Source organism: Eurosta solidaginis, chromosome 3 (assembly GCF_040869045.1).
Source record: "Eurosta solidaginis isolate ZX-2024a chromosome 3, ASM4086904v1, whole genome shotgun sequence".
Taxonomy (NCBI): domain Eukaryota; kingdom Metazoa; phylum Arthropoda; class Insecta; order Diptera; family Tephritidae; genus Eurosta; species Eurosta solidaginis.
Window position 1 is genome coordinate 244383840 of NC_090321.1, and position 404115 is coordinate 244787954.

A 404115-nucleotide genomic window follows, 5' to 3' on the forward strand; every position below is an offset into this window, starting at 1 on the left:
CTTCATAAGGTGATTCTAAATTAGATTTACGAAGAACTTTAACAAAAACATACTCACAATTTTCTAATTGTTTAGGAACGAAAAAATTTTCTTTGTTATGATGAAAAACTTTAGAACGAACAAGCGAAAAATATTCTCTTATTTTATGAAGAGCGTCATTAGAAAAATCATGTTCTTTATTACTATTTGAAATAATTAATTCACCAGGTATTCTAAGTGTTTGGCCATAAACAAGTTCAGCAGATGAACATTTTAAATTTTCTTTAATAGAAGTTCGTAAACCAAGTAGAATGAATGGTAAAATGTCAGACCAATGAACCGAGTCGTTTGATGCTATAATTGTTGCTTTTAAAGTTCGATGAAGTCTCTCTATCATGCCATTTGCTTGGAGATGGTAAGGAGATGTATGAATTTTATGAGAACCTAAAAGTTTAGTTAATTCCGTAAAAAATTTTGAAGTGAATTGTGAACCTTGATCTATTGTAATATTTAATGGTATACCAAATCGTGGTATATAATTTTGAACAAAAATTTTTACTATAGTATTTGTTGCAATATCTTTAAGCGGATAAGCTTCAGGCCAACGTGAAAATCTGTCAATAATTGTTAAAATATAACAATTTTCATTTGAAACTGGAAGAGGTCCAACAATATCCATATGAATATGTTCAAAACGGCCTGATGGTATTTGAATTTTTTGGATAGGAGATTTAGTATGTCTTGAAATTTTGGATTTTTGACAATTGATGCAAGATGAAGTCCAATCGTTAATTTCTTTACGCATGTTAGGCCAATAATATTTATTTTGAATTAATTTTCTAGTTGTTCTTATACTTGGATGAGATAATGAGTGAATTTTGTCAAATATAATTCTTCTTATAGAATGTGGAACATAAGGTCGAAAAGGTTGTAGAGAAACATCACACCATATGTTTAAATTAATAACTGGAATATTAATTTCTTTTAAATTATTTTTAGAATTTGGATCAGAAATGGTTTTTTGTAAAAATGTATCAGTTTGCTGTTCTTTATATAAAGTTTCTAAATTTATATCTTGAGTTGAAATTGAATTTATTTCTGGAATACGGGAAAGTGTGTCAGTAACTATGTTGTCTTTTCCACGTATATATTGAATATCATTTGTAAATTGAGCAATATATTCAAGATAACGTAGTTGACGAGGAGATCTATCTACTTTAGAATTTAGAACATGAATTAAAAAGTTCTACCTTCACGAAAATGTTTAAAATGTTTAATTGAATTATAAATTGCCAAAAGTTCACGATCAAATGTTGAATATTTAGTTTCTGTTGTAGTTAATTTTCTTGAAAAATAAGCTAAGGGTTCTAGTATATTATTGCTAGTTTGTTGAAGAACTGCTCCAATAGCAACATTTGATGCATCTACTGCTAATGATAAAGTACCATTTTTGTCGAAATGTGTAAGTAAAGTATTTTTAGCAAAAAGTTTCTTAACATTTTCGAAAGCTGTTGTGGTTTCATTTGTCCAATTTAATTGTTTGAGTTTGTTTTTAATTGCATGTGTTAACATTTCATGCAGAGGACTAAGTTCTGTTGCTAACATTTTAATATATCTGTGATAGTAATTTATCATACCTAAAAATTTTTGTAATTTATTTATAGAAATTGGTTTTTCAAAATTTGTTATGATTTCAATTCTATCTAAAGATGGTTTAATACCTTCGCCTGAAACTTCGTAACTTAAAAAATTTAATTTATTTACACCGAGAGTACATTTTGAAGGTTTGATATTTAAATTATATTCTTCAAGTCTTGAAAACTGATTTTAAATGATTTATATGTTGATCTTTATTATCACTGGCAATAAGAATGTCATCAATGTATGTAAATACAAAATCGAAATCAGAAAATACTTCATTAATAAAGCGTTGGAAAGTTTGAGCACTGTTTCGTAAACCGAAAGGCATTCTTACGAATTCAAACATTCCAAAAGGCGTAGTTATTGCAGTTTTATGAATGTCTTCTTCTGCCATTGGAATTTGGTGGTAAGCACGTACAAGATCAATTTTGGGAAAAAATTGTTTGTTTTTTAAATCAATTGTTAAATCGTGGATATGTGGTAAAGGATATCGATCTGGTGTAGTAATAAAATTAAGTCTTCGGTAGTCTCCGCAAGGTCTCCAATCATTTGTTTTTTTTTTAGGAACGAGATGAAGTGGAGATGTAATAGGAGAATTTGAGGGTCTGCATATACCCGTTTTAACTAAAAATTCAAATTCAGCTTTAGCAATTTTAAGTTTGATTTGATCAAGACGTCTGGGTTTCGAAAATGGTAAAATACCTTTTGTTTCTATCCTGTGAACCGTATGGTGTTTAACTTTTTTAGTATAATCTGGTTCACAGGTAATAGATGGAAATTCATTAAGTAATTTTGAAAACTTATTTTCGACAATAGGAATTTTGAGTGAGAAAATATCAGAAAATCCAGAAGATCCAGTAACTTTAATTTTTTTAGTAGAATCCATTATTTCTTTATTTTTAATATTGACAATAATTCGGAATTTTTCTAAGAAGTTTGCTCCTAAAATTGGTGTATCAATATTCGCAATAATGAATGGAAATTCAAAATCTCTTCTTAAACCTAAATCAATTTTAAGTAGTTTTGTACCGAAAGTTTCAATTGAAGAACCGTTTGCTGCAGTCAAAGTAAGATCCGAATTTCTTTTATAAATTTTAAATTTAGGAAAAGGAATAACTGATACAACTGCACCGGTATCGATAAGAAAATTAAGTTTATTGAATTTATCAAATATGAATAGGCGACGAGTAGGTTTAATAATAGTTCCATTATCCGTCACCGTCATAATGGATCGTTTCAGTTTAGATTTTGTTCGTAATTTGAATTATGATTTTGATTAAAATTGCATGGGGGTATACATTTAAGAGCGTTATTTTTAAATTTTTTGTGATACCAACAAATAGTTGTTTGTGAATTAAAATTACGATTGTTTGAAAAATTTCTTGATCTTGAAAAATTTCGAGATTTAGATCTATTTCTATCTTTAGATCTTGAACGGATTTGTAATTGATTAATATTATTAGAAATTTTATTTAAATTTTGATAAATAGCCGTAGTTAATTCAGTTAAATTTTTAACGCATTGTTCTAAAATATTATTATTTATACTCGAAACTATAGGAGATTTGGAAGAATGAGGTTTGTTGATTAAATCAAAAAGTTTGTAAGCTAAAATAATTATTTCATCTTTATTTTGATTATTATTGGAAGTCAAATGAATTTGTATTTCTTGTGGTAATTTACGAATCCACAATTTAAAGAGTAATTATTGGCTAACTATGGAGTCAGAACCTATAAGTGATTTCATAAATCTGAATAATTCAGATGGTGAACGATCACCAAGTTCAGTTTTTGAAAATAATTGTTCTAATCGTTTTTCTTCGCTAAGAGAAAATCTTCCACATAGAATTTTTTTGATTGTATCATATTTTTTAAAAAGAGGCGGAGGGTTAATAACATCTAAAATTTTAGAAATAGTATCTCGTTGAAGGGTAACTAGAACATTTTGAAATTTTAAATTATCATCAGTGATATTATTAATTTCAAATTGTCCTTCAACAAGTAAAAACCAGGCATCAGGACAATCTTGCCAAAATTGTGGTAATTTAATAAATTTAGTAGAAGAAATATTTGTAAAGTTATCTTGTGTTGAAGTATCTTGTGTTATATTAGAGATGTTGTTTTGTGTTGTATTAATGTTAGAATTTTGAGTTGTATTGTGAGTCATTGTGTTATTTGTATAGTTGTTGTTTTGATTTTCCGAATTTGTAAAATTACGGGTTCGTATTGGTGAACGCAGAACCATATGAAAAAAAAAAAAATGTAAATAAAAAATTTGAAAATTAGAAAATATTAAAGAATTTTTTTGGAAAGGGAGTTAACAATTTAAATAAAATATTTATTTTTATATAAAAAAAAAAAATTTAATAAATTTAAATAATTTATATAAAATTGTTAAAATATAAAAATAATCTTAAAATAAATTTGAAAATTTAAAAGGTTTAAAATTGTAAAATTTTAATTTATATTATAGTTGCAAAATTTTTAATTTAATATTAAAATAAAAATTGTACTTACATAAAACTAAATTTAATAAAAAAATATTAAAATTAATAAATAGTTGATTGATGATTGTAAAGATTTTAAGCGAATCAATTGGGTAAATACATCGTTGTTGTTGTTTATGCAATGGCTTTGTTATGCAATGGTTTTTTGTTTTCTCTATATATATCTTCATTTTCATGGTGGTGTCTTCATTTAAAATCTGTTTTTGTGTATTGCGCGCAAAATTGTTATAGTAGCTCTTGTTGTTGTGGCGTGGATAATCTAACCGTTGTTTTAAAGCGTATTATGTTGTAAACGTGGTTATAGCTATTATAAGATTTTTTGGCACATTAAATTGCACAGCTATAGTTTCGTTAAATGAAGCACAAGTTATTCACTATTTATTTTATTAATATTATTATTTAAGTCAGTCGGTCGTTGGTATATTTAGGTATCGCAAAGAGAATTCACTTAGGATTTGCAAGAAATTCCAACAGTTTCGAAAATATTTATTTGTTCTTTACAAACATTCTGTGTGTTTATAGTTTGCTTATTTCACTTCACTTTTTTACTTTAAAAAGCGTTTAACGTTGGTACTAACAACTAATGTTTATATTAAACTATTAAACTAAATGCATCTCATATGTTTATAGTTTCGGCTGTAGTTGACTTAGACACCTGTGTTAGCGTTTCAAACTATTCTGGTTGTCTAACAGAACCATTCACTTTCACTTAAAGTTTTTTCTTAGTGGCGAAGACTTTTGTGTTTTGCCATGGATTCAGAATTCACGTCGTTGCATCAAATTAAACTCTGACGTTTTGTATGTCCTTTCGTTAGCTAGGTTTTAAAGTTCGTAATGGTAAGATCGCCAATATATTTGGTAGTTAACCAAATATTTAAATATTTATTTTTTAAAAATATTGTGTTATTTATTTTTGAGTTTAAATATTTTCCAACTAATTAGAATTTTCTTTTTTTGAAGTTATTCAAAAATTTTAAGTTAACACGAAAACTCAATAAAAATTATTTTAAAAATTAAAGTAAAGAGTACAAAGTAGTTAACACTATACCCCCTTCTTGTGGACCGGGCAAAGAACACTTAGATTCCAACCGTCGGGCATGCACTCGTCCGCCCATATTTTGCTAAGAAGTTGCTGCATACGCCTTACCAACTCCTCGCCGCCGTACTTGAGTAGCTCCGCAGGAAATCCATCAGCGCCCACGGCCTTGTTGTTTTTCAATCTGGCTATTGCCATTCTAACTTCGTCACAGTCGGGCGGGGGGACATATATTCCATCATCATCGATTGCGGAATCGGGTTCTTCATCTCTGCGCGGTGAATTGCTGCCTCCATTTAGGAGAGCAGAGAAGTATTCCCTCCATAATCTAAGCACTCTCTGGACATCAGTTACAAGGTCGCCGTTTTCGTTCCTACAGGAGCTTTCCCCGGTCTTAATTCCGTCTATCACAACGTGATCGATCTGATTGCGAGTATTTCGATCAGGAGACAGCCATGTAGCTTGATGTATCTTTTTATGCATGAACCTCGTGCTGGATATGACCATGTTTCGAGCACCGGCAAAGTCAATCAGCCTCAGTCCGTTAGGAGAAGTTTCATTTTGTAGGCTGAACTTTCCGACCGTAGGGCCAAAAACACCTTCTTTGCCCACCCTGGCGTTAAAGTCGCAAAGCACGACTTTTATATCATGACGGGGGCAGCGCTCGTATGTGCGTTCTAATTGTTCATAAAAAGTTTCTTTCACCTCATCGTCTTTCTCCTCTGTCGGCGCATGGGCGCAGATGAATGATATATTAAAAAATTTTGCTTTTATTCGGATAGCGGCGAGACGCTCGTCCAAAGGCGTGAACGCCAGCACTTGGCGACAAAGTCTCTCTCCCACCACGAACCCGACGCCGAAACTGCGCCAATTCGCATGGCCACTCCAATTGATGTCACAATTTTTGATATTCTTTCTTCATTGCTTCGTCCAACGCATTTCTTGGATGGCGGTGATGACGAGGATATCAACCAGCCGGGCATCTGCACCAATCCCATTCAGAGAGCGGACGTTCCAGGTGCATGCCCTCAATTCATTGTCCTTCAAACGTTTGCCATGGTCGTCATCAATAGAGAGTGTATTTATCCGAGGCTTGTTGTTATATTTCATTGGAGTATGGTTTTACGTGGCGGGTCCCAAGCCCAGCGCACAAACCGCTCGGCGGAGGTGAAAATATGACTTGCACGTTTATATAGCGAGCCGCTTGCTCCAAGAGAGACGCCCGCTTGCAGCCGCACCTAGAGGTGTACAGACGCTGCCGATGAGATCTCCCCCGGCTAGCCCTTAAACCGATTATGTCAGAGTGGCCTAGCCAGGTTGTCGCCTTCTCACATTAGCTCACCGCTAAACGGATGTTTAGCGGCTACCCAGAGGATACTTGACCGCAAGCGACCGGCAGTAGTGAGCTGCTTGAACCGCATGCAAAAGAATCGCTCTGGCCATTCCCAGGTGAATGGCGGTCAGAAGCTTTCCCCACTTTCGTGAACTTCTACACACGGCTCCACCCTCCTCCAGAAGGTGTAGATGGCTTTAGTTTAATTTGGGGCAGACTCATGAAACAAAAAGTACATAGAGCAACTCAGAGTAAGAGAGTTTGTCATTAAACACAATTAGGATTGTTTTTGTTTCATCAGCCAATTCATAAAGGATTCAAGGTTCGATTCGAGCTGAGGGCCAGAACATTAATTTTTATGATAATTATTTAAATGATAATAAAATTAAAAGGACAAAAATTATCATAAAAATTATTGTTCTGGCCTTTAGCTCGAACCGAACTTGGAATTCTTAAACATAATTACGCGAAATATTTCAAGCTGATGTAATATATACCAGCTCACTAACCGAAAGTAAGTCGAATTTCACATTGTAGTAAAGATGTAAAATTTCCAAATTTTTTAGTTCAAAATGTTTACTAATCGAGTTGTGAAAATTTAGTTAGTAAACAGTGTAAATCTAGGTAAATAAAAAACCGAAACCGGAACGTTATTTTAAATGGTTTCACACCTTGGATTCATCCTTAGCTCCAATGATGGTGTAAAAAACCCGCTTTCAAATGGTTTACGGTACGTTATCCACTTACCTAATATCTTAAGTTCTCTACGAAATAATTTTTGTAGAGCAGTGAGTCGTAAACCCTGGCAGCTAGTGCTCCTTTTCATTGTAAAATAACAATTTATTTGTTATTATACATTTAATGTACATGAAATGGTATATTAACTTTGGTCCGATATTTGAAACGTTGAGAAATATAGAAGATAGACTCACCATTAAGTATACCGAATTGATCAGGGCGACGAACTGAGTTGATATAGCCAGTCCGTCTGTCCGTCCGTCTGTCTGTTTGAACGCAAACCAGTCCCTCAAGTTTTGAGATATCTCAATGAAATTTGGCACAAGGATGTATTTTTGTATTATATTACACATTTGTCGGATCCGGTAGGATTGGACCACTATAACATATATCTCCCATACAACCGATCGTTCAGATAAGACGATTTTGGTCATTCCTGCCGCAATTTAGAAAGTATAAACGTGAAACTCGGTGATATATATTTTAATATATCATAGCAGATTTTCTGAAAAAATCACTTTGATCGGAGCTATATATAGTATATATCCCATACAACCGATCGTTGAGATGGAAAGATTTTTGGCGGGGTTAGATCCAGGATAGCTTCCAGCGCTGTTGTACGGCATGTGCGCATAGCTCCCGTGTTGAACACACATGCCAGAAGTTTTGACAGAAGTTGCCTCGTCGTTGCCCCAGTTGTTCTCGGTGCCTAGGCTATCGAGCCATATGTTATCATAGGTTTTACTATCATGGTATACATCCATCTTAGTACATGTGGGCTGCAAGCCCAATGATTTGCCTGCTAGACGTTTGTATACCATGATGGACTTCGCGGCGCTAGTTTTCATGGATTCGAAGTGCTGTTTTCATAGGAACTTGGTGTCAAAATATTTCACATCGGTTCCATATTCTAGTGCAACGCCATCTATTGTTATTGCTCTTTGGGCTGGTAGGACCCTTCTTCTGATGAAGGGGATGATGGTCGTCTTAGATGAGTTGATGTTAAGTCCCACACTGGCGCACCATCCCCTTGCAATGTTCAATGCTCTCTGTATTATGTCACAGAGCGTACTCTCGAATTTACCTCTTGGAATTATGACGATGTCGTCAGCATATCCTTGGCATCTTATGCCACTGTTTGATAGCTTTTGCAGTTGTTCATCCACTACTAGGCTCCACAGAAGGGTGGTTAGTACACCTCCTGGGGCACCCTCTCGTGGTATTGACCTTAACTGCGCTGAAGGGGTTTCAGCGATTCTTGTTCGGAGTAGATTGTCAATTCTTCTCTGGATAGGCATCTGAATTCCTCTTTTCTGTAGTGCTATATTTACGCTTTCGTGAGATGTGTTGTAAAGGCGCCTTCGATATCAAAGAAAGCGCAAAGCACTGTTTCCTCTGCTTCGAATACCCTTTGTATTTCAGATGATAATTGGTACAGAGCCGTGTCCGTGGATCTACCCGCGCTGTAGGGGTGCTGGCTGTGATGTAGGGGCCAGCTCTTGAGGGCGTTCGACCTGATTTCTTGGTCTATTATCTTTTCCATTGCCTTCAAGCAAAGGACGTTAGACTTATTAGTCTGAAGGACATTGCTTATGAGTAGTGCTTTTTACCTACTTTTGGTATGAAAACCACCTTTGCTCTTCTCCATACCATGGGTATGTATTCCAGTGCCAGGCTATCTCTCATGATCCTGGCGAGATGTGGCATAATCTGTGTCCCTTGCTCCATTAGCGCCAGGTAGATGCCATCCACCACCGGAGATTTCTATTTCTCAAGGGATTCCACTGACTCTGGCTTCACATAAGAGGGAGTTGGCTAATTGCCAGTCTGATGGTGTTGGTCTCACTCTGGGGAGTACAGGTTCCGGTGCTTGCGGACAGACAAAAAAAAAAAAAAAACCAAATACTGTAAAAAATCCGAACAAATGTTACTAAGCTTTCAAAAGCGCGCCTAAAATCATATCCACACTATTAGGAATAAACTACATACACAGAGTGTATGTACCTACATGGTGATTAAAAGGAATAGAAACAAAAAGGCAACTTTTAGAGACCAATTGTGCAGCGAACAACGGGACATTCATATGGCTCAGCAGCTAAAAGCATCTGCCTTTGCACTGATACGAATGTTGGAGATTCGAGTTCAATTCCCAGCTCCCGAAAAGCTAGCTGATGAAGAAGTGAAATTCAGAAACATGTCCTAGTAACCATCGCCGTTTATAAACTTACAATTTTTCTCTAATATCAATAACAAAAATTTCTCCCTTAATTTCCAAAATAAAAACGTTAAACTTGGTGATATTTATTCTTCAATATCATAGAAGGTTTCATGAAAAAATCATTTCGTCCGGAGCTATATATAATATATATCCCATACAACCGATCGTTCAGATAGAAAGATTTTTAGCAATTTCTCCCTTACAACAGATCGTTCGAAAGATGTTTGGCCATTTCTCCCTTAGTTTCCAATTTTAAAACGTGAAAATTGGTGATATATATTCTAATATATCATAGAAGATTTCCTTTAAAAATCATTTCGATCGGAGCTATATATCCTATACAACCGATCGTTCAGATAAGGGAGTTTTTTGCCATTTTTTATTTTATACTAGCTGACCCGGCAAGCGTTGTTTTGCCAAAAACAGTATTTCTATCTAATATTTTTTTAGTTCAATAGAAATAACAAACTTACCATTAGAGTGCAAGGTTGTACTTATAAACGAAGGCGTTGTAGACAGTGAAATTATACTTTATTTATGGTAGTAAATTATTCGTTGTTAAAGTAACAAATATAATTTAAAATTCGACTCTTATAGTAACTTTTAAAACATTGTTATTAATATGTTTAAAGCCCTTATATATACATATTAGATTTTTACTCATATATGAGGAACTCTAATTCTTATGTTGCGAATACGCACTGTTAGCGTCACTGTATCAGACCTACCCGATATGACACCCCTTTCATTTGATACCCATATCGTGAACACCCATCCACTGGTAGCCCTAGTCAATATTAAGGTCTATACCCCGGCAACGGATTGAGATGTGATCCACCCAATAAAGTTGAATTAACTTACTGGGCAGATAAACTATTCCTCACTTTAAAGTCAACTTTAACGATTTTCGTTTTCTCATGTGCCCTGTAAAATGAAGCTTGCATTTGATATGCTTTAATTTAAACCTAAGTAAAGAATTTATTGTTGCGGCTGAACCTGATAAGTCGCCGCTGCTACGAAAAATGCAAAGTGCAGCGGTTCGAATCTCACTGGCTCCTGTTTTTTATTACATTTTTTTTTTATTTACGTTAAAAGCTAAAAACAAATTTTAAAGGGCAGGTGAACTGCCGGTAAAATTTTCTGCCAGGTGATTTAAAAAGAACTTGAGCAACAAACAAAAATTCATTTATAGGCAGGATAAAATGAGCGTTAAAATAAAGGCTAGATGAGAAAACGGCCCTTAAGTTAACATCGACAGCTTCAATTTGTAGCCCATATTTCACAAACACATCCAAGGGTTACCCGGTCCATGTTTTCGTCTATATTTCGAGACCCTAGTCACACAGCGGTAAAACTTTAATTTGATATCCATATTGTATAAACACGTTCTATAGGTACCCGGGTCCAGGTTTTGGCCTATATCTCGAGACCGGTGTTACCCAGGGGTACGAAAAATACCCCTCATAAAAGTACTCATAAACAGCTTCTATTTGATACCCATATTGTACAAACACATCCCAGGATTACCCAGGTCCACGTTTTGATCTCAAGACCCTAGCCACCTAGCGAAAAAAAGGTAGACGTTGGCCGATTCTCAGACCTACCCAATATGCTCACAAAATCTCATGAGAATCGGCTTAGCAATTTCGGAGGAGTTATGCCTCTAACACCGTGACACAAGAATTTTATATATTAGATTTATCTTAAAAATCGTTTAGCTATGTATGTACATCTGCTCACTATATATTTCTTATCTTATACATCCGATTATTTGGAGATTACGAACGGGATAAGATTATTGTTCAGCCCCATTCATGAAAGGTATGAAGTCTTCGGCACAGCCGAAGACAGTCCCGTCCTTACTTGTTTTTCATTTAATAAAATAAATAAAATAAAAAACAGTGCACATTTTCAGGATTTTTTATTTAAAATTTTCTTTTAATATTCGCACATACATAGAGAGATAAATTAGTTAATTTGGTGAAATACATTTTATTTATATTATGATTTATTTTGTTTTTATCTAATTAAAATTACAACTTTCAACAATTAATTAAATTTTATGCTAATAATTTGTTCGGTTAATCTATCAGTCAGTTAATAAAAATTTAATTGTAAATAAATATATGTTTGCTCGATACTATATAAGGGCAATATATAATACACATAAATCTATGATACATAATTATAATCTATACTCATACATACGTATTTATTAGAGCGGGTCGAATTGTATGGATGTATTTTTTTTTCCATCAGGAGTATAACAAAAACGTCATCTACATATGATTCTAAGAAAAATTGCTGAAGACACCATAGCTCTAAGTCCGATTTGCATTAATATCTATAGTGTTTTTGAATTTTAGTAGAGATATTAGGCTTAAATTATGAGAAATTAGCCCAAAATGAACTTTTAACTACTATATTATCATTTTTAACAAATTTCTTATGGATTTTTTTTTTTCTTTACAGCTAAAATAAGTTCAGAACATTTCCAACAACTTTCATTCAGACAATTTTTCTTTTTCGAATTCGTTTTAGTGGAAAAAAATTTTCGAAAAAAAAAAAACCTATATTTTCAAGTAATAAGCAAAAAAACACAATTTTTATAATTTTAATGTAATTTATTTAAAAAATTATTTTTTTACTTAGAATTGCCCATTTTAATGAATTTTGCAAAATAAAAGTAATGTTATGTTATTATTTTTTAAAATTTTTTTGCTATACTCCTGATGAAAAAAAAATCCATCCATACAATTTGACCCGCTCTAATATATATATAATAGCATCAATAAAAATAATTTAACTTTTAATATCAGTTTAATCATAATTACAATAAATAAGTTAATTTATTTAATTAGCGACACAATACACATTTTTTATTAAACTATTAACTGTTTATTACTAACATAATACATATATTTGATTTTATATTATTTATTTCATATGAATGTGTGTGTATAGCTAAAAGCCTCTTAAGATATGTTTTTAGATTTGTATTTTTCGTATTTAATTAGTACGATTATATGTTTATGTTTGTAAGATTTTTTAAGATTTTTAATTTTATAAACCTATATAGGTCACTTCACATCTTTAAATTTGCTAGCTCTCTTTATTCAATTTTATGTAAGTGTGTAGGTGTAGGTATTAGAGGGATTCGTTGTACACGTAAAATAATTTAGTGCCTTTCTCTCAGAGACGTAAAGGTAAAGAGAACGCCAACAGAACGAATAGTGGGAAAAAGTAAACCATATAATAGCTGGTAGGTAATTCACCGTTAAGGAAATGTAGCATGAAATTAGAAAATTCCAATGCTAGAAAACCTTTATTGTGATATAAAAATCATAATTTAACTATTTTTTTAACGGTTTCGTGAATTACTACCGCCAGTTTGAAAATTTCTATTGCTGTCTACTCGATAATAGGAATCATTTCAATTGTTAAAGGGCCAGTTAGTGGTGACTTAACCATAACCAGATAAAACAGCTGATCCAACCAACCTTATGGAAATCAATGTAATCGATTAATGGTGCCACACCATTACGTTAAAGCCATAACCATACCATAGCCAACGAATTCGTTTTTGGTTTTTCGCCATATCCATAACCTAAAAATATTTGAGTTGGAGAATTTATTAACTTTTTGTAGATTTTACTTATTGTTTTGGATACTTTTTACCTAAGAGACTTATTTTTTGTGGTATATTTTTGTAATTTTTTGCGTTTTCTTCATTTTTATGAAATTTTCACGATTTTTAGGTTAAGGCACCAATAACTGATGCCAATTTTATATGGATAAGTAAAAATATGGTTATGGCTATGGCGTTATGACTATGTCAACTTTAACTCGGGCTAAAAGGCGTGTAGCTGTCACTCACAGTCAAAATGAAACAGTCATTATAATATTATCGGGTAAACTTTTTTTTATCAAAGGGTATTAATACTGTCACGAATATTAGCAAAACTAAGGAGTGCTGCCGTCTCTAAGCCGATGCTAAGCAGTGACGTGAATGCACATCAATAATTCAATCATTATATATCTACATAAGCGAAACAATAACTGCGTCTACATATATGTACCATGTATGTATACGAGCAGCGGAGAGTCAATGCACTAACACATGCATATATCTGAGATACTCCTATAAGTATTCAATGAGAAAAACTATAAAATTGTGCAATTGTAGTTACAGCTGAGAAGTTTGAGAGCTACTGGACTAGTAGATTCTGGAAGCGCCTAGAAGATGTATAAAATTGTGCAATTTTAGTTATAGCTGAGAAGTTTGAGAGCTCATGGACAATGCTAGTAGATTCTAGAAAATGCGAACGAGGAAACCAAAGAGTATAAAAGGCGACAGATGTAGAGGCGCTGTAATTCAGTTTGATTTGAGTTGTCAAGCAGTTACGACTAAGACGATACCTAGCGAGCAATAGCAGTATTATTTTAAATAGTGGAGTTTCATTTGAGCTATCAGTTTGGTTATTAAGCTATTCGTTGCACAGTTTGAGTGTTATTGTGAAGTATTTTAATAAAGGCCATTTTCCATTATTCAATATTAGAGTTATTTATTCAACAGTTTAGCGATACGAACCTAGCAAAAGGGCAAATAAGAGGATTTACAGCAAATTCGTTACAATACTTTACCGGACTTTCTAATAAAAATGAATATTTTGAGATATCAAGACATCTCAAAATCCTAATTTTAGAAGCACAATAACTAAATATGACGCTGGTTGTTGTTGCTTAGCGAGAATTGCCTTTCATTGCTTAATGTATGAGAATAATATTAAAGCAGTTTTTAATTTAAATTAATGAAATATTTTGGGAAAACTTGAAATAACGCGACAACAAGACGCCAAAGGCGGCAACTGTCTCGATTATACTTTGTAAATCTCTTCAAAGCTTTTTCTCCCGGGAGTGGGATTTGAACCCGTACCATGCGATGATCGGTCGGTTATATCTTCCAATATGAATATGTTGTTTTTGTTATTGTAGCAGAAATTCGCCCCGTCTAATAGGCGCGACCGCTCAATATCCTCTAACGGGAGTCCAAGGAAACTTGCAGTTTCAACAGGGGTGTACCATAGTGAGAAGGGTGTTAGAGGTATTGGTTCCATATTGTAGATGAAGAGATGGTTGGTGTCATTAGGAGACACATTGCAGCAGAACATTTATTATGTCGGGTTGATTCTGTACAAGTAAGAGTTTAACCTGTTCCAGTACCCAGATAGAAGTTGAGCTAGAGTGAGGCACGTTTTCCTAGGGAGAGTGCGTTCCTCTTCTGAGAGTTCTGGGTATTTTTCTATAAGAACTGCATTCGCCGGGCAATTCCTGGCATAGAAGTCCGACGCCTGTTTGTGTATATCATTGAGGACCTGTTTGTGTTTTTTGCTTCATACGGCTGTATTCTCAGGTGCCGCATATTGCTTACGCAGATGAACTCTTAAGCCCGTGAGAGATGTGACCTTTTCAATCATATGTCTGTTGGGATGCCCAGGTTTCTGGGTATTCCACAGAAACTGTTTGTCTAGCATTTAATTTCTCCCTAATGGGGAGTAATCTCGCCCCATTGTATAGGTGGTGTTCTGGGGACATATGAAGACAGCGGTTTTGAGAGCAGTGTTATGGTAGGCCTGTATTTGTATTTCGGCCGGCCAATTGCTTTGTAAGTGGTAATGAACGTTTCTTTTTTTTCACCTCAAGTGCTGGCGGCAGGAGATTTGAAGATTTTGTTACGGCTCTCGATTTTAGGTACAATTGTGGTTGCATGCTCGCCAAAATGTAGATCCTGATCGAATATTTTTGGGTGTAAGACAATCGGTAGCGCAATGTCATCAATGTGGACGTCCAATATGGTCGACGTTTTCATGTTGTAAATAAGGTCGCCGATGATTTGGTCGGTGACAATCTCAGGTTTCGCTAGGCGAAAAAACTGGAGAGATCAGGGAGATAGCTGTTTATTTGATTACAATGCCCATTGATCTGTGGGCCTGGACCTGTGGCCATTATTGTGCAGTCAACGGCGTAGGATACAATAGTGACTCCTGGTGGCGAAGGTAGCTTCGATATGTAGAAGTTAAACAAAATCGAAGATTGGACACCACGCTGTGGCACCCCTTGTTTAATTCTTCTGGCTTAAGATGTTATGTTCCTGAACTGCATCGATGCAGTTAATTTGCGGTCCACCTTTGGAGACTTGAATGAAGGGAGGACCCTTTCAAGTCTTACAGTAACGTGCCGTGATTTCATGTATCAAAAGCTTTTGTTAAATCCAGCGCTACGAGTACTGTTCTGTAATGGGGTTCTTGATTCAATCCGCCATTTATGATTGGTAAGTCGCAGGTTTGCTGTGAAATAACTCAGCAGAATGGGTTAGAGTGTCTTGGCTACTGGAGAGATATCGGACGATAAGATTGTCCAACGTTAGCTGGTTTCCCAGGCCTTAATTATGGAACCATCATTTCATTTTTCGGGGAGGACGAAGGTGGACAGAGACAGGTTGAAGGAATGCGCTATATAATTAAATCCCACTTTGCCAAGTTTTTAAGCATCGTCATGGCTATGCCGTCGAGGCCTAATGCTTTAGATGGTTAAGCATGAACGATGGCATATTCAACCTTTTTGGCGGTGATGGTAATTGGGGACGCACTGTGTTTATGCAATCTGATGCGTTGGTTTATATCCCTTATTTGGGGGTCGCCGGGGTTCTTTCTCGGATGAAGTCGGCAGATCGGTCGAGCGAAAGGAGTATGGGTAGGTAGTCGGATGTCAATGTCAATGTTACCATCGGCTGCCAGCAGACGCAGTTTACGAGACCTTCGCTCACGCTTGATATATCTGGCGAACTGTGACAGCTTCTTATCATACCAGAGGGGGCGTCTCCGCTTATCGCGCAGAGCTTCGTTTATTCTATTTGGTTCGCCAACATCTCGCCCCTGATGTCCGCCTGTAGATCGGAATGCCACAGATCGTGGTGGGCATTGAAATCGCCTAGGGTAATGCGATTTTCGCCAGTGAGCAATGCGCTGCTATTAGGGTAGTATCCAATGGGGCAACAGGTGACAGGAGGGAAGTATATGTTGATGATTTCTAAATTTGCCTCGCCTGACCGGACATATATGCCTTGATGTTCCAGGACGCTGTCGGGATCAAATAGATTATATTGCACTGTGTGTTGCGGGATCTGTCGTGATGGACATTATACCCAGGGCAGGTCTGCAAATCAGATCTTGCCGTGAGTTTAGTCTCTTGGATCGCAGCAATGCGGTTGTTGTGCCGCTTCATAAAATCGACTGTCTCCGTGATCTTCCCAGTTAACCCATTACAGTTTAATTGCAGTATTCTGCAGTGCAACGGGGATGACGTCGTAAATCTGGGGGTAAGTGACGGGTGACTACGCCTGAGTTGAGGGAGTCCAGGACGCAAGTGCTGCTGTGGGCCTGGGACTGGGCATCCATTGGAAAGCATTGGAGTACCCGGTCAAATTGAATTTGCGGCCTGGCAGCATGGCCCGATGAAACTCGTCGGGGTTGCCTTCGCTGAGACCAGAACGTCTAGGAAAGTGGCTCCGTCCAAGACAGGAACTGTATTGGGCAGATGTCGCAATCATATATATTCTCCTTGACCTACTCGTGTGCTAGTGCCGGAAAGAAGGGGAGAAGAAGACGGGGGCAGGGGCTGATGCTTGGCATTGCTACCTACTCTGCTACGGAGGTGGTAGTAATGGATAGGAGCGGCCGTATAAGGTGGTGGCGCCGTGGTCGGATTGGCTTCGATACCTTTTTTTTGTAATAGAATGCGTTACTTAAAGCTTCAAAAGAAGTTTTAACACCTTAGACACCGTACAGAATTTGTACTAAAGTATGCATATCGGGACATGCTCAACATTTTTTTTCCTCTAAGGCCGGCATATGCTGGTGGGAAACTCCACTGACTATAAGTGATCTACCCATAAAATCAATAAATTGTAACACTTTTCCGTTTAATCCGTTAACTACAAACTGGCCATATCTGCCTTTTACGTTGTTGATAAATACAACAATTTTAATATTAACTTTTGATGAGTGTTGCCTGTTGGCCAAAACTATTGTATTGGAATCTTACATTTGAGTCCAATTGGAGAACCACACTTGAATACAATTTGGGAACTATCTTCTTTTCAACTTAAGCAACAGCATTTTTTGCTGGGAATTTAGTAATATGCTAGTTATAAACATGGGCTCTAATAGTGCTCAAGACCATATGCTTGTTGGGTATATTTGACGCCATTGCGAACGAATGCAAATCTGATAGGTTAACTAGAATTTAAACCTGCCAGATCAGCCGTTCAAGCTCGTCTTAAAGTTCAGTTAAACTAGACTGAAAAACTGCAGAATAAGTTCAAGCATAGTTTAAGTGACAAACTGATTTAAACTTGTACTGAAAAATCGGGCCTAAAAGTTATGAATCTGTATTAGAGCGGGTCAAATTGTATGGATGAATTTTTTTTTTTATCAGGAGTATAGCAAAAACGTAATCTACAGATGATTATAAGAAAAATAGCTGAAGCCACCATAGCTCTAAGTCCGATTTCGAGTTCCCCACTTTTGCAAAATAGATATTTTGCCATATGGGTTTGGCCAAAAAATCTTCATAGCTTCTGATAGAATTATAGGAAAAATAACATATTGGGCCTACTTTAAGGGTATTTTACGTACATTTCAGAATCTGTATTAATATTGTAACGAATTTCCTTACAAATCCTCTTATTTGCAATCCTCTGCTAAGTTCGAATCACTAAACTGTTGAATAAATAACTCCAATTTGTAATAATGCAAAATGGCCTTTATTAAAGTACTTCACAATACACTCAAACTGTGCAACGAATAGCTTGCTTAATAACCACACTGACTGATAGCTCAATGAAACTCTACTATTCAAAATAGTACTGCTATTGCTCGCTAGATATCGTCTTAATCGCAACTGCTTGACAACTCAAATCAAACTGAACTCATTTTACTCGCTTGTGCCGCTTTTATAGTTTACGCTGCATACATCTAGGCTCTTCTATTTCCAGAACTTACCAACTATTTCGAGTGTTTATAGTTCTCATATAGTTTCTACTTGTTTACAATTTTCTAATTTTCAGCGTCTCTCAGATGTATGTGAGTTTGTAGTTTACAGTCTCTCGCACACACATAGGCGTATAAGTAAATGCATCTGTGTGTGACATCTCTCGGCTGCCTTATATATGTGTATACATGATTTGATTATTGACGTGAACATCGCTTAGCATCGCCTTAGTGATGGTATAGCTTAGGGATGCTAATATCCGTGACACTGCCCTCCACCTAAGTCTGATCGTCCCGATCAGACAAATCTCTCGATCTAAACGCTGCTAGCATCGCCAAATGTACCACTCTTCTACTCCGCGGTTTCTCAATGCTTTGTATGCGGTAGATGGTATCACTGATCTTCTTCACAACCTTGTACGGGCCTTCCCAACTGCACCGAAATTTGGATGGAACACCTTTCCGCCGGTGAGGGTTGTATAACAGTACCAAATCTCCATTCCGGAAACCTTCCGAATTATTTTCCCTGTCGTACCTGTGTTCCATCTTACTACTCATTATTCTGGATCGTTCCCTCGCAATCTGTTTCTTGGCCAATGAAGAATTACTTCGCAGAGCTTGCGCTGGACGGATTTCCTTTGCATAATCAGTATCGTTCCGACGCTTCACAACAGTAGTGTGCCTTGGCTTGAAACCACCATTGCATTCTTTCTTGGTTTTAGTACGTCCGTTAGGGCTTTTCAATGCCAGTGTTTCTCTCGCAGGTACTTTTGATTTTGATTTATTTGGCCCATTCGATCTATCAACCTTTACCTTTGAATTTCGTGGCCTTCGTTGAGTATTCTCCACCAGTACCCGATTACTGCTGAACCCTTTTTCCAAACTAAAGTTAAGTGGCACATCTTGGTTCTCATAACGCATCACCCTTCTCTGCATATCGATCTTGATGTCATGGTCAACCAAGAAATCCACTCCCAATATAACTTCATCAACAATCTCCGCCACAACAAATTTGTGTAGGACCATGACCTTCCCAATCAATACTTCACATATCACTTCTCCCTGAACTTGGTTATACTCGCCAATGACCGTACGCAACTTTGCTCCAGGTAACGGTTTTACTCTCCTGTTGACCAAGTCAGATCGGATCAAGGAATGAGATGCGCCCGTATCTACAGTCAGTATTCGTTCTTTGCCATCCACATTCCCTCTGACGGTAAGACTGCTCGTTTTTCTACCAATTTGCGACACAGATATCACAGGGCATTCAATAGCTGGATCTAGCTCTCTACCTCTTACTCGCTCTTGCTCATCTCCTCCAGCTTTGCGTTTACGGCCACCCACATTGTTAGAACTATTAAGACCAAGATCGCAATGACGTGCTATGTGACCGGACTTCCCGCATTTGAAGCATTTGATAACTTTTTCACTTCGCTTTTGTGATCCTTTCAGTGCCTCCAATATTGCGTCTACCCACTCTGGCCTTTCTACTTCCACACGGCGTGCTTTGAAAACTGGCTTACACAGAAGCGACGCCGTTTCCTGAATCAGAGCTTGTGACACCGTTTCTGCGAATGTTGGCTTTGGGTTCGCGTATGTGGCTCGCTTCGTTTCCACGTCTCGTATGCCATTTATAAAACTCTGGATTTTTACCCTCTCGGTGTATTCCACGGGTGCGTCCGCATTTGCGAGATGAGCCAACCTTTCAACATCTGAAGCAAACTCTTGCAATGTCTCATTTGCTTTTTGGTAGCGGTTTTGCAACTCAATTTGGAATATCTGTTTTCTATGTTCGCTTCCATAACGTCGTTCTACAGCAGCCATCAATGCTTCATAATTGTTCCGCTCTCCTTCGGGAATCGTCTGTAGAATTTCCGCTGCTGACCCCTTCAATGCCACGAACAGTGCAGCAACTTTATCTTCCGCATTCCAGTTGTTCACTGCTGCGGTCTTCTCAAACTGTAGCTTAAAGACCTGGAAAGGAACAGAACCGTCAAAGGATGGTGTTTTTACCTTTGAATTACTCGCTGAAACTGCTGGACGATTTAGTTGTAACTGCTCCATACGACCCTTCAAATCATCGACTTCTGCCTGAAATTGAGCGATTTTTGCATCCTGCGCTTCCAGCTTTGATGTTACCCTTGCTTCCTGTGCTTCTAACTGTGAAGACATTTGTGCCACCTGCAATGATAAGCGCTCCTCTTGTTCTTCCATCTTTGATGTTATGCGTGTCTCCTGCGATTCCAGTTGGGATGCCATATATGTCTTCTGTTCTTCCAATTGCGTTTCCATCTTGGATGTAATCTGTGTCGACATTTCTGACATTCGCGTTTCTTGTGCTTCAATCTTCGATGTTATTCGTGTCTCTTGGGATTCCATCTGTGATGACATATACGTTTTCTGTTCTTCTAGTTGAGATGCCAGTTGAGATATTATATCTGTCTTTTGCGATTCCAGTTGAGAAGCCACTGTCGATGTTTGAGCAGATATTGCAGCCAAAATCATGTTCAAATCTGTGCTGGTAACCGTCTGCGATGTTTCGTTTTTCTCTTCAATTTTTGTTGTCTCCTCCCCATCAAGGTGAAAGACATACTCTTCCACATCAATTCCTTCTGCTTCCATTGCCTCTCGTAGCCGTGCCTGAAGTTCAAGTTTAACGCCGCTTGTATTCAATCCACGGCTCTCCAACTCCTTCTTTAGTTGCTGGATCTTCAATTCACTGAACTTTGCCATGTCGTTGTTGTCCTCTGGAATTTATTCAACAATTCCTCTTCTGACACCAATTGTAACGAATTTCCTTACAAATCCTCTTATTTGCAATCCTCTGCTAAGTTCGAATCACTAAACTGTTGAATGAATAACTCCAATTTGTAATAATGCAAAATGGCCTTTATTAAAGTACTTCACAATACACTCAAACTGTGCAACGAATAGCTTGCTTAATAACCACACTGACTGATAGCTCAATGAAACTCTACTATTCAAAATAGTACTGCTATTGCTCGCTAGATATCGTCTTAATCGCAACTGCTTGACAACTCAAATCAAACTGAACTCATTTTACTCGCTTGTGCCGCTTTTATAGTTTACGCTGCATACATCTAGGCTCTTCTATTTCCAGAACTTACCAACTATTTCGAGTGTTTATAGTTCTCATATAGTTTCTACTTGTTTACAATTTTCTACTTTTCAGCGTCTCTCAGATGTATGTGAGTTTGTAGTTTACAGTCTCTCGCACACACATAGGCGTATAAGTAAATGCATCTGTGTGTGACATCTCTCGGCTGCCTTATATATGTGTATACATGATTTGATTATTGACGTGAACATCGCTTAGCATCGCCTTAGTGATGGTATAGCTTAGGGATGCTAATATCCGTGACAATATCTATAGTGTTTCTGAATTTTAGAGATATCAGGCTTAAATTATAAGAAATTAGCCTCAAATGGACGTTTAACTACTATATTATTATTTTTAACAAATTTCTTATGGAACATTTTTTTCTTTACAGGTTTTTATACTCAGCGTGCTTTGCACACAAAGTATATTAACTTTGATTGGATAACGGTTGGTTGTACAGGTATAAAGGAATCGAGATAGACATATACTTCCATATATCAAAATCATCAGTATCGAAAAAAACTTGTTTGAGCCATGTCCGTCCGTCCGTCTGTCCGTTGTGATAAAGTCAATTTTACAAATATTATTAATCATTAATCAAAAATAGTTAAACCTATCGTAACAAAATTCGGCAGAGAGGTTGGCTTTACTATAAGGAATACTTTGAAGAAAAATTAACGAAATCGGTTGAGGACCACGCCCACTTTTATATAAAAGATTTTTAGAAGGGTTGTGGGCGAATAAAATAAGCTATATCTTTGCAAAAAAAGAGCTTTATATCAATGGTATTTCATTTCCCAAGTGGATTTATATAGGAAAAACTTCAAATTTAAAAAAATGGGTGTGGAACCACCCCTTTTTGTCTAAGCAATTTTCTATGTTTCGGGAGCCATAATTCGATGAAAAATTAACATATCGTAATGAAATTGTGTACACATATTTTCCTTATAGCAGAAAATATTTCTATTAAAAATGGACGGGATCGGTTAAAGACCACGGGAACTTAGCTATAAAACAAGTTTAAACGGTTTAAAAGGGTTGTAGACTAGAATAATAACCTATAGCTTAGCAAAAAATAGTTTTGAATCAATGATATTTCACTTATCAAGTTTTATTATAAGAGGAAATGGGGAGAAATTTTTTTTTAAACGGGCGGTGCCACGTGTTATGTAGAAAAGTAATTTATCTGAAATCAAATGTGTAAACTGAAGCTCACGCTGAGTATATAATGCTCGGTTGCACCCGAACTTAGACAGCTTTACTTGTTGTATTTAAATTTAAAATGGATGAACCAAATCCTTCTACAGCATCTGAATCCACTTTATCACATATACTTGAACACGATATTATTGCATTTGGTTTATTAAGTGAATTAAATAATGTGTCTAGATGTAGATTACGTTTTTGCTTGATGGAAAAAAATTTGACCAGCTCTAATCTGTATTTATTTTTGACTGTGTGTAATATTCATATATGTATGTATATTTCTGTGGCATTCTGTTAAAGTAACCTAACTCGGTCTCTGGCGAAATTCCAAAATTTATTATGTGGTGTTATTAAAAAAAAAAGGAGATAATTTTCATTTTTAATCAAACTTGGTTAGACACGGATCATCCCACCTTATTTAATTTCTTACATTAAATTACAGGTTGGGATATCATGCTAGGTATGCAACAGATATAGATTACCAAAGGGAATTTTAAGCTTTTTAGTAACTCGACTTAAATAACTTTGACATTTTATCAGAGACGAAGTTAGGATATTTATAGGCATCGAATGACTTAAATGTTAAAACAAACTGACAGCCTAATGAAAAAACGTTGGACATTTTTTTGTTTACTTTTGATGGGAAGCACGATAAAAAATTATATACAAATAGGGGCTATTTGCATTCGACTTTTGTGTGGTTTTGGCATACACGTTAAAGTTATCAGTCAATAAAAAGTTCAAAGAGTTAAAAGGCTGAATATGTCCACAGGGTGGTGCATGAAAACTCTAAAACTTACACTTTTGCTTGCGCTGTCTACCAGTTTGACAATAATCGTTTTTCGCTAAAGTCGAATGTAAATGGATCTTAAAAATAATAAAAATAAATATTATTTACTAAATCAATATTCCTCATTTCAATAATTTTTTTTTCTCCAAATTTTATTTGAAGAACTTTCAAAGTGGAAGACTACAAGGGTTGGCTCTGTGTATAGGAGTGGGTGTGTGCCTATTGCTCTTCCTTTGTCACCTTCATTTAATGACATTCACCGGCCATTTTAATATCAATGAGAAAACCAGTGTTGCAAGAATCTCGCCTTAGCTCGCACCATGAATTGTACGTGCGATTATTAACGCCACATATTTTTCCCTCCTCAAAGCGTAAGGACTAAAAAATGGAAAGCTTTTTATTTGAAACTCTGCTGCATGTTATTCATTGACTTAGATTTGACTTACCGTTGGACGGCGTTTCCTCGCGCATTTATAACTACAGGACACACAACGTGGCTCATGAGTTAGTAAATCCACGAGGCAGGTGTGTTTGTGGCCACAATTTATTTCGCTGCAAAAGGGACGATCGTCTAGAATAAATAAGAAAAATTTAAATAAAAAAAATATATACATACATGTGTATATGTATTAGAGCGGGTCAAATTTATTGTTGAAAAGGCACATCCAGTTTCTGAATATATGGGTCATAATTCTGAAATAAATTTCGAGTCTCCCTAATCAAGTGAGGGAGACTGAAATTCGTTTCAGACCTATGGTCCCATGGGCAATATTACTCAGTATAACCCAAAGATTCAGAAACTGGAAGAGCATAAATAAATGAGCAACCTTTAGAAAAACTAACAGAAACCTAAATATCAAGTATTCTTAGACACAAGCCTATACATTAGGGCGGGTCAAATTGTATGGGGAAAAAAACCTCAGGTGCACATCCAGTTTCTGAATCTATGGGTCATACTGAGTAATATTGCCCATGGGACCATAGGTCTGAAACGAATTTCGAGCCTCCCTAATCAAGTGAGAAAATTTTGATATACAATTTTCTAACAAAATTAGGGAGGCTCGAAATTCATTTCTTCATGGGCAATATTACTCAGAATGACCCATAGATTCAGAAACTGGATGTGCACCTGAAGAGTTTTTTCCCCATACAATTTAACCAGCCCTAATATGTAGTATATATATGATAGTTATGTTTTCATAAATTTAAAAATCATTTATCAATAGGCCGATAAAAACAAAAACAATTATAAATTTAAAAATTTAAGGGATAAATCGACTGCTCTATCTTCGAATTTGTTTAAAAATATCTCAAATCAAATAATGCTTGAAAATCGCGAGAGAAAAATAGAATACCTTTAAAGGTAACAATCGCAATTGTTGGGTAATTCAAAGCACGTAGTATAGCGCCATAGACGTAGGTACGAAACTCTAGCCTCATATCCCTTATTCAGGCCACCGATAGAGGCACGATCATATTTCAAGAAGTGAAGAGCAGGCACCAAGAAAAAATATTGTTGTAACTGTTATTATGCCAATGTGAGAAGGACTTTTAATAAATACATAGATGATAAAGAGATGCAGTGCAGTAATACCAACAATTTGAATCTCTTGATCGGTTCTCTCTAATTTACTGCAGCATTGAATTAAACTAAAACTTTTCGACCAATGCTACTGCGGCTCCGTGGTATGGGAGTAATGTTCCTATGGTTTGGAGTATCGTCCGAGTGTATTTCAGTCATGTAAAGCTATGCCAAAATTTATCTGCAGCTGCCGTTAGAATTCACGCCGAATCCCTCCGAATTTTAAGAGGAAATTAAAAATCCGGAAAATATCTGCGAGGGTTCATTATTCATTCAAGTTTTAGATGGATAGATGCCATGTAGCAAGCGAGCAGAGCCGCCTCCTGTGACTGTATTACTCGAGAAACGGGTTATATCAGTCGATATGACTCTACTTGAATTCCGGGTTCAGCTATTTAAGCACGTTACAGATGGTTTATAATCAGCAAAGAAGTATCGAATGAACCAATAGACTTGCAAGCTTTGATTTTGCATATAACACCACCAATTTGAATATATTAATCGGTTCTCTCTAATTTAGGTACTGCAGTATTGAAATCAACTTAAAACTCTCGACCATTGCTACTGAGGCTCCGTTGTTTGGAAGTAATGTTCCAGTAGTTTGTAATATCGCCCAAGTGTATTTCAGTCATATAAAGCTCTGCCAAAAATCAGCTGCAGATGCTGTTAGGATTCGGCGTAAAACTGTAGGTCCCTCCGAATCGTAAGAAGAGCTAGTTTCCTGATTCACCGCAGTAGAGAGGGATAGACTGCGTAATTCGTCCTTATGCCTGTGTAACTATCTGGTCCACCGTTGGATACATAATTACCGACTTATAAAGTTTCATTGAGTTGAACAAAGATTTTACTGTGTTTTTTCGATGGCACAAAAGAGGCTACAGGACCTTGAATTAGGTAAGGTTATGTTAGCTAGCTGTCTTATGCCTGCTGCTATATTGCACTACCACAGCTGTAGAGAAGAGCCCTCCATCCTTCAGTTGGGCAAGAAACTTAACAATTTCATCAGCCCATTCTCACGTAGCTAAGTGTCGAGTGATACTCGACATTGGAGTGGAAATGCCTATGCTCCTGTAATGGGAAATTTCTATATAAATGTCATTTTAAAAAACTTAATAAGCCTTTTGTATTTGCTACCAATAAGAGGATGAACATTTAAGCAGACACTTTCACTCAAAAATTTAAACAAGCTATAATGGACCGCCGTGGTTTGGTGGTAGCGTGCTCTGCCTACACCTAAGATTATGGGTTCAAACCCCGGGCAAAGCAACATCAAAAATCTAGAAACAAATTCTTCCAATAAGCAAACAGTTTTTCTTAGCGAGGTTGCTCGTCGGCAGTGATTTGGCAAACACTGCGAGTGTATTTCTGCTTCCAAGTAAAAACTCATCTGCCTTGCAGATGCCATTTAGAGTCGGCTTAGAACATATATGTCCCGTCCCGCCAATTTGTAGGAAAAACTGAAAGGAGCACGACGCAAATTGGAAGAAAATCTCGGCATTAAATCTCTTCGAAGGTCATCGGCGCCTTGTATGTTTTCATTTATAATATACGGAAAAAAACAAATCTTCTTTTGCTTATTTTGTTGTTGTTGTTGCTTATTTTTTATTCCTACTTAATTGGCGCTTAACCGTATAAACGGTTATGGCCGTCCAACAAGGCGCGTCAGTCGCTCCTTCGCTCCGCCAACCGGCGCCAATTGGTCACACCAAGGGAGTTTAAATCGTTTTCCACCTGGTCCTTCCAACGGAGTGGGGGGCGCCCTCTACCTCTGCTTCCATAGGCGGGTTCCGATAGAAACACTTTCTTGGCCGGAGCATCATCTTTCATTCGCATAATATGGCCTAGCCAGCGCAGCCGCTGCGTTTTAATTCGCTGGACTATGTTGATGTCTGCGTATAGCTCGTACAGCTCATCATTAAATCTTCTTCGGTACTCGCCATCGCCAACGCGTAGAGGTCCATAAATCTTTCGAAGAACTTTTCTCTCGAACACTCCCAAAGCCGCTTCATCTGCTGTTGTCATGATCCATGCTTCTGCCCCATATAGCAGGACGGGTACGATAAGTGACTTGTAGAGTATGATTTTCATTCGCCGAGAGAGGACTTTACTTTTCAATTGCCTACCTAGTCGGAAGTAGCATTTATTGGCAAGATTGATACTTCGCTGGATTTCAGTGCTGATGTTGTTGCTAGTGTTGATGCTGGTTCCCAAATAAACGAAGTCTTTTACTATTTCGAAATTATGGCTGCCAACAGTAGCGTGGTTGCCAAGGCGCATATGCGCTGACTCTTTGCTCGATGACAGCAGGTACTTCGTTTTGTCCTCATTCACCATCAAACCCATCTTTACCGCTTCTTTTTCCAGTTTGGAGTAAGCAGAACTAACAGCGCGGGTGTTTAGGCCGATGATATCAATGTCATCAGCATATGCCAGTAATTGCACGCTTTTATAGTATATTGTTCCAGTGCGGTTAAGTTCTGCAGCTAGTATAATTTTCTCCAGCATCAAATTAAAGAAATCGCACGATAGGGGGTCACCCTGTCTGAAACCTCGTTTAGTTTCGAACGGCACGGAGAGCGCCTTCCCTATTCTGACTGAGCTGATGGTGTTGCTCAACGTCATTTTGCACAGCCGTATAAGTTTTGCGGGGAAACCAAATTCAGACATAGCGGCATATTGGCAGCTTCTTTTCGTGCTGTCGAAGGCGGCTTTAAAGTCGACGAAGAGGTGATGTGTGTCGATTCTCTTTTCACGGGTCTTTTCCAAGATTTGGCGCATTGTGAAAATCTGGTCGATGGTAGATTTACCAGGTCTGAAGCCGCACTGATAAGGTCCAATCAGCCGGTTCACGGTGGGCTTCAATCTTTCGCACAATACACTTGAAAGGACCTTATATGCGATATTAAGAAGGCTGATTCCACGATAGTTGGTGCATTTTGCAGTATCTCCCTTCTTGTGGACTGGGCAAAGAACACTTAGATTCCAACCGTCGGGCATGCTTTCGTCCGCCCATATTTTACTAAGAAGCTGCTGCATGCGCCTTACCAACTCCTCGCCGCCGAACTTGAATAGCTCCGCAGGCAATCCATCAGCGCCCACGACCTTCTTGTTTTTCAATCTGGTTATTGCTATTCTAACATCGTCATAATCGGGCGGGGGGACATATACTCCATCATTATCGATTGCGGGATCGGGTTCTTCATCTCTGCGCGGTGAATTGCTGCCTCCATTTAGGAGAGCAGAGAAGTATTGCCTCCATAATCTAAGCACTCTCTGGACATCAGTTACAAGGTCGCCGTTTTCGTTCCTACAGGAGTTTGCCCCGGTCTTAAAACTTTCCGTCTGTCGCCGTATTTTTGGGTAGAATTTTCGGGCGTTATTCCTGGTGGCTAGCAGCTCAAGCTCCTCGCACTCACGCCTTTCTGCTTCTGCTTTTTTCTTCCTGAAAAGGCGTCTCGCTTCCCTTTTCAACTCACGATAGCGTTCACACACTCCTCTTGTCGCGCTCGCTTTTAACGTAGCCCTGTAGGCAGCGTCTTTTCTTTCAGTTGCAACGCGGCATTCTTCATCATACCAGTTGTTTTTTCGTGGCCGCCGGTAACCAATTTTTTCCTCGGCAGCAGTACGAAATGCTTTGGAGATATGCTCCCACTGCTCCTGTATTCCTTCAGGATGAGTTGTGCTCTCAGAGAGCAGGTGTGAGAGTCGGGTTGCGAAATCATTGGCAGTCTGTTGTGATTGAAGCTTTTCGACGTCTAGCTTTCCTTGTGTTTTTTGTTCCTTGGTTTTAGCCGCGTTGAGGCGGGTGCGTATTTTGGCTGTAACGAGATAATGGTCCGAGTCGATGTTAGGTCCTCGGATCGTGCGCACATCTAAAACACTGGAGGCATGCCGTCCGTCTATCACAACGTGATCGATCTGATTGCGAGTATTTCGATCAGGAGACAGCCATGTAGCTTGATGTATCTTTTTACGCATGAACCTCGTGCTGGATATGACCATGTTTCGAGAACCGGCAAAGTCAATCAGCCTCAGTCCGTTAGGAGAAGTTTCATTGTGTAGGCTGAACTTTCCAACTGTAGGGCCAAAAACACCTTCTTTGCCCACCCTGGCGTTAAAGTCGCCAAGCACGACTTTTATATCATGACGGGGGCAGCGCTCGTATGTGCGTTCTAATTGTTCATAAAAAGTGTCTTTCACCTCATCGTCTTTCTCCTCTGTCCGCGCATGGGCGCATATGAATGATATATTAAAAAATTTTGCTTTTATTCGGATAGCGGCGAGACGCTCGTCCACAGGCGTGAACACCAGCACTTGGCGACAAAGTCTCTCTCCCACCACGAATCCGACGCCGAAACTGCGCTTATTCGCATGGCCACTCCAATATATGTCAACATTTTTGATCTTCTTTCTTCCTTGCTTCGTCCAACGCATTTCTTGGATGGCGGTGATGACAGATTTTGCTTTGACGAGGACATCAACCAGCCGGGCATCTGCACCAATCCCATTCAGGGAGCGGACGTTCCAGGTGCATGCCCTCAATTCATTGTCCTTCAAACGTTTGCCATGGTCGTCATCAGTAGAGAGTGTATTTATCCGAGGCTTGTTGTTATATTTCATTGGAGTATGGTTTTGCGTGGCGGATCCCAAGCCCAGCGCACAACCCGCTCAGGGGGTTATTTTTTATTCACACAACCTAATATTGTACAAATAGCGCCCACAAAATTAATTCGGTCTAAGTTATACTTAAAAAGTGGTGGAAAAAGTCTTACACTAAAATGTGTTGGGAATCATATCGGAAGGACTGCTACCGAATATTTGTTTAACTAAAGCCAGATCTGTTCGTTGTTTTCGGAACTATTTCAATATCATTTCAAAAAATAAGTTTTCAGGTGAGTAGTTATCGGACAATGCCTTTTTAAGAAATCCAGTATATCCTTTCTTCTGTTTATCACTGTGTGCTTATTGCCCCGACTGCGAATATTTCGCGATTTGTTGGGACTATTTAAAAATTGTTTTCTGGACAGTCTCGGTACTGTTTTCAACATCATATTTTGGTATATCGAATTAATTTTATTCGGTATTTTTTTCCCGTGAACTGGGCCGCGGGTATAGGCTAGATTTACGAATATGTGAAAGATGAAGAAAAGTTTCAATTCATAACAAATTAACGTCTCATTTTTGATATGTTTGCCCATTTAAATTCGAGCAGTCTTGTGAGTCAAAGTTTAGTGCACTGCTCCGAACTATGGTTTTGTGGCAGTATATAATTGAACAGCAGTTTCGAAACTGATAAAACTAATTAAGTGTACCCATTGTTTGTATTTATTCATTAAAAATAAAGTTACTGTACACATTTCTAATTAATAACACTATTCAACTCTGCGAATATAAATATACATATATAAACAAACAATTACAAGGAAATTTTCTTTGGAAATAGCAAAATATTTTGTCAAGACTGAGAGCTCATTTCATTTCGCTGAAATACCTTGAATTTTGTTATATAAAAAAAGCTAAATCTGTTTGATCAACTATTTAAAAAAAAAAAATATTTTCTTTGTATAGCTTTAACTTAAATTGTTTTTGTTCACACGACTCAATTAGGTATAAATAGCACCCACAAAATTTATCACTTAGTAGTTTATACTTAAAAAGTAGTGCAAAAGGTTTGAACAAAAATGACTTCAAGCATTAATTTCGTGATCATGTTTATCATTCTAAGTTGTCATTGGACATCTACGAATGCTCAATTTCGCATTACAAATGGCAAAGAAATAGCAATAGAGAGGACCCCACACACGGTAGCAATTTTTTATAAAAAGAAGTATACTTGCGTGGGTTCCTTAGTCAGTATGATTTCGGTGGTAACAGCAGCGCATTGCGTAGCAGATCGAAAGCAGCATAAGTTCGCCATTCTAGCAGGTGTAACCGATAGACGTGCCTTTGGTAAACGAATAGGGCAACAACGCGATGTGGCACGAATACATTATGATAAACATAACTATGATTATAATAGCGCAAATATGGACATAGCTGTTGTTAAAGTGGTTGAACCGTTTTTTGAGACTGCTAAAATAAAATTAATAACTCTTTGTCAGCGAAGATTGTTATCGAGCTCAGTTCTGAAAATTAGTGGATGGGGTTCGATAGCTGCAAATAGTACCACACCTGATAATCTTCTCAAAACCAGTGAAATGCCTATGATGGACAAAAAGCGCTGCAAGGAACTTTATGCAACAAAACAGGAATATTTAGCAGACACAATCGCGTGTGCTGGATGTAGTGGAAATCATCCGAATCCTGGAGATTCTGGAGCAGGGGGCCTTGTAAACGGACAACTTTGTGCGGTGGTACATGGTGGCGGTCCTGACCCCAGCATTCCGAGTATATTTACAGATGTTACGCATTACCAAGTTTATCAATATATATCATCCAAGATGTGAAATAATTGAATAATGTTACAAATTGACTGTTGAGTGGAATATCACCCTAACTCGACTGAACGCCGAATCTCGAAATATTTAAGATTGGGCGTTTTCCAAACAGCTGTTAAGATATGGTAATATTCCACTCAGCGATATTTTGTCTTCTATCATGTACAAATAAATTTATATGATTGCGAGAAAATAAATATTTTTGATTGTTTGCAATAAAAGTGTGACGCATGTAAATGCCTTTAGGTGTGAGGCCAAACTTTGTAAGTTCAATTAACAAAGAGTATAGGACAAATTTAAGAGATTACCGAAAATTCTACGAAAGACGGAAGGTTTCAAACCCGAGTCAAATTTCTGCCATAAGGAAAAGGGCGCTCTGGTAACGAATGATCAGAGAGTGCCCAGATTTTAGAGGGAAGTCGTCTAGACCTTCTTAAACGGAGGCAGCGTTGAAGCACCCAGCCATGCTGGTAATGTTCCACACACTCTTCACAATAATTGCTACTGGAGCATTCCACGGTTGGTATGGGACAAACTGTAACATTTTCAGACAAAGTTTTTAGTGCATTAGGATTGTATTGTACATGTGTAAATGAAAATATAAACCTGCTCCTGAAATATTTGTATACGTGTGCGAAAATTGCAAAAAGCATCCCTTTGTACAGGACACCAGTCAGTCAGGTGAAACTTCAGCGAAACTATTAATATAAAAAAAAAAAGAAATACTACATTTAGTTGTAGATGTGTCAAGGTTTGTTAAAATAATAAACAAATCTTAAGTATGTTTATTCGGAAAAATATTTGTTTAAAAATAATGCCCTATGTGAGATTCAGTTTTCAAATTTCGATTTCCCCTATACTATATATCGTAGCGTGCTCCACCTCCTCAAAGAATCCTGGGTTAAAGCCCTGGGCACAGCAACTTCAAAAATTTAGAAAGAAGCAAATTTTCTCAATAAGAAAAGATTTTCTAAGTGGAGTCGCCGCTAGGCAGTGATTTCGAGTTTATTTCAGCCATTGAAAATTTGTGAGTGGAAAGAAGAAGAATAAAAGAAAAGCTAGGCCTAAGAAAAGAAAAAGTACTCCAGTTTAATCATATTCACATACACACAATGTACAGATATGAACATTTTGTATTTGTCAGCTAATTAATAAAGGAGGTCACCGTTTTGTTGGAAACGTTGCTATAGCAAATAAACAAATTTTTTTCATTTAAAATTTTTTGTTTGCATATTTTGTTTTGTTTTGTCAGTTGTTAATTTGCTGTTTAAAATTAAAAAAATAAACTACAGTTTTTGATGTTGAGCATTTGTCATGACGTAGCAAATGCATAGCCGTAGAATTTTTTGGCGTTTTGTGTAAAACTACTACACCGGTATGCGAATACAATGATGATAGACCATTTACACAAAATCTTGAACTCCCCTAATATGAAGCAATAAAAAAAATAGTTGCCTAGAAATTTTTGGGAATTATTCGACTTTTCAATAAAAGTTTTCTATACCATTCTTTTTTACTTGTTTTCTCTCAAGCTGAAACTAATTTTCTTCTTCTTGGGTACGTTGAGGTGTGATATATTTAAAATATATTAGCATTGAACATTAATAAGGAGAGCAGTTCGAAAATCGGCAAAAATTAACGATTTTCCATGGAATGTTCGTACTATAGACATTGTCATTGTACTTCTAAGCCAGTTTTTTTTTCGCCACACGTAAGCAAAATATGTGCCAAAAAAAAAATTTACTTTTAGTTTCTCCTACAAATTGGGTGGATGTTAAATGCACTCGAAATGTTTGCAAAACCGCTGTCGAGGGGTGATCACGCTTATAGGAACCTGTTTTTTTTTTTAAATAAAACAACTTTTTTCTAAGTTGTTGACGTTGCTTTGCGCGTGAATTCAGCCCAAGACCTTCAAGGTGTTTGGCATTGCCATTGTTTGTTTTGTATTTATTCATTAAAAATAGAGTTATTGTGTACATTTCAAATTAATAACACAATTCAACTCTGCGAATACATACATATATAGTGATAGAACGATACTCTATCATTTTTACGAAGTACTGAGTTAGGTAACGATGCTTTACATCGATACTTTACCAACAGCCAATGGTCTACATGTTTAAGATCAACAAAGTGTACTCCATTTGCACCCAGCGATGCTGATAATGTTCCCCCCGCTCTTCACAATAATTGTTACTGCAGCATTCCATGGTTGGTATGGGACAAACTGTAACATTTTCAGACAAAGTTTTTAGTGCATTAGGATTGTAAGGTACATGTGTAAATAAAAATAGAAACCTGCTCTTGAAATATTTGTATATGCGTGCGAAAATTGCAATAAAGCATTCGTTTGTACAGGACACCAGTCAGTCAGGTGGAATTTCAGCGAAACTATTAATATTGTAACGAATTTGCTTGCAAATCCTCTTATTTGCCCTTCTGCTAAGTTCGAATCACTAAACTGTTGAATAAATAACTCCAATATGTAATAATGCAAAATGGCCTTTATTAAAGTACTTCACAATAACACTCAAACTGTACAACGAATAGCTTGCTTAATGACCACACTGATTGATAGCTCAAATCAAACTCTACTATTGCCCGCCAGATTGCGTGCTTAATCAATAATGCTTGATAGCTCAACTCAAACTGAATTCCAGCGCCTCTACAATTGCTGCCTTTTATACTCTCTGATTTCAACGTTGCATCTTCTGCGCGCTTCCGTTTCCAGAATCTTCTAGTCCATCAGCTCTCAAACTTCTCAGCTGTAACTACAATTGCACGATTTTATAGCTTCTCTCATTGCATGCTTTCAGGAGTATCTCAGATATATGCATATGTTTGTGCATTGACTCTCCGCTGCTCGTATACGTACATGGTACATATGTGTAGACGCAATTATTGTTTCGTTCATGTAGATACATAATGATTGAATTATTGATGTGAATTCATGTCACTGCTTAGCATCGGCTTAGAGATAGCAGCACCCCTTAGTTTTGCTAATATTCGTAATACTGCCCTCCACCTAAGTCTGATCGTCCCGATCAGACAAATCTCTCGATCTAAACGCTGCTAGCCTCTCCAAATGAACTACTTTCATTTTGGTTTGGTAATGGTTTGTATGCGGTACACTACATCGTTGATCCGTTTTACAACTTTGTATGGGCCTTCCCAGTTACACTGCAATTTCGTGGACAAACCTTTTTTTCGTTGTGGGTTGTATAGCAGCACCAAATCTCCTTCCTAAAACCCTTCCGAATTAATTGCTTTATCGTACCTCGCTTTCATCTTGTGACTCATAATCTTTGCTCGTTGCCTTACCAGATCGTGTATCTCTCTCAGCTCTTCTTCCAAGACACCAGTTGATTTCTTGACATTCCTCTGCGCATCGGCATCTATCCCATACTTCAAATCAGCTGGCAGTCGAAGGTCATTGCCAAAAATTACCTTTGCGGGAGTTTGGCCCGTTGTGTCATGTACTGCCGATCGGTAGGCCATCAAGAATAATGATATGTGTGTATCCCAGTCCTTATGGTACTTGTCTACTACTTTCCTTAAATGCTCCTCCAATGTTCTATTGAAACGTTCCACGATACCATCCGACTGAGGATGCAATGCAGTTGTCCGTGTTTTTCGAATGCCCAACTTCTTGCACATTTCTTGGAACACAGCTGATTCAAAATTCCTGCATTGGTCAGAATGTAGCTCCATTGGTACACCATACCTTGCAACCCATTCGTTTTTAACCACTTCTGCTACTGTTTCTGCTTCTTGGTTTGGGATAGGGTAAACCTCTGGCCATTTACTGAAATAATCCATAACCACCAGTACGTATTTGTTTCCGCGGTTGCTAGTAGGAAACGGACCTGCGACATCCATGGCGATCCTTTCAAATGGTGCACCTGAAATATACTGCTTCATCTGGCCATGACTTCGGGTTTTGGGCCCTTTCGCTCTGTTGCATACCTCGCAGTTGGTAATCCACTCGGTGACCGACTGACGGCAACCAACCCAATAGAATCTCTGCTTAATTTTCTCGAGTGTCTTCCTGATTCCAAGATGACCTCCACTTGGACCATTGTGCAGCTCGCTGAGCACGTCAGGAATCCTCTTTCTGGGAACAACTATCAATTCTAAACTGTTCCACTGTGCCCAATATGACTTCGCAATGGGACTCTCTGCTGACATCTCCTCTCTGCTTGGTCTTTCGTTTCGTTCGAGCCCTTGCATAACATGTGACAGATCTGTATCTTCTTGCTGACACTTTCTTAGTTGTTCCTTGTCCCATTCATCCGTACATGTTATAGTCATTAGCCGGACATCTATAATGTCTTCTTTAGCCTCGGCCTTTGAACAGTGCTTGCATTCCAAACTACATGGTCTTCGTGACATTACATCGGCATTTCCATGGATACTACCTTTTCGATGCTCGATGGAAAAGTCATAGCTTTGTAGTCGCTCGATCCACGGTGCCAATTGTCCTTCCGGATTACGGAACTGCAGAAGCCATTTCAGCGCTGCGTGATCTGTCCTGACACGGAATCGCTGGCCGTAGAGGTATTTGTGAAAATGTTTAATGCACTCTACCAATGCCAACAGCTCTTTCCGCGTAACATAGTAGTTCCTCTCTGGTTTTCCAATCGAACGGCTGTAATATGCCACTACCTTCTCCTGTCCATCGACCAGTTGTGATAAAACGCCTCTTATATCATATCCAATCGCATCTGTATCTAGAATAAATGTTGCTCCTGGAATCGGATATGCTAACATTGGGGCAGTGCACAAACGCTCCTTCAATGTTTGGAAAGCCACTTCTTGCTCCTTCTTCCATTCAAAAGCTTTGTTTTTTCTTGTAAGCTCATGGAGGCTATGGGCTACGCTGGAAAAATTTGGTACAAATCGGCGGTAATTTGTGCACAGCCCAAGAAACCTTCTCAATTCATGTAGGTTCTGTGGTCTTGGCCAATCCTTTACAGCCTCTATTTTTTCGTTCGCAGTGCAGAAGCCCTCTGTCGTTACCTTGTAACCCAAATAATTGACTTCCTTTTTAAACAGCGCACATTTTTTGGGACTTAACTTCAGACCAGCGCCAGCTATTCTCTGGAAAACTTCCTCCAAGTTCTTAAGATGTTCATCAAAGTTCTTGCCCAATAGGATGATGTCGTCCAGGTACACCAAGCATGTTTTCCAATGTAGTCCTTTCAGTACCTGGTCCATGAGTCTCTCAAAAGTAGATGATGCATTACAAAGCCCAAAAGGCATCACTGTAAATTGCCACAGACCATCACAGACACTGAAGGCTGTTTTCTCTGTATCTTCCTCCTTCACCTCAACTTGCCAATAGCCGCTTTTCAAGTCCACTGTGGAAAACCATTTCGTACCAGATAGCGAGTCCAGAGTGTCGTCAATTCTTGGCAATGGGTAGCTATCCTTTTTCGTAACGTCATTCAACTTCCGGTAGTCCACGCAAAACCTCATTTTTCCATCCTTCTTCTTTACAAGTACTACCGGTGAGCTCCATGGACTAGGTGATGGTTCGATGACGCCGCTGTCGCTCATTTCTTGTATGATTTGACTCACAACTTCCCGCTTCGCCAGTGTAACACTACGTGGAGCTTGGCGGATCGGCCTCGCACCTCCCGTGTCAATTTAATGTTTCACAACATTGGTGCGACCTGGTTTGGAACCATCCTGGTCAAATATGTTCGCGTACTTTAGGAGCAGTTGTTTTGCCTTACTCTGATAGGCTTCCTCTAGCCCCTGCGTCCATGCCGTGATGTCATTTGAAAGATCAATATTACTAGATGATACGTGTTCCTGGAGCTGTTCATAGTTAATAACTACTTCAGCCTCTTGGCATCTTCCCAAAATAGCTCCTTTGGTCAAATTGAATGGTGACTTGAACTCATTGAGTACTCTTACCGGACCATCTTGTTTTGTCATAGCCACGGTTTTTCCTACAAGTATGTTCAGTGCTGATTTGTTTGCTGCTTCGACAACCCACAATTTGTTTGTCCCACAATCTCCATCAACCTTTGCCCGGATGACTGCTTCTAATTTTGGTGGTATTTGCCGACTCTCTTCCACCAGCACTCGTTTACTGCTGTAGCCTCTCTCGTAGCCAAAATTAAGTGGCACATCCATGTTCTTATATCGCATCGTCTTGCTTTGCATATCGATCTTGATGCCTTGGTTGATTAAGAAGTCCACTCCAATTATGATTTCATCAACAATACCTGCCACTATAAAATTGTGTAGTTCCGTGACGTTCCAAATTGCTACTTCTCATTCTACTTCTCCAATTACCTGGGTGTCCTCTCCCGTGGCTGTACGTAATCTTGCTCCAAGCAATGTTCTTATCTTCTTGTTGACTAAATCTGATAGAATGATGGAATGGGATGCACCCGTATCTACAGTCAGTAAACGCTCCTTTCCATCCACATGTCCTCCGACAGTAAGATTGCTTGACCTTCTTCCAATTTGCGAGATAGAGATTATGGGGCATTCAATTGAGGGAGCCAGCTGTCGCCCCTTGCGGCTGACTCGATTTAGTTTAACGATTGAGTGGATTTGGAGATTTGCTCGTCTCCTTCAGCTCTGCGTTTACGGCCACCCACATTGCTGGAATTGTTAGGATTGGTACTGCAATAACGTGCAATGTGCCCTGGCTTCCCACACTTAAAGCATTTGACGGCACCATCGTTTTTCTGCTGCGTTCCTTTTAATGCTTCCAAAATTGTGTCTACCCAGTCTGGCCTTTCCACTTCCACGCGATGAGCTTTGTATGCGGGCTTACTCAAAAGTGACGCTGTTTCCTGAGTCAGTGCGTGGGATACCGTTTCAGCAAATGTTAGTTTTGGATTTGCATATGTAGCCCGCGTCGTTTCCATATCTCGTATGCCATTTATGAAGCTCTGAATTTTTACCCTTTCAGTGTATTCCACGGGTACGTCCGCATTTGCCAAATGAGCCAACCGTTCAACATCCGAAGCAAACTCTTGCGAAGTCACATTAGCTTTTTGGTAACGGTTTTGCAATTCTATTTAAAATATCTGTTTCCTCTGTTCGCTTCCGTATCGCCGTTCTACAGCAGCCATCAATGCGTCATAACTGTTCCGCTCGTACTCTGGAATAGTCTGTAAGATTTCGACAGCTGTTCCAGTTGTTCACTGCTGCGGTCTTCTCAAACTGTAGCTTAAAGACCTGGAAAGGAACAGAACCGTCAAAGGATGGTGTCTTTACCTTCGGATTGCTTGCTGAAACAGTTGGGCGATTTCTTTGCAACTCCTGTATACGACCTCTCAAAGCTTCTATCTCGGCATCCATTTTGTCCTCGAGCTGTACAATTTTTGTATTCTGTGCTTCTAACTGCGAAGACATTTGTGCCACCTGCAATGACAAGCGCTCCTCTTGTGCTTCCATCTTATACTCTCTGATTTCAACGTTGCATCTTCTAGGCGCTTCCATTTCCAGAATCTTCTAGTCCATCAGCTCTCAAACTTCTCAGCTGTAACTACAATTGCACGATTTTATAGTTTCTCTCATTGCATACTTTCAGGAGTATCTCAGATATATGTATGTGTTTGTGCATTGACTCTCCGCTGCTCGTATACGTACATGGTACATATGTGTAGACGCAATTATTGTTTCGTTTATGTAGATACATAATGACTGAATTATTGATGTGAATTCACGTCGGCTTAGAGATAGAAGCACCCCTTAGTTTTGCTAATATTCGTAACAATATAAAAAAAAAACAAAGAAATGCTACATTTGATTGTAGATGTGTCAAGGTTTGTTAGAATAATAAACAAAACTTAAGTATGTTTATTCCAAAAAAAATTGTGTTTGAAAATAGTGTCACATGTGAGATTCAGTTTTCAAATTTCGATTTCACCTATACTGTATATCGTAGCGTGCTCCAACTTCTCAAAAAATCCTGGGTTAAAGCCCTGGGCACAGCAACTTCAAAAATTTAGAAAGAAACAAGTTTTCTCAATAAGAAAACATTGTCTAAGTGGAGTCGCCCCTCGGCAGTGATTTCGAGTTTATTTCAGCCATTGAAAATTTGTCAGTGAAAAGAAGAAGAACGAAAGAAAAGCTAGCATAAGTTCCCTTCTGGAAATTTACTCCCATTTACTTATATTCACATACACACTATGTACAGATATGTATTTTTCAGCTACTTTATAAAGGAGGTCACCGTTTTGTTGGAAACGTTGCTATAGCAAATGAACAAATTTTTTTTCGTTGCATATTTTGTTTTGTTTTGTCAGTTGTTAATTTGCTGTTTAAAATTGAAAAAAAAAATAAAGTACAGTTTTTGATGTTGCGCATTTGCCATGACGCACATTGGCGCCTCTGCCGTTAAAGCATGGCAAAAATCAAAAAAATCATGAAAGCGTTCGCTAAATCTAATACATGTTTCTAATAGAGAATTTTCCAGGGATTAAGAATGTACAACTTTTTTTTCACAGAAAATTACAGTTTACCAGGTAGAGCCGCTCAAAGTTGACCAATTTTCAACATTGGGAAAAATTTGAAAATTTTCGCTAAATCTATAAATACGCGCCTGAGCAGGTATATATAATTCAGTACGGCCGTAAGGTCGTTTTTGTTATTGGAACTTGTTAACAACATAAATTTTTTAGTTACATATTGTATACCTGAAATTCATTTTAATAATTTGAGTAGGTATATAAAGCTATCCATCATACAATGCACATTCTCATTCGTCTTTTGGAGATTAAGGAACTAAGTATTCTGTTTACTTAAATAAAGTGAATAGTATTTTTAAATATAGTTCACAGCTTAATATTTAGTCAGATACACTCGAAGCCAATTCTAATATATATCTAGAAAACTTGAAACTATTTGAGGTGTTTAAATCTACAAAGTCAAGACGAGACTTCGTTGAGGCTATTATGAGAGAATTAGCGAGTGAAACAAGCTTTAAAGAAAAGGAAGGCCTGGAAGAAAAAATTGGTTTATCGTAACAATACATAATTTCTAAGTAAGCATGAAAAGTGGCTAGCTGACAAAACTTTTTGGACGAAAAAACGCCTGGCACGTCAACCAATCCAACTAGAGGGAGACCAACAAAACCCATAGAAGAGGGTTCTACCTACACAAGGAAAAGGAAGCTGTCTGATACCACAAAAGCTATGGGCACGACTCATCTTTCAGAAGCACTGGCTATTAAGTATAAAAAAGACGAAGAAAACGTGAAGTCTCATATAACAGAAGCAGTTGCGGTAGCAAGTCCAGTGCGACTGATGACGATCCAAAACAGCATTCCCATACCACCAAATGCTCTACCTAGGAAATAAACTCCCGAAGAAGCTTTGGCGCTGTTTATAGATATCGGTTTAACGAAGAAAAAATATATTATATTGCGTAAGTCATTATTGCAATGTAATGCCGATATTTTACTTGGATACAAAAATGTACTCAAGCCAAGAAAGAAGCAGTTCCTCTAAGTCCCAAAATAATCGAAGTATCAGCTGAAATTGAGCTACAAAACCTAATGGATCATACGTCTACACGATTTGGCGCAAAGCGCATATAAACAAAGAATAAATGTAGACGATGAAACAATTACAGATAGTAATATGTTTATGGCTTCTATTGTTCCATTACGACTAAAAGATGAAGCTTCAGAATATTGGAAAAATCCACGTCCGTCATCAAACTAATAATTGAAATTGAAGAGGGGAATGTCATTACAATAAGGCATGATTTTCTTCTAACAATGGTCGATGGAAAATTCTGAACCTAATAACAAATACGGCATCTACAATGAAATGTCCAATTTGTAAGAAGAGCCAAAAGGACTTTGAAAATCTTGATGATTCAATAACTGACGAACTAAATTATGAGTATGGAATATCTCCTTTAAATGCTAGGATAAGATGTATGGAATTTGTTTTGAAGCTGGCTTATACACTACCGCAATACAACATGTAAGGAGAAACAAAACAGGAGAAAAAAAATAATTCAGGATGCATTCTATAAAGAGATTGGCCTTAGAGTTGACTGTCCAAAGTATGTATACGGAAATACAAATGATGGTAACTCCTCAAGAAGATTTTTTGAAAACGATGAAGTGACTGCTCGCATAACAGGAGTTGATAGAGATATTGTGAAAAGGTTGGGAGTAATTTTAAATATTTTAAACTGCCATGAACCAGTTAATGGACCCAAATTTGGAGAATATGCATTTAAAACTGCAGAGTTGCTGCATCAAAAGTATCCTGAGAAGAAACTTACACCAACGGTACATAAAATTTTAGCACATGGAAAAGATTTAATAGAGTACCAGTGCTTACCATTAGGAGAATTGTCTGAAGAAGCTCAAGAATCTAAGAACAAGGACTACAAAAGATATAGATGTATGAACACCTGCAAAGTATCACGAATTAGACAAAACGAATACCTTTCCAACATGTTAGCTATCTCTTCTGATCCAGTCATATCATCTATGAGGTATGTAAGAACACAAAAAGATCTTACAGATGCGTATAGCTCAGAAATGGTTGCTTTGATAGATATATGTTCCAGTGACGATGACTATGTTAAGATAAAATAAGTTTCTCACTTCTTATCACAACAATGAAAAAGAGATTTACTAATCAATTTTGTTACTTTATTGAAAAATAAGATATCTATGTACAAATTAATTTTTTATTTCAAATAAAGGAATTAATTAATTTAGTAATTTATAAATATATACTTTTCGTTATTGCATTTCTCTAAAGTTTATCAAATTTATTTTAAAGCTTAGACATTTCGCCTTCAAACGAGTATTAAATTTTTATAGAAATCAATACATCTATCGAGTTTGGTACAAATTGGTAAAGCGGTTACTAAGATCAAACTTTTTAGCATAAATGGGCAGTGCCACTCCCCTTTTCCAAAATTCGTTGGCTGTTTAATCTTTAGCTCAAATAAAATTTTATTGAACCACTTTCAATAACTTTTAGTTATTAATAAAATACATATTTGGCTTGTAAATTAAACAAAAAAAAACATGTAAAATTTTACGATGAATTTTGAAACACCTTGTTATTGTGGCACCAAAAACGGACATTTGAGTTTTATAAGAGTATTGCCATTTAAAAGAAACAATACGTCTATCGATTTCGGTAGTTATTGATTACGTGACTACTTAGATACAACTTTTTATCATAAGTGGGCAGTGCCACGCTATCTTATCAAAATCATAAGTTTATCTTATTTAATGCTTAAATACGTCATTATAAGACAAATCTCATTTTATTTTTTTATTTTTTACTAAAAACATTTGGTTTTTGCAATTTTCTAAAAAAATTGTCGAATATTTATGAAGCACTCTGTATCTGTGACATTCTGAGCTTTCACACAATAAAACCTTCAAATAATTAGCTTTCATTCGCATTTTAAATTTATAAAATATCCTCATTGGTTCAAAAGTTATGATTTTTGCAAAGAAAAAACTCAAAAGGCGCCACTGTGTGACGTAGCAAATGCATAGCCGTAGAATTTCTTGACATTTTGTGTAAAACTACTACACCGGTATGCGAATACAATGATGATAGACCATTTGCACAAAATCCTGAACTCCCATAATATGAAGCAATAAAAAAATAGTTGTTAAGAAATTTTTGAGAATTATTCGACTTTTCAATAAAATTTTTCTATACCATTCTTTTTTACTTGTTTTCTCTCAAGCTGAAACTAATTTTCTTCTTCCTAGGTACGTTGAGGTGTGATATATTTAAAATATATTAGCATTGAACATTAATAAGGAGAGCAGTGCGAAAATCGGCAAAAATTAACGATTTTCCATGGAATGCTCGTACTATAGACATTCTCATTGTACTTCTAAGCCAGTTTTTTTTCGCCACACGTAAGCAAAATATGTGCCAAGTAGAAAATAAACACTCAAAAAAAAAAATGTTGCTTTGCGCGGGAATTCAGCCCAAGACCTTCAAGGTGTTTGGCATTGCCATTGTTTGTTTTGTATTTATTCATTAAAAATAGAGTTATTGTGTACATTTCAAATTAATAACACAATTCAACTCTGCGAATACATACATATATAGTGATAGAACGATACTCTATCATTTTTACGAAGTACTGAGTTAGGTATCGATGCTTTACATCGATACTTTACCAATTGCCAATGGTCTACAAGTTTAAGCTCAACAAAGTGTACTCAATTTGCACCCAGCGATGCTGATAATGTTCCCCCCGCTCTTCACAATAATTGCTACTGCAGCATTCCATGGTTGGTATGGGACAAACTGTAACATTTTCAGACAAAGTTTTTAGTGCATTAGGATTGTAATGTACATGTGTAAATAAAAATAGAAACCTGCTCTTGAAATATTTGTATATGCGTGCGAAAATTGCAATAAAGCATCCGTTTGTACAGGACACCAGTCAGTCAGGTGGAACTTCAGCGAAACTATTAATATTAAAAAAAACAAGTAAGGAAGGCTAAGTTCGGGTGTAACCGAACATTACATACTCAGTTGAGAGCTATGGAGACAAAATAAGGGAAAATCACCTCGTAGTAAAATGAACCTAGGGTAACCCTGGAATGTGTTTGTATTACATATGTATCAAATGGAAGGTATTAAAGAGTATTTTAAGAGGGAGTGGGCCATAGTTCTATAGATGGACGCCATTTAGGGACCAGGGTGGACCAGGGATGACTCTAGAATTTGTTTGTACGATATGGGTATCAAATGAAAAGTGCTAATGAGTATTTTAAAAGGGAGTGGGCCTTATTTATACTGGTGGACGCCTTTTCGGAATATCGTTATAAAGGTGTACCAGGGTGGACTCTAGAATGCTTTTGTACAATACGGGTGTCAAACGAAAGGTGTTAATAAGTATTTTAAAATGCAATGGGCCTTAGTTCTATGGGTGGACGCCTTTTCGGGATATCGCCATAAACGTGGACCAGGGGTGACTCTAGAATGCGTTTGTACAATATGGGTATCAAATGAAAGGTGTTAATGAGTATTTTAAAAGGGCGTGGGCTTAGTTCTATAGGTGGACGCCTTTTCGAGATATTGCCATAAAGGTGGACCAGGGGTAACTCTAGAATTTTTTTGTACGATATGGGTATCAAAAGAAAGGTGTTAATGAGTATTTTAAAAGGGAGTGGGCCTTAAATCTTTTATTGGACGCCTTTTTGAGATATCGCCATAAACCTGGACCAGGGGTGACTCTAGAATTCGTTTGTGCATTATGGGAATCAAACGAAAGGTGTTGATGAGTATTTTAAAACGAAGTGGGCTTAGTTCTATGGGTGGACGCCTTTTCGAGATATGGCCATAAAGGTGGACCAGGGGTGACTCTAAAATTTGCTTGTACGATATGGGTATCAAACGAAAGGTGATTATGAGTATTTTAAAAGGGAGTGGGCCTTTTCGAGATATCGCCACAAAGGTTGACCAGGGGTGACTCTATAATGTGTTTGTAAGATATGGGTATCAAATTAAATGTATTAATGAGGGTTTTAAAAGGGAGTGGTGGTAGTTGTATATGTGAAGGCGTTTTCAAGATATCGACCAAAATGTGGACCAGGGTGACCCAGAACATCATCTGTCGGGTACCGCTAATTTATTTATATATGTAATTCCACGAACGGTATTCCTGCCAAGATTCAAAACCCTTGATTTCGCCCTGCAGAACTTTTTCATTTCCTTCTACTTAATATGGTAGGTGCCACACCCATTTTACAAAGTTATATTTTGCGTCAATGAACCAATCCAATTACCATGCTTTATCTCTTTTTTCGTATTTACCATTTACCATTTACTATTTACCATTTATTTGGTATAGAATTATGGCATTTTTTTAATTTTTCGTAACTTTCGATATCGAAAAAGTGGGCGTGGTCATAGTCGGATTTCGTCCATTTTTTACACCAATACAAAGTGAGTTCAGATAAGTACGCGAACTGAGGTTAGTAAAGATATATCGATTATTGCTCAAGTTATCGTATTAACGGCCGAGCGGAAGGACAGACGGACGACTGTGAAAAAAAACTGGGCGTGGCTTCAACCGATTTCGCCGTTTTTCACAGAAAACAGTTATCGTCCTAGAATCTAAGCCCCTACAAAATTTCACAGGATTGGTACATTTTTGTTCGACTTATGGCATTAAAAGTATCCTAGACAAATTAAATGAAAAAGTGCGGAGTCACGCCCATTTTAGAAATTTTCTTTTATTTTTGTATTTTATTGCACAATATGATTACTGGAGTCGAATGTTGACATAATTTACTTATATACTGTAAAGATATTGAATTTTTTGTTAAAATTTGACTTAAAAAAAAATTTTTTTTTTAAAGTTGGCGTGGTCGTTCTCCGATTTTGTTAATTTTTATTAGGCATACATGTAGTAATAGGAGTAACGTTCCTGCCATATATAATCATGATAGCTTCAACGACTGCCAAATTACAGCCTGCAAAACTTTTAAACTACCTTCTTTTAAAAGTGGGCGGTGCCACGCCCACTGTCCAAAATTTTACTAATTTTCTATTCTGCGTCATAATGTCAACACACCTACCAAGTTTCATCGCATTGTCTGTCTTTGGCAATGAATTATCGCATTTTTTCTGGTTTTCGAAATTTTCGATATCGAAAAAGTGGGCGTGGTTATAGTCCGATATCGTTCATTTTAAATAGCGATCTGAGATGAGTGCCCAGGAACCTACATACCAAATTTCATTAAGATACCTCAAAATTTACTCAAGTTATCGTGTTAACGGACAGACGGACGGACGGACGGACGGGCGGACGGACGGACATGGCTTAATCAAATTTTTTTTTCGATACTGATGATTTTGATATATGGAAGTCTATATCTATATCGATTCCTTTATACCTGTACAACCAACCGTTATCCAATCAAAGTTAATATACTCTGTGAGCTCTGCTCAACTGAGTATAACAAAGAAATACTACATTTGGTAGTGGATGTATCGTTTGTCAAAATTATAAACAAAACTTAAATGCGTTTATAGGGAAAAAAACTTGTGTTTAAAAAATAGTGTCTCATGTGCGATTCAGTTTTCAAATTTCGATTTCCCCTATACTATATATCATAGCGTGCTCCACCTCCGCTAAAAATCCTGGGTTAAAGCCTTGGGCACAGCAACTTCAAAAATTTAGAAAGAAGAAAGTTTTCTCAATAAGAAAATATTTTCTAAGTGGAGTCGCCGCTCGGCAGTGATTTCGAGTTTATTTCAGCCACTGAAAATTTGTCAGTGAAAAGAAGAAGAACGAAAGAAAAGCTAGGCCTAAGTTCTCTTCTGGAAATTTACTCCAGTTTAATTATATTCACATACACACAATGTACAGATATGAACATTCTGTATTTTTCAGCTAATTAATAAAGGAGTTCAGAGTTGCTATAGCAAATGAACAAATTTTGAATGTTTTGTTTGCATATTTTGTTTTGTTTTGTCAGTTGTTAATTTGGTGTTCAAAATTGAAAAAATAAACTACAGTTTTTGATGTTGAGCATTTGTCATGACGTAGCAAATGCATAGCCGTAGAATTTTTTGGCGTTTTGTGTAAAACTACTACACCGGTATGCGAATACAATGATGATAGACCATTTGCACAAAATGCTGAACTCCCCTAATATGAAGCAATAAAAAAATAGTTGTTAAGAAATTTTTGAGAATTATTCGACTTTTCAATAAAATTTTTCTTTACCATTCTTTTTTACTTGTTTTCTCTCAAGCTGAAACTAATTTTCTTCTTCCTAGGTACGTTGAGGTGTGATATATTTAAAATATATTAGCATTGAACATTAATAAGGAGAGCAGTTCGAAAATCGGCAAAAATTAACGATTTTCCATGGAATGCTCGTACTATAGACATTGTCATTGTACTTCTAAGCCAATAGAAAATAGCCACTCAAAAAAAAAAAAAAACTTCGTCAGAAGATAATAATTGGAGTTTGTTTGCAATATAATTTTGTTCTCAATTTATTATATGAATTTTTTATAATAATGAAGAAAATTTCCATGGATATTAGAAAGGTTTTTTTTGTTTTTAGAAAAATTTTATTGTATTGGAAATTTTTTTTTGGAGTGTGGAACTGACATCTGTGCCACAGATTTGCAGAGCTTCGATGGCTTTTTGGGGGGAATTTAAGCCTAAACTTTGCTTCCTATTCGATTTGTGCTACTTTTAAGTTTTTCCCACAAATTGGATGGACGGGACCTACATGTTTAATGCCGACAGAAATGCACTCGGAATGGTTGCAAAACCACTGCCGAGGAGTGATCACGTTTAGAGGAACCTGTTTTCTAAATGGAACAACTTTTTTTCTAAGTTATTGATGTTGCTTTACGCGGACTTCAGCCCAAGACTTTCAATGTGTTTGGCGGAGCTTTAGACCGGGTCGTAAAAAACGGTTGTTAAAGTCTGCGTAAGACTGAATTATGTACCGAACTCAGGTGGAACTGCTCACTTCAGCCCAAGACTTTCAATGTGTTTGGCGGAGCCTTAGACCGGGTCGTAAAAAACGGTTGTTAAAGTCTGCGTAAGACTGAATTATGTACCGAACTCAGGTGGAACTGCTCATAAACATAGCTTTCCTACCAAAGTAGGGGAAGATCGGTCATATGTACGGAAAAGACTACAGGCCCATTAGCTTAACATCAAAACTGCTCTCTACAACACAACATGCGCATACCAACTCGGTCGACATTGCACCGCATAGGATGGTAATAAACAAAGAGAGAGCCGTGGAATATAAAGAGTATGCCTTAGAAGTCTTCTTAGACATTGCCAGGGCTTTCAACATTTTTTTCTACAAATTTATGACATTGTTGCTTTTCAACCGTTTGAACCGCCAACAAACTAACAACTTTTAATGTTATTTATAGCAACTAGTAAACTTGAATGTTTTTACACGATGTTCAAAATGTGCGTATAAAATATAAGTAACATATTATGTACTGACTTTTTTTGAGATATGCTTTTATATAAAGCTAGCTTTACCAGGTGCACGTTGTAACGCCCGAGATCGAATGGATGTTGCGTTATTTTTTCTGTTTTGTTTGTTGATAATTAAATTTATTGTTCTGTAAATTGAATTGAATTTTGTACGCATATTTGGTGAAATTTTCTGATAAAACATTTCATTCCTCTATCTTATTGTATCTTATTTTATATTATTGTATTGCTTTTACCGCTGATGATTGTTGCTTTGATTACATTCCGAAAAAGCATGACTGGTGAACCAATTTCCAAAGTTGATATATGCGCAGGCATTCCAGGTGGTTCCAAAGAGTTTAGAAATCACAATTTTATCTTCATCTGTAAGTGTGTCGATCGATTTATATTTCGTCACTTCACCAGGAAATTGATTTTGAAAGCGATCATTGATTTTCTTAACATGATCATTTTTGGGAGCTAAGATAGTTCTTTCGCATAGCCAAAAAACAAAAACATTTAAATTTAAAATTCTTAATTCTGAAATATGAAAAACTTTCGTTTTGATCGAAGGAACCTCGAGCAAAAATTTGGTGATGATCGAAGTATAGCAAACACGTTTTCATAGGGAACACACACACAGAATTTGATTTTTATAGAAGATGAAGATAGACTGAAGCTAAACAATTTTTTTAACAGCGGCAGATTACTAAACGTCCAAAAGGCATAACAGCTAAACTCAACAATGCAGTCAAACTTTAGGTGTTAAAATAACTTAAGTTTGTACGGCAGCCATAGTTTTTCCCCGTTCCACATTTTACTGGAGGTTTTAGGACTTAACGTCACATAGCTCCTTACCAATTTTAATTATCCTACCATTACGACATCCAGATATATGCAGTATAATATATTCCATTTGTATGAGAGGTGCCACGCCCCCTTTTTCCCAATTCCATATTTTCTTGGTGGTGTTAAGGATTGACTTTAAATAACTCCTTACTGAATTTCAATGTTCTGGCATGTATACCTTCAAAGTTATGCAGTACCAAAAATTCCATTTGAATGGGAGGTTGGTTCCACGTCCCCCTTTTTCCCAATTCCGTCTTTTCTTGGTGGTGTTAGGGATTGACCTCATATAACTCCTTACTGAATTTCAATGTTCTGGCATGTATAACTTCAAAGGTATGCAGTACCAAAATTCCATTTGTATGGGAGGTGCCACGCTCCTTTTATACATATATCGAAATTATTTTTAGCCTAAAACCTTCCCGTTGATCGAAGAAACCCATAACCAAAATTGGGTGATGATTGATGTGTGGGAAATACGTTTCCATAGCGAACACACACACACACACACACACACAGAATTTTATTTTTATATATATATATGGCTAAACCGATTTGGGATTTCAAAATCAACTAACCATCATCTCTCCCTCCTGTATCTTTCCTAAAAATTTCATGGCAATCTGTCGAGAGGTTGTCGAGTTTTGGAGTGACAATCAAAATGTACACTTCTTTTTATATATATAGATGTTCTTCAGATCTTCCAACCATGCCCTGACATCTCATATTTCCACCTCCTCCGTACAGCTGTGAAAAAGTTTATTCGTTGGAATTATTTTACTTTAATCACAAACTTGTTATCAACAACAATCATTTAAAAAAACTCTGCTAAGGTTTGGGAAGTATAATCGATTTTGATGGTCCTTTGCTGGATATAGATCCAGTACGTTACGGTAATAAGCACCATTAAGGTACTAGTCCGACCAACTCGAAAACGATTAAATATGATCTCATTGAACTTTCAGTGAAAAGCTGAATTAGCCATCCGTGCTCCCATCGACTGTCATTTACCACCCCTTAAAACGGGACTGAGGGGCCGGTCCTCACTGGCTCATTGCTCCCATTTTGGCCTTGCAGCCTATTTACAAATTGCATAACTTTTCTCAATAAAACAAAAATCATCTTCACAAATTCTACTTATAGGTTTACTAACTTCCTATACTAGGCTCAGTATGAGGAAAATCCATCACTTATCAATTTTTAGTAATGGTAACAACCTATAATAGCCTTAAGCATACAAATCGTCCATTCTTGCGCTTTCTTAGTCAAAGTTGAAGGAAAATTTTCGAAGCTAGGCAAACGCAATTTTCTTAATTTTTACTCGCTGAGGGCAAATTTAAAGTCATTTAAAGAATGTTTGGTGTTCATTATTAACTGCAAGACTTCCGATAATAACAGCAACAACACAATTGCAATTGACTATCTGCAGCTGCAACAACATGGAAAATAATAAGACAAAAATAAAATTAATAAACCTCAAGCATTCAAAATATTTTTTTCTTTCTTTTCTTTTTCACCGTAGACGTATTCGATAGGCAGCGGTCGTCGACTGGTTTCTGCTGTTCCTCCGTCAGTCTGTCTGAGGCTGTCTGGCAAGGTTGCGTATGCCACGCCAAAAACATAGTTCTTTTTTGTTTTTACAACTGCATTTGTTGCTTGTTGTTGTTATGAATTTAAAAAATATGGGCCTATTGTGAAGGTAAACAAGCTGTTGTTGTTAATGTTGTTGGCGTTGGATTTGGCTCGTCGCGCCATGCGCTCATTTACGAAATGTTGCACCTTAATGCGAACAACACATTTTCCCGTCAAAATAATGTCTGGCCCATGGGTGAAACGACAACAAAAACTACACCAACAAAGTTTGCCTGGCCTGCAACATTGTAACGTGTTTATTGTATCTGTTTGCTTTAATTCGAAAATATTTGCATACTTCTGATCCCTTCAGTGAAACACCTAACCAAACAAAAAACATATCGCTTCACAACCGAACTAGTTCAAATCTTTTTAGAACACTTAAGTGGTCAACTTTCGCTCAAAATGTTTCAAGTTTGAAATGGGTCTTTGGATCCATACGTCTTTCATCATTTTTTCTAAAACTTTAAGAACTGAATCGGCTTTTGTACTGGAACATATACCTCCGATTTGCAGTAGCTAAGATAGTAGAGGTATTATCGGCCTACTAATTACGTGGAACCAGAACTGGACTAACATCCGTAGAAGGTTATTCTTTGAGATGGTAGCCAGGCTCGGTATTAAAGTGCTGAACATTGGCACGACCGCAACATACCGACGGCAGGGCTTTGGATACTCGATCGCCGATATAACATTAGTTTCAGAAAGCCTGCTTCCGACCTTTGGTCGATGGATAATCACAGAGGACTGCATCAATTCCCACCTTAATGATCCAGATCAGAGGCGAATTCCGAACGGGATACGCATCCGAGGTCCATTTCGCCGTATTCACCGCCACGCCTAGAATGTCTCTATGCCAACCAGATGAACGTGGGGGGAGGGGGGGGGGGGGGGTAAAAAGCAGGCATACTGGTGGAATGGCGAAATTGTGGAGCTGCGAAAAATATGCCATAGAATTGTAAGACTAGCAACCCGTGCGCGTGTCAAACCTGAGGCTCTAGATCGGAGGCATACAAAGGAGCAAGGAAAGCTCTCGGTGCTGGAAAGCGCTTTACCAGGAAGTTGATCCAGAACTCTAGGTACAAGGATATAAATAAGTTATGAAGAAGTTTCATCCAGGATAAAATAAGAAACATTGTGGATTTTCTGTTTCCCACACAGCCACCTAGGGACCAAAGAAGACCGTAACGTGAAACCGTTACAGAAAGATCTCAAAACTGTCCTGAGAATCATCGAGCCTAGAAAAGCTCCAGAGCTCGGAGCTCCAGATGAAACACAGCACGGCTTATTCTCATTCCAATAGGGAAAGGAGACTCCAATTCTCCCTCGTCTTACCGCACCCTGGGCATGTTGGACACTGCAGGCAAATTATTGGAGATCCTGAAGCAACACCTCACGAGAGCATTAGAGGTTTGGCGGTACTTTAACGCAAACAACATGGTGGGGGTAACCATAGCGGTATATCTTTTCGTTCAGAAAAGAAAAGCAAAATAGCGGATTCGGAGGGACTAGACTTGTTCTTGCCATACCGGCGGGAGAAGAATTGATGCAACAGTGGAGCAACAGCACCCTTGCTTGCAGTGATCACAAGTTTCCAATTTCGAAAGGCATGTCACGCTTCTGCAGAGCATATTAAAATCATATATCAGACCATGGCTGAAGGGCACAAGTGAAGTCAGGAATGACAACGTCTGATAAAAAAAAGTAGCTTCATCTGCCGATTTTGCGATACACTATTAATGGCATTCGCTGAAAGCCAGTTAATTAATTTCTCATTCCAGTCCAGAGAAGAAAACAAATTCGTTCTTGTCGCTGTAAAAACTCGACTCTTACTCCCTTTATTGCCATAATCTCGAAACAGGGTAAGTCTAGTGCCGCGGTAGTTCAAAACTAGTTCCTGATTTGATGGCATGGTTCTTATGTGCGCATCTGTTTATGTGTGTTTGTAATTGTTATTACCACATCGTCGGTGTTGTCGTTGCAGAAATGCGTAAACAACTGCAAAGACATTACCAAGATATGCAGGCCCATCAACTAAAAACCGGTTACTAGCCCAGTCTGCAGGCACATTCATTGTAGTGGCGTGAATTTTGCATTGCGCGCAGTTCTTTTGTTCGTTTGTACGTCCGCCTGATCGTTCGTCTGTCCGTTTGACATTTTGCTGTATTGTTCTTTCATACATACGACCGTTTGTCCATTCGTTACGTTCACATCCATAGGCAAAGCTGCAAACCCAACTACAGTCCGAGCCACAACAAGACACTACAACAACGCTCTACAGTAACAGTTGTAATCGCGTTAATCGCTGTTGCAGTCTCGTCTCGTCTACTACGCCCATTTTCATTGTTTTGCATTTATTTACTGCATGTCCACGTGGCTACTGTGTTGCGCATGCGCACGCGCATATAATATATGTGCATGTATGAAAGTCTGTTTTACCCCGACGGCCTTTCGAAGCGATAAGAAAAAGTTCACTACCAGTGTTCGGATCTACTGTTTTCCTTCTATCACTCAAGCTTGAAAATCGACCACCCTTTTTTAGAAGTTTTGCTAAGAATTCTTACCTGTTGTACAATAAAAAATTGTTTGTACGGCGGTTTTATAAATCTCGGAGTAACACTTTGCGAATCTCAGACCACCACCTTCCCTTTTGCCCTTTGGGATCACTGTTAAGGGATAATAATAATAGTAATAGGAACAGAGCCCCACTGGATCAGCTCATATTCTCAGTTATTTTTTCCATCGGTTTATAGAGAACTGTACCGCTAAGAGTTTAATGAGTCTTTCAGAAGAAGGTTTCTAAGAATCGTCGATACTCCGGCAAAAAGCTGCCGAGAGCGAAATACTTTCACCTAGTACTGGATTAAGCTCAATTGCTAAATACGAATGGACTCGATGATTCCACTTTGTAATCCTGCTGGTAGTTGCAAGAGGCAGGGTATTGCAAAATATACTAGGACGTACAGGATGGATTTTACATTGAGCCACCAACTCTAATCATTATAATTACTTAAGCCAAGATTTTTGCAGACTTCCGGTCATCCCTCAGCTCAACAAGGCACTTTTTCTAGCTAGCCATGAAAAATATTGCCCGTTATTACCAGAGCGAGATAATACCTCCCTGCGCCAACGCTCCACGAGGTTTAAACCAGCCCTCTCGGCTCCTAAACCAGCCAAAACAATTCGATGACCATCCAAGGCAGGACATTGTTAAACGGTCTACGATTACAGCGAGTCACTCAAGGCAAATTCTTTGTGCTCTAAGGACCACTATACTCTCTTTACAAGTGAAGATAAGGCCCGCTTACTGTGAAAACCCCTTACAATACGCATGATGATTGTTACGTTGATCAGTCAGGCGATCCAGCGTTATGCGCAAAAACGACGAAAGACTACTTGGTCGTGTATTAAAGAAAGCACCGATTGACTCTACATACACAACATTCAGCGCCTGCCGACGTGGGCCACTGGCTCCACCATCTTGAGGATCTACCAGTTATGTAATAGGAGGGTTACACTGTTCAAAAACTTGGGCATCTGCTCTTATTGACAAGGTGTGGTCTTAAGTACTCGAGCTTCCATCGAAAAACCCCCATGGTAATGACGTCTGCGCGTTTAACGGTAGGAGGTATTTCCATCCCTGGATCTTTGCCTCTTCCTAGCCCTATTTGCTTCCCAGCCTTACTTCTCTGAAGTCTGAGAAATCTCTTCACTGTAACTCCCCAGGATTGACTCGCAAAGAGCTATCTTTTGTAAGCGTACAAGCAGATAGATCATCGCTTTTCTCAAATCTACCACCATTTTTTGACATTTATACGACTTAACAGAATTTCAAAGTCCTAGCACTATCTGCTGCAGGCATAATACGAGAATTATTATGTTTGTGTGTCCAACCGTTGCAATTCGTCTCGTGATACAATCGCCTTCGACTTGCGGCGAATTCTTCACTTGGCAGGAACAGCTGCGCCCCCTGCCCATACACACACACATATACTAATCCAAACACGCCCCAGACACAGGATCCCAACTTAACGCATAGCGCCAGACAGTGAAAAACAATTTCGACAACGTCTTTACAGCCAGTCACCGAACTTTACTACTCGACAGGTAATTTTTTACATTTGTATATACTTGAAGGGGACGCATGCGCGGGAGTGCATTCGCGTCATGTGGTTATTGTCGTTATCATCAGCCGTTTACGTTGTAGACATCGTCTGCGTCTTTGCCTTCATCGTTTTTTCATTCGTCGTCTGGGTCTCAGCGTTGCAAACACCATGGTCACAAATAAACTACTACGGTTTTATGTTAATATGAAATATGCGAATGAAGGAGCTGACCGCTATGAAAAATAAAAAAAAAGCTACGGAAGTAACAAAGTTGCAAAATTATGACAACACTTCATAGGTTCTTGATGGCCTTACAGTCATCATTTGTTTTTTTAAGTATGCATATTGAAAATTCGTGTAATATTTTGACGCGTTTTTTTTTTTTAGCACAGAGCTGCTTTAAGATCAACAAAAATTTTGTGCATGTCGATTATCTTATTGTGTGTCTTCTCCCGGACTAAGCATCTTGATTTCGCAGGTCCACTTTGCTTTCTTATACACAGTATACACTCAAGTTCCTTTTTGGAGGCATGTGCTCATCTCAGCATGTTCTTCCTAAGAGCCGCTGCATGCTTTTATAAATTCCTCGCATCCGTGTTTGGACAGGTTGGCGGATAGTACGTACAAGAAATGCTGTTGGCAGATCTTAAAGTACGCGACAGCACTGAAGCACGAGAGCGACCGCAAGCTTCTCACGAAAGGAGGAGGTTGGATGATCCGGAAAAATTATGGTAGTCCTTCGATGGTCGAACTAGTTACCATAAAGGTGCTATTTTCTGGACCGTACCGGATCAATATCCGGCAAACTACCATCGAAACCGATGAAACTCCCCCAAAACCTTCAGATAGCCTAATTATTACTACCAGAAGTTTTCTTCAGGTAGTAACGAGTTAATGCAATGAACGGAACATGCACGAATCAGTGCTAAAACTAGTTTGTGTGGTGGTCAGCCAATAAAGAGTCGAAGAGCCACATTTACTTTGCAAATGCCTGCACTTTACTTAGTTGGCGATGTTGGAGTCAAACCTCATGGAGAAGAGTATGTACGATTGGTGGGCTCGATGCTATAATCAGTTGACGGGTCGCGGGCGAAACTAGTAAAAGTGAAGAACCGTGAAACTGTTGACGATACCCCAGAATTATTGGTGACTTAAAGAGTAGCTCTCTGGTGTCTAACCAAGCGGGTACGTTAATGACGGCGGAACAGATGATTGGTGAATGATAAGGTGTATGGTTGTCGTGTCGGTGGGTTAGCGAACACTTGGCTGATGTTAAATAAGCAGTGGAGTGTCAACAGATGTGTCAATGTCCAACAGAGCCAATGCCGCATAATCGGTGGATGGGTGAACGATGTGGAATAAAAGATGGATAGGTGAGACGATGTCTAAATAAACAAACCGGTGTCTGGTCCTGGTCAGGCTCATTCAGCCTATGTGAGGTCCTCACAGACCGGCCAGTGATGTGATGGTAGCGTCTCCACCTGCTGTACCAAAGGTCCAGGGGAAAGGAAAAATTTCAAAAAAAATTGTCAATTTCAAAAAAGTTTTTCTAAGCGGGGTCGCGCCTCAGCAGGCCAACACTCCGATTGTACTTCTGCCATGAAAAGCTTCTCAGTGAAAATTTATTTGCCTTGCAGCTGCCGTTCGAAGTCGGCATAAAACATGTGGGACCTACATTCCGCCAATTAGTGGGAAATATTAAAGAGGATCGCGGCGTAAATTGTAAGCGAAGATCGGCCTCAATCCTCTCTTGTGTAAATCGCACAAAGTATTTAAATTTTTTGGGTCTCGAGAGGAACGGTGGCGGTGGAGGCATTATTGCCAGAGTGGCTTCATTCATTCCGAGTACCTGAACCCACCGAAAATAGTTGGCAACCAAATACACGAACTAGAGCTTGTGAAGGATAAAGGAAGTGATGTCTTCACACTTAACGAAAAACGTGTATCTTAAGTACAAATATTTGTATTTAAGTAGGATAAACTATTTGAGAAGTTAACATATTCAGTTAACATGATTGCGTCGCGAATGAAATGCATTGTGTCTATTGGTAATTGTACGTATGTTTAACAGTTACCGCCACTTGTGATGTGTGCGCTGTTGCAAGCAGAGGTACAAGATGTTACATTTTTTTTTTATCGGGGAGAACTGAGGGAGATCAAGACTTTCCCCACCTGCCTTTCCCTGCCTCGTTCAATGGAGATCTCCCCTGAATTACTTTCTTGGCCGGATTGTCTTCGTGCATTCGCAGAACATTTGACTTTAATTTGTTGCAATTTATTTGTACCTACGTACGTAAAGCTCATACAGCTTATCATTTTACAGGACCATAAATCTTCCTAAAAACTTTTTTCTCGTAATCTTCAAGGGACATCCCATATTTTCTCGACACCTTCCGTGACTCTGGGTTATACATCTAGATAGGTATGAATATTTTGTTCGTCGAGAGAGAATAACAGAAAGTGCTTCGGTATGAACCTCTCCGAGCCGTTCGAAACTAAACGAGGTTTCAGACAGGGTGACCTCCTATTGTGCGATTTCTTTAATTTGATGCTGAGAAAATTATACTAGCTGCAGAAATTAACCGCACTGGAACAATATACTATAAAAGCGTGCAATTACTGGCATATGCTGATGACATTGATATCATCGGCCTAAACACCCGCGCTGTTAGTTCTGCTTACTCCAAACTGGAAAAAGAAGCGGTAAAGATGGGTTTGATGGTGAACGAGGACAAAACGAAGTACCTGCTGTCATCGAGCAAAGAGTCAGCGCATATGCGCCTAGGCAACTACGCTACTGTTGGCAGCCATAATTTCGAAATAGTAAAAGACTTCGTTTATTTGGGAACCAGCATCAACACTAGCAACAACATCAGCACTGAAATCCAGGGAAGAATCAATCTTGCCAATAAATGCTACTTTGGACTAGGTAGGCAATTGAAAAGTAAAGTCCTCTTTCGGCGAACGAAAATCATACTCCACAAGTCACTTATCGTACCCGTCCTGCTATATGGGGCAGAAGCATGGACCATGAAACAGCAGATGAAGCGGCTTTGGGAGAGTTCGAGAGAAAAGTTCTTCGAAATATTTATGGACCTCTACGCGTTGGCGATGGCGAGTACCGAAGAAGATTTAATGATGAGCTGTACGAGCTATACGCAGACATCAACATAGTCCAGCGAATTAAAATGCAGCGGCTACGCTGGCTAGGCCATGTTATGCGAATGAAAGATGTTGCTCCGGCCAAGAAAGTGTTTCCATCGGAACCCGCCTATGGAAGCAGATGTAGAGGGCGGCCCCCACTCCGTTGGAAGGACCAACTGGAAAACGATTTAAACTCCCTTGGTGTGACCAATTGGCGTCGGTTGGCGGAGCGAAGGAGCGACTGGCGCGCTTTGTTGGACGGCCATTACCGTTTAGACGGTTAAGCGCCAAATATGTAAGTTAGTAAGAAGCTGTACGTAATTTGGGCTTCAGTCATTCGCCCAGATGCATTCTGCCTCACTTCCTCCTTAATAGATGCCTCTCTTCCTACTTCGCGTCATTATAAGGCTCCAATATACCTAGCGTTGCCGCGGCCGTACGCAGAGTTGCCTTATGGGCAGTGTCTTTCTTTCCGAGGCAGCACGACATTCATCATCGCACCAGTTGCTTTTGCGGACTCTCCTATGAAAACCTATGGTATCAGGAGCGGAGGTTCGTAATCAGAGGGAAATGTGCTCCAACTATTCGACTATAGCGCCCGGTGGAAGATTGTTCTCTGTGTGCAGGTGTGAAAGCCGAGTGGAATTATAAGCAGGCATCTGCTTCGTGTAGCTATAACTATGAGTAGATATTGTAATTAGTTCTGCGAATTAATGTTTGTAGCTATATTAGTTCTCAATGAAATATTTTACGTGGGCCGAGCATATAGAACAATTGTAATCATTAATTAATTTAATTAAAGACTACCAGACACCTCAGTAGAAGTTATTTTGTTATTTAAGGCAAACAAGAATACTATCTATACATATACCATTGTGTTTCGCCATATCATCTTGAGACAATCTTGTCAAATGCAAATTTTTCCAATCGCCGCATATTGAATTTCTCAGCAATTAATAAAGTGTCAATAGAGACGTACGCTGTGTGCAACAGCCCACATCCGACGACAATACGGGATCAGACACTAGAAATTAATTACACAAATTAATGTCTCTCAAGTAAGCAAACACAATCGCCATGCAAAGAATATAAACACGGAATCTGCATCAGAAGCAGAATTATTAGGGGGAAACAGATTATTTATTTTTTTTGAATGCGGATGGTGAATTTTGCTAGCCACTTTGCCATATTTGCTTAATGTACTTGAGGTATATAGGGTCCTCGGAAGGATTGCTGTGGAGCTTCAGGTCTCCAGCAGCTATAACTTCTAAAGATTCTTCACCTAGAGATTTCAGCCAAAAATGTGGCAATATAGCCAGAGAGGATTTTCCGGAAGTGCTGTTTTATCATTCTTCGTGCTCATTGATTGAGAGAGGAAATTTATCATTTATTACCAAATTTTTAGTATCTAAAGAAGCCATCCTAAAGGCGATGTTCTTTACAAAAATATTTAAAAAAAAGCTTGGTGACAGCTTCAACAAAAAAGACCAATGCTGATAGCTTCTTCCTACATTCGTATAGCGTACGGATGGTTGGAAACCACCAAAAGGATTTAGAGTAGATATATTCGGACCTAAATATCGGTGCATCGAGAGATGTACTCGAACTTTTTCAGATGGAACTGAACTCACCCTTGTCTAAAGCCTCCAGCATTTGCTAACTTCCTCGGATGCCAGCATATGTTTAAAGCGCGTGCAGTTTGGCCAGAAATTGAGTAAACTGTAACAAGACCCATAGGACATGAGGCGCCCTTGGTAGTTAACTCCCAAGCAATTAGGGTTTATTTAAGGTAGAAAGAGAAAAGTTAAAGAGAAGAGCCGGCTTGAGGCTATGGGAACAGACAAAGTAGAACGACGGGAATAAAACAAAGAATACAAAACGATTGTGCTCAGGTATCTCCAAAGATATGTGACTATTCCACCAGCGAAGGTGTGAGTTCCTGGTCTCATCATGGTCAGAGCATATGCACTTACTAATACTAAATGATTATCATCATTAGCTGTTGTTAAGCCGTGTAGAAAACTTCCCTCATTGCGTATGTGAAGCTTTACTTGAGAAAATGGTCCCAGATTCGACATCTTTCAGAGAGCGTTTGAAGTACTACCTACCGTTGCAAGCAGAACGGGAGGATGCTCTCACTAACTAATCAATTGTCTCTCTTGGCGCTAAAATACAAGTTGGCCTTGTTGGCAACGTCTTTCTATTAGGTGGCCACACGGAATCCTATGGTGTTATTAGCGCTGGCAAGAATTGAGTGCAAAATATTCTTGCACTGCGCGGTTATATCAAATACTTAAGTGTCTGTTGTATTAGCAGCTTCTCTATTGCAAATTTCCCTTGTAATTCTGTAAGCATCTTATTTGCTGCACACAACTGTGTGTGTCCATTGTCTTAAAATAATGACCCGAGTCAATATTGCGACCTTGAACCCGGACGCTGTACGTGTTGCTACCGTCGACTGCGACATGATCAATTTGGGTTCCCGTTTATAGTTCGGAGACCGCAGCATAGATTTGTAGAACTAGGGGACTATTTTGGTTATATTAAGTGATACAATGAAAACAAATGTTAATACATTTTAAATTATTTAAGTATGGTATAGTTTGGGTTGAATTGGTCGGTTAATAAAGACTCAATACAGAATATGGCAACCATTTCATAGCATACCAGAGATGATGTCCCGGTCAAAAAAGCATTCTTATGGGAACCCGCCTATGGAAGGAGAGGAAGAACTCCGCTAGCAGGACCAGGTGGGAACTGATTTGAGTTCCCCGAATTGCCGCCAGTTAGCAAAACAAAGAAGCGACTGGCGCGATTATGTAATTAAATAAGGATGCCAGAAGGTTCTATCAGTACGTAAATTATAAGCTTCAATTCTTCTGCCTGGTATAAGAAATTGCCAAATTTCGGGCTGTCACGAAGTCACTTACCCTCTTAATATTGATGATTATTTTGCAACTTCTGTTAACGTTCGACTAGCTGAACTGTCGAATAATTAACTCAAATATTCAGTATGGCAAAATGCAGTAGTACTTCACAATTAAAATACTCGCGTACTTCACTAATAGCGTGATAGAATCAAACTGACGGATTGATCCTCAGTTTGCGCTGCTTTTATACTCTCTGTTGCCTCGCTCGCATATTTTTCAAAGGATCTAGACTTTTCACGAACAACCTTCTCTAACAGCTGCTTATTTATTTCCCCTTTATGTAACTGGTATTTACTTTTGTCTTCCGATTATATGCGTGTGTATGTGTAAGTAAAAACTTCTGCTTTTAGCGTCCCGATTCTGAGCGTTACCGGTAAAATAGTACCCAGAACATTATGTATCCGAATATCGTTACCAGTTCTTTTATCCGCGATTCTGGCCCAAGTAGTAACGCTGTCATCACCGAAGAACTCACCAGTGTCTGTGAAGAAATTTGAAAGGTAGTTGTCTTCGCTTTCACGGTTGCCACTTTGGTCCATTTGGTCCAAAAATGGTCCCCTAAAACCCCATTTGGCCGCTGGTCCCTTTTCTTCAATTTTGGTCATTTTTAGGTAGTAGCCACGATTGGTACTTTTCTTTCTTTTTCACTCAGGTAAAAATTCACAATATTGCCCAAAAATTCGCCACACTTTCGTTAGCCCCCATGTAATTTTGAATTTACTTCAATGGAACTCTTGCTCAGTCAATAAAATGTACCAGAACAATAACATTTCACCTACGATATAATTTATGCCAGGCATTGAAAAGAAAAGTTTTGGCAAACACATTGTCGTTAATTGTTGATGAAATAACCGACAAATCAAAAAAAAAAAAAAAAAAATCTTGTTTTATAATATTAATAACGCCTAGATATTTCGATCGGTTATACAACAGTATGTAAAATATATGAAAATAAAAATTGCTTCTCGCCTAGCATAGCTTATAGCGAGCTCACTGCCGTGAGCCGAACACTTTCAAAACTTATACAAAGAAATTCTATGCATTTCTTCTCGTTTGGCACGTTGATATTTAAATCTTTCTAACCCAGCTCAATGAGTTCAAGGAATTCCAGGACTATTGTGGTGTTAAGCCACGCAAGGTAATTGAAAATTAAGTATCTTAGCACAAGAAATATTTTAACTCGAAGACAGAAGGAAGCAAATGCAAACGAGATTTGATTTCGGAACAACTCTTTTGTATAAAATTATTCCCATAGGTGCTAGCAGAACCCCTGAGGCCTGGGATCAAAACTCACACTTACTGAATCTAGGCTCTGATATGAAGTTTAAATGTTAAGGGAAAAAGTAAGCATCTATAAAAATAGCACTAACAAAATTGCCTAGTTTCATTTACGATTTATTGAGTTTTCCACATACATAGTTCGGCAACACCAGAACGCAAATTTTGAACCGTTTCTTACTTAAACCTAACTGCACTATATATTTTATTTCATTGCAATCAACAACATAATTCTAGAACCAAAAGCTTTGTGACCAAAACTAGGTTCACAACGTTTGCTTGGTGAAAGACATAGACTTATCCTATGTCAAAATATAGTACCATTTTTGGTTGCATGCACACATATTTGTTTGCTCAGCTTGAATTAAAGGAAATTCTTCACTATATTTAGTAAAATTTTATATAGAAACATCCTAAAATTTTGTATTTTATACTAATAAAATAAAACAAAAATTTGGTCCTTTTTTCGATGAATTTTGGTCCCAAATGAAAACATTGTGTGGCAACCGTGTTCGCTTTACCGAAAATGCCTCACTTGTAGATACGAGGTTAACGAATAAACGGGACGATGTGTATGTATATGCATATTATGCATGATCAGTTTCTACATAGGTATATTGTAATTTATTCTGTGAAAGTACATAATGTAAACAAATACATATGTATAGCAAGAGGCAACACTTTTTTACTATTATCTTTACTTATTTGAGCTTACAATTCTTTATTTTTCAGTTTTGCCTTTTTCTAAACAACAGCTGTTGTGTGGTTATTTCGATGTAACCACCTACTTTTTAAAATTTATCTGGCTATTTTCGCGGGTAGAATACCAAAAGGGTGTAAAAGTTGCCGCATGATTTCGTTACCGTGGTGAAGAATGTTGTTACCACACTAGAATCGGGGCGTAGGTGATGACTACATGTATGTATGTCAAACAATCTCTTCACTATCCCATGCGCAAACATATGTGTCGTTCATATTTTTTGTACTACCGACTGGTTTCTTTATTTATTGTAAATTTGTTTTTTGGTTTCGGGTTTACAGTCCAATAAATCATAAAAATGCCTTTTTTATTTTCTCGCCAACGTTTCGACCTTTTATTTTGGTCTTCTTCAACATTTATACAAACGCCTAAATCAACATAGAAAAACTGTTGAGAAGAAAGAAACAGAAAAAAGTGCACCCGCCCTCCACGCTATTACTTTTGGACATAGATTTGACTTCGAAGGAACTAAAGTATTGGCTAGAGAGAAAAGTTGGGGAAAAAGAATCCTATTAGAAGAAATATTTATTAAAGCTCATAAAAACTGCGTTAATAAAAGAAGCGTAGAAGCTAAAAACATCAGCGACATCTATACATGTATTTTCTAACGATGTCAACAAGCATCAGCTGCTCCACATAATCCATCAAGCACGAACCGGCTGACAAAATATCAACAAACGTCAAATACGTATATATATAGTTTGTTGTTTGAATATTGTGTTCATTTTATTACTTATTTCTTTTCAATTTTATTCAAATTTATAAAATACTAATCCCAAAGCCCTATAATTTAAAATTTTATATATGACCATTTCTGCACAATGCAGAAAACAAAATATCTATACAAAACAACTGGACAAGGAAGAACGCAGTAATTTTGAGTAAGAATCTGTGATTTCAATAATTGTGTTATATATGTATGTACTTTTGTGTGTATATGTAATTAATAATTATTAACCATCTTTTGCAATGCAAGGCCTTATATACTAAGTTTTATATTTTTTTGTCATTAGGCTCTAAAGAAGACCAAAATAAAAGGTCGAAACGTTGGCGAGAAAATAAAAAAGGTGTTTTTCTGATTTATTGGACTGTAAACCCGAAACCAAAAAACAAATTTACAATATGTGTCGTTGTTTACTTGCTGTTGTTGTGCATTTATTTAATAGCAGAACAGTAGCGAAATTCACTAACTTATAACGATGCGAATTGTCGAGATTTTATGCCCCTATTACCGTTTACAACTCAACTTAGTTGGGTTGTAATTAAAACAACTCAACTTTAAGACAACTCAACTCCTGTTTGGTATTACGAATTACAACTTATTTCAGTTGAAATTGAATTGAGTTGCCAACTTCAGAAAGTGATGATTTGACAGATAAATAAACAGCTGATCAATTTGTGGCAGAAATTTAAGCATTTTCAAATGTGATTTTTTTATTAATATTATATGAAATCTATTTTATAATGACAAAAATGTTGGTGATTGACATTTCGCGAATACGGGAAACATTCGCGTGATCATTCCAATCCCTTGGAACTACCAAGCACCAAGTAAGAAAATGTTTAAGTGACAAACAAATAATGAGTTTCATATGAAGTTATTTTGCAGATTTGAAAGGAAGCATTTTACTCAGTACTAAACAAAATTAAGGACCATTTCCGCATACGCGTTCGTATTTTAAAATTATGCGCCATCATTGTAAATTTTACCAAGTAGCGCAACTAACAGCTGATCGGTGAAAATTCGCACATTCACACGCACAGTTCTCGACTCAGTTTCAAAAAAAAACTTTAGATTATTTAATTCAAATTTTAAAGTGAGATAATCCTTACAAATTTATGTATACAGAATATATATGGCGTTTTTGTTGTTATTAAAACAATAGTTTTATTTATATTAAAGCTTTTATCATTTTTTTTTTTTAACTTTGAAAAATCTCCGAACACCATTCCTTCATTATATGCCATTCGACTGCCTAGTCCACTGCCTTCCACTCTATTCGCAACATAACCTCTACTTAAGCTGCCAAACTATATAGTAAACAATGTGCGCCATACTCCGATTCCTTGCTGACGGCAGCTATCAAATATGATGTGGAAATGATTTTGGTGTTGGACTGGTTTTAGATATTATTGAGGAGAATATTTGTGCGAAGTAGATTAAAACCCAAACAGAAAAAACTGTATTTTACTCAAATAGCATTCCCAGGAGTAGTGATAAGTATCAATGGGACTCGCATAATTATTTCACCTATTTTGGCTGCATCCGAACTGCGGCCAGCCTCGTCCAACTAAGGTCAAAAAGTTATTCAATGTAATTCGTTTAAACTTTGTTTTTTCTAGAAATGTGTACAAAATTGTTGATTATTGTTTGAATAAAAAAGGTTTAACTACCGGCTTTAAATGTTTTGCTTTTTTTTTGGTAACGTTTTATAAGCCCGTGCACCATCTAACTCTTATCAAAGGTGGTATCAAAAGACGGGTTTCCATCTCCGTTTTTAGGATTCGAGAGCGGAAATTAAAAATTTTATTTCTTTTGAAAGATATTTACAAAGACCCACAAAATGGCCCGAGAGGGTACGAAATATGTGGCCCGTTCCACAGTTTTTTTTTGCACAGAACATCTTTTTGCGTTGGCGGCCTTTGGCCGCGATTCGTAAAAATAACTCTGGTTGAGTCCAACACCTTTCTGCATAGCTGTGTACAAAAAATCTGGCAAAATACAACAACCACATGAAATTAGATTTTATTAGAAATAAAATTTTTAATTTTTGTGGTAATTCTTTACGACAGCATGACACTGCTAATACGTGTCCAAAAATATCGAGAGAGGTATTAAACGATGCGTCTTGGCATCAGTATTAATAATCCGAAGGCGGAAAATAAAAATTTTAACTCCTTCAAAAGATATTAAACAAAAACCGAAAAAAGACAACAACATTACAACAACCACATGAAAATCGCCAACTTCAACTACAAATATCTCCGGACAAGAGATAAAATGTTTCTTTTCCGCCTTCGGATTATTGTTCTCGAGATTAATACGCGTCTCGATATTTTTGGACGCGTATTAGCAGTGCCATGCTGTCGCAAAGAATTACAATTTTTGTTTTCGGATTCTTAAATCGGAGGTCGAAACGTGTCATTTGATATCAACTTTGAACATCTTTGTTAAAAATAAGTGGTGAACCGTCTTCTAAAACGTAACATTTTTTCAAAACAACTGCAAAATTGCATGAGACAACTGCTAGTAAGCAGTTGTAAGATTTTGACGTCTTTGACAACTACACCAACACAAGGTTGTAAACGGCAATGCCACAAAAAGTTGTAAGACTAGACAACTCAACCGAAATTTTTTTTGACAGGTTGAGTTGTAATCTGTAATACCAAATTGCGAAATTTCAACTCAACCAGAGTTGAGTTGTAAACGGTAATAGGGGCATTAATTAACGATTTTGTTGCTTGCCTTATCGATTGTGCTACTCACTAAAGCGCCAAATACACGACACGAACATTTCCGCGAACATTCCCGTTATGTCATGTTTCTGCGACCTTTTCTGTCGTGTATGGTGGTGTTTGCCAGTTCGCGCAAATGTTCGCCAAAAATCAAAATATTTAAATTTTTGGCGAACATTTGCGCGAACTGTTCGTGCGTGTATGGCGAAATAGCTCATAATCGTAGTAATTTCTGAACGGAACAGACGTGCGCGGAAAAGTAAAATGGACAATAAAAAATTTCTGAAAGAGAACTAATGTTCGGCCAAAAGTTCGTATGGTGTAACGGCCAAAGCTGCGAACAATATTGCGGAATGTTCGCGGAAATGTTCGTGTCGTGTATTTGGCGCTTAACTCAGTTTTAACGAATCGAAATAAATTACATTTAAATTTCGTTTTAATAGTATAAAGGTGGCAGCACAGCTTAACGAAACCTAAAAAATGCGAAAAGCCCAAAAGGAGTGCCAAAAATAAATAAATTCCGCATACTAACTGCTTTTAACAGTTTTTACATATTTTAACTAAAGGTAAGTAAATGCGGTATTAATTTTTTTTCTCTGTTGATATCATAGTTATTCTCGTACCCCTTAATTGACCATCAAGTTGAGAAATAATATCATGAGCCAAGTCTAGGGTTAGTCGGTACATCTTTAGAAACTCCGTTGCATTCAAGTGGAATGGGTCATCTACTTCTCTATGAACCACTGGCGATGGACTTAGTAATTCTTCATTTTGTGATAAAATGTACGCCAAGTACTCAATGCCATTTGCTTTATAAATAAAGCAGCTTTTCGTGTTTGAAAGTATTTAATTAAAGTTCCGATTTTCTTTTTAACTAAAATTGCCAGAAATATTAATATCGTGATTTTTAACGCAGCCAAATTACTTGCCGTTTATTTAACGACACAGCTGATCGTCGATAAACGAATATCGATACAAAATAGTTACTGAATAACGAAATCGTTATAGTTATCGATTCGCAAATAAAGCGATGGCAAATGTCGTTAAAAAAGTTAGTGAATTCCACTACAGTTCAGCGATTCGAACGTCAACAGAAGCTGCAAAATAATTAGGAATTTCCCAAAATTCGTTGAGAGCGTAAACTGCAATGCAAGGAAATAAGTTATAAATCGTGCATGTAGATGATTTAGTGGAAAGTGAACGACGGTATGTGGTGCTGGTGTTAAGCAGGGAATGTGTTGATCGAAATATGGTGAAACAATGCATTATTATCATTTGATTGACATGGAAAGCCCGCAGACGAAGCTAGGCGGCAATGCAATGACTTCGGTGTGTACTGACATAGTGCTCAACTGCAATGACCTTGGACGATTCATTCTGTTTCGATTGTTGTAAGAAGCTGATTGAATGAATGTGAGCGTGATGTATGTATGTATGTGGTATTATGCGTATGTCCACGCATTTGCGTAGGTGTGTGTGCGATTAATCCCCAAAGAGATTGGTCTCTGATTGATCTCTTTTGTCTACATTGATCTCATTTTGTCCCTTTCGGATACAGTTGGGATTAGTCAGTTTGAAATCTATGTAGCCCATTTTAAGAAATATTAAAAAAAACGGCAACGAAATGAGTAAAATAAAACAGATGACCGGTGATAGAATCGAATTATTTGAGAAAAAATGCGGAGCCCTAGGACTTAATTACTACGCCGGAGTTAGGGTTAAATTTTTGGAAAATATTTTTTATTCCATTTTGAAAAGCGGGCTAACAACTTTTATCAAATAGATTTTATGGCTTGGCAAACCCTTCGATATGATTCTGCCATGAAAAATTTTACTGGACCCTATTTGAGTCCTTATAGAACCGAAAAGGGACTAGTCTTCATATGTTCCCATATGGGTACAAAGGGGATTGGTCCTATCGATCTGTTTGGGTTACATATAAATGGGTACAGTTAGTCGATTCATAGGACATGCTCAAACAAAAGGGAATAGTTCAACTCATAGAAAGTGTTCAAAACTGGCATTGGTCACATACTCCTTTGTTACTCATCCCGGATTCATCCTAGACTAATCGCATTTTTTGCAGGGTATAAACTAAAAAATACTCTTACAACAGGTAACTAGTTTAGTGTAGAATAATTTATTGAATTTTATTTTTATTTTACCATTATTTAAATTACAGACTTCAATTATATTCCACTGTCAGTGCTTTTAAATAACAGCTCGTATAATTATTATAGAAATAGAACAACAACGATTATAACAAGTATTTGACGGCAATTTGCAGCAATCACAATAAGCTTAAGAGAAAATGCATATTTAATTACACGCTCCATACGAAAAGCGGCCGTAATCGTTAGCGACAAGAAACGCTAGTATGATCGTTCGAAGGAGGTTTTGAGTGCGGCAACTACCCCATCCTAGACTCAGCAAATGATAAGAATTGACACCAAATCATTTACAAAGGTTCTTACCTTAAATGGGATAGTAACAAATTCATTATAACTCTTTCCCCATCCTTCATGTGCCCATGAACGCTAGCTTTGCTCCTTTTGATTTATAACTTCCAATCAAAAAAAAAAAAATAAATAAATCGGCATACGCCACAGTTGCACTACTACAGAGGTGTTACTGCATATCATTATCAAAACGAACATGGTGTTTTGAGCTTATCTACCATAAAAGTATCAAAATAGATATGAGCTTTGGAAAAAGTTCGGAAGTAAGCAGTTCGTTGGAGGCATTTTTCATAATTGATGGTAATAAAAAGTGCAATTAAAAATTTTACGGCACTTTTCGTTAAACATGCGCGAGCCGCTAACAAAACAATAAAAAAAAAATTACATACATTTTGTAAAACAAGTAAGAAAATTCAAGTTTGCGTTAGAATACCCAATAGTAAGTTCAGGTCTACAAGTTATTGCTGTCGTAGCAACTTGGATCCCGATCTCGGATGAAGGATTCGCATGAACTTCATAAGCAGACCCGTTTTGCCGTGGCTCATGTCAGTTTTTTCTTTGTGGCTGTGTGATTAGTCTAGGATGGGCCACGTCTGATGCGAATGTTGCTCAGGTTAAGATAAAGCTAATGTTTTCGATATAGTTGTAAAGCTAGCGTGATTCCTGTATTGCCCTAAGTTGATAAACGTGGCAATGCACAATATTTCTGGCCAGTTGTTGAGAGTCAATAGACTGAAAGAATCTACTTAGCCGTTATAACTTTAAGTATATTGACTTTGAAGACAGCTTATAAGAGGCATAACTGTTTTTGTTAAAGTTTGCAGATACTCTACACCGCTCCCTTCTCTGTAATAGTATGTTAACATTGCTATAACTATAACTGTGTGTGTTTTCTACCGGTAACATAGATGTCAAAGCAGTTTTAGATAGGTGGACAGTGGCGCGCTCCCTACACCTCAAATGCCCCTATAAATCGACATAACAATGAATATATATATAAGGATAATAAAGATGGAGACCAACGCAATTTAAGAAAAGCTAACAGTGGCGCGCCCTGGAGATCATCTTCGGATCATTTTGGGACTATTTTCCGATTGATTTTGGAATTGTGACTATTTTTTGACTGTCTCGGAACCAACTCGGAACTACTTCGGGATTGTTTGAGCATTTTTTTGGACTTACAAACCCGGGATTGTTTTAGTAGTCATCATTTCGCTTTATTTTTTGGATCGGTTCCGGACTATTTCAAGATGTGACTATTCGAGATTATTTTCGGATTATTATGGGATTGTTTTTGGGACAGTTTCGGAGATATTTCGGGAAAAAATTTTTCCTGAGTATAAGCTATCTGTGAGCCAAGTTTGATCGAAATAAGTTCAGGCGTTCTGGTGTAATTGAGTCACAAAGGCAACATCTGGACATCCCGACATCGAAACATCGTCATATCCATCCATCCTGAACTTTCCCGTTTATGTTATATCTATGCATAGTTCGAGATTCAAATAGATTTTGGTCTCAATAATATTGGAAATTTTTTTAGTTTTCGAGCTCTTTACAGGATAATTTTGGTAGTATTTCCTAAATATTCCTAGGCCGACGAGCTAGCACGCAGGGGCTCATCGGAGATGAACGAGGCCAGTGTCGAAGTAGGCATACCCTTAGCAGTAGCCAAGGGGAATATCCTAAGCTTCTACTTGAAGAAAGCACAAACAAAGTGGAATAACATCACCACCTGTGCAATATCAAAATCCATTTGGCCAAACTATGATGGAAAGAGGATGAGAAGTCTTCTGAACAAATCCAGGGCTAACACACGTAAACTGATGGTCATTGGGCAGTAGGTACGCATGCGGAAAAGATGGGCATTCAATATAACGACTACTGTAGAAGCTACAAAGATCCAAATTCCATGGAGACAGTAGAACACTTTATGTGTAAATGCCCGGCTCTAGCTAGAGCCCGGCTAAGGTTCCTTGGAACCCTGTTTTTAGAAGACCTCAGAGGGTTATCTGTGATAGCAATCCCGAATATTCTTAATTTTATCAACAACTCTGGCTGGTTGTAATACATTGACCTTAACATTCCGTAGGTTTTTAGACGAGTTTAGTGGCATCAAAACGGCTTTATATAGCTACTTGGGCGACCAGGGTCGCAGCCATTTCACCTACCTACCTACCTATTCCGATGCTATTTGCGGATCAATTCACGGCCCTCGACAGGTGGTTTAGCGATTTTTTAATGTTATTTTGGGCTCACTACGAGACTATTTGGGATCACTTCTGCACCATTCCGGGATAATTTTCAAGTTGTTTTTGGAATCATATCGTGGTTATTTTGGGATGATTTTTGGGATAGATTCGGGACTATTTGGGCCAGTTCAGGATTATGTTCAGAATCATTTAGAGACTATTTATATATTGTTTCAGGATTATTTCAAGATTTTTCAGGACCTTTTAAGGAATTATTTAAGGGACGATCTATTTCAGGACTGTTTTGGGATTGTGATCCAGATCTTCTCGGAATAGTTTTGGATCAGTTTCTTGGTTGTTTTCATAATATTATTGATACCAAATTATGACTATTTAGGGATTATCTGCGTATAGTTTCGAGATTATTCTCGAGATTAATTCGAGACTATTTCGGACTGTTTCGGTAATAATTTCGGACCATTTCGAGGCTGTTCGGGAATCATATCGCAATGAATGCTAGGAGATACTTTTAAACTTTCTCTGGATAATTGCGTGATTGCCTTCGGAACAGTTTCATGAGCAGGCGTATTAGGGCCCATAGCTATAAAAACCTATAATTTCTGGATCCTTTCACTGAAAGAAATGGTGCTAGTAAAATCAACAAATCGGTTCTGTTGCTTTTGACTTAACGGAGATTCGGTGAAATTGATCGAATTATGGTTAATTCAACCGAGTTCTTTGTCAAACGAACAAATTAATTTAGTCATTTCAACAGAAGAGAAATTGTCATTCTTAAGTTAAGAAAATTCTGTAAAATTTACCGATTCCTAATCAATCTAACTGATTTTTTGTTAGCACAACTGATCTCACTGTTCATTTCAACAGCGATCAACAGTCAATACATGAGCAAATTTCAAAGAGAATTTTACGCTCACTGCGCTCTCTACTTTGTATTTATGTATGCTGTGTACTATATGTATGCACATATTTACGTATATATATGGCGGCCGCCGTGCTGTGATGGAAGCGTGCTCCGCCTACCACACCGAAGACCCTGGGTTCACACCCCGGGCAAAGCAACATAAAAATTTTAGAAATAAGGTTTTTCAATTAGAAGAAAATTTTTCTAAGCGGGATCGCCCCTCGGCACTGTTCGGCAAGCACTCCGAGTGTATTTCTGCCATGAAAATATCTCAGTGAAAACTCATCTGCCTTGCAAATGCCGCAACATAGGTACTTTCGTACAAAGCTGTCACAACAACTTTTTTTTGTTCATTTGACTACTAAAACGGTCAATTACGAATCAACGATTTGAGCGCAGTTGATTCAACATCTTGTTGCGATGGATAAGAATTGACAGAAATTTCGGCTTGACCCGTATTTCGGTTGATTTTACCAGTCTTTTTCTTTCAGTGTTCGTGATTGTTTCAAGATTATTTTCTAGGTGCTTCGGAAGTGTTTTCAGGATCATATCGGTGTATATCGCAATAATTGTATGTGGTATTTTCTTCGTGCGGACTAGGCCGCGGGTATAGGCACTGAATAAGTAGTCTTATACTTCTTCATGTTCTGCACACTACTAACACCTCCTGGTATGACAGTCTTATTGCACCAAAGAATTCATTTTAGCTGTCAGCCATCAACTAAAACCAGTTAAGCTTAACCTTCAGGCTGCATTGCTGCAACGTCTCCTCCGACGCCACCACACAACATATTGGCAAATTGCTTTGTTGTGCGAGTCGCTGTTTAGACCAGCTACTGGAATCGCTTGTTCAGGCTTTACGGGAAGTGGGTGTTAACATGCCACAATTCATTCAGATTGTCGTAGTCAGATGTGCAAACGCAAATTACATATGGAATAATATTTGATTATTCGTCTTGTAATGCATTTGGCTCCAGTGGTGGGCGGAGCTACAAATATATGACAAAATATTTATCAATGTTATGTGCAGTGTGAAATGGAATGTGCTTAGATCAGTGATCTTTGCTACATTTCCGGCTTATGTGAATAATGAATGGGCTACTATTAATTACACTAATAAAAACTAAAGTAAAGTAGCTGTATACGTGTTACGATTGATTTAAATAATTCAGGAAATACGAAATATTGACCCCTCCTAACTTTACAGTTCGGGTGGAAAGATAAATCCTAGAGTCAGATACAGGTAAAAAGAAAGCCTTTTTCAGTAAAATACCTACTAGGCTTTTCAAGAGCCAGCGTGGTTATACATTGGAAACTAAGTCACAGAATTTGCTGTTGAAACTCGCCACTTGTGAGACCAATACTTTTCAATAAGGTATTAAATTGGGATAACGATGTGGCCGTCGTGTGACTATTTATCGTCCGATTTCTTTAATATGATGCTGTATAATTATAGCAGCAAAACTCTCGAGATTTCAGAGACAAGCTTTTATTGTAGCATATAATCAATGACCTCAACATATGGACTTCGCACACTTCCCTTGAGGGTGTAGGGCCTCCCGCGACCAAACTAAATCATTTCTAATAACTATTCAATGAAGAAATTGCTTTTACATATGAACTTAGTAAGAGCGAAAGATCTATTTCCCAGCCTCCAAAAATCATAAGCGGAAAAAACTGAGTTGCCTCAGTCTCAGACCGCTTCGAGCGGAGAAAGCTACAAGAAAAAGAAGAAGCCGAGAAAGAAACGAGTTCACTTCCTCCTCATCCTGAGACCCAGAATACAATTAAAACCTTCAATCATCAGCTTTTTATTGACCGGCCAATCCAGCGTTCACAGCCGATTTATTTAGTTTGCGAAGTATCGTCGTGCCATTCGAAAAATAACGCGGCTGTAAGGATCTATAGGCCTGACAGTCATACCAGGTGCTATACAATAACATATTTGCCCTACAGTGTATTCCTCAATTTTTCTCAAGCGAAAACGCAGTGGTGGTCGTACGAAGCTGTGGTTTAAATCCATTTTGAATCTTTTCTCGCCATGTCATTCAAATCACAGGAATAGGAGATACTGAAATGCACTATGAACGACAGCAAGGCTTGACAACTCCATATCCGATTTTATCAAGTTGGATTCGAATAACTTTAAAGTATCCTAGATTTCAACAAAGATGTTGTTTCCGACCCGGTAGTGTTGTAGAGCAGTCTAGCTGCTTTCTGTCAAAGAAACTACCGGATTCAGGACCTCCCGGAAAACATTGCCAAGAGTCAGGAAGTAGGTAAGACCATTTGTGCGACGTCTGCATAGACTGCATTGTCCCTACCACTATCTAAGCCCTTCTACTATTTTGCCCTCGTAAGATACACTAGAATCCATACCTCGAAATCAAGGTTATACTGGCCACACTCGCTTTGAAAATGGTCAAAACCGTTCCGAATCTAAAAGACGGGAAGGTCTCTGCTGCATTGGGAAACTAATAGATGATAACTTCATATCACTTGGTGTTGCCAATTGGCGTCAGCTATGAAGGAATAACTTTATTATGAAACTGCCAAGATAGCCTAGTAGTATGGTTGCTCGCCGTGGTGTAAAGACCTCCAACATGATGATATTAATGAACTCTCAAGATAACATCAAGTTGAACGTCTTTCTGAAACCTTGGTGTAGAACTTGAACGGCTCTCAGTAAGAGTTGTCTCTTTGAGGCAGAAAATCCAAGAGACATTCTTGCTCTAATAATGTTAAGCTCCCAATCGTTTCCAAATACTGCAGAGGCCCACTGATCCTCACAGTGAGATGCTTTTTTTCAATCAAATAATAATTCTAATTTACCTTTAAAAAGGATGGTCCCAGAATTTTAGTAGGCATACACACAGATCACTGCGAAGTCAAAAGCCACATGGTCTAATAACCTCTCTTCTACAGCGAGGATGAGGCTGCAAGGCATAACCTTATATGTTGCTATTGCGAGCAGAAGACAAAAGAGCATCGGATCACTGATGTTAGAATAAAGATACATACACATAAAGCCAGGCACCATTCTGGACCCGTCTTAGGTAACTATGGCATATATATAAATCGAGTAGCTCCAATCCGACTGCAGGGAGATCAATTTGTTCGGCTTCTCGAACTTCTTTAGTCGTCTCTTATGACAGGCATACCGTACTGCGGGTATCTTCTAAGGCTCAGTAATTCTTTAGCGTTTAGTTCTTGAAACTTTAAAAAATGTATTGGGAATCCACATTCGTAGAAAGCTGAATAGTTCGCAGTGGCCAAAAACTGATCTTGATTTTCAGTAGAGATATTCGTATTTCCACATACGAGAGGTCGTAGCAATCTTGTCTGACTTTGTGTTATAGAAAACAGGGTTCGCCAACTGAACAGCTAGTGGTAGGTACTGCCATCTAATCTGTGAAATATTCTTATGAGCTTTGACAAGGCTTTCGGAAGTATTATCGATGATGATGGTGCTTTCCCTGATATAGATCCGATACATATCGGAATTCAGCATGATTAAACTACTAGTCCGATCATCTCGGAAACGATTTGATACGACCATGTTAAGCCTTATAAGCCTACGTATTTAATTTGACTCTTACGAAAAGCAAGTATACCGCGGGAATATTTTAAACTCCCAAACCCGCTGGGGGAAGCCTCAAGTACCCCGCTGGCAGCTCTGGAGACAAAAGAACGTCCGTACCTACCTATAATGTAATTGGCCAGCCGCTCGTATGCAAGGCTTCGCCGATATGGTCGCTGAGTTTAAAAGAAACAGTTTGGAGGAAACTGCACGCCTGTTAAAACACCGCGCTCAGATTAAGGCGAGAGTACTCCCCATAAAGGTAAGAAACGAGATGCTCAGCAAACTGTACCTAGTTAAATATCCAGAAACCTGGGCATCCTAATAGATATCTGATTGAAGAGGCCTAGCTTCCTAAGCACAAAAGTAGTCATATCCGCAAGCACTACAAAGAAATTCGGCTGTGAAGAAGTCAGCCGTATGAAGCTAAAAAGCACCAAAGGCCCTCAGAGACATCCACAAAAAGTTGGCAAAGTCCCATGTACAACTATGGTACCACTGAACCGGATGAAGGTGGCTGTAGGGATTTCGGGATACCTCTGGCCACCTGTGGATTGCTCCTTCATGGCTGGGCCTCGAGTCAGCTCAGCAAACGTTGGGCGGACACCACCTCTTGCAGGGTAGCAAGATCTTCCTGGCCAAAAGTGGATGGCAGGAGGTCTGCCGAAATAATTGGGTTCACTAAGGCTCACCAACAAATGGTCATTGGGGTTTTGACAGGACATTATCTCATGGGTATCCATGTGGTACGTCTCAATATACTGGAAACTCCATCCTGCTGCAGTTGTATGGAGGATGATGAGGTGGAATAACCAAATCACTTTATGCTTGATTGCCCAGCTTTTGCCAGAACTAGGCGAAAATACTTCGGTCGCGACTCACTTGGATCTCCCGAGGATTTATCCAAAGTTGAGATCGGTATCATTCGGAGCTTTATCGTTGCTACCCAACGATTCTATAAGTAGCTATATCTACGTCACCGTTATTTTTGGTGTATGTGGTATCACAACGGACCTTCGTGTTGTCAAGTGAGCATCCCTTATTAGAGCAGCTACCACCTAACCTAACCTAAATGCCTGGCGAACCCCGTTCTCAATGTCAAAAGCCCAAAAATCGCAAAAAACGATCTCTATACTGTAATAGATTAAATCTTGTATATTGCAACGATTTTCCGTCATACTTGTCAAATTTGGTTTCGAGAAAACCGGTTTCGGCCTTGTGCCAACATCATTCTAAGAACGAAAATCGACACTGTGCCATCAGCACAACGTCGAAACCGGTCTGTCTCGAAACCAAATTTGAGAAGTATGACGGAAAGTCGTTTCAATATACATCATTTATCCACCCTGTCGGAAAAGCAACAAAACAAAACAAATCAGGTTAAATCTTATTGATCCTGTATGTCCTGCATGTGATGTGTCTCATAACACTAAATAACTTTTGAATTAAAATGTGATGCTAACGCCTTTAACACCCATGTTTCCTTGGACTTCCTTTAGAGGATATTGATGACAATTTGTGAGTGATTGCACGTATTGGATGGGGCGAAGCACTGCGACATCAGCTAATGCATAGGGATTCTCATCCGTCCAACCATCATTTCCACTTATGCTTACTGATGATCTCTCCTCATCTCAACGTGATTGAAGTATATGCGCCACCGATGTACGTACATAATTCAAAGTTCATATGTACATAGTTACATACACAATTTCACATCCGACCTTAAATAAGTCCAACTTATTTCGTCCAGTCCACCTTGAGATGGCTGTTCTCGCCTACAATCATCATCAAACTTTTACACATTATTTTTCATCCACTTCTTCTTTTTCTTTATATATATAAACATGCATATGTACCTCATAAAGACTCTAGCGGTTTGTCCATACCCTATAATATACGAGTATTCTAGTATTTAAAATTAACTTAATGATCGGAGAGAAAATTAAGGCATAAAAATAAAATTGCAACTGCCACATCCACTGCTACTGGTCTTCAGCACTTCGACACTTTGGGTAAAAACAAATAGCAGTGAGAGCCATCCCAACAGTTCACCCAGCCATACAGCCAATTCATCGATAGCGCAAGCAGCAATCTTCATCTATCGTAAGAAGGAGTGAGGACGACCCACGTAGCCAAGAAATGACAGCCATTCTATTACGACTACTGCGAATGTTTAACTGCCAAAGCGGTGTTCAGTTGTATTGTTGTTGTAGTTGTATCTACTGTTTTTACTGCTGCAGTTAAGCTATTTAAAAATTATAGTTTTTGTTGTTGCTGTTGCACTTCAGCGGCTGCAATGCAAAATGAGTAACTCATAAATTCTGCACAAGCAGCTACTACGCCGGGCATATCGCATATGAAGTATTGAGGAATGCATTTGTTTATACAGTTACTCAAAATCGGAATGGTATATGCAATTGTTGTAACTATAAGATCAGTTCACGGGGTCATATCCGAATCCGATACGATCGGTACTAGCACTTTCCGGGGAATTGATTTGTTTGACCTCATGAATCACCGGATCTCTTATTTTTCGTCACCCCGTTCGACAGGAAGTTTAAGCACCTTAAAACCGCAGGTTTGGCATTGGTAAGGGTGGAATCATGAAGAAATCGAAGTTTATAGATCGCTTTGCGCATATGACTCACGATCGGCACTCTCCCAAATGGTCATCATGTTAAGGACGCATTTGCCATACTCATATTCTAGATATGTATTACATGTGGGAACTCCTTGATGAGTTCCACCTTTTCACTGTGCAATATGCGGACAGAGAGCCTCTTCGGTTGAGAAACATTATTCCGATTGTCCGATATAATCATTTCACGGTATGGGGGGAGGGGGGAATCAATAATACATTGGATCTTGTCACCACCTCGTAGTAGATCTCAGCTGAAATGGATGGAGAGAAAGAGAGCCAGAAGCTTGCACAATTGGAGCATTTGAAATTTTTACTTAGACAGAATATGGAAAGTTTTCGGTCCAACTTTCCGGCTTTAGTCGGAACATGTCTAAGACTCTTCTGAAGCCCTTTCTTAGAAAATATGGGAGGATTATCTGAAACAGAGTCTCCAAATATTATTTATTTTATTAATAACTCTGCCTAATATTTGTTATATTCCAAAATTTAGTAGGTTTAGACGAGATATACATACTTGGGTTGAGTTGAACTGGCTGATCCATGAGGACCTCACATAGAGTGAATGAGTCCATAGTGTTATCAGAAGTTTGATAAACGACCAAATGAAATACCCTATCAGAAACCAGGTCTAATGTTAGAAAATAAATTTGTCATCTTGCCCAATAGTAGAAGCTTTCTTGGACCTTGCTGCATCTACATCTGATAGCCGTGCTAGTCCTAAAGCTACAGTGCTAGCCTTGCGAGTGCGGATTCGAGCATAAAATATGCTCAACTGTTTCCTCCTCCAACCCGTACTTCTTATATCTAATTTAAAAACATATGACGCCTGAAGACAGCGTTCTGTCAGAATAATTATCATGAGCCTACAGCCCTTTCCTTTCAATGACAAGAGCAATTTTGTTTGTCTAGGGTTAAAAGACCAGTACAAGATTTTCCTTTCCGGCTTGGTCGATCATGTGCAGCTATCGCTTTCTTTTAATCTCGCACAATCTGATTGGAAAGTCTACGGTACCAGTTTAGAGCGATGCGCCCTGTTAAGGTAGCTCATCCGTTTTTCACTTCCATCTATTCTCATTTTTTTTTTATTTTTTTTTCTATTCTCATATCCCCAGGGATAGATGTATATTTCTCCCTAATCCGATCCTTTCCTAGGATTGCTTACACTCGAACACACTCTTATATACTGTGCTATGAGAGATTACTTGCTGTATGGCTGTCAATGTACAAATTGACGCGGCTGCAGCTTAAGTTATTTTTCCTCAGTGTCCCTACTGCTTTAATCGCGGCTTCTTCTTCCGCATGGAAAACCCTACAGTGATCCGACAGTTTGTACGATTTGTTAATTTCCCATCTGCGTAGTATACCGCAGGTCCTACTACTTCCATTACTTTGGAACCATCGGTATACACGTGTATCGCTTCGTCTGCCATTTGGGCGCCCTTGCGACAACCTCCCACCTTTGTTGTAGCACTAGGAGACTCATCGAAGCGCAGATAGGGAACTAGCTAGTCCTCCAGAGGTTGTCGCGAGTAAAATAATTATTCGAGCTCACTTCAAAAAGTAGCAACATCGAAAGAGGCATACATACGTCTGGCCTCGTTGGTCGTTAATAAACGTCTTAACCACCACCCCTGCAATGATTTTATACTTACCACACAGGCACAGTTTTAATTGTGGTAACCACTGAACTAGACTACACCATTTGCCTCACTGTATTTACCTATATGTGTGTGAGATATTTTTTGTACTCAGCTGAGCAGAGCTCACAGAGTATATTAATTTTGCTCGCATTACGGTACCCCGTAACAGCATAAACAAATCGAGATAGATATAGACTTCTATATGTCAAAATGATCTGGGCTAAAATAGAAATTCATTTAGCCATGTCCGTCCGTCCGTCCGTCCGCTGTCCGTAAATACGATAACTTGAGTAAATTTTGAGGTATCTTAATGATATTTGGTATGTAAGTTCCTGCGCACTGATCTCAAATCGCTATTAAAAATGAACGAAATCGGACTATAACCACGCCCACTTTTTCGATATCGAAAATTTCGAAAAATCGAAAAAGTGCGATAATTCATTACCAAAGATGGATAAAGCGATGAAACTTAGTAGGTGGGTTGACCTTATGACGCAGAATAGAAAATTAGTAAAATTTTGGACAATGGGCGTGGCACCGCACACTTTTAAAAGAAGGTAACTTAAAAGTTTAACAAGCTGTAATTTGGTAGTCTTTGCAGATATCATGATGAAATTTGGCAGGAACGTTACTCTTATTACTATATGTGTTCTCATTAAAAATTAGCAAAATCGGATGACTAACACCTCCACTTAAAAAAAATTTATTTAAGTAAAATTTTAACACAAAATTGAATATTTTTACATTATATAAGTAAATTATGTCAACATTAATCTCCAGTAATGATATGGTGCAACAAAATACAAAAATAAAAGAAAATTTCAAAACGGGCCTGGCTCCGCCCTTTTTCATTTGATTTGTCTAGAATACTTTTAATGCCATAAGTTGAACAAAAATTTACCAATCCTTGTGAAAGATATCGCTTGTGAGGGTACCGCTTCTATGGCAATAACTGTTTTCTGTGAAAAGGGGCGAAATCGGTTGAAGCCACACCCAGTTTTTATACACAGTCGACCGTCTGTCCTTCCGCTCGGTCGTTAACACGATAACTTGAGCAAAAATCGATATATCTTTACTAAACTAAGTTCACGTACTTATCTGAATTCACTTTATCTTGGTATTAAAAATGGGCGAAATCCGACTATGACCACGCTCACTTTTTCGATATCGAAAATTTCAAAAAATAAAAAAAATATACCATAATTCTATACCAAATACGAAAAAGGGATGAAAAATATAACTTAAAAAAAAACTTTGTAAAATGGGTGTGACAGAAAATGAAAAATTTTTGCAGACCGAAATCAAAAGCCCTTGTAATCATGGCAGGAATACTCTTCGTGGTATTACGTATATAACCCTGGCCCACATTTTGGCCGATATCTCTAAAGCGCCTTCACATATACAACTAAGGGCCACTCCCTTTTAAAACCATCATTAATACCTTTAATTTGATACACATGTCATACAAACCCATTCCAGGGTTATCCTAAATTCATTTTACTACATGGTGGTTTTCCCTTATTTGACAAAGGATGAAGGAATATCGTTCCAAAAAAATTACACTCTTGGTCTACAATTTGGTCGATATTTCTCAAACGTATGTGATATGTAATTAAAAACCACCTATAAAGCTCTCAGCTGAGTATGTAATATTCGGTTACACTCGAACTTAGCCTTCCTTATTGGTTTTGTGTAATACAGGTAGCAGGAACGTTTCGTTATAGCTTAAGGTTGCTGACTAACTTGTGCTCGTTGCAATTTTTGTTATTACACATCCAATGCTACACACCTCAGCTAAGGATATGCACTACACCAACAATAGCAATAAACACGTTAAATCCATTGCTTTGTTATTGTAATTGCTACCGCGTTATGGTGGGACATTATAATTTTTATGATCATTGAGGATAAATGAAAATATTTAACGTTGATTCTTTCGCGACAGGAAGTCCAGTTTTCTTGAGTTGTATATTTTGCTTATATTTGTTTTTCGTTTAGATTTGTTTTTTTTTTTAATAGTTCTCTTACAACTTTGTAGTAGGACTTTGGGGCTTAACCAGCCATTTATGCGTACGTATCCTGGCGTGAAACGTTGAACTAAGAATTATTTATTACCTACATACGTACACCATGTTACATTCATACATACGAATATATTGCATGTGAAAATAGTAGTCACTAATTCATTTAATTTATTTTCTAAGCCTTTAAAGGAATTAAATGAGCTCCATATGTAGAGATGAAGGCACTTAAGTCTCGAGTTCAATTAGGTACCGGAAACATAACTTTGCAGAAATAATATGCTAGAAGACCTTTAACTAATCAGTCTTAAGTGGTCATTTAAATCTTTTACGTTAAAAAATGACTCCGAATAAAATGGAGTCAAGAGGATTACCTTTCTCTCCCCTCTTTGTTGTACGAATTTGAAATATTGCTACAAACTCTGCAGCTGTAGCCTTTCCACTTGCAGTGACGATGCAGGAATCTTTACCGCTAGGGTCCTGAATTAAGTACCTACCCTGCGACTTTTGATCTTAGGAGATGTCATATCAGTCGTTAGTTGGTTGAAGCTTCCAATGTATGGAGTATTCCAAAAAGAACTCAGCATTTCAAGGCAGATGTGTTATTAACAGCCATGGGCTATTGAGCGTCATTCCACAAGATATCCATCTCTCATGGTCTTTTTTGTAAATGTATTTTTAAGTAATAAGCCCTTGTCTGGCGCAATTCGATTGGAAGAGCCAAAATATATGTCCTCTAGGCAGACTTCCTAGTATATTTGACAAAAACAAAAAAAGATAAGCATCATTAGATGCAGAGGTTAATCAGCAACTTGGCAACTCAAAACAGGAACTAGCAATTGTAAGTTAGTATTAAGCTGCACTCAGGTAACCATCTTCATGTGAGATTTAGCTTTCACTAAATTTGTGTGGAAAAGCAGATCAGGCTTTCGACCTGCAGAACTGTCCTACTTTCCTACCTAACAGTCTGCAAAGGTGGAGAGGGTAGTGAGCAGACTAATAGTCTGGCAAGAAAAACAGAGGTTATAAAGGCAATCGGATTAGCATAATTTTTTGCAGTCAGGAAGGTCTCTGAAGGCTTAAGAGACACATTCATAGACTGAGAATCCTATAAAAAGGCACTGTCGAGGAAGCAGTCAGGCTAGAGCATAGACATACACACTGCCTTAGCCTTCAGAACATCCTTGATTTTCTAAAATAAGTATTTAGGTTTATATGAGGTCGGAGAAAAGAGAGCACATTGGACTCAATGTCGCCACGCAAAACTCAAAATTCAGTTCCATTATTTTATGTTTGGTTAGTTGGTTTCTGTGCTGTATGGGTTATACAAGTCTGAAGCTCAAGTAGTGATTCCAAACCATAAATCAAGACAGTTATATTGAAAGGATTGTAGAGCCATATTTTTGTTCGGCGACAGATGACTTTACTTTTCAATTGCCTACTGAGTCCAGAGTTATTAATCGTTTGATTATCAATAGCTATAACAAGATTAAAAACAGCAAGGCTGCGGCCCCTGATTTCCTGCTAAGCTCAAATATAGCAGCAAGGAGTTGGCAAGGACCTCTCCGAGCCATTTGAAACTAAACGAGGTTTCAGACAGGGTGACCCCCTTTCATACGATTTCTTTAACTTGATGCTTGAGAAAGTAATACAAGTTGCAAAATTCAACCGCTCTGGAAAAATATTCTAGAAAAGTGACTACGCTGGCTAGGCCATGTTATGCGAATGAAAGATGATGCTACGTCTAAGAAAGTATCCGCTGGAAGGACTAGGTGGGGAACGATTTTTATACCCTTGGTGCTACCAATTGGCATCAGCTAGCCCAACGAAGAAGCAACTGGGGCGCCTTGTTGGAGAGCCATAATTTTTTAAAGGGTTAAGCCTTAATTAAGTAAGTAAGATAAAATATTCGACTTACGAATGTCCTTGTCGTTAAATTAGATAACAACGATTACAGTGTATAATTCCGATCAGTCAGCTTTCTTAGAATGTCGCATAAATATTTTCAACTCTAGGACGACATTTAAGCGCCTCTGAAGTGCATATAAGTACATACGCCACTAACAATAAGTACCACAATATCAAAATAATTGAAAAACTTATTTAATTCAGTAGCGAATTGATGGCTGTCGACATGCAGTCACTGCCACATCCGTGACCCAAGCCGCATTTGCCACAATTATGCTTTAGTGTTGTCACATTAACATATGTACATTAGAGTGGTCTTAAAAAATTTGTTTTCCTCAAAAAGACTGTGCCGCCCACACATTATAACTTTGTATGTGAGTAATAAATATCACAACTCCTAGGCAGATTACACCAGCTTAAGGCGTGGCACATTTCCATTGAAAATGCTCAAAACCATTTTTTTTTAATTTTCCAGAATAATGCCCTACAAAACCTTATAAAAAGCTGTAAAAATGCTCTTTTAATTATAGTGTGCTTATAATAAGAAAATTAAAAAGCAAAACAATTTTTGGAAATGGGCGTGGCACTACCCATTTTTCAATCAAGCATTTTCCAACGTTTCGGGAGACCAATTGACGTATCAAGACAAAATTCGGTACGCATATTTCTCCCATATTGGTTAAAGACCACGCCTATTTTATAAACATTTTTTTTGTTTTAAATAAAGGATCATAGACCAATGTAAAATGCACTAACTTTGCGAAAAATATCTTTATGTCCTTTTTCAGCCATTCATTATTCTGCGTTTCGATAGCCATTACTAGTAGAACAATTGAACTATTTTGAAGAAACTCTTTATTTTTTATAACAATGAAAATTTCTAATCGGCCAAAATACATTTAATAAACACTCCCTTTTTGACAACACTTAGTGTCAAAAAACTGAAACTAAACGAACTGTACGACAGCTTAACTGTTAACTGGTTATGTCCGTCCAACAAGGCGCGAATCACTTCTTCGCTCCGCCAACTGGCGCCAATTGGTCACACCAAGGGAGTTTAAAACGTTTTCTACCTGGTCTTTCCAGCGAAGTGGGGAAAGCCCTCTTCCTCTGCTTTCATATGGGGGTTCCGATAAAAATATTTCTTGGCCGGCCGGAGCGTCAGCTGTCATTCGCATAACATGGCCTAGCCAGCGTAGCCGCTGCATTTTAATTCGCTGGACTATGTTGATGTCCGGGTAAAGCTCGTGCAGCTCATAATTAAATCTTCTTCGGTACTTGCCATCGCCAACGCGCAGAGCTCCGTAAATCTTTCGACGAACTTTTCTCTTTCGAAGAACAGTCCCAGAGCCGCTTCATCTGATGTTGTCATGGCTCAGGTTTATGCACCATATAGCAGGACGGGTATGATAAGTCACTTGTAGAGCATGATTTTCTTTTGCGAAGAGAGGACTTTACTTTTCAATGGCCTACCTAGTCCGAAGTAGCATTTATTGGCAAGAGTGATTCTTCGCTGAATTTCAGAGCTGATGCTGTTGCTTGTGTTAATGCTGGTTGCCAAATAAACAAAGCCTTTTATTATTTCGAAATGATGGCTGCCAACAGTAGCGTGGTTTCCAAGGCGCAAATACACTGACTCTTTGCTCGATGACAGCAGGTACTTCGTTTTGTCCTCATACACCATCAAACCTATCAATTTGTTTATTTCTTATCTTAAGTTTGGCAACGCTGCCATCAATGAACCCACCTTTTCAAAAATAGAAATCACTGGTTGGCATTTAGCCGTATGTTTTAAATGAAACACAACGGTGACATCTGCCAATCAAAACTCATTTGTACAAAAATATCACGACCTCTGTTCCTCCAGTCTCCCAAGGATCAAAAGAGTTCCTGTGAGAATTGAGCGGGATACCGAGCTAGAAAACTCACTTCATGATGACTAATATGTGTGAAGTGAGAAAGACGAATGAAAAAGAGAAATTAATGCGATCAAAAATTAACCTGTTGCATAGGAGTGTTTTGGAAAAAGAACAAGAAAGGTTGTCTAAGTTCGGATGTAAACGAACATCATCTCTACTCAGCTAGAGATCTATCGTACAGTTCTTTTAGTTCAGTTTTTTGGTCCTAAGTAATATCGAAAGATGGGTGTTTATTTAATGATTTTCAGTCTTTTTTAAGAAGTATTCCTCTTTGTACAGGAAATAAGTGTAAAGAGTTTCTTCACAGTAGGACAATTCTTCTTCATTGGTCAAAAGATTTAAAAATGTTTAAGTTACGTCAATCTGTCTTCGAGTTATGGCTCCAGAAATGGTAGCATATGCATGATCAAATAAGAGGCGGTGCCACGCCTGTTTCCAAAAATGTTTACCATTCATTTAGTTGTTATAAATACCATTTAGAAGAGAAATAGCATATTAACTTAGAGCTTACGATTTCTCGAACTTTTTCGAGAAGAGATTTCTTGCGATCCTCGCCTTCTCGCGAGACTCTCTAATCTCGGATTACTCGGAAGGCTCGTGAGCTTCTCGACATTCAATTTAATCGATTCATTGGCTATTTTATATAAAGCTTACGATTTCTTCTGGAGCACAAGCGAAAATTTCCACAAAACCACAACTAAAAAGCACCGATATGTATAGAGTACTGCCAATGCAGCGACTGTATTGAAAGTCGAGAAGCTCGCGAGATTTACGAGTACTTCGAGACACGAGAATCTCGCGAGAAGTCGAGTTATCGATTTCTCGGGTCTCGAAATTCTCGCTTGTGTTCGAGAAGAAATCGTAAGCTCTAATATTAACAACTTTTTATAAGGTTTTGCCGGGAATGGCTCTCGAAAATAACAAAAAACCCGATTCTGGGCATTTTCAATGGAAATGAGCCACGCCTTAACCTTAAGTTATCAGCCCAATAGTTTGGAAATTAATGACCTACATACAAAGGAATAATTTGAGGGGGCGGTACCCCTTTTTCATAAACTTTTATTCTTTTCATACAAAATATGTCCAGTTTAATGTACATACATACATGCATTTAATGCAGTAATCAGTGCCGATCTGTATTGCTATGATTCCTTATACTTAATTTTGTTATTGTTGTTGTTGTTCCATATTTCAATTACCTGACCAACATTTGTGGTTGCATGCTTAACACATGACTGATTGTGCATCGTCGACGTTGCATGCAAAATCGAAAGCAATAGAAATAACGATAACAATAACAACATAGCGTGTTGCAACTAACAATGTGCCAGTTTCTATCTCAACTAACAATATAAGCTACAACAACAGCAGCAATAATCATATTACCGATAGCTACATACGTGACACATAACCGCATTTGTGCATTTGATTGAATTTTGATGGCGTGCATACAATGATACAATGAACGGTTATACCCTGTTGGAAATTCAAAAAAGTAAACTGTAGAGGCTGAAGTCCGGAAATATGAGTCACTCCGTCCATGGCGTTTAATAACTCAGAGTATATCATTATATAAAAACGGCCACCCCGACGTGTCTTGGTAGAATATTTGTCCCTCTTCATCCGCTTTTTCTAGAATAGCCATCAGGATATAGCTTGAAGGACATTTTAGAGTAATGGTGGTCAGAAAACTAACTTCCCATGCCAAATACCTACGTTATGGGCGGAATGAGCTGCGATTGTATTTTTTTTTATTAACATTATAGGTTTAGATCGCGGGTTCGAATCGAGCTCAAGGCCTAACAATAATTTTTTATCATTATTATTGTTATGATAAATTTTTTCTTAATTGAAAAAGTTATTAAATTAGAATAGAAGAAAGAAAAAATTTAGACTACTGCCAAAGCTCGTTGTATAGATCCATTTCGGGAACTGCTAAATTCCTTCATCGGTCTTCATTAATCCTACTTCTATTCTGGTTCTTGCCAATTGATATTCACAACACTGCGACATCTGTTTCACAATGAATGTGAAAATTGGACTCGTTTGATGGCAATGCTGCCATAGTGTCATATTTTACTGACACTTTTTTCCCGTGCTCTGGGATGTATAAACAATTTTTGTTGTTATATCGGCCTACTGATTTGTAAGATCGAGGGTTCGAATCGAGCTCAAGGCCTAACAATAATTTTTTTATCATTATTATTGTTATGATAAATCGATTCGAACATGATAATAATGATAAAAAATTATTGTTAGGCCTTGAGCTCGATTCGAACCCGCGATCTTACAAATCAGTAGGCCGATGTAACAACAAAAATTATTATAGGTTTATACAATTTATAGACACAACTGGTCGCAGACGAGGGCATGAGATGACCGAAAGTGCCTTAAATAACGGCTTGGGAATGCGTCATTTGCTGCACCTGTTTCGCCACAATTAAAGCACAAGCAAAGGTCATCGGCATCAAAAGTATATCAGGATACTCGTTCTTTCTGCCCATCTCGTCGTAATACGACACACATTTAATTATCTTATAACTTTAAACGAGCAATTCTTGTATATTTGTATGTTTGTATAGCCGAACGATCTCGGGAACGGCTTAACCGATTTAAATGAAATTTGGCACGGAGATAATGTATCACCTTCTAAGACTTTCTACCTAGGTGTTGCCACTTAGAATGTTTCGCAAGGTTTCCACCTATTCCAAATAAAAAAAAAATTGCATGAGATATGCCGATATGGGTATCAAACGAAAGGTAGTTCACTCCACATTACAATTGGGACATTTTTGAGTAGGGTTGCCATTTACGGTTGCCACCTCTTCGAAATTAAAAAAGAATGCATGAGATCTACCGATATGGGTATCAAACGAAAGTCATTGCACTCCGTATTACAAAAGGGACATTTTTGAGTAGGGTTGCCACCTATTCGAAAAAAAAATATTGCATGAGATATACCGATAAGGGTATCAAACGAAAGGTATTTCACTCCGCATTACAATAGGGACATTTTTGAGTAGGGTTGCCATTTAGGGTTGGGGTAGTTAGAAGAAATAGTACTCTACTTACTCATATTCTATTAAAGCTTTAAAGGGGAACATTAAAGTTAAAAATCTTCGCAAAAAATCGTACACATTATTCGACTTAATTTTCTTAATTTCACACACGCTAATAAAATTGAAATGCAATATAAAGGCACCGTAGCAATTTCTAGCAATATATATTTAAATGCATATTTTTGGCAAATATGAAATGAATAATTGCAATTTCTCACAGATTACTATTAGAAAGATTTCTCACAATAGCAAAAATTTATCCTACCATGGCAATTTGCTACATTTCAATTTGAAAACGACATCTGACAATTTAACTACTTACCAACAGTTGGCGCTTAGGGAAGTAAGTTGACATTTAATTAAACTAACTGATAGTTGCCATTCGTGAAATTTATAAGTTTTTGGAATGTAATAAAATTATGAGACTCATAGTGTATAACTAAAAAAAATTTTTGAAATTAATAACTCGGCGCATGAAGATACTCGACCTAAATAACTTAGTTCTTGATTTCACTAATTGTCATAACAATCCTTTATACTATAGGCTGGAGTTACCCATTTAAATTTTTTTATTCCAGTTCATTTTGCGGTTAGTGTTAGATATGTTTTTGAAATCTATTTTTAAGGAAATCAAATATTGGTAAGTAAAAATATATAATAAAAGTACATATAAAAAAGTAGAGTTTGATTAATGATGACATGTAGAACAAAATATGTTATGCGGCATACTCGAAGATTGTCGAGCAAAGCTCGGTCGCCCAGGTACTGGGATATTAAAAGACACATGTGATGATTTAAAATCATTGCTCTCACAGCGGTTGTATGAAAAGAAAAAAATCTTGGAAATCTGATATACAGTTGACTTCTTCCGATAAACATTTGACATTTTGAGTTTTTTGAAAAACAATTGGAATATTATTTGTGGTCTGCTGAAATACATTTGCACTATTCTAATATTCATTTCAAAAAAAAAAAAAAAAATTTAAAGCGCGATAACCTCCGAAGCGTCTTTCTTCTTTTAATTTTTCCTACAAACCTACTGGTCGGGCGGGACCTACATGTTTTATGCCGACTTCACTGAGAGCTTTTAATGTCAGAGATACACTTGAAGTGCTTGCAAAACACTGCCAAAGGGCGACCTAGCTTAAAAAAATGTTCTTCTAATTGAAAAAAAACTTTGTTTCTAAAATTTTGATGCTGCTTTGCCCGGGGCGTGAACCCAGGATCTTCGATGTGGTAGGCGGAGCGCGCTATCATCACACTACGACGGCCGCCGTTTTGAGCTTTTCTGAAATACAATTGATTTTTTTTGAAATACAGCTAAAAAAAAGTATAGTAAAGAACTGGTTACTTTAGATATTTTAAATGTTCCTACAAGGTCGCCTAGTGAGCTCACGTGTACTTCTGCAACAAAACAAAAGACAGTCACAATTGCCGATTCGTAGATTAAATTTCCCTTAGTTGGCGCAAATTGATTGCCGTTGTCGCACTGTTGTCACAATTACAATCGTTGTTGTTATTGTTCAAGCTTTTGTATGCAACATTGCGGCTGCTATCGTTGCATGTATGGCATCTGTTTTGGGTGAAAAGCACACAGTACAATGATCACATTAGCTTTAATCGTATGCACTGTTGTTATTGCTATATTTATTCAGGTATGTTGCCGCCACAGATGCAACCGCAGCCACATTTAAAGTCTTAGCCACCGTCACAGTCACCGCCACTGTCAATGTTGAAATAATTTTCCTGTCACAAGCGAGCTTGGCGTTAGCAGCTGCTACTGTTCATTGGCTACTTTGTTGGTTGATCCGTATGATTTGATGTCATGTGACATGTTTGTTCTCCACAATCAGCGCAATCGGCGCAATTCACTCAATTTTTCATAGCTGCGTGCTGCATGCTGCTGCTGTTGTTGCTCTATTCTACTTATTTAGTTTTATGTGGATAATTTGTTTGTGGCTTCTATGCGATTATTTTTCTGAATTACAGAATAAATCGTGTTTACAATGTGGTTAGGGATGGAAATTGCGTTACTCGGATTTCACAATTAATTGCATTGCGATTGGTTCAATATTGCTGTGTCAATATTATTACCGATCATTTTGCTTACAATATATGTGGATATGAGATTTATTTAATTAATAGTTCGAAACAGTTTTCTGATCTTTTTCAGACTGAGTTTCTCGCCATTTTTTCTAGAAATTTGGGGAGACCAACGGTCTTACATCGTTCGTGCATTCTGGATAACATAATGGAATCATACATGTTGTGACGCTCTGACACAGTAACAAGGCTGTAAGGCAGATAATCCACAACGACGAGTCATATACATACAGCTGAACGACAGAGGAGTCGGTAGTCCCAGAATCAGAGATCAATGAATCTCGAAAGATGAAAAGAAAACGACGAAGGAGATAATGGTACAGCCGCAATATGGAGAGGAACGGTTGAAGTAGTTGATAAGCCACAAGAAGTTAATGGCGAGAATAAACCCTACGCGGAAAATCAAAACAGAAGTAACGCTGTGACACCCGTTCTCCTGGAGAGGATGAGTGGCGCGACGAAACAGTCCCTGACTGTAGCGCTAATTGATGACAGCAATTGTTTTGAGAAGATTTATTCAGAAAATTAACCACAACAGAGGCAACTTTAAAAGAAGCAAATAATTTCGGGCTTTTTAACCAAATCTTCGTCGGCTTCTTATCTATAACAGCCCGTACGGTCAAGTTATTATTTTTATATCTACTTATTATCTACAATGAATTACCACCGCCCAGTCATTGGCTTCTTATTGACTTGTTATAGTCGGGTTACAGATGTGTCATCGATTTTACCATGAAGGTTTATGAAACAGATACCGTTATCTATTTCATAAGAAACCTATTAATAGTAACAAATCGATTAAACTCTGATAACAAATCGATAACTGTTCGGTAATAAATCGATAACTTTTCGATTGAAAGTTGATAATTTCTCAATATTTCATCGACAACTTTTCGATAATTTATCGGCAGCCTTTTGATAACAAACCGATAACATTTTGGAAACATGTCGATAGCGTTTTGATGAGCCATCGATAACTATTTGATAATGAATCGATGACAAACGATAACTCGTCGATAAACAAGCAATTAAAAATCGATAACAAATGTACATTTGGATAAATCGTCTATATCTCGTCGACAACGCACCTACATACAACGAATCGATAACTCATCGATAACAAACTTTCAATATTTGCATAGCAAATTAATAACAGATCGCGCGGTTTCGGATTTGACTTCGTTGTTTCGACATTATGCTTCTACTACGCCTAAATTCAGACTACGATTACTTTCTATGTATATTCCAATATCCCAATATAGCATACACTTTTAAAGACTATGCTTACGCTTACATTGTGGATTCCCTCATTTGATGTTTATACATCGAAACCACTATATTATTTCTGGACTGTTGAACTTTTGTTTATCTCTCAATCATGCACACACAATTATACAACATTTATATAATTTTAGCTGTAAAATATTATTTATAACAGGAAAAATATTTAGTTCGAAAAATTGCTGAAATTCTACATAATTCATTAGAAATTTAAAGTTGTTTCTGGTCACATCTAAATGTTTCAACCACATACAAATATAATTGCCGCTTAACCGTTTAAATGGTTATGGCCATCCAACAAGGCGCGCCATCCGCTTCTTCGCTCTGCCAACTGGCGCCAAATGGCCACACCAAGGGGTGTAAATCGTTTATAATACTAAGATTTACATATTTGTGTCACTTACCTCGACACGGTCCCGGATATGCGATGGCAATTGAACGTCCACTCACACAAATCATTCGATTTATATCACAAATACTACGATATGTTTTGCCATCAACACCGCAAACTGCGCGCGACGGATCAATAGGCCGCCCAGCCATGGCAGCAACATCATCATCAGGACAATTAATTTTACAAACAATACAATGCGGTATCGAATATTGATCTTCGACGCATGTTTGATCATTTAAACATTTTACACCGTTGCAGGAAGCTAAAAATCAAAAGAAAAAATAAAAGTTTTTGAGGAACAATTTATGGTAAGTAGAATTGAGCTCTTAGAACTTAATTATAAACTTGTAAATTCCTAGCGTAGGCGTCGAGTTCAGACTGGCTGCATTTTACAAATGCCCATTTTAACAAGTAAGGAAGGCTAAGTTCGGGTGTAACCGAATATTACATACTCAGTTGAGAGCTATGGAGCCAAAATAAGGAAAATCACCATGTAGGAAAATGAACCTAGGGTAACCCTGGAATGTGGTTGTATGACATGTGTATCAAATGGAAGGTATTAAAGAGTATTTTAAGAGAGATTAGGCCATAGTTCTATAGGTGGACGCCATTTAGGGATATAACCATTAGGGTGGGCCAGGGGTGACTCTAGAATGTTTGTACGATATGGGTATCAAACGAAAGGTGTTATTGAGCATTTTAAGAGGGAGTGGGCATTAGTTCTATAGGTGGACGCCTTTTCGAGATATCGCCATTAGGGTGGGCCAGGGGTGACTCTAGAATGTGTTTGTACGATATGGGTATCAAATGAAAGGTGGTAATGAGTATTTTAAGAGGGAGTAATCCTTAGTTCTACAGGTGGACGCCTTTTTGAGATATCGCCATAAAGGTGGACCAAGGGTGACTCTAGAATGTTTGTACGATATGGGTATCAAATGAAAGGTGTTACTGAGCATTTTAAGAGGGAGTGGGCATTAGGTCTATAGGTGGACGCCTTTTCGAGATATCGCCATTAGGGTGGGCCAGGGGTCACTCTAGAATGTGTTTGTACGATATGGGTATCAAATGAAAGGTGGTAATGAGTATTTTAAAAGGGAGTAATCCTTAGTTCTACAGGTGGACGCCTTTTTGAGATATCGCCATAAAGGTGGACCAAGGCTGACTCTAGAATGTTTGTACGATATGGGTATCAAACGAAAGGTGTTACTGAGCATTTTAAGAGGGAGTGGGCATTAGGTCTATAGGTGGACGCCTTTTCGAGATATCGCCATTAGGGTTGGCCAGGGGTGACTCTAGAATGTGTTTGTACGAAATGGGTATCAAATGAAAGGTGGTAATGTGTATTTTAAAAGGGAGTAATCCTTAGTTCTATAGGTGGACGCCTTTTCGAGATATCGCCATAAAGGTGGGCCAAGGGTGACTCTAGAATGTGTTTGTACGATATGGGTATCAAATTAAAGGTATTAATGAGAGTTTTAAAAGCGAGTGGCCCTTAGATGTATATGTGGAGGCGTTTTCGCGATATCGACCAAAATGTGGACCAGGGTGATCCAGAAAATCATCTGTCGGGTACTGATAATTTATTTGTATATGCAATACCACGAACAGTATTCCTGCCAAGATTCCAAGGGCTGTTGATTTCGCCCTGTGGAACTTTTTCATTTTTTTCTAAAGTTATATTTTGCGTCAATAAACCAATCAAATTACCATGTTTCATCCCTTTTTTCGTATTTGGTATAGAATCATGGCATTTTTTCATCAGTTATCGTCATAGAATCTATGCCCCTACCAAATTTAAGAAGGATTGGTAAGTTTTTGTTCGACTTATGGCATTAAAAGTATTCTAGACAAACTAAATGAAAATGGGCGGAGCCACGCCCATTTTGCAATTTTCTTTTATTTTTGTTTTTTGTTGCATCATATCATTACTGGAGTTGAATGTTGACTTAATTTACTTATATACAGTAAAGATATTAAATTTTTTGTTAAAATTTGACTTTAAAAAAATTTTTTTTTAAAAAGTGGGCGTGTTCTTCATCCGATTTTGCTAATTTTAATTAGGCATACATAGAGTAATAAGAGTAACGTTCCTGCCAAATTTCATCATGATATCTTCAACGACTGCCAAATTACAGCTTGCAAAACTTTTAAATTACCTTCTTTTAAAAGTGGGCGGTGCCACGCCCATTGTCCAAAATCTTACTAATTTTCTATTCTGCGTCATAAGGTCAACCCACCTACCAAGTTATATCGCTTTATCCGTCTTTGGAAATGAATTATCGCCTTTTTTCGGTTTTTCGAAATTTTCGACATCGAAAAAGTGGGCGTGGTTATAGTCCGATATCGTTCATTTTAAAAAGCGATCTGAGATGAGCGCCCAGGAATCTACATACCACATTTCATCAAGATACCTCAAAATTTACTCAAGTTATCGTGTTAACGGACAGACGGACGGACGGACGGACATGGCTCAATCAAATCGATACTGATGATTTTGATATATGGAAGTCTATATCTATCTCGATTCCTTTATACCTGTACAACCAACCGTTATCCAATCAAAGTTAATATACTCTGTGAGCTCTGCTCAACTGAGTATAAAAAAGTTCAAGTTATCTATTTTTTGTTTACCAACTTTTGAACCAAGGGCTTTTTGATTAACTTGCTTCATTTCAATATTTACAATAGCAACATTATACATTGTATAAAACATTGATTAAACTAAACACAAACAATAACGACCCTCTAACGCAGGACTGATTGTACCAAGGTGGCCAGCACTGCATGCAGTAGATTCTGATTCAAAAATCCTCTCTCCTCACAATGTGTCCTTGCCTATTCTTAGACTTACGAACTTTAAAACAGTGAGATTCCTTATAGTAAATGTTTCGAAGAAAATTTAACGAAATCGCTTAAAGACCACGCCCACTTTTATGTAAAAGATTTTTAAAAGGGTCTTGGACTAATAAGAAAAATATATATTTGCAAAAAAGAGCTTTGTATCAATGGCATTTCTTTTTCTAAGTGGATTATAACAACAAATAGGGATAATTCAATTTTTTTAAAAAGGGCGTGGCACCACCCCTTCTATGACTAAGCAATTTTCTATGTTTTGGGAGCCATAATTCAAGGAAAAAGTAACGGATCATAATAAGATTGGGTACACATATTTTCCTTACAGCAGGAAATGTTTTAGAAAATGGACGAGATCTGTAAAGGACCACGCCAACATTTACATAAAAGCCTTTAAAAGTGGTCGTAGACGAATATAATAAGATATACCTTTACGGAAAGAAGCTTAATAGGAATGATGTATATTGGAACGATTTTCCGTCATCCCTTGTCAAATTTTGGTTTCGAGACAAACCGGTTTCGGCGTTGTGCCATCATCAGTGTCGATTTTCGTTTTGATACGTTGTTGTCGTTTGTCCTGTATTTATAGTTCGTAGATACATCAGTAGGTATTGTCAAAATTGATGCTTGTGTATATTTAGTTATTTGTATGTGCTGTGTGTTCAATCACAACCGAGGATGGTTTTTACTGATCGATTTGTGTGACTGACTGAGTCAGGTAAAATTCCGTAATTTTAGTCGTTTGACCTTCTTTGTGGGTTTGTTGTTTTGGTGCGTTAATTGTTTTGTATTTATTTGTTGTTGTGTGTTTGTTTGTTGTACCTGTGTGGTTACTTTCGTTCTTGTAAACTCTGGTAAGACTAACTCAGAGGATCCGTTTAGCAGCCACGGCGTATAAAAGCTTACCTGCGGTTGCCAACGTAGTTACATAGGACAAACAGGACGGCAAATAAGAACGAGGTTCAGATAATACATGAGAGATTACAACAAAAAAAATACGCAATCCACACATTATATCAGAATATAACTTCACGAATCACATGGTCGAAAATGAATGTTCCCCAGCAAACTTCAATAAAACAGTTAGGATTCTTCACACTAAAGCAAAAGGCCGAAGTCTCTTCTTACTCCAAAGCATGGAAATCTACAAAGAGAAAACGTTCGACAATAGAATAATAAATGAACAGATATATAAAATTTTTGACACCATATTCGAGCTTTTAAAACATGTTTACAAGAAACAAAGCAATCACACAGGTACAACAGACAAACACGCAACAACAAATAAACACAAAACAATAAACGCACCAAAACCACAAACCCATAAAGAAGGTTAAACTACTAGAATTACGGACTTTTACCTGACTCGATCAGTAAAAAGCAACCTCGGTTGTGAATATAATATACACAAGCATCAATTTTTCAATACCTGCTCATGTACCTACGAACTATAAATACAAGACAAAAGAAAACAACAGATCAGAACGAAAATCGACACTAATGATGGCACAACGTCGAAACCGGTTTGTCTCGAAACAAAATTTGACAAGGGATGACGGAAAATCGTTCCAATATCCACCTTGTCGGAAAATCAACAAAGCAAACTAAGTCACTTAATATTAATGGCATTTTACTTTCTAAATGGCATTATAACAAAGAGTTCGAAAATAATAAAATTTTCGAAAATGGGCGTGTCACTGCCCCTAATTTGACTAAGCAACTTTCTATGTTTCGGGAACCATACAGAAAAGATCGAAATAAAATTGGGAATACATACTTTATTTATAGCAGCAAATATTTCAGTAAAAATGGATGAGATCGGTTAAGGACCACGCCAACTTTTATAAACAAGATGTTTAAAAGAGTCGTAGACTAGAATAATAAGCTATGGTAAATAGCGATGGGAGATGAGTGAGAAGGAAACCCATATACCAAACATCAATAAGATATCTTAATATTTATTCAAGTTATCGTGATCACGGTTAGACGGACGGACGGACATGGCTAAATCAATTTCTTTTTTCATCCTGAGCGACCGCCGTGGTGTGATGGTAGGGTGATCCGCCTACCACACCGAAGATTCCAAAGATTCTGGGTTTACGCCCCGGGAAAAGCAGCATCAAAACTTTAGAAACAAGTTTTTTTCAATTAGAAGAAAATTTTTCTAAGCGGGCTCGCCCCTCGGCAGTGTTTGGCAAGCACTCTGAGTGTATTTCTGGCAAGAAAAGCTCTCAGTGAAAACTCATCTGCCTTGCAGATGCCGTTCGGAGTCGGCATAAAACAAGTAGGTCATGCCCCGCAAATTTGAAGAAAAGCTCGGCTTTAAATCTCTGCGGAGGCTATCGCGCCTTTCATTTATTTTGATATATGGAAATCTATATTCATCTCAATTCGTTTATGCCGTTACGATCAACCGTTATGTTGTTACATATGTTACCAAAGTTCATAATATTGAAAGATATCCCAAGCTTCAGGTATGTTGCCATTAAATGTGGATGAGTAAATAAATATGTAGAATAAACAGCAGCATAAATCGAAATTCTGTTTCACCCGAACTTTGACTTCCTTACTTTTTGGGAATAGTTTTTGTTTAAAATATGCCTCAGTAGAATTAGAAAAGTAATTTATCTGAAATGCACTATACAATTGAAACTCACGCTGAGTATATAGAGTTCGGGAACACCCGAACTTAGACACCCTTACTTGTTACTTTTTGTTATGGCATATAACAGTAACAATAACAGATAAAATACAAGTGTTAGATGGAAAATTACTATAGAAATAACAACACTGGTAAAACCAGCGAATCATTCGTATGCAACTAATAAAGTGTCGAATTTATCATTGAACACAGCAATGTTGCAGCAACGCCTTGGCGCCTTCTGTGACACCAACAAAATTGCAAATAATAATTTTTCATTAAATTATTGTACGCATCGCAGACAGTCGACCAACGTTACGTACATTGCTGCCTAGTTGACAAACCACCTTACACTTGTACTAGAGATGTGTTGTTGTAAATTTTCTTGTTGTTAATTGCTACAAACACCTTTATGGCCGAGACACAATGAAAGTTTTTCAAATACATGCGTTCAACGCAATCTTATGCATGCAATATCATCGCCACAATCACGAAGATGTTAATATGAAGGAACTTCAGACTTGGAAATTGAAGTTTATTTCGCCTTGCACATTCCCATGCAAAATTTTGCAAATCACTGTTATAAACAATCTCACTGTACAAGAAATATACTTGTGTCCTATTAATTTGTTATATCGCAGCTTTCAACTGTGAAAGATGTGAGAAAAGTTACCAACGAGTGGGAAAAACAATTTCACTTGCAAATTGTGGGAGCACCTTTAGCCAAAGCTAATGTCAAACTTTTATATTATGCTTTGTTTGCAACAAAGGTTGGACGTTTGGTACTTTTTCATTTCAGATGATGCCAGTGTCGCTCAATCTGCCGTTCTCCATAAAAATACGTCCAATCTACTCATAATGCATACGATTGAATTAAACGCATCTATATGAAAAACTACTTATGTGGCGAGGCTTTTAGACCAATACTTGTTGTCGATTGTGCCAAGCAATTGGTCAAACGGTAAGCTGAAGATGGTGCGTACACTGCTCTTAAATAGTTGTAGTCGTAGATATAATTATTGTTGTTGACATATGACTCGTGCCAATAATCAGTGGCATTAGTTGTGGCAATTTTCGTTTTTTGTAGCAACATTGTAGGGGCGTTGTTGTCTTCGCGAAGCCATAAGTTGTTATTGTTATTATTATTGTTGATACTTGGAAAGTTTTCGGACTGCACCACAACAACAGCAGGAAAGTTTTTGTTGTAAAATTCCACACTTTTGGATGATTTTTATTACTCATTAGAACGCATTACAGGTATTTCTGTGTATACCTTTTTAGCCACACAAATATTTTTTAATACAGGGTGTCTCATGAGAAGGTAAGCAATTTTGGGAGGAACGTTAGGTTAGTGCACTGACTGATTAAAAGTTAATGATTGGACCATTGGGTCATGTTTCTTTATTGCTTAATAAATTTCAGAAATTTTATGTATGGTGCATAAAATAACCACCTCTAATCAAAGATCGGCGGCCACCGTGGTGTGATGGTAGCGTGCTCCGCCTATCACACCGTATGCCCTGGGTTCAACTCCCGGGCAAAGCAACATCAAAATTTTAGAAATAACGTTTTTCAATTATAAGAAAATTTTTCTAAGCGGGGTCGCCCCTCGGCAGTGTTTGGCAAGCGCTCCGGGTGTATTTCTGCCATGAAAAGCTCTCAGTGAAAACTCATCTGCCTTGCAGATGCCGTTCGGAGTCGGCATAAAACATGTAGGTCCCGTCCGGCCAATTTGTAGGGAAAATCAAGAGGAGCACGACGCAAATTGGAAGAGAAGCTCGGCCTTAGATCTCTTCGGAGGTTATCGCGCCTTACATTTATTTTTTTATTTTTAATCAAAGACATAGTTTCACTTTTCTCTTCAAAGTAGAACTAATGATTAAGACTTAAACTAATTTTACACAGGCAAATTGCATAAAACGAGCTGTAGGACTTCTTCTTCTTCTTGTAGCGATAAACATATTCCCCGTAGGTTTTTGGGGAAGCATTATAGATGATGATGGTTCTTTGTTAGATAATGATCCGGCACAATTAAGGTACTAACCCGACCATCTCGGGAACAGTTTGTATTACCACGTCAAACCTTCTCGATCTTAGAATTTAGTCGCATCTTACGATACGATCTTAACCCGCTGAAGTGTACGACGTCTTCCAGTTAAAGACGGTTGACCGCATGCCTTAATTGTGGCAAGATTAGAAAGTTTTTAATTAAGACAAAAAAATGTTGTTCGTTATCGTTTCGTGTCAAAAATCGTTTGCATCGACTAGGATGGATATCGGTGACTATAATTGTTACGGAATGGAAGCTAAATAACACAAGTAGTAGTAAGTTGGTGTAAGTTATAGTAAGAATACAACCAAATGAGAATAACCGTAATTTCTTTGTGCGCGTATGTATGAAATTACCTACAAAATAAAAAAATAAGTAAGGGTGACTTAGTTCGGGTGTAACCGAATATTATATACTCAGCGTGAGTTTCAATTGCACAGTTCATTTCAGATAAATTACTTTTCTAATCTTATTGAGGTATATTTTAATCACAAACTATTCCCAAAAAAGTAAGGGAGTCTAAGTTCGGATGTAACCAAGGTTGGATTTACGCTGCTGTTTATTTTACATATTTATTTACACATCTGCATTTTAAGGAAACATACCTAAAACTTGAAGTTTCCGATATGTTTCAATATTATGGACTTTGGTAAAATAACGATTGATCATAACGGCATAAACGAATCGAGATAAATATAGACTTCCATATATCAAAATGGTCAGGATGAAAAAAGTAACTGATTTAGCCATGTCCGTCCGTTCGTTTGTCTGCTATCACGATAACTTGAGTAAATATTGAGATATCTTACTGAAATTTGGTAAGTGGATTCCTTGATCACCTCCCATCGCTATTTAAAATGGACAAAATCGGATGATAGCCCACACATCCTTTTATTTATATAACATTTTGGAAAACACAAAAAACGTGATTATTTATTGATTAAGTGATACTCCGAGAATGGTGAAATTTGATATAGGCCATTTTTACTAGAAATATTTCTTGTTATAAGCCTAATATCTAGAAATGTTGTGTAATATTTGAACGACATAGAGGCGTAAGAAAAAATAAGATGAATACTAGATAAAAATAAAATAAATAGGGGGTATATCGCTACAAGAAAAATTAGACTGAGTTTCTCTTCGAATTTGCATCGTTATACTAGACGGGAACTATACGTTTCATGCGGACTCCGAACTTCAACTCAGATGAATTTTCGCTAAAACGCTTTTCATGGCTTTTTTGATGTTGCTTTTCAAGGGACTTAAACCCAGTTACTTCGATATGTCAACCGATCGCGCTACCACCACACCGATTTTGGTAGGAACGAGTATCTATCGAATGTGCTGGAAAGCTTAAGTCTAGAGTGATCGAAAACAAAGGGCAGCAAAAAGCATCAGATTAGTATATGCTGTGTACCCTTTTTAACAAAAAACTATTAGACAACTTGGTATGATAAAGGCACACAGTACTCATCGCCTATATCTCATAACAATCATCTTGATGCAAATAGATATGTAATCGAGAAATTGGTGTTATTTTTTATATTTATGGCGTGAAATGTATTCAAAAAGGTACTCGAGCACCCTGTATGCCTGAACGTAAGTACCCAGTGGGGCACCTAAAGTGTACTTTACATTGAACTGAAAAAATAATTTTTTTGTCAGTACAGATATGAATTTAACTTAATTTATGCAATCTTTTAACAGAAAGTCTGAGAGGAGTTCTTGTTGAAATGCTAAGTTGTTACTATCTTCCTATAAGGGTAGGTCGAAATAAATACTTTAAATATAGCTCTTTATCTACGGAACACTGTCAGCTTACCGGCCGCATCTATATCAACCAAATTTCAGAGGACCTGCCAACAATGAAAGTCATATGCGGGGCAGCACAGGTGGCAGTTCTTGTTCGGATTTATGGAACGCTTGCTATGATGAACTTTATTCTTAATCGGATACGCAGACGACATTGCCATAGCAATTACAGTCAGAAAGACAGAAGAAGCACAGAGAAGGCACTATCAGATCATTACATGTACCAAGGAATGGCTTGACTTGCGTGGACTCCAAATGGCAGCAGAAAAAAAGAGTTGATACTCCTTAAAAAAGTAAATATCGCAAAAAATTGGCTTTGAAACCTTCTCAGGAAATATAACATCAAAGAAGGTAGTTATGTCCTTAGGTGTAAGGCTAGACTCCCCACTAACATGCTGGGCGCAAGTTCAACATTCGACTGAGAAGACACGTAAGCAGACATTGTTATTGCGCTGGCTGATTGCAAACAGCGGAGGACCAACAGAAAGCAAAAGGAAGCTGCTGATGGACATTACCCTATCCACGTTCCTCCGGCTCCGCACTATCGACAAGCACACTTCAGAAAACGAACAGCTGTAAATTTCAAGCATCTGTACAAGAAATAAAAGGTCGGAGAGTGGCCTCCGCTTATCGCAGTATGTATCAGGACCAGCCGTATAAGTAATCACCCAAGCAGTCCACGTCGCTGGAAATAATAAGGCTATGGGAAGCAAAAAAGTCGAAACATGAAAGTCGTTAGCCAAAAGAGCAGGGAACAAACGTTTAGGCTGTGATAAGAAAAATGGAAACTAATCACAGATGCTAAAGCATAGAGCACAAAAAACTGTGGTGGGGCATGCGTTGTTCAAATGCTCAAATACTCTACGGAAAATACCCGCACAGAATATGAAAGGTTGAGATGAAGACGATACCGAATACACCTTCTGCAAATTCTCGTGATGAAGGCAGAACCGAGAAACCGAGAGAAGGAATAGGAAAAAGGCCTAGACAGTGGTAGAAGCATTCCAATCTACACAGACGACTCGAAAAGGGAAACGAGAAATTGAACTGTATTGCCCTCAAAGTACATGCAGGTAAATCAGTCGTACCGATTGACCAGGGCAGTACGGTCTCAGACACCGATGTAACCATCTTCATAAGGCATCTCAATATGTCCCTTTGATGGATCCCTGGGCATAGCGATATTGAAGGTGATGATGAGAAAGCCAGGATTGTTCCAAAACGAGCATAAGCAATACGCCCAGCTAGGTATTACCATCGCTGGGTTATCTCAGTATGAGGAGGGATAGGAGTTGATTCATCATTTTCACTGCCGGTATCCAGGACTGCAAACTAGACGACTCAGATTTCTGGGCGAACAGTTTTTCGGCAGTATGGCAGAGCTCGGGAGGGTGATGGCATTCGCATTGGCTAAGAATTTCTTCTAGTGGGTAGGTAGGAAGTTCCTAACCTATCCTAACCACGGGTGCACGGTTGCTGCAATAGGGGCAAGTATGGTAGATAAAGCATTTTTTATCCCAACTCTGAAAAAACAAGAGCAAGAAACCACAGTCGTGTTACTGCGATCAAACTAGCAAAATCATCTAATATATAAAATTCTTCTGTCACGGTTTTAGAGGCTTAACTACTCCGAAACGGCTGAACCGATTCTCATGAAATTTTGTGAGCATATTGGGTAGGTCTGAGAATAGGCCAACGTCTACTTTTTTTCGCTACGCGCCTAGGGTCTTGAGATCAAAACGTGGACCCGGGTACCCCTGGAATGTGATTATACAATATGGATATCAAGTGAAAGCTGTTGATGAGTGCTATAGTACAGGATAATTTTCATACAACTGGGAGGCTAGGGTCTCGAGATATAGCCCAAAAGTGGACCCGGGTACCCTTAGAATGTGTTTATACAATATGGATAACAAATGAAAGCTGTTGATGAGTGATTTAGTAGAGGATAATTTTCATACCCCTGGGTATCTCCAGGGTCTGGAGATATAGGCCTAACGTGGGCCCGTGAACACCTAGACAATGTTTTTACATTTTGGGTATAAAATTGAAGCTGTTGATGAGTGATTTAGTACAGAGTAAGTTTTACACCGCTGGATGACTACGGTCTCGAGATATAGACCAAAACATGGACCCGAATACACCTAGAATGTGTTTTTATATTATGGATATCAAATGAAAGCTGAGAGCTCTAAAGTTCATTGTGATATTCGATTTAGGCGCATCAACCTGGCAAAACTGATAAATATGCATGCGAAGCCGAAATAAAGACAAGAATTAATAATACCCACATACATACGTCCTATTCGATTTGCCGGAAATTTCGTGTATAAGTTTGCCTATATTAGTATTTACGATGATTTTTTCCGGGAAGTATACCAGAGACGGACTGGGACTTGGATTAGGACTAGGACTGGGACTGAGATTGAGACTCGGAGTGGGACTGGGACTGAGACTCGGAATGGGACTGGAACAAAATACATACCACCCTCTGGGACTGGCAGTAAGAGATGAAGAAGAAGGAGAAAAACTTGAGAGAAGAGAAAAGAGAGAAGGAGACTGAGAAAGAGATAGAATGAGACGAAGATGGAGATGAAGCGAAAAAGACGGAGGGAGGAGTGAGTAAAAAGATTAGGAAAAAGTGTAGAGGGGTAGGGCAGAGTTAGGCGGAAAAAGCTTATTAAAATGTAAGCAGATAGGCCAAATCTAGGCAGAACAACGTCTGCCGGGTCTGCTAGTGTTTGTATAAAATTGTAGTTCGCAACATCACTCCGATATAAATAAATACATGGGTATGTATCTAAATTGATGCAATTTTATTTATGCATGCAATGCTTTATTTATGAACTTTTTGGCTTTCAAAAGTATTTCCTTCAGCGTGGGATGCCAGGTGCATGGCCAATAATTCGCTATGCAATTCGTGCATCTTGGCAGTTGGATTTTATGCTAATGCTAATATATTCGATGGCACATATTACGTAAGTCTTGAATGTGACGGCTTATATGTTAAAACATGTTTTCCTGCAAATTATTAAGTTTTTCAGGCTTAGTACAAATTCCAGCAAGAACAATAAATTTTAACTGGAAATGAATAGGGAAACACTTTACACAAGAACAAATTTGTTCTTCTTGCGAGTGTGAGGCATAATCGACTTGCGATATTGAGTCATACATGATAGCATCATACTAGTAAGCGGAGAACAGCAGATCTTATTGAAGGTCTCAATGCATTACGGTATAATAATAGTTAGTAAAATTTAAGTCGTTTTTCAAACTTACTTCGGCAATGTCCACGATATGCAACAGCCAATGACGGGTTGTTAGTGCGACAAGCACGTTTCTTCAATTGACATTCTGTGTTGTAAGTACGACCGTCTGTACCGCAAACAGGATGAGGTCCATGGAAGTTTTCTACCTACAGGAAAAATAAATAAAATCTTTTATCAAAGTGATATAAATAAAAATAGGCCATACTAACATTTAATAATTAAGGCTATTAGCGCAAAAAAGTGAAATTTCAGATAAAAAATGGTAAACTCAGCATTTGCTGCTCTTGGTCTTTAACTGTGCCATTTTATCTCTTGTGTAAATGGCTGAACCACTATTGTGCGAATACGTCCAGTTTATAACTGTGTAGGTATCTACCAATGGCAAAAATTTGCCAATGGGGTACAGCTGTACTTCCGGGAGAGTGGCCAGTTATGTGATCATACTTAAACCGGACTTTTTTCTCAAGTGTGCAGCACTGTGCTCCCAACATAATGGGCGGGTGCTTGAGTGGGGTACTGTCTCCTATTCAAATTAATGATTACTGATGCTATCAGCGTAAGCATTGGAATAGTGCGAATGCAGAGGGCATCTGAAATATTTAGGAGAAGGTTTCTGAAGCCCTAATGCGAATAATTCTCAACACCGGCGGCCCAGACGAAGCTACCCATCAGCTATTGTGCGACGTTATCAGCTTGAAAATATTATAACCAACACCAGTGTGGCATGGACCTAAAATTACTCACCAAAAAGAATTTACTAGCGCCTTACCGAATTACTGGTATACGAATAGCAAGTACTTATCGGACGGTGTCCGACGACGCGGCCCTCTGAATGACATTGCAATCAGGTGACTTATACAAAGAAAAAAAAAGCACCAGGCCTCGAATAATAGTTACGTGGCAACAACGGTGCGAAGAATCGCTGGAACTCCCCCTGAAGTCATGCCTAACGGCGGAGCCACGCGGTGTGGACACATAAACAGTCCTAGCCTGGATTCATTGGGCCACTTGAGGGCAGTAGGCTGCCCCAAAAATAAAAGGCATTTGTCTTAGCTTACCACCCATCTTATAAATAATTGGTATCATAGGCCTGTGTACGCCAAACTTGAAAAATTGAACGAGGACAAAACGAAGTACCTGCTGTCATCAAGCAAAAAATTAGCGCATTTGCTCCTTTACAACCACACCACTGTCGGTAGCCATAATTTAGAAACAACATCAGCATTGAAATCCAGCGAAGAATCGCTCTTACCAAGAATTGGTACTTTAGACAAAATAGGCCATTCAAATGTAAGGTCCAATCTCGGCAAATGAAAATCATGTTCCACAAGTCACTACCCGTCCTTCTTTATGGTGCAGTAAGTAGGCTGGATAATGACAACATCTGATGAGGCGGCTCTGGGAGTGCTCGAGAGAAAAGTTCTTCGAAAGATTCACGAACCTCTAAGCGTTGGCGACGGCGGGTACCAATGAAGATGTAAATGAGCTGTACGAGCCTTATGCAGACATCAACATAGTACAGCGAATTATAACACAGAAGCTACGCCAGCTAGGCCATGTTATGTGAATTAAAGATGATGCTTCGGCGATTTAAGTTCCTTAGTTTTACCAATTGGCGCCAAATAGCACAGCGAAGAAGCAACTGGCGCGAATTTTTGGACGGCCATAGCCGTTTAAACGGTTAAGTGCCAATTAAGTAAGTAAGTAAACCCATTGGCATCCGTCTACGATTCGAACATATTATAGAGATCTACTTGGAACACGACGCAGTGGTGGCGATCGTGAATACAAAAACACACCCCTGCATACCGACCTCTCATATTCACAGATTATTTATATCCAACTCACTAATTACAGTTTTCTGAGGTTCCCAACATAAATCCTCAAAAATATTTTGAATATATATGAATAGAAACTCAACTCACCGCAACTTCGAATTGACGATTCGGAAATCCATAAACATTGAATTTGTTATTAATGCCATCGAGTAATGCCGAATCATCGGAATTAAGAGATGACTTGCCAACGTCAGCAGAAACACCTTCACCAAAAAACGATTCCGTCATCGATGCGCTGTGTTTTTGTGTGTTGATCGCTGTAGAAGATGACGACGACGACGAGGATGATTTTGCCAAATAACTTCCGTGATCTAATAAACGATCATCGAAAGATGGCGACATGATGACGGAATTTACGGGAGTGGTAGCCGTTTCTGTTGCTGTTTTTTGTGTTGTCTGCAAATCTATTGTCATTGGTAATAGAGTTGTTGTTGTTGTTGTTGTATGTGTTGGTTGTGAGGATGTTGTCATAGATATTGAAGATGTGCGCGTGCGAAAGTTTTTAGTGACGTTGCTATTATTTTTGTTGTTATTGTGATCCTTGAGATTTTTGTGTTTCGTATGTTGCACACGAGGAGTTTGATGCTGTAGATCAATTTGTTGTTGTTGTTCCAGCTCCAGCAGGTGCTGTTGTTGTTTTTGCAATTGATGATGTTTGCGTTTTCGTTGATGCTGTTGATGGCGATGCCGTTCGTTATGTTTGCTGCCACCTTCAAAGTTATAGTTGTTGTTATTGCCACCGTTTGCCATGTCTACTACTCCAAGCAACAACTCATCGTGATTTGGAATATTCTCGTGTCGTCTGGCTTGTGATGGCGTTGGCAAACGTTTTATGATTGCAAAATTGTTATTGCTGTTCTGTGGCAGACGTTTACCAAAATCCATTTCATTTTCTTTCTGTTGCCTACTGCGTTTCTGCTGGTTGTTGTTGTTTTGTGTTAAGCTTTTATTTGTTTTATGTCTAGACGATGAATTTAAGCGTTTTCGGATCCCTAACGACGTTGCTGTAATTGTTTTTGTTCTTGTTGAATCAAGGCTACTGCGTCGTTGGTTGCTCGTCGATAAATCGTCAAACCAATCACCAACATCACCATCTTCGTTACGATCATCAGCACCTGCCTGCATCCTGACGTCGTCTTTGTTTTCTTTTTCATCGTCATCATCATCATCATTATCATCGCCTTCATCATCATAATTATGCTCATAATCATTTTCTCTATTTCTATATTTCTTACGATGCCGCCTATTTGTTCTTACATTGCTAAAAATTTGTAATCTTCGTTGTATGTGGGGTTTCTCGCTTTCGCGCTCCACATTCGCCATTATGAATAGTCTACCCGTCTTCTGCTTTATCTCGTTTAAATGTTTATTTAGTTGATGCTTTTCTTGGCTTTGACTTTGCATTGTAATCATTTTTCTTTGGTTTTGGTTTTGTGTTTGGTGTTCAACACCTAAATTAATATTTGTAATTTCACTACTTAAACTACGTATGTCACGTGGCGACTTGTCATCACCGAGGAAGGGTAGCGTTGAGCCGCTTGCCATTTTCGCACTCACTTCAACTCCACTGGTCGTACCACCGCCCAGCACAATGTGTCGATTCGTGAGCAGTTGTTCGCTGTGTAGTTCGTGCCCACGAAAAATCTTTTGCTGTTCTGCTTGTTGTCTGCGGCGTTTTGCTGCTCCACACTCGGGTGCACAAACACATTTTGGACGGTCCTTACGTTTGACGCATTTCTTGTTCCATCCGCATTGCATGCTTTTGCAGCTCACTGAAATTGGAAAAGGATTGGTTTATATCAGTGGTGCACAAAGCCAGCAGAGCTTCGAACACAAACGTAATATTTTTTGTAGGAATGTGTGTATTAGACTGTGTCGAATTATTAACCGATATCGCGCCATCGATTTTTAGATAGGATTTGGGCTCAGGAAAAAAAGTTCCACTACGCACACCCAAAACAAGAATTTTAGAGCCTGCGAAATTTCATTTGTTTTTTTTTACTTTTTTCGATTTTGATTTTTAAGGTTTTTTTTCATGACCTACTAAAAAAATTTTCATTTGATTGTAAAATTTTCATGTTGGCGATAACAATTTTTTTAATAGGTCATGAAAAAAACCTTAAAAATCAAAGTCGAAAAAAGTCCTAAAAATTGAAATTTCGCAGGCTCGAGAATTATTTTTTTCGATATGCGTAGTGGAACTTTTTTTCTTGAGCCCAAATCTTATCGAAAAATCGATGGCGCGATATCGGTTAACTTTCTTCCATACAAATCGACCCACCCTAATGTGTATACATGTAGAATGGAGAAAAAACTTTGAGCATACAATTTACGCATGAGATCAGAGACGTAAAGCTGTGGCGGAACTATATAAGGTGGCAGTACGGTGACCGCTGATTTGTACTTTTTTAATATGATTTGATACATCAACTTCCGGAACAGTACGATTTTGACATTAATCCATAAAATTTACAAAAAAAAAGTACATGGAACTTTTTTATGTTTAGGTAGGTATGTCACCATGCTGCCACCTTGTATGGTTCCGCCGGGGCACAATAAACGAGTGGTCGCAGTGCGATCCTCAATTAATTATCTATGGTTCCGCCATGGCTGAATCTGAGTCGCGGCGCTCATACGAAAAGGTTGAGTGCGCCGAATAAATTTCCGAAACTCTACGAAACTAGAGAGGGCGTTATTGGTTTATATAATAGAGAGAGATGAAGAAAGAGAGAGTGATACAGATAGAGCAGAGAAAGTGAAAATCCGAATACACGCATACTTCATAAAAATAATCATAAGAAAATTTTGTTAAATTTTACATTATTGAAATGCATAATTCGTATTAAATTGATGTTGTATTCACATGTAAAATAATGCAAAACTTTTATCTTTTCTTGATGTAAAATCCATGCATGAACAGTTGGCATAAAAAGGGGATTTATGTTAAGAATGCAAAAAGAAAAAAATACGAATATATTCTTAAAAGTGAGGTAAAAGGAACAAAGGGCAGTAAAAACGGGATTCATTTCCATTAAATATGACACATCCTGACAATTTGTATTTTGAAAGGGGATGGAATTGTTTCGTATATTTCGGGACTATTTCGTGAACATTTCGGGATAAATCCAGCAACACTTCACTATTATCTCAAGGATCGTTTCCAAACTATTTCGGGCAAATTTGTGGTAATTTCAGGATCACTTGATTTCACCATACGGCGATAGTAGTAAAGCGGCATCAATTACAGGTCGAACAGACTACTTAATTCCCTACCTGCGCTTCAAAGGGGCTCCTAAAGCCACAATAGAAATGTCGGAAAAGCCGTAACATGCGTAAACCGATAGTTTCAAAGTAGTGGAAGGAGCAGGGTCTGCTGTATACTGTTCTGATCCGGAAATAAGCAGATCATACAAGCTGCCAGATCATTGTAGCGTTTTTCAGGCGGAAGTATTAGCCGGAACCAAATCAGTAGAAACACTGAAAGAAAATATGTTAAACTGCAGCCGTGTCAACTTTTACATTGACAGCCAAGCAGCAATTAAGGCAATAAGCTCGCATAGCACAGCATCTAAAAGTGTGTTAAAGTTTAAGCAATCCCTGGAAAGAGTCAGGACAGGGAGAAGCATACACCTATATTGGTTCCCTGGGCACATGGGAATGAAAAAGCGGATGAACTAAAAACGGGTCATCTCTTGAAGCTTGCTTCTTAGGCGTTTCAATTAGATTTAGCGTGATTAGAGAAGACGAGAGTTGCACATGATCGACCAAGCGAGAAAGGCGTGGGTCTAAGCACGGGGCTGTAAAGTGTCGAAGATTATGTGTAGGTCTTACAACCATATACTAACAAATTGGCTCCAATCATTAAAAAGAGAGGGCTGTAGACTCATAACGGGTACTCTGACTGGAAACTACTCATAGGAACCATTTTTCCTCTAGTTCAATTTCGATCCTTCCAGCTTTTGTTTCAGTTTAAACTTAAATTCATCCTACTAAATTATTACATACCCAGTTTTTAATGTCTCCACATGACATAGACATATTTCAAATTGTAAAGCCGAACCAATTCTTTTAAAATCTCTATCCCTACATCTGTGTGGATATCGGAGTTGCCAGAGAGTTGCCTGCTCAATACGTGTTTAATACAATCGCCTATCTTAGGTGAGGTTAACAATTGGGTTGTAGAATCTATAAAATGTGCTGGAAACCTGATGAAGGGGCTGCGCACACAACCCTTTGAACTCACTTAGGCTTTCGTGTATATGACGTTTGCGTAGCTTAAATTTGATGAAAGACATGCCGTTAAAGGACCCTAGCTTCACATTTTTTTTAATATTCTAACAAGGTATATACGTATTATACTTACATGCGCAGGGTGAACAAGTCATGCCATCACCAACTGTGGTTGCGAAAAAAAATTCCACTTCCGTTACGTCTCTATCCGTATAATACAGTTCAGGATAACGGCAACACTCCGCTTTCGTGCTGTTACGCAAATAAATCTCGCTGCATTTCCCATTGCTTTGGATAGAACGCCAGCAGGCGCCAGCTGGAAGAAAGAAGACATGACATACAAATAAAAAGGTATTCATATAGGGCTGCGTGCCACTTTGCAGCCTGTGACGTTGTTGGATCTCGATACCAGATGAATTTTCTCCTACTATCCATTGCCACTACTGTACATTCGGCTCCACAGTTCGGACTCATTAACATTAGTTGTTTAAATTGCCTGATCGCACAAAATGTTCTGCCGTAGCCAAGCAGCTATTAAAGCTCTAAGTTGAACTGTGGTGATCGGGGTTTGAAACGGCCACTGTCCATTGAGAGTTCATGCAGTACGTCTCAAAATATTGGAAAGCCTCTCTTGCTGCATGGAGGATGAAGAGCTATCACATGCTTGTTATCACAACAGAACTTCTTGTTGTCCTTGTAAGCATCCCCATCCCGGATCCAGAGGTCAGTCTAAGCAGGCTATGCAGACGTCCATGATCAGTATAATGGGAGCCCTGAAAACTACCCAGACAACAGTATTGCATGCCATTCTGCACCTCCCACCTGCAGACCTAATGACCAAAAATATAGTCATGGCAACAACATCAAGGCTTAACGTCTCGAGGCAGCTTATAGCTCGCGCCCGAGCGTCGAGATCTTGGGGTAATTGTAAGGAAATGGCAAAACATACTAAACACTTGTATACCGACGGTTCCAAATAAACGGAAGAGATCGAGTCTGCTGCCAGATCACTGTAGTGTATTTGACGCAGAATTTGTAGTCGTGAAGAAAACAGGAAAAATTCTTAAGGAAGCGTGCTTAAGCTGCAATCACGTCAATATACATATTGACAGTGAGGCGACGATCAAGGCAATAATCTCAAAAAGTACTTCAGGAAGAAGTGTCCTACTATGGAATCGTAACATACAATCACAGATCGAAAACTATTTTCACTCAAGCGATAAAATTAGGCTTCCAACTATTTAAAGAAAATAATAATATATTATGGATCTAGTGAGTAGCCGTTGATCCTAATGCACATATTTCATTAATCCTATACACCATTTCGAAGCTATTGTTATTTCAAAAACGGCATTCGATCAACGATCGTATGTTACGATTTGGCCCCTGGAATTCAAAGAAGCAATGGAGTGACTTCGCTCCGGAAGGACCATACATCTATACTGGGTTCCGGAGCGGAGAGTTGTCAGATCTCGAGGTAGCAATTAAGCTAGATCCTAGAAAACTTCTAGTGTTTTCCAAGTTAACACCGTCATTCCTTAACATAAGTCTTGCTGCCTAATTGGTGTTTTTCTCTAATTCTGGTAACACTATGGACACATTCAGTCTTTGTGAGGTCTTTATTGACCGGCTAGTTCAAAGTAACCTTCATGGGACTTAAATAAGAAGTCCTCGGTGGGGCAAAACACTACGTCGGTCGCATCATAAAAATATGCAGATACATATGGGGTATTCCATCCCATTTCGACCAATTTTGAACCCGACCCCTTTAGAATTGGCTGAAAGGTTTTCTTCTTTTTCTAGCTTACGAAAGACGTTTTTCAGAATTTTTTCATATTTTTTAATCCAACTCAAAAAAAGTTATGAATTTAAAAAAAAACACCGTTTTTGTTTTCAAAATGCTATAACTTTTTCAAAAATTGACGGTTTGGGATCTTTTTTATTTAAATTTGTTTTTAAATGTACTTTTCGGAAAAAATACAAAAAAATTTTTAAAGTTTTTTTTTTGTAATTTTTCAGTTTTTCGAGATTTTTTGAATTTCGCAATTTTTTTTTTTCTCATAAAAAACTTCAATCAATTCTGCAATCATCCCCACTAATCCCGGAGTCGGCCGATTATTATTATTATTTTTTTATTTAATTGAAAAAATTTTTTTGTATTTTTTCCGAAAAGTACATTTAAAAACAAATTAAAAAAAAGACCCAAACGGTCAATTTTTGAAAAAATTATAGCATTTTGAAAACAAAAACGGTGTTTTTTTTTAAATTCATAACTTTTTTTGAGTTGGATTAAAAAATTTGAAAAAAATTCTGAAAAACGTCTTTCGTAAGCTAGAAAAAGAAGAAAAACTTTCAGCCAATTCTAAAGGGGTCGGGTTCAAAATTGGTCGAAATGGGATGGAATACCCCATATGTAGCACTACACGATAATCAGTTGAGACATCAACGTCGTTCATTGCTTGAGATGTAACCTTTTCAATTGCAGTTACACACATGCACGCACACAATCATAATTATATATATGTACAAGAACTAAAAGAATTCACACACCAATTGATTACTCACCATCAACAAGAGGTGGAGCATTAAATGCCAATGCCATAAATAATATTGCCACCAATGTTGTGAGCAAATTAATTCGCCCATTGCTGGTATATGATGCAGCTGCTGATAATGTGTGTTGCTGTTGATGTTCTTGTTGTATTGACATTGTTGTTGCTTTTGTTGACAGCTGCATCGCTACCGGCGATAAATCTTGCCAATTGCTGTCATTGCAGTGACAGCAATTGTTGTTGCACAGTTTGTTCTGATTAAACGCAACGTTGGCTATTTGAACAACTCGACGTTGACGTTCTCTCCCCCATTGATGGACCATTGCTTTTTGCCATTGCACGCTCAACACTTTATCATAATTTAGACGTTGATGGCTTGTGTCATCATCAAAGCTTTCAAGAACTTTGAAGCTTTGGGCTAGCGCCACATTAGCACCGTTACAAAATTTTTTACTGCAATGACTCGATTTGTTGTGATAGCAAGTTGATTCTGTTAATATATTGCCAATTAATAATATAAATAATTTTATTATTGATTTAATTTCATATATTATGTGATTAGTTGCGATTATTTGATAAATTGCGTAAGTTTTTAAATTATTTTTGGTGTTTTGGTTTCTATTCTGCTTTTGCTTGCGTTCACCCTCAGCCTCATCAATTGCAATAAGCTTCGCTTGTTGGCGTTTCTCTCCAATGGCCTGCACTGTGGGCACGTTTTTGAAAAATCTGCGTTTATATTTATAATTTGATTTGAGAAATGTTAATGTATGTGTGGTGTTTGTTGTATGCTTTATATATTTCAAAACTGGTTCACATTTGTACATTTTAACTGGGTAGTTGGTAATTCGCTGGGGTTTTGATGGACTTCTCTTGAAAACTGAAGGGGTTTTCCGACTTGCTTTACTTTTATTTTAACTGAAAAAAAAAAAAAAAAGATAATTTAATTTTTATAAGTATTTTCCTAATGGATTTTATTGTGTTATTGTAAATAATAAGCACGTTGTTTTTTTTAAAACAATACTTTATTATTTATTAACATTTCTTTATTATTTGCTACAAAAGACATAAATACATACAAATGAAGCTAATATGAGTGTGTTGAAGACATGTAAGGATGGTCAAGTTCGAGTGCACCCGAACATTACCCTGTAGTCACGCAAATCGTTTAATGACTACCTCCTCGAGCTAATCGGTTGCAGAGCAGACAGTTGCTAGCCACACTTATACTAACAGCGGTAAAGTCTCTCATGTACATGTTGTGGCGAATGTTGGCATCACTATGCTGTTAGTAAATAATCACAACAACAAAAAGAGCAAGCAGCCACACTTACGTAAAAGGCAACGAAGAATACATACATACATCCACATACATAACCAGCAGCTCGAAGTGAAGAGATATCTCACATATACACATTTAGTCATCAGCCAAGATCAGAAGTTGTTACTCACACATACACACGCATATAGCTAATAGCCAAGTATGCGATCGAACTGTTCCATGTTCGTGAAAAGTGTACACCTTAGGAGAATTGGCGAAAGAGATAACCGAGAGTATGACAGCAGAGCAAGCTGAGGAATTAACAATCGGTTGGATTTAAACACGCTGAAGTTTATTGTGAAATACTACTCCACAATTAGTCCAATAAAGACTATTTTGCAATACTGTATATTGGAGTTATTTATTCGACTGTTCAGCGATTCGAACGTTAGCAAAGGTGTATAATTATCAGGAATTTCCACGAAATTCATTACAATATATATCGATGGTTACAATCTTATGAATTAGGTAGCTTCTGCGACATACTGTGCTGAACCTCTATTAAGCACACTCTACAAGCTGACATATCACTGTAACGTATTTAAGGTTTAAGTGGTAGCCGTTATTTTGCTGATGAGCTGTACGAGCTTTAGACATCAACATAGTTCAACGAACTTACACACAGCGGCTACCCTGGCTAGGTCATGTTAAGCGAATGAAAGATGCCGCTCTGGCTAAAACGGTGAATACTTTCAGAACCCGTCAAAGGAAGCAGAGAAAGAGGGCGGACCCCACTCCGCTGGAAGGACTAGGTGAAAAGCGATTTATATTGCCTTGTTATTTCCGATTGGCGTCAGTTAGCCCGATAAAGAAAAGACTGGTGCTGTTTGTTGAACGGCCATAACCATTTTAACGGTAAAATAAATAACCATTTAAACGTAAGTAGCCAGTACGAAAACATCAGGGATAAATAAATATAAAAACAAGGCCCGATAAGCATACGAAGATATTCTGACCGAACTTCTCTTTCAATTTCCGTCTTTCTTCTTTTTAATATTTCCTAAAAATTGGCTGGGCGGGGGACCTACATGTTCTGCGCCGACTCGGAATGGTATCTGCAAGGCAGATGGGTTTTCACTGAGAAGCTTTTTTATAGCAGAAATACACTCAGAGTGGCCAAATCACTACCGAGTGGCTACCCCGCTTAGAACACATTTCATCTAATTGAAAAAAACTTGTTTCTAAATTTGTGATGTTGCTTTGCCGGGGATGTGTTTGACATCTAAGTTATATACATATGAATATTGTGCCTCCCGCGGATTATTTTCGTATCTTTTTGGAATCGCTTCTTGTCTGCTTCGAATCATTACGAAACAGCTTGGAAAGCATATTTTGGGAGCATTTGGAGACAACTTTCTTATAATTTTGAGATAGCTCTATTTATGGAATATTTTGGAATACTTTAGGGCCATTTTGGACAAGTTTTCGGGATAAACAGGATATTACCTCAGCAAGATTTTGAAACTATTTCGAAATCGTTTCTGCAAGTCTTTCAGGATAATTTGGGTATTATTATGGGATCATTTTGGTGCCATTTGTTGTTGTTGTTGTAGCGATAAGGACACTCCCCGAAGGCCTTGCGGAGTGTTATCGATGTTGATGGTCCTTTGCCTGATGCAGATCCGGTACCTTCCGGTACCAAGGCCGACGATATCTGGAACGATTTGGTATGATCACATGCGACCTTCTATGCCATACCCGCCTTCCCACCCCTAGATCCAAGATTCGGCTGTTAATGAAATGGATAGGTGAGGTTGACAATTGGGTTGGAGAAGCTATATATTGCGGCGGCACCCCCTTGAAAGGGTTGCGCTACACAACCCCTGGAATCTATTTGGTATTTCAGTCGCCTCTTACGACAGGCATACCTTCCGTGGGTATATTCTAACCCCAAACCCGCAGGGGTAATATTTTTGGCGCCAGTTTGGGATTACCTCTCGACTATTTGGTCAATTTTACTTTAATTTTCGTGCAGATTTCGTAAGTTACACGCAAACCACACAAATCTCTTGAGAAATTCGAATATACTAGCTCAATTAAATATGGAAATATATAGGAATTTTGTTTAAAGGAAATATTTGATACACAAAAATAGGGCGTGGTTATATACCTATTCCGTCCATTTTAAGTAAAAACCTTACTCGTGCTTTAAAGAAGAAGTTGTTCAAGCGAAAGTTATTGCAAAAAACATGTCACGATAAGCCTTCGAAGGGAAAGGCTGACGGGTAGATGGACAGGTGGACAAGCAAGGGTAGCTTGTATTTTTTTCGGTTGAGGTCCTTGGATAACCATGTCTTCTCAAAGAAATATTTGTAGATTTTCCAGGTTAGTTTCATGTGGTCACTGTCCAAATCACAGTCTATAAAAAGACAAGTGAACGGTGCCACACCCCAAATAAATTTTAAGTTTCTATTTTTTTTTAAATTTCTGTATGTATAATGAGTCACTTTAAATCATATCACAATTGTCCTCTTATTGGAGACCCATGCTTTAAAATCATTCTATTTGGGCTACAAAACTCGCTAGCAACGCATTAGGAGGAAGTCGAGAAGTTATGTGTGTACATCTTGATACATGTATATATTTAAACAAAATTATGATTCTAAAACTCACATGCTTGTGACAAAAATAATCACATCAACTACGTCATCAACAGCGATTTATATATGTATACAATACATACCTATACACTAGTGAACAAATAAATAGAAGTAGTATTTTTTTTTTAACTTCGCTGATACAATTTTTATTTCGATATTTTGAAATATGACTATGAAGTTGGTAACCGGAACTATGCAAGCCCATCTCGAACACGTTTTCGAAAAAATTCGAATATTCGAAAAAAATGTACGAAAGTTTCGAACATTTGTTTTACAGCTCTCCGAATTTTTTTGAGTATGCAGTTCAATCAATTTAAGTCTAACAAATTACAAGTTTTAGGTCTCTCAAAATTCGCATTGGTTTCGAACTTTTTTTCCGAATCAGATTTTCTTCCATATAAAAATTGCTTTTGTTTTATCGGCGTTGCGCCATCTGTTGCAAATCACTGATGGTATTGGATTTTTTGTTGATTGTCAATTACTTTTTGACATTTCCATGTGCTCTTGGTTTATTAACAATTGTTTTCTTTTATTGGCCTATTGATAAAGAATTCAAGGTTCGATTCGAGCTCTGCATCTATCTGCGAAGCTGCCATACCTGAAATTGTCTGAACATTTTTCTAGTTACTATTCAAAAAAAAAAAAAAAAAAAACAATTTTCAACCATAGAAAAAATAAAAAAGCAATAGTTGCCATAAAAAAATTATTTATTTAGTCTTGAGCTCGAATCGAACTTAGAATCCTTCCATAGAGAAAGCAACATGTTTACACTATGTATGAAGAAAAACCTAAAACACCCTTCGGTAAAATAATTGTTGGGAATAAGTGCAAATTTTGAGCGACCTGCAATTTATATTTGCTAGACAAACATTGATTGGACTACAAAACTGCAAACTCAGAAAAATTCAGAGAGCTCCGAATATAATGTTCAAAACCTCGTAAACTTTTCTCGAATTTTCGAAAACATTTTTTAGAGTGGTTTGCATTGTTTCAGTTACAATATTAATAGAAGTTTGTTAAAATCAATGAAAAATCGGATGAGCTAGCTAAATAGGGTGCACTTCTCAAAGCTTGCTCCCTAGAGGTCCCAATTAGATTGGGTGAGAGTAAGAGGTGTACATGATCGACCTTAGAACAACAATGTTACTCCTATGATTAAAAAGAGAAGACTGTATACTCATAAGAAGTATTCTGACTGGACACTGCCTTCTGGCGTCACATGCCTTTAAATTAGGATTGGTCAGTGACAGCAGATGTATGAATTGCAGGTTGGAGGAGGAAAAAATTGAACAGATTTTGTGCTCGTGCCCAGCGCATGCCAGGCTGAGACTTAAGCTCTTCGGAAAGATACAGCTGTCAGATTTAGAAGCAGAATGTATCATGTGTTCTAGAACAGTTTTAGTATTTTCGGAGTTATTTTATAATATAAGTTCTGGTTTTTGATAGGATTTTTCAGTTTGGTCATAAAACAAACTTCTGTAACACTACGAACTCATTCAGTCTATGTAAGGTCCTCACTGACTGGCCAGTTCATCCTTGTTCTTAAAATATCGAGAAAAAAGCCTGAGTACCAAGACTAACTTATTAACGATGGTGAATTATTATCGGTTTTTATCGCCATTTCTTTGGCTTCTTATTGGTTTTTTATCGGCTTGTTGCTTGTTACATAACAAACCGAAGATTCTTTGACTCGCCGATGGCAAATTGTGTATACTTTTCGATATTAAACTGGTATCTTTTAGAAAACAGATCGATTACTTTCCGATAACAAATATATAACTTTCCAATTAAAAATCGATAGCACGCCGATATCGATAATTTTTCGATAACAATTTGGTAAGTCTATACCTCGTCGATAATACATCTATAACAAAGCACACCTAATACATCGTCCGGTTTCCAACATTACGGTACAGAGTATTGACTTCTCCTTCGCTTACATTTTGAATTCCCCCATACCGTGATAAAAAATGCCATTGCCATTGTTCTGTTCGCTGCTGTGTGTACTCGAGCGTATGGCCTTAGACACTTGTACAAACATAAATACATCGCGATTTTAGTGCGTGCCTAATATGAATTTACTTTTATTTATAAGCAGTTTGCGTTTTCATGCTTTTGAGTTTGTTTTGCATTTTTCGCGCCAACGCAACAAACGTCCAACCGGTATAAAGGCCGGCCGGTTGACTTGGAGTCTAGTTGACTTGTTTTGTTAACTGAATGACCGCGTTGATGATGTCAGCTGAGGTCGGCATACTAGCAGAGCATAGCCTACCAACCAACAACCAACCGGCTACTCAGCCACTTAGTCTTACTAGCTCTGCAGAAACAAGCGGCGTTGCACCATACTCATTCGTTTCTGAAAAAAAAAAAACTAAAAATGTACAAATTTACATTTCCTCGTAAACAATTAACGACCTACTGTAGTCGTTAGAGGGTGATACACACACACCTGTTGGATGACGTACATACATATGTAATTACGCACGCGTATAATCAAGACCCAACACCAACGCATTTGAGCACGCGCCAATGGTTTTCGTAGGCAATCCAGTTAACCAGACAAACTTAGCCTGTAGTTATTCGGTTTGGTGGTTCGTTGGTAGGTTATTTGGCTGACTTGTTGGCTGCCATGCACACTTGTATACAGTTTGTGTGTGTGTGGATGTTTGTTGACATTCAACCCACATGCGTCTGCATATTTTCCTATACATCTTCTTCTCCATCTCCCTACGCAGCAGCTCGGTTCCAGCTCGGGCGCGCTAAGTTGTATGTCTGTTGGCTATCTCGACGATGGCTATATTTGCCTCCTCAGTTTTCGCTTGCATTGCAAATGCACTTGGTTTATGGCATTCCAAAAATGCAGCCGGCCGCCAATGCGCGCACTTTTGCCGCACGCTGTTGCTCTTTTTAAGCTTGGTCTGTTTCTATAGATGCATACTTGTTGTTATGATTCAGACTTTGAATTTTTGATGTCTGTTTTTGTTTTTATTATTAAAGCATTTGACTACTTCACATTTCTTTCAATGGCCATGCTGCTGATACTACCATCGCTCGTAAGGCCAACATAATCGTCAATATCGGTGAATGTTGGAGTTTTTTTTTTGAAATTCTTCGTAGTTGTTTACCCTAGATCAAATGAGTAAATCAAAGGTTTTGTATCCGATGAATGGTGCTTTAATTAAAACATTAAACTACTAAGCAGACTTTGAGCTTCAACTTTGGCTTTGGTATATTTCAATATATTCCCTAATACTTCTTTCTCACTAATCTACCTCCCGTTTCTTCATCTCTCGTTCATTGTCCTACCACCTCCTACTCCCACAATTACCGCTACTCCCACTATTGCCCTCACGCCCACTACTACCTTCACTCTCACCCCATTTTCCTTATTTAAAGGATAACTATACCAAATATTCACTATTTAATGCTAAAGTTGGATGTCGATAGTTATACCCAACGGTCTGGAGCTTTCTTACCTGTTCCCATAACGCACGATTTAAGCCTATTTAGCCGAGATGTCCATTCACTACTCTCGAGCTAGATCGAAGTTGTATTGAGGTAGCACCGGTCTATCGTTGCGCTTTAGATGTTCTTCGGGTCCATATTAAGACGTAAAACTATCGTGTTGAGTTTCAGTGAAGGTCTGTCGTTACACCTTCGGATCGAACAAGTGTTCTATATGGATCTCATCATTCTGCTCATTCTGCACTAAGGAGAACCTTATTGTCGATAAAGCGGTTATCTAAGATCAAGCTCAAAATTTTACAGCAATTGAGAGTCGTAAGTGTTATTGTCAACAATCGCCATTGACGTGAGCGTCTAATTGAAATCTTCTTTAAAAAAGATGTCGCATTACAAAAAATCCGGCGGACGCAACAAAGTAACAGACCTATCGTGGCTTCCGAGAACTAGGTACTCCAATAGCTTCACAACCGCAGAAGTGATTTGTTTGGTTTGTAATCGCCATCTCCAAGTGCTCCAGTTACCAACTGTTTTATCTATGCCATAATAAGTGTGGTGTTCTTCGGTCTTTGAAAGCGGGCGTTCTCTTCTGAAAAACACGTAGTGAGCCCGCTGCCACTGTTCGCATCGCCGAAAGCATTCGTAGTGGTTTTGGTTTCTCTTTCTACCGGTGCATGGCACAGTTTTACAGTTACCTCTAGTAATTTTGGCTGAAGTCACCGATCTACATTTTCCCGAGCTGTCTCCACCCGCAATTTGGATATCTACCCGTTTAACAATTCGTTGGATAACAACCCACCGCTCACCACACTCCATTGAAAATCCAAAGGCCTATCATGATGTACCACCCACCATCCATATGTACACCATTTCCTCATTCCAGCGGCATTTTTGGGCACCTGCCAACTGCTCACCAATTTATCTGCAACCGACCTTTGCATCATCACCCGGTCCCAGTTTAACCGGCGCCGTCCATCTATATCCATTCGTAAATTTCTCATCGTATTGAATATCAAGGCGTCGACAAAAAACCCTTTTACGAAAGAAAAGGGCACATTTTACTGGACGATTCGGCGTACGAAAAATGTGGGGACCTAGATGAATTCCTGGAAAAGCAATGCTCTTTATGTGGTAACCATGATCTCAGCAATTGTACGGGTCGAAGCACTGCTGCAAGAAGAAGAAGATCAAGTCATCAAGTGCGTGGCATCTGAGTTGGAGAGAAACCATTTCTTTCTCCCACGATAGCTATATATCCTTTATTCTACTACCCGACTGCTATGAGCTCGAAACACTCATTAAGTTCAAATCTTCTTCTTCTTGTAATTGCCAATAAAGTCTCGCCAAGATAATTTTTAAGCTTGAATTCCATAAAAATACCATCAACTCTAGCTGCAACCTAGGGATTCAAAAGCCTATCCTATACTATGGAGTCCTTGTTTGGTGGACAGCCACACAAAAAAGAACCCACCTCAAAAAATTAAAGGTGATATGCAGGCTATCAATGCTTAGCATTAAAGGAGCTCTAAAAACAACACCGGCGGTTGCACTGCATCCCATGCTGCACATTATACCTGTTGAGCTGGAGGCAAAGAACACACGTCAATAACTGAAACTAGGCTCAGTGCCTAGGGGCAGCTTGAGCGCAGACCATACGGTCATAGGAGTATGGCATCATCAATTACAGGACGAACAGACTACCAGATTCCGTATCTGCGATTCGAAAGGACCCTTTGATACACAATAGAGATGGATGGTTGGCGCAAGGGTGTCAAAATGGCGGACGAGGCGATGCAGGTGTACACCGGTGGTTTCAAAGTAGTGCCAGAAGTAGGGTTTGCGATATACTGTGCTGATCCGGAAATAAACAGATCCTACAAGCTGCCACACCAGCTTAGCGTTTTTAAGGCGAAAGTAGTAGTCGTTACCAAAATATGTGTTAGAGTGTATCTAAGCAATCCCTGGAAAGAATCGGAATAGGAAGAAGCATACATCTATACTTGGTCACAGGGCATATGGGAATAGATGGGAATTGAAAAGCGGATGAACTAGCTAAAAAGATTACATTCCCCGAAGCTTGTTCCATGGATTTTCCAATTAGATTGGATGAGATTAAGAGCAGGCGAGAGTTGCATATGATCGACCAAGCGGGAAATGCGTGGACTCACGCGAGGGGCTGTAACGTGTCGAAGATCTTACATCCTTAGACTATCAAAATTACTCCTATCATTTAAAAGAGAAGAATATAGACTCATGACGGGTATTCTGACTGAACACTGCCTTCTGGCGCCAAATGTTTTCAAATTAGATTTGGTCAGTGATTGCAGATGTAGGAAGTGCGGGTTATTTTATAATATAGGTCCTGGTTTTTGATAAGGGTTTTCAGTATGGTCGTTAAACAAACTTCTGCTGACACTACGGACTCACTCAGTCTATGTGAGGTCCTCCCGGACCGGCCAGTTCAAACTAACATTAATAACCTACCCTAAACAAACCGAACAACAACAATTAAGCTCTGAAGCGCACAAGCGCATATGAAAAAATTAAAATATGATTGACTGTGAACAGGAAATGTTTGAGTGTGGGATTAAAAATTTAAAAATAGAAAAACCTGTTGCTGTTCCTGGAAGCAAACCAACGCAAAAGTAGAAATCGAAGCTGTTCACTTACAGAAGAGTTGATGACGTTGGAAGGAAATGTAATATGTAATATAAAACATAAATACACTTGGGCCAAATTCAGACGAATGGGATATTTGGCTTAAAAGCACACACTAACTCAAACACAATTAAATATATGTAGGTATGTACACTAGACTGGGTCGATTTATTAACCGATATCGCCCCATCTATTTTTCGATAGGATTTGGGCAGGAAAAAAAGTTCTACTACGTATACCCAAAAAAAACTGTTATCGCCAACGTTTTTAGCGGACATTTTTGGGTCGGACAGGGTATATATGAAAATTTGTTTAGTAGGTCATGAAAAAAAACCTTAAAAACAAAGTCAAAAAAAGCCAAAACTATGAAATTTCGCAGGCTCGAAAATTATTATTTTTTTGGGTATGCGTAGTGGACATTTTTTTCCTGAGCCCAAATCCTATCGAAAAATCGATGGCGCGATATCGGTTAACTTTCGTCCATACAAATCGACCCACCCTAATGTACACTTTATATGCTTTTGTTGCTCATTCTGATTACCAGCAACATATGCTACAGATAGACGCATCACCAGACAGACGAAACCTGCAACGATTGTTTGAATCATTGTGACTTAATTTATATTTTTTCAATTTTATTTTTATCCCTCTTTCCTTATAATCTCCGAATATGTGCATGGATGCATTACTTCATAGTTTAGATGTCTGTGAGTACATTGTTGCCGACGAAGAGCTAATGGAACGTGACTCAAGTTGATGTTGTTGCTACTTTACTTTTATTATTATGACTTTGTATCTGACTTTTTTTATGGTGGTACAAACATTTTTAAGATGTGCATGCAACAGGATGAATTTGATTTCCTTAAGCGTTTTCAACGTCCTTGAGGGCTGGCTGAATATGGTATGGACTCGTGCCTTTGGTTATGTCTTTATTTGTATATGATTGATATTTTTGAGTGTTTCCTTAATTCTGTTTACTTTAAGAAATAAGTTAAAAAGGGCGAGACAATGGGCGCTTTCAGCGAACATAAGTGTTCATCAATCGTTAAACGATAATTTGCTGAACGCACCGTTGAGTGTTTTTGATCCATTGAACGGTTGAGATTTTACATAAAATTTATGAGCATATATTTTTATACTCAGTTGAGCAAAGCTCAGAGAGTATATTAACTTTGATTGGATAACGGTTGGTTGTACAGGTATAAAGGAATCGAGGTAGATATAGACTTACATATATCAAAAACGTCAGTATCGAAAAAAAATTTGATTGAGCCATGTCCACCCGTCCGTCCGTCCGTCTGCCCGTTAACACGATAACGTGAGTAACTTTTGAGGTATCTTGATGAAATTTGGTACGTAGGTTCCTGGGCACTCATCTCAAATTGCTGTTTAAAATGAACGATATCGGACTATAACCACGCCCACTTTTTCGATATCGAAAATTTCGAAAAACAGAAAAAATGCGATAATTCATTGCCAAAGACGGATAAAGCGATGAAATTTTGTAGGCGGGTTGACCTTATGACGCAGAATAGAAAACTAGTAAAATTTGGACAATGGGCGTGGCACCGCCCACTTTTAAAAGAAGATATTTTAAAAGTTTTTCAAGCTTTAATTTGGCAGTCATTGAAGATATCATGAGGAAGTTTAGCAGGAACGTTACTACCATTACTATATATGTTCTAAATAAAAATTAGAAAAATTGGATAAAGAACACGCCCACTTTTAAAAAAAATTTTTTTTTAAAGTCAAATTTTAACAAAAATTATGTTAAATTATGTCAACATTCAACTACAGTAATGATATGGTGCAACAAAATACTAAAATAAAAGAAAATTTCAAAACGGGCGTGCCTTCTCCCTTTTTCATTTAGTTTGTCTAGAATACTTTTAATGCCATAAGTCGAACAAAAATTTACCAATCCTTCTGGAATTTGGTAGGGGAATAGATTTTATGACGATAACAGTTTTCTGTCGAAATCGGTTTAAGCCACTCCCAGTTTTTATACACAGTCGACCGTCTGTCCTTCCGTTCGGCCGTTAACACGATAACTTGAGCAAAAACCGATATATCTTTACTAAACTTAGTCAACGTACTTATCTGATCTCACTTTATCTTGGTACAAAAAAATGGCCCAAATCCGACTATAACAGCGCTCACTTTTTCGAAATCGAAAATTACGAAAAATTAAAAAAAATGCCATATTTCTATACCAAATACCAAAAAAAGGGACAAAACATGGTAATTTGATTGGTTTATTGACGCAAAATATAACTTTAGAAAAAACTTTGTAAAATGGGTGTGACACCTACCATATTAAGTAGAAGAAAATGTAAAAGTTCTGCAGGGCGAAATCAAAAGCCCTTGGAATCTTGGCAGGAATACTGTTCGTGGTATTACATATATAAATAAATTAGCGGTACCCGACAGATGATGTTCTGGTTCACCATGGTCCACATTTTCTTCGATATCTCGAAAACGCCTTCACATACACAACTAAGGGCCACTCCTTTTTAAAACCCTAATTAATACCTTTAATTAACAGCGTCCACATATAGAACTAAGGCCCACTCCCTTTTAAAATACTCATTAACACCTTTCATTTGACACCCATGTCATACAAACACATTCCAGGGTTACCCTAGGTTCATTTTCCTACATGGTGATTTTCCCTTTTTTGTCTCCAAAGCTCTCAGCTGAGTATGTAATGTTCGGTTACACCCGAACTTAGCCTTAGCATACTCAATTTCACGTTGTATATGTCCACTAACTGCCATAGGCCTTCTTCCTTTAGGCAAGAGAGAATGGTCTGTAGTCCATGCTAGCCCAATGCGGAAACCTGAATGCATTTACAATGAAATAAAAATAACAATTTAATTTCAATAAGATATTTGTTACGGAAAATCTTTTTTTCGAGATTTCTGTTCCGCAAATCTGTCTATAACATCTTCAAAGTTGAAAGATCTAGCTTCAGAATTTTCAATATACAGAAATGTCTTGTCTCATAGAGTTTCTTAAGTAGGTTTTTCTCAATTTTAGTTTTGAAAATTATCGTTCAGTACTCACAGGACTTGTAAGAAAAAGTGCAGTGCATACTTCAAGAAAAAAATTATTTCTTTTTGATGACATAAAATGATTTTTTATCATTAATAAATCAGCAAAGCCTCTAATAAAAGACGATTTTTCTATTTCGTCTCTGAAAGTGAGTCGAAAACTGAGAATTTCTCTGGCAAATGATTGAGATATGTCTTTTTTTATATATCTCAACAAATTCTGGAGCTTTTTTTAAAAGACCAGTGTCATTTAAAAATTGTAAAGTGGAAGGTTGCAAAACACTGGAATTTGAAAATAATTAAATTTTTGGAATGAAATGCGATTTCAGTTGGTTTATCAGGAGTTCCATACTTGATAAAATATATTCACTTTGAGCAAACTTTCCTGATCTGGGAGATGCTTGTCTTCGCAAAGCTCATCAAAATGGTGTTTTTCCATTTCTCTGGCGAGGTTTAGAAAATTCAGGGGTGATGGATCATTTGTCTGCTACACTATTCGCTTCCATTTTAAAATTTTCAAATTCATGTCGATACCTTTCCAATTCTTCTTGACACATTTTCAAACGTTTTAAGGCAAATGTGAGATCGGTGGCTTTAGACTGAAGTGCTTTAGGGGCTGCATCGATAGTGGAATCTTGCAATGGAAAACCAATAACATAACAAAATTGTACTTTTCGATCTTCTTTTTGAGTGAAACAGATTAATTTCCTTCTTTTTTCATTCGCAATTTAACTGAATGTTTTCTTTAGCGCTTTTTGGACTTCAACAAACCGGACTGTTAAAGCAAAATATTTTGTATATCAATAACTTCTCTCACGTGTAACGTGTACATCTTTAAAAATTAATCAACAACTTTTTGTTTAGTTTGGTTGAAATGCTTAACGTTTAACTTGAAATTGTATTATAGTCTTTACTTGCCTTAAGCAGATCATATAAAAATATACTTTTCAAATAAAAATAAATACTCAGGTACAATGTAAAAAAATATTTTTGATATCGCGTGGCATTTTGCCAGCCCTGCCACCGTATTGTTACGCCACTGCTTATCACTCCACTGACGGAAACATTTTTGGAACGTATCAAAAATAAAAAGATGATAAAAAATTTTTAAAGACTACCTTTATATAAATGGACCAAGAAATAGAAGGCAATTTTTAATACCGACACAGTCTTGTTTAAATTTTAAATAATCAATTAGATAATCCCAAGTACATGGTTTGCCTTAAATTGAAAGACTGCGCTCCAACTTAATAGTTTTAAATCCCAAAATTCTTTTACAAGAGCTATTGTTAAAGTTTTTTAGTCAAAATTCTACAAGACTATGTCTGTATTAAAGGAAAAATTGCCTTCTATTTTTTGGTCCATTTATATAAAGATAGTCCTTAAAATTTTATTATCATCTTTTTATTTTCAATTTTTTAGTACTGCCTACAAAAAGACAATTGAAACTTTGATTAGTAATTTAAGTAATTCCAAAGACTCTATAAATATAAGATGGGACATTGTAGAGTACTAAAGCTTTGTGGAAATTGTGGGACGGCTGTACCAGGAATTCACCATACTTTTTGCTATGCTGTCCGCCTCAACATAGCTGATTTTATAAGGCTGTTTAACTTTGTAATTTATTTTGCCTTTGGAAAAATTACCTATTTGAAAATAAGCTGGCTGAAAAATATTGGCATAACAGGTTAAGTTAAATCAACAAATGAAAATCTCAGCCAAGCGATTTGTAAAAAAAAGCTAAGTTGTCTATTTCTTACTCTCTCGATATAGGGTGTGTTCGAGCTGCAGCAGTGTTACTTTTATGACAGCGGATAACGTTCTTCAGCAACATTTGAGCAGATGTGGCAATTTCCCGCGTTCGTTGAACGAAATGTTGACCAATCTATTGATCATCTCTAGGAAATTAGCGACATTCCATCAACTAAGCAGCACTTTAGCAATACTACTGTTATTATTTGGCTGCTCAAACACACCCATATAAATTGTGCATTAAATCTAAAATATAAAACTCAAAAATGACTCTGCTTGTTATGTCCGCAACATTTATTTAGTTCAAAGTCACAGCCAATAATAGCCAAAGCCATAATAATTTACACGGGTCATCAATTCTTTCTCTGATTCAAAAGATGAACTACCAGCGCTACCGTCATCAGCTCAGTGTCATCATTGCCAGTAGCGCCAATAACACCAAACTCGTGCCTGACACACAAAAGTCGTTTCACACAATAGCGCAAGTGAAATGTACTACGCACTCACTACTAAGTAGCGTCAAAAATTCGCTTGGAGTAATTGCGACAATGAGTTACCATTGAGCTGGCACCGCATTGGCGCTGGCGCCATGCAATTTACATCACTAAAATTGCGGGAATACTCAGGCTCATGACTTTTTTAATCCCGATGGTGAAAACGAAACAGGTGCAAAATGTATGGTGTATTCCTGGTGTAGCCGTTCCACTTTGTGGAGAATGAACGACTCTACAATGCTCCCTCTTATTAATCGACTCTCTTAATAATAGGAGCATTGTAGAGTCGTTCATTCTCCACAAAGTGGAACGGCTACACCAGGAATACACCATACATTTTGCACCTGTTTCGTTTTCACCATCGGGATTAAAAAAGTCATGAGCCTGAGTATTCCCGCAATTTTAGTGATGTAAATTGCATGGCGCCAGCGCCAATGCGGTGCCAGCTCAATGGTAACTCATTGTCGCAATTACTCCAAGCGAATTTTTGACGCTACTTAGTAGTGAGTGCGTAGTACATTTCACTTGCGCTATTGTGTGAAACGACTTTTGTGTGTCAGGCACGAGTTTGGTGTTATTGGCGCTACTGGCAATGATGACACTGAGCTGATGACGGTAGCGCTGGTAGTTCATCTTTTGAATCAGAGAAAGAATTGATGACCCGTGTAAATTATTATGGCTTTGGCTATTATTGGCTGTGACTTTGAACTAAATAAATGTTGCGGACATAACAAGCAGAGTCATTTTTGAGTTTTATATTTTAGATTTAATGCACAATTTATATGGGTGTGTTTGAGCAGCCAAATAATAACAGTAGTATTGCTAAAGTGCTGCTTAGTTGATGGAATGTCGCTAATTTCCTAGAGATGATCAATAGATTGGTCAACATTTCGTTCAACGAACGCGGGAAATTGCCACATCTGCTCAAATGTTGCTGAAGAACGTTATCCGCTGTCATAAAAAGTAACACTGCTGCAGCTCGAACACACCCTATATCGAGAGAGTAAGAAATAGACAACTTAGCTTTTTTTTACAAATCGCTTGGCTGAGATTTTCATTTGTTGATTTAACTTAACCTGTTATGCCAATATTTTTCAGCCAGCTTATTTTCAAATAGGTAATTTTTCCAAAGGCAAAATAAATTACAAAGTTAAACAGCCTTATAAAATCAGCTATGTTGAGGCGGACAGCATAGCAAAAAGTATGGTGAATTCCTGGTACAGCCGTCCCACAATTTCCACAAAGCTTTAGTACTCTACAATGTCCCATCTTATATTTATAGAGTCTTTGATATGATCAAAGAGAGTCGATTAATAAGAGGGAGCATTGTAGAGTCGTTCATTCTCCACAAAGTGGAACGGCTACACCAGGAATACACCATACATTTTGCACCTGTTTCGTTTTCACCATCGGGATTAAAAATGTCATGAGCCTGAGTATTCCCGCAATTTTAGTGATGTAAATTGCATGGCGCCAGCGCCAATGCGGTGCCAGCTCAATGGTAACTCATTGTCGCAATTACTCCAAGCGAATTTTTGACGCTACTTAGTAGTGAGTGCGTAGTACATTTCACTTGCGCTATTGTGTGAAACGACTTTTGTGTGTCAGGCACGAGTTTGGTGTTATTGGCGCTACTGGCAATGATGACACTGAGCTGATGACGGTAGCGCTGGTAGTTCATCTTTTGAATCAGAGAAAGAATTGATGACCCGTGTAAATTATTATGGCTTTGGCTATTATTGGCTGTGACTTTGAACTAAATAAATGTTGCGGACATAACAAGCAGAGTCATTTTTGAGTTTTATATTTTAGATTTAATGCACAATTTATATGGGTGTGTTTGAGCAGCCAAATAATAACAGTAGTATTGCTAAAGTGCTGCTTAGTTGATGGAATGTCGCTAATTTCCTAGAGATGATCAATAGATTGGTCAACATTTCGTTCAACGAACGCGGGAAATTGCCACATCTGCTCAAATGTTGCTGAAGAACGTTATCCGCTGTCATAAAAAGTAACACTGCTGCAGCTCGAACACACCCTATATCGAGAGAGTAAGAAATAGACAACTTAGCTTTTTTTTACAAATCGCTTGGCTGAGATTTTCATTTGTTGATTTAACTTAACCTGTTATGCCAATATTTTTCAGCCAGCTTATTTTCAAATAGGTAATTTTTCCAAAGGCAAAATAAATTACAAAGTTAAACAGCCTTATAAAATCAGCTATGTTGAGGCGGACAGCATAGCAAAAAGTATGGTGAATTCCTGGTACAGCCGTCCCACAATTTCCACAAAGCTTTAGTACTCTACAATGTCCCATCTTATATTTATAGAGTCTTTGATATGATCAAAATTGTTGAGGAAGTAAGTTCAACACAATTGATGATGTGGTGGAATTTTCGCTGACAATACTTGCGAAAACAACAGAACTCCACGTCGCATCATAACAAGAGAATTCCACCTCGTTTGTCAGCTACTTAATTTGCACAGCTGAAAATCGTGGTAAAATTCGCATACGCCTGAAGGTCTAAAAGAATCGTGGTGAAAGTCGCGTACGCCTAAAAATATGCAAGACGTGCATTGAGTTGGGCCTTCAACGAGGTGGAATTCTACAACGCCTGTAACACTCAGGAGGATAGCCATGAAACTATGGCCCAATCTTCTAAATAGTTCGACTTGTGCATTACGTAGCTCAAATTTTTTGATCAAACATTGCACTGTCACGGAGTTTTAAACTATATTTCAGGTTTCAAGTCTCTTGATATCTCGGAAGTTAGTTAAAAATCGATTGCAGCTTCCCAATTTAAAACTAGTTTTCTCAATATCTCGATCCATGCGCCACCTAGCGGAATTTTTTCAAGTCTCTAGCTCACCGGCAATTTACTCAAAAATCGACGCAAGATTCCCTTCGTTTTTCATGGTTTGGTAGTTATCTCCAGTAGCACGCCACCTAGCGGAACTTTGTTTTCTATAAATTGTATTGTCACCGGGTCTCGAACTATGAACTATGTGCTAAGTTACAAGTCTCTAGGTAACCTGGCAGTTAAAAATGGATTGAAAGATTCCCAAATTAAAATTAATTTTCCTAATATCTCGATCCATGCGCCACCTAGCGGATTTTTTAAGATAAAATATTGCATTGTCACCGGGTTCTGAGTTACGGCTCAAGTTTCATATCTCCAGCTCACCGGGAAGTTACTCAAAAACTGATTGCAAGATTCGCCTCTTTTTTCAAGGATTTGTAGTTATCTCACTTAGCTCGCCACCTAGTGGAATTTTGTTTTCTGTAAATTGTATCGTCACTAAGCCTCGAACTATGTGCCAAGTTTCAAGTCTCTAGGTCACCGGGAAGTTAGTTGAAAATAGATTGAAAGATTCCCAAATCAAAATTAATTTGCTTAATATCTCGATCCGTGCACCATCTAGGGAATTTTTTTAAATCAAATATTGCATTGTCACCGGGTTCTGACTTACGGCTCAAGTTTCAAGTCTCTAGCTCACCGGGAAGTTACTTAAAAATTGATCGCCAGATTCCCTGCGTTTTTTCAGGGATTTGCGTTTATCTCGATTCGCCTGCCACTTGGCGGCATTTTGTTTTCCACGAATTGTAGTGCCATCGACTCGCAAACTATGTGCTAAGTTTGAAGTCTCTGGATAACCGAGAAGTTTGTTAAAAGTCGATCGCAAAATTTCCATTTTAAAATTAATTTTCTGTATATCTCCATCCGTGCGCCACTTAGCGAATTTTTTTTTCACTTGCATTGTAATGTCCCCCAGATCTGAACTACGTTCTAAGTATGAAGTGTCAAGCTCAACGGGAAGTTACCGGAAAAGACTTTTCTGTGGGTCAACAGGGAAAGGGACTTAATATAATAAAGTTAGTAAAAATAGTGTTCGCTGAATGCGCCCATTAACAGATTTCCGCTTTGATAAAATTTGAACTTTTTATTTAGTCCTGTTTTCTGGCCACGGTTAGAAATTCTATTTTATATTTAATCCACTCATCTTTTTAACAATTTTTTTCAACTTTTTCCATCATCTTTTGATAAATTCTCGTTTATAGTGGAAACCAAACTGGAAGAGCAACAAGATAAAGCGAGAAAAAAAAGATAAAGACTAAACTTTAAAAGTTTAAAGTTATTTCGAAAATATGAATCAATCGAATCAAGTTTTGTTTGCAATTTTATATTTTGAGAAACTTACAATTTGCTGCATATTTTCTGCTAGTGTACCATTTTGAATATTACCCAGCAGACTTTGTTCTGCCCGAATATGAATGTGTCTACATTTCAAAAGCAAGCCTCGCTTCCCCTCTTCATTTTCCATCCCATTCTCAATTATTTATCTTCCATTTTCTTCTTAGTCTTGTCCATCTTTTATTCAATATACCTTCCTCTCACTCCCACGCCCACTCCCACGCCCACTTCCACTCCTACTCCTAGTTCTATTCACACACACACCCCAACTCCCCGTCCCACTCCCATTCCTTACTCACACTTCTACTTTCAGTCCCACTTCCACTTACTCTTCCAATCCCACTCCCACTTCCACTCCTAGTCCCATTCCCACTACCAAACAAGATTTGCATCTACTTGCTTCTCCCTCCTCTACTCCATGCTTGATCCCACTTTCTCCTCCGCATCTTCCCCCTTTCACTTTTGCTTTTTTCTTCTTTCTAGTCCCACTTAATTCCTTTCCCTCAACATCTCTTTCCCCACGTCTCCAAATCCCACTCTTATGTCTTATTTTCCTTTTTCTCTTTCAGTTTATGACTTTTTGTATGACCCTCGCTTCACTCTCCTTCGTAACCACCACCCCTTTGTTAAAACCCTTGTTAATAAATCCTCTTGATACACATATTGTGAAAACACATTCTGGGATCGCCCCGATCGACGTTGTCTCGGAAATGGGTCCAGATATGGAACTAAACCCCACATACAAACCATATCCCAACAGATTTTTTCTCGTTTATATATATTAGATCGATTTTCGACCCCGGAATCGGTTTGTCTCCAAACCAAATTTGACAAGGGACGACGGAAAATCGTTCCAATATATATCAATTAACCACCCTGTCGCAAAATTAACACAAACAAACGAATCACATAAGATTAACCTATTCGGAGGACTGCCTTAATAATAAAATTTCAAACCAATCACACCATCCTGGGGTCTTATTCTGTAACTCGATTCGAAAGGAAATGCGATTCGAAAAATTCCAAATCGCATACATATTTTTTCAAATACGACAGAAATTTCTTTCGAATCGAGTTACATAATAAGGCCCCTTGTCCATTTTCCATTTAGAAGACCTCTGTACCAAATTTCAAGCAAATCTCACCATATACAATTTTATTTAGAATAGGTCGGCCCCTGGTTCATTTCCCAGAATGAAAAGTTTCTCAAATATTCTCTTTGTCAAAGAGAAACCGCTTATTCCCTTTCTCCTTACTCCTAGTTTTTCTTTGGCTGCCACTCTTCCTCCTCCTCTAATCCTCGTTTCCCTTTTCTTGGCCCTTTCCCTCTTCCTTCCCGCTTCTCGGATACCCCTGCTTCCCCTCGATCTCTGCAGGGACCCATTGTGTATCCTCTTTGTCTTCCTGCCTCCTATTTCTTCAACATCTCTTCACCTCCGTCTCTCTTCTTACATTCTGCATTCTTAACACGCCGTCTTACCACCTCCTCTTTATCTATCTGTTATTCTTCCTATCCACCGCTCTTCCCTCCTTCCACTGCTTTTCCCTTTCCTTTTACCTCTGCACTCTACCTTATCACTCCCCTATCCTCTATCATTTTCTTTTCCTGTTCTTTTCGATCTCAGTATCTCCCACCCTCAACCTTTCGGTTGCATCTCTCTTTCTTCGGTTTCTTCTTCTACTCTATTTTACATTGAATGCGGTGAAAGAGTGTCGCTGTTGGATGTTCTAATTGGTAGAGAGAATTAGAGAGAACAACACAATCACCATATGTGCTTAATAAGTGGCGCTTGTGGACGAACTCAAAGTTGGTAAGCTGGTGAATGTTACAATACTCGTAAACTCGTCGACCACCGGTAAATCCTCAGGCGACTGGTAAGCCTGAGGGAATAAAATGGTAATAATTTCTTCTGTGGAGTGCCGTAGGATAAGTGTTAAGGGTCACCAGCCACCACAGGACGATGACTAACCGAACTGCTGGAATAAATCGTGCCGTCTTTCTCCGTTTATGGTGCTATAACCTCTTTGAGTGTTGGAAACCTCCTCTAAATAGGATAGACCAGAAACTTGATCATACTTCCACAGTGTGGTTGACAGTCGGATAGTAGATATTACTGCGATCATTCTCCCTTGGAATATTGCAGCTGTGACATGATATACAATATTTCAATAACATCCGTGCTGTATCAATTCCAGTTGTCCAGTGCCCTGTGAGTACCCTCCCGACTAATTTGAATATGCCTCCGCCACTTATCCATCTAAGCTGCATATCGTATTTTCCAGAGAGATGCGCTCCTTGATGATTTCTTAGGGTGCAAAGGCCTTTGAGTTTAGCAGACAAAGCTTATTGACAACAACTTCAGCGCTTAGAGCCACATTGAAATAAAAAAACAATGCGTTTAAAAAAATCGGATTTCAACTAACCAAAATATAAGAAACGAAAGGGACTCTGAGAAGAAATTGATAATTTTTCGATACCAAATCGATAACTTTTCGATGACAAATCGATAAATTTCCGATAACAAGCCAGAAACATTTCTATAACAAGTCGATGGAAATCCGATAACAAATTGGTAACAATCCGATAACATATCGATAACTTTTATATAACATATCGACAGCTTTTCGGTAAGGAACCCATAACTTTTCGATAACAAATCGATTAACTTTTTATAACACTTCGAAAAATTTTTGATAAGAAATCGATAGCTTTTCAATAACAAATGTATTACACGTTGATAAAAAATTGATTACCCAGCAAAACTATAAATTTTCGATAACGAATCAAAAACTTTTCGATAGCATATCGATGGCTTTTCGTTATCTAGTCGATAGCTTTTCTATATCAAATCTATAGCAAATCAATAACTTTTTAATAGCATATCGATAACTTTTTCTTAAATAGGCGATCCGTTTTTGATAACAACCGAATAAATCGAACTTTCGACGTTCGAACCTTTTCGAATTGAAATCGATACTTCGCAACATCTTTTTTGGTTATGTACATTGATAAAGAGATTAAGCCTGGCTATAGGTCAAAAGTCAGATTTCTCGTGTACATATTTGTCAATGAAGCTGCCCAGACGCAAAGAGCATTTTACCTTTTAATATTCAATTGCAAACTCTTCGCATGATGACAAAGCCCAAAATACAGCAAAAGCTTAATTGCCAAAGAGGGGGGAGCAAGGGTTATTAAGTACAGTAATTCCACACAGAGAACAAATGTAGTTGAAAGCTAAAAGCAAAAGCCATGTGCAATAACAACAGCAACCGACCACGTGCATATTGAGCAGCTTACTAACACGCACATACACACATACACAACTCCACATGATGCATTCATGTTGCAAACTCGAATGGCTTATGTCGAAAGCTAATGGAAAGTGCATTTCAAGAATCCGAGAACAGGTAATACGTACGCGCGTAGCAATTTCTGTACTTCTTTCAATTGCAATTCATCGCAGACACAAAAACTGTCAAATTGTTTTTTTTTTGGCATTTGTTTTTGTAGTTGCTTGTATTGCAAACGAAAGCGCTTGTTTGCAATAACCTTTTGCTTTTTCGTTGGTACTTTTTTCCCTAAAATTTTTATTATTTTTCATTTTCTGTTTTTTTATGCATTGTCTTACGAATTTTACAGTTTTCTGCTTTTTATTGTCATCGTCGTCGTCGTCATCGTGATTGCCGTCTGAAAAATTTCAATTTCTCGAATTGAATTGTTTTCGTATTCGGTTTTGTTCTGCTCTGTGCGTTTACGCAATTGCAGCGTTGCATTGAGCTTTGTGAGCTGCATAAATCGAGCTGAGCTGTTATGGTTCGTTTTTCGTTTTTAGAGCCAATGCAGACAGCCGCCGGATTTAACTGGTCTCCTTGCGCCCCAACATTACCGCCAGCCAGTCAGCTCAATCCAGGTGGTTTGTCTGTCCAAAAATTGAAATGCAATCAGTTTCTCAATTCTTTTCGATTTATTGTTGTTTGTATTGTGATTCGTTAGCCTTTTGGAAATGGCTTACATTTGCTGTTATTGTAGTTTTGTTGATGTTGTTCTGGTGCTCTTTTGTTCTAGTTGTGTACGAATTTGGGCATACTTGCTGTACTGCACTTTTGTTTTATGCGGTTATACAGAATTGGCGACAGGTACGTAAAGAAAAAAACAACTATTTTGTAATGTCTGGGAGTTTTATGGGTATGTCCAAAATACTTAGAATGCAGAAATGTGCAGACCTTAAAGCATATATTTGTAAGAGGGCTAACACATTTGTATGACTTATAGTTGGGAGCTAAAAGTAAGAAAATCAAGCGATCAGAGTTTGAGATTTTCAGCAGCCTCGGATATAATACCACGCGAAAGGGATTCAAAGGAATGTGTAACGCGACCCTATCAAGTGGTTGCCAGCGGAATTTATAACTTCTCTCCAATTGTCAAACTCATCATCCCGTGGCGAATTCTGTATATCTGGCAAACGAGGCTCTTGTGATCCCAAATTTCTCAGAGAAGGAGGGAGTTGGAAGTTCTATGTGGTCATATCAAATAGTTCCCGAGATGGTCGAGCTAATGGTGCTTTTTTCCAGAACGTACCGGCTAATATATTTGGCAAAGGACCATGGACATCGATACAACTACCCATAATCCTCAGCAGTGTCCTTATAGCAAAATAAGGAAAAAGAAGAAGTTATTACGCGATAAATATCGATATAATATATTTATGAAACATGATAATGTGCGGTGGTAAGACTTTATGAAACTGACTATTGGCAGTCGAAGCTATTATATGGCCACAATATCTAACTTAGCTAGCTTCCGAGTTTGACTTCGACATCAGTTTACCACACGCGTCGCTCGGGAAGGGATTGGGAGGGAGGAAGAGTAGTAAAGATAGGGAAATCTCGCTTTTCATTTGGTGTTTCGCTTGAGCACTCACATCAATCAAACGAGCGATGATTAACAGAGTGCGAGGTATAGTGGTCTGTAAGTGCTACTTAATAGGTGAAAGAAAGAAATATTAAGAGTACCTACCATTATCCGAAGATACTAGGTTCACATGCTTAGGCGAAACAGGCTGCAAAAACTGTCATGCACTACCTGTGTGAAAACTTATCTGTCTCTCCTATTAGATTTCACAATATGGTCAGCAAATTGGACTGATCGCACCTTTTTTCTCACAATCCCCTTTCTTCATTTTCTCAAAGTGAATTCGTAACAAATCGCGCGCAGTTTGAGTCACCGCCTTTCTTGTGGCACGGGCAGAGCACACTTAAGCCCAAATCGGGAGGCATGCGCTCATTTGACCGTGTTTTGCCAAGGTAGTTCGTCGTTACTCAGCTCCTTGTTGATCTTAAGCAGGAATATTGCCATCCTCATTTTGTCATAGATGCTGCACAGCTTATGTACCTACAATACGTCAGTCACATTTTTGTCTCTGTTAAAAAAAAAAAAAGAAATAAAATCGCAGTGGGCTAAGGTGGCTTAGAATATATCCAAGGCTAGCCTGCAATAAGCAGCGACTGGAGTACAAATCCCGTACTCTGGTTGGGCGCTGGGCTTTAGATGGTTTCTCTTCCCTATGGTGATGAAGACGGCAGTTATTTTGAGGAATATAAGTTGAGAAAATTTGGCTAAAATATCTAGGCTCTTGCAGAAGAAAGTACAGTTTTCTAGCTGTTTGATGTTCCCGTGTAGGCAACCATAATAACCACCATTCGGAAAGCACATTGGATGAGGCAGAGCTGAACGGAACAAAAATAGGGCCTTGCGATATTTACCACAATGGCCGTTAGGAGGAAGGCATAATTAGAATCCAAAATGTTGGTTTCGTGGTGCAAAAGCGGCTTCATTGCCAATCAGCAAGGTTCCTCAATCCAACATATAATTGCGTTTAATGTCCCAAAAATAAGATGGGACCGACGTTGGTAAGAACTTCTTTAATGAGAAACTAGAGAAGACATCAGTCGTACGTCCACGAGTATACTTGGCGATATAAACGCCAGCGTGAGCAAAAGAAGTGGTCTCCTCCACTGCAGTTGTAGTATACTCGTAGGGGGAATCAAAATTTGCTTCGCTCCAGGCTGATATGGCAGCAACAAACTTTGGACATATGGATCTCATTTCTTTTATAGAAATAGTTAGGAAATATCTTACAACCTCATCGGAACTTTACATTGTTAAAGACTACTATGTTAATAAACCATTAAAGCACAGTAAAAGTTTTCATGAAACCCGCTGCACTATCCTAATAAAACTTAAAAAAAAAAAACAAGTAAGGAAGGATAAGTTCGGGTGTAACCGAACATTAAATACTCAGTTGAAAGCTATGGAGACAAAGTAAGGGAAAATCCCCATGTAGGAAAATGAACCTAGGGTTATCCTGGAATATGTTTGTATGAAATGTGTATCAAATGGAAGCTATTAAAGAGTATTTTAAGAGGGCCATAGTTTTTTAGGTAGACGCTATTTAGGGATATCGCCATAAAGGTGGACCGGGGCTGATTTTAGAATTTGGTTGTACGGTATTTGTATCAAATGAAAGGTGTTAATGAGTATTTTAAAAGGGTGTGGACCTTTGTTCTGTACGTGGACGCCTTTTCGAGATATCGCCATAAAGGTGGACCAGGGGTGACTCTAGAATTTCTTGTACGATATTTGTATCAAACGAAAGGTGTTAATGAGTTTTTTAAAAGGGAGTGGGCCATAGTTCTATAGGTGGACTCCTTTTCGAGATATCGCCATAAAGGTGAACCAGGGGTGACTCTAGAATTTGTTTGTACGATATGGGCATCAAACGAAAGGTGATAATGAGTATTTTAACAGGGAGTGGGCCTTAGTTCTATGGGTGGACGCCTTTTCGAGATATCGCCATAAAGGTGGACCAGGAGTGACTCTAGAATTTGTTTGTACGATATGGGTATCAAACGAAAGGTGTAATGAGTATTTTAAAAGGGAGTGGGCCTTAGTTCTATGGGTGGACGCCTTTTCGAGATATCGCCATAAAGGTGGACCAGGAGTGACTCTAGAATTTGTTTGTACGATATGGGTATCAAACGAAAGGTGTTAATGAGTATTTTAACAGGGAGTGGGCCTTAGTTCTATGGGTGGACGCCTTTTCGAGATATCGCCATAAAGGTGGACCAGGAGTGACTCTAGAATTTGTTTGTACGATATGGGCATCAAACGAAAGGTGATAATGAGTATTTTAAAAGGGAGTGGGCCTTAGTTCTATGGGTGGACGCCTTTTCGAGATATCGCCATAAAGGTGGACCAGGAGTGACTCTAGAATTTGTTTGTACGATATGGGTATCAAACGAAAGGTGTAATGAGTATTTTAAAAGGGAGTGGGCCTTAGTTCTATGGGTGGACGCCTTTTCGAGATATCGCCATAAAGGTGAACCAGGGGTGACTCTAGAATTTGTTTGTACGATATGGGCATCAAACGAAAGGTGATAATGAGTATTTTAACAGGGAGTGGGCCTTAGTTCTATGGGTGGACGCCTTTTCGAGATATCGCCATAAAGGTGGACCAGGAGTGACTCTAGAATTTGTTTGTACGATATGGGTATCAAACGAAAGGTGTAATGAGTATTTTAAAAGGGAGTGGGCCTTAGTTCTATGGGTGGACGCCTTTTCGAGATATCGCCATAAAGGTGGACCAGGGGGGACTCTATAATGCGTTTGTACAATATGGGTATCAAACGAAAGGTGTTAATGAGTATTTTAAAAGGGAGTGGGCCTTAGTTTTATGGGTGGACGCCTTTTCGGGATATCGCCATAAAGGTGGACCAGGAGTGACTCTAGAATTTGTTTGTACGATATGGGTATCAAACGAAAGGTGTTAATGAGTATTTTAACAGGGAGTGGGCCTTAGTTCTATGGGTGGACGCCTTTTCGAGATATCGCCATAAAGGTGGACCAGGAGTGACTCTAGAATTTGTTTGTACGATATGGGTATCAAACGAAAGGTGTTAATGCATATTTTAAAAGGGAGTGGGCCTTAATTTTATGGGTGGACGCCTTTTCGAGATATCGCAATAAGGGTGGACCAGGAGTGACTCTAGAATTTGTTTGTACGATATGGGTATCAAACGAAAGGTGTTAATGAGTATTTTAAAAGGGAGTGGGCCTTAGTTTTATGGGTGGACGCCTTTTCGGGATATCGCCATAAAAGTGGACCAGGAGTGACTCTAGAATTTGTTTGTACGATATGGGTATCAAACGAAAGGTGTTAATGAGTATTTTAAAAAGGAGTGGGCCTTAATTTTATGGGTGGACGCCTTTTCGAGATATCGCAATAAAGGTGGACCAGGAGTGACTCTAGAATTTGTTTGTACGATATGGGTATCAAACGAAAGGTGTTAATGAGTATTTTAAAAGGGAGTGGGCCTTAGTTTTATGGGTGGACGCCTTTTCGGGATATCACCATAAAGGTGAAGCAGGAGTGACTCTAGAATTTGTTTGTACGATATGGGTATCAAACGAAAGGTGTTAATGAGTATTTTAAAAGGGAGTGGGCCTTAGTTTTATGGGTGGACGCCTTTTCGGGATATCACCATAAAGGTGGACCAGGAGTGACTCTAGAATTTGTTTGTACGATATGGGTATCAAACGAAAGGTGTTAATGAGTATTTTAAAAGGGAGTGGGCCTTAGTTTTATGGGTGGACGCCTTTTTGAGATATCGCCATAAAGGTGGACCAGGGGTGACTCTAGAATTTGTTTGTACGATATGGGTATCAAACGAAAGGTGTTAATGAGTATTTTAAAAGGGTGTGGGCCTTAGTTCTATGGGTGGACGCCTTTTCGAGATATCGCCATAAAGGTGGACCAGGAGTGACTCTAGAATTTGTTTGTACGATATGGGTATCAAACGAAAGGTGTTAATGAGTATTTTAAAAGGGAGTGGGCCTTAGTTTTGTGGGTGGACGCCTTTTTGAGATATCGCCATAAAGGTGGACCAGGGGTGACTCTAGAATTTGTTTGTACGATATGGGTATCAAACGAAAGGTGTTAATGAGTATTTTAAAAGGGAGTGGGCCTTAATTTTATGGGTGGACGCCTTTTCGAGATATCGCAATAAAGGTGGACCAGGACTGACTCTAGAATTTGTTTGTACGATATGGGTATCAAACGAAAGGTGTTAATGAGAATTTTAAAAGGGAGTGGGCCTTAGTTCTATGGGTGGACGCCTTTTCGAGATATCGCCATAAAGGTGGACCAGGGGTGACTCTAGAATGCGTTTGTACAATATGGGTATTAAACGAAAGGTGTTAATGAGTATTTTAAAAAGGAGTGGGCCTTAGTTCTATGGGTGGACGCCTTTTCGAGATATTGCCATAAAGGTGGACCAGGGGTGACTCTAGAATGCGTTTGTACAATATGGGTATCAAACGAAAGGTGTTAATGAGTATTTTAAAAGGGAGTGGGCCTTAGTTTTATGGGTGGACGCCTTTTCGAGATATCGCAATAAAGGTGGACCAGGGGTGACTCTAGAATGCGTTTGTACAATATGGGTATTAAACGAAAGGTGTTAATGAGTATTTTAAAAGGGAGTGGGCCTTAGTTTTATGGGTGGACGCCTTTTCGGGATATCGCCATAAAGGTGGACCAGGAGTGACTCTAGAATTTGTTTGTACGATATGGGTATCAAACGAAAGGTGTTAATGAGTATTTTAAAAGGGAGTGGGCCTTAATTTTATGGGTGGACGCCTTTTCGAGATATCGCAATAAAGGTGGACCAGGAGTGACTCTAGAATTTGTTTGTACGATATGGGTATCAAACGAAAGGTGTTAATGAGTATTTTAAAAGGGAGTGGGCCTTAGTTCTATGGGTGGACGCCTTTTCGAGATATTGCCATAAAGGTGGACCAGGGGTGACTCTAGAATGCGTTTGTACAATATGGATATTAAACGAAAGGTGTTAATGAGTATTTTAAAAGGGAGTGGGCCTTCGTTTTATGGGTGGACGCCTTTTTGGGATATCGCCATAAAGGTGGACCAGGAGTGACTCTAGAATTGGTTTGTACGATATGGGTATCAAACGAAAGGTTTTAATGAGTATTTTAAAAGGGAGTGGGCCTTAATTTTATGGGTGGACGCCTTTTCGAGATATCGCAATAAAGGTGGACCAGGAGTGACTCTAGAATTTGTTTGTACGATATGGGTATCAAATGAAAGGTGTTAATGAGTATTTTAAACGGGAGTGGGCCTTAGTTTTATGGGTGGACGCCTTTTCGGGATATCGCCATAAAGGTGGACCAGGAGTGACTCTAGAATTTGTTTGTATGATATGGGTATCAAACGAAAGGTGTTAATGAGTATTTTAAAAGGGAGTGGGCCTTAGTTCTATGGGTGGACGCCTTTTCGAGATATCGCCATAAAGGTGGAACAGGGGTGACTCTAGAATGCGTTTGTACAATATGGGTATTAAACGAAAGGTTTTAATGAGTATTTTAAAAGGGAGTGGGCCTTAGTTTTATGGGTGGACGCCTTTTCGAGATATCGCAATAAAGGTGGACCAGGAGTGACTCTAGAATTTGTTTGTACGATATGGGTATCAAATTAAAGGTATTCATGAGGGTTTTAAAAGGGAGTGGTGGTAGTTGTATATGTGAAGGCGTCTTCGAGATATCGACCAAAATGTGGACCAGGGTGACCCTGACCATCATCTGTCGGGTACCGCTAATTTATTTTTATATATGTAATACTAGGAACAGTATTCCTGCCAAGATTCCAATGGCTTTTGATTTCGCCCTGCAGAACTTTTTCATTTTCTTCTACTTAATATGGTAGGTGTCACACCCATTTTACAAAGTTTTTTTCTAAAGTTATACTTTGCGTCAATAAACCAATCCAATTACCACGTTTCATCCCTTTTTTCGTATTTGGAATAGAATTAATTTTTTTTTAATTTTTCGTAATTTTCGATATCGAAAAAGTGGGCGTGGTCATAGTCGGATTTCGGCCATTTTTTATACCAAGATAAAGTGAGTTCAGATAAGTACGTGAACTAAGTTTAGTAAAGATATATCGATTTTTGCTCAAGTTATCATGTTAACGGCCGAGCGGAAGGACAGACGGTTCACTGTGTATAAAAACTGGGCGTGGCTTTAACCGATTTCGCCCATTTTCACAGAAAACTGTTATCATAGAGTCTATGCCCCTACCAAATTTCACAAGGATTGGTAAACTTTTGTTCGACTTATGGCATTAAAAGTATTCTAGACAAATTAAATGAAAAAGGGCGGAGCAACTCCCATTTTGAAATTTTCTTTCATTTTTGTATTTTGTTGCACCATATCATACCTGGAGTGTAATGTTGATATAATTTACTTATATACTGCAAAGATATTAAATTTTTTGTTAAAATTTGACTTTAAAAATTTTTTTTTTAAAGTGGGCGTGTTCGTCATCCGATTTTGCTAATTTTAATTTGGCACACATATAGTAATAGGAGTAACATTTCTGCCAAATTTCATCACGATATCTTCCAAGACTGCCAAATTTCAGCTTACAAACCTTTTAAATTACCTTCTTTTATAAGTGGTCGGTGCCACGCCCATTGTCCAAAGTTTTACTAATTTTCTATTGTGCTTAATAGGATTAACGCACCTACCAAGCTTCATCGCTTTATCCGTCTATCGTAATGAATTATCACACTTTTTCGCTTTTTCGAAATATTCGATATCGAAAAGGTGGGCGTGGTTGTAGTCCGATTTCATTCATTTTAAATAACGATCTGAGATGAGCGCCCAGGTACATACATACCAAATTTCATCAAGATACCTCAAAATTTACTCAAGTTATCGTGTTTACGGACGGACGGACGGACGGACATGGCTAAATGAATTTCTTTTTTCGCCCAGATCATTTTGATATATAGAAGTCTATGTCTATCTCGATTAGTTTATGCCGTTACGGATTACCGTTATGGGAACAAAGTTAATATACTCGGTGAGCTCTGCTCAGCTGATAATAATTACTGATGCACATACCCCCATCTCGGTTACATAGTAGCTACTAGCTCTTCACAGCATTATATAAAAACTAGTTAGGCCTTCGTTGTCCTGCTCGAACTTATGTTTACCTGGGTTATTACAAAATATTACAAGATACTTATATTTGTCACTATTCCGCTCCTCTTCGCTTTAAACCTTCTTTTTCAGCCTCGTCTGATATTCCTCTATTTTGCTCACTCTATCCTTATACCACCCGGTCCCATTTGTTCTCCCCCATTTCCTCGGCCTTTCTTCTTCCCTTTCATCCATTCGCGTCCATCTCTATCGCCATCTATCCAACTCCATTTCCGTCTGCATTGTCCTCTTCCTCTCTCTTCCTTAGCGTAAATTTTTAAAGTCTTTCCGGTTATAGAAAACCTTTTCGCCTGAGGACCATATACTTATCCTATTTCATCTATCTATCTGTAAGCCCCGCTCCTAAAAATTCTGAGTGCTTCAATCGATTCATTACTTTGAAAAAGAGCATGTGGACTCATATGCTTCATGCAGTTACTAAATACGCTACAACGGCAACATTAACCCCTACATCCGTTTGAACAATGAATAAATGAATGATCCGTCAACTTATTTAACGTCCGAAATAAATTTTTGATCCCACGAAAGTCTATTATTTTCCTGCTCAAATATCACGGCAGCGTTTAAAGGCTGGTTTTGAGCAACATCTGTATGTACATTAGGGTGGGTCGAAAGTTCCACTACGCATACCCAAAAAAATAATTCTCGAACCTGCGAAATTTCATATTTTGACTTTTTTCGACTTTGATTTTTAAGTTTTTTTTTATGAGCTACTAAAAAAATGTTCATATGTATACCCTGTCCGACTCAAAAATGTCCGCTAAAAACGATGTCGCTAAAAGTTTTTTGAAAAATAAAATATTTTTTTGGGTCAGAAAGAGTATACATGAACATTTTACAATCAAATGAATTCCTGAGCCCAAATCCTATGGAAAAATCGATGGCGCGATATTGGTTAATAAATCGACCTAGTCTAATGTACATATCTACATCCATAGGTGTATGACTTACTTCATATACATAGATCATTGAACTTTCGAAATTCCTGTTCGCTTAGCTTTAATTTTAATTGTATACGATAAACATATCCAATATCAAAATAAAGTATAAACAAAAAAAGTGGAGAGTTTGTTTAGTCTAGAATCCTAACCTTCCCTAAGTTACTTACCGAGAGATAAAAAAGTGTTTATAAAAAAATTATGTTTACGTATGATGGTATCTTCTTACGTATGTGAAAAATTCCTCATTTGTTTACAAAATTTGCGACATAAGGTTGTACACAAAACACGAAAAAAAATCCAAAAAAAAAAAAAAAAACAACAAAACAAGTAAAGGCGCGACTGTCTTCGGTTGTGCTGAAGACTTCATACCTTTCATGAATGGAGCTGAGAAATATTCTTATATCCGAAAAATCGTCTGTATAAGATGTTTAGTATATGAAAACATATGTAAATAAGCGACATTTTCGATACATATAAACTCAACAAGTAAGACAGTCTAAGTTCAGGTGAAACCGAACATTACATAATACCCAGCTGTGCACTTGAAACGCTGTTGTTGTTTGCTTTGTGCGGTTTATCGATATATATATAAAAATCAAATTCTGTATGTGTGTGTTGGTGTGTTCCCTATCGAAATGTATTTCCCACAATTCAAGCATCACCAAATTTTGAATAGAGGTTCGCTTGATCAAGACGAAGGTTTTTCATATTTCAGAACTAAGAATTTTAAATAAATTTTTTTTTCAATTTCACGTGCGCCACTGGGTGGTGCGACAAATTTTGTATGTCAGCAAAAGTTACTCATACGCCATGTACGTACTTAAGTGCAGAACTTTTGTTTCGTCATAGCATTGAATTCATAAAAACCTAAAGCAATTGATTGAGTTAAAATTTTTTTTTATTAAATTTAAGCATTCCATTCCAAAAATAGCTATATATATGAGATGAAAGACAAAAATTGTGCAGCTAAAATATTTTGATTAAGTTATGAGATTTTGAGTATGAATTGTGTGTGAGAAAATAAAATTTGAAAAATAAAGCAAAGAATGATAAATTAGAGGAATTAGGGATCTAAGAAAAAAGAAGGAGAGAGGTAGAGGGCGTAAAAAAGAAGAGGGAGAGATAAGGAAATTATAAAGGGTAAGAATGTGAAAAATTGGGCTTGACTTTGAGTAATGGGCAGGAATGCGTTAAAATACACCTTCTTATTTAGATTAGCATCTGCCTAACCTGAGCAACGGCGGGTACCCTGCTAGTAGTGTAATAAGGCTGCGCAATAATACATATGTATATGGTTCTTTTCGGAACTCATTTTCGTTAGAAAGAAGCAAAAGGAATACAGAGGCTATCACTAATGAACTTGAGCGGATAATAATGCAGTTTAACAGTTTCAGCTATGAAAAAAATGTTTATGCCAATTTTTGTTCGACTTATGGCATTAAAATTATTTTGGAAAGAGTAACAAAATAAAAATAAAATAAAAAAATTTTAAGCACTTCCTTTATATAAATGGACAAAAATCAGCGAAGACTGTTTCCTTACATAAAGACGTATTCTTGCTAAACTTTGATTTTTAAATTTTGACATAGAAATTGGAAAAATATTTATGAGAAGTAAAAATATATGTAATAGTAAAAATATAAAATCGACCTCTGAATTAAGCTCTAAATGTTTAGCCTCTAGCTCATCGGTTTCAAATTTCCAAATTATTATCTAATTTTTTCGATCGGTGCGCCGCCTAACGGAAATTTTTTCTCCTTTTGTTCCTTGTCACGGTGTCTTAACCTGACTCTGGGGTTTCATGTTTGTAGCTCAATGAGAAGTTACCTTAAAATCGACCTCAAAACACCAAATTTCCAAACTTTTATTTAAATATTTCGATCCGTGCACCACCTAACGGAATTTTTTTCTGCTTTTCTTAAATTTTCTCGGCGTCTTATCCTATTTGTGAAGTTTTACAGTTTTAGCTCAATGAGAACTTACACAAAAATCAATCCCAAAATTCCCTCCGTTTCGTACGATTTTTCTAAATATCTCATCCCCGTGCGCCCCATAGCAAATCTTTTTGTATCGGCTGTCATCGACCTCTGAATTAAGTTTGAAATTCAAGCTGGTTTGAAAATTTTTAAATTCTTGTCTATTTATTTCGATCCATGCGCCACCTAACGGATTTTTTCCTTTTGTTGCATTGTCACGGTGTTCTAACCTATGTGTAAAGTTTCACGTTTGTAGCTCAATGAGAAGTTACTTAAAAATCGATTGTAAGATTTGTATAAAAAGCGGACAAACATTCAACCGACCTAATATAAAAGTAGTAAAAAGGGACGGGTCACACCCATTTTCAAAATTTGTTTAAGTTTTGTTTTTAGCTCAACCATACACTACCGAGGTAGAATATCAGTCAAATGTAGTTGCAAACTTTTTTAAGGTTAAACCTTTAGGAAAAGGAGGCGTGGTCTTTCATTATATTCACTCAGTCTATATAATTTGGCAAGGATAGTGTCTCTGCCACATTTCAATGTAATATATTTAAAGGCTTGTTCCAAATGTTCTTCTTCTAAATGTGGGTGGTGCCACGCCCATATTCCAAAATTTTTGGAAATTTATGTTTTGCGTCATAAAACCAATCCACCTACCAAATTTCATTAGCTTGGCGGTATTCGTTTTGGAATTATCTCATTATTTCCACTTTTCAAAATTTTAGACATCGAAAAAGGGCGTGGTTATTGTCCGATTTCGGTCATTTTCAATGCCAATCTACTCTGAGTCCAGATAAGACCGTATATTTGTATTACCATGTCAACGGACAGACGGACATGGCTTAATAAAATTTTTTTTTCGATACTGATGATTTTAATATATGGATTCCTTTATACCTTTACAACCAACCGCTATTCAATCAAAGATAATATACTCTGTATGCAAAGCACGTTTTCTATGAATTTTTCAAACATATCATAAATACTATATACGAAATAATTTGGCGGAATATTAAGCTTCTAGCTATTAAAATGAGGTGGAAATAATACAAAGTTTCTTATCTGAACAATCGGTTCATATTGGATATATACTATATATACGACTGATTTATAAGGATTTAGCGAAATTTGAAGTATTTAGCTATTAAAATGGAAAAGCCTTTTATCTGAACAATCGGTTGAAGGGGATATATGCCTTATATGTATACGACCGATCTCTCCAATTTTTTCAAACAACAATATTTGCTATCACGAAAGCATATAGTGAAATTTGTAGCTTCAATGTGATAATTAAGGAAGATATGATAAAAATCCTATTTTATGAAAAATCGATTGTATGGGAGATATATGCTATAGTGGTCCAAAAATTTCTAATTGGAGACAAAAATATAAGCTATCACCAAATTTCATAAAGATATTTCAAAAATTGAGAGACTAGTTTCCGCTCAAACAGCAGACGGACATGGCTAAATCAACGCAGCTCGTCATCCTGATCATTTCGGTATACTTATTTGTGGGTCGTCTATCTCTTCTCCTTTACTGACATATAGTTTTGAAATTCATAACAAACTTAAGATACCATTTAATTTTCATGAAAGTTATATAAAAATGGAATAGAATCGTAAGAGGAAAAAAAAAAATATGTTAAGCGCTCGGATTGCATAAGCTGGAAGTCAGCAACCTTTTTGCAAAATATACAACTAAAATACAACAAAAACCAGCTCGAAGAAATGCGCACACAAGCATACATACGTACAAGCTTGTGAGTCTGGTCATCAAATCGACCACGATGACGACGACAACGACCAAAACAGTAAACAAACCAATCATCCGTACCACGCGCATCGTAATAATATAAAATAGTTTAATAAAAATAAATAAAAAAAAATAACAAAAAAAAAATGTAAATAACACAAGAAATGAAACAACAACATATATATAGATTAGGGCGGGTCAATTTAAAAATCGCGCATTGCTCTGTGAAAATCGTGTTCTAGGGATCAAAATAAGAAACTTTGCCGAAGGAACCATACCTCTAAAACGAATTCTGATGTCCCCCCTTTGGGTCGAACTTTTGGGTAGGGACAATTTCAATTCTACCTGCTGTGTCTTGTGGTGGCTTAAAAAATACAACACAAGCAATTTTACAATCTGCAATTGTGTCACAGTGATACCTTCATTTTTTAAAACGGTTGAATAAAAAACCCACACAACTATGTTTACGACATGCAAATGCATTACAGTGATGCCTTGGTTTTAATAGGGGGTTGTAAAAACGCTAATTTCTAATAATTTTTGTTAATTTCTTTTCTATTACTAAGTTAAATTCATTTTTTCATTTACATATGTTCTGACTAAATAAATTTCTAAAGAGAAAAATAAACTCCAAAAAGAAAAAACATAGGCATTTCAAAGTGGGATTTTTCAAAATTTGCCCTACGACCCAAAGGGGGGGGGGGGGGCACATCAGAATTCGTTTTAGAGGTATGGTTCCTTCGGCAAAGTTTCTTATTTTGATCCCTAGAATATGATTTTCACAGAGCAATGGGCGATTTTTTGCCTCCCCGCAAATCGACCCGTCCTAATATAGATGCTATATGTAGTAACAAGGTAAGAAAACTAGCACATAAACATAACAACTACATTCAACAAAATTTCGAGCGCAACTAAAACAGATCCACCCTGGCAATGGGAAAACACGCATACGAATGTATGTAGGTGTGTGTAAGTCCAAAAGGTTCACATAATAACACCACGGTATACATTTTTGTTTAAAAAGTAAGCAACAACAAACAATCAACAATCAGCAGTTATCCGTCTAGCCCTATAGAATCGATCGTGCCAAATAAAATCCACCTGTCTAGTCGAAAACTACACAACCTTGTCTAGCCCTTGACACCTTTCGTCTCGCCTACATTTGTAGGCATGTTCATTCGTTCTTATGACTGGATTGTGTCTTGATTTTTTTTGTAGCTCATACATAGTTGCGATTGCGCAATTCTTTAGAACGTTATTTTATATACAAACATACATACATGTATGTGTACTTTGTTTTGGGACTTCGCTTGATACTAAATACATATTTTCACAAGGAACTTTTATTTTTTCTACTTTTTGTATCTGTTTGTGTTTCAGAGTGTTGAAATTATTATTCTTGAACCGCTAGAAATTTAGGGCTTCTAGAATTTACTTTTTCTACTCAGCTAAGCAGAGCTCACAGAGTATATTAACTTTGTTCGCATAACGGTAATCCATAACGGCATAAACTAATCGAGATATATATAGACTTCTATATATATGTGCGTCCGTTCGTCCGTCTGTCCCTTAACACGATAACTTGGGTAAATTTTAAGGTATCTTGGTGAAATTTGGTATGTAGATTCCTGGACACCAATTCCAGATCGCTATTTAAAATGAACAAAATCGGACTATAACCACGCCCACTTTTCCATATCGAAATTTTCGAAAAACTGAAAAAGTGCGATAATTCATTAGCAAAGACAGATAAAGCGATGAAACATGGTAGGTGGGTTGACCTTATAACGCAGAATAGAAAATTAGTAAAACTTTGTACAATAGGCGTGGCACAGCCCACGTTTAACAGAAGGTAATTTCATAGTTTTGCAAGCTGTAATTTAGCAGTCGTTGAAAATATCATAATGAAATTTGGTAGGCACGTTACTCCTATTACTATATGTATGCTAAATAAAAATTAGCAAAATCGGATGACGAACACGCCCACTTTAAAAAAAAATTTTTAATTCAAATTTTAACAAAAAATTTAATATCTTTACAGTATATAAGTAAATTATGTAAACATTCCAGTATTGTTATGGTGCAACAAAATACAAAAATAAAAGAAAATTTCAAAATGGGCGTGGCTCCGCCCTTTTTCATTTAATTTGTGTAGAATACTTTTAATGCCATAAATCTAACACAAATTTAGCAATCCTTGTGAAATTTGGTAGAGGCTTGGATTCTAGGACGATAACTGTTTTCTGTGAAAAAGGACGAAATCGGTTGAAGCCACGCCCAGTTTACCGTCTGTCCTTCCGCTCGGCCGTTAACACGATAACTTGAGCAAAAATCGATATATCTTTACCAAACTTAGTTCACGTACTTATCTGAACTTACTTTATCTTGGTATAAAAAATGGCCGAAATCCGACTATGACCACGCCCACTTTTTCGATATCGAAAATTACGAAAAATGAAAAAAATGCCATAATTCTATACAAAATATGAAAAAGGCATGAAAGATGGTGATTGGATTGGTTTATTGATGCAAAATATAACTTTAGAAAAAACTTTGTAAAATGGGTAGGTACTTACCATATTAAGTAGAAGAAAATGAAAAAGTTCTGTAGGGCGAAATCAAAAGCCTTTGGAACCTTGGCAGGAATAGTGTTTGTGGTATTACATATATAAATAAATCAGCGATACCCGACAGATGATGTTCTGGGTCACCCTGGTCCACATTTTGGTCGATATCTCGAAAACGCCTTCACACATACAACTAAGGGCCACTCCCTTTTCAAACTCTCATTAATACCTTTAATTTGATACCCATGTCATACAACACATTCCAGAATTACCCTAGGTTCATTTTCATACATGTTGATTTTCCCTTATTTTGTCTCTAAAGCTCTCAGCCCTCCTTACTTGTTTCAATTTATGTTTGTATGCTAGATAATGATGTACACTATAGATTCTAAAGTAAGACCAGCCCTACAGGGAAATCAATAGAAAGTGGCCAAAATTTTGTGATTAGATATACAGCTACAATGCCAGTTAGACATAATGTAGTGCGATCGTAGCAAAGCTGACACTACCTCAACTAATCCTCTCACTCTTCACTTCCCTAACTTTATCCGTAAACAACTCTTTCTTCCTCCAACTCTCCAACTTTCTCTCGATCTTTCCTTTCCATCATCCTATTATCTACATCTTCATTTTCATCTTCATCCTCATCTTATTCGTCTTTTTCATCTTTTTCTTTATTCTTATCTTTACCTTTATCTTCATTTTTATCTCTAGGTTTATCTTTATATTTAGTTTTACTTTTATCTTTGTCTTTGTCTTTGTCTTTACCTGTATCTTTATCTTTTCCGTTATCTTTATCTTTATCTTGATCTTTATCTTTATCTTTATCTATATCTATATCTTTATCTTTATCTTTATCTTTATCTTTATCTTTATCTTTATCTTTATCTTTATTTTTATCTTTATCTTTATCTTTATCTTTTTCTTTATCTTTATCTTTATCTTTATCTTTATCTTTATCTTTATCTTTATCTTTATCCTTATCTGTATCTTTATGTTTATCTTTATGTTTATCGTTATCTTTATCTTTATCTTAATCTTTGTCTTTATCTATATCTTTATCTTTATCTTTATCTTTATCTTTATCTTTATCCTTACCTTTATCTTTGTCTTTATCATCATACGCATCTTAATCTTCATATTCATTTTCATCTTAATCTTAATCTTCATATTCATCTTCATCTTCATCCTCATCTTCATATTCATCTTAATTTTCATATTCGTTTTCATCTTTGTCTTCATCTATCCTCATCTCCACCTTAATCTTCATCTCCATCATCAACTTCATCTTCATCTCCCTCTACCCACCACTACCCCCTCCTACCGGGACGTTTCGTTTGTGGAAGAAAATCCTGACTTCAGATTTAATCTGAAGCTGGGTTTCCTGCTTACTGCTCATGATTATCTTAATGCATTTTTACAGATCCCTTAGCGAAAAGGAGGGTGAGCGTGTGTGGTTGGTGTGAGGATTTGTTGCATGTGTTGAGTGTATGTCTGGATTAGTTGGGGTAAATGGGTTTAATGTAAGTAGGTCCATTATTCGGTCGGTTGAACTGCTAAATTAGTATGTTTTGGATGTATTTTGACGTAGAATTCGTAGGATGGCATTTGGTGGTGTATGTGGTTTTAGCCCCACCTAATTTTTCGCCGGTAATGGAGTAGGTGGAAGTAGCTTCGGCTGCTCAAATCTGACAAAATAATTGGTATCACGCGGAGCAGGTAAACCCTAAGAGCTTTCTCCGGTTACGCTCATTTGGGATAGGGCCTTCGGAAACATCGTAGTGGCTAGAGATCTTTAACTCGAATGTAGAGTTGTTTTGCAACCGGGTGCCATGACCCAAAGATCGTGTGCCTCTGGCATTACCTTTAGCAGTTCCAGTCCTCTAACCTCCATTTGCTTCTGCCTCTGTCTATCTCAGTTTCTACCCGTCTCCAAATGCATTGGATTTAATGAGGGAGCATCATTAAAAAGTGATCAGTTTTTGTTCAAGAAAGTCAAAGAGGCAGTAGTGTACTCTTCGCTGTTTTACAGGTGCTATATATCCGCTAGCGTTCTTGTCGCGGGTATTGTAATTAGTGCTATGCGAATGGTTTTTCGATAACATTCGCCATAGCTTAAAAAATATATTAAACTTACAATATGAACCAGTATACCAAAATGCAGATCATCAAGAAAAATATTTCTATGAAATTGGCATAAGGTTGTACACAACGCAAGTTCATTCCGCAGTACTACACCTTTTCAAGTTTATAATGAGAATATATAACTTTGTATTGAGAAATATAAATTTATACTTGTAGAGTACCCGGCGTTTCTCGGTTTGGGCAGATACTAATCTAAATAAGAAGGTGTATTTTAACGCATTTTTTCCCGTTACTCAAAGCCAAGCAATCAGTATATACGAATTTATTGATCTCCTTCAAAATGTATCTCCCAATTTTTCTCATTCTTACACTTTATAATTTTCTTATCTCTCCCTCTTCTTTTTTAACACCCTTACCTCTCTGCTTCTTTTTTCTTAGATCCCTCATTCCTCTAATTTATCATACTTTGCTTTATTTTTAAAATTTTATTTTGTCACACACAATTCATACTCAAAATCTCATAACTTTATGAAAATATTTTAGTTTCACAATTTTTGTCTATCATCTCATATAGACAGCTATTTTTACAATGGAATGCTTAAATTTAATAAAAACTTTTAAATCAATCAATGAAATCGCTTTAACTTTTTGTGAATTTAATGCTATGACCAAACAAAAGTTCTGCACTTAAGTACGTACATGGCGTATGAGTAACATTTGCTGACATACAAAAGATTGGGAAATACGTTTCCATAGGGTACACACTCTCACACACACACACGGAATTTGATTTTTATATATATAGATTGAGGAAACGCAAATTGATAATGGGGAATCCAACTTGATATTGAAAAAATAAAAATTGATAATGAGAAGCGTAACTTCTTATTGAGAAAATATGAATTGATAGTGAGAAATGTTACATCATATTGAGAATACATAAATTGGTAATGAGAAATATCAATTGATAATGAGAAAATATAATGTAATAAAGAGAAAATGTAATGTAATAAAGAGAAAATATAAAATTTTAAGAATGAAAAGTTGTAAGTAAGCTGATCTGGAGTCGGTAAGCCAATGCTGTATTATATCGGGGATACAGCATAACGACAATTTAATTATAGTTATGTTGTAAGCACTCGGAAGCATTTTAAAAGCGTGAGGTCGAATTCGCAAAAAAAAAAAATTGAACCGAGTTTTTGGCATATTACTGATTAATTTGCAGATTCTGTTAACGTTTGAATCTCTGAACTGTCAAATAAATAACTCAAATATTCAGTATAGCAAATTGTTCTTTATTTACAGCTCTACTATTGTAGTAGTAATTCACAATTACAATACTCGCGTACTTCACTAATAGCGTATTAAAATCAAACTGATTGATTCTTCCTCACCTTGCGCTACTCTTATACCCATTGCTGCCTCTTTCGCCAACATCTCCTAGGGTCCAGACTTTTCACGATTACCCTTCTCGAACAGTTGCTTATTTATTTCTCATTTCTGCGCTCATATTCACGTCTGTCTTCTTGTTATATGCGTGTATATGTGTGAGTAATAACTTCTACATTTTAGCTGTTGTTTACATGTATTTGCAATAACGTCTGAGCTATTATGACTTATCAATGTTACCTTCTATGCATGTGTGTGAATATGGCTGAGTAATATGCGCCTTCAATGCCGTACTTTTTCTATCCATAACACTTAATTTCAAACATTTCATTCATGTCTTGCAAAAAAAAAAAACCGTGACTAATGCACGGCTTTTTTCCAAACTATTCAAGCTTGAAATGGATTCTTATATATGTACATAGAATACAAATCTACTAGGAACAATGTCGCGAAAAAAGATCTACCCACACAAGCGTGGATACTTGAACCCGTGTTTCATGCCCTACAGTGACTTACTGACAAGAATACTTTTGTGTAAGCACAACAAAAAAATAATAATAAACATTTCGAATGCTGGATTACTCATCTCAAATAGCGTGTGAAACATTTCATTCCGGACACACCCCTCGGACTAGAAAACATTTGTCTGCGTAATTAAAGACTTTTGTATAAATATTACCAAACATATGTATGTGAATATAATATACACAAAGTAACTGTTGGTAAGTCTTCACTAATCGTAACACAATTCTTCTAAAGATATTGCAACTAAGAGCACTTCGTTCCCGTGCACGAAACGGCAAGCCTTTCGTAGGGATATTTTGTAAGGGCTACGCTTGTTTCGCTAAATGTCATTTTTGTAATCTTTTGAGATTTCTAACATTGAGAAACACTAGTCTGTTTTAAATTAAATTAAAGTCTCTAGTGAAAAGTATACCTCAATGGAAACCCCATGTTTACCTTGCTGAGAATATACCGAAGAGCTCGAAACCAGGGATAACATAGCTGACTGCCACAGTAGTAGGAATTCGACTTTTTCATTTTCAATGCATAGTCAGAGCTTGGCGGAACTGTTGGGTATATTCAAGTTCATTTACCTATTGTAATTTGAGTGTTTTAAGAACCCAATAGGAGTTCATGAAGGAAGAAAAGGTGGAATCATCCAGTAGTTTCATACACAGCTCTATAGCAATTGAGGAGGCGATTGGCTCGATTGCTGCCTTATCAGTGATTTTATCGTTTCCAGGTAGGTATTCGTAAAATATATGGAAAATATAAAATTGAAGATGGCTGCTACAAACCACAAGATAATTAAGCAAAGCTAGACGACGATCACAGTCAAGCATTGTCTACTTAATTGCATTGAGCACGGCAGCCGCAGTTATAAATTAACGCAAGCAGTAGCCGTCGTCTGCAATGTGGTCACCCCATTAGATTATTGACCATTTAAGTACGCCAATGAGCTATCCCTTAACTTGGTAGCGCCACACACCCTACTTTTCTTTAGAATATTTCATAAACCGATTGAGAATTGCAGGAGAATTCAAACAAATAAACGAAAGAAATCTTCAAAGCATATGTTGCTAACATTGGGGTCTCTACTATGAAGACTTCTGTGATTTATGCACATTACATGCTTCAATGTCTGCAGAAGTACTATTGTTATCTTTGGGAACTAATGAGCTCCATTCTGTATATCTAAGTGTGTATGTAAGTGCACAATTATGTAAAGTCATTTTTCTAGATTTATTTTCTTAAGAAACTTTGTGGGCATCAGACATTGAATGATATTCAAAAAAATTATAATAATTAATAATAGCAAAAAATATACATACATACATACAACAACTATGTATTATTGTAAATAGATATATATATATATATATATATAGTCTTGTAAGATTAATGGTTATTCAATTTAGACGCCTTAGTATGCAAATAGACAAACAAATATGTATATTCATTCGCACAAAAGCAAGTTATAAGATTAAGTAGGGCGGATATCGGCTGGAAAATGCGCTGATGCTTCATACGATCATAGACACTCTAATCACGCAGTCTATCAAACCGCCTAACCCTGCTACCGTAAATATTTATTCAGTGCCACAATAAACAAATTCAAAGTCAATCACACGGGCAAATATTACACCGCGTCGCACAGTGTTTCGACTGTATGGAGTTAGGTGGAAAAAAGTCAAAACTATTAAGGTTGTGCTCCTATATTAATTTAACCACTGAAATTGGATTATACAGAAGCCCCATGCTTCTAACTCAAAAATTGTAGTGTGTATGTATGTCTACATATACATTAGGGTGTTACAAAAAAAATTGTTTTTTCCCAACTCTTGCCCTTTTAAATCCTTTTTATTGTAAAGATAATTATACTTTGTCTCAGATTTGCCCAACAGTTGTTTATTTAATAAACATAGAACTACAGCGTACTTCTATATAAGGTTATCATTCACTTATGTATTTACTGTAAATAAATATTTCAAAATTTGCAATCGTCTCTAACTTTTTTTGACCTTTGCTTGATTTGGCTTTTCATTAAAAATGCGTTGGTTCTCTCCTCTGGTTTGCCAAACTTTTAGGTGCAATCTATATGATATATGTAATAAAAACTCGAATATTTTTATCACCGCATGGAGTGTAGACAACTCATAATCATAATTTTCAATATTTGCAATGTAAGAAGCAACTGGTATGTTCATTTGACTAGGTTTGGCATCGCAAATGTAAAAATTTTAGATACCCTTCCTCCCTGAGAGTATGCTACATATTTTTCCATCAACAATTGTTGAGAGGAGAGTATGTTTCACTAGGAAATTTTTACAATCAATTGGCCTCAATTGATTAATCTGAGCCCTTATATTATCTGCTTCGCGTTTCACTAAATCTGGTGTTTCTTTTTGAAAAATAAATTTGATTGGACGACAATATCGTGTTGATGAGGGTTTGGAATTTATCCAAATTGGAGTGTCATGGTCATCATTTAACACAAGCTTTAAAGGCACGAAACAAACTAAAAATAAGTACTCGTCAGTTGCAGCAGCATTTTCAAACTTTTGCTTGTATATGCTATGCCCTGAAGTCCCATCTAAGCCCCCATTTGCAATAAGTGTTGCTGATTGGACTAAGACGCGCTTAGTGGTTATGTCTAGCAAAGACTGCAATGTAAAACTAGCAGAAATATCATCCACATGACTGCATTCAACAGGTGGAAAGCATATTTTCTTAGATTTCGTTAAACTATAAAACGATGGAAAGACATCGTGATCTACACCCAGAGCTGCATTTCTCAATAATTTATAGCTATTGGTAGTTAATTTAACATCAAGGTAGAGGCTTATCGCTTCATCACCAGAGAGACACCTTTGTCTTGAAGCATTTACCTGCGCATTTTCATATCTTTAGCACTGTCTAAGTTATCGCTTAGGTCTTTAATAATGCTAGCAACATCTTTTATCCTTGCAAGCCTAGGGCGTGCTCGGAAGCGAACAAAATTTCCTCCAAAGTGTAATTGTTATGTATAAATTCTACTCTTTTTGTTTTAGTTTTCTGCAGTCTTGGAAGTCCTTTGAGGGTCGCCCGAATTGTTGTTCTTTTGTAAAAGTTTCTTCACCAGCATATGAAGGAGCATCTGGTTCCTCCAGTAGAAAAAGTTTATCCTCACCATTCAATCACTCCTCATACTTAGAAGAGAAGTGCTCAATCCGTTTACCAGCGAAAGTCCACTTCTTATCAATTTTCAACATCAACAATTTTATGTTTCTTTTAGTTCGTCTTTCGCATTATCGGATATACAAAGGTTAATCTTTGTAAGTATGTTACTATATATTTTTTCAAGTCTTTCATTTTTAGGGTAGCTTTGCCACAATCGGAAAAATTTTTTTCGTGAAATTATATAAGATTGAACTGAAAATCGAAAAATTTTTAAAATTAAAAATTACACATTTTTACAAATCCATGCGCTACAATCGGCTTATATGAGCAAAAACTAGATGAAATTCTCTACAATATAAAACAACCTTTATTGAGTTACTAAGGGGTACTCACTTTTTTTTTTGCTACTAATCTAAAAAATTTACAATTCCTTGTTGTTTTTTAAGAAAAAAAAAAACACCAAGATCCAAATGATAAATATTTTACCTGGACTATCCATGACTCGTACTGAATAGATATCGTTTAAAAAATTACGGTTTGTATTAAATTTATTACCGCTTAACGCACTTAAACCGATTAATCAATATCACCCAGATTTCACAAATTTACACACAAATGCACCGTTTGTCGAAGACTGGTGGCAGCTAATTACCTAAAATTTTGCGCACACAACTTTTAGTAATTACCCTCTAACATAAACACATTTTCGCTTTTATCTGTCACTATGAATTTTTCCACCTGCCGCCTTATAGTCGAAACACTGTGCGTCGGCAAGAGGTAGGCATAGCTTATATTTGCCAGTTATCAGCTCAGTTGGTTGGTAAGAAGAAGGTGACTTTTTATACCTTTCATGAACATGAAATGGTATATTAACTTTGGTCCGATGTTTGTAACGTTGAGAAATATAGAAGATAGACTCACCATTAAGTATACCGAATTGATCAGGGCGACGAACTGAGTTGATATAGCCATTTCTGTCTGCCCGTCCATCCGTCCGTCTGTCTGTTTGAACACAAACTAGTCCCACAAATTTGGAGATATCTCAATGAAATTTGCCACAAGGATGTATTTTTGTATTATATTAGACATTTGTCAGATCCAGTAGGATCGGACCACTATAACATATATCTCCCATACAACCGATCGTTTAGGTAAGACGATTTTGGTCATTCTTGCCGCAATTTAGAAACTATAATCGTGAAACTCGGTGATATATATTCTAATATATCATAGAAGATATCCTGAAAAAATCACTGATCGAAGCTATATATAGTTACATATATCCCATACAACCGATCGTTCAGATAGAAAAAGTTTTGGCATTTTCTACCTTAATTTCCAATATAAACACGTTAAACTTGATGATATTTATCTGTTTTTATTTATTTATATTTATATTTATTCTAATATATCATAGAAGATTTCATGAAAAAATAATTTCGATCGGAGCTGTATATAATATATATCCCATACAACAGATCGTTCAGATAGAAAGATTTTTGGCCATTTCTTCCTTAGTTTCCAAAATAAAAACGTGAAACTTGGTGACATATATTCTAATATATCATAGAAGATTTCCTATAAAAATCATTTCCTTCGGAGCTATATACAATATATATCCCATACAACCGATCGTTCAGATAAGGGGGTTTTTTGCCATTTTTTATTTCATATTTATCTTAAAAATCGTTTAGGTATGTACATCTGTTCACTATATATTTCTTATCTTATACATCCGATTATTTGGAAATTACGAACGGGATAAGAATATTGTTCAGCCCCATTCATGAAGACAGTCCCGTCATTACTTGTTTAGTTTTGTAATAAGAGCGTGGTGTGATTGTAACGTCCTAGGTTTACACCCCGGGCAAAGCAACATCAAAACATTAGAAACAAATTTTTTCAATTAGAAGAAAATTTTTCTATGCGGGGTCGCCCCTCGGCAGTGTTTGGCAAGCACTGCCATGAAAAGCTCTCAGTGAAAACTCATCTGCCTTGCAGATGCCGTTTGGAGTCGGCATAAAACAAGTAGGTCCTGTCCCGCCAATTTGTAGAAAAAATTAAAAGGAGCACGATGCAAATTGGAAGAGAAGCTCGGCCTAAAATCTCTTCGGAGTTTATCGCACCTTACATTTATATATTTTTTTAATAAGAGCGTTTCTAATTTGTAGGTGCGAACGAGTCTAGTTTGTACTCTAGGGTGTTCATTTAAGGTCGAGAAAGATTTTTTACGTCAAAGTTCAAAGCGTGAGCTACTTTTAGTTATTTGTTAGAGTACAAGACCGCAAATAAAAATTTTTAAACATTTTTATCTAAAAGGGAGATAAAGTAAATTTACATCTACATATAGTTAGCTGAGGGGCTGATCATCCAATTTCGGATACAGGTTTAAGGAATTCAGAATTTAAATGAAGAATGCTTTCAGAAAGCGTTTGTCTCCAAAATGCTTCCATTGAAAAATCCGGCATGGTAGAAAAACGCCTGAATATCCAGTCTCCGCGAAGTTCGATGTGTAAACATACATATGTATAGCAAAATAATGTTTTCTAATTAACTACAGCTCGCCCAGAGGTTGAAGTTAAACCACAAAAGAAGCAACTTTACCACACGAATAATTTCGGGTTATTTGAGAAGAGCTTCGCTGGCTTCTTAACGGTAAACTGATAGCGACAAGTATTTTATTAACGGCATACTATCGTAGAGTTATCGGCTTCTTATTGCTTTGTTATCGGTTAGTTATCGACGGGTTACAAATATGTCATCGATTTTATATCGAAATTTCACGGGTATCTGCTCCATAAGACCTCAATAACGAATTGGTAATATACTCATTTTGTTTTGTTCATTTTCCAACAGAGTAGGTAATTGATGTTTATTGGAATGATTTTCAGTCATTTCTTGTCAAATTTGGCCTGGAGAAAAATCGGGTTCGCCCTTGTGCCAGACCGAGTCGGGTTTATCGCCAAACCAAATTCGACAAGGAGTAACGGAAAATCGTTCCAATATATGTACAGGCATCGGTAATACTCTTGTACGAAATCGATACATTTTCGATGAAAAATCGATATCTTTTTATAAAAAATCGATAACGTTTCGATATGCTCGATAATTTTTCGATATGCATACATACAAATATGCGCGTAGAGAAGATGATTTTTTTGTTTTTTTGGTAAATTTACCGAACTTTTATTAGCCCTCTCGTATATGTGTACATCACAACACCTATCTAAACGCTCATTTGACGTTGTCGCGATCAATGATTACTCAATAATTTTATGTTTTGTTTTTGAATTTTTTTTTCTAATTCCCTTTTTCCTTGCTACTATTGCTGTTTTATTTATTTTGACGCGCTTCATGCTTTGCCTGCTACTATAATTATTCATTTGTTTATTTGTTTATAGTCATGCAAAAATTTTTCGCTAAACTATTTCAATGTAACAAATTGTGCAACCGTTGATGACAGCAGCAGTGCGCAGTCACATCCATCGATCGTTGTCAATCTAATCTCGCAAATCTTCTGCTAAGCAGACAATTTAAAGTGTAGAAATTAAAGCATAGATATTTATTTGTAAGCAATCAAATGTGAATTGAAAAGGAAATCGTAAACAGGAAACTTGACATTAAATGCACAAATGCCCATCTATAACTTAATACAAAATTTGATGACTAAACAAATTAACGAACTGCAAATATGTGACTAAATATTTAAATTTATATAAAATAAACTTCCATATATCAACATCATCAGTATCGCAAAAAAAAATTTGGTTAAGCCATGTCTCTCCGTCCGTCCGAAATCGGACGATAATCACACCCACTTTCTCGATATCGAGAATTTTGTAAAATGGAAAAAATTAGATAATGCAAAAACGAATACCGCTAAGCTAATGAAATTTGGTAGGTGGATTAGCGAAACATAAGCTCTAACAAATATTGGAACATGGGCGTGCGTGGCACCACCCGCATTTAGAAGAAGAAAATTTGGAAGTTTAACAAGCTGTAAATCAAAAGTCGTTATAGATATTACATTGACATTTGGCAGAGACACTATCCTTGCCAAATTATATAGACTGAGTGAAGATAATCAAAATCGGTTAAAGATCACGACCAATTTTTCTAAAGGTCTAACCTTAACAAATTTTGCAAAAAAACGATGCCTTTTAAGTACATTTGGCTGATATTCTACTTCAATAGTGATATGGTTGAGCTGCCCTTTTTTGTTACTCTTTCCAAAATATTTTAATATCATAAGTAGTGATAATACATTTGAAAAAATTATCGATACCGGCACTCATTTAAGATTCTCGGATCAAAGTATCGATCCTAGTACTCATACTCAGTAAAAGGTATCGAGTATACTCGATCCAAGTGAGTACTTCGGAATTTTTACCAAAAGTGAAGAAACTTTTTTCTTAAATTAGATCGTATGTCTTGAATTTAGTAGAAAACAATTAAGGAAGTTTAAGGTTGGAAAAACTACACATTATTCATTCCGGATACGTTTAAAGGGAAAAGTAACAAACGAAATGATTTAAAAGAAACTAGTTATAAATTAAAAGAAACTAGTTAAAAATATATTTGGCGGCCACCGTGGTGTGATGGTAGCGTACTCCGCCTGCCACACCGTATGCCCTGGGTTCGCACCCCGGGCAAAGCAACATCAAAATTTTAGAAATAAGGTTTTTCAATTAGAAGAAAACTTTTCTAAGCAGGGTCGCCCCTCGGTAGTGTTTGGCAAGCGCTCCGGGTGTATTTCTGCCATGAAAAGCTCTCAGTGAAAACTCATCTGCCTTGCAGATGCCGTTCGGAGTCGGCATAAAACATGTAGGTCCCATCCGGCCAATTTGTAGGGAAAATCAAGAGGAGCACGACGCAAATTGGAAGAGAAGCTCGGCCTTAGATCTCTTCGGAGGTTATCGCGCCTTACATTTGTGGTTATAAATATGCAAGCATCGCGTTGCGTAAAAGGCTGCACAATATTTGCTATCATAAAAATTAATTATGTACTTACCAAGTTTCAATAAAATTGGTCGATTTTAAATCGACTTATGTTCCTTCAGTTAGAAACACGTCTTTCTAAATGAGGTGGCATTTCGGTGGTGATTTCTGCGATGAAAAGCTTCTCGGTAAAAGTTCCTCTGACTTGCGGATGCCGTTTGGAGTCGGCATAAGATATGAAGGTCTCGTTCCCCAATTTGTAAGGAAAATCAGAAATAGCACGACGCTAATTGAAAAAGATGCTAGGCCTAAATCTCCCTTAACATAAATAAAGTCAAGTATTTTTTTATGGCAATAAACTTTTTGTGTAGATATTAACTAAATATAAGGGGGGAGGGGATCAGAAAGATATTCGCTTTTTTAAACATTCGTACTTTGCACTACCATATAATTACTGGTAGTGTTATTACCTATCATGTATATATTGCAAATTTTGTAATAATTAAAATTGTAAGCACATATTTTTTAAGTAGTCGGGGATTTTTGTCAGATCAAAGTGATATCAATGGCTTTCAAAACTTTAAAATTTTCTTCTACTTAATGTGGGCAATGCCCCGCCAATTTTACAAAGTTGTAACAGATTTTTTGTGCATCGTAGTGTTAATCGCGTGGATATCATCTGATTCCGACCGTTTTCAGTACCAACGACGCTGTAAAACTGCTTACTCCATTCTGAGTATTTTTCGGAAAAGTATCGATGCGGAAAAGTATCGATCAGGAAGAAAAAAACAGAAGCAGAAAGGCGTGAGTGCGAGGAGCTTGAGCTGCTGGTCACCAGGAATAACACCCGAAATTTTTACCAAAAAATACGGCGACAGATGGAAGGTTTTAAGACCGGTGCAAACTCCCGTAGGAACGAAAACGGCGACCTTGTAACTGATCTCCAGAGAGTGCTTAGATTATGGAGGGAACACTTCTCTGCACTCCTAAATGGAGGCAGCAATTTACCGCGCAGATATGAAGAACAGGATCCCGCAATCGATGATGATGGAATATATGTCCCCCCGCCCGATTATGACGAAGTTAGAATAACAATAACCAGATTGAAAAAGAACAAGGCCGTGGGCGCTGATGGATTGCCTGCGGAGCTATTCAAGTACGGCGGCGTGGAGTTGGTAAGGCGCATGCAGCAACTTCTTAACAAAATATGGGCGGACGAGTGCATGCCCCACGGTTGAAATCTAAGTGTTCTCTGCCCAGTCCACAAGAATGGGGATACTGCAAAATGCACCAACTATCGTGGAATCAGCCTTCTTAATATCGCATATAAGGTCCTTTCAAGTGTATTGTGCGAAAGATTGAAGCCCACCGTGAACCGGCTGATTGGACCTTATCAGTGCGGCTTCAGACCTGGTAAATCAACCATCAACCAGATTTTCACAATGCGCCAAATCTTGGAAAAAACCCGTGAAAAGAGAATCGACACACATCACCTCTTGGTCGACTTTAAGGCCACCTTCGACAGCAAGAAAGGAGCTGCCTATATGCCGCTATGTCTGAATTTGGTTTCCCGCAAAACTTATAAGGCTATCCAAAATCACGTTGAGCAACACCATCAGCTCAGTCAGAATAGGGAAGGCGCTCTCCGAGCCGTTCGAAACTAAACGAGGTTTCAGACAGGGTGAACCCCTATCGTGCGATTTCTTTAATTTGATGCTGGAGGAAATTATACTAGCTGCAGAACTTAACCGCACTGGAACAATATACTATAAAAGCGTGCAATTATTGGCCTATGCTGATGACATTGATATCATCGGCCTAAACACCCACGCTTTTAGTTCTGCTTACTCAAAACTGGAAAAAGAGGCGGTAAAGATGGGTTTGATGGTGAATGAGGACAAAACGAAGTACCTGCTGTCATTGAGCAAAGAGTCAGCGCATATGCGCTTTAGCAACCATTCTACTGTTGGCATCCATAATTTCGAAATAGTAAAAGACTTCGTTTATTTGGGAACCAGCATCAACACTAGCAACAACATCAGCACTGAAATCCAGCGAAGAATCAATCTTGCCACTAAATGATACTTTGGACTAGGTAGGCAATTGAAAAGTAAAGTCCTTTCTCGGCGAACGAAAATCATACTCTACAAGTCACTTATCGTACCCGTCCTGCTATATGGGGTAGAAGCATGGACCGTGACAACAGCAGATGAAGCGGCTTTGGAAGTGTTCGAGAGAAAAGTTCTTCGAAATATTTATGGACCTCTACGCGTTGGCAAGTACCGAAGAAGATTTAATGATGAGCTGTACGAACTATACGCAGACATAAATATAGTCCAGCGAATTAAAACGCAGCGGCTGCGCTGGCTAGGTCATGTTATGTGAATGAAAGATGATGCTCCGGCCAAGAAAGTGTTTCTATCGGAACCCGCCTATGGAAGCAGAGGTAGAGGGCGGCCCCCACTCCGTTGGAAGGACCAGGTGGAAAACGATTTAAACTCCCTTGGTGTGACCAATTGGCGCCGGTTGGCGGAGCGAAGGAGCGATTGGCTTGCCTTGTTGGGCGGCCATAACCGTTTAGACGGTTAAGCGCCAATTAGGTAAGTAAGTAATCGATGCTACTCACTCAGTACTCGTATCGTTCTATCACTAGCCATAAGTCGCACAAAAATCTCCCAGTCGGATTAACCACACAAAGCATATAATAGTAACGTTTCAAGTGCACGTCGGGGTATGTAATTTTCGGTTTCACCCGAATTTAGAATTTCTTACTTGTTGGTTACATTTCAATTTCTGTTAGGATTTTTTTACCAATATAAGATAAGTCAAATATATGTAAGTTCGAAAACACAATAGACTTCATAATTTATCAAATGTGCTTTCGACAATATCAAATTAATATTATCATTAGAGTACCCTGCATATACTTTGTCCTGCCAAAATAGTGGGTTGCCTCCATTTGAAAGTGAGCCTCGTTTCCCTCTTCGCTCTCAAGCGCATTCTCCTGTACTTTATCTTCTATTTTATTCCAATTATCTCCCTTCCACTCCGATACCTCTTCACGTTCCTGCTTCTAGTCGCAGTTCCACTCCCAATCCTAGCACACTCACACTTCCAATTCCACTTCCACTCCAACACCTATTCCCAAACCAACTCTTACTACCAGTACGACTATGAATGCCATTATCACTACCGCTACGAATCTCGCTCCCACTTCCACTCCCACTCCCTCTACCTCTCTCACCTTAACTATATCACTGAGACGTTCTCCGACTACTACCACTACGACTATGATTGCCATTATCACTACCGCTACGAATCTCGCTCCCACTCCCACTCCCTCTACCTCTCTCACCTTAACTATATAACTGAGACGTTCTCCGACTAGATAAAATTCCTTCCTGTGATGTATCTTCTCTTTCACTTAACCGCAGCATTTGTCGTACTGTAGCCTCTGCAAAAAAAAAAATGTATCTCCTTTCACTTTCTCGATTTTTATCTCTTTTAATCCCATTTTCTTGCCTTTCCCTCGAGCTCCTCCTATTTTTTTCATCTTCCATTCTGTTGCTTTTTCTCCTTACTATCCTCCCTTCGCACTTTCTCCATTTTTATCTTTATTTCATACCCCTATTTCTTCTCTCTTCCTCACTTTCTGCTTTTCTTCTCCTCCCCTCTCATATTTCCACTCCTATCTCTTATTTCTTCCTTTTCTCTTCTCTGCTTATGGTTTTTCGTATAACTCTCTCTTTCTCGCCCTTCTTTTGAACTACCGCCCCTGGTTCACATTTTGACCTATTTCTCAGGAATATGTTCACATATGGAACTAATACAGCTATACTTTTTAAAATTGCTTCATACTATTTGGTATTATAAAGCTAGTACGACTTATAACAATAGGTCGGGCCCTGGTTCACTTATTGGCAAGAAACGTTTCTCAAATAATAAGTTAGTGAAGGAAGTATCCAAGGAAATCGCACCATATTTTTTTTTTTTTTTGCCAGGTTCACCCTTGGTTCACATCCCGAAAAGATAAGAAAGAAACCCGACCGAATTGTGAATCTAACGCATCCTCGAATCCACATAAACACACACACACACACACGATTTCATCAAAATCGGTCCAGTCGTTTGGCAGGAGTTCAGTTATAAATACACGAATAGAAGAAATAAATATATATTAATATACATATATTGTTTACATTATTAATTGAAATAAAATTAAAAATAATTAATCCGTTCTAAAATACACTCGATATTATCGAAGGAACATTTGATACTTTTTAAAGTACTTTTGATACTTTCTAAAACCGAATAGACGTTTTCTAAAGTCAAGTTGATATTTTCGAAAGTACTGTTGAAAGAAGTGTAGTTTGCGTTGAGACAGACAGACAGATGGGCATATAGGCAGGCATGGCTAAATAAAATTAGCTCGGTATTGCAAATATTTCGGTATACTTATTGATGAGGCTTATCCCTTTTTCTTCTGTTGGACTAAAGTTACATATATGCCATTCAGTCATCATTGTGAAAATACCGTCGGTGAATGGGCACAACCGGCCGCTAAACAATGCGATCTAAATAACTAATAAAATTAATATTATTTTCCGATCTTAAATATTTTAGCCATAAAGATACTCCCCGAAGTTTTTGCGCAGCATTATACGAAAATTAGCACCACTAATATACTAGCCGCCCATATCGGAAAAAACCTTCTAGGTATGCGAAGTTTATTTCCGTCTTAAGACAGGTATGCCTGCTGCGGGAACATTCTAAGACTCTTCGCAAGGTACAGTCAAATGACGTCGATAAGGAAAGGTAACGCATGCCGGGATCGTTATCTACGTTATCTATGTACACATATTGGTAGGTTAAATTTTGTGATCATTTGGTCGAATACAAATTTCCGCTATTTGACAGTCCCGATTGGTTGATAATAATTTTAACTTTGTACTTTGGACTTGCAACATTTTAGAATGAATTTGAGTTAAAAATGCTACATGTTTAGGACATTTATTTTGTTGATTCCAACTGCTATTTATTACTATATTATAATGACGCGCACAAGAAATAAAATATTTTTATTTGGTTAGAGAAAAATAAAAAGTCGTTAATGAAGGCAGAAGCTGCCTTAGCGTCGCTTTGCTGAAAGTGCTTTCTGCATGCAATAAAAATGCTTTCATTCTTCCATGTGTTATTTGTGCAGTTGTGCAATTTTCAAAATCACAGTTTATGCATTTACCTTTTTCAAATCCGGCACTAACAATTATTGCGCTTTTAATGTATTTTCTGTGCACATATGGAAAATTCACACGGTCTCATTTCTATTTTAGTTTATAATAATTTTTTTTTTTTTTTTCATTTTAACGAGTAAATGGCTAATATAATATTCTATAAGTTTTCAATGCATAAATTTGTCCGTCACGTCCCATTTGTGGGTGTTAATTTTTTCTGTTGGATTATAGGACCAAAGTGCATTTAACAAAATGTGATAGAACCGGCCGCCGTGTTGTGCTGGTAGCTTGCTCCGCCTACCACACCATCAAAATTTTAGAAATAAGGTTCTTCAATTAGAAGACAATTCTTTTAAGCGGGTGCGCCCCTCGGCAGTGTTTGGCATGCACTCCAGAGGTATCCTGCCATCAAAAGCGGCGAAAACTCATCTGTCTAGTAGGTACCCTCCCGCCAATTTGTAGGGAAAATTAAAAGAAGCACGGCGCATATTGTAAGAGAAGCTCGGCCTAAAGTCTTTTTGGAGGTTATCATTTATAATTCATTATTTAAATCAATCATTTATTTATTTAAAATTTCTAAAAGAAAAAAATTCTTCAATTTTGATTTTGTGAAATAAAGCTTTTTTTTAAAATAAAACACCAGCATTTGCGATAAGAACCCACCAAGAATAGTAAGGTACATATACAAATATAATATTTCGCAGCTTACAAATCCATGTTATTTTTATTGTTTGTAGCGCTGAAGACACTCCCCGAAGGTTTTAGGGAGTGTTGACGATATTTATAGTTCTTTTCCGAACATAAGTGGATCCAGTACGTTCCGGTAACAAGCACCATTAAGGTACAAGCCCGAACATACTGGAACGATTTAATATGACCTCATTGAACCTTCTATGCAATCCCGCCATCCACCTCTAGTTCCACGAGGAAATTGGGGTCACCAGAGACAGGCCTGTTAATATTTGTAGGATACTTTCATATTTATAACATGATTCCCCTCGAGTAGGTAAGGTTTACAGCTGAGTTGCGAAAGCTGTAAGGCATATAGCTTTTTATTGCGGGGTTGCTAAGGGGTTGTTTTAACAAATTCATCTCGCCTTTTCGAAAATAATTTTAGGATAGTGATTTCATCAGCTGTCCATCAGATCTGAGTATTTACAAGCGTGCTCGGTTGTATTCAGAAGCTGTTCCCATTCCAATTGAACCGTGTCCTTCAAATTGGGCACAATTAAAGAAAATACCATACAGAAGTAATAAAATGCTACATGCACCACATAGGGTTAATTCATTTGTTTACATTTTTTTCACATAATAGCCCCTTACAAGAGAATCATTACAACTGTATATCACACGTTGTTAAATTCACTTTGTATACGACTATGCTCGTGCCAATTTTTTCTGTTATTGTTATTATTTGAAATTTTAATTATTTTAATTTTTACAGATTTCAACATTAATTTATTGTAAGCTAATTTTCATAAAATATTTCCGTCACTAGAAGTCGTAACTAATTAAGATATGTGTGAATTCCGAAACGGCTTTTTTAGACAAAATTTTTTGTTTTATTTTTTTATGAACCAGCATTCATAAATATGTACATACAGCCCTCTGGGACTGGGAGTGAGAATGGCACTGGGACTGGGAATACGGGATAGAGAAGAATAAAAAGAACTAGATAGAAGAAAAACAAGTGAAGGAAAAGGGACTGATAAAGAGATAGAGTTAGACGAGAATAGAGAGGTAGGGATAGATGCAGCGGAGGAGGGAGAATGAGAGGGAGCTAGAGAGGAGAGAAGGGATGGTAAAGACGGAGAGAGAGAGAGACGCAGAGAGAGGAGTAAATTAAGAGCTAAATAAAAACGCGAGAGAGGGAGAGTAAGAGGTAAAAACTTATTAAAAGTTACGCAGCTAAACCAAAGTAATGGCAGAACAACGACTGCCGGGGCTGCTAGTTATATTGTACCTTCCAAACATATCCAATTTTATATAAAAATAAAATATATAAAACTAACGAAATAGAATTTAAAATTTAAAATAAATTTTCGACTGAAACAAGCTAATCTAGCTAGTTTTTGTTTTATGTACATAAAACGCGGTGCAGTGCAATAACGCTCGAGGAAGGAACGTTAGTAAGTTCCCAACAATAAAGAAATAGCAATTACGGGTTTTATTTCTTTTTCAAAAAGGAAATCACCTGCGGGCGTTATTTCCTTAAAGTCATTTCCACAAGTCTATACCTACTTCCCTATTACCATTTATAACTAATTATAAACATTTCCATGCTCACATTGGAATAAAATGGAAACAAAAAATAAATTCCAATAATACAAAATAAAAAATGTTAAAATATAACAATAGTAGAATAAACTAAAATAATAAAATAAAATAAAACAATATCAAACAAATAAATTTACAATAAAATAAAAAACAGAATAAACATTATAACATTAGTTATTTCTTAATTATATTCAGTTGAGCAGAGCTCACAGAGTATATTAAGTTTGATTGGATAACGGTTGGTTGTATAGGTATAAAGGAATCGAGTAAGATATAGACTTCCATATATCAAAATCATCAGGACCGAAAAAAAAATTGATTGAGCCATGTCCGTCCGTACGTCCGTCCGTCCGTCCATCCGTCCGTCCATCCGTCCGTCCGTTAACTTGAGTAAATTTTGAGGTATCTTGATGAAATTTGGTACGTAGGTTCCTGAGCACTCATCTCAGATCGCTGTTTAAAATGAACGATATCGGACTATAACCACGCCCACTTTTTCGATATCGAAATTTTCGAAAAACCGAAAAAGCGCGATAATTCATTACCAAAGACAGATAAAGCGATGAAACTTTGTAGGTAGTTTGAACTTATGACACAGAATAGAAAATTAGTAAAATTTTGGGCAATGGGCGTGGCACCGCCCAGTTTTAAAATAAGGTAATTTAAAATTTTTGAAAGCTGTAATTTGGCAGTCGTTGAAGATATCGTGATGAAATTTGGCAGGAACGTTACTCCTATTACTATATGTACGCCTAATAAAAATTAGCAAAATCGGAGAAACACCACGCCCACTTAAAAAAAAAAAATTTTTTTTAGGTAAAATTTTAACAAAAAATTTAATATCTTTACAGTATATAAGTAAGTTATGTCAACATTCAACTCCAGTAACGATATGGTGCAACAAAATACAAAAATAAAAGAAAATTTCAAAATGGGCGTGGCTCCGCCCTTTTTCATTTAATTTGTCTAGGATACTTTTAATGCCATAAGTCGAACATAAATTTACCAATCCTTTTAAAATTTGGTGGGGGCATAGATTTTACGACGCTAACTGTTTTCTGTGAAAATGGGCGAAATCGGTTGAAGCCACGCCCAGTTTTTATACACAGTCGTCCGTCTGTCCTTCCGCATGGTCCTTAACACGATAACTTGAGCAAAAATCGACATATCTTTACTGAACTTAGTTCACATACTTATCTGAACTCACTTTATCTTGGCATAAAAAATGAACGAAATCCGACTATGACCACGCCCACTTTTTCGATATCGAAAATTACGAAAAATGAAAATAATGCCATAATTCTATACCAAATACGAAAAAAGGGATGAAACATGGTAATTGGATTGGTTTATTGACGCGAAATATAACTTTAGAAAAAACTTTGTAAAATGGTTGTGACACCCACCATATTAAGTAGAAGAAAATGAAAAAGTTCTGCAGTGCGAAATAAAAAACCCTTGAAAACTTGGCAGGTATTACATATATAAATAAATTAGCTATATCCAACAGATGATGTTCTGGGTCACCCTGGTCCACATTTTGGTCGATATCTGTAAAACGCCTTCACATATACAACTACCCTCACTCCCTTTTAAAACCCTCATTAATACCTTTAATTTGATACCAATATCGTACAAACACATTCTGGTGTCACCCCTGGTCCACCTTTATGGCGATATTTCGGAACGGCTTCCACCTATAGAACTAAGGCCCACTCCCTTTTAAAATACTCATTAACACCTTTCGTTTGATACCCATATTGTACAAACGCATTCTAGAGTCACCCCTGATCCACCTTTATGGCGATATCTCGAAACGGCGTCCACCTACGGAACTAAGGATCACTCCCTTTAAAATACTCATTAACACCTTTCATTTGATACCCATATCGTACAAACGCATTCTAGAGTCAACCCTGATCCACCTTTATGGCTATATCCCTAAATGGCGTTCACCTATAGAACTATGGCCCACTCCCTTATAAAATACTCTTTAATGCCTTTCATTTAATACACATTCCAGGGTTTCCCTCGGTTCATTTTCCTACATGGTTATTTTCCCTTATGTTGTCACCATAGCTCTCAACTGAGTATGTAATGTTCGGTTACACCCGAACTTAACCTTCTTTACTTGTTTTTTTTTTTAATTTTTAACGCCAGTCGAGAAAAGGAAATAATCGCTATTTGAATTTGTTGAAATTTAGGTATTGTTGTATAATTAAGTAATTTATTTGTTTACTTTCCCCGAATACAGATGTTGTTGTTAGTACTAACAAATGAAAAAGAACATTTTTCATCAAACTCCTTGTATTTATTCAATTCACAAAAAAAAATTCAAATTTGGAATAAAAAAACAAGCAAAATAGCGCCCGCGGGTGTAATTTCCAATTGAAAAGGAAATAACGCTCGTCAAGAATAGGAAATAGTTCCCGCGGGCATTATTTCTTTTTTTTTGTTTAGGAAATAACGCCCAGGGGCGTTTCAATGAAAATAAACAAATTTAATTTTTCACGTCATTTGGAAATACACGTTTTATTTATTTTCAAATTCACATCTTAAGCACTATGTGGGAAAGCATCTAATCAAAACATTTCAAAAGCAAAGCAATAGAAAACCCCAGAAAAAAAACGTGAAACCGTATGAGTATTTTTAAAAATAATATTTTGATGCACTAAATTTGCAAGAAAAGTTGTGGAGCCAGTAGAAACAAATGCAAAAAAATTGAAAATAAAAACATATATAAAACCATAGTAATTCGAACAAAAACATAGTTATTGAAAAACCAAAGGATTTTTTAATTGAAATTTATATTTATCTATATATATGTTAGCAGCACTAAGCGATGCTATCGTCTCTAAGCGATGTTAAGCAGTTACGTGAATTCACATCAATAATTCAATCATTATGTATCTACATAAACGAATAAATAATTGCGTATACACATATGTACGTATACGAGCAGCGGAGCGGCAATGCACAAACACATGCATATATCTTATCTGAGTTGTGACAAGAGAGAGCAATAATTTGTGCACGTAGTTGTGGCTGGCGATTTTGGAGGCGAAACTAACTAGGAACTAGGAAATCAAAAAGCCTAGAACTATGCAGCGTAAACTATAAAAGCGGGGCAGGCGAGTAAGAAGTAATTCAGTTTGAGTTGAGCTATCAATCAGTTTGATTAAGCACGCGATCTGGCGGCCAATAGTAGAGTTTCATTTGAGTTATCAATCAGTTTGGTTATTAAGCCAGCGAGTAGCAAAGTATACGTGTGATTGTGAAGTACTTTAATAAAGGCCATTTTTCCATTCTTCAATATTGGAGTTATTTATTCAACAGTTTAGTGATTCGAACTTAGCAGAGGATTGCAAATAAGAGGATTTGCAGCAAATTCGTTACAATTGGTGTCAGAAGAGGAATTGTTGAATAAATTCTAGAGGACAACAAGGACATGGCAAAGTTCAGTGAATTGAAGATCCAGCAACTAAAGAAGGAGTTGGAGAACCGTGGATTGAATACAAGCGGCGTTAAACTTGAACTTCAGGCACGGCTACGAGAGGCAATGGAAGGAAAAGGAATTGATGTGGAAGAGTATGACTTTCATCTTGATGGCGAGGAAATAACAAAAATGGAAGAAACACCGCAGACAATGGCGAACACAGACTTGAACATGATTTTGGCTGCAATATCTGCTCAAACATCGACAATGGCTTCTCAACTGGAATCGCAAAGGACAGATATAACATCTCAACTGTCATCTCAACTAGAAGAACAGAAGACGTATATGGTATCCCAGATGGAATCACAAGAAACGCGTATGTCAGAAATGCCGACACAGATTACATCGAAGATGGAAGCACAAGAGGCACGGATATCCGAAATGTCGGCTCAAATTTCAGCACAGATATCATCGCAGATCTCTGCTCAACTGGAAGAGCAAGAAGGACGTATTTCCTCGAAGTTGGAGGCGCAAGATACAAAAATTTTACAGTTTAAAGAAAAAATCGAGGCCGAGGTGGATGCTTTGAGAGGACGTATCGAGCAGTTGCGACTAAATCGCCCAGCAGTTTCAACTAGTAATCCAAAGGTAAAAACACCATCCTTTGACGGTTCTGTTCCTTTCCAGGTCTTTAAGCTACAGTTTGAGAAGACCGCAGCAGTGAACCAATGGAATGCTGAAGATAAAGTTGCAGCTCTGTTCGTGGCACCACGCGTGGCATCCCAGAGTACGAGCGGAACCACTACGAAACATTGATGAGCACTTTAGAGAGACGTTACGGAAGCGAGCATAGGAAACAGATATTCCAAATTGAGTTGCAAAACCGCTACCAAAAAGCAAATGCGACATTGCAGGAGTTTGCTTCAGATATTGAAAGATTGGCTCATCTTGCAAATGCGGACGCACCCGTGGAATACACTGAAAGGGTAAAAATTCAGAGCTTCATAAATGGCATACGAAATGTGGAAACGAAGCGGGCTACATATGCGAATCCAAAGCTAACGTTTGCTGAAACGGTATCGCATGCATTGACTCAGGAAACAGTCTCACTTTTGAGTAAGCCAGCGTACAAAGCTCATCGCGTGGAAGTGGAAAAGCCAGACTGGGCAGACGCAATTTTGGAAGCATTGAAGGGTACGCAGCAGAAGAATAATGATGCAGTCAAATGCTTTAAGTGTGGAAAGCCAGGGCATATTGCGCGTTATTGCAACACCAACCCTAACAGTTCCAACAATGTGGGTGGCCGTAAACGCAAAGCTGGCGGAAATGAGCAAGAGCGTGTCGGATGTAAAGGACGAAAACTTGCCCCGGCTATTGAATGTCCTGTGATATCTGTGTCGCAAATTGGAAGGAAATCAAGCAGTCTTACCGTCAGAGGGAATGTGGATGGCAAGGAGCGTGTACTGACTGTAGATACGGGCGCATCTCATTCCTTGATCCGATCTGATTTGGTTAACAGGAAAGTAAAGCGGTTACCTGGAGCAAGGTTGCGTACGGTCACTGGCGAGTATAATCAAGTCCAGGGAGAAGTAATATGTGAAGTCTTAATTGGGAAGGTCATGGTTTTACACAAATTCGTTGTGGCGGAGATTGTCGATGAAGTTATATTGGGAGTGGATTTCTTGGTTGACCATGACATCAAGATCGATATGCAGAAAAGGGCGATGCATTATGAGAACCAAGATGTGCCACTTAACTTCAGTTTGGAAAAAGGGTTCAGCGGTAAGCGAGTGCTGCTGGAGGAGATTCGACAGAGACCACGAAAGTCAAGGAAAGTAGATCGAGCAAAGGTTGATGGATTGAATGGGCCAAATAAAGCGAAATCAAAAGTACCTGCGAGAAAAACACTGGCATTGACAAACACTAATGGACGCACTAAAACGACTGAAATAATCTTCCAGAAAGAATGCAAGGGTGGTTTCAAGCCAGCGCGCACTACTGTTGGGAAACGTCGGAACGATACTGAGTATGTGAAGCCAATCCGTCAAGAACAAGCTCTACAAAGTAGTTCTTCATTGGCCAAGCAACAGAATGCGAGAGAACGATCCAGAATAATGAGTAGTAAAATGGAACACAGGTTCGACAAGAAAAATAATTCGGATGGTTTCCGGGAGGGAGATTTGGTACTGCTATACAACCCTCATCGGCGGAAAGGTGTTCCATCCAAATATCGGTGCAGTTGGGAAGGCCCGTACAGAGTTGTGAAGACGATTAGTGATGTCATCTACCGCATACAAGCAATTGGGAAATCACGAAATAGAAGAGTGGTACATTTGGCGATGCTAGCAGCGTTTAGATTGAGAGATTTGTCTGATCGGGACGATCAGACTTAGGTGGAGGGCAGTGTAACGAATGTTAGCAGCACTAAGCGATGCTATCGTCTCTAAGCGATGTTAAGCAGTTACGTGAATTCACATCAATAATTCAATCATTATGTATCTACATAAACGAATAAATAATTGCGTATACACATATGTACGTATACGAGCAGCGGAGCGGCAATGCACAAACACATGCATATATCTTATCTGAGTTGTGACAAGAGAGAGCAATAATTTGTGCACGTAGTTGTGGCTGGCGATTTTGTAGCCGAAACTAACTAGGAACTTCTGGAAATCAAAGAGCCTAGAAGTATGCAGCGTAAACTATAAAAGCGGGGCAGGCGAGTAAGAAGTAATTCAGTTTGAGTTGAGCTATCAATCAGTTTGATTAAGCACGCGATCTGGCGGCCAATAGTAGAGTTTCATTTGAGTTATCAATCAGTTTGGTTATTAAGCCAGCGAGTAGCAAAGTATACGTGTGATTGTGAAGTACTTTAATAAAGGCCATTTTTCCATTCTTCAATATTGGAGTTATTTATTCAACAGTTTAGTGATTCGAACTTAGCAGAGGATTGCAAATAAGAAGATTTGCAGCAAATTCGTTACAATATAAAATTCAAATTATGTATGTATGTATGTATGTATGTAGGTATAGATCGGGTTGCGTCATAAACGGATCGTCCGATCACAACCAAATTTGGACATCCCACTTGAAACCTTCCAGGGATGGTCATATAATAAATATAACATATAATTTCGATATATAAAAGGAGCGTGGCACCTGCCATACAAATGGAATCTTTGATACTGCATAACTCTGAAGGTATTCATGCTAGAACATTGAAATTCAGTAAGAAGTTATATGAGGTCAATCCCCAACAACACCAAGAAAATGTGGGGTGAGGGAGAAGGGTCCGTGGCACCTCCCATGCAAATGGAATATATCATACCTTATATCTCTGGATGTAGGTATGGTAGGATAATAAAAATTGGTAAGGAGCTATATGACGTTAAGTCCTAACACCTCCAGTAAAATGTGGAATTGGAGAAAACCAGGCGTGGGACCTTCCGTACAAATGGGATTTTTGAGAACTATGGCTGCCGTACAAACTTAGGTTATTTTAATAGATAAAGTTTAACTACAGACTTGAGTTTGGTCGTTATTCCGTTTGGACGTTTAGTAATCTGCCGCCGTTAAAATTTTTTTGTTAATTTCAGTCTACCTAAATCTTCTATATCTATATAAACTTAGAACAAACGATACTACTTATCAATCCATTGACACAGGCGTGGAAGAATCGCAAGCTGTGCATTGTCCGGTTGAGTTTCTTAACTTCCAAAGCCATTGAAGTAATGATTTGATAGGAAATTTCGAAAACTACAAAGTTTTCATATCAACCGCCTCAAATTTCCTATTAGGTTGGCTTTCGCAATGTCTATCAATAAAGCTCAAGGACAGTCATTAGCTGTAGTAGGAGTCAATCTTACCAACTCATGTCTCACCAATGGCCAATTATAGGTAGCCTACTCCAGAGTTGGCTCATCAAAAAATCCTTTTATTTATACTCCAAATAATTTACTAAAAATATTGTATATCCTATGATTTCAGCAGTACCTAAATTCGAAAATACACATCCTTAAAATATCTTTAAAATTTGTGTTATTTATTTTGCATATTTTTATAGAAACGTGGGTTCGACGGGAATAAGCTAGTAAATATTATAAGAGCAAATATGCCTGGAACAAGTTGACAGTGGGAGTTCCAAAACGTTCCAGCTGCTTTTACTACATATACATATATCCGAAGAACGTCAAATAGATGGCGCTTTGCGCATGAGTCACGCAATGATATCCACATAGTCAGCTTATGATTTCGAGGGCGGCATCCTTGGCCGAATAGTTACTCTCTAACGTTTCAAGCCGTTTCCGTGGTGTAGCTTGGCAGCATAGCGCGGCAAAAACATACGTCAGCAAGCCTTCGGAGCTACAACTATAAAGTGACGTCGACGAAGGTATGTGTTCGAATTCGCAGTCCTATAGTTGTGTGGGGCGAATGGTGTGAGGGCCAGCAGGCGGGGTACGGTGTGGTGGTTGGGATTGCTGCTGTTCGCATTTCGGAAATTGTAGCTCTTAAAAAAATACGAAATAACTGGATTGTGATCAAAAAAAGGCCAGCATTGATGCTAATCGTTAAAACAATGTGCCATCAGAATAATGAATATTACCAAAACCATTAATAGCGGCCGCAATCCGCAAGATTTTGAAGCAAAGACCTTTCTTTAAATACATAAGCATTAACAAATAATGTGTAAACCACTAGTCCCTGTAGCAGCAAGACTTTAAATAAAAAAAATTGTGTGATCTGGTAGCACCAGATACGTATTCAGATAAGTTTTAGTGCGCTTAATCCGAATTTGGTATAAGGATGGTAGGCCTAGCGGGTCCCGGTTCCGTTGTAGGCTCAAAAAAGTTCAATTACCAAAGAACTCTTTGGTTTGATTTTTGTGGTAGCAGATTCGAATTCAGTCCGATCCGACATTTTTTTTTTATATGGTGGTGTAATGTGAAGCTTTACTTCCTAAACTAATTGCACGATTTCTCAACGGAGTCTTAATTGTAAACCAACAACCGGTTAAAGAAAGTTTGTAATTTTGACCTAGAATATATTATTTCAAGGGCGAGTTCCATGGCCAGACTGTAAAAAAGGGCAAGTCGCCGTCAGCCCTTCTCTATAGTCAAAGTTAAGAGAGGTTGCATGCAGAGAGGCATCCCTCGTTACTGTGGCACCGCCAGGCGAACTTTTTGTTTTTTAATACTATGCGACCTCTTGAACTATAAACAGGTGCCAACCGCGACTTTCCAGCTATTCCATTGTCGGACATATTCTCTTTTAATTTAATATTTCCTTGATTTGTGCAAATGCTCAGCTTTTGGAAAATAAATTCAACGAAACCGATAAATAGGAGTCTTTAAACATACTTCCTATTGCCAAAATGCAAGTTTATGTTGAAGAAAAGCTCTTTGGAAAAATGTTCGCAATATTTGTAATAATATATTTGTTCTGATGCAGCCATTTCCTTAGGCATTAGATATTATTAATGGGATCTCGTCGCTACAATCCTCTTTAAAAAAAGATTTTAATGGGCTGTCCTCGTTTTTGGTTAAAAAACCGCTTTGCATGCCGTTGTGCCATACCTTTAATATGTCATTGTCTATTGGCGTTTTCATTATTCGATGGAAATTGGCTTCTATTACTTCACTCTTCAAGTCTGGAAAAAAAGCGAAGTTCAAAACTTCTTGAGAAAGTAGTAAAGGAGAAGTTGGCATTTGCTATTAACGAAAAATTGAGTCTGTTTCTTGTCGTTCAACAGTGACAAATCTAGCAGTTTTTTCTCAATTCTGTGTTTCCGCGTTTAAGGATGGGTATCAAGTTGATTATATTTAGTCGATTATATTTCTCTAAGGCCTTTGATAGAGTTTCCCACAAAATACTTCTGCGAAAACTTGAATACATAAGTTTCCATTCAACCTTTCTGTCATGGTTACAGTCATATCTGACAAATAGAACGTTATTTGTTGCAATCGAGAATATGAGGTCCTATGAGTTCTTGGCAACCTCTGGGGTGCCACAAGGTAGTATTCTCGGTCCAAGCTTATTTGTTATTTTCATCAATGAAGTTGGCTTGCCTCGGTCAAAGAATTTCGTGATCTTGGTGTCATTTTAGAGTCTACGCTCAATTTCGTTAACCATGGTAGCTATATTATACCAAAAGCGTATGCTAATTAAGCTTTTTTACAGCGTTATGCGAAGGATTTTAAAGACCCAATTGTATAATTTTTGCGATCTAAATTAGAGTACGCCTCTGTCATATGGAATCACATCTACACCACACGCTCTGCAAGAATTGAAAGAATTCAACGTAAATTCATTCAATTTGCCCTCCTACCCCTCCATTTTGTTAGACCACTGCCTCCCTATATAAACAGGTGCATGCTCATAAACATTATTTCAGACGATCAGTACAACATTTAATGTTTATTTATGTATGCTTTGCACACAGAGTATATTAACTTTGATTGATTGGTTGTACAGGTATAAGGGAATCGAGATAGATATAGACTTCCATATATCAAAATCATCAGTATCGAAAAAAATGTGATTGAGCCATGTTCGTCAGTCCGTCTGTCCGTTAACACGATATCTTGAGTACTTTTTGAGGTATCTTGATGAAATTTGGTATGTGGGTTCCTGGGCACTCATCTCAGATCGCTGTTTAAAATGAGCGATTTCGGAGTATAACCGCGCCCACTTTTTCGATATCGAAAATTTCGAACAACCGAAGAAGTGCGATCATTCATTACCAAAGACGGATAAAGCAATGAAACTTGGTAGGTGGGTTGACCTTATGACGTAGAACACAAAATTAGTGGGCGTGGCACCGCCCACTTTTAAAATAAGGTAATTAAAAAGTTTTGCAAGCTGTAATTCGGCAGTCCTTGAAGATATCATGATGAAATTTGGCAGGAACCTATTCCTATTGTGTGCTAAATAAAAATTTGCAAAATCGGATGAAGAACACGCCCACTTAAAATTTTTTTTTTTTTAAAGTTAAATTTTAACAAAAAATTTAATATCTTTACAGTATATGTCACCTGCAATCACGAAACGACCCTATTGTGCGAAAACAAGTTTTCGAGAAAAACGCGTTTAAAATTTTTGTTTAGCTTGACTCTGTTTAGCGGCCGGCCGTTGTGAAAAAATTTTGTAATTAACATTAAAGCAACTTCCCGATAGCTACAAGCTTCAAACTTGGAATATAGTTCAGAACCCGATGGCAATGCAATAATAAGAGAAAGAAACTCCGATATGTGGCGCATGGATCGAAATATTTCAAAAAATCGTATTTGTGGTCCGATTTGGTTTAAATGCGATTTGTGAAAAAACTAAGAAATATAAAACACTGCGGTTTATTCCATTGGAAAGAGAGTTCAATTTCCTATAAGAAATACTCAAAAAGTGAAGAACGCTATTTTCGCACAATAGGGTCGTTTCATGATTCCAGGTCACATATAAGTAAACTATGACAACATTTAACTCCAGTAATTATATGGTGCAACAAAATACAAAAATAAAAGAAAATTTCAAAATGAGCGTGGCTCCGCCCTTTTTCTTTTAATTTGTCTAGAATACTTTTAATGCCATAAGTCGAACACAAATTTACCAATCCTTGTTGGTAGGGGCATAGAGTCTACGACGATAACTGTTTTCTGTCAAAATGGGTGAAATCGGTTAAAGCCACGCCCAGTTTTTATACACAGTCGACCGTCTGTACCTCCGCTCGGCCGATAACACGATAACTTGAGCAAAAATCGCTATATCTTTACTAAACTCAGTTCACGTACTTATCTTAACTCACTTTATCTTGGTATAAAAAATGGCCGAAATACGACTATGACCACGTCCACTTTTTCGATATCGAAAATTACGAAAAATTAAAAAAATGCCATCATTCTATACCAAATACGAAAAAAGGAATAAAACATGGTAATTTGATTGGTTTGTTGACGCGAAATATAACTTTAGAAAAACCTTTGTAAAATCGGTGCGACACCTACTATATTAAGTAGAAGAAAATGAAAAAGTTCTGCAAGGCGAAATCAAAAGCCCTTGGAATCTTGGCAGGAATACTGTTCGTGTTATTACATATATAAATAAATTAGCGGTACCCGACAGATGATGTTCCAGATCACCCTGGTCCACATTTTGGTCGATATCTCGAAAACGCCTTCACATATACAACTAAGGGCCACTCCCTTTTAAAACCCTCATTAATACCTTTAATTTGATACTCATAATCGAAAAGGCGTACTATAAAACTAAGGTTCACTCCCTTTTAAAAATCCATACCACCTTTCATTTGATACCCATATAATACAAACGCATTCTAAGGTCACTCCTGGTTCACCTTTATGGCGATATCTCGAAAAGGCGTCCACCTATAGAACGAAGGCCCACTCCCTTTTAAAATACTCATTAACACCTTTCATTTGATTCCCATATCGTACAAACATATTATAGAGTCACCCCTGGTTCACCTTTATGGCGATATCTGGAAAAGGCGTCCACCTATAGAACTAAGGCCCACTCCCTTTTAAATATTCATTAACACCTTTCATTTGATATCCATATCATACAAACGGATTCTAGAGTCACCCCTAGTCCACCTTTATGGAGATATCTCAAAAGGTGTCCACATATAGAACTATGGCCAATCCCTTTTAAAATACTCTTTAATACCTTCCATTTGATACCCATGTCATACAAACACATTCCAGGGTTACCCTGGGTTCATTTTCCTACATGGTGATTTTCTCTTATTTTGTCTCCAAAGCTCTCAGCTGAATATGTAATGTTCGGTTACACCCGAAATTAGCCTTCCTTACTTATTATTCCAAAGTTCGGTGGTGGCGTCCATAAGAAGTTCTGACATTAATTCGCTTTTGCAAAGAAGCGTCCATGGAAAATATTTTTCATAAATTTCTTTATTTTTTATTACAGCAACGCTCCTCGCTTCCACTCTACCTTCAACCTAAGTACGTTGTTACGCTTACTTGAACTTGGCTGTTTTCATTTAAAATTAATTAACAAAACTTGGTTATTTTTTCTTTAACGATTTTACTTAGTAGTAAATATAAATATAAACACGTCAGCGTACCTATGCACCTTTTTTCATTTTTATTTATTTATTTATTTTTTGGTAAAAGCAGACGTAAAATACAATTTTTTAATGCACATCAATATAATTTGTTGTGTCATTAAAAAATTGTTAATTAGTTGCATGCAACAATTTACCGCAATTTTATGCTCACTTGAAACGGAAGTGCAGAAAAAAACAAAACCGCACAAAAAGCATTAAAAAAACAAATAAAAACATGACTGCAACGTTGTTAAAAGGCAAAATTTGAATACTTGAAGTGTCAACACCATCAAAGCAAATTTTTCACAAAACCAATAAAGCGATAAAAACAAATTCACACTCTTGCACATCATTTTTGTTAAAAAAAAATACAAAAATAAATTTCACACCTTAAGCAAATCAATCACGTCAAAACACTACTTTTGGCTTAAATTCAACTAACTTCGTTGTATGAAATTCCAAAAAAAAAATTTTTTTTACCAAATAGTTCTTTACACTAAAACGCTTTTTTAGTTTAAGTTTTTTTGACAGCTTAAGTAAGCCTTATTCTATTTGGTATTAACAAATTCACTTATTTTATTGTTTATTATTTATTTTGTTCGTTTTTGTTCCGCTGTTAACCGTGCGTTGCATCTGCTGGTCGAACACCAACTGAATTTTCAAAACCGAAATTCACATTTAGGTAAAGTAAAGAAGGCAAATAAATTGCCAACTTTGTTTGTGCGCGACCGTTGTCGTCTTGCGTTTTGTTTCTTATTGACGACCATTCAACGACCAGCGACCGGCAGCGTTACGAACGTGCAGCAACAGCAACTTGTTGTTGGTTATTGTCACCGTTGTTTGTTTGATTTCGCTGTGTTTCCTGTTTTTGTTGTTGTCATGTTGCTGTTGGCTATTACTGTTGCTTTGGTTGTTGGTGGACAAGGTTGCTCACATGTTCAAATATGCATGTGCTCATTGATACGGGTGTGTGTGTGTGTTGACCAGAGAGATTTATTTGTAGTATGCTCAGCGGTCCCCAAGGTATATGTATTTACCAGAAGTGTCGCATGGGACCTATAATGGAACTCTTATGTTTCAAATCCATGAATTTCGAGCAGCAGACAAAGTTTCCTCACAAAATTCAAATGCATAGATCACAGTGACTTCTAATACCAAAGTGGTAGATTTGCCAATACACAATAGGCTCACTAAAGAAGGCACAAAACCCCAGCGGGTTAAAGTGCTGAAAATATTCCCGCCATATGTAAGTCTGCCTTAAAAGGCTACTAAAATCCTTGGACTTGCAAATCGTTCCGAAATAGTAGTGTTAGTACTTTTCCGGAAGGTACAGGATCGATATCTGGCAAACTACCATCATCATCGATAATAATCCCAATAAATTTCAACGAATGTCTTTATAGCTACACAAGAAAAAAAGGTGCACATGCACCTGGCTAGTATACCTCCGAGGAGATCTAGACCGAGCTTATCTTCGTGCTCCTTTTAATTTTCCCTAAAAATCGGCGAGACTAGACCTAAATGTTTTATGGCGACCTCGAACTTGGATGGCCGCAAGGCAGATGAGTTTTCACTGAAAAGCTTTTCATGGCAGAAATTAAAAAAAAAAATTGTTTCTAAATTTTTAATGTTGATTTTCCTGGGACTTGAATCCAGGATCTTCCATAACACCATCACAAGAGGAAGTTGAAACAAGTAAGGAAGGTTAAGTTCGGGTGTAACCGAACATTACATACTCAGTTGAGAGCTATGGTGACAACATAAGGGAAAATAACCATGTAGGAAAATGAACCGAGGGAAAACCTGGAATATGTTTGTATGACATGTGTATCAAATGAAAGGCATTAAAGAGTATTTTATGAGGGAGTGGGCCATAGTTCTATAGGTGGACGCCATTTACGGATATAGCCATAAAGGTGGATCAGGGTTGACTCTAGAATGCGTTTGTACGATATGGGTATCAAATGAAAGGTGTTAATGAGTATTTTAAAAGGGAGTAATCCTTAGTTCCATAGGTGGACGCCGTTTCGAGATATCGCCACAAAGGTGGACCAGGGGTGACTCTAGAATGTGTTTGTACGATATGGGTATCAAATTATAGGTATTAATGAGGGTTTTAAAAGGGAGTGGTGGTTGTTGTATAGGTGGTCGCCTTTTCGAGATATCGCCATAAAGGTGGACCAGGGGTGACTCTAGAATGCGTTTGTACGATATGGGTATCAAATGAAAGGTGTTAATGAGTATTTTAAAAGGGAGTAATCCTTAGTTCCATAGGTGGACGCCGTTTCGAGATATCGCTATAAAGGTGGACCAGGGGTGACCCTAGAATTTGTTTGTTCAATATGGGCATCAAACGAATGGTGTTAATGAGTATTTTAAAAGGGAGTGGGCCTTAGTTCTATAGGTGGATGCCGTTTCGAAATATCGCCAAAAAGGTGGACCAGGGGTGACTCTAGAATGTGTTTGTACGATATGGGTATCAAATTAAAGGTATTAATGAGGGTTTTAAAAGGGAGTGGTGGTTGTTGTATAGGTGGTCGCCTTTTCGAGATATCGCCATAAAGGTGGACCAGGGGTGACTCTAGAATGCGTTTGTACGATATGGGTATCAAATGAAAGGTGTTTATGAGTATTTTAAAAGGGAGTAATCCTTAGTTCCATAGGTGGACGCCGTTTCGAGATATCGCCATAAAGGTGGACCAGAGGTGACCCTAGTTTTTGTTTGTACAATATGGGTATCAAAAGAAAGGTGTTAATGAGTATTTTAAAAGGGAGTGGGCCTTAGTTCTATAGGTGTACGCCTTTTCGAGGTATCGCAATAAAGGTGGACCAGGGGTGACTCTAGACTTTGTTTGTACGATATGGGTATCAAATGAAAGGTTTTAATGAGTATTTTAAAAGGGCGTGGGACTTAGTTCTATAGGTGGACGCCTTTTCGAGATATCGCCATAAAGGTGGACCAGGGGTGACTCTAGAATATCAAATTAAAGGTATTATTGAGAGTTTTAAAAGTGAGTGGTGGTAGTTGTATATGTGAAGGCATTTTCCAGATATTGACCAAAATGTGGACCAGGGTGACCCAGAACATCATCTGTTGGATACCGCTAATTTATTTATATATGTAGTACCTGCCAAGATTTAAAGGGTTTTTTATTTCGCCCTGCAGAACTTTTTTAATTTTCTTCTACTTAATATGGTAGGTGTCACAACCATTTTATAAAGTTTTTTCTAAAGTTATATTTCGCGTCAATAAAACAATCCAATTACCTTACCATGTTTCATCCCTTTTTTCGTATTTGGTATAAAATTATGGCATTTTTTCATTTTTCGTAATTTCGATATAGTCGGATTTCGTTCATTTTTCATACCAAGATAAAGTGAGTTCAAGTAAGCACGTGAACTAAGTTCATTAAAGATATGCCGATTTTTGCTCAAGTTATCGTGTTAACGGCCATGCGGAAGGACAGACGGACGACTGTGTATAAAAACTGGGCGTGGCATCAACCGATTTCGCCCATTTTCACAGAAAACAGTTAACGTTATAAAATCTATGCCCATACCAAATTTCAAAAGGATTGGTTAGTTTTTGTTCGAATTATGGCGTTAAAAGTATCCTAGACAAATTAAATGAAAAAGGGCGGAGCCACGCCCATTTTGAAATTTTCTTTTATTTTTGTATTTTGTTGCACCATATCATTACTGGAGTTGAATGTTGACATAATTTACTTATATACTGTAAAGATATTAAATTTTTTGTTAAAATTTTACTTTAAAAAAAAATTTTTTTTAAAAGTAGGCGTGGTCCTTCTCCGATTTTGCTAATTTTTATTGTGCTCACATATAGTAATAGCAGTAACGTTCCTGCCAAAGTTCATCATGATATCTTCAACGACTGCCAAATTACAGCTTGCAAATCTTCTAAATTACCTTCTTTTAAAAGTGGGCGGTGCCACGCCCATTGTCCAAAATTTTACTAGTTTTCTATTCTGCGTCATAAGTTCAACTCACGTACCATCGCTTAATCCGTATTTGGTAATGAATTATCGCACTTTTTGTGAAATTTTCGATATCGAAAAAGTGGGTGTGGTTATTGTCCGATATCGTTCATTTTAAATAGCGATCTGAGATGAGTGTCCAGGAACCTACATGCCAAATTTCATCAAGATACCTCAAAATTTACTCAAGTTATCGTGTTAACGGACGGACGGACGGACGGACATGGCTCAATCAAATTTTTTTTCGATCCTGATTATTTTGATATATGGAAGTCTATATCTATCTCGATTCCTTTATATATGTACAACCAACCGTTATCCAATCAAACTTAATATACTCTGTGAGCTCTGCTCAACTGAGTATAAAAAGTAATAAAACAGCCTTAAAGCTCTCCTCAAAAATACTAGACAAATTTGAAACATTGGCCCAACCACATAATTGAAACAAAATCTACATTTTCGTAATATACCATTTATATTACACAAGCTTCAATGTCTACCACTTTTTTGTAGAAGTTTTCTGAAGAAGTTTCAGCTGTTTCACAATTATATTGGAGGACAAAAGATTGTATGTGTAGAATTTTATAAAACTAACAAGCTTTCCATCATCTCATCTGTAGCTCTTTCGGACCTCAATTACATAATATTACGAATAAGACAAAAGTACAAATTAGTGGAAAGTTATATATTTTTTACCTTATAGACTTTTGGGAGTAGAGCAGTTACGGTAAAAAACGGAGTTTCATACCAAGCTACAAAATGGTCTCTATATGAAGTAATGTTACCGGCTACTTTTAAATTGGCGAAAACCCGGAAAGGGCTTAAAATTTTTATGTTTTTTGGGTAATCACATACACATATCAACTATTTTTTCTTAACTTTCATGTATGTCATTGGAAAATCAAATATATCTTCTCTATAAAATCGCTATACACCTCAAATCAATTTATACCCAACCAAGTTATGGGCTTATGAGTGAAGGTATTTGGAAAATAACTCACACGTGTCGTGCTCTACTCGACGAGACCTGAAACAAAAAAAATTTCCCCCAGTTATTTTTTTGTCTCACATATTGTTGTTTTGATTTTCCGCCTACACATTTCTTTGCCGCTCTGAGGTTATGAACAAGGAAAATGACTACAAGGATTCTCAACTGACCCACCCACCCATTCAGTTATCTAATGCTTTGAGAGCGATTAATTGTTGATGTGCTGACAATAAGGGTTTAACCAAACAGAATTTGCCTTGAACTAAGAAAAAGGCCACCTGAGTAGTTCTTTATAGAAAAGCATGCGAAATATTGGAACTAAACACAGATCGTTGTTCTCGAGACAGGTTTTTTATAAACCGGGATGATATATACTTTTTAATAAGCATTGGCTGGTATTTATTGCAATTTTTTGTTGGCAAATCTAAAAGGAGTTTTGCAGTAATAAATGAGCATAGCATCTATTGGGGGGTTACACTGAAAAGACAGCCCTTGGTCGGGAAAATCTTGAGTCGCTGCGGCACATAGAACCAGCTGTCTTTGGAAGCGATAGCATCTGTTAATAGTTTTGAGCTCAGAGAAGGCAGACATATCATTTCGTAAGTTTCGAAGTCTCTTTGTAGATTTCTGTGGAACTCCCCTCTCAATCATCAAGTAAGTGATAAAAAGTGATACTAAATCCGAAAATAAAATGAAACAAAATGGTGGATCTAGCAATCATTTGTGCAGATTCTATATTTTATAATTTTTCGTGAGCATTTCAAAGACGTTTGCGCGAGTTTAATGGCTCTAGCTGTCTAACTGAGGGTTTGCTTTTTCAGATCAGAGTGATTTTAAGAATTTATGCATGTTTTACCAACGGGTTTCTAGAGATCTGAAGGTTTAAATGATTTATTTATAATATAAAATGACTTATCTGGAAAATCAATAATAGCTGCTTTATAGTGTTCATCATGCCGACGCAATGCGTGTATTTGTTTGTATGTATTTCACCCTGTCCCAAGCTGTTATTTTGTTATTATCGTATGTATGCATATCGTATGTACTACATAAAAGACTTCAAATTTAAAAAATACTTTTGGGCGTTTTATAACATAATGAACTGACTATTTCTCAAAATTATGGAAATTAGCTTGCTTCTGGAAAATGCTTATATCTTCCTAGTTCGCGGACCTTATTATTTCAGTCGCCTCATGCTGGATCTATCCCTATGCCCTATGTTTCGATGAAAATATTAAGATAATTAAGAACGTTCCTTTCTATGTATATTTACAAGCATTAGGGAATCACTGGCAACAAAAAAGCAATACCTACTAGCGCAACAACTACTGCTCACTAACACATTAGCATAACAGCAATTCTACGCGAAGCAACATGGTGCTAACATTTGTAATCGCAATGATTTTTAGGCGGGAACTGCTCTTCCGGTTGGCCTCTGCTTGTATGCGTATTCGCATGCAGTAGCAGCGCAACATGTTGAGAATGCAATGTTGCAAAGTTAACACGTGCCATTGCATCTCACCATTTCTAACTCTCTTCACTAGTTGTGACTCAATTTATCAACTACCTAGCTGATGTATGCATGTATAAATCACTTAGGAAGATGGGGATTCTCCTTCTTGTTGTGCTTTTAAGTATCCTCTGTTCTAGTTACATATATATTTGTTCCCAACTGACGAAGATGATGGCATTTTTGACCTCCTTTTTAATAAGAATACCGGCTTTCATTAGTTCGACTATGCAGACGGTTAGTCAAACCCCATTAGTTCTATAGGTGGACGCCTTTTCGAAATATCGCCATAAAGGTGGACCAGGGGTGACTCTAGAATTTGTTTGTACTATATGGGTATCAAATGAAAGGTGTTAATGAGTATTTTGAAAGGAAGTGGGCCTTAGTTCTATATGTGGCCGCCTTTTCGAGATATCGCCATAAACGTGGACCAGGGGTGACTCTAGAATTTGTTTGTACTCTATGGGTATCAAATGAAAGGTGTTAGTGAGTATTTTAAAAGGGCGTGGGCCTTAGTTCTATAGGTGGACGCCTTTTCGAAATATCGCCATAAAGGTGGACCAAGGGTGACTCTAGAATTTGTTTGTACGATACGGGTATCAAATGAAAGTTGTTAATTAGGGTTTTAAAAGGGAGTGGCCCTTAGTTGTATATGTGAATGCGTTTTCGAGATATCGACCAAAATGTGGACCAGGGTGATCCAGAACATCATCTGTCGAGTACCGCTAATTTATTTATATATGTAATACCACGAACAGTATTCCTTTCAAGATTCCAAGGGCTTTTGATTTCGCCCTGCAAAACTTTTTCATTTTCTTCTACTTAATATGGTAGGTGTCACACCGATTTTACAAAAGGTTATATTTCGCGTCAACAAACCAATCAAATTACCATGTTTCATCCCTTTTTTCGAATTTGGTATATAATTATGGCATTTTTTTTAATTTTCGTAATTTTCGATATCGAAAAAGTGGGCGTGGTCATAGTCGGATTTCGGACATTTTTTACACCAATATAAAGTGAATTCAGATAAGTACGTGAACTGAGTTTAGTAAAGATATATCGATTTTTGCTCAAGTTATCGTGTTAACGGCCGAGCGGAAGGACAGACGGTCGACTGTGTATAAAAACTGGGCGTGGCTTCAACCGATTTTGCCCTTTGTCACAGAAAACAGTTATCGTCCTAGAAGCTAAGCATCTACCAAATATCACAAGGATTGGTAAATTTTTGTTCGACTTATGGCATTAAAAGTATCCTAGACAAATTAAATGAAAAAGGGCGGAGCCACGACCATTTTGAAATTTTCTTTTGTATTTTTTTGCACCATATCATTATTGGAGTTGAATGTTGACATAATTTACTTCTAAATTACCTTCTTTTAAAAGTGGGCGGTGCCACGCCCATTGTCCAAAATTTTACTAGTTTTCTATTCTGCGTCATAAGCTCAACTCATCTACCAAGTTTCATCGCTTAATCCATATTTGGTAATGAATTATCGCACTTTATCGATTTTTCGAAATTTTCGATATCGAAAAAGTGGGCGTGGTTATTGTCCGATATCGTTCATTTTAAACAGCGATCTGAGATGAGTGCCCAGGAACCTACATACCAAACTTCATCAAGATACCTCAAAATTTACTCAAGTTATCGTGTTAACGGACGGACGGACGGACGGACGGACATGACTCAATCGAATTTTTTTTCGATACTGATGATTTTGATATATGGAAGTCTATATCTATCTCGATTCCTTTATACCTGTACAACCAACCGTTATCCAATCAAAGTTAATATACTCTGTGAGCTCTGCTCAACTGAGTATAAAAAAGCTGAGTTATATCCAATGTCGCCATTTTGGTGCTTTTGGAGCCAGATTTAGCTCTTTTTTTTACGTTTAGCTCCAAAAGTTCCGCTTTAGCCCCTAGCTCTTTTCTTGGCCCTTTTTCAAAATGTTTGCCGCTTTTTGGCTCCAAATCTATTTCGGCAATACGTATTGTGAAACTTTGTAATGTGTTTTATGTGTGTCGAAGTTTTATTTTATTTGTTTCATTATGTATGATGTGGAAACTCGGTGCTCAACAGATAATAAAATTTTAATTGATAAACTGTGTAATTTTTTTTTTGTTTTGTTTTTTTTTTTTTTACGAGGAGGAAGAATCGAAAGCCTCATAGTCAGTGTGGGACTTTAACCGCACTAAACCTCCTACCGTCTGAATGCCATTTACCCCCCGGTACTACAGTCAATTATTCCGTCGGGAGGTAGGTTGCGTATTAAGCTCTACGCCTGTCGGGTCACGTTGCTATACTTTGATAGTCCCGCGGTATAGTTAAAGCTGGGACTGGCACGCCCTGCTTACTACCTCAATGTGCTTGACACATACCACTTCTTTGAATATTTCCAAGCATACCTTAAAGTTTAAGGCTTAAACACTGTGCATACAGTGCTTGTGGCATGTTTGTGCGTTCGACTACTTGTATTGTAGGTTTTTTTTTTATATATGTAAATATATAAATAAATTAATTTTTTATACTCAGTTGAGCAGAGCTCACAGAGTATATTAACTTTGATTGGATAACGGTTGGTTGTACAGGTATAAAGGAATCGAGATAGATATAGACTTCCATATATCAAAATCATCAGGATCGAAAAAAATTTGATTGAGCCATGTCCGTCCGTCCGTCCGTTAACACGATAACTTGAGTAAATTTGGAGGCATCTTGATGAAATTTGGTATGTAGGCTCCTGGGTACTCATCTCAGATCGCTATTTAAAATGAACGAAATTGGACCATAACCACGCCCACTTTTTCGGTATCGAAAATTTCGAAAACACACATAAAGTGCGATAATTCATTACCAAAGATAGATAAAGCGATGAAACTTGGTAGGTGAGTTGAACTTAAGACGCAGAATAGAAAATTAGTAAAATTTTGGACAATGGGCGTGGCACCGCCCACTTTTGAAAGAAGGTAATTTAAAAGTTTTGCAAACTGTAATTTGGCAGTCGTTGAAGATATCATGATGAAATTTGGCAGGAACGTTACTTCTATTACTACATATATCTGCTTAATAAAAATTAGCAAAATCGGAGAACGACCACGCCCGCTTAAAAAAATTTTTTTTTAAGTCAAATTTTAACAAAAAATTTAATATCTTTACAGTATATAAGTAAATTATGTCAACATTCAACTTCAGTAATGATATGGTGCAGCAAAATACAAAGATAAAAGAAATTTTCAAAATGGGCGTGGCTCCGCCCTTTTTCATTTAATCTGTCTAGGATACTTTTAATGCCATAATTCGAACAAAAATTTACCAATCTTTATGAAATTTGGTAGAGGCTTAGCTTCTAGGACGATAACTGTTTTCTGTGAAAAAGGGCGAAATCGGTTGAAGCCACGCCCAGTTTATATACACAGTCCTTCCGCTCGGCCGTTAACACGATAAATTGAGCAAAAATCGATATATCTTTTCAAAACTCAGTCCACGTACTTATCTGACCTCACTTTGTATTGGTATAAAAAATAGCCGAAATCCGACTATGACCACGCCCACTTTTTGGATTTCGAAAATTACGAAAAATGAAAAAAATACCATAATTCTATACCAGATACGAAAAAATGGATGAAACGTGGTAATTGGATTGGATTATTGACGCAAAATTTAACTTTAGAAAAAACTTTGTTAAATGGGTGTGGCACCTACCATATTAAGTAGAAGAAAATGAAAAAGTTCTGCAGGGCGAAATCAAAAGCCCTTGGAATTTTGGCAAGAATAGTGTCCATGGTATTACATATATAAATAAATTAGCGGTACCCGACAGATGATGTTCTGGGTCACCCTGGTCCACATTTTGGTCGATATCTCGAAAACGCCTTCACATATACAACTAAGGGCCACCCCCTTTTAAAACCCTCACTAATACCTTTAGTTTGATACCCATATCGTACAAACACATTATAGTCACCCCTGTTCCAATTTTATGGCGGTATCTTGAAAACGCGTTCACCTCTAGAACTAAGGCCCACTCTGTTTTAAAATACTCATTATCACTTTTCGTTTGATAACCATATTGTACAAACGCATTCTAGAGTCAACCCTGGTCCACCTTTATAACGATATCTCGAAAAGGCGTCAACCTATAGAACTAAGGACAACTCCCTTTTAAAATACTCATTAACACCTTTCATTTGATACCCATATCGTAGAAACAAATTCTGGAGTCACCCCTCGTCCACCTTTATGGCGATATCTCGAAAAGGCGTCCACCTATAGAACTAAGGCCCACTCCCTTTTAAAATACTCATTAAAACCTTTCATTTGATACCCATATCGTAGAAACATATTCTAGAGTCAGCCGTGGTCCACCTTAGTGGCGATATCCTTAAATATCGTCCACCTATAGAACTATGGCCCACTCCCTCTTAAAATACTCTTTAATACCTTCCATTTGATACACATGTCATACAAACACTTTCCAGGGTTACCCTAGGTTCATTTTCCTACATGGTGATTTTCCCTTATTTTGTCTCCATAGCTCTCAACTGAGTATGTAATGTTCGGTTACACCCGAACTTAGCCTTCCTTACTTGTTTTTAAATAATTTTAATAGTTTTTTTTTCCTCTTTTCATTTAATTTTAACAGGTTTTTCTTTGTTTCCCACAATTTGCATCCAATACGTGCTCAGCTCAATCCCCTTCACCTTTGCAATTTGTTCTCCCCAAAAAAAACTCTAGTGTTCAATGTTCGCTGCTGCGCCGGAGCCTTTCCAGAATTTGTAAACACTTCATTATTTCCGCTATTACATCGCATGCCGCGGACCATTTTACCTTGCTTTGTAGCATGCATCCAACAAATGTTTCAGGAGTGTAATCCTCTTCAAGAATTTTGGGTAGTTTGCATCTCGAACTATAGAACCAAAGACACTCGAAAAATACATGGTAAACATCTTCTACTGTATTGCCGCCACAGTGATCGCATATGTTGTTAGACTCGTGATTGAATCGGTGCAAATATTCCTTAAAGCATCCGTGACCACTCAGAAACTGTGTGAGGTAGAAATCTACCTCGCCGTGCTTTCTAGATATCCATATATTAATATCTGGGATACAACGGTGTGTCCAGCGTTCATTTGTTGAGGCATTCCACCTGAGCTGCCAGTTCTGCACGCTTAGCTCTCGTGCTCCATCACGTGAGCTTTTATCCTGATAAATCGTCGCTGCTTCTTTTGCTAATATGTCTATAGGACACATTCCTGCGATGATTAGTGCTGCGTCGTCAGAGAGAGTTTTAAAGGCGCTACAGAGCGGTGTGGTCACAGGCGGTAGGTGGACTTTACCCCGTGGAAGTATAATTTATACTCCGTGGCCTGATGCCAAACAGGAGCCCCGTAAAGTATTTGGCTTTATACAACGCCAGTTGACGCCGTCGTTGCTTTGGTCCTCTTGCATTTATCATTATCCTAGATAATGCTGCTACGGTTTTTGCTACCTTTTCATTCGCCATGAGGTTGTATAATTGCTTTGGAGCTTGAACCACAGCATAGTGTCACCTTCTAAGAGTTTCGACCCTCTAACTTCAGATTATAATAAATTTTTGTCTCCCGTACCTTACTTTCATTATACCTTTGAAGAATATATACGAATTAAAAAACAAGTAAGGAAGGTTAAGTTCGGGTGTAACCGAACATTACATACTCAGTTGAGAGCTATGGTGACAACATAAGGGAAAATAACCATGTAGGAAAATGAACCGAGGGAAACCCTGGAATGTGTTTGTATGACATGTGTATCAAATGAAAGGCATTAAAGAGTATTTTATGAGGGAGTGGGCCATAGTTCTATAGGTGGACGCCATTTAGGGATATAGCCATAAAGGTGGATCAGGGTTGACTCTAGAATGCGTTTGTACGATATGGGTATCAAATGAAAGGTGTTAATGAGCATTTTAAAAGGGAGTGGGCCTTCGTTTTATAGGTGTTCGCCTTTTCGAGATATCGCCATAAAGGTGGACCAGGGGTGACTTTAGAATTTGTTTGTATGATATGGGTATCAAATGAAAGGTGTTAATGATTATTTTAAAAGAGAGTGGGCCTTTCTGGACCAGGGGTGACTCTAGACTTTGTTTGTACGATATGGATATCAAATGAAAGGTGTTAATGAGTATTTTTAAAAGGGAGTGGGCCTTCGTTCTATAGGTGTTCGCCTTTTCGAAATATCGCCATAAAGGTGGACCAGGGGTGACTCTAGAATTCGTTTGTGCAATATGGTATCAAACGAAAGGAGTTAATGAGTATTTTAAGAGGGAATGGGCCTTTCTGGACCAGGGGTGACTCTAGACTTTGTTTGTACGATATGGATATCAAATGAAAGGTGTTAATGAGTATTTTTAAAAGGGAGTGGGCCTTCGTTCTATAGGTGTTCGCCTTTTCCAAATATCGCCATAAAGGTGGACCAGGGGTGCCTCTAGAATGAGTTTGTACGATATGGGTATCAAATTAAAGGTATTAATGAGAGTTTTAAAAGGGAGTGGTGGTACCTGTATATGTGAAGGCGTTTTCCAGATATCGACCAAAATGTGGACCAGGGTGACCCAGAACATCATCTGTTGGATACCGCTAATTTATTTATATATGTAATACCTGCCAAGATTTTAAGGGTTTTTTTTTTCGCCCTGCAGAACTTTTTCATTTTCTTCTACTTAATATGGTAGGTGTCACAACCATTTTATAAAGTTTTTTCTAAAGTTATATTTCCATATTTCATCCCTTTTTTCGTATTTGGTATAGAATTATGGCATTTTTTTCATTTTTTGTAATTTTCGATATCGAAAAAGTGGGCGTGGTCATAGTCGGATTTCGTTCATTTTTCATGCCAAGATAAAGTGAGTTCAGATAAGTACGTGAACTGAGTTTAGTAAAGATATATCGATTTTTGCTCAAGTTATCGTGTTAACGGCCATGCGGAAGGACAGACGGACGACTGTGTATAAAAACTGGGCGTGGCATCAACCGATTTCGCCCATTTTCACAGAAAACAGTTAACGCCATAAAATCTATTCCCCTACCAAATTTCAATAGGATTGGTTAATTTTTGTTCGACTTATGGCGTTAAAAGTATCCTAGACAAATTAAATGAAAAAGGGCGGAGCCACGCCCATTTTAAAATTTTCTTTTATTTTTGTATTTTGTTGCACCAAATCATTACTGGAGTTGAATGTTGACATAATTTACTTATATACTGTAAAGTCGTATTTTTGCTACGGAAATGTATGTTTAAAAACGTTAATTGTTTTCTCTTCGTAGATTCTTGATGATGACTTCAGATTGAAGTCGAAATATCGAAAAATAAATATATTTTGAATACTACTAAAAAAGAAATTTTATTCAATAATCTGGCCTAAAGCTCAATCAAAATTATCAAATTATATATACTGTAAAGTTATAAATTTTTTTGTTAAAATTTGACTTTAAAAAAAATTTTTTTTTTAAGTGGGCGTGGTCGTTCTCCGATTTTGCTAATTTTTGTTAAGCGTACATATAGTAATAAGAGTAACGTTCCTGCCAAATTTCATCATGATATCTTCAACGACTGCCAAATTACAGCTTGCAAAAGTTTTAAATTACCTTCTTTTAAAAAGTGGGCGGTGCCACGCCCATTGTCCAAGATTTTACTAATTTTCTATTTTGCGTCATAAGTTCAACTCATCTGCCAAGTTTCGTCGCTTTATCGGTCTTTTGTAATGAATCATCGCACTTTTTCGGTTTTTCGAAATTTTCGATATCGAAAAAGTGGGCGTGGTTATAGTCCGATATCGTTCATTTTAAATAGCGATCTGAGATGAGTGCTCAGGAACCTACATACCAAATTTCATCAAGATACCTCAAAATTTACTCAAGTTATCGTGTTAACGGACGGACGGACGGACATGGCTCAATCAAATTTTTTTTCGATCCTGATTATTTTGATATATGGAAGTCTATATCTATCTCGATTCCTTTATATATGTACAACCAACCGTTATCCAATCAAACTTAATATACTCTGTGAGCTCTGCTCAACTGAGTATAATAAGATACATTTATAGACGAATTCATTGAAAGAAATATACGTAATATGTCGCGAATTCATAATTAAATTAATAGAGCAATTAAGGCAATGCTTGCACAATGTAGAAACGATTAGCAAAATAGATTTATTTTTTTGAAAGCACATTGAGAATTGTAAAACCTCAAACGTTTTCATATTTCACAAATGAAAAAACAAGTATAGCACTGATGAAATAACGAGATTACAAATGCAGTGGAAAAATATCTATCTCCAAAATTGGAAAAATGTGACTTCAACATTAAGTTTTTGTTTTGATGTGAAATAGTATAATTCCAAAAGCTTGTCGATTTTCTGATGCCACTGAGAAATGCTGAAGTTTTCAAGCATGAGTTTGATTAAAAGCAAACACAGAGAGAAAATGAGTTTAGTTATGTTGAATTCGCTTCTGCAATAAGAAGTGGTCTTAAACGGCTGCATAAATGCTGTCATGACTTTGAAATAAACAACGATCTCTTAAAATTAATGAACACAAAAAATATTTATGAGTGTAGCACAAAAATAATAATTCATCTTCTGGGGACAAAATCATAGATTTTGAACTCTAAGGTCCTTCAAATATATCTCGTCCCAACATAAAATTGAGTATCGCACACGTGCATTTTAATGGTGATTCGTACACCGTTAGTACGTTAAAAATTGAATAAAAAATTGGAGAAAATTTAAATTAATTTTCATCAGCCAACATTTCGGCAAGTCGTATTTTTGGCGAACCTATAGCCGTGCCTTCATTGTACTAGTGTGAAAAACTCTTCTTAATTTTTAACGATACCATACCGCCAAATGGCAAAACAAAAGTTAAAAAAAACGTATTTTTGTTATTAAAAAATATAAAATGAACTATAAAAAGTAAGGAAAGTTAAGTTCGGGTGTAACCGAACATTACATACTCAGTTGAGGGCTATGGTGACAACATAAGGGAAAATAACCATGTAGGAAAATGAAGGAGAAACCCTGGAATGTGTTTGTATGACATGTGTATCAAATGAAAGGCATTAAAGAGTATTTTGTGAGGGAGTGGGCCATAGTTCTATAGGTGGACGCCATTTAGGGATGTCGCCATAAAGGTGGATAAAGGTTGACTCTAAAATTTGTTTGTACAATATGGGTATCAAAAAAAGGTGCTAATGAGTATTTTAAATGGGAGTGATCCTTAGTTCCATAGGTGGACGCCGTTTCGAGATATCGCCATAAAGGTGAACCAGTGGTTACCCTAGAATGTGTTTGTACGATATTGGTATCAAATTAAAGGTATTAATGAAAGTTTTAAAAGGAAGTGGTGGTAGTTCTATATATGTGAAGGCGTTGTCCAGATATCAGCCAAAATGTGGACCAGGTTGAACCAGAACATCATCTGTTGGATACCGCTAATTTATTTATATATGTAATACCTGCCAAGATTTCAAGGGTTTTTTATTTCGCCTTGCAGAACTTTTTCATTTTCTTCTACTTAATATGGTAGGTGCCACACCCATTTAACAAAGTTTTTTCTAAAGTTATATTTCGCGTCAATAAACCAATCCAATTACCATGTTTCATCCCTTTTTTCGTATCTGGTATAGAATTATGGCATTTTTTCATTTTTCGTAATTTTCGATATCGAAAAAGTGGGCGTGGTCATAGTCGGATTTCGTTAATGTTTTACACCAAGATAAAGTGCGTTCAGATAAGTACGTCAACTAAGCTCAGTAAAGATATATCGATTTTTGCTCAACTTATCGTGTTAACGGCCATGCGGAAGGACAGACGGACGACTGTGTATAAAAACTTGGCGTGGCTTCAACCGATTTCGCCCATTTTCACAGAAAACAGTTAGCGTCATAAAATCTATGCCCCCACCAAATTTCAAAAGGATTGGTAATTTCTTGTTCGATTTATGGCATTAATTGTATCCTAGACAAATGAAATGAAAAAGGGCGGAGCAAGGCCCATTTTGAAATTTTCTTTTATTTTTGTATTTTGTTGCACCATATCATAACTTGAGTTGAATGTTGACATAATTTAATTATATACTGTAAAGATATTAAATTTTTTGTTAAAATTTTACTTAAAAAATTTTTTTTTTTTTAAAGTGGACGTGGTCCTTCACCGATTTTGCTAATTTTCATTAAGCGTACATATAGTAATAGGAGTAACGGTCCTGCCAAATTTCATCACGATATCTTCAACGACTGCCAAATTACAGCTTGCAAAAGTTTTAAATTACCTTCTTTTAAAAATGGGCGGCGCCACGCCCATTGTCGAAAATTTTACTAATTTTCTATTCTGCGTCATAAGTTCAACTCGCCTACCTAATTTCATCGCTTTATCTGTCTTTGGTAATGTCTTATTGCACTTTTTCGGTTTTTCGAAATTTTCGATATCGAAAAAGTGGGCGTGGTTATAGTCCGATATCGTTCATTTTCAATAGCGATCTGAGATGAGTGCTCAGGAACCTACATACCAAATTTCATCAAGATTCCTCAAAATTTACTCAAGTTATCGTGTTAACGGACGGACGGGCGGACGGACATGGCTCAATCAAATTTTTTTCGATCCTGATGATTTTGATATATGGAAGTCCATATCTATCTCGATTCCTTTATACCTGTACAACCAACCGTTATCCAATCAAACTTAATGTACTCTGTGAGCTCTGCTCAACTATATATACGCTTAATAAAAATTAGCAAAGTCGGAGAAGGACTACGCTCACTTTTAAAAAAAAAATTTTTTTAAAGTAAAATTTTAACAACAATTTTAATATCTTTACAGTATATAAGTAAATTATGTCAACATTCAACTCCAGTGTTGCAACAAAATACAAAAATAAAAGAAAATTTCAAAATGGGCGTGGCTCCGCCCTTTTTCATTTAATTTGTCTAGGATACAATTAAGGCCATAAATCGAACAAAAATTTACCAATCCTTTTGAAATTTGGTAGGGGCATAGATTTTATGACGCTAACTGTTTTCTGTGCAAATGGGCGAAATCGGTTGAAGCCACGCCCAGTTTTATACACAGTCGTCCGTCTGTCCTTCCGCATGGCCGTTAACACGATAACTTGAGCAAAAATCGACATATCTTTACTGAACTTAGTTCACGTACTTATCTGAACTCACTTTATCTTGTTATAAAAAATGGCCGAAATCCGACTATGACCACGGCCACTTATTCGATATCGAAAATTACGAAAAATGAAAAAAATGCCATAATTCTATACCAAATACGAAAAGAGGGATGAAACATGGTAATTGGATTGGTTTATTGACGCGAAATATAACTTTAGAAAAAACTTTGTAAAATGGTTGTGACACCTACCATATTAAGTAGAAAAAAATAAAAAAGTTCTGCAGGGCAAAAAAAAAAAAGAACCCTTGAAAACTTGGCAGGTATTACATATATAAATAAATTAGCGGTATCCAACAGATGATGTTCTGGGTCACCCTGGTCCACATTTTGGTCGATATCTGGAAAACGCCTTCACATATACAACTACCACCGCTCCCTTTTAAAGCTCTCATTAATACCTTTAATTTAATACCAATATCGCACAAACACATTCTAGAGTCACCCCTAGTCCACCTTTATGGCGATATCTCGAAAAGGCGTCCACCTATAGAACTAAGCCCCACGCCCTTTTAAAATACTCATTAACACCTTTCATTTGATACCCATATCGTACAAACATATTCTAGAGTCACCCCTGGTCCACCTTTATGGCGATATCTCGAAAAGGCGACCACCTGTAAAACGAGGGCCCACTCCCTTTTAAAAATACTCATTAACACCTTTCATTTGATACCCATATCGTACAAACAAATTCTAGAGTCAACCCTGATCCACCTTTATGGCGATATCCCTAAATGGCGTCCACCTATAGAACTATGGCCCACTCCCTCATAAAATACTCTTTGATGCCTTTCATTTGATACACATGTCATACAAACAAATTCCAGGGTTTCTCTCGGTTCATTTTCCTACATGGTTATTTTCCCTTATGTTGTCACCATAGCTCTCAACTGAGTATGTCATGTTCGGTTACACCCGAACTTAACCTTCCTTACTTGTTTTTGTTAGTTTAGATTGATTTGAAATTAATGTGAAAACTTACACTGAAAAATATACATACATATACTTTTAGGGTTTTGGATTTTCTTGAAGAAATTTAGCTCTTTCTAGCCCTTTTTTTTTAGATTTTAGCCCTAAAGAAATTTTTTTTCTGGCAACACTGTTTAAAACACACAAAACTTTTGAGCAATAGTTCAGTTATCTATGGATGATGGCAATATCCTAAATCTATAATTTCTTTTCTTTCGAAGCTCACTAAGTCTCCTCTACCTGACAACACTTACATATGTGTGAATACTTGCACTCACCTAAGCACTAAGCCTAATTCAAAAACAATGTTTTTCAACATTCCTAATGACCTTCGTGCTGGTTGCGCATAGAAAACAACAAACACTTCACTGTCATTATCATTATTTGTTCAACAAAGAATTGCTGATGATCTTCAAAAGTATAAAAAACAAAGGAGCTTTTCGCTTAAGTTCAGCTCGCTCTGCAAACAATAAACGATTTGCCAATTTCATTGCATGTGGCAAGTTGCGACCATCAACAACAGCAACAAACACAAACGCCACATTAACTTTAAGAAGCATTTGTTGCAATTATATGGCATACATACATCACAACAACAAAAAATGCACCTGCATAACAATAAACACTGCTACCAACAGCATTCAAACAGAAAGCAGCAAGCATCGTAGGGCAATATCGTAAATTTACGTGCAACATACGTACAAACATACATACACGGCTGCCACTTTAATACATTTGGACCAAAAATGGTAGTTTTTACTAGACGGTGTGAATTGCTTCTCTATTATGAGTGGAGTTCTTTTGAAGTTTCCTTTGCCACTTTCAATGACTATACAGTCTTCTTTTCTTCCATCTTTTCCTCACAGCTTCTGCAGGGCGAGCTTGTTGTCCTTATAGCGTCATGGAATAATGCCCTCATCATCAGCATATAAAGCAGATCTGGGAGTGTTCGAGAGAAAAGTTCTTCGAAAGTTTTACGGACTTCTACGCATTGACGATGGCAAGTACCGAGGAAGTCTTAATGGTGAGTCGTAGGAACTTTACGCAGACATCAACATAGTCCAGAAAACGCAGCGGCTCGCTGGCCAGGCTATGTTAAGCGAATGAAAGATGAGTCTCCGGATAAGAAAGTATTTCTATCGGAACCCGCTTTTGGAAGCAGAGGAAGAGGGCGGCCTCCACTCCGCTTGAAGGACTAGGTGGAAAACGATTTTAAATCCTTTGGTGTAACCAATTGGCGCGAGTTGGCAGAGCGAGGGAGCAACTGGCGCGCCGCGTTCTGGAAGTGTTCGAGAGTGAAACTATTTACAAGATTTATGAATGCGTAAGAGACGTCCTGTACCGAAAAAGATTTAATGATGAGCTGTACGACCTTTATGCAGGCACCAACATAGTCCAGCGTAACGATTCTATGTTATGCGAAAGGGACAGTGTGAAAACGATTAAAATTCCCTTGATATTACCGTTAACACAAGTGATCCCAACGAATAAACCATTGATGCAGATGGTTGGACGGCCGAACTCGCGTAAATGGTTAAGCGCCAATTAAGCAAGTAAGTCAACAAAAATCGTTACATCCTGGATCGGTACAGCGCCTGGAAGATACCGCAAGAGCCAGGAAGCCAATAAGTCTGTATAGCTCGCACATACTTCGAGTACAACGCAGAACCAATTGCATTTTCATTTTTGCGCCGTTCGCACATAATGCGCCTATTACTGTCCAGGGACTCCCCTTCTTGCTTTTTAGAAATATAAATTATTTTCAAAGTCTGCATGCGCTTGAAGTAGCACTCAGGTAACCCAGGTTTGAGCAGTGATCTTACAAGATTTTTCTGTATAAAATCAGTATTTTTATGCTAAGATCGTATACACGCACACACATGTGATTTGAGGTTATTGGTGGACAGTAGTTTTCCATAAAAGATGGACGGGGAGAAGGGGGGTAGCGAAGTGACCTCACTTATCGGAACGCGATAAAGGGGGTACAGGCGAAGTTTAGTATAGTCCATAACAGTGTTAGTTTTTACACCACTTAATCGTTCTCTGTTCTAGTTGTCCTTGGTTTCACAAGAACGGATAGTACCAGCTATGATCTTCCTGCCGTAGGAACAGAAAAAACTGTATGAGACTCTTCCAAACAATAGGTGAACTTGTATTCCGAATGCCTCACACAAATTTTACCAGATTGAAAACGTTGTAGAAGCTTCGAAGTCATCGTCTGCTTTGTAAAAGTGTACGGCCTTCAAATGTCCACAAATTTCCGGTAGAAACTTTTTGCTCGAACAGCGGTGCACCATCTAGCGGAACTGGAGTGAAAAGTGACTGTTGAGTCAGTTGTTTGTTTGCGGAGACTTGAATTTTTTTTTCTGAACTGCCCACTTTGTCTAAAGTAGAGTTTGCTGCCAAGGGTAATTCTCCACTTTTCTCGTTTAGTTGCGAACGGCTCGGAGGGAACCTTCCGAATTCTGACTAAGCTGTTGCTATTATAAAAATAAAAATGTAAGGCGCGATAACCTCCGAAGAGATTTTATGCCGAGCTTCTCTTCCAATTTGCGTCGTGCTCCTTTTTTTTAATTTTTCCTACAAATTGGCGTGACAGGACCTACTTGTTTTATGCCCACTCCGAACGGCATCTGCGAGGCACATGAGTTTTCACTGACAGCTTTTCAAGGCAGAAATACATTCAGAGTGCATTCCAAACACTGCCGAGGGGCGACCCCACTTAGACAACTTTTCTTCTAATTGAAAACCCTTATTTCTAAAATTTTGATGTTGCTTTTCCCGGGGCGTGAACCCAGGGCATTCGGCGTTCAAGGCGTTCGGTGTGTGCTCAACGTAATTTTGCATATCCATATTAGTTTTTGGGGGGAAACTAAATTCAGGCTAAGCGACATATAAGCAACGAATTTTCGTGCTGTCGAAGGCGGGTTTAAAATCAACGACTTGGCGATGTACATATGCCGTTTTTTATCATGGTCGGTTTCCAATTCATGGTATGGCGAAAATCTGCTACGCGGCAGATTTATTGGTTGTGAGGCCGCACGCAAAAGGTCTCACGAGTGTGTTGTTGATTTTCCTCAAAAATTTACAAGATCTACATGTTTTTTGCCGGCTGGAAGTCATTCTGGAGCAGATGAATATTGCAGAGTTTAAAGGCAGAAATACACTGAGAGGGTTTCCCAAACTTCTTTAAGAAGTATTGTGATCTAAATTTTATGGGACATCAACGTAGGTCCTCCGTTGCAGTAGGCGGGCACCACAATCTACTTCGGTCCGTATTTTATAACTTTTGTCCCTTTTCAAAGCGAATTTCGGTACCACAAGTAATGTGAATGTGCCAATGCTGCATACAAAAATACGTACAATTGAAGTCGGTGGCCACGTTGGCTGGCATTCAGCAGCATCGACTGTGACTCGTTAGATGTGCTTTTCAATAAACTTTTGTTACAAAAATGGCAAATTCATTCATTGGCGTTGTTCATTCATTACTTTTGCTTTTCCTTTTGCTATGTGGTAAGTGCCACATCATTACGCGGCGATGGCTGACCATGCGACACAATTGGCGGCAACAATAATGTAAGACAATGTCTTTTGAAGATTAAATTTATGTTTATTTTTTTGTTTTTTTTTTTTTTCAAAGTAATTTTCTTCGTTGATGACGTCGCAAATAAATCTTATCAGCGAAATCTGTGTGAGCTTAATATGTAAGCAACACGCAAACGCTCAGTAACGTTTACAATAATTGACGATTTTTATACCTTTCATGAAAATGTAATGGTGTATTAAGTTCGTCACGAATCTCAAAATTGTAAGTCCTTAAAGGAGAATAGATAGACACACCAATAAGTACACCGAAATGATCAGGATGAAGAGCTGAATTGATTTAGCCATGTCCGCCTCTCCGTCTGTCTGTTTGTATGCAAACTAGTCTCTCAATTTTTGAGATATTTTGATAAAATTTGGTGAGCGGGTATATTTAGGTGTCCGATTAGACATTTGTCGGAACCGGGCGGATGGGACTACTATAGCATAATCCCCCATACAACCGATTTTTCAGAAAAGAGGATTTTTGTCATATATTCCTTAATTTATCAGATTGAAGATTCAAACTTCACCATATGCTTTCGTTTATTGCACATATTGTTGTCTGAAAAAGTGGATGAGATCGGTCGTATATATAGCATATAGCCCCCACAACCGATTGTTCAGATAAGAAGCTTTTCGTAATTAGTGCCCCATTTTAACATCTAGAAGCTTTAAATATCACCGAATGCTTACGTGTAGGGCATTCATTGTTGTCTCAAAAAGTTATAGAGATCAGTGGTATATATAGTATATACTCCATGTAAACTGTAATTTTTGCCCCATTTTTAATGGCTAGAAGCTTAAAATTTCGTCAAATACTTACGTTTACGTCATATATGGTTGAGATAAGTTATTCATGGTCATAGCTACATATTTCATGCAGACCACAAAAAGCGCGAAACTTTGCGTCCTCACACAAATTACCTACCTATTTTTATACCTTTCATGAAAATGAAATGGTATATTAACTGCGTCACGAATCTCAATAGATAGACCCACCAATAATTATATCCAAATGATCAGGATGAAGAGCTGAGTTCATTTAGCCATGTCCGTCTGTCTAATGGCTTATCCTCGATGAGTATCCTTATTATGTCAGATAACCAAGCAGCCTTGTAGTCTTGTACAACTTTTTTAAAGCTTGTGAATGAATGTAGAGGAGTCCTCAATAACAAGGTTTTGTTTAGAATGGATTCCCGGGCATCAAGGTCATGAAGCTAGAATAGACAGACTATTAATCAGGGTACTATGGTAGCATTCTATGGTTCACAGCCAGTCCGCAGGAGACTCACAAAAGTACATGCTAGGAAGACATGCCAATATGTAACTACTAAATTTTAAGCTATACAAAAAATATTGCTTGGAAGACATTTATTCAGATGTATGCATTTTAAATATTTACAACACCTAATTGAACATGTTTTTGAATATTTCATGCTTTAGTTTTATTTAATATATTACATATATTTTATAAATGTGTTATTATAGCGAATTTTAAGAAATCTCGACTTACCTGCACTTTCTGTCGCATCAAAATCGCTGAACGGATAAATAACTCAAATATTCAATATAGCAAATTGTTCTTTATTTACAACTCTATTGTTTTAGTTGTACTTCACAATTACTATACTCGAATACTTCACTTATGGCGTGTTAAATCAAACTGAATTATTATACCTCAGCTTGCGCAGCTTTTATACTCTTAGCTACCTCGTGCAACTATTTCTCCCATGGTCTAGACTTTCCACTAACAGCATTCTCGAATAGTTGCTTCTCATAGTTGGTTATTTAGCTATGTACTTGTATATGTGTGAGTAATGTTATCCTCGCTCTTATCCTACCAACCATGAATGGATAAAAACTTGGGTATTCCTATACTGACGCTGCCCAAAAAATTGGATAATTTTGTTCGGCCAAGCGCCGATATTATCCATGGTGAAATGGGATATTTCGTGTACGTGTGAGCTGTCAGCCTGCAACTACTGCATACTTTTAGGTGCAAAAGACAGCTCTGAACGTCAATGTGCAGTGTTGCCAGACCGTTCTTTAAAACAACCAAAATCTGTTTTCATAATACCCAAAAACTCCACATGCTCCAAAAATTTCCATAAAAATACTTTGTTATTCCGTTTTTATGTACAAAAAATTCCCAACAAAATGTTCTTTACTTTTTATTAGTTCTTTCTAATTTAGAAATTTCATATAAATTTTATATTATTTAAATTTTAAATAAAAAAATTTATATGTATTTAATTAGCCAGCTTTGCTCATATTGCTTTATACAATGGTTTTTGTTATTGATATAAGAGAAAAATTGTAAAGTTTCCAAACGGCGATGGTTACAAGGACATGTTTCTGAATTTCACTTCTTCATCAGCTAGCTTTTCGGGAGCTGAGCATTGAACTCGAATCTCCAACATTCATACAAACATAGAGTAGAACAAATTTCATTTCATAAATCAACCGAAGGCTAGCAGTGTAGAAAGGTATCAGTTAAAATATTTCGAATTTTCACCTAGAACTATATTAAAAAGGGAGTTGTTATTACCAATGCAAATATTTGTAGAGTGGTTTGGAACTATCGAAAAAGGGGATAACATCGTATTTGAAGTAACATGTAGAATTTCGGTCTGGTTTGGAAGCATCGAAATGGCACCTAAAAAAGAAAAAGATCTCAAATGTAAATTTAAGTGGAAATTTGTATCTAGTTCGGAATTACAGAAAAGGCTATGTAGGGGGAATTATTTCCACCGCATAGGACATTGCCATGTTAAATTCGCCAGTAGAGAGCATGTAAAAGTAATAGTGTGCGAACTAGTAGTGGTTCCAAAATGCACTAGTAGTGTTTCCAAAGTGCACCAGTTTTAAACTAGAGATTTTCCCTACAGGACGTTTTGTCGTAACTTGACTTTTTATTGTTATTATTTGTATTATGCCGCAACTAAGTACATATATGCATATGTATGTATGGGGCTAATATCTTGCAATTATATCTAAATTATAACTCAGCTGATGCCATAAAGAAATCATTGTCTTACATGCATAACTATATATATTTTTGTTGTTTTTGTTGCTTATGTTTTTTCTTTGCGTGATTGTTGGCATAGCGTTTTATTGCCCACACTAATTTGGCGTTTTGTTGCAATTTTCATACTGAACGGTTAGTTGCACACAATGCGAAAACATGGTATTTATGCGGACGTCTGTGAATGTAAGTATGCAAACTTAGTCAGGCTCATGGACAAGATAAATGCTTTATGAGCAGAAGTTTACACTGTGACCTAGAAATTTCATTATTTTTTTTTTTTGTAGTAATTACTTAATTAAGATCACGAGAACAAACTTTATTCTACTGTTACTTTACAATGGTGTTAAACATATCAAAGGTCATTCAAATAAGGCTCTAAGGAGTTATCCGGCTTAGATAGTTTGTACTGCTTAGTTTCTTCAGTGCAACGCGTAGGACCATAACATAGGGGGCCTTGAGTGTTGCTAACTCAGAACGAAATTTCCTCGCGACCTTAAAAGTACATATGTAAATATGTTGAGTACGGCAGAATTTAAGCGTACCATCAATGTAGATTATCATCAATTTTCGTTGCGAATACCGATTCTCAATCCTATATTTTCGACGCTCGTACGAGAAGGCGATTATTCCGCCCAGTTCCCAATACAATTTTATATATAGCGTTTATGACTTCTTTCACAACATTTTGAAATACTTATTTCTACACTTTTTAATAATTTTGTGTCTACGTAAAAGGTCTACTCAGTCGTTGAACTACAATATCCAATCCCTCTATCACATAAGTTCAGCCTCATCACTGTAGCGTTTAATAAACGACTGTCACTGACCAGCTACCAACCGTCAGCTAAGCGGTAGTTGGAACTTTTTCGCTCTTGATTAATAAATTATTTTAACGTCCACACGAACGTATGTTCCGGCACTTATCGTGCTCTTACGAATTGTGAAACATATCTCCAGGCCTTGCATGGAGTAAGTGGGGAGCACAAAGAACTTTGAGATATACAGACCACCAGCGCTCTGTTTTGCAGTGGTCGTTGAAACCCTAACAAAGTGATTTTGCAAAGACCAGCTGAAAATACATCAGCTAGGTAGGTAGGTTGAACTGGCCGGTCCATGAGGACCTCACATAGACTGATTGAGTCCGTAGTGTTACCAGAAGTTTGTTTTAACGACCAAACTGAAAAACCCTATCAAAAACCAGGACCTATGTTATAAAATAACTCCGTCCTCTTGGCAAATACTAGAAGCTTCCTAGGACTTAAGCCACTTGCTGCTTCTAGATCTGACAGCTCTATCACTCCTAATAGCTGGAGTCTTAGCCTGGCAAGTGCAGGGCACGAGCACAGAACGTGACCGATCGTTTCCTCCTCCAACCCGCACTTCCTACACCTGCTATCACTGACCAAGCCTAATTTAAAGGCATGTGACGCCAGAAGGCAGTGTCCAGTCAGAATACCCGTCATGAGCCTACAGTCCTCTCTTTTTAATGATAGAAGCAACTGTGTTAGTCTAAGGTTGTAAGACCTACACATAATCTTCGACACTTTACAGCCCCGCGCTTGAACCCACGCCTTTTCTGCTTGGTCGATCATGTCCACCTCTCGCCTTCGCTTAATCTCGCCCAATCTAATTGGGACGTCTACGGAGCAAGCTTCAAGGGATGCGCCCTTTTTAGCTAATTCGTCCGCTTTTTCATTCCCATCTATTCCCATATGCCCTGGGACCCAATATAGATGTATGCTTCTCCCTGTCCCGATTCTCTCCAGAGACTGCTTACACTCTAACACGCATTTAGATGCTGTGCTATGCGAGATTATTGCCTTAATTGCTGCTTGACTGTCAATATAAAAGTTAACACGGTTGCAGCTTAAGCTATTCTCTTCCAGGGTTTCTACTGCTTTGGTTACGGCTAATATTTCCGCTTGGAAAACGCTACAGTAATCCGGCAGCCTGTAGGATCTGCTTAATTCCGGATCAGCGCAGTATACCGCAGACCCTACCCCTTACACTATTTTGGAACCATCGGTGTACACAAGTATCGCCTCGTCCGCCATTTGCGCACCCTTGCGCCAACCGTCCACCTCTATTGTGGCCTTAAGATCTCCCTCAAAATGCAGGTAGGGAATCATGTAGTCTGTTCGTCTTGTGACTGAGGACACTATACTACTATGGCCATATGGTCGGCGCTCAAGCTGCCCCGAAGCACCGAGCCTGGTTGCGGTCGTTAATGCTTTGTTCTTTGCTACCAGGTCTACAGGTGGAATGTGCAGAATGGCATACAGTGCAGCCGTCGGGGTTGTTTTCAGGGCTCCCGTAATGCAAAGCATCGATAGTCTGCATACTCCCTCTAATTTTTTGAGGTATGTTGTTTTTTGTGTGGCTTTCCACCAAACAAGAACTCCATAGTATAGAATAGGGCTTACAATCGCTGTAAAAACCCAATGAGAAAGAGAGGGCGATAGGCCCCACGTACACCCCAGCATTCTTTTACATGCATAGAGTGCCGTTGAGGCCTTCTTGACCCTCTCCTCCACGTTGAGCTTCCATGACAGCTTACTGTCTAGGATGATTCCTAGATATTTTGTGCAAGGTTTCTCCTGTAAGGTCACCGCTCCTAACTTAGGCCTGGTCCAATTTGGGACCTTGTACCTCTTTGTAAACAAGACCATATCCGTCTTCTCCGCATTGACTTTCAGCCCGACATTAGATGCCCAGGTATGAATATCCCGAAGCGCCCGATCCATCAAAGAACTAATCGTTGGAAGGCATTTTCCACTTATGACAATTGCAACGTCATCTGCGTAAGCCGTAAGTTTTACGGGTCCCTCATCGAATTGCCTGAGCAGTTGGTTGATGACCAGTGTCCACAGCAGAGGTGATAGCACCCCTCCCTGCGGCGTGCCCCTGTCCACTGATTTCGTGGCCTCGTACAATCCCCATTGTGATGTAATCTTTCTGCAATTTAACATGCAGCCGATCCATCTGATTAAGGCAGGATGTACTTTAATGTAATTAAGACCATCCATAATCGCTCATTTTGCAACATTATTGAAAGCCCCGGCAATGTCCAAGAAGACTCCTAGAGCATACTCCTTATATTCCAGGGATTTCTCTATGCTTATTACCACCCTATGCAATGCGGTGTTTACCGACTTGCCTTTGGTGTACGCATGCTGTGTTGTGGAGAGCAGCTTTCCATCCACGTTGGACTTTATGTACACATCTATCAGCCTCTCAAAGGTTTTGAGCAGAAATGATGTTAAGCTAATGGGTCTATAGTCTTTGGGATACACGTGACCGATCTTCCCCGCCTTTGGTAGAAAAGTTACACGAGCAGTTCTCTAAGAGTGCGGAACATGATTCAGTCTTATGCACCCATCGAATATTATTTTAAGCCATTCCACGACCGCCCTGCTTGAGAATTGTAGCATGGCCGGGAATATACCATCTGGGCCCGGCGATTTAAACTTAGAAAACGTCTTCACTGCCCACTCGATCTTGGTATCGGTCACCAAGCCCGGCACCACTAGCTCCGTGATCGAAGTGTGAGTGATGTCTGCTGGTTCTCTAAACCGTCTCCCGATGGGAAATGTGTATCGAGAAGCACCTCAAGGGATTCCTCACTATCACGTGACCATTCCCCGTTCTCTTTCTTTATTAGTCCCTGGACTATGTTTCCCTTTGCTAGGACTTTTTTCAACCGTGCTGTTTCACTGGAGCACTCTATGTCCGTACAGAAACTTTTCCATGAGTTTCTCTTCGCCCTGGTAATTTCACGCTTGTAGATCCTCAGTAGATCCCTGTACTCGTCCCGACACGCTTCGCTTTCCGCGGTCTTTGCGAGTTTAAACATTTCTTTTACCTGTCTTCTTAGAAGACTCAGCTAATTTTTATCGGAAACCAAATCGTTTAGAAGAAGAAGATTTCTTCAACATCATGGCTGTCCGTTGTGGATCACCACATGAAATAATGGTAAGTTTGTGTTACCATATTATCTAACGACGACACTCACTTTTAAATATTTAAGTTAACAACTGCCCGCAAGGTCCAACAGATTAGCGTGGTGAATTCCTTGGCACCCATATAAGTCGTATCAAAAAGTAGTTCAGTGCCACTGCGAGAAGGGACACGCACTCCCTGATAGCCGTTGACCTCATCGTGGTAGAGGTTAGCGCTTTGACAACCGCTAGCCTACTTCAGTAAGTATGAGATTCCGTTTTTGTTTGAGCAGCGGATTTTCATCTTATCCTCAATGGTGTTAAGCCCCACCCGGAAGACGCTATATTGATCAGGTAGCATAAATATACGGCTGATGTCGAGCTCCCGGCCAAAACCCCCCTCAAACGTAAATACTGTACAACCAGAGGAAATTCTATTAGAGTATATTAGTCTCAAGGCTACATTTTAAATCTCTATATTTATATGTAGGTATTAACTTTGAAAAACTTAATTAAAATAGTTTCATAATTTCGTCGAATGAAAAATCTTTGAACATTTACTATATGCAAAACATTACTTTTGTAAATTTAATTAATTTTCTCATATATTTTACACGAAAAATCCAATCAAAAGAACTACATTCCTGGGGTTCAATAGACCAATAACATTCAATTTACAAAACACGAACGGTCTAACATATATATATATACGAGTATTAGGCCGTATGGGGAAATCAAAGTTTAGCCGTACTTTAGACTGGGTAGGCACTAGACTGGGTTGTATTTGTAATTGTATTTGTTTACTAATTAAATATTAGTAAAATAAGACTTAGTGTTTTATAGTACAACAGCGCAATTATCAAAAATATAAATGCGTGGGGAAACAATAAAAAAAAAATATTAGATACATCATATCTCAAAACTAATGCAATTAAGTAATTAAATAAAATAATTAAAAAAAACTTTTTTGAGTTAAACGGCTTTATTGTAAAGAACACTTACATTAAGTATTTCTATTACTAGAACGGTATCAATTGTCTGAAAAACTCTACTCAGACTGATCGTGATGGTCTTAGTACCGCCCTCCTCAAAAATTGTCCTGCTATTGTGGCCCCACTATTGGCCATGTTTAACCAATCTCTAAGTTCTGGTATCTTTGCAGATGCCTGGAAACTTGCACACATTTCCCCAATTTTCAAAAATGGCAAAAAGAATGATCCTTCTAACTAGAGGCCAATATTTTCGAAGGGATTTTTAAGGATAAAATGTATTTTGCTGCAAAAAAATTGTTACTACCAAACCAGCATGGCTTTATTGTAGGAAGGTCTACCGTCACAAACTTAGCCTTGTTTAGAGAATATTACATTGATGCGTTCTCTTCAAGCCATCAAGTTGATTGCATTTATACCGACTTCTCTAAAGCTTTTGACAAGGTATCTCACAATATGCTACTACGTAAACTCGCTTCCCTCGGTTTTCACTCCGTATTTCTCAAGTGGTTGTATTACTACCTAAGTAACAGACGCTGCATGGTCTCTATTGAGGGTGTATCTTCCAACTCTTTTACTGCCACCTCTGGGGTATCCCAAGGGAGCATCTTAAGTCCTCTTCTTTTCATTTTATTTATCAATGATATAGGAAATTGTTTTGTGTCATCGGAGTTCTTAATTTACGCTGATGACCTAAAAGTATTCTCCAATATTAAAAATAGTGATAACGCTCAGCATCTCCAAGAAGACTTAGATAGATTAGCAATTTGCGTCTATCTCTCAATCTCAAAAAGTGCTTTCATGTCATATTTTCCAAAATTCGCAATGTTTTACCAACGATATATACTATCTCGGGTACTCCCCTTCACTTCCTTGATGAGATTAAAGACTTAGGGGTTATCTTTGACTCCTCGTTCTCTTTCAATAACCATATTAACTATGTAATTTCAAGCGCGCATGCTTCCTTAGGTTTCGTGAGGCGTAATAGCACCAACTTCTCAGATCCCTATACCTTGAAATTGCTATACTCATCGTTTGTTCGTTCCAAACTGGAATATGCTGCATTTATTTGGAGACCTTATCACAAGTTTGCAATCGACAGGATTGAGCGAGTACAAAAGATATTCCTAAAATTCTGCTTAAGATCCTTTCATTTCTCAGACCCAGTCCCTTCTTATCATTCCCGCTTGCTGCTAATTAATTTGAAACCATTAGAGCTCAGAAGGTCAACCCTTTCCTTGTCTTTCATTATCGGAGTTGTTAATGGAGATATTGATTGCTCCTCTTTACTGCACGCGATTCATTTTCTTATTCCAACGAGGTCTCTTCGTTCTCATAACCCCTTTTATATTAAACATAAGTCTACTAACTATGCGATAAATGCTCCATTGTCGCGCTCTCTACGTGAACTTAATGAGATCTCGAATTCTATTATGCTTGATTTTTCTTATCCAAAGTCTATTTTTCTTAATTTACTTAACTCTATTTTGTAGCTAGGCTTAGTTATTCGTTTTAGTCAGTAAGAACCATTATTGTTTTTGAATTTTTGGAAAAAATAAATTAAATTAAATTAAAATTAAAATTAAATTAAAAGACTTTACTCGAATCAGCTCCACGTATGTTTGTCCCTTATAGAATTCAAAAGTATCTTGATGTCACTTCTACCGGACTGTATGTAATAATTGTTGATGAATATGAGCCAAATCGGACCAAAAATACGATTTTTTTGAATACCTCGATCCTTGCGCCACCTAGCGGAATTTTTTTTCATAAAGTGATTTCTACTTCTGTACTAACTTTACCCGGCGCACGTTGTAACGCCCGAGATCGATTGAATGTTGCGTTATTTTATCTGTTTGTTGATAAATTTAGTTTATTGTTCTGTAAATTGAATTGAATTTTGTACGCATATTTGTTGAAATTTTCGTTTAAAACATTTTATTATTGTATCTTATTGTAATTCATGTGGGTACACAATATTTTTGGTTTTTTCGTTCGGTGTAAAGATAAACAAATTATTTTGGCGTTCTAGAGCAAGCAACATATTGCTGGCCATGGGAAAGGAACGAACTCTCTAAATTTAATCCTGCAACAGTAAGCGGTTGTCCTTGTGCTTTGTTGATTGGAATTACAAAAGCAAGGCGTACGGGAGAGTGTAAGCGCTTAAAATTGAATGGCAAATCTGTGAATCATTGGGATCCATGGCATGAGCACATCTCCACTTTTGCTTTTACCGCTGATGATTGTTGTTTCGATTACATTCGGCATTAATTTCTTAACGCAAAAGTCTGGTTCCATTGCACAATTTTGGTGGGTCTAAATTCCGAAGAAGCATGATTGGTGAGCCAATTTCAAAGTTAATTTATGCGCAGGCATTCCAGGTGGTTCTAAAGAGTTTAGAAATTCAATTAGATAATTCACAATTTGATCTTCATCTGTAACTGTGTCGATCTATTTATATTTCGTCACTTCACCAGGAATTTTGTTTTTAATGCGATAATTGATTTTGTTAACATGCTCATTTTTGGGAGCTAAAATTGCTCGTTCGCATAACCAAAAACAAATTTTATTTTAAAATTCTTAATTCTGAAATATGAAAAACGTTCGTCTTGATCGAAGGAACCTATAGCCAAAATTTGGTGATGATTGAAGTGTTCCATAGGGAACACACACACAGAATTTGATTTTTATATATAGACGTAGATATACTGAACCTAACAAATTTTTTTAATGGTGGCAGATTACTAAGCGTCCAAAAGCAAACTTTAGGTGTTAAAATAACCTACGTTTGTACGGCAGCCATATTTCTGAAAAATCGCATTTGTAGGGAAGGTGCCACGCCCCTTTTGTCCCAATTCCACATTTTATTGGAGGTGTTAGGACTTAACGTCATATAGCTCCTTTCGAATTTGCCTTATCCTACCATTACTACATCCAGAGATAAACAGTATGATATATTCCATTTGTATGGGAGGTGCCACGTCCCCTTTTTCCTAATTCCACATTTTCTTTGTGGTGTGAGGGATTGACCTCATATAACTCCTTACTGAATTTCAATGTTCTGGCATAGAATGGAATATTCTAAGTTTAAAGCTTGTAGCTTATCGGGAAGTTATTAGATTTCAATTACAAAAGTTTTAAGCAACGCTCGCTACACAGAGTCAAACTAAATAAAACCGTTCAAAAAGCAACAACTCAATAAACTTTGCTTGCTAGGGCTGAATAAATAAATAATTTAAAATAAAGAAAATGTCGTGAATAAAATAATCTTGTCAAAATTAAAATGTGTAAGACAAACATTAGATACGGCTTGAAATTGAGTCACTCTTATCTTAGCAGCTAAATTACTGTAGATCGGTTTTAATACCTTTCATGAAAATGAAATGGTATATTAAGTTTGTCACGAATCTCAAAATTGTAATCCTTAAAGGAGAAGAGATAAACTCACCAATAAGTGTACCGGATGAAGTCAGGATGAAGAGCTGAGTAAATTTAGCCATGTCCGTCTGTCAGTTTGTATGCAAACTAGCCCCTAAATTTTTGAGATAGCTTGATAAAATTTGGTTAGGGGGTATATTTAGTTGTCCGATTAAACATTTGTCGGAACCGACCGGATCGGCACACTATACCATATATGGGGGATATACAACCGATTTTTCAAAAAAGAAAAAGAAAAAATGAGAATCGGAGATAGATTTCTACTCTAATATCGATGCGATGTAACAAATATTTTTTTTTACGAAAATGTTTTTAAAATTGTTAAAATCGGCTCATGTAGAAATTTTGAACTTGAACTGTAAACTTCTGAACATAAACTTGAAAAGATGTAGATCATTTTTTTCTTGTTGAATACGGCTTAATATCCATAGATATGATATTTTGTGTATTATTTTCATTTATATGCTAAATTATATTTGTAGCTTTTGGAAATTGCACTAAAAATGCAGCGATCATTGCTGTGTGCAATAACGGCAACGTCTACATGCCAGGCATTAACAACAGCATTAAGAGCAAAAGCCATAATTGAAATTGCAATTATAATAACAACAGCATAGATAATAAAAGTAGCAAAAAATAATTTTGCTTTTCGTTGCCATAAATTTATTAAGATATACCCCACGGTAAATGCAGCGGAGGCGTAATAAACGAGCAAACGACAGCAACTAAACACGCGCGTGAAAATTAAAAAAAAAAAAAAAAAAAAAACTACACAAATGTAAATGGAAAAAAACACAACAAAAAGCAACAAAAAAAAAGTGCAAATAAAAGTAAAAACCTATATATAAAAAATTAAGTCAAACTATTTATTAAACAAATCCAGCCAATGAGTGGCGCTCTAGCACTAGTCTCCAGCGTACTGTGGTAAAAAGTACCTGATTCGGTTGTCAAAAATGTTGAATAACAACTTAAATATGTTTAAAATAAAGCAATCAAAGATTTACCTATTATTCAGTTACAATTTAATAAAAGTTTTCTTCAGCAAATAAAATACAATGTGTTATACTCGAGAAGATCTCAGAAGGCCTATTATGTAACTTGTTTATATAATTGTTACAAGCTTATGCCCGTGGGTTTTTACTATGGGATATATGCTATTTTTATACTCAGCGTGCATTGCACACAGATTATATTAACTTTGGTAACATAACGGTTGATCGTAACGGCATAAACGAATCAAGATAAATATGGACTTCAATATATCAAAATGCTTAAGATGAAAAAAGGATTGATTTAGCCATATCCGTCCGTCCGTCCGTCTGTATGTGCACACGATCCCACTTGAGTAAATATTGAGATATCTTTTTGAAATTTGGTACATGGATTCCTTGGCACTCATCTCCCATTTCTATTTAAAATGAGTGAAATGGGATGATAACCACGCCCACTTTTTATGTATATAACATTTTGGAAAACACAAAAAACCTGATTATTTAGTAAATAATACACCTTACTTACTTACTTAATTGACGCTTAACCGTCTAAACGGTTATGGCCGTCCAACAAGGCGCGCCAGCCGCTCTTTCGCACCGCCAACCGGCGCCAAATGGTCGCACAATTGGAGTTTAAATCGTTTTCCACCTGGTCCTACCAACGGAGTGGGGGCCGCCCTCTACCTCTGCTTCCATAGGCGGGTTCCAATAGAAACACTTTCTTGGCCGGAGCATCATCTTTCATTCACATAACATGACCTAACCAGCGCAGCCGCTGCGTTTTAATTCGCTGGACTATATTTATGTCTGCGTATAGTTCGTACAGCTCATCATTAAATCTTCTTCGGTACTTGCCAACGCGTAGAGGTCCATAAATCTTTCGAAGAACTTTTCTCTCAAACACTCCCAAAGCCGCTTCATCTGCTGTTGTCATGGTCCATGCTTCTGCCCCATATAGCAGTGACTTGTAGAGTATGATTTTCGTTCGCCGAGAGAGGACTTTACCTTTCAATTGCATACCTAGTCCAAAGTAGCATTTATTGGCAAGATTGATTCTTGGATGGATTTCAGTGCTGATGTTGTTGCTAGTGTTGATACTGGTTCCCAAATAAACGAAGTATTTTACTATCTCGAAATTATAGCTGCCAACAGTAGCGTGGTTGCTAAGGCGGATATGCGCTGACTCTTTGCTCAATGACAGCAGGTACTTCGTTTTGTCCTCATTCACCATCAAATCCATATTTACCGCTTCTTTTTCCAGTTTGGAGTAAGCAGAACTAACAGCGTGGGTGTTTAGGCCGATGATATCAAATACACCTAGAATGTTGAAATTTAATGTGTAGACTGATATTGATACTCTTAAAATTTTTTCGAAAATAGGCGTGGAACCGCCCACTGGGATAAAATCGGTTTTAAAAATATTATTAATCATAAATCAAAAACCGTTAAAACTATCATAACAAAATTCGGCGGAGCGGTTGCCTTTACTAGAAAGAATGCTTCGAAGAAAAATTAACGAAATCCGTTAAGGGCTAAGCCCACTTTCATATAAAAAAAATATATATAAATAAAAGGTTTTTAAAAGTATCGTGGATGAATAAAATAAGCTATATCTTTGCAAAAAAGAGCTTCATATCAGTGGTATTTCTTTTCCCAAGTGGAATTATAAGAAGTAAAAATTCAAATTTTCGAAAATGGGCGATTAGCCTACATGTCCTTAAACCCTCACTTCAGCCTGACCTTTACTTTATGTGTATTGCACGCTTTTATAGAATATTGTTCCAGAGTGGTTAAGTTCTGCAGCTAGCATAATTTCCTCCAGCATCAAATGAAAGAAATCGTACTATAGGGGGTCACCTAGTCTGAAACCTCGTTTAGTTTCGAACGGCTCGGAGAGGTCCTTCCCAATTCTGACTGAGCTGATGGTGTTGCTCAACGTGGGTCTGTAGTCTTTGGGATACATACGACCGATCTTCCCCCTTATGATGTGAATGCTACACGAGCAGTTCTCTAAGAGTGTGGTATATGATTCAGTCTTATGCAGCAATATATATTATTTCTAATTGCTGTTTCTATGTACGGGTCCTTTTTTCGCTCTTATTTGGAATCCAATTCTATAAATAAAGTTTTGGTTGTAAAGCCGGAGATTCGGGCTATTAGCGAGCTTTGGGAAATTTTGGTCGTATAGATTTTGTTTAGCTATATTTTATTAAAATAATTTGTTAAAAATAAACGATTGTGAGCACACAAAGAAATATATTTGTACTATGGCACTATTGTGAATATTTGCACTGTATTCCTGGCAGTTGTTATCATACGCTAGATGGCAGCGCAAGTTGTAAGTTTTAATTGATTGATAGAATAGCTAATTTTTGTTCATATTTGATAAGAGACTTTTATATTGGCTGCGCAAGTTGCGTACGGGTCCGGATCGTATAGATTGATTATAAAATACATAGCTTAATAAAAACAAGTAAGGGTGTCCAAGTGCGCGTGTCCAAGTGAGGGTGTAACTCACCGAACATTATATACTTAGCGTGAGTTTCAATTGTACAATTCATTTCGGATGAATTACTTTTTCGCATTTTGTTAGAAGGTATTTATTTTTTGATTGACTAATAATATCTCCTTTCCAACCAACTTTCCAATCTAAGTAATGTGCCCTCCACTTTTATATTTTTACTTCTCATAAATATTTTTGCAATTTCTATGTCAAAATTTAAAAATCAAAGTTTAGCAAGAATATTTCTTTATATAAGAACACATTTTATTTTTGTATTTTATATTTATCTTAAAAATCGCTTAGGTATGTACATCTGATCACTATTTCATATATACAGTCGATTATTTGGATATTACGAAGGGGATAAGATTACACAAGTTTACAAATTCAGGTCAACTTTTGGATCTGAGCAGATAAGAAGGAAACAAACAACAACAACAATCTTAACTGTATTTGATATGCTGAATTCGAAGCTGCATTCAGTTTTTTAGGATTGATTCTAGTTTCCGAGTTCTCGCATGATAGCACCATTGTGCTGTTATAGCAGCTTTTAAATAGTGGCACTGCTTGATAAGTCATTTCAACTGTAACTGTAAAATAATATAAGTGATTAGAGCAAATAAAAATGCAGAGACAGTGTTGCAAAGTTGATTCAAAGTGTTTTTGTTACGTTTGTGGTTGTTATATGATTAAAAAAAGAGGCAAAATAATAACAAATGCGCTCAAAGATGCGTATCTACACTGGTGCAGTGAAATAACACCCAAATGTAATAACTCCCATGAAATAAGTACCAGTAAAAATGAAATAACTCCCAACTTTAATAAATGAAATAACTCTCAAAGAAGGAAATAAAATAACTTCCAATATTTGCCAGTTCTTTCATAATGAAACCACAAGCCCACAAAAAAAAAAAATGAAATAATTCCCAAATGAAATAAGTCCAAAAAAATGAAATAAATCCCAAATCAAAATTGGAAATGGTATCTTTATACTATATAATCAGTTACAATGAGATTTGAAAAATACAGCAAACTATTATGGACATATGTAAAAGTTACAATTAGTTGAAAACTTGAAGTGTTGTCGCCCTTTTCACGGCAAATTGGACAGTTAAAGCTTTATAGTCCTTCGGAAATACTCTTAGCTTGCAGCATTAGAACACAAGCGTTGCATAGTACATTGGGCTCAACCTCGAAACAAATTACACACACAATTTGAGAGCGGGGTATTTCTGATGGCTTTGATGCGGAATCTTGTTCTCCCTCCTCCTCTTCTTCAAGATTTAAATATATTTCACTGAAAATTTTATTTTTTGGATACACCATTCGATTAACAAACGCATTAGCTGTTATGATTCCAGAACGTAGATTTTCGTTCGCTTTCGCAATCAGTTCAGCTTTTTAATAAATTTCCGTATTTTTTTAGTTTTTCCCAAAGCTCCACTACTATTAGCCAGCATTTCGAAATTTCGGGACATATTGAACTCCTCTGTTTGCAAAACTTTGATAAATTTATAAAAGTTTCCCTGTTTTGGTATCATTTTTGCCAGTGCTCCATTATATCCCTCGATGGCTGATGTCGTCCGTGTTGTTGTCGCAAAGACTGACATTCCATCTGGTCCAATCTTTATTCGATATAAATAAAAAGCAAAAAACAAAACCAACAACGAACTATACGCAAGACTTGTATGAGATTTCGGTAAAAGTCTAGTTGAGGGCTCGACTGCTAATACGAGGTTTTCAATATCGTCCTCAATTTTTAGAAATGTGGCCATTATATGCTCGGCGGGCAACAGAGGAAGTGACAAAAGCTTGTGGTATTCCAATTACGCCTTACTGTTTTGTCGAATCAATTGAACAAGTTGTTTATGCTTTGTAGTTATTTGGCGACGTACAGCGTGGCAAAAATTGAACCAACAGCCGTACAATTTTGAATCTAAAAATGAGGCTTTAGTAGCCTTCCTTCGTCAAAGCATTAAACCGTGAAGGACCGGCTTTTCAGTACTTAGTCAAGTTGTTTCCTAAATTGTCATATGCAAAAATCAAAGAAGGAATATTCGTCGGACCTGATATTAGAAAATTAATGGCTGATAAAAAATTTACAAACTGTTTAACGTCCGTTGAAGCAGCCGCATGGGCATATTTTCAAAATATCTTTCACCACTTTATTGGTCATCACAAATCCCCTAATTTTAAGGAAATTATTGGCGATATTTTGGAAAAATATCGAAAGATTGGAGCTAGAATGTCTCTAAAGATGCGTTTTCTGCATTTGCATCTCAATTTTTTTCACGAAAACTTGGGTGATACGAGCGACGAACAAGGAGAGCGGCTACACCAAGACTAGCTAACACTGAAAGACGATACCAAGGATTTTGGGATGAATGCATGATAAGCGACTACTGTTGGACTCTAATACGCGAAACAGATACTAAACAATACAAAAGGCAAAGTTCCACAAATCTTCATTTCTGATTTGTTACTTTTAAGTTAATAATATGAATATTATTTGACAAAAATCTTTAAAAATTAATTTATTGACTGTATTAAAAACTAGAATCAATCTTAAAAAACGGAATGAAGAATCGGATTCAGCGTCATAAATTGTCTTAAAACCCACTTTTAGTTGTCTAGATGCAAAACCGTGTATACTTGTGTTATTCATGTGTGTTATTCATGAAATGTATGAAGTCTTCGGCACAACCGAAGACAGTCCCGTCCTTCCGTGTTTAATGTTAATTTGGTCTTAAACTTTAAGAAGTGTCGCATGCCTACTTTCAAATTGCTTATACAAAAAATGTTTCAAAATACGTGAACTAAAATTTTTGTTTATAACTCAGAAATGGAATGAGATATCCAAATTAAGTGTAACAAAGAGCTTTCGGCATTTGAAGGTATATAAATTCTTAATTAGTAGGCCAAAAATTTAACAGAATGTATGGTAATTGCAATAAAATTACAGGCTGATGCTATGCCAAGCAAAACAAAAAAGGCCCTATTTTATTACAATTAAAATAAACAAATAAAAAGTTAAAAAGCTCTCAACAGAAACAGTTGTACCTGAGAATGAAATACATAAATCCGATTTAATGTTGGTAAATTAGCACAAAAAAAAATTGTGATTTTCGTTTGCAGGTACACTTCTTTGTACTTTTGTAATGTCATTATGTACTATACATTAAGTTAATACACAACACATTGGCAGTGATTTGAGCACTGTTGCCATTAAAAAAAAAATGTTGGCCTCAAAGTTGCTTCAAAAGGTACAAAAATTGTTATAAAGCTTGTTTAGTTAGCAACGACGTAAAGATCAATGAGCTGACAAAACTTACTCTAAATTTTTCGCAAAAATCTGTTTAACTTAAAAACAACAAACGACTGATTTATTGACCATGGTTGTGCATCATAAATAAATCGTTTCACAACTAATAGCAATTAAATTTTCTGAATATGCACATTGCGATTACATAGTTTACTGATTAATCAAAATATTGATTAACCAAAATTTATTAATCGAAAATTTAAACATTTGGGTTAATTGAAACTGATTTTATTCTGATTAAATAATTAAACATATTTTGATTAATTTAGCCCTGCGGTTAATTGATTAACCGTGCATTCCTAATTTTTCACTTTTTGAAGAAGCTTGTATTTTCAGGGACAATATGGGATAAGAGCGTCATATTTCTTAAGGACATCGGCAGGCTGTAACTACACTATGCGATCGCAAAAATTCAAGTTCACTTAATAACACTGGTATGGCATCTATACTCCGATGTGTTTAGCGGGGTTGCTAAAAAGGTTGACTAGTTGGGCGAAGATCCTACGTGATGTTGTCTTCTCCAAAAAATAGAGCTATAATACTTCTCCACTATCATGAATTTACCTTATCCTTATGGGCAAGATTGACTCACATCTTGAAGAGGTCAAACACAGAGCTTAGAAGCAAATAGGCTTACAGGGCTATGTATGCATGCGGACGGAGTTAAACAATCTGCCTGTGGTGATATCACAAGGGTGACAAGAGCATGTTATGCATAGGCTTTAAATGTGATGTGCAATGTGCCACCGATCGATATATTTATAAAAGAAACGGTAACATAAAGTTTCCTAGGTTGTGTGCCGGGAAAAATCGTACACTCGCACACGGCCGTATCCTGCTCAATATTTGTGACTTTCCTTTATCATAACAGAAACGGCCAGATATAAAATAGTTTACATATTAGAAGCGGATGTCTTTGCAACACTACCAACCACGCCCATTTCTAAGCGTCATATGGACACAGCGCATTTGTTTAGATCCGAAGTTTTTGCTATCCAGGGGGCAAGGAGCCATCTTCTCTGATAGCCACGACGCTCTCGGGCCAGGGACGTTGAAATAAAATCTAGTTGATCACTGTTTTTTTTTCCAAATTTGATGCTGATGCATGGTGAAAAGGTTAGCGAAGATCCCAAAAAAAAGTCGCATCTCCATCATTTGGAAAAAGCGAGTACAGTCCCGTAGTTTTTCAAAGAGTGTGGGACTATTCTTCAAATAAGAAAAAAGGGAAAAATTATCTTCGATATTCTCTAGACACGGAACAGAGATTCATGCGGCAAGGATGATATTGGTATATAATGTAGCAGATGCTATGTTGTTGTTGTTCTTGTAGACATAAGGACACACCCCGAAGGCCTTGGAGCTGTTATCGATGTTGATGACCATTTGCCGGATGCAGATCCGGTACGTTCCGGTACCAAGCACGAACATCTCGGGAACGATTTGTTATGACCGCATGCGACCTTCTGGCCATTCCGTCCTCCCACCCCCTAGATTCATGAGGAGCTCAGCGTCGCCAGAGCTTCGGCTGTTAATGAAACAGGATTCGTCACGGATAGGTGAGGTTGGCAATTGGGTTTGGAGTAGCTATATATTGCGCTGGTAGCCTGAAAGGGTTGCGCTACACAACCTCTTGAATCTATTTGGTATTTTATTTGCCTCTTACGAAAGTCATACCTACCGCGGATGTATTCCAAACCCTAAGTCGCTGGGGGGTAGCTGATGCTATCTTATAGTAGTGTATAAAACAGGTGCTACTATGTTACTCTCAACGCACTGTCGCAGGATGGTTAATGGAAAACTCTTGTTTGAAAGCCTTCCACAACCAAGGATGTTAGGCCTGGGAAGCTTCTCAAACTAGCAGTAAAGATGTTATGGGACAGGATTACCACCGTGACGGCTGAACATTTTTCTTTGTAACGTTTATACATTGGTTAATTCATGAACTGTGGTATCGCAGCGGCGCACTAAGCTTAGAGGCCGAGGGGCTCGATGTACTAACCAGCCAACCAACATATTGTAGGCATCCATACATATCAGTCACCTTCCAAAAACCGGTAATTTATGTAAAGAATATACCAGATGCCATCAAAAACAAACTAAGGTGGCAACCACATATCTGATTGCCAACATTTAGTTTGTTGCACTCAATTTGGTACGGCTCAGTCAGCCTGCCACACACAGTCAAAGGCAAAGTCAGACTTGATTTGGCCATATTGATTAGCAAATGCAAGCCGTGCAATTGTTGACCGTAAACTTAATATGCAACCAGCTGTGCGATTGTGTGAATATGTATCTAGGTAGGTGTGTGTATGAATGAATGTGTAAAAGTTATTGAGTGTGTGTATGTAACTAAAATGTTATTACTTGCTATGTGAGACTAGTTGTCTAGCTGTTTGTCTATGCAAATTCACCTACTATCTAAATGTCTAGCCTCTGTCTCTGAATCTGTCTGTTTATTTGACTTGCGCTGAAATCTGAGGGTGTATAATTGGCTAGAGCCACACAAAGCTGTTTTTATTAGCATTTTAATTGTTATTGTTTAGAACAAAATTGAATGCATTTTTATTAAATACATATTTATTAATTAATTCATATATGAAGGTATGTATGCATGCTTGCATTTGAATTTTTGTATGTATTTATTGAATATGGACTTTTCCATTTATTTATGTCAATATTTATTGTTGTTATTATTTAGAATTTTACATAAATATGACTGAATATTTGTTCAACAATCAAAGTTATTACAAATTCAATTTATTGATGTCGAAGCTTTGACCTCTTTAATATATTCCACAAAACAAATATTTGATATGCCAAATTCAACAAAACCTATTGATGCGGAAGTAATAAATCTAAGAAATTAAATTAAATGAATTTATTACAATAAATACGTGTAAATGTTTATATGAGGGAATGAACAATAAGTAAGGGCAAATGTGTCTGCAGTTGTGCCGACGAAATTATAGCTTTTTGGATATGCATCATATCCAGAGCTGCTCAACCTCTACACACTTAAAGCACTTTTGTTTTTGTTTTTGTCCTGAATCATAGACACAGCTACAAATTTACATTTCAAATATAAAAAAATATTTCAAAGCACTCCAGTATGCCCTCATATATAAATAAAATAATAAGAAAGTTTTTGATTTTCATATGTAAGTGCAAAGCAAAAGCACTTTCGCATGATGAACGAGCACTTCGGTACAAAAACAAATTTACACTAATAAATTGACAACTAAAAATTAATCAAAAAGTTTATGGCACTGAATAAAATTTGTATTCAACATTTTTTCATTAAGAAAATTAAAATTACTTAATTGCGATAGGACTTGAAAACTTGCCAACGCCTTTATTTCGACATTATGTTGGTAATGGTACTAAAAGTCTTGATAAGTCGTATGTGAGCGTCTTGAGATATACGAGATCTGGAGCGCAAAATTTAATACTTCGCAAATTGGCGGCCGCCGTGGTGTGATGGTAACATGATCCGCCTACCACACCGAAGATCCGGAGTTCACGCCCCGGGCAAAGCAACTTCAAAATTTTAGAAACAAGGGTTTTCAATTAGAAACACATTTTTCAAAGCGGGGTCGCCCCTCGGCAGTATTTGGCAAGCACTCCGAGTGTATTTCTGCACTGATAAGCTCTCAGTGAAAACTCGTCTGCCTTGCAGATGCCGTTCGGATTCGGTATAAAGCAAGTCGGTCCAGTCCCAACAAGTGTCAGATCTAGAAGCAGAAAGTGGCATATGTCCTAAAAAGCTTCTAATATTTGCCAAGAGAACGGAGTTATTTTATAAGATAGGTACTGGTTTTTGATAGAATTTTTCAGTTTTGCCGTTAAACAAACTTTTGGTAACACTACGAACTTATTCGGTCTGTGTGAGGCCCTCATGGACCGGCCAGTTCAACCTAACCTCACCTTCATAGTACACGCTAACACTACTCTTGCCGACTCATTTTGTTTATCAGAAATGTCTGGCGGCTTTGGGATTTTGCTGTATATATACATATGGCAAAATACGGTAAATAAGATGTTGAAGAAAAATCTGGAGCATCAACTGGTTTAGCGTAGACCGTATTCGCATTAGCACTATTTGTTTTTTACGAAATGAAACGGAACAAAATTTGATTTATTACCTATTATCAATTACTGATAAACGGATAAAATTGGACAAATACATTCATCATTTGTCGAAATTCGGGATATTGGGTGTGGCACCGCCTACATTTAAAGAAGATAGTATAAAACTTTTACAAGCTATCAATCAAAAGGCCGTACAATATATTGGTTCTGAAATGTATCACAGGTCTGGCTTTCGCTATTACCTATAAAGGGTTTTGGAGGAATGGTATCGATGTTAATGGACTTTTTACTTGTCTTGTAACGACTATCTCGGGAACGATTTGAGATGGCCAAATTGCCACTTTCTGGTCATCCCATCTTACCTGTTCGAAAGGAACTTGGGCCAACAAAGCCTGAAACTTCCTTATTCGCATTTTGCAGTACTTAATAAATAAAAATGTGTGTCTGTGTTTCCAGTTCGTCTGGCTCTACTTTCATTTGTTGCTCGTATATACCGCCCAATAGTGGTGATTGCTTATATAATGGTCATGTGGAGAACATCGTTAATTTATGCGAAACTCATACTGATGCCAACTTCTGTATACTTGGAGACTTCAATCTACCAGATATTGTCTGGTCAGATTTTCAATATAATGGAATTTTAACACCTACCAATGTCACGCGTTCTAATGAAATTAGCCTTATAGATAATACCATAAGTTGTAATTTGATTCAAATCAATAATTTATTTAATACTCTCTCGAGGTTACTTGATCTTATATTCGTCGACGAGAATTTAATATATCAACTCTCTGCGAGTACTTTTCCTGTATGTCTATCTGATAGGCATCATATACCAATAGCTATTCATCTACATAACTTTGATGCTATCCCTATGTAACCTGCTTTAGATAATTCCTCTTTCAACTTTCGATCTACTGATTTCGGCGAGCTGAACAATGTATTATTTGAAATTAGCTGGGAACACATATTTCCCTCTAATGACGTCAGTGTTTGTTATGATATTTTCTTATCGAATTTGACTGAAACATTTCAAAGTATAGTGCCTCGTTTTGGGCCCAGGCTTCATAAATTACCATGGTATAATAAAACTCTTAAGAGGTTGAAAAATAAGCGTAACAAACTCAATAACTTATTCAAGGCAGATTCAGATAATATCCTTCTCAGAGAACAGTTCACTACCAGTGTGCGTCAACTTAATGTCCTTGATAAATTCCTTTACAATCGCTATATGGGTAGGCTCGAAAATTAGCTTAAAGAAAATCCTAAAGCCTTTTGGAACTTTATCCGATCCAAACGTGGTTCGACGAATATACCGATCTGCATGAGCTTTAATGGTGTACGCTCCCAGTCCCTACCAGAAACAGTTGAGCTGTTTGCTGATTTCTTTAAATCAAATTTTGATGATGCTACTGTAGATCTGAATGACTCTTATTCGCGATTCGGGCTCTATGATCGTCTAGATTTTGGCTCCCTCGTGATCTCCGGCGATGACGTCAGCAATGCTATGTCCTCCCTCGTTAAAATGTGACAGTGACGGCCTCTGTGCCTTTGTCCTGAAGTTCTGTCGTTTATCTTTGTGCATACCTCTTCGGCATATATTCAATTTATCCCTGTCTTCCGGAACTTTTATCGATAGGTGGAAAAAAGTTCCATTTGTCCAATCTTTAAAGCTGGCAATAAAGATAACGTCTCTAATTATAGGCCTATCGCCAAACAAACAGTTTGCTCGAAGCTTTTTGAGAAAATTATAAAAGAGAAGCTAACTTTTTTCATCAAAAGCGTCATTGAGCCGTGCCAACATGGGTTTGTGGCTGGTCGCTCGACTGTTACGAACCTAGTGTCGTTTTCTGATTTCTGCATCTCTGAATTTCAGGACGGTTGCCAGGTAGATACTATATACACCGATTTCACGAAGGCTTTCGATAAAGTATCTCATAAAATCTTATTATTTAAACTGGAATGCATTGGATTTCACTCTGCTTAACTATCATGCTTAAAATCTTATTTGTCGAATAGGTCCTGGTGCGTCAAAATTGAAGACTGTAAGTCCCAACCTTTCTTGGCAACATCCGGGGTACCTCAGGGTAGCATTCTTGGTCCTCTTTTATTTGTGCTCTTTATTAATGACATTGGTTCCTGCTTTAATTCGTCTGATTTCCTTTTATATTCAGACGATCTTAAGATTTTTCGTAGAATTAATGGCCCGTCAGATGCAGTGCTCCTACAAAATGATTTAAATAATCTTGTTGCTTGGTGTAATGCCAATATTCTCTACTTAAATATCAAAAAATGCGTTCAAATGTGTTTTTCCAAGTCGTCTACCCTGCATACCACGCCCTATGGTATTTCAGGTGTTCCACTGGCTTCTGTCAAAGAAGTTATTGATCTAGGTGTTGTCTTCGACACCTCTTTCTCCTTCGTTAGTCATATCTGTTATGTCCTTCCGAAGGCTTGCAGAAACCTTGCCTTCCTTCGCATATATGCAAAAGACTTTAAGGATCCCAATACCAGGAAGGCCCTTTTTATCTCTTTAGTTCGCTCAAAATTAGAATACGCCTCTGTTGTCTGGATTCCTATCTATAGTGGCCACGCTGCCAGAATAGAGAGGGTTCAAAGAAAATTCATTAGATTTTGCTTAATTTCTATTAACTTTGACGATCCAACCCCACCCTATTACTCGCGATGCATACTTATCAATCTCCAGTCTCTTGAAATCCGGAGAGCTGCCCATCTACTAATGTTTGTTTATGATCTCATCACTGGCTCTTTGGATTGTTCAGCTCTTCTAGCTAAAGTTAATTTTAATGTACCTAATAGGTGTCTACGTACTTTCTTGCCCTTTTACTTGCGTGTCGGTAGAGCTAACTATTGCATGTTTGACCCGATTTTCCGCGCACTTACCGTATTTAATAGACTCTCAGGGAGTTCCCTTCTTGATTTCTCTTTGTTGAGAAGTAAGTTCAAGTCTTCTCTGGATTTGTGGCTGTAATTTATTTTTATTATTTATTCATTTCATTGTTATCTTTTTCTTTTTTATTATTTACACGGTAATTACATATATAAGTTTGACTATATAGTTTTTATATCTTTCTATTCATTTGTATCTAGTCTGTAAGATTCTTTTTGATCATACACTTAATAAACATATACATATACATACATATACATATACAAAATAGCATAGTGTGAATCAAAATTAATTAAAATGTTAACAATTTCCTGTGCATGAGGTATGTTTTTGAAATTTAATTCCGTCTACAAATAATGTATGAAATACTATTGCAATGATTGTTTAACAAAAGTGTTTATGTATATAAATCAATGACCGCCATCCATAACAAAATGCATATGTGTGTAATTATTATATTTACTCTTAAGTAAAATAGCACAATTATTTTTGGAGAATGAATCTAATTTTGCACTCATTCAAAACTAAAATATCCGGAAATTCGGTACACACAAATTAATATTCTATACAATACAAGAAGTTTACATACACAGATTACTGCGGTTAAAAGCCAAAACCGCCTAAGTGAAGATAAAATTAATTTTTGATAGAATTTTTAATTTACTAAATAAATACTAACGATTTTAGACTTTAATTGTGTGTAACGGTCCATATTTGGGCTATTGATTTTTATTGATATTGTAACGAATTTTAGGTATTTCTGATTATTTCGTACCTTCTGTTATAGTTCGAATCTCCGAAAGGTCGAATAAATAACTCAAATATTCAGTAAGGCAAAATGTTCTTTATTGACAAAACTAATTTGTTGGTAGTACATACTTCACAAACAATTTATTCCAGTATTTCAATTACAGCCATGCGAGAATCCTTAGCTTGCGCTGCTTTTCTACTCTCAGTTGCTTTCTTCGTCTATTTCACCTGAGGGCCTAGACTTTTCGAGAACAGTCTTCTCGAATAGCAGCTTATTTATTTCCCCTTCATGTATTCGGTATTCAGTTTTGCCTTCTAGTTATATGCGTGTGTATGTGTGAGTTATAACTTCTGCTTTTAGGTTAGTGGTCGGCGCGCCATAGCTCAATTAAGCCAGACTTGCTTCACACATATTCTTTAAACCCCCTCACATCAACATTTTTCATATAGCTGCATTTAACTCAATCTTATTCATTATGAGTAGATTGTGCGTACTTTTATGGAGAACGGCAGATTCAGCAACACTAGCGCCATCTGACATGAAAAAGTAGCCATCTTCCAAATTTTGTGGCAAGCAAAGCATAAGAAGACGAATTTGAAATTTGCTTTGAAATAGTTTTTCCACTCTTTGGTAACTTTTCTAACATTTTTCACTGTTGAAAACTGCAATATAACAAATCAATAGGACACAAAATACGTTAGCCAATATATGTCTTGTATATTGAGAATGTTTATAACAGTGATTCGTAAAATTGTGTACGTCAATGTGCAAGGTGAAATAAACTTCAATTGTCAAGTCTGAAGTTCTTTCATATTTACAAACGCAACATCTTGCGTGATTGTGGCGATGTTACTGGCATGCACAAGATTGCGTTGAACGCATCTGTATGAAAAATTAAATTGTGTCACGGCCATTACTCGCCACCTTTCTGCCGTTAGCGAAACTGCAATGAAAGGCGGTGCCACAATAACATTTTTAATATAGATGCATTTAACACAAGCTTATGCATTCCAATAACATCGCCACAATCAACACAGATGTTGCGTTTGTAAATATGAAGGAACTTCAGACGTGGCATTTGAAGTTTATTACGCCTTGCCCATTCACGAAGCATTGTTATAAATATTCTGCCTATACAACAAAAATACTTGCTAACATATTTTGTGTCGTATTGGATTGTTATATTGCAGCATTTAATTGTGAAGAATGTTAGAAAATTTACCAACCAGTGGGAAAAATAATTTCACTTGCAAAGTGTGCCAACACCCTTAGCCAAAGCAAATGTCAAATTCTTCTTCTTATGATTTGCTTGGAACAAAATTGGGGAGTTGGCTACTTTTCAATATCAGATGGCGCTAGTGTCGCTCATTCTACCATTCTCCATAAAAATACATGCAATCTACTCATAATGCATAAGCATGTGTGAAACTCATCTATATGAAAATATGCTTATGCGTCGAGGCTTGAATAAACACTGCGCACGGCTGTAGCATAAATGTTAAGATTCCCTGTGTGAAATATTATGATGGGTAAACGCAAATGTTAAGATGGTCTTTCCGTAATTAACTCATAGTCTTAACATGCTCAGGGTGGATTGTTACCTTTTTAGATTTGATATAGATAATCAGTATACGTTTTTTTGTTTTTTTTACATTATATAACATTCTGTACTTACTTCATATGATGTTTTAAACAAGTTACCGCCACTATTGCGCTATTTGCTGTGTCAAGTCACTTTAACAAGCCAAGTTTCATGTGTATTTACATGTAAAAATATCGATTGCCCTTCGAAGAATCAAAAATTTAGTTTTCCAAGAAGTTTTTTAATAAATGCAGTTGCTTTTTTATCTTTCATTTCCTGCTGGGATGCTCTCGGTCTCCCTACTACATTTACGTATAACTTTTTGCCGACCACTGATGTAAACATCAAAGCAATCAGACACAAATACATGCAAACAACGTAGCTAAAAGCGAACCCAACAAACACTGAAAACAAAAACCTCTAATGTTTGAGAAAAACATTGATTCTCAGTTTGATATTCAACATTATTTATCATTTGAAATCAAATATTTTCTCGACTTTTTCTCAAACGTCGATCTTCAACTTGAGAATAATTGGTGACACACTTGAAAATTTTTTTTCTCCCAAATGTTTGAGAAAACATTAATTCTCAGTTTGATATTCAGCATTATTAATAATTTGAAGCTAGATATTCTCTAAACTTTTTCTCAAACGTTGTTCTTCAACTTGGGAATGGTTTGAGAAATACTTGCATTTCGTTCCATTCTGGTTGAAAACCATCGATATCATGGAATATTTTCGTTAATAAAAATGTGAATACTTTTTGCGCCAATGTGTCTAAATTTTAAAGGACATAATACATAAGTGTTCATGAAACCCAAAAATAAAATAAAACATAGTACAACATGCTTATTTTACATCAATGCTATCGATAGTGTCGTCGATAGTGCCGTTGATAATTCGTTGATCTCTAATTTGCATACTTTAGCTGGAAATGCAAACAAGCGATTTTATTGAGTGAAGTTGGACATAAAGTGAAAAAAATAAGGAAGTATTTATACATTTTAATAATATTAAGTGATATTGTAAGACATTATGAATAAATCTAAACGAGTTAAAAGTGAAGTGAGGCAAAGACTAAATTTGCATACCGAAAGTGGCAAAACAGTGGATTCCATTTCGTTCCGCTTTATTCTCGTTTGAGAAAAAGTTGAGAATCCAAAAATTCTCAAGTTGAAAATAGAGAAAAATTCCATATTAAAAATGTGCCTTTAAGCTTGAGAATACAATGAACGGTTATTTGAAAAGCATTTGAAAACTAACGTTTGAAATGTGTGAAATGAACTGATTCTCAAATGTATCTCACACTGAGAATTGACAAAAATATTTATTGGGAAGAGAGTATTTCACATACACATATTTAATCATCACCTAAGACAGTGGTCGGCAGAAATGAAAATGTAAGTGTATTAGGAATAGCGAGAGCATGAACATCCCAGCAATATATATGAAGCAAATCTGACTGAAGCGCGCTATGGCGCGTCGATCACTGGTTTACATGCATGTAGTTGTTTACTTTGCTGTTGTTGTACATTTATTTACTAGCAGTATAACGACACATCAAAATTGCTAACATTCGCCATAATATTTGTGTATATTTCGCTTTTATGTTCGACATTTGAAGCGTTGTCTACAACTTTTGCGATGACGTGAATTTCGACTTACGCTTTTATGACTTGTAACCACAAATAAAAAGATATATGTATTTACGTATTTTACAATGTAATTTGTGGCACAAGTCAAAATTATTATTGTGATATTGAAATTCCAATCAATTACTAATGAAACATGCAAACGGTATCCCATTTCCCACTATACGTCAATATGAATGCATGTAGGGGTTACACTATTACAACAAAGCTGCTACAAGAACAATAACATGATTGTTATACATTTGCTATTATTTGTAAATATTAGGTTAATTTGCATTTCCCCCAATTTTTTTGGTTTTGAATTTCAGGAATGAAAATTTCGAATGCACAACATCGTATTAGTACTTCCGCCTGTCAAAATTCATCAAAATTTGCAATCAGTTTGGAATTATGAGATGTCAAATAACATGTCAATCCAGCTTTATCAGAATTTTGAATGAATCATAAAATTCGTTAATTTAAGCTGCATATAATTTGTGGGTTGTTTTACAAATAATATTTTTGTTGGAAGGGATCAATAGTCCAAGGCCTAGGTTGGGAAGACATTAAGTATGATTAACAGTTTTTAGGAAAAATGAAAATCCAGAACATTACATATTACCAAGATATCTTTGTCATTAATCTCCAAATATGCCTAGTTACTGTTGTGGCGGCCGCCGTGGTGTGATAGTAGCGTGCCCCGCCATCCACACTGAAGATCCTGGGTTCACGCCCCGGAAAAAGCAACATCAAAATTTTAGGAACAAGTTTTTTCAATTAGAAGACAATTTTTCTAAGAGGGCTCGCTCCTCGGCAGTGTTTGGCAATCACTCCGAGTGTATTGCTGCCATGAAAAGCTCTCAGTGAAAACTCATCTGCCTTACAGATGCCGTTCGGAGTCGGCATAAAAGAATTAGGTCCCGTCCCGCCAATTTGTACGAAAAATTAAAAAGAGTACGACGCAAATTGGAAGAGAAGCTCGGCCTAAAATCTCTTCGGAGGTTATCGTTCCTTACATATTTTTTTTTATACCCAGTTGTATACGAAAAGTGTTCAATCTAAAAAATGTTCACTATGGCGATTCACACTAGTTCCACACTATAGCTTTAAGAGACAGTACTAGTTACCTTTTTTTGTCCAGTCGCAGTGCTGACACTACTGATTGGTTCAGCAGTAGGTGGTTATGAAATATTCACAGCCTTTGATTAATTATTATAAATATACTAGCAGACCCAGCAGACGTTGCTCTGCCCTAGCTTTGGCAGAGACAATTTTTAGATACAGATATTGCAGGCGCGAACCTCAGTGGAAAGCAGCGGAGCTTCACAAAATTCTAGTAGGTCACTTTCACCACACCCCAAACTTTAACACAATTTTTAACATACTTTAAGCACACAAAATACACTGATTGGAGTTCTAGAGAAGAAAAATTAAAATTCTGAACAGATTAGCTGAATAAAAAATGTACAAATAATTGTTAAATAATAAATACAGACAGTGGAAGTTTAACAAATTCTGCTGTGGTGAGTGGTGAATGTGACCTACTAGAGTTTTGTGAAGATTGCTTCACACTATTTTTCGTTCCTGCAATATCTCTATCTTAAAATTGTCTCTGGCTTTGGCCTCGCTCCTTTTTCCTTAACTTTTTATTCACTCTTATACCTGGTCATTGTACCCCAGCGGGTTAGGGGATCAGAATATACCCGCGGTAGGTATGCCTGTCGTAAGAGGCGACTAAAATACCAGATTCAAGCGGCTGTGTAGCGCAACCTTTCAGGTTGCCAGCGCAATATATAGCTTCTCCAAACCCAATTGTCAACCTCACATATCCGCGGCGAATCCTGTTTCACTAACAGACGAGGCTCTGGCGACCCCAAGCTCCTCATGGAACTTGGGGGTAGGGAGGGAGGGAATGGCCTGAAGGTTTAATGTGGCCACATAAATCGTTCCCGAGATGGTCGGGCTAGCACCCTAATGGTGCTATGGTACCGGAGCATACCGGATTTGTATCCGACAAAGGACCATCACATCGATAACACTCCCCAAAGCCTTCGGGGAGCAACCTTATCGCTACAACAACAACAACAACAGCAATCTGGTCATTGTAGAACAACAGTCATCTTCGCATTGAATGTTATGGGAGTACCTGACCAAGTCTGTCATTGTGTTGAAATATTTGAAGATGAAGATCGTCCGCCGACTATGACTCGCATATCTTAAAGCGTATGAGTATGTATGCTGTATAGATTTGGGGGTTTACCGCCCCTCTTGGTCTACTCCCGTAAAGTTGGGTCTCGGATTATATAAATAAAAGCTGAGCGAAAAATACCTCTTGAGCGTCGGGTTCATTCTAGCAGGTGGTCTTGCAACAAAAACTATTTGGTTCACCCAAGGTTATATATCGATGGTGATTGGTGTTTTGGTGGATCACTGACTAATGGGAGTCAATGCCCAAAACCTATCTTGCTGCAGTTGCATGCAGCTCATGCTTGAAAGAGTATCTTGTATTTGTCAGACCACATCATCACCATTAATTGTAGATTAAAGGCCTAACCGAATTTGCCGTTTCGCAACAAGACCCATTACTTCTCTCCCTTTTACATTATAACTGGCGCCAATTGGGAGCACCGATGGAGATCAATTACCCCCCTTCCTTCACTTCACTTGCTTCCAAATGGCGGTGTCAATTAAAATACTTCCTTGGTTGGAGCGTCTACAACCTTTGGGTTTTTATTCGCTGCTATATATTCATAACTCATACAGGTCATCATTGTACTTTCTTCAATACTCGCCACCGGCAACAAGGACAAGACCGTAAATCTTCGGGAGAAAGTTTCTTCCCAATCTTTTCTAAGTTAGTGGTTTTGCTCAACGTCCTATTATCCCATTACAACCTGTCAAAATTTCAGTGAAATCGGTGATACGAAACTATTGTTCCAGCGCTTTAAGGCTCAGAATATACTCGCGGCAGGTTTTCCTGTCGTAAGAGGCGACTAAAATACCCAAATGATTCAATTGGTTGTATAACGCGACCCTTTCATTGAGTTGCTAGCGCAATTTATAGCTTCCCCAAACCAATTGTCAGCCTCACTTACCCGTGGCGAATCCTGTTTCGGGCGACTCCAAGTTCCTCATTCCAAAACCTTCACGGATTATCTTTTTCGCTACAACAACAACAACAACATACGAAACTATTAGAAGGTTGAGCTGATATAGAAAGCCCTATAAATTTTAACATGAAATGATTTACATCTCTGGCTTTTTTGACCATAACTTTTGAGTGGTGAATTTTGTGACTTCATCCTTAATACGGTGTAGACCTTCAATACAAAAGACTTAAGAAACGAACTTGATATACATTAGTCTTGATCCTTCAGTCTATATGAGGTCTTTATTAACCGGACAGTTAAACCTAACAATTTTTTGGTTTCTCAAAGCTAAATTAATATTTAAAAAGGTGTTTAGTGATAAACAAAATAGAAAAACGTAAAAAAATTTTGTTTGGCTCGGACGTTGTGGCAGCGCACTGCCCTCAAGTGGCCCGATGGAACCAAGCTATCGTGTTAATTTTTTTTTTTTATTAATACACAATTTTTGATTCAAATTTTATTTATGTTTGTAATTTATAATTTTTATTTTTATTGTTTCCGAGTCTTTGAGACGCAGTAAGCAGCATCGAGATCTAAAACTACTGAGCTACAGAGAAACTCATCAGTTGAGAAATATAAGATATACAAAATACAATAGATTAAAAGTATACATATGATATTTTTAATTATTAAGAGAAAATAGAAAGTCCGAAACGTCAATTATTCTGGAATGAGAGTTATAATCTTCACACAAACACAGAAAAGTTTCGTTTAGTTGGAAATTGGTTCTGCATTGTTTAAGAATTATAGGTTAATAATGCTTTGAAACTCGGCATGGAACATTCAAGTTAACTTTGTTCAAAAGAAGTAGGCTTGAAATCGATATATTTAATAGTTTAGCCATAAATATTACACCTAGCATTTCTATACGATTTGCAAGGGTAGGAAGATGTATTAGTTTTAACCGATTAGTGTAAGAGGAAGATTATACGAAAAGTCCTATTGCAGATTTCTCAAGGTGAAAAGTAAAAACTGTTTCTGAATTGATTCTAGTCTATCCACATGAATTTGATAACGCGGATTCCAGATTACTGATCCATATTCTAATATCGGCCTCACCAATGCTGTAAAAGGGTTTATTTTGTTTTGCTGGTTTTCCGACAGGGTGGATAAATGATGTATATTAGAACGATTTTCCGTCATCCCTTGTCAAATTTGGTTTTGAGACAAACCGGTTTCGGCGTTGTGCCATCATCAGTGTCGATTTTCATTCTGATCTGTTGTTGTCGTTTGTCCTGTATTTATAGTTCGTAGGTACATGAGCAGATATTGTCATAATTGATGCTTGCGTATATTTAGTTATGTGTATGTGCTGTGTTTTCATTCAGAACCAAGGGTAGCTTTTACTGATCGATTTGACTGGGGCAATTAAAAATCAGTAATTTTATTCGTTTGACATTCTTTGTGGGTTTGTTGTTTTCGTGCGTTAATTGTTTTGTGCTTCTTTGTTGTTGTGTGTTTGTCTGTTGTACCTGTGTGATTTCTTTGTTTCTTGTATACAAGTTTTAAAGGTTCAAATGTTGTGTAAGAAATTGTGTTTTTCTATTCGTTTATTATTCTACCGTCGAATGTTTTCTGTTTGTAGATTTCCATCTTTTCGAGTACGTTGAGACGTCGGCCTTTTGCTTGTGTGTGAAGAACCCTAACTGCTTTATTGATGTTTGCTGGGGAACATTCATTCTCGACCGTGTGATTCGATAAGTTAGACTCGGGTATAATGTTTGGATTCCGTATTTTTTTGTTGTAATCTCTAATATGTTCTCTAAACCTCGTTCTTATTTGCCGTCCTGTTTCTCCTATGTAACTATGTTGGCATCTGCAAGTAAACTTGTATACGCCGTGGCTGCTAAATGGGTCCTCTGAGTTAGTGTTAGGTTTTAGTTTTCGCCCTAGATTGTTCAATGTTTTGAATGCTGTGTTAGTGTTGCATTTTCTAAAGAATTTTGCTAATTTATATGTTGCTTTTCCAGTATATGTCATAGTCGTCTACCTATTATTTTCCTTTTAATTATTTCTTTTTGGGTCTCCATTTGTCCATCTTTATCTACTAGTGCTTTTTTATATCCGTTGTTTGCAGCGATGTTATATATGACCTCAAGTTCTCTCTTATATGCCTCTTGTGTAAGAGGTGTTCTTTAAAGTCTATGCACCAAGTGCCTTAATGCTGCATTTTTATGCTGTTGGGGGTGATTTGAGGTATTATGTATTATTGTGTCGGTGGCCGTTGGCTTTCTATACATGTCATAGTTAAATATACATCAGCTGTAAAAAGAGTTTTTGTAAGGTAAGGATCGCTAAACTATTTTAACCATCTTTCCACAAATACTAAAACTACTCCCGCTTTATTGACTGTGGCCTTAATAAGAGTGGCAACAATTCGACGCTTTCAGAGTTTGGCTATTAATTGTTTAAGAAGCTGGCTGTACGTGAGGATACGTTTTTTGTAGTAATTTCTTACCATATTTTTATTACCTGCCGCAAATTGCAAGGAGAAGTAGTCCAACAAAATTTATTTCCATACAAATAAGGTACACTCTAATATAAATATAGCATCTGTTAATTCAGTTCTTGTTTATATTGCATTTACGGTAAAATTAACATTAAAGAGTTCATGCTTACCAACATTCATTCAGCACTTGTCACTCACAATCGTCGGCGCTTAAGTGTCTGGCACTCAACATTCGATACATCTTCTAAGCGTTCGGCAAAAATTTAACAATAATAAAAAAAAACAGAAAAAGCTTATTAAAAGGTTCATAAACAAAATAAAACGTCTTAATGGCAGAATGTCAACAAAACAAAATACACACACATACACACATGCGTACACCCATATATATGCATCGAGGCATGTGTATAAAGTGATTATATGCATATCGAATATCAAATAAAATGGATGAACAAACAAAAACCGATTACTTAGTCAACATCAAAGTAGGTAAGAGCGGTCACGCACGCGCCAGACATTTTGAGAATAACTTTTTAGTATTTACTTACTAAATACTTACATGCAAAAGAAGATAATAGTTGTAGTGATTATATTTAGCAGTAAATACATGGAAAAATACCAACAATTAATTTGTGACAAGAAAGGAAAACTAAAACTTAAAAACAGTCTGCGATGAGTATTAACTATTTTTTTGCTAGCCAGTTATCCTAAGCTCACCCGTCCTTAGGCTGACTAACCACAACACAAAAATTCAAACAAACCTAAGTGCAAGTGTGTGTATGTAATGTTGGCTCATAAGTTTTGTGACCTTTGACTTTGACTTTGTGTTTGTAGTGCGCGCTATTTCCGTTTGACCATCAATTGGTGGCATTTAAGTCACCGTCTATTTGTCGGTTGGCTTTTGGCGGCAATTTCAGTCAGCTAAATGCGTCAACCATATCCAATGACGAACGCTTCCGCTACAATTGCTTCAGCTTTCACAATTAAATGTAGGCGCTTTTAGTGTAGGTTTGTATCTTCGTGAATATATACATATATACATATGTATGTACGAATATCTCTGCCAAACGTTTGCTTTCATGTCCTGGCGAATTCATATACTCATATGGTAATCACTAGTTAATATCTCCTTCGTTACCCGTTCGAATCACCTGCGTAATTGGCCACTTTATAATGCCCTTATGCATGTTTGCTACGAGACTGGTAATGTGCTTTACCTATTGCGCCAGACTGCTAAATCCGCCGCTTAGAGCTTAAAGTTTTAAGCCACCACAAAAGTCTTGGAAAGTGCCCATTATGGAAATTGTTAATGGCTTTTACTATCATGGGTAGGTATATAAGTACATGTGTAGTCAAATATGATATTGTGAATAAAAGAAAGGACTTTGAGTTGTGAATTTCCAGGGGCTATATACTTCGGCCATGAGTAGCTCTGATCAACAGCAAAGCCAAAGCCATGCCTTAACTCTCTAATATTCACTAAGCTTGACAAAGCCATGCCTTAACTCTCTAATATTCACTAAGCTTGACACGTACCCAATATGCTCGATATTGAAGAGGAAGTAACCTACCACGATGTTGATGTGACGGGAATGTTCATAAATCTTTTTCTTCTTGTTGCAGTGGTTTGCCCCATTCGAATAGTTATATCACTCGAAAATTTCCGTTGATATCCTCTAAAGAGTGTCCTTAGGAACTCGGAGTTTCAATAGTGCTGGGCCAGATATATATGAGCGTTAAAGGCGTTGGTTCCACATTGTGTATGGCGTGGTGTATTTGGCATAAGTAAGAGTTTAACCTGTTTCTATCGGAACCCGCCTATGGAAGCAGAGGTAGAGGGAGGCCCCCACTCCGTTGGAAGGACCAGGTGGAAAACGATTTAAACTCCCTTGGTGTGACCAATTGGCGCCGGTTGGCGGAGCGAAGGAGCGACTGGCGCGCCTTGTTGTACGGCCATAACCGTTTAGACGGTTAAGCGTCAATTAAGTAAGTAAGTAAGTAAGAGTTTAACCTTTTGCAAAATTCATTCCGAAGTTGTGCCAGAGTGACGCATGTCTCCATTGTAAGTATACTTACCTCAACTGCGAGTTTCGTGTATTGGACACTGAGGGGAATTTATCGGCACATGACTTTGCGCCTCTTTGTGGATGAGATTGTTTATGCATATTTGGTTCAAACTGCCGATTTCTTAAATGCAGTATTGTATGCCTCTGGGAGACGCTTCCTCATCAGTCAGTTGTTTATTAGTACTCCCAGGTTTCTGATCATTTATCCGAAACTGTTTGATCAGAATTGAATTCCCTACTCACTGTGTAGATGATGTTCTGGCGACATAGCATGGCAGATCGCGGCACATATTTGTATATTGGTGACATTTCATTAGCCGGGGACTTGGTCAGTGATAGTGCCATGATACGGGCGGCGAAAACTAGAAAGTATTTTATTTTATATTTTATAAACCTAACGGATTATTATCCTGCAAAGCCCGCTCAACCGACACGAGGGGCGCATCCACATGACGCACGGATTTAATTTTTTCCGAGTTGTTGATAGGCAGAAGTTTGTTAAGCGTTCAGATCTAAAACTGCTCAGCTACAGAATAAATATCATCAGCTGAGTATTATAAATAACAGTTAGAAATTATACATATAATACATTGCTAAATAAGTGAACACTTTTTAAATATATAAAGATTTTTTTATTTTGTTACGAGTTATGATAGGATAGGACAATTTAGTTTATAGTTAAAAGTGAATTCGTTATATCAAATAAATTCGAGTGAGAGTTAAAATCATGACACAAACACCGAAAAGGTTCATTTAATTCGAAATTAGTTCTGCACTGCCTCAAAGGAAACGGTTTATAATGTCTTGACCCTCGTAACGGGACATTGAAGTTTACTTCGTTCAAAAGAAAGGGGCTAGAAATCAGTCCATTCAGAAGTTTAGCCGTGAATAATACGGCTAGCATTTCTCTACGACTTTGGAGAGGTGGAAGATTGATATGCTTTAACCGCCTAGTATAAAGTGAAAGATTATACCCAGAGTCACAATAAAAATTCCTGAAAGAAAAAAGTAAAAATTGCTTCTTTATTGACTCTAGTCTATCTGCATGAACTTGATATCGCCGATTCCATTATCTGTATTCGAGTATCGGTCTAACTTATGTGGTAAAAAGTGCTTTAGTTACATAAGGGTAACTCTTTAGAGCGTCGCATCACGAACGATAGAATACTTCTAGCCTTATTTACCGTAGTCATAATATGAAGGTTGAAACTAAGGTTATCATCCATCGTAACTCCCAAGTCAACAAAATAATTTACTGATACAAGACAAAAATTATTAATTACGCAAGAGGCTGCTGGCAAAGATCTCCGAGAGAGGCACATGCATTTATATTTACTGAGGTTCAGAGGCATTGAATTCGCGTTGAACCAAGCAAGTAAGCAGTTTAAATCCGCTTGAAGGGCATTCTTTAATAGACTCATAGGATCTAAAAAGTTTTACATCATCAGCATACATTGAAATTTCGGAATATTTTATTGTAGTACAGATAATAAAAACACTGAAAGAAAAAGACTGGTAAAATCAACCGAAATTTCTGTCAATTTTTATCCATCGCAACAAGATGTTGAATCAACTGCGCACAAATCGTTGATTCGTAATTGACCGTTTTGGTAGTCAAATGAACAAAAAAAGTTGTTGCGACAGCTTTGTACGAAAGTACCTATGTTGCGGCATTTGCAAGGCAGATGAGTTTTCACTGAGATCTTTTCATGGCAGAAATACACTCGGAGTACTTGCCGAACAGTGCCGAAGGGCAACCCCGCTTAGGAAAATTTTCTTCTAATTGAAAAAGCTTATTTCTAAAATTTGTATGTTGCTTTGCCCGGGGTGTGAACCCAGGGTCTTCGGTGTGGTAGGCAGAGCACGCTACCATCGCACCACGGCGGCCGCTTTATACATACGTAAACATGTGCATACATATAGTACACAGCATACATAAGTACAAAGTAGAGAGCGCAGTGAGCGTAAAATTCTCTTTGAAATTTGCTCATGTATTGACTGTTGAAATGACCAGTGAGATCAGTTGTGTTAACAAAAAAATCAGTTAGATTGATTAGGAATCTGTCAATTTTACAGAATTTTTTTAACTTAAGAGCGACAATTTCTCTTCTGTTGAAATGACTAAACTAATTTGTTCGCTTGACAAAGAACTCGGTCGAATTAACCATAATTCGATCAATTTCAGCGAATCTCCGTTAAGTGAAGAACAACGGAACCGATTTGTTGATTTTACTAGCACCATTTCTTTCAGTGTAGCAAGAACAGAATTGGACAAAGATGACTGCTCTGTGGGACCCCAGAGGGAACATCGATGACATTTGAAAGAGTTTTTTTTAAAATACCTTTTTGCGTTCGACCGTAGAGATACGAAGATATCCACTGGGTGAGACCAGGTTGGAAGCTAAGTCGATCCAGCTTGTGGATAAGCAAGGAGTGGGAAACTTTATCGATTGGTTTACTGAAATCAGTCTGGGAATCTGCAATCAGTTTCAAATACCTTTGGGATGACAGACAATTTTGCAATTCCTCGAAAATTTTCTGCACATGACCTAATGCCGTTTTTGTGAAGGAGTATGAGAAAAGATTCCTTCCAAGCAGCAGGAAAAACATCATGTTTTAAGGACATATTGAATAAATAAGTTAGGGGATGTTAAATGTATTGAGCGCAATTTTTAAAGAAAACATGTGGGAATTAGGTCAGGACTGTGTTTGTAAGACTCCTTCAAAGACGTTTAATATGAAAAACCTCCTCTGGAGATATTGCTGGAATATTAATTGCCTTAAGTGAGTTAAGTTAAACAAAGAAATGAATTCAGCGGAGGAGTTAGATTTGAAAAAATGTGCAAAGAAGTTAGCAATATCTTGATCGCCGTTAGAGAAATTATCACCTTATTTTTTACCAGAAGGAAACCCTTTAACTCTACGCTTAGATTATACGAAATCATAGAAAGCTTTCGGATTGCAAGTTATTTTCTTTTTCATCGTACAGAGATAGGTATTATAACACTTTTTATTTAATTAAAAATATTTATGGCGCAAAATAGAGTAGTTGGAGTGTGAACTCGTCTTCTAGTACAGCTGCAACGAACGCGGTTTTTTATTTTTAAAAGATTTCAGTTCTTTGGTGAAATATGTTTGGACACGATTACGCTTAGGTACGTATCTTTTCGGAATAGCATGAATGATGGTATTGAAGTCAGAAACGTTTTTGTCAATATATGCACCGCATTTGGACCAAACTACTTTAGATAAAATTTGGTTAAGTTTATTAAAATTAGCCTTCACGATTTCAAATCTAAAAATAAAGTCGTGTTCTGTGGTAATGCAACTTCGAGGATTTTTTTCAATTCAGAATAGATTTTTATGTATCACCAACAAATATCAAATCAAGAACCCTCCCGAACATGTTTGGAACTATATTTATCTGTATAACACAAAGTTCAGTTATTTCGGCTAAAAAGTCGTTGCTGGACAATTTCGTTGAAACCAGTACAATACTTGCGGAAGATTAAAGTCACCCAAAACAATAATCGAATAAATGGGCTTCATTGATAGCTTTCAGCAACGAAATATGATTCATATACACCGAGAGATCGGACGATGGTGGGATATAGCAGATGGCAATATAGGTGAAACCTATTCCTAGCTGTATTTGAATGATAGAAAGTTGATTTTGTTCAGCCTAGCTCATCAATGGAAGGGTCAAGAACTTTTGCCGCTATCGTGCAGTTTTAGCTTGCGAATTTAACGACCTTGCGAAACGCCAGGAAAGCATTTGGATGACAGGATTTGGATGACAGTAAAAAGATTATTTGTGTAAACTGTATACCAGTCAGCGTCTTTTGTTTTTTTGAAGTTAATGAAGGTGAGAACAGATGGTCAGATGCTAGTGTTAACTTTGGCTGCCAGATTACCTCATATACCCCTGGCCATCAATCTTCGAAAGAAGTTTATCCGAAAAGATCGAAAGAAGCATATCCTCTGAATACTGTTCATGATTAAGAGCCATATGCCAAGACAGCTATGGTTATGGACTTATGGAGTGTGTTACTTGTTTGAAGAGATAGAACATGTTTTTTTTTTTTGCCAACTCAATTCGAAGTAGCCCTTGTTGTTGTAGACTGAAATTATACCACTATATATAATGGCTCCCAGAACGACAAAGGCCTTCACAGCTTTTTATTTATATCTGTCAGCAGTCCTCGTTCACTGCGAACCCTACTTTTTCGATTCTTAATCCAGTATAAAGAAAGAAATCCCTACGGCGTGTTTGTTGAGGTCAGTGATATCATTACCATCAGCATGCACAAGCAATTGCACGCTCTTATAATAGGTTTTAGAATTAGTGTTAAGACGCTATATTAATGTGTAACAACGTATTACTTTGTGCATGTTGCTAGGGAACTGCGGAACGTAAGAACCGATTCCAATTAAAAATACTAGGAAGCCTTGGATGTCAGAATATCGGTCTCAGAATTTCTTTACTGAGGAAAGAGTTACAAGAGGGCGGTTATCTAAAAACATCTTCATGAAGAATCAATGTCACCCAGTCACATAGAGAAGCATCTTAATGAAGAGAATACATAAAAGTATGGCAACAGATACGACCATTTGGTGGGTAGGTTTGGCAGGTAGCTACGTTCCCCGTGAAGCAGTTTTTTTTTTTGAAACGACACTTTGCAGCTTCGCGCTTCGTTCTACGCGTTTTCGGTTGTAGCGGACGACCGAGTTCTCTCTTCAAAAACGATGCAGCTTCTTGTTGTTGGTGTTGTATTAACGATATAGACTCTCCCCGAAGGTATTGGGGTGCGTTATATATTTGCATGGCGTTTTTCTAGAAATAGATGCGGTACGTTCCGGTAGCAAGCACCATTAAAGTACTAGGCCGACCATCTCGTGAACGATTAATATGACCTCATTAAACCTTCTTTTTATTGCGGTTATCAACCCCTTGAATCGAACGGAATCGCTCAACGCTTTTAAAGACTTGAATACTAAAAGTCAATAAATAACTTTTGGCAGTGTCTGTTATATTGAAAACATAAATATTTTCGATACCTGGTAGAGTGAGTTGACACACCACATCCAAAGGCTTTTCACAAGTTTTCTTCGCATTGTAATACCAGAGTGTGCTTCTCACCGCGGTTGCGTAAGCTGACACACCATGCTAAGTGCTGCCACGCCAAAATATTGTTATTTACTAAAAAGGCTGCGAAATGAGTTTTGCTAACGAATTACACTAGGATACAAATTAAAGAAAGTGGTGTGTACAGTTGGTTTAAAGATATACTTCAACCTGCTGAATCCGAGCAGTCGCATTTTAACCTTACAATTTTATATTTTCTCGGTGCTACTTTGCGAGTTTATTTCTGGCATGAAAAGCTTTTTTAGCAAAAAATTATTTGACACCAATCAGAAGAGAAGCTTTTCCTTAATCTACACGGAGGTATATAACTCTTTTTTTTATTTCCTTATTCAAAGCTTTAGCTTAACAATCAACCCACCTGAGATAAATAATGTTACTAATTTTGGAACTGTCGGATCAAAACGGCAGCACCACCTCATCTTTCACCATAAACCACGACAAGAATTGGTGAATTTTTACCTTGTTGAATTAGGGCACTGTGTTGAGTTCACTTGATGGTGGCGAGAAACTCGACTGCAGAAACGGAAGTGGTAAGTAAAGTTAACAAGTAGTTCGGTACGTCTCGATTCAACAAGCCCAAATGATGCTAATTCGGTACGTCTTGGATTTCACCATGCCTAAATGATGTAAATTCGGTAAGTCTTATTCGGTACGTCTAGTGTTTCACCATGTTTCCCCAAACTAATTAATTCAGTACGTCATGGAATTGTATCCATACAAATTTGTGCAGTTTATAGTTTATTGTGAATGTTAATTTCAGAGATCGGCAAAACGCAAACAATTCTATCCATTTTCTTCATACTAAAATAATATCCACATATTGATGATAGCTGCTCCATTGCATTATATATTCTTAAACAGTGGGCGATCTTACAGTACATAAAATTCTTCTGTACGTGTGGTAGCCACTAAAGGCCTCCAGGAGGTATTTTAAGTTTAGTTGTTTAGAAATATCTTTAGACAAGCGTGTGCAAACGATAAAGAAGAGCGAGTGGGAGAACTGGTAGAGATGAGGCAAAAGCAGAGGCAGAAAAGAGGAAGAGGTAAAAGTAAAGCAAGATTTAGGGGTAAAGGTAGAGGTAGACGTAGAGAGAGAAACATGGGAAAGGAAGAGGAGGAGATGGAGTAAGAGTTAAGCTTAGATGGGGTGCAAAAGCGAGAACTTGAGGGGGAGAAACATACAGTCGACCGCTTGTAAAACAGAATGGTATCTGTCAAGGGTTGAAATTACTTAAACATTTTTATATAATTTTTCTGGATTTTGTTTTTGCTGCCGAAATTTACCAAACTGCTGCAAACAGAGAGCAAAAATAAAGAAGTAAGTTCGGGTGTAACCGAACATTAAATACTCAGCTGAGAGCGTTGGAGACAAAATAAGGGAAAATCACCATGAAGGAAAATGAACCTAAGGTAACCCTGGAACCCCGGTGGACCAGGGGTGACTCTGTAATGTGTTTGTACGATATGGGTATCAAATTAAAGGTACTAATGAGGGTTTTAAAAGGGATTGGTCCTTAGTTGTATATGTGAAAGCGTTTTCGAGATATCGACCAAAATGTGGACCAGGGTGACCCAGAACGTCATCTGTCGGGTACCGCTGATTTATTTATATATGTAATACCACGAACACTATTCCTGCCAAGATTCCTAGGGCTTTTGATTTCGCCCTACAGAACTTTTTCATTTTCTTCTACTTATGTGGTAGGTACCCATTTTACAAAGTTTTTTCTAAAGTTATATTTTGCGTCAATAAACCAATCCAATCACCATCTTTCGTGACTTTTTCATATTTTGTATAGAATTATGGCATTTTTTTCATTTTTCGTAATTTTCGATTCGAAAAAGTGGGCGTGGTTATAGTCGGATTTCGGCCATTTTTTATACCAAGATAAAGTGAGTCCAGGTAAGTACGTGAACTAAGTTTAGTAAAGATATATCGATTTTTGCTCAAGTTATCGTGTTAATGGCCGTGATAAATTTTTGTTCGACTTATGGCATTAAACGTATTCTAGACAAATTAAATGAAAAAGGGCTGAGCCACTCCCATTTTAAAATTTTCTTTTATTTTTGTATTTTGTTGCACTATATCATTACTGGAGTTAAATGTTGACATAATTTACTTATATACTGCAAAGGTATAAAATTTTTTGTTAAAATTTGACTTAACAAATTTTTTTTTAAAAAGTAGGTGTGTTCGTAATTTTTAATTAGCACATATATAGTAATAGGAGTAATGTTCCTGCCAAATTTCATCATGAGATCTACAACGACTGCTAATTTACAGCTTGCAAAACTTTTAAATTACCTTGATTTAAAAGTGGGCGTTGCCACGCCCATTTTCCAAAATTTTACTAAATTTCTATTCTGCGTCATAAGGTGAACCCACCTACCAAGTTTCATCGCTTTATCCGTCTTCGGTAAGGAATTATCGCACTTTTTGTGTTTTTCGAAATTTTCGATATCGCAAATATAGGCGTGTTTATAGTCTGATTTCGTTTATTTTAAATAGCGATCTCAGATGAGTGCGCAGGGACCTACATACCAAATTTCATCAAGATATCTCAAAATTTACTCTAGTTATCGTGTTAACGGACAGACGGACGGACGGACGGACATAGCTAAATGAACTTTTTTCCACCAGATCATTTTGATATATAAGTCTATATCTATCTGGATTAGTTTATAATATACTCTGTGAGCTCTGCTCAGCTGAGTATAAAAAAGGTCAGTTGAGTTCCTGCCATCATTTAAAAAGAAGTCAAATATGGTTTGTTGTTGTTCTGTGAAAGTTTTTCTCTAAGTAAAAGCGAAATTTCACTTTACCTTACTTCCGAGAGATATTCGTCGTCAAAGTATAGAACCAACCTACTCCTCTTCAAAACTTCAGCACAGTGAGCACAGTGGCTGTTTATGACTCCCGTGGGCACAGTTGGCTTGTGTTGTTTGGCGAGTCCCAATTGACTGTCATTGTTTCTGCAGTGCCAGTTTGTTACCACAGGAATTGATTTCATATTAATGTTAAATATTTAAAAGATTTGGGGAAAATGGACTTGGACTTAAAGTTTCGAAGAGCACGGGAGGTTTTATATCCCTGAGTTCCAAAAGAATACCGCATTTGGTCAAATCCGACTGCTATAAGCTCTGGTGAATGAATGCATCCTCTACCATTTAATATGACTCTCGTCAAGCCAGTGCTGAGATACCAATACGACCCGCAGGAACCACCTTCATGCTTGCGATATCTAAAGCAAATCCTTACCGAGGTAGCAAATTACCTTATCGGACTCAATGTTACCGTTGCCGAACACAGATCGCGAAGATGATGGCTGGCTACCCTATATTGAAGAAAACATTCGGCATCAGATTTTTGCTTTCTCGCTAGTTTCTCACTTAGATTAATAGGTTTGTGGCTCTTATTAAATCTATTAGCTTTGTCACAGTAACACCATATTTGGAATTTTAACCGACAACGTAGTTGTTAATATGCAGACGACGTCGTAATTGCTGTATTAGGTCTTTTCCCCTCGACTTTAAGTGAAATACTAAAAGGGGCGCTTTGAAGGCTTTACGTTTGGGCAGCCAAAAACGGACTTAACGTAAATCCTAGTAAAACGGAGCTGGTACTGTTTACTAACAAGAAAGAAATACCAAAGTTTCTCTAAATTGTACCTGCCCTTACTCTGTCGGTCAAGTATATGGGTGTCGAAATAGGGAGCAAGCTCAGCTGGAAATCGAGAATCGAAAAGGCTGACGTAGCCTTCTATTCGTGTAATAGAATCGTCAGCCGAACCGGGTTCTAAAACCCAAACTCGTGATGTGGCTATATACGGCCGTCGTCAGACCCATAATAACATATGGAGACATAGCATGGTGGCCAGCCATGGAAAAACAGTTAAAAATTGAGAAGATGGATAGAGTACAGCGGGCAGCCCTCTGAGGGGAACAGGTGCACTAAGGTCCAACCACCAACCCACTAAATGTGCTCCTAAACCAGCTACCTCTGGACGTTCACAAAGGTGCATATGCAACTTGTTCCACAGTAAGGTTTCGTGAGTCTAACTGCTGGAACTCGAGGATATATGACCACAGTAGTATACTTAGGAGGCTTCCCGGAGTGATTCCATCATCTGATTATCACACGCCCTCACTAAGTATTTACAGGCGTCATAAAGTTAACTTCCACTGAAGAGGTGACTGGGGGGGGGGGGGGGGGCGACAGGGTGCAAAGCAAGGACGCAATTTCAGTCTACACCGACGGTTCCAAAATAGAATGTGGTGTGGGAGTTGGTGTATTCTGCGAACATCGTAAGGTGTCGCTGTCTGTCCGCCTACTAAATTTTGCTAATATCTTCCAAGCGTAAGTTTTGGGCATAGAGGGGGCTTGTAGGCTCCTGTCGGAGGACTCGGTTGGGGGAGAGATGGGGGAGGTGCGCTAGGTGTGCATTTACTCATATAGCCAAGCAGTCCTCATGCCGCTTAACTCCCCCATCACTTCGTCTAAGGCCTTCAGCAGCTAAAAGTGTACCTGGTCACAAGAACATCGAGGGTAATGAGAAGGCAGCCTAACTTGCAAGGGTAGGGGCATTGCTGGAGGCTGCGGAGGCAGTCAAGATGCATCGTCCACTTACATAAATTAAAAGAAACATATGTACATATCATTTTCAAGGAGTAAGCTGTCTCCAGCTGGTACTCCTCAGACACCTGCAAAATAACCAAGCAAATCTGGCCAAATTACGACAGTACGAGAACAGAGGACCTACTAAATAGATCAAGGGAGAAAATCTTTATGATCACTGCCAAAATAACGGGACATTGGCTGCATGGCCTGCATGCTGAAATAATGGGGATTCCTTTTAACAACATTTGCAGGAGCTGCGGCGAGGCAGGTAGCAAAGAAACAGTCGCGCACTACTTGTGTGAATGCCCAGCTCTAGCAGACATTTGGTTTCTAACTAGGGGCAGTTATATACTGCTGGAAGTTAAGGAAGTAGTTAAAGGCTCTGTAAAAGAATACAAAATCAGCTGCAATTGCCCTGCAGTCAAACCAACTAGTTGTATACTAGAAGAATACTAGTTTGCCAAAAAACTATACTAGAATGAGTTCTGTCTTTTTTCCATATTACCAACTGGTATTTTTAACACGGCGATGTCCTACGAAATATCAATTGCCAGCCTCTGCATCAGCATCGTACCAATTGACATACTAGTCAGCATACCCATTAGACTCATACCAATTAACATACTAGTCAGCCTTTGCACCAGCATTATACCAGATGGCATACTAGTTATTATATACACCAATATCATACCAATTGACATACTAGTCAGTAGACTGGTAGTTGCTAATGTCCGCCCCTAAATTTGAAGATTATGTTGAGAGGGTTTCGAAAATTTTTTTTAAATTTTTTTTGATCCTTCGAAATACAGCCAAAAAGGTTTTTTCGTTGCAACTTGGTTATTTGACGACCGATTTTTAAAATTGATATGTCATTATTTTGGCCCTGACAAGCTCCACATTTCCGTTTAATGCCCTGTTAAGCTATGAAGTCGTTTTAACATGATTAGGTCAGCTAACAAAATTTTACCCCCCCCCCCGCCACCCCCTAATGTATGTTTTTTTCCTTACCAAACGAAAGTATTAAAAAATTCAAGAAAATGTTGCTTTGAAACCATATTACTAAAATATAAACAAAGAAGTTATAGCACTTTCAATATTTATTGCAACTGTTATTTTACCTGATTCTTATTATACTTAGACTTGAAACTCATGATATTTTTGTAGGAAAAATTGCAGGGTTTGAATTGAAAAGTTAATAAAGATATGCCAAATATCAGGAATAGGGGAAGTCAAAGTAAATAAGTGAGTTAAACCTGTAGTTTCGTATTTATAATAATAACGTTATGCGACAAAATCAACTTTTTTTCTGGGTATTGGACAAAACCCACTTTTTTGTAGAGATTGAGGCTTAAGTAAACAAAGTACTATCTCCGTTTTTCCCACATTAAATCCCTCAAGCCAAGAGAACTGCTAGGGTTCATCATGGAAGTCGGATGGGATGAGGTGCTGACCAAAGGTCGCAGTGCAATCCTCAATAAATTATCTATCTATCTAACGGAGAAGGGACGAACCAGTAGTGGTTGACTGTGTAAAAGCAGGCCAAGATGAACTAGCGCCGTCCTGTTATGAGTGTTAATGGAGTTCAGAATGGTGGTAGTGATATGCACTTTACGGAAGTCATGCTTATGGCTGGATAACCGAACAATTTCATTTAATTGAGGGAATCATAACGGCTTTAAACGTTTTCGTTACTGACTAAAGGGATAATATCGGTAGATACTGGCTAGGTTTCCGGCCTTTCTCTATTATTCTGGAGAGGCATAGGCTTGTAACGACAAGTAGAAAAAATGTCCTAGGCTACTGATGCCCTCATGGTACAGGTGTTTTGGCATCGGTATAGGTCTTCCGTCTGGGACTATTGATATGGATGGCTTGGCCTTTTCAATAACTTCTTTAACCTCTGTTGAGGTAACGGTGAGGGTTGAATCGTCATGCTTGTGTTTATGTGCCCGTTGATTTGGACGATATCTAGCATTTTCAACTGAAGTATGCATTGCAAATTGGCTACAGAAAGCACTCGCGCATTTCCTTGAGCCGACAGACGAAATTATAGTCAAATTAATTATTTAAATACTAACTAGTATTAATAACACCACAAAATTATAGCCAATGAACTAGAGTTGGGTCGTTTCGTTCTGAACTTGTTCAATTGACCGGGTCTCTCAACTGAACAAGTGAACTAGATCTTCGATTTCGGTGCTATTTGTTCTTCTAGTTCATTTGTTCTTTTAGTTCGATTTATCTAATGTTATTCTTTCTCTCATATCGTTCGCGAACATACATACGTAAATTCATACATACATACGCAGAAATTCACAGTGAGCACGAATGTCGATGATGCCACTTACACTAAAGATATGTGTGGTCACCTTTGTGTGTGGCACTGCTACATGCACATTTAAATATACCTACACAAAGCATTGCTGCATACACACCCCAATCTATACTTGTTGGCTTTTTCCGCGGGGGCGAGCAGCAGTGAACAAATTTGCTTGAAAGAAAAGAACAAATGAACAAAAAGAACAACTTGTTCGTTCATCAGAAAAAGAACGAAAGATTCGAATCTCTGAAATGAACGAAAAAGCACAACTCTACAATGAACCATTCTAAAACTGACCAGTATGATGAACGCCACACAATTCTAGTCAACTAACTACTCATACACTAACTAGTATGAATAAACCCACAAAATTCTAGTCAATGAACTATTCAAAAGCTGACTAGTATGAATAAACCCACAAAATTCTAGTCAATGAACTAGAATGTTTGCTGACTACTTTGGCTTTTGACTGCAGCGTGGTTGCAGGAGAAATTTGCATCAAAATGGTGCCCCGTGCGCGACTTGGGCTCGGTTCTTTGGTATCCGGGCGGCACAACATCCAACCAACGAACCAACCAACCAACAAAAGAGACACAAAAACATTTATCGTATTTTCACATTAATCGTACAAAGCGAAAATTGATATTTGAAAACAAATCGCTGGTAAAGCTAAAGGCATGTTTTGAAACTGGCTAATTGTTGTGTTTCTGCGCATAACTTTTACAGAAGACAGCGCCTAATTGTCGGATAAACTGAGTAAACATAGCCATTTATATGCTAAATAATTATAATTACGCTGGCGTCATGATTATCACTGCCACTTTACGCAATTACACCACTTATACTATGCACTGCGCATTATGTTTTCTGTTACTTTACATGCAATCAACCAATACGTAGACGTGCCATATTTCTTCGTATAAAAGTAAGCAGAAAAACTAACAACGCTCTCTCACACTTTCATTAAACGCTATCGTAACTAATGGCTTCCAAATCCGGAAGACAAAAGACAAATGCACAACCCTTTAGGTAACCACGTTTTGTTGTTGTTGCACTTTGAACTGCATTTTCAGGTGCGCGGAAATTGTTTTTTGTCTTTTTGTCTTTTTAATTGACTTGATTCAACCCTCAAAATTCAGTAGCTGCTATCGTCAGTTATCTTTACTAAGGGTTGTTGTTGTTGAGAAAAAATACACACAAAACAAATGTAGTAGCAGCTATTATTCATTGTTTACATTTTGTTGTGTTGCTCCTATTATGTTTTGTTGTTATACTCAGCGTGCTTTGCATACAGAGTATATTAACTTTGATTGGATAGCGGTTGGTTGTACAGGTATAAAGGAATCGAGATAGATATAGACTTCCATATATCAAACTCATCAGTATCGAAAAAAATTTGATTGAGCCATGTCCGTCCGTCCGTCCGTATATCCGTTAGCACGATAAATTGAGTAAATATTGAGATATCTTCACCAAATTTGGTACACTAGCTTACCTGGACCAAGAATAGATTGGTGTTGAAAATGAGCGAAATCGGATGATAACCACGCCCACTTTTTATACATATAACATTTTGGAAAACACAAAACACCTGATTATTTAGTAAATAATACACCTAGAATGTTGAAATTTGACGTATGGACTGATATTGAGACTCTTGAGAAAAATTAGGAAAAATTGTTTAAAATGGGCGTGGTAACGCCCACTTTTGATAAAATCAATTTTACAAATATTTTTAATCCTAAATCAAAAACCGTTAAACCTATCGTAATAAAATTCGACAGGGAGGTTGCCCTTACTATAAGGAATAATTCGAAAAAAAATTGACGAAATCGGTTAAGGACCACGCCCACTTTTATATAAAAGATTTTTAAAACGGTCGTGGACGAATAAAATAAGCTATATCTTTGCAAAAAAGAGATTTATATCAATGGTATTTCATTTTCCAAGAGGATTTATAACAATAAATAGGAAAAACCGTAAATTTAAAAAATGGGCGTGGCACCGCCCCTTTTATGACTAAGCAATTTTCTAAGTTTTGGGAGCCATAACTCGAAGAAAACTTAATGGCTCGTAATAAAGTTGGGCAGAAAGATGTTCCCTATAGCAGGAAATATTTCTAGAAAAAATGGTCGAGATCGGTTAAAGACCACGCACACTTTTATATATTTAAGAGATTTTTTAAAAGGGTCGTAGACGAAAATAATTAGCTATATCTTAGCGCAAAAGAACTTTGTATCAATAGAACTTTACTTTCTAAATTGAATTATAACACAAAATTGGAAAACACTAAAATTTTTGAAAATGGGTGTGGCACCGCCTCTTTTACGACCAAGCAATTTTCTATGTTTCGGGAGCCATAACTCGAAGAAAAATATACATATCGTAATGAAATTGTGTACACATATTTTCCTTATAGCAGAAAATATTTCTAGTAAAAATGGACGGGACCGGTTAAAGACCACGGCAACTTATATATAAAACAAATTTAAAAGGGTCGTAGACTAGAATAATAAGCTATAACTTAGCAAAAAATAGTTTTGAATCAATGATATTTCACTTATCAAGTTTTACTGTAAGAGGAAATGGGGAGACATTTTTCTTTTAAACGGGCGGTGCCACGTGTTATGTAAAAAAGTAATTTATCTGAAATGAAATGTACAACTGAAGCTCACGCTGAGTATATAATATTCGGTTACACCCGAATTTAGACACATTTACTTGTTATTATTGTTTTTGGTTGTTCGTTGCTTTGTAGTCGTTATTGCTTGTTACCGATATTTGATTTATGACTGGTAGTCAGCCGAATGACAGCAGTTTAGTGCAGCACTTATACACGCAATTATGAGTTATGCAGTTTTGGTGTGTGTTTGTATGCTTTCACGCGACATCAAGAAATACCCTGCAAAAAATAGTTTGACTAATCCCTACAGAGAGCGGTCTTCGATTGATCCCTTTTGTATGCATTGGGGCATAATTGATCCCCTCTAGTCCCTTTTGAGTACAGTTGCGACTAGACAGGTTTCAATCCATGTAGCCCATTTTAAGAAACTAAAAAAAGCGGCAACGAAGTGAGTTAAATAAAAAAGATTATAGGTGATTGAACCTAAATGACATGACATTATCGTCGACCCATACCTATATATTGGACTGGGTTGGCGACTTAATAATTTTTTTACATAGATGTATCTAACATTTTTTTGCAAGTTTTAGTATTGCGTTTAAAATGTACATAGCGTAGTACCTTACAAAAACTTAAACTTTTTGATGATAAAAGAGATTAGTCTTCGTTCGAACCAATATGGATACAAAGGGGATTGGTCATATCGTTGCCGTTCGGGTATAAATGGGTACACTTAATCTCTTCATAGGACATGATACAACAAAAGGGAACAGTTTAACGCATACAAAGAGATAAAAAATGGAATTAGTCGCATACTCCTTTACGACTCATCCTAGACTAATCGCATTTTTGCAGGGTATCTATGCTTTTGTGTGTTTGTATATGAGAGGATGAGGGTGATTCTTTTTATGGCAACATTTTTTTTGTGTATCCAGAGTACTTGTACCAGAGTACATCCATAAACTGTGTTCTCAAACTGAATTATGAGCTCTGCGTACGATTGGAAGGTTGTCTGTACTTTAGCTTCAAAGTCCACAGTCATCTTCTCGGATGGCTGCAATCTGTTTGTTAAAGTGTTTAGTGGTATTTACGGGGAGAGTAAATTTGTCTGCTGTTGTTTATGATTACCAAGCTATTTTAGCTACTTTCATGCTCAATAAGCAGCTATAAAAGAAGCAGCGCTCTACAAATTCGTTTCGATTTATGTTGACAGGCAAACAGCGATAAAGGTTTTTCATGGCTGTGATACTCCATCCAAGGTAGGAAAAGAATGCCGACAGTTGCTAAATGATCTGACAAATGCTTTACCGAAAGTCGAACTAGAAGAGATATTTATCAGACAAAACAGCTCTGGAACATCGTGCGCATTGAGACAGCTTAGCGTATTAAAACGCTTTAGGAAAAAAAAGAAAAAAAGAGCTAGGTTCTTCTGCAAGCTAGAATATACTGAGATACGTTATACAAACTGAATGTTACATATCAGTGCTACCACAATGAATCAACTGACATACATAAGTGTACATCTGCATGTAACCACCGTCTACCACATACAGTTAGCATCTGGAGAAATTTAGATGTTTAAAGAAATTTTCAGACTGCATACTCTGTTCTCTATAACAGTCCATTCTCATAGAAAAGGTGTAACTAGAGCTCGTGCTAATCGACCATTCGAATAATAAATTTGTCTATTAGCAAAAGTTGTATATTAAAGTAATTGTTATCACCAATCGACTACTTGCTTGCATTCGATAAGTGAGAGGTCCAAGCTGGTGATAATCGAAAGCAAAGCCACCCTTATATCAACAGCCCTTTAGTCTGACCTATATGAATTAAAATAGCGGCCACCGTGGTGTGATGGTAGCGTGCTCATCCTACCACACCGAAGATCCTGTGTTCACGCCCCGAGCAAACCAACATCGAAATTTAAAAAAAAGTTTTTTCAATAAAAAAGAGTTTTTCTAAGTGAGGTCGCCCCTCGGCAGTGATTTGGCAAACACCACGAGTGTATTTCCGTCATGAAAAGCTACTCAGTGAATATGCATCTACCTTGTATAAGCCGTTCGGAGTCGGGATAAAACTTGTAGGAAAAATTAAAAGGTGCATGACGCAAGTTGGAAGGTAAGCTATAATCTCTTCGGAGGTTGTGGCGCCTTATATTTATTTTGTACTACCATTTGAAGGAGCGAGACGCGAATATTTTATTTATAGGAACCACCCTACTGTGTATATATACCGAACAGTAAATATCTGAGTATTTGACTAACAATGACAAGCGTAGAGCCGGCAAACGCCTTGACATGCAATAAAGCAGGAAGACAATTTAATTATACATACACATTTACGTACATACATAAATACTCACATGCTAATTTTGAGAAATTGTAGCTCAATTAATACTCACGTATATGAATGAAAATTTATAAATGAAGTGACTAATTGAACACATACGTTTATATGAATATATGTTTACGAGTCTCTTTAATAGTATACATACATACATATGTATATACTTCATAGTTGAAAGAAATTGCTTTTAAATTTTTACGCGTAGAATTTTCAAGGTTAAGGGCAAAATTGGTATTTGGTAAGAGTGAAGGTTATGTAGAGTTAGAGCTGATCTTAAGCTCCCATACCGTTATCAGCCCACAAAGATTTTTCACAAAAATCTTAATCTTTAAAAAAAACGAATAAAACTTAAAATAACATAAAACTGAGTTTGAAATATTGAAGACAAGAACTTAGAGATATAATAGTAGGTCTAAAGATCTGAAATTCAATTTAAATGGTTATACGAAATTTAAAATTGGTTTCGAATAATATCCACCTCTCTAAGAGCAGTTTTCTCATGTAAACCTTAAAACAATCTGACCTTTTTATTCTTAAAAAAATACCTTTTTTTTCATAGGACGGATATATCTTAAAGTTGACATGAGAAAACGGCCTTAAAGCTTTTTCATTTCCATCGTATCTTATTCGCTTATCGAGCCCAGCGCCCTATGAGAGAAATTTATATGGTCTTGTATAAATAGTCATATCTTGGAGCTTTCTTACAAGTTATTGACAGCCAATTGCGATGACAAATCATGCCATGAATCACGCGCTGAATAAAAAAGTATTATAGGAAATATTTATCATGCTCCACAATAGTTAGTGAGAATTGCAGATACGAATACTGTATTGCACAAATGTATGTATGTGTGTATGATAAAAATGCACCCAGGTCTACAAGCAATTATGAGTCGTTAATCATTGAATTCGTTCAGAGGGTAGTGATTGGTATCAGGATAATTGGGTTCAATCTTATAATGGACTTCATGCATCAAAAACAAGCATTTTCTCTAACTTGAATTTCTTAAAATTGTGTACCTATTTTGTTCCTGTAGCATAAACAAACAAGCCACTTCTTGCTTATAAAATCGTGTGATTATGGCTGATAGTAAAAAAGCGTAAGGTAAATGTTAGCGTAACCGTAGTCTATGAAATTGGTACTCTACCTACATATATGTAACGTGTTAGAAAGTTATCGTTTTGCTATACTAGACTTGTTATCGACAAAGTATAAATGAGTTATCGATTTGTTATCTTAGTCTTATACATTTGATATCGATAACAACCGTTATCAAGGATATCCGAATTTAAATCGACTAGTTATCGGTTTGTTATAGAAAAGTCATCGATTTACTGTCAAAAATTTATCGATTATTAATTGGAAAAATATTAATATGTCATCGAAACGTTATCGATTTGTTATCACAAAGTTATCGAATATTTATTGAGAAGTTTTCGATTTATTATCGAAACGTTCTCAATTATTTATTGAGAAGTTATCGAAAAATTGACTCTCCGATTTTTATCGGAAAACTATCGAAGATTTTTCTGTTTGTTATCGGAGTGTTACCAATTTCATATCAACCCCTTATTTATTTTGTATCAACGACTCATTGATTTTTTATGAAACAGATATTTGCCAAAAAAGTGTCAACATAAAATTGGCCACACATCTGTAACCAGGAACCGAAACTCTTATATATTTTATAACAAGGTTAGGTTAGGTTGATTTGGCCGGTCCATGAGGAACTCACATAGACTGAGTGAGTCCGTAGTCTTACCAGAAGTTTGTTTTAACGACCAAACTGAAAAACCCTATCAAAAACCAGGACCTATGTTATAAACTAACTCCGTCCTCTTGGCAAAAACTAGAAGCTTTCTAGGACCTAAACCACTTCATGATTCTAGATATGACAGCTGTATCACTCTTAATAGCTGGAGTCTTAGCCTCGCAAGCGCAGGGTACGAGCACAAAACGCGCTCGATCGTTTCCTCCTCTAACCCGTACTTCCTACATCTGCTATCACTGACCAAGTATAATTTAAAGGCAAGTGACGCCAGAAGACAGTGTCCAGTCAGAATACCTGTCATGAGTATACAGTTATCGCTTTTTAATGTAGAAGCAACTTTGTTAGTTTAAGGTTGTAAGACCTACACATAATCTTCGACACTTTACAGCCCCGCGCTGGAATCCACGCCTTTTCCGCTTGGTCGATCACCTCTCGCCTTTTCTTAATCTCGCCCATTCTAATTGGGACGTCTATGGAGCAAGATTCAAGGGATGCGCCTTTTTAGCTAGTTCATCTTCTTTTTCATTTCATTTTATAATAAAAGTCCTTCAGAAAAATATTTAAGGAATTTTAACTTTTAGTCCGAAAGAAATAATTAAATTCGGACTTTTAGTTTTTAAAGGCAGAATAAAAGTCTAATGGCATAACTTTTGAAGGTCTCAATGAGACGCGTTTTTTCCATACGGAATCTTCTTTGTTTTATCAAAAAGCCGTGTTTGAGATTTCAAGGCTATAACTCGATTTGATCAAACTTTATGGCGTAGCACAGGTGCTAGTTTACTATGGAAAATTATATGTATAGTACTATGAGAGTTGATTTCGTTTTTCTATGACAAATTTCTTGTATTACTAACAAATGATCAAGTAGGTTTCAAATCTAGACAACTAGTAGAATCTATTGGTAACAATTTCGATTCATTTGGATGAGCCGTTCCATAATTATAGGGTCGGACTTTTATTTGTCCTTAAACAATAAAAGTCCGGGTATAACTTTCATTTTCGGACTTATAAAAAAGTCCGAAAATATAGAGGATGCATGATTTATCACAAAAATGCTATAGATATCCCCGGGATTCCATAAACTTTCGTCGATGATAATTTCTTAACCTGAACTTTTTCGATTGAAAAACGAAAAAACTACTAAAATAGTTCCCATTCTTTAACCCGTACTTTAACAAGTCGATAAGAAACCAAAAAGAAGCCGTTAACTATGCGATAAGAAATCGATAATAAACTGATAACTAGACTATATTAATTCGGTATCAATTGTTAGCGATAAGAAGCCGACGAGGTGCTTCCCAAAAAGCCCGAAATTATTTGTTTGTGATGAAGTTACCTCTATTGATGTTTAACTTCAACCCCTGGACCATTGTGAATCAAACTAAGTGTGATATCTTATCTGTCAACTGCCTGACAGGATGTTCAATATGGCTACTTTTTAGCGTTTTGACAGGTTGTTCAATATGGCGCCGCATAGAGCCGGCTATCTTCAGCGGGTGTTAGAAAGAGATAAAGAATGAGACAGCGAGAGCCAACTACAAATCAGGTGATCCAATCACTTTGGAATTTTGACATCTATGCAGAAGATATCGCACTTAGTTTGATTCACAATGCACTGGAAGTGCGCTACTTCAAAATATTAGTTTGCTAGATTACTTGATACTTCCGATGTTTTTTTCTTTCTTGGACAGCATTCTTTTGGAATACAATTCCTCAATTATTTTGCCATATCACTTGACCCATAGCGTCCGTCTGTTGGGCTAAAATAAGTAAAATCAAAACGTTATCTCACATACAAATAAAAGTACGTAAAATGATATCTGACCAAGTGCACTCAATAAATAACTGATTGACTTACTAACTAAATAACAAATTGCTGCAACAACGACTGTGGGTAGAGCGTACTTATAGAGGACGACCAGCTGTTCGGTGGCGCTTCGGTGACACACTCGAATTAGTGGTGATGGTGCATTGAATTACAAGCTCGAGCTGCAATCCAGACCTTTTTTTGCTTACTTGCTATGAAAATTTCATGGGTTGAATGGTGATTGGGCTTATATGATTTACTAACTGGGGTGTGGAGGGTAATTGGGAGATTACTGATACTGAACTTCAAAGTTGTTTTGATTTCAATTGCTATTGAAAATCAAAACTTTGCAGAGACACGTTTTTATGTATGTATGATTGAGTGTAGTATCTTTGGGTGAAAATGTGTTTTTAAAAACAGTGATTTGTTAGGAAAAGCTGTTGCTAGCTTTTAAAACGAAATCGTTCAGTCCCACCCGCTGGTGTCTGTTGGATTAAGTGACAAACTCAGTACAATATGTTATTGCTCTTCTTTGAATTACAGCGATTAAGTTGAATGTGTTTGACTATTTGGGCAACATATTCAATTTTAAAAGACACTGATAATGCAGTTAAAATCGATTTTGAGTGATGTTAGATGGTTCGTCACAATCCGTGTCAGAGCAATATTTATTTATTTACACGTACATTTCAATCAAATATATGGCGGAAGACAACTACGGCCAGATAATGGCTGTGAGATATTCGAGCAAAACTTGTATGTGTGAAATGACCATAATATCTATAACTACTTAGCGACAACTATCGTATCGCTAGCAATGTGACGACTTATCTCATCGGTCCCATGGAAGACTTGTTTGCGTGGAAGAACATGAAGAACGAGAAGATGAAACGTGTTAGTCTTCGGCGCGAGCAGCCGAAACGTGTTAGTTTTCCTTTTCCACGCGAAGAACGAATCGTGTTTGTCTTCCACGGGAATTGAACTGTGTTAGTCTTTCATGGGACCAACGATGTACGACAACGAATGTCGAAAAAAAAGTTTACTAAACGAACGTTGCCACTAACGTAAGATTAGTTAAGTAGTCAGGTTTCGCCAAAATTCATTGCGAAATATTTCACTATACCACAATATATTGCTTTAATTTGTTTTCATAATACCAAAAAATGATGGCGATGTGTACTTTTAAAGTCTACAACCCCAAAATAATGCTGAGAAGTCTGAAATCAGCATTTTTATGCCCGCTGCACTTGTACACAGGGTATTATAACTTTGATTGGATAACGGTTGGTTGTACAGGTATAAAGGAATCGAGATAGATAAAGACTTCCATATATCAAAATAATCAGTATCGAAAAAAATTTGATTGAGCCAGGTCCGTCCGTTAACACGATAACTTGAGGAAATATTGAGATATCTTCATCAAATTTGGTACACGAGCTTATCTGGACCCAGAATAGATTGGTGTTGAAAATGAGCGAAATCCGATGACAACCACGCCCACTTTTTATATATATAACATTTTGGAAAACACAAAAACCAGATTATTTAGTAAATAATACACCTAGAATGTTGAAATTTGGCGCGTGGACTGATATTGAGACTCTTGATAAAAATATGAAAAAATTGTTTAAATGGGCGAGGCACCGCCCCCTTGTAATAAAATCTATTTTATAAATATTAATAATCATAAATAAAAAATCGTTAACCATTCGTAGCAAAATTCGGCAGAGAGGTTGCCTTTACTGTAAGGAATGCCTTGAAGAAAAATTAACGAAATCGGTTAAGGACCACGCCCACTTTTATATAAAAGATTTATAAAAGGGTCGAATAAAAGGGACGAATAAAATAAGCTATATCTTTACAAAAAAGGGCATTATATCAATGGTATTTCATTTCCCAAGTGGATTTATAACAATAAATAGGAAAATTTTCAAATTTTAAAAAATGGGCTTGGCACTGCCACTTTTATGACTAAGCAATTTTCTATGTTTCGGAAGCCATAACACGAAGAAAAATTGACGGATCGTAATAAAATTGGATACACAAATTTTCCATATACCAGGAAATATTTCTAGAAAAAATGGACGAGACCGGTTAAAGACCACGCCCACTTTTATATAAAGGATTTTTAAAAGGGTCGTATATATTGTCACGGATATTAGCATCACTAAATTATCCCATCACTAAGGCGATGCTAAGGCCATGCCAAGCAGTATTTACGTTAATAATTAAATCAAGTATACACATATATAAGGCAGCCAGAGAGATGTCACACACAGATGCATTTACTTATATGCCTATGTGCGCGCGAAAGACTGTAAACTACAAACATTCACATCAATAATTCAATCTTTATGTATCTACATAAACGAATAAATAATTGCGTCTACACATATGTACGTATACGAGCAGCGGAGCGGCAATGCACAAACACATGCATATATCTTATCTGAGTTGTCACAAGAGAGAGCAATAATTTGTGCACGTAGTTGTGGCTGGCGATTTTGTAGCCGAAACAACTAGTAAGTTCTGGAAATCGAAGAGCCTAGAATTATGCAGCGTAAACTATAAAAGCGTGGCAAGCGAGTAATAAGTAATTCAGTTTGATTTGAGTTGTCAAGCAGTTACGACTAAGACGATATCTAGCGAGCAATAGCAGTATTATTTTGAAAGTCAGTTTCATTTAAGCTATCAGTTTGGTTATTAAGCTATTCGTTGCACAGTTTGAGTGTTATTGTGAAGTATTTTAATAAAGGCCATTTTTCCATTATTCAATTTTGGAGTTATTTATTCAACAGTTTAGCGATACGATCCTAGCAAAAGGGCAAATAAGAGGATTTGCAGGAAATTCGTAACAATTGGTGTCAGAAGAGGAATTGTTGAATAAATTCCAGAGGACAGCAGGGACATGGCGAAGTTTAGTGAATTGAAGATCCAGCAACTAAAGAAGGAGTTGGAGAGCCGTGGATTGAATACAAGCGGCGTTAAACTTGAACTTCAGGCACGGCAACGAGAGGCAATGGAAGCAGAAGGAATTGATGTGGAAGAGTATGTCTTTCATCTTGATAGCGAGGAGACAACAAAAATTGAAGAGAAAAACGAAACATCGCAGACGGTTACCAGCACAGATTTGAACATGATTTTAGCTGCAATATCTGCTCAAACATCGACAGTGTCATCTCAACAGGAATCGCAAAAGACAGATATAACATCCAAGTTTGAAGCACAAGAAACGCGTATGGCAGAAATGTCGACACAGATTACATCAAAGATGGAGACACAACTGAAAGAACAAGAGGCACGCATAACAGTACAACTCGAAGCGCAAGAGGCGCGCATATCATCAAAACTCGAAGCACGTATGGACGAGAAAATAACGCAGTTTGAGGAAAAAATCGAAGCCGAGGTGGATGCTTTGAGAGGTCGTATACAAGAGTTGCAATTAAACCGCCCAGCTGTTTCAGCAAGCAATACAAAGGTAAAAACACCATCCTTTGACGGTTCTGTTCCTTTCCAGGTCTTTAAGCTACAGTTTGAGAAGACCGCAGCAGTTAACAGCTGGAATGCGGAAGATAAAGTTGCTGCACTGTTCGTGGCATTGAAGGGGCCAGCAGCGGAAATTCTACAGACGATTCCCGAATGAGAGCGGAACAATTATGAAGCATTGATGGCTGCTGTAGAACGACGTTATGGAAGCGAACGTAGAAAACAGATATTCCAAATTGAGTTGCAAAACCGCTACCAAAAAGCAAATGAGACATTGCAAGAGTTTGCTTCAGATGTTGAAAGGTTGGCTCATCTCGCAAATGCGGACGCATCCGTGGAATACATCGAGAGGGTAAAAATCCAGAGTTTTATAAATGGCATACGAGACGTGGAAACGAAGCGAGCTACATACGCAAACCCAAAGCTGACATTTGCTGAAACGGTATCACATGCATTGACTCAGGAAACGGCCTCACTATTAAGTAAACCAGCATATAAGGCTCATCGTGTAGAAGTAGAAAGGCCAGAATGGGTAGGCACAATTTTGGAAGCACTGAAGGGATCACAACAGAAAAATGCCGGAGTTATTAAGTGTTTCAAGTGCGGCAACCCAGGTCATATTGCACGACATTGCAGCACCGGTCCCAATAGCTCCAACAATGTGGGTGGCCGTAAACGCAGAGCTGAAGGAGATGAGCAAATCTCCAAGTCCACTCAATCGTTAAACTAAAGCGAGTCAGCCGCAAGGAGCGACAGCTGGCTCCCTCAATTGAATGCCCCATAATCTCTATCTCACAAATTGGAAGAAGGTCAAACAATCTTACTGTCGGAGGACATGTGGATGGAAAGGAACGTTTACTGACTGTAGATACGGGTGCATCTCATTCCATCATTCGAGCGGATTTAGTCAACAAGAAGATAACACCATTGCATGGAGCAAGATTGCGTACAGCCACTGGAGAAGACAGCACGGTTCTAGGAGAAGTATCATGTGAAGTCGCAATTGGGAACGTCACGGTAGTACACAATTTTATAGTGGCAGAGATTGTTGATGAAATCATAATTGGAGTGGACTTCTTAATCGACCAGGGCATCAAGATCGACATGCAGAGCAAGACGATGCGATATAAGAACATGGATGTACCACTTAATTTCGGCTACGAGAGAGGCTACAGCAGTAAACGAGTGCTGGTGGAAGAGAGTCAGCGAATACCACCAAAATCCGAAGCAGTCATCTGGGCAAAGGTTGATGGAGATTGTGGGACAAACAAATTGTGGGTTGTCGAAGCAGCAAACAAATCAGCACTGAACATACTTGTAGGAAAAACCCTGGCTATGACAAAACAAGATGGACGTGTTCCGGTAAGAGTACTAAATGAGTTCAATTCACCACTCAAACTGACTAAAGGAGCTATTTTGGGAAGATGCCAAGAGGCTGAAGTAGTTATTAACTGTGAACAGCTCCAGGAACACGTTTCAGCTAGTAATACTAATCTTTCAAATGACATCACGGCATGGACGCAGGGGCTAGAGGAAGCATATCAGAGTAAGGCAAAACAACTGCTCCTAAAGTACGCGAACATATTTGACCAGGATGGTTCTAAACCAGGCCGCACCAACGTTGTGAAACATCAAATTGACACTAAAGATGCGAGGCCGATCCGTTAAGCTCCACGCAGTGTTCCACTGGCGAAGCGGCAAGTTGTGAGTCAAATTATACAAGAAATGAGCGACAGCGGCGTCATCGAACCATCAGCTAGTCCCTGGAGCTCACCGGTAGTACTTGTAAAGAAGAAGGATGGAAAAATGAGGTTTTGCGTGGACTACCGGAAGTTGAATGACGTTACGAAAAAGGATAGCTACCCATTGCCAAGAATTGACGACACTCTGGACTCGCTCTCTGGTACAAAATGGTTTTCCACACTGGACTTGAAAAGCGGCTACTGGCAAGTGGAGGTAAAGGAGGAAGACAAAGAGAAAACAGCCTTCAGCGTCGGAGATGGTCTTTGGCAATTTACAGTAATGCCCTTTGGACTATGTAATGCACCAGCTACTTTCGAGAGACTCATGGAGCAGGTATTGAAAGGACTACATTGGAAAATATGCTTGGTGTACCTGGACGACATCATCGTATTGGGCAAGAATTTCGATGAACATCTTAAGAACTTGGAGGAAGTTTTCCAGAGAATAGCTGGCGCTGGTCTGAAGTTAAGTCCCAAAAAGTGTGCGCTGTTTAAAAAGGAAGTAAATTATTTGGGTCACAGGGTAACGACAGAGGGCATCTGCACTGCGAACGAAAAGATAGAGGCTGTAAAGGATTGGCCAAGACCACAGAACCTACATGAATTAAGAAGTTTCCTTGGGCTGTGCACATATTACCGCCGATTTGTACAAAATTTTTCCAGCGTAGCCCATAGCCTCCATGAGCTTACAAGAAAAAATAAAGCTTTTGAATGGAAGAAGGAGCAAGAAGTGGCTTTCCAAACATTGAAGGAGCGTTTGTGCACTGCCCCAATGTTAGCATATCCGATTCCAGGAGCAACATTTATTCTAGATACAGATGCGAGTGGATATGCTATAGGAGGCGTTTTATCACAACTGGTCGATGGACAGGAGAAGGTAGTTGCATATTACAGCCGTTCGATTGGAAAACCAGAGAGGAACTACTGCGTTACGCGGAGAGAGCTGTTGGCATTGGTAGAGTGCGTTAAACATTTTCACAAATACCTCTACGGCCAGCGATTCCGTGCCAGGACAGACCACGCAGCTTTAAAATGGCTACTGCAGTTCCGTAATCCGGAAGGACAATTGGCACGGTGGATCGAGCGACTACAAAGCTATGACTTTTCCATTGAGCATCGAAAAGGTAGTACCCATGGAAATGCCGATGCAATGTCACGAAGACCATGTAGTTTGGAATGCAAGCACTGTTCAAAAGCCGAGGCTAAAGAGGGCATTATAGATGTCCGGCTAATGACTATAACATGTACAGATGAATGGGACAAGGAACAGCTAAGAAAATGCCAGCTGGAAGATGCAGACCTGTCACGTGTTATGCAAGGGCTCGAACGAAATGAAAGACCAAACAGAGAAGAGATGTCAGCAGAGAGTCCCATTGCGAAGTCATATTGGGCACAGTGGAACAGTTTAGAATTGATATCCGGTTGCCTTCATCGAGTATAGGAGAGTGAGGATGGTAAATACAAGAATAAACTGATAGTTGTTCCCAGAAAGAGGATTCCTGATGTGCTCAGCGAGCTGCATAATGGTCCAAGCGGAGGTCATCTTGGAATCACGAAGACGCTCGAGAAGATTAAACAGAGATTCTATTGGGTTGGTTGCCGTCAGTCGGTCACTGAGTGGATTGCGAACTGCGAGGTTTGCAGCAGAGCGAAAGGGCCCAGAACACGAAGTCATGGCCAGATGAAGCAATATAACTCAGGTGCGCCATTTGAAAGGATCGCTATGGATGTCGCCGGTCCATTTCCTACTAGCAACGGCGGAAACAAATATGTACTGGTAGTTATGGATTATTTCAGCAAATGGCCAGAGGTATACCCAATCCCAAATCAAGAAGCGGAAACGGTAGCAGAAGTGTTTATAAACAATTGGGTTGCAAGGTATGGTGTACCAATGGAGTTACATTCTGACCAAGGCAGGAATTTCGAATCAGCTGTGTTCCAGGAAATGTGTAAGTCATTGGGCATTCGAAAAACACGGACAACTGCATTGCATCCTCAATCCGATGGTATGGTAGAACGATTCAATAGAACATTGGAGGAGCACTTAAGGAAAGTAGTGGACAAGTACCATAAAGAATGGGATACCCGCATACCATTATTCTTGATGGCTTACCGATCAGCAGTGCATGAGACAACGGGCCAAACCCCGGCAAAAGTAATTTTTGGCAATGACCTTAGACTGCCAGCTGATTTGAAGTTTGGGATAGATGCCAATGCGGAGAGAAATGTCAGGAAATCCACTAGTGATTTGGAAGAAGAGCTAAGAGAAATACATGATCTGATAAGGCAACGAACAAAGATTATGAGTGACAAGATGAAAGCCAGATATGATAAAGCAATTAATTCAGAAGGTTTTCAGGAAGGAGATTTGGTGCTGTTATACAACCCACAACGTAAAAAAGGTTTGTCCCCGAAATTGCAGTGTAATTGGGAAGGCACATACAAAGTTGTAAAACGGATCAACGATGTAGTGTATCGCATACAAACCATCGGTAAACCGCGAACCAAAATGAAGGTGGTCCATTTGGAAAGGCTAGCAACGTTTAGATCGAGAGATTTGTCTGATCGGGACGATCAGACTTAGGTGGAGGGCAGTGTCACGGATATTAGCATCACTAAATTATCCCATCACTAAGGCGATGCTAAGGCCATGCCAAGCAGTATTTACGTTAATAATTAAATCAAGTATACACATATATAAGGCAGCCAGAGAGATGTCACACACAGATGCATTTACTTATATGCCTATGTGCGCGCGAAAGACTGTAAACTACAAACATTCACATCAATAATTCAATCTTTATGTATCTACATAAACGAATAAATAATTGCGTCTACACATATGTACGTATACGAGCAGCGGAGCGGCAATGCACAAACACATGCATATATCTTATCTGAGTTGTCACAAGAGAGAGCAATAATTTGTGCACGTTGTTGTGGCTGGCGATTTTGTAGCCGGAACAACTAGTAAGTTCTGGAAATCGAAGAGCCTAGAAGTATGCAGCGTAAACTATAAAAGCGGAGCAGGCGAGTAAGAAATAATTCAGTTTGATTTGAATTGTCAAGCAGTTACGAGTAAGACGTTATCTAGCGAGCAATAGCACTATTATTTTGAAAGTCAGTTTCCTTTAAGCTATCAGTTTGGTTATTAAGCTATTCGTTGCACAGTTTGAGTGTTATTGTGAAGTATTTTAATAAAGGCCATTTTTCCATTATTCAATATTGGAGTTATTTATTCAACAGTTTAGCGATACGATCCTAGCAAAAGGGCAAATAAAAGGATTTGCAGGAAATTCGTAACAATATCTTAGCGAAAAAGAGCTTTGTATCAATAGAATTTTACTTTCTAAATTGAATTATAACCTTAAATTGGAAAACACTAAAATTTTTGAAAATGGGTGCGGCCACGCCCCTTTTTTGTCTAAGCAATGTTTCGGGGGTCATAACTCGAAGAAAAATTTACATAGGGTAAAAAAATTGGGTACATATATTTTCCTTATAACAGGAAATATTTTTAGTAAAAATGGATAAGATTGGTTAAGGGCCACGACCACTTTTATGTAAATGACTTTAAAAAGGGTCGTAGGCAAAAATAATAAGTTAAATCTTAGCGAAAAATAGTTTTGTAGCAATCGTATTTTTATTGTTCTGTTATATCTTTATTGTAAATAAACAGTAGGGAAATCCCCATATCTGAAGGAAAACTGCATTATTACCCGCTCAAGGTCATTGGCGTTAGCCTCTGTATCTTTTTTGCTTCTTTTAAACGAAAATTAGTTCAGAGTAGAACCATATGTATGTATATGTATTATTGCACAGTCTTGTAACACTATTAAGCACACAAAACAAATAACAACAGCATTTAAGGTGTACAACTGGGTATGTAATGTTCGGTTTCACCCGAACTTAGACTTCCTTACTTGTTTATACTATCTATATATTTCTACCACCTATTACTTGGATCGCGGATGTCACGCATAAACTAATTTCATGCATCAGTGTTTATTTGAAAAATCCTTCTTGCTTAGTTATATCTCTATTTATTTCACTCATTTACTCTTTACTACCTTTTCTCTTTTTATTTTCTCCTACTTCTCTTCTTTTTTTATTTCCTTACTTAATTCTACACCACTCAATTGTCTGCCACCTATTTCTCTGCTTATCTCCTTTCTCTCCCTCCTCTTCTTTCTTCTCTGAATTTCCCTGTCCATATACTTATCTTAATCTCTCCCCTTCTCATCATCTCCATCTGAAACTTCGTTTTACTGCGCCTGTCCCTCCCTTCGTCTCTCACAACACGCCGGTTCCTACTTTTTACATGTTCCTTTCCCTTACCGCCCTCTGGCGTCGCTCCCTTCACCCCTCTATCTGCCACTTTTCATCCCCCTCAATCTCCCTATCGAACAACGAATAAAATTTTTTAAAAAAGGTTCAACTCCGCCCACTTCCTGAAAAAAAGTATCTAGAACCTCAACAAAGCCAAAAAGTTAATTATTTCCCCGCTGCACTTTCTAGTAAAAAAAGACCCAATATCAACCTAGGCAAAACGCTATCGATGTGAAAAGTTTTGAGAAAATTGCATCATAAATAAGATTTTATAGAATAGTTCTGTACCTGTTTCCCTCTCCGAAAATAAAAGTATCCCAAACATTTATTTACCTATTCGAAGGGCGGCCTAATTAATAAATTTCGAGCAAATTGCACCCCAAATAAGATTTAGTACTATAGGTCGGGCTCTGATCCTCTATCCTGAAAAAAAAAAAAAAATAAAAGAAATGGGCCAAATTGTGAGCCTTAACCATTCTCAAATCCTGTCGTTTATGAGTTCATTGATATACACACATGCACACCTAAGAAAAATATAAATAAAGTCTTTATAAAACATAACGTTGTACCGCACTAAAGATGAAAGCTCAATATCGACGCCTTCACTCAGCCTCCGGTCAAAAGGTTCCGGGTTCAAGGCCCTTTAAAGGCAACATCATTATCTTTAGAAAAAGGTTGTTTAATTAAACAAAAAAAAATTCTAAGCACAATTGACCCTCGCCAGTGGTTGTGCAAATATTTCAGTTGTATTTTTGCGACGAGAGTCGGCATAAAAGATGTGAGTGCCCTTCGCTCAATTTTTAGAAAAAAAATTAAAAAGTAGCACGACGACGTGGTCTGCACAAGTTCGCACAGCTCATCATAAAAACTTCTGCGGTACCCGGCACCTCGAATGCGTAGTTTTCTCTCGAACACTCTCAGAGTCGCTTCATCTGATATTGTCCAAATCCATGCTTCCATATATGTAGTAGGACGGGTACTATAAGTGGTAGGTCACGGTTTTCGTTTGCTGAGGGAGAACATTCATTTTCAATTGCCTCATCATTCCAAAATAGCATTTCCGGCAAAAGTAAATACATTCATTGGATTTATAGGCTGGCCTTATTGTTTGCGTTAGTGCTAGTTCACAGATAATAGAAATCATTTACTATTTCGAAAGTATGTCTGACAACTGTGACGTGGTTGCTAAGTCTCAAGTGCGCCGACTTTTTGCTCGATGACAGCAGGTTTTTCGTTTTGTCCTCATTCACCTTCAAAGACATCTTTTCCACTTCCCTTTCCAGTTAGAAGCAAGCAAAACTGACGGCGCGGATATAAATATCGAATATACCGAATGTCGTCAGCATTCGCCTGCAATTGCGCGTTTTTATGGAATATTGTTTCAAATCCATTAACTAAAAAATTTGCACAATATGGGGCCGTCCTCTGCATAGCCTCATAAATGCACGACTCTGAACGAACATTTCCAATTTTGTCTGTGCCGTTGGTATTGCTTAAGGTAATTTTGCATAAAGGTAGCTTTATCGAGGGCAACTTTCAAATCGACAAAGAGGAGATGTGCGTTAATACTGTTTTTACGATTTTTTTCATGATTTGAATCATAGTGAAAATATGGTCGATGGTAGATTTACCAGGCCTGAAGCCAAACTGATTAGGTCCAAAGATACAATATGCTTGACTGCACCTTATATGCGATACTAAAAAGGCTGCTTCTCTGATTTTAAATAAAACTGCATCCTAGACGTCTCCCTTTAGGAAGAAAATAAAATGTACCCCGCAACCGTTAACCGTGCTTTTTGCTATTGGTAAAAACTAAAGTCCTTCAAACTTGATTTCAATGCCATTGTTTTTATATACAAAGATTAATATCGTGATTATTTACACTTGACTCGTTAATTTGTCCACAAAAGCAATATCTGCCAATCATAGAGATCAAAGAAAACCGATTTCCCCCAACTTTCAAATTTAGCATGCCAGAGAGATCATTTGTATGACTTAATAGACTTCTTTTAAATAATAAGTAAAAAAAATATTCCCTTTGAAAGTTTGGCTCGTACAAAAAAAAAAAAAAAAAAAAAAAAACACATCAAAAGCCGTACCTTCAAAAATCCAAAGCTTAAAACCATCGGAAGTAAATTTACTTTTTCAATTACTAATTTTATTATTTATGTTTCCTTTTTCAAATTTTCTATTTGCATTCAATGACGCTTTAATCATTTTAATTTTTTTCACGCACAAACGTAAAAAAAATATTAAACATCGCACACCTGCAGGTGACTTCAGCGTAAATTTTTGTTTACAATTATGTTCAAGTACATATGTACTTATACACCTGGATGAATACATTTGATAGACAAGTTAGAGCCACGCGCTTGAAGTCCAAAACAAAACCATTTAAAAACTCGTAAAAAGAATAAAACGCCGCACAGTGAGGTCTTTTGAAAAAACTAGTTTGAAGATTACCCAGTTTTAAATGAATGCATCAAACATCGATATTTCAGGTATAAATCGGAGCTATGCATGCATGCCAGTATAAATGTACTTATTTGCCTTCTTAACACGTATAGTTTATCAGGGAGCATGCATACTCTATTACTCCCTTCGTACTATTTCTGTATGCATATGTTTGTATTAATGCCGAATGCATACAAAATCACTAGAAAAATATGTGTACATCCAGATGTATGTTTCAAACGGGCAAAAGCACCATTCCTGTATTTATAAATTAGAATTTATTCTTCATATGTAGTTACAATAACAACAACATTCAGATGTAGCAACTTGAAGCCTTCAACTTGGATTATATGGACCATTGATACACGCACGATTCTTACCGGTTTGGTGGAACTTGAAAATTGTCTTCACAACAGTTCAATGACGGCAAAGCATCCTTGGTGAAACGGTCGGCGGTCGTCATTAATCCTTGATATTATCCAAGTTTATTGCTCCAATTTGTCTATCTCTCATCACTTATTTATACATACATTTTGTGAATACGAATAAATTTTTCAAGACAATGTAGAAAAATCAAAGAGTCCTAATTTGTAAAAGTGTATGCATAAAACTTTTGCCGCTCGGATACCAATGAATTGTTCATACTTATTCACTAATACAGCACGCATACTTTTTGTGTGAATAAATATGTACATATATTTTCAATTTTCATGCATTTAGCATACATATTCACATCCTGTATGGTAAATTCATATTTGTAACAGGATCCCCTCGCGTAGTTGAGGTTGACAATTAGGTTGCGGAAGTTTTGAAGCTATAAAGCTTTTTACCGCGCGTATCAACCCCTTGAATTCCAACTTTGCATTGTAGTGTGGTTTAACGTGACGGGTTCAAAGCCCAGCCACTTGGCTCAAGACCAGTTCCCACATGCATCAGCACCTCATGGTGATTAGATGCTGCCGATTAAATCCCACAGAAATGTCGGAGTGCAGTTGCAAGGTTGCCGCCTTTTTACATCCGCACACCACAAAAAGGGACGTTCGTTGGATCCACAGAGGATACTTGGGTGCAACCAACCTGAAAAAGTAGCATGCAAACGCAAAGCTGTGACCATTTTCAAAAACTTACACGAACTTCACCAACCTAACCTACACGAATATTATTAAAAAGAAAATTTAATTTCGAGATAATTTGTTTAAAGAAAATCACACTGTAGACTAAAAGGTAATTTGTACTTTTTAATGTAACGAAAACGTCGACGTGACAATGCTCCTAAAAGGAACGGATGTGCGAGTATAAATTTAAAATTAACCAGCTCATTATATAGCTGTTATGGAATTAATTAACCTAAAATGTCCGCATAGTTTGAATATCATTAAAAACATATTAAATTGGTAAAGAGTTTATAAAATCGCAATCAATGTTAGCTGATGGTGCTTTGGTGCTGATTACATAGGTATGCATGTATGTGTGGAGATCAGATTGTAATAATCTACAGCAGCGAAGTTATTGTCGATAACTTCCGAAAACACTTCTACAAATTTTATAACTGAAACTATGCAAAGCTATCTCAAAAACATTTAAACAAAAATTTTTAAGTTCGAGAGAATTTTTGGAAACTTTCGAACACGAAAATAGCTTGAGAAACTTTTATCAAATTTCATCGATTGCATTCTTCATTCTTTGTTTTCGAAAATTAAAAAAAAAAACTTCCATGGAACTTGTTTTTTTTTTGTAACTAAAGCTTGCAGACCTATATCAAAATTGTTTTCGAAAAAATTTAAAAATTTTAGAAAATTGTACGAAAATTTCGAAGCCCAAATAGTTTTTTGAATTTTTTTTAGTATGCAGTTTTGTACAAGTACAAGCTATATGTCTCTCAAAACATCCATTAAGTTTTGAACATTTTTTTTTGCTAAATGTGTTTGAGATTTTCTATCTTTTAAAAAATAAAGCTCTGCGCCCTTCTTATGGAATAAAATATAAATCTTCTTCGAAAAATTTGTTAAAGCACAATACGAATTTTTAGAGACATATAATTTGTACTTTACTGAACTAGAACTGATTGGGCTACATAACAGCATACTCAAAAAAACTCAGAAAAATCTAAATAAAAAGTTTGAAATTTTCGTAAGATTTTATCGAATTTTATCGAAAACGCTGATGAGTTTGGTTTGACTAGCTACAGTTACAAAATTCATGGAAGTTTTTAATTGTCCAAAATAAAAAAGAATAATTTATTTGATGAAATTTGATCAAAATGTGCTGATAAAATCATAAAATCAAACTTTAAATGACGATGTAAGACAATCACTTACTTCTGGAGGCCATACCCAACTCTGGTAGTATCTAACGATTGAGTAATAACATGCACGAGTAGTGATAGAACTTTTAGAAAAAATATTGATACGGATGCTCATATAAAATACTCGGATCAAAGTATCGATGCTGGAACTCATACTGAGTAAAAGATATCGAGTATACTGGATCCAAGTGACTACTTTGGAATTTGTACCATAAGTGAAGAAACCTTTTTTTAAAATGAGATCGTATCTTTTGAATTTAGTAGAAAACAAATAAGGAAGTTTCAGTTTGGACGAAACCGAACATTGTATACCGATTTGTGTGCTCTTACATATATTTTAAGGAAACATTTAAAGAGAAACGTCACTAACATTAAATGGTTTTTGAAAGGTTTTTGATCGAATTATGGCATTTCAAAAGAGATGGGGTTTGCAGTTCGAAAAAAGTTTTTCTAAACGGGATCGCCCCTCGGCAGCGGCTTCGCAAGCACTCCGAGTGTACTTCTGCCATGAAGTGCTCTCAGTGAAAACTTATCTGCCTTGCAGATGACGTTCGAATTCGACATAAAACAAGTAGGTTCCATCCCACAAATTTGTAGGAAAAATTAAAAAAGGAGCACGACGCAAATTGGCAGAGAAACTGAACCTAAAAACTCTTCGGAGGTTTTCGCACCTTATATTAATTTATATATGCTCGCTATTTTGGTCTCTTTGAGTATTCCATAAATGTCAGCATAATTTATTCAGCTTGTTATCTTGGAGCGTACCTGATCTATAACCGGCAAAGGATCATCAACATTGATAACACTCGCAAAAACCTTCGGGTGTGTCTATCGCTAAAACAACTAACACAATAGCAAGAAACCGACTCCCATTACACCATTATAAAAAGTCTGCTTAAGTTAAATGAGAAGCTTTTACCGCACACTCGACGATCTCAGTTTACGCTCAAGCTATGACACTCAGTAAAGTATAGGGGAGAAGTATCGAGGTAAATTTTCGATACCTCACTCAGCATCGAGTTCGAAATACTCGAGTATTTTTCAATTCAAAATCATGGCTGCCTTACTTGAATAGATTGTTTGTCAATATTTTTTATGTAAATTGTGTAAAATGAATCTGTGTAATATAAAATTGAGCTTTTCAAAAATGTGATTAATGCAGCCAATTCAGTTGATGAATTTAAATATTTAAATGCTTTTTAACGAGATAAAAGATATGCCTAAAATATACCTACATGGAAATTTACAAAACATACAAACATATACTTACAACATGCCTTTGCTTTGCAGTTAGTATGCCTTTATATCCAAATCTATTTATTTGTCACCCCCAAAGGCCATGTGTCATGTCAAGTGCGACTTCGTAATTCGTCAAAAGCAAACTTATTCATAACAAAAGCAACGTCAGATTCAGGGAGCACGCACAGAAGCAAAAAAAAAAAACACTTGACATATAAATAGAATTAAAAAGAAGTCACAACAACTACATACAAAAAAAATGTGCGATGTTTTAATTAATAATAATTTAAAATCTCGAAATTTCGGGATGTATGGAAATAGAGTTCTAGAGCTGAGAAATTACTTGAGAAGAAATGCTGTTTGTAAACTGAGCGGTGTGAGTATTTTGTGAAGAGAAAAAATATCTTTAGCCATTTCAACAGAGCAGAAATTGTTGGTGTCACATGACCAATATTCTGTTAATACGGCAGATTTTCAAACCAACTGATATTTTGTTGTAAGAACTGATTTCATTGGTAATTTCAACAGCGAAAAACTGTTAATACAATATTTCATACGCTCATTTTAAAGAGAAACTAACGCTGGCAGAGCTCAATATTTTTTTTCGTGGCTGATTTATCAAGAGCCTTCACTTTTATTCGAATATTGAAAAAAATCTGTTATTTTCACAGTTTACATTGCTATGGATGTGCACTGTTTTCAAGTAAGTGCAACAGTAAAATTTTATATTATCGATCAAAGCGTCAAGGTTGAACTCCATTCAACTTCACTGGAGTTTAAACTACCACTGCAAACCCGAGCGCTGGAATGCCAGAGCTACGGCTTAAATAAGATGAACAGGTATTTTGTTGATTTCACTGTTGAAACAGTCAACAATTTGTGTGAGGTTGATTCAACAGCTATTTGCGATGAATAAATATTATTGGAAATAAGGGTGAACTTACCTGTAATTCAGTTGAGAAAGCATGCGTTATTGAATGAAAAGTATCTATTTTGAATTCGTATCAAACATCACTATTACGAAGAGATACATATATAGGCCGTTTTATGGCAAGTTATGGCGGCGGGCTTTTCTCTTAAGGAATGGTTTTATGCAATGACCGGGACTGGAAGCCTCACTAAGAAATTATCTGAGCGTCCCTACCGAAAAACTACCCTCCGAACCCTAATTTCTAAAAGCTCATGCAATTCCCAATCTTGGTACCGCATTACTTGCATTATTTTGGGTATAGAAATGTGTGCTATGTATTTGGCTACTCTCACGCTAATCGGCTAGGCAAACATATTTTTGTTGAATTAAAAGCAAATGCCTAACTGGTCGTATCGCATCTGCCTCTTCTGCAGGTCGTGTTATTGATGACACTAACCGTAGCTTTTTCATCAAGTGTCTCGTCTACCTCCCTTAGCTGTTGCACGAAGTGGTCGCATTAGAAGAACGCGTGGCGTACGTCTTTCATATTTTCATAGTACGAGAAGGTCGTATTTTTAACTTATCCGATTAAGAATTGGACAAGAAAGAAGTCAAACTATCCATGTGATTGCTTCAGTCATGGCCTAAGTTCTGGTAAAAATTCAATGGGTCAGTCAGTAAAAAGTATTAGGCAACTGTCAAAGGCCTTGATAGACTTTCCTGGGGGTCCTTTGTATTAAAATATAATACCTAGGCAAAGAAAAACACCAATGCAATCTGAGTTGCAGCTGAAAATGCTGCTGGATGAAGTTTCGAGCGCCCGCCGTGGTGTAGAGGTAGCGTACTCCCCTGCCAAACCGTAGCTCCTTTACAAACAGTTTTTTCTAAGAGGGGTCGCCCTTGGCATTGGTTTGACAAACACGCCGAGTGTGTTTCTGCCATGAAAAGCTTATAAGCGAAAAGTCATGGGACAAAATTAAAAAGTAACAACGTAAATTGGCACGCAAGCTCGGCTTGAATCTACTCTGAGGTATATCGCCGTTAATATAAATAATTTTTTTAGGTGCTCCAGCTTCAAGGAAGTGCATAAGACCAAATCTCATTGAAAGATGGTGGCTAACGTGCTGTGGTGGCCTACCACGACGAGGGTCCTGGGTTCAACTCACATCAAAATTTGAAACAAGTTTTTTCAATTAGAAAAAAGCTTTTTTAATGTGTGTCGGCCCACGCAAGGAATTTGGCCAACACTCCGAGTGTATTTCTGCTATGAAAAGCTTTCAGTGAAAATTCATCTGCCTTGCAGATGCCGTTCGGAGTCAGCATAAAACATGTAGTCCGTTTGTAGGGAAAAATAAAAAGGAGCACGACGTAAATTGGAAGAGAAGCTCGGCCCAAATCTCCTTGGTGGGAAATGGCGCCAAGTATATATTTTTCATTTCTTATATTGTTGGTAAAGAGTTAAACGGGATCGATACCTTCAATGCAGAAATGCATCCGCATTTGGGGTATTGAGCAACACACATACATACATATATAGAAATAAGTACATCCCAATAAGCAAAACGTATTCGCTTCGAATAAGACTGCTATAGATCGACGTGTTTTTTTTTTTCAAAAGCGATTCGAGTACTTTTAATTTCTCGAATTATTGAAACAATGGGATTTTGTTGGTCGTTCACAAAATGAAATTTTTGTGTCATTCAGGAGTCGGATCTTTGGCCATTCAAGAATTTTTGCTTCCTCTGAGGGTACGGACCTGTGGTCATATTATGTATAAAAAATTGAACAAGTTTCCACAAAAATGTATTTTCTCGAGCTTGCTTCGAACTTGACAAGAGACCGAAAACTTACATTCACGAATGCGGGAGACGGTATTTTTCTTCTTCATCTTGCGGCGCTAAAGGCACTCCCCGAAAGTTTTGGGAAGTGTTATCGATAGTGATAGTTCTTTACCAGATATTGATACAGTATGTTCCAGAAACTAGCTCAGTTAAGGTACTTGCACAACCATCTCTCGAATGATTTGATATGAGGGCGTTGAAGGTCGAATCACCATATTCTGGAACTGAGCAACTTCGGGTCGACCCAACCTCTTCTGCTTAATATGCCTATGATTTTTTTATACACGGTCAAAAATGTGGACCATAATTTAAACCATTTATCGATTTTTTCAAACTTCAATACTTAATTGGGAGCCTCTCAATGCGCTACAGCATTTTAAACTTTATTCGGATTAAATTTTAAACTTAAATATTTGAGCAATCAGCCTAAAATGCCAAAACAGTTGTACAACATATCCAAAAAATTAAAAAATGTTAAATTGGAAGCTTGTAGAAACTCCTGGTTTGGAAACATAACCGAAAAAAATTTAAACATCCAAAAAATTTAAACTTGTGCAAATTGCTGGGCCAAAAAGTTTAAACTTACTGTTGAAAATCTGACTCTAAGAAACTTCATCTGTAAAAAATAGTTTTCTAAACATTTTGTTACACATTTAATTCAAGAACAAAACTATTGGATTTGAGAAGCTATAGGTAAATAGCGATGCAACCACTTTAGAGGGGTTGCGCTACACAACCTCCCGAACACATTGTAGACGATATCATCGTTGTTCTCGTGTTTATTGGGATATGAGTACAGTAAGTATCTAAAAATTAGGCTGACAATTGACAAGTGCTATACATAGGTCTTCTCCCTCTTATGTGTGTTTAAGTTAGTGTTCCAAAATATGTAATGGATGCATTCACACCAACTACCCGTGTGTACAAATTACACTTCGCATTCGCTCTATGAATTCTCTACATACTCGTATGTAACATGCAACATTACCAGTAGTGAATGCTCCAATTTAGCGTAGCAACCCAATATCTCAACATCTAAATGCAAGCTGCCTTCAATTATATAAATTTTTTTATAGCTTTTAGTTCGTGGCGCTCAGCACGTTTCGTTAGCTCGCCCTCTCATTGTCAGAGTTCTTTAGTTATACCACATGTTATTTTATGTTCAACAAAAGTTACAAGGGCACGCATACCCTGACTTTCAGTTTCCATAGTCGCGTGCAGTTCATGAACTTTGGTTGCCTGATGCAGCATTGGTTTTATTAAATTCGCTGTTGGAATTTATGGTGCTGGTGGTGGTGTAGAGTTTTACGCCGATCACTTTATCGGCGGCGGCGGCGAGGACGAGGTGGCGGTGCGCCGGCGTTCTTACTTTGAAAAACTTTATATTACAAAAAAAGAAAAAAAAAAATTAATAAATAATATTTAGGAAAGGTTTTGTTTATATGTATTTAAGGAAATCAACGTTTTGGCCATTTCGGAAGGATTCGGGGTCGTTGCCTCAAAATCTTACGGATAAAAAATTTCAGGAGTAACTCCTTGTGGAGGGAATGTCCTTTGTTCACTCAATTTAGGGAGGGTTTGAACCTAACCCCGGTCTTAGGGACTGGTACCAATACTTATGCCGAAAAAAAATTGAAATACTTAAAATAATATGTTCTGGGCTAACTCCTAATACTCGTTGTCGACATGATTGCTTATTTGTGGCTCCTTGCTGGTCACATACAAAGCCGACTTACGATTGCTACTAATGGTCTTTTAATACTCATGACTCTCGTGGCATAGTTTTAACGATTAGCATCAACGCTGGGGGCCTGATCACGCCAAAGGGCGCCTCCAGTTTTTTCAGCTGTTTTTAAGAGCTACTGTTGTGCGAACAGTAGCAATTCTGACCACCAGTCGCTGCCACGCCTCCTGGCCCTCACACGACATACCAACACAGAAATTATAGGACTGTGACTTCGAACTCATACCTTTGTCGACGTCAATTTCCTAGAAGCTCTAAGTGTAGCTAACGCTTTTTTTGTGGCGCTATGTTGCCGAGCACTACCAGAGAAACACCTTGAAACGTTAAGGAGTAACTATTTTTTAAATTTTACAAAGACAATTTGCAGACGTTTGTGTTCGAAACATTGATTTCAATAGTTTTCGTTAAACCAAAACGATATTTTAAAATGAAAGTCGACTGATTTTAAGCTGAAAGATGTTGTGGTTATACATATGTTCAGTCCAAGCTGTTGTTTTCGGCATTTTGATATAAAAGTTCATTATGAATAACCGCGTAGCTTCAAACTAGTTCGATTGTCCACTACGTTAGGGTAGTTGCACACCCGTTCATTTGTTGGACCGCCTTGGGAAAGTGTTTGCTTTGAGTCTTCTTGGGAATGACAAAGCCTCATATGGTAAATATATGTGCCTACGTATTCACATTTGTAACAGGAGCCGTAACGTGTAGGTGTTATTTAAACTTGGTTGATTGGCTATAATCAATGTGTTTCACTACAAGGGACTAGTTGGGATAAGACCGCCAACTTTAGGAAATGTCAAATCGCGGGACTTGGGTGTCTGAAATGTGAAAATCAAAATTAGCATTTCAGACGCTATTTTAAAGTTTCGTAAATAAAAACAAGTAAGGAAGATTAAGTTCGGGTGTAACCGAACATTACATACTCAGTTGAGAGCTATGGTGACAACATAAGGGAAAATAACCATGTAGGAAAATGAACCGAGGGTAACCCTGGAATGTGTTTGTATGACAGTGTATCAAATGAAAGGCATTTAAGAGTATTTTATGAGGGAATGGGCCATAGTTCTATAGGTGGACGACATTTAGGCATATCGCCATAAAGGTGGATCAGGGTTGACTCTAGAATTTATTTGCACGATATGGGTATCAAATGAAAGGTGTTAATGAGTATTTTAAAAGGGAGTAATCCTTAGTTCCATAGGTGGGCGCCGTTTCGAGATATCGCTATAAAGGTGGACCAGGGGTGACCCTAGAATTTGTTTGTACGATATGGGTATCAAATGAAAGGGGTTAATGAGTATTTTAAAATGGAGTGGGCCTTAGTTCTATAGGTGGACGCCTTTTCGAGATATCGCCATAAAGGTGGACCAGGCGTGACTGTAGAATGTGTTTGTACGATATGGGTGTCAAATTAAAGGTATTAATGAGGGTTTTAAAAGGGAGTGGTGGTAGTTGTATATGTGAAGGCGATTTCCAAATATCGACCAAAATGTGGATCAGGGTGACCCAGAACATCATCTGTCGGGTACCGCTAATTTATTTATATATGTAATACCACGAACAGTATTCCTGCCAAGATTTCAAGAGTTTTTTATTTCGCCCTGCAAAACTTTTTATTTTCTTCTACTACTAGGTGTCACACCCATTTTACAAAGTCTTTTTCTAAAGTTATATTTTGCGTCAATAAACCAATCCAATTACCATGTTTCATCCCTTTTTTCGTATTTGGTATAGAATTATGGCATTTTTTTTAATTTTTCGTAACTTTCCATATCGAAAAAGTGGGCGCGGTCATAGTCGGATTTCGGGCATTTTTTACACTAATACAAAGTATGTTCACATAAGTACGTGAACAGAGTTTAGTAAAGATATATCGATTTTTGCTCAAGTTATCGTGTTAACGGCCGAACGGAAGGACAGGCGTTTGACTGTATATAAAAACTGGGCGTGGCTTCAACCGAATTCGCCCTTTTTCACAGAAAAAAATTATCGTCCTAGAATCTAAGCCCCTACCAAACTTCACAAGGATTGGTAAATTTTTGTTCGACTTATGGCATTAAAAGTATCCTAGACAAATTAAATGAAAAAGAGCGGAGCCACGCCCATTTTGAAATTTTCTTTTAATTTTGTATTTTGTTGCACCATATCATTACTGGAGTCGAATTTTGGCATAATTTACTTATATACTGTAAAAATATTAAATTTTTTGTTAAAATTTTACTTTAAAAAATTTTCTTTTTTAATGTGCGCGTCGTCGTTCTCCGATTTTGCTAATTTTTATTAAGCATATACATATATAGTAATAGTATAGTAATATCTTCAACGACTGCCAAATTACAGCTTGCAAACCTTTTAAATTACCTTCTTTTAAAAGTGGGCGGTGCCACGCCCATTGTCCAAAATTTTACTAGTTTTCTATTCTGCGTCATAAGTTCAACTCAACTACCAAGTTTCATCGCTTTATCCGTCTTTGGTAATGAATTATCGCACTTTTTCGGTTTTTCGAAATTTTCGATATCGAAAAAGTGGGCGTGGTGATAGTCCGATATCGTTCATTTTAAATAGCGATCTGAGATGAGTGCTCAGAAACCTACGTACCAAATTTTATCAAGATACCTCAAAATTTACTTAAGTTATCGTGTTAACGGAAGGGCGGACGGACGGGCGGACATGGCTCAATCAAATTTTTTTCCATCCTGATGATTTTGATATATGGAATTCTATATCTCTCTCGATTCCTTATACCTGTACAACCAACCGTTATCCAATCAAAGTTAATATACTCTGTGAGCTCTGCTCCTGAGTATAAACAGATGTTTGAATATAAGGCCAAGTGATTTTTCAAATCCTTCTCAAACGTATATATATCTTCAACTTAAGGTATGAGGTGAGAATCACATGAAAAGAGTGTTTAAACTAGAGATGCCACGAATAGTGAATTGGCGGAATACCGAATACCTAATATTCGGCAACGCTGTCGGCCGAAGCGCCGAATATTAGGTCGCCGAATATTCGGCACGAAATACATGCTTGTCGGGGCGAGTTAGTTATGATGAATCTTAGTTGTGATGAATCTAGTAGTACCGATGACGATTCTTCTCCAGTTAATAAGAAAAGAAACTTGAATGAAAATGATAGGACTACTGAAACACACGACAGTTTCTGGAATTGCATTGAGGAAGTCGCTACAGATAATATGTGAAATGCTAATGATGAGGAGGACGTGGAGAAGAATGCTGTCGCAAACGAGTTGGATTTTTATTCGCCTAGATCGGAAGGCCGATCCTTACAAGTGGTGGTTAGTAAACGAAAAATAATACCCAAACCTTTCGAAATTTGCTAAAGTTTATCTTTCTTCTCCTGGAAGTAGCGTGTATAGTGAGAGGTTATTTTCTGAAGCTGGTAACATTTGCGATGAAAAGCGTAATCGTTTGCTACCCAAAAATGCTGAAAAGCTTGTTTTTATCCATCATAACTTACTACTGATGAATTTTAAATACTAAAGTGTTGTAATTTGGAAATAAATACATAATTTTGAGTAATATAACGTGTATTTTTTACATGATTTGATATTCGGTATTCGGCCGAATAATACGTACTATTCGGCCGAATACCGAATAGCAAAAAAGTGGCCGAATAGGCCGAATACCGAATAGTTGCCGAATATTCGTGACAACTCTAGTTTAAACCCCTAGAACCTACTATTTTGCATCATCGACTTCTCTTATTCTTTTAGCCAATCGGGATATCGAATTTTTGAAAAAGTCGGCAACTTTTCTTTTAGTGTGTTGTTTTAACAACTTGGTGAATTGGGTGATGCAAAATCAGTGTTAAGCTGGCATTGAGAGCGTTTGGTTTTAAAGAACTTTTGAACGGTTAGAAAGAGTTAAATTTCTAAATTGAATTCTAATAACTGGCAGTGATGCGCATCCGTTAATATCCCTTTCGACCATACCGAACCAATTTTCTACATGAAAAATAAATGGACCAGTCAGTCCTAAATGAGTAGAAAATATAGTAACGCGCCGAACGCCGCCGCACCTATATTTTTGACATTCGGCGGCGGCGTTTATCGGCAGCGTACATCTCTATGGTGCGAGTGGTGTAACTGGTTGCGCCACAGCTGCGTAGTGTGTTTGAAGCGTTGGAGTTGCAATATTGCACTTGATTGCAATTAAATGCAAGAAATATGTCAATATATGAATAAGTAAATCAACAGAATGGTTAATGTGACAACGAACAAAGGGGAAATATTTGGCATTTAAGTGAAGTCTCCATGGATATTATATACGGTTGTTAGAGAAACTTTATACCTACATAGGTACTTCACCGGATAAGTTATTATTTTGTATAATTTAAAGCACGAAAACTATTGATATTCGCACTTTTGATAGTTTTCGATTAAAAAAAATATTTGTCGATGCTATCGATTATAATTTGTGTTCTCAAAAACGTAATGTTTACAGAGTGACAAAAAAAAAAAAAAAAAAAAAAAATTATCATAATAAGGTAGTTTAGAGTTTTGTGCATTTGATATTGGAAACATTGCAATAGCAAATAGAAACTTCCAATTGTCAACAACTTTTTTAATTTTTAAACCTTTATTTTCACATATTGTTTTTTATTGTCAGTTGCTGATTAGCTTTTGAATGTTGAAAATACGGAAATCGTTCTCAGCCCTAGCCATGGCTCAATTACATGGTTGGCTCATCAGCTGACTTTATTTATTTCATTGCATGTTCGATGGGATTTTCAAAACGAGATGGCAAACTCAAAATGAAACCAACACATTGGCAACATTTTTCTTACAACATACAAAAACTTCTAAGTTTTATGTTTCCATTCCATACCATTCGCACCAACACAAACACGCAGATTTTGACAATCTGAACTAACATATTTTGTTTTTGTACAGATGAGTCAATCATATAGTTGAAACACGGCCCCAGCATAAAGAGCTCATATCTTAAATAAAATAATGTGATCTATGGTGTTTGTTTTGCCTACTCAATAATCAGCCTAATTCTAAACAAAAATTCCTTGCGAGTTTTTTTCCTTTCTGCTAGTCCTCCTATTCTAAATAAAAACATCTCAAGTACATAAGTTTAAGTAAGTAAGATCAAAAATTAACGCAAAAAAAAAAAAAAACAAATTTTAAAAGGCTGTCAACCCAGAATGTTCTTCATTTACTATGAATTAATGCGGCCGCCGTGCTGTGGTGGTGGCGTGCACCGCCTACCACACCGAAGACCGAAAAGCTTCTGCCATGAAAAGCTTCTTAGCGAATATTCATCTGCCTGGCAGATGTCGTCGGCATAAAACATGTTGGTCCCGTCTCGCTAATTTGAAGGAAAAATTAACAGGAGCAGGACGCGAATTGGAGGAGAAGCTCCGCCTGAATCACCCCTTTAAACGTACTTTTGTAGGTCAAGAAAACTAATGTTTATAAATTAACTAGCGCTCGCCAAGGGGTTAAAGTTAGCAGCAGAGGTGAAGTCAGGTCGATACCAACAGGTTATTGTTTCATTATCGGCTTATTATCGATAGCGAATTATTATCGCCGGGTTGCCGGTTTACTATTGCTCAGTCATCGGCTTCTTATTGGTTTTCATCGATAGATTACAGATGTCGATAACTTTATGATACCAAACCAATTTGAACTTTCGATAACAAATCGAAATTTTTTGATAACACGCAGGTGAAAAATTTGTAACACTACGAAAAAAATCGATAAATTTCCGTTAGCAAAGAACTTTTCGATATATAATGGATACATTTTTCAATAATATACTTTACGACAATAAACATATGACGCGTCTATAGAATACCAATAATTTTTGTTATCTATAACAAATTTATAACATTTCTATAAAAAATCGATAACTTATCTATGTATAACAAACCTTTTCATTTTCTTTCTTTGCATTTTCTTTCCTCTCTAACTGCGCTCTCTCACAAAGTACAAGTTGCAGGCATAATGCAAGTGAACGCTGTGCGTTTCGCTCGATATGAAATCCCTTACCTTGAGTTCATTTCTCAAACGTTTTATCATTTGTCATATTTTAGTATAACGAAAGAAAAGAGATCGAAAGCGCGGTTTCAATAAGTGAGGCCTCTTATTTTGTGCCACCAGACCACTTACTTAGACCCTCTTATTTCATCCAAATCCAGCATTTCATTAGAATTCCGTCGGTTCGTCAAGGGACTTGTCTTTTGCAAGGCATTGTTGTGTCCGCTTTTAGCGAACAAAATTACGTTTGAATTAAATTTTAGTGCCAATAACTGATCTTGTTCCACCGGTAATTGTGATATAATTCTCCTTTAATTGCACAACAATCATGACCAACCATTAATCGAATATCAGTTTCTTGTTCCTTATTTAGTGGCCACTTCTGTACCGATCTATCACTACCCTTTTGACCATTTACTGGCTTATCAACTACTATCTATCGCCAATCATCACTCATCCACTGGTTCATCGCCTACCAGTTCCACTATACTAGATAGTAACTTTGACACCAACCACTCATCGATCCACCTTGCACCGGGCGGCCATCCACAATCCTTGGTTTGGAAACGACTAAAAACTATTCTGCTCGCTTAGTATAATGCATTACTCCATCGCACCTAAAATCAAAAACCCTAAAGTACATTGCGGGATTTATTGGTAAATTATGGTAACCTATAAAATAATCCAACTCATTCAGTCTAGTACGTAGATGGCCCACTTCTTTTACAGTTAAGAATAAACTTTATATAGCAAAGTCGATGGTTTGTGCCAAACGTGCCAGTAGAATCATTTGATGATGTCAAAAACAGCTGCCGAAATGTGTGAAGGGTGAATCGGGTGACGGATAACCAAAATTACCAGTCGAATGCATGGCGATACTATTAGGGCTAATGCCCATAAATTTCTTGGTGTTGTTTTTGTTGGGAAAGGTTAGGATATCAGGAATGAATATAATTTACTAACATCAGCTGAGCAGTTGCAGGACCTGTGCCAGCTGGCCAATTGCGAGGTGTAGGGGTTGATGAATAAAGACATTAGTGAATATCGTTCTCCAATCGCCTCAGTCTATAAATACTATGCAGACAATGGAAGCATAAGTTATCTTTACCACCGATTTGCAAATTGGTTGACCATAGGTCGTGGTTTGCGTTGAAGTCACCGGTAACCAGCGGAGCGTGAAAAGTCCTACGACAACTGAAAATATGAAGACTCCTAGACATATTTATTTATTCTGTTAGTTGTATATGTATTGTTCAAAAACTTATTTGTACACAAAATACGGCACAGATACACGTGAGAATGTCGCATGTAAAAAAATTTGTTTACGTTCAATCACATAGATTTGCATTCCAGAAAATTACCAACATTTTATACTAAAAGGAATGAGCACGCGATTTAAAAATAAAACATTTTCTTTCTTTTTTATTATTATTATTTTTAATGACCATTCACAAAAAATTATTGTACGAAATGAAATGGAAATTGATGACAGCAGATCATTAAAGGCGCCTAACAGATTGATAGTCGTACTTACAAATGTGTATATACATATATATTTATATGATTACATATAGATGTACATACAAATGTACATATAAATAATTAAAAATTATTTGCCTGCATAAAGTTATAAGTGAAATATACATACGTATATTTGTACAGACATATCGTTTACGTAGACCTAAATTGCAATCAATTAAAAAAAAAAAAGAAAAATTTCAGACTTCGCGAAAAACTGTTTGCCTCGCTCATACACTCGTATGACATTTATAGATTTTACGAAGCTTTTCCATACTGGTTAGTGAACATATTATTGGATTGAGTATACAGGTCAGCTGGCATTGATTTGGGATCAATATAAACCATACAAACATTTCAAAAAATCGTCGGTTTTGCACTTTACATGAAAAAATCGGCGATTTTTTGAAATGTTTGTATGGCGGGGGGTTCCAGGGGGTGTGCTACTGGCATCGGTGGGTCGCGCCTCCAAAGTTAGTGGGGGTCGGCCATTTAGAGTGCTCCAATCGAGTCCTTCGGCAAAGTTTCTTATTTTGATCCCTAGAATACGATTTTCACAGAGCAATGAGCAATTTTTAAATCGACCCGCCCTAATATACAGATATGCACAAATAACCACAATCAAAATCTTCTGGGATTTTTGTTGAAATCGCTTTTTAACAAATCGATAACACGCCGATAACAAATTGATAACTTTCCAATAAGAAATTGATAAATTTTTTGTATCAAATTGATAATTTTTTGGTTACAAATCGATAGCTTTTCGAAAGCAAATTGATAACTTTTCGATGACAAACTCAAAACTTTTCGAAAACGAATCGAAGACACCTATAGCAAATAGGAAGCCCTCTAATTCTAACTTTTCGATAACATATCAGCATTTTTTGATAACAAATCCTAACTTTTCAAAAATATACTAATAAATGTTGAGTAAAAATTCGTTAACCTTTCCAAAATAAATCAATAACATGCCGATAACAAGTTTGGCAACATGCCCAAAGCAAAGTTCGCTAGTTTTTTGATCACATAGCGATAAATTTATGATAAGGAATCGATAACTTTTAGATAAAGTATCGATAGCATGTAGATAAATAATCTAAAACTTTTTGATATGTAATGTATAATTCGTCGACAGCATTTTCACAACGTTTAGTTAAAAATCGATACTTTTGAATTGGTTACACTCCGATAACAAATTGATAAATTTTCGCGAACAAATCTATAAAATTATCGATAAATTTTCGATACTAAATCAAAGCAAGCCGATAACTCTTCGATAACAAATCCATAACACATCTAATTATTAATTTTTCTTCTCCTACATCCAATTGATTCTTATCTCTTCTTTCATTTCTTTTATTTTCTTTTCTTTTCTTTCTTTTCTTTTCTTTTCTTTTCTTTTCTTTTCTTTTCTTTTCTTTTCTTTTCTTTTCTTTTCTTTTCTTTTCTTTTCTTTTCTCTTCTCTTCTTTTCTTTTCTTTTCTTTTCTTTCTTTTCTTTTCTTTTCTTTTCTTTTCTTTTCTTTTCTTTTCTTTTCTTTTCTTTTCTTTTCTTTTCTTTTCTTTTCTTTTCTTTTCATTGTTTTTCTTCTCTTTTCTCCCCTTTTCTTTTCTTTTCTATTCTTCTCTTTTCTTTTCTTTTCTTTTCTTTTCTTTTCTTTTCTTTTCTTTTCTTTTCTTTTCTTTTCTTTTCTTTTCTATTCTTTTCTTTCCTTTTCTTTTCTTTTCTTTTCTTTTCTTTTCTTTTCTTTTCTTTTCTTTTCTTTTCTTTTCTTTTCTTTTCTTTTCTTTTCTTTTCTTTTCCTTCCCTTCCCTTGTCCTTGCTTGCATTTCCTCTCCTTAAATTTATTTTCCTTTCCTTGCCTTGATCGGCGGTTTGATTTCGGTCACATTGACACTACGAATATATTGTTCCCGTATTACGCTTACGAGTGTAGTTACTATACAGACGCTTACATTTTGCATTCCCCATATCGTAATCAAAGATGTTTACACATCAAAAGATCAGAGCTCAGCCAATTTCGAATGCATTGGATTGATGGGTATGAACGTACATTCATTTGACTGGCCCATCTGTCAGGCAATCGAATGAATTTGCTTCCAGTCAAAATGATAAACTGTCGTTCGTAGAATCAGCTGAACAAAGGCTTAGATTATTTTTGCTTCATGCCAGAAGAATAAAATTATAAGAATAAAAGTATTAAGACCTTGAATATTAACTACATTCGAAAAATTAGTACATTTTCCAACAACCACGATATCTCTCAATTGTAAACTAGCATGGTTTACTTATTGCATTACATGAGGAACTTAATAAAGCATAGCATATCCAATATATGACCCTGTGAGCCGACTAACTCACAATTGTAAAATTCAGACTTTTACCCTTTTTGCTAAAAAGCGATGAAATGTATACATATTGATGGATGAACATACAAACATATATATACTCATACAATAATTGTAACAATAGTAATATAAATTATAATAATCATATTTTATTCAATTAATTGCTAAGTTATTGTGGTAACAAAGCAATCATTATATTTTTAAGCTTGCATCCGAGTCGGCGGCATAACCCCGTAGGAAAAATCTCTAGTTAAAACTGGCGCGCTTCTAGTGCATTCGGAAACATTACTAGTTCGTCCTCTATCTCTGTTAGTCGCTTTCAACTGACACATTTAACATGGCGATGTTTCAGGCGTTGGAAATTGTCCCCTGCATTACCTTTTCTATAGTTCCGATCTAGAAACTTATTTCCACTTTAGCACTGGTTGGTTTATTGGCACAATTTCGAAAGATCCGAACTAGTGTGAAAATTTACAGTTTAGATCTACACCATTTCAAGATGGATTTTAGAAAGGGTTAACTAAAAATAAATAATAAATGTAATGCGCGACAACATCCGAAGAGATTTCACGCACTACGGCGGCCAAAATTCAAACTACGTTTTCTGAAATCAAATTCTCACGTCTGAAGTCCAAATGACGCTTTCTAAATTCCAATTGACAATTCTTATTTCCAACTGACGCTTTCGACAATCCAACTAACTTTTCTAAAATCCAATTAACTCTTTGTTGTTGTTGTGTAGCGATAAGGACACTCCCCGATCCATCTCGGGAACGATTTAATATGACCACATGAAACCTTCTAGGCCATAACGCCCTCCTACCACCTAGATCCATGAGAAGCTTGGGGTCGCCAGAGCATCGGCTGTTAAAGAAACAGGATTCGCTACGGGTAGGTAGGTTGACAATTGGGTTGGAGAAGCTACTTATATATTGCGCTGGCAACCGCTTGAAAGGGTTGCGCTACACAACCCCTTGAATAAATTTGGCATTTTAGTGGCCTCTAACGACAGACATACCTACCGCGGGTATATTCTAAGCCCCCTAACCCGCTGGGGGACAATTAACTCTTTCTTAAATACAGTTGTCATTTTCGAAAATCCAACTTGAAATGGTGTAGTTCATTTTTGGTACTATTTCGTTTGTTCCGAAGGATAGTGAAATTCTGCATGCTGCTTCTAGTACGATATTATTCCCTTTTTCGATAGTTAAAAACCAGAAAAAATCTGTATACTAGTACCTGTTTAGTACCTTAGGTCTTCCCATTAAGGGAAGGTAACAAAAAAAGTGGTACGAATATAATAAGTTTTTAGTGAATAAAATTGCTTATGCCATTCACAAGGTCTCCTATTCGCCGTATGTGCTATGTTTTAATCAAATTTTATATTAGAAACCATGAATTAGAATTTAGAATTTCTCAAAGTATGAAATATGTGAATTAATAATTTTCGGTTTTTCCCAAGCGCGACAATGCCAAGCAACAGACCTCAGTGGCGTTCACCACCCGCACACCCCGAAATATGCAAACAACCACCCTTTATAAATATTCAACGCAGTTCTCTTTTGATAAACACACTTTTTATTTACTCTATAAGCTACCGTACTGCCATAAACAAAGTTGCATATTTATTTACGTTAAGGTGAATCGCAAGTTAAGCAATTCAATTTCCAAAAGCCTGCGAAGCAATAAGATAATCACTTCCATTTAAAAAAATTTAAATTCACGTCCTTACATCGACCATGTAACCATTAATTTAGTAACATTCCACAGAGCTGTGGCAAATTTTCTTACGGTTGGACGGCGTTTTTGATACCCTTTTTTGCGAAATTTCATTCAACGCAGCCAAATGTAATCCAATGGTCCAGATCCGGATAAAAATTTTTGCACATTGTTGTTGCATTTGCATGTTAAATTTTTATCGGGATCTGATTCACTGTCCTTTGGAACGCAGGGTTGCAAAATTTTGTAATTCTTACTCTGAAGTACTAAAATTATTAAAAGTTATACCGCCACACAAAAAAAGTGGTCTGTATTAGAGGTTTACGCCGATCACTTTATCGGCGGCGGCGGCGTAGGCTCTATTATATATCGGCGGCGGCGGCATGGTCGGCGCGCCGGCATACGGCGGTGCTCTTACTTTAAAAAACATAAATTTTTCTATTTAAAAAAATAATTTTTAGGAAAGGTTTTGTTTGTATGTATTTATGGAAATCAACGTTTTGGCCATTTCGGAAAGTTCCGGGGTTTTTGCCTGAAAATCTCGCAGATCGTAATTTTAACGAGTAGGTCCTTGCGGAGGGATTGTCCCTCGTTCACTTGCTCCAGAGAAGTTTCGAACCTAACCCCGGTCTTTGGTACTGCTGCGACTGCTGAAAAGAAATATATAAAATAGTAACACTTTTATCTGTATATGTCGTTGAAAGCGTAGTTTCACCTAGGGTTATCCCTTAATAATCGTCGCAAACACAATTTCTTTAAATCATTTGTGGCTCCTTGGCGGTCACGCACAAAGGCGGCTTATGGTTGCTATAAAGAGCTACAATTCCCGATGTGCGAAAAGCAGTAAACCCGACCACCAGTCGCTACCACACCTCCTGACCCTCACACCATATGCCAGCACAGAAGCCAAAGGACTGCTACTTCGACTTCATACCTTCCTCGACGTCACTTTCCTAGAAGATCTAGGTGTAGCTCCGAAGACTTTCTAACGGATGTTTTTCTCGCGCTATGCTGCCGAGTTACATTAGAGAAACACCTTGAAACGTTAGGGAGTGAATGTTCGGCCAAGGATGCTGCCATCGAAATCATAAGCAGTCTAAGTGGATGTCATTGCGTAACTCATGGGTGAACACCGTATAATCCTCGGCGCCTCTACATAATTACAATTTTACAAGGACAATGGATAAAATTTTTAAAATGTAGACCAAAGTTTGCAGACGTTTGTGTTCACAACATTGATTCCAATAGTCTTCGTTAAATCAAAACGACCGTTTAGAATGAAAGTCGACCGATTTTAAGTTGAAAGGTGTTAACTGTTCTTTTCCGGCCTTATGATATAAGAGCTCATTATGGATGACCGCGTAGCTTCAGTTTTCAGACTAGTTCGACTGTCCACTACGTTAGGGTAGTAGCACATACGGTCATTAGTTCGACTGTCTTGGGAAAGCTTGTACTTCACCACTTTGAGTGTTCTTGCGAAGGACAAAGCCTCACCTGGTAAATATATGTGCCTACGTATTCACATTTGTAAAAGGACTTGTAACGTGTAGGTGATATTTAAACTTGGTTGATAGGCTATAATCAATGTGATTCACTCCAATGGCCTAGTTTTGGGTAGGGCCGCCAAATTTAGGAAATGTCAAACCGGGAATCTTGGGTGTTGAAGAATGAAGTGTGAAAATCAAAATTAACATTTCAGACGCTTTGTATAGTTTAAGCAAATAAACAACATATGTTTGAATGTAAACCCAATTGATTTTTCAAACCCTTCTCAGACGTACATATATCCTCAACTTAAGTATGAGGTAAGAATCATTTCAAAGGGGTGTTTATGTCCGTAGAACCTACTAAAGGATTTTCATCACTGACTTTGCTTATTCTTTCAGTCAATGGCAATATACAATTTTTTTAAAAATCGGCACCTTTTTTGAGTGTTTTGCTTTTTTTTTAAAACTTGAGGACAATTTGAAAACATCTTCGCCTTGGGTCATTTTATTTGAATTCTTCGTTCATTATTAGTTTTTTTGAAAAAAATATGCAAAGTGAGCATATAAATTTATTATATATCTTTTCTTTTAGTGTTTTGTTTTAATAACTTCGTAAATTGGGCGATGCAAAGTCCGTGTTAAGCCGACATCGAAAACGCCTGTTTTTTTTTTAAATAACTTTTTAACATTTAGAAGAAGTTAAATTTCGCAATTAGTTTCTTATAAATGGCAGTGATGCGCATCCGTTGATACCACCCTTGACCATATCCAACCAATTTTCGACATGAACAATAAATGGCCTAACAGTCTTATACTATGTTCAAACAGAAAAATAAATTGAGGTTATTTCGATTTAAATTTAGTGGTGTTCATACAACTCTATTTAGTTTACACAATAGTAATTTGATAGCTGGTTGGCTCATCTCTACAGTAACAACATATCTCTGTTGAGACTGTCAAAATGTGCTTGTTGGTATTAGGTGAATGGAATGGAATGAAAACATAAAACTTTGAAATTTTTGTGTGTTGTAAGAAAATGTGTTCAATGTTTTGGTTTCATTTTGATTTTGCCATCTTCTTTTGACAGTCCCTACACCAGTGAAATGAAAGGCATTAAATCAGCTGATGAAATGAGCCAACCATATAGTTCAGCCATGCGTAAGTGACGTTTAAATATACTCAATAAACACACTTTACAATGTTGCATTTGCAGGTTGAAACAATTTATTACGCAATTTTTTTTAAATTGGCAATTTATTATTACAATTTATTATATGACAAATTGCGTAATAAATTGCCCAACCAGTATAAATTGCCAATTTGGTGTGTGTTTGAACCTAGTATTAAACGAGAAAATATAGTAACGCGCCGGACGCCGCCGCCGCCCCGATATTTTTGACATTCGGCGGCGGCGTGCGAAAAACGACCAAAATCGGCGGCAGCGTTTATCGGCGGTGTATATGTCTGGTCTGTATGTAGGAATAGATCCATGTACCAATATGTGGTTCGGATCGTCGATTTCGAATTTTTATTCAGATATTGTATTTAAAACCAACAAATTTTGGGAACATTCAGTCTATGTTATGCATTTATTGACCGGCCAGTTCAACCTTGTTTTTCTTTCATATTTCGCAAGAATAAGACAAGTTATTACCGCGCTGACACAGATGTTAAATCTCAGATTCCCTAGAACCAGGTACCCATGAAATATGAACTGTTATAAACATCAATGCTGTCATAAGAAGCGTTTTAAAAAATGCACCAAAATAGTACGTTTAAAATTCTGACCAACCTTAATGTGCTCTTCATATGGAGAATTTAAATATTTAAAACACAAAAATAAATATAACAAGTAAGGAAGGCTAAGTTCGGGTGTAACCGAACATTACATACTCAGCTGAGAGCTATGGAGACAAAATAAGGGAAAATCACCATGTAGGAAAATAAACCTAGGGTAACCCTGTAATGTGTTTGTATGACATGTGTATCAAATGGAAGGTATTAAAGAGTATTGTGAGAGGGGGTGGGCCTTAGTTCTATAGGTGAACGCCTTTTCGTGATATCGCCATAAAGGTGGACCTGGGGTTACTCTAGAATTTGTTTGTACGATATGGGTATAAAACGAAGGGTGTTAATGAGTATTTTAAAAAGGCGTGGGCTTAGTTCTATAGGTGGACCGCTTTTCGAGATATCGCCATAAAGGTCGATCGGGGCGACTATAGAATTTGTTTGTGCGATATGGGTATCAAACGAAAAGTGTAAATGAGTATTTTAAAGGGCGTGGGCCTTAGTTCTATATGTGGGCGCCTTTTCGAGATATCGCCATAAAGGTGGACCAGGGATGACCCTAGAATTTGTATGTACGATATGGGTATTAAATAAAAGGTGTTAATGAGCATTTTAAAAGGGCGTGGGCCTTAGTTCTATAGGTGGACGCCTTTTCGAGATATCGACATAAACGTGGACCAAGGGTGACTCTAGAATTTGTTTGTACGATATGGGTATTAAATGAAAAGTGTTAATGAGTATTTTAAAATGGAGTGGGCCTTAGTTCTATAGGCGTACGCCTTTTCGAGATATCGCCATAAAGGTGGACCAGGGGTGACTCTAGAATGCGTTTGTAAAATATGGGTATCAAATGAAAGGTGTTAATGAGTACTTTAAAAGGGAGTGGTTTTTTCTAATTACCATGTTACGTCCCTTTTTCGTATTTGGTATAGAATTATGGCATTTTTTTCATTTTTCGTAACTTTCGATATCGAAAAAGTGGGCGTGGTCTTAGTCGGATTCCAGCCATTTTTTACACCAATACAAAGTGAGTTCAGATAAGTACGTGAACTGAGTTTAGTAAAGATATGTCGATTTTTGCTCAAGTTATCGTGTTAACGGCCGAGCGGAAGGACAGACGGTCGACTGTGTATAAAAACTGGGCGTGGCTTCAACAGAGTTTGCCCTTTTTCACAAAAAACAGTTATCGTCCTAGAATCTAAGCCCCTATCAAATTTCGCAAGGATTGGTAAATTTTTGTTCGACTTATGGCATTAAAAGTATCCTAGACAAATTAAATGAAAAAGGGTGGAGCCACGCCCATTTTGAAATTTTCTTTTATTTTTTGTATTTTATTGCACCATATTATTACTGTAGTCGAATGTTGACATAATTTACTTATATACTGTAAAGATATTAAATTTTTTGTTAAAATTTGACTTAAAAAAATTTTTGTTTTAAAGTGGGCGTGGTTGTTCTCCAATTTTGCTAATTTTTATCGAGCATGCATACAGTAATAGGAGTAACGTTCCTACCAAATGTCATCTTGATATCTTCAACGACTGCCAAATTACAGCTTGCAAAACTTTCAAATTACCCTCTATTAAAAGTGGGCGGTGCCACGCCCATTGTATACAAATTTTACTAATTTTCTATTCTGCGTCATAATCTTTATCCGTCTTTGGTAATGAATTATCGCACTTTTTCGGTTTTTCGAAATTTTCGATATCATGTTAACGGACAGACGGACCGACGGACGGACATGGCTCAATCAAATTTTTTTTCGATACTGATGATTTTGATATATGGAAGTCTATATCTATCTCGATTCCTTTATATCTGTACAACCAACCGTTATCCAATCAAAGTTAATATACTCTGTGAGCTCTGCTCAACTGAGTATAAAAATATTGTTATTATATCTTCTAGTGGATATGAGAGTCAGATTCAACTACTCACTGAAATGCCGGCTAATTTTGTGCAACTGAGAGACTTCTTAATTGCACGTGACTATGTTTCTGTTTCTTTCAGAGCACATTGCCTCAGCCAATGCTGGCGCCCATGTCAGCAACAACAACAAACCGTACACAACGTGAAATAAAACTAAACCACAACAACTCAATGAAGTTCAATGAGCCACGAATTCGTTACTAAAGAATGGAGAACTCGCAGAGCAACCAACAGCGCAACGAAATTAACAGCTGACTTGAGTCAGTTGAGCTGAGCTTAGGGCCAATGAGACTTGGTCATTTACAGTTTGATAGTTGGTGAAGGCGGATGCAAACAGCAAAAAAGTGTTCATAGTCGAAAGCGTATTACTTATTATTTTATCGGTGCTGGTGAAAAAAACTTTGTATAAAAGTTGACGACAAGACGGCGCTGAAGTTTAACTTGGTGAAGTGGGTGTAACGAAGTGCATGCACATAGTGATGAATACGCGGACAAATGGTGGAGGTGTGTGTACTACAACAAATTGATTACAAAAAAATGAGGGTACTTAAATAGTAGCAAAGTAAGTGTGAGTGCTTGTGCAAGTCGTAATATTTTCTATGAGCAATGCTTGCAATTGATATGCAATAAAAATAATAGCGACAATATGGGAGACAAAGAAAAATATGTAGTGGAAAAGAAGTAGCGTTAATCACAATTTAATTTAAATGAACAGAAAAAACTGCAAAACGAGCAGTGTATAAGTATTTCATAATACGAATTTAATATTATAAAAAAAGGCGGGCATACTGACCACTATACTATCGAGGAAGGGCTACTTAATCAACAATTGTGACTATCATACTCCACAGCCTGTGGACAGTCGTCAATCGTTTTGCTTTTGTGATGTACGTATGTACAAATGTTAATATGCATGTACGTACTAAGTGCTTATGGTGATTGGTGACAATAGCAGCAGCCAAGTGCTCGTTTACTAATAATAAGCTGCAACTACTGCAACAACAATGCCTTAAGTATGTATTTAAGCGAAAGCAAAGCAAAAAACAGAAACAAGCAATGCAAAAGATTAAAATCTTAAGGAAAAATAAAAAATGAAAATTAAAAAAATTGAAAAACAAAACTAAATATTGTGGAAAAAAGATTTTACAAAATTATCACATCCGTCGCTAGTTTCGCCGGTTCTTTTCGTAATTTTGTTCTACTATTTGTGGTATTCACCATTTGTGTGATATTTGTGGATACATGCGTGGCACAGTGATTCACACGGTACGCAATACGTACAAATATAAACCAACATTTTTTTATATAGGACCAAACTCATTCTTGATAGAACAATTTCTACAACCATCCCAAGGCAGATCGAATTTCGAAGGTGTCAATAATTACGCCCACAAAAAAGATCACAATGATCAAAATCTGATCCGTCAGCTAAGCAGCGCTTAAAGTTTTTTCGCGAAAATTCTTCTTCACCGTTTGAATAACCTCCTGTAGTCACTTGTACTACTCTACAAATGTGACTTGTCTAGTCTCACACAGAAAATTCAGCACAAGTTTCAGATTACTTTACATACATAGCGTGGTAACTTTCCCCTCGAAAATCTGTTCATCAATTGCTCCAATTCATTACTTGCCTAACTTAGAAATAGTGATAGGTTACGTTGAAATGAACTGACCGAATTAAGTCGCAAATGTGCCTGTTGCGATGTGATATACGGTCTCTCAATATTCCAGACGTCGTGAGTCAAACCCTTTTAGAGAATAAATACAGATATGAGTTTTATTTTCATTTTAGTTCCTTTCATTAGATCATTGTACTTAGATCCTAAAAATGGCACTGAATTGCGTTTGTCCGCAAATCAGATGAGACTACTCTGAGACTACTTAAAAAAAAGGTTCACTAAAGATTTATGAGACTAGAGGTGATGAAAACGGCGAGCTCCGAAGAATATCTAATGCTGAGCTGAATGAGTTTTATGCATACATCTCCCAAACCATGTTTTGCGTATGAAAAAATATGGCCCGGCCGAAGAGATTTCTTATCGGAACAAGTCTGTGAAAGCAGAGGAAGAGAAAAGTCTCCCTAAATCATTTAAACGGTTAAGAACCAATTAAGAAGAAGTGAAAAATCAAATCTAATCAGGGACGATACTTCAAACATATTCAGATCCAAGAAGATATTTGTGCGACCTCTATTATAAAAAATATGATTGATCATGGATGTATGTGCCAAGACCCGAGTAGTGGACAATTTCGGTAAGTATCTCACAGCAATATGTACATCGTAGATCTCTTATTTGTCAAAACTGGGAGGATAAAGGGTATGTGCCCTGCTACGTTTAAGTTTTAAAGATACAAGACGTCTCCCAAAAAGTCAGTGCGACGATGGGCTCAGCTGACCACTTTATCCATCATGACGCAACAGCATAGTACCCTACAAAATCTCAGGGCCTCTTACATAAAAAACGAGTTTTTCCTCGGGTGCAATTTTATGAGTAAAAAAGCTCAAGCTCAAGCTGTCACACGTATTCGAACCACTGTGCCTGGCAGACGTTGACGATCTCTATTCATCCATGAGTGCGCACCAGATCGGCAATACATTTCGCATGGGATACTCGTCACTAGTTGAACTGCTAGAGATACGCAACGCAAATTATGCGTGCCTACAGCAACAGAAAAGAAGTCCCACCTCACATAAATATTAAATAGCTAGGCATAGTAGTGTGGCAAAGTTTTTTTGTATGTTAGGCTCCTAAGTGGCAATTCCAATTTCTGGTTGCCAGTTTCAGTTGTTTTAGGTTATACGGTGGTGAACGACTTGGTGACGCGTTGCTGCGTTGCATTAACTATGGTATTTATGGCGCAATTTAATTAAATTATTCAAATGAAGTGCTCCTCTATAATGCAATGAAAACGAGTGCTTATCAGATCACTTTATTTCTTTTAACTTGAATTAAAGTGGTCGTATTTTAAAGCGAAAGTTCGAATCCGTAGATATTTGTAAAAGGAAATTCAGATACTCAGCTTGTGCAAGAAATAGTCATAGTGAGTATCAATAAATGGCTAATCGATGATTTCATTTTCAACTGAAATTGCTGAAAAAAGAAAAAAGTATATAAATATAAATTGTTAAAGCAGTTCAGTGCAAATATTGTGATCAATGGCGTTAAGTTAAAAGTTAAACATAAAATAAAATAAAAAATGATGAGAAAATCGCTTATTAAGAATTCGAAAGTGAAAATTTAATAAACCTAAGTCGATATTATGAATGTGCGAAATTCAAAGTGCTCTCAACAAAATACTGTGAAATAAAACAAAAAATAGATTACTCTAAAAATATCATACAAAAAAAAAAAAAAAAACCAAAAGAAAAAAGAAAAAAAGTATATAAAACTTGTTTCTTTAGAGAGAGAGAGAGCCTTATTTTACAGCTTAGTTGACAAAAAATAATAATAATTCATATGTATATTATTTAAATTCTCATAACCAATTCTATAATTAACAAGTAAGAAAGTCTAAGTTCGGGTGAAACCGAACATTACAGCTGTGCCCTTGAAAAGCTATTGTTGTTTGGTTTTTGTTGTTAATATCGTTATAAGTTATAAAGCTGCGCAATAAATCTTATATGGTTCTATTCTGAACTCATTTTCGTTCAAAAGAGGCAAAAAAGATACAGGGGCTACCCACTTATGAACTTGAGTGAGAAAAAAATGCAGTTTAACAGTTGTAGTTATGAAAAAAATGTTTATGCCAGATTTCGTTCGGATTGGGAGATTCTTGTTCGACATTGAAATTATTTTTGAAAGATTATCTAAAAAAAAAAGCGGGTCACGCCCATTTTCAAAATTTGTTTAAGTTTTGTTCTTAGCTCAACCATACCACTACTGAGGTAGGATATCAGTCAAATGCAGTTAAATACCATAGAGTTATTGCAAACTTTGTTAAGGTTAAACCTTTAGGAAAAGTGGGTGTGGTTTCCAACCGATTTTGATTATCTTCACTCAGTCTATATAGCTCGGAAAGATAGTGTCTAAGTGACAAATTTCAATGTAATATCTGTAACGGCCGTAAATCAAAGGCTTGTTAAACTTCCACGCCCATATTCCAACATTTTTTTGGATTTCATGTTTTGCGTCATGAAACTATTCCACCTACCAAATCTCATTAGCTTAGCTGTATTCATTTCTTATTTTTCAAAATTTGCGAAATCGACAAAGTGGGCATGGCGATCGTCCGATTTCGCTCATTTTCAATAGGAATCTATTCTGGGTAGAGCAAAAAACTGGTTTTAAAGGTATGACGCTTGCGAGCCTATAACACCGTTAACTATAACCCGATTTTCAGTTTCCCTTTGGATCGTATAAGAAAAGACCTTTCCAACGAAGTCTTAATATATTGTGACGAATATTAGCAACAATAAGGGATACTATCATTTCTAAGCCAACACTAAGCAGTGACTTGTATGCACATCAATAAATCAATAATTCAGGACTGTCATGGAATCCAAGTCGGTTTTGCGTTTTGTCGGAATTACAAACCAATATTGATTTAAATTGGTGTCATAAAACCGTATTGGTTTTGCTCTTTTCGAATGTAAATAAAACCGATGTTCGAATCAGCTGTTTTGCGGTGCACCGGCAATTTTAATGTAAATTTTTTTGGCAAAATTTTATAAAATAGTTGTTTTGTGCATTAAACAGCAATAAACAAATTAATTGACATGAAAATGGCATCAGCAGTTGTAGAATTTATATTATTGGAAGAAGAAAGTTGCTAGAAGGTCAAAAGGAAAATTTTGGAGAAATCGCAGCAATCCATTTGAGTTTCCAGAGACAGCGTAATAAAAACTGTTTCTTAATGTGGGTTTCTAGATATGTATAGTATATTTGCAGTTACATTGCATACTATCGCATAAGCAAAGAGGCTTTCCGAATGGTATTGGGCACCATTGAAGAATGTGTAACTCGCTCCAAAGTTCTACCAGTGCTGCAACTAGCAGCTACGTTACGATTTTTAGCTGAAGGACCCTATCAAAGATCAGTTGCAAGGATTCTAGCATGAGTGTAGGTAGAAGCACGGTCAAAGATTTTAGATGATGTGCTTCTTGAAGCCCTTCGGAATATCTGGATGTTTCTCCATAAATTCAGTCAAAATACTGTTTTGCATTGAATTTTTATGTTTTATCCTATTAAGAATGAAAATATATGTAAATTTACATTTATTTTTATAAAATAAACTTTTATTTACTTACATTTTTAGAAAATACTCAACTGCAAGAGAAATACAACTATGAAAAAATTAAATCCAACATCATTTAACTGATTGGATTGTTTCCGATAGCAAAACCGATATTATCGGATTCTGCGACACCTAAAACCGACACTAATTCCAATTCGAACATTAAACCGATAACATTGGATTTCATGACACCAAAGTAATTATTTTGTCGTTTTTAAATCCGATTCCGACAACAATTGGATTCCATGACAGCCCTGATTATGTCTATACATATGTCCATACAAGCAGCGGAGAGCAAAGCACAAACACATGCATATATCTGAGATGCTCCCAAAAGTAGGCAATAATTTGTGCAAGTGTCACTCACATACACACGCGCATATGAGAAGCTATAAACGTAGTTATAGCTGGTAATTTTCTAGCTGGTAACTAACTAGTAAATTCTAGAAATAGAAGCGCCTAGAAATATGTGAACGAGGAAACGACACAGTATAAAAGCTGCAACAGTTGAGGCACGAAAATCAGTTTGATTTAAGCAAGCTATCAGTTGCGAAGTATAAATGTTATTTTGAAGTACTTTAATAAAGGCCATTTTGCATTATTGAATAGTGGAGTTATTTATTCAACAGTTTAGTGATTCGAACGTTAGTGATTCGTCTTTTAGGATGATTGAATGAACTTGCGCTTTGCTTAGCTCCTAGGCTAGTCGCTCTAAAATTTTTGGTGCGGTCATTTAATTTTTCTCACTTATTGAACTAATATATAGATCCCAGATAAGAGAAGAATAGGAAAAAAAAGCAATTTGAATGTGATCTGGAAAACATCAGTACGGATTTCTATTTTATGGACGCACCGTTAGATCAATAGCGAGTTAGCTAAAATTTCAAAAGCTTTTAAGTTATGCACACCGTATCATCCAAATCAAAACATTTCGATCTGTATCTTATATTTGTTTTGGAGAGGGAAGTTATCTAATGTAAATTTTTTTTAAATAAGGGTTACACAAGCCAAATTCTTAAAATCACATGTTTTCGGAATTATTCGCATCTGCTCGAATAGTAAATATTTGGAATGTATAAAATAATATAAATAATAAAAAAAACGTTTGCCTCTAACTCACGAATATCTCAAACAAAATTTGCCCTTAAACATCTTAAATACTTTTTATAACGCAAATCAAATTCCATATTAATCAATTTAAAAAACCAACTAAATTCAATAAAACATTGTTCCATGTAACCAAATGTGATAAATTAGTGATCTAAAGGTAAACAAAAACAACAACAACATATTTTAAACGAAAAATATAAATTGCACATAAAAATGCAAAAGCAAACAAATCGTGTCAAAATGCCATCAAAGCAAAATAGCAAAAACCACAACATACATCTACTATCCATCCACCTGCAAGAATTTATCTATATTGCTCTGTTGCTTAGCATATTTGCATTGATTTGGCCTGCTGATGGCTTCAATTTTGCCAACCAACCAAATATAGCCATTCCAGCGCCACAACACTTGAAATTTTTCAAACCACAAACACGCAGTTCCTATTTTGGTTATACGTTAGTGATGCGATCGACAAGGTAAGTTTATCTAGTGTTTATTGTAATAGATACCTGTGTATTTAAATATTTTAATTCCGCTTTGCATATGGTCGTTTGGTGAATTTAAAATTCTGCTAAGCTTAACTGAATAGCGAGAAATGATCATTTACTAAACATAGATTAGAGACAGTTTATTCTCAGCTTAATTAAAATCAGTTAGGTAATACCAATTAAGGTTTAATTTGCGCTGGCCATACCTTAACCGTTGTTTTATACACATTTCAAGGCCCGTATTACTTTGTACGATCGCTCATTTCACGATCAGTTTCATTTAAAACCCTTCTGTAATTTTGCTACTGTGATCGAAACTACCTTTTTATATTAAAACAATTCTGAAATGATAGAATGAATTTTGAGAAATAGGAATCATTACATCTATAATTTATTTTAATTTTTATAAACTGTTTTCAAGTCCATAGTTATCTTTTGAAGGAAAATGGTTTTCAGTCCGTGATCGTAAAACGTAACACAGGCCCAATTTTGACCCACCCTTATATGCTTACTTATATTAAAGCTATGAACTTATTAGCATACAAATTTTGCACTACACAATTATTTAATTATTATAATTTTAGCTTTGGGGTTATATAATTCGAATGCTTTTTCTTATTCCCACGGCTATTATAGTCTCCCAATTTGAAAACAGTTGTATTGGCGTAAATAAAATTGTGTTAGTAGAAAATATATGGACTTTGAATAATCAATGTTTATTGCATAATAATTTTTTGTCAGCAATTAGTTACACCTGACATACATATTTATAAGACTTCAATTAAAATATGTAGAAGTAGAAGAATTGAAAAGTACACGGTTAGCAGTTTGAGCCCATAAACAAATGAGCCCAGATCATGCATTCCGGATTTCTTGTATTTGTAATCGAATTTGAAAAAAAAAAAAACAAATTAATGACGTAGCGCTTTTTTATTACATTTCTCTCATATTTCGCTAACAGTGTTCGGGGTATTTAAAACCATGAACCATTTCATTTGTTTATGATTTAAAACTGTTACCTGAGTAAACGAGCACGCCGGAGTTAGAGTTAAATTTTCGGAGTATATATTTTCTCCCTTTATGGAAAGCAGGCGAACAACTAGCATCAAATTGATTTGGTGGAGTAGCAAACCTTTTGATTGTGTTTATGGTATCATATGTTTCTTAGCAAAAAAGTTATCTGCCTTAAGGGCCTGACAAAGTTGACATAGTCATAACGCCATAGTCATAACCGTATTTTGACTTATCCATATCAATTTGCATCGGTTACTGGTGCCTTAACCTAAAATATATGAAAATTTCATAAAAAAAAGAAAATGCAAATAGTTCCGAACAAATTCCACAAATAATTAGTCACTTAGTCAAAACGTATCCAAAACAATAAATAAAATATCCAAAAAGTTAGTGAATTCACGAAGGAAATATTTATAGGTTATAGATATGGCGAAATATCAAAAAATAATTGGTTGATATGGCATGGTTATGGCTAGGGCGTTATGGCATGACACCATTGATTAACTTTCCAGAAGGTTGTTTGGATCAACTGTTATGGACTGTATTATTGGATATCTCAATGCCATGACTTTTATCAGATGCAACTGACTTGAAGTCGACCATAAACGTGTAGGATGACCAATTAATGGGAACATTTAAAAACATCACACCACATTCTGGAAGAAAAGTGGCTGTAGCCCCCCGGATACTTATGTCGAAAAAATATGATTATAATTATTATTATGGAAACGTATATAGGATCGTTCTTAACAGTCAACTTGGCTTGGGTTTACCATATAAGATAAAGAAGCAAAAAATTGAGTCTTGCGGTAAATGAGGACAAGACGAAGTACTTGCTGTCATCGTGCCCTTTGCAGCCACGTCACTATTGACGGATATAAATTCGAGAATGTGAGAGATTTCGTAATTTTGGGAACCAGCATTAACAGCATAAACAATGTCAGCTTAGAAATCACACGGTGAATAACTCTTGCGAAGAAGTGATTCTTTGGAAAATTGAAAAGTAAAGTCCTCTCTCGATGTCTACAAGTCGCTCACCATACCTGTCCTGATGTATGGCTCGGAATTATGGACGGTGTCGAGAGAACATAGGATGGCTCTTGGAGTATACGAGAGGAATGTTCACCGGAAGATTTATAGCCCTATCCATGATGATGGCAAAGAGGTATAACGATGAGCTGTATGAGTTTTACGCAGATATGACGATAGTGCAGCGAATAAAAACAGAAAACTTTTCTAGCTAGGTCATGTTATGCGAATCGGCGAATGCGCTCCGTCTAAGAAAGAAAGTAACCACAATTTGGAAGTAGAGGAAGGAGAAGACTTCCACTGAGTTAGGAGAGGCAGTTTTGATCTCGCTTGGTGCTCCCAATTGGTGGCGAATGTCAAGCAATTTCGATAGTAAATCGATAAATTTTCTAACATTGCGGTTTTTTTTAACTGTTTTCTTCTAGGTGTGCGATACATTAATTTTATCAATGCATTGATTTTTTGTTCCCAGACCAAATTGCGGGGATATATATGATTTTTGGTGATGATCAAATAACAATTTGAATAAAAAAAAAAAAAAAAATAAATGTAAGGCGCGATAATATCCGAAGAGATTTAAGGCCGAGCTTCTCTTCCAATTTGCGTCGTGCTCCTCTTGATTTTCCCTACAAAAATGACCGGAGGGGATCTACATGTTTTATGCCGACTCTGAACGGCATCTGCAAGGCAGATGAGTTTTCACTGAAAGCTTTTCATGGCAGAAATACACCCGGAGCGCTTGCCAAACACTGCCGAGCGGCGACCCCGCTTAGAAAAATTTTGTTCTAATTGAAAAACCTTATTTCTAAAATTTTTATGTTGCATTGCCCGGGGTGTGAACACAGGGCATATGGTGTGGTTGGCGTAAGAATTTGAATACCGTAAAACATATACACTACTATATGCAGTAGACTATAAAACATGCAATGCCCTATACGCACGTCTCAGCAAGTGATGAAATTCAGACGTTCTTACGTCAGACTTCAAGCGTACCTAAGAATAAATTTATTGACGTTTAAATTCGTGCTTAAAATATTTATTCAATTAAACGCACAAATGCGTAAGTTGGTTAATTGGTGAAGAGCGGAGTGGAAAAGTGGTTAAAAAATGTTAGAAGTAAAATAAAATAATAACGAACAATTAATAAACTACATAGATTGACACAAATTTGCGAAACAAATAATGTGTGAATATCATGTACTATGTTAGTTAGAAAACAAGTAAGGACGGGACTGTCTTCGGTTGTGCCGAAGGCTTCATACCTTTCATACCTTTACGAATGGCCTAAACAGTAATCTTACCCCATTCGTAATATCCATATGAAATATGTAGTGAACAGATGTACATTGTACATACCTAAGCGTCTAAGATAAATATAAACTAACCAAGTAAGGAAGGCTAAGTTCGGGTGTAACCGAACATTACATACTCAGCTGAGAGCTTTGGAGACAAAATAAGGGAAAATCACCATGTAGGAAAATGAACGTAGGGTAACCCTGGAATGTGTTTGTATGACATGGGTATCAAATGGAAGGTATTAAAAAGTATTCTTAAAGGGAGTGGGCCATAGTTCTATAGGTGGAAGCCTTTTCGAGATATTGGCAAAAAGGTGGACCAGGGGTGACTCTAGAATGTGTTTGTACGATATGGGTATCAAATGAAAGGTGTTAGTGAGTATTTTAAAGTTGGCTGGGCCTTAGTTCTATAGGTGGACGCCTTTTCCAGATATCGCCATAAAGTTGGACCAGGGGTGACTTTAGAATGTGCTTGTACGATACGCGAATCAAATGAAAGGTGTTAGTGATTATTTAGAAGGCAATGGGTATCAAATGAAAGGTGTTAATGAGTATTTTAAAAGGTAGTGGGCCTTAGTTTTATAGGTGGACGCCTTTTCGAGATATCGCAATAAAGTTGGGTCAGGGGTGACTCTAGAATTTGTTTGTACGATATAGGTATCAAATTAAAGGTATTAATAAGGGTTTTAAAAGGGAGTGGCCCCTAGTTGTATATGTGAAGGCATTTTCGAGATATCGACCAAAATGTGGACCAGGGTGACCCAGAACATCATCTCTCGGGTACCGCAAATTTATTTATATATATAATACCACAAACAGTATTCCTGCCAAGATTCCAAGGGCTTTTGATTTCGCCCTGTAGCACTTTTTCATTTTCTTCTACTTAATATGGTAGGTGTCACGCCCATTTTACAAATTTTTTTCTAAATTTATATTTTGCGTCAATAAACCAATCCAATTACCATGCTTCATCCCTTTTTTCGTATTTGGTATAGAACTATGGCATTTTTTAAATTTTTCGTAATTTTCGTAATTTGGGCGTGGTCATAGTCGGATTTCGGCCATTTTTTACACCAAGATAAAGTGAGTTCAGATAAGTACGTGAACTCAGTTTAGTAAAGATATATCGATTTTTGCTCAAGTTATCGTGTTAATGGCCGAGCGGTAGGATAGACTGTCGAATGTGCATAAAAACTGGGCGTGGCTTCCACCGATTTCGCCCATTTTCACAGAGAACAGTTGTCGTCATAGAATCTATGCCCATACCAATTTTCACGAGGAGTGGTAAATTTTTGGTCGACTTATGGCATGAAAGGTATTCTAGATAAATTAAATGAAAAAGGGCGGAGCCACGCCCATTCTGAAATTTTCTTTTATTTTTGTATTTTGTTGCACTATATCATTACTGGAGTTGAACGTTGACATAATTTACTTATATACTGTAAAGATATTACATTTTTTGTTTAAATTTGACTTAAAAATTATTTTTTTAAATGGGCGTGTTCTTCATCCGATTTTACTAATTTTTATTTAGACCATATATAATAATAGTAGTAACGTTCCTGCCAAATTTCATCATCAAACTTTTAAATTACCTTCTTGCCGGTGCCACGCCCACTGTCCAAAATTTTACTAATTTTATATTCTGCGTCAAGATCAACCCACCTACCAAGTTTCATCGCTTTATCCGTCTTTGGTAATGCATTATCGCATTTTATCTCTTTTTCGAAATTTTCGATATCGAAAAAGTGGTATCAAAAAGTTTCATAAATTTTGTTTTATTTTTATAAAAGCGGTATTTATGTATAAATTGCCATGCATCGTGAAATGCCAAAATTTTGTGCTTACTACTATTTTCATGCTCAAGAAAAATGCGATTTTTTTCTTGAATGTTTGCTTTTGATCTGCGTACAGCGCTTAATAGTACCAAAATGTAAGCTTTCGATTTCAAAGTATTTTCGGAAGAATGTATGTATTATGTTTTTAAATACTTTTTGTATTTTTGATTTGATACCTTTATCATCACTGGGTGTGCACATTTCATACTTACATAATTTTAATAAAACAATGTAAATAAAGTTATGTTTAAAGACGCAGAGTGAAAATTTCTGAAAGTGATCACCGAAAAACGTCATAATTTTTTATTTTTGAGCAACAAAGATATTATTTGATAGCTTTCGATAATACAAACAAATGCTCGTCTTCGATTTTTCCGAAAAATACTGTATCCTTAATTATCGCCATTTGAATTTCCTTTGTCCTTTTTCTTTTAAATTTGAATAGCAGCCGATAGACTCCACCGATTTTGACAATTCGGTAAAAGTCTAATTGAGGCGTCGACTGCTAATACGCTACCAAAAATATCGAGGGAGGTGTCAAACGACGCGTATTGGCCCCAGTATTAATAATTTGAAGGCGCAAAAGAAAAATTTTAACTCGTTTAAAAGATATTAAACAAAAACCGAAAAATGACCCCCGGGTCCTACGAAACCGGGGGTGGTATCCATAGTATTTTTGCGCAGAACACCTTTCTGCATTGGCGGCCTTCGGCCGCGCTCATAAAAAATTATCCTGTGTGGGTCCAACATCGGTTTGGAGACCAAAACTGTATCCGCGCTAAACACTTATGTTTACAGTTTTTTTTTGGGTACAACAACATTACAATAACCACATGAAAATAGCCCACTTCAACTGCAAATATCTCCCGGCAGAGATAAAATTTTTCTTTTCCGCCTTCGGATTATTGTTGTCGAGGTCAATACGCGTCTTTTGACACCTCTCTCGATACTTTTGGTAGCGTATTAGCAGTCGACCCCTCAACTAGACTTTTACCGTCAATTCAAACACCAATTTGCTTGTAATTAAAAACTCTTTAATACGCCAACCTAATAAAACCGCACTGCGATTTTTTAGAGCATCAAACAACCTGCGTTTTTTGCCCTAACCGAAATATGTATGCGTTGCGATAATGTAAAACATGTATACAAACGTCAAATCTAAATGTCACGCAGACAAAAATAGGAAATCGAGTTAGGTTTTCACATAGCAAATTCAATTTTGGTTGCTTTCATACAAGTTGTATGTGCATGAGACCTTTTTGACAGAAAATGACTTGCTTCCGTTTATATTACACATTTTTTATTTCTGTGAAATAAATTTCTATTTTTAAAATTGTTGCAAAAACCGTTCAAAAAAAATTGTTCTGGAGCACATTTTTGCACGCAAGGAAAACCACATACGCAAAATTTTACTCTCTATGATATTCCGTTGAGAAAAAATGGCCCGCAATACTCATGCTAGATATTTTCATTTCCACACCTTGGACTTGAAGATTTTCCATACAAAATTTTATTTTTCAAATACTTTAAGTATTGAACATTTGAATATTTGTTTTCTTTGTATATTTAATTTTTGTGAAGCTGCTGATGTGTGCTTTAGTACAGAGTAGTTTTCATACCTATTGGCGAATACGGTCTCGAGATATAGGCCAAAACGTGGAATCGGATACCCCTAAAATGTGTGTGTAATATGGATATCAAATGAAAGCTGTTGCTGAGAGCTTTAAAGTAATTTTCATTGTGATATTCGATTTAATCGAATCAACCTGGCAAAACTGATAAATATGCATGCGAGCCGAAATAAAGACATGAATTAATGATACCCACATAACTATTTACATACGTACTATTCGATTTGCCTGAAATTTGGTATATATGTAGATTTTCCTATATTAGTATTTATGATCCCTATTTCCGGGAATTAGACCAGTGACGGACTGGGACTGTGATTAGGACTAGGACTTGGACTGAGACATGGAGTGGGACTGGGACTCGGAATGTGACTGGAACTAAATACATACCACCCTCTGGGACTGGCAATAAGGGATGAATAAGAATGAGAAGAACTTGAGAGAAGGGAAAAGAGGTAAGGAGAAGGAGACTGAGAAAGAGATAGAGTGAGACAAAGATACCCTTAGATCCGCGCATGGTTGAAATAGTGTAGAAATTGCGAAAAGTTTCTTATCTGAACAATCGGTTGTAGGAGACATATGCTATATATAGGACCGATCTCTTCGAATTTTTCAGGCAACAATACTTGCTATATGCGAAAGCTTTTGGTGAAATTTGAAGCTTATAGCTGTTAAATTGGGCAGGGGGGGGGGGGGGGATATATGTTATATATACGACCTATCTCATCCATCTTTTTAGGAAAAAAGTGTGCAATATACGAAAGCATATGGTAAAATTTTAAGCTTCAATCTGATAAATTGAGGAGATGACAAAAATCGTCTTTTCTGAAAAATCGGTTGTATAAGGTATATATGCTATAGTGGTCCGATCCGGCCGGTTCCGACAAATGTCTAATCGGACACCTAAATATACCCGCTCACCAAAATTTATCAATGTATCTCAATAATTGAGAGACTATTTTGCATACAAACAGACAGACGGACATATCTAAATCAACTCAGCCCTTCATCTTGATCATTTCGGTACACTTATTAGTGGGTCTACCTATTTTCCTTAAAGGACTTACAATTTTGAGAGTCGTGACAAAGTTAATATACATTTTCATTTTCATGAAAGGTATAATATCATCTAACGATGTTTAACTTTAAGCCCGATCACGGTTGTCTTTTTCAATAATTTGTTTGGAGGGGATTTCGCATTCCGCTATTTTAAAATAATATGGGATAGTTTTTGAAAAATGCTTCTAAAGATAATTGGTGTAAGGTGGCTTTTAAAATAATATGGGATAGTTTTTGAAAAATGCTTCTAAAGATTATTGATGTAAGGTGGCAATGGTGAAATTGTATCTCTACCGATTTTACACTATACTACAGACCCTGGTACATATTAAAACATACCTGCATTAAAACTTATTTCTTAAAATTTAAAATATTTATGCAAATTCTTCACATGATTTCTATTCTCTTGGTGCCAGTTTTTGCAACAATTGTAAACTTTAGATATTTTGCTACGTTACGATATTATTACTTGCACTTTCAGTTTACATACACAGTTTTATGTTGGTAAATTTGAGCGAACTCCACTTTCAATTGAATTTAATTAATTTATTCTTTTCACATTTGCTTACATCAATCAAAGTAAAAAAATATATGTATATTTAAAGAACTACAAATAAGTCAACGTATGTAGTAGGCGTCTTCTTGATTTCTACGTGAATGTCTCGATAGACAGACGACTTATCACATCACATGTCACTTGAAGCGATTGCATGTTTTATGCTTGTCACTTTGTTTAGTTTTTGTTTGCCCATTGGAAATTACAGCCCCAGACATCTGAGACTACTTATTTATTTTTAAACATAATAGTAGATAAAGTGGAAGATAAACACTTAAAAATTTATGTATGTATACTTATGTATATTATTTATTGTTAACATACATATACATACATCTATTCCTTTGAAAGATTTGCAAATTACTTACTTACGAAGCCCGAACAGTTGAGTGAACTAACTATTGGCCCACAGTACTTAACTCAACTAACTTTTTTAAGTAGATATGAATGTACTTATATATATTAACATAAATTTATGTATGTGTAGTTAATAAACTATATAGGTAATAATCGATTGTGATGTTTTGTTTTATTACTTTCCTCTCAGTAAGTATATGAATCATGAAACGAACCTATTGTGCGAAAACAAGTTTTCGAGAAACACGCGTTTAAAGTTTTTGTTTAGCTTGATTCTATGTAGCGGCCGGCCGTTGTGAACGACTTTTGTAATTAAAATTTAAATAACTTCCCGATAAGCTACAAGCTTGAAACTTGGAATATAGTTCAGAACCCGATGAGAATGCAATAATAAGAAAAAAATCTCCGATAGGTGGCGCATGGATCGAAATATTTCAAAAAATAGTATTTGTTGTCCGATTTGGCTTTAAATGCAAAATGTGATATGATATGATAATGTGAAAAAAACTAAGAAAGATAGAAAACTGCGATTTGTTCCACTGCAAAGAGCGTTAAATTTCCTATAAGAATCACTAAAAAAGTGAACAACGGTATTTTCGCACAATAGGGTCGTTTCATGATTCCAGATCACATATATTATTATATTTAGCAGCGACCAGAACAGCAGCAGTGGCAATTTCTTTAAAAAAATTTCGTCAATTGAACTCTTTTTTTCGATATTTAAAAAAAGTCTATGAATTTTATAACTAAAACTATCCAAACCAATCTCAAAAACATTTTCGAAAAAATCTGTACACTCGAAGAAAATTTACGAATATTTCGAAACTTTTATTTAGAGCTCTCAGCATTTTTTTTTTAGTATGCTATTTTGTAGGTCACTCAAAAATCGCATTAATTTTTGACAACTTTTTTTCCAAAAGGTGTTTCAGATTTTTCCCCATATAAAAAATAATTTTTCACCCTTTGTATGGAAAGAACAGCTAGATCTTAAGCAATTGGGCTACGAAACTAAAATAATTACCAGCGCGTAATACTTCCAAATGGAATTTATTCCGAACTACTCTTCCAATTTTCGTCGTGATTTGTCAAAAATTGCCACTGCTATTTTTTTTGTGCTATGCTTTATATACGTTGTATATGGTTTATGGCTACCTCAGATCAATGACACCGAAATTTTGCGCGATGAAGTTTGTATATTTATATTTTTAAATTTTCAAAATTTGTGTTTGAATAATAATAATTGGACGTTGTGGCAGCGCGCTGCCCTCAAGTGGCCCAATGACAACAGGCTAATCCTGTTATCTTGTTCATCATTTTTTTTTGTTTTTTTATTTTTTTATAAATTTTGTTTTTTTGTTTTTGTTTTTTTTTTTTGGCGAGTCATTGATGGGCAGTGGTTTGTCAAGCGACGAGATGCTAAAACACCTTTAGCTCTATTGACAGTGGCACTTATATAAGAGTTGAAGCTAAGTTTGCAGTTCATTGTAACTCCCAAGTCTACCAAAACATTAATCATTTCAAAGTGTTGGTTGTTAATTATGTAAGAAGCTGGTTGTAAATTCCTATGCGAAAAACACATAAATTTACATTTTTGAAGATTAAGTAAAGAGTGGCATACTTTATCGAATGCTTTATTAAAATCGGTGTATATAACGTCGGTGTGAAGATTTTCTCTGAACCCGTTCGAAATGTGAGTTGTGAACTTAAGTAAATTAGTTCTGGTTGATTTGTCGTTACAAAAGCCATGCTATGCCACGGTAGTTTTCAATGGACGACCTAATGCCACTTTTATGCAGAGGAATGAGTTAAACAGATCAGTAAGAAGTTGGTAGATATATTCTGCACATTTTTTAAGAAAGCATGCGGGAGTTAAATCAGGGCCGCACGTAAAAAAGTCTTTTAGGGTCTTTAGGTACAAAAAAAAAAACATCTTCAGGTAATAAAAGTGGAGCAGAGTTTGAATTACTTGAATGCAGTTCATAAGGATATTTCCCAGGTGCCAAAGCAATCTTTCCGGAATAATTAGATTTGAAAAATTGAGCGAAGAAATTCGTAATCTCTTGATTTTCGTTAGAAATGTTACCATTAAACTTCATAGCGGAAGGAAAACTCTTTACCCAATGTTTAGAATTTACGAAACCACAAAACGACCTTGGATTGTAAATAATTATCGTCTTAATTTTACAGATCTAAGCTTTATAGCACTTTTTATTAAGCTCAAAATACTTATGACGCAGAATATCATAACGAACGTAATCGAAATGTAAACTAGTCTTCTTATATAATTTGAAGTAACATGACATTTTGTTTTTCAAAGATTTTAGTTCTTTAGTGGTCCAGGGTTGCATTGATTCATCATATGAATAAAAACGTTTTGGCACATACTTTTCAAATAAGGTATAACTGATACTATTAAAATAAAGACCGTTCTGATCCACGTGCGCATTATGTTGAGGCCAAGTTATTTTATAAAGTTCTTCATTTATTTTTTTAAAATTGGTTCTTGAAAATTCAAAAGAACTGGTATAACACCTGGTTTATTTATGCAACCATAAACGTTGCCCATGGTTTACTTGTTTGTATTTTTTAATTTTATTTTATATATATTTTTTTTTCAAAGATATACGCTAAGTGATGCCAAAAGATATAGAAGTTCGACCTAAAAAAAAAATTTGATCAGTTTTTAAAACGTTTGTTGTGCCAGAAAAATTAATGTGCTAAATCTCGGAGAATAAAAGGGATGCGAGCAAAACAGTTATGTCAATTGAAAGAACATATTGTGAGTATAATTTATTGATACATTTTTACATTAAAAACTAATACTTCTAATTTAAGGGAGCAATAAACTTTGAAACTCGATTTCCCAACATTTTCATTTTCATGCTTCTGGTAAATGGGCGACGATATATATATTAGAGCAGGTCGATTTAAAAATCGCTCATTGCTCTGTGCTTGGGTATATGACTCATTGGGTTTTCGATAGTTGTTGATGTAGTTGCTTCATCTTGCGGTGTAGAAGATGGTAGATTCATTGTAAACTTTTTGATTTGGAATGGTCACTTCACTTATTATTTTTTTTGAAATATTTTTTTTATGTGAAATTAGCACTTCACAATTTGAGTTCTTCAAAACGGCTTAATGCATTCACAAAAACTGTTGCGTTATATATGGTCTACGAGACGAGGTAATAAGAAAGAAACGGTAATTTCAATTCTACCTGCTGTGTCTTGTGGTGGCTTAAAAAAAACAACACAACCAATTCTACGATCTGCAATTGTGTCACAGTGATACCTTCATTTTTTAAAACGGTTGAATAAAAAACCCACACAACTATGTTTACGACATGCAAATGCATCACAGTGATGCCTTGGTTTTAAAAGGGTTGTAAAAACGCTAATTTTTTTAATTTCTTTTCTATTACTAAGTTAAATTCATTTTAAGCACGCTTTTATTAGCTTGGCCTGTATGTAACGGAATCTTTGAGCTTAATTTTCACTGTTGGAATATCCAAGTAGTTCGACTACGCTCAGTACCAAACACCCTTTATAACGAAATGTAACAAACAACAATATGTAACTGTATACTCTTTTCTCTCATTATAACTTTAATATGAAACATTGCTCTTTAATATTCTTTTCAGTCCTTTGTTAACCGTATACCGGAACGCATCGCTTTTTCTATATATGTGCTCAAATAAAACTATACTTTAACGGCGCTTAGCTGGAATCCACCGTGTTATAATTTCTTATATTCACCGGTTTCTAGAAGTCTGATTAATTTGAAATTGCATACGTATCAAGGACCGATGACAATGCATTAATGTGATGGTGTGGTGACATAAGGTCAACGGCCATAAAGTCAACTGGCCTTATCACCACTTTGAATGGCGATAAGTGTGATCGCAACTTTACACACCTATCAAGGCTCGATGACAATGCATTAATGTGATGGTGTGGTGACATAAGGTCAACGGCCATAAGGTCAATTGGCCTTATCACCACTTTGAATGACGATAAGATTGGTTGCAACTTTGCACACCTATCAAGGCTCGATGACAATGCATTAATGTGATGGTAAGGTGACATAAGGTCAACGGCCATAAGGTCAATTGGCATTATTACCACATAGCCATTTAGCTGATTTTTTCATGTAAAGTGCAAAACCGGCGATTTTTTGTAATGTTTGTATGGTGAACCCCCAGGGGGGTTCCATGGGGTGTGCCACTGGCATCGGTGGGTCGGGCCTCCAAAACTAGTGGGGGTCGGTCATTCATTTGGACTCGATTGGAGCACTCTAAATGGGTCAAAGTGTGATTTTTCATAATTTGCCCCTACTCAAAAGTTCGACCCAAATTGGGGGACATCAGAATTCGTTTTTGGAGGTATGTTTCCTTCGTTAAAGTTTCTTATTTTGATCCCTAGAATATGATTTTCATAGAGCAATGGGCGATTTTTTTGCCTCACCACAAATCGACCCGGCCTAATATATATATTTTTTTAGTCAAAATTATATAGGCAAAATAGTTCCCAGGAGCCTTTCGCTTTGGTTTGTTTCGTTGCATTCAAGGTCCCTTAAAATTATTATTAAATTTGTTCCATATAAATTGTATGGGAAACTTTAATTTCACATCTTTTGACCAGTATAACTCAGTAACGTGATACTATAAGAAAAACCTGTTAACATTTGTCTGTAAAAATCAACATCTCATAAAACACCTGAAATAGAATAATCGCTAAGCATATTAGTTCAAAAGCTAATCAAGACCCATAGTTGATATAAAAAATTATATTTTCTAGTGAGGTGTCTTTCTGTAATAAATTAATGCCAAAGTTCGGGTCAGATAAAATTGAATGCCACTATTCTACTGTTTGAGAGGTTTTTGGCGATCGCCGTGGTGTGGTGGTAGCGTGCGCGCCACCTACACGGTAGGTTAAAGGTTCAAACTCCTAGTGTAGTTACCATAAAAAGATTCTCAGCGGAAATTCCTCTACTTGCAAATTTCATTCGGAATCGGCATAAAACTTGAAGGTTCCCTTATGCGAAATCGTAGGTAAAATTAAAAGAGGAACGTCTCAAATTAGAAGAGAACCCAGGCCTAAATTTTCTCGGTAGTATATCGGTGTAAGCACAGAACTTTTTTTTGTTTTTTTTACTTTACCAAATAAAAATATACAAAAAATGTCATAAATATGCATAACTAGCATCAAATCAAGGTGAAAGACGTCATTGCAGTCACGAATGAATGAACGTGTTCTGTAATAAAAGTATGATCATTGCTTATTGTTTACGCTAGATAAATATTATGCATATTTATAAATGACCATTCACATAACCTTAAAAGTATAGTTAATACGTAGATATACATTTCTGAATCTTGTTTACTCAAGTGTAATTGTTTGCATTAGCCATACGGGGTTAGTTTTTGCTCTGCATTCTCTTTCATTTGCTCGTATATTTATTATGCCCAGAGGTATTTACTTAACTACCGGTACTGGGGGCGTAAACGGAGTGGGTATTGCATGCAACTGTCAACTCATATCATTTAACTTTATGGATTTCCCCTTCTATTGTGTGCTTGTAGTAAATATGTCACCAAATAAGGTAATGTTTAATCACTTGAGGAAGGTGAGTCTTGTAAATGGTATGAAAATGTCGTTGATTAAGTAAATGAAAATGTAAAATAATACAAGAGAATATGCTACACCACCAACACATACATATGTTTGAATGTTATATGTGACCCTTCCTATGAAAAGGTGGCTTATGACGCAAAAAAGAAATTGCGAGAAGCAGCTGTTGACAGATGTTTTTTTTGCGTTAACAGCTGTTTTTTTTTTTTTTTAGTCATAAGCCACCTTTTCATAGACCGGGTCACATATGTAGTTGCATTAGGGTAATCTGGAATCCGCGTTATCAAGTGAATGCAGACAGTCTCGAATCAATACAAAAACAATTTTTACTATTTGCCTTAATTTAAAGTGGGACTCTTTATATAATCTTCCACCTTATACTAATCGATTAAAACTTCTCAATCTTCCAACTCTTGCTAGTCGAAGGGAAATGGGTGGTGTAATATTTATGACAAATCTTTTAAATGGATCAATTTCAAGCCCACTCCTTCTGAACGAAATGAGATTTTGTGTTCCCTCTCGGACTTCGAGACACTTCAAAACTCTTCTGCTGAAACAATGTAAAACGAATTTCGAACTAAATATAACTCTCCCTCAAACACATTTGATAACTTGGACTCCCTTTTTATACTCAGCTGAGCATAGCTCACAGAGTATATTAATATTGTTCACATAACAGTGCCCCGTAACGGCATAAACTAATCGAGATAGATATAGGCTTCTATATATAAAAATGATGTGGGCGGAAAAAGAAATTCATTTAGCCATGTCCGTCCGTCCGTCCGTCTGTCCGTAAACACGATAACTTGAGTAAATTTTGAGGTATCTTAATGAAATTTGGTATGTAAGTTGCCGGGAACTCATCTCAGATCGCTATTTAAAAAGAATGAAATCGGACTATAATCACGGCTACTTTTTCGATATCCAAAATTTCGAAAAACCGGAAAAGTGCGATAATTCATTACCAAAGACGGATAAAGCGATGAAACTTGGTAGGTGGGTTGACCTTATGACGCAGAAGAGAAAATTAGTAAAATTTTGGACAATGGGCGTGGCACCGCCCACTTTAAAAAGAAGGTAATTTAAAAGTTTTGCAAGCTGTAATTTGGCAGCTGAGTATGTAATGTTCGGTTACATCCGAACTTAGCCTTCCTTACTTGTTTCTAAAAAAAAGTTTGTTCTCACCTATTTTAATAATTAATGTACTTGAAGGCAGTGCGCTGCCACAACGTCCATTAAAAACAAACAAAAAATTTTGGTATAATATGGTAATAGTAATGTAATACAATATTTAAGTGTAGAATTTAATCAAAGAACAAAAAAAACCGCAAGAATTTCACACATATATACATGAATAAAACGTCAGCTCACTTCATTTTCATCTGAATTCGGTAGCATTCAGAATGTGTCATAGGGGTCAAGGCATCACAGTCATATTTGAAGAAATATTTCTTCTACAGAAAAATTTACAGTTACATACATACCTACATGAACATTATACTTGAGTGTGTATATGGGGTATTCCATCCCATTTTGACCAATTTTGAACTCGACCCCTTTAGAATTGGCTGAAAGTTTTTCTTCTTTTTCTAGCTTACGAAAGACTTTTTTCAGAAGTTTTTCAAATTTTTTCATCCAACCCAAAAAAAGTTATGAATTAAAAAAAAACACCGTTTTTGTTTTCAAAATGCTATAACTTTTTCAAAAATTGACCATTTGGGATCTTGTTTTTTTTTTTAATTTGTTTTTAAATGTACTTTTCGGAAAAAATTCAACAAAATTTTTAAAGTTTTTTTTTTTTGTAATGTTTCGGTTTTTTGAGATTTTTCGAACTTCGCGCTTTGTTTTCTTCTCATAAAAAACTTCAATCAATTCTGCAATCATCCACGCTAATCCCGGAGTGGGCAGAGAATTTTTTTTTTTATTTAATTGAAAAAAAAAACTTAAACATTTTTTTTGTATTTTTTCCGAAAAGTATATTTAAAAACATATTAAAAAAAAAAAAAAATTATCCCAAACGGTTAATTTTTGAAAAAGTTACAGCATTTTGAAAAAAAAACACCATTTTTTTCAAAATATTTAAAACTTATTTTGAGTTGGAAAACGGTTTTTTTTTCAAAATGCTATAGCTTTTTCAAAAATTAACCGTTTGGGATTTTTTTTTTTTAAATATGTTTTTAAATGTACTTTTCGGAAAAAATACAAAAAAAAGTTTAGTTTTTTTTTTTCAATTAAATAAAATAAAAAAAAAATTAAAATTCTCGGCCCACTGTGGGATTAGTTGGGATGATTGCAGAATTGATTGAAGTTTTTTATGAGAAAAAAAAGGGCGAAATTCGAAAAATCTCGAAAAGCTGAAAAATTACAAAAAAAAACTTTAAAAATTTTTTTGAATTTTTTCCGAAAAGTAAATTTAAAAAACAAATTTAAAAAAAAAAAAAAAGATCCCAAACGGTCAATTTTTGAAAAAGTTATAGCATTTTGAAAACAAAAATGGTGTTTTTTTAAAAATTCATAACTTTTTTTGAGTTGGATGAAAAAATTTGAAAAACTTCTGAAAAACGTCTTTCGTAAGCTAGAAAAAGAAGAAAAACTTTCAGCCAATTCTAAAGGGGTCGGGTTCAAAATTGGTCGAAATGGGATGGAATACCCCATATACAATATATAAGTTTAAGGCCTTAATGTATGTCTGTAGGTGTAAATTTTGCGATCAATTTTCAAGGGTCTTGCGTTCTGCCCTAACAGTTTAGTTTCTGAAAAGCTGTTTACAATAACTACTGTCAAAATTGCAAAATGAAAGTTCATCAGCATTATTTCTGTGTTTAGGGTCAAATTGTGATTCATATACTTAACTTTTTTACTTCGATAAACCAGTACTAGGTAAAGTGATTGTCCGGTGAAAGGAGAAACTAAGACAAGTTTCTCGCAAGAAGTGAGGATAGCAATATCCCTGCTAAAAATAGTAAAGCGCCTACAAATGGCGAATTACAGGCCGAGCTGGTCAATCAAGCAGATAACTCGTCACTAAGAATCATGGACCGTGATAATTTATGGAAATTTCATAAAGAGCCGTACAAGCTATATATGGATATAGGATATGTGAACATAGAGCACCGAAGAAAAGGCTGGGCTGGCTAAATCATGTTTTGAAAATTTATAAAATGATTGAAAAGAATGAGATCCACTAAGGTTGGAAAAGCAGTATGAGGAAGAGCTCTTTACCTTCAAGCTACCAACTGACGGCAGTTGTTGCAAAACAGAAATGACTGACGTAACTTGTTACGCAAATGCTTAATAAATAAATAAATACAAGGCGTGATAACCTCGGAAGAAATTTTAGGCCGAGCTTCACCTCCAAATTGCGTCGTGCTCCTTAAAATTTTTCCTACAAGTTGGATGTTGGAACTTACAAGTTTTATGCAGAATCCGAATGGCATCTGCAAGGCAGTTGAGTGTTCACTGAGAAGCATTTCATTGTAGAAATACACTCGTATTGTTTGCCAAATCACTGTCGTGGGGCGACCCCGCTTATAAATTTTTTTTTTTTTTATTTTAATTGAAAAAATTTGTTTCTAAATTTTAGATACCTAATACCTCTTCAAAATATATTTATTTAAAGTAGCATTTAATTAAATAATCAAAGAACTGGGTACAAATTAAAGCAATTTTATAGTTCCCAACTAAAAATTCCAGTGTATTTTTTACGATTAAAAATTTTAATTGTGAGCAATGTTGGGTTAAATAGTTGATGATAAAGTTCAATTGAAACGCCTTTGTTTGCCGTACTGTGCGATAAGCAAATAACGCAATCAAACAACAGAGGTAAAAAAAAGGAAATAAAACAATTTTAAGCACTTCCTTTATATAAATGAACAAAAATCAGCAAAAAATGTGTCCTTATACAAAGACCTGAACTTTTTTTTAAATTTTGACATAGAAATTGTAAAAATATTTATGAGATATAAAAATATAAAAGTGGAGCGCACATTACTTGGATATGAAAGTTGGCAGAAAAGGGGTCAAGTTATCAATATATGTGACCCGGTCTATGAAAAGGTGGCTTATGACTCAAAAAAGAAATTGCGAGAAACAGCTGTTAAAGATAAACAATGCATTTCTTCAGTTTCTTAGTAGTTTTTCTTTTGCAATATGAAAAGTCATGCCCAAAAGGCAAAGCACAAACCAGTTTCTGACCGATATTTTGGCTCCATTGCCATCGAAAAAAATGCTATCAAAAAATCTGAGGATGCTTCACCAGCCACCAAAGTGGAATCGAAGGAATCAAAGGCTTCATCGTCTTGCATTTTTGCTCTCTACATTTTTAGTACACTTCTAAGCAAGTTAGGACTTTCTAGTTTTCACCACGTGAAAGAGCGTCTCAAAAACTATCGAAACCAGAAAAAAGTCATTTTTTTGAGTCATAAGCCACCTTTTCATAGACCGGGTCACATATAGTCAATTAATAACACTGATGTTCTTGTGGTAGCAGCAACACCTTGATTCGGTCCAACTTGTTCGCTACCTCCTTGATTTGCTTGAGTGAGGACTTTAATTTACTTTTTTAAAGAAATATGAACCATTTTTATAATTTATCAAATTAAGCAGCATATGCAGTGTACGTATGTATGCATGTTAACGTAAGAGGTTCCACTATCCCTGTATAATAGCTTTCAGAGCATGCTATTTTCTCGTAGATACTCTAATTGCCGCAATCGTTCCATTTCGTGCACAACCTTCTCGTTGCGTGGTGCTATTTCCTATTAGTTTGACGAAATCGAGCTCTTCTATGCCAAGACTATTCAAATATTTTACTCGGCTCAATGCTACGTAGGCTTTGCCTTTGGCGAAAAGTGCAGTCCCTAGAAATACTACTGCCTTATCCACCGTACACCCTTGCATTTTGTAAATTGTGTAAGCCCAACACAGTATTATAATCGATCGCAAGATTCTCTCCGTTCCGTACGATTTTTCTAAATATGTCAATGCGTGCGGTCCCTGGCGAAACTTTTTGTTATATGTTTTATACTGTCATCGGCCTCTGAATTTAATTTGAGATATCAAGTGTCTAGAATATCGAGAAGTTACTTAAAAGATGGTTTCAAATTTCCAAATTCTCTTATAATTATTTCGATGCGTGCACCGCCTAACGGAATTATATTCTCCTTTTGTTACATTGTAACAGTGTCTTAACCTATCCGTAAAGTTTCACATTTATAACTCAATAAGAAGTTACTTAAAAATCGATCTCATAATTTTCCAAATTCTTAATTTTAACACGTTATTAGTGAAGTACGCGAGTATTGTAATTGTGAAGAGAGAAGAGTTGTAAATAAAGGAGATATTGCTATACCAAATATCCGAGTTATTTATTGAACAGCTCAGCGATTAAAACGATAGCAGAAGGTGCAAAATAATCAGAATTTGCAAAAATTCGCTACAATCAGAATTTTTTTCCTTGTGTTCCTTTGTCACGGTGTCTTTGTTTTTGAAGTTATACATTTGTAGCTCAATAAGAAGTAGTTAAAAATCGGTCTCAAAATTAAAAATTTTCTAAATTCCTACCTAATTATTTCGATCTGTGCGCCACCTAAGGGAATTTTGTCTCCTTGTTCCTTTGTCAGGCCGTACGGTGGGGTATTTGATCAATTTAACTGGCCAAAAGTCGATTTTTCAAAATATTCCAATTTTCTTTTTTAATATTCTCCCTGGCATCCCTAGATGTCCACTGAATAGTATACATACCCCAAAACCCATCTGCAACATCAACGGAACTAAGCGCGCACATATAAAGTTGTAGAAAAATTGTGTGTAGTTCGATGTATTGTTGGATTAAAAAGCAATATTGTTAATTTGTTTTAGTCAGTAAGAACCGCTGTTGTATTTAACTTTTCGGAAATAAATAAATAAAGATAAATAAATAAAAATAAATAAATATACAGTTCTAACCTAAATACTTGTTCACTTCTTTAGCCTTAATCAAATCTAGTTAAATTTTCTTTTAGGACAGGTAAATGTGTTTTTAATTCATATGTTAGATTTTTTATACCGCATATTTGAGCTGTGTTATTCTACTTGTAATACTACTACTTTTCAATATTAAATTTTTTAAAACCCTTGCAAACAAAAAGATATATTTTTTTTTCATGGCATATCATGTCAGTAATTTTTTGGCAATACATTAGCTTATGTTTGTTTCAAAGTTTAATAACAAAAACGGCTGCGCATACCTGCGATTTTTTGAGTGGTGATCAACTTTGTAAGAGACTGATAACCCTATTGGCAAAAGGTGGCAACCTTGTGAAAATATCCCCAGTGGCAACATCTAGGCTAAAAGTCTTAAAATGTAATACTATATCGATGTACCCAATTTGATTCGAATCGGTCAAGCCGTTTCCCAGATGGTAGTGGATATACAAAGAAATATAAAAAAGGTGAGGTGGCAACCCTACTCAAAAGAGTCAATAGAAATGCGGAGTAAAATACCTTTCGTTTCATACCCGTATTGACATACATATCTGATGTAATGTCGAAAAATTACCCCGGGTCCCTCCGAAACCGGGGGCTCGATCCAAGTAATTCTGCGCGGAACACCGTGAATTTACTGTCAAAAATTTTCGTTCGTAACAATGAAGTGAGACAACCACTTAACAGAAATAACTGCTATTTTAGTTTTGGCCAGCTAGATTGATCAAATACCCCATCGTGGGGTGTCTAAGCCTATCTGTGAAGTTTCAAGTTTGTAGCTCAATGAGAAGTTAAATAATTAAAAATCGATTGCAAAATTTGTATTGAATACGCGGACAAACATTCAACCGACTTAATATAAAGCAAATTAAAAATATTATATACATACATGAGAACTAAAAATATAAAAATTCAATATCTTAAAATAACGCTTTTAACTGTTTTCAAGAATTATACAATACAATTTTAATGCGTGTAATGCACATACATTCCTATATGTATATAATGACAACTAAATATGCACTTTTGCTTATTCCGTAAAGTTATGACATATCGACACTCCTATTTTCGTATGCATCTCACGCCAACGGCATTGGACACGGTATTTCTCCATTGTTTGTGGCTCCTTAACCCGGCATACGGCCGCATAATTTATTACATACGACGCTACTGCCGTGAACTGGTTTTTTTTGTGCTTTTTGCTATTTACTTTTGATTTTCTTTTTATTTATTTTGCCTCTTACGAAATTCTTGCTTGGATGACATGATTGGATACAATTTTCAATACACATATTGCAGACGGTCATAACGTTTTATTATACTCAGTTAACCAGAGCTCACAGCGTATATTAATTTTGTTCACATAACGGTACCCCGTAACGGCATAAACTAATCGAGATAGATATCGACTTCTATATATCAAAATGATCTCGGAGAAAAAAGAAATTCATTTAGCCATGTCCGTCTGTCCGTCCGTCCGTCTGTCCGTAAACACGATAACTTGAGTAAATTTTGAGGTATCAAATTTGGTATGTAAGTACCTGTGCACTCATATCAGATTGGTATTTAAAATGAACGAAATCGGACTATAGCTACGCCCACTTTTTCGATAACGGTGTGTCACTGCCTACATTTAAAAGAAGGTAATTTAAAAGTTTTGCAAGCTGTAATTTGGCAGCTGAGTATGTAATGTTCGGTTGCACCGGAACTTAGCCTTCCTTTCCTGTTTTTGTTTATGTACGTATGTTGGTGCAGCGACGACAGCATCGGTGTCTGGACGCTTGCACTAGCATCAGTGACTCATCCGAGAAAGTGCAGCATCTTCACGTGCTATGACTTATCGCTGGTATATGAACTTGCATTATTCTTATTTTTTTTAGTAGAAGATATATTAACAAACATTTTCGTAGGTCAATAACGCAGTGCTTTCTGTTAATATCACTTCAAATTCCGGTTTATCTAGTCGGCTTGTAGATTTTAATTTACGGTTGGTTTATAGCAGGGATGCACCTTAACGTTAAGCTAATCGTTTATCAAAAAATTTCCACCGTTTCCGTTGAAACACTTCGAAATATTATCGATAAAGAAATTATCAAGATAAATTGTATCTCGTTTTTAACCGAAACGAAAAGCTTTCGTTAACGTTAAAAACGTTAACAAAAACGTGATACTTTATGTTTGAATTGTGCTGGCAATGCTATAGCCATGGTGAAGCCGTAAGGTGGCAACAACGAGCGCACATACACACACAAACTCTATGTAATTTGTTTGTGTAATTCGTTGGTGGTAATGTCAAAAATACTCTGAGAAATGTTTGTACTGTCAAAATTCATGAGAAAAGTTGCAATCAGCTTGGCTAATGCTTTCACCTTTAATGACTCCGCCATCAATCAGCTTTGCCAGCATAGTTTGAAATTAATAATCAACATAAACGATTTGATTTCGTTTTGATATGGCAGAAAACGAAACGAAATCATTTCGTTAATTTGACGATCTTAACGTTAATAAACGAAACGAAATGACTTCGTTTCGTTTATTAACGTTGATTATCGTAACGAAATGATATCGTTTCGTTGGTTAAGCATGCCTGGTTTATAGTAAACACTTGAAGTTGTTGTTTTTGTATATGTTTTTTGTACATACAATGTCTCAGACATTTATTAATGCATTGATATTTTTGGTTTCATTTTTTATTTAATGAGAAGGTCTTACTTTTCCGAGCGGCTCAAGAAATATGAAATGTTTCCAGCTCCGATATGATCTTTAAAATAATCCCGAAACCATACCAAAATGAATGATATCCAATTTGATACTCAAAACAGTTCCGAAATAATTTGGAAATTATTCATAGATGGGTCCCGAAGTAATCTCGGAATAGTCCCAGAATGACTTGTTGGCTTTTGGCGAACAAAGATACCATAGCCTAAAAGGGTTTACTTGCTATATTGCTTTTAAAAATGGTACTTATTCGAAATAGGCGAGAACAAAAATCCAAAAACACCAGCGATTGCTCTGAATACAAGCCCGAAATTATACCCTAATAATCTCGATATGATTATTAAAACAATGCCGAAATTATTTCGCAAAAAGCAGGAAAGGATTGCGAATAGTCTCGAAATGATCTCGGAATAGTGTTAAAAATAATCCTAAACTTGTCTCCAAATGCTGTCAAAATTGGCGGCCACTGTAGTGGGGTGATAGCATGCTCGCCTGCCTCACCAAAAGCTCTGAGTGCAATGCCCGGGAGAAGCAAAATCAAAATCTAAGAAAAAGAAGCACCGCCTCAGTCTCCTTGGAGGTATATTCATATTCAAATTGTCATGCAAAATCATAGCAAAAATCTATTATAAGTAGGACTTATCCCATAAGCAATGCTGAAATTACTCCGTGAAGATTTAGAGAAGTAAAGTAAGCAGAGCAGAGTCAGATCGTTTCTATCAAAGTTTTGATAAATATAATCTAAACTTTTTAACACAGCAGTACCACAGCGGTGACTCTTTTTAAAACCCGACTGCAGAGGAGAAAAGAGGTTGTGCGATTGTAGGTGAAGTGAAATTTGTGTTAGATAGAGCGGACAATTTACTGATTGGGCGATAATTTATGAGGTTTATGATGTGGGTAAAGGTTTCAAGAATGCAGGGTAACACCAGTTTTATAAATTTAATAGGGAAGCCATCCACACCTTCATAATTGGAACTTATGTTAAGAACACACCTGCCCACATCATACATCGACACTGCAGAAAACTCAAACTCTGGCCCATTAAAGCAAAGATCTTCACAAGGCACAAACTGCGGAATACCTGCATTTGTCGCACCATTACCCAGGAAAGCAATACTGACTAGCTCAGGATCTAGAGCGCACTGGACCTCATCCTTTCTGCGTACCTTTAAACTATTTATATTACGCTACAGAACTTTTGTTAGAATATTTCCATTTAATTTAACACGAATATACGACTTTTTCTTCGCCAAAGTGTCACTTGTTGCATTATTTCTCGCTCTTTTAAATGCTTTCCAATTACTAAAAGTTTTTTTTTTTTTCTCATTTTGAATGGAGCTTGCTATTGAAGAACGGACAAGACGAAGCTTTGTTAGGGACAGTTTAAAGAGGAACTTGCTTGTCATAAGCACCCTTTAAGACACCAGATAAAAATTCAAGTTTTTCGTCGACAGTTTCGAGAGACTAACAATCAGACCAGTTTACACTGTTGTTGAAGAGTTCATCACCGCTGATGCTACGAATTCTGGTTAAAATATAGGACCTAGTTCTCCTAGCATAGTCTGACGCCATTCAACTTTCCGCAAAAGTTCTATATATACCATAGCAAGAGCTCGACCAGGGGTTCAAGTTAAACCGCAAAAGAGGTAACTTTGTCAGAAGCAAATAGTTCTGGGATTTTGAGCTATACCGATAATTCATTTTAGTATCGACTTATCGACAGCGAATTATTATACTTTTTCGGCATTGTTTCACAACAAACCGTTGAGTCGTCGTTAACAAATCGATAACACCCCGAAAGGAACCGACAACTTCTCGGTAGTAAACTTTCACCAACAAATCGATATTAAGCCGATTACAAATCGATGTTGATATAATACTCTTGATCGAAAACTTTTTGATAATTAATCGGTTACTTTTCGATAGTGAATTCATAATTTTTTATAACAAATATATAAATTTTGATAGCAAACCGATAACTATTCCATGACTTTTTGATAAAAAAGTATTACAAGGCGACAACGAATTTGTAGCGATACGATTACAAATCGAAAGCTTTTCGATAGCATTACCATAATATTTCTATAAATAATCGATAAATTTTCAATAATAAATCGATAAATTGCCTATAGAAAATCGATAACTCATCGATAACCAGATACCGCTAACAACGATGTTAACACTAAATAGGTGGCAAACTGGTATAAATTTTATATAAACGTAGCATAAATAGCAACATCTAAATAATAGAACTCATAATGTGTAGTGGCGAGAGACATCCCTAGAAGGTAACTCTACTTGGAGATATTTTTATTGCAATACGACGAAATATACCTACGATTGATAATTTATTGGCGGCTGCCTTGGTGTGGTGGTAGCGTGCTGAGCCTACCACAACGATAGTCCTGGGTTCAACTCCGAGAGCAAAGTCCCATAAAAAATTTAGAAACAAATTTTTATAATTAGAACAAAGTATTTTTAAGCGGGGTCGCCCTCGGCAGTGATTTTGCAAAAACTCCATGAAAAGCTTCTCAGTAAAAACTCATCTGCTTTGCAGATGCCGTTCGCAGTCATCGTAAGAACATGTAGGTCCCGTCCCGCCAATTTGTAGGAAATATTAAAAGGAGCACCACGCGAGTTGGAAGAGAAGTTCGGCCTAAAATCACGTCGGTGGTTATCGCGCCTTACGATATCGTTCTCAGAGTACAACAAAATATCTTTATTTCAATAAAATCGGCAATGCTAAATCCAAAGGTAGAATGAGTTGGCATGGAAAGCTGCCTGTAGACGTCTTTTACCACATACTTGTGAATGTATGTACATATATACATATGTATAATGTTTCCGACAGCCCACACAGAGACTTCAGTAAAAGTTTAGTAAAACGCAGGTAAATGAATTTTTTCAGGAAAGAAGCTTTAACTTACTAAAACACTAAAACTATCAATATTTTATTAGTTAAAGTAGATACAGAAGAATAAAGTTTCTATAACAAAACATACTTTTAAATTACATTCAGACTTTCGCAATGAATTCCCTACTTCTAACCGGTATACGGATGTGATGTCATTTCTTTTCATATTCAAGTCTGTAAAGTTTATGCTTTTCGGCAATGAGGTCAAGATTTATCTCAAAATCTTAATAGAAATAATTAAATCTAAGGAAAGGTGGAACAAAAAATTATAATTGACAAAATGAAAAATGTCGTTATGAATTGTTGGAAGTAGTAATTAAGGGTAATGCGTGAGTGTTAAATATTAGACGCACTAGTAGATGTAGATATGTACATTAGGGCGGGTCGATTTAAAAATCGCTCATTGCTCTGTGAAAATCGTATTCTAGGGATCAAAATAAGAAAATTTGCCGAAGGAACCATACCTCTAAAACGAATTCTGATGTCCCCCCCTTTGGGTCGAACTTTTGGGTAGGGGCAATTTCAATTCTACCTGCTGTGTCTTGTGGTGGCTTAAAAAAACAACACAAGCAATTTTACGATCTGCAATTGTGTCACAGTGATACCTTCATTTTTTAAAACGGTTGAATAAAAAACCCACACAACTATGTGTACGACATGCAAATGCATCACAGTGATGCCTTGGTTTTAAAAGGGGGTTGTAAAAACGCTATTTTCTAAAAATTTTTTTTAATTTCTTTTCTATTACTAAGTTAAATTCATTTTTTCATTTACATATGTTCTGACTAAATAAATTTCTAAAGAGAAAAATAAACTCCAAAATGAAAAAACATAGGCATTTCAAAGTGGGATTTTTCAAAATTTGCCCCTACGACCTAAATGGAAGGGGGGGGGGGGGGGGGACATCAGAATTCGTTTTAGAGGTATGGTTCCTTCGGCAAAGTTTCTTATTTTGATGCCTAGAATACGATTTTCACAGAGCAATGGGCAATTTTTTTGCCTCACCACAAATCGACCCGGCCTAATGTACATATATCTATATATATATATATATATATATATTAGGGCGGGTCGATTTGTGGGGAGGCAACAAAATCGCCCATTGCTCTGTGAAAATCATATTCTAGGGATCAAAATAAGAAACTTTGCCGAAGGAGCCATATCTCTAAAACGAATTCTGATGCCTCCCCCCCAATTTGGGTCGAACTTTTGGGTAGGGGCAAATTTTGAAAAATCCCACTTTGACCCATTTAGAGTGCTCCAATCGAGTCCAAATGTATGACCGACCCCCACTAACTTTGGAGGCCCGACCCACCGATGCCAATGGCACACCCCCTGGAAACCCCCTGGGGGTTCACCATAAATGTGGGGGTCGGTCATACATTTGGACTCGATTGGAGCACTCTAAATGGGTCAAAGTGGGATTTTTCAAAATTTGCACCTACCCAAAAGTTCGACCCAAATTGGGGGGGGGGGGGGGGGGGGACATCAGAATTCGTTTTAGAGGTATGGTTCCTTCGGCAAAGTTTCATATTTTGATCCCTAGAATACGATTTTCACAGAGCAATGAGCGATTTTTAAATCGACCCGCCCCAATATATATATATATGTGCAGCAGCAAAAAAATTACCAGAGGCAATTCTTATAAAAATTACGTCACTTAAATTCTTCCTTTTTTATTTTTGGTATTTTAAGAAAAATCGTCTACGAATTTTTTAGTTAAAGCAGTTTTTATAAAATTTCGTCAGTTAAATTTTTCTCCATATATTTAGGAAAAAATCTAATGAATTTCAAATCAAACTTATCTTAAAACATTTTCTAAAAGTGGAGAAAATTTTACGAAAATTTCGAACTTTTTTTGGAGTTTCTGAAGTTTTCGAAGTTTTGGAGCCAAATTAGTTTTAGTCTGGCAAAGTAAAAGTTATATTAACTAAAAAAAATGTTCGCACTTTTATAGAGGAAAATCTAAAATACTCTTCGGAAAAATTGTAAATCAATAATATCTTGAAGGCTTATTTTTTTTTTGCACAAAATTTTTGAGTTACTAAACTATGTACTTCAAAAAATTCCAATAAATAAATAAAAAAAATAAATGTAAGGCGCGATAACCTCCGAAAAGATTTTAGGCCGAGCTTCTCTTCCAATTTGCGTCGTGCTCCTTTTTAAATTTCCCTACAAATTGGCGGGACGGGACCTACTTGTTTCACGCCGACTCCGAACGGCATCTGCGAGGCAGATGAGTTTTCACTGAGAACTTTTCATGGCAGAAATACACTCGGAGTGCTTGCCAAACACTGCCGAGGGGCGACCCCGCTTAGAAAAAATTTTATTCTAATTGAAAAACTTTATTTCTCAAATTTTGATGTTGCTTTGCTCGGGGTGTGAACCCAGGTCATTCGGTGTGGTAGGCGGAGCACGCTATTATCACACCACGGTGGCCGCCTATTCCAATAACTTCAAATAAAAAGCTCGAATTTTCGTAAAATTTCCTCGACCTTTTTTGAGATTGGTTTGCCTAGTGTTTTTTTTCTGCTCAAAATACGGTAAATAAAAAAAAATAAAAGAATTTAGTTAACTATATTTAATAAAAATTGCCACTGCTATTTTTCTGTTTGCTGCTGTATATGTAAGCATATGCACTTTTATATGTGTCAATCAGCGATGCCATAGAAAAAGAATAACAAGTAAGGGTGTCTAAGTTCGGGTGTGACCAACCATTATATACTTAGCGTGAGTTTCAATTATACAGTTTATTTCAGATAATTCAATATTTCTAATCCTACTAAGGCATATTTTAAAAACATATGAAAATGCAAAGAAAGAGCACTTCCATATGAAGCTAAGGCACTTCGGTATTATATTAAAATTTACACTAACAAATTGACAACTAAACATTTTTCTAAAATGTTGTAGCACTGAAAAAAATGTATTCATTAAACACAACATTAAACATACATTTTTTTTTTTAAGTTTCAGTGTACATATAGTTTTGTATATGTACTGTGATTAGCACATCAATATAAACATTTTTATCATAATTAATATGCACAAAAATCAACGACAATAAATACAAAAAATTAGCACAATTCTGGTTTCTCTTATTATGTTGTAGCGATAGCAGCAACAACAATTTTATTCATCTTATTCTTATGTAAAAAAAAAAAAAATAAAATAATAATATGAGCCGTGATTCGCATACCGGTTAGACCATAACCGCTACGGTTTTATATCGACTTCATGATGACTCACATACCTGTTTCGATTAATTCCATCATAAATGTTGTGTAAATTTTCAAAATATATGTATGCATGGATGTTACTAATATTGCATCAAAGCTGTCGAGTTTTCGTAATGAACTCTCATGCTCTTTGGCAAATTACTTTCTTTGTTATGGTCAATATTGTGGTCGGCAAAAATTCTAATGTAAGTGTATTAGTGAGAGCGAGAGCATCGGCATCCCAGCAGGAAATTAAAGTTGAAATGGCAACCTGCATTGCAAAACTTGTTGGAAAACTTGATTGAGGTTCAGATATAGTTTGAAATCTTCCCAAACCCCTTAATTCATCAAGTTGTAATCGCTTCGAAGGGTAACCGATATTTTTAAATGTAAATGCACATGGAACTTGGCTTTTCAAAGTGGCTTGACACTGCCAATAAGGCTAAAATAAAGGCCATTACTCGCTTTAAACATCATATTTCCAAAACTAATAAGGGTGCTGCCACCAAGGAAGTGCAAAAAAAAATGTGTCTGATTGAAAAAAAAAAAAAACAAAAATAAAAGCAAATTCATGTTATTTTCTAGACTTTTTTGCTAAGCTACTTTAAAAATTCTTTAGAAATTTTTTGCAGAGCAGTAGTTCAATTTTTTTGGCTCAGAAAAAAATATGCCCAAAATGAAGCTGCTACAATTTTTGTTAAAATAATATTAAAAACTCATATAAACAAGTTGGGGTATGACAAGTTTACCGCAAGTAGGTGGTATCAATTTTTTTACTTCATTAACTTTCCGCAATTTTTTAATATTCAAATGTTTTTAAATGTTTAAATGTTTTAGTGAAAATTGTGTTTTTCGTTAATTTTCCATCATTTGTCTCGCTCCTGAAGATGCCAAGGAAATTTGGCGAAACGTCGAGCTGAAAGGTGGAATAATCTTTGTTTTTATTTGCACCCAACACAATAGATCTGAGCAGTTTAAAGTATACATAAATATTATTCAAACAGATCGGAAGAAAATTATATAAAAACAAAATGGACAAAAAGTCCACCCTAAACAGTTGCGTTTACCCGTCATAATATTTCTCATAGGCAATCTTAACATTTGTGCGATAGCCGTGCGCTGTGTCGCCAACGTCTGAACGATGGAGAGTAAGAATGTGTGTGAAGCAAGTCTGGCTCAATTGAGCTATGGGGCGTCGACCACTTCAAGCTATCTCTTACTAGCATCAAGAGTTTAGTAAAACATTAAGGCCGGACAAGTAAACAAAGGTCTTAATCGCATTGTGTGTGAATGTCGATCGATTGTTGGCTCTCATTGAGGGTTTTTTGTCACGGTAAATAACAAAATTGTCACGGCTTGGAATTCGTATTTTTTTCATAAACAACACCTACATATGTACGTGCATTTTCTTTATACTTGTTTTTTTCGTTTTTAAATTAATGGTTTATTTGATCACATTTCTGATTACCTCTAAGCTTTGCGAGTGATCTTTGATTAAAGATAACACATAGATATTTCGCTTTCACCTAATCAGCAATCTATTGAAACTATTGAAATGTTTAATGGGCTAACATCTATGCTTATCATACGATGAAATAAGGACATTCACCGTAACTAACATTAAGTACATGGTTAAGCAAAGCAGTTAATGCAAATGCAAGAAATCAGATAATTATGGTGATTTGACCGTCACCGAAAGGAAATGGAATAAAGAAAAGAGGAAAGCAAAATTAAGGAAATAAAGAAAAACAAAGAAAGTTAAGGAAGATGAAGGGTGACAAAGTTTATTTGGGCTAGGTTGGATATGAGCGCTTAGGGACACCAAAAGAACGACCTAAGAATTGAAGGTAAACCAAACCAGAAAATAATAAGCGAATAATTCCGAAAACATGGAAGAGAAACAGTATTACGGAAAATGAAGATGAATTTATTGACTGCTTAGTGGAATATTACCTATCTCGTCCGCCGTTTCGAAACTCCGAGAACTTTATTCAAAAACGGCTTATATTAGAATATGTCTCAAAAATGCTCTACCTGAGAAATAATTTTACAATAGGACGTCCTTGAACCAAATTCTAAGATGGGGCTTTTTTTTGGAAGAAATTCTGAGATAAGTCGTTTTCGGACTGGCAGCCGAGATAGGGTGATATTACACTCACCAGTCGATATATGCGTTACTGATATTGACGAAATTTTTTATGTGTGTTCAAGTATGGTTAAGACTCACAATTTGGTATATTTTATGGAATCTGGTACTCATTCGTATCTGGGTACTTTTTCGGATCCGGGTACTGTTTTAGCACAGACTAATTTTCGTATTACTGATATTTTTTAAATTCCTAAAGTTTTTCGGCTAGGTTTTTTTTTTTTGGATTAGAGTATTGTGTTAAAACAAGTCTTTCGGGTCTAGGTACTTTTTCAAAACCAGGTACTTTTTTGAAACGGCTACTTTTACAGCATGGTAAGACCATTTCAAAACGACCTACTGACTGAATCAACTAAGAATGCGTTAAAAAGATCTGCGAAGAGGGACAATTGCCATTTCGTAGGACATCAAAATGTTAAAAATGTCAATTCAAAGCTCAATTAGAAGTAGTTTCATCTCTCAGTGTGATGGTTCTGTGCTGATTCGCTGCAGGGAAGCTACATTTTTAGCTTTAATACTACCTCTCAGAAAAAGTTTCCAGATCGCTGCCTATATGATTTTTTTAAGTAGAATACCAACTAATCCAAGGAGTTTCGAAGTGTCAGGGTCAGGTCAAATTTTGGGACTGTTTCGGGTTTGTTTTAGGATTGTATCAATTTTGGGCTTAGTTCAAGGTAATTTCCGATTACTTTCGGGATAATTGCGATAGTATTTCTGGATCCCTTCGATCTCTTTGTGATTATTTCAGGATTCCTTTCAGTATAATTTCTGTACTTTAGGAATAATATTCAGTATCAATTTGAGAATATTCATGGATCTTTGTGGGATTATTTTGATATTATTATGCATTTTTTTGGAACTATTTATTCAAAGGCCCTTTAGAAATTATCTTCTGGGCTATTTTGGGATAAGTTTCGGAACGGTTTCGGGACCTTTTCCGGGCTATTTTCTAGACTATATTAGAATCATTTTGGACTCTTCTTGGAGCTTTTCCAAGTCCATTTGGCAAATTTTCTAAATCCTTTCGTTATTGTTTTCTGTTTCATTTGGGAATAAATTTTTAGTCGTATACGCTTTTTTTTTATACAGAAAAAGTCAAAAGTATTTAGGAATAACGTATTTTTAACGTTTTGTCATCAAAAGGCAGCTTCATAGCATGAGGCCCTCAAGAAAATTAATTTTCAACGGTCGTTCTTTTGAAAATATCTTCATATACATATATGAACTTGAGAGAACAATTTAACTAAATCTTTTATGCGATGAGCTTAATTTTCCTAAAATACTACCTTTATAAATTTTCCTTAACGCCATATGTTGCTTTCTTGTTAAAAGATAAGTAGTTTTTAGAAATACCGGAGGAAATTTAATTTTATGTTGTTGTTGTTGTAGCGATAAGGACACTCCCCGAAGGCATTGGGGAGTGCTATCGATGTTGATGGTCCTTTGCCGGATGCAGATCCGGTACGTTGTGGTAACAAGCATCATAAAGGTACTAGCCCGATCATCTCGGGAACGATTTGGTATGACCACATTAAACTTTCTAGGCCATCCTGGCCTCCCACCCCCTAGATCCATCAGGAGTTCGAGGTCGCCAGAGCCTCGGCTGTTAATGAAACAGGATTCGCCACTTGTACAAGAGGTTGACAATTGAGTTGGAGAAGCTATATATTGCGCTGGCAACCTCTTGAGAGGTTTGCGATACACAACCCTTTGAACCAATTTGGTATTTTAGCCACCTCTTACGGCAGGCATACCTGCCGCGGGTATATTCTAAGCCCCCTAACCCGCTGGGGGAATTTGATTTTTATCGTCCAGTTCAGTACATATACACGTATGCACATTCATTTGATCGTTCTTTGCAAAACTCTGAATACATAAATTAATTTTATGGATATGATTTTGCTGTTGCCTCATCGTCTTATTCATAGCATGTTTTATTGGAATAAAATTTTTATGCATATTCTGATATGATTGTAATTGCTTTCAATTAAACATTTTTTTGGGTGAATTGAAATTTAGTCAAGCTCTTAGAAAACGCAGTTTATATCCTCTGAATTACATTCACTAATTTAATAGAATAATTGCAATTCCTAAAAAACAAAGAAATTTCATTTAAATTATTATTCTGTTTGCCCTTTGCACTTTTTTTAAACGAGAAACAGATAAAAGCCAGACCAGACATTTAGGCAGCCGGAGTACTATGTTTTGTAGCGCTATTCAGCTTCAAGAAAAAACTTAATTTCTAATAAGTGATGTGCTTTTCGCCTTTTTTATATAGCAGAAATATCGATTTTTAAGTCGATGGATATGACATTTGGTCAAAACCATTATCCTGTAAATTTAGATACACTGATTACACTGGTCGACAGAGTTCCCGTTGCATGGGGTTTTATGAATGAATTTTGAAGTAATTTTTACTCCAATTTCGATTGAAGAAGCCGTTTTTTCCTAGCAGCTCTAGTCTCCAAAAAATTAAATAATAAATTTTTAGTTAATATAATTTTTTTTTATAAATAAACTTTGTTTTTATCAACTAGCTTTCTTTTATGAATTGATTCAGGAGCACTACTCTGAAAGCTTCAGCAGAAATCAGCTAACATATGCGTTTTCCAGTGTCCTTGAAATCGCTCTTCCATAGTGCGGAGGTCCTGGTGAAAACGTTCAACCTCCTCTTGACTCAGATCGACTAAATAATCTGGAAAATCAGATGGCTATGTAGAGAGTGCATCTTAATACGCGTGTTCACGCCCAAATGTTGAAAGTGTATCATCAGCTGGTCTATATGCTCAGAGAAACTAGGCGCAGGAAGTTACCTAACTTCATAAAAACGTATTTACACCCCAAACGAACTCGTCCTATGCAGATTTTTCAGCTGCTTTCATGCGGCTGGTGAACTATGTATGTAAATTAGTTCAGAAATCCCATTTTTACCTTTTCAGTACTCAGTTTTGGAAATGATTTAGACATATATTTGAAACATTCACCACTTTTTTCTTTGGCCTTTACATATTGTTTCATAAGACCCCATTTGATATGCCGAGGAGGTAAAATTACATATTAGCAGGGCTTAGGTTGGGACAAATCCATTTACAGTGATTTCTGCAGTTTATTTCTATTATGTTTACCACACAGAACTAACAGTCGCTGAGATGGTCCGACGGTTCACGGCATATCACAGGAGTTAGATACATGAAATAAGGTCTTTTTTTATTTGCTCATAAGCGTAATGACTCAACATAACTTTTACATACGAAACTTGGAATCCAGGGTTTTGTTATTTTTTTTATACGGGGAACCGAATAAGTCCATATAGGCTGTCTTCACTAGGTCTGACGGGTTCAAAAGAAATTTCTTGAACACATACGCTTCACAAATAAAACAAAAACAGTTTGGGCTGTTTACATACATTCTAATTGATAAACTCATAACAAATAACGTAATGGATTACAGCAATTACTACACCTACCTTCAGTTGACGAAAGTTTTTTGTTTGTATCATACCCGTATTTCAAAAACTCGAGCTTCTAGCAGAACTTTGAGAGCAGATCTGAAATCAGCTACCCCAAACTTATGAGAAATAAAAAAAGCTCCATGTCACAAACAAAAAGTGCTATTTTGTTCACCAGTGCCATTTTTCAGCCGCGGTGCCAAGCGATTGCCTATAAGTGGAAGAACTGGTTGCTAATTTTCTGACAAGCTTTTCAACCTCTTGCCACTTCCATTAGCTCAGGCGTCTGCATTCCATAGCACAATTGTGCTCTCTGCCATTTGTTCCTAGTAGAAAATTCCTACCCAAATATGTAAGAAAATGTATTGTATTAATATTAAAGAAATCTTCGGGGAACAAATTAATTTCGTGACAGGGTGTCATACTAAAAATTACTATATTTTATGGCATATAACTCAAGGTCATTTAAAGGTCAAATATTGAGTCATAGACTTTGCTGTTGTTGATGCAGAACGCTGCCCGGCTCATTCCTTTTATGAGTAGGACAAGATGAATAGAGCTCTACCAAAATAATATTTAGCTCTTGGTAAAATAAATCTTTATGGATTGCAAATAACGTCCATTATTCCCCATGGTTAAAAAGTCACTAGCAAAGTTATTGTTTGATTTACGATTTTTTATTGGTTAGAATGTTCCAATAATAGATTTAGGTTGCATCTTCTGAGTCACTGTTATTTTTGTCAGTAGCTGTGGCTGAAAAGTGACAGAACTTCCTGTATGAACAAAATAGCAGTTCACAATCACGCTTAACTTTTACCGCAATTGCAGGGCCAATAATAGCTCTTTGTTATTGCAGAAAAATCAGCTAAAACAATAAGAATCAGTTCATACGGGACTTGTACTTATATCCACAGCTGGATTTTGCAGTAAACCTCTACATAGTGCGACAATGCGACTGCTAGCAGTAGATAGGAGAACAACTTATTGATTAACTTGCTCACTTACTTAATTGGCGCTTAACCGTTTAAGTGGTTATGGCTGTCCAACAAGGCGCGCCAGTCGCTCCTTTGTTGGGTTAACTGTCGCCAGTTGGTCACACCAAGGGAAGTTACGTAAATAATTTTCCACCTGGTCCATCCAGCGTAGTGGCAGCATCCTCTTCCTCTGCTTGCATGCGCGTGTCCTGATAAAAATACTTTCTTAGCCGCAGCGTCATCTCTAATTCGTATAACATGACCTTGCCAGCGTAGCCGCCGTGTTTTAATTCGTTGGACTATGTTAATGTCAGCTTATAAAGCTCATCATTAAATCTTCTTCGGTACTCGCCGACTTCGATATTAAGTAGCTTTTGCGTAGCCGCCTGTATAGAAGTGTGACATAGTCACAGCACAAATCACAGGCGATCACATTATCGCAGCTAATTTTGTTCACTTTCTTTTCGAAAATACGAGGTATGTTCAGAAAATAACGGGAATTTTCGTGTTTTTAAAAAGATATTTGTTTATTCATCTACATTAGTTTTGTCGCCTTCAAAATAGTACCCATTAGATATTATGCACTTGTGCCAGCGCTTCTTCTAATCCTCGAAACACTTCTCAAACTTGGGATAGCCTTCGGATCTTTCAGGGATGCGCTATTAATTTCATATATGCTTGTCTATGTCTGGCGAATATGGAAGCTGGGGCATCGTTACAGTGTTGTTTATGGGCAAAAATTCACGAACAAGCAATGAAGTGTGAGCAGGTGCATTATCATGGTGCAAAAGCCATGGAAAACCACACTTGTCGAGCCTTTTTCGGTCTTGGCGATCCAGAATGCCTCCACTGTTTTACTCATTGCAGACACATCGTAGGCCTTTGTTAGCATTTCGCACACTTTATTTCATTCTTTACGCCGACCTCATAAGAACACGTCTAGCAGCTGTCACTGACAAAGTAAACAATAAATTCAGCTGAAAATGTTATCATACTTCAGGGGCATGTGTATCAACATTATAAAACAAGTAAGGACGGGACTACCTTTCATGAATGAGGCTGTACAATAATCTTATCCCATTCGTAATATCCAAATAATCGGGTGCATAAAATATGAAATATATACATATGAACAGATGTACATACCTAAGTAATTTTTAAGATAAATATAAGATAACAAGTAAGGAGGGCTCAGTTCGGGTGTAACCCAACATTACACACTCAGCTGCCAAATTATAGCTTGCAAAACTTTTAAATTACCTTCTTTTAAAAGTGGGCGGTGCCACGCCCATTGTCCAAAATTTTACTAATTTTCTATTCTTGGTCATAAGGTCAACCCACTTACCAAGTCTCATCGCTTTATCCGTCTTTGGTAATGAATTATCGCACTTTTTCGTTTTTTCGAAATTTTCGATATCGAAAAAGTGTGGGTGGTTATAGTCCGATTCCGTTCATTTTAAATAGCAATCTGAGATAAGTGCCCAGGAATCTACATATCAAATTTCATTAAGATACCTCAAAATGTACTAAAGTTATCGTGTTTATGGACAGATGGACAGACGGACGGAAATTAATTTCTTTTTTCGACCAGATCATTTTGATACATAGAAGTCTATATCTATCTCGATTAGTTTATGCCGTTACTGGGTACCGTTATGCGAACAAAATTAATATACTCTGTGAGCAGGGACGAAAAATAATAATTATTTTTTTTTTTTGGAGTCAAAAAAGTTTTGGTCAAAAAATTGTCCTAGGTGAAAATGTTTGAGTTCCCAGGTGTACCTATAGCAATATCATGTCGAATCATGCATCATTTTTATTTTTTGGACTTTTTCCATAAAAGTCCACATATAAAAGTAAAATCTGTATTTTTATTTTTTAGTCCGATAGAACTAGTTAAACTCGGACTTTTAAAAATGAAAGTCCGGAAATAAAAGTTAAATCCGGACTTTTAATTTTTAAGGCCAAAATAAAAGTCCCGCTTGATAACAAAGAAACGGCTTATCCGAATTAAAATTGTTATCAAGCGGGAATTTTGTTTTAGCCTAAAAAAATAAAAGTCCGGATTTAACTTTTATTTGCGGACTTTTATTTTTAAAAGTCCGAGTTTAACTAGTTCTATCGGACTCAAAAAATTAAAATCCGAAAATAATTTCTATCTTGATCCAAATATATTAAAAGTCCAAAATTAATAGTTTTGCAAGGTATTATATTATAAAAGAAATAACGGAAGGAATAACAATTTCGGCCCCTGTCTGTGAGCTCTGCTCAGCCGAGTATAAAACTATTTGACCATTGGATACTCCAAACCCGCGAAATTAAAAAATTTCCGTTATTTTCTGAACACACCTCGTATCCAATTTTTCGTTTTTGTTATTGAATTGGTTTGTGGCCACTCAGTGATTCTCTTGTTACCTTGGCTTTTATATCCGAAAGCCTTCAATAACACTTCTTTGTTTCGATGTCACTGATTTGTGTTCTGGTGTTTACATTGGATATTAAATGCATGTGTCAATAAACAAACCCGTTCACAATGGTATTATTCTTAATTTCATAATACTACAACAACTTAAGAAAGCATATCACATCAATTTTCTAAATTATTCACGCAAACTTTCATTTCAACCGGAAACTTAATATAGCGTCCAATTAAACGAAGCAACAGCAGAACAACTGTGAAATGAGTAAGAAGAGAGCAATGAGTAAGCTGGCTAATATTGAATCATAGATGTCACTCAGAGCCAATTTATAAACCAAAAGAGAGAAGTATTGCGTTTTGTAAATAAACCATGACAAACTATTCCTACCTACTATTCCTACCTAGTTTTCAACAATGTTAAGTAGTAATTCATGGCTAAAATGTAGGTGGTTGTGCATGCGTATATATGTGTAGGGCATCAATTCATTGATACCACAGTTGAGTTTGTTGTATTGTTGGATTCTACCGGTTGAGCCACAAAAAAGCTGATTACTCATACGACGCGTTGTATGAGATTTTATGAGCACATAAAATGAAAGTTTCTCTTACAGTTTGATGAGTAAGAAATAAGTACTCGGCACCACGCACAGTGGTCGGTTCCATAGTCCAAAAATAAAAAAGTTAAAGTTAAAAGTTTGTCACCAAATGTGTCGTTAGTATCCCCTATTAGAACAGCCTTTTAAAAGGTATATTTGCTTATGTTGTATACGAGCTGTATAATTTAAGAATAGCCTCAAAAGTGAGGTTATGGTATTAGTTCGTTTTTGCGGTTTGAGCAAGTTAAAAATAAAGTGCAAGTTTAAGCTATTTAAAAATACATAAAATATTATTGTATTAAAATAAATGGATATGAATATTGAAGTCAAAGGTATTTACTTAATTTTGAAATAATTTTAGTGTTTTTAGGTTGTTGTGTTTTTTTTTTTTGTTATTTAAAATTTCAGCAGTGGCTTTATTAGTGTTTATTTGCACAAATATTTCAATTTCAGCTAAACTTTTAGTTGGGGTCCTCACCTATTCTCAAGTTGTGACTTTTATCTTATTATTAGTCAAAGTTTTAAGACTCTAAAGTATTAATATCAGCTGCCACTTTCTGCCACTATGTTTTGCGACAGTTTTCTGATAGGGCCCACTGATAAATTATGTCGTACGTTATATGTGCTAACATGTAACATACGACATTATTTTATCCAGTCGACCATATGCAAATGTCAACTTTTGTGTGTCTTTGTTGTTTTGTTTATGTTATGTATGCAAGATCGTTTAATAACTTTAATTTCTTTATTTAATCCTACTAAATATTGTATTTGCGATAGACACATCTTACCATCTTCTGTTTTATTGTGATATAAACCTTTGGGTAATTCACAGGAGTGTCGTATTCATTGTAAAATATAACAATTTAGGATGTTTCCATGATTTCCTATACAAAATTTGACTAAACATAGCAAATAGGAGACTTTGCTTTAATTCAAACTGCACAAATAAAAAAAAAATGTATTTTAAGATATTACATTTAGTAAGTAATGGTTCAAAAATTTGAGTTCTGGTGTTGCCGAACTATGTGGACGTCAGTAAAAATAAATGAAACTAAGCAGTTTTGTTAATGCCATTTTCATAGACCCTTACTTTTACCCTAAACGTCAGAACATAATACATGCGACGAGATTCAGTAAGAGAGAGCTTTTAAAAACATTTACTGAATTTAGCACAAGGTCTTAGATAAGAAATCAATAATCTTAAAATATTTATTTGTCCAATAACGGAACCTGATTATATTTAATTAGATATTAGAAATTAGTTAACAGTGTTTTTATTGAAGTTTATGGGTTCTGCTAGTACCTACACGTATAATTTTATACAAAATACTTCTTCCTAAATCAAATCTCTTTCATCGTATGTTTACCGGAACTGTGCTATGCTGACAACGTATGAAAGGAGCTGTGCTAAGCATATTGTTGTTGTCATAGCTAAAAGAACACTCCACGAAAGTCCGATACGGTCCTGTAACAAGCACCATAAAGGTACTAGCCCGACCATCTCGGGGATGATCTAGTATGACCACATGAAACCCTCTAGGCCATACAGCCCTTCCGAACTCTACATCCATGAAGAAATTGGGGCCACCAGAGCCTCTGCTGGTAAAGAAACAGGTTTTGCCACGGATAGGAGAGGTTGACAATTCGGTTGAAGAAGTACAAATTGCGCTACACAACCCCTTGAATCAATTTCGCCGCGGGTATATTCTCAGCCCCGGGGGGGGGGGGTATATTTTGTGCTCGTGCCCTGTGCTTGCAAGACCTACACATGATCTTCGACACTTTGAAGTCCCGCGTTTGGGTCCACGCCTTTCCCGCTTGGTCGATCATGTGCACCTCTGGCCTTCTCTTAATCTCAGTCAATGTTATTCGGATGTCTACGGAGGAAGCTTCGAGGGATGCGCTCTTTTTAGCTGGCTCCTCCGTTTTTTCATTCCCATCTATTTCCATATGCTTTGGCAGCCAATATAGATGTATGCTTCTCCCTGTTCCAGTTCTTTCCAGGGAATGCGAACTTTTTAACACACTCTTAGATGCTCTGCTCAATTAAGGATGCGGTGGATGAAATGCTATCCAGTGCTACTATACGGTTAGGGAATTTAACATCTACTCTGATAGCCAAGCGGCTATCAAGGCCTTGAGCTCAACTACAGTGCGATCGAGGGTGTTCTGGGAGTGCATGACCTCGCTTGCGATTGCATCGAATTATTTTACAATTAAGATTATCTGGGTTCCGGGCCATAGTGATATCCCCGGTAACTGTCAAGCGATCTCTTAGCCCGCATCGGTACAACTGAACCGGATGAAGATGGCTGTAGGGATTTCGGGATTCCGCTGGGCACCTGTGAATTGCTCCTCCATAGCTGGGCCTCGAGTCAGCTCAGCAAACGTTGGGCGGAAACCACGTCTTGCAGGGTAGCAAGATATTTCTGGCCGAAAGTGGATGGCAGAAGGTCTGCTGAAATAATTGGGTTCACTAAGGCTCACCTATCAATGGTCATTGGGGTATTGACAGGGCACTGTCCCAAGGGCATCCATGCGGTGAGTCTCAGTATACTGGAAAATCCATCCTGCTACAGTTGTATGGAGGATGATGAGGTGTAATCACCAAATAACTTTATGCTTGATTGCCCAGCTTTTGCCAGAACTAGGCGAAAGCACTTCGGTCGCGACTCACTTGGATCCGCCGAGGTTTTATCCAAAGTTGAGATCGGCACCATTCGGAGCTTTATCGTTGCTACCCAACGATTCTCTAAGTAGCTAGATCTAAGTCGCCGTTATTTTTGGTGTATGTGGTATCACAACGGACCTTCATGTTGTACAAGTGAGCTATCCTTATCAGGGCAGCTACCACCTAACCTAGATGCTCTGCTATGCGCGATTATTGCCTTAATTGTTGCTTGGATAAACAAAAAATAAATGTAAGGCGCGATAAACTCCGAAGAGATCTAAGGCCGAGCTTCTCTTCCAATTTGCGTAGTGCTCCTCTTGATTTTCCCTACAAATTGGCCGGACGGGACCTACATGTTTTATGCCGACTCCTAATGGCATCTGCAAGGCAGATGAATTTTCACTGAGAGCTTTTCATGGCAGAAATACACACGGAGCGCTTGCCAAACACTGCCGAGGGGCGACCCCACTTAGACAAATTTTCTCCTAATTGAAAAACTTGATTTCTAAAATTTTGCTGTTGTTTTGCCCGGGGTGTGAACCTAGGGCATAAGTTGTGGTAGGCGGAGTACGCTACCATCACAACACCGCCTTGGCCGCCTTGGATACCAATATAAAATTTGACGCGGCTGCAGTTTAAGCTAAATTCTTCCAGTGTTTCTACTGCTATAGTTACGGTAATTATTTCGCAACTTTCTTTCTATATCATGATCTATTCATATATATAATGATTGAACTTTACAGCCGCGAACAAAGATTGGTCTCACAACTAAAGTCATTTACATGCGTCACACTTTCATTTCAAAAAATCAAATATATTTATTGACTGGTAATCATAAAAATGTATTTGTACATAATACAAGAAAAAAATATAGCTATTTCGAATGCTGAGAAGAATATCACCATATCTCAACTGCTGTTTGGAAAATGCCCCATCTCAAAATAATTCAAAATTCGGCGTTCCGTCGAGTTAGGTTGATATAACAACACCCTTCAATTATTTCTTATCACGGATCTTAAATATTCGTTAACTATTGGATTTGTTACATCTGTAAATAAACTCGGGAAATTGCGGTTATCAGAGCCACCGTGTACCACTGCACAAAGTTGTCCTTCCACAAGGACCCCTGCTCCAGAGTCTCCAAAATACGGATAACTGTTTGTAAATCCAGCACAAATGAGTGTTTCTGATAAATATCGCGGTGGTCGTTTATTCTCATACATATGTTTGCATTGTACTTTGTCTAATATAAGATATTCAGCAGCTTGGAGAAGATGATAATGTTCTTTACAATTTTCTGTTACCGAACCCCATCCGCTAATTCGCAGACGTGTGCCCGCTCTTAATTGGCTGCTACAAAGAGATATGGATTGTACTTGATCTGTTGCCGAAAAGGATTCCGTCACTATAACCACAGCAATATCAATATGTCCTGACTTTTTTTCGTAGTTAGGATGAACATGTACATACAACACTTTGCGTCCTTGCCCTCTCCTTGTGTTTATTTCACTTATATCGGTCATACCAGCTAGAAGGAAGAACTTGCTCTTATCTCGATCTTTTACGCAATGTCCAGCTGTTACCATCGAAATCATATTCACTAAGGAACCAACGCATCCATATATCTTTTTATAAAAAATTGCTACCGTATGTGGTCTCTGCTCTATATTTATGTTTTCGCCATTTACAATGCGAAATAGCGTAATCGTAGTACTCACATGATAGCTTAGAATGATAAACAAGATCACGAAATTAATGCTTGAATTCATTTTAGTTAGTAGTGCACCACTTTTTAGGTATAAAGAACTAAGTGATGGTGTTTTTGTAGGCGCTATTTATACCTGACTGAGCCGTAAGTAAGTAAGTAAGAGTCGTGTGAATAAAAAATAAACAAAAACTTTGTCTTATAGATTTCAGCAATACTTCTAAATTTTAATTAAAGCTAAGTATGTTTTTCTTTATTCACATAGTAACACATTCAAGGTATTTATGCATATTCCAGCGAAATTAATTGAGCTCAGTCTTGACAAAATATTTTGCCTTATCCAAAGAAAATTTCCTAGTAATTGTGTTTATATACATATGTATTCGCAGAGTAGAATTGTGTTACTAATTAAATATGTGTATAATGACCATATTTTTAATGAATAAATGCAAAACAAGTAAGGAAGGTTAAGTTCGGGTGCAACTGAACATTACATACTCAGTTGAGAGCTATGGTGACAACATAAGGGAAAATAACCATGTAGGAAAATGAACCGAGGGAAACCCTGGAATGTGTTTGTATGACATGTGTATCAAATGAAAGGCACTAAAGAGTATTTTATGAGGGAGTGGGCCATAGTTCTATAGGTGGACGCCATTTAGGGATATAGCCATAAAGGTGGATCAGGGTTGACTCTAGAATTTGTTTGTACGATATGGGTATCAAATTAAAGGTAATAATGAGGGTTTTAAAAGGTAGTGGTGGTAGTTCTATAGGTGGTCGTCTTTTCGAAATATCACCATAAAGGTTGACCAGGGGTGTCTAGAATGCGTTTGTACAATATGGGTATCAAAAGAAAGGTGTTAATGAGTATTTTAAAAGGCAGTGATACTTAGTTCCATAGGTGGACGCCGTTTCGAGATATCGCCATAAAGGTGGACCAGGTGTGACCTTAGAATGCGTTTGTGCAATATGGGTATCAAATGAAAGGTGTTAATGAGTATTTTAAAAGGGAGTGGGCCTTAGTTCTATAGGTGGACGCCTTTTTGAGGTATCGCAATAAAGGTGGACCAGGGGTGACTCTAGACTTTGTTTGTACGATAAGGGTATCAAATTAAGATATTAATGAGAGTTTTAAAAGGGAGTGGTGGTAGTTGTATATGTGAAGGCGTTTTCCAGATATCGACCAAAATGTGGACCAGGGTGACCCAGAACATCATCTGTTGGATACCGCTAATTTATTTATATATGTAATACTTGCCAAGATTTCAAGGGTTTTTTATTTCGCCCTGCAGAACTTTTTCATTTTCTTCTACTTAATATGGTAGGTGTCACAACCATTTTACAAAGTTTTTTCTAAAGTTATATTTCGCGTCAATAAACCAATCCAATAACCTTACCATGTTTCATCCCTTTTTTCGTATTTGGTATAGAATTATGGCATTTTTTTCATTTTTCGTAATTTTCGATATCGAAAAAGTGGGCGTGGTCATAGTCGGATTTCGTTCATTTTTCACACCAAGATAAAGTGAGTTCAGATAAGTACGTGGACTAAGTTCAGTAAAGATATATCGATTTTTGCGCAAGTTATCGTGTTAACGGTCATGCGGAAGGACAGACGGACGACTGTGTATAAAAACTGGGCGTGGCATCAACCGATTTCGCCCATTTTCATAGAAAACAGTTAACGTCATAAAATCTATGCCCGTACCAAATTGGATTGGTTAATTTTTGTTCGACTTATGGCGTTAAAAGTATCCTAGACAAATTAAATGAAAAAGGGCGGAGCCACGCCCATTTTGAAATTTTCTTTTATTTTTGTATTTTGTTGCACCATATCATTACTGGAGTTGAATGTTGCATAATTTTCTTATATACTGTAAAGATATTAAGTTTTTTGTTAAAATTTTACTTTAAAAAAATTTTTTTTTAAAAGTGGGCGTGGTCCTTCTCCGATTTTGCTAATTTTTATTAAGCGTACATATAGTAATAGGAGTAACGTTCCTGCCAAATTTCTTCACGATATCATCAACGACTGCCAAATTACAGCTTGCAAAATTTTAAATTACCTTTTTTTAAAAGTGGGCGGTGCCACGTCCATTGTCCAAAATTTTACTAATTTTCTATTCTACGTCATAAGTTCAACTCATCTACCAAGTCTCATCGCTTTATCTATCTTTGGTAATGAATTATTGCACTTTTTCGGTTTTTTCGGAAATTTTCGATATCGAAAAAGTGGGCGTGGTTATAGTCCGATATCGTTCATTTTAAATAGCGATATGAGATGAGTGCTCAGGAACCTACATACCAAATGTCATCAAGATACCTCAAAATTTACTCAAGTTATCGTGTTAACGGACGGACGGACGGACATGGCTCAATCAAATTTTTTTTCGATCCCGATTATTTTGATATATGGAAGTCTATATCTATCCCGATTCCTTTATACCTGTACAACCAACCGTTATCCAATCAAAGTTATAATACCCTGTGAGCTCTGCTCAACTGAGTATAAAAACAATGGGTTCAATTAATTAGTTTTATCTGTTTTAAAACTGCTGTTCAAATATATACTGCCAGAAAACCATAGTTGGGATCAGTGCACTAAACTTTGATTCACAACATTGCTCGAATTTAACTGAGCTAACATAATCAAGATCTTGTGTTAAGTGTTAATGAGACGTTAATTGGTTACGAAAACAATATTAAATAGTTTCATCAAATCGAGAAATATTCGCAGTCGCGGAGATAAGCACACAGTGATAAACAGATGGAAGGATATACCAGATTGCTTAAATGATCTTGAAATAGTTCCGAAAACAACAAACAGATTCGGATATAGTTAAAAAATATTCGGTATTTGTCATTCCGATATGATCCCCGAAATATTTCAGGACTTTTTCGTCACTTTTTAAGTATAAAATACACCAAAATTAATTTTGTGGGCGCTATTTGTACATTATTGGGTTATGTGAATAAAACATAAGCAAACACATTTTCTTCTAGATTTCAGGAATTTGAAATAACAAAGATACTTTCAAATTTAAGTTAAATGTTTACAAAGAAAATCTGTTTTTTTTTCATTCTGTGCATTATAAATCATTAAATACAAGGCGCGATAACCTCCGAAGGCATTTAAGGTCGATATTCTATTCAAAGTTGCGAATTGCTCCTTTCAGGTTTTCCTACACTCAGAGTGTTTGCCCAATCTCTGCCGAGGGGCGACCCCGCATAGAAAAACTTTTTGCTAATTGAAAAATTTGTTCCAAAATGTTTGATGTTGTTTTGACCTTGAACTGAACCCATGATCTTTGCTGTGGTAGGCGGAGCACGCACCCACCACACGACTGCGGTCCATTATGGCTAGTATAAATTTGTGGGTGAAAGTGCCTGCTAAAATTTTAACTTATTGGTAGCAAATTGGTGCCGGTTGTGCCCAATTGGCGCCGGTTGGCGGAGCGAAGGAGCGACTGCCGCGCCTTGTTGGATGGCCATAACCGTTTAGACGGTTAAGCGCCAATTAAGTAAGTAAGTAAGATAGCAAATACAATGTCGAGTGTCACTCGATACTGAGCTACGTGATATTAGGCTGATTAAATGTTTATATATAGTCTCCGGCTGTTGTTGTGGTTGCCGTTGTATCAGTGCTTCGCCCCATCCAATAGGTGCGACCGATCACAAATTATCATCAATATCCTCTAACAGGGGTCCCAGGAAATTTGCAGTTTCAACAGTGTGGACAGTGAAAGGGGTGTTAGAGGCGTTGGTTCAACATTACGATTAAAGTGATGATTGGTGTAATGTGGGGAGACTAGAAGGACATACATTTTGTATATCGGGATTAATTCTGAATAGGTAAGAGCTTAGCCTGTTACAGTACCCAAATCGAAGTTGAGCTAGAGTGACGCGCGTACATAGTGCCAACGAAGATGACCTCTTAGGATCCTGGGAGGTGTGGCCTCTTCAATAAGATGTCTGTTGGGATGCCAAGGTTTATGGGTATTCAACAGAAACTGTTTCTTCAGCATTTCATTTCTCTCCCCAATAGAGAGTACTCTCGCTTCATTGTGTAGGTGATGTTTTGGTGACATAAGAAGAGAGCCCGTAGCGGTTCTCGGGGCGCTGTGTGGCAGGCCTGTATTTTCTTTCAGTGAATAACCTTTAGGTTTGGCGACCATATGGGGGGTACGTAGCATACAATTGGCCGGCAAATTCCTCTGAATTTTAGGTGCAATTGCGGTTGCATGCTCTCCAAAGTGCCAATGACGTGGATATCTTATATGGTCGATATTTACCGTGTCCATGTTGTTCGCGAGAAAACTGGAGAAATCAGGGATTTAGCTGTGACCATTATTGTGCAGTCATCGCTGTAGGAAACCATAGTGCCTCCTTATGGTGGTGGAGGTAGATTCGATTGGTAGGGGATAGACACCACTCTGTGGAATACCTTGCTTAATTCTTCTGGGATTAGATGTTATGTTCCTGAATTGAACCGGCTTGCTTGCCGACCAGACAGATATTTTACGGTCCACCTTTTAAGACTTTCTTTTCCGGCAAACGCAGCAAAACCATTTCTCTGGACCGGGTTCAGGTACAGGTCCCGTATTGGGTTCGATACCTCCCGCAGCAGGAGAATAAGGTGCAGTCCGGATGCAAGGATTTGCTGGGAGGATGACAATTTGTGGGAGGGACGCAACAAATTAAATGGGGTTACACTGAAATGACAACCCTTGGTCGGGAAATATCGCGAGTCCCTCCGCTACATAGAACCGGCTGCCTTGGAAAGCGACTGTGGTAGCGCAATATAGAAGCAGGCATACGATAGCTTGCTTACTTAGCCTTACTTAATTCAGGGTCCTGTAACTTCTTCTGTGTTAACGTAAAAAAAACAGTAACATCTTTGTTCAACTCAATGAAGCTTGATGATAAGTCGGTAATTATGTATCCCTCGGTGGACCAGGCAGTTACACAGGCATAAGGGCGAATGTCGCAGCCCTTTCCTCTCTACTGTGGGGTATCAGGAAACTATCTGGAAGGCCAAAACTTGCAATCCATTGACTCATTCGATACTTATTTGCTGATTAAATAATATATGTGACATGCTTAAGTATTTCTCCGGAGTGCTATGAGGATTTTATAGTTTTTTTCATTCTTTCCCAGTGATGCGTTTACTGAGCCAAGCAATTTTAACAATGGTACGTGGTTCATAAATCCTCATAAGTCTTCTTCCCAACTACAGCTGGCATTTACAAAGATGTTTCCATATCACATTAACGCTGGGACATAATTTTAGACGATAATACAGGGGCGTTATGGAAACTCAAACTATTTTCTCTTTCAACTTCTTAGATTATTAAAAAAGAAAATCATTTAGACTAAACCTCAAATCTGGAAAAGAAAAACTCCATAACCAGGTTGATGAAGAAAAATAATAACAATAAGAATACTTGATTGAATATTTTTCACAATATTAACATTTATGAATTAGCTCAGTGTACTCGACTGTAAATTTGCGAATCTTGACTAGAAATCCACGGCCGGGACAGTTAAATTTTTATACTCAGTTGAGCAGAGCTCACAGAGTATGTTAACTTTGATTGCATAACGGTTGGTTGTACAGGTATAAAGGAATCGAGATAGATATAGACTTCCATATATCAAAATCATCAGTATCGAAAAAAAATTCGATTGAGCCATGCCCGTCCGTCCGTCTGTCCGTTAACACGATAACTTGAGTAAATTTTGACGTATCTTGATGAAATTTGGTATGTAGGTTCCTGGGTACTCATCTCAAATCGCTATTTAAAATGAACGATATCGGACTATAACCACGCCCACTTTTTCGATATCGAAAAACCGAAAAAGTGCGATAATTCATTACCAAAGAGGGATAAAGCGATGAAACTTGGTAGGTGAGTTGAATTTATGGCGCAGAATAGAAAATTAGTAAAGTTTTGGACAATGGGCGTGGCACCGCCCACTTTTAAAAGAATGTAATTGAGAAGTTTTGCAAGCTGTTATTTGGCAGTCGGTGAAGAGACCACGCCCCCTTTAAAAATTTTTTTTTTTTTAAGTCAAATTTAAAAAAAAATATAATATCTTTACAGTATATAAGTAAATTATGTCAACAATCAACTCCAGTAATTATATGGTGCAACAAAATACAAAAATAAAAGAAAATTTCCAAATGGGCGTGGCTCCGCCCTTTTTCATTTAATTTGTCTAGAATACTTTTAATGCCATAAGTCGAACAGAAATTTACCAATCCTTCTGAAATTTGGTAGGGGCATAGATTCTATGACGGTAATATTTTCTGTGAAAATGGGCGAAATCGGTAGACGCCACGCCCAGTTTTTATACACATTCGTCCGTCTGTCCTTCCCCTCGGCCGTTAACACGATAACTTGAACAAAAACCGATATATCTTTACTAAACTTAGTCCACGTACTTATCTGAACTCACTTTATCTTGGTTAAAAAAATGGATGAAATCCGACTATAACCGCGCCCACTTTTTGCAATCGAAAATTACTAAAAATGAAAAAAATGCTATAATTGTATACCAAATACGAAAAAAGGGATGAAACATGGTAATTTGATTGGTTTATTGAAGCAAAAATAACTTTAGAAAAAACTTTGTTAAATGGGTGTGACACTTACCATATTAAGTAGAAGAAAAAGAAAATGTTCTGTAAGGCGAAATCAAAAGCCCTTGGAATCTTGGCAGGAACACTGTTCGTGGTATTACATATATAAATAAATTAGCGGTACCCGACAGATGATGTTCTGGGTCACCCTGGTTCACATTTTGGTCGATATCTCGAAAACGCCTTCACATATACAACTACCACCACCCCTTTTAAAACTCTCACTAATACCTTTAATTTGATACCCATATCGTAAAAACACATTATAGAGTAACCCCTGGTCCACATTTATGCCAATATCTCGAAAAGGCGTCCACGCATAGAACTAAGGTCCACTCCCTTTTAAAATACTCATTAACACCTTTCATTTGATACCCATATCGTACAAACACATTCTAGAGTCACCCCTGGTCCACCTTTATGGCGATGTCTCGAAAAGGCGTCCACCTATAGAACTAAGGATCACTCGCTTTTATAATACCCATTACCACCTTTTATATGATACCCATATCGTACAAACACATTCTAGAGTCACCCCTGGTCCACCTTTATGGCGATATCTCGAAACGGCGTCCACCTATGGAACTAAGGATCACTCCCTTTTAAAATACTCATTAACACCTTTCATTTGATACCTATATCGTACAAACACATTCTAGAGTCACCCCTGGTCCACCTTTATGGCAATATCGCGAAAAGGCGTCCACGTATAGAACTAAGGCCCACTCCCTTTTGAAATACTCATTAACACCTTTCATTTGATACCCATATCGTACAAACAAATTCTAGAATCAACCCTGGTCCACCTTTATGGCGATATCTCGAAAAGGCGTCCACCTATAGAACTAAGGATCACTTGCTTTTATAATACTCATTACCACCTTTCATATGATACCCATATCGTACAAACACATTCTAGAGTCACCCCTGGTCCACCTTTATGGCAATATCGCGAAAAGGCGTCCACGTATAGAACTAAGGCCCACTCCCTTTTGAAATAAAATACTCATTAACACCTTTCATTTGATACCCATATCGTACAAACACATTCTAGAGTCACCCCTGGTCCACCTTTATGGCGATATCTCGAAAAGGCCTCCACCTATAGAACTAAGGATCACTCGCTTTTATAATACTCATTACCACCTTTCATATGATACCCATATCGTACAAACACATTCTAGAGTCACCCCTGGTCCACCTTTGTGGCGATATCTCGAAAAGGCGTCCACCTATAGAACTAAGGATCACTCGCTTTTATAATACTCATTACCACCTTTCATATGATACCCATATCGTACAAACACATTCTAGAGTCACCCCTGGTCCACCTTTATAGCAATATCGCGAAAAGGCGTCCACGTATAGAAATACTCATTAACACCTTGCATTTGATACCCATATCGTACAAACACATTCTAGAGTCACCCCTGGTCCACCTTTATGGCGATATCTCGAAAAGGCGTCCACCTATAGAACTAAGGATCACTCGCTTTTATAATACTCATTACCACCTTTCATATGATACCCATATCGTAAAAACACATTATAGAGTAACCCCTGGTCCACATTTATGCCAATATCTCGAAAAGGCGTCCACGCATAGAACTAAGGTCCACTCCCTTTTAAAATACTCATTAACACCTTTCATTTGATACCCATATCGTACAAACACATTCTAGAGTCACCCCTGGTCCACCTTTATGGCGATGTCTCGAAAAGGCGTCCACCTATAGAACTAAGGATCACTCGCTTTTATAATACCCATTACCACCTTTCATATGATACCCATATCGTACAAACACATTCTAGAGTCACCCCTGGTCCACCTTTATGGCGATATCTCGAAACGGCGTCCACCTATGGAACTAAGGATCACTCCCTTTTAAAATACTCATTAACACCTTTCATTTGATACCTATATCGTACAAACACATTCTAGAGTCACCCCTGGTCCACCTTTATGGCAATATCGCGAAAAGGCGTCCACGTATAGAACTAAGGCCCACTCCCTTTTGAAATACTCATTAACACCTTTCATTTGATACCCATATCGTACAAACACATTCTAGAGTCACCCCTGGTCCACCTTTATGGCAATATCTCGAAAAGGCGTCCACGTATAGAACTAAGGCCCACTCCCTTTTAAAATACTCATTACCACCTTTCATTTGATACCCATATCGTACAAACACATTCTAGAGTCACCCCTGGTCCACCTTTATGGCGATATCTCGAAAAGGCGTCCACCTATAGAACTAAGGATCACTCGCTTTTATAATACTCATTACTACCTTTCATATGATACCCATATCGTACAAACACTTTCTAGAGTCACCCCTGGTCCACCTTTAGAACTATGGCCCACTCCCTTTTAAAATACTCTTTAATACCTTCCATTTGATACCCATGTCATACAATCACATTCCAGGGTTACCCTAGGTTCATTTTCCTACATGGTGATGGTAGTCATTTAACCTGTTGTGCGAAAGTGTCGCTTTGCATGACTGTCTCCCATTTTTCTTTTTTTCCTATAAGCTAACAGATTTTCAGTAGACGCAAAGAGATATATGTATACACTAAGCACCCTAATGTACACATAAAGGGCCCATTATTGATACTTAGCATAGACTCGACTTGACTTGGCGTAAATTTGGCAACTTAGCCACGATTATACTCCACTTAGCGCATACAATCTGGCATCATAATCAGCGTTGAAATTTATTTTTAAATAAATGTCAATTTGTATGACAAAATGTTAAAATGAAATGGAAACAAACAAATGGCATCTCAAAATGTAAACGTCACTTAGAACTTACATAGAAAATCAAAATTCAACAGACTTCTAAGTCAAGTTAAGTGTTGCCAAGTTTTGAGTAATCAGTAACATGCAATGTTCATTTAACAGAACTGTTAGTGACAGTTCTCAAGTCAAGTCAAGTCTATGCTAAGTATGAGTAATGGGCGCTTAACAATATATAAGTTGATATAGAGAACTGTGTGTAGTTAGCGCTACTTCAATTGAGCGACGAGAATGCTAACAGAGTTGCGCGCTTTAGCCAAGTTCGATGCTTGAATTGTTGGTCAGTTGACGGCGAACGCGCAACAAAATTGGTTGTTAATAATTTTGTTGGTTACTTAGTTAACAGGCGATATACGAGTATAATTCGTATCGAAACAAATAGTGCTAGTGATAAAGAAAAAAACGAAAATCGACCGTTGCAATCGGCGTAACGAATTTGTGATAAATTATTATTTTTTTTTAATTTTATTTAAAAAAAATATTTATGAAAAATGGTTTATTTTAACTCATCACAAATGTCATTATTACTAATTTGTGGCTTTTTAACGCTTTTGTTAAACACAAAAGCGTATAACTTATCTCCACAGCCTAATATTATTGTTAAGGATCCACAATTTGCTAGTGCCATGCCTAAAACGGAATCATCATATTTTGGCTTTTCACTAAATTTACGACCGTTGGGGTGAGTAACTGGGTTGGTGTAAAAAGTATTGGTAGATGTGCAAATATAAAATTAAAGGTGATTTACATAGGTGCATTGTGTTTTTCTCGTCGCTACAGTTACGCATACTTTTTTTGGGTTTAACGGCGTATGAGACAGACGTTTTTATTTAGTGATTCATGCTATTTAACAAGAAACTCGTTGAAGCTGGTCATAAATAAAATATGTACTGTTATCGTTAGGCTGCGTATAGGTGTGTTGGTGTAATATGTGATATGTGTGATACATTAAAAAAAAAAAAAAAAAAAAAAAAAGCAAATAAAAACGGGACTATCTTAGACTGTGCTGAACGCAATATAGCTTTTAGCCAAGGCGAATCCAGTACCAGGTGTTGTTATATCACCCGATAATTGATAAATGGGTATTTTATTTTATGAAGTTACCGCAAAAAAAAAATTTTGGGACAAGTACCTATAAATGAAATATGTGAGACAGAACAGCATTAGAGTGAGGAGCTTCAGATGCCGTCGCAATGCCCGAAAATCAAGTATCAAAAACCCTGCGGATGGCGAACTTGCAATGATGAGCATCACTGAAGCTTTACGAATTACCCCACAACAGCCTTGCAAAGTACCCTCCCCATATGACCTACAGTGCGTTCTTAAGTTGTGGAGGGATCGCCGATGACGGAAAACATGTTTCCGTATCAGATTATAAAGTAGTGGAAATGGCAACTAAATGGCTAAAGAATAACAAGACGTCATATAACGACGAACTACCCGCCGAGCTATTCAAACACGGAGGCGTAGATTTGGTAAAGACCATGCATCAACTCCTAGCCAAAACATGGACGGATGAACGCAGGCCTTCATATTGGAAATGAAGTATGCTCAGCTCAATTCACAAGAAAGACGATCCTGCGAATCGCGCTAATAATCGCAGCATCAGCCTGATTATTATAGCGTTCAATGTTCTATTTATCGTACTGTGCGAAAGATTGAAGCTCAAAGTCAACGAACTGATTTGATGTTATCAGTGCGGCTTCAGACCTGGTAAATCTACTTTCGACCAAATCTTCACGATGCGTCACATCCTCGCGAAGACTAACGATAAAAGAAATGACACTCGCAATCTTTTTGTGTTCAGCTTCAAAGCAATATTTGACAGCTCGAGAATAAGGTGCATGTCTGCTTCTATGTCTGAATTTAAGTTCCCTGCAAAGTAAATAAGCTCTGCCAAATGACGTTGTGCAATATCACTTGCTTCGTAAGAATTTAGAAGAAACTCTCCGCGGCATTCGAAACTTAACGATGTGCTTCATCCGTGATGTGATTGCTTTAACCAAATGCTGGAGAAGATAACTCTAGCACTAAACCGTGATGGCCCAATCTATGATAGGAACGTACAATTGGTGGTGCTGCTAAAATTGATTTAGTTGGCCTTAATAAACGCGCCATGAGTTTTGCCTTTTCTTAATTAATTAAAGATGCAAAAAAAGTGAGCCTTGCGATGTAGAGCTTGCTATCATGCAAAAAGATTCGGTATTCCCGCCTTGGTCGCCACGGACTATTGGAGGATAGGCTGTCGAGATTGTGAACGACTTCGTCTATCTGGGAAATAATGTATTTGGACTAAGTAAGCACTTAAAGTGTAAAGTCCTCTCTCGAGGAAACGAAAGTCTCGCTCTGCAAGTCGATCATCATACTTGTCCTGAAGTATGGCTTGGAATGTCGACACGTACGATGTCAAGAAAAGCTAAGATGGCCTTTGGAGTGTTCGAGAGAAAAGTGCTCTGTAAGATATATGGTAATTTTTGTGCTGCTGAGGGAGGATATCGAAGAAGTTATAACTATGAGCTGTATGAGCTTTACACAGATATGAAAATTCCAAGCCTTCGCAGGTTGCTTCCTGTTTTGCGAATGGCCACAGACGTTGCAACTAAGAAAGTACATACAGGAACTGAAATTCAAAGTGTAATTTTAAGCGAGATACGTGAATTACATAATATTCGTTTTAACTACTAATAGTGAAGAGCCAGTACTGGAGTATCTGAGCAAGCAGCACGGGAAGAAGAATGCACAATGGAAAACGAAAAAGATAAATATTGATAAAATTATCATTCGATTTACCAACACCATATATAGAAAGCCAACTTGCAAATCACCCCCAACAGCATAAAACTGCAGCATTACGGCGTTTGATACATAGGCTTGAAAGAACACCTCTTACACAAAAAGCATATAAGAGAGAGCTTGAAGTAATATATATAACATTGCTGCAAACAACGGATATAAAAAAACAATAGTAGATAAACTCAGAATTATTCATGTTGAACCAAAAAGAATTAATGAAAAGGAAAATACTAACACTTGGACGACTTTGACATATACTGGAAGAGCAACAAATAAATTGGCAAACTTTTTTTTAAATACAACATTTACACAAAATATCTAACAATCTAGGGCATAGTACAGGTTTACAAGTATGATATGTATGAGAAGGTAACAATTCATTTCTCTTTCTAACACATTGCCAAGCCAGTGTCAAACTAGTGTGGAACTCAGTGGAACCTGCGTGGAACATGCGTTTGACACTGAACGAAGTGTCAAAATTACCGAGGTTGCTGTCGTGGAATAAACGCAGGGAAACAAAAAAAGGAGCGGAATATCAGATATGGGTTGATGGTAAATTTTTTTTTTTACGAATTTAGTATGAAAATGTATTGCACCTATATGCGTCCTACAGAAAATTATACAAAAGTCTTGAATTGGGGTATCTGAGGACACATAGTTATTGCAGCATTAAGAATAAAACACGAGTGCTAAGTTTTTCTACCCGTTTAAAAGCTCTCCGCGAAAAACACTTTGAAACCGAGGTCGTCTGCAGTAACCCGTCCAAAAATGTGGAAAGAGAAATGAAAATACACGTTTTGTCCTGTTATCTATAGTTCAAAGGCGAAAAAGTATTCGAATTATTAGAAGCGAGGCAAAACGCGTCTATTAATACCTCCCCCGACGGTTTTGGTCATGTTTTAGCAATCGTCCCCGGTAATAAAGTAACACAATTTGTTAATTAAACTAGTCCAAAACATATGGATTTTAAAGAGAGATGTAATTAAGTGCTCATTTGAAAGTAAATAAGAATATTTCTTTGTAATTTTGCAATAAAAATTTTTATACAGTTTTCGTTAGCAGCTACTACACTTTCTTGGACCTAAGAAGTACAACAGTGCCAAATAGCATCCACACAAAAAACGAACAAGAACAAGCATTTTATCAGGTGAGCGTGGCTGTGTATGTGCGCGCTGCTACATATCCTACTTGTAGACCTGTACTATGATCTAGGGCGAAAACTAAGAACTAACACTGACTGAGAGGATCCCATTAGCAGCCACGGCATGTACAAGCTTACCTGCAGATGTCAACACAGTAATATACCACAAACAGGACGGCAAATAAAAACGAAGTCAGAGAACAAATTAGATATTACAACAAAAAAACACGGAATCCAAACAGCATACCAGAGTCCAACTTCACGAATCACATGGTCGAAAATGAATGTTTTCCAGCAAACATCAATAAAACAGTCAATGTCCTTGACAATCTACAAACAGAAAACATTCGACGGTAGAATAATAAACAAATAGACAAACACAAGTTCTAACACAATATTTGAACCTTTAAAACTTGTTTACAAGAAACAAAGTAAGGACACAGGTACATCAGACAAACACAAAACAAGAAATAAACACACAACACCAAACAAATACAAAACAATAAAAGCACCAGAGCAACAAACATACAAAGAAGGCCCAACGACTACAATTACTGACCTCTACCTGCCTCAGTAAGCCACAGAAATAGATCAGTAAAAACTACTACTACTCGGTTCTGAATAAACGCACAGCACATACACATAAGCAAACATCCATTTTGCCAATACCTAAAACTATAACTATAAGACAAACGACATCAACAGATCAGAACGAAAATTGACAATGATGATGACAACTCTGAAACCGGTTTGTCTCGAAACAAAATTTGATAAGGGATGACTGAAAATTGTTCCAATATACAACTATTTCTGAGGAAGGGGGGACCTCCACTAAGTTGGGAGAGATAGATTGACGAAGGTCGCACTTATGTTTATTACTACATATATCTTCTTAAATTTGAGAACAGCTTGGTAAAGTAAATATTTCGAAAAAGTTATCTACCCTTGAGCATTTTGAAAAGAAAAAAGTGTCATGCCAATCTATCGTTTATGAAATTATTGCTCTCTAAGAGAAAACCCGGGTTCCAGTGTGGTATAATGAACCTCGATTAACTTATTACGTGTACTGCACTAACTAATCATCGTGTTTTTTTTTTACTCTTTATGAAAAAAAAAAAAACATAGTGGTATTTATTGTAGAGCAAAGCAAAGATGAAGTCATACTTAAATAAACCTTGTCAGCTGATTGATAAAAGCAAAGAAAAGAATACGAAAAATGAATTAAATGCGAGTTTTGAAGTAGGAGTACGATGTCTACAGCTCTCAGATATAAGCGAACATATGTCATGTATGTGTGTACATAGAACCACTTGAGTTAAAAATTGGTGTACATACATATGTAGAGGTTATTTAAAAAACATAGATATACAACATTAAGTGTAGAATAAATATGATCAAGGCTATCCAAAAATGTTTATATTTAAGTGCAAATCACAATACATATTCCAAATTATATATACATACATTCAAACTTTATTAAATTGAAAAAAAAAAAAAAATATTTTTTTATTTTGTATTAAAATTTTTCTCAGTGCTAAAAAATTTTTGAAAAAATTTTGACGTCAACTGGTTAGCGTAACTTTAAATATCATACCAAAATGCCTTAGCTTCATATGGAAGTGCTTTTTCTTTGCACTTTCATATGAAATTCGGGCACTTTTGTGTAAATCGAATTTATATGTGAGGGCATATGGAATTGCTATGAAAACTTTTTTATTATATTCAAAGTGTGAATTTGTACGTGTGCCGCTTCTTCAGTGCAAAACAAAAACAAAACTGCAATAAAAGTATAGTGGTTGAGTAGCTCTGAATATCATACACATATATAGATTTAACTTTCAACCAAAAAAATTGACAAAACTCAGTCTATTGCAGAAACGTTATCTACGGTTTCAATACCGTTGCCAATACGAAGTCACCTTGATAAGATTAGATTTTACCGTTTTATCAAATGCATAAATTTATACTAACTGTGACAATTTATTTGAGTTTTGTGAGTTCAAGATTTTCGGGAATCTCTTTCGCAATTACGGGACAAATACCAGAGTTTAAATATTCTTTCTTTTTCAGCAACTCGGCTTCCAAGTTGAATTATTTTTATAATTGATTTTTTTTTGGGAGTATTGTTGCTTGAGAATGCCAATAGCAATTAAGCACGAGGATTCCATCGTAATTTCGAACTCTGATAAAAGTAATAAAATTGTTATGACATACATATATGACGGAGTTAAAACATAAAATGATATAATTACTGAATGACAGAATACTTGCAAGGCCAAACGACAATTTCAGCTCAAAAACTACGAACAAAGAGCAACGCCATCTTAAACGAAACCCCCCAGCAGGTGAGGGGGTCAAAATATACCCGCGGTAGGTATGCCTGTCGTAAGAGGCGACTAAAATACCAGTTTCAGGGGGCTGTGTAGCGCAACCCTTCATGTTTCACCTACAGACGAAGCTCTGGCGAACCCAAACTTCTCATGGAACTTGGTGGTGGGGAGGGAGAGATGGCCTGAAGATTTAATGTGGCCATATAAATCGTTCCCGAGATGGTCGGGCTAGCACCTTAATGGTGCTGTGTTACTGGAGCGTACAGGATCTGTATCAGGCAAAGGACCATCACATGGATAACACTCCCCAAGGCCTTCGGGGAGCAACCTTATCGCTACAACATCAACAGCAACATCTTAAACGAATTTGGGTGACTGGTAATAAGATCAACAATAGAAGAACATATTTGATCTTAATTCCGATCGCGTTGCGAAAAATATCAATTAATGAGTAAATGATTTTTTTTTCAGCTTATCCCATTCGTCCTCCGAATCTGGATACCGGGATTGGTATCCCGATATTGGTATCTCTAGTACCTATGTATGTATGTACTTATAGCGATAGCTTTTGCTGTGCAGACGTTATCTTATCTCTAAGGATAGCAGATAGGTGGCACCCTTATGGGTGATTTTGTTTTAATAACTAGGGTAGGAGTGAGGTCAGAAAAGATATGATTGCACTGAAATGTTTATATGTTTTTTGAATTTTCGACGAAGTATTGAAAGCGTACTAACCCATTCATTTAACTTGAGACTGTAGAAAAAGTATTAGAAATATTTTTCGTTATAAAGAAAATAATTTTACCACACACTTATGTCTCCGTAAATGCTGAAAACAAGTTTTTAATAAAGAATTGGTGCCACGGCCAAATTTAGATATTGTAATGTATTCTTATTTTGCTTAGCATGAAACCTCAAAAGTCTAAAATGCGTTACTATACAGTTTTTTAAGCATAAATACGGGCTAATAATATTAAGTTCGTCTTTATAGGGTTTTTAAAAAATTTTATAAAAATGTGGTCGTGGTCCTTAATTCATAGTTATTAGATTTTACGTGTGCCGAATTGTATCTCGATAAGAGAACTTCTATTCGAGTTATGACTACCGAAGCGTCAGAAAATACTTGGCCAGAGGCGATGCCATGCCCATTTTAAAATATTTTTTAATTTTTTCCAACTTGTTAACATTATAGTATTTCGGAAGTAAAAAAACATTTATATAAAGTAACTTTTTGATGGTGTCTTATTTTTTTACATGTATAAACATTCACATTTGCGACTACAAAAAAGCCATCGACATTTGCTCATAGTAGTAGTGTTGGGAAATACTAGAGACACAAACCTTTTTGGTCATAGTGTATAACACATACCAAATTGAAAGTCGAGATTAGTGGAGCCACACACTTTTAGTGCTAATTTTGTGCGCACCAATTTCATAAGTGAAGAAAAAGTTATGCACTTAGCAGTCCATATAAACTTTTCTGCTTATATATATACATGTATGAAAATGTCTTTTAGGACCTTTTACGATTCTTTAAAATTTTTTTATATAAAAGGAGTCGTGGTCGTTGCCGAGTTTGCTCATTTTTAAAAGGAACATTCACATTTTCACAATTTGTCGCAATAGTTGAGCTCACCTTCGAGTTGTTACCCGCGAAACGTAGAAAAAGGCTTCGACGAAAAAAGCGCGATACCATGCCCGTTTTCAAAAATTTGTGAACTTGCCTTTTATTATCATTTAAGATCATTGTAAAATCTTTTGTATAAAAGTGGGCGAGGTCCTCAAACGATTACGTTATGTTTTTTCAGGTACATTACCTCTTGTAAGAAAAATCTGATGAACCAATTTTTTTTGTTGTTGATGATAGCTGAAATGGTTATTGATTTATGACCAGTAATAATTGTGATATTGATATTATCATTTAGAAAATTTTCGAATATTCGTAATCGACCTATCAACTTAGCAAAGAAATAACGTTATTGTAATTGCATTATTACCGTTATCTGAACTAAATTATTATTCACTGGGAGCTTAAGTATAACAAGTAAGGAATGCTAAGTTCGGGTGTAACCGAACATTACATACTCAGCTGAGAGCTTTGGAGACAAAATAAGGGAAAATCACAATTTAGCAAAATGAACCTTGGGTAACCCTGGAATGTGTTTGTATGACATGGGTTTTAAATGGAAGGTACTAAAGAGTATTTTAAAAGGGAGTGGGCCGTAGTTCTATAGGTGGGCGCCATTTCGGGATATCGCCATAAAGGTGGGCCAGGGATGACTCTAGAATGTGTGTTGTACGATATGGGTACCAAATTAAAGGTATTAATGAGGTTTTAAAAGGGAGTGGCCCTTAGTATATGTGAGGGCATTTTCGAGATATCGACCAAAATGTGGACCAGGGTGACTCAGAACACCATCTGTCGGGTACCTCTAATTTATTTATATATGTAATACCACGAACAGTATTCCTGCCAAGATTACAAGTGCTTTTGATTTCGCCCTGCAGAACTTTTTCATTTTCTTCTACTTAATATGGTAGGCGTCACACCCATTTTACAAAGTTTTTTCTAAAGTTATATTTTGCGTCAATAAACCAATCCAATTACCATGTTTCATCTCTTTTTTCGTATTTGATGTAGAATTATGGCATTTTTTTCATTTTTCGTAATTTTCGATATCGAAAAAGTGGGCGTGGTCATATTCGGATTTCGGCCATTTTTTATACTAAGATAAAGTGAGTTCAGATAAGTACGTGAACTAAGTTTAGTAAAGATATATCTATTTTTGCTCAAGTTATCGTGTTAACGGCCATGCGGAAGGACAGACGGATGACTGTGTATAAAAACTGGGCGTGACATCAACCGATTTCGCCCATTTTCACAGAAAACAGTTAACGCCATAAAATCTATGCCCCTACCAAATTTCAAAAGGATTGGTTAATTTTTGTTTAACGCCATAAAAGTATCCTAGACAAATTAAATGAAAAAGGGCTGAGCCACGCCCATTTTTAAATCTTCTTTTATTTTTGTATTTTGTTGCACCATATCATTACTGGAGTTGAATCTTGACATAATTTACTTATATACTGTAAAGATATTAAATTTTTTGTTAAAATTTTACTTTAAAAAAAAAATTTTTTTAAAAGTGGGTGTGGTCCTTCTCCGATTTTGCTAATTTTTATTAAGCGTACATATAGTAATAAGAGTAACGTTCGTGCCAAATTTCATCATGATATCTTCAACGACTGCCAAATTACAGCTTGCAAAAGTTTTAAATTACCTTCTTTTAAAAGTGGGCGGTGCCACGCCCATTGTCCAAAATTTTACTAATTTTCTATTTTGCGTCATAAGTTCAACTTATCTACCAAGTTTCGTCGCTTTATCGGTCTTTTGTAATGAATTATCGCACTTTTTCGGTTTTTCGAAATTTTCGATATCGAAAAAGTGGGCGTGGTTATAGTCCGATATCGTTCATTTTAAATAGCGATCTGAGATGAGTGCTCAGGAACCTACATACCAAATTTCATCAAGATACCTCAAAATTTACTCAAGTTATCGTGTTAACGGACGGACGGACCGACGGACGGACGGACATGGCTCAATCAAATTTTTTTTCGATCCTGATTATTTTGATATATGGAAGTCTATATCTATCTCGATTCCTTTATATATGTACAACCAACCGTTATCCAATCACACTTAATATACTCTGTGAGCTCTGCTTAGCTGAGTATAAAAAGAAACGATATTTGAGATAGCATTTCATTTTTTTGCCTCGAATTTTCAAAACTTGTCAGTGCTCTAATATTCCATTTATATTTGGTAACATGAATCGATTCATGATATTTGTACTGTATACATTAAACTATTTCACACCACGGAGTGTAGACATTAAAAATGCAATATTTATACTCATATTACGTGCCCTTATTAGTTTATTCTATCTTTGGTTTGTACATAGCACATATTTATAAAAGCACTGTGCACGTTACAGAAGTAAATATTTATGATATGGTAGATAAAACGATTTGCTTACAAATAATGCCAACACTATATATGTAGCTATAAATCGCACTTAGTTATAACTTACTTACTTACTTAATTGGCGCTTAACCGTTTAAACGGTTATGGCCGTCCAACAAGGCGCGCCAATCACTTCTTCGCTCTGCCAACTGGCGCCAATTGGTCACAAATACAAAAAGAGTTTAAATCGTTTTCCACCTGTCCTTCCAGCGGAGTGATAGCCATCTTCTTCCTCTGCTTCCATAGGCGGGTTCCTATAGAAACACTTTTTTAGCCGGAGCGTCGTCTTTCATTCGCATAACATGGCCAAGCCAGCTCAGCCGATGCGTTTTAATTCGCTGGACTATGTGGATGTCTCCGTATAGCTAGTACAGCTAATCATTAAATCTTCTTCGGTACGCGCCATCGCCAACGAAATTGTTATAAATCTTTCGAAGAACTTTTCTCTCGAACACTGCCAGAGCCGCTTCATCTGATGTTGTCCATGCTTCTGCACCATATATCAGGACGGGTACGATAAGTGACTTGTAGATTATGATTTTCGTTCGCTGAGAGAGAACTTTACCTTTCAATTGCCTACCTAGTCCAAAGTAGCATTTATTGGGAAGATTGATTCTTCGCTGGATTTCAGTGCTGATGTTGTTGCTAGTGTTGATGCTGGTTCCCAAATAAACGAAGTCTTTTACTATTTCGAAATTGTGGATGCCAACAGTAGCGTGGTTGCCAAGGCGCGCATATGCTTTTTGCTCGATGACAGCAGATAATTCGTTTTGTCCTCACTCACCATTAAACCCATCATTACCGCCTCTTTTTCCAGTTTGGAGTAAACATAACTAACAGCGCGGGTGTTCTGGCCGGTAATATCAATGTCATCAGCATACGCCAGTAATTGCACGCTTTTATAGAATATTGTTTCAGAGCGGTTAAATTCTGCACTAGTAAAATTTTCTCCAGCACTAATTTAAAGAAATCACACGTAGTTATAACACTGTCCATTATATTGGGTACCATCTATACAAGTTTTTAGTGTATGTGTGGTAAGTTAGGTAAGTAGGGTGTAGTTTTGTATGACATTTAGTAGTGGCGTAAATTATTTGGAGAAATTCAGTATCGGATGCGGATTTTTGGTACAATAAGTGTTTTCCTTAATAAATCGTGCCATACCTGTAGTTTTTTTCAAAACGTGCTTTAAATACATTACTCGTATGAAAAGTGTACAAAAAAAAATTGTCTCAAACTTTTTTTCACAATTTGTGATGTTTTGGCTCGATTGGGACGATTTTTGAAATAAAAACGATTCCTGCTGTCATCATGAATTAAACTAACATCTAGTTCTTGTAGAGTGATTTCAAAAAATTCACCTAGTTGATTTAACAGCCTGCTTTTCCTCTGAACATAGTTTCCCTCTATCTACGACGCTTTTCTTTGGTTGTTTTTTTTTTTTTTTTTAATAACTAGAAAGAAAAAGCCAAAACGAAAAGAGCAGTGACAATTTTTATCACGTCGATAAATTCTTATTTTCTTAAGAAACAAATTCTTTGAATTTTGTAACTGAAACAATGCCAACCAATCTCGAAAAAGTCTTTAAAAAAATTCAAATATTTTATAAAATTTTGCAAAATTTTAGTGAGCTTTGTGTAAGGTCCCTAAAAGTTCGTTTTGATATTCGAAAATTTTTTTGACAGGGTGTCTTATACTTTTTTCTATACGAATGGTGCAGAGGATTTAAAACACCCTAGCGGAAACAAGTACAGGTGTCTAAGTTCGGGTGTGGTCGAACATTGTATACTCAGCGTGAGCTTCAATTGTACATTTCATTTCAGATAAATTACTTTTCTACATAACACGAGGCACCGCCCGTATAAAGGAAAATGCCTCCCCATTTCCTCTTACAGTAAAACTTGATAAGTGAAATATCATTGATTCAGAACTATTTTTGCTAAGTTATAGCTTATTATTCTAGTATACGACCCTTTTAAACTTGTTTTATATTTAATTTGCTGTGGTCTTTAACCGATCCCGTCCATTTTTACTAGAAATATTTCCTGTTATAAGGAAAATATGTGTACACAATTTTGTTACGATATCTAAATTTTTCTTCTAGTTATGGCTCCCGAAACTTTGAAAATTGCTTAGTCATAAAAGGGGCGGTGCCACACCCTTTTTTTAATTTGAAGTTTTTCCTGTTTATTGTTATAAATCCACATAGGAAATGAAATACCATTGATATAAAGCTCTTTTTTGCAAACATTTAACTAATTTTATTCGTCCACGACCCTTTTAAAATCTTTTATAGAAAAGTGGGGGCCACACCCTATTTCGTTAATTTTCATTCGAAGCATTCCTTATAGTAAAGGCAACCTCTCTGCCGAATTTTATTATGATAGGTTTAACGATTTTTGATTAATGATTAATAATATTTGTAAAATTGATTTTATCACAAGTGGGCAGTGCCACGCCCATTTTAAAATTTTTATCAAGAGTCTCAATATCAGTCCACGCGTCAAATTTCAACATTCTAGGTGTATTATTTACTAAATAATCAGGTTTTTTGTGTTTTCTAAAATGTTATATATATAAAAAGTAGGCGTGGTTATCATCCGATTTCGCTCATTTTCAGTACCAATCTATTCTGGGTCCAGATAAGCTCGTGTACCAAATTTGTTATCGTGTTATGGACAGACGGGCAGAAGGACATGGTTCAATAAAATTTTTTTTCGATACTGATGATTTTGATATATAGAAGTCTATATCTATCTCGATTCCTTTATACCTGTACAACCAACCGTTATCCAATCAAATTTAATAAAAATGTCAGAAATCAATGTGAGTATTGAGAGACCTAAAACTTGTACTTTCACTAAAATTTTTACTTAGTAAGACTAAAATTGAGGGCTCCTAAACTGTATACTCCAAAAAGTGCAAAAAACTTTAAACGAAAAATTTCGAGATTTTTTTTTTAATTTTCTCGACGTTTCGAATTTGTTGAAAAATGTTTCAAGGATTGTTTTTTTACAAACATTGTGAATTTATACAAGTGTCGAAGGTTTGAAAAAAAAAAAAACTTTCACAATAGTAAACAGCCTACTTATATCATTAGCTCAATAGTGGTTTTCAAACATTTTTTATACGACTGGTATATTACATTATTTCCATATTTTAAAATGTTTGCTAACTGACTGCTCATATTTAATCTAATAACTAGATTTTAGAAATGAAAATCAATATGTAGTCTGATTTTGTGTATACACATTTAAAAGAAAAGCTGTTTTGAAACACAAATGGGCGATTTATGGCACTTCAATTTAATAACCGCGAGCAAAAAACAAACCTTTCTTCCATTCTCTGGCTATTCACGACAGCCATTCTCCTTGTCTGCTATTATTTGACAGGTAGTTATGACATTGGAGGAATAGAAAGAGTTTTCACTTGCATGAATTAACAATGGTTACGAATTTCGTTGGCATTTTTTCTTATGCTATCGAAAACCAAAAAATAAAAATTTAGTTGACGAAATTTGAGAAGAATTGCCAAAAATATGAAAAAAAAAGAATCTAATTTGAGTAGGGTAAAAAGTTAAGAGGATATGTTATAAAAAAGTTTATTTCAGAAAAAAAAAACAGTAATTACATCACAAAAAAAAAACATTTAGAAAAATTTCATTTAGGAAAACAAAACTAAAAAGACCGCAAACAAAAATGTTGGCCAAAGCTAAGAATTGAACTTATTTAGACTCCATTCTAGCTTTTGAAATTCCAATATCAAATCTGTAATGTTTTCAGGACACCCGAATCGAATACTAGAGAAATGCTGTTTTTGATTTTATTTCGATAAAGAATTTGTTTCTTGTGTAATATTTGTTGAAAATGCAAAAACAAAGGAAATTTCCTAACCCAAAAAGGGATGCGTGAACACTCATAACCGTTTAGACGGTTAAGCGCCAATTAAGTAAGTAAGTAAGTAAGAACACTCAACACACCCCCGAAAATCCATCATTGGAAAACTCGATTATATTGTATACAGTTCTCGCCATGAAAGAGGCGTAGTAACTCATTTAAAAAATTTTGGGATCGCCAGCTGAGATTAGAGCGTATTAGGGATTAAGGCGTATAGAGACTCAATATATTAATATATCGCACACCTGCACCAATAAGGAGCTAACTCAAAAGTCTGAAATTTGGAAGCTCCAGACTTCCCAGCTCAACATCTACCGAACTGTATACTCGTTTTATTAATACCTCAACTAATCAACGCGAAGAGACTTTATACAAATTTCAAATTGCATTGGCGTAAATGGAAAAGCCAGTTAGTTTTTCGCGTTCTCTGAACTTTGTGATGTTTTGATTTGATAGCTGGTTTGATCTAGCTGTGCTATATATAGTTTACCCACTGTGCGAAACTTCTTAACTGGTTTAAATTCATTTGAAATGAAATTAAGATGAATAGGTAGTTTTTTTAGATAATGGTTGAGGTTTTTTTCGGACACCAAAATCTGGAAGTCATAGGAATAATTAATCATGTAGACTATTTCTGGTGTTGGGCGTAGACAGTGTTTTATAAGTTTCGATTCGTATTCGTTGTGTCAAGTCGTTGGTCACATGGAAGACCAGCAAGTTTTATTATTCTTATGGAAAACAAGCAGATTTCATTTTTTGGGTGGAGGACTTGCACATTTTAAACGCTTGCGTGGACGCGGACGTCTTTTCTATTCGTCAAACAAAATTCTTTATACAGAAGCGATATGTAAATATATTAGTCAAATCTAAATATCTAAGTCTTCCTCACAATAATTTTGAAGGGGCCTATTCTACGCGGTCAAAAATTTTACTAAATTTTTTAAACCTAGAAGTTTACTGTTGATTTTAAGCTTTTTTATACTATTTTTAAAACTACTAAATAGCTTTAAAAAATTTCTAAGATGTATTGGTTTATATTTCAGTCCAGACATTTGAAAAATATCATTCTAGATGAAAAATTTAAACTAAACCCAAATAGATTTACCAGTACCCCGTTTCTAAACTTTTTTGTTCTATATCATAAGTTATTAAAGGATAAACCCAATTTTCAATATATTTGGATTTAAATTTTAGTCCAGAAGTTTGAAGCATGAACATTTTCTGGACTAAAATTTAAACCAAATGTTCCAATTCAAAACCAGTCATATAAGGCTTATTTCTTTTTAAATTTTGAAAGGCATACGTTTAAAACTATATTAATACAACGAATTTTGGGGAATTCCTGATAATTATATACCTTCTGCTAAAGTTCGAATCGCTGAACCGCCGAAGAAATAACTCCAATATTCAGTATTGCAAAATGATCTTTAGTTAGACTACTTTGGGGGTAGGAGTACTTCACAATAATACTTCACTAATAGCGTGTTTAAATCCAACTTATTATTTATTCCTCAGCTTGCGCTGCTTTTATAATCTCTGTTGCCTCCTTCGCAAATTTCCCCTAAGCTCTAGACTTTTCATAAAAATGCAATCTGGAACAGTTGTGTCTCATACATGGTATGCGTGTGCATGTGTGAGTAACAACTTCTGCTCTTGGATGATGACTACATATGTGTATGTGAGATAATGACTTTGCTTTAAGCGGGAGTCATTGGTACCGTATGTCGTATCGCTGTAGTCGTATCCCTAACGTAATCAGCTGTTTATCGTTACGATGGTAAACCAAAAACAATTGGTTGGCTACGATACGGTTATGACCTTAGCGGCACCAATAATCGATTGCATTGATTCCAATAAGGTTGGTGGAATCAGCTGTTATAAGGTTACCGATACGGTTACCGATAAAGCACCAATGTCTGCAGCTTTAAGCTGTTGGTTATTCGTGTGAAATATTCTTCGTCGCCTTCTATGTATGTGTGTAAATGGCTTATTTTGGTGTGTTTATGTACACAAGTGTGGCTGCTTGCTTTATTGTTGTTGTGCATTTATTTAGTAGCAGCATAGTTATGTGTAGAACTGCTAATATTCGCCACATTAAGTTTAGTCATATATGTAGACCAAAATGTTTAAGATTACAAACAAAATTTTTAACTATGTACATGCGCGCATTCCATTACTCTTAACACTTCTAATGACTGTCATATCTTTTTGTTTCTCATTTTCAGTATTATAGTTGGTGCACCACGAGCTCAATCCACACTGCCCGCTCAGCGAAATATCAATGAAACTGGTGCCATTTATCGCTGCAGCCTATCGCCTACCTCTACGTGTAATCCTTACGTTATAGATGATCGAGGAAATGTAACACTCGAAAAGCTTGATTCGTACACTTACGACAATGAAGCGCGTGATAATCAATGGCTCGGCGCTGCCATGGACGGCGGTACAAAGGACACAGATAAATTGATAGTTTGTGCACCACGTTTCTTATCACCCACAGCCAATGATTATCTCATGAATGGCATATGTTATTGGGTTAAGAATACGTTGGATGATAATCCTACAGATGTACAAAGGATCTCACCATTACGCTTAAAATCAGATCAATTGAAGACAGTTAATAACCATCGTATTTATTACTACATGTTGGCGGAGGAGGGCTTTAGTGCACATATTACCGATAATAACGAGGAGTTCATTATAGGAGCACCAGGCATAAATACATGGAAGGGTTCAGCGATACATTGTCGCAAGAGATTTGAAGAGGATCCCATATTGAGCAGACGCGATACGCATGAAAGAAGGCGTGTACCACGACAACTAGAATTTTCAGGTCAATATACGCTGAATACCGAAGATCAGCCGAATGACTCATATTTTGGCTATGCTGTGGGTTCGGGTTACTTCGATAGTAAAGATAAAAATCGATTATTGTATGTAGCGACAGCACCACAAGCAAATTTGCAATCGGGAGAGGCTTACTTATACAAGTACTCCGAGGATAGCGAGCTTCGAGTGACACGCCTCTACGTTTTTCGTGGTGTACAATTTGGTGAATATTTCGGTTACACGCTACTCACAGAAGATCTCAACGGTGATGGTCTCACCGATGTTGTGATTTCAGCGCCACAGCACACAGCATCGGGCTCATTTGATGATGGCGCCATATATGTGTTTCTCAATAAGGGCAATGTAAGTAAAAAAAATAGAGTTTACTTGGCGTGAAAGCTCTACATATGAATGTTTCTCTTTACAGTTTAACTTCGAACAAAAACTCATAGTATCGCCAGTGCAAGGAAAGGCGCGCTTCGGTACTACACTTAGCAGACTGGGTGATATCAATCATGATGGCTTTAATGGTAAATTATTTCTATGTTTTTTTTTTTTCTTCTACATATAACTCTGCTAACAATTCTTTTATCCACAGATATTGCTGTTGGCGCTCCATTCGCTGATAATGGTACCGTTTTCGTTTACCTCGGCAACAGCGATGGCTTACGCGAACAATACAGCCAACGTTTGAATTCGCCAACATCATTCATGAGCAAGTATGGTGCGCATATGTTTGGTCATGGTCTCTCCAAAGGTGTCGATATTGATAAGAATGGGTTCAACGATTTTGCTGTCGGCGCACCAAATGCCGAAGCTGTATTTGTTTATCGCGCCTATCCAGTAGTGAAGGTTCATGCTTCGATAAAATCACAAACTCGTGAAATCAAAACCGATCAAAATTCATTCAAAATCACCGCTTGTTATAAAATTAGCACCACATCTCAACAGGTACGTGATGCAGATTTGGCGCTACGCATTGTGGTTGATCCTCAAGTTAAACGCGTCAAGCTCATTCAAACGCGTACAAATGAGTTAAGCTTTAATGTGACGGCTGGGCTGGCGGAACAATGTCGCTCGTTCGATTGTGAGGTACGCAGTAGTGTAGCGGATATCTTCAAACCAATTGAGTTGGAAATGCATTATGATCTCATCAATGGCGTGCCGCCATCGGAGGGTAAGTAATGAGCTTTGCTGTGGAGTCGAACTGATAAAATGGACAGCTCAAACCCCACCCGATATGATGAAAAGACATTGAAGAATACCATATTTTTTTCTTCAGATTTTTTAACCTCAGTTTTTCCTCTTCTTTTAGTATTTTGTGATAAGTGCACCGCCGTTGATCCCGCTGAACCGAAAGTGTACAGCGAGAAAATAATTTTTAGCACCGGTTGTAGCTCCGACATTTGTGTAGCTGATTTAGAAGTCAAAAGTCATAACTTAGAGTAAGTTAGAAATTTAGAAATATCTTTAAAATAAACTAAATAAATTTTCTCCCCCAGCCACACCTACATTCTTGGAAGCAGTCGCACACTATCTGTTACATATGACATTTTCAATAACGGCGAATCAGCTTATCTACCTCAAATAAGTATAACTTCATCGAATCATATGCCATTTGCTAGGATTCCTGGAAATTGTCGTATCAAAGATACGGACTACTTGGATTGTGATTTGAATAATGGTCGCGCTATGGCGCGTGGTGCTAAGGAGTCGTTTACGGTGATATTCGATGTTGCGAGCATTACGGGAAAGACGATGATAATAACCGCTAAAGTGTTTAGTACAGGCAAAGAGGCTAACGATACCAATAACGTAATCACTGATGTTATAACGTTGGGAGAGTTTACAGAAATTGATGTTGTTGGGTAAGTTGGTATAAAAACTATGAAAAGATTATGTTTCATTCTTAAGACCTGATTGGCACAAAATTAAATAGGACATGTGGTTAAGGATACTAGACCATCCAGTTCCTCGCGCTTTATCCCTAGAACTTTAGATCGCCTGATAAATTTTTCACTTACCGAATAGAATTCCTTGGAGTCAGGGCATGGCAGCGTGCCTGTTTGAAGGGCAGGTCAAGGGAAATGGCTCTCCATTCGATTTGAAAACAAATAGTTGCCTTTCTAGATATCGATAGAACAAATAGTATCTCTAGTTGCCTTTCTAGATATCGAAGTTGTATTATGGGTTCTGGTGGAATTCATTGAAAAAATTCTGTGTAACGGATCTTTTTCGTTGAAGTGTGGCCAAATCTTGAGCGTGCAGCTTCACTGCCACACCATTCTTATTTTTTGTCTGCTCCACCCTGGGTCGTGTAGCGAATGGTTGTCTACACAGGCGTCCTGGAAGTTATGGAGCGGTGCAAGTTTCAAGGCACACTCGCTATGTTTTGAATGGTGAATAGTTCAAATTAGCTATGTGGACTGACTGTCAACTCGACACACGCACTTTCATAAATTTTAAAAAAGGATAGTGGAAAGATTACAAAATTTTTACTGAAAATCGTTTTGCTGCCCTCCCTATCCCGACTGATGCCCGTAAAGAAGAGGCCGCAACTCTAGCGAGAGAACGTGGCCCTATAAGACAGCACGACCCCGGCGACCCCCAAATAAGGGATATAAACCAACGCATCAGATTGCTTGTGGATGAACACAAGCGGGCGAAATGGGACGAGTACTGTAAGAATTGTAACGTCTATTCCGGTATAGTAAGCTATGGTCCACCGTAAAGTCCCAAACGAAACCGACTAAACACAATGACAAAATGCGCAAGCGCTTTCTGCCGACAATATGTAATGCATTCTACTGTTGATAAAGCCAGACGGCGGGCCAAAAGACGCACACAGAAGCATAAACACAGCGCGTCCCCAATTACCACCTTCGCCAAAAAGGTTGAAGATGCCATCTTTCATGCTAAATCATCTAGCGCATGTCTTCAACCTGTCACTGTCCACCTTCGTCATCCCTAAAAAATGGAAATGACCTGGGAAGCCATCTAACATAGAGGAATCATATCATCCGATATCTCCCCTATCGCCAGTAGTCATGACACTTGAAGCCACAATCAAGGATACGGTAATTGGGATTCGAAAATGTATCATACCCTCGTACGGTCAAGGGGCTCTTGAAGCCCTGAATAGAAATTCGGTGCTACTGGCAATAGCCAGGGAGTGCTTGACTTCGCTTGTGACTGCTTTGAACTATTTAAAGATACGGATAATTTGGGAATGGTGTCAAAGTAGTGTACCGCGAAACTGTCAATTGGATCTCTTTTTTCACTTGAACCAGACATAGAGGGTTGGCCGCTTGTGACCTGCTCCTGTACAGATGGGCCTCGGGTCAGCTGGTGGTAAATTTTGTCTTGCAGAGCAGCAAGATCCTTCTGACAGGAAGAGGATTCGGGTTCTGATAATCAATGTGCAATAGACGTCCATGTAATACGTTTTAATAAACAAGAAACCAGTTCCTGTTGCAACTGCATCGCAGTTTAATCATCGAGTTACTTCATTATTGACAGCTAAACTTATGCTAGAATAAGGCGAAAGTACTTTGGTCTTCTCTTAGAACTCGGAAGGATTTTTCCAGGATCAAGATTGGGCAACGCTTTTCTTCTCAGCTAAATCTTAAGTCACTGTTGTCACAACGGACCTCCATGCTGTACATGCGAGATAGGGCGCTTGGAATATACCCACGGTAGGTATGCCTGTCATAAGAGGCGACTAAAATACCAAATTGATTCAATGGGTTGTGTAGCGCAACCCTCTCAAGGGGTTGCCAGCGCAATATATAGCTTCTCCAACCCATTTGTCAACCTCACCTACCGTGGTGAATGCTGTATTATTAACAGCCGAGGCTCTGGCGACGCCGAACTCCTGATGGATGTAGGGGGGGAAGGCCAGGATGGCCTAGAAGGTTTCATGTGGTCATACCAGATCGTTCCCGAAATGATTGGGCTAGTACCTTTATGATGCTTGTTACCAGAACGTAACGGATCTGCATCCGGCAAAGGACCATCAACATCGATAACACTCCCCAAGGCCTTCGGGGAGTGTCCTTATCGCTACAACAATAACAACAATAACATGCTGCCCACGTGAGATTATTCTACCTGGGAAGGTTTCACTCAACCTAACCTAACCTGGGGCCAAATGAACTGTTACAATGGAGATCTGCAGGTTGTGGCTATTATTTTATTTAAAAAAAGAGTATAAGTCCCAAACAGTCGTCTTATTTTTAATTAACTAGTGTATAGATAATCTAATTTACGTTATATTTCCTTTAGAATACCCAAAACGCCCCATATTAACTTGGAAAAAGTGAGCAACACTTCAGAGATTATCAATAACTACGAGGTGAGTCGCCTTTCATTCTTATTTGAGATGCTTTTAAATTGCGTAATATTCTTTAACCGTATTATCAATAACAGATCAAAAGTGTCGGTCCCAGTACGGTGGGCGCTATGGATGTGACATTTTATATACCAGTAGCTTATAAAGTACCCGGTACAACGAATACAATACAAATTGTGGAAATGGATCGAATAAATATGCAAGCTGTATACGATTCCCAACTAATAGGCATTGATTTTTATCAAAATAATACACAATTAATTATGAACACAGTCGAGGTTTCGACAAAATCACAAAGTTCGGCATCGACAGTTACGAAAGTAAAACAACATAAACATAGCAGCAGCGGGCAATATGACGCGACGTTTTATGAGATGCAAGCCGAAAGTGATGGTTGTAAGTTAAAAAATTTATTTTGAAAATATATTCCACTGTACTGAATATGTTCCACTCCTCTTTCCAGTTTATCAAGACGTGAGCAGTAGCACAATGGCAACTATGTCCTTGCGTCGTCGTCGGCGTGAAGCTGCTGCTAACACAGCAACCAAAGCACAATATGCGCGTATCGTTAAAGCTCATGAATTATTGGGTGAAGATTTGAAGGGAAGACTACCAGTGAATCGTACGATTGTTTTTAATTGTAATGATCCCGAAATGACGGTATGCGTACGCGCTGTTATGCGTGTTTACAATTTCAAGCCAGAAAAGCCTACCTCAGTCAATATGAAATATCAAGTGGACTTAAATGAAATTAATCAAATTTTAATAGAGCCTTGGGAATATTTTGTGATATTAATTGGTGTGGATGTGAAAAAAGTCGGTGATGTTAATTCAAAAGGTTTAGCGATACGCAAAAGTATTGATTATAATATTGTATCAAAACATCAACTTTATGGTACACCAATTTGGGTGTATATTTTGGCTGTGTTGGGTGGTTTGCTGCTGTTGGCTCTTATGACTTATGGAATGTATAAGGTAAGTGTTTATTTAAAAGGTCTTATATCTTGACAAATCTTAAAATCCTCGATGATTTTCTGATGCGATTCAAGGGGCTGATAAGCGCAATACAGAGCTTTATAGCTGCAAAGCTTCCGCAACCCAATTGTCAACCTCACCTAAGCGAGGGGAATCCTGTCACAAATATGAATGTATCATACACATGTTTAGCAGGCTAGGTTCTGGCGACCCCAGTTCCTCTTGGAAATGGGGGGGGGGGGGGCGGTAAGGCCTAAAGGGTTTAATATGGTCATATTAATCGCTCCCTAGATGGTCGGGCTAGTTCCTTTGTGGTGCTTTGTTACCGGAACGTAGCGGACCTGTATCTGAAAAAGGACAATCATCCTCTATAACACTCCCCAAAACCCCCTGGGAGTATCTTTATCGTTAATACAACAACAACAACATGATTTTCTGATTTATATGTTAGCGGTTCGATCACTTAATTGCCGAATAATAACGCAAACATTTATGCAGCACCACAATAATAGTATACTTACTTACTTACTTAATTGCCGCTTAAACGTCTAAACGGTTATGGCCGTCCAACGAGGCGCGCCAGTCGCTCCTTCGCTCCGCCAACCGGCCCCAATTGATCACACCAAGGGAGTTTAAATCGTTTTCCACCTGGTCCTTCCAACGGAGTGGGGGCCACCCTTTACCTCTGCTTCCATAGGCGGGTTTCGATAGAAACACTTTCTTGGCCGGAGCATCATCTTTCATTCGCATAACATGGCCTAGCCAGCGCAGCCGCTGCATTTTAATTCGCTGGACTATGTCGATGTCTGCGTATAGCTCGTACAGCTCGTCATTAAATCTTCTTCGGTACTCGCCATCGCGTAGAGGTCCATAAATCTATGGAAGAACTTTTCTCTCGAACACTCTCAAAGCCGCTTCATCTGCTGTTGTCATGGTCCATGCTTCTGCCCCATATAGCAGGACGGGTACGATAAGTGACTTGTAGAGTATGATTTTCGTTCGCGGAGAGAGGACTTTACTTTTCAATTGCCTTCCTAGTCCAAAGTAGCATTTATTGGCAAGATTGATTCTTCGCTGGATTTCATGCTGGATTTCACTGCTAATAGTATAACATCAAAATTTAAGCCCACTTGCAGAACGGAAAGTTAAATTTTTAGTTCAAAGTTGGCCTGACATGAGGAGTTAAACTCATACATTTTTGACAAATTTTACATACAGCTCCTTTCTCATTATTTTCTTCCAGTGTTTATACGAATAAGCTGACTGCGCTCGTAGTTGCTGTATATGTACCAAGGCGAATTCAGTAACAGGTGTTGTTATCCCAACAGCTGATTGCTTCTTTTTGATTATTTTCCATACAACGCCTTGTACTACAATTGTATGTACAGGTCGTAACCCTCATACCTGTTTAGCATGATGGTCCAATCATAAATTGTTATCGAGACTACTTAAGGGTAATACTTGGACACAGATGAGTTTGTCTAGTGGTCCACGTGAGGACAAGCAAATTTATTTATTGTGAAATCAGCTAAGCTTCAGGCTCTCGCACATTATGCTTGATATAACCTTATATGCATTAAAGTCGCGTAAGACTGAACCGCAAAGTACAAACTGCTTGCACTTTATAAGTGCAGCTGAAATCACTTCCATCGGGAACTTCACAAAATTCCAAATCATGTAAACAACACCAAAGTATCGGCTAGCAGCGTCTTTTCGCTGAGTTCAAAGCAGCTTTTGACGGCTCGAAAAAGAGTTGCTAATGTGGTGATATGTCTGAATTTGAGCTCCCTTCAAAACTAATAAGGTTTTGGCAATTGAATTTGAATACCACCATTGCATCCATACAGCTTCAGACAAGGCGACTCTTCATGGTAAGATTTCTTTAACCTGATCCTGGAAAAGATAGTTCTAGCAGCAGATCTAAAACGCGATCGTGCAAATACTGGCGATAAAAGTTGTTCTTGCGGTTAACGAGGATAAAACGAGGTACTTGCGCTCTCCAAAAATTGAATCAGTGTATCATTCTAGAAAAAATGTCTCTGAAAGATTTTGTGGTGCTCTTCGTGTTATCAATGATTACAGCCCAAAGACTATGGTGGCTGGATCATGTTGTGGGACCAGAGGAAGTGAGAACCCTCCACTGAGCTGTGAGAGACAGGTGATCGAAGACTTGAACTCCCTCGCTACTTCCAATTTGTTTCAGTTATCATGAAACAAAAATAGCTGGTGTGATTTTTTATGCAACGACCAAATTCAAGATATGATACATGACAAATTTCCACTCCCATGTGTTACATCAAGCAACACTACATTTATCCTTTACGGTTCCCATACCTATTTTCCGTTTTCTGTACTCTTGAACTCGCTTTCTCCTTTTTTCTACTATGTATTTCGTTCAGGTTAAATAGTGTAACGAATTTACTGCAAATCCTCTTATTTGCAAACTTCTGCTAAGTTCGAATCACTAAACTGTTTATTAAATAACACCACTATTCAATAATGCAAAATGGCCTTTATTAAAATACTTTCAAAAATAACACTGCTACTGCTCGACAGATGGAATGCTTAAATCAAACTGATTTTTGCGCCTCTACTGTTGTCGCCTTTTATACTGTCTGGTTTCCTCGTTGCATACTTCTAGGCTTTTCAATTCCAGAACTTACTAGTTACCAGCCACAACCACGTTTATAGCTTCTCATATGCGCGTGAGTAATACTTACACAAATTATCGCTCTCTCTTGTGAGCACCTCAGACAAGATATATGCATGTGTTTGTGCGTTGCTTCTCCGCTACGTGTACGTAAATACGTGTAGACATAATGTTTGAATTATTGATGTGCATCAAGTCACTGCTTATCATCGGTTTAGAGATGACAGTACCCCTTAATGTTGCTAATATTCGTAACAATATTTTTAGATATATCTGGACCACAATCTACAAAAAGCCGGTGCAACTGCTACCGTGAATCGATAAATTGCAATGTTCAGAAAACGCGAAAAACTGACAACCTCTCAAATATGCGCCAATGCAATTGTTATCTTAATATATAAAAAACACGTGTCACAGCTTTGAGGCCAATGGACTCCTAAACCACTGAACCGATTTTGAATTTGTTTTGCACCCCGTGTGTAGTTTGATCTAACTTGAAATATAGGATAGCTTATATCTCAGTTTATAGCCGCAATATTATTTTATTGCAAATTTTTTTATTTGTTTATACGTAATAATAAAATGTTAGGTATACGCAGTGGTGTACCTCTTTTCAGTTGGTATGGATATATTTGTGTATGTTCTTATTTAATTTTACATACATATAATATATATATATATATATATATATATATATATAGCACATCACCAGGGCCGGCGAGAGGGGTTTCTGAGGGGGGCCCGCGATTTGAGGTACTAAGACATTTTTTTTATTTCAGGAGAGTCTTTAGTTGTTCTATGTGCAATTTTTAAGCCGAATTTCAAAATCAACGAATATCTGCATTTCGTTTTAATATTATAGTGAAGTTAGAAAAATAAAAATCTATATATATTAAACTGACTCGGAGTGGGACTGGGACTGGAATAAAATACATACCGCCCTCTCGGACAGGCAATAAGGGATGCAGAGGAATGAGAAGGAATTGAGAGAAGAGAAAAGAGAGAAGGAGATTGAGAAAGAGAATGAGACGAAGATGGAGATAGATGAAGCGAAAAAGACGGAGGGAGGAGTGAATAAAAGGATTAGGAAAAATTGAAGAGGGGGGAGGGCAGAGTCAGACGGAAAAAGCTTATTAAAATGTATGCAGATAGGCCAAATTTAGGGCAGGACAACATCTGCCGGGTTTTCTAGTTTTTATAAAGTTTTGTCTCGCTTTTTAGCGAAGGTTAGTATATCGAGTATAGAGTTCGGTATTGAATTGGTTGCCAGTAACTTCTAAATTTAAGATTTTTCTGTTAGCTTCCTGTTCATCTAGGTGTGTCATGATAAATTGGCCGTTAACGAGGTATATGAAAGATTTTTGTTTAGTGTGTTTGTTTATGTAGCAAGCCTAGCTGTCATTTACTTATAAAAGTACAACATTATTTATTATTTTATTATATGTATTTGTTGTAATCTTAAAAACTTGTTTTATTTATTTCCAGGCCGGTTTCTTCAAACGCGCGAAAAAAGAGGAAATGGACGCATTAGTACATCAAGGCTCAACAAGACCAACCCAGGATGATGTCGAACCAGAAGCGGAAAATTTAACTACCGAAAGAAATTAAGATAAAATATTTCCAGCAAGTTTTCAAATTTTACGCTGCAATAAATTCGAAACGAAAGGCTTTATCATCACATAGCAATAAATTTGTGTGGAGCTGTAAAGCAGTTTATACTTTTGCAATAAAAAAAAATGTAGATATAATGTTAGTTTACTAAGAGGGGTGATGTGTCCTTAAAGTTGAAAATTCAAAAACGTTCAAGTTAACGAAAAAAATATAAACATATTAGAAGAAAATAATGTAATTAAAACTAGACCTTACGAATACAAGCGAGAATTTCGAGACCCGAGAAACCGAGAACTCAGCTTCTCGCGAGTTTATTGCATCACGAAATACTCTTTAATCGCTAAAGCTTTACGAAATTTAATTAAATCGCTTCTTTGACAGTATTCTTTTCATTCCGTTTTTTTTACTTGAAAAGAAATCGTAAGCTTTATATAAAACAGCCAATGCATCCTGCGGGAAGCCGAGGCGATAAATCTCTTCTTGAACAAGTTTGCGAAATCGCAAGCTTTAATTAAATGATCTTAGGCAAGTAACTTCAGAGCTGCCCACCCCTAGTAACGTAAAAGGTGCCAGTGTTGCATTTGTTTATTAACAGTAGCATACGAATATTGTACATATAATTTAGTTACAAATAAATATGTACATACATACGTGTTCAAATATGTATGTTGGCATACAAAAAATCATAAGATTTAAAAAAGACAAAACCAAATGAACCAATCGATTTAAGTGTTGTAATATATTTATTTTAATTTATATATAAACTACATTGTAGATATTAAAGTAAAATTATTTAACTATTTTTTTTTTACAAATTTATGTAAAAATATATCTAAGAAAACTTTTCTTAATATACGCTGCCACGTGCATAGTTAAGTAAAGTATATCTTCAACTTTTTGAGTCGTATCTACTAATTTAAGAAAAATTGTTTTCATAAATACTTTCAACTGCTCTTAACTCTGAGTTTGTTTTACATACAATTGTGAAGTTTTGAAGACCGATTACACAGTGTTAAAAAAGATAAAAGTGAAAATACAAAATTTTCTATTAGAACTTCAAGATCTATGAAAGACTGTATACAAGATTTTCCACGAAAACTTTTAAAGTCTGAGTTACGGGTAAAAAAACATTTTTTCGTACCTTTGTACCCTTACGAGACTATAACTTTGTTGATTATAAACCGATTCTTTCTTTTCTTTATAGATCTTATAAGAAGAAATTTATACCTTTCCAGTGATATAACGTCGCACGCTTGCCAGAAGCATGAATGTGACTAAATCAAAATGTTGGGTAATCGAGTTTCAAAATTTATTGCTCTCTCAAAATTAAAAGGTTCAGTTTCTAGTGTAAAAATGTACTTATATATTATACTCACACTATGCTCTTTTAACTGAGATAATTGTTCTGCTCGCATTCCTTCTATTCTCCGAAATTTTGCATATTCATTTTTCTGGCACAACAAAAATTTAAAAAGCTGATGTATTTTTTGTTAACACATCTATACAAAAAAATTAAGAGTAGTCGGATTAGGTTAACCTGCTCATGCTTTCTATGCATTTTGACGCGCTGAATCCGAATAAGCTATAAGAATTGGCCCAACTTCTCATGGTATGGCCTTAACCTCAAAAGACGTAAAAAATCACTACAGATTGATTTTTAAATAACGTTAGATCCAAGCCAAGGCCTGCCAGGCCAATTCTGTTGGCCGATGGGGATTCGGAGCATCACAGTACTTGGGAAAACATTCGCGGCTTTGACTTATCGAAAGTATGTGTGTAAATGAAAAAAGTTACACATTCCATTCAATTTCATATACACTAATGTGTTTTTATTTAAGATATTATTGCAAGCATAGAACTAGTTCTTATTCTCATCAGAATCAGAATCTACTGAAATGTTGGGTTCGGCAAAAGCGTTGCCCTCGAGATTTTTATAAAAAGAATAATATTATTTTGGTATAACCAATTTTTCACACAATTTTTCCAAGTATTTTAGTTATGATTGGGGAAGAGGCAACGGCTTCGAATAAACCGGTTTGCCTTGAAGTAAACAACAATTTTTTTTTTCGGATATTAATCTATTAAAAATTCTTCACCGAGCATTCGAAAATATGAATATGTGATGTTCTTATTTTTTTCTAAAATTGTTTAGCTATATCAACGATATGTATATTGTATGACACAATGTGCCACATTCATTTTTCTGGCTTAACTTTGTGTGATTGAATTTTACATTCGTGAAAATGGCATTGCAAATTATTGGGGTTTTCATGTACGTAGGAAGCTCTAGATTTAAGTAGAACCTAGAGAATGTAAAGGGTAATCCAAAGAGGCCTCTAACACAAAATGGGAAAAATTGCACATTCATGGTTCTGGCTAGCGGGCGACGATATATATTAACTAAAAAATATTAACACAACGATGAAAGATTTTTCAATTTTGGTGGATTTTGTGAACTTTGGTGTCATCTGTGTGCACTAATTTATAGGCAGAGTTCACTAATCCTGACTTTCATCAGAACTGGAAATAATTTATAAGTTCAATGAGCGTCCACTTTTCTAAATTACTTTGAAAACTGACTGAGTTATTAAAATTTTCATGACAACCATGATGAAATGAATGTGTTCTCATCCCGTTGACGTTTTCACTTATTCTGACAACTTCGGCATGCATATTTTAGAGGGTTATTTATCATACATAACTGCTTTTAAATTCTACGACCGGAGTACATTTTACTTTACGTTTAGAGATATAATAACTATATAAGCCGCTACCAGAATTTTTTAGACAAAAAGATTAACAAAACTTTGTATTCCCTAACAGAATATAGACAAAACTTTGCAGAAAACTAATTTCTTTGAAAAATTTGTACGAAAAATGAATCAATCAAAATGGATTACTTTTTAAATACACGTAAATACTGGCAAATAGAGCTGCCGAAAAAGTGAGGGTATGTTGTTGACATCACCTTTATTATTGCATTATGCATAAAAACAAATTTTGAAAAAAATATAAAGTTTTATCGAAACGACTGCGAAATTTTTACTTGCAAATTGTTGTCTAATGGCGTTTTCTTTTCTGTAATGAGTGTTACACTGGTGTTGTCGTCATTTTTGAATTGGGTTACTTGACGGCTCTGCAAAATGACTGAAATTATAGGTAATAGTGTTCTTTTCATTTTTCAGATGAAAATACTTTGACAAATGAACACACATACTTCTGAGAGAATCACAGAAAGGCATCAGGGTAACATTCGGTTTGGAATAGACAACGCCATAACATAACTGCAATTTATGTAGTTCTCAACCGCTTTTAAGCTTTTTACCAATTTTGGATATACAAAACTTCATTCTTTAAGTTGACATACACACTTCTTAGATTATGAGTGTTTTTTTATGTATTCACCCAACAAACCAAATTTGTTTGTCATGCGATTTGCTGGCTAAATACACACAAATTCATAACATATCTAAAAAGCTATGTATGTCATTTTAAAGCATGATGGTTTGCCTATCCGAAATTTGTAAAAAGCCTAGAATCGGTTGAAAACTACATAAGTTACAGCCATATTAGACAACGATTGCAAAGTAAATCGTATTGATACAATTTTATATTTTTCTCAAATTTTGTTTTCATGAAAACTGCGTTATTCAGTCAGTTTTGAATATATTTAAGAAAACGAATACTCATTGAACTCATAATTAATTTTTAATTCTGATGCAAGTCAAGGCTGGTAAAGTCGGCATATAAACTAGTGCAGGGATTGCCTAAAGCTTCTTATGCAAGCGTGACCACACCTACTTTAAATCCAAAAATAAAAATAAAAAAAAAAATAGTGGTGGAGCTAGTAAAAAGTACACTGTAAAAACTTCGCAAATTCATAAAATACGATTTTTTTGAATATCTCGATCCTTGCGTCACTTAGAAGCGATTTTTTTTTCATAGGCCCTTTCTATTTATGTATGTATGATGTGTTCCCAATATAAACGAAATCGGACCAGAAATACGATTTTTTGAAATATTTCGATCCATGCGCCGCCAGTCGGACTTTTTTTTATTATTGCACTGTCAGCGAGTTCTGAACTATATTCCAAATTTCAAGCTTGTAGCTTATCGAGAGGTTACTGAAATTTGGATTACAAAATTCTGTTCGCTACACAGAGTCAAGCTAAATAAAACCGTTTTAAAAAACGGCTATTACTTATTATATTCTATTAGATAAATGAGTGGTAATCTTAAATTATCTTGTTACTTCAAGTTTTCACTAATATGTATATTCCATATTCAATTTTTAAGTACAAGTGAGACGAAATAAATTTCTGTCAGTGCATGTCTATTCTTCATTTTGTTTTCTAAAAAAATAGCGACAACCAATCAGCGAGCAGAAATGGCGCGTACACAAACCCAGTCGGACTTGGTAGCTTTCAAAGTTAACGTATCGCATTGCTTTCTTGAATGCATTTAAAAATACTTCTACATACGTTCAATTAAAATTTAATTTTATTTAAAATGTAATTATTAAATAAATCAGACAAAGCTTAATTTTTATGTACAGGTGAACCAAAAATATACCCAAAAATATTACTTCAAAAGTCATTTTACACGAAATTATAGCAGTTTAGTTCCTAATGGGCACATCAGAATACATTGGGTTGTTGGCGAGAGGATAGAATGCATGCGCGGGGATGTGTGCCCTGCAAAAATCGTTGGATCATGCGGTCCACTCGAATACTTACCATTATACTCCACTGTAATGCAGCAATGGACCAACTCATGTTTCTACACGAACATCCCTGCAAAAATTGTTGGATCATGTGGTCCACTGGAGTACTTACCATTATACTCCACTGTAATGCAGCAATGGACCAACTCATGTTTCTACACGAACATATTGTAAGCCGGTCATTGCTTGTTTTTAACGATTGTAATCACTACACGATGTTTATTGGACTGTGGGTACTCCATGGATTACTCTGATGTAATGCGGAGCTGGAGTATATGGTCCCGTCCTAGGACATCGCAATGTTAATTGGACCATATTTTTTTTATGAATTGTGGTTAATTTTGGGTTGGTCCATAACGAGTACTCCATACATGCATGCACGGAGTATTCGCGATTTTAGCAGGGTTGTGCGCTTGCCTATGCGGTGCGCTTGTCTGAGCGTTTTACAAAAACAATTGCGTGAAAGCGCTTATGGGGTGACGATCACTGAACTAGTGCATACAGATAGTACCAAAGTTGACAAAATGCGAAAAAAGGTAAAAAGAAATTGGTTCATTGGGGAAATTTTCACAGTTTTGTTAAGTCTACCTAGTTGATATGCATATTGTTGAAAAGATTGTAGTCTCTTCTTATAAAATCCGAAAATAAACTGAGAATCGGTTTACAACTAAAAAATTTATAGGCTCGTAGGTTCCATAGGTACGAAAGACCGGTATTTTACCTATAAGGCACGATTTTGGAAGTGTCCGGGGAAAATCTTGTATGTAGTCATTCTTAAATCTTCAAGATCAACTAGAAAAATGGTATTACTTCCCTGGTATTTTTTTGGTGTGACACAGTGTTATTAAAATTTTTTTTAAGAAAATAGTAGCAAAAATTATTTACAGAATTCAGAAAATTTCTATAAATTCTGAATGAATAGTTGAATATTTGTATGAAATTTTTTCGAATTTTGATAAAAATTGTAAACCTCAATTTTGATATATATTGGCACAAATTTTTACAAAAATATATCGAAAGTAACTTAACTGAAGCTAAACTTACTGGAAATAGTAAAAAAAGCCTGTATACTAACTTTTGTGATTGACTGTGCATGTATTTGCTAACGTAGAAATCAAATTTGTATATACAATAATTACATATGTTCATTTTAAAATTTATTAAATTTAAATTTAAAAAAATATGTTCATTTTAAATAAAAAACTCTTTTTGTATTGTAAAGACTTTGATGTTTTTTCATTGAATTCACTTTAAGCTTAAATAAAATATTTTTGTTAGTTTATAAATTAAGTAGGTTGTAAATTAAACTATCTAAATTAAGATGCATACTACATAGCAAATGTGTGTGATTTATGTAAAAATATCGCAGTAAAAAATAAAAAATAATTTTTTAAAATCAAGTATTATAATAATCGGAAATTATTTTTCAAGTCGGATAGATTTTCATATGCCTAAAACTATCTTTAAATATTCTCTAAATAAAATAATTTGGCACTTTTCTTGTAGGGAATATACACTGTGCATCTGACTCACGAGCTATCTGCGTATTGCCACGAGGACAAAGTTATTATTTAACATAAATCCCAGGATTAAGTTGAATCCTTCCGCCTGGTACGGAAACAAATTCTGCTAACACAATATCTAACTCGTTTTGATCTCCACATAGTAGCGTTAGCAGAATTAATTGACTAAAACCTTGGTAAGGAGCCATATGGCAGACTTTTTTAATCACCTCCGCAAAGAGAGCGCGCTCCTTCAAAATTTGTGATGTTTTCTCTCATTTCCACTTATAAGATTTTGGATAATCGTTTATATATATGTCTCTTTTATAGGTTAAAATTGATTTGAAAACCCCATTACCGTTTTGCTCGCTTCATTTTCAGTCAAGATTTGCTAAGAGGGTATTTTCTGGATATGCGAGAGAAAAGCTCTCGGAATGTGCTATGGTCCTAGGCGTGATGCCAACGGCGAATATCTACGATGAGCTGTATGAGCTTCAATCTTTACAATTAAAACACAAATTTTGTAAATGAAGTCACCCCTCGAGAGTGTTTTTTTTTTTGCAAACACTCCGAGTGTATTTCTGCCATAAGAAGGTTCTCAGTAAAAATTCCTTGCAGTTACCGTTCGAAGTTGGTATAAGATAAAAATATCAGTCCCGTCACGTCAATTTATAGGGAAAATTAAAAGTAGCACGACACAAATTGTAAGATAAGCTCCGCCAATCTCCTCGGATCAATACGATTAAAATTCTTTTCTTTCATTCTTTTCACTACCATATCTGCACTGATAGCGTTGTTTTTGTTAAGATTTAACCTTTAAGCAACATTTTCTAAAACAGGCGTAATACCACATTTCTTCCAAATTGCAATATGATATCAACAACTTGCAAAACTTTTAAATTTTATTCTACTAAATGTGCGCGAATTACGGTTAATTCGACCGAGTTCTTTGTCGAGCGAACAGATTAGTTTAGTCATTTCAACAGAACAGAAATTGCCGCTCTTAAGTTAACAAAATTATGTAAAATTGACAGATTCCTAATCAATATAACTGATTTTTTTGTTAACACAGTCATTTCAACAGCGATCAACAGTCAATACATGAGCAAATTTCAAGGAGAATTTTACACTCACTGCGCTCTCTACTTTGTACTTATGACGATGGTGCCACTTGTTAAAAAAGGAAAAAAAAAAACACCAAAATAAGAAAACCACCAAATCGAAAAAACCCACCAAATGGCAAAACAACAAAAATTAGTTTTTCAGTTATCAATACAAAACGAAAAACCCTTCTTTGAATTTACTGTGCAAAAAATTATGAGATACCGGGACACCTATTTATCGGGTACAATTTTGCAACTTCTCCTCCAAGCGAAATCCAAAATTGCGCCCTCTTGTTGCAAAAATTTTATTTGAACGAACAGGATTTTTCCAAAGTTAGTAACATTTTGTTCAAGTTTTTACGAATTTTCGCTCACGCGAACGTATCTAATAAGATAATAAAAACATCCATTTTTAATGTTGATGTTTCCGACAACATAAAAGTTTGAGTTGTTTTGGAATCGTTTCAACTTAAAGTGTTACGAAAATTAAACTTGCCGAATTACATGTAAAGTTACTCCAGTGGTGAATTACCTTCCTGCGATTTAATTCTTTACTTTTCTATAACTTACAAGTTCTCTATATAAAATGTTATGTCAAACATTTATACTAAAAGTTTTGTTCGAAACAATCAAGTGTGGCAACTACATGCGGGAGAAGAAATTGAGAATTAGCTGAGCTGCAACTGAAAGAATTGAGAAACAGTTTTGTAATAAAGTGTACAATGTTTAATGTGTGCCAGCATATTTGATGTGCGCCCAATTGAAATTCGGTTAGTAAGTGCCACCGTGGTGTGATCGTAGCATGCTCCGCCTACCACACCGAATGCCCTGGGTTCACACCCCGGTCAAAGCAACATCTAAATTTTAGAAATAAGGTTTTTCACTTAGAAGAAAATTTTTCTAAGCGGAGTCGCCCCTCGGCAGTGTTTGGCAAGCACTCCGAGTGTATTTCTGCCATGAAAAGCTCTCAGTGAAAACTCATCTGCCTCGAAGATGCCGTTCGGAGTCGGCATAAAGCAAGTAGGTCCCGTTCCGCCTATTTGTAGGAAAAATTGAAAAGAGCACGACGCAAATTGGAAGAGAAGCTCGGCCTTAGATCTCTTCGGAGGTTATCGCGCCTTATATTTATTTTTTTTGTCGCAACAACTTTTTTTGTGCATTTGACTACTAAAACGGTCAATTACGAATCAACGATTTGTGCGCAGTTGATTCAACATCTTGTTGCGATGGATAAAAATTGACAGATATTTCGGTTGAATTGACACGTATTTCGGTTGATTTTACTAGTCTTTTTCTTTCAGTGTACTCACTGACTACTCGTGAAGCCTTTCAGCTCTATAAGAAAAGAAAAATAAAAACAATTTCTTTTCTACTTGTAATTTTTCAAACTTTATTTTCCTGTTTTTTCATTATCGTGACCTCCATTCTAATTATTATTATTGTAAATACATACATACATACATACATAAGTTTAAGTACACATAAGTATGTACATCTAAATATAAGATATAACTTTTCTATTTGTTTACATATGCTAAGTATACATACATATGCATATAAATATGTACATTTAATAAGATAAATATCTGTTACTGTTTTTTCTGTTTTGTTTTGAATTTAAAAAAAATTAATTCTTTGGACTTTCATTTGCAAATTTTTTGTTATTATTTTCTACTTGTTTTTGCGTCAGCGGCAAATGTAAAATTTTATTTCACCTAACTATATTATAGTATGTATGAATGTTTTATGCATGTATGGTAAATATACAAATATATTTAGGCATTTGATTTTACAGTGTTTTTTTTTTATATTTTTTTATCGTACTATCATATTAATTATAAATTTTTCTTTTTATAAAGAACATGCAATACTTACATACATATGTACATATATAGTCCGTATTTAAGTATTCTATTATTTTGTACTACAGTGTACAAATTTGATTTTTTATCATTTTATACATAGCTTTGTACGTTGTATGTAAGCTGTGTATGTGTGTATAGTAGATACATATACATATGAAGTTTCATTTCGCAGACATATGGCATTACAAATTTATCAGGAATTAAGTAAGTTTATTTAAAAAATTTTTATATTTGATTTAGTAGTTTAGGTACAAGTACGATAAGTCACAGTTAAATGTATGTACACTTAATATTCAATTAATTATTCCTTTAAAATGTTTATAATTAAAATACTATACTAATTTCTAGGCCTGTGAGTTCCATCCGCATTTTCCAACTATCCGAATAAATCGAATGTTCGATCATCCGAATAGCTATGCGAAAATTTGGCTATATGGATATCCATCAACATAAACGGAAAATTCGGATATTCGTATGAATATCCGTTTACTCGAATATAAAAAAGCGTGTCCCGAAAATGTTAATGAGAATGAAACAAGGAAGGAATATTAACTTCAACGCTATGTGTTCTAAGAATAAATAAACTATCTTCATAGTGCCAGAAATTGGGGGCAAGATCATGAAAAAATATTTCCCAATCTGTCGAAACTCGCTAAAAGATATATTGAAGAACCTGCCGCTTCAACACATTCTGAAAAGGTATTTCATACTTAATTATTTTAAGTCGGAAAATGATACCGGCACTTGTTTTCTTACACCAGAAGAAGAATAGTTTAAAAGCAAATAAGATTTTTCTCGATACGAGCCTTTTTGTATTAACTGGTAATTGGAATGTTATATACTGCCAGTATTTAAGCACTGTTATTATTGTTAAATAAAGAATATGGTACACTAATTTGTGTTTTTTTATTGTTCAGCCTTATCTGAATTCCAACGTTTCGATTTTTATCTGCCCATAGGAAATACTGCTTCTATTAGGGTCATACCCAAGAAATGCTAGTCGCAGCATTTTGCTTCTCTTAGAATCTCAGAGTAAACCCGGAGTTTATGTGTCATCACACTTTAGCTTTTCAATCACTTCCTAGCAACAGTACTCTTTGCTGCGACAAGACCAAAGTTACTTTGCATGGCGGCCCAGTGAGGGAAGGCTCTGTTCCAATACAACGCAATTCACGCGTGCAAGCGAACCCTTTAGCTTTACATTAGAATTCTAATGTAGTTCTCTAATGCATTTCGAATTGAAAAATAGGTGAGAGAACTAGGTTAGAATTCGACTGTGAAACGATTCCAATAACACCAGAAATGCGATGTTATGATTATTGTCACAATTATCGATTATTTGCACGAGATGATCAGTCATCCTTGTTGTGTGGAAGTTGTGTGGAAATATTATAAGTTGCGAAAGAAGTTTATTTTATTTATAATAATAAATACTAGTAAGTGAAAATGGATCAAAAAAAGTTAAAAAGGGAAAGCGAGCAGATTATTATGAAAGGTATTAATGAGGGCTTTAAAAGGGAGTGGTGGTAGTTGTATAGGTGGTCGCTTTTTCGAGATATCGCCATAAAGGTGGACCAGGGGTGACTCTAGAATGCGTTTGTACAATATGGGTATCAAACGAAAGGTGTTAATGAGTATTTTAAAAGGGAGTGGGCCTTAGTTCTATAGGTGGACGCCGTTTCGAAATATCGCCATAAAGGTAGACCAGGGGTGACTCCAGAATTTTTTTGTACAATATGGGTATCAAAAAAAAGGTGCTAATGAGTATTTTAAAAGGGGGTGATCCTTAGTTCCATAGGTGGACGCCGTTTCGAGATATCGCAATAAAGGTGGACCAGGAGTGACCCTAGAATTTGTTAGTACGATATGGGTATCAAATGACCGGTGTTAATGAGTATTTTAAAAGGGCGTGGTGCTTGATTCTATAGGTGGACGCCTTTTCGAGATATCGCCATAAAGGTGGACCAGGTGTGACTCTAGAATGTGTTTGTACGATATTGGTATCAAATTAAAGGTATTAATGAGGCGTTTTCCAGATATTGACCAAAATGTGGACCAGGGTGACCCAGAACATCATCTGTTGGATACCGCTAATTTATTTATATATGTAATACTTGCCAAGATTTCAAGGGTTTTTTATTTCGCCCTGCAGAAATTTTTCATTTTCTTCTACTTAATATGGTAGGTGTGACAACCATTTTACAAGGTTTTTTCTAAAGTTATATTTCGTGCCATTTTAAATTTTCTTTTATTTTTGTATTTGGTTGCACCATATCATTACTGGAGTTGAATGTTGACATAATTTACTTATATACTGTAAAGATATTAAATTTTTTGTTAAAATTTTACTTTAAACATTTTTTTTTTAAAAGTGGGCGTGGTCCTTCTCAGATTTTGCTAATTTTTATTAAGCGTACATATAGTAATAGGAGTAACGTTCCTGCCAAATTTCATCATGATATCTTCAACGACTGCCAAATTGCAGCTTGCAAAAGTTTTAAATTACCTTCTTTCAAAAGTGGGCGGTGCCACGCCCATTGTTCAAAATTTTAATAATTTTCTATTCTGCGTCAAAAGTTCAACTCACCTACCCAATTTCAATCAAATTACCATGTTTCATCCCTTTTTTCGTATTTGGTATAGAATTGTGGCATTTTTTTCATTTTTCGTAATTTTCGATATCGAAAAGTGGGCGTGGTTATAGTCCGATATCGCTCATTTTAAATAGCGATCTGAGATGAGTGCTCAGGAACCTACATGCCAAATTTCATCAAGATACCTCAATTTACTCAAGTTATCGTGTTAACGGACGGACGGACGGACGGACGGACATGGCTCAATCAAATTTTTTTTCGATCCTGATGATTATGATATATGGAAGTCTATATCTACATATCTCGATTCCTTTATACCTGTACAACCAACCGGTATCCAATCAAACTTAATATACTCTGTGTGCTCTGCTCAACTGAGTATAAAAAAGTAAAAAAAAAGAAATTTCGCAGGTTTGAAAATTTTTTTTTTGGGTATGCGTAGTGGAATTTTTTTAACTGAGCCCAAATCCTATCGAAAAATTGATGGCGCGATATGGGTTAATAAATCGACCCAGTCTAATAACCATATTATAGGCAACCAATTAGTTTTTGATTTTTCGCTATTTCCATAATCTATAAATGTTTAGAGTTGGTGAATTAATGAACTTTTTGGATTTTTATTTTTTATTTTGGATACGTTTTGACTAAGTGACTTATTATTTGTATAATTTCTTAGTAATTTTTTGCTTTTTTATGTAATTATCATATTTCTTAGATTAAGACACCATTAACCGATGCCAATAAACCTATAGTAAAAATAAATTTTGACAATGGCAATTTTGCAGGGCATTAAGGAGCAGTCTTGCTACACTGAAGATGTTGAACGTAGAAAGGAAAAAGAAGTTGATCTTTTCTTAACAGATAAGCATTAAACTTTCAAAGTCGGTTCGTCGTCGCCAAATACTACAGTTTACTTACGAAACCATTGAAAATAATCTTAAAACACAAAGACATGACAGGTATTCAGCACACTCTTTGAATTGCTGCCAAGTTGCATCCGCGATCGCGGCCCTAAATTCCAATATGTGACTCGGCCTATGAAAAGGTGGCTTATGACTCAAAAAAAGAAAACTACTAAGAAACTGAAGAAACGCATTGGTTATCTTTAACAGCTGTTTCTCGCAATTTCTTTTTTTTTGAGTCATAAACCACCTTTTCATAGGCCGGGTGACATATATACAATCACTACAATATTTTCTTGAGCATCTCTAGTATTTAATTATGGCCTTTTTACGTGAGTAGATTTTCTGGTCGAGTTTTTGACGTTAAATAATCTTATAATTTTCGTTTCGTAGGCACGTAGGCTTACGGAGATTTGCTAGAAAGAAAGCAGCTTTTGCTCACGCCAATTTATTCTTTGTTCAGCCGCACTAGTACATCCTGCTTTAGAACTCAAAGAGTCATTTTTAAAAACATTTATTCGAATGTCATCGATGTTCCCTGCGATGTGCCTCAGGGTAGCCATCTCGGTCCAATTCTGTTTTTGCTCTTTATAAACGATATTTCCACAACTATAAAATATTCTAAAATTTTAATGTATACCGACGACGTAAAACTGTTTAAGTCATACGCGTCGGTTGAAGAACGTTCTGTACTCCAGGCGAATTTAAATTGTTTAGTTACTTGGTGTAATGCGAATTTTATGAAAAATGTAAATTCATATGTTTTTCACGTGGAAACGTACAGCTAGCTTCTTACACAATTAATGGTTGATGTTTTTGTCGACTTGGGAATTACAATGAATTGCAAACTTAGTTTCAACCCTCATATTAATGCCACAGTCAATAAAGCAAGAGGAGTTTTATTTAGCATTTGTGAAAAGATGGGCAAAAGAGTTTAGTGATTCTTATGTTACAAAAACCCTTTTTACATCATCGGTGAGGCCGATATTAGAACATGGATCGATAATTTGGAATCCGCGTTATCAAGCTCATGTGGATAGACTAGAATCAATTCAAAAACAGTTTTTACTTTTCGCCTTGAGAAATCTTCAATGGGACTCTCCATATAATCTTCCTCCTTACACTAATCGGTTAAAACTAATAAATCTTTCTACCCTTGCAAGTCGTAGAGAAATGCTAGGTGTACTATTTATGGCTACTTTTAAATGGATCGATTTCAAGCCCATTTCTTTTGAATTAAAAAACCAAAAAACAAAAAACAAAAAAATAACAGGATTAGTCTGATTTCATCGGGCCACTTGAGGACAGTGCGCTGCCAAAACGTCCGAGAAAAAAATAATGAATCATAAAATCAGAAATAATACTGTTATGCAGTTCGGGGACAATTCAAAATTTGTTTCGTCCTATTTTTACTGCTACTACTTTTTATAAATTTGCAAAGAAACAACACAGTTAATGGATGTCAATTCAACTTGGGAGCAAGATAGCTGCAATTCTCAATAATTTTGTCTACCAAGCCAACCTCTTGTGATTGAGTCATGATAAAACTGTTTCCCCTTTTTTTGCGAAATAAAAAATCATTTAACATAAAAAATATCAAATAAAAATTTTGTTGAACTCGTAATACAGTTTTTTATTGAAAATATGAGCAATTTTCGAAGAAGAAATGCAATAAAATAATAAGCGTAAGTACATAATATTTACATGAATATAAAATTGTGCTTTAATGGCAAACAATTTTTTGTTGTAATAAGAACAATTTTTTTTTGTATCATTGTGCGCAAAAGTTGTATAGCTAGATGTTTAAATATATAATTTATTTTTTTTTTAATTTTGGTTTACATATAAGCTAGTACTGACGGCATCAGTTTTCTTAGGATACTAGAGATCTTGCTTACAAATATATGTACATTAAATTTGACGGATAAAAATAAATTTAAAAACAAATATATAAGTATTTTTTATGCCGAAAATGTTTTAAATTCAGCAGCTGACAAAGGTTTTCATTGAGCTGTGCACATACATACATCATTGTGAATGATAACTAAGTGTGATATCTTCTGCATAGACGTCAAAATTCTAAAGTGATTGGATCACCTGATTTGTAATTGACTATCGCTGTCTCATTCTGTATCTCTTTCTATCACCCGCTGAAGATAGGCGCCGCCATATTGAACACCCTGTCAAAACGAACATCCTGTCAGGCAGTTGACAGATAGGATATCACACTTAGTCATCATTCACAATGACATACATACGTTTATACGTTTAATGAGGTAAACTTACAAGTACGTCATGTTTGGATTCATTTTGAGTTATTAAGTAAAAAATATCAACTAAAAAAATTGACAGTTTTTCCAACTTTTTGCATAAGTAATGTAAAGGCTGGCGATAAAAATGTGTTTTTTTTAAGAGTGAATAAAAGCGGAACTTACAAGCCAACCTAATATAAACGCACGCAAGTCATTTGCTGTCAAAAATGTCTCATGCACATACAACTTGTATGAGAGCAACCCAAATTGAATTTGCTGCGTGAAAACCTAACTCGATTTCCAATTTTTGTTCTGCGTGACATTTAGATTTGACGTTTGCACACATGCTTTACATTGTCGCAACGCATGCTTATTTGGGTTAGGGCAAAAAACGCCGGTTGTTTGCCTGCGCTAAAAAAACGCAGTGCGGTTTTATTAGGTTGGCTTGTTATAAACATATCCGTATAAGTGCGATTTAAAATAAAAACGGCAGTAAAAACGGTACACATAATTTTTTACATTATAATAAATACATTTCTTATCGTCGGGCTTTAAATTTTTTGTTAGGAAATTACTTTGAACAGTTTTTTTTTGAAATAATTTGATCTTTGAAATACTCTTAATGCAAATGGTGACGATTTCCCCACTAAAAGGTGAGTTGAATATTGCAAATACGGGACCAGTACTAGAACGCCCTCTTTGTATGCAGAAGCTTTGAATTAATACTCTTGGAGCATATTCGCCAGTTCAATTACCCTGGAGGCAGTTTTTAATATGTTTCTGAATGTTTCGGGTATCATCAGTGCATCATTGATTTTGTATTTTCTTGAATAAGCAAACTGTTGAACCCAAATATTTATAATATGACGACTTACCACACCGAAGTTTCTGGGTAAGAGTCACGGGCAAAGCAACATCAAAAATTTTAAAAACTGTTTTTTCATAGTCCGGGACTATTTCTGTCATGAAAAGGTTCTCAGTTAAAGTTCATTTGCCTTGAAAAATGTTGACCCGCAAATTTGTAGAAAAAATTAAAAAGGAGTACAAATATCTCCGACCCGACATTCAAATATTAAATATAAAAGTAAGGCTAAAATTAAATGTAGTACCATAATGTTCACAGACATAGGCCCTAAATGACTGAAAATTTTGCTTAAATAATACAAATACCAATCTAAAATGGAAAAAGTTCTCGAGATGATCTCACAATTATTCTGAAAACAATTCAGATATGATCTTGAAATTATGGCAAAAATAGTTCGCTAATTATACTGGAAAAGTGCCAAACCGATCCCAAGACAATCGTGAAAGAAGCACTGCGCATACCGAGCAATACCGAAATGACCACGAATAAATTTCGAAATTCTTCTGAAATTATCTCGAAACGATGACAGGATCGTTCCGAATTGACCCCGAAGCAGTCTTATAATTATCATGAAAAGCTTCCGAAATTATACCGAAATAGCCT

At 36.9% G+C, this 404115-nt stretch overlaps 2 protein-coding genes across 8 annotated transcripts; one reads left to right on the forward strand and one right to left on the reverse strand.

The window, feature by feature from the left end:
• Positions 1 to 23864: 23864 nt before the first annotated feature.
• Positions 23865 to 185682, reverse strand: Fs (Follistatin). 2 transcript variants are annotated; one of them, XM_067775773.1, is made up of 8 exons: positions 185533 to 185682; positions 114117 to 115018; positions 111685 to 111867; positions 107409 to 109093; positions 105494 to 105629; positions 92869 to 93120; positions 24065 to 24189; positions 23865 to 23996 (listed from the first exon to the last, which is right to left on the reverse strand). In XM_067775773.1, the coding sequence occupies exons 2-8, from the start codon at positions 114925 to 114927 to the stop codon at positions 23865 to 23867; spliced, it is 3324 nt and encodes a 1107-aa protein (XP_067631874.1). In that variant the 5' UTR covers positions 114928 to 115018; positions 185533 to 185682. The 2 variants fall into 2 exon arrangements, with proteins under 2 accessions (XP_067631874.1, XP_067631873.1); XM_067775772.1 differs by having other exon boundaries at positions 185442 to 185682.
• scb (scab) lies at positions 137730 to 393829 on the forward strand. Of its 6 annotated transcripts, none has more exons than XM_067775767.1 (11): positions 301934 to 302204; positions 308129 to 308457; positions 377516 to 378482; positions 378547 to 378649; positions 378718 to 379296; positions 379435 to 379564; positions 379622 to 379987; positions 382404 to 382473; positions 382548 to 382866; positions 382934 to 383445; positions 387581 to 393829. In XM_067775767.1, exons 2-11 carry the CDS (start codon positions 308195 to 308197, stop codon positions 387701 to 387703), a joined length of 3432 nt encoding a protein of 1143 aa, XP_067631868.1. In that variant the 5' UTR covers positions 301934 to 302204; positions 308129 to 308194; the 3' UTR covers positions 387704 to 393829. The 6 variants fall into 6 exon arrangements, with proteins under 6 accessions (XP_067631872.1, XP_067631868.1, XP_067631867.1 ...); XM_067775766.1 differs by having other exon boundaries at positions 301934 to 302198; XM_067775768.1 differs by having other exon boundaries at positions 301934 to 302198; positions 308139 to 308457.
• Positions 393830 to 404115: the final 10286 nt, after the last annotated feature.

Coding starts and splice junctions, on each gene's coding strand:
- Fs (XM_067775773.1), bottom strand. CDS start 114,927: ATGTACAAATGTGAACCAGTTTTGAAATATATAAAGCATACAACAAAC. Junction 111,868..114,116: donor TGCTCCACCTCTTGTTGATG/GTGAGTAATCAA, acceptor TCTTTCTTCCAG/CTGGCGCCTGCTGGCGTTCT. Junction 105,630..107,408: donor ATCGTCAATTCGAAGTTGCG/GTGAGTTGAGTT, acceptor TTTTTCCTGTAG/GTAGAAAACTTCCATGGACC.
- scb (XM_067775767.1), top strand. CDS start 308,195: ATGCAAAAGCAAACAAATCGTGTCAAAATGCCATCAAAGCAAAATAGC. Junction 382,474..382,547: donor AGATTATCAATAACTACGAG/GTGAGTCGCCTT, acceptor TATCAATAACAG/ATCAAAAGTGTCGGTCCCAG. Junction 382,867..382,933: donor GCAAGCCGAAAGTGATGGTT/GTAAGTTAAAAA, acceptor TCCTCTTTCCAG/TTTATCAAGACGTGAGCAGT.